General features: G+C 45.0%; 3 protein-coding genes across 3 annotated transcripts; 1 reads left to right on the forward strand and 2 right to left on the reverse strand.

The window, feature by feature from the left end:
• Positions 1–23,464: 23,464 nt before the first annotated feature.
• LOC311235147 (coxsackievirus and adenovirus receptor homolog) lies at positions 23,465–29,606 on the reverse strand. Its single transcript, XM_084322498.1, has 8 exons — positions 29,542–29,606; positions 29,101–29,180; positions 27,819–27,988; positions 27,416–27,617; positions 25,718–25,867; positions 25,166–25,285; positions 24,777–24,915; positions 23,465–24,684 (listed from the first exon to the last, which is right to left on the reverse strand). Exons 2-8 carry the CDS (start codon positions 29,171–29,173, stop codon positions 24,474–24,476), a joined length of 1,065 nt encoding a protein of 354 aa, XP_084178624.1. The 5' UTR covers positions 29,174–29,180; positions 29,542–29,606; the 3' UTR covers positions 23,465–24,473.
• A 130,816-nt stretch (positions 29,607–160,422) lies between these two features.
• On the reverse strand, positions 160,423–162,657 carry LOC311235640 (leucine-rich repeat transmembrane neuronal protein 4-like; the record flags this gene model as incomplete). Its single annotated transcript, XM_084323105.1, has 2 exons — positions 160,423–162,056; positions 162,654–162,657. 2 exons carry the CDS (start codon positions 162,655–162,657, stop codon positions 160,423–160,425), a joined length of 1,638 nt encoding a protein of 545 aa, XP_084179231.1.
• Positions 162,658–176,882: 14,225 nt separating this feature from the next.
• Positions 176,883–427,199, forward strand: LOC311235641 (uncharacterized protein; the record flags this gene model as incomplete). The annotated part of the gene is made up of 3 exons (XM_084323106.1): positions 176,883–178,533; positions 222,739–224,276; positions 426,933–427,199. 3 exons carry the CDS (start codon positions 176,883–176,885, stop codon positions 427,197–427,199), a joined length of 3,456 nt encoding a protein of 1,151 aa, XP_084179232.1.
• Positions 427,200–531,263: the final 104,064 nt, after the last annotated feature.

Here is a 531,263-nt window from a genome sequence, read left to right on the forward strand (position 1 = left end):
TATAAAACGGAAATGTACTGATGAAAAAACAATCCGTTTCGTACATGTTGACTGCAAGCAAGTCATTGATAAGTGCCGGGTGTATTAAACCCATAGCCATAATTTAAGATATATTTTAAGCACTCGCAAATTTCCACGTCCTCCCATTGATTAAAGCGCTGGCCTACAAGCCCTAATTTGGTCATATCCGGCCGGCTTTGAATGTGTTAAGCCAAGTGTTCAAAGATGATCTGATGTCAAGTAGAGGCTTCACTCAGAACCCCAAATTCTATATTTCTATCACAGGTTGGAATCGGAATTTAAATGAACACGTGTTCCACATAAACTAAATTTGAAATAACAAAACATGAAAGTCCTGCCTATGCATTTCAGATTGCTATATTGAAATGAGGTTCAGTGGGTAGAGGTAATTTATAGTATAAAAACATTAGAGAAAGATCCCATTGGACTGGATGTTATTTAATCATTCTGCACTCTATTCAGGTTTTATCTTCTTGGTACTCACTCTCTCTCGCCACATCTGAAGATACGCACTCTGATTCAATACCCTCGGCGCTAGTTGATGATGAAATGGAGAATTTATTTTCAAAGGTTGCGCTTTTTAAACCGGTTGCCTTGAGATGTTGTCTAATAACCAGCTCAGAGGGGCCGTGCTTTGATTTGAAGAGTGTCCCTTACTGGAATTTCTAGCGAAGCATTAAACACTATTTGCATTGGTAATGACTAAAGGGACTGTTGTGGCGCGGTATGTATTTGCACTGACACCAGGGGCGAGGAGGATGTGGGCTCATTATGTATATCCGGTGAAGTTACTGTAACAGATGATGCGGCACACCATGACGGCCAATCCACAGAAACCCGTCACGGGGGGAGGGCTCGGTCCCCATGCAAATGGCTATTCCTGGGGCTTGACCACGTATTTACACACAGCTATTTCACAATGTCATTTACCTGATAAGGAAAGCAAATCACCTTGGATCACCTTCAGGATGCCACTGCAATTCCTCATCACCGTAGTCTCACGCTTGCGGAATGAGCTGATTTGAGCAGCATATCGACAGTAAGACTATTCTATCCATGTGTTATACGTTGCTGTGTTTTACATACGGTAGAACTGTACCAATAGAATGAGAATTGACACAAAAGATTTGGCTTTTTCAAGTCAAGCATACCACATTTTACACTTGTCACCAAGTGCAGGACCCAAGTGCAGGATCAAGGCATGGGCAGAAGGTGATAAAACCTGACACGTGGTATTTAATGATGAACAGCAGATACAGGATTCGAAAAAAACAGGAACAGGAAGGAGAAACACAAAGTCAAGTCAAGAGTTTTATTTGTCACGACATACAAGGCATACAGTGAAATGCGGGTGGGCATGCCTGCAGCGATTGTGCAATAATACAAGTAATAAGAGTAATAAGACATAACAGGTATAATGTACATAAAAGTTTTTTAAATGCATGGTAAAAGACATGCTAAGGTCCTGCGATAGTGCCAGGCACTGGGTCTTATGTACACTACTATTAGTACTATACTATACAATATACAGTTATACTATATATCCTTATGCTATCTTGCTATATCCATCTATTACTATACAAGAACCACTCCCGTTCTTAAAAAAAAAAAAAAAAGATGTATTCACTTTTTCTCATTATTTTCTATTTTTCTCCCATCCCAATTTCGTGTATCCAATTCTCCCCTCCCCTGTCTTGAACGTTGCTCGACTATGCCCCCCACTGGTCGGTTGTAGAGAGGATAGAAGCCTTGCATCACGTGTTCGCTCCGGCACACGAGGAGGCAGCCTGTCACATCTTTTCGCCTGCCAGCGCGGACTCTCATTGGCGAGGTGTAACGCATGGGAGGCTCACACTACCCTTGCCACTTCCTGTCTCTGCTGTGCAGGCGTCTCCCAACCGACCTGTAGGGGTCGCTGTCCACAACGTCCAATCCCCACCCATCGACTTCCACCCGCTGACTCTGCCAAATGAGCCAGTACGACGGCCGGCCCAAGCCGAAGGCAATGCTGAGACTTGGATTCGATACCGGAGTCTCTTGCATTGGTGACGAGCGCAATCTCCGCTATGCCACCCAGCCGCCTCCGTTTTTTTTTAAGTGACCTTTCCATTGTGTAATGTGACCGTTGAGTGTGTGTGTGTGTGTGTGTGTGTGTGTGTGTGTGTGTGTGTGTGTGTGTGTGTGTGTGTGTGTGTGTGTGTGTGTGTGTGTGTGTGTGTGTGTGTGTGTGTGTGTGTGTGTGTGTGTGTGTGTGTGTGTGTGTGTGTGTGCGTGCTAAAGTGACTGTTAGTGTGTGAGCGTATACAGTATGTGTGTTGTGTGTGTGCTTGTGTGTGGAGAGTTCAGTGTTCAAGGCTCTGATGGCCTGGGGGAAGAAGCTGAGCCGAAGTCTCTCTGTCCTAGTTGCTGGTGTTCGCAGGCGTTTGCCTGACCACAGCAGCTTGAACAGGCTGTTGTTGGGGTGGTGGGGGTCTTTCATTATTCTGCAGGCTCTGGATTTGCACCTCTTGTTATATAAGTCCTGCAGGGGTGGTAGTGCAATACCCGTAGTACGCTCAGCTGAGCGCACCACTCTCTGTAGGGCCTTCTTGTCCTGTGCCTTGCTGTGTCCATACCAGGCAGTGATGTTTCCAGTCAAGATGCTCTCTACAGCTCCCGAGTAAAAGGACTGGAGTATCTTCCCCGATACTCTGAACGTCCTTCTTTCTTTTTTTTTTTTTTTTTTTTACAAATGTTTTTTATTTTCCCTTTTTTAACATAAAACTAGACACACAATACATTAACAGTAGGAATCCACAATAAATCACAGGACTATGACAGACAAAATAATAACAATAATGACTGTCCAGTACTTAAATCAAAATAAATGTAGATTAAAAGATATACACATAATGAATACAATACAATACAATACATATGCTCTTGCTTGCTCTTCACTCTTTCCTTCTCCCCCCCCCCCCCCCCCCTCAGGACCCCCTCTTGGACTATCCATCCGTTATTCCGTTTAACGTCAGGGATTATAAGTTCATATGCTATCCTTTATCTTCTCCACCACATCTAACCAGATTGCTATGCTGGCTTCATTAACACCTGAACTTCCTTAACTGTCTCAGGTGGTAGAGGCGCTGCTTCGCCTTTTTTACGACTGAGTCTATGTGTGTTGTCCATGTCAGGTCCTCTGAGATGTGGACCCCCAAGTACTCAAAGCTGCGCACCCTGTCCACGGTAGCCCCGTTTATCCACAGTGGTGTGTGTGTCCCCTGCTGTGTTCTCCTAAAATCCACGATCAGCCCCACCATCACTGTGTCGTCCGCAAACTTCACTATGGAGTTGGAGCTGAACCTGGCCACACAGTCAGTGAATACAGCAGGGGGCTGAGAACACAGCCCTGGGGGGACCCGATACTCAGGGTGATCCGGTGATGGTGTTGGAGGTCTGACCCCCCACCCTGACCGCCTGAGGCCTTTCACTCAGAAAGTCCAGTATCCAGGCGCTCAGCGCGGAGCTCAGACCCAGCTCAATCAGCTTGTCCACCAGTCTGGTGTGGACTATGGTGTTGAACGCTGAGCTATAGTCAATGAACAACAGTCTCACATAGCCCCCCTTCTGGCTGTCTAGGTGAGAGAGGGTGTTGTGTAGTACCTGAGAGACCGCGTCGTCAGTGGACCTGTTTGACCTGTATGCAAATTGCAAAGGGTCCATATCACTGGGGAGGGAGGCACAAATGTAATCCTTAACCAGCCTCTCAAAACATTTCATGACCACAGCGGTGAGTGCCACCGGTCTGTAGTCATTAAGGCCTGCTGCAGAGGATTTTTTTGGTACAGGGATTATAGTGGACACTTTGAAGCAGGCGGGTACCACGGACTCAGCCAGGGATAGATTGAATATGGTGGTGAACACTGGGGCTAGCTGGTTAGCACAGGACTTAAGTATACGTCCTGTTATCCCATCCGGGCTTGCAGCTTTCCTGGTGTTCACCCTCATAAATGCTCTTCTCACACTGTGTTCCGTCAATGAGAGTGTGTCCCGTCCCCCCCGCGGATGCCCCCCCTCCACGGCGGCCGGCGCTTCAGTGATGTCGTTAGCTGGTGAGCTAGCATCGCCACTGTTTGCACCGATCCGTGAGAGAGGCGTCGGCAGGCCCGGACTGGCCATCGGGAGCACCGGGAGTTTTCCCGGTGGCCTGGCCTGCACAGATTTAAAAAAGAATAATAATAAAAAAAAAAAAATTATTTTAATTTTTTTATTATTTTTTTGCCAGGCCATTGTTTCTAGTTGTGGCGGCGGCGCGGCGCGATAGTTAGATAACCTAGGTGGGTGGGGAACAACCAGGATTTCACTGTCTGCGACAGAGTTGGAGAACTATCTGACTCTCTCTCTCCCTCACGCGGACACACACACACACAATGGAGCCGTGCTGCCGCTTGTGATTGGTGGAGGCGGGACCAGGCGATACAACTGATTGACAGCGGTGGCGGAGAATGGAATGGCAGACGGCACTCAGATGCAGAATAACAGCCAGGCAGTGAGCCAGGTAGTGAGGGACTCGGGAGAGATACAGTAGAGCGAAAGTCAATTAACGTTGATGTCAAGATGGACAGTGGAAGAAAGAGAAAGGGTGGAGGAGAGAGGGATAAAACAAAGAAAAAGAAAGGCCCTTACAGGAGAGAGTGGTTAACTGTATTATAATCAGTGTTGGGACTAACGCGTTACAAAGTAACGCGTTACAGAAACGAAGTTACTTTTTGCCGCAACTAGTACTCTAACGCATTACTTTTGAAATTCAGTAACGCTACTTACGTTACTGAATGGTTCGTCACTGCGTTATTTGCGTTATATACGGCGTAGATTGATAGCGAGCGGTAGTGATTATTATTATTATTATTATCCTCATCCCCACCCGCGTAGAATGATACGAGGCGAGTCTGGCCACTGGCCAATCAGAAGTGCGCAAGAAATGCGGCTACGGAAAGAAATAGACCCTCTCTATTGTAAACAAAACAAACGCTCGCTATGAATCTACATACAAAGAATGCAGTAACAAACTAACAAACCATTTAGCAACTACTTGGAGAGATAATTAATATACAACATGGAAACGAGATAAAGAACATGTTTGAGGCGCTGCTGGAGTCAACTGGACTAACGTAACGTTACTACATCTCAACCACCGCAGACTTTGGTGAGTGAAACTCAAGTTGATCAACGGATTTTGACTGTACGAAATCTGCCAGGGAATCTCATATAATACTAACCAAACAATATAAATATAGTCCTTTCATGCACAATTGATATCCTAACTATTCTAACGTTGCAATGCTTTGATTGATATCTTAAACAACGTTGCAACTTGCAAGATGGTGAATGAATGAATGAATGAAAACTTTATTTAACAGATTGCAGAATGGGTACAATACAGTACGGCTCAATACATACAATTGTTAAGGGGATGCAGACCAGAGAAAGACGTTTGTCTTGTTTCCATCAGGGTCCCCCATTTTCAATTCATATAGACATTTATGACATACACAACATACATGACATTTATGGCATAGGGACATATAGGTATTTAGTACTGATACATTTGTGACATAAACGGTATTCAAATATACAGTACTGTTACCGCTAGCTTTGGGTAGGGCGTTCCACATTGTTGTGGCATAATTGCGAAACGTGTTTAGTCCCTTGTTTGAGCCGAATCTGGGTTTTACATGATTTGTTGAGCTTCCTCTGGTGTAGTGGTTGTGGTATTCACTGACCTTTGGGAAGTATTTTGACATGTACATGGGTACCCCGGTCGTATAGTGTATCTTGTAGACCAGGCCCATTGCAAGTTGCTGTACTCTGTCGTCTACTCTAAGCCATCCTAGGTTGTCAAAGTGGGCAGGGGTGAGGTGGGTTCTGGGGTTCAGGTCAAGTAGTAGTCTGACCAGTTTGTTTTGTGATGTTTGTAATTTTGTTTTAAGCGCCTTTGAGGTGCTTTGGTACCATGAGGTGCAAGCATAGTCGTAGTACCCTTGAATTATAATGGTTATAATGAAACGCTCCGGCGACATCAAGGCTGTTCCTTCAACCGGCGCACTTCTTATTATATGACTCGGGACAACATTTGTTTGTGTCAGATTTGTGTTTGTATCTAGACCACATTGCTTAGCAGAGTTCGGTGATGTGAATGGAAACTGTCAAGTTGATCAACCGATTTTGAGTACTATAGGGCATGGGACTCGGGAGCAATCTTTTTTTTTTAATCTTTTTTTTAAATAACTAAATAGTTACTTTTCACAGTAACTCATTACTTTTGGGTGTAAGTAACTAGTACAGTAACGAAGTTACTTTGAAATGAAGTAACTAGTAAAGTAACTGAGTTACTATTTTTCAGTAACTAGCACAACACTGATTATAATAGTAAATAGAAAAATATGTTGTGCTCTTGCTTTTTTCTTTTTGAAGGTGGAGAGAGTAGCATTGCTAGTGCCACAACAGTTTTATTTGAGGTCCATAACAGTACATTGTACTAAGCAATTGTTGGCTCATTAGTTTGTGATTCACATGCACTAAAATTCACCAGAATGCAGGAAATTAAGTCTTTGTAACAAAATAAAACCTGGTGGGGGACCCCCAGACCCCCGCTTAAAAAGTGGCCTGATTGGGGCTATATTTCACGCTATATCTCCCGGTATGAATTATTTCCCCAGTCCGGCCCTGGGCGTCGGCACTCCCGATTGAGGGGGCGCTGACTTTGTAGTCAGTTATCATCCGTAGTCCTCGCCATAAACCTCTTGTGTCGTTCTGGGCCATTTGTGCCTCCATCTTGCCAGGCAGTGTATGTCCTCTTAGCAAGCTTTACGGCCTTGCACAGAGTATAGACTGTAGCCTTATACTCATCCATATTTCCTGACGCTCTGCCTGTGTTATAAGCAGTGGTGCGAACATTCAGGGCCACTCGGATAGAGAGGGGGAGACTGAGACATGGTGGAGCAGGAGTCACAGGCGTAGTATGGTTCATTACCATAGTGTATTCATACTTCGTACCACTGTATTTAATAATGCTATACAAACATTAGCTTAGCATATTTACTCTGTAGCTTCGGCATATACTGTACTCCACACATGTTACACTGTATACTGCAATGTACTTTACTGCTACATTGCACTCTGGTTAGATGCCAACTTCATTTTGTTGTTCTCTGTACTTAAAATACAGGATACAAAAAAACAGGAACAAAAGAGAAGGCTGACAACAAGAAAAACACAGAGAGGGAGAGACATGCTGTACCAGACAACATCTTGACCCTACATCTACAAGGGTCATTTTGACATCTTGGCTGCTTTCTTCGACACTATTTATACCAGGAAAGCAAACTAAAGCTAGATTGAAAGCCAGAGTCTGCTTTTTTAAACTGCAATAATGTATTTTCCCAGCTATAGAGCTCTCTTTAAAACCGGCAGGGGCCTTGGCTTCTTTAGAATTATTACACAAGCCATGTTAATACCTGTAAACATATTCTTTATTTTTATTCTTTATTTGGATCCCCATTAGCTTCCACAAAGTGGTCGCAATAATTAAAATCACACAATCAATAAAACAGAAAAGGCAAAACAATATAAAGATAAGAACATTTGTGAAATAACTACATATGAAACAGTAAACAATAGTGACTTACAATGAAAACAAAACCAAAATTGTCACAAATACACAATAACAACAAAATAAAAACCAATCAAAGGTTCCAAAACAGGAAAAACCACAATAGCAGAGATTCATTGTGATCCATTTGTTTTTGTAACTTTTTAAAAGGAAAATCTACTTTTGGTCTGTCTGATGTTGATGGGGAGCATTCCAAGCAGACGATTTCAAAGAACAGAGCCCCATTCCTCGTACGTGGCTAACTGAGTTAGCCGGATAATTTTCAGGATAACTTGACATAAGTCAGGCTTTTCGGTTCCACGAAGCAAGTTTGGCAAAATCACTATAGAAACACATCCATAAACTTGAACCTGCTCCAGCGCAGGCTAACTTAAGTTAGCTGGATAAGCTTGACACTCCCTTGGGGAAAAATGGCAGCTCCCTTCCTCAGAGATCCCACTCATCCAGACCATAGCACCAGACATGCACTTGTCCTAATATACTAACCTACACTGTAGCACTCAACACTTTGATGAACATTGTTACTCAGCTGATAGAGTTGTGCCCTTCCTGATGACTTGTCATACAGAACTTGTAAGTCGCTTTGGATAAAAGCGTCAGCTAAATGACTAAATGTAAATGTAATTGATGAAGGAACAATATTAGTCAGATTAGCGTTTTACAGGGAGAGAGTTCTTCGAGATCGCCAAGATCCGTTATTACATCATGATGACTTCTTATACAAGCGCTATCAATTCGGCCACAAGGAATAATTTATTTTCAAGACCTTCTTGAGCCATACATTGCGAATACCACACGCTGCAGCCGAGCATTGACTGTCTCCCAGACTGTATGCATAGGCTTGCGCTTTTTTGTGAGTGGTACATTTTTGTACACTGTCGGCGATGCAGAGAACATTGGCAAAGCCGCTGCATGCCGTGCTGTTCGTAAGGTTTATTTGGCGCTGAAGAAACTGAACGATGCGTTCATTACATTTCCTGGCCATGTCCGAGTAAATGCAATCAAAGAGGGCTTTTATGGAATTGCAGGTAATTGAGTTATTCAATATTTCACCATTTAATAAAAATGTATTCCTATCACTATTCACTAAGGAGCTTATTATTATGCAGAGTTTCCCAATGTCATTGGCGCAGTGGACTGCATGCAGATCCCCATCAAATCTCCCTCTGGCCCAAACGAGGCAGATTTTGTAAATCGAAAAGGCTTTCACAGCATTAATGTAGGCCTACTTATGACATAATTTTCCTCAAATTACATTGATATAAAAACAATCATATGTCTTTGACAATAGGGGTCATGGACCTTGCAATTGCCTGCTGTAGGCTACCCATGTACTGTACAATACCCATGACTTGACCCTAATTCATCTTAGATGATCTGTGACTCCACCTGCCTCATCACCAATGTTGAGGCCAAGTGGCCGGGCTCCGTCCACGACTCCAGAATATTCCGAGAGTCTACACTGTGCCACAGCTTCGAGCAAGGTATAGCAAATCTCATGTCATTTAGAAATAGCTTATTTTATGTATAGTAGAGGTGATCTAACATTGTACATATTGTGACGAGCCTGGTGGTGTTCAGACTCGTCACGGTTCAAAAACAAACTAATTCAACTGTCCACACAAGTGCAATTTTAATCAATAAAGAATATTTATTGAATGGGGCAGAATATAGTCCAATGGGCAATTAGAATGGTCGTTATACAGTCCAAGGTCAAAAACAAAAAAAACAGGCTCTCGTACAAAAAAGGGATTGTTCAATACTCAGAGTTTGTCTTCCGGTCCAGGGTCAGTACACAAGGGGGTTTCTCAGCCAGTCTAGGGTCCAGTACACAATGAACACCTTCTCGCCTTCACCTTTCCTCTCACTACCTCACCTTACAAAACTCTGTCAACAACAATCTCTCTCTCAGTACTTAGCTCCTACCTCACCTCCTCTCAATAATACTCTTATCTGTCCTAATGTTTTATGTTATGTGTGTTTGGTGTGTGTGCGTGTGGGATGTGGGTGATCTAATGGTGCACAGGTGTGTTCTATCAGTCCTAATCAGCTGCCTAATTGTTTCCACTCCTCCCGTGGCAGTAGCATCTCCCATCCTTCACATAGCCATGGGACGGGGGGTGATATCTGCCACAATATTATATACTAGGTCATTACGATGGACTCTTAATTGGAGACAGGGGTTATGCCTGCAAGCCCTACCTCATGACCCCCTATGCAGAGCCAGCACCAGGGCCTCAAGCCCGTTTCAACGGGGCTCTTGCTCGAACGAGAGCCCGGATTGAGATGACCTTCGGCCAACTGAAGGCCAGATTCACGTGTCAGCGGGGGCTGCGCGGGGCACCAGACAGGGCATGTGACATCACTGTGGCATGTTCAGTGCTCCACAATGTGGCAACACTCAGGAAGGAGAGGGTCCCAGTCATCCTGGACCATCCTGAGGATGACCTACAGCCAGTCCACTTGGACGAGCAGACCGGACGGGCTGGACGGACAGAATTGCTCACTATCATCTTAGTTAGGTGTTGAGATCAATTTGGTTAATGTTGGACTCATTTTATGTTTTTCTCTTTATGTTTGCATGTTTCATTTATATGGTTAATGGGTATATGTTTGCCACCCTCTTTGCTTTTAAGTCACCAATTAATAGTGAACATGTACAAGAATAATTTAAGAGATCCATGTTGTAGAATAAAGCCTTTATTTGTACTCTATTGGTCACATAGAGTGTGTGCACAAGAAATAAGAATTTCAGTACAGTTACAATTCATGCCAAAGCTCACAAATACTTTAGGCAAAGCTTTACATGGTTACCTTTACATCCAGCTGCCGATCAAGCAATGCAATCTCCTTGTGGATCTTCCTCATTTTGAGGTGCCCCCAGCTATGCCCTCCATTATGGGACTACCCCTATTGTGCTGGAGTGCCAGCTCCTCAGCAGGAGTCTTAGGTCCTCCCCCTGTCTTGACCATATCAGCCCTCTTTTTGTTTGCTAAAATATGAAGGATATATGACACTGACAAGCTGTTCAATACAATACCAAAACCACAAATTGTATTGACTCACCATTCTGAATAATGTTTTTGTGCTTAGTTTTTACTTGCTCCCATGTTCTCTTGATGGCTGGGTTGCACCTACATGGGGGTTGAAAGCACTCATAATTATATGACAGTGTTATTAGTACACCATAGCATATCATTATTGTAGAACATTATTAAGGTGGACTCATGATAAGAATAGAGAGAATCACACACAATTTCATTTCACTGCTTCAATTTATTGAATTTCTGATTATGATAAATAAATAATATACATACTGATTCGCCCATACACAGATTCACACACATATTCAAACTCCTACTTCTATATGGTCATCTACACATACATATATATACACAAATATAGTACATGATACCTAAGTGCATACAGTACTAACCTCATAAGTATCTATTCATTCGTATCAATTAGATACTCTTTGGGCTTGTTTTTATCTACTTATAATTTTATTTTTATCTACTTTTTCTCCCCATTTTTCTATTTTTCTCCCGTCCCCAATTGCCCTACCCTCCCCTGTCGAACGTTGTTGGCCATTGATTGATTGATTGATTGATTGATTGATTGATTGAAAAGTTTATTAACAGATTGCAGAATGGGTACAGTACAGTACAGCTCAATACATACAATTGTTAAGGGGATGCTTGTTTACATCAGGGTCCCCCATTTTCAATTCATCATAACATATATGACATACATGACATACAGATAGACAGTACTGCTACATCTATACATTCATGACATATCAGATTTGCAAATACAGTACTGTTTGTGATACAAAAAGTGTCCAGAAAAAGAGTGTATATACATTTGACGTAGAAACTGTACATTGGGGGAGGTTGGGTGGGTGGGTGGGGGCTGTACATTGGAGGTGGGGGGGGGGGGGGGTGGATAGGGGGGGGGACACACTGTACATTGGAATACTGACAAAGCCATACTTGGTCATTTACTGTACAACTGGGTTAGGACATTTGTAGGGGCCAGTTTCGAATTGCAGTCTCCCGTAGATGTTCTTTGAGAGTGTTTTTGAAAGTGGGTAGTGATTCACATTCCTTTACAGCTTTGGGTAGGGCGTTCCACATTGATGTGGCATAATTGCGAAACGTGTTTAGTCCCTTGTTTGAGCCGAATCTGGGTTTAACATGATTTGTGGAGCTCCCTCTGGTGTTGTGATCGTGGTATTCACTGACCTTTGGGAAGTATTTTGACATGTACATGGGTACCTTGGTCGCATAGTGTATCTTGTAGACCAGGCCCATTGCAAGTTGCTGTACTCTGTCGTCTACTCTAAGCCATCCTAGGTTGTCAAAGTGGGCAGGGGTGAGGTGGGTTCTAGGAGTCAGGTCAAGCAGTAGTCTGACTAGCTTGTTTTGAGATGTTTGTAATTTGTTTTTTAGTGCCTTTGAGGTGCTTTGGTACCATGAGGTGCAAGCATAGTCGTAGTACCCTTGAATGAGTGCTCCTGCCAGAGTCTTCAGGGTATTCTTGTTTACCAGAGAGGAGATCCGGTACAAGAATCGAGTTTGTTGGTTGACTTTTTTTATTACATTGGATGCCATTTTGTCACAGGAAAGATTAGCCTCTAGGATGGAACCCAGGTAGGTAATTTCATCTTTCCTTGTGTAGCAGTCTGGAAAATATTGTATATTATTCAGGACTGCTGACTGGTGTTTTATATCCCTTTTGTACACAAAGACTTTCTAACTAGTTTCATTGATACTCACACGAACAATGACACAAGCGTCCCCTTCATAAGAGCACTGGAATATGGATTATAAATGACAGTACTGGATCTATTCTACAATGCGTCTCCCCTTGTGACTGGCAGGCGGGACCAGCAGGGGGCGGTAGCAGGCAGAGAGTGGCGGAGAGAGTTGAGAGGTGATATAGGGAGGAGGCAAGCGGAAGCCGTCCTCTTCGGCAGTGAACTTGGACAACGAGTAGTCGCAGCTAACGGGGGCTCTGGATAGCCCTGTTGCTGACGTTATGCCAGAGGGCCCCGTGAGAGGACAACGGGTGATAACAAGTACTGGCTAGTGGACACGATATCCTAGCAGTACCAGCGGTAGTATATGAACAATTAGTGCAGAGCCAGGCACTAGCAATCGGGTTATGATAGTTACTGTGTGCGGTATAAGTAACGTGCGGTTAACCAAGTATCCAAGTCTTTAACTACAGAGTTATAGTAGTTACAGTGTGCGGTATAGAGTGCGCGCACCAGGACGAGCGTGGGCCAACAACCATTCTGCTCCGGCTGACTTCGACCAGAACTGCAACCGGCTGCCTGCATTCAGCCTGCTCCGGAGGACTTCACTCAGACCTGCACCAGGCTGCCTGCGGCCGACGGGAGTTCCGCCCATCCAGCAGGGGTCGTCATCGCTCAGTACACGCTCTCAGCCGGCGCTGCCTCTCTGCCTAGCTCCGCCTGCTAACATCCTCGCCGAGAGCGTTCGACGCCATCTTGCCTCCCGGACAACAGTGGAGTGGCGAGGCGGCCATTTCGGATGAGTACAAATGAGCATTGATGCTCCCGATTCCTTATACAATACACAGTGTGGTGCAGCCCGCGGGCGAAAGTAACGTTGCTACTACCATTTCATAGGGGTACCCCGAACAATATATGCCGGCATTAAGATAGGACTTTACCGGTATTTTGTGGGCTCACTCTTTTATTTCATTCCTTTTCTTTGAGCGTGATAAGGTGTGTGTTTCATAATATTTCCCGTTCAGTGATTCCCTTTTATTCTCCTTCCCTATGCTCCCCCTTTCTTCCCCATATTACCGACCTGGAACAGTATATGGGTAATTCCTTAGAGAAGGTAGATACTGTGTTCAGCCCAGACGTGGGCAGCACTTAGTCTGGGTACCGTGAGAGCACTTGGTGCCTGGGTGTAATACTATAATTGATTTATGCCAGTGTAATCATTGTGTTGATACCCATGGTGCAATAATCACCAGACGTAGCATTGTTGTAACTAGGCTAAGTTATAATAACATTCATCCAGAACGGGAGCACTGTGTGTGTGTCTTTTATTGAGCCTAACCCTAATCCTAACCCTTTGATGCGGGTAATATATCTATCATTAACCCCTTCCTATTCCACCTTCCATTTCCACTGTAAGGTTTCTGGTGTTACTGAGGGAGGGTACTGCTTGCGGGTGGAACCAAGTTATTTCTTTACCATCCAGTCATTAGGTGTGGGAGGGCTAAGGAGACAATTGTGGAGGGTGAGGGTGTGTTGGGGAGTACTGCTGACTGCCCCAGAGAGAGGGAGGAAGACCAGAGTACCGGACCAGGTTTGTAAATCCTGGGCCTCATACACTCCCACTGCCAGCCTCCAGTTGATGCTCCGGATCCCAAAGACGGAGGTGCAGCTGGCCAGAGTGCTACTGTGTCTCGCTACCTAGTGACCGTGCACCACAGTTCCCACGAAGCAGGGATAATCCACCCTGCTACACTTGTGACAATATTGTCACCCACTGTAACCGAGAAGCCATCGGTCTTGCTGAGTTTGTTATTTGAACCGAAGAGAATGGACTCTGTTTTGCCCATGTGTAATGATAGTTTGTTGTCGGCGAGTCATATGCAGATTTTGCCTAGTTCCGAGCTGAGGGTTTTTTCAACCTGTAACTTGTTCTTGTCAGAGACCAGCAGGGCTGAGTCGTCCGCAAACAGGAACAAGTTGCAGTCACAAGCTGACGACATGTCATTTGCATAAATTAGGAATAGTAGCGGTCCTAGTATGCTTCCTTGTGGAACACCACAGCTCACTGTGAGGGGGGGGGATAGGGTACCGTTTACCTCCACCATTTGTTCTCTCCCCTCTAGGTAGGATTGTATCCAGCTCACTGATAGACTATCAAAACCAATTGCTTTTAGCTTGTGAATCAGAATGGTGTGATTGACAGTGTCGAAGGCCTTTTGTAGGTCCAGCATGACCATGCCGCAGTATTTGCCCGCGTCCACCTCTTGTTTGATGTGGTCGTTCAAATAGAGAAGGCATGTGTCAGTGGAGTGGGATGTTCTGAAGCCAGATTGTAATTCGTAGATTCGATTTTTTTCCGCAAGGTACTTTTCGATCTGTTCGTATACTCTTTTTTCCATGACTTTCGAGATGGATGTAAGGATAGAAACAGGGCGGTAGTTGCCTGGGTCTAATTTGCTGCCCTATTTGTGCAGGGGTGTTACTCTCGCAATTTTGAAGTCCTTGGGGACGTGTCCCTGTTTTATGGAGAGGTTTATTATGTGTGTGATGACTGGGGTGATGGCGGCTGCTGAGTCTCTGAGGAATTTGGAGGGGATGTTGTCATGGCCAGTGGCCTTGTTCGGTTGGAGGGCGCTCAGTTTTTTTAGTACCTCATCTGTAGTTACCATTTCCAGTTTGAAGTCGTCTTTGTGGACGCCTAGGTTCTTGTAGTATGCTACTATGTGTTCTACCCCATACTGCCCTGAGTGGGAGGGTAGTTTGTTTACCAGTGTTGTGGCTATGTTTGTGAAGAAAGTGTTTAAGTGATTGGCTACATCCAGCTTGTCTGTGATGAGCGTGTTGTCCGTCTTTATGTTTATGTTTGAGAACCTGGTTTTAAGTTTTTTACTGCAGCCTAGTTGATTGTTGAGTAATTTCCAAAGTTCACGTGGTTTATTTTTGTTTTCCTCAGTTTTGTCATTGATGAAATTTTTGATCATGGAGTTTACGTCATTTCTTAGTCTGTTTCCATGCCTCCCACAAGCCGGCTGCAATGTGGATGAAGCCTTGCATCACGTGTCCCCTCCGGTACTCGAGGAGGCAGCCATAGCATCTTTTCACCTGCACAGCGCGATCTCTCAGCGGCGAGGGTCTGTGTGGGCAGGACGCGTGCTTACGAAACCAAGCCGCATTTCTCGGAGACGCTCTCTGATTGGCACTGACTGATGCTCTCTGATTGGCCACTGACGCGTTTGCCCAATCCGCGACGAGCTGTGTCTTTGCCCATTTCCACGCCAAACAGCCTGCAAACTACCTGGCATTCTATCGCCATGCTCTAAGACAAACTCTAACCTTAACCAACTTCGAAAGAGTGTCTAAGCTTAACCGCCGAAAGAACTTGCCGTCACGCTCTAAGACAAACTCTAACCTTAACCAACTTCGAAGAGTGCCTAAGCTTAACCAGTGTAGAAACAGGCGTCGGCCAATCAGAGAGCGTCTCCGAGAAATGCGGCTTGGTTTCGTAATCACGCGGGAGGGACACGCCGCCATCGTCGCTTCCTGATTCTACTGCGCATGCGCACCAACCGACCTGTAGGAGTCGCTGTCCACAACGTCCGATCCCCACCCACCAGCTTCCCAGCGAGGGTAGGATCTGGAGAAAGGTAGTGTGACCTTCCACACGTTACACTCTCCCGGTGAGAATCTGCGCTGCCAGGCTGGCTGCCGGCTGGCTGCACATGTGTCGGAGGAAAACATGTGTAACTTGGGGGGGGGGGGGGGGGTGCGCAACAACCAGGAAGGGGGTTGGGAATTGGCATAACGACTAACAGTGGGATGGGAGACAGATCGGAAAAAGGAGGGGGAAAAAGATAATAAAAAAAATAAAATAAAAAAATAAATATAATCTGATTGATTGGGGTAATGACGCACTTAAAATTAGCCTATACATTTTCCCAACACTTACGCATTTAACTTGTTGGCGATATTTTGCCATGCTTCTTGTCTTGCTCTCGCAGCGGTGGCGGTGTTGGATTTTGCCATGATTATGGTCTTGTATTCTTCATAAGCGTTCATTATCATCTCCTGCTTGTCAGCGTGTATTATTCCAAATAAAATTTTAGCATGAATAACCGAAGACAATATTTTAATTTAGCCTCCACGCTTAGCCATGGTAATCTTTTATGCATGTCACACACATTAGCACGGAAAGAACAATGAGAAATGAATATGGCCACTCTATTCTGTGTGATACATTTTTTTGTAGATGTTTCTCAGCAGCACTTGACCAAATAACTGGGCAGCACTCCAACTGTGACAGAACTGACCCAACAACATCAATCATAACAGAAGATGGAACATATGCAGAACATTTCTTTGAAATTGTAATGCCCTTTCCCACCATGGAGACAATGTGATCAATCTGACCAGACCAAGACAATAGATTTGAATCAAATTTGACACCCAGTGATTTGGTTTTAGTGACATGCTCAACTGATATCCCATCTATAAAGAGATTAAGTGCAGTGTCGTTAGCAAGAATATTCCCACTACCAAATGCACTACATAGTTTTGCCAATGTTTAATACTAATTAGTTCATTCTCATCCATTTGGTAATGCTATGCAGCTCAACGTGTAGATTATCTCTCAGCTCCACTGAATTGGTCGCCGTGTCACACACAACAGAGATGAGTCATCAGCATACCTAACTACATCTGCATTGTTAACAACTATGGTAAATAATTTATGAAAATGACATATGGTATGATGGTTTATTCTTAATCCCAGAGGGGAAACATGGTTTGCCACCAGAGTGAATACAAATACACCACAAACAAGAAACAATTACATACAGTACAAGTTACATAACACAGTAAAAAGAAGAGAAGAGAGGCTCTCAACACAGAGCTACTGTAGCAGCGGCCATTTTTCTTTTTTTGCAGCAGCAGGAACAAAGGACTATAATTGATTATTAAATATGATTATACAATAAACATATATATTGATATACATATTATATAAGCATATACATATAAGATTATATACAATACAGGTCAAGTCTATACTGTATTGAAAACTTGGTAGCACTTTATAATTATAAGAACTTTATACGGTATTTATAGATAATTAACTAATCATGAACAAACCATTTATATACAAATTCGTAAATTATTAAATCATTTATAACTATATTTGTATAACATTTACAAATTAGTTCATTATTTATAACTCATTATCAACATTATACGATAAACTGAACTCTGTTGCCTCAACCCATACTGTATAAACTGAACTCTGTTGCCTCAACCCATACTGTATAAACTGAACTCTGTTGCCTCAACCCATACTGTATAAACTGAACTCTGTTGCCTCAACCCATACTGTATAAACTGAACTCTGTTGCCTCAACCCATACTGTATAAACTGAACTCTGTTGCCTATACTCAATCCATACTTATCTACTGCCTACACAGTCTTACACTGTACTCATACTGTAACTACCTTCATTATACCATTATATCCAATCTATAGTCTATCCATATAACACTGTATAACAGTGTACAATAACATATCTGTATACATGTCCACACTGTGTACACTGCACACGCTACATTTATCTATCTATATCTATATCCATACCTACTCATATAAGTTACTGGCTAGTATGGTTTATTCAGATTCAGATTCCTTTATTGTCACAGCTTTTAAAATGTACTACATTTTACCATAGTATAGGGCTGACCTCTATTAGTCGACTAACCGATTGAAAGGAGCCGTAGTCGACTGCCAACCTCTTAGTCGAATGCAAAAAATATATAATAATAATATTAAAAAAAAAAAATATTATAATTTCTTCCAAAAGCAAAGAGGCCTAGAAGCGTGGCTAACGCTAATGGCGCGCATACCAGCGAGGCTAACTGCCTAAGAAAACGGGCACAGATGAACTGAAAGAAGATTTCACCTGTCTAATGAACACACTGACTAGACAAATATCAAGATGTATCCATCAGTGGACCAATTGCAAGCTTTCTCAGAGGACAAGAAGCCTTCAGTCGACTCCTTCAGACATACGATACATTTAAAAAAATATATGTATTATAATTTTGTTTTTATAGTCGACTATCAGTCGACTATCTGCAAATTTGGCCAATCAAAATCGACTATACAAATCCTTAGTCGGGGACAGGCCTACCATAGTATATTCATACTTTTTTTTTTTTGAACTTTCTTTTATTTTGTGTCATAATGAACATCACATTGCATTAATCATACAGTATAATATACTTGATTCACATAGTCAATGACATTTGTTACTCAGGCTCTTCCATCTTATTCAATTTGTTTTCAAAGTATTCAGCATAATCAAAATAAGCTGTATAATCCGAGTACGCCTCATAAACAACCCAGGGGGGGGGGGGATTTAAAAAAAAATTTAAGGACATACAGTAGGATAAGAAACGAAAAAATAAATAGAAAAATAAATTTAGCAAAAGGAAAAAAAATTATTTAACAAAAAAAGAAGAAAAAAAAGAGAGGGAGTCAGGAGGGTCAGACCCATGCTAGTGTATCTCCAGGTACAAGGTTACAGGTGACCATCTCTGCATAAACATATTTTTTTTCAGTTGCAATTGTGCAGTCATTTCTTCCATTGTATACATCTGTCTCAGTCTCTTGGTCCATTGTTTGATTGTCTGTGGTTGATTTTGTAACCATGCCATAGTTATCATTTTCCTTGCTATTAACAGTATCATCTCATTAACAGTATCACTCTCAAGATGTATAACGTATCTCCATAGTATATGCCTTTCGGTATACATCCCAAGATATAGTACGATGGATTCAGAGGTAAATCAAGATTTAGAATGGTTTTAATCTCATTTTTGATATTCACCCAAATGTCTGCACCCTTGGACAGTCCCAGAAAATATGTGTATGATCTCCGATCATTCCACATCCTCTCCAACATAGTGGTGAGGACCCACCAGCAAATCCGGAGAGAACTTGAGGAGTTCTAAAGTACCTGACCTTGACCTTCCAGTCAAACTCCTGCCACATTGGGCTATTTGTGATTTTATGATTGCTTGAATGGCTGTCCTCCCATTCTTCATTTTCTATGATCACATTAGCTTCCAACTCCCATTTTTCTTTAATATAGGTGGTGTCTCCTGGATCGTCTAGTTGTAACATGTTGTAAATATTGGATATCTGCTTTCTTTCCATCAAGTTTTTTTCTATTGTGTTAATAAAGTACCGCTCCACATTTGTTGGCGGTCTCTTAATTGCTTCCCACTCACTGTGATTTTGATTTGATTTGATTTTTTGATTTGAAGTCTTTATTTCGAACATGCAATGAATACAACAAACAATAACAAAAAAGAAAAACAACTCAATCTGCATGTTCGAAAAGGAGTAGGAAGAAGTATACACTTATTTAATCCTACCCCTTTTCCACTACTCAAATGAGTGTACTATTTTAAACATAAAAAAGAAAAGAAAAGAAAAGAAAAAAAAATATATATATATATATATATGCAAAACAAAAAACAAAAACTATATATGTATAAAATAAAATAAAATAGAAACAAAATAAAAATGTAAACACCTGTGAATATCAAGTCCCTTCTTCATCCCTGTACCTTGTGAACATAATTTCCTTATACATCAGTTTGAATTGTCTCATGTTTGGACATTGCTTTAACACCACATTAAGACTGTTCCACAGTTTCACTCCACATATTGAGATGCAGTGTTTTCTCATGGTAGTGCGTACGTTTAGCACCTTTAAATTGTGTTCTCCCCTCAGATTATAACCCCCCTCCCTATCAAAGAACAATTCTTGAATGTTTCTTGGAAGTGCATGACTTTTTGCTTTATACATTAATTGTGCCGTTTTAAATTCCACAAGATCATTTAACTTCAATGTCTTTGACTCCAGAAACAATATGTTAGTGTGATCACGATAACCTGCAATGTGAACTATCCTTATGGCCCTTTTTTGGAGTATAAAAAGTGGTTGTAGTGTAGACTTATAATTGTTTCCCCAGACTTCAGCACAGTAATTTAAATATGGTAAAACTAGTGAACAGTAGAGAATGTAGAGTGATTTTCTATCCAGGATGTGCTTTACTTTACTCATGACTGAAATGCTTCGTGAGAGTTTAGATTGGACATGTTTTATGTGAGGTTTCCAACAGATTTTATGGTCTATTATTACACCTAGGAATTTATTTTCATAAACTCTTTCAATAATCACATCATTTATTTTAACTTGTACCTGAGTATCCAATCTACAGTTTCCAAACAACATAATTTTAGTTTTGCTCAAGTTCAATGATAATTTGTTTCTATCAAACCATTCCTTCAATTTCTTCATTTCAGATGTGATGACCTCTAAAAGCTGCTGGACATTCTCACCAGAAAAAAAAAGATTAGTGTCATCCGCAAATAAAATACATTTAAATATATTGGATACTTTACATATCTCGTTAATGTACAAGATGAACAGTTTTGGACCCAACACTGACCCCTGGGGGACACCACAAGCAATGTCCAAACATTCAGATTTATAATCTCTCATTGTCACAAATTGTTGTCTTTTATTTAGATAGCTTCTTACCCAGTCCAATACTACCCCCCTGATCCCATATCTCTCCAATTTCCTGATTAATATATCATGATTAATAGTATCAAATGCTTTTTTTAGGTCAATGAATACTCCAGCTACATGTTTTTTTTGATCTATGGAATTTGTGATTTTTTCAATGAGTTCTATTAACGCTAGTGATGTTGACCGGTGTGTTCTGAATCCATACTGGCTATCGGTGAGTAAATTATGTTTATCAATGAATTTATCTAATCTGTTGTTGAAGAGTTTTTCTAATATTTTTGAAAACTGAGGAAGTAGAGAAACAGGCCTATAATTTGTGAAGTGGTGTTTATCTCCAGTCTTGAACAGAGGTATGACTTTTGCTATTTTCATTTTATTCGGAAATCGACCAGTTTTGAATGATAAATTGCAGTCATTACATAGTGTCTTATTTGAAAGTATCTAAACATGTCTTTCGAAGGTAGATCAAAACATTGCTGTAGCTGTGCAAACGATTTAAAACAGTCTCCTTCCATTAATTGATTGATAGTAACCAGGCCCAAATCGTAACCAGGCCCAAATCCGCCCATTTTTTAAAACCCCCATCCTCCATAGCTGGCCGGAATTCTGTATTGTCTGCTATTGGCATGGCCCTAGATATTGATCGTGGACCTCCCCCCTTTTTCCTTACACTTTCCCACACCTTTAATGTATTTGTAATCCATTTGTTACCAATCTTAATTTTTTTCCAGTATGCTTTCCCCAGGAATATTATGGATCTGAGAGGAGTCTTTGGAATTGAGTTTTGCTCAATCTGTACCCATCCGGAGTCTAGGTCCTTTTGTATCCAATGCACAAGTATGCGTAATTGAGCTGCCCAGTAGTAGTTTCTTAGATTTGGCAGACCAAGACCACCCTTGTTCTTTGGCAAACATAGTGTTTTGAGCCTTACTCTAGGTCTTTTCCTCTGCCAGATAAATTTGGATAGGAGTTTATCTAACCTTTTAAAGGTAGTGGCAGGTATTGGTATATACTTGTACCACTGTATATAATAATACTGCACATACATTAGCTTAGCATATTTACTCCGTAGCTTCATCATACTGTATACTGCAGTGCACTTTACTGCTACTTTGTATGCTGGTTAGATGCCAAATGACCAGCTGTAGGCTATTACCGCAACTATTGGCCAACTTGATAACCAGCCTGCTATCAAGGAGCGCTCTGTAAAACATGTAAAAAACACAACAAGACATTTGTACAACACTATTATGTTCTGGAAACAAAAGGGCACACAGCAACATCAACTATGTAAAAACCCATCAGAGAATCGACTCCTCTGGTTGAGGATCCTACACTCTGCAGCTGAACAAACACACTGCAGGTCACTTTAAACACATAAGAAAAGGTCACTTTAAAGGAAAGAAAAAAGGTCACTTTAAAGAAAAAGAAAAACATAACTGGATGTTATAGTATAGTATTATAGTATAGTTAGTATAGCATAGTGACATAGTATAACTGTATATTGTATAGTAGTGTACATAGGACTCATTACCTTTTAATTCGTAAGCTTAGCATTGTATTGTATCTTAGTACTTTTATCATGTCTATTTTATTCTATTATTTGTATTTTTTGCACAATCGAAGCGCGCATGGCCACCTTCATTTCACTAGATGTCTTGTGTATGTATGTGATGAATAAACCTCTTGAATCACTACACTTGAAACTGTTGGGAAATGGATACAGGTCTGAAAATAGAGCCTCTTCTCTTTGTTCTAAAACATGTTTTGAGAGTGTGTTTAGAGTAGCTCAGGTTAGAGTACTGTACGTGCGAGTTCTCAAACAGGAGGCTGCGGTAGATTCAATAGAGCCGAATCACAGGTGGAATAGCATTGTGAATTCTCTGTGCAACCCTCCATAAAACTCAGTTTACTGGCCCCATCGTAGACGTAGTTCACAAAATCTCTTGTAAAATCAATTGCGCTCGTACCCATGGGTAAAGTCTTTGATTGTACATGTTTTTCTTACGTTTGAGCTACTCCCCTCGAAATTGAGTTTTTCCCTTCGAAGCCAATCTGCTTGGTTCACCAACTTTAAAAAGGGGCACTTCACCAAAAAAACTACGATTGATTTCTTTTTGCACATAATCTCACACATCCAAAAACTCTTTTGCACACATTCATTTAGTTTGGCAGTTATTGAGAGTAGATTTATTTGAATAATGGCCACCAGTGGACATTGAATCCTTGTTGTGTTACAGCTCAATGAAATGATAAGGGAGCAGTCCCTATACATCTACATCATGGTGCTGTAATTAACACAACACAAGGATACAATGTCCCTGATGACATCACTGGTGGCCATAATTCAAACTCATTTACTCAGAATAAGAGAGTACATCAAAACAAGTTAATTTCATCAAAGACAAGCAGTTGGTGCCTTTTTAAAAAGGGTTTGTATAAAAAGGTTTTTTATTATACAAATACAAAAAGGCAATAGACATATTTAGTTACGGATGTTCTCGTGAAAAAAAAAATAAAAACACATGGAAACAAATACACATTATTCACTATATACAATTTACATACAATAGTAGCAACACCGGTGTTCATCGTAATGACCAACTAAGGAGCTAATCTTTCACATTCCTTCACAATGAAAAGCATGCTTCGTAAAAACGAGCCAACTGCATTGTTTTGATACTACAGTAGGGGGTCAATACTTATTGCACAGGGATCAATACTTATCACACAGGGGCCAATACGTATTGCACAGGGGTCAGGAGTTTTATGCAACACTCGGCAAGCAAACTCAACATTTTCACCAGTGAAAAAAACAAAACACATCTGCGCCATTACGGTTAAAAGAATTATCTATTGCACTGTTTACCACATACATGTACTTGTATTGCATGTACAAGATGCAGTTGTGTGATAAGGGGGGGGGAACAACGAAGGCTACGTTCACACTGCAGGCAGAAGTGACCAAGAATCAGATTTCTTTGCTCATAATGTGACTTAGATCCGTTTTCTTCGTGGAATCTGATCTGGGCCACTTCCGTGGTCCTAAATCAGATACAGGTCAGATTTTTTGCAATGTGGGGTCTGATTGACATGAGTCACAATTCTGCGCTGGCGGGAGTCCTCTCCCCCATTACCATCCGCTTAGGAAATAGTTAACTTATAAATTAAACCATAAACTGTGACTTCAGTGTCCTCCATGTTTACTCTCATCTTTGTTATTGTTCATTTCCACATTCGGGTCAGTTCAGGAGCGTGACAGTTTCACACTGCAATCTGATATTGGCCACATAAAAAATTATAATAATGTAAAAAAAAAAAAGAATAAATAAACAATAAAACAAAACAAAATCTGATATGAGCAATAAATCAGAAAATTCGCACTAAAGGCTTGCAGTGTGAACATAGTCAAAGTCTCTCAGGCCTAGATACACATAGACCGAACTAACTCTAGCTACACAGGGTATCCATAACGTGGATCGTACTTGAGGGCAGCAGGGGGTTTTGCACTCGACTGTGCCGAGCCATTGCTCCGGCCGGACTCGGACCTGAAGGGTTTCTTCACCGAGCCGTAGACCACTCCCGGGTGGGTGCGGTAGCCCAACACTGAGCGGAAGCTGGAGACTCTGCTGTTGGGACGGCTCTCTGGGGCTGGCACGTCCTCCCTGGGGAGGGAGGGAGACAGGTCTCGTCAGCCATTTCTTTGATGCCAGTTATGGAATGTGCGGAATGTATGTCAGCTCTCACTCGGGGGTACCTGATTTCATTGGCAACCTCCTTCTGGTAGCGACGCTTATCGCAGCAGCAAATCAGGAGCCAAATGAGGAAGAGGAGGAGAAGCAGCAGCAGCAGACCGCCTATGACAGCCCCCACTATGACGCCCGCTTTGTTGGTTGCTGTTGGGGGAGAGGAGAGGCGATGCTCAGGGGCAGATTTTAAACTATTTCAGGATGTTTTTACCTGCCGTACCGGTATAGCTTTTAGTAAACTGATATCATTAGGATCGCAGCAGATAACGACACTGCACCCACAAGGCCTAGAGTGGATTATCCTAACGAGATGGCCTAAGGGTTTTGAAATAGTTTTAAGTAGTTTTGAGGTGAAATGAGAAAATAAGGACATCACAAATGTCTGTATTAGACTCACGTTTGTATGCGTTCAGTGAGAATTTGCACTGCTCTGTGCCGACAGCATTCTTCACCACACAGACGTATTTCCCAATATTGTTCTCCGAATGATTCTGTATCAACAGTCCCCCTGTCTGGTCTGAAAAAGAAAAAAAAACATTCAGTTCCAACAAATTGTAGCATAGAATAAACACTGTGTTAAAGCAACAGGGCAACATCATGGGAAATACGCTCACCGTCTTCTCCAGAGTCAGATGAGAAGATAGATACCGATGTCCTCTCTGTGCGTTCAGTAGAAAGCTATCCGGCTGCAAGCTAGCCTAGCACAAATCAATGGAAGCGCATATGGACCAGCTAGCCTAGCTGAGAGCAAACTCAGCCAGAGGTTTAAGCTAGGCTAGCGGTCCGCATCCGCTTCCATTCATTCGTGCTAAGCTAGGCTAACTTGCAGCCGAATAGCCTTCCACTGAACGCACAGAGAGAGAGGAAAACGGTATCCATCTTCTCGTCCGACTCTGGAGAAGACGGTGAGCGGATTTCCCATACAGTTTCCATCAGTTGACCGCTGTACCTTGGGTTGCGCCAGTGGGTATGGCTCCGCCCTCTCTCGTCCAGATGTAGCTCAGAGGAGTGGATCCCTGTAAGGATTGGCACCGGAGGGAAACCGTGGCGCCATTCTCCTGGCCGCCATCCACCCAGCACTTCGGCACGGAGGGGCGAACTAATGCAAGAGAAGAAAAATAAAATAAACCCTTTCACTGCCACACTACCAAACGGTTAACCCTTTCACTGCCGCACAACAGCAGGTTAACCCTTTCACGTGAAAGGGTTAAAATGGGTGCATTTATATAGCAGCCTTTAACCAAAACGCTTTACAATTTTGTTCCTCACATTCATCATTCACTCACACATGCACACACCACACCGATGGCGGAGGCAACCAGGCAAGGTGCCGACCTGCTGATCAGGAGCAGTTAGGAGTTAAGTGTCTTGCTCAAGGACACTTTGACACGCTGTCCGGGAGGAGTGGGAATCAAACCGGGAACCTTCCGATTACCAGACGACCGCTCTACCTCCTGAGCCACTGTCGCCCCAGAAGACAGCAACAACAACAAAAAAGGGTCAAACATCACTTTTGAAGAAAACTTCAAATAAAAACAGAGTCCCAAATATATGCCTGTGGGGTGTTTTTACGCATTTTGACAAATAAAATCAGGTCTCAATTAGAATCCCGGTCTACATGAATTGTTTTTTCCATTGGCGCTACAAAGCAGGTATTTTTATGTACTTTTAATCCTCTAAATGTACATGTTACGTGGCTTCACCTTCTGAGCCATCGTCATGTCACCAACACCTTGATTTAATCACATTTTCACCATTCAGCAGGTTACCATCGATCCTGGTATCCAAGCTGATGGAGTCACTGCATTAAAGAGCAGGAGCGGAGTCTCTTCCCGAGCACCACTGCAGATCTGCTGCAGTGAAGTGTTCATAAGTAAATAATCCATTGGATTAGTAGATCAATACCCAGTTGTCTTATTTTGATGTGTACACGCTGGTACGGTACATGTCATACGAGTAATATTCATACTGGAGAGAGTTCGCGCGCTAAACCTGTTCAGAAGAGGACCGGTGCTGCTCAGATAAGGACCATATAGTAATCAAAAAGGAAGGTGCTGGAGACACGGATCATCTTTGGAAAAATATTCACTCTGAAGAAGACACGTTTGTGTCGAAACGTTAGTAAATCTTTAACTGCTCCAGTACCTTCCCTTTTTGATAATATTCATACTGGTTTAAATAAACAATTTGATCTTTCCCATCTTTCCAGAGCAAGTCTTTTGTGCAAAAGGAATTAGAGGCCTGTCCCATATAAAAAGGCAGGGAGAGTTCAGTGATTGAAGCAAATAAAAGCCTGAGGCGATTATAATTGAAGTTTCACGGTACTTGGACATAGGCTTATCAAGTGAAGTTTAGGCGTGTGAAAGATAACTACTACAGGTGTGGCTGCAGAGGAGGGGGAGCCGCGCTGCGAGGGCGTTCACACAGAGAGCATTCACACAGAGAGCGGAGACCGGAGAGACAAAAGAACAGCATGCTCTTGGTGTGGCGGCAGAGAACGGAGGGTGGTCAGGTAGCATACCATGTGAGTGACAGAGCAATGTCTTAAGCACCAGACAAAATGACATGAGAGAGGGAGAACGGGTAAGGCAGAAACCTGTCGGGGGGGGGGGGGGGGGGGGGGTGGAGTGATCTTTTGTGATCTTACCCAGCACCACCAGGGTGACTTTTCTCATGTCGACGCCCGGAGCCTTCTTGACTTTACACTGGTACGTGGCCGTGTCCGAGACCCTGACGTTGGAGATGGTGATGGAAGCGTCTCCCTGCTTGGGGTCCCCTATGAAGCGGAGCCGACTCGAGAGGCCGGAGTCACCGTAGTTCAAGGTCTTTCCCCCGGCATAGGATAAGATCTGGAGAGACGCGAGGATCCAGTTGAGTTCACTAAAGGCATAACACTTTTGGAACAGGTTCTTCCAGTGGAATTCCGCCCCTGGAAGCCCTTGGACAAACAAGTAATTTGAATTTCCTATGGAAGTACATGCCTCAGTCAATTCCCCCAACCACCACACTGAGAAACATTCTCCCCGTCTGGCGTCGAGATTCAAACTCACCAGTTTGTCTTTCTGGGTCATGTCAGGGCTGACGTTGGACCATTCAATGTCCAGTTCTCCGGTGTCCGAGAGGCCGGGGGTGTAGGTGCAACCCAGAGTGACGTCCTCTCCCTGGGCTCGCTGGATGGTCTGGGGGCCCGTGGACGTCACCTGCATCGCCTCAGTGTTATCTTGGGGATCATACGGTATGCCATTTGAAATGTTACTTTTTCCCCCCAGACAGGTGCTCAACCCGCAGTGGCTAAAAACAACACTTCTGGAATGTGACCGGACTAAATAACAAAGCATGTCACCTGACCTGGGTCACATGTCATATGTCCCCTGTCCCATCATAACATCAACCCACGGCGAAACGCACACCGCCCAAGAATACATTTTATTTCATTTGTTGGGTGTGCGCTCATGAATCCACCCGATGCACAATATGAAAACAGACAGCACTCTAATTTCCACCAGAACAGAGCAACAAACTTTAAAAGGCTTTCATGAACAGGTGGAGATGAGAGATATGATGAAAGGCGGATGAAATTATTGCCACTCAAACGTTAATAAACCCTCTGGCAAACATGCAAATGTAGCATGTTTTATTATTCATTAGCTGTGCTATTGCTTCTAGCTTAAAAGGATTTTAGCGGCATCCTTTGTGAACATACACTATCCTTTCCAGAACCTGCGCATCGGTCCACAGAAAACACTATGAATATAGTCACCAGAATTCTGACAATACTCTGAATCTATGAATAGTCCCGAGTCCAGTTTGGTGCCAGTCTATGACCTGTACCCATGAATATTTGGAGGTTTTGCACCATGCAATGGGTATTAATAAATACACGTAAAATACATGATATACAAGTGGACATCTGCGAGACATTTCACACAAGGACACATTCATTACCGTCACGTCAATATTATAACATCATCAACATCAGACGAGATAATCTCCTGTGTATCACACAATTAATTTCCTTCTCCAGCCTGGGCCGTTTCACCACCACCCTTTACTGCGTTTTAATCAAGCAGGACTGTCCATCGTGTTAGAATGTGTATAAAGTAGATCGTATACGCTGCATGAATGTACAAGGAATATATCCACTTTGCTTTCCTCCCTTGTAAAATATACACCAGTTATTGTGAAAACCTGAACCGGTGGACAGAGGTAAAAATGTATAGGAACAAATGACAACAACAGGTAAGAACACCATACAGGTACACTGTGGCATGTAGTGTAGTGTATGCAGCAAAGACAATAAACATACCCTCTGGTAAACAAAACCAGACTCACCTGTATTGAGATTAATTGTTACAACAAACAGCACAGCCAACATGAACCTCTTGCTGGTGAAAACATGTTCCATGATAGGCCTGGAAGAAAATGTGACACAAGGTACCCTTCAGTAACTGTATGCAGTATTTTAATATTTATACTTCCTCCTTTAGTTACATTTCCTGTATATATATGTTGCTGCAGTCTTCTTTATGCCACTCTCTCACAATGATAACAGGACATCTGTTTGGCTCGAAACCAACACACTGAAAGCAATGGACTCATTATGTGCAGTGCTCTTAAAAGTTATTCTCCCTGCCAATTTATTAGCATGTTAGAGTTAAAACATGCACGTGAATATCACTGTTAAGTCAGCAGGAGGTGAAAGGAAAGTGAAGCACTGAAGAAGGATAGAAATAATATCTAATTGAGCACTTCTGCAAAATGAGCCCAATTTACCTTTCAGTGGAAGAATAATCCAACACATGTAGTCTCTGAGAAGTCCTGGCTGGTTGAGTACAGGTTATGCTGTCCTTCCTAGTTTGCTCTCAGCTGAAACTCAGCAGGTGAGTGACTTGCGGCCACACCCTCTTTGTCCATAGTGTTGTTCTATTGGGCACTGCTGAAGTTGAGAGTCATTTAAACACCCTTCAGTATCCAGCCAGTCAGAATTAAAAATAATAATAATGTTTTTGTCAACATAATCTTTTTTTTTCTTGCCTCATTGTCTAGGGGATGTATGCATGTTTAATAATTTAAGTTATTTGGCATAGTCACTAAATGTTCCACGCTGGGCATTTTTATGAATAAGTAATCACATTTGAGAAAGAGGCATTACAAAAGAAAAGTTTGTTTGCTTAGCCTTAGGTCTTAAAGGGAAAATACACTTTAAAATAGAATCCACGTTATTTCTATAGTTAAGGTAGGCCTACAGCTAAGAACAAGTCTCTCTGCCGGTCTCACTGAAGACCAGAGAGACAAGGGTGTAGTTGTGATGTTATCTACAGATAAATCTGGGTCAGTAGACAGTGAACAGTGGAACAACTCCAAGAGGACACAGTAGCTTACCCATGGTAATTCTATTGGTATGTGGGTACATTTTCTACCCATGGTGATTCTACTGGTATGTGGGTACATTTTCTACCCATGGTGATTCTACTGGTATGTGGGTACATTTTCTACCCATGGTTATTCTACTGGTATGTGGGTACATTTTCTACCCATGGTAATTATACTGGTATGTGGGTACATTTTCTACCCATGGTGATTCTACTGGCATGTGGGTACATTTTCTGATTCAGAGCTGGTATGTGGGTAAATGTTCTCATTCAGAGCTGGTATGTGGGTACATCTTCTGATTCAGAGCTGGTATGTGGGTACATCAAGGACCACATTTGTGCCTCCCTCCCCAGTGATATGGACCCTATGCAATTTGCATACAGGACAAACAGGTCCACTGACGACGCGGTCTCCCAGGTACTGCACAGCACTCTCTCCCACCTTGACCGTCAGAAGGGGGGCTATGTGAGACTGTTGTTCATTGACTACAGCTCAGCGTTCAACACCATAGTCCCCACCAGACTGGTGGACAAGCTGATCGAGCTAGGTCTGAGCTCCGCCCTGAGCGCCTGGGTACTGGACTTTCTGAGTGAAAGACCCCAGGCGGTCAGGGTGGGGGGTCAGACCTCCAACACCATCACCCTGAGCATCGGGTCCCCCCAGGGCTGTGTTCTTTTTTTTTAATTTTATTATTGGTCTTTTTCCCCCTCCATTTTTCCTCCGATTTTCTCCCCATCCCAATGTTAGTCGTATGCCAATTCCCAGTCCCTTCCTGGTCGCTGCGCTTTACCCCCTACAGTCAGATCATATGGGAGAGTGGAGGCTACCACGTGCTTCCTCCGACACACGTCCAGCCAATCACCGCTTCTTTTCACCTGGCAGCGCGGATTCTCACTGAGAGGGCGTAGCGTGTGGGAGGACCACACTATCCCCCTCACGTCCAATCCGCGCTTAGCAGGCGCCCCGACCGAACTGTAGGAGTCGCTGTTTACAACGACCCGGACCCACCCCGCCAGCTTCTCCCACCCTCTGATACAGCCAATCGTATCAGTGCAGACGGCCAGCCAAGCTGGTGACAACCCCGGAGCTGTGAGCTGGATTCGAACAGGCAAATCCAACTCAGCTCCGGGGCTGGTGACGAACGCAATCTCCGCTCGACCACCTAACCGCCTTCCCAGGGCTGTGTTCTAAGCCCCCTGCTGTACTCACTCTACACACACGATTGTGTGGCCAAGTTCAGCTCCAACTCCATAGTAAAGTTCGCAGACGACACAGTGGTGGTGGGGCTGATCTCGGGAAGGCCTACCGGGAGGAGGTTGAGGTACTGGAACGTTGGTGCCAGGACAACAGCCTGCTCCTGAACATTGGTAAAACCAAGGAGCTGATCGTGGATTATAGGAGAGGACAGCAGGAGACACACACACCACTGATGATCAACGGGGCTACCGTGGACAGGGTGAGCAGCTTCAAGTACCTGGGGGTCCACATCTCAGAGGATCTGACATGGTCAACACACATAGACACAGTAGTAAAGAAAGCGAAGCAGCGCCTCTACCACCTGAGACAGTTAAGGAAGTTCAGAGTATCGGGGAAGATACTCCAGTCCTTCTACTCAGGAGCTGTAGAGAGCATCTTGACCGGAAACATCACTGCCTGGTATGGGAACAGCACGGCACAGGACAAGAAGGCCCTACAGAGAGTGGTGCGCTCAGCCGAGCGTACCACGGGTATTGCACTACCTCCCCTGCAGGCTCTATACAACAAGAGGTGCAAATCCAGAGCCTGCAGGATAATGAAAGACCCCCACCACCCCAATAACAGCCTGTTCCAGCTGCTGAGGTCAGGCAGACGCCTGCGAACCCCAGCTACTAGGACGGAGAGGCTTAGGCTAAGCTTCTTCCCCCAGGCCATCAGAGCCTTGAACAATGAACATTGAGAGACACAGAAACTGAACTATCCACACACAAGCACACACAAGCACACACACGACACGCACGCTGAGCACGCTCACACACTAGCAGCCACTTTAACACTCATGCCGCACACACGCACACTTATGGCCAGAGGAAAGGCCACTTTAAATTAGTAAAACAACAGGAACAGTGTATTGCACTACTAAAGCTACCTAGCATGTCCTATATGCTCTGTAAATACTATGTACAGATACCGAGATGGCACACCATGTTACCTGTTTATTGCACTGTTGTTTTTATTGGATTCTATTATATGTTGTACCACTGTATTTTTATTGGATTCTATTATATGTTGTACCACTGTATTGCACATCGTCGCGGGCAAGACCAGCCGCATTTCATTGTATACCTGTATGCCGTGACAATTAAAACTCTTGACTTGACTTGACTTGACTTGATCTTCTGATGGTATGTGGGTACATTTTATGATTCAGAGCTGGTATGTGGGTACATTTTATGATTCAGAGCTGGAAACCCATTTAAATGATGGATTTGGATATAATTCATTGTCAGTGGAGCTTCTTCAAAAGGGGCCACTTGACAACATCACAAATCCAGGTCTTAATGCTCTGGAGCTTAAGGAGACAGTTGTCCATCTTTATAGACATTGACTTAACTGTCAGGTGAGTTTGTGCCAATGTACTGAGTGGTTTCTTGCCTGCAGGGGTAGGGAGTAGTTCTACTGTAAGTTGCTGAACCATCTATTATATCTTTGCTATAATGTTGGTAGTTTAGTCAATCGTTTAGAGTGACATTGAATATTGAGCATTAACCAGCTGCCATAGTTTTCTTTGTGTAACTACAAACAACATATTTTAGCAAGATATTTCAAATGTAGAATGAAAGTTCAGTATTAAAGATTCCCTTCCCCTTTATTAAATCAACCTGGAGTGTCCAATATGTATAGTACCTGCTAATTGTGTTCAGTGTTTATTTTATTTTTTATCATTTTATTTCTTAAAACATGAGCATTATCTGGATATTTTTGTTATAATATTATATATAATAGACAATACTAACCAGAAATTGTAAAGTAAACACACAGTTCTGTATGATGGGAAAACAAACACACCATTGTAAACTATATATAGGCGTAGGCGGAAAGTACTACAAGTAATGATAGATATAATGCTGGCTGGCATGTGGGACGTATAAAGTTTGAAGGCAGCATGTTGAAACCGCTGGTAAGACTGCATGGGGAGTGGGGGCCACACTGTTGCCGTTGACAGCATTATACAGATGGTTAGAGGAGAACATACAAAGGTAAATAAGACTGAAATAAGATTGATAATGAAATTATATATGACACATTATATGAGACTCTTAACCCACATTTCATCTCAATTAAACCTCAGTCTATCGTTACTGTGACCACAACGTCCGGGTGTTGTGATATGATATCTGTGTGTTTCTTGTGTGGGGACGTAGTTGTGGTTGTAGTTAAACTGCTGTGTCAAAATACTACTCCTACCATGTCTCCAGCCCTGTCACACCCCTTTGACACACAGCCATAAACTACAGTGCCTTCCTCTCACAGATATAGAATTGCACGACGACGACACACATGCCGCTTATGAACTTCGCTTGTGGAAAACAGCAGCCACTGCCAGAGCTAGTAGATACCCACAGGGTTAATGTCATTAACCCTTTCACTACCACGCCACAGAAGGTTAACCTTTGTAGTGTGGTAGTGAAAGGGTTAACCGTCTGTAGTGTGGTGGTGAAAGGGTTAACCTTCTGTAGTGTGGTAGTGAAAGGTTAACCTTCTGTAGTGTGGTAGTGAAAGGGTTAACAGTTCATAGTGTGGTAGTGAACGGGTTAACCGTCTGTAGTGTGGTAGTGAAAGGGTTAACCGTCCATAGTGTGGTAGTGAAAGGGTTAACCTTCTGTAGTGTGGTAGTGAGAGGGTTAACCGTCTGCAGTGTGGTAGCGAAAGGGTTAACCCTTTGTTGTGTGGCAGTGAAAGGGTTAACCTTCTGTATTGCCGCAGTGAAAGGGTTAACCCGTTGGTAGTGTGGTAGTGAAATGGTTAAGATACTCCAGATATAATGGAGCTCTCTGTTCAATAGCTAGGTCTGCTGGGACAGCTGTGAGGGTTGCTCGAGGGAACACGGCTAGAAGCAAAGTCCACAACTACTTATCAGCTTTGAATGATTTACCCAAATGCAGAGATTAGATTTTCCGGCCCTCAGTTTTATTTCTTTATTTCTTTATTTCTTTGTCCAGCACTGGGAGGATGAGCGGTTGTTGTGATTTGTGCCCGTTATTAATTGAGCTATGGAATCTAATCATCGTAATTGATGATCATCAAAATGAGGAGATAATTACCACTTTGTGAACAAAAGATTATTCTGCATCGATCGCCTGAGAGTGCACATGTGGTACATGGTCATACGATGCCCCTGAGAGCACGACTTTGGCAGCAGGGAACTTTTTACAGCCCCAGATTAATGCAGTCTCAAATTAATGCAGTCTCAGGTTAATGCAGTCCCAGGTTAATGCAACCCCAGGTTAATGCAGCCTCTGGTTAACAGTCCCAGATTAATGCAGTCCCAGGTTAATGCAGGCCCAGGTTAATACAGTCCCAGGTTAATGCAGTCCCAGGTTAATGCAGTCCCAGGTTAATGCAGGCCCAGGTTAATACAGTCCCAGGTTAATGCAGTCCCAGGTTAATGCAGTCCCAGGTTAATGCAGTCCCAGGTTAATGCAGCCCCAGGTTAATACAGGCCCAGGTTAATGCAGTCCCAGGTTAATACAGTCTCAGGTTAATGCAGGCCCAGGTTAATACAGGCACAGGTTAATAAAGTCCCAGGTTAATGCAGCCCCAGGTTAATGCAGTCCCAGGTGAATGCAGCCCCAGGTGAATGCAGCCCCAGGTTAATGCAGTCCCAGGTTAATGCAGTCCCAGGTTAATGCAGCCCCAGGTTAATACAGTCCCAGGTTAATGCAGTCCCAGGTTAATGCAGCCCCAGGTTAATACAGGCCCAGGTTAATGCAGCCCCAGGTTAATGCAGCCCCAGGTTAATGCAGTCCCAGGTTAATGCAGGCCCAGGTTAATACAGGCCCAGGTTAATACAGCCCCAGGTTAATGCAGTCCCAGGTTAATGCAGTCCCAGGTTAATGCAGTCCCAGGTTAATGCAGCCTCTGGTTAACAGTCCCAGGTTAATGCAGCCCCAGGTTAATGCAGGCCCAGGTTAATGCAGCCCCAGGTTAATACAGGCCCAGGTTAATACAGTCCCAGGTTAATGCAGTCCCAGGTTAATGCAGGCCCAGGTTAATACAGGCCCAGGTTAATACAGCCCCAGGTTAATGCAGCCCCAGGTTAATGCAGTCCCAGGTTAATGCAGTCCCAGGTTAATGCAGGCCCAGGTTAATGCAGTCCCAGGTGAATGCAGCCCCAGGTTAATACAGTCCCAGGTTAATGCAGTCCCAGGTTAATGCAGCCCCAGGTTAATGCAGTCCCAGGTTAATGCAGGCCCAGGTTAATGCAGTCCCAGGTTAATGCAGCCCCAGGTTAATGCAGCCCCAGGTTAATGCAGTCCCAGGTTAATGCAGCCCCAGGTTAATGCAGTCCCAGGTTAATGCAGCCCCAGGTTAATGCAGTCCCAGGTTAATGCAGCCTCTGGTTAACAGCCCCAGGTTAATGCAGCCCCAGGTTAATGCAGCCCCAGGTTAATGCAGCCTCTGGTTAACAGTCCCAGGTTAATGCAGCCTCTGGTTAACAGTCCCAGGTTAATGCAGTCCCAGGTTAATGCAGGCCCAGGTTAATGCAGCCTCTGGTTAACAGTCCCAGGTTAATGCAGGCCCAGGTTAATACAGTCCCAGGTTAATGCAGCCCCAGGTTAATGCAGGCCCAGGTTAATGCAGCCTCTGGTTAACAGTCCCAGGTTAATGCAGCCCCAGGTTAATACAGTCCCAGGTTAATGCAGCCCCAGGTTAATACAGTCCCAGGTTAATGCAGTCCCAGGTTAATGCAGCCCCAGGTTAATACAGTCCCAGGTTAATACAGCCCCAGGTTAATACAGTCCCAGGTTAATGCAGCCCCAGGTTAATGCAGTCCCAGGTTAATACAGTCCCAGGTTAATGCAGTCCCAGGTTAATACAGCCCCAGGTTAATGCAGTCCCAGGTTAATGCAGCCCCAGGTTAATACAGGCCCAGGTTAATGCAGTCCCAGGTTAATGCAACCCCAGGTGAATGCAGCCCCAGGTGAATGCAGCCCCAGGTTAATACAGTCCCAGGTTAATGCAGCCCCAGGTTAATACAGTCCCAGGTTAATGCAGTCCCAGGTTAATACAGTCCCAGGTTAATGCAGTCCCAGGTTAATACAGGCCCAGGTTAATGCAGGCCCAGGTTAATGCAGTCCCAGGTTAATACAGCCCCAGGTGAATGCAGCCCCAGGTGAATGCAGCCCCAGGTGAATGCAGCCCCAGGTGAATGCAGCCCCAGGTTAATGCAGTCCCAGGTTAATGCAGGCCCAGGTTAATGCAGTCCCAGGTTAATACAGTCCCAGGTTAATACAGTCCCTGGTTAATGCAGCCCCAGGTTAATGCAGTCCCAGGTTAATGCAGTCCCAGGTTAATACAGTCCCAGGTTAATACAGTCCCTGGTTAATGCAGCCCCAGGTTAATGCAGTCCCAGGTTAATGCAGGCCCAGGTTAATGCAGGCCCAGGTTAATGCAGTCCCAGGTTAATGCAGCCCCAGGTTAATACAGTCCCTGGTTAATGCAGTACCAGGTTAATGCAGTCCTGCTGCCAACACGTTCATTAAGAAAGGAGTAAGGAGACGAACAGACGAGGAGCGCCCGGGAAGAAACAGGAGGAAAAACGCATATTTGAAATGACCCCTCTGCGCTCTCCTCGCCCTAAAAGCTTTGCACCTGTACCTCATCAATATGTATAGACACGTGAGTAATTGTATCTTTTATGTATAAGTACGGGAGAGAGCGCATACGCGTGTGGGGTCTGCTCCTTGTGAGAATGTGAGTGTAAGAGACTATATGACCCCTGTACGAGCAGGTGTTTAATTGCCCCGCTCTCTCTCCCCCATGGCGTGAGGCCGCGGTCCTGGCCCGCGTCGAACAGGATGAAAGAGCACAGGGGCCGGGAGCGCTACGGACGGCGCTGGAACCCTGAGAACCCCCAAAAAAGGGAAACATTAAGCACGACAAATAAATCTTGGACCATCGACCCATCGTGGTTTATACACGTGTCCACCGGCCTCTTCCACCGAGCTCTTCAACACCCGCCACTCTGTTTTAACGTCCCACCGAGCTCAATCCGCGAGGAAGAGGCCAAACTCCGAATCTGTTTTACAGCCAATAAGTGCGATAACCCCCATCTACAGTATCTCCCCGGATTTGGCAACGGTGGCCCCAATCACACCGCGGGGCGGCAAACAAACACACCTTGACAGATGTCCAAATTACAGTAAACAGCCCTAGCGGGCGAGGTAAACAAATGTCCGAAGCAGAGGAGGGGTTCACACAGAGAGCCGCGGCTGAAACAGCACGGCGGGCCGCCAGTCACTGTGTGTCAACGTCAGGGAGCCAGTTAGGCACATTTATATATATATATTTGTCTCTTTAAGGTGGAGCGCCGCTGGGAGGAGGAAGGAGCTCCTGCCAGGGGGAGGCAGTCACTCAGCCCCCTCGATGGAGGCTATACGTGAGCGGAATGCGCGACGCTCGCGCATCGGTTCCACACAGAGTACACCCTGCGCCCCCATGAATCTCTCCCGAGCTTTTCAATTAAACGGGCTTCCCTGACAGGGAAATTGATTTAGCCTTTCCTCCGTAACAATCGGTCATTATTCACGGACCACTTAGCTGTCATAATCGTACGGTATACAGTCTGGAGTTAACAGTGTCAAACGATGATGGCTACACGAGCGGCATCGCCATCGCCATTGTTATCATCATCATCATCATCATCATCATCATCATCATCATCATTATCACAAGCATCACCATTGTATTTCAGCTGTCAATCATCATTGCCTCCTAATTGTTGTCTCAGTGTACAGGCTCTTTGATTAGCGTTACAGTCTTTTTCTAGGCACGAGGTGCATGTTGAGCCCACTCAATGGATTGTGTCAAACGCTGCTGAATACATTACGGAGAGGCAAATGGGAAGATTCTCCACTCGATCTCTGTGATTCTTCATCTACCCCTGAAAGGGCACATCTACCAGTCAACCCCAGGCGAGCGGCCCAGAGCCCAAGTAGGCACGCTGACACAGTGCCGTGCACGGCAGGGGAGAAGCACCGGGTCATCCATAATCCCTCCCTCCTCTCTAATGCCAGTAATATTGAAACTGGCAAGGTTAGGCGGACGCTGGTTTGAAGAGCTGCATGGGTCTGGTGTCATCAGCGGCTCTTTAATTAAATCCCCAGCAAACAGATGCTCTTACTTGGGTCGTGTTTTCAGAGGCTTGCATTTGGGGCAACACTCTGGAGAAGAGGGGAGGATGAGGAGGAGGAGGAGAAGGAGAAATGAAGATGAAGAAATGAAGAAGAAGAAGTAGAAGAAGAAGAAGATGAAGAAGAAGAAGTAGAAGAAGAAATTAAGAAGAATAAATGAAGAAGAGGAAGATGAAGAAGAAGAAGAGAAGGATGAAGAGGATGATGATGACGATGAAGATGATGAAGAAGTAGCAGAAGTAGAAGAAGAAGAAATGAAGAAGAAGAGGAAGATGAAGAAATGAAGAAGAAGTAGAAGAAGAAGAAGATGAAGAAGAAGTAGAAGAAGAAATTAAGAAGAATAAATGAAGAAGAGGAAGATGAAGAAGAAGAGAAGGATGAAGAAGAAATTAAGAAGAGGATGATGATGACGACGATGAAGATGATGAAGAAGTAGCAGAAGTAGAAGAAGAAGAAATGAAGAAGAAGAGGAAGATGAAGAAATGAAGAAGAAGTAGAAGAAGAAGAAGAAGAAGATGAAGATGAAGATGAAGAAGAAGAAGTAGAAGAAGAATAAATGAAGAAGAGGAAGATGAAGAAGAAGAGAAGGATGAAGAAGAAATTAAGAAGAGGATGATGATGATGATGATGAAGATGATGAAGAAGTAGCAGAAGTAGAAGAGGAAGAAGCAGAAGAAGAGGAAGAAGCAGAAGAAGAAGTAGAAGAAGAAGAAATAAGACAGCTGGATGTGGCTTAGGGTCCAAGCCCAAGGGCCAAATTATGTCACAGTGAAACACTTTGGAAAGATTGTAGCCAACATCTCAAAAGAGTCCTGGTGCCCGAGATATGATGATTTCAAAGATTTCCAAATGTGGTCTGCCGTGATTTGGCACCCCTCACAAATATATATTGTGGCAGATATCACCCCCCGTCTCATGGATATGTGAAGGATGGGAGATACTACTGCCATGGGAGGAGTGGAAGCAATTATAGGTAGCAGATTAGGACTGATAGAACACATATGCACCATTAGATCACCCACATCCCACACACACACCAGACACGCATACCATAAAACACTAGGACAGAGAGTATTGTTGAGAGGAGGTGAGGTTGGAGCTGAGTACATAGAGAAAGAGATTGTTGTTAACAGAGTGTTGTGAGGTGAGAGGTACTGTAGTGAGAGGAGAGGTGAAGGCGAGAAGGTGTTCATTGTGTACTGGACCCTAGCCTGGCTGAGAAACCCCCTTGTGTACTGACCCTGGACCGGAAGACTACTTTGAGTATTGAACAATCCTTTTTTTGTACGAGAGCCTGTTTTTGTGTTTTGGACATTGGACTGTATTACAACCATTCTATTTGCCCATCGGACTATATTCTGCCTTTAATCAATAAATATTCTTATTGATTGATATTGCACTTGTATGGACAGTTGAATTTGTTTGTTTTTTTAACGTGACGAGTCTGAACACCACTAGGCTCGTCACAATATGATAAAATAATAATCTCATATAAATAAATGTCTATTTCGCCACTCTATCACCAATTGATACATGATATATATACATCATATTGAACACAGTAATGATTCTACAGATTCCCAGTTCATAAATGCTTTTACATCTGCTGTTCTCAGCTGTTCTAATTAGTGGTGGCCTGGTAACAAACTACAGTGTGTAGAAATGAACTGATTAGTCAGTAATGGACTATGAATAATGCCTGTGAAATGAGCCATACTATTGTCTCCATAGCTATAATACAGAACACACGATGGGTCTGCAAACATCGCTAAAATGGTCAATAACGCTGGCGCCATTTAGTAAAGATGGCGAAAGCTGGTGGCAGTCAAAGAGTTCATGTCTGAAGGAGTCGACTGAAGGCTTCTTGTCCTCTGCAAAAGCATGCAATTGGTCCACTGATGGATACATCTTGATATTTGTCTAGTCTAGAGTGTTCATGGGTGAAATCCTCTTTCAGTGCTTCTGTGCCCATTTTCTTAGGCAGTTAGCCTTGCTGGTATGCCTGCCATTAGCATTAGCCACGCTTTAATTTTTTTTAATTGCATTTGACTAAGAGTTTGGCAGTCGACTACAGCTCTTTTCGATCGATTAGTCAACTATTCGACTAATCGGGGTCAGCCCTACTACTTACTATGCTAATAATCTTACTTACCCCTAGCTGTACCCTTCCTGCTGACTTGTACAGAACTTGTAAGTCGCTTTGGATAAAAGTGTCCGCTAAATGACTAAATGTAAATGTAAAATGCGAGTTGGAGTGAAACTAACTGACAGTTGGTGGATGGTGTTTTACGAGATGTGTTTACCTTAATCAAAAAGGCCCCGTTGAGAGGTGTTGCTTGTCCTGTGCCTATCAAGTGGGATGCGGAGACATTCAAGGACTCTGGAGGAGTTTATAAATGAAACTGGGAAAGTGATGTTACAGTTTTTCTCAATTGCTTTGGTGCATTTCTCTGATCAGAATTTAAATTCTCATAACTGTTAGTTCAACCTCCACAACATTTAGTCATTTGTGCACATCTTAGCAATTTCTCATTCCTCCGAACAAATTGCAAATGCTTTTGGACATGCATCAATTGCTTTCATACAATTCTCTGCTGTTTCATAACATTATCATTTGCTTATGTCATGTCAGTCAAAATTAACTATACTTATGACTGCTGAATAGTGATTCCCTATAAAACGAATAGTCCTCATTGCATTGCTTGAGTCATTACGTACAAATATGTTGAACTAGTTGTCAAAATCTGTCTAGCTAATTTTATACATTTCTTTATAATTTTTTTCCTGAAAATGTCTCCCTAAATTGAACAATTTCTCTCACCTGAACCTCAGCTTTCACTGAAGAGGAAGAGTGTGTGAAGCATTAGTTGTAAACCAATGATAAGCCACTTCTCCACAGTCACTCAGAGCTGAATCGCATGAACCCTCAGTTGACAAGCATATATGAACCGAGCAGGACATAGTGTGTATCATTTTGACAATACTGTGACACAGAAATGGAAGGTCAGCATCGTGGAAGAGGGGCGAGGATGCGGGGAGGAAGGGGAAGGGGACAAAACAGGGGAAGGGGAAGAAGAAGCCAAGTACATATAGGCAGATTCCTGATGAAATTAGGGCTACAATTGTGGACGAGAAATTAAATGAAATGCACATGAAACTGTTGTACAATGTGCCATTTGACCGGAACAGCGACAGAGAGTGAAGGAGACCCGTCACCATATGTACAGGTAAAACATTTACTGTATGTGTTCTATGCATACTCTAATGTTCAGTGCTGTAAACGGGTTACTTTGTGTAGTGCCATGCAGTACACTTACATGACAGTTCATACTGTACAATATGTTGTCCAAAATGCATTATGTTACACAGGAAGTTTTTATAAATTTTTTGTATCCACTTTTTCTCCTATTTTTCTATTTTTCTCCCATCCCAATTCCATTGTGCCAATTATCCCCTCCCCTGTCTTGAACGTTGCTCGCATATGCCTGCCCCCTGGTCGGTTGTAGGGAGGATAGAAGCCTTGCATCACGTGTCCCCTCCGATACACAAGGAGGCAACCTGCCAGCGCGGACTCTCATTGGCGAGGTGTAACGTGTGGGAGGCTCACACTACCCCCGCCATTTCCTGTCTCTGCTGTGCAGGCGTCCCCAACCGACCTGTAGGAGTCGCTGTCCACAACGTCCAGATTACCACCCATCGACTTCCACCCGCTAACTCTGCCAATTGAGTTAGTATGACTGGTCCAAGCCGGAGGCAACGCCGACAGCCGGAGTCGAACCCGGTGTCTCTTGCGTTGGTGACGAGCACAATGTCCGCTGCGCCACCCAGCTGCTCACAGGAAAAGTTTTTATAGTTTTTTTCTCTCTCTCCTCTGGGATAAAGCATGTACTGGAGCTGGATTCCATGGAATCGCTGCACACATTCATATGTTGATGAGGCGGGTTTCAATCTGGCAAAAGGTAGAAGGCGTGGAAGGAATTGCATTGGACAGAGAGCAACAATTGATGTCCCAGGCCAAGAAACGGCGTCCTCACCCATATACCCCGTATTGGTCCATACAACACACAACATCTGCTGACTTTTTTTTATACACTCTTTACAGGGACATAATCCCTGAGAATGAGAGGGGTCTAAATGGAGACCATCTGAACAAGTATTTTGTTGTATGGGATAATGTGCGTTTTCACCACTCAGATCTGGTCAGAGTCAGACAGTGGTTTGCAGCACATGAAAGGATGCTGGTGGAATATCTCCCCCCTACTCCCCATTGCTGAATCCAATAGAGGAGTTTTCTCTGCCTGGAGGTGGAAGGTATATGACCAGCCTCCACATACCCAACTCGCCCTGCTAGCGGTCATGGATGCAGCATATGTGATGACATCACAGCACAGTCCTGCAGAGGGTGGAATCACCACTCGAGGAGATACTTTCCTTGCTGCCAGGGATGATATTCACTGTGATGTTGATGAAAATATGTGGCCAGACAGACAGGAACGTCTGGATGTTAATGAATGATTTACAGTCCTGTGTATGTTGTATGTTCCAATTCAGTTCCAATATGTACTGCAATATTGTTTACAGTTGTGCACAGCTCTACCCAAAGAGTGTTTCTTATGTTTGTTGTAAATTTGTTTGTATTTTCTTTGGCACAATGCTGTGAACAAATTAGAATTGCTAAGAGCATATGCAGTAAAAATGTAAAACATACATATTCAGTGTCTTGTACTAATTTACCTCACTAAATTAATGTGTAACTTAACTGTAGATTTAAATGGCTGTGCAAATAGTGTATAGTGCTGTCTTGAGCATTTTCAGGAAGTGTCACCAAGATCTGACTTTTTTGCATTGGAAAACACTTACAGAGTGAACTGTCATAATGAAAACATGGCAAAGCCATTTGACTATCTTGTTCACAAACAATGGTGTCAGGACTTTTCATTTTGATGACACTGACACTTTCATTGACATGAATACTTGCTTTTGAGGAATGAACTATCCATTTTGAGCAAGTGACACGCTTTTGCAGGTTATCAATTAGGTTTTGCAGTTTGTACTAATTGTTTTGAGAAATGCACTAACTGTTGTGCAAATGTAAAAGTGATGTGAGAAATGCACCAAAGCGACTGAGAAAAATGTAAGGTTATGTATATAACCAAGTTCTGTGAGTTATGGTGACGCTCAGCATCAAACTGCACTGTACTTCACTTCGTGCACGTGCACTGAATAAAGAATTCCACCATGTACCTTTACATCCCAACATTCGTCTGGCCACACCCCCATCCGCTTACCTTCATAAGCAGGTGTGTGGTCACCTACTCGCCTCCTTCCCAAACTTTCACCACAAGGCGAGATCAAGGGCCGCAGCGGTGTCTGATGCTGAGCGTCACCATAACTCACAGAACTTGGTTATATACATAACCTTACTTTCTGTTTCGTTATGGATCTCGCTCAGCATCAAACTGCACAAGGGAGGCTGAGCGAGAGCCATAGCCCGACAAATGTACCCCGCTGAGGCCCCCCACAACCATCAGACCGGGGACCGAGCCCCCCCGACCCTCCCTAATGGAGGATACCCCCCCTATTGGAGGCTTACGGGAGGGAGACGGATCCGACCGTGCGAAGAGGAACTTAAGCAACTCAACGCACAGGGTGAGCAGACCGTGGCTTGACCCCACGACTACACACACGCACAACCCGCATGCCACCCGGGAACGAACGGAAGGAAAAACCTCGTTGCTCGGGGTCAAGAGCAACCCAACCCCGTGGCAAGGCTGTAGCAGCGGAGCGCGAAAGAAGACCCAGACCCACCGAAAGGACTGGATCCCCTGGAAAAAGGGGGCCCGGAGAGGTCAATGACGCCAGGCATCAAGACCCCACCAGGCGGTCACTTAGTGACACAGCCCCCCACATCGCCAGCGTATTCGGATAAGGCCCCTCCAAGAGCGGGCCCTTTCCCCCCAATAGCACACCGCCTGGCACACTGACCCTGCAGAACAGGCAGTCAGCATGGCCGTAAGCACTCAAAAAAGGTTAACCAACGGAAGCAGGCAGCGCACCGGGGAAACCAGGCAGCAGGCTGTAACCTGAGCCTGGAGCACTGCGGACGAGACAGGCGCCAAAGGAGCCAGCTGAAAACAGCCCCCCCGGCGGAAGGGGCGTATGCTGGCGTTGTTGATCACCATGACAAAGCCTCAATAAAAAAAAAACCACCCAGAGGGGTCGAGGCAGAGAAGGCTGACATGATTGGCAGACGTCATGAACGTGCAGGGGCACACTCAACAAAAAATACAGTCCCCCTTTAGAGGGGACTCTTTATTTTTGAACAAAATCATAATATGGTGGGCCGGGAAAGGAACAGAGGGGACCGCAGGGGAAAAAAGTCACTGGGTCTAGCGACGACTGCCACGAGCCGCTCTGGATTTGCCACCCCGGGGAGCACCGGAGGGACGGTAAACAATCGGCGGCTGGTCACGACGGTCCCTACCGTCGCCTCCGGGCGTAGATGGGCCGGCTGTAGCGGAGGCGCCCTCTCTCCTCCTGGCCTTCTTCTTCAAAGGACCAGCAGTGGCGGTGGTGGCAGCAGCGGCCACGGCGGAAGTTGATCGACGACGTGGCAGCCGTCTGACTCCACCGGCGACATCGGGAGGGGGAAAATGAGGCTGGAGCACGGAGCGTTCCTCCTGCATCTCTCTGCACGTCGAGTTCATCAACTGCAGGGCCTTCCCGAATAGTCCAGCATCGGAGAGGGGTGCCGTCAGAAGTGGAAGTCTCTTCTTCTCCGGTACACGAGCCTGCTCCAGCCAAAGGTGGCGCTGGATCAGAGTTGCCAGGGTGCGCACTTTCCCAGCGGCTATAGCCTGCGGCTGAGTCAGATGCAGGATAGCTCCTGCCGCCTGGGAGAACTGGTCATGTTGTACATCACTCTGCTCCATGCCGCCCGTCAATATCCCGGACATGAATCTTGCCAGCTGCGCGATGTTAGACGTGGCAGCTAGAGATTGTGTTCCGGAAATAAATGACTGGTCACTCCAGTATGCCAACCGCCTCGCCGATTTCCCTTGGGGAACCGGCTTCCGTAACGGTTCCCACACCACCTCCGGACAAAGGAGCGCGGCCATCGGCCTATCAAGCCGTGGCACGCCCTCTCTCATACCGTCGACCAAACCCGCCACCCGCGTGACTGGCACGTAGGCGGGGGTGAGGCCTATGATGTGGGAGACCACCTGGCCCTGACGAACATAGGCTGCCATTGAGGGGAAAAATGGGTAGACAACGTCCACCCCTCTCACCGGGCGACGCTGCCATAGATGACCTATGAGATCATCAGGGACAGGAACAGGCAGTGGCTGCGGCACGCCGTTTGCGACTGCCGCCACCGCCATGAGCTCGGGAAACAAAGCCTGCAGTTCCCCCTGCAGACTTTCCTCCACCGAGCCCGCATCCCTCACATACAGCAGGCTACCACTGGTCAAGGAGCCACACTCCGATGTGGCTGATAGCAGGGCATCCCGCCGACGAGTCAGAGGTTCTTCCCCAACGTCTTCGAACGAGGCGCCCCAAGGAGACATCTCAACCCCCTCCAGTGTTACCTGGGCGGGCGGGAGAGCTGTCTCCACCGGGCCTTCAAATAAGAACCCGTCCGCCTCTATCATGTAGTCCTCTGTTTCCATCGGGCATGTAGAGACCGACGCATCCTCACCTGGCTCTAGCAACTCACCAAACCCGGGCCGTTCGCGTCTGCAAGCCACCATCTTGCGACGGGAGCGAGCAGACGCAAAAAGTTTGCGTCTCAAATCCCCTGCAACCAAGGGAACCGGCCGCCCAACAGTGGACGATTTCTCGGAAACAGAGGAACCAGAGCCGGAACCAGGCCATCGCACAGGTGACGGCACCGGTGCACCAGCTCCTTGGAGAGGCAAACTACCCATCGGACGCCTACCGGGCGTGGCTGTCAACCACGAGAGAGGTAACAGCCCCACTCCAAGACGTACGACGGAGGCGGAAATGGAGAACCGCTGGTGAAGAGTAGCGTTGCGAACACGACTCTCCGGAGTAGACATTATGACTTAGGTTTTTCTATCGAAAATATGAGAGAAGAAAAAAATAAGCACAATGTAAACACGTCTCAACTTTCTTCAGCTAACAACCTCGTCAAGTGGGGATCTACCGAAGGCACTTCCTTGTGGTGAAAGTGAAGAAGGAGGCGAGTAGGTGACCACACACCTGCTTATGAAGGTAAGCGGATGGGGGTGTGGCCAGACGAATGTTGGGATGTAAAGGTACATGGTGGAATTTTTTATTCAGTGCACGTGCACGAAGTGAAGTACAGTGCAGTTTGATGCTGAGCAAGATCTATAACGAAACAGAACTGTAATGCCGCCATGTTGCCTGCAGTCCCAGCGGTGGAGGAAATGAGAAATGCTGCTTGAAAGCACAATCCATGATTACAGTGTGGAGTTGGCACCTAGCTTTGTTTACAAAATGATCTATCGGGTTAAAGGCTGTTTTCACAATCGTCTGAGCTTTTGATGCAATGACTGGACGCACGTAACTAGCTTAACACGAGGTTGACATCACCTTAGAGGCTGTTTGTTTATATTAGTAATGTCTAGTAAGTCTGTTTACATTTTTATGTCCGTAAACATCAGAATAAAGTAGACCTGTATTATGAATTATGAGGGTGGAGACGGGGCGTCTGACATGCTACAGCGGTGGACAGACAGAGCGGAGCTGGTCGGCATCGCTGTGTTTCGAAGGGGATGAATTACCAACTGAAGTACGGGCAAAAGTTGAGGAAAGAGGGTTCAGATTCCCAGCGAGACCCTGCAGTGCAGCAGATGTCAAACATTCGGCCTGTAGGAGACCTCTGCAGGGGGTGTTTGTTAACCATTTCACTACCACACTACGAACTGTTAACCCTTTCACTACCACACTACAGAAGGTTAACCTTTCACTACCACACTACAGAAGGTTAACCCTTTCACTACCACACTACAGAAGGTTAACCTTCCACTACCACACTACAGATGGTTAACCCTTTCACTACCACACTACAGACCGTATGTAATGTGGCAGTGAAAGAGCTAACCGTCTGTATTGTCGCAGTGAAAGGGTTAACCCTTTGGTAGTGTGGTAGTGAAAGGGTTCACCTTCTGTATCGTCACAGTGAAAGGGTTAACCTTCTGTAGTGTGGTAGTGAAAGGGTTAAGGTGGAGCAAGACGGCGTGGAGTTCAGAGCTGTGTGAAGATGCACGTGTGTTGTGGAGGAGCTCATGAGACCGGCCTCAAGGAAAGTTCAGGCGATCGAGGTAAACAAGAGCAGGGTGATTGATGGTCTGTCTGTCAGACGCTGAGCCGGTGAAGGAAGTGGAGGACAGGGAGCCTAGTCAGGTAAAACAGGTTGGGAGATATCTGGATGGGAAAAAGACAGTTAGCGTTTATAACCGCAGTGATTGACTGCACCGGGGAAGTAGCAAAGCAGGGAAGGGATAATGACCACAGCTCAAAAATCTATATCTTAGGTGAAGTATTTTTCAGCACAACTTGAGTTGATACTGCCAGAGGATTGCCCACCCTTGTGTAGGCTGTTTTCTTAATTAGGGAGTGTTTTTTTGTGGAGGAAGCGACTGAGAATATACAAGAGATTATCCATTTATATACAATGTGCAATACAAACATTTGTACAGTAGATGGCGGTATGCATCGTAAATTGCCATCGTAAATTACCATCGTAAATTACCATTAAACCCAGAGAAGAAGAAGAAGAAGAAGAAGAAGAAGAAGAAGAAGAAGAAGAAGAAGAAGAAGAAGAAGAAGAAGAAGAAGAAGAAGAAGAAGAAGAAGAAGAAGGGAAAAACCAGAGGGTTCCAAGTCTTTGTGCTTGTACCCTAAACAAGAAGGGCCATGGATGAAGTCTAGCTTACTGTCACTGGACCAGCCTTTTTGATATAGCTTCCAGTTTACTTTACTTCCTGTTTCCTGTAACAACACTGCAGATAATGACAATGCACAAAAGCTACAGTGAAACCTAGTGCTGTAATAGGAAATACAACTGAAGTACAATTTATGTGATGTCTTGAACGCAATGGCTCCCGGGAGGAGCGGGAATTGAACCGTGAACCTTCCGATTACCAGATGACCGATCTACCTCCTGAGCCACTCTATGTCAAAAAATCCGAAATATCTCTTTAAGCCAACACTATTAGGATGGTGAGGAGCGGTCTAACAGAGAGTGCAGGCCCGAACTGGCCATCGGGAGCACCAGGAGTTTTCCCGGTGGCCTGGCCTGCACAGATTAAAAAAAAATTATTATCTTTTCATTATTATTATTATTTTATTTTTTTCAGCAGTCAGGCCACTGAACTTAGAAGCAGGCCCCAGTGTTTCCAGTTGCGGCGGCGCAATTGTTAGATAACCATATGTAGACACCCGAAAATGTATGACTATTATTCAAGGTGTCTAACGCTAATCTTTTGCATTCCCTGTGTTCACGAGGACGTTGTGTAACCGGCTGACCGCTCTTGATCATCCCTACCCCGACATTGACACTTAACTTGCTGCTCTCTTTGATTCTCCCTATCCTAACATTGACGCTTCATAGTGGGACAGGATACAGGTGCCGCCAGGGGCGCTGGTGGTCACGCTGGGCAGGGAGGCACAGGTGAAGAAGTTCAGGCTCAGAGCGCGGTGCCAAGGGAGGGGCTTCCTCTTCATCGTTTTCCACAGAGGGAGGAAGACGTACTGGACTGGAGCTCCGGAGATTCAGCATGCGAGAGATAAACTCAGTTACACAACGGGTTATTCTAGAAGTATGCGATAGCTTAGCGTTTGGTTAATGCAGAAGAGACATTGTGAATGCACCCGCGGACGAGTGCATGCCGAAGACCAGGTGGTAGATATTATCCACCTTGCGTGTCGGCCCACCTCTTCAGCCCAGCAGAGGACGTCACTACACTGCACGCTCCTCCAGCCCCTCCAAGCCGTTGCCCCAGCAGCTCACCTGCCCCAGCGTCTACCCCGCCCCGCTGCCTGTATCGCGGGATCGCCCGGCGGCCATCTTACCACCCGGACGAGTGGTGGTGAGAGCAGGCCCGCCATTTTGGATAAGTACAGCAGCGCTTCGAGTGCTGAAACGTTATCGGTAGACAATTCACTGTGTGGCGCAGGCTCTCTAAGGGCGAAGATAAACGGTGCTTTGAACGAACGCTGGCAGCAGTGTCTAGGGGCGCCCCAACCATTTATTGTTTTGGGGAAAAAGCCGGCTTTAGATAGGACTTTTATTTGCTAATGTGGGCCCACTGTTCATTTCTTTTGAGTGTAATAATAATGTGTGGTTCTTTATAAAATTCCCATTGAACTCCTTTACTCTTTACCTTGTGCTCACCTACCGCGAAGCGGAACAGTAGATAACCCTTAAAGGGATGAGGTTCTTACTGTGTCTGTAATATAGAGTGAGAGCACTAGGTGCCCAGTGTGGGAATAGCTTCCCTCCATGTGTATTGTAGAGCGAGAGCACTAGGTGCCCAGTGTGGGAATAACTTTCCTAATTGAGTAATTCCTTTGTATCTTGAATCAGACTTCCAGTAAAGGAGACGTAAATGGGAACACTGTGTGTGCGTCTTTAATGTGCATTTTGTCTAACTCTTTTCTCTCCGGGTAATGCTCATTATTGTTTAACCCTTTCCCCACCCCCTGCCTATAGTTTATTGTGAAAGGGTCTCCACTCATCATTAAGGAAGAGTACTGCTTTGGGGAGCGAATATATCATCCATCTTACTGCCATCAGGTGTGGGAGGGCTCAGGAAGTATTGGGGGAAGTGTGGGTGTGTGGGGAGCTACTGCTGATCGCCCTGGAGGGCAAGAAGGACCAGAGTACCATCCCTAGGTCAGTGAATCCTAGGCCTCATCCACTCCTGTTGCTCGACCTCCACTTCAACATTCCTGGCCTACAGTCGGGGATCCAGCTGGACTCAGCTCTGCTGCGTCCCGCTACCAGGTGGCCGTGTACAACCACTCCCATAAAGCAGGGATAATCCACCCTGCTACACATAGGTGGGGAACAACCAGGAGATGACTGCGACAGAGGGTAACGCAGTCTAAACTCACACAAGTTTGAGAACTCTCTCTCTCTCTCTCTCTCTCTCTCTCTCTCTCTCTCTCTCTCTCTCTCTCTCTCTCATTTGTGATGCCATCACAAACACTGGCAAACAAAGGGTACAAATTATAAAATTCCTGCACCAGAATGCAGGCAATTGAGTCTTTGTAACAGAAATCTTCCTGGTGGGGGACCCCCTGCTTAAAAAGTGGCCTGACTGGGGCTATATTTTGCATTAGATTTCCTGGCCTGAATGATTTCCCCAGTCCGGCCCTGAGAGAGTGTGTGTCTTTGAGTCACCAGAGTCGGGCATTGAAATGAACAATGATAGGAAAACATCAGGTTCAGTCTTTTGTCGGAAAGAGATGTTTGTCCGGTGCCAATCGAGTGGGGTGTTGAGAGGGATGTATCCCTTTATGCCAACGCTGTTATGACTTATCTCTGCACAACACACAAAAAAAACAAGCCAGGTCTCTATATAGAGAAAACTAAAACAAGATTTGTCCTGTTTAAGAAGGCCCACGGTTAAGCGGTCACATAATCCTGCATCCAAAACGACCTCCTTCTGACCCGTGGGCGGTTTGGAGAGGATGGAAGACCAGGTGGAGCAGCGGGGGTGTCCTGTGGGTGGAACTGTAAAGAGGCCGGGAGCTGGATGGCAGACGTTCCATCTTCAGGCCGTTTGCTTTGGGCCACTTTACCCTTGCTCGGCCGTGGTGCACCAAACTTAAAGCCAGCTTTTGAGAGACTTGTGAGGAAATTTGTTATTTGATTTTATTACGGATCCCCATTAGCTGGTGCCATAGCAACCAGCTAGTCTTCCTGGGGTCCAACAAATATATATAATAATAATTATTATTATTATTATTGCAAAACAAAATTATTAAAAGTCAGTACTCAACACACAATGCATAATGAAACTAACAATTAACAGAAAACAAAACAAAATACTTTACAGTGTAAGATTATTTTAAAAAGTGAATCCACTGTAAATGGTGGGGTGTTGTCACCCGCACACTATCCCCCACTCAAGATGCCATGTTTGCCTCACTTATGGGGATGTGCACAGCGGGTATTTTGAGAGCTATCCGCTGTCATTAACTGGATGAAAAGCTGTGCTTTCTGTATTTGTTTTACTCTTGTACTTAACGTGGTTCCAAGTGGTCTGCCGTGCCACAATCTGCCAATTTCACATTCTAATTCTCTCTCTCTCTCTCTCTCTCTCTCTCTCTCTCTCTCTCTCTCTCTCTCTCTCTCTCTCTCTCTCTCTCTCTCTCCCCTCTCTCTCTCTCTCTCTCTCTCTCTCTCTCTCTCTCTCTCTCTCTCTCTCTCTCTCTCTCTCTCTCTCTCTCTCTCACCACGACAATACAAATATATCTAACGTTACCAGATGGCATCTGTATAACATAGCGACAATGCGTGCTAATGCATAACGTCAATCATTAGTAGCAACACTTACTGAAAATTATGACACAGACACTCTCGCTTGCAAAACAAACGCCATGCGAGGGTGGCAGAACAATATATTATAGAATACGCATTCTCTGGTGTGAGACGTTGGCTATTTTTGCTAACACAAGGCAATTCTATTTGTGCTCACACAGGAAATGTCATCAAATTCCTATGGACCTATACAACAACCTGTTGAGGCAGGAGACGAGAGTCTGTGTTCTAAATCGGAGAACTGTCGAACTCAGCTGAATTCTAGGCCATCCCTTAAGTCTGCTATTCTAAATCTATAACCATGTTTAGTCCTGTTTTAGTCTTGTTTCTCTGATACTATTTTCTGAAGAAGCAACTTATATATTTGGCTTAGAATTGACTGGTGACAATATATAAGATGCTTGTACACTCTGTTCTTGGCAGAATGTCTTGGCGTCTCCACGCTACTGTATTCTGCCCGTTGCAATGTATTATTTTCCCCTTGCAACGTATTCTTTTTTCCTGTTTGTACTTTTGCTTGTTCACTTTTGAATAAACCTCTGAAAGATGAATTCTACCTTTTCATTATTGAAGATTCTCAAATAAACGCAACACAAATGCAAGAGAATAGTCAAAGACTCTAGCCACCCAAACAACTACCTCTTTGCACTGCTGTGGTCAGGCAAGCGCTACCAGAGCCTCATGGCCGGCAAAGAGATACTAAAAAGGAGCTTCTATGCTCAATGTGGACTCACTGAAACACTAACTCATCCATTCTACATTCACTGCACACAACACCCTCATGCACACTCTCACTTTAATCATCCACTCACTTTAGACACTTTTTAAACATTACATCATGCTTTTATATATTTATTCCTACAAATGTGCACTACCTCTTCTACCTAATTTTTGCATTTAGTCTTCTCTTGCATTTTGTACATTTTAGTTTTGTATATTGTATGTAGTGTTTGGCCTTTACCTTTTGTACTGTATGAAGCACAATCTCAGAGCGCTCATACAGAACCAAGCATTTCACTATAATGTACATGTACCTTATATGTGACAAATAAAACTAAAACTTGAAAGTTGAAACTTGCAGCCGTTGGAAGGAGGAAACACTGGTAGGTCTATGTTGTGTGATGCCATATGGTCACCAGGAAGGCAGGTACCATCCGCTTTCCATGGCTTGGACTGTGAAATCGCCCATTTGCACTCGTCTGTTTCAGGACTTGGGTTGAAGTGCTCGATGTTGTGATTTGCAGCAGGATGGTACACATAGACTTTATGTGCAATGTGCTGTTTGGTGGTGCAGTGGTTAACACTGCCGCCTCATAGCAAAAGAAGGTCCTGGGTTCGATTCCCACTTGGGGACCAGGTTGCCGGGCCTTTCTGTGTGGAGTTTGCATGTTCTCCCCGTGCTCGCAAGGGTTTCCCCTCCAGAAAAAGATAAACCCAATGGAAAAAACATGCAGAACAGATCGCTAACACTGTCCTTGGCGAAGACGGACAGGAGCACTTGGATTGGTCCCCGGATGCGGCCCCACGCTGCAACCCATGTCTGCTCCTGGCTGCCCTTGGAGGGAAGGACGACGGGATGGATCAAGCGCAGAGAGGACATTTAATCGGCGACCCAAAAAAAATTCGTGTGTTTGTGTGTTCCTGTGTCGCTCATCTTGCATACATGTGTTCGCTGCATGACAATGTAGCAATGTGTACAACAAATAAAGGCTTCTTCATGTCCAGTTTCATTAATTCATTCAGCTAGAAAGATGAATCAACCTCTGGCCATTTAATGTGGTCGTCAACCAGGGTGACGATGGCTCAGGTGCAGTTGTGTGGTAACAGGAGGGTTCCCAGTTAGATTCCGGCTCCTCCCGGCAACTTGTTGAAGTGTCCTTGACCAAGACACTTAACCACATAATCTCCCGCAATGAGCAGGTTGGCACCTTTCCTGTGTTGCCTCCGCCGTCGGTGTGTGAACGTTTGAGTGAATGTGAGGCACGAGTTGTACAGCGCTTTGGATAAAAGCTGTTATATAAATGCAGTCCATGCAGTCCATGAATCAACCTCTGGCCGTTTAATGTAGTCGTCGACCAGGGCGATAATGGCATATCGACGGAGAGAGGAAGCAGCAACCGCCTCGAAGTCAGCAATGGGTAACACGCCAAGAGAAGCAGTGACATAACGCAACCGGTTCTGGCTCGGCGTCCAGCCGAGGGCCTGCAGTCATGAAGTAGAGGAATACGGGAGAGGCGGTCGGCAGTGGAGTTGTTAGAAGTGTCCTTGAGCAAGACACTGAACTCCTAACTGCTCCAGATGTTGGCACCTTGCATGGTCGCCTTGGTCATCTGTGTGTGAATGTGTGAGTGAATGTGAGGCATAGGTTGTAAAGCACTTTGGATAGAAACGGTATATAATGCACCATTTACCATTTACCATGCATTCTGTGCCGTCTGGGTGACGCTGGGTGAACACAGCTCCTAAGCCGTCATCTGTGGCGTCGGTTCTGGTGGAGTGAACATGGAACCTTGAATTCTAAAGCCATTTATTAGGTGAAGTGGCCCAAAACGTTTCCTGTTTCCCTTCATCAACTCCAAAATCCCAGGGTTTTGTAATGTAACCCGTACTAACTGTAGCCAACTAGTGTATTGACATAAGTCCCGTCAATTGTTTGAAGTTTAACAGGCAAACATGTCCTCTACACATGTCTTTCACTTGACTACTACTATGGCAAACCTAGCGCAAACAATGACATTTCTATTTGAAGACAAGAAAGAGAGGTCTTTTCTACAACGTAGTAAAAGCCATTTTAGTTTTACATTTGGGACTTGTTTTTAATTAAATGGTCGTCAACATTATGTGTGCCCAATCTAAAGCATTTTATTAATAAAATTAGTCTAGAGTAGAGTGCTGCCCGCCAGGCAATCAGCTCAGCATGTATTAAATTGATGTTACAGTAACACGCAAAAGCAGTGGTTGCTAGATGTATAGAAATGTCAGCAAGTGATCTGGAGTACTGGCTGACTGACTGACTGACTGACTGACTGACTGACTGACTGACTGTTGCAGTTTAAAACCTTAATTTCCCCTCTTTTGCAGAGTTTAAAACCTTCATTTCCCCTCTGTTGCAGAGTTTAAAACCTTCATCTCCCCTCTGTTGCAGAGTTTAAAACCTTCATCTCCCCTCTGTTGCAGAGTGCTGTTAAGCTGTAAGGTCCCCCAATTGCTTTTCTTTATCATAAATCGATCAATAGAGACCGTATTAGATCCCCAATTATCCTGGGGTATCATTGGAAAGCCACACTCATTGGCTACAACCCTGTCCAAAGATTTTCAAGATCGCCAAATGATTGACGGAGCTAGAGCCCCGGGAGTCGGGGGTGGTAATGTGTACTTTGGCGCACGCCTCACATATCGGCATGTAACTCGAGAACCGCTGAATGGATTTTGTCACCTGAAAGACAGGCAACAAATAGGGCTTTAATTCTATCTATATATTCTATTACAAGAAATGCACACGCGAGACGCTAGAATTCGGCAAAGTGGCGCGTCGCGAATCGTCCTCATGAGGGCCCACATGTGGGCCCTTGGATGTTAAGAGGTTGTTGTGTTTTTATTTCAAATGTAGCCAAGAGTAAAGACCTTAACCCTATCAAAACAGCAGTCAAAGTGTATATTTTCATTTTTACAGATGGTTTATAAGATTTACAGAAAATACGAATTTTACGAATTTTTTAAATTATATCTATTTTATCGTAAAAACGTGAGGAAATGACTAAATCCAGATTTACCACTGCCATTGGAAAGAGGAGCCTTTTCCCTATCCACGGGTGTATGATTTGGCCATAATAAGGTCAAGGTGAAGGTCAAGTTCAAGGTCAAATATGAATTAAAATGGATTATCATTTATTACTGTATCTACAAATCCTTCTGTTTAATCATCTTCCCTTTATTCATTTGCTTAGATTTTTTGGACACTTGATCTCAAGAAGGTGGTGAACGAGCTCAGTGAGCAAAATCAAAATAACCTCAATGTTTTCATGGTGTTATTCACCGGCACAGATGCAAAAAAATACCATAATTTATATTCTCCTTTTTTTCATTACAATTTACTCAAGCCTAGTAACAGACACAATATTTCTGCCACTGGGAATACCCCCAGGTCCCTAGATGTTCAGATACCAAGAACATGCAAATTGACCTTGTAGAAGTGGAGCAATCTTCCATTTACTTAGGCATGTACCTTTAGGCGAATTTTCTGAAAATAGGGCTACAGCTTAACAGGTTAAAACCTTCATCTCCAACCTTTGTCAATCAAGTTGTACGTGTTTTAATTGATTGTTATTCTTACTTGTCTTTATATTTGACAAGTATATGCCTGTGGTGTTCCGCAGGGGTCGGTTCTTGGTCCCATCCTCTTCATCACCTACATGCTCCCCCTCGGTCGTGTCATTGGCAGACATGGAATGTCCTTCCACTGTTATGCCAATGACACACATAAACATAAAACATATTTATAAAAACAGCCCCAAACCCCTCTGCAGCTCTGTTATGCCTCAACACATGTCTTGAGGAGATAAAGAAAGGCATGGATGAACAGCAACTTCCTCCAACTAAACGCACTTCTTATTGGCAATGGCACCCCACACCAGGTTCAGTCTTCACCCATATCCCATCTCACCTTTGACAGCCAGGTCATCCCCCTCTCCCCCTCAGTCACAAATCTGGGGTTTCGGTTTGACCCCCACCTGACCTTCAACATCCACATAAAACACTTCTGCAAGACCTCATTCTATCACCTAAGAAATATCTCTAAACTCCGTCCTACTTGAACCCTGTCAGACGCAGAGAAGCTTGTCCATGCCTTTGTCTCCTCAAGACTGGACTACTATAACGGACTCTTCATCGGGATTCCTGGTAAGAGCATCTAAAAGCGGCAATACATCCAAAACAGCGCTGCCAGGATCCTGATGAGAGTCTGTATACATGAGCACATAACCCCCATCCTCCAGTGACTCACTACATTGGCTCCCCGTCTCATCCCGGATCAACTACAAAATCCTGCTGCTCACCCATAACTGCATAAACGGACACGCACCCCGTATACCTACAGGAACTCATCACTCCACAATCCTCCACCCGTACCCTCAGATCTGCAGGTAGCCTGCTTCTTCGGGTCCCCAGTACCAGGCTCTGCACCGCCTTCTGCTCGGCTGCACCACGCCTGTGGAACAGCCTACTCATCCAGCTGAGGGCACCACAGAGCCTGGACTCTTTTAAAGCAGGCATGAAAACCTTATTTCAAAAGGCCTTTGAGTGCTAGCTATTTCTTGTGATTTTCTTTTCTTGTGCTGTTGTTTTTCATTTTCTGTTCATACTATGTTTTTAACTATGTTTTATTTAATTTTTTATTCTGTATTTAATTTAATTATTATTAATAATATTTTTTTTAGCACTTTGGGATCCTAGTGAACGAAAAGTGCACTACAAATACAATTTATTATTATTATTATATTCTGTGTGATTCTTTATGCCTTTGTTCGCTTAACTCTGTATGTACACTCGACGTGACTGTATATGAGGGAAACCTCAGTTGCCTTTCAAATAAAGGTTTGAAATGAAATGAAATTACATATTTAGGAGCTACGATCTAAAACTACGATCTTTGTCCAGTGTATGTCTGCAGGTGACATTTTGTGATATGTCCACCGGGAGAGAGACGTTTTATTCTGACAGCTGTGTGGGGTTAGTATGTCTATGTACAATCAAATAAACAAACCAACTAAGATTGTTTGACTAATAAACATGCAACAAGTAGCATTAAATCAAAAGTCCCCCATGATTGCTTGACAGAGTGCCAAGGGATAAATATACATGTTTAGTTGGCCAATGCCTAGGCTAACCAGTACTGTCCGCTTCCATTCATTGTGCTAAGCTAGGCTAACGTGCAGCCGGATAGCTTTCTACTAAACACTAAACCAGGAAACTGGTATCTTCTGTGGAGAAGACGGTAAGTGAATTTCCCATGATGTTGGCGTGTTCCTTTAACAATTTGTTATTTGAAATGACTGATTATTGTTGCATGTATGGTACAGCAACCAAGCTACCAGCAAGAAGTGTTTCCTCCGATTTAGCCATTCAGAGATTTCAATAATCGTGTAATAGCCTACATAAGAAACAGGCCCAGGGGGGACATACAGTATGATGAGCAGAACCTGTTTTAAAAGATATTAGCTTTGAGTGAGCACATTGCCTGCTGAAGACTCATAGACAAATATATCTCCCATATACAGTATTGAGTGTTAAAAATAGATTGAATGACTAAATGCACACTTGTCATATGTTTGCTCCTCTCTGCTCCGACTGCCACAAACCCCCGCCCACACACATACAATGACATACCCACACACAAACACACACACACACCCTCCAGCAATTCAAGCAGAGAATGGTGGACCCCATAAATCCAATGGTTGCGCTTCTTGTGCTAAAGCCAGTGAAGTCTGGCATAGAAAGATGGTTCATGGAGAGAGTGGTGCCCCAAGCTGTGCTAGCTAGGAGGACAGGACAGGGCTAGTAGCTGCCCTCTCTCTCTCTCTCTCTCTCTCTCTCTCTCTCTCTCTCTCTCTCTCTCTCTCTCTCTCTCTCTCTCTCTCTCTCTCTCTCTCTCTCTCTCTCTCTCTCTCTCTCTCTCTCTCTCTCTCTCTCCATTTTTCTCTGATATTCCCCACATTCCAATGGAACCAACTCAAAGGGGGGGGATGGAGGACTGTCATTTCAATAAAGTCATGGTGGAGAGGTAGACTATTATATCCTGAGTAAAAAAAATTAAATAAATGTTTCTTGTGAGCACTGGTGGCTCAGACTTGGACTTGGACTCGAGCATTGACTGCATTCGGACTCGGGAGGTGCAGACGAGGACTCTGACTTGTTAATTGATGAATACAGTTCTTTTTTTATTTAATTTTTTGTAATAGGCCCTAATCATTTGGCATAAGATATTGATGGCTAGTGCATTTGTTTGGCTATTGTGTCTCAAAGTAAATAAACTCCCTTTACTTTGAAATGGTGACCGCTGTGTCATTTATGTTTAATAGACCTTTTTTTATTTGTATGTCAGCTCTTTAACTGCCAGAGTGGAGTGGACTCAACCTTGATGACTTGGGCTTGAAAGCCAACCAATAATTTACATAGCATACTGTAACAGTTAATGAGCACACTTAACACATTTAGCTGATGCTTTTATCCAAAGTTCTAAATTGTATTAGTTTTATCTAGTATTCTAGTATTGTTAGTATCTAGTATTGTTCGTCTAGCAGTGCCGACCTTGAGTGCTTCACGCTACAGAGAATGTATTAACAACAATGGCAATTTCTACTCAATAAGAGTTTGTGGAATACATTAATAAATTAATTATTTCCTATTAATTACAACTTAATGAAACTTGGAGTAATTCGAGATGGGGACAATTATGGTCAACACTGCAAAGTAGCAAGCAACATACTCAGTTTTGACCAAATAGCAAAATACAATCTATTTTATTTTCCTTTTCCCTTAATTTTCTTGGCCGCGTTTTTCTGTCCCCCTGTTAACCCATTTGTCGTCTCACCAGGCCATCATTGTAAATAAGAATTTGACCTGCCTGGTTAAATAAAAATGTTAAAACTGCTTCTGTGCAGTAATTTTGGATTTCAGCAGGATGATCAAATATTATTACAATAATTTTAGTTTGAGTAGTGATTCCTACGCTTCCCGTCCCTCTTGTTGGTGTGGATGATCCCATACAATATGAAGAGTGAACGGACTGGACTGCCTGTTATGAAATTACATGAACATTTGTACAAAAGACAAAAGAGCCAGTGTGAGGTGATGGTTAAACCCCGAGAGACAATATTATGTAAATGTATGGTTAACATGGAGAGGCAATACATTACGCCCTTACAAAAAGACAGATGTCAAATATCACACAATTTAATAAGTAATTATGTAGACAGGGACAGCCAAACCTTGCAATGCAACAATGAAATATAGTTATGGTCCCATACATCTGCAATTATCAATTTTATTATTATGATAAGTAATGATCTTCATTATCCACAATAAAGTATTTTCAACAACATTTCATAGCAAAAAAATAAAAATAAATCTCTTTGAAACTTATGACCCAAAACATTATTAACACAACCATGTATCTATTTTCTTCTTTTCTTTTGGGTTAAAGGAGCTGTAAGTGTTTTCTTTGTTAAAATAAGTGGTCTACATGCTAAATAGCTCTCTATTCCGACATCACTGATACAGGTCAGTAACGAGTAATGAGTCTCCCAGTCCCACCTCTGCTATGCAGTAAACAGAAAATACATTTCTGTTCCCACTTTATCCAATCAGGAGAGAGCTCCACACTGCAAAATGGTCTGACAAAAATAAGAAATAGCAACTAGTTTTAAGCAAATATGTGCTTGAAACAAGTCAAATAATCTGTCAGTGCAATAAGTAAATTTGGCTTGGCAAAATATCTTGAAATAAGTAAAAGAATATATCTACTGCTGTAGGGTTCTCTCTCCTGATTGGATGAAGTGGTACAGGGATACCAGAACATTTATTTATTATTTATTGCAAATCGGAGGGACTGGGAGACCCATGTTACTGACTGACTAGTGATGCCTGTCCGAATGTAGAGCTATTTAACACTTTATCTTTTTTTTTTAAACTTAAATTTTTATTAAACATTTATAGACAAACAACACGACATATACAATAACCTCAACAACACTGTTAAACAGACATAAATAATAAAGAAAAAATGTAATACCCAAAAGACGAAAAATAAAAAAATACTGACTTAAGCAAATAAAAAACATAAAACAGTTGTCATACCTTAAACAAAAATAAAATTAGAAAACATTAAGTGTGTGACATGGGTTCAGAGACCCTCTTTGAACCTCTTTCCTCCTTTACCCTTCGCCCTCTTGTGGTGTATTTGGTTCTTCCTCTGTGATGTCGTTTTCGTTCCCCTTGTAATCCTCCCACTTTCCACATCTTTCTCCAAATTTCTCTTCCTGTAACCTCAGCATGTGTGTTATCCTCTCCATATCCTGTATCTCTTCCACTATTCCTACCCATTGTGCTATTGTCGGTGGGTCTTCCTTGTACCACAGTCTCGTTATTGCTTTTCTGGCCGCTATCAACATTATCTTTATTAAATATTTGTCCCCCCCTTGTATTCCCTCGTGTGTCAGGTCTCCTAAGTAAAGCACCAGTCCTGTTTGTGGTAACCTGTATCCTAATATTCTGATCATTGCCTCCCCTATCTCCTCCCAATACCCCTTCAGCTTCTGACATCCCCAGAATATGTGCGTGTGATTCGCCCCCTCCTTCCCACACATCCTCCAGCATGCTCTTTGTGTTGGTGCATATTTTCCCTTCAGCTCTGGGGTTATAAAGAATCTGATTATGTTTTTCCATCCAAACTCTTTCCATATCCTCAATCCTGTTGTTGAATGTTGCACCTCGCATATGTTCCCCCATTCCTTCCCTGTTATTTCTATCTCTAGCTCTCTCTCCCATTTCTCCCTTATGTAATCGGTCGTGTGTCCCTTGCTGTTCATTATAGCCCGGTATATTGCTGATATTACTCTTCCTTGCCCCCCTTCGTATGCCCATACTATCATCTTTATTATTCAATTCTGTTCTTCGTCTTTGGCCCCCCTTATTTCTTTGTTGTAGTAGTCTCTAACCTGTAGATATCTGAAGTGGTCCCTGTTTTCTAGTCCAAATTTCTCCTTTAATTTTTGTAGTGTCTGCATTTCCCCCTTCTCTATCATTTTGCATATCGCTGTTGCCCCCCCCCCCCCCCCTCTCCCACCTTCTGAATCCATGGTCTAACCTCCCTGGTTTGAATCTCTTGTCATGTGCTACCCATCTCAGAACCCCTGACTGCTTCTCCAATTTGTGTGTTTTTACTACTCTGTTCCATATGGTCAAGGTGCATTTGGTGATTGGATCTAATAGTCCCTCTTTTTCTTTAAATAGTTCCCTATCTCCCACCAGAGCTTGTACCTTGTATCCCTCCCCTTCTTTTTCAATGTCTTTCCATCTTGCCTCATATCTGTCGTTACACCAGCACGTCACTGCTCTCAGTTGTGCTGCATAGTAATAATCTTGTAGGCTGGGTACTGCCATCCCTCCCTCTTCCTTTGGTAGTTGTAGTGTTTTATATTTGACCCGTGGTCTTCTCCCCGCCCATATGAACCTCGATATCAGTCTGTCCCACTCCCTGAATTGATTCTGTGGTATTTGTATCGGTAGTGACTGGAATAGGTACAGTAACCTTGATAGTATGTTCATTTTAATGACCTCTATTCTTGAATTGAAGTCCAAGGGCATTACTGTCCATCTCTCTAAGTCTCTCTTGATGTTCTGATTTATCTGTGTATAGTTCGCCTCAAACAGTTTCTCCACCCCTCTCATGATGTTCACCCCTAAGTATTTAATCTTGTCCATGTCCCATCTTATCCCGTACTGTTCCCTAATTTCCGTCGTTGGGGTATAGTTCCATGCTAAGGTCTGTGTCTTTGTCACCTTTAGTTTGTATCCTGAGTAGTGGCCATATTCCTTCAGTAGATCCATCAGTGCCGGGAAGCTCTTGTCTGGTTGCCTCATGTATACTATCACGTCGTCCGCAAATAGGCCTAGTTTATATTCCGTTCCCTTTATCCTTACTCCCTTAATGTCCTCGGTCTGTCTGATCAGTTGTGCCAGTGGTTCTATGAAAACGGCGAAGAGCGTTGGTGAGAGACAACATCCCTGTCTGGTAGCCCTCTCTAATCTGATTCTATCCGTCAAGCTGCCATTCACCTTAACCCTCGCTGTCGGTTCTTGATATAGCGCCTTGATCATCTTCATCGCCCTCCCGTTCAGTCCGAACCTCATCAATGTTTTATATAAAAATGTCCAGCTCACACTGTCGAATGCTTTTTCTGCATCTAGGCTAATCAGTACCGCGCTACCACCTTGTTTTTGTATCTCCTCTACTATGTGTAATGTCTTTCTCACGTTGTCCTGTGTCTGTCTCCCTTTAATAAATCCAGTTTGATCTTCATCTATAATGTCTGGCATAAACGTCTCAAATCTCTTTGATATTATCGATGTATACATCTTGTAATCCACGTTGAGTATGGACACAGGTCTGAAACTACTAAATAATTCTCTATCCTTCCCTTCCTTCGGTATCGTGGTGATTATGGCTTCCTTCCACGAGGGGGGCATTTTTCCCTCTTCCATCGTGTGTCTGAACGCCGCCCCTAACATGGGTGCTAATTCCGTTCTAAATGTCTTGTAGAATTCCGATGGGAATCCGTCGCTCCCCGGAGACTTGTTGTTTTTAGCTCTACTAATTGCCTCTTCCAGTTCTCGTTCCGTAATTATTTTATTTAATTCTTCATTCTGTTCTTTCCCTATCGATGGTAACTCTAGCTTCTCCAGATATGCTTCTATTTCCTCTTCTCCCGCTGCTTTTGGCTGTGTGTATAGTTTCTCATAGTATTCTCTAAATGTCCTCTCTATTTCAGCTGGGTCTCTCAATATTTCATTAGTCTTTATATCCCTTATTGTGTGTATCGTGTTCAACTTCTGTTGCGTCCTAATTCTCCTAGCCAACAATCTGGTCGCTTTTGGTCCCCCTTCATAGTACGTTTGTTTCATGAACCTCGCTTTCTTTTCTATTTCCGTCAATAATTCCCTATTTATCCTGGCCTTTACTTCTTTGATTTCTCAGAGCGTTTCCTGTTCTTTTGATATCTGGTGTCTCCCCTCTAGCTTCTTCAGCTTCCCTATCAGATTGTGATATGTCTCCGTTCTGGCCTTCTTCAGCATTGCTGTCTTCTCCATCAATTTCCCCCTTATCACCACCTTCAGTGTGTCCCATAGAATGTTCGGATCTACCGCCCCGTTGTCATTTTCTTCCTTATACCTGGCTATCTCCTCCTTGATCTGACTCACCACCCCCTTGTTATTTAATATTCCTACATTTAGTCTCCAGATCGTGTTCCTCCGTCTCCCTTCTAGATCTACTGTCAGATATATGGCACTGTGATCCGATATGTCCGCTACTCCTATTCTGCTCTCCCGTACCCTGTAACTGTCCCCCGTCGTCATCAAAAAGTAGTCTATTCTCGCATATGTCACGTGCGGGTGTGAGTAATGTGTGTATTCCCTGTCCATGGCGTGCATCCCCCTCCAAACATCTGTAATTCCCATTTCCGTCATCTGAATATTCATATATCTACTGATTGGTGCCCGTCCTTTTCTAGTACTCGTGGTGTCTAGGTCGTGATTCAGTACTACATTAAAATCTCCCGCGCATACCAATATCCCTTCTAGTTCCATCACTATCATATCAAAAATGGTCTCATATAAATCCCTCTCACTCTCTGGGGGTGCATAAACATTCACTAACGTAATCATTTGACCCTCCATTTTTCCCTTCACCAGAACAAACCTTCCCTCCTTGTCTCTTACTTCCTTGATCAATTCAAATTTGACTGTGTTTTTGATTAACGTGATTACTCCTCTCCTCAGGTTCCGTTTAAAGGAACTATAGTATGCATTTTCATATCCAAATCTCTTCAGTTTCTCATGATCCTGTGCTACCAAATGTGTCTCCTGCAGAAAAATCACTTCCATCTCACTTTTTTTACACTTCAACATCACTTTGCCCCTCTTTATCGTATTATTCATTCCATTAACGTTTAACGACATCATTTTTATACCTTTGGCTTTAACCATTGTCATCTTTCTTCTTCTTTCGTCTGTCAGTCCCCCCCATGTCACATTCATTCCCCCCTCCGGTTGTAGCCTCCGCTCTCTTCACCGAATACATATAATGATTAACATAAATAAAAAACATAAACTTTACATAAAGTGCTCCCAAGGCGTTCGGGGGGTCCCTGTGTCCCCCCCTGTCCCCTGCTGGTGGGTGAGGAGTAATTGCTCTCCTAGTGAGAGGCCTCCTCCTGACGGCTTGGGGGTTTGAAACCTTTACCCCCAACCGCTCGTCATATTTGTCCAGCTTTCTTACTGTTTTTATTGCTGTCGAGCTCCTGGTCAAAAGCGCTCTGTCCTTCATTCTGATCAAAGACCCCCATTTCCTAGGTCCCTCTCAATGTGGCTCATATGTTCCAATGTCCCTCCTTCCTCCCAAACCCGTGTGTGGTGTCTTCTGTGTACCCCTTTTTACTTTCTTTTCCTCCTCTCTATTTTCTATGTGATGCCCATTTATCCCCTTAATACCAGACGGCTGGATAAGCTGGTCAAGAAGGCTGGCTCAGTGGTAGGGAGGAGACTGGACCCACTGGGGACCGTGGTGGAGAGCCGCACTCAGAGCAAGCTGCTGGCCATCATGGGCAATATCAACCACCCTCTCCACCACACCCTGGTGGGGCAGAGCAGCAGTCGCAGCGGACGGCTCATCTCCCTGCACTCACGGACTGAGCGGCACAGGAGGTCCTTTGTCCCCACAGCCATCAGACTGTACAACAGCGTATTATAGTTACACCTGTTTTTACACCTGTTTTTACACCTGTTTTTACATCTGTTTTTACACCTGTTTTTATACACCTGCTTTTATCTAATCACGCTCCTATTTTAATTTTAATTTTAATATTGATGGGTATGATTTGATTGAATTTTATCATGTACTTATTTTAATTCATGATACAGACATAATGTGTAACTACTGTTTGGGAATGGTCAAATGTCTGTATGCTATGTGAGCTGCGAGATACCCTGAATTTCCCCAAGGGGATTAATAAAGTATCTATCTATCTATCTATCTATCTATCTATCTAATCCCTTCCAACTGTGTTGCTCGCAGCGTGTGTCTATGTACTTGTTTCAATATGTTCTGTGTTCCATCTATCATACCTAATTATATTTCCATTTATTTCCCCCATCAGCATGTGTATTATGTGTCCATGTATACGTTATGTTCGTTCCTATATCCTGCCTCTACCTGGGAATGTGTGTTTATGTATATGTTATTTCAGTTTCTATATTTTGTCTCTATTTGGATAGTTTTTTCAATCTCTTGTGCGTGTACTCATCCGTTCGTCTCCTCCCGCCTCCTCTCCTCTCCTTCTCCGTCTCTGGCCTCCTCGTCCGTCTCCGCCTTCGGTCTGTCACGTCTCACCTCGGCCTTCTCCTCTCTCCTCCCTCCTCTCCCGGGTTTCGATCTCCTACTCTGGTCCATCTGCGTGCTTTCTCCAATCTCTGCTGCAGGCTCCGCGTCTGGCCCTCCTGTCCCCTTCCTTCTCCGTCCACCGCCATCTGCATCCCCCGTCGCCTCATCTCCTCCGCCGCCTCCCGCGCCGTCGCGTACGTCACCGTCCCTTCCTTCCAGTGAATCCTTAGCGAGGTCATGGGTGATTGGAATTTCATTCCGTTTTCTTTCAGAATTCTCTTCAGTCCCGCGTAGGACCTGCGTGTTATTGCTACCGCTGTCGAGTAATCTTGATAAAATGACAGTCTTTTCCCCTCGATTTCTATCTTCTTGGTCCACGCGGTTCTGAGTATCAATTCCTTAATCTCAAATCTCAGAAAGTTAATAATCACCGCCCTCGGAGGTCTGTCCGGTTTCGGTCTCGGAGCCAACGCCCTGTGGGCCCTCTGTATCTCCATTTTTTCCAGTCCCGTCTCCTTCAGTTGTTCCTTGATAAGCTTTTCCACATATTGGATCACCGATTCCCCTTCGACTCCTTCTTTCAATCCCCATATTCTGATGTTGTTTCTCCGTGACCTCCCCTCCATGTCCGATATCTTTGTCTCCATCTGTTCTTGTTTTTGAATCGCACACGTTAACACCTTGTGTATCTCTGTGTTCCATTCCTCCATTTGCGCCGTTCTAGTCTGTACCTCTGTTACGTTTCTGTCCTGTTCCGCCATCTTCTCATCCACCCTTTTGATTTCTGTATTCATTTCACCTCTGAAGTCCTCCTGTTCCTTCCTCAATTCCTCCCGTAACTTCCCAATATCATTTCTTATCGTGTCCGAGTTCAGTTTTATGGTCGCCTGCATCGTGTCCGAGTTCAATTTTATGGTCGCCAATATCCCGGCCTGCATGAGCACGGCCCATCCTGGCATTTCCTTGTCCGTCTCAGCCGAGACTCCCCCTTCCTCCGCCTGCTCCTTATCGGTCTCACCTCGGGGGTTCTGCTCCATCGAACTCTCCTCTTCCTGTGAGTTCTCCATTTATCTTTCCTTCATAATTGTTTTCTCCTCCTTCCTTCTCGTTTGCATCTTGATTTTTGATCACTTTTCGTCACTTTTCGGGCCTTTATTTCTCCGTTTTACTCGCTCTTTTGACCAGGAGCCTCACCGCATGCGTGCTACTCTTCCGCTCTCATACCGGAAGTCCCTTTAACACTTTATCTTAACAAAGAAATACCACTTACAGCACCTTTAAATCCAAAGTCTAATCAGTAAAAAAAATTTAACTGTGAACGCAAGTTGCTATGACAACACTTGTAGCACATAACTGCACAAATTATCATAGCATAACAGTTAATGAGCACATTCAAGACAATAAGGACACAGACATGAGTCAGTCGAGTCATCAAAATATGTCACTTTTTGGGTGAACACTATCATTAACATGTTTTAACATTGTGTACTGTATTGAATTAAAATGACTTTGTCCCTTTGCATCATAAAATGCGCATTTGTAAAACACTGATGGACGTGTTGTTCCCTAGTGGTAAACTGTCAACAAAAGGAAAGGAGGGAACGGGAGTTTACTTCGGCTGCATTCACACTGCAAGCCTTAGTGCTCAATTCTGATTTAGTTTGGGTGTTTGGCTGTTCAAATTAGGTTTGAAATGTGGGCGAGGTCAGATTCCAGTGTGAACCGGTCACTGCTCCTGAACTCACCCGCTCGCGCAAATTAACAGTAACGAAGATGGATTTAAACATGGAAGACACTGAAGCCACAGTTTATGGTTTCATTTCTAAATTGATGTACGGCGGAGGCCATCTAACCCGTAAGCAGATCATAATGGGGGTGAGGAGGAGGTGAAAGAGAGACATTTCTTCTTTTAATATGCTTTCAAACACAGACCGGATATGATATGTCCCCTCTTATAGAGTAAGGTAAACTCCTCACTGTCCCTCCACTGACCACCTCCATCTGTCTTCCATGTTTGTATTCACAGAGTGATTCCCACCAGCGCAGAATTGTGATGAATGTCCTCTAGAGTGATGTAAAAGTTGCATGAATTCTGACATGACTGTCCAGACTGAGGCCGCATTACAAATATTCTGAACTGATTTAGGACCTCATCTGAAAGAAATCTGAATTTAAAAGATCAGATTCCATGTGATTTGGGCTGTTCACACTGTCATGAAAGAATCGGATCTGAATCATTATGAGCAAAATAATCAGATTTTGGCCCTTCGCCTGCAGTGTGAACGTAGCCTCTGTTCTCAATTAAGCCAGCCTCTAATCAGGTGAGTTCTACTTATTATCTAGTGACTAATACCTGTGATTATAATCTGCAGTTTCACACCACTGCACATGCTTTATTGCAAAATCGAATCACTGTATTGACTAGGGGAAGTACAGTAAAACAAAATACCACTTATTCCACATACCGCTTAAGTCATTTAAAAAGCCATTTCATGTGGGGTTATGAGCTATACTACGAGGATATAAAGAATGAATTACATTGATTAATAAGAATGTCATTCCATTGGTTGGAATATAATGTAGGATGTTGGTAAATATTATATGACTCATGTGGAATTGGCTTGTATGTATCGGTATGGGAATGTTTTCCAGAAAGACATACGAAACAACATGTCCATACAGGAAATGGGTGATTTGCTTCCAAAGTGAAAGAGGTAGTGTCAATGAAAACCACATTTAGAGTAGCTAACTATTACGCTTTCAAAGGTCCCATATTGTACTCCTTTCCAGCAAGTTAATATAGGTCTTTGAGGTCCACCGAACCTCAACAAACAAAAAACACTCAGAATCTGCATTCTAGCAGTGTCAATACCCACCCCTCTGTTTCAGTTCTGTTCTCACCGGGCTGTTTCTGTGCCTGTAACGAGCGTACAAGCGTGATCATTATTGTACATTTAGCAATGACGCACAAGCCTGTACCGCTGAACGAAATTCAGATCAAACTGTCAAAGTAGGCATTGCAGATAAAATATGACTCAAGGTTCAGCAATATAATTTCAAACTTACCGTTAAAATGTTGTCAGAAACACATTTTAGGTTCAACTTAAGGTAGAAAAGAGAAGGTTTAAAAAGAAATCCGCCAGCCACAGAGCCTTGTCTACCGCGCTCCCTACCTGTGGAACAAATTACCTGCCGTCGTCAGGGGCGCCTGCTCTGTCGAAGCTTTTAAATCCCTGCTTAAGATCCATCTTTTCTCTCTCTCCTTCAACCTACCCTGATCTCACCTGGTCGGGGCTTGACCCTTAGATTAATCTGTCTAGTTTAGTTAGGATGTCTATTTGCTCCCTTGTCTACTTTTCTGCAGACATAGGTGAACCTTTTAACCTCTGTCTCTGTCTTCACAATTTTCTTATATACTATGATTCTACTGTCACCATGCATATGCATATGCATATGCTCACTACTTGTATTTATTGCTCCATCTCCGCCCACAACAAACATGGGAACTCTCTAACCCCCTCCTATTGCTAGGTATTAGTGAGTTTTTCCTTACCTTCACGTGGGGTATGTCTGGGAGTGTTGCATTTATTTTATTTCTTGCATTTATTTAATATTTTTTAGACCTTATGGTGTTCTTGTTTTGTTCTTGACTTATTGTGATGTTTCTTCTTGACTTGTTTAAAGAAGAAGTGTACGGCCCATGGGGACATTAACGTGTGTTGTCGGGCCTTACAAATACATTTGATTTGATTTGATTTGAGTTTACTAGCAAGCCACCATTTTGTACATGCACATTTTCTCAAGATATCTTCACGCGCACGTTATTAATTATGTCAATTGTGGCTGCAATTCTGAATGGCTTGTTTCAATAGGGAATGTTCTGAACTGCCAAAGTTGCACTGTGTACATACTGTATTTCACAATTTATCAGTATTGAGACAACTCCTCAATGTGTAAAAGCAATGAAAAACACAGGAAAAGGCAATTTCTGCAATGGGGCCCTTTAAGGCCCCCAATCTAGTCCGTTTCAACAAGTTAATATAGGTCCTTGAGGTCCCCTAAACATGTCTTTGAAGTTTTCTTGCTTACAAAAACCCCAATCAGATGATGCATTCTAGCAGCCTCTATGCTCCTGTTTCAGTCCTGTTCTCATTCTAGCAGCCTCTATACCCCTCTGTTCCAGTCCTGTTCTCATTCTAGCAGCCTCTATACCTTTCTGTTTCAGTCCTGTTCTCATTCTAGCAGCCTCTATACCCCTCTGTTTCAGTCCTGTTCTCATTCGAGCAGCCGCTATACCCCTCTGTTTCAGTCATGTTCTCATTCTAGCAGCCTCTATACAGTACCTCTGTTTCAGTCCTATTCTCATTCTAGCAGCCTCTATACCCCTCTCTGTTTCAGTCCTGTTCTCATTCGAGCAGCCTCTCTATACCCCTCTGTTTCAGTCCTGTTCTCATTATAGCTGCCTCTATACCCCTCTGTTTCAGTCCTGTTCTCATTCTAGTAGCCTCTCTCTATACCCCTCTGTTTCAGTCCTGTTCTCATTCTAGCAGCCTCTATACCTCTCTGTTTCAGTCCTGTTCTCATTATAGCATCCTCTATACCCCTCTGTTTCAGTCCTGTTCTCATTCTAGCAGCCTCTATACAGTACCTCTGTTTCAGTCCTGTTCTCATTCTAGCAGCCTCTATACCCCTCTCTGTTTCAGTCCTGTTCTCATTCGAGCAGCCTCTCTATACCCCTCTGTTTCAGTCCTGTTCTCATTATAGCTGCCTCTATACCCCTCTGTTTCAGTCCTGTTCTCATTCTAGTAGCCTCTCTCTATACCCCTCTGTTTCAGTCCTGTTCTCATTCTAGCAGCCTCTATACCTCTCTGTTTCAGTCCTGTTCTCATTATAGCATCCTCTATACCCCTCTGTTTCAGTCCTGTTCTCATTCTAGCAGCCTCTATACCCCTCTCTGTTTCAGTCCTGTTCTCATTCTAGCAGCCTCTATACCCCTCTGTTTCAGTCCTGTTCTCATTCTAGCAGCCTCTATACCCCTCTGTTTCAGTCCTGTTCTCATTCTAGAAACATCTACCCTCTGTTTCAGTCCTGTTCTCATTCTAGCAGGCTCTATACCCCTCTGTTTCAGTCCTGTTCTCATTCTAGTAGCCTCTCTATACCCCTCTGTTTCAGTCCTGTTCTCATTCTAGCAGCCTCTATACCCCTCTGTTTCAGTCCTGTTCTCATTCTAGCAGCCTCTATACCTCTCTGTTTCAGTCCTGTTCTCATTCTAGCAGCATCTATACCCCTTTCTGTTTCAGTCCTGTTCTCATTCTAGCAGCCTCTATACCCCTCTGTTTCAGTCCTGTTCTCATTATAACTGCCTCTATACCCCTCTGTTTCAGTCCTGTTCTCATTCTAGCAGCATCTATACCCCTCTGTCCCAGTCCTGTTCTCATTATAACTGCCTCTATACCCCTCTGTTTCAGTCCTGTTCTCATTATAACTGCCTCTATACCCCTCTGTTTCAGTCCTGTTCTCATTCTAGCAGCATCTATACCCCTCTGTCCCAGTCCTGTTCTCATTATAACTGCCTATATACCCCTCTGTTCCAGTCCTGTTCTCATTCTAGCATACTCTATACCCCTCTGTTTCAGTCATGTTCTCATTCTAGCAGCCTCTATACCCCTCTGTTTCAGTCCTGTTCTCATTCTAGCAGCCTCTATACCCCTCTGTTTCAGTCCTGTTCTCATTCTAGCAGCCTCTATACTTCAGTCCTGTTCTCATTCTAGCAGCCTCTATACCCCTCTGTTTCAGTCCTGTTCTCAACAGACTGTGTGCCTGTGACGAGCGAGCCACTTTTATCATACAAACACAATAATTATCGTACACCTAGCAGTGGTGCACAAGCCTGTACGTCGAACGGAATTCAGATCAAACTGTCAAAGTAGGGGTTGCAGATCAAATAATTATGACTCAAGATCCGGCGATGTCATGTCAAACTTACCGCCAAAAATATTGTCAGAAACATATTTTAGGTTCAACTTAAGGTAGAAAAGAGGTTTACGAGCGAGCCGCCATTTTGTACACATGCATTTGTCCAAGATCTCTTATAATTATAATAACGCACGTTATTAAATATATGTCGATTGTGGCTGCAATTCTGAATGGTTATTGTCACAGCTGAACTGTAGAAACTGCATTATGTACATATTTCACTATTTCTCAGTGTTCAGACAAGCGTTCGTTGTGTGAAAACAATGCAAAACACAGAAAAAAGGATATTTTTTCTTTTTACAATAGGGGCCTTTCAAGAGGAGCAGTGTTTTAAGCATTTTTTGTTTCCTCTTCCTGAATGGCAGAAGATTAAAATGTCGATTATGATTAGAAGCCATGCTCAATGGAGGTTCCCTTTTAGATGGAAAAACATAAAATAAAGAAATAAATAAACAATAGACAATATGGGGAATACAGCACCGGTTGTGCTGGAGATGAGTCACTGGGCCACAGGAAAACACCCACGGTTTCCATTCTGCATTTACAGGTCCGTATTTCATCTCGCATTCAGAAACCACTGGAGAGGCTTCTGCTGCCCGGGGTGGAAGAGAGACGCCTCTCTCGCTGTCATTAGGTCACAGTAGTTAAAGTCAACCCTACCCCAGTGATCCATTGACAATCCACAGCGCTCTCATTCCTCTACATCCCGTGACCGCTGCCCCTTGTCCTTTGATTGCTACTGTGCAGTAAATCTGCGCTGGTTAAAGACGGGAGTTGCCGTGACTTCAGCAGGACGGCCCCGGAGCACAGTAGCAGACAACGGCACCGCAATAGAGCAGCTGGTGGGGCCTGAAGTACTGCAGGATGGTTGTAGTCTTTCTGTGAAAGAGAAGAGAAAAAATAATTGTAATGAAATCACTGGCACTCGTAACAATGTTCTGCGTTTGATGACAAAGTCAAAGTGTATTTGCCGTTCTAGTGACTGGCTGGTTCTTAAGGTTGTTCTAGTGACTGTCTGGTTCTTAATAGAATAGAATAGAATAGAATAGAATAGAATAGAATAGAATAGAATAGAATAGAAATACTTTAATCATCCTGAGGGAAATGTGGCACTACAAATCACTCACAGTAAACATTTAGGTAGACAAAACAAAGTCATTAATAAGAATAACAAAAAAATTGCCTAAAAATAAAGAATAAAATAACATTTCCTATGTTATGTATATACATTCTAATATAAAATATACAGTAGAAATATACAGAAATCTACAGTAAGTGTACAGTAAGTGTAATATTGAACAATGTTGTTTTAAAAGTAAAGGTCCAGGAAGATGGTGACTGTCACCCTGTGCTCAGTGATGCAGTGAGGCACAGTGATGCATTGTAAAGTCTGATGGCTGTCTGAATGAAGGACTTCCTGTGCTGTAAGGATCCTTTATGCTTTTCTTGGTCTTAGAGTCCTTCACCTTTGTAATCTTCTGCCCAAATAAGGCGTTATTAAACTAACTAACGAGGTCTTAGAATATCGATTTCTCTCTCTGATAGAGGATTGTGTATTTCAAAGTATTTTGAACGTAAACCTCTCATCCCAAATGCAGTATGGAGGACAAGGGCGTCTCCAGAGATTGAACTCTAGCTCCCTATCTTAAGGAGATACATTTGACCTTAAAGGAAAATTATGGGAAATGCGCTTACCCTCTTCTCCAGAGTCAGACAAGGAGATCGATACCACCTCTCTGTGTGTTCAGTAGAAAGCTATCCAACTGCAAGCTAGGCTAGCTTATCACAAATTAATGGAAGTGGATACGCTAGTGGTCCGTATCCGCTTCCATTAATTCGTGCTAAGCTAGGATAGCTTGCAGCTGGATAGATTTCCACTGAACGCACAGAGAGGGAATTCTATCTTCTATATTCTATCTTCGTCTGACTCTGGAGAAGCGCATTTCCCATAATGTTGACATGTTCCTTTAACTTATCCCAGTTCTCGGACTTACAAATGGCTCTGGATTGTTTCGTGAAGACTTTTACCTCAATCGTTGATAGACGTGCACCGCTTAATACACTGTGAAAAAAAGATAGAATAACACCTGGGTTCTCTCAGCCTTGTGCCTTAAGGTCCCCCTATAGGGGGACCCTGCTTTTCTTTATCATAAATCGATCAATAGAGACCGTATTAGATCCCCAATTATCATATCATGGGGTATCATTGGAAAGCCACACTCATTGGCTACAACCCTGTGCAAAGATTTTCGAGATCGCCAAATGATTGACGGAGCTAGAGCCCTGGGAATCGGGGGTGGTAATGTGTACTTTTGCGTACTTTGGGGCACGCCTCACATATCGGCATGTAACTCGAGAACCGCTGAACGGATTTTGTCACCTGAAAGGGCAATCGACAGGCAACAAATAGGGCTTTAATTCTATCTATATATTGTATTAAAAGAAATGCACACCCGAGCCACTAGAGGTCGGCAAAGAATCGTCCACATGTGGGCCCTTGGATGTTAAGAGGTCAATGTTTTTAAATATCTTTTTTGTAGCCAAGAGTAAAGACCACAACCCTATCAAAAACAGTAGTCAAAGTGTATATTTTCATTTTTACCGATGTTTTATACGATTTATCGGAAATACAAATTTATCGTAAAATGCAATCTTCCATTTACTTAGGCATGTACCTTTAGGCGAAATATGGCTTACAGCTTATCAGGTTAAAAAGGAACAATGCTTGGTGCCAGGCTCTCTGGAGACACTTCACAATGGCTGTTTTTTTATTTAATTTATTTATTGTTTTAGATCTTCATCACTAGCTCCTACTCTAATCTGGCCAATGTCTAGAAAGCAGCTAATTTGAATAAAAACAAACCCACAAATTCCCTACCTACGCATATCAAGTATGGTGACTGTGATTTTGGACCGAAATGAGATTTGCCCAACATGTAAGTACTGTGGGGATGACGGGTTGATAAGAGCCAGCCATGATATGTGCTCAGTGGATCATGCCTCCAGATTTCCCTTTTAATCCCTTCACCCCTCGTGTTGCATTGGAAGCATCGCAAGCCATTGATACCAGGAGTTTAAATCTTTTTAATCTTTCCAATTTAGGAGCTTGTTTCCCTAGTTGGAAAACAGCACATATAAAGGTGGTGATAGAGAGGACCCAAACGACTATCAATCAATGTCTGAATTACCCTGTTTAGCAGAAGTCACGGAATCATTAGTGAACAACCAACTCAAGCCTTTTCTTTCAATTTGTTCAGTTATATTATCGTATAGCTTACGCTCTGCTCTATTGGAACATATTCCATATCCAGTCTACTGTATATACTGAATACATTTCTCCACAGGTACCTATACACACCCATCCGTCTGGCCACACCCCCATCCGCTCCTCTACATAAGCAGGCCATACTAACAGCTCCTTCCTTATTTTCACCACGGCGAGTGTCTGTACACTTGAGTTTAGTGTAAAATAATTGTTGGAGAGGAGCTGCGTGGACATTGTTTCTTGTTTTTTCTCTCTCTCATGATTTATGAGAAAAGGCTAAGTTATAATGTCTACATCTAAGTCGGGGGGTTCGAGCGCTCACAACGTCACCCTTCACCAGCGGTTTTCCATTGCCGCGTCCGGCGTGCGTCGTGGGGCTGCTCTGACTCCACGGTCGTGGCAGTCGGACGCGCCCGAGCGGCGTCCGGTGGGGAGTTTGCCTCTCCGAGGGGCTGTTGAATCAAGGCCGTCTCCCGTGAGATGGCCTAGTTGCAGCTCTGGTTCCCCCGCCAGTGGACGGTTGGCTGAGGATTTGAGACACAAGCTCTTCGCCTCTGCTCGCTCCCGTCGTAAGATGGTGAGCTGCAGGGGCGAAGGGCCTGGCTTTGGGGAACTGCTGGAGCCAGACGAGGGTGCTCCTGCTCTGTCTCCGTATCCGATGGAAACTGAGGATTTTATGGAGGGAGCGGGAGCGCTCTTGTTTGATGCCCCGTTGGAGACATATCACTCTCCCCCTCAGGGTGTGGCAGGGGGTGATGTGTCTCCTTGGGGTCCCTTGTCCTCCGATGTTGGGTTAGAATCTCCGACTCGGAGACGAGATGCCCAGCTATCAGCCACGTCGGATGCTGGCGCCACACATGGCAAAACAAAAGAGATGATTGTGGACTTCAGGAGGTCGGGGGTCAAGGACTACAGCCCCCTCAGCATCGACGGGGCACCAGTTGAGAGAGTGAACAGTTTCAAGTACCTCGGAGCCCACATATCCGAGGACTTGACATGGACCACACACATTGACAGTGTTGTGAAGAAGGCACGACAACGCCTCTACTTCCTCAGGCGCCTAAGGAAGTTCCAAGTCAGTCAGAAGATCCTTAGGAACTTCTACTCATGTACAATAGAGAGCATCCTGACCGGCAACATCACCTCCTGGTTTGGGAATAGCACTGCACAAGACCGTAGCAGACTACAAAGAGTGACACGCTCAGCCGAACGCACAATTAGAGGGGGGCTTCCCACCCTCCAGAACATTTACAACAAGCGGTGCAAGGGGAAGGCTAAGAGAATTATTAAGGACTCGAGCCACCCGAACAACTGCCTCTTTGAACTGCTGCCGTCAGGCAGGCGATACCGGAGTCTTATGGCGAGCACAGAAAGACTCAGAAGGAGCTTCTATCCCCAGGCCATCAGGCTGCTAAACGAACAATAATCGCTAAACGAACAATAATCACTATGCAACAACCATCAAATGCACACAGCACACACACCCACACGCACACACTCACTCAAACAACAACACACTGCAGCACCCACTCTCCACACTTTAGATCACACAAACACACTTACACTTTATATTTATTGATAAAGGATTTGCACTACAACTCGTACACCTACTGTGAATTGTACCTAAACTGCACCTCGTCCATTTATGCCTTGCACTATATAGTATTGTATATTAGTACACTGCACAGTATTGTATATTGTATGGTAACTACGTCTACGAACATTGTACATATGTCTAAACTGAACACTGTGACCTCTTTTTTTACTTCTAATTTTTACTATGTTTTTATTTCATACTTACCTTGTCATGCACAGTCTCTGGAGCGCAACAGTAAGAAGCATTTTGTACAAAAGTATTCTGTACTTCTGTATGACAACTATTAAAGAAACTTGAAACTTGAAACTTGGCAGCCTCCCGTACGTGAGGGACGCGGGCTGCGTGGAGGGAGGTGCGCAAGGGGAGTTGCATGCCTTGTTCCCGGAGCTCATGGCGGCCGCCGCTGTTGCTAATGGCGTGGCGTTGCCGCAGCCTCTGCCTGCACCTGTCCCTGATGACTTGATAGGTCATCTCTGGCAACGTCGTCCTGTGAGGGAGACGGGGGTTGTCTGCCCATTCTTCCCTTCGATGGAGGCCTACGTGCGTCAGGGACAGGTAATCTCCCGCATCACTGGCCTTACCCCTGCCTACGTGCCAGTCACGCGGGTGGCGGGTTTGGTCCAGGGATTAAAGGAAGGGGTGCCTCGGCTTGATAGCCCGATGGCATCTATTCTTTGTCCCGAAGTGGTGTGGGAGCCGTTGCGAATTCTGTGCTTACGTGTGGAAATAGAACATATTCTACGTCACGTTGATGAATGAGGGCCCAGGAGTGGAGAGAGTGCCTCGTCCGCAGCAGCCAGCCGCCCCACGCCCGGAGGTGACGGTAGGGATCGTCGTGACCAGGCACCCCAGAACCGTCCCTCCGGGCCAGCTCCCTGTGGGAAGCGTCGTGCTGCACGCGGCAGGCGCCGCTAGTGACTTTCCCCTGTTTTTCCCCTGTTCCCTTCCCCGCCCCAAACATATGATTTTTGTTACAATTAAATAAAGGGTCCCTCCTGGTGAGGGACTATTTTTTGTTACAAACTGTGTGTTTATTCACTGTATATGTTGGGGATACGATGTGTGAACCCTCGCCTAGCTGTGGGGTTGTTTAGGAGAGCAGGACTGTTTCTTTTAAATCGTTCTGGTCGCTATATATATGTGTGCTTGGCAAGGCCTGTGGCTAGCACTCGGTCGAAAGACTTTTCGTTCCTCATCCTGAAGAAGTATGTTTCTTCTTATAGTGGTAATTTTTACCGTTGTCTGAGGGGTTTGTGTGTATTCTGTTACATTGGAAACGATGGCATCGAGTCCACAACTTTGTTGGAGTGTTAGCCTACAGAAGTGCTCATGTGTGTAGCTTGTACCAAGGTCTTTACCCTCTCTTAAACTTCTGTGTTTTTTCTTAAAACATGAAACACGGGTGTCGTGTTCGCACATAAGCATACGGCCTTGTTTATAAACCCCGTTCGCAGACGAGTTATCGTCTGTGGCTGGCGTGCGTTGGTTTAGCTTATCCTTGTGGGTATACGCTTTTCATACAGCATGCTGGCTACATGGGTATCATCGCCGCTGGTTGTTTTTCATCGTATCTGGGGTGTGGGGTCATGATGGGGTGAACTGATAAACCCCTCCTTCCCTCTTTTCTGATTGGTCAGGGGGTTGGGCCTTCTGTCCTTCAGGTTCCCTGCCGCACTGATTGGTCAGTGCGGCACGGGGTAGGGAGAGGGGGGGGGGGGGGGGGTAGGGAGTTCCCTGATTCCACGCCTTTTTTGGCCAGGTGGGTCATGGGATTCCCCCCGCCATAGAGTATGTCACTGGGCACGTTTCTATTGGTTGGAGACTTCCGTGAGTTCTTTTCAGGCTCCATGTGTGGACTTCTGTTGTTGTCAAGATGGGTGTTGCGGTGCATGTGAACTTAAGAGTTCTGCTCTGCGCTCTGTTACATATGTCTTGAGCTTTTGGTCACGTGGCTCAATGTTACATAATCTTTTCAATTTGTTGCTCACGTGGGAAGTCTCTCTGGGGGTTCCCCGTCCCCTCTCTTTGGAGCGGGTTGACGGGGGTGTTGTTTTTCCCTCGGCCGTGTCATATGGGACCCATGTCCGTATTTTTTTGGCGGCTTCTTGCCGTTCTCCCAGGCGGCTTGGAAGAACGTTATCTGGGTTCTTGTTAGGATTACCATTGATATGTTTTGGGTCTCGACGTGTACATAGTGCTGGCCCTGGGTGCTTCTGTGTGGAACCACACATGGGCTTGCACGCCTTGGTTGCTCATCATTGAAACAGCTTTTTTATGGGGCAACTGGGATGGAGTTTGTCTCTTCCGAGCGCCAGTGTACTAGACTTGTCTCGACTAATTATCGTTCATCTCTGGGGGATAACGGAATAGATCAAAGCATTGGCAGAGGGGTCTCACGCCCTTGGGGTGGGCCACCGGGCGCGGTGCTTTGTGTTCTGACCGTCTTGGTGGCGCCCTCTGTGATGTTTTAGATCAACACGCGTACCTACCCCCCTCCTGGGACTGGGGATGGCGGCGTGATTAGGACACAGGACTGGTTCTGGTCGCGCCGGACCAGGTCAGTTAACCCGTTGTCCGCCGGGGCGCAGATCTGCTGTTCTGGTACCCTGAGGGACTTGTGCTTTTTCGGGGGGAAAATGCCGGGTCGGCCCGGGTGTTGCAGGGTTTGATGTTATGGAGGTTTTCGTGGTTATGTCACTGCGTGTTATCCTTCACTGTTGCTTGGTCCATATTGTGTTGTACCTTGCGCTGTGCTGAAGGAGCCTGGTCCTTCTCCATTCTTTTTTCGCCCCTCTCTTCTCCTGCTTGGCGGGGCTGGGAGGGGGCTGTCGAGGTGGTTCTTGTATTCCTCTGGCATCCCTGTGTACGTCCCGGTCCGCCGGGCCCAGGTCCGAACTCATTCTCGTCAACCTGTTGGCATGGGTTAACCCCTTCTTGAGAACTGAAACACTTGTACTGCTGTATAGCCGGTGTATACCCGCAGTTGTGTTTTGGAGTTTTTTTCTGGGGGGGGGGGGGGGGTTATAGGAACAACCACCTCCTGTAAATAGGTGGTGGTTGGTTTCCAGGTGTGTTGGTAGCGGAGTCGACTCTCGGGTTAGGCCGGGCTTGACCCCGTCTGACTGCGAGTGTGCCCCCGCACCTTTCATGACGTCTGCCAATCGTGTCTGCCTTCTCTGCCTCAGCCCCTCTAGGTCAGGTTTTTTTTGTGGAGGCTGCGACATGGTGCACGGCATACCGTACGCCCCTTCCGCCGGGGTGCTGTTTTCAGCAGACCCCTTGGCGCCTGTCTAGTCCGCAGTGCTCCAGGCTCAGGTCATGTCTTTTTGATTATTATTATTGCCTGGATTGAGGGATCAACTTCTTTTGGGGGTTGTCTCCCCGGTGCGCTGCCTGGTCCCGCTGTGGGTGTAGCCTCTTGAGTGCTTCAGGGCGATGTGCTGTAAGGGGGAAGGGCCTGCTGTTGGATGGGCCCTGTCCTATACGCTGGCGATGTGGGGGGTGGTGTCACTAGTGACCGCCTGGTGGGGTCTCGATGCTGCGGCGTCGTTGGCCTCACCAGGCCCCCTTTTCCGGGGGGTCCAGTCCCTTCCTGGGGCTGGGTCCTCCTTCGCGCTCCGCTGCTACAGCCTTGCCACAGGGTTGGGGTTTGCCCTTGACCCCGTGATATTAGGGGTTGTAACAGGGTTTTTATTTCTTCCCGTTCGTTCCCTAGTGGCATGTGGGTTGCGTGTTTGTGTAGTCGTGGGTTCTTCTGTGGGAAGGTAAGTCCCACGGTCTGCTCACCCTGTGCGTTTGAGTTGCTAAACCCCTCTTCGCACAGTCGGATCCGATTCCCTCCCGTCCTCCACTAGGGGGGTCCGGGGGCTTGGGTCCTCCCTGGTTCTGATGGTTGTGGGGGGCCTCAGCGGGTGCATTTGTCGAGCTTCCGCTCTGCTCAGCTCCTGTGTTCCAATAGCGCAGAGCGTAAGCTATACGATAATATAACGTACGGTTATCTCTATAACCATAGTTATATGAGTATAGCGAGCGCTCTGCTCTGACTCACTGAGGACCCCGTGGTCTTCGCCTTGGTGGTGAAAGACTTGGGAAGGATCTGTTAGTATGGCCACACCCCTGCTTATGTAGAGGAGCGGATGGGGGTGTGGCCAGACAGATGGGTGTGTATAGGTACATGTGGAGAAATTTATTCAGTATATAGACTGGATATGGAATATGTTCCAATAGAGCAGAGCGCTCGCTATACTCATAACTATGGTTATAGAGATAACCGTACTATTTAAACCCACATCAATCCGGTTTTAGAACAAATCAATGTGTCAGTGTGTGAAAACGAGTCATGCTCATCAGTTTCAGAGTTTTGGCAGATAACAAAGGATGGGTAAATTTTGGCCCCAGTCCTCTTCACCATTTATATAAACGATAATTATTCTTTATGTTGAATGGTTGTCAAGCCCATTTGTATGCAAATGATACTATAATTGAGAAACACTGTTGCTGCTGATAAACTGTATTGCACATTGCATTTTACCCACTGCTAATTATTGCACATTGCTCATTGCACATCACACAACAGTTGGAGCTGTACATAGCCTTTTTCTTATTTAAATTTGATATAGTATAATATCTACATCCTGTTATCTGCACTGCACACTTTTTAGAACTGTATAGTCATCATTATTTTAGTCATATTTAATTTTTATTCTATGCAAATTTAATTAAAACAAATTTATTGGATGCTGCTATGGTTGAGGAACCACAACAAAGTGAATTTCACAATTTTTTTTGCTGTAAGGTACTGAATGGCGTGACAATAAAGGAATCTGAATCTGAATATATTGTATGTGTGCAACGGATAACCTGCAACATTCCTTTGATGCTCTGCTGGAAGCTCTCATCAAGCTTAACCTGGTGCTGAATGCTGGCAAAATGACATGGATTATAAGTGGTTAGATATGTCTACTCTAAATTGATCCACTATTGAGAGAGTCACTGAATATAAATATCTTGGCATTTGGCTTGATGAGAATAAATTAAATTCCACAGTAGTCTTTATGACAGTTTTGGAAATCACTTCCACCACCACTCCTTTACTGCTGGACACAGTCTATCATTCTGCTCTTAGATTTATCACTGCATGGTGGTAATTACAGCACTCATCACTGCACCCTGTATAATAAGGTGGGTTGGTACTCTCTATCAGAGAGGCGAAACAGGCATTTGTATCTTTGATGAAGAATTGGTGCTAGAAATATCTGACCTGCTCAAATGATTGGCTTACACTTAAGGTTCAGTGTGAACTTGGTGTGTCTGCCTTTTGTTTTGATGCACCATCTTCCCAGAGTGATCTTAAACTCACACTAATAATCAATACCTCTCTATCCTATGGATCATTTTTGAACTGTTTGAACTAATCTTGTAATCTCGACAGCATTGCAAATGAGGGTAACACCTCAATGTCCATTTCAAGATTAAATAAAGGTTTAAATTTTGACAGGGGAATTAAGATAAAAATGAGAAAACCGTTTTGCTAAAATGATTTAAAAAACTGTTCATAAGGGATCATTAACCAAAATACTTTTTCAAGGTGGTTCCAAGGTCAAGGTCAAAGTCAGTAGGTGCCACATACAAGTGCCCTACACCGTTGGAAAGCTGGGACCCTAAGGAATCATTTGAGACCTACCTAGGATGGCTTAGAGTAGATGACAGAGTACAGCAACTTGCAATGGGCCTGGTCTACAAGATACATTCTGCAATCTGTTAAATAAAAATATCATTCATTCATTCATTCATTCATTCATTCATTCATTCATTCATTCATTCATTCATTCATTCATTCAGATGCAGCTCTACACTTTATATCAATATTTGATGTCTATCAATATACAATGTGTAATGTTTGTGTATAAAGGCTTGGGACATTATACAGTATATGTCGAATGATAGCCAATGACATGCCTAATTATGTCAGTTGTTGCAACAATGTTTGGGTTGATACCATTTGGTGCAGGATGACCATTTTTGACCACTCCAGAATTGATAAACATGGTCAGAAATCCCTCCAGAATATCCCAATATCACACCAAGACCTTTAAAAAAAGAAATCCATGCTGTCAGAAACACAATGAAGAATTGGAGCCAATTCAGAAAGCATTTTGACTTACAAAGATCCCTTCTCCTCCCTTCCTGTGGCGACCCAGTTCATATGTGGCATAATAAGTAGGGATGCACCGATATGAAAATTGGCCACCGATACCGATACTGATTGTTCAACTAACACAATCGGCCGATACCGATACCGATACTTGTGGTAAAAAATAAGTATTTGTAATTTTCTTTAATATATATATATATATATATATATATATATATATATATAAATATATTTTTTTAACACTTTGGGTGCCGGAGGTTAAATTCATTATATACCATGGGTTGCCAGCTCTATTTGTCTATGGAGAAGTTCCCCTTCTTTGCAGGGCTATAACTTTTTAAATCCTATTGCTAGATTGCCATTATTAGGGCCCATTCAAAGTATTATATGTATTGTGCAGGGTGAAGCAACGTTAAACTTTTTCATTCACATATTCATACTAAAATATGGTCTAATGTATAAGTATGTTTTCATCTCTTTCTGCAGCTTTCTCCAGAAACGTGATTTATAGCTCCAAATGCATTATATTGATGATGAAATACAGTTTGATAGCGATCTGTGCCAGATAATAAATTTCAACGGCACATACTTCTGGAAGTTACTACACGTCATCTGATGTTGACCGGATGGCCGAGGGGGCGTTTATAATTCCGTGGGCAGCGTTATACCATTCATCTAATGTGGGTCAAATGTTCATCATAGCAGTTAGTATCGTACACATTGAAAAATAATGCTGAATCTTACCGTATCTTCCTCGCGCCGTTGGGCGATGAGCGTGGAACAGACATTTTCCTATTATGGGATGTAGAAATATCCGGTCCATTTCCAGGTTGTATAATAATATATACGTCCAAATCATGTTGTTTTTTCGAGTTATTTGCAGCGATCGATGTTCACTGTTCACATTAGCGAGTGCCCGGACCACATATGGAGTGAGTCCTGCCGGGTTAAAGGTAACATCCGTTTTTTCGATCTGCCGATCGGCCACCAGATGGCGGTCTTGAACCGCTAGAGGATTGAGAGGAGATCACACTTGTGTCTCAGGGCCCCCGGAAAGGAAATATGATTCCGATCACAGATTTTTGAAATATTGATATCAAAGACGAGTTACGGTGTCTTCGGCAACTTGAGCATGGCGGGGAAGGACGCCTAAACTCGTCCTTTGGCAACTAAAGTGTTAATGAAACTACTGTATATTTGTATGTGTATGTTTGTATTTGTAGGCCTCTTTACTTACTTAAAAAAAGGAAACATCAAGAAATATGTTTATGGTATTAATTCCACCATGCCATGTATCACTATCCCTCTCCCAGTATCGTCTGGCGGCCTGCAGATGGATACTATTCTCTCAACCAGAGCTTTCAACCAATGCAATAGAACCATTTTGATTGACAGTCGATTCGGCCAATTACGCCACACCGCTAGCACCCACCTCCTGCTGTTCTTACCACCAATCGGCAAGCGTTTATTCATTTTCTACTTCCGGGCATGCCGCCATTGATCTGCTTGCGAGAGCACAACAAACTTAACGTAGCTAATACGTTAGCTGCCCGCCGACCATCGCTCCACAGGATGACCAAACGAGACACAATGATTTTACTGCAACAAATGTTATAATAAAACAAAGCCTTTCTATACATTTGTCTGGTTGAAAACGTTATTAACAGATTGCAGAATGGGTAATTGGGTACGGAATGAGCAACGGAATGGAACTGAGCTATGAACGGAGTAATGCCTTGCTTGCTTGCTTGCTATCTTCGGGTAAATAATATGCTGATGTTATTGAACGTGTAACACTAATAATAATAATAATAATTCATTGAATTTATATAGCGCTTCTCAATAACCCGAAGTCGCTGACAGTAGTCGGGAGCAGGAGTACAAACAAAGAAACGAAAGCAAAGAAACAAAAACAAAAACAACAAAGAAACAAAAACAAAAGGAACATGAGACCATGGGGGGAACAGGGGAATCGAACCGGGAACCTTGACTGCTCTACCTACCGAGCCACTGTCGCACCATGTATAAGTAGAGTTCCATTCCTAACCGTCTGGTTATATACTGTTAGCTCTTCACCTCAAAGCTAACCGGTGCAGTGAGGTGAAGCCTGACACAGTACGCCTGCTGAACCTACTCCTGTAACCACACAACATTTTTACATTTACATTTACATTTAGCTGACGCTTTTATCCAAAGTGACTAAGTTCTGTACGACAAGTCATCAGGAAGGGCACAACTCTATCAGCTGAGTAACAATGTTCATCAGAGTGTTGAGTGCTACAGTGTAGGTTAGTTTATTAGGACAAGTGCATGACAGTAATGTTAGTTAGGGTTAGATATATATTTTTTTATTCAAACAGTGTATTATTATTATTATTATTATTATTATTATTATTATTATTATTATTATTATTATTATTATTATTATTATTATTATTATTATTATTATTATTATTATTATTATTATTATTATTATTATTATTATTATTATTATTATAAATTATTATAGTTTGCTTCATTAATTAAAGGGTGTGAATTTAAGTGTTCTCTAGTGCCTTTTGTCTGCTTTAAGGTGGTGGTATAAGTTAAAGGTTGTGGTGTCGAAGTAAAAAAAATCCGTGCCCGCTAACGCGGGCACCTATCTGGGCTAAGCCCCGGATCTCCTACAATCCTAAATCCGCCCCTGGTGGGTAGTTCATTCCACCATTGTGGGGCAAGGACTGAGAATAGGCGACTTCTCATGGATGACCCTCCCGGAGCTTGGATAGGAGTAGGTCTGAGGCGGCCAGAAGATGCAGAGTGTAGGGGTCTTGAGGGTGTGTAGTTAGAAACCATTGACCGGGGGGCGGCTAAGTGGCGCAGTGGGCAAGGCGCTCGCCACTAGTGCAGGAGATGCCGGGTTCGAGCCCAGCTCTCGGCATTGCTACCAGCTTGGCTGGTCGTTCATACTAATACAATTGGCAGTGTTAGGGGTGGGAAAGCTGGTGGGTGGGTCCTGGTCGTTGTAAACAGCGACTCCTACAGTCGGGGCGCCTGCTCAGCGAGGAAAGGATCTAAGGGGGGTAGTGTGATCCTTCCACATGTTACACCCTCTCAGTGAGAGTCCGCGCTGCCAGGTGAAAAGAAGCGGTTGATTGGCTACACATGTGTCGGAGGAAGCATGTGATAGCCTCCACTCTCCCAGACCGACCGTAGGGGGTAGGTGCGCAGCGACCAGGAAGGGGATTGGGAATTGGCATACCGACTAACATTGGGATGGGAAAAAAACTGAGGAAAAAGGAGGGGGGAAAAGATAAATTAAAAATAAATAAAAAAAAACATTGACCGGAGGTAGGCGGAAGCGGTTCCCTTTGCCGCACGGTATGCTAGGTCGAGGGCCTTGAAGCGGATTCGTGCAGCAATGGGGAGCCAGTGGAGGTCCCTAAGAAGTGGGGTGACATGGGCCGACTTCGGTAGGTTTGAGATCAGGCGGGCCGCTGCGTTCTGAATGAGTTGAAGAGGCTTGGTGGCAGTGGCCGGGAGGCCAGCGAGTAGTGCGTTGCAGTAGTCGAGGCGGGAGATGACTGTTGATTGGATGAGGAGTTGGGTGGCTTCTTTTGTCAGGAAGGGGCGGATCCTTCTGACGTTGCTCAGGAGGAATCTGCAGGTTCTGGTTGTCGCTGCGATGTGAGCAGAGAAGTTCAACTGGTCGTCGAGGACAACACCAAGGTTCTTGGCGGTCGGGACGCGGTCACAGCTGCATTCTCGACTGTGATGTAAAGGTCGGTCAGGGGGGAGGATTTGGCCGGCAGGTGGAGCAATTCTCTTTAGCTTAGGTTCAGTTTGAGGTGGTTGGTCGTCATCCAGGCGGAGATGTCGGACAGAGACGTGGATATCTGAGGGAGGGAAGGAGAGGAAGAGTTGAGTATCATCGGCATAACAATGATAGGAGAAGCCATGAGACGTGATAATGTTACCCAGTGATTTAGTGTAGAGGGAGAAGAGAAGGGGTCCTAGAACCGAGCCCTGGGGGACACCCGTCCGCAGGGGGCGGGTGGCCGACAGGGTCCCTCTCCATGACACTTGGTAGGAGCGGTCATTGACTGAGATGAGTCAGGCAGGTTGAAGTCGCCCAATAAAAGGAGAGGGGTACCATCTTCCGGTAAGGAGCTTAGAAGCATGTCCAGCTCATCTGTGAAGTGATCGAGCGGACCTGGAGGGCGATAGAGTGTAACAATGGTGAGATTGAAAGGATTAGAGACAGATACTGCATGATATTCGAGAGAGGAGAGTGACAGTTCTGGGAGTGGTGTTAAGTTTGTAGCCCATGAAGGAGATGTCATGAGGCCAGTGCCTCCACCCCGTCTGGAAGGTCGAGGTGTGTGAGTGAAGTTATAGTTTGTAGATAATGCTGCAGGTGTTGATGAGTTATTGGGGGTTATCCAGGTCTCAGTTAGAGCCAGGAGCTGCAGATTTAGACTATGGGCTCGATCACTTCACAGATGAGCTGGACATGCTTCTAAGCTCCTTACCGGAAGATGGTACCCCTCTCCTTCTATTGGGCGACTTCAACCTGCCTGACTCATCTCAGTCAGTCATAGTGGTCTCCCTCCTACAATTTGACAATTTGACAATTTGACCTGACTCCCACTGCCATGCCTCCCACCCACAAAGCAGGCAACTCCTTGGATCTCATATTTTCCCGTAACTCCAGCATCATTAACACCACGGTAACTCCCCTACATGTATCTGACCATTCTTTCATATCCTTCTCACTAACTCTCATGCTTAACCGAAAGGTCTTCACCCCAACTCAAACCGTCTCACTCAGACGCAACCTGCCCTCCCTATCCCCCTCCACCCTCTCCTCTGACATACTATCCGCTCTACCTTTGAGTGACACCTTCTCTGCACTCTCCACAGAGATGGCAACCTCCACTCTCCTCTCAGCCCTTGCAACCTCCTTCGACAAGCTCTGTCCCCTCGTTGAGAAACCTGCCCGCCGTTCCCCACCCAGTCCATGGCTGACAGATCCAGTGAGAGAACAAAAACAGGTCCTGAGAGCGGCTGAGAGGAAGTATAGAAAGTCACGCCTCACTGCTGACATCCGACACATATCACAACCTCTTGTTAACATTCTCCAAAACCATTACTAATGCCAAAGCTTCTTTCTTTCACCATAGGATCGAGGCCTCTGCCAAGAATCTTCGCAAAAACTGCATGCTACCATGTCCTCCCTCCTCACTCCCCCCCCACCCCCTCCTCCCTCATCTTTCTCTGCCGAAGACTTCGCGATCTTCTTTGAGGAAAAAGTGGAGAACATCCGCAGCTCCTTCTCCCAACCCCCACCCATTCCAAATGCTAAATCGAGAACCTCATCCTTCACTCTGTCATCTTTCTCTCCCATTACAGAAGCCGAGATCCTGACACTGGTAACGTCGAACCGTCCAACTACATGCCACCTGGACCAGCTACCATCCCCACTCCTCCAGACCATAGCACCAGACATCCTCCCATTCCTAACTGCAACCATCAACTCCTCACTCAACTCGGGGGTGGTCCCCACTAGTGGTCTGCAAGGGCCTTGAAATGAAGCCCGTGCCCAGCCCGAGCCTGTGAACTTCAGGCCCTGCCCAAAAATAAGCCTGACTGTAAATTATATTTTAAGCCCTAGCCCACGTGAAAACCCGAAAAAATTATTATTATTATTATTAAAAAAAAAAGAATTTTGTATTTGTTTTAAATATTCGAAACACGGTTTTATATGAACTTAATAAATAAACAAAAACGAAAATGTCCAATAGGTCTAACTAAATAACACATATCACGCTGAAAACTAACAACCATTCTATAGCCTGATTCACTAATTCTATTATATAGCCAAATATTAAATAATTTTTTTGTTTTAAATATTCTAAACACTGTTTATATATTAACTTAATAAATAAACAAAAACGAAAATGTCCAATAGGTCTGCCTAAATAACGCATATCACGCTGAAAACTAAGAAGCATTTACATAGCCTGTTTCGCGCTTATTATAATACCGTCCCAGTGCTCGCTTATTAGACACTCACACGGCAGCCTCGTAAAACGTATTGAAGGCTATAGAATCTTCTTTGACACACACACACACACGACACAATAGCCTACTCAGTCACTATACAAACAAACAGAAAACAGAAATCAGATTTTGAGCAGAGCAACATAATGAAAGCACAACAAAACAGGGCAGCAGCGACCCAGCAAATAATAAACATCAGACTCACCACTTCGCTGTTGACGTCAGCAACGCATTGAACAACGTTAACAAAACTTCGCCAACCGGCTACATACATCCAAGAACAAATTAAAGCGTTCGCCAACTGGCTATATTCCAACACAACCAATGCCACTTCATCATCCACCTGAGGGTCATCACTGTTCTCCCTCGAGTTCTCCCCTGAGTTCTCCCTGCGCGCTGTGGTAATTACATCCAAATGTTTATCTGATGACAGCTTGCGCGAAGGAGAAAACTAAACTTAAGGAAAATGAAGGTTATCCTATAACCCTGGTTATATGAGTAAAAAAAAAGAAAAAAGAAAAAACCAACCCTGAACCCCACCGTCATAGGCAACTATCGTCCCGTCTCTCTTCTCTCCTTCCTTTCTAAAACACTTGAACGTGCTGTATCCAACCAACTTACTGCTTATCTCTTACAGAATGACCTCCTAGACCCTAATCAGTCTGGCTTCCGGACTGGCCACTCCACAGAAACGGCCCTCATTGCGGTCACAGAGGCACTTCACTTAGCAAAAGCGAAAGGCCTCTCCTCTGTCCTGATTCTCCTAGATCTATCTGCAGCCTTCGACACAGTCAACCATCAGATCCTCCTGGCTCTGCGCTGACATGCTGACATCATACCTCAATGACCGCTCCTACCAAGTGTCATGGAGAGGGACCCTGTCGGCCACCCGCCCCCTGCGGACGGGTGTCCCCCAGGGCTCGGTTCTAGGACCCCTTCTCTTCTCCCTCTACACTAAATCACTGGGTAACATTATCACGTCTCATGGCTTCTCCTATCATTGTTATGCCGACGATACTCAACTCTTCCTCTCCTTCCCTCCCTCAGATATCCACGTCCCAGGGCGGATCTCGGCCTGTCTGTCCGACATCTCCGCCTGGATGACGACCAACCACCTCAAACTGAACCTAAGCAAAACAGAATTGCTTCACCTGCCGGCCAAATCCTCCCCCCTGACTGACCTTTCCATCACAGTCGAGAATGCAGCTGTGACCGCGTCCCTGACCGCCAAGAACCTTGGTGTTGTCCTCGACGACCAGTTGAACTTCTCTGCTCACATCGCAGCGACAACCAGAACCTGCAGATTCCTCCTGAGCAACGTCAGAAGGATCCGCCCCTTCCTGACAAAAGAAGCCACCTAACTCCTTGTCCAATCAACAGTCATCTCCCGCCTCAACTACTGCAACGCACTGCTCGCTGGCCTCCCGGCCACTGCCGCTAAGCCTCTTCAACTCATTCAGAATGCAGCGGCCCGCCTGATCTCAAACCTACCGAAGTCGGCCCATGTCACCCCACTTCTTAGGGACCTGCACTGGCTCCCCATTGCTGCACGAATCCATGCGGCAAAGGGATCCGCTCCCACCTACCTCCGGTCAATGGTCTCTAACTACACACCCTCAAGACCCCTACGCTCTGCATTTTCTGGCCGCCTCAGACCTACTCCTATCCAAGCTCCGGGAGGGTCATCAAAGAGAAGTCGCCTATTCTCAGTCCTTGCCCCACAATGGTGGAATGAACTACCCACCCCAGTTAGGACAGCCGAAACCCGTCCAATCTTTCGCCGTCGACTAAAGATGCACTTCTTCAACCATTATCTGAAAAAAATAAATAAAAAAAAAAAACTTACTGTCATGCACTTGTCCTAATAAACTAACCTACACTGTAGCACTCAACACTTTTTGAACATTGTTACTCAGCTCATAGAGTTGTGCCCTTCCTGATGACTTGTCGTACAGAACTTGTAAGTCGCTTTGGATAAAAGCGTCAGCTAAATTACTAAATGTTAAATGTAAATGGGAGTATGCAGTAATGAAGTCAGCTTTCTTGACTGCTGATTGACAATTCCATAAGCCTCCCCGTACTGTGACAGGTGTATTAGTGGCTGTAGGAGGGTAGGAGAGATTACCCGGGTTGCTAGCAAACAGGTTCAACCAGGCCAGGCGGCTGGCTGGCTGGACAAGCCTCCTTCTGCTTAACAGTGATGAAGTACCACCCTCCCTGGGGTATCCAGTCCCTGTAGCGAGTGAAGACTATACCCACTCCGCAGGGACCTCGCTTATCCCCATAATTTCTTTGCCAGATCTAATACCGATAGCGAGAGGGAAGGAGAGGACAGCTTGACATGAGCGAAAAGCCACGCTGACATCAAGCACATGCTCTCCACACGTCCCCCCGCTCTGATCCCTGCCTTCGACATGCCTCACGCGGAGACGGCTCCAGCGCAGTGTGTCTCTGGTGAAGTCAGACCCACGCTAGAGTTCAGCCACATCCCAGGGAACTCATTTACTCCCCTTCACCCGCCGATTCTGATGTGGATAGCGAGATGCCGACCTGGCAGGGGGAAAGGACCCTGCTGCCCACATGTCATCCACATCATGTCCTCCACTGTGGGAGCTCTGCGTGCACACTTCATGGTGCGTGTCGGCGCTCCGATCAAGTAATGCCTCCTCCTGTTCTCCTCGTTCCAATGAGGAGATAGTAAGAAGGCATCCAAGGTGATAACCTTCGACCTGTGTGTTCTTTTAGGTCAGGTTGGATTTCAACACCATGGCGCTTAAAGGCGGGGTAGGCAATTTCAGAGAAAGGAGCGTACATGTTCTTCATCACTTTTCAAGACCGGCACCATGGCAACAAAGGCTTTCCAACAGACTGCTGGAGGCGCCAGCAGCTTTACACTAGATCTTTCCAAAAGATGATAAAAAAGCCTCTGATTGGCAGGCCGGTCTTCCATTTTTTCTTAATCCAGTTTAACACTTTCACTACCACACTACCAAAGGGTTAACCCTTTCACTGCGACAATACAGAAGGTCAACCCTTTCACTGCCACACAACAAAGGGTTAACCCTTTCACAACCACACTACAGAAGGTTAACTGTCTGTAGTGTGGTAGTGAAAGGTTAACCGTCTGTAGTGTGGTAGTGAAAGGGTTAACCTTCTGTAGTGTGGTAGTGAAAGGGTTAACCTTCTGTAATGTGGTAGTGAAAGGGTTCAAGCTGGTGATGCCTCTGGGAGTGCAGAACTTGCTCTATTTCTGCTGGACATGTAAACACTCTGAAAACGCCTACCAACTGTATAATCAGCAGACACTGATAGTGCACATACCTGTAGGTCACTCACCCTCTTGGTGGACATGACCGCTAGGAGGAGTGTTAACATCAATTATATAACCTACAGGTATTTCCTCAAGGGTTCTTATTTTTGTGTTATTGACTACCTAAATGTTTAATGTTACTGTGAGCGATATGTAGTGCCGAATTTCCCTCTGGATAAATAAAGTATTTCTATTTCTATTTCTAAAAAAGGAGTCCCTGCCATGGCCTTCAGCACCACAGACAGGTCCCATTCTCATTATCCTAGCACCTTGGAGAAATATTTAAAACAAGGATTGGATAAATACTGACATTACCCGAAGCCTTCGTGACAGAAGGAATGGTGCACACATACATTTACATAAACATAAACAGTCGAGTGCGAGCGGTCTTATAATTATTATAATAATTTGTGCAAATAGGCAAGAATATGGTTCACTTGACCTGACAGGGGTTCTACATTACATTCTTCCTCTCACACCACAACTCAACAAAGCACTGAATAGTACGACTGATGCCAGCCGTCAGCCCATAACTGCTCAGTCTTTGCCAGACTAAGAGTGGTTCTCTCAGAATGGGCATCTCACGGGGGTGAGATCTCACTCTTGAATCGAGGGGTTGGCCAAGGTGGCTCGGACAGCAGCTGCGTCATGCTGTGTAATGTCAGTATTTTGCACCAACAGAACAGACTCTCCTTCTTGACCCTGTTGACAAATTACAGTACAAGGATTATGAGATGATGGGTAGGAAGTGCATACAGCAGAACCCCGGCCACGGGCTCTGGGCTAGTGCATCCACCCACAAATGTGTTATGGATGTTCGTGCATAACACAGCCAATATTAACGAATACACTGAAACGGTGCTTGACTTTGTCTGTACTCTGGTAGAAGAAACAATCCCCTCTACCACAATTAGAATCTACCCAAATCAAAAGCCCTGGGTAGATAAATCCATCCGTGAGGCTCTGAAAGTGCGCACCTCAGCCTACAACACCGGGCTTGTGACAGGCAACATGGATGAACACGGCAAGATACAACGTCAGGAGAGCAGTAATAGAGGCAAAACGGCGTTATAGGGATAAAGTTGAACTTCAGTTTGAACAGGCTGACTCTAGAGGTATGTGGCAGGGCCTCAGAACAATGACAGATTACAAAGGCACCTCCCTCAAACTGAACAGTGACATCTCCTTAGCAAATGATCTCAATACCTTCTATGCAAGGTTTGAGGCTGTGAATAACAACACCAGCCTACAAGCCACGGCAATGGGGGGGGGGGGGTCTGCTGATGGAGACTCAGTGTTTAGGGTAACAGAGCATGAGGTGAGGTGGACCTTTAAAAAAGTGAATATCAGGAAGGCAGCAGGACCGGACGGCATCCCCGGCCGCGTCCTAAAAGTCTGTGCCGACCAACTGGCCCCGGTATTCACTGACATCTTTAACCTGTCCTTAGAACAGGCTGTCATCCCCACCTGTCTGATGAAGTCCACCATCATCCCTGTACCCAAAAAATCTACGCCCGCTTGCCTCAACGACTACCGCCCTGTAGCTCTCACCTCCATAGCCATGAAGTGCTTTGAGAAGCTAGTGAAGGGCTACATCTGTTCCTCCCTCCCCATCAACCTGGACCCCCTGCAATTTGCATACCGCCCTAACAGGTCCACGGAGGACGCCATAGCCCATGTGCTGCACACAGCAGCATCACACCTGGACAAGAGGCAGGGGAACTATGTGAGAATGCTGTTCATCGACTACAGCTCAGTATTCAATACCATAGTCCCCTCCAAACTCATAGCCAAGCTCAGGGACCTGGGCTTGAACTATGACCTCTGCCAGTGGGACTTGGACTTCCTGACGGGCAGACCCCAGGTGGTAAGAGCAGGCAACTGCACCTCCTCATCCATCACGCTCAACATAGGGGCCCCCCAGGGCTGTGTTCTGAGCCCCCTCCTCTACTCCCTGTACACACATGACTGCGTGGCACAGCGGAACAACAACACAATCATCAAATTTGCTGATGACACAGTAGTGGTGGGCCTGATCTCTGCCAACGATGAGAGGGCCTACCTGGAAGAGGTAGAGAATCTGTCACAGTGGTGTCAGGAGAACTGCCTCTCCCTGAACGTCAGCAAAACAAAAGAGATGATTGTGGACTTCAGGAGGTCGGGGGTCAAGGACTACAGCCCCCTCAGCATCGACGGGGCACCGGTTGAGAGAGTGAACAGTTTCAAGTACCTCGGAGCCCACATATCCGAGGACTTGACATGGACCACACACATTGACAGTGTTGTGAAGAAGGCACAACAACGCCTCTACTTCCTCAGGCGCCTAAGGAAGTTCCAAGTCAGTCAGAAGATCCTTAAGAACTTCTACTCATGTACAATAGAGAGCATCCTGACTGGCAACATCACCTCCTGGTTTGGGAATAGCACTGCACAAGACCGTAGCAGACTACAAAGAGTGACACGTTCAGCCGAACGCACAATTGGAGGGGGGCTTCCTACCCTCCAGAACATTTACAACAAGCGGTGCAGGGGTAAGGCTAAGAGAATCATCAAGGACTCCAGCCACCCGAACAACTGCCTCTTTGAACTGCTGCGGTCAGGCAAGCGATACCGGAGTCTTAAGGCGAGCACAGAAAGACTCAGAAGAAGCTTCTATCCCCAGGCCATCAGGCTGCTCAACGAACAATAAACACTATGCAACAACCATCAAATGCACACAGCACACACACCCACATGCACACACTCTTTAAACAAACAACGCACTCCAGCACCCACTCTCCACACTTTAGATCACCTAAACACACTTTATATTTATTGGTAAAGGATTTGCACTACAACTCGTACACCTTACTGTAAATTGTACCTAAATTGTACCTCATCCCATTTCTGCTTTGCACTATATAGTATTGTATATTAGTACATTGCATAGTATATTGTATATTGTATGGTAACTCAGTTACTTCTATTCTGCATCGAACATTGTACATAGATACTGAACACTGTGACCTCTATTTTTACTTCTATTTTACATGCTATACTATTTTATTTCATACTTATCTTGTCTGGCACAGTCTCTGGAGCGTAACAGTAAGAAGCATTTTGTATAAAAGTATTCTGTACTTCTGTATGACAACTATTAAAGAAACTTGAACTTGAAACTTGCACGTTTAATGCTAATTACAGTGGTCTACTGTAGAGGTGTGGGCTAGGCAGAGAGTGGTTTATTGTAGAGGTGTGGGCTAGGCAGAGCGTGGTCTACAGTAGAGGTGTGGGCTAGGCAGAGAGTGGTCTACAGTAGAGGTGTGGGCTAGGCAGAGAGTGGTCTACAGTAGAGGTGTGGGCTAGGCAGAGTGGTGTACAGTAGAGGTGTGGTCTACAGTAGAGGTGTGGGCTAGGCAGAGAGTGGTGTACTGTAGAGGTATGGGCTAGTCAGAGAGTGGTCTACTGTAGAGGCGTGGGCTAGTCAGAGAGTGGTGTACTATAGAGGTGTGGGCTAGGCAGAGAGTGGTCTACAGTAGAGGTGTGGGCTAGGCAGAGAGTGGTCTACAGTAGAGGTGTGGGCTAGGCAGAGTGGTGTACAGTAGAGGTGTGGTCTACAGTAGAGGTGTGGGCTAGGCAGAGAGTGGTGTACTGTAGAGGTATGGGCTAGTCAGAGAGTGGTCTACTGTAGAGGCGTGGGCTAGTCAGAGAGTGGTGTACTATAGAGGTGTGGGCTAGGCAGAGAGTGGTCTACAGTAGAGGTGTGGGCTAGGCAGAGAGTGGTCTACAGTAGAGGTGTGGGCTAGGCAGAGAGTGGTGTACTGTAGAGGTGTGGGCTAGGCAGAGAGTGGTGTACTGTAGAGGTGTGGGCTAGGCAGAGAGTGGTCTACAGTAGAGGTGTGGGCTAGGCAGAGAGTGGTGTACTGTAGAGGTGTGGGCTAGGCAGAGAGTGGTGTACTGTAGAGGTGTGGGCTAGGCAGAGAGTGGTGTAGAGGTGTGGGCTAGTCAGAGAGTGGTCTACAGTAGAGGTGTGGGCTAGTCAGAGAGTGGTGTACAGTAGAGGTGTGGGCTAGGCAGAGAGTGGTCTACAGTAGAGGCGTGGGCTAGGCAGAGAGCCAGGCATGGACTGGCCGAGAAATCGCCTCTGAGTGTGTGTGTGGGAGGAGAGGGAAAGGCACTGTAGGGACAGGCTCTTTAATTATGGATGTGCAGTGCAAGTTCAATGCTATTATTGAAGCAAACACAACACAAACAACCTCCACTCTCCCTAAATTGGCATTGCGCTGCAGCTTGTGCCCAGTCAGGTACTAGCTTGCGGCTCTTGCTGCTCCACTTGCCAACTGAGGAGGGGCTGCTGTCATCGAGGCTGCTGGTCTTCATGCCCTGGTTCTTTGGTTAATGCGGCATCTTATCATTGATGATGAAATCTACGTCTTCTGGGAGTGCCAGAAGAGTGATGAAGGCTGAGTTCAGTTTGTTTGAGGCATCAGTGCTGGCCATGGTGGACGCCGGTCTATAGAACAGTGTCGAGTCCTATCAATCTGGAATTTAGCTAAATTCCTTAAGCAAAAAAGACATTGCTGGCCTTTCTTACGCAACATTTCCATTCACAAAACGTCCAATTTTCTGCCCCCAGCAGTTGGAACAGGATGCAAAATACTTTGAAATGGACAAATTGATCCCCCTAACAACTACTTAAGGACTTAAGAGTTGTTTACACACACCTTCAACTGTCACCCAGCCTTTTAACTGCTTCATGTATTTTATACTAGGGGTGTAACGGTACACAAAAACCACGGTTTGGTACGTACTGTACCTCAGGTTTGAGGTCACGGTTCACGGTTAATTTCAGTACAGTGGGGGGAAGTTTGCAGAACGTGGCTTTCCATGTTCCACTCTGGGGTGCAGTTACTCTGTTAAGTAGGGCTGTCAACAAATATTATATATTCAAATTAATAATCGACTTGTATATACATTTTTCTTTTTTTAAATATATATATATTAAATATATTCTTTTTTTAATTTTAAACATTTTCACACTTCCTCTCAACTTCTCGCGTGGGCCTGAATGCGCTGCATGGCGGACAGGAGACACGCAACGTCACTTTCAGTGAGCTGAAGAACGTGCCAGTAGTAACAACAACCATGACGTGACGGCCGTGAAGACAGTGATTTGCACTCTGAGCAATCTAAGCCCCGTTTGGAAATACTTCGAATTTTGATCAACTTGTGGACCCTCGAGACAAAGTTGTAAACTACAGCTGGCCTACCTTCTTTCCTTATTCTAACGCTATTTTGGGAGTTATAGCGTCAAGAATGTAAGTAGCCTACTTTTCAGTTTTTAGCATTTTATTGTAAATCATCCCTCAGGGTAAAACGTGTAGATATTGAATAGAGCCAGAAGAGTCATGCAGGTCCGTAATGGTTTCATTACTATTTCCAGTTTTATGCCAAGGAAAAGATATCGCTTCATGTTTATCACACCTTGGAGCCTTGCTGTGTATGAATGTCCATTTTATATGCCATAAATGTTCATTAATTAGATTTTGCTCAGAGAGACAGTCCCTTCTCAATCTAACACCAATCTCTCCTCACGCACTGAGAGAGAGAGAGAGGGTGTGTGTGTGGAGTGGGGGGCGGGTAGGTAGGTCTTCTTGCTCTGGTTTATCGTTTGCATTCGCCATACTATGAGGCTATGCTAAATTACAGATTACATTATGTAATCTCTCAGTGGTGTGCGTGGGCTGAACGAACAACATCTAGCCCATTGCGCAAGTTATATTTTGGGATGGGGGGGACTTGGAGTTTTTAAGTTCCACACGCAAAGTGTAATAGAATGTGCGTTCTGTTAGTGGTTAAAGTAATGTTGCATTCGTTCGGTACCCAGCGAGTACTGAACCATCCCGAAACGGTTCAGTACGAATACGTGTACCGTTACACCCCTATTACATACCGTGTAATTGTATTTGGTTGTTCGTTTGATGTGTGTTTTAATTATTTCCCTTACCTCTGTGATGTATCTTTTCTATTTTATTTACTTAATCTTTTTGTCCCCTTTCCCTGTTACCCTTCGAGAGGTCCCTTTGTCCTCTCGCCATCATTGTATATAAGATTTTTTTCCTTAATTGACCAGTGTGGCAGTGAAAGGGTTAACAACCTTTCAAATGACTTCATAACAGAGGGCAAGTCTAACGGGGCCTGATGTCGTCGAGAGCTTTGGGGTGGTTACACATGGACCCCAGTGGCGGCCCGTACATTCTTCTCCATGGGGGGCGCTATACCAAACATTTTGCAAACATATACCACGCATTGGCGAATATTTAATTGGGTACAACTATCACCATTGCCATCAATAAATATGATCACAGTCAGTCAAATGCAGCCACGCTTCCAATATGCCCTACACAATCAGAGAGAGAGTGAGAGAGAGAGAGAGAGAGAGAGAGAGAGAGAGAGAGAGAGAGAGAGAGAGAGAGAGAGAGAGAGAGAGAGAGAGAGAGAGAGAGAGAGAGAGAGAGAGAGAGAGAGAGAGAGATATCGCAACTATACCTTGTTAAGTTGAAACGCACAGTGGTCCAGCAGGCAGAAGGGCTTGATAAAGTATATCCACTCCACTGTCCAGACTGTGTTGATGTCCATTGTCCATGCATGTCCACACTGCATCCATATATAGCTTGTTGTTAGCCAACAAGTACTGTGTGAGTGAAGAGCTGTGTCTTTGTCCATTTCCGCGTCGAACAGCCTGCAAACTACCTGGCGTTCCTATCGCCATGCTCTAAGACAAACTCTAACCTTAACCAACTTTGAAAGAGTGCCTAAGCTTAACTGTCGAAAGAACTTGCCGTCACGCTCTAAGACAAATAGCTGCATCACAACAACACAACAGCATAGAGAGACTATCTACTGTAACCCAGAAACTGGCGTTGGCCAATCAGAGAGAGCGTCTCCGTGAAATGCGGCTACGGAAAAAACTGACGTCGGCTGATCAGAGAGCGTCTCCGAGAAATGCGGCTACGGAAATTATAGACGCTGCTGCTTAGACCGCTTCAAAACGCGCCCGTGTTCCATCATAATACATCATATTTCAACGCACAGCGCTTTACGCACTGATTGGCTGCGACGGATACAGCGATGAAACAGTGCACGGCGTGCACGCGCACTCAAATCGCTATTGCGTCTAGCCCGAGAGAAATACGGCTAGGAGAAATGCGGCTACGGTAACGGAACGTATTCTCTATCAGACAGTGAGTCACTTCCTGTTCAGGAAAACGATTATTTATATTTGATATATTAATGTTATATTGTGCATTGGAAACACAAACATACTTAAAATGAGTAAATATTATTCATTTTAAACATTCAAAATACTTCCCAAAGGTCAGTGAATACCACAACCACTACACCAGAGGAAGCTCAACAAATCATGTTAAACCCAGATTCGGCTCAAACAAGGGACTAAACACGTTTCGCAATTATGCCACAACAATGTGGAACGCCCTACCCAAAGCTGTAAAGGAATGTGAATCCCTGCCCACATTCAAAACCGCTCTTAAAGAGCACCTACGGGAGGCTGCAATTCGAAACTGGCCACCGTAAATGCCCAAAACCCCCACCACCTCCTAATAGACAGTCTCCTCCCCACCGCATGTATATATTCCCTCCCCGCCGTATGTATATTTCTCTCCCACCCACCCACCCCCTCCTAATGTACAGTCCCCTCCCCATCATATGTATATACTCTGTCAGGATCTAGGGGTAACAGTACTGTATATTGGAATACCGTTTATGTCACAAATGTATCAGTACTAAATACCTATATGTCCCTATGCCATAAATGTCATGTATGTTGTGTATGTCATAAATGTCTATATGAATTGAAAATGGGGGACCCTGATGGAAACAAGACAAACGTCTTTCTCAGGTCTGCATCCCCTTAACAATTGTATGTATTGAGCCGTACTGTATTGTACCCATTCTGCAATCTGTTAAATAAAGTTTTCATTCATTCATTCATGTTTATATTATGTATAGGGCTATAAAACAAAAAACAAACAAAAAATATTTCTTATTCTTCTCTCTTTTAACACTTTGAGTGCCACGCCGGGTTTTCCTTTTTACCCTCTTGATGCCATGGTCCACTTCAATGTTAACGTTAATATCGCCTAATCTATGTTTCAAATTATGGCTATGTGTCTAATCTGCCCGTCGCTTATCAAAGAATACTTTTCCAGTCAGTGCTGTCAAGGCAGATTGGTTTTTTATCGCTTCATTTCCGTTTCAGAGCATTTTGTAAAGCACCCGTTTTGAGGTAAAAAACAGTTCATTCCAGACCATTCTATGATAATCGTCTTTTACTGGAATATTCCAGAACGTTGATATTTGTCGGCCTATTTATGAATCGTTTTCAAATAAACGCTAGATGATCAATATTATACGTGTACGCAAGCACATTCGAGCCGCGCACGGATAATAGCCGTGTTCATTTCCTCTTGGACTTTTACAGTGAAACCGAAAGAGCCCATTTCACAAAACAGCCTATATCTTCATCAAAATTAGTCTGATTATCCTAACACTGATAACATAGATTCCTTACCTGACATCAGATGGTATCCAACTGGTATATTTCAATTCCTGATCACCATTAGAAAAAATCGATAAGTGTATGGATCCAACGTGATACAGTAGTACACATGATTCCGCTGGGCTGAGAGGCTCCAGAATGAACTGTGGTAACCCCGGCTGGATCAGTGGACTGGAAAATGTGGAGTACCGGATTTTTTTCCCCATCCATTTTCATTGAGTCCATTCCAAAATCCCTTATGTCATCTGGGAGACGATAGGGGGCGCTTTTTTCCACATATGATCGCCGGCGGCGCTCGGGTATACTCGGGTAGGCTCGCGTGATGCAATATGATTTCAGATCGCTAAAAAAAATAAATAAAAAAAAATCAGAGAAATCTCGTGAGTGGCTTTCAACATAACTATCGGAAACCCGAGATATCTCGTGTGTGGCAGTGAAAGTGTTAACCAGGGTTAACCAGGGGGGGCGGCGCCCGAGCGCCCCTAGTGGCCAGCCGCCACTGATGGACCCGCTTCCACAGAGATGATGGCGCCCTGTGCTGCTGAGTGAGTGACAGTTTGAAAGATGCCATTGAAAATAGGGCCTATAGTCGCTCTGCACACGCATAGGTCATAAGACGGCTACCTATATCATTTGGGCTTTTCCTGGGTCTACGACCTTTAAAACACTTAATCACGCTGTGCTCATCAAAGGAGGGATTAAATTGGGGGGGACTATTTCTGAGCTCAGAGTGTTAGTCACTAAAATCATGTCCATCAAATCTCATATAGAACTCATTAAATTCCTGTGCCAGCTGCTGGTCCGATTTGTAGCCGTGAGCTCTGCATTACTCCTGCTACCTTCCTCAAGCCCTACAGTGTAATGCTGTCTCCTTCCTCGAGCCCTACAGTGTAATAGTGTTCATGCTGTCTATTTCCTAATAGTGTTCATGCTGTCTCCTGCTCCCTTCCTCGAGCCCTACAGTGTAATAGTGTTCATGCTGTCTCCTGCTCCCTTCCTCGAGCCCTACAGTGTAATAGTGTTCATGCTGTCCCCTTCATCGAGCCTTACAGTGTAATAGTGTTCATGCTGTCTCCTTCCTCGAGCCCTACAGTGTAATAGTGTTCATGCTGTCTCCTGCTACCTTCCTCAAGCCCTACAGTGTAATAGTGTTCATGCTGTCTCCTGCTCCCTTCCTCGAGCCCTACAGTGTAATAGTGTTCATGCTGTCCCCTTCATCGAGCCCTACAGTGTAATAGTGTTCATGCTGTCCCCTTCCTCGAGCCCTACAGTGTAATAGTGTTCATGCTGTCCCCTTCCTCGAGCCCTACAGTGTAATAGTGTTCATGCTGTCCCCTTCCTCGAGCCCTACAGTGTAATAGTGTTCATGCGGTCTCCTGCTACCTTCCTCAAGCCCTACAGTGTAATAGTGTTCATGCTGTCCCCTTCCTCGAGCCCTACAGTGTAATAGTGTTCATGCTGTCTCCTGCTACCTTCCTCGAGCCCTACAGTGTAATAGTGTTCATGCTGTCTCCTTCATCGAGCCCTACAGTGTAATAGTGTTCATGCTGTCTCCTTCCTCGAGCCCTACAGTGTAATAGTGTTCATGCTGTCCCCTTCCTCGAGCCCTACAGTGTAATAGTGTTCATGATGTCCCCTTCCTTGAGCCCTACAGTGTAATAGTGTTCATGCTGTCCCCTTCCTCGAGCCCTACAGTGTAATAGTGTTCATGATGTCCCCTTCCTCGAGCCCTACAGTGTAATAGTGTTCATGCTGTCCCCTTCCTCGAGCCTTACAGTGTAATAGTGTTCATGATGTCCCCTTCCTCGAGCCCTACAGTGTAATAGTGTTCATGCTGTCCCAGGGCGGGGCCCACATTATTCATCCTGAGCTGCGTCTCGATTTTGTCCTCATACTTAATTTTCCCAGCCCTAGTTTCATGTTTCATTTCTTTTTGCATATTGCACAGCTCCAAGATGTTCCCTTCTCTCCTTTTCATACAGTAGCTGCATAGGGACTTTGATACCCACGGCTTGCTGTTGGGATAGATCTTAGATACATCTAAGATAGATAGATCTTCCCGAATTTCCCCAAGGGGATCAATAAAGGAATATCTTATTTAAACTATTCTGTTGGGACATTTTTCACAATACAATATTCAGCTACACCAGTCAGTGCATTAATGCTGCAGCATGACTCTTTAAACATGTGCCAATCAGTGCAATCAAAACAACCCTGACGAGTCAGGCAGGCGTCGTGGGGTTTAGTGGGATTAGATGCACGCAGCTGTGATCACACGAGCCCAGGGGAGAGGGGGGGGCTTGTATACACCTCTAACCGTACCGTGACAAAAACCTGGTTGGGCATGTAACATACTGGTGGAAGTGTGTTTGTGTCTGTCAAGTGCAGTGGTTCATATCCAGCCAGATCTCACCTAAAATATGTAAATAAGGTACTAATAAACGTTTACGTTCTTTTTTTCTCCAATATGTGCTCTTTTTTTTTATACAAATATAGTACGTATGGCTATAACATAACGTACATTATGTACCTTTTTTCCTGTGGTAAATTAGTACCTTATTTACATTTTCTGATGAAGCTGTGGCTGTGTTATCACCAAGAATGATGTTAGAGGCATCAGGATCTTGAAGAACTTGAAGAAGACTTCTTGCTATGACTTTCCTGTCTCTTTGAATACTATCATTTTGTATGTTGCTTCAACCGATATGAACCTTTTTAGGCTTAATCTGAAGAAACATTATTTTGACTGGGCAACAGCCAGTGGTGCAGTCGTGGTCACACGCGGTTACACGCCGTGTTACCAGATCACTGAGGCAGAAGTATGCGCGATCGCGCACGGATGTGTACTCGCGTGTACGCGCACACAAAAATGCGCTGTATCCATTCGTTGTGACTAAGTACCCGGCCACCGTTTTACATAACAAAAAGCGCAGGTAGACTAAGTGTCTGGGTGTTGGCTATCTGAATGCATCTCCCCCTTCATTCTGTGTGACACAGGCAGTGGAGGTGAATACTAATGTGGCTCGGAATTCGTGATGGGGGTCTACCTGCTTATGATATTGAATCAAGCGTCTGTGCTGCGCGCCAGCTTTCCACGCGCACATTCACACAAATAGAGAGCAAGAAGAGCTTGTATGATAGAAAGATTGCACTTGCGTATATGCGCTTGTGTGTGTGTGTGTGTGTGTGCGTGTGTGTGTGCGTGCGTGTGTGTGTATAAATCAGTTCTGTGCGCATGCACGTGCGCGCGCGTGCACGTGGCGTGGCGTGTTACCAGTTCCCATATTACGACTGCACCACTGGGCCTGGCAACAGCATTAAAGATGCAACACGGAGAGTTTTCTCATTCATATAGATGGTTTCAATTTGACAACAACAACAACAAAAAACCTTCTAGAACAGACTACATTTGATATATTAATATTAGCAAACACTGCGATCGGAAATAAACTTTGGCCCAAGCTGTTCCCTAGAAACGCCACTGAAATTGGAAATTGGTTTCAACTTGACAACAACATAAACATGTAAATCGACCCAAGTTTATTTCCTGGTGCAGTGGAAGGTCTTTAGACCTCTTTCTTTCTCTTTCTCCCTCTCTATATGTTCAATGATTTTATGTAGCCAAACGTTACACTATAAAAAACGAACTGGATAGTTGATGATAATACATATTTAACTTCGTTCATTGGCTGTAATATTCTAAAATCATTAAGTCTACTAAAAGCCATTCTCCCTCTGTGTGTGTGTGTGTTTGTGTGTGTGTGTGTGTGTGTGTGTGCAGGGCCGCCTCAGGGGGTGTGGGAGCAGTGCGGTCGCACAGGGCCTCGCGGGAAGGGGGGCCTCGCATTTTTTTTTTTTTTTTTTTTTTTGCGAGGCCCCCCTTCCCGCGAGGCCCTTTTTCATCACAGACCTAAAATCTAGTTTTGCTTATATGCTTATATATTTCACATTAGACACGTTTGTAGAATGTGTCTGACTTGTTCCTGGGTCTGCAGTCCTGCAGACATACTCACTATTGGAGCTCAGCCTCTGGGGTTCTGCAGCAGACATACTATTGGTTTCAACGAAGGGAGTGGTTTTACTTACATCATGTGTAGTACGCCGGCGTGAGTCAGCTGCGTTTGACTATTTCGCGCGTGCAGCTTTTGACTATTATGCTTAGTTATGCCAGCCAAGACGAAGAAAGAGGTCGGTCATTATCAGTCGGTCGGTCACCAAGGAACGTTGACGAAAGGCCTCTCGCTAGCGGGACAAATGGCCGGAGCCTTGTCATGGTATAGCCATGATGATGTCGGCTAGTAGCTAGCTTAGCTAAAGGCTAACTAGCGTTAGCTAACCTATTCAGAGGAGCGAGGCGAGGCGAGTGGATGTCTTTTCAAAAGAAGGAGAAGAGAACTTGTGAGCAGATAAATCTGTTAGGCAGCAATACGCCGAAAGGTGTCCAGTCTGCCGGAAAGTACTCGAAGAAGAAGAAGAAGAAATTACACCGTGGGCCAAAAAAGTCTCCTTCCAACTTTACCATTGGCGCCGCGTTGATACTGCGTTATGGTGAGTCAACCTATGATTATATTCCCGCCGTGGACCTGACCTATCTCTCTTTCTCTCTCTCTGGAGCCAAACTGGTCGACTAGCTAATATAGTACTACTAGTAGCTAACGGTGTGTGCCTGGTGAGAGCACCTGGCTGTATGTAGCCGCATAGCTTGCAGAACGCAGAAGCAAGCTATGCGGCTACATACAGCCAGGTGCCTGATTGAGCTAACTGTTAGCCAGTTAGCTGTTTAGCGTCAGCTGGGAACGTTCGTTTGATGCTATCAGTTAGCCTTGAGAATAGCAGGCCCTGGCACTCTGACTACGACATCATCTTTGACAGAAGATGTAGTCGGGCCTGCACCATGACAAGGCTCTGGCCATAGCTTATTTGTCCCGACAGCGAGAGGCCTTTCGTCAACGTGGAGACCTGTGTTGCGGCCTTTCGCCCTGCGTTCCTCGTGCAGGTAAGATGTCATGACATTACCCCACTCTTCCTTCCTTCCCCTCCCGAATGTTTTGTTAATAACGATGTTTTTTTCCAGGCAAAACATATGCTACTTCACAACATTTGGAGATACGACATGTGCTGTGTGTGAATGGTCGTTTGTGTAGCTTGGGTAGTGTTGGGCCGTTGGCCAAAGCTGTGTGTGGCCTGGTGTCACAGTACCTGGCTAGCCTATTTAGCTGATGTCGGCCATTGGCTCCTTGCTGCTTTGGTTTCTCTGGTATAGACCCTCTTCTTGTTGGATTTAAGTGTTGATCTTTGTCCTTTTGGATCTCTCATACATGCTCTAGTCTCTCTCTAACACACACACACATGACAAACACACATGTTCTCTCTCTCTCTCTCTCTCTTTCTAACACACACAGTCTGCCTATGGCGGCCTTTCTCGATGGCTAGGCTGTGCTCAAGGATCTTCAGTCACAGTGCTCAGGTATTCTGCCACTGTGTACTCTCTGTTTAGGGCCAAATAGCATTTCAATTTCTTTCCAATGTGTCTCTCTCTCTCTCTCTCTCTCTGTACACTGTATATTGACTGTAGAACGGGAGCTCTCTCTCGCTCTCTCTTTTGCTATATGTTGACTGTATCATGCCCCGCCTCGGGCAGCGCTATTATTTAAGAATATGTTGACTGTATAAAAAAAATACAGATACATTTAAAATTAGCCAGATTATGTTTGATTGATAAAAAAATATATATATATATTTTTTTATCAATCAATTATTATAACACCTAAGTATTTTAAATGTGGGACAACTTCCACCCTCTGTCCTTTTACAATAATATGTAACTTTTACTTATGATAGAGAAATACATACTAACTGTTTTGGATACATTCAGTGTCAGACAAGAATGATGCAGCCAGTCCATTATATATTTCATTGCTACCATTAATAAGGATGGAGCTTGATGTTTGGATTTAGTATACATAGATGAAAGTGTCATCTGCAGATTAACCTCTGGTCAAATGGAAGGTAGATAATTTATGTAAATGCTGAAAAAGTGGGCCTAAAATAGAATCTTGGGGAACACCAATAGAGCACTCTGAAAATGAGGATAGAATCTATCCGATAGATGTCTATTGATTCTAGTACAGTGTTGTCTATTATTCAAGTATGATGTCATACGTTTCATTGTGTTTGCTGATATCTTACGAGTTGACCATTTAGATAACAGTACACTATGGTTGACTGTGTCAAAAGCTTTCTTCAGATCTTTTTTGTGATCAAATTTTTTAAATTTTCAAACATGAAACAACACAGTTCACAACATAATAACAATAATACAATCCATACAACAATAATAATACATAAAAAGACACCAAAAACATCGACTCAACACTACAAATCAAATAGATTGTACAATTAACACCCTAAGTCCCCTCCCTCACCACCCATCACAGCCACGGTCCCCAACCCTCGAGAGCCCCAAGTCCGGTATCCCGGCGAGCCAGAGCATCATGCCTCTTTAACACCCCGACTCGCCGAGGGCCCGAACCAAGGGCCCCCCCCACCCCTAGCCTGTGACACTCCGACACAATCAAAAGGGGCCCAGAACACAAACATAATGGGTTTCCTGAGCCCCCTCCATCTACAGGCCTGGCAGCCGCAAACCCCGACCCCGGGGGATCCGCAGTCCGGCGCCCCCACAAGCCAAAGCATCAAGCTTTCTTCAGATCTATGAATATAGTACGGCCAGTGGCGGACTGGCAATCGGGACGTTCGGGACGAATCCCGATGGGCCGGAACCAAAGTGGGCTGGTCAAAAAAAAAAAAAGAAAAAAAAAAAAAAATTATACTTTTTTTTTAACTTTTTTTTTTTTTAACTTTTTTTTTATGTGGGCCGGTGTGTGGGCCAGTGTGTGGGCCAGTGTGTGAGTCGGTGTGTGGGCCACTAATGTGGGCCAGTGTGTGGGCCGGTGTGTGGGCCAGTGTGTGAGTCGGTGTGTGGGCCACTAATGTGGGCCAGTGTGTGGGCCGGTGTGTGGGCCAGTATGTGGGACGGTGTGTGGGCCGGTGTGTGGGCCAGTATGTGGGCCAGTCTGTGGGCCGGTGTGTGGGCCAGTGTGTGAGTCGGTGTGTGGGCCACTAATGTGGGCCAGTGTGTGGGCCGGTGTGTGGGCCAGTATGTGGGCCGGTGTGTGGGCCGGTGTGTGGGCCAGTCTGTGGGCCGGTGTGTGGGCCAGTGTGTGAGTCGGTGTGTGGGCCACTAATGTGGGCCAGTGTGTGGGCCGGTGTGTGGGCCAGTATGTGGGACGGTGTGTGGGCCGGTGTGTGGGCCAGTATGTGGGCCAGTATGTGGGCCAGTCTGTGGGCCGGTGTGTGGGCCAGTGTGTGAGTCGGTGTGTGGGCCACTAATGTGGGCCAGTGTGTGGGCCGGTGTGTGGGCCAGTATGTGGGCCGGTGTGTGGGCCGGTGTGTGGGCCAGTATGTGGGCCAGTCTGTGGGCCGGTGTGTGGGCCGGTGTGTGAATCGGTGTGTGGGCCACTAATGTGGGCCAGTGTGTGTGCCGGTGTGTGGGCCAGTGTGTGGGCCAGTATGTGGGCCGGTGTGTGGGCCGGTGTGTGGGCCAGTGTGTGGGCCGGTGTGTGGGCCAGTGTGTGGGCCAGTGTGTGGGCCGGTGTAGTGTGTGGGCCGGTGTAGTGTGTGGGCAGGTGTAGTGTGTGGGCCAGTGTGTGGGCCGTATGTGGGCCGGTGTGTGGGCCATTATGTGGGCCGGTGTGTGGGCCAGTGTGTGGGCCGGCAATAAAACAATAAACAAGTTGCATAAACTAAATCAGATTAAAAATGATCACAGTTCTGGTTTGCCTTAAGATGCAGTTTAAGATGGGTATTGAACATGGAGTATGTAGGGCACTCTCTAATCACAACTGGTAGGCTATTCCAGTAGTTACCACTTTTAACAGAGAACACAGTTTTTGCAATGGTAGTATACCGAAAAGGCACCTTACAGTCCGTCTACTGATGGCCCTGGTGGTAATGCCAGTGTCTGCTTTCTGTTGGATGAACTCATTCAATGGGGGAGGGGCAAGTCCATGCAGAACCTTGTACATGAAGCAAGTATATTTGAAAACTTGGAAATTCTCGAAACTTAGCATGTTATGTTTTTCTAAAACATTACAGTGATGAAATGAAATTGGTTTCCTATCAAACACTTTTATGGCTTTTTTGTAGAGTAATTCTATTGGTGTAAGAGTAGTGACATATGAAAGAGACCAGTTGATAAAACAGTACTCGATGTGTGATAAAATCATTGAATGCAGAAACATCCTTGCAGCATTAACTGGCAGGCAGGGCCTGATCTGCCTGAAGTTTTCGATGTTAAACTTGACTGTGTTTGTCACTTTCTTCACATTACTTTTTGAAGGTCAATGTAGAGTCCAATGTGACCCCAAGATACTTGAATTAATGTACAATGTCCAGCTCCGCCAGAAACACATTAGAGTGAGTGACCTCTACTGGTGACTTTGTGAACATCATACACACTGTTTTCTTGGTGTTAAGTGAAAGACATGCTTTTGTTAGCCAGTCTTGAATGAGACATGAGACATCAGTGAATGAGATTCACGTTTCCTCCCAACCGCGAGTAGGCCTAGAAGCGCAGAAATGGAGAATGCAAAAAAAGAAAGGGTGGAGCTGAAAAAGCTAGAATTGCTAGTAAAAGACGCACAACAATGTTCTAAAATTACAGACATTACATGTTTAGTAGAGGAAGGGCTGGCGTTAGAGTAGCTGCTGCTGCTAATGATGATGAAGTTCAAGTGGAAGGAACCAACAGTAACATGACAGGTGCGTGCAGTAGCCAAGTGCATATTCTACTGTTGGTGTGTGCCGGTTCATGAGGGCTAGCTAGCCTATACTAGTTCTTGCAGTGATTTCAGTCATTCTATTACAAGACAATGTGCTTTCCGTATTCCTGATTCCTTACAGCACGTGGACGTAAATAGTCGTGACTCGTGACGTTTTTTCTCTGACTAAAAGTTTAGTTAGCAATGTTAGGACTAGTGCCCACCACAGCATCAGAAGCTAAAGTGCTAACCTAGAGAGCCAATCAGAACCTAGGACGGGCTGCAAATTAATTGGCTACTAATATTATAATAGTAAATACTCAAATAAAATACTATTATGTTCCCTTTAAAATTTTCATGTTGATATAATATTGGTAATCTAATTGATTGAATTGATTAGTTGCCATTTTACATGCTTAAATAAGATGTACCTTAGAATTCCCAACAGTTAGCCATGTTCTCGATTAGTCTCATCTACATGTTTGTAGATAACCACAGCTAACTAGCTTAAGCTAACAACTAGGTCAACTACTACCCCGTAGTTAAACAAATGTGATTGCATATAACAGCTAACTGCTACAGCTAAGTTGGTAGTTAGCCTATTCCATTAATGTTGAATGTATTTATGAAGGTTGTTGATGGTGGTTGGCGCTGAATAGCAGACATGATTCCGTCAGTCTGCCACAGGGAAGCTGTGTTTGCTGATGCTGCTCACGACCACCAGTAGCGTATGACTGTGTATGTATGTGTACTGTATGTGTGAGTGTGAATGCTTGATGGTTTCTGTGAAGCGCTTTGTGGAACAATGCTGATATACAGTTAAGAATGAGTAATTCGCTTTTGGTTTTTAAGAAAATGGTTTGTAAAGCTATTTTTGAAAACTACAAGGGTGAATAATACTGTTTTTTTTGCTATTTTCTTTTAGAATACTGTTTTGGAGTCTTAATTTTTAAAATTGTTGTTAAGAATATAGGACAGGCATAGGCTATATAAGCATTGCTTCAGTCTGTACCTTCTCAGTCACTGTAAAATCAAATATTGTTAAATGATGGTGTATATTGTATTGTGTGAGATGATGACTGAATAAACTACTACTACTACTACTACTACTACTACTACTACTACTACTACTACTACTACTACTACTACTACTACTACTACTACTACTACTACTACTACTACTACTACTTTGGGTGTTTTCAAAAGGCTGAAAAACGCTGTATGAATTCAAGCCATTATTATTGATTGCTGATGTTCTTATGCAGTTGACTCTGAGGAAAGAGAGAGCGCCCAGTCCAGCACAGCTGACCCTGAGGGGAGAGAGCGTGCCCAGTCCAGCACAGCTGACCCTGAGGGGAGAGAGAGAGCCCAGTCCAGACAGACAGACAGACACACAGAGAGAGACAGAGAGAGAGACACAGAGAGAGACACACAGAGAGAGGGAGAGACACAGAGAGAGAGACACACACACACACACACACACAGAGACACATACACAGAGAGAGAGAGAGAGAGAGAGAGAGAGAGAGAGAGAGAGAGAGAGAGAGAGAGAGAGAGAGAGAGAGAGAGAGAGAGAGAGAGAGAGAGAGAGAGAGAGAGAGAGAGAGAGAGAGAGAGAGAGAGAGAGAGAAAACAAGCTCTTGGAATGGGTGTCTGGGAGGAAGTGGGGAGTCTTTCGATGTTGATTAAACGGCAAGCAACTAATGTCATGAGTGCCAAATTAAAGGACAATAAATCCAATCTAACTGAAATTGTGTAGCACAGACCTTTTCTATGGATCAAAACCTCAATATTATTATGGTGTAGTTAATACTTCATGTATCCTTAATCCCTAGGCTAATGAGGCACTAAGATGTTAGTAAAAAAATAAAAATATGCCAATGACAGGAAGTAACGGTATAATGTATGTGTGTGTCTCTGTGTGTGTGTGTGTGCACTGTGCATGAGTGCACATCTAGGGGCGGTGTGTAGATTTGGTCTCCCTGATGTTGACTCCTTAGCCACAGCCTTGGGTTGTTTAATACTGGACAAGTGTTTCATAACGGCCGTTGTGTGGGCCAGTTTCGGGGCCGGTGCGTGGGCCGGTGCGTGGGCCGGTGCGTGGGCTGGTGCGTCTGAATGTCCCGGGCTGAATTTGTGTCCCAGTCCGCCACTGAGTACGGCTCCAACCAACCCTCCTTTGTCCAGAATGTTTTTCTTTTTACTTCCTTTATAAAATAACAGTTTGTGGTTTGAGTGATATGCCCTAAAACCAAACTGCATTGGATGCAGGGGATGGTGACCAGTGTTCAAGTGGGTTGTTAGTTGAGTCTCAACCACTTTTTCTACAACTTTTCTATCCCCAGACCACTAGGCTGCTCAATGTGGAATTAATTAATCCATTCTAACATTCATTGCACACAACATCCACATGCACTCACTCACTTTAAACATTCACTTTGAACAAAACACTTTTTAAACATTACACTGTTTTATCTATTCATTCTTACACATTTGCACTACCTCTTCTACCTCATTTTGCGTTTTGTACATTCTAGGGCTGTCCCTGACTAAGGATTTGGATAGTCGACTTTGATTGGCCGAAATTAGCAGAGAGTCGACTATTAGTCGAATATGAAAAAAAAATGAAAAAAAAATAAAGTACAATTTTATTTTATTTTTATTATTAGTCCATTCTCTTCGGTTCAAATAACAAACTCAGCAAGACCGACGGCTTCTCAGTTGCAGTGGGTGACAATATTGTCACAAGGAAAGACGAAATTACCTACCTGGGTTCCATCCTAGAGGCAAATCTTTCCTGTGACAAAATGGCATCCAATGTAATAAAAAAAGTCAACCAACGAACTAGATTCTTGTACCGGATCTCCTCTCTGGTAAACAAGAATACCCTGAAGACTCTGGCAGGAGCACTCATTCAAGGGTACTACGACTATGCGTGCAGTCGTGCACCTCATGGTACCAAAGCACCTCAAAGGCGCTTAAAACTAAATTACAAACATCACAAAACAAACTGGTCAGACTACTACTTGACCTTACCCCCAGAACCCACCTCACCCCTGCCCACTTTGACAACCTAGGATGGCTTAGAGTAGACGACAGAGTACAGCAACTTGCAATGGGCCTGGTCTACAAGATACACTATACGACTAAGGTACCCATGTACATGTCAAAATACTTCCCAAAAGTCAGTGAATACCACAACCACTACACCAGAGGAAGCTCAACAAATCATGTTAAACCCAGATTCGGCTCAAACAAGGGACTAAATACGTTTCGCAATTATGCCACATCAATGTGGAACGCCCTACCTAAAGCTGTAAAGGAATGTGAATCCCTACCCACATTCAAAACCGCTCTTAAAGAGCACCTACGGGAGGCTGCAATTCGAAACTGGCCACCGTAAATGCCCAAAACCCCCACCACCTCCTAATAGACAGTCTCCTCCCCACCGCATGTATATATTGCCTCCCCGCCGTATGTATATCTCTCTCCCACCCACCCACCCCCTCCCCCTCCCCATCATATGTATATACTCTGTCAGGATCTAGGGGTAACAGTACTGTATATTTGAATACCGTTTATGTCACAAATGTATCAGTACTAAATACCTATATGTCCCTATGCCATAAATGTCATGTATGTTGTGTATGTCATAAATGTCCATATGAATTGAAAATGGGGGACCCTGATGGAAACAAGACAAACGTCTTTCTCAGGTCTGCATCCCCTTAACAATTGTGTGTATTGAGCCGTACTGTATTGTACCCATTCTGCAATCTGTTAAATCAAATTTTCATTCATTCATTCATTCCTTTTATAGTTGCCATAAGGTAGGGTACCTGGGTGGCTCCGCCTAGAGCGCCCTCTGGTGGGAGCAGATATATATATATACAACTAGACCATCACTGGTGGAGACAATCACATATGCAGGTAAACAGTTACCAGTGTAAACAGTCATATTGCACAGTTAGACAGTTACTAACAATCCTATACAGAGCCTCTGATCTCAACACTCCCACTTTTTAGCATACTGGCTGACTTCTTGGAAAAACATTTTAACAAAGGAAATAATATATAAACCCCAAAACATCCATATGGTATGACATTCAATATCTTCACATTAAACATGACCTTTACAAACCCTGTCAGTTTTAATTTTAAAACAGGCTCCCTCATAGTATCTATTACTCTGTCGTCCGTTGGACAGTAAACCGGTGTCATTCTTTCTTATCTGATGGCATACCTGATGAGATGATATTATTTATAATGGCATGTTTACATCTATATTGACACCTTAGGTTCCTAGTAATCACAATGGTCCCCTGGTTGTCCTTATAAACAACAGTCTCCATATATACACAATGTTCATAATTTTAAACGGTTTTGACAGAACGCCCATTCTTCAAAATGGTAGAGGATATATTTCAATTACCTACTGCATCTTGAACAATACATTCATAACCTTATTTTCATCACTTCGAGCAGTTGCTCTAGATGAACACATTTTTCATTGTCATAGCTAGAAACATATACTCAGCTTCACAGGCTGATAGTATCCCTGTAGGCTCTAAGTCCTTAAACCTTTGTTGTCTTTTCTGAAAACACTGCTGTCCGTCTGCAGCACCTCTGGGATAACGAAAAACATATTTTTGACGTAGTTCAATGATTCTCTGTGGGGTCAACAAACATACTATGACACTCTTACTCACTACAGAACATAGGTCAGGGCGAGTACAGGTTGTCCAACAGAATGAAGCTACCCACAGTTTATCTACAGTATACATTTCTTACTTCAGTCAAAACATCTCAGGACCTTTTCCCACATATCTCTTCTGGGATATTTTTACACAGTTGACAGACTGTTCGAAGTCCATACCTATAAAATGGTTTAACCTGCCTATAGGTCTTTCTTTTGTGGTCTGGAGCGATGATCAAATCCCCCACTTCTGTATTTTAAACATAGATCCTCTTTTGTATTTAAACCTTGAATCACCTCTGTACTTTAACATTGTAAACCACCCACCTTTGTACTTAAACATGGGGTTAAACATAAGATCCATTTCAGTATTTTAAACCTGATAACTCATCCACCTCTGTACTTAAACATGGGACCAAACATATGGCTCAATTCTTCAGCATTCAATAAAATGTCTATGAACCATACTTTGTATTTACCATGGTCTTCAATACCCTCCTGGATCGAATACCCCCATTTCCCTCCCACTGACTTCCTGCGCTGTAGTAACTTGGTTGACTACATCCATTTTCCCTCCCACTGTATGTTTGTCCTCTTCGGGGGACATTGTGGCCTCTTTAAAGGTCGGGTTTACCCCACTGACTACCCTGTAGTAGTACTCAACGGGGTAGGTGTATTGTCCTCCTCGTCACTCCCTTTCCTGGCAGCGTCTATGCCTTCTACAACGCTGTTCGGTTTCCGGGTTCCTCTGATTGGCTGCTGAAGCACGCCCCCCGAGTGACGTGCGAACAGCCAGCCTTCACTGAGAGCTCTAGTTCTAACCAACTCGATGGAGATCAACCCTGAGGTTGGAAAATCACTTAGATTTCGTAAATATTTACCCGTTTCTCATACGGTTAACGATTCAGAAACAATCATTGCTCATCGCTGTGTGTTTATGTCGTTGCAGATGCTCAACAAGGTGGGTGCGATACGCAGTCATGGTGGCGAAAGTGTCTTTCTTGGGTTTTCCCCTGTCCTGCAGGTGCGCATAACACACTGATCCAAATCGGTGCATTCTGGTTAGATTACACTTCTTTCCTGTCAGCGCTGTTACAGGCTCTTAGGTAGGTTACTATCTGCTAGCTTACACCTAGCCATTTCGAAAAGGGCGTGCCATTCCCTCTCTGCCACCCCGCTCTGGTGCGTGGGATATGGACGTGACGTCTCGTATTTTATCTTATACCTTCCCAATAGTGATTGGAACTCTCTATTTTGCGAACTCGGTTTCGTGGTCGGATCTCAAACATCTTACTGTACCATAATGGGCTACGTCTGCCAGGAATTTTCTGTGGCCTGGAGTGTGTCACTCTTTTCTTTGATAAAGTAAACAAACACTGCCCTTGTACACACGCCTGCAAAAGACAGCACATATCTAAAACCTCCCATGGACTCGTCGCTCACTGGGCCGGCTAGATCCATGTCAACCAGTGCAAGCAGCACCCCTACTCTGTCTGTGGGATTTCTGTATCTCGGTTGGGCAAACCTCCCCGTTTTGCACGTTGCACAATTTTTGTCAGGCCCACGCCTCTTCCCCTTCAATGTACATATCCTCTGACATTATTTGCAATTTCAATAAACCCTTGTAATTACAATGACCCATAATCTCGTGCCATGACTGAATATCGTGACTGGCCATCTCGCTACACACACCGTTATTATCATCACACTGGTCGTTGTCATTACACTCCGTTTTCAGATAATATATTCTCTGGTATATCTCTATGTCAAACCGGGTACCGTCAGGTTCTACAAGAACATTTTTACCTTTATCGAAGAATACCTTGGCGCCGCTTGCAGTAGCAGCTATTACAGAGAATAGTGCTTGTAAGAACGATGGTACGTATTCTTTAGCGTCACCGCACGCCGGCGTCCCCCACTGTTCGTGGGCACACCTGTGCGTCTCCCCTCTCCTGCGCCAATCTGCAGGTGCGTCTCCCGCCCGCTAGCTCCATGCAGTGCCTCTCTGGGTGGAAAGTGTCGTCAAAGTTCTTGAACAGACTCCTGTCGTTGATGGCATGGGAGGACGCACCTGTGTCCAGCCCACGATCAGACCCCTTCTCTGGGTCCGCTGCGGCTGGGCCGGTCTGGCGATGCCCGCCGCCCGCGTCCCAAAAGCGCAGTCTTCTTGTCCCGCCATCCTCCGGGCGTCGTCCCGACTCGCCCCACGCCGACCATCGCCGCCGTCAATTCTCCGGGCGTCGTCTCGATTAATCTCACGTCAATAGTCACCGCCATCGTGTCCGCTGTCGTCATCCTGTCCACAGCCGCTATCTTGTCCGTAGTCGCCATTTTGTCCGTGGCCTCCGACTCGTCCGTAGTCGCTATCTTGTTCATGCGCGTATAGTGCGCTCCGGTCGTGTCTCTTCATGCACGCTCTGTCTGTGTGCCCCGTGGATTTGCAGAAGCCACACCAGACAGTCTCTGTGCATTCGCCTCTCCGATGGCTCCTATCTCCACATCGCCAACACGCCAGTTCCATCGTGGTCCTGGTTCTCTCTCTTGGCGTCGCTCGGGCCCTCAGCACCCTCTCCCCCTCCTCCGTGTCGGCTGGGTGGGTGTCTTCTGAGGCCTCGAAGTTCCTTAACTCAGCCTTGAACTGTCCCAACGTAATGTCCGTTGAACCGTGTGTTATCAGGAGTGTGAACGGCCTGTACAGCTCCGGTAGTCCTCTCATTATCATCGCCATCATTAGCCCATCACTTGGTGCTTCTCCGGCACTCCTCAGTGGCGTCGTGATTTGCTCCCTCAGTACCGCCAGGCTTTCTCGGCCTCGATCTTTAGGGTCGCGGAATATCAGCCCCAGGCTGGTGTCATCGAGCATCGGCGCTAACTCACAGTACGCTCTTGTGTCGCGCTGGTCATCCAGGGCTTGCCCCTCCGCCGTCAGCTCTCCCGTGGGGGTCGCCAGGACCGTCTCCTTCAGCCCCGCCCCGTGCATGCAGCACAGCATGCGCTCTCCCCAGAGCTCACAGTTCTCTGCTTTTCCATTTACTGTCGGCCATTTGTCCTCCGTCTTGTTTTCCCTCCTCTTCGTTAATGGTATGCTTAGCTTTTGCTCTTGTTGGCCTAGCGACTAGCCACGCGGTGCTCCCGGTGCTATCCTAGCCTATAACTTCAGCTAAGCTTGCTACAGTACCTCCACTATTTCGCCCCGGCGTTATCTGGGCCCATAACCTGCTAACAGAACTCAACTTAGGGCGACAATAATGTGGTCAAGAGGCATGGTTTCTATCTTGTGCCTGAACTGGCGTGGCTTCTTTTATTCACATGTAAGCAGCAGTAGTACAACTCTTCTCTCTCTGAGAGACATTGGGGGAGAGAACGTAAGGGGTGGATACCTTTCCTTTTATAGTTGCCATAAGGTAGGGTACCTGGGTGGCTCCGCCTAGAGCGCCCTCTGGTGGGAGCAGATATATATATATATACAACTAGACCATCACTGGTGGAGACAATCACATATGCAGGTAAACAGTTACCAGTGTAAACAGTCATATTGCACAGTTAGACAGTTACTAACAATCCTATACAGAGCCTCTGATCTCAACACAGAGTATGAATGAATGAATGAATTAAGTTTATTTCGAGCCATTTAGCATGTACAAAAAAAACAACACAAATCAAATTACAAGTTGGTATCGTAATAAGAAATAGGGTTTACCTAATCATATATCTAACCTACTCTGCGTTGTGTTGTATAGCCCTAAATCTATCACTAAATAAAAACCATGGTTGTTGTACGGCGGAGGAACAGAAATCCATGAGAGTGTAGTTATTTCAAAAGTGGTGGTTTATTAAAGTCCACAGAGGATACAAAAATTATCTGTTTCAATCAACTGGAATGTGCAATGATCAAAGTATGCTACGGTACTATGCCACCGACCACTTATCTCAGACTAATCAAAAGCAGTTAAAAATAATGATCTTCTTCAATGGCGTCAGTTTGTTGATTCTCTGGTCGCTAGGAGACAAAGAGATTCTTGGTCTCGTCCTCAGCTTCAGGCAGTCCTCTGTCCGTCTCTCATGTGCATAGAATGTTTCCAGAAGCTTCCTCTCCGTCTGTCATTGTGCAGGCGGTTTTAAAGGTTAAACTCCTCCTCTAAAAAACGACGACTTGATTCGTCAGGGGGCGGAGCTCTACGCCCTGATTGGCTAAGGTGCATATCGGCCATTTTGATTAGGGTCGGCGGCCCTCTGGCTCCCTTAAAGGGGCCGTCCCTAATATCTTTAAGGACAAGAATATTGTTCTGGAGTCTTAGCGTTTAAAGGTATAATACTTGATTTTACTAACTTAAAACCCAAGGATTATTTCTTAACTTTAATTACCTAACAGGTTAGTTCTTTTACCGAATTTCCTAGTGTCTTAAATACCTAAGTTTAACCTATTTTTGATTATAGGATCTTCAAATGATTATCAATCTTAGTCTCTTTGGTTTCTTAACCTATTTATTATCTTCTAAGTACTTTTAAACCTAATTAGAAAATTCTATCTTTTAATCTATACCATATGTTACTGTCTAACTCAACTTTCAAATGGTCCACCGCATCCTATATAGTCTTAAAAACGACGGTGTAAAAATGGGCTCTATTTTGTTTTAAACTGACTGAAATTAAAAGGTCTATATTTTAAACTAAAGCTATTAGTCAGGCTGGGAGCCTTTATTTACAGGCAGTTACTAGGTGCCTGCAGAAACAGAACACTCTTTGAAGTGATGTACCAAATGCTCTCCAAGGAATGTGTCATCTGCCGTTGGGGGAAGTTTACCATTCTACTGTTAGGTGTCTGTAACAGTCCTATTGTTCCCCTTAACCAAAAGGCCCCAAGCATTTCTATTGCTTTGACTGTTATAAAGAACGGGGGAGCAGATTTAATCATTCGTCTATACTGTTTACCTAGCAAGCCCTTTCCAGATCCTGCTTAAAGTAAACAAAGCCATCTATTGCAATGTTAAATTCAGCCGGCTATAAACCCAAACTAAGTTCCAACGTGGGGGGAGAAGACAAAGACTGTGTTTACTGTTACCACTGTAATGCTAAATCACTCTGTCTCAAGACCCAAAATTGGTGCAGAGTATTTACAGTTGCAGCGAGACAGAGGGAAGTGGGGGAGTATTTCAATCGCCTTTTTTAGAACTCTGTGCAAATTAAGGGGTGGTCTCATCCTGTGTTATCTCACCTCTCCTCTCCAAGGGGGGTTGAGACACAGTTTGAACCAGAGCCTCTGACTTTAACCCTTAGTGATTTCTAGAAGAATAATGTACTGAAATAACTGTCTTATTCCTATTACCACTTACACACAGCCGTCGCTAAAGATTTCTGGGAGTTAAAGCATGATTATGAGTCAGAATATACCACATTGGCCGAAAAGGTTAGGGCTGAAGCTACAAGCTTGTAAATGCCCTAACCCAGTGCATCATCTTAAATGTATCACTGATCTTCGTTATCAACCAAAAAAAAAAGATTATAATAATTAACGATCAAAATCAAATCAATAAAAATGTTGAACAATTGCCAATTTGTTTCTAAACACATGGTTAACCATCGACGGCATATTTCTCAAGAATAAGTTGTTTGTACATCCTTTTGAAATTAGCAGTATTTTTTTATTTCTTTGAACTCCTCTGGTAGATGATTCCACAACTTCCCCCCACAGACAGATATGCACATGCTCTTCATAGTGGTGTGTACAATCGGCTGTTTTAACCTCACTGTGGAGTTGCTGATATCGCTGTGTCACGATCAGGACTCAAGCCTGCCAGATGAGGAGCAATCAGCGCAACTGCAAGGGATCACCTCATCAGGCAGGCTCTATATCACCTGGCAGATCCAGTCATCCTGTGTCGCAGTGTTAAACTGCCTTCCCAGGTACGACGTCTCGACCTGAAGCTCTGCTACCCGCTCTTGTTGAATTCCATGTTCTAACCTCCCTCTCTTGTGCCCAAGGACATCCGTTCCAGTGTCAACCAGGACCTCCGTTCCAGCATGCCCGTCTGGACCCCCTGGTGCTTGACTACAGAGTTCCTGCTATCAACCCCAACACAACCAGTGTCTCCCATCCTCTCATACTGCACGAGGAGTGCACCTACTCAAGGACCATCTCGTACTGCCCAAGGAGTACCCCGGTGCTACCCCCCCAAGAACATTCATCCCGACTGTTGAACATTCTTACAGTTGTTACTTGTCTGTTTGGGGGGAACTATTAAAACACCCTAAACCGCTCCATTCTCTCTCCTCCTGTGTTCGCTATTGGGCTCCACAAGAACCCCTTTTCCTCACAAAACACTGCGACCATGACATCGAACCCAGTGCCACAGGACGCCGGGGAATGGAGCAGGAACATCCAGGCCGCCGTCAGCGGACACGCCATTCTGGTAAACAAACACACACAACTACTGGAGGAAGCCATGTCCCAGCTCCGCACCCTCACGCTCAGCTCCACGGAGCGAGACAAACAATTCGAACAATTCACTGAATATGTGGCATCCCAGCTAGTCGTTCCCCCCGTTGTCTCTCCACCCGTGGTGTCTCCACCTGTTGCATCCCAGTACAGGGAGCCCCACGTACCCGCGCCAGAGCGTTACGACGGAAACATTGCCAAGTGTCGTGCCTTTCTCTACCAATGCGATTTAGTATTTGGGCAACAAACACTAACTTACCAGAGCGACAAATCCAAGATCTCCTACCTGTCTGGTTTGCTCATGGGTCCTGCGTTAGAGTGGGCAACCGCCCTCCACTTCAGTAATTCCCCTCTCTGCGATTCGTACTCCAATTACATCGGTGACATGCGAAAGGTTTTCAACCATCCCCCCGGTGGTTCAGATAGAACGGCCGCTTTATTCACCATCCGCCAAGGACACCGCAGCGTGAGCGAGTATGCTATTGAATTCCGTATCCTGGCAGCTGGTTCCCAGTGGACCGACGAGCCATTACTAGGGGCTTTCCGCCAGGGCCTCAGCGAAGTCCTAGAAGACGAATTGGCATCTAAAGAGGAGCCCACTTCCCTTGACAATTTGATTAACTTGGCCAGAGATTTGGACACGCGTCTTCGGGAGCGGACGACTCGGAGCCTATGGAACTCGACCGCTCTCGCCTCCCTCTCCGCGAACGCCGTCACAGACTCAGGTCAGGGGCATGTCTGTACTGCGGGCAACTAGGCCACTCCATCGCTTCATGTTCGGTTCGCCCAAACGACGGGGCTCGACAGTGACGCTGGGCGCATGCACGAGCCTTAAATTTGTTCCCAGCTCCGGTCCGAATATGCAATTCAGTGCCACGCTCTACCACAACGGTCAATCACTCCCTCTGTCCGCGCTGGTCGACTCGGGCGCAGACGAAAACCTCATTGATGCTGGGATAGTGTCCCACTACCACATTGCCACCGACGCCTTGCCAATCCCCCGCGATGCTCAAGGCCTAAACGGGAGGTTGCTCTCACAAATAACCCGCCACACCACGCCTCTCCGCCTTCAACTCTCCGGTAATCATAGCGAGGAGATCCGTTTCCACGTCATTGAATCCCCCCATAATCCCATCGTGCTAGGCATGCCGTGGCTAAAGCTACACAACCCTGTAATAAATTGGCCAACGGGCTCAGTCACGAGCTGGAGTGCTCACTGCCACGCCTCTTGTCTACGGTTGGCGCGGTCGCCACTGGCAGCCGCAGGTTCTCCCGTTCCCAACGAACCTATTGACCTTTCGACTGTTCCTCCAATTTATCACGACCTAGAGGCTGTGTTTAGTAAACAACAGGCCCTCTCCCTGCCACCTCATCGCCAGTACGACTGTGCTATTGATTTGCTTCCGGGAGCCCCGCTCCCCGCTAGTCGCCTGTTTAACCTCTCACGCCCAGAGAGAGAGTCTATGGAGAAATACGTCCACGAGTCCCTGGCCTCGGGCATTATTACCCCCTCCTCCTCTCCTGTCGGCGCGGGATTCTTTTTTGTGTCCAAAAAGGATGGCTCCCTTCGCCCCTGTATCGACTACCGGGGTCTCAACAACATCACGCTCAACAACACCCGCTCGGACACTTCGAGTACAAGGTAATGCCTTTTGGGTTGACCAACGCCCCTGCTGTCTTCCAGGCCCTTGTCAACAACGTTCTCCGTGATGTCCTTAACCGCTCTGTCTTTGTTTATCTGGACGACATCCTGATTTTCTCCCGCTCTATGGAAGAGCACATCCAGCATGTCCGCCGGGTCCTCCAACGCCTGCTGGAGAACAAGCTGTTCGTCAAGGCGGAGAAGTGCGAGTTCCACGTCTCCTCCATCGGGGTTCCTCGGCTACATCATCGAGGGCGGCAAGATCCGGGCGGATCCCGAGAAGATCAAGGCGGTGACCGACTGGCCCCGTCCCACCAACGTCAAGCAACTTCCCACCAACCACCTGCCGGGCTCCTCCGGCCGCTCCCTGTTCCCAGTCGGCCCTGGTCGCACGTCGCCCTGGACTTCGTCACCGGCCTGCCTCCCTCACACGGTAACTCAGTCATTCTCACCATCATGGACCGTTTCTCGAAGGCCGTGTATTTTGTTGCTCTCCCCAAACTCCCCTCTGCTTCAGAAACCGCGGACCTGATGGTGCTCCACGTCTTCCGTCTCCACGGGATCCCGGTGGACATCGTCTCCGACAGGGGCCCGCAGTTTATCTCCCAGGTATGGAAGGCCTTCTGCCGGGCCCTGGGGGCCACGGTCAGCCTCTCCTCCGGGTTCCACCCGCAGACCAACCAGGACCTGGGATCCGCCCTCCGCTGCGTGACCACCCGGGACCCCTCCGACTGGAGTACGTTCCTGCCGTGGATCGAGTACGCCCACAAGTCGCTGTCCTCCGTGGCCACAGGTCAGTCTCTCTTTGAGTCCTCCCTGGGCTACCAACCCCCACTGTTCCCTGCACAGGAAGAGGAGATCGCCGTGCCTTCGGTGCAGGACCACCTTCGCCGCTGCAGGAGGATATGGGGGGACACGAGGGCCGCACTGCTCCGCACCGCCGAGCAGAACCGTCGCTTCGCCGACCGCCACCGGACTCCGGCTCCCGACTACCAACCAGGTCAGATGGTTTGGCTCTCGTCCCGAGACCTACCACTCAAGTCATTATCCCGCAAACTCACCCCCCCCGTTTTGTTGGTCCGTATAAAATCCTGTCCATTATTAACCCCTCGGTCGTTAAGCTCCAGCTCCCCGCCATCATGCGCATTCACCCCTCCTTCCATGTGTCGCAGCTGAAGCCGGTTCTCTCCAGTCCCCTGTCTCCTCCTGCTCCGGAGCCTCCCCCTCCGCTGATCATCGATGACCACCCGACCTACACCAGCTGCTGGACGTGCGTCCTCGGGGTCATGGATACCAATATCTCGTGGACTGGGAGGGCTACGGTCCGTAGGAGCGCAGCTGGGTCTCCCGAGGGATGATCCTGGACCCTGCGATCGTCCGGGACTTCCAACGCCGTCACCCGGACAAGCCTGGAGGGCCGCCAGGAGGCGCCCGTCGAGGGGGGGTCCTGTCACGATCAGGACTCAAGCCTGCCAGATGAGGAGCAATCAGCACAGCTGCAAGTGATCACCTCATCAGGCAGGCTCTATATCACCTGGCAGATCCAGTCATCCTGTGTCGCAGTGTTAAACTGGACCTCCATTCCAGCATGCCCGTCTGGACCCCCTGGTGCTTGACTACAGAGTTCCTGCTATCAACCCCGACACAACCAGTGTCTCCCATCCTCTCATACTGCACAAGGAGTGCACCTACTCAAGGACCATCTCGTACTGCCCAAGGAGTACCCCTGTGCTACCCCCCCAAGAACATTCATCCCCGACTGTTGAACATTCTTACAGTTGTTACTTGTCTGTTTGGGGGGAACTATTAAAACACCCTAAACCGCTCCATTCTCTCTCCTCCTGTGTTCGCTATTGGGTGATCCATGGGGAGCGTCCGGGGATTCAGGTCCTATTTGTCGAGTTTTAAGCGGAAGGACACCATCTTTTCAGGCCTTATATGGAAGACTGTTAAAGTTAGAGGTTCTATGTAGGATTGCAAGTAACTGTCTAACTGTATATATAACTGTTTCCACTAGAGGGCGCTCTAGGCGGAGCCACTAATGCTGCAACCAGGTGGCGAGTATTTAAGGAGATGTCTCCTCCCCCTCTACCTCTTTCCCCCACCTGCCTCTCACGGAGAGGAGAACTCATGTGCTGCTGCTTTACCATGTGAATAATAAACCATGCCAAAGGCTAAAGATAGAAACCATGCCTCTTGACCACATTATTGTCACCCCATAGCCAGATTCTGTCAACAGGTTATGGGCCCAGATCTCGCAGGGGTGAAATAATAAAGGGTAGCAAGTTTAGCTGAAGTATAGGCTAGGTTAGCACCGGGAGTACCGCGTGGCTAGACGATAGGCCAACAGGAGCTAAAGCTACGCCCACCATTAAAGAGCAACATGGAATCCAACACGACGATCCTGCGAGTCAAGAGGAAGCGGGGCACCGACCCCACCGACGCGCTGCTGCTGCTGGAGCGCAAGCGGACCCGCCCGGAGAGCAGCTCGCAGAGCCCCGGAGAGGCGGCACCGGGGGTAACGGAGCCTGCTGAGCCCAACGGAGGCGAGGGGGAGAACCCCGTCTTAGAACTTGTGGCGACCAAGGGGAGGAGCAAATGGCCCTCATTTAATGGAAAGGCAGAGGACTATGAACTCTGGGAAGAGCGCATGTTATGCTGCATGCACAGTGTGGGACTGAAGATGACGATCTTGACGGCCCCCACCGGAGACCTGATGGCGGAAGCACAAGCCCTGGACAACAAGCATAATGCAGATGCATAATGTGAGTTAGCACCACTGCTCGACGACACAAGCTTGGGGCTGATATTCCGCGACACTAAAGACAAAGGCCGAGAAAGCCTGGGAGTGTTGAGAGAGCATTATATCGGGCAAGGGAGACCCCGAGTCGTGGCCCTCTACATAGCACTAACAGCCCTGAAGAAGGGGCACACCGAGACTGTGACCGAATACGTCATCAGAGCTGAGCAGATCATGACGGCATTGAAGAGTGCAGGAGAAGCACCAAGCGATGGGCTAATGATGGCAATGGTGATGAGGGGACTACCGGAGCTGTACAAACCGTTCACACTCCTGGTAACACACGGTTCAGCGGACATGACGCTGGGAAAGTTCAAGGCCAAGTTACGAAACTTCAAGGCCTCAGAAGATACCCACCCAGCGACGCCAACGGAGAAGACCAGGCCCACGACGGAGCTGGCGTGTTGGTGATGCAGAGAGAAAGGCCATCGGAGAGGTAACTGCATAAGGACTGTCTGGTGTGGCTTCTGCAGATCCACGAGGCACACAGACAGAGCGTGCATGATGAAACGCGACCAGGGCGCGCGATACGCACATGGACAAGATGGCGGTCATGGACAAGATGGCGGCAACGGTCGACGTGAGACGAATCGAGGCGACGCCCGGAGAGTAGTGGGACAAGAGGGCTTCATCTCCAGGGCGTAGACAGCGTACGTCACCAGGCCAACGCAGCTGCAGCAGGCCCAAAGGAAGGGACTGATCGTGGACACAGGTGCGTCGTCCCACGTCATCAACGACAGGAATCGGTTCAAGAACTTTGACAACACTTTCCACCCGGAGAGACACAGCATGGAGCTGGCAGATGGGAAGCGTACCTACGGGTCGGCGCAAGAGAGAGGCGACGCACAGGTATGCCTCACAGACAGTGAGGGGCGCCGGCGTACAGTGACGTTAAAGAACGCTCTCTACGTACCATCATTCCCACAAAGACTATTCTCTGTAATAGCTGCTACTGCGAACGGTGCCAGAGTGTTCTTCATTGAAGGTAAACATTTTCTTGTAGAGCACAACGGTACGCGATTTAACATAGAGGTGTACCAGAGAATGTATTATCTGCAAACAGAGTGTAATGACAACGACAAGTGCAATGATGATAATGATATGTGTAACGTGACTGTCAGTCACGATATTCAGACATGGCATGAGATTATGGGTCATTGTAATTATGAGGATTTACTGAAACTGCAAGCAGTGACAGAAGGCATGCACATTGAAGGTGAAAAGCGTAGACCTGACAAAGAATGTGTAGTGTGCATAAAGGGGAAGTTTACTCAATCGAGAAACAAAAATCCCACAGAAAAAGTAAAGGTACCACTTGCGCTAGTTAACACAGATCTTGCCGGTCCAGTAAGAAACTAGTCCATAGGAGGCTTTAGATATGTACAGTCTTTTACAGATGTGTGCACAGGGGCAGTGTTTGTTTACTTTCTCAAAGCAAAGAGTGACACACTCCAGGCCACGGAGAAATTCCTGGCAGACATAGCCCCTTATGGTAACGTAAGATGCTTGAGGTTCGAGAACGGAACCGAGTTCACAAACAGAGAGTTCCAATCACTGTTGAGGAGGAAAAAGATAAGACACGAGACGTCATGTCCATATTCCCCACACCAGAACGGAGTGGCAGAGAGGGAATGGCGCACTCTTTTCGAAATGGCTAGGTGTAAGCTAGTAGACAGTAACTTACCTAAGAGTATATGGCATTATGCGGTGCAAGAAGCCGCTTACACCAGAAACAGGTGCTTTAATAAGCACACGGACACCACCCCGTATACAGCACTGACAGGAAAGAAGTGTAATCTAGCTAGAATGCACAAATTTGGATCAGTGTGTTATGCTTACCTGCATGACAGAGGAAAGTTCGAGTCCAGATGTGAAAAAGGACTCTTTGTAGGGCACGACAAAGGAAGCCCCGCTTTCCTAGTTTATTATCCCGGTAAAGGGGGAGTGCAGAAACACAGGCTAGTCAAGTTTGTCACAAAGACAACATGTGAGAGCGAGACACAGACAGAAGAGCCAGAGCTGGACTCCAGAGTAAGGTGTGAAGAAACAGAGACACCTCAGCCCAGTGTACTTAGCACGGTCGTGCAGACAGACAGTCAGCAACCCCCAGAGGGCGATGACGAGGAGCACCCGAGGGTGACGTCACGTGCCCCAAGCAGTGGGAGGTATCCCTCAAGGGAACACAAACCCCCAAAGTATCTGACAGACTATGCCTGGAGAGAAAGTGACGAGGATGACAGTACACTTACCACCATTGATTACGTCAGTGGGGTACCTCAGACCTTTAAAGAGGCCATAGTGTCCCCTGAATCAAGTAAATGGGAGAGAGCAATGGATGAGGAGATGAGGTCCCTAGAGGACAACCACACATTTACTCTAACCAAGTTACCAGAGGGCAGACAGACAGTGGGAGGGAAATGGGTGCACTCAATCAAGGAGGGTATTGAAGGCCACAACAAGTACAAAGCGAGATTTGTAGCTAAAGGTTACAGTCAGAGGGAGGGGATAGACTAAGGTGAAACATTCTCCCCCACAGCCAATCTGACTAGTGTAAGGGTAGTGATGCAGAAAGCAGCTGAGGACAATTTGATTTTACATCAGATGGATGTGAAGACAGCCTATCTGCACGCACCCATAGATAGGGAGATATATATGGAACAACCTGAAGGTTACGAAAAGAAAGGAGAGAAGCTAGTGTGTAAGCTAGAAAAATCCATTTACGGCCTGAAACAGTCTGGGCGAAATTGGAACGAGATGCTTCATACATGTCTCATTGAAGATCACTTCCTACATAACCCAGTAGACTCCTGTGTTTACTCAAGAGAGTCAAAAGAGTCAGGAAAAGTGATCATCGTCATTTGGGTGGATGATTTGATCATCGCAGCAGACAACACTAGAAACCTAGAACAGGTGAAAGGTATGCTCTCCACCAGATTCAAAATGAAAGACCTTGGAAGGTTAAAGCATTTTCTAGGCATGGACTTTGAACAGTCTACCAATTGTGTAAACATATCCCAGAAGAGATATGTGGAAAAGATCCTGAAACGTTTTGACATGCAAGAATCAAGGGAAACACCATGTGATAAAAAATTTGACTACCAGGAGGATGCTGAGAAACTGACAGATGTAAAAATGTACAGAGAAGCTGTGGGTAGCATCATTTATTTGACAACATGTACTTGCCCTGACCTATGTTTTGTAGTGAGTAAATTGTCACAGCATTTTGCTGACCCCACAGAGGAGCATTAGATTACAGCAAAACATGTTTTTCGTTATCTCAAAGGTACAGCAGATAAACAGCTGTGTTTCAGAAAGAGCAGCGAGGGCTTAGGGCTTAAAGCCTACAGTGATGCAGACTGGGCAGCTGACACCACAGATAGAAGAAGTACCACAGGATATTGTGTGAGTTTGAACACAAACAGCTCACTGGTTTCGTGGAAAACAAAGAAGCAGCCTACAGTGGCACTATCAACTTGTGAAGCCGAATATATGGCTCTAGCTATGACAATACAGGAATGTATTTATCTAGAACAACTGCTTGAGGGGATGGATACCTATGTATATAAGAAGACTGTTGTTTACGAGGACAACCAGGGAACCATTGCGATTGCTAGAAACCCTGTGTGCCGGCAGATATGTAAACATGTCGATATAAAATATCATTTCATCAGATCTGTCATCAGAGAAGAAAGAATGACACTGATTTACTGTCCAACGGACGACATGGTAGCAGACGCTATGACGAAACTTGCTTCAAAACTGAAATTGAAGAGATTTGCAGAGGTCATGTTTGGTGTGTAAATATTGACTGCCATATTATTTTTGATGTTCTGAATTGCATTATTTTCTTTGTAAATTATTTTTGAAGAGGTTATACAGTGTGCTATACAACCCTAAGTGGGAGTGTTAAAGTTAGATGTTCTATGTAGGATTGCAAGTAACTGTCTAACTGTATATATAACTCTTTCCACTAGAAGGCGCTCTAGGCGGAGCCACTAATGCTGCCACCAGGTGGCGAGTATTTAAGGAGATGTCTCCTCCCCCTCTACCTCTTTCCCCCACCTGCCTCTCACGGAGAGGAGAACCCATGTGCTGCTGCTTTACCATGTGAATAATAAACCACGCCAAAGGCTAAAGATAGAAACCATGCCTCTTGACCACATTATTGTCGCCCCATAGCCAGATTCTGTCAACAAAGACCTACCACCACCACCCCACCAAGTATTAATCCGCAGGACTCAGAGGAACTATATAAATGGCCGCCGACACGACAGGCGTTTTTTTTTGTAGATTTTCCCCAGAGCGTTCGGTCATAGAATAAATTTCTCCGGGGATTCAGAGCGTGAACACAGTTGACATATTTATTTCGCAAATGCAGTGTTTTCAAATAGCCACATTGCTGTATTTAGTGTATTCATTAGTGGGTCATATTCGTATATGTAACATATTTCATTTTATCAACCTAGAATTGACGACAAGGCCTAGCTGCTGGACGCTAGCTCCCATGCTAGCGTTGGCTAACAACATCGGCTGAGAGCCAGGAAGAGCCAGGAAGAGCCACGCTACTTCTCTACCCAGGAAAGATGCTTCTAGAGCGGCAGAGAGTATGGAGGAAGACAAGGCTCTATGAAGAGAATGGGGTAAGTTTGAAGAACATTTTTAACACAAACATGAAAGTTTTATAATTTCCATCACAATATGTAAAAAACATATTTTTAATTTTTTGTATCTAATCTAGTTTCATTAATTAATTCATATCTTTTGAACAATAGATGCTATTTCTAATCTGTCAGCTGTTCTATATTGCCAACAAGATTGTCTACATTCCATTCATTACACATAAATCTGATATAAGCAAGGAAAGTTTAGTTTAATACATTTTTATCTTCCAAGTTTAATTTCAACAAGTTCAAGTGCAACTACTATGAACCACAATAATAAAAATTATGATGATAATCATACACTTATTTTATATCATTGGAAAGCCCTAGTTGTTAGCTTCAAAAGGGTACTAAATATGAGGTACTTTGAAATACCCAGTAACTAATAATCTATCACAAGCCAATGCAAGTTCAAGTTCAAACTGATTTCCTAAATGGACCACAACTCCATAAGAAAAATAAATTTTTAAAATGTAAAAAAAATTAAAGAAAATAATTCTTTTTTGACGTATATGGAGAATGAAAGGATGTGTACACTTCCATAGTTGACTCTATGAGACTATGTTGAGACCTCAGGGCAAGTTGAAGATGTGTTTTTGTTTTGTTACGTTTGCATTTTACTTATTGTGTTTGTCAAATCTGAGTCTGAGTTGAACCTGGGAGGGGGGGGTGGGCTGGTGGGAGGGAACTGGTGGGAGGGAGTGGGGGTAAAAAAAAAAAAAAAAAAAAAAGTGGATGTATCTCCGTTTGACATGCTGGTTGAAAATGAAAATAAAATGATAAAAAAACTAAAAAAAAATGTGTTCTCGTATACTCTTTCCAAGCTAACACTATACATTTTTAATTCCACCAGGTTATTCAAATGTAGGTTCCGTTTTCCCAAAAACCATGATTTAAAAAAAAGAAATTTTTATTCAGTGTTAGGGCTGTGTGTGTGTGTGGGTCATGAGCAGATAACAGGGACTCTTAACACTTTGGCTGCCATGGGTTAAATTCATTATCAACCGTAGGTTGCCGGCTCTATTTGTCTATAGAGAAAGTCCCCTTCTTTGCAGGGCTATAACCTTTTAAATTCTATTGCTACATTGCCATTATTAGGGCCCATTCAAAGTCCTATATGTATTGTTCATTGTGTAGCAACGTTAAACTTTTTAATTCACATATTCATAGTAAAGTATGGTCTAATGTATAAGTATGTTTTCATCTCTTTCTGCAGCTTTCTCCAGAACGTGATCTATAGCCCCAAATACATTATATTGATGATGCAATACAGTTTTATGGCAATCAGCGCGATATAAAAAATTCCAACTAGACGTACTTCTAGAAGTTACTACACGTCATCTAATGTTGACCGGATGGGCTAGGGGGCGTTTATAATTCCGTGGGCAGCGTTATACCAATCATCTAATGTGGGTCAAATGTTGATAATAGCAGTTAGTATCGAAGACGGTAACTTTACACGCTAAAACTCACCCCAGTCTCCGCGCGCCGTTGGGCGATCATCGTAGAGTAGAAATGTTATCATTATGGGATGTAGATTTACCCGGTCCATCTCCAGCTTGTATAATGGTATATACGTCCAAATCATGTTGTTTATCGAGTTATTGGCAATCGATCGCTATGTAGTGTGTCGAGATCGAGCCTGTGAGAACTGTGAAAGCAGGGAAACTGGCCTGTAGTTAGTAAAGACATTTTTTTCACCGGCTTTGAATATTGGAATCACTTTAGCGATTTTCATTCTACTGGGAAAGGAGCCCAGCTTGAATGATAGATTACAGATGTGTGCTATTTGGTCAGCGATGCATTCAATTACTTGTTTAATTAAAGTCATATCAATCCCATTCCAATCCAGAGATGTTTTGTTCTTGAATTTGTTTACAACATTTATAATTTCATTCGTATCAGTATTTCTTATGAAAATCGAAGCAGAGTGTGCTCCAGCTTTAAAGAGATGACAGCAGATGACTGTTAGGGAACACTGCCTCCGTAATGGATCTGTTAATCAACTGTCTGAATGGGGTACACAGGTTTGGCTGCATTTCTCTTTATTAAGCTGGAGTCAATCCTAAATATGTCCTGGGCCTTTTGACTTCTATAGTGTTGTTAGTATTTTTCATTACCTCCTGATCGGTAAAGTCAGCTAAATAAAGTGCCGGTGTAATCTGGTGGCGTGATCACACTTTCTCTGTTTCCAAAAGGAATGTTGCTGCTAGGTATTTTACAGAGTCTTGAATTTTTTTATTATTAAATGCTGTTGCATTTACTTTCTCAAAATCCTTTTGATAACAAGCTTTGACCAGTCTGATATTTCATACACATAGTTGTTCACATGGAACCTGACTGATACACTATAATATTCATATAACTCCGGGTGTGCCCTACCAGTTACTGACAGCTTCAATAATAGTTTATCAAATTCTCAATAATTACTTTCTCATCCTGTGTTAATGTGTTATCTTAATTTATTTTAATAAGTTCATGATGCTTTGAAGACATATCTTCCTTCTTTCTGGAAAGGTTATTTCTGCTGGCTTGCTTACTGTAATAAGATCGATAAAGACATTCCATGCATGTCAGAGTTAAGACCAGATTTCAGAGCACTTTTCAAAGAACGATCCCCCTTTTTTCATCAAATTCCCAAACTGTCCTGTAGTGAATTTGTCCTTGATCAGATTATACCCATACCCCGATGCACTGTTGATTATACCCATACACGTTTTGCAAGAGGTATCAAGGTCTTCAATAGTAGCTAAACTGCTCCAGATTTCAATCCATCATCAGTGGCTCTGGAGGTACAGCAGTCGTCTGGTAATCTGGAGATTCCCAGTTTGATTCCTGCTCCTCCCGGGCAGCGTGTTGAAGTGTCGTTGAGCAAGACACTTAACCCATAACTGCTCCTAATGAGCAGGTTGGCACCTTGCATGGTTGCTTCCGCCGTGAATGTGTGAGTGAATGGTTAGGCTAAATGTGAGGAACAAATTGTAAAGCACTATATAAATGTTGTGGCTGACTGGCTGGGATGGTACTGGAAGGCCGTTATATCTCGGCCAAGGTACTGGGGCACATGCCCTATTAGGAAGTCCGGTGAGATACTGAGAAGAGCGCATCAGCCCAATACAACCTAGGGCTGGGCGATATGGCCAAACATTTGATCACAATATATCACAATAACATTTTTCATATCGTTCGATATCGATAATTATCGATATTTTTATTAGTATTAAAAAAAAGTTTTATTTTTAAATAATTATTTAAACAACAAATGTATGTTTATTTTGCAGCTATTCTTTGTCATTGCCGCCATCTTTAGTGTTAAAGCCCCTCACAATCCAGTTCTCAGACTGCAGCTGGTTTGAAAGCGAAAGTACCAAAAAAGGTGGCTGTGGCTCCAGGGGAGTTGAACAGTTCTGGCTCTGCTAGTTTCTTTTCTATCTTTTGGCGCTTTTTTTGTGGACAAACCACAAACTGTGACTCGCGACTGGAGACTAGCTCTGCAAACAAAATAAATGGACAAGAGAAAAATAAATCTCAATTTGGTCAGTATTGTCATTTGGACAAGCAAAGCCATTACTTTAAGTTGCAGGCAAGAAAGACAAGTATGTCCACTGTCTCTGGTTTTAAAGCTGCCCTGTTGCAGGTCACAATACAAAAAATAAAAAATAAAAAATAAAAAATAAATTATTATCGATATTATTTTTATTATCGATTATTAACACTTTGGCTGCCATGGGTTAAATTCATTATCAACCGTAGGTTGCCGGCTCTATTTGTCTATAGAGAAAGTCCCCTTCTTTGCAGGGCTATAACTTTTTAAATTCTATTGCTACATTGCCATTATTAGGGCCCATTCAAAGTCTGTATTGTTTTGTATTGTTCATTGTGTAGCAACGTTAAACTTTTTCATTCACATATTCATAGTAAAGTATGGTCTAATGTATAAGTATGTTTTCATCTCTTTCTGCAGCTTTCTCCAGAACGTGATCTATAGCCCCAAATACATTATATTGATGATGCAATACAGTTTTATGGCAATCAGCGCGATATAAAAAATTCCAACTAGACGTACTTCTAGAAGTTACTACACGTCATCTGATGTTGACCGGATGGGCTAGGGGGCGTTTATAATTCCGTGGGCAGCGTTATACCAATCATCTAATGTGGGTCAAATGTTGATAATAGCAGTTAGTAGCGAAGACGGTAACTTTACACGCTAAAACTCACCCCAGTCTCCGCGCGCCGTTGGGCGATCACCGTAGAGTAGAAATTTGATCATTATGGGATGTAGATCTACCCGGTCCATCTCCAGCTTGTATAATGGTATATACGTCCAAATCATGTTGTTTATCGAGTTATTGGCAATCGATCGCTATGTAGTGTGTCGAGATCGAGTCCCGGGACCTATTAGCGAGTGCCCGGAAGTAATACGGCCGTCCAGCACAACCTCTACGGCACTTCCTGTTAAGCGATTGCGCCGATCGGCCACCAGATGGCGCTCCTGAACCGCCAGAGAGCTCAGTGGGTCCTCCTGGTGGATCTCAGGCCAGCGGAGGGGACATATGAATCCGATCCCAGATTTTTGAAATATTGATATTAAAGACGCTGTAAGGCGTCTTCGGCAACTTGAGCATGGCCGGGAATGACGTGTTTAGGCGTTTCCCGGCACCCAAAGTGTTAAAATATATTGCGATAATTATCGTTATTGTTTTATCGCCCAGCCCTAATACAGCGCACCTGTGCCAGACGCGCACGGGACAGGTGAGCACAATCAGAGTGTGATTGCTCACGCTAGAAAAGGAAAACCTAGCCAAGAATACAGTGGAGTAACTACGGTGAAACCTGGGAGAGGAGGAAGGAGATAAAGTAAGTGGAAGAGGAGGGAGAGAAGAGGAAGCGATTGCTGTGTGTTTAACCAATGCTGTGTATGACTATTTCTGGAAGGAGAGCCCCGCTGTGTTCTCGACTCTTCGACTGTCTGAGAACCCGCTTTGGAAACGACCCACGCTTGCCCGATGTCTCTTCTCCTGGATCAGCCCCTGAACGTACTGTATGAGAAGCTATGTGTACCGACCCCCGCTATCGGACAACGCTGATTCTCTTGGATTACGGACTGGCTAACACTAACCCTTACCTCTTCCTCCCCCCCAAACAGCATTAAAACTACTCGTAAACTTGTTTCTACTTTGTGTCGTGTGCATTTTATTAATTCAGATCTGGTGACAGCTCATGACACCCTGAGTCTGTCTCAATGTATAAACATAAAATGTCTGTATTTAGCCTAACTTGAAAATCGAATTGGTTACACTGAATGTGGTCCTTCACATAGATGAGTCCCCCACCTCCCCCTCTTATACACCCTGTATCCTGGCATTACATAGGCAGCCTGGATGTCATCGTTACCCAACTCTCAGACAGACAGAGGAAATCCAAATTCAAATCTGTCACAATTTTCTCAACTTGGTCTGTTCTAGTGAAAACTCTTCTTGTGTTTATATGCCCACCTAGCAAGCCTTAGCTCACAGGTCCCATATAAATGTTGCATGGTGTTGTTGTCCAACAGGGAGCACTCTGTCCTCTGGACGTGGCAGTAACAATGCCCCTGTTAGGGTGACAGGGACACCCTACAGTCGTGTGTGCCGTCCTTTGGATGAGACGTTAAACCGAGTCCGACTGGATTTGACCGCATTTATTGCAAAGAGTAGAGTAGAGGCGACAGTGTCTCGGGAGGTATAGTCTGGAGGTTCCCGGTTCGATTCCCGCTCCTCCTGGGCAGCGTGTCGAAGTTTCCTTGAGCAAGATAGTTAACCCCTAACTGCTCCCGCACCTTGCATGGTTGCCTCCGCTGTCTGTGTGTGAAATTAATGTGTGAGTGAATGGGTAAAATGTGAGGAACAAATTGTAAAGCGCTTTGGATCAAAGCTGCTATATGAATGCACCATTTACAAGGTTCCCCAGAGGCCAAATTCCCAATCAGGTCTCTGACATCAAGGCCACCTAATCATCCTTCCTCTTAATTGGCTGATATCAATCCTTGTCTCCCAATGTGTGATGTGTGCCTGCCTGGTGCCATGGTGTATGGTAGCCATTGAGCGTAGCCCAAGGTTACGTGCTACACATTTGTGGTGGAGGAAGCCATTTCTGCTCCACATTGTAAAGCACTTTGACTGTCTAGAAAAGAGCTATATAAATGAAATCATTCATTCATTGATTAAGTAAATGAAACATTTGAAATGCTGGTCCAAGTCAGAGCTCCAGTGGGTGCCCTACTTCTGCATCAGCGACCAAACCCTCATTATATAAAAACCTTGTTGCAGTGTTTGCTAATATCAATATTTGTGCATGTGTTAAGCCAGGCAGGATTAGTTCCAGTGCCAGCGTGGAAAAGCTCTTCATACCTGTTTGCTATCCCAACAACTTATCACAATATTGCTGACAGGAAATGGGGGGGGGGGGGGGGGGGGGGGTGCACTCATCTGTCGCTGTTAAAAAAAAAAAAAAAGAAAAGCCTCAAATTTAATTTCAGATCTTATAGTAATAGTCTTTCTAGTCTTTGAATAGCATCCAATTCATTTTAATAGTGGGAGGTCGACCAAATAAACAGTTGTGAGGTCATTTGATGTAATATGTTGACATTGAGAAATAAGGACCTGTGCTTTTTTTAAAGGATGTACATAGATCAGCTTGTTTTATAGTTAATGTGAGAATTGAAGGGAGTGATCCATTAGTTTGAAGAGTAGAACCTTTGGTGGGGAAAAGCCCCCCATGGACATCAATGATTTTGAATAGGCTAACCTAGCTAATATCAGATTTATGAGAAAGTACACTATCATCAAAATATCAACAAAAGAAATGTATTATATCAGTTTTAAGTATTATACTGAGAATATAGTTGCTAGCACTATTAAATTGCTGTAGTATCAATATAAGTTGAGTTGTTTCCCCTCCCGAGGTAATTTTTCTTTACATGATTGGTTATTTTGTTAAGCTTGTTGATACATTACATTTTAGGGGGCATCTTCCCCCTTTACAACATTTTACATTTAATTTTACAATAACAAAGTTGGAGTCTGTTGTGATTTAATTACCCTCTAAATGGGTTTATTTAAGCATACTCCTTGTGTACATATTATATTAATATTAAAATGATTGCATCTCACCCCGGTTTACCCTACTGATAACTGTTCTCTTCTTTATGCAGCAGTAACATTTACACACTAAAGGTACACATTGCGTTTTCAAAGCAGAGAATTGCCTTTCATCCGTCACGCAACATGACAAATCAAACACTAATTACAATATCTGACAAAATAAGATCAACAAATCATTCCTCCTATTCATTTTTACATCGCTCAGAGAGGCTTCCATTGGTCTTCCAATGAAATCCATCATATATGCAAGTGCTGGGAGCGGAATATATGGATATAAATCCTGTTGGCAGCGTGCCTCCACGCCCGCCTAGAGGCTAAAGAAATCATGACTCATGTTTAGAAAGTGAATTATGGGGCAGCATAAATCCTTTTGATAACAAGCTTTGACCAGTCTGATATTTCATACACATAGTTCACATGGAACCTGACTGATATATCCACTGTCTGTTGACAGTCTACCATACACAAAACACCCTAATGTTCATATAACTCCACAGAGCAGCGTGCCCTATACCAGTTACCTGGCAGCTTCAATAATAGACACGTCTGGTTGAAAAGGCAGCAAGACTGCAGTGAAGCAGTGGGTTATTATTCTCTATCGAGTCTAAGGACAGAGTAGTGCCTTTTCTGATTAGCTTGGATAACAAACAGGTACAGGGAGCTTTTTTACACGCACCAGGGAGCACCGGGAGCATCAGGACCCCCCCCCCCCCCCCCCCCCATCTGCACACTTTAATTTCCTCTGCTCTCTCACTCACTCAGGAGAGGGCCAGGGGATGGAGAGCAGGCAGACCAAGGCGGATGATATTTTTGTATTTTCCTAATGCCCGAAGAAATCTTTGACCCACAAGACCCGCCTGCCTGTTCTCTTTCTTGCCTCCTCGCGGCAGGACAGTAACAATGCTCCGACACCAACACCTAGAGTACACAGGAATAGCTCCGCGAGCACATACACAATGGATGTACAGTACAGTACGTGCCAAGAGGGGAGAGAATAGAACACCGTATGTTTGCCGTTTGCCGCGTTGCAGCTTTGTTGGTAGATTCAGTAGGAATATGTACAATAGCCCCGGCGTGGAAAACCCCTGGATTTAGAGACGGGAGATTTTCTGCACGTCGACAGCGCATCCGAATTCAGCGCGTTATATTTAGAAATTGCGATCTGTGGTTTATACACGCTGCTTATTATATCCATATTGTTGTGTTTTTATGCGTACGTATTGGTGGGTATAATTAATGGAAAATCTATTTAAAGCAAATAAAATCACATTTCATTTCATTCCACCAATTCTTTGCCTTCATTCAACGTGACAGCAGGTTTTACATCTGAAATACTGAAACAAACCCTCTACTATAATGTCAGTCCTGTAACAGGAGTCGAGAGTTGTAAACAAAAGGACACTCGAATATCACTTCAGATGGAATGGCGTCTCTAATTTGGCGGCGATATATATCTGGGAAAAATTTCTCAGGACAAGGTGTTTCAGGACAAAGTGTCTCAGGAAAAGGTGTTTCAGGACAAGGTGTCTCAGGAAAAGGTGTCTCAGGACAAAGTGTCTCAGGACAAAGTGTCTCAGGACAAGGTGTTTCAGGACAAGGTGTCTCAGGAGGACAAGGTGTTTCAGGACATTTCAGGACAAGGTGTTTCAGGACAAGGTGTCTCAGGACAAGGTGTCTCAGGACAAGATGTTTCAGGACAAGGTGTTTCAGGACAAGGTGTCTCAGGACATGGTGTTTCAGGACAAGGTGTTTCAGGACAAGGTGTCTCAGGACAAAGTGTTTCAGGACAAGGTGACTCAGGACAAAGTGTCTCAGGACAAAGTGTTTCAGGACAAGGTGTTTCAGGACAAGGTGTTTCAGGACAAGGTGTCTCGGGACATGGTGTTTCAGGACAAGGTGTCTCAGGAGGACAAGGTGTCTCAGGACAAAGTGTCTCAGGACAAAGTGTCTCAGGACAAGGTGTCTCAGGACAAGGTGTTTCAGGACAAAGTGTTTCAGGACAAGGTGTTTTCAGGACAAGGTGTCTCAGGACAAGGTGTCCCAGGACATGGTGTCTCAGGACAAGGTGTTTCAGGACAAGGTGTTTCAGGACAAAGTGTCACAGGACAAGGTGTCCCAGGACAAGGTGTTTCAGGACAAGGTGTCTCAGGACAAGGTGTTTCAGGACAAAGTGTCCCAGGACAAAGTGTCTCAGGACAAAGTGTTTCAGGACAAGGTGTCCCAGGACAAGGTGTTTCAAGACATGGTGTTTCAGGACATGGTGTTTCAGGACATGGTGTTTCAGGACAAAGTGTTTCGGGACAAGGTGTTTCAGGACAAGGTGTTTCAGGACAAGGTGTTTCAGGATAAAGTGTTTCAGGACATGGTGTTTCAGGACAAGGTGTCTCAGGACAAGGTGTTTCAGGACAAAGTGTTTCAGGACATGGTGTTTCAGGACAAGGTGTCTCTGGACAAGGTGTCTCAGGACAAGGTGTTTCAGGACAAAGTGTCCCAGGACAAAGTGTTTCAGGACAAGGTGTTTCAGGGCATGGTGTCTCAGGACAATGTGTTTCAGGACAAGGTATCTCAGGACAAGGTGTTTCAGGACATAGTGTCTCAGGACAAGGTGTCTCAGGACAATGTGTTTCAGGACAAAGTGTTTCAGGACAAAGTGTTTCAGGACATGGTGTTTCAGGACAAGGTGTCTCAGGACAAGGTGTCTCTGGACAAGGTGTCTCAGGACAAGGTGTCTCTGGACAAGGTGTTTCAGGACAAGGTGTTCCGGGACAAGGTGTTTCAGGACATGGTGTCTCAGGACAATGTGTTTCAGGACAAGGTGTCTCAGGACAAGGTGTTTCAGGACATGGTGTCTCAGGACAAGGTGTCTCAGGACAATGTGTTTCAGGACAAGGTGTCTCAGGACAAGGTGTTCCAGGACAAGGTGTTTCAGGACAAGGTGTCTCAGGACAAGGTGTTTCAGGAGGACAAGGTGTTTCAGGACAAAGTGTTTCAGGACATGGTGTTTCAGGACATGGTGTTTCAGGACAATGTGTTTCAGGACAGGGTGTCTCAGGACAATGTGTTTCAGGACAAATGTTTCAGGACAAAGTGTTTCAGGACATGGTGTTTCAGGACAAGGTGTCTCAGGACAAGGTGTCTCTGGACAAGGTGTCTCAGGACAAGGTGTCTCTGGACAAGGCGTTTCAGGACAAGGTGTTTCGGGACAAGGTGTTTCAGGACAAGGTGTTTCAGGACATGGTGTCTCAGGACAAGGTGTCTCAGGACAATCTGTTTCAGGACAAGGTGTCTCAGGACAAGGTGTTTCAGGACAAGGTGTTTCAGGACAAGGTGTCTCAGGACAAGGTGTTTCAGGAGGACAAGGTGTTTCAGGACAAAGTGTTTCAGGACATGGTGTTTCAGGACAAGGTGTTTCAGGACAAAGTGTTTCAGGACATGGTGTCTCTGGACAAGGTGTCTCAGGACAAGGTGTTTCAGGACAAAGTGTTTTAGGACATGGTGTTTCAGGACAAGGTGTCTCTGGACAAGGTGTCTCAGGACAAGGTGTTTCAGGACAAAGTGTCCCAGGACAAAGTGTTTCAGGACAAGGTGTCCCAGGACAAGGTGTTTCAGGACAAGGTGTTTCAGGACATGGTGTCTCAGGACAATGTGTTTCAGGACAAGGTGTCTCAGGACAAGGTGTTTCAGGACATGGTGTTTCAGAACAAGGTGTCTCAGGACAAGGTGTTTCAGGAAATGGTGTCTCAGGACAAGGTGTCTCAGGACAATGTGTTTCAGGACAAAGTGTTTCAGGACAAAGTGTTTCAGGACATGGTGTTTCAGGACACAGTGTCTCAGGACAAGGTGTCTCTGGACAAGGTGTCTCAGGACAAGGTGTCTCCGGACAAGGTGTTTCAGGACAAGGTGTTTCGGGACAAGGTGTTTCAGGACATGGTGTCTCAGGACGATGTGTTTCAGGACAAGGTGTCTCAGGACAAGGTGTTTCAGGACATGGTGTCTCAGGACAAGGTGTCTCAGGACAATGTGTTTCGGGACAAGGTGTCTCAGGACAAGGTGTTTCAGGACATGGTGTTTCAGAACAAGGTGTCTCAGGACAAGGTGTTTCAGGACATGGTGTCTCAGGACAAGGTGTCTCAGGACAATGTGTTTCAGGACAAAGTGTTTCAGGACAAAGTGTTTCAGGACATGGTGTTTCAGGACAAGGTGTCTCAGGACAAGGTGTCTCAGGACAAGGTGTCTCCGGACAAGGTGTTTCAGGACAAGGTGTTTCAGGACAAGGTGTTTCAGGACATGGTGTCTCAGGACAATGTGTTTCAGGACAAGGTGTCTCAGGACAAGGTGTTTCAGAACATGGTGTCTCAGGACAAGGTGTCTCAGGACAATGTGTTTCAGGACAAGGTGTCTCAGGACAAGGTGTTTCAGGGCAAGGTGTTTCAGAACAAGGTGTCTCAGGACAAGGTGTTTCAGTAGGACAAGGTGTTTCAGGACATGGTGTTTCAGGACAAGGTGTCTCAGGACAAGGTGTTTCAGGACAAAGTGTTTCAGGAAATGGTGTTTCAGGACAAGGTGTCTCTGGACAAGGTGTCCCAGGACAAGGTGTTTCAGGACAAGGTGTTTCAGGACATGGTGTCTCAGGACAAGGTGTTTCAGGACAAGGTGTCTCAGGACAAGGTGTTTCAGGACATGGTGTCTCAGGACAAGGTGTCTCAGGACACGGTGTTTCAGGACAAAGTGTTTCGGGACAAGGTGTTTCAGGTCATGGTGTCTCAGGACAATGTGTTTCAGGACAAGGTGTCTCAGGACATGGTGTTTCAGGACATGGTGTCTCAGGACAAGGTGTCACAGGACAATGTGTTTCAGGACAAGGTGTCTCAGGACAAGGTGTTTCAGGACATGGTGTCTCAGGACAAAGTGTCTCAGGACAAGGTGTTTCAGGAGGACAAGGTGTTTCAGGACAAAGTGTTTCAGGACAAGGTGTTTCAGGACAAGGTGTCTCAGGACAAGGTGTTTCAGGAGGACAAGGTGTTTCAGGACAAAGTGTTTCAGGACAAGGTGTTTCAGGACATGGTGTTTCAGAACAAGGTGTCTCAGGACAAGGTGTTTCAGGACATGGTGTCTCAGGACAAGGTGTCTCAGGACAATGTGTTTCAGGACAAAGTGTTTCAGGACAAAGTGTTTCAGGACATGGTGTTTCAGGACAAGGTGTCTCAGGACAAGGTGTCTCAGGACAAGGTGTCTCCGGACAAGGTGTTTCAGGACAAGGTGTTTCAGGACATGGTGTTTCAGGACATGGTGTCTCAGGACAAGGTGTTTCAGGAGGACAAGGTGTTTCAGGAAAAAAGTGTTTCAGGACATGGTGTTTCAGGACAAAGTGTTTAAGGGCATGGTGTTTCAGGACAAGGTGTCTCAGGACAAGGTGTCTCCGGACAAGGTGTTTCAGGACAAGGTGTTTCGGGACAAGGTGTTTCAGGACATGGTGTATCAGGACAAAGTGTTTCAGGACAAAGTGTTTCAGGACAAGGTGTTTCAGGACAAGATGTCTCAGGACAAGGTGTCCCAGGACATGGTGTCTCAGGACAAGGTGTTTCAGGACAAGGTGTACCAGGACAAGGTGTTTCAGGACATGGTGTTTCAGGACATGGTGTTTCAGGACAAAGTGTTTCGGGCCAAGGTGTTTCAAGACAAGGTGTTTCAGGACATGGTGTTTCAGGACAAGGTGTTTCAGGACAAGGTGTTTCAGGACAAAGTGTTTCAGGACATGGTGTTTCAGGACAAGGTGTCTCAGGACAAAGTGTCTCTGAAAAAGGTGTTTCAGGACAAGGTGTTTCAGGACAAAGTGTCCCAGGACAAAGTGTTTCAGGACAAGGTGTCCCAGGACAAGGTGTTTCAGGACAAGGTGTTTCAGGACATGATGTCTAAGGACAATGTGTTTCAGGACAAGGTGTCTCAGGACAAGGTGTTTCAGGACATGGTGTCTCAGGACAAGGTGTCTCAGGACAATGTGTTTCAGGACAAAGTGTTTCAGGACAAAGTGTTTCAGGACATGGTGTTTCAGGACAAGGTGTCTCAGGACAAGGTGTCTCTGGACAAGGTGTCTCAGGACAAGGTGTTTCAGGACAAGGTGTTTCGGGACATGGTGTTTCAGGACATGGTGTCTCAGGACAATGTGTTTCAGGACAAGGTGTCTCAGGACAAGGTGTTTCAGGACATGGTGTCTCAGGACAAGGTGTCTCAGGACAAGGTGTTTCAGGAGGACAAGGTGTTTCAGGACATGGTGTTTCAGGACATGGTGTTTCAGGACAAGGTGTCTCAGGACAAGGTGTTTCAGGACAAAGTGTTTCAGGACATGGTGTCTCAGGACAAGGTGTCTCAGGACAATGTGTTTCAGGACAAGGTGTCTCAGGACAAGGTGTTTCAGGACATGGTGTCTCAGGACAAGGTGTCTCAGGACAAGGTGTTTCAGGAGGACAAGGTGTTTCAGGACAAGGTGTTTCAGGACAAGGTGTCTTAGGACAAGGTGTTTCAGGAGGACAAGGTGTTTCAGGACAAAGTGTTTCAGGACAAGGTGTTTCAGGACATGGTGTTTCAGGACAAGGTGTTTCAGGACAAAGTGTTTCAGGACATGGTGTTTCAGGACAAGGTGTCTCAGGACAAGGTGTTTCAGGACAAAGTGTTTCAGGACATGGTGTTTCAGGACAAGGTGTCTCTGGACAAGGTGTCTCAGGACAAGGTGTCTCCGGACAAGGTGTTTCAGGACAAGGTGTTTCGGGACAAGGTGTTTCAGGACATGGTGTCTCAGCACAATGTGTTTCAGGACAAGGTGTCTCAGGACAAGGTGTCTCAGGACAATGTGTTTCAGGACAAGGTGTCTCAGGACAAGGTGTTTCAGGACAAGGTGTTTCAGAACAAGGTGTCTCAGGACAAGGTGTTTCAGGAGGACAAGGTGTTTCAGGACAAAGTGTTTCAGGACAAGGTGTTTCAGGACAAAGTGTCTCAGGACAAGGTGTTTCAGGACAAGGTGTTTCAGGACATGGTGTTTCAGGACAAGGTGTTTCAGGACAAGGTGTTTCAGGACAAGGTGTCTCAGGACAAGGTGTTTCCGGACGTTTCAGGACAAGGTGTTTCAGGACAAGGTGTTTCAGGACAAAGTGTTTCAGGGCAAGGTGTCTCAGGACATGGTCTCAGGACAAGGTGTCTCAGGACAATGTGTCTCAGGACATGGTCTCAGGACAAGGTGTTTCAGGAGGTGTCTCAGGACATGGTGTTTCAGGACAAGGTGTCTCAGGACAAGGCGTTTCAGGACAAGGTGTTTCAGGACAAGGTGTTTCAGGACAAGGTGTCTCCGGACAAGGTGTTTCAGGACAAGGTGTTTCGGGACAAGGTGTTTCAGGACATGGTGTATCAGGACAATGTGTTTCAGGACAAGGTGTTTCAGGACAAGGTGTCTCAGGACAAGGTGTTTCAGGACAAAGTGTCCCAGGACAGTGTTTCAGGACAAGGTGTCCCAGGACAAGGTGTTTCAGGACATGGTCCCAGGACAAGGTGTTTCAGGACAAGGTGTCTCAGGACAAGGTGTTTCAGGACAAGGTGTTTCAGGACAAGGTGTTTCAGGACATGGTGTTTCAGGACAAGGTGTTTCGGGACAAGGTGTTTCAGGACCAGATGTCTCAGGACATGGTGTCTCAGGACAAGGTGTTTCAGGACAAGGTGTTTCAGGACAAGGTGTCTCAGGACAAGGTGTTTCAGGACAAAGTGTTTCAGGACATGGTGTTTCAGGACAAGGTGTCTCTGGACAAGGTGTCTCAGGACAAGGTGTCTCTGGACAAGGTGTCTCAGGACAAGGTGTCTCCGGACAAGGTGTTTCAGGACAAGGTGTTTCGGGACAAGGTGTTTCAGGACATGGTGTCTCAGGACAATGTGTTTCAGGACAAGGTGTCTCAGGACAAGGTGTTTCAGGACATGGTGTCTCAGGACAAGGTGTCTCAGGACAATGTGTTTCAGGACAAGGTGTCTCAGGACAAGGTGTTTCAGGACAAGGTGTTTCAGAACAAGGTGTCTCAGGACACGGTGTTTCAGGAGGACAAGGTGTTTCAGGACAAAGTGTTTCAGGACAAGGTGTTTCAGGACAAAGTGTCTCAGGACAAGGTGTTTCAGGACAAGGTGTTTCAGGACATGGTGTTTCAGGACAAGGTGTTTCAGGACAAGGTGTTTCAGGACAAGGTGTCTCAGGACAAGGTGTTTCCGGATGTTTCAGGACAAGGTGTTTCAGGAGAAGGTGTCTCAGGACATGGTGTTTCAGGACAAGGTGTCTCAGGACAAGGCGTTTCAGGACAAGGTGTTTCAGGACAAAGTGTTTCAGGACAAGGTGTTTCAGGACAAGGTGTTTCAGGACAAGGTGTCTCAGGACAAGGTGTTTCAGGAGGACAAGGTGTTTCAGGAAAAAAGTGTTTCAGGACATGGTGTTTCAGGACAAAGTGTTTAAGGGCATGGTGTTTCAGGACAAGGTGTCTCAGGACAAGGTGTTTCAGGAGGACAAGGTGTTTCAGGACAAAGTGTTTCAGGACAAGGTGTTTCAGGACAAAGTGTCTCAGGACAAGGTGTTTCAGGACAAGGTGTTTCAGGACATGGTGTTTCAGGAAAAGGTGTTTCAGGACAAGGTGTTTCAGGACAAGGTGTCTCAGGACAAGGTGTTTCCGGATGTTTCAGGACAAGGTGTTTCAGGACAAGGTGTTTCAGGACAAAGTGTTTCAGGGCAAGGTGTCTCAGGACATGGTCTCAGGACAAGGTGTCTCAGGACAATGTGTCTCAGGACATGGTCTCAGGACAAGGTGTTTCAGGAGAAGGTGTCTCAGGACATGGTGTTTCAGGACAAGGTGTCTCAGGACAATGCGTTTCAGGACAAGGTGTTTCAGGACAAGGTGTTTCAGGACAAGGTGTTTCAGGACAAAGTGTCTCAGGAAAAGGTGTTTTAGGACAAGGTGTTTCAGGACATGGTGTTTCAGGACAAGGTGTTTCAGGACAAGGTGTCTCCGGACAAGGTGTTTCAGGACAAGGTGTTTCGGGACAAGGTGTTTCAGGACATGGTGTATCAGGACAATGTGTTTCAGGACAAGGTGTTTCAGGACAAGGTGTTTCAGGACAAGGTGTCTCAGGACAAGGTGTTTCAGGACAAAGTGTCCCAGGACAAAGTGTTTCAGGACAAGGTGTCCCAGGACAAGGTGTTTCAGGACAAGGTGTCTCAGGACATGGTCTCAGGACAAGGTGTTTCAGGACAAGGTGTCTCAGGACAAGGTGTTTCAGGACAAGGTGTTTCAGGACAAGGTGTTTCAGGACAAGGTGTTTCAGGACATGGTGTTTCAGGACAAGGTGTTTCGGGACAAGGTGTTTCAGGACCAGGTGTCTCAGGACATGGTGTCTCAGGACAAGGTGTTTCAGGACAAGGTGTTTCAAGACAAGGTGTCTCAGGGCAAGGTGTTTCAGGACAAAGTGTTTCAGGACATGGTGTTTCAGGACAAGGTGTCTCTGGACAAGGTGTCTCAGGACAAGGTGTCTCTGGACAAGGTGTCTCAGGACAAGGTGTCTCCGGACAAGGTGTTTCAGGACAAGGTGTTTCAGGACAAGGTGTCTCAGGACAAGGTGTTTCAGGAGGACAAGGTGTTTCAGGACAAAGTGTTTCGGGACAAGGTGTTTCAGGACATGGTGTCTCAGGACAATGTGTTTCAGGACAAGGTGTTTCAGGACAAGGTGTTTCGGGACAAGGTGTTTCAGGACATGGTGTCTCAGGACAAGGTGTCTCAGGACAATGTGTTTCAGGACAAGGTGTCTCAGGACAAGGTGTTTCAGGACAAGGTGTTTCAGAACAAGGTGTCTCAGGACAAGGTGTTTCAGGAGGACAAGGTGTTTCAGGACAAAGTGTTTCAGGACAAGGTGTTTCAGGACAAAGTGTCTCAGGACAAGGTGTTTCAGGACAAGGTGTTTCAGGACATGGTGTTTCAGGACAAGGTGTTTCAGGACAAGGTGTTTCAGGACAAGGTGTCTCAGGACAAGGTGTTTCCGGACGTTTCAGCACAAGGTGTTTCAGGACAAGGTGTTTCAGGACAAAGTGTTTCAGGGCAAGGTGTCTCAGGACATGGTCTCAGGACAAGGTGTCTCAGGACAAGGTGTTTCAGGACAAGGTGTTTCAGAACAAGGTGTCTCAGGACAAGGTGTTTCAGGAGGACAAGGTGTTTCAGGACAAAGTGTTTCAGGACAAGGTGTTTCAGGACAAAGTGTCTCAGGACAAGGTGTTTCAGGACAAGGTGTTTCAGGACATGGTGTTTCAGGACAAGGTGTTTCAGGACAAGGTGTTTCAGGACAAGGTGTCTCAGGACAAGGTGTTTCCGGACGTTTCAGGACAAGGTGTTTCAGGACAAGGTGTTTCAGGACAAAGTGTTTCAGGGCAAGGTGTCTCAGGACATGGTCTCAGGACAAGGTGTCTCAGGACAATGTGTCTCAGGACATGGTCTCAGGACAAGGTGTTTCAGGAGAAGGTGTCTCAGGACATGGTGTTTCAGGACAAGGTGTCTCAGGACAAGGCGTTTCAGAACAAGGTGTTTCAGGACAAGGTGTTTCAGGACAAGGTGTTTCAGGACAAGGTGTCTCAGGACAAGGTGTTTCAGGAGGGCAAGGTGTTTCAGGACAAAGTGTTTCAGGACATGGTGTTTCAGGACAAAGTGTTTAAGGGCATGGTGTTTCAGGACAAGGTGTCTCAGGACAAGGTGTCTCCGGACAAGGTGTCTCAGGACAAGGTGTCTCCGGACAAGGTGTTTCAGGACAAGGTGTTTCGGGACAAGGTGTTTCAGGACATGGTGTATCAGGACAAAGTGTTTTAGGACAAAGTGTTTCAGGACAAGGTGTTTCAGGACAAGATGTCTCAGGACAAGGTGTCCCAGGACATGGTGTCTCAGGACAAGGTGTTTCAGGACAAGGTGTACCAGGACAAAGTGTCCCAGGACAAAGTGTTTCAGGACAAGGTGTTTCAGGACAAGGTGTTTCAGGACATGGTGATTCAGGACATGGTGTTTCAGGACAAAGTGTTTCGGGCCAAGGTGTTTCAAGACAAGGTGTTTCAGGACATGGTGTTTCAGGACAAGGTGTTTCAGGACAAGGTGTTTCAGGACAAAGTGTTTCAGGACATGGTGTTTCAGGACAAGGTGTCTCAGGACAAGGTGTCTCTGGACAAGGTGTCTCAGGACAAGGCGTTTCAGGACAAAGTGTCCCAGGACAAAGTGTTTCAGGACAAGGTGTCCCAGGACAAGGTGTTTCAGGACAAGGTGTTTCAGGACAAGGTGTTTCAGGACAAGGTGTCTCAGGACAAGGTGTTTCAGGACAAAGTGTCCCAGGACAAAGTGTTTCAGGACAAGGTGTCCCAGGACAAGGTGTTTCAGGACAAGGTGTCTCAGGACATGGTCTCAGGACAAGGTGTTTCAGGACAAGGTGTCTCAGGACAAGGTGTTTCAGGACAAGGTGTTTCAGGACATGGTGTTTCAGGACAAGGTGTCTCAGGACATGGTGTCTCAGGACAAGGTGTTTCAGGACAAGGTGTTTCAAGACAAGGTGTCTCAGGACAAGGTGTTTCAGGACAAAGTGTTTCAGGACATGGTGTTTCAGGACAAGGTGTCTCTGGACAAGGTGTCTCAGGACAAGGTGTCTCTGGACAAGGTGTCTCAGGACAAGGTGTCTCCGGACAAGGTGTTTCAGGACAAGGTGTTTCAGGACAAGGTGTTTCAGGACAAGGTGTTTCAGGACATGGTGTTTCAGGACAAGGTGTCTCAGGACATGGTGTCTCAGGACAAGGTGTTTCAGGACAAGGTGTTTCAGGACAAGGTGTCTCAGGACAAGGTGTTTCAGGACAAGGTGTTTCGGGACAAGGTGTTTCAGGACATGGTGTCTCAGGACAAGGTGTCTCAGGACAATGTGTTTCAGGACAAGGTGTCTCAGGACAAGGTGTTTCAGGACAAGGTGTTTCAGAACAAGGTGTCTCAGGACAAGGTGTTTCAGGAGGACAAGGTGTTTCAGGACAAGGTGTTTCAGGACAAGGTGTTTCAGGACAAGGTGTCTCAGGACAAGGTGTTTCAGGACAAAGTGTCCCAGGACAAAGTGTTTCAGGACAAGGTGTCCCAGGACAAGGTGTTTCAGGACAAGGTGTCTCAGGACATGGTCTCAGGACAAGGTGTTTCAGGACAAGGTGTCTCAGGACAAGGTGTTTCAGGACAAGGTGTTTCAGGACAAGGTGTTTCAGGACATGGTGTTTCAGGACAAGGTGTCTCAGGACATGGTGTCTCAGGACAAGGTGTTTCAGGACAAGGTGTTTCAAGACAAGGTGTCTCAGGACAAGGTGTTTCAGGACAAAGTGTTTCAGGACATGGTGTTTCAGGACAAGGTGTCTCTGGACAAGGTGTCTCAGGACAAGGTGTCTCTGGACAAGGTGTCTCAGGACAAGGTGTCTCCGGACAAGGTGTTTCAGGACAAGGTGTTTCAGGACAAGGTGTTTCAGGACAAGGTGTTTCAGGACATGGTGTTTCAGGACAAGGTGTCTCAGGACATGGTGTCTCAGGACAAGGTGTTTCAGGACAAGGTGTCTCAGGACAAGGTGTTTCAGGACAAGGTGTTTCGGGACAAGGTGTTTCAGGACATGGTGTCTCAGGACAAGGTGTCTCAGGACAATGTGTTTCAGGACAAGGTGTCTCAGGACAAGGTGTTTCAGGACAAGGTGTTTCAGAACAAGGTGTCTCAGGACAAGGTGTTTCAGGAGGACAAGGTGTTTCAGGACAAAGTGTTTCAGGACAAGGTGTTTCAGGACAAAGTGTCTCAGGACAAGGTGTTTCAGGACAAGGTGTTTCAGGACATGGTGTTTCAGGACAAGGTGTTTCAGGACAAGGTGTTTCAGGACAAGGTGTCTCAGGACAAGGTGTTTCCGGATGTTTCAGGACAAGGTGTTTCAGGACAAGGTGTTTCAGGACAAAGTGTTTCAGGGCAAGGTGTCTCAGGACATGGTCTCAGGACAAGGTGTCTCAGGACAATGTGTCTCAGGACATGGTCTCAGGACAAGGTGTTTCAGGAGAAGGTGTCTCAGGACATGGTGTTTCAGGAGAAGGTGTCTCAGGACAAGGCGTTTCAGAACAAGGTGTTTCAGGACAAGGTGTTTCAGGACAAGGTGTTTCAGGACAAGGTGTCTCAGGACAAGGTGTTTCAGGAGGACAAGGTGTTTCAGGACAAAGTGTTTCAGGACATGGTGTTTCAGGACAAAGTGTTTAAGGGCATGGTGTTCCAGGACAAGGTGTCTCAGGACAAGGTGTCTCCGGACAAGGTGTCTCAGGACAAGGTGTCTCCGGACAAGGTGTTTCATGACAAGGTGTTTCGGGACAAGGTGTTTCAGGACATGGTGTATCAGGACAAAGTGTTTCAGGACAAAGTGTTTCAGGACAAGGTGTTTCAGGACAAGATGTCTCAGGACAAGGTGTCCCAGGACATGGTGTCTCAGGACAAGGTGTTTCAGGACAAGGTGTACCAGGACAAAGTGTCCCAGGACAAAGTGTTTCAGGACAAGGTGTTTCAGGACAAGGTGTTTCAGGACATGGTGTTTCAGGACATGGTGTTTCAGGACAAAGTGTTTCGGGCCAAGGTGTTTCAAGACAAGGTGTTTCAGGACAAGGTGTTTCAGGACAAGGTGTCTCCGGACAAGGTGTTTCAGGACAAGGTGTTTCGGGACAAGGTGTTTCAGGACATGGTGTATCAGGACAATGTGTTTCAGGACAAGGTGTTTCAGGACAAGGTGTTTCAGGACAAGGTGTCTCAGGACAAGGTGTTTCAGGACAAAGTGTCCCAGGACAAAGTGTTTCAGGACAAGGTGTCCCAGGACAAGGTGTTTCAGGACAAGGTGTCTCAGGACATGGTCTCAGGACAAGGTGTTTCAGGACAAGGTGTCTCAGGACAAGGTGTTTCAGGACAAGGTGTTTCAGGACAAGGTGTTTCAGGACAAGGTGTTTCATGACATGGTGTTTCAGGACAAGGTGTTTCGGGACAAGGTGTTTCAGGACCAGGTGTCTCAGGACATGGTGTCTCAGGACAAGGTGTTTCAGGACAAGGTGTTTCAAGACAAGGTGTCTCAGGGCAAGGTGTTTCAGGACAAAGTGTTTCAGGACATGGTGTTTCAGGACAAGGTGTCTCTGGACAAGGTGTCTCAGGACAAGGTGTCTCTGGACAAGGTGTCTCAGGACAAGGTGTCTCCGGACAAGGTGTTTCAGGACAAGGTGTTTCAGGACAAGGTGTCTCAGGACAAGGTGTTTCAGGAGGACAAGGTGTTTCAGGACAAAGTGTTTCGGGACAAGGTGTTTCAGGACATGGTGTCTCAGGACAATGTGTTTCAGGACAAGGTGTTTCAGGACAAGGTGTTTCGGGACAAGGTGTTTCAGGACATGGTGTCTCAGGACAAGGTGTCTCAGGACAATGTGTTTCAGGACAAGGTGTCTCAGGACAAGGTGTTTCAGGACAAGGTGTTTCAGAACAAGGTGTCTCAGGACAAGGTGTTTCAGGAGGACAAGGTGTTTCAGGACAAAGTGTTTCAGGACAAGGTGTTTCAGGACAAAGTGTCTCAGGACAAGGTGTTTCAGGACAAGGTGTTTCAGGACATGGTGTTTCAGGACAAGGTGTTTCAGGACAAGGTGTTTCAGGACAAGGTGTCTCAGGACAAGGTGTTTCCGGACGTTTCAGCACAAGGTGTTTCAGGACAAGGTGTTTCAGGACAAAGTGTTTCAGGGCAAGGTGTCTCAGGACATGGTCTCAGGACAAGGTGTCTCAGGACAAGGTGTTTCAGGACAAGGTGTTTCAGAACAAGGTGTCTCAGGACAAGGTGTTTCAGGAGGACAAGGTGTTTCAGGACAAAGTGTTTCAGGACAAGGTGTTTCAGGACAAAGTGTCTCAGGACAAGGTGTTTCAGGACAAGGTGTTTCAGGACATGGTGTTTCAGGACAAGGTGTTTCAGGACAAGGTGTTTCAGGACAAGGTGTCTCAGGACAAGGTGTTTCCGGACGTTTCAGGACAAGGTGTTTCAGGACAAGGTGTTTCAGGACAAAGTGTTTCAGGGCAAGGTGTCTCAGGACATGGTCTCAGGACAAGGTGTCTCAGGACAATGTGTCTCAGGACATGGTCTCAGGACAAGGTGTTTCAGGAGAAGGTGTCTCAGGACATGGTGTTTCAGGACAAGGTGTCTCAGGACAAGGCGTTTCAGAACAAGGTGTTTCAGGACAAGGTGTTTCAGGACAAGGTGTTTCAGGACAAGGTGTCTCAGGACAAGGTGTTTCAGGAGGGCAAGGTGTTTCAGGACAAAGTGTTTCAGGACATGGTGTTTCAGGACAAAGTGTTTAAGGGCATGGTGTTTCAGGACAAGGTGTCTCAGGACAAGGTGTCTCCGGACAAGGTGTCTCAGGACAAGGTGTCTCCGGACAAGGTGTTTCAGGACAAGGTGTTTCGGGACAAGGTGTTTCAGGACATGGTGTATCAGGACAAAGTGTTTTAGGACAAAGTGTTTCAGGACAAGGTGTTTCAGGACAAGATGTCTCAGGACAAGGTGTCCCAGGACATGGTGTCTCAGGACAAGGTGTTTCAGGACAAGGTGTACCAGGACAAAGTGTCCCAGGACAAAGTGTTTCAGGACAAGGTGTTTCAGGACAAGGTGTTTCAGGACATGGTGATTCAGGACATGGTGTTTCAGGACAAAGTGTTTCGGGCCAAGGTGTTTCAAGACAAGGTGTTTCAGGACATGGTGTTTCAGGACAAGGTGTTTCAGGACAAGGTGTTTCAGGACAAAGTGTTTCAGGACATGGTGTTTCAGGACAAGGTGTCTCAGGACAAGGTGTCTCTGGACAAGGTGTCTCAGGACAAGGCGTTTCAGGACAAAGTGTCCCAGGACAAAGTGTTTCAGGACAAGGTGTCCCAGGACAAGGTGTTTCAGGACAAGGTGTTTCAGGACAAGGTGTTTCGGGACAAGGTGTTTCAGGACCAGGTGTCTCAAGACATGGTGTCTCAGGACAAGGTGTTTCAGGACAAGGTGTTTCAAGACAAGGTGTCTCAGGGCAAGGTGTTTCAGGACAAAGTGTTTCAGGACATGGTGTTTCAGGACAAGGTGTCTCTGGACAAGGTGTCTCAGGACAAGGTGTCTCTGGACAAGGTGTCTCAGGACAAGGTGTCTCCGGACAAGGTGTTTCAGGACAAGGTGTTTCAGGACAAGGTGTCTCAGGACAAGGTGTTTCAGGAGGACAAGGTGTTTCAGGACAAAGTGTTTCGGGACAAGGTGTTTCAGGACATGGTGTCTCAGGACAATGTGTTTCAGGACAAGGTGTTTCAGGACAAGGTGTTTCGGGACAAGGTGTTTCAGGACATGGTGTCTCAGGACAAGGTGTCTCAGGACAATGTGTTTCAGGACAAGGTGTCTCAGGACAAGGTGTTTCAGGACAAGGTGTTTCAGAACAAGGTGTCTCAGGACAAGGTGTTTCAGGAGGACAAGGTGTTTCAGGACAAAGTGTTTCAGGACAAGGTGTTTCAGGACAAAGTGTCTCAGGACAAGGTGTTTCAGGACAAGGTGTTTCAGGACATGGTGTTTCAGGACAAGGTGTTTCAGGACAAGGTGTTTCAGGACAAGGTGTCTCAGGACAAGGTGTTTCCGGACGTTTCAGCACAAGGTGTTTCAGGACAAGGTGTTTCAGGACAAAGTGTTTCAGGGCAAGGTGTCTCAGGACATGGTCTCAGGACAAGGTGTCTCAGGACAAGGTGTTTCAGGACAAGGTGTTTCAGAACAAGGTGTCTCAGGACAAGGTGTTTCAGGAGGACAAGGTGTTTCAGGACAAAGTGTTTCAGGACAAGGTGTTTCAGGACAAAGTGTCTCAGGACAAGGTGTTTCAGGACAAGGTGTTTCAGGACATGGTGTTTCAGGACAAGGTGTTTCAGGACAAGGTGTTTCAGGACAAGGTGTCTCAGGACAAGGTGTTTCTGGACGTTTCAGGACAAGGTGTTTCAGGACAAGGTGTTTCAGGACAAAGTGTTTCAGGGCAAGGTGTCTCAGGACATGGTCTCAGGACAAGGTGTCTCAGGACAATGTGTCTCAGGACATGGTCTCAGGACAAGGTGTTTCAGGAGAAGGTGTCTCAGGACATGGTGTTTCAGGACAAGGTGTCTCAGGACAAGGCGTTTCAGAACAAGGTGTTTCAGGACAAGGTGTTTCAGGACAAGGTGTTTCAGGACAAGGTGTCTCAGGACAAGGTGTTTCAGGAGGGCAAGGTGTTTCAGGACAAAGTGTTTCAGGACATGGTGTTTCAGGACAAAGTGTTTAAGGGCATGGTGTTTCAGGACAAGGTGTCTCAGGACAAGGTGTCTCCGGACAAGGTGTCTCAGGACAAGGTGTCTCCGGACAAGGTGTTTCAGGACAAGGTGTTTCGGGACAAGGTGTTTCAGGACATGGTGTATCAGGACAAAGTGTTTTAGGACAAAGTGTTTCAGGACAAGGTGTTTCAGGACAAGATGTCTCAGGACAAGGTGTCCCAGGACATGGTGTCTCAGGACAAGGTGTTTCAGGACAAGGTGTACCAGGACAAAGTGTCCCAGGACAAAGTGTTTCAGGACAAGGTGTTTCAGGACAAGGTGTTTCAGGACATGGTGATTCAGGACATGGTGTTTCAGGACAAAGTGTTTCGGGCCAAGGTGTTTCAAGACAAGGTGTTTCAGGACATGGTGTTTCAGGACAAGGTGTTTCAGGACAAGGTGTTTCAGGACAAAGTGTTTCAGGACATGGTGTTTCAGGACAAGGTGTCTCAGGACAAGGTGTCTCTGGACAAGGTGTCTCAGGACAAGGCGTTTCAGGACAAAGTGTCCCAGGACAAAGTGTTTCAGGACAAGGTGTCCCAGGACAAGGTGTTTCAGGACAAGGTGTTTCAGGACAAGGTGTTTCAGGACAAGGTGTCTCAGGACAAGGTGTTTCAGGACAAAGTGTCCCAGGACAAAGTGTTTCAGGACAAGGTGTCCCAGGACAAGGTGTTTCAGGACAAGGTGTCTCAGGACATGGTCTCAGGACAAGGTGTTTCAGGACAAGGTGTCTCAGGACAAGGTGTTTCAGGACAAGGTGTTTCAGGACAAGGTGTTTCAGGACATGGTGTTTCAGGACAAGGTGTCTCAGGACATGGTGTCTCAGGACAAGGTGTTTCAGGACAAGGTGTTTCAAGACAAGGTGTCTCAGGACAAGGTGTTTCAGGACAAAGTGTTTCAGGACATGGTGTTTCAGGACAAGGTGTCTCTGGACAAGGTGTCTCAGGACAAGGTGTCTCTGGACAAGGTGTCTCAGGACAAGGTGTCTCCGGACAAGGTGTTTCAGGACAAGGTGTTTCAGGACAAGGTGTTTCAGGACAAGGTGTTTCAGGACATGGTGTTTCAGGACAAGGTGTCTCAGGACATGGTGTCTCAGGACAAGGTGTTTCAGGACAAGGTGTCTCAGGACAAGGTGTTTCAGGACAAGGTGTTTCGGGACAAGGTGTTTCAGGACATGGTGTCTCAGGACAAGGTGTCTCAGGACAATGTGTTTCAGGACAAGGTGTCTCAGGACAAGGTGTTTCAGGACAAGGTGTTTCAGAACAAGGTGTCTCAGGACAAGGTGTTTCAGGAGGACAAGGTGTTTCAGGACAAGGTGTTTCAGGACAAGGTGTTTCAGGACAAGGTGTCTCAGGACAAGGTGTTTCAGGACAAAGTGTCCCAGGACAAAGTGTTTCAGGACAAGGTGTCCCAGGACAAGGTGTTTCAGGACAAGGTGTCTCAGGACATGGTCTCAGGACAAGGTGTTTCAGGACAAGGTGTCTCAGGACAAGGTGTTTCAGGACAAGGTGTTTCAGGACAAGGTGTTTCAGGACATGGTGTTTCAGGACAAGGTGTCTCAGGACATGGTGTCTCAGGACAAGGTGTTTCAGGACAAGGTGTTTCAAGACAAGGTGTCTCAGGACAAGGTGTTTCAGGACAAAGTGTTTCAGGACATGGTGTTTCAGGACAAGGTGTCTCTGGACAAGGTGTCTCAGGACAAGGTGTCTCTGGACAAGGTGTCTCAGGACAAGGTGTCTCCGGACAAGGTGTTTCAGGACAAGGTGTTTCAGGACAAGGTGTTTCAGGACAAGGTGTTTCAGGACATGGTGTTTCAGGACAAGGTGTCTCAGGACATGGTGTCTCAGGACAAGGTGTTTCAGGACAAGGTGTCTCAGGACAAGGTGTTTCAGGACAAGGTGTTTCGGGACAAGGTGTTTCAGGACATGGTGTCTCAGGACAAGGTGTCTCAGGACAATGTGTTTCAGGACAAGGTGTCTCAGGACAAGGTGTTTCAGGACAAGGTGTTTCAGAACAAGGTGTCTCAGGACAAGGTGTTTCAGGAGGACAAGGTGTTTCAGGACAAAGTGTTTCAGGACAAGGTGTTTCAGGACAAAGTGTCTCAGGACAAGGTGTTTCAGGACAAGGTGTTTCAGGACATGGTGTTTCAGGACAAGGTGTTTCAGGACAAGGTGTTTCAGGACAAGGTGTCTCAGGACAAGGTGTTTCCGGATGTTTCAGGACAAGGTGTTTCAGGACAAGGTGTTTCAGGACAAAGTGTTTCAGGGCAAGGTGTCTCAGGACATGGTCTCAGGACAAGGTGTCTCAGGACAATGTGTCTCAGGACATGGTCTCAGGACAAGGTGTTTCAGGAGAAGGTGTCTCAGGACATGGTGTTTCAGGAGAAGGTGTCTCAGGACAAGGCGTTTCAGAACAAGGTGTTTCAGGACAAGGTGTTTCAGGACAAGGTGTTTCAGGACAAGGTGTCTCAGGACAAGGTGTTTCAGGAGGACAAGGTGTTTCAGGACAAAGTGTTTCAGGACATGGTGTTTCAGGACAAAGTGTTTAAGGGCATGGTGTTCCAGGACAAGGTGTCTCAGGACAAGGTGTCTCCGGACAAGGTGTCTCAGGACAAGGTGTCTCCGGACAAGGTGTTTCATGACAAGGTGTTTCGGGACAAGGTGTTTCAGGACATGGTGTATCAGGACAAAGTGTTTCAGGACAAAGTGTTTCAGGACAAGGTGTTTCAGGACAAGATGTCTCAGGACAAGGTGTCCCAGGACATGGTGTCTCAGGACAAGGTGTTTCAGGACAAGGTGTACCAGGACAAAGTGTCCCAGGACAAAGTGTTTCAGGACAAGGTGTTTCAGGACAAGGTGTTTCAGGACATGGTGTTTCAGGACATGGTGTTTCAGGACAAAGTGTTTCGGGCCAAGGTGTTTCAAGACAAGGTGTTTCAGGACATGGTGTTTCAGGACAAGGTGTTTCAGGACAAGGTGTTTCAGGACAAAGTGTTTCAGGACATGGTGTTTCAGGACAAGGTGTCTCAGGACAAGGTGTCTCTGGACAAGGTGTCTCAGGACAAGGTGTTTCAGGACAAAGTGTCCCAGGACAAAGTGTTTCAGGACAAGGTGTCCCAGGACAAGGTGTTTCAGGACAAGGTGTTTCAGGACATGATGTCTAAGGACAATGTGTTTCAGGACAAGGTGTCTCAGGACAAGGTGTTTCAGGACATGGTGTCTCAGGACAAGGTGTCTCAGGACAATGTGTTTCAGGACAAAGTGTTTCAGGACAAAGTGTTTCAGGACATGGTGTTTCAGGACAATGTGTCTCAGGACAAGGTGTCTCTGGACAAGGTGTCTCAGGACAAGGTGTTTCAGGACAAGTTGTTTCGGGACATGGTGTTTCAGGACATGGTGTCTCAGGACAATGTGTTTCAGGACAAGGTGTCTCAGGACAAGGTGTTTCAGGATATGGTGTCTCAGGACAAAGTGTCTCAGGACAAGGTGTTTCAGGACAAGGTGTTTCAGGACAAGGTGTCTCAGGAGGACAAGGTGTCTCAAGACAAAGTGTCTCAGGACAAAGTGTCTCAGGACAAGGTGTCTCAGGACAAGGTGTTTCAGGACAAAGTGTTTCAGGACAAGGTGTTTCAGGACAAGGTGTCCCAGGACATGGTGTTTCAGGGACAAGGTGTCTCAGGACAAGGTGTTTCAGGACATGGTGTCTCAGGACAATGTGTTTCAGGACAAGGTGTCTCAGGACAAGGTGTTTCAGGACAAGGTGTTTCAGGACAAGGTGTCTCAGGACAGGGTGTTTCAGGAGGACAAGTTGTTTCAGGACAAAGTGTTTCAGGACATGGTGTTTCAGGACAAAGTGTCTCAGGACAAGGTGTTTTAGGACAAGGTGTTTCAGGACATGGTGTTTCAGGACAAGGTGTTTCAGGACAAGGTGTTTCGGGACAAGGTGTTTCAGGACATGGTGTATCAGGACAATGTGTTTCAGGACAAGGTGTTTCAGGACAAGGTGTCTCAGGACAAGGTGTTTCAGGACAAAGTGTCCCAGGACAAAGTGTTTCATGACAAGGTGTCCCAGGACAAGGTGTTTCAGGACATGGTCTCAGGACAAGGTGTTTCAGGACAAGGTGTCTCAGGACAAGGTGTTTCAGGACAAGGTGTTTCAGGACAAGGTGTTTCAGGACAAGGTGTTTCGGGACAAGGTGTTTCAGGACCAGGTGTCTCAGGACATGGTGTCTCAGGACAAGGTGTTTCAGGACAAGGTGTTTCAGGACAAGGTGTCTCAGGACAAGGTGTTTCAGGACAAGGTGTTTCAGGACAAGGTGTCTCAGGACAAAGTGTCTCAGGACAAAGTGTTTCAGGACAAGGTGTTTCAGGACAAAGTGTCTCAGGACAAGGTGTCTCAGGACAAGGTGTTTCAGGACATGGTGTTTCAGGACAAGGTGTTTCAGGACAAGGTGTTTCAGGACAAGGTGGTTCAGGACATGTTGTCTCAGGACATGGTGTTTCAGGACAAGGTGTTTCAGGACAATGTGTTTCATCCACGTCCACTCTTCCATTCCTTGTAGCAGAGAGGTTCTTTCTACAGTAGCTGCTGCACTGGAGGAGGTGAAACCTGTAAATTATATGGAGCCATGTTTCTGAGAATAATGGTTAGAATATCTCCCAACAGAACCGAGTAAATCAATGACCCATCAGAGCCCCCAACACCCCCCCACACACACACATGCACACACACACACACACACAGACACACACACATGCACACACAAACACACACACATGCACACACAAACACACACACATACACACACACACACACACACACATATCCACCTACACGAATGCATTTCTTCAGTAAACGCACAGTGGGACCTGGACCAAAGAAAGGGCAGAGCCCCTGGAGTTTGGAGTTATGTGCCTTGCTCAGGGGCACTTTAGTAGAGATGGTGGGCCCTATCCACCCTCCACTCAACAGCTTAAAGCCGGGTATTGAACTAGCAACCTCGCGGTTAGCATGGGGGGGACCCTCGATAGAAACGATAATCTATAGTCGATCTATAATGCTGGGGCCCTCACGAGTCACGACTGCCTTTAACAAAAAGACGGCCCCCACAAATGACTTGGTATAATCCGCACACTGCCTGCCACCCCCAGAGATATTCTAATGTACAGTAAGTATCTTTCGGTTTGTTTTCATATCCTATGACAATAGGAGCATGTCAATGAGGATGAGGTAGAGTTCTCCTGAACTGCATTGATTGTTCGACAGCACCAATAGTTGGCTACCTCTGCACTTAGCCAGGTTACTATAGTACCAAATTAGATCCCTCTGCTGTGAAACCCACTTCATTGTTTCTGTGTGCTCTTCTCTGCAAGTGCCGTCCACACACTTTACTCCACACACAACACACTCTACTCCACACAGAATACGCACCACACACTCTACTCCACACACAACACACACTCTACTCCACACACAACACACACCACACACTCTACTCCACACACAACACGCACGTCGCACCATACACTCTACTCCACACACACAACACGCATCACAGTGTGCCTTTCACTAGCACTGCAGAAGCAATTAATTTATCTAGAAACAAGTACATTCTGTGTGGGGGAACGGGGGGGAAAAGTATTTTTTTTTACCTCTGACTTGCCAGTGTACTTTGTGTCTTTCTAGGTGGGACCAGCTCAGACCTCACACTCTATAGATCCCGATATGGTGCAGGTGCACGGCCTGCCCTCGTCCACCAGAGAGTCCAGAGTCTCCGAGTTGGAGTAGCTCAGGTAGTATTCTTGCAGCTGAGAGTTGAGGTCAAGCTCTTGCTTCCGGGTCTTTTTCCTGCGCTTTCTGTGGTTGACAGACTGCTGCTGCAGCTGCCTCATGCTATTAGGGTAGCGCCTCCAAGAGACATAAATAACAAGGAGGATCAATGATACTGACAGAAACAAGGCTACACTGCCGGCGATGATTTTATGGAAGGCCATGTGCTCAAACTCCAGCTCGGGGATAAATGGCGTTGGGGTTTCCGGAGAGACGGGGGCCGTGGAGATCACGACCGCGGGCGTCGTGGCTCTTCTCCTCGTGGGCGAGACGGGTGGCGGTGTGAGTCTGTGAACCGGCGGCGATTCGGTAGGATGTTTGTTCGCCGTGACCGGGGGCGACGGAAGAGTTACTACATTCGCGACCGGAGTCGAGTTCCGCGCGGTGGTCGGAGTCGCGGTGGGCGGCGCTGCCGCAATTGCCGCGTCCCCCCCCGTGCATATCGAGTGGTTCCTCGCTACGTCCACAACCCTGTCTCCCTGAACCGATTTGGGACTGCTGCAGATCATGCTGATGTCCTTTGCACCCCTGAAGGTCTTGAGCCAGGCCACGAGCGGACAGATGCTGGGGCTGCAGTTCCAGGCGTTCCCGCTCAGACTGACGGAGGTCAGGGAGCTCCACACCGACACGGTGTCCACGGAGACGCTGCTGAGCTTGTTGGACTCCAGGTTCAGCGTCTGCAGGGCCGGCATGCACCGGAACACGGCCGGGTCCAAGATCTGGATCTCGTTCCCCGACAGGTCTAACTTCTGGAGCCGCTGCCAGGTCCACGGCAAGCCCTGGTTGATGGCCCGTATGCGGTTCCACTGCAGGTAGAGGCTCTGCAGGTTGGTGAGGCGCGGGAAAAGGAAGAAATTAATCCTGGAGAATTGATTGTGCTCTAGATGGAGCTCTATCAACTTGAACAGCCCCAGGAAGGTGGTGCGGGTGAGGGTCCGCAGGCGGTTGTAGCCTAAATCTAAGAACTCCAGGCTGCGGCATTCCAGGAACGTACGCACGTGGATCTGCCTCACGCCGTTGGAGCGGAGGTGCAGATTCTGGAGCTTGCGGAGGCCATAGAAATGACCCGGGTGCAGGGACTGCAGCTGATTGTAGGACAAGTCCAGGTTGCGTAGGTTGGGTATAGCGCTGAACGTGTTATTATGCAGATGCGCGATCTTGTTTGAGCTGAGGATCAGCTCTTTGAGCCGGCGCACGCCGTGGAACGCCAGGGCATCGACGGCGCTGATGGAGTTGTGGTCGAGGTAGAGCCAGATGAGCTGGTTGAGATGGGCAAACTGGTACGGGAGTAGGTCCAGGAGGCTGTTGTAGCGCAGAGACAGGCCCTGGCACCCGCTGGAGATGTTTTCCGGGATATCTTGGAAGATCCCGGACTCGCAGTAAACAATCTTCCCTTCACAGCGGCAGCTCGCGGGGCACATCCTCTCCCCTGCGCCGAGCAGCAGCAGCACCGACGCCTGGAGGAGAAGACAGGACATCCTCCAGTCCCAAGCCGGGGCGCCTGTGGAGGGACAGAGTGGGAGAGAGATAGTCAAAAGGCACGCACGTACACACACACGCGCGCGCGCACACACACACACACACGCACACACACACACACACATATCACACACACACACACACATGCCAAACTTATATATATATATATATATATATATATATATATATATATATATATATATATATATATATATATATATATATATATATATATATATATATATATATATATATATATATATATATGGGACCAGGAGCCTATATAAATAAATAAAATAGCCTATTATTCTTCAATAGTGGGATTCTGTTCAATTTCACTGTGAGAACCAGCTTTTAGTTTGAGTACATTAAGAATTGATGATGGAGACTGACATTAATTAATCACTTGGAAGGCATAATCAATAGATATGACTTGAACGACTACTGTACTAATTAATGTAACGGAAAGAAGAGGGGGAAAAACTCACACCCTAGGCTGCTTGCTTCATGTAATAAGAGCTAATAATTAACCATGCGAGTATAAATTGATCAAATAGCATCCCGAGCTCGAATCCCAGGAGGAAAACGTGCCAGTTAATGATGTAAAAAGGTGACTTACCCATTGTTTGTAGAAGAGTAGGGCTAATCCTCTGAAAGAAATGTATGGAGAGTACATTCAACTCCTTTCATGAGGAAATTGCCGTTTTATTCCGGACAGCCGGCGTTCGTGACAAACCTCATGGTGTACATCCCCGGTGACTTCAATTAGCAGATGAGACAATAGTTTACACAACTGCTCTGCCAGAAAGCCTTAAAGAAAATAGGACGGTGGGCTTAATATTAATACTTGCTCCGTTGTTCGATCCTCCGGTATAGCTGCTGCACGCGCTATAATCCGTTTGAGCGCGAATAGACTGCTCCACAACATTTTACATACATACACGTCACACACACTCTCTCTCTCTCTCTCTCTCTCTCTCTCTCTCTCTCTCTCTCTCTCTCTCTCTCTCTCTCTCTCTCGCGCGCGCGCTCTCTCGCTCTGACTAGAAAAGCGCGCACTGTGCAAAGAGGTTATACTATTATGTATGTTACAGCGTTGCTCGTTTAACAATTAACAGTAAGATCATAATTATACCGTGATTTGCCTGTTCAAATAATGTAATGAACTTCAACTTAATCCAACCAACCTTGAACCTTCCCATGATGGGTATCTTCTCATCTGACACTATTTGGGAGAGAATCTATTCCACATCCCAAAACATTTATACAGGTAATTTTGCCATAATACTTCAATAGGTTTAATGTATAGTCATTTTGGAAAATATTCTTTAAAATGAATGATATATTACTTGATATTGCAGTCACTTTTAAAATAATATGTTTTATGTGTTTTAATGTTTTAATATTTTTGTGTGTGTGAAGGACCCTGTAATTGATACAGATAGGCTGCAAACTCGCATAACCTTTAATCTCAGGGATTCCCTTTTTTATTTTTTTATTAGACGATTAAATCCACAGTCCCATAGCTGTATATTCTGTATTCTCACATCAGGCAAACCTTCACTCAATGAAATAGTGAAATTAAATGTTTCCTCCTTTCTTTTCTGGGGACCCCCTGGTACTCCCTCCAGGATCCCTGGGGGGTCCCCGGACCCCACGCTGAGAACCATCGCACTGCAACGCACAGAACTGCAAACTAGTTTATGAAAAACAACAGCTTTTATATTTTGATATGAAAGTAATCTATAAAACACAGACTATAATAACTATATTAGGATTTGTTGACAGAGTCAGCTATGGAGCGACAATAATGTGTTCATGACGACAAGGTTTCTCTCTAGCCTTTGGCGTGGTTTATTTCACATTGCACCCAGCAGTACACATGAGTCCTTCTCTTGTGAGAGCGACGGAGGAAGAGAGTGAAGGGGGAGGTAACATCTCCTTTTATACTTCTCACCTGGCGTCAGCTACAATAGCTACGCCTATAGCGCCCTCTTGTGGAAACAGTTAGACAGTTACATGCAATCATACATAACATCTAACTTCAACAGGATTAATGGGAATACCCTGGGGACAGCAGGCAGTGTGCGGATTATACCAAGTAATTTGTGGGGGCCCTCTTTTTGCATTATAGATCGACTATAGATTATTGTTTCTATCAAGGGTCTCAAGGGTCATTCAGCAACCCCTCCCCCATAATCTGCACTATAGTGGCAGGTTGATGTAAAAGTAAAGAAGCTAGAGGCTAAACGTGAGGTTGCTAGTTCAATCCCTGGCTTTGAGCTGTTGAGTGGAGGGTGGATAGGGCCCGCCATCTCTACTAAAGTGCCCCTGAACAAGGCACACAACTGCAAACTCCAGGGCATTGCCCTTTAACCAGGTCACACTGTGCATTTACTGAAGAAATGCACATGTGTTTGTGTGTTTATGTTTGTGTGTGTGTTTGTTTGTGTGTGTTTGTGTGTTTGTGTGTTTGTGTGTTTGTGTGTTTGTGTTTGTGTGCGTGTGTGTGTGTGCGCGCAATAATGTGGTAAGAGAGTTTCTCACTTTGTGTGAATTGCCAATCTTTTCTTTCTTCCTCTTCTTGTCCTTCCTCCTGATTGACCACATCCTACAGTCACCAAGTTTACATTTAGTCGTTTAGCTGACGCTTTTATCCAAAGTGACTTATAGATTGTGGACTACCTCTCTGGCGGCTAAGGGTCAGTGGCGTTGTTCGTCAAATAGTGCCTTGAGTGTTACACTCTGAGTGCAGTAATATAGACATATTAGCATGATCCCTACCCACCTTCAAAACCGCTCTCAAAGAGCACCTTCGGGAGGCTGCAATTCGAAACTGGCCCCCGTAAATGTCCGAACACCCTCCCACCCACCCACCCCCTCCTAATGTACATCTCCCTCCCCCTCGTATGTATATATTTACTGTTAGGATCGCTGTTAAATTTGCATATCTTGTATGTCACAAATGTAACAGTACTGTTTATCTGTATGTCATGTATGTCATAAATGTCATGGTTAGATTAGATTAGATTAGATGACTAGATTAGATTTTTATATCTGTATATCTGTATGTTGTGTATGTCATAAATGTCATTATGAATTGAAAATGGGGGACCCTGATGTAAACAAGACGAACGTCTTTCTCTGGTCTGCATCCCCTTAACAATTGTGTGTATTGAGTTGTACTGTAATGTACCCATTCTGCAATCTGTTAATTAAAGTTTTCAATCAATCAATCAATAGGTAGTAGTATAAGGATAGTAACATGGTACATAGTGGTAAGGTACATAGGAGTAAAGACTAACCTTAGCCTCATTGGAAACCTCAATGTCTCCCCTTAACTAGGGTGTGGAAAACATATGACGTGCCCGTGGAAAACCTATGGCTTGGTCTCTTATACTTACCAGCCACCCTGCCACCCCACACCCTGAACATCAAACCCAGTACATTTAAAGTGATAGATACAGTATGGAGATTTCCCCCCCCAGGCCAAACATAATACATATTTGCACAAATTCATTATGAAACTTGAATAGAGTAAATTTATCATGTTTAGAATTCAGACATTTTCTAAATAAACCAATCGGCTGCCTTGGAAATGCCCCCCCCCCCCCCCCCCCCCCCCCAAAAGAAAAAAGAAAAAAGAAAAGTCTTTACTGCTTTAAGACACAGTAGTAGGATAGCACATTTAGTTGTGCTTGGTGCATGTAGGCTTGGCTTATTACATAATGGCTTGTAACTGAAAGATAGAGTGGCCTGGAGGCGATGTTGTGTGTATATAGGGTGAGGGTAGGGTGGTGGGGGGCAGGGGCTGGGCGGGGCAGGACCATAAGTTTGTCCAGAGCTAAAGGTCTTTGGCCTTGATAGGTTTACGAGGGAGTGGATGGAGTTTAAAGAAGAAGACCACTCAGTTTTACAGGGCCGTACGTCATCCCCTACCGTACGTCATCCCCTACCGTACGTCATCCCTATCGTCTACACTACAGGACGGTATGGTAACAAGGAGTTAAGGACCAAACATGTCTACAAGGCAAAAGCAGCACATCATCATGAAGGCAATGTCGGGATACTTAACTTGCACTTAAAACATACATTAATTTATCTCATGTTGACGCCTTTTTGGCGTCAGCCTGGTCCAGGGCATGTTCACATACTGTACACAGGACTGCACATACAGCAGCACAAGAGAGCCAGCGTGTCACGGTATGTTGGACCTGCAGTCATTCAAGATTCAAGATTCAAGAGGTTTATTTGTCACATACATACCAGGGCAATGGGCATACAGTGAAATGCGGGTGACCATGCCCGCTTTGATTGTGCAATAATACTAATAATAAAATAGACATAATAAACAGGTAATAAAATAGACATAAAATAGGCATGATGAAATAGACATGCTAAAGTCCTGAGATTTAAGGATTTAAGTCACTGGGTCCTATGTACACTACTATACAATATACAGTTTTTACTCTATATCCTTATGCTATACTTGCTATATCTAAACTATACTATACAAGAACCACATCGGTTCTTTCCTTAAAGTGACCTTTATTTTCCTCGTTCCTTTATTAAAGTGTCCTTTCCATTTAGTTCAAAGTGATCGTTTGTGTGAGAGCGAATGCAGCATGTGTGTTATGTGTGTGTATGTATGTGCTCATGTGTGCTTGTGTGTGGAGAGTTCAGTGTTCTGATGGCCTGGGGGAAGAAGCTGAGCCGTAGTCTCTCTGTTCTTGTTGCAACTTGCGTGTGTGCGTAGGCGTTTGCCTGACCGCAGCAGCTTGAACAGGCTATTGTTGGGGTGGTGGGGGTCTTTCATTATTATGCAGGCTCTGGATTTGCATATCTGTATAAGTCCTGCAGGGGTGGTAGTGCAATACCCGTAGTACGCTCTGCTGAGCGCACCACTCTCTGTAGGGCCTTCCTGTCCTGTGCCGTGCTGTTTCCAAACCAGGCAGTGATGTTTCCAGTCAGAATGCTCTCTACAGCCCCGGATTAGAAGGAGTGGAGTATCTTCCCCGATACTCTGAACTTCCTTAACTGTCTCAGGTGATAGAGGCGCTGTTTCGCCATTTTTATCACAGAGTCTATGTGTGTTGTCCATGTCAGGTCTTCTGTGATGTGGACTCCCATGTACTTAAGTACGATAGCCCCATTTATCCACAGTGGCGTAAATGGGGCTATCGTGGACAGGGTGAGCAGTTTCAGCGACTTCTGGTTCTTGAGAAGCGCTCTACAAATAAAATGAATTATTATTATTTATTATAAACGCTCTTCTCACACTGTGTTCCGTCAATGAGAGAGTTGTTCCCATACTGCACATAGAGCAGCACAAGAGAGCCAGCATGTTATGTTGGACCTGTACTGCACATAGAGCAGCACAAGAGAGCCAGCATGTTATGTTGGACCTGTAGTCATACTGCACATACAGTAGTTTATAATGGATTATATGATGATGATGATGATGATGATGATGATGATGATGATGATGATGATGATGATGATGATGATGATGATGATGATGGTGGTGATGATGAGTACGGCAACAGTATTGAAGAAAATATTGTCTATTATCACAGAAATACTTTAAAGGTAGCATCTGGTCAACCTGTTTGAATGACAATGAAATCAGACCAAAGCAGGTGTTTGTTAGTTTGTTTGATGGTTGGTTTGTCTCCAAAAGGGGAATAGTCTCTAGTTGGATTGAGTAAGACTGTGATAATGTGATGTTGAAATAACAACCATTTACACTCACGGAAAACGAGGAAACATTTATGTAAATAAGCCATTCTGTGTCTAGAGAATCTGTTGAAGGAGTGAAAACAGACTATTGGCATTCAAATGCACAAATATGATAGACAGAACAGGGAGAAAAACACACACAAACATACGCTTGAGGCAGTGGAGACGGGGAAACTTTAAAATTGATATAACTACTTCATATCCATTTCTCATACTTTGTGTTTTCAACGGACATCCATCACACACGGACAATATAATGTGGGAAATGTTTGGCTGGATTATAAAATGTGAGTTATCATTTGAGGTAACAGCGACCCCTTGTGCATGCAAGGAGAAATGCTATTCTCCAAGCACTTGATGTCAATCTGAAATTCCTGAGCACTGAATAATGGTCTGCGGTGAAAAATCGGTATCACCAACTCGTCTAAATATCAGAGTTGAACTGGGGACTTGCATACATTTATATCTTGCAATGTATAAATATTCTTAATCAGACTAAATCTTTTACAGTAATAGCGTCAATTGATGGCAGGTGAGGTGAATAAGATAAGATAAGAGATTCTTTTATTGGTCCTCTTGGGGAAATGTGGGCATCATAGCAGCATGGGGGAGGGGGGAGGGGAGGTACAGGGCAGGGTAATAGTAGAAATACATAAATATAGGCAATACAATTATAATAAAAAAAAATTCTAATAAACAGTGTAAACAATATAATTAACTCTGAATATAAGAATATGAGAAAGTAAACAATGTAATCAAAGGTGCAGATGAGGGTCTGTATGCCCTATCAGTTATACATTACATATAAATATGGGCAATATGGGAATCCTGGTCCCAGAGGGATTCTAAGAGTTATGAAAAAGTACAATGGTGTTTTAGTTAAACCGATATCTTACAGAGGGTTGCACTATTTCATTTGAACACATTGTTTTTCAGTATTCGGGGCTACACTGCAGGAATATGGCGTATTCCCTATTTTATCTTAGATTATATCACATTAAAATGTATTGTCATCATACAGCACAAGTACAGTACAAGGAAAAGGGAAAAAAAGTTTGGCATCTTACCAGAGTGCAAATGTAACAGGTTAATAAGTGCATTAACAATAGACAATGTACCGGTGATTAAAATGGAATATACTGTATATAAATGAGTACTACTGAGTAAATATGCTATTCTGATGTATGTTACATTATTATGTGCCGTGATATACACTATGGTACTGGCCAGTGGTATAACTAGTAAAAGTAGGTAAGGATATATACAGATAATATCTATATATCTATATTATAGATATAGTATATACAGGTATGTAAACATGTATGTAAACAGGAATATATGCAGGCATATTCAAACATATGTGGATCAATATATATACGGTATATACAGTATTATTATACATGGCTATCATACGGGTAGACTAGTTTGAGGTAGGTAGTTATGATTACAGTGTATTGTGATCTCTTAGAGGATATTGTATTTAATACTCACTTATCATCCCAATCAGTCACAGTCACAGTACATACCCACGTCCCTCCTTCACTATTCTCCCATCAGAAGGGTAGGACTGCTGTTCCCACCTCCCCTCAGTCACAGTACATACCCACGTCCCTCCTTCACTATTCTCCCATCAGAAGGGTAGGACTGCTGTTCCCACCTCCCCTCAGTCACAGTACATACCCACGTCCCTCCTTCACTATTCTCCCATCAGAAGGGTAGGACTGCTGTTCCCACCTCCCCTCAGGCTGCGGTTACACTCTAGCCAAAACGAAGCGTTTCATTTAGCTTTTCAGAACGCTGTGTATTCGCAGGCAAGTTAGACGTCGTTTTGTCTCCTGAGCACAGAGTGATGCATTACAGGGTACTACATGGCTTACATAGCTCTACATGGCACCACAGGGTACTACATGGCACTACAGGGTACTACAGGATACTACGGGGTACTACATGGCACTATGGGGTACTATAGGGTACTACATGGCACTACGGGGTACTACATGGCACTACAGGGTACTACATGTCTGCTCCTTTGCAGCACCACAAACATGGGAACTCTCTAACTCTTCCCCCTACTACAATCTCATGAGCTGTCTAACGCCTGTCCCGTCTCCCTGTCTTCCTATGACTTGCTGTCCTGGAGTGTTGACCGGAGTGTTGGACGTCCCGTGATGAAGGCCGGGAGATTGCGACCCCCTCTGCGTGCCCCCCTGTCTTCGGAGGTCTCGTAGTGGTGACCGGAGTGCCGGATGTCCCGCGATGATGTCGGGGAGTTCGCGACCCTCTCTGCGCCACCCCCCTTCCCCCTGTCTCCGGCTGTCCCTGAGCAACGACCGGAGTGTTGAATGTCCCGTGACTAAGACGGGGAGGACGTGACCCTCTTGCGCCGCCCCTGTGCCTCAAATAGATCCGCTATCAACTCTATCTTTAATCTTTCAAAATGTTCAGTTGCTATCGCTATTAGCTCTATCTTTAATTTTTCAAAATGTACAGTTGCTATTGCATGCACTCATCTGTGTTTCACCACACACATGAGTGCATGCTTACCAACTGTCCGTCTGCAACACTACTATCACCGACATCTAAGAAGGGAGATCCCCCCTTGAACGGCCCTTCTAAGGTTTCTCTCCTCCACATTGCCTGTGGAGCTTTTTTTCCCTATTGTTAGGTTTTAGTGAGTTTTTCCTTACCTTCGCGTGGGGTATGTCTGGGAGTGCTTGCATTCTTTCATTTATTTGCATTCATCTAAAAAATGTTTGGACCCTATGGTGTTCTTGTTCTGTTCTTGACTTATTGTTATGTTGTCTTCTTGACTTGTTTAAAGAAGACCTGTACGGCCCATGGGGACATTAACGTGTGTTGTCGGGCCCTATAAATAAATTTGATTTGATTTGATTTGATGTATATACATGTAGTACAATGCCAAAGCAGTAGGTGGCGATGTAGTTCAAACATGAAGGCCATTTTTAACCAATCAGAAAGGTTGAACGCGCCACTACACTTCCTGCTAAAAAACAACAGTCCACCATCTTTAAATACCCCGCGTGAGCCATTTAGCAACGTAGCATTTATTTTTCAGCAAGAAACAAAGTGCAATAAAAGTGCAATAAACAAAAACGGATATGTAAAGGCAATCATACGAACCACAGTTGCCTTGAGGCTCCAGGTAATGCGTTGTTAGTCCGACACGCTCCGAATTGCAATCCAAAAGAAAAGATGACGCTGGTCCAATGTACTTTCAAAACAAACAGGATTTATTGGGACGCAAGTCACAACAGCCCCAATAGCTGCCTACCACTATAAAACAAACAAAAAGGGTTATGTAAATGAACGTACTGTCAATCAAATGCGAATTGAGTGCGGTCAAAAACTATATGGTACCGCTCTACCTGGGCCTGCATGAACTCTAAATTACCTGCCATGTTATAGGAGTGGTTAGGGGGAACGTGGGAAAAAAGGGGAGTTGACCAGGTAAGTCTCCATCTTGGAATTCATTGACAAATATTAATAAACACAAAGCACGAATACCATAATAAACTATATTTCTAAGGGGGCAATAAAGTTACAATTTATCATCATAGGATTTGGCTCCTACAGGATACATTCACTGTGTTCTGCCTCTCATTTGTTGATGAAACAAAACCAACATCAACACAATTTACCACCAAGAGCGGATAGTTTAGTCTCACAAAAAGATCCCTGATGTTGTTAGCTACATGCTAATGTGAATGGCATTCTCCATGTATATAGTTAGCATCGAGGCTATTAACGTAGTAACGTTAACGCTAGTAGAAATGGATGAAAACTTTATTTAACAGATTGCAGAATGGGTACAATACAATACGGCTCAATACACACAATTGTTAAGGGTATGCAGACTGTTGTAGTTTGGACTGGGCTCCTTATAACAATAACTTGACAACACATGTTGAGCTTAGTTTAGCCGCAGCTACAGGCAATCTGAGGAGGACGCAGCTGCAGTGGCGGTTCGTCCATAGAGGGCGCTAGAGCGCCGCCCCCCCCTGGTTAAAAGAAGAAGAAGAAAGAATTCTTTGCGTGTCCTATTCATCCCCCGGCCGCGTGAATACTTTCCCCAAGGTAGTTGTCCTTCCGCGTTCGGTTTACGCGGCCTGATACAACTGCCTTGGGGAAAGTATTCACGCCCCCCGGCCCATAGCCCCCTCCACACCCTTTTCATGGGCGCTCCACCTGAGCTCCACCGTCAGTGCGCAACTCACAGAGCAAAATGCAAATACGTACGTACAACATAACACAATCAAATACGATATCCGAGGGCGCTTGCTCTAGTGCCCGAAGTAGTCACTCTATTGGCTGAGAGTGGCACGTGACATCACGTCCCTAATCACCTCGAGGGTCTAGTAGGGAAATACGCTCCTCTGCTAGTAGTTGTCGGAAATTGATAATAATCACAAGATACTGTACATTCAGACAGTGTTGGATCTAACTAAATAGATTTATATGGACACTTTTATGGAAAGTTCAAGCCTGGACCACAAAGCTTCTCGAACTTAAGGCTATACTCGGTCTTAGCTGGTTCGGTAAGAACAACAACAACAACAACAACAACAACAACAACAACAACAACAACAAGCTATATGGCTAGCTGGATGCAGTCTGGACAGTGGACATGGACATCAACACTCTGGACAGTGGACATATACACTTTATCAAGCCCTGCTGGACCGAGGCGCGTTTCAACTAAACAAGTGAGTCGCGATCTCTCTCTCGATGCTCTGTTGTTGAGAGGGGGAACTAACTAATTAATTTTGCAGCGGGGGGGCATAATCACCCGGACAATATAATGGTAACTTGTTTAAAATGACAAGATATACATCTGTGATTATTATTGGATGGATCTGTGAGAGAGAGAGAGAGAGAGCGAGAGAGAGAGAGAGAGAGAGAGAGAGAGAGAGAGAGAGAGAGAGAGAGAGAGAGAGCTGTGCGTGTTTGTGTAGGGCTATTGGAAACGTGGCTGCATTTGACTGACTGTGATCATATATTGATTGATGGCAATGGTGATAGTTGTACTCTACCTAAGTTAAATATTCGCCAATGCGTGCCTTGGTACATGTTTGCAAAATGTTTGGTATAGCGCCCCCCCTGGAGAAGAATTCACCAGCCGCCACTGCGCAGCTGATATCCTGTATAGGTCCAGCCAGGGGAGAATTTGGCGTCGGTGTCTACTACTGCGCATGGGCGTTGGGCAAGAACAGCTCCGTATCCGGCTCGCGCAAATTACATGGCACTGTTGTCGGCGAGTTTCCAAAACGAAAACACCCTTTCAGCTTTGCCGCTAGGAAAACGCGTTTTCCTGCCAAAACGGCGTTTCCTTTTAACTTGGACTTGCAAACGTAATCATTCGAAAATACAACGTTGCTGTTTTCCCCCAGTGTAACCATGGCCTCAGTCACAGTACATACCCACGTCCCTCCTTCACTATTCTCCCATCAGAAGGGTAGGACTGCTGTTCCCGCCTCCCCTCAGTCACAGTACAAACCCACGTCCCTCCTTCACTATTCTCCCGTCAGAAGCGTAGGACTGCTGTTCCCGCCTCCCCTCAGTGGTGTAGCCGTGCACCTCCTCAGAAGGAGCCGTGCAGACTCAGAAGGAGATTCTATCCCCAGGCCATCAGGATGCTCAACGACAATAACACTATGTAACAAACCATCAAATACACTCACAGCACACACATCCACTCACTTTAAATAAACAACTCACTGTAGCACCCACTTTAGACACATTAACACACTTTATATTTATTGATAAAGAGATTTGCACTACAACTCATACCTCATTACACCTTACCCTAAATTGTACCTCATCCCATTTCTGCATTGTACTGTATATTGTATTGTAACTCAGTTACTTTTTCTACTCATTGTTGTATATGTATATCGAACACTTTTGTTTACGTACTTTTGACTTCTATTTTATACTTATTTTATTCTTATCTATTTTTATCTAGCACACTCTCAGGAGCAAAACAGAAAGAAGCATTTCATATAAAAGTATTCTGTATTTTTGTATGACAACTAATAAAGAAACTTGAAACTTGAACTCCTCCACAACCACAACAACACTGCTCCTCAGGAAGTAGACCGCCTCCTCACACCTGTCCCCCCAGAAGATACCGTAGTCGTTTAGCCAAAAGCAGCATGCCCCATCTGAGAAGAACGTACTGTGAAAACAGAATGAAACATTCCTCTGCAAACATTTACCCAGAAGGTATTTCAAAAGAGCAGATGGCAGGCTTGCACTCACGTCAACTTCTGTCGAATCTAGTTCGATTTATGAATATTCCTTTCTTTTTTTTCTTTTTCTTTACACAAACATGAATTCTCCAGACAATACAAGAGGATTTGATATGATTATGTTCCTGGTTTTCAGTTGTCTTGTGATGGCACCTGGGATGCAGCCTGTATCTCTATCTCATACACAAGAAGAGACTGAAGTGGATGAGGCACACCATGCAGTCCTCTGTGTAACCAATAATGTCAGAATCACAATCACTCTTATATGCTACATTTTACACATACAAGGAATTTGGCCTTGGTGCTCAAGATATACAAAAACATTATAATAATATTATTGGAAAAAAAAACAGGAGTATGTAGAGGAAATGTGTGTGTATTTATATTTACAAATAAGTGCCAAATCCTACCTTTAAACTGCCAATGATTGGATGTAAAAGTCTACAACAAAACACACAACATCAAACAAGGCCTGTCCACTGTTCAAACACATTATGCAAGTTGCTTAGGGCCCCACGTGCTGTGCAAGGTATCAGCTATTTTAATGCTGATAAGGATGGCCTCAAAGCAGTAACCTGCATCTGGTTACAAACACGGGGGAGAAAATGCTATGAGAGTGAATGGGAGCAGCAAGCAGGTAAAAGTGTTTTGTCTCTGAGAACTGTGGATGGAGTGAGACGTAACATTGCTTATACCAGAAAAAGTAGAAGAGGCTTATTTGATTGAGGGACAACTTTGCAATGTTCAGGGTCAGGGAAAAGTATCAATGTTTTAAACTGATATATATCTGATATCTTTATTATATTTCGGGTGCATTTGGATGCATATTGAAGAGTCTAGCAATTTGGCTAATTGTGATGTCAAAATGAGAAAATATCTCATTTACAATATTGAAATTGACATTCCTGAGCAATTGATGGTTATTGCACAGGTCAGTTTCATTAATGACGTGGCATTGCGTTTTCAGTGAGGACCTTGCCTCCCATTCAATTTCCCAGTGTGTCCTTGAGCAAGACACTTAACCCCTAACTGCTCTTAATGAGTAGGTCGGCACCTTGCATGGTTGCCTCCACCATCTGTGTGTGAATGTGTGAGTGGATGGGTGAATGTGAGGAACAAAATTGTAAAGCGCTTTGGATAAAAGCGCTATATAAATACACCATTTACCATTTTACCTTTTACAATCAAGTGCAATCAGGATTACTTAGGAGTTCAAACTATATCTTAATTTGGTTGCTGGCCAGAAAGATTGTATGAAACTAACAGACACTCCAAAAAAAAAGTATGTGTTACTTAGCAACTGTAAGTGATCTTTGGTATGTCACTGTAGGCAAGGCTTTTTGTTGGCCCTGAGAAAACCCACAAATAATGGACCATTGTGTTGCCTGCATTACATCCATCTACAGGTTGTTACATAACACAGGTCTACGTGTTACAGAAATAGCCTACAACTCTGTGTTGTGAAGCCATGCATCTTTTAGACACAGGCTAATGTCGTATATACAGTGTTTCTCTCTGTCCTTCAGCTCTACGTGATGTTTCCATGCTGACGTCGTATCTATGATTCAAAGGTGCAATTAAAACATTCTGTATAGTTGGGTCAAGAACCAACATTCTGTGACCATTCTCTGGCTAAGATGTTTTGATGATTGATTTGACTTCTATGGACCTTTTATAAAATATTTAGCCCCTGTGTCCCTCCGAAAAATCCTGGCATTTTTTGTCAGATGGCCAAATCGAAAATATCTGCTGACGCCATCTTGAAAAATTTACTTTTGATCCAGAGCACCTAGAATCATGTATGAATACACTTTTTTGTGTAAGTCAACCATGACGATTCCAACATTAGTTTGACTCTATGTCATCAATTTAACCCAGAAATCCAAGATGGCCACCATCCAGTAGAGCAAAAATGTAGATAGAGACAGCAGAGCGAAAATGTTACTTTTGAATGGGAAAGTAAGATTTGGTGTTTGGGCAGGGCTTCAGACTAACAACTTTCCCAATAGCTAGCTAGCTAGCAACAACAACTAGTTAGCTAATATAGTCATTGTAGCCCTGTGTTTGGGGTTTGTTAACCCTTGTGTTGTGTTCGAAAGCTGTTTCTTTCAGGAGTTATTTTGATGATGTTCTGAGCTTGTGCTCAGCCTTCTGTTTCAAAAGGTATCTTGGACCACGCCACCTCGCCATTCCTTGACATGAAGAACTCCTGTTGACCTCGCTCATCCAGGCCTTCTTCTTCAATAGACTGCGAGTGTGTGTGTGTGTGTGTGCGTGTGTGTGCATACGTGCGTGTGCACATGTGTGTGTGCGTGCATGCGTGCATGCGTGCACTATCCCTTCATACAATGGGTTTCACGCTGGCTTGAATATGGAGCAGAGGAAGAGCAAGGCTTATTTTCATACATCTTACAATAAACCGCCCAACAAGTCAGTTGTGAATGACATCATGGAGAAGCTGTCTACCATCATCGCAACTAAGCACATGCCCTTCGCCTTCTTAGTGGGAGATCATCCTGTGTACGTCCTCATCACTCTGCTCAAGGCCGAGAACCCAAACAAGTACCATGACATTGTACCCTTTCTTGGTCCCTTCCATACACCGTGTGTGATGATGAGCGCTATCTACAAGCGCTACAAGGGGAGTGAGCTAGGAGATGTACTTGTGGCAGGAGGAGTTATTGCAGAGGGCTCCGTCGACCGTGCACTGAAAGGCAAGCATTACAAGAGGGGGCTGTGTTGCTTGAGGCTCATCTATGAGGCACTCATGAGTCAGCTGGTAAAGGGGAGGCTCATGCCCAACCTGGCTGACAAGGGAGAACCTTGAGATTCTGAGAGATATGAGTCTCTCCCAAGAACCCCGTGCAGCTGATACTGACCTCGAGAGCCTCATCACCAATTTATTCACCCAGGTGGAGGCCAGTGACATGGCAGACTACTGGAGGGACTTCCTGTCTATGACGGATGCACTCATGCAGAATGTGCATGCAGTACATATCTGCAACTGGGATGAGTATGTCAGCTCTCTGCATGCCATGCTGCCATGGATGGTAGTATACGACAACAATAGGTATGGAAGGTGGCTGCCTGACTTCTGGGCAATGCTGACAGCTCTCCCTGCTGATCAGGTCGCCTTCCTTCGTACTGACTTCACTCAGTCCATCACAGGCAACCCCTACTCCAACATGGCCTGGGACATGTGGATCGAGTGTACAATGAACAAGGGCATCAAAATGAAGTCTGGCTGGCTCTCCATCCTCCAGAATGAGAAGCAGCTGCTGGTGCACTCCAGAAATGTGAACAATTTGGCCAAGATCCGGGTGGCTCACAATGCCCTGGCCACACACAAAAAAGCCAAGAGGAAGCACATAGAATGTGGTCAGAAAAGGATGAGAGAAGATGAGCAGCGCGTGCAGGACCTGGTCGCATGCATGCATGAGTTTGATTCCTTCCCATTTGATCCAGCCTCACCCACCCTCCGCACCCTACAGTCAGCCATGCCTGCCTCTGATGAACTCATCGCAGACTTCAACTCAGCCTATGCTGTGGGAGAGGAGAAGTTGACCAGCTTCTTGCAAGACCGAGTGTTCAGTAAGAAAACCTCCCTCCATGCACCTGTCCCTCTGAGCAAACGCTTGACATTTGCCAAGCAGCCCTGCATGGAGAAGCCCGGGGAGGAACTCAAAGCAAGAGCTGCTGAGATGGAGCGGAGTGCTCTCAAGGCAGTGATCGACCTGGTTGAGGTCAGTCAACTTGTGAATCTCTCAGAGTTTCTGGAACATCGTGTTGTCGAGGAATGTGTGGCCATATTCAACTCCAATGGCACATATAGGAAGACACAGAAGAGCAAGCTCATTCAGAAGCTCTCTCTCCAATCTGTAGATCTGCAAGAACCCTACACCGCTCTTGTCGACATGGGCATGATCTGGAGGATGGCAACCCCATCAGCAGAAGATCGGCAGACACAAGATGGCACCCCATACAAGTGGTTGGACTATGTCCACAAGGTATCATCCATCATCCTTGCCCGCCATGGTGATGCTGACCGTATTTTCTGTGTAAATGACCCATACGACGCAGCATACTCAACTAAAGATGATGAGCGAGATCTGCGGGTACAAGGTAAGGTACATGTCCCCAACACCTACATGAAGCTGGGCGACCCCTTCCCCTCTGCCAGAGAGTTCAAAACACTGCTGTGTAGTGTCAGCAACAAGGAGCGACTACAAAAAGTAATATGCAGCTATCTGACTGACCTTGTTGCACAGGGTGTAGATACAGAGATCGTCTACTCTGTTGGCTCCCACTGCACCAACTTGTCAACCCAGCAACCAATGCAGAACTACAGCTTTGACCAGTCTGAGGCTGACACCATCCTCTTCTCTGCTTACACAGTTCTACGTGAGTCAGGCTACAGTGGCCCTGTGGTCATTGATGCAGCCGACACCGATGCCTATATCATGGCAGCGGCCATCTCTCAACAGCTGCCCGGTATGCTCTGCATCAAGAGAAAGCAGGACACGGTCTTCTGCCGTGGCCTGGTTACTGAGGAGATGGCAGATTGTATTGTGCAGCTACACTGCATTACAGGCTGTGATGCCAATTCAGACTTCTATGGCAAGGGTAAGTCGTCGGTGTATGACAAGGTGGCAAAGAGCCCTATGGCACGACGGCTGCTCTCGCGGTGTGGAGATAGCCTTGACCTTGAGGAGGAGGTGCTAGAGGAGCTGTTCGAGTTCACACGACATGTTATTTATGGCGACAAGAAGAGTAGCACCATGGCTGAGGCCCGTGCCACAAAGTGGAAGAGAATGAAGAACAAATCATTCATCCATCTCCCTCCAGATGCAGATAGCCTACGCCAACACTGCCTCTGTGCCAACTACTTGGCATATCTAGTGCGCCACCCCTCCCTGAAGCGACACCCTTCGCCACTCGGACATGGCTGGGAGCTGGTGGGTGGTCGCTGTCGCCCTGTCCGCCACACACGACCTGCTCTCCCAACACATCTACCTGCACCAGGGCCAGCTGAAGAAAGTGAGGAAGAGGAGAGTGAGGAGGATGATGATGAGAAGGGAGATGATGATGTATGGAGGAGGAGGGGTGATTCATTGGAATCTGATGATTCAGAATCTAGTGAGGCAGAATGCTCTGATTCGGACTGATCATGACATGTTTAAAGTGGTTTCATTGTTGGGGCGCTCCAGTAGCACACCACATAGCGTGCTGAGTCGCGAAGCGGTCGTCCCGGGTTCGTTTCCCAGTCCCGGCGACCATTTGATGCATGTCTTCCCTACCTCTCCTCCCGTTCTCCCTCTCTCCCTCTATCGGTCCTGCGTGGCCAGAAAAAGCTGAAAATGCTATAAAGTAAAAAAAAAATTAAGTAAAATAAAATAAAAATAAAGTGGTTTCATTGTTAATCTGTTCAAGTTACAGCTATTTAAGAGAGCGTATTTTGAAGTATAATTAGTTATCTTATCATACTGTACATTCATCAATTATTTTGCTGAGATCCTTATGAAGGTAGTTTGTTTAAAGTACAGCAATACCATGGTAAAATTGGTTTTGACATTAAAAGTTACATTTTCGCTCTACTATATGGTGGCCATCTTGGACTTCTGGGTCAAATTGATGTCATAGAGTCAAACTGATGTCAGAATTGGAATAGTCATGGTTGACTTACACAAAAAAGTGTATTCATACATGATTCTAGGTGCTCTGGATCAAAAGTAAATTTTTCAAGATGGCGTCAGCAGGTATTTTGGATTTGGCCATCTGACAAAAAATGCCTGGAGGGACACGGGGGCTAAATATTTTATAAAAGGTCCATAGAAGTCAAATCAATCATCAAAACATCTTAGCCAGAGAATGGTCACAGAATGTTGGTTCTTGACCCAACTAGTAACAATAATTAAAGTTGTACCCTGCGCTAACCTCTGTAATTAATCGTTTCTAAACCTGGCTCAGTGTTGGAATAATACCTGCATATAAATCCGTTTTTAGTAAAGACCACAGCAGGTCAATTTCAGCCAGGAACACTTTCATTATAGTAATAACATGAGCAGCAGTGGCTGAGAAGGTAAGAGCGGTCGTCTGGTAATCTGAAGGTTCCCGGTTTGATCCCGGATCCTCCCAGCAGCACGTCGAAGCGTCACACTGGACCTCGAAGGCCATGTTCAGACTGCTGGCAATAGTGATCTAAATGATATCATAATGTGACTCAGATCAGATTTGAACAGTTTGAACAGCACAAATCACATGGAATCTGATCTTTTCAATTCTGATTTGGGCCACTTTCATATGTGGTCTTAATTCAGATACAGGTCTGATTTCTTTGCAATGCGAATGTCTGAACAGTCATGTAGGAATTTATACGACTTTTACGTCACTCTAGATTGACATTTGTCACAATTCTGCGCTGACAAGAGTCACTCAGTGAATACAAACCTGATAGAAACATGGAAGACAGTTGTGATGGTGAGGTGGTCAGTGAGGTGAAGGGACAGTGAGGAGTTTACCACATTATTCGGGGTGATACTTCTGTGCAAGCCAAACTTAATTTGCACATGTGGGTCAGTTCAGGAAGCGTGACCAGTTCACACTGGAATCTGAAATTGGCCACATTTGAAAAAAGATTACGTAAACAGCCAAAACTAAATAAATCAGATCAGAGAATTAAGCACTAAGGCTTGCAGTGTGAACACAGCCCTACTGCTCCCTGCATGATGGCCTGTTTAAGTTATCACGCAACAGCCTGCCGGCAGGATGTTTTTAGGACGATTTGCCCACCGGCACTTTGGTGACCCCTAGTGGCTCGGGTGTGCATATTTTGTAATACAATATATATTGAATTGAAGGCTTATTTGTTGCCTGTCGATAGCGTCAAAATCCGTCAAAATCCATTCAGCGGTTCTCGAGTTAAATGCCGGTATTTGAGGCCTGTGCAAAGTACACAGTATTGCGCAAAATACCACTCCCGACTCTTGGCGCAATAGCTCCGTCAATCTAGATCCGATCTCGAAAATGATTGTGGATCGTTGTAGCCAATGAGTGTGGCTTACCAATGAAATACCACGTGGGGATGTATGAATCTAAAAAACTAAAAAAAACTAACGAGCGAAAACAGGAAGAGAAAAACAGCCGAATTAATTGAAGTCTATGAGAAAACTCAGTTTTTCTTTTGTACACAGTTTACCAAAATCACTCCTAATCACTCTGTTATGTAGTACGTACGTAGCATTTTGTATGGTAGTAAGACTCAGGAAGCAGGATTACTTGTTAGCCTTTTAGTTAAGCATAGCACGTTAGGTTACAGCATGGTACAGCAGGGAATCATCATACAGCATGTCCTCTTCTTCTGCACGTATCAGCTGTAGGCATAACAGGGCATTGTATTAACTGCGCCCCCTAGTGGAGACTCTTGGGAGTACAGCTACAACATCTAATGTTAGAGGATACAACATCTCCCTTTTCTGTAATAGGATGTTACTTGCTACTCAGCATTATGCAATTTTAGAACTTTTGCTTTTCCACTTTCTTAAGTAAACTGAACCAACAGTCAGTATCATAAAACGGGTAACTCAAGGTAATCATTAAACAAAGGGAGCACAGGTTATTCAATCATTATCAAGATATAATTATATATGCTCAACCAATATTACTCTTATTTCTCACTCAGTGTGCAACAAAGTCCTGATGCCAACTAGGCTTGTTTCTTGCACACGACTGTGCTGGAGTGTGACCGCTGAGCGCTGTCAGGGCAGGGCGGATCCCTAAGTCAGGCTCATCTGGAGTGTTCGAAGTGTGAGCCAGACGGGATGCATTCCATTTATTTCCATCACTGAGCAGAAAGGTGCTTTTGCCAATCTTCTTTTTCAGTGTCATTGGTGCACTGTATCTCGGGTGTGCTTTGGGGACGTGATGTGGCGTTCTAATCCTGACTCTCTCCCCCTCCCGAAAAACAGGTGCACGAGCGCCACGCTTAGCATCTGTGTAGCGCTTCATTTTGGCTTGCTTGTTTTGGACCGTTTCTCTCACAGTCTCGTCCTGTGAACTCACAGTAGGCTGCAAGGGCAGTACGTCCAGTTTGGTGCGCATTTTACGACCGTAAAGCAGTTCATGTGGTGAAACGCCAGTGGTGGTAATCACTTCAGGGCAGGTAGAGCAAGCAGCGCCAAACTCAGTCACAGACAGGGCACTGAGTGTAGCAGAGGTGTGTGCTACCATCTCGGGCTCCACATCCATAGCAGAGTCAGTAGAAGCAGTAATAGTAGCAGCAGTAGTAGTAGCAGCAGTAGTAGTAGCAGCAGTAGTAGCAGTAGTAGTATCCGCAGAGATGGTGTCCCTGACCGCGAAAGGCAAGCGGCGTAACTTCTGGTGGACTGGCTTAGCAGTAGGGTCAATTTTTACACAATGCACAAAGCCTTTTGCACAGCCAAATGCCGTAGGAGCTGTGACAGTAGTAGCCATCACAGGGGCAGGTGTAGACGGCGTGGGAGCGGAGGAGGGGAGGATAGTAGTTCCACTAATGCAGAGGTGGAGTGCAGTCAACAGGTCCATTCCCAGCAGGGGAGTTCCTTTATCCACGACGTAAAATGTAGCAGGGGCTACATTGGTGGGAGGGTAAGTCTGGAGAGGATGGACCCTTCTGTGGTTGATACCATCCGGAATGCGCATGCTCCCTCCACTGTCGCGCTTTAAGCGGGCAGATGGCGTATGTTCCAAGAGTGGTGTAAGGCGGGGGGCCGGGACCCAGTCTCCTGCCCCCTGGATGCTGTCCTTGGTTACCTCCAGTCTCTCCTTGGTAGACTGTCGGCTTCGACGGTGAGGGTATATGCAGCAGCTATATCCTCCTTGCATGAGGGGTTTGACGGGGATGTCTTGTTCAGCCACCCTCTTGTGAAGCGTTTCCTGCTTGGCGCTCGACGCGTTAAGCCGGTGCAACGCTCTTTGGCTCCGAGTTGGGATCTTCAATTGGTCCTCGGTCGGTTGTCCTTGGCCCCGTTTGAGCCGCTTGAGCAAGCACCGTTGGGATGGCTGTCTTTCAAGACCGCGTTCTTGCTGGCTAAATGCGTGGGTGAGCTCTGTGCTCTTTCGGTACATCCAGAGTGCCTGTCTTTTCGTTCCGATTGCGGTGCCACTCTGCGGCCTAATCCTGCTTTCGTGCCTAAAAATATCCGGAGTTCCTTCCGCTCCAGGGATATTGTGGTTCAGGCGTTTCATCCGCCTCCTCACGCTAGTGAGTTAGATGCGGGCCTTCACCTCAGGGTGACCTCAGGGTTACCGATCAGCTTTTTGTCTGTCACGGTGGTTCTCGTGCCGGTAAGGCACTATCGAAACAGCGCCTGTCCCATTGGTTGTGCAAGGGTATTGCCCTCTGCTACAAGTTGGCCGGGCTGGATCCCCCTGGGGGCGTCAGGGCGCACTCCACTCGTGGGGTGGCAGCCTCTGCCGCTCTGCTGGGTGGGGCCTCGGTGGAGGACATCTGTGCTACAGCTTCATGGTCCTCCCCGGGCCCCTTTGTAAGGTTTTACCTCATGGACATGACCGGGGGTTCTGTCTCCCAGGCGGTTCTGGGGTCTGTGGCCTTTCCTGCTTCCCATCCTTTGGTAGGGTCACACGTGGTTCCGCCTGTGCTGTGTGTTCAAGGGGTTCTAGTTCCCTTATTACGTAACCATTGACTACAGGAAGGCTCGTTATCTGGTCAATGCTACATAATAAAGAGACGGCAGCCAAAGTATCTAAATAAAGAATATTTAATTTATAGTTACCATGGTTTCGTAACAAAAATGAACATCAAATAATAAACAGACAAACACAGAACTATACAGACAGGATCAGCACCAGACGGAAGGGATGACAGAATACTTATACACAAGGGGATGACGAGACGACACACACCTGGGTTCAGTGGCGGTTGGAATGCCCCACGGGCCCTGAGGCAAGAGTGACAGCTCGGCCCCCCCCCCCCCCCCCCCCCCCCCCCGATATTTATTGTATTATTAAAAAAAAAAAAAAAAAAAAATTCCAACATGAAACAAAACATATCACAATACAATAATAATACGTCAAATGTATATACTCTCTTTTCTGGACTCTTTTCGTATCACAAACAGTACTGTATTTGCAAATCTGGTATGTCATGTATAGATGTAGCACTACTGTCTATCTGTATGTCATTATGTTATAATGAATTGAAAATGGGGGACCCTGATGTAAACAAGACGAAAGTGTTTCTCTGGTCTGCATCCCCTTAACAATTGTATGTATTGAGCTGTACTGTATTGTACCCATTCTGCAATCTGTTAAATAAAGTTTTCATTCATTCACCATGACATGTTTAGGTATTTGGCCAGATCCAGCTTGTCTGTGATGAGAGTGTTTTCTGTCTTTATGATTGACTATCATCATTAGATATTTCAGTTTCGTTATTACAGTAGCTGGCTAACAGTACGTTAGTTGACTAATACCAGAGTCAGAATTGGGTAATATGCCGACTACTGGCAGTGATGCGACCTATGTTACCACATAACTTTTGTCATCTCTGGTACTATGCAGTGCACTATGCAAAACGGCAAAGAGATAGGTAACGTTCGTTAAGTGCCAAATTACCATCATCATGATACACCCTCACATAATTCACAAAGTGTTCACGTGCGCCACTCATGTGGTAACCTAGAAATACCATAGATTGTGGCTAGGTGGTAACGTATATGTTTTCTATGATCACTATGAATTGAAAATGGGGGACCCTGATGTAAACAAGACAAACGTCTTTCTCTGGTCTGCATCCCCTTAACGAGCCGTACGTACTGTATTGTACCCATTCTGCAATCTGTTAAATAAAGTTTTCATTCATTCATTCATTCATTCACATTACGTTAGTTAGCATCCAAGCTAGCGTGATAACGTTAGTAATAGTAGTACTAGTTAGCTTACCTGCAATAATGTTGTCATCGTCCTGGACAGATAAGACTTGTTAAATCATAATATATCCACACTTTGTGCTGGTCCTCGGTTAGCCCCTTTCGTGACTTTCGGTTTGCAAGCCTGTGGCTTTTGTGACCGGAGTCACTTGCCCACCCGCCCCGATCACCCAGTAGAGAAACGACCAAGCGTCGTCAAGGGGCTCGCGGTGTGTCAAGAATACATCAGATCTGAATTTCAAAGATACCCAGCGTACAATATGGGTCCAACACAGCTCCACGATGGGGTCTGGAAGCTCGCAGTTGCCAATAAACAGTTTAAAACATTGTTACTCGACGAGTGGTATTTACAGACCGAACGTCCATCTCCGCCGTTGGTGTCACAGCGCATGCGCACCATGCCGCGTTCACGTTACTGGGAAGAAGCGGAAGAACCAGAGGACATCTCGTTGCTACAACTAGGAAGCCTTCACGCATTGACTCGATCAAAACGCCCACATCCATACTTCCGCAATTCGTGACGCGAAGTGGGAGATATCGGGGTCTATAAAAAATCCCATATGTCCTAGTAGGAATTACAACTAGGAGGCTGACGTGAATGGTTTTTCCCAGTCGGAAGCTGTTTCTTCCGATTCTTCCCACGTAACGTGAACGTGGCACCTCCGCGCTGCTTGTGAGATTTACGTGGCTACGTCACAGCCAAGGAAAGGGAGCGCTGGATTTGTGCAAAACGCCCTGTTCCTAAACCACACGCTATCAGTCGTACTCGTACCACAGTACTGGCAAAACGGGAGGAGCCTAGAATCAAAACAAACGCACCAGTCCCAGTTGCCGTTACCACCAGTTGTGTTCGATCCAGTCCCACACGCGAACGGCAACTCCATTCAGTCCCGGGCCTGGGCCCGGGGCCGGAGGGGGGACCGGGGCCCGGGCCCCCCCTCCCGCCAGACGGTGGGCGGGCCCTAAGGCAGCTGCCTCCCCTGCCGCGCCTATAGCTCCGCCCCTGCCTGGGTTAATGGTAATTGGATACACCTGGGGGAAAAACAATGGGGACTACACACTATGACAGAGGACTACATCTAGACATGACACATCACACTAGGAACGCCTGATCAGGGCACATGACACCCATAACACCCCCCCCCCCCTTAAATGTATGGCCATAACCCCAGAATAAAAATGGGGAAATGGACATAAACAACAAACAAAAAAAAATACCACCCAAAATAAATAAAGGGGAAAAATAGTGGCCACTTCTAAACACGTCTCAGACAAACTTCATAGACTACGATATTCGCTTTGACCCTTTGAACCTCCCACACCAGGGCGCAGTTCCTAGGCTACTGTAGGTCTCTTCCCACCCCTAGGCCTGACCATCCAGACCCCTCTGGACAGACAGACCATAGCCTTCTGCTTCCCGGTGTTTTCTTTTCAAACCCACCGATCACAGAAACACTACTCGCTTACTAGCTCACTCGGTTTCAGCTTATAGTGGCCTGACTGTACATTGAGCTGAACGCGGTGGCCCCCACCGTGGTCTTACTGCCATATGCGATCCGACCGGCAGGTGACCCAGTCGATAGCGACCCCAGACCCCCCGTAGTGGTTATTGGCCACCCAGGTAGGAACCGACGGTCTGATCCCCACCTCACTTTGCTATGGGTATGGAAACTTTGACCGTTTTCACCCGCCTTGCCTGTTCACAGAGAGAACACCCCCTGCTAGGTGTGGACTGTCATCCACGTACCACGTGTTGCCCCCACACTTGCGTGTGCGACACACACGCCGACTAGACGGTACCACGGTGGTATGTTGATTCATACCTCACCAGACACGGGGGCCCTTCAGTCTCTCCCCAGCACTATATTTCCTTCTTAACGTGCCCTCGGGACTTCGCAGTCCCACCGCCGCCTGTTAGAGGCTAGAGGTTCGGAGTGCCTACCTCCTCCCTAACCCCTAAAAAACAACAACAAACAAAAGAAAAACGGTTTCACCCTATGTGTCTGTATAGTCCTGGTCCCTACCTACTTCGGCCACCGCTCCACTACCAAAACCCTGGTACTGTATGTACGAAATCTAAGCAAGCATGGTGCATGACCGCCTAACGCAGTGGTCGGCAACCTGCGGCCTCGAGGCCGCATGCGGCTCTTTAGCCAATCAGCTGCGGCTCCCTGCCCCAGTATGACGATATCGATGTCATACTGTGACACTGAAATGAATAAATATTTCATCAACTAAGATATTTAGTCAACAAAAGGCTTACCTGTATGCCTGATATGTGGTGCGAAATTTGCTCTGCTGGGTGGGGCCTCGGTGGAGGACATCTGTGCTACAGCTTCATGGTCCTCCCCGGGCCCCTTTGTAAGGTTTTACCTCATGGACATGACCGGGGGTTCTGTCTCCCAGGCGGTTCTGGGGTCTGTGGCCTTTCCTGCTTCCCATCCTTTGGTAGGGTCACACGTGGTTCCGCCTGTGCTGTGTGTTCAAGGGGTTCTAGTTCCCTTATTACGTAACCATTGACTACAGGAAGGCTCATTATCTGGTCAATGCTACATAATAAAGAGACGGCAGCCAAAGTATCTAAATAAAGAATATTTAATTTATAGTTACCATGGTTTCGTAACAAAAATGAACATCAAATAATAAACAGACAAACACAGAACTATACAGACAGGATCAGCACCAGACGGAAGGGATGACAGAATACTTATACACAAGGGGATGACGAGACGACACACACCTGGGTTAATGGTAATTGGATACACCTGGGGGAAAAACAATGGGGACTACACACTATGACAGAGGACTACATCTAGACATGACACATCACACTAGGAACGCCTGATCAGGGCACATGACACCCATAACATCCCTCTTGCTCGCACTCGGGTGGAGTTGACTGCGCCCCCCCTTCATTAGGAAGGATGGGGTGACGGGACTCCCCAACCCCTTGATGTGGGCTTACGGGTCCTCAGGGGGTACATCTGTCGGGCCTCGCGTCCGCTCTACCCCATATCTCGGAATGGCTTAAGAGCGGGACGCCATGGCCAAGTACGATAATATAATGACAGGTTATGTATATAACCTAGTTATATGAGTACTGGCTAAGCGTCCCGCTCTTAAGCGGCCCTGAGTTCCCTTGAGGAATCTTTTCCTGGAAACGGGTTTTTTGGCGAGGAAGAGTGTTTGGTGACCATGCCTAGTATCTTATAGAGTACGCCTCTATAGGGGCGGGGCCCGGCAGGTGATGGGCGTATTTGTTTTTTCGTTGATGGTGTACAATAGGTACATGAGATGAGGTATATCTTGGAATGGCTTAAGAGCGGGACGCTTAGCCAGTACTCATATAACTAGGTTATATACATAACGTTAAGCATAGCACGTTAGGTTACAGCATGGTACAGCAGGGAATCATCATACAGCATGTCCCCTTCTTCTGCACGTATCAGCTGTAGGCATAACAGGGCATTGTATTAACTGCGCCCCCTAGTGGAGACTCTTGGGAGTACAGCTACAACATCTAATGTTAGAGGATACAACACACTCATTTCTGAATGGATCTTTATGAAATTTGGACATGTACTACACAAGGCTTCAGGCTATGGGCCCGTATGGATTTGTAAACCATAGCACCTTCTGGGGAAATACTACCTCTGGACTACTAACTACTAAATACCACACGGCATTACGTATTGTTTTTCCGGTTTAAAAGTTACTGACTTACTTGAGTGTACTCCCGAAATCATCGAGAGATATCCGTCCGCCCACACCGTTATCATTCATATCGGAGCAAATGACGTAATGGCTAGACAATCCGTTAAACTCCAATCTGACTTTGAATCACTAATACTCACTATTGAAAGCCTGGGTAAAATATGCATTGTGTCTGGCCCCATTCCATCCATAGGTCGTGGATCTGAGCGATTTAGCCGTCTGTTCTGGTTGCACAAATGGCTACAGACCCACTGTACTACTATAGGACTTTGCTATATAAATAACTTTGATCTGCTCTGGTCCAGGAAAGACCATTACAGACCTGATGGCATCCATCCAAACATATCAGGGGTAAATGTGCTAATACATAACGTCATACAAAGTATAGCATCACTGGCCTGACAACCAACCATATCTAGCTCTGTAGACTATATACAGAAGCAGCCTAAACTACAAAAAAACACGTTGAGTGTCATCCCGATTCTGATCACCAAAAGACGAATCAATTACTCATTATCACGTCCCATATGTAAATCTAACCTTATCAATATCAGTGTTCAACCACAGACTATCTCACACCCCACTACAGAACCCGTACAGCTAAAACTAGCACTGTTCAACGTTAGAGCGCTGAAACAAAAATCATTTCTGATAAATGAACTCATAGTAAAACATGGTGTACATTGTATGTTTTTAGTAGAGACATGGTTAGACAATATCACTGGTGTAGCAACACTGATTGAGACCTGCCCTTCCAATTTTAAATTCTATCAATCAAACAGACAGAGTGGGAGGGGAGGCGGAATAGCAGCAATCATCTCCACTCAATTTGTGTGCAATGATATTGACCTGGGAAAATTTTTATCATTTGAATACCTTGCTATTGTATTGAAAACAGAAATGCCAGTAATATGTGTGACATTGTATCGACCACCAAGGTACTCGCCACTCTTCATACAGGAATTTTCAGAACTCATATCGATCTGCATTACCAGGTATGATAGAATCATTCTTAATGGAGATCTAAACATTCATATCAACAAAAAGGATGACCCCAGGGGTTGTGAGTTTCTGAACCTACTGGACAGTTTTGGACTGATGCAACATGTTCACGAGGCCACCCACCAACATGGCAACACTCTGGACCTACTAATAACAACAGGGCTAAACATTGAGAATATATCAGTAAAACAAATTCCAATTTCTGACCATTATTGTGTGTTCTATGGTACAAGCCTAATATTACATAAGACCAGAAGCGAATTCCTAGTTCACAGAAGGCTTCTGGACGCTAGAGCTGAAGCAAAATTCTCTAGTATGATGAAATCATATGACCAATGCAGTGAATCCTCCTTAAATCAGCAAGTGCAAAACTTCCACAGCACCTTGTCAACTGTGTTAGATACTGTTGCCCCTCTAAAGGTTAAAAAGGTAAAAACTGATAGAATCTCTCCATGGCTAAATAAAACCAATGTTAAAGATAACAAGAGAAAATGTAGGATAGCCGAGCGAAAATGGAGGAAACTCAAACTCACAGCTCACTTTAATTTATACAAAGACGCCATGGGCGCATACAATAAGGCAATACAACTTGCGAGAAAGGAATATTTTTCCAAAATGATCTCAGAAAATATGGGTAACTCCAGGGTACTTTTTTCCACCATTGACCGGCTGATTAACATACCACCCCCCCATATACCGCAGCAATCAGCCACAAAATGTGAAGAGTTCGCAGTTTTCTTTAATGAAAAAATATCATTGATTAGAGCAAGCATTACCGCTGATATAGATCTGCTGTGAGTGAAACCCCACCTGAGATAACTATGGGGGAATTCACATGTATTACATTACCTGACCTCTGTAAGATTGTCTCTGAGTGTAATTCCGCCACCTCCTGCCTCGATCCTATACCAACAGCATTTCTCAAGCGGGTGTTTGATAGTGTCTCAAATCATGTCCTTGAAATCATAAATATGTCTCTTCAAACAGGCACTTTTCCAGATGCATTTAAAACGGCTGTAGTAAAACCACTACTAAAGAAAACAAACTTAGATGTAAACGAACTAAAAAGCTATAGGCCAATATCGAACCTTCCATTTATCAGCAAGATATTAGAAAAGATAGTCTCAGTACAAATAAACTCCTTTCTCAAAGATAATAACATCATGGAGGAACTACAATCAGGTTTCAGAACAAATCACAGCACTGAAACTGCCCTTACCAAAATAGTTAGCGACCTCAGGCTAAACTCCGATGCTGGCAAAGTCTCAATTCTTGTCCTATTGGACCTTAGTGCAGCGTTCGATACGATTGACCATAATATCTTGATCAGTCGTCTTGAAAGACTGGTTGGCTTTTCCGATCATGTACTAAATTGGCTCATAACATACATTAAGGGGAGAAGGTTCTATGTTAAGCTTGGAGACAATGTATCCGAGGAACATGACAGCAATTTTGGAGTCGCACAAGGAAGCTGCCTTGGTCCATTACTCTTCTCACTATATATGCTGCCCCTCGGGGACATCATTCGAGACCACAATGTATGCTTCCATAGTTATGCTGATGATACACAACTATATATCTCCGCAGAACCAAATAACACTACAGCCATACAGTCCATTACAAATAGTCTGTTAGCAATAAACAAGTGGATGAACAATAACTTCATAAAATTAAACGAAAGCAAGACCGAAATCCTATTGATCGGCCCAAAAGCGAAAAGGGAAGTGCTTTGTAAAAACCTGGGGAGTCTGTCATCCTATGTAAAGACTGAGGTTACAAGCCTAGGTGTCATCTTGGACTCAGACCTGACCTTTAAGTCTCATATAAATAAGGCCATGAAAACGTCATTCTTCCACCTAAGAAACATAGCGAAAGTAAGACCTTTCGTAAATAAAAAGGATGCAGAGAAACTTATTCATGCTTTTGTATCAAGTCGGCTTGACTATTGTAATGCACTGTTCACTGGTCTTCCCAAAGCAACCATTGGGAAGCTTCAGCTTATCCAAAACTCTGCAGCTCGATTACTAACTCATACAAGGAGAAGAGAACATATCACTCCAGTCCTGGCCACTCTGCACTGCCTTCCAATAACTCATAGAATTGATTTTAAGGTCCTTTTCCTAACATATAAAGCTCTTAATGAGCAAGGCCCAAAATACATAGCAAATTCCCTAGTTAGTTATCTGCCCTCAAGAACGCTACGGTCATCCACTACAGGTTTACTAGACACGCCCAGAAACCAAAAAAGGATAGGAAGTATGGCATTTGCCAACTATGCCCCAAAACTATGGAACACACTACCAACACACATCAGAAACGCCAGCTCTATACACATTTTTAAAGGAAAATTAAAAACGTACCTATACAGTCTAGCTTACAAATAGTTATGGCTTGGAAAAACCTGATGGATCCATGAGGCTAGGATAAGCCTTGTGGACCCAACTTTTTAGATGAAGGAACGGGTACATAGGAGACACGCCTCCAGTTTTTCAAAAGTTTTTGACACGCCTCAGCTTCTGAGCTGAACGGTCGTGTTTTTGCGGACCTCCCAAACTTTCAAACTTTTTAGATGAAGGAACGGGTACATAGGAGACACGCCTCCAGTTTTTCAAAAGTTTTTGACACGCCTCAGCTTCTGAGCTGAACGGTCGTGTTTTTGCGGACCTCCCAAACTTTCAAACTTTAGACTGTTTTCTTTATACGTTTTTCTTTTTCTTTCTTTCTACCACAATACACGGCCACTGATGGATCCATGGGACTTGGTAAAGCACTATGGACCCAACTATGACCACTGATAAAAACGTAACTACACTAGCGTTATAAGAACTAAACATTGCTACCTACCATACAAGTGCATTGGTTTAGTGCACTTCCGGTTGCCACTGAGCGGAAATGTTTGTGCGGACCTGTTCTCCCAAACTGGTAAGCAAATGACTGTTTTTACGTTATTTTCATTTTTACGTTACTATTATTATTATTATTATTATTATTATATTTTTTTTAAACATTGATCTTAACTGATCACTGTGACTTTATTGCTTTTATCGTTATATATGCCTATAATTGTGTACAGCACTTTGAGCTACATGACATGTATGAAAGGTGCTTTATAAATACTTACTTACTTACTTACTTACTTACTACAGAAAAACTTGAGTAACAAGTTTTTCTACAACTCAAGTTCAGACCTATGTTACTCTATTACGTTAGCACTAAAAGACAAGTGAATTTTGTTTCTGGAATCAGATACTTCAGAATGTCATCTTTCAAAAGAGACCAGGCTCATGCATGTGCTATAAGTATAAAAAAAAAATTGTTTTGCAAAAAAAGTATGCAGTCCTCAAAAATGAAAACTAAAAAGGCCACTTTTGGGGGCGCAGGTTAAGTTTACGTTTTAAGTTTAAGTTTTAAGTTTAAGTTGATTTATTTTTTTCCCAGGGACAGTGCACATTAATCAACATCTTCAGTTTCCACATCAATGTAAATGTGCCAGAATTAGCTAATGGGCTAGTTTTCATCTGTAGTCCCTGCCTACCATGCATGTCTTTATGGTGTGGCAGGAAACCAGAGTACCTGGAGGAAACCCACATGAACACAGGGAGAACATTCAAACTCCACACAGAAAGGCCCCTCTTGCTGTGAGGCAGCAGTGCTAACCATTGTGCCACCATACCGTGTGTGAGTGAAGGAGAGACTCCTTCATGGGGCTCCTTCATACACCCACGTTGTACTCCAATGTTAATGTACCTCGGGAGGTAGAGCAGTCGTCTGGTAATCCGGAGGTTCCCGGTTCGATTCCGAAGTGTCGAAGTGTCCTTGAGCAAGACACTTAACCCCTAATTGCTCCCGATGAGCAGGTTGGCACCTTGCATGGTCGCTTCCGCCGTCGCTGTGTGAATGTGTGAGTGAATGGGTAAATGTGAGGAACAAATTGTAAAGCGCTTTGGATTACCATTATATTGTAAATTCTTTGAGCACGTTTGCAGGCTATGTCTGGTTATTTATATGTCAAATAATTCAGTGCTACATTAATTTCAAACCTTAAAAACAGTAACTGTACAATGGACATGTCTTGTTTATCAGGAGTTAATTGATGCAGGTGCTCTTGATTAGTTGATCAACCAAGCCTGGATTTAAAACCAGGTGTGTTCATGGTGAGAGGGCTTTTCTCATAGTACCTGCCAAGGGATGTGTTTGGAACTTGCTTTTATCAAATACTATATAATTTTTTCAGGAATGCTATTCATGGTGTTTGAAAGCCTTTTGAGTACACAAGGTATGGTCGTGTCTCAGAGTGAACGGGTGAACGTGAGACTCAAGTTGTAAAGCACTTTGGATAAAAGCGATGTATAAATACAGTCCATTTAGAGTGACTTTTGTAACCATGCACTGACGAATGGAAAACGGAACAGCTTAAATGGACCGCCTTCTTGAGTTATAGCCATGACGACCACGTCCTGCCTGTACTACTTCCACTTCTTTTTTTTAACAACCCTCACAGAACATGTTTTTTCCTCCCAGAAAGTGTTCTTCAGACAAAAAAAATTCCAAGCAGAACCCTGCCAGAAGCCCTTTGAAGTCTTGCGAATCCCTCGGCCTGCTGTACCGCAGGAGGTAAACCGTGCTCATGTTTCCTACATGACCTTTGATTGATTGATTGATTGATTGATTGATTGATTGATTGATTGATTGATTGAAAAGTTTATTAACAGATTGCAGAATGGGTACAGTACAGTACAGCTCAATACATACAATTGTTAAGAGGATGCAGACCTGAGAAAGACTTTCGTCTTGTTTCCATCAGGGTCCCCCATTTTCAATTCATCATATGACACACACGACATACAGATAGACAGTACTGCTACATCTATACATTTATGACATACCAGATTTTCAAATACAGTACTGTTTGTGATACTAAAAAAAAATCCAGAAAAAGAGTGTATATACATTTGACATAGAAACTGTGCATTGGGGGAGGTTGGGCAGGTGGGGTGGGGCTGTACATTGGAGGTGGGGGGGGGGGGGGGGTAGGGACATTGTACATTGGAATACTGACATACATTTGACATAGAAACTGTACATTGGAGGAGGTTGGGTAGGTGGGGTGGGGTTGGGTGGGGCTGTACATTGGAATACTGACAAAACCATGCTTGGTCTTTATTGTACAACTGGGTTAGGACATTTGTAGGGGCCAGTTTTGAATTGCAGTCTCCCGTAGGTGTTCTTTGAGAGTGTTTTTGAAGGTGGGTAGTGATTCACATTCCTTTACAGCTTTGAGCTCACAACCTCTTGAGAAAGAATCCTTTGATGAAAGCCAGCACCTTCTGCCGTCCGACACGAGAAGACCGGTGGATGGCATTCATTAAAAAAAAAGTAAAAGTAAACCGAAATGACATGAGCCTGGTGGTTAGAGAGAGACCAACCAACCTGCACGTGACCGGTCACAGGTTTGATCCCCGCAGCATCCAATGAAATGGCTGAACCTGCACTGCACTCTTGGGCACACGTCTCAGTGGGGGTAATAACAGAAATAGGAATAGATTAATCACACTGCATATTATAGCTTCGGCTAGTTGGTCATAAAACGAATGTAAAGTAATGCGGCACCACTCTCCGGTCGGTCTGGACACACCCTGGGATACATGCTGAAAGCTACTTTGGGCGCACTGTGGGGTAGGTCTGTACAGACTGGAGTGCGGCCACATTCCTTTACAATGTTTTTGTGATTAACTAGCCCGATCTGCAGGTAGCTTATGCCACCTTTAAGGGATAAAAGCGCTATATAAGCCCACTCATTATTCAAAGTGCTCTATAAATGTATCTAACCTGACCTCCTATCTCTGTCTACATTCATAATGCAAATTCCCCTCTCAATTCACTCACTTTAAAAAATAGGAAAGAACTAGGAATAATTCACTTAAACATTAAAAGTCTATCTCAGAAATTAGATCATATCAATGTCTTAGTTATGCAGACTGATCCCGACATCCTGGTCTTTAGTGTATCCTGGCTAAATAAAAGTATTAAAGACTCTTTAATGGGCTACAATCTTTATAGAGTGGACAGAGTTGGAAGGGGAGGGTGGTAGCTATTTTTGTTAAATCATCTTTCTCTGTGTCTGTCCTGAATGCTGTCACAGGACCAAGATGTTTGGAGTGTCTTGCTCTAAGGGTTCAGATGGGACCTACATCTGTGGTTGTGGGAGGAGTCTACATACCTACATCTGTGGTTGTGGGAGGAGTCTACAGACCCTACATCTGTGGTTGTGGGAGGAGTCTACAGACCCTACATCTGTGGTTGTGGGAGGAGTCTACATACACCCTACATCTGTGGTAGGAGTCTACAGACTCTACATCTGTGGTTGTGGGAGGAGTCTACTGACCCTACATCTGTGGTTGTGGGAGGAGTCTACACATACCCTACATCTGTGGTAGGAGTCTACAGACCCTACATCTGTGGTTGTGGGAGGAGTCTACAGACCCTACATCTGTGGGAGGAGTCTACAGACCCTACATCTGTGGTTGTGGGAGGAGTCTACATACCCTACATCTGTGGTTGTGGGAGGAGTCTATAGACCATACATCTGTGGTTGTGAGAGGTGTCTACAGACCCTACATTTGTGGTTGTGGGAGGTGTCTACAGACCTTACATTTGTGGTTGTGGGAGGAGTCTACAGACCCTACATATGTGGGAGGAGTCTACATACCCTACATCTGTGGTTGTGGGAGGAGTCTACAGACCTTACATCTGTGGTTGTGGGAGGAGTCTACATACTACCGTCTGCAGATCTGGGTTCCATTGATGTCTTGGCGGATGTTCTTTCTTGTTTTTCTGATTAGTTAATTACTGTATGGTAGATGTATTACCATCTGATTACCTTAACTCATTGACTGCCATAAGCTTTCATCATCTTTACTAAATGGCGCCAGCGTTATTGACAATCTTAGCGATGTTTGTAGACCCATCATGTGTTCTGTATTATAACTATGGAGACAATAGTATGGCTCATTTGACAGGCATTGTTCATAGTCCATTACTGACTAATTAGTTCATTTCTACACACTGTAGTTTGTTACACGCTACACGCTAAATGTGGCCCCATTTCCAGAATAATCCAGTCTTTTTCCATAGATCGTTAGGATTTGGGGGAGAAAAGAACCCAATATGCGTAATGACGGAGGAGCCCCAGAACTGCAGAATGACAGGAGAACGGAGACAGTGGTGCATAATGACAGGAGAACGGAGACGGTGGTTGCTCTTCACAAAAAAACGTGGTGTTCTATTTATTTTAGAACCAAGAGAGCAAGGGTAAATTACAAGTACCAAAACAAAAGCAAAGGCACAGCCGAGCTGACCAAAAACAAAAGCAAAGGCACAGCCGAGCTGGCACTAGAGAGATGCACGAAAAAACAAAGAGCATAAAAAACGGAATACTAATAACACTTACTAAGACTCAATACAGACACCAGGGCAAGGAAGACGACAGCAGACACGACAGGTACGGGAACACGGAGGTATGACGCCACCAAGGAGTGAGGATGGCGCCATGAGACCACTGGTGGGAAGTAGGAGACCACTGTTCACCTTGTGACCAAAGTTCACATTGTCCTCCCTGGAACCGTTACATTATATGCAATAAGCCCAAATCGTTCTGGTTGATCGCCTGAAGCTCCAAATACTCCCAAATCAAAGATATAAACCATGTACATATGTGCATTCACAAAATCATCAAGGGCGGGGGGGGGGGGGGGTCGTTTTAACTCAAAACTGTGATTGTGTTTGTCGAGCATGTTTTACGTCCGGTAAAACACAACACTGTGATCGTTACAAAAACATGTTTCAGGTTCGGTAAAATAGACATAGATTATACCTTACCTTGCCAGAAGGTATTCCAAAAAGAATAATTCCAAGTGATCGCATCGCCATCGCGATTACCAGTGTATATGTCTATACACGTTTATATGGGAAATACGCTTCAGGCAACAACATTTTGAGGTGATCGCTGTGTGTCTCTGTTCAGGCAGGAGGAGGAGCCCTTGCCAAAAAAAGGAAAACGTGTATCCACACCAAGCCATTCCAGATCAAAAGTAGGCGATACTGCCACCTAGTGATATTCGATCGTCATTGCAATTCCGACGTAGGCATATGAATCAGAGACACCTAGATGGCTCCGGCTGACAGTATAGAACGGGGATCAAAGGAAAATATCAAAGGAAATCTCGGGTTTTGGCATTCAACGCATGGCGAGATAACCAGAGAAATCTTGCGTATGGCAGAGAAAGAGTTAAAGAGGTTGGTGGTTGTGTAACGGGTGTAAAACTCACTCCCCAGAGGCATCCAAACTGAGCGCTTAGGAGGGAATTCCTTTCTTGGCGCAGCGGTTTGTGATGTCGCCCGCAGTGCGGACGCCTGGGGTTCGACTCCCACTCAAGGCATGGTCGAAGTCGTGGCAGGGGCGAGTTGTCTCTGTTACATTGGTGCCGTAGACCCGGATGCCTTGGGTGGTGTGAGTTTAGGGGGGGTGAATGTAACGGGTGTAAAACTCACTCCCCAGAGGCATCCAAACTGAGCGCTTAGGAGGGAATTCCTTTCTTGGCGCAGCGGTTTGTGATGTCGCCCGCAGTGCGGACGCCTGGGGTTCGACTCCCACTCAAGGCATGGCCGAAGTCGTGGCAGGGGCGAGTTGTCTCTGTTACAGTTGCTGCAATTTAGCGCAATTTATTACAGAACCTACTAGGCCAACCTTGAAAGACTGTGCCAAGTCTACTCTTATTGATTTGCTATTCTCAAACAAAGTTGACAAAATTATAGCCAGTGGTGTTTTTGAGCTTGTGATCAGCGACCACTGCCTGATTGTGTGTGTTATAAGTGTGTTATAAGTGTACGGCTGATGAGGACAACATCTCATACAGTTACAAAGAGATGTCTCAGACATTTTATTGATCAAGCCTTTTTTAATTACATTTTCCTGAGTGACCTACAATATAAGAAAGGAACAGTGCCTGGCCTGGAGCCAGATGCACCGGTGATGCTGTACATAAAAATAGAAATAAATGCACCTCAGCTGTGAGAAAAGACTAAACAAAACAAACTATTGTTTAGACTTAATTACTAGCTCTTATTCAAACCCAGCTAAATTCTGGAAAGTAGTTAACTCAAACAACCACTAATTCCTTACCTACACATGTTGAAGTAGATACCTGTGTGATCTCTGATCAGAATGATTTGCCTTGCCTTTAACAGCCACTTCACTGAGGCCGGCCATTTATCTGAAACTATACAGGGCCCCCTCTTGTTGATGCTGTTAGTGATCATTTTTGTCATTTCTCCTTTCAGCCCTTCTCACTTATTGATGTACTTAGTGCCTTGCAGTGTATTGATCCTAAGTGCTCTATTGGAGAGGACAATAAGATCATTTATTTGTATAAAACTGGCTGCCCCAGTTATTACTAAACAGTTAACGTACATTTTTTATCTCTCCGTTGCCACTGGGTGTTTTCCTCTAGTTTGGAAATCTGCCAGGGTGTTACAGCCACAGCCAGGGCCTTTCTCTCCCCTGTCTGTCAGCAGGTTCCCACAACCTTATATGGGTCTCTCCCTCTTCCCGCCTCACCATCACCCTGCCTACCTGGGCCAGCCTACACACCGGTGAACTATCATCTCATCACGGGGGCCAGGATAAGAGGCCTGCACCCCTGCCACTCCTGGTCCGAGTGTTGTTTTCACCTCCCTTGGTAGTAGGACCTCTAGTAACCTGATACACAATTACTGTGTTACTCCTAGTGTTATCTGTGTGCTCAGTACTCTGTGTCGTATTGACCCTTGTTCTCCTGTGTGTAAGATCTCACCCCTCCGGCCAGCACCCCCACCTACAGACCTCACCAGCCTGCACCTTCCCGGGACCGCATGGACAGACGTCGCCCGATTGTCTCCTCTCACTCCCAGCAATTCACGATGTAACCCAGGTTTCAGATTCATAACTAGTTAATGCCATTGAATAAGAACATAAATAGTTAATGCCAGAGGTGGGACCAAGTCATTGTTTTGCAAGTCTCAAGTCAGTCTCAAGTCTTGGTACTCAAGTCCCAAGTCAAGTCCCAAGTCAAGACAGGCAAGTCCAGAGTCAAGTCCCAAGTCAAGACTGACAAGTCCCAAGTCGAGTCCCAAGTCCTAACCTTTGTGTTTCGAGTCCTAAACAAGTCATAATATGCGCTTCACTTGTTCAACTTGTTGGCAAAACATAATCTAATTTCTATAAATGTCATAATATTCAGAATCAGGGTTAGTCTCACAACTAGATACATTTGGGCAAGACCTGCTTGAGAAAACCAGTTCAGGAGTATATTGAGAAAAAAAAGAATAATGATCACCATATCCATTTTAAAGGTAGGATAACAATAACCAACATATTGTCTTCCCACTTGGACCAATAATTTATTTAACGTCTGCCTGCCCTGTATACAGTCTATGGGACATGATCCATAATAGCAGACCTCGGTTCAACTAACTAGTCTACATTTTGGGGTATAAAAAATCATATCTATACATTTTGGGGTATAAAAAATCTGTACTGAAATGACAAGGCATCTCTGCATTTCGTATATTAGGTAGTTTATTAGGTATTAGAATTAGGTAGGGCCTAATTCGTGTGCGAGTTCTCTCTCTCTACCTTGGATCAATGACGAAAGTATTTTTCAATTGTTTGTATTGAGCCGAAATTAAGGAGCAGCAGTACTGTTAGACTACTGCTGGCCATTCATCAACTGAGACATTGCTGATTGTTTTATTTTATAAGACAAGACTATGACTACCAACTGCCTAGCCAGCCGTGTATCAATCTAGGATGTAATGATAACGTTACCACACTGACTGTGTCGATGGCTCTCTCAGTTACAGTGGGTGACAATATTGTCACAAGGAAAGACGAAATTACATACCTAGGTTCCATCCTAGAGGCAAATCTTTCCTGTGACTAAATGGCATCCAATGTAATAAAAAAAGTCAACCAACAAACTAGATTCTTGTACCAGATCTCCTCTCTGGTAAACAAGAATACCCTGAAGACTCTGGCAGGAGCACTCATTCAAGGCTACTACGACTATGCTTGCACCTCATGGTACCAAAGTACCTCAAAGGCGCTAAAAACAAGATTACAAACATCACAAAACAAACTGGTCAGACTACTACTTGACCTTACTCCTAGAACCCACCTCACCCCTGCCCACTTTGACTACCTAGGATGGCTTAGAGTAGAAGACAGAGTACAGCAACTTGCAATGGGCCTGGTCTACAAGATACACTATACGACTAAGGTACCCATGTACATGTCAAAATACTTCCTAAAGGTCAGTGAATACCATGACCACAACACCAGAGGGAGCTCCACAAATCATGTTAAACCCAGATTCGGCTCAAACAAGGGACTAAACACGTTTATCAATTATGCCACATCAATGTGGAACGCCCTACCCAAAGCTGGCCGATGATACAGTTGTTTACACAGTGGCTTCCTCTTTAACTCAGGCCATAGAGCTTCTACAGGATGCTTTTAATACACTACAACACTCCTTGCTAAGGCTAAGACTGGTCCTTAATGCAAAAAAGACCAAGTACATGACCTTCTCTCGCTCTCGAGCTAATACAGCTGTCCCTCCGATTCTGACACTGGAAGGGACATGCCTTGACAAAGTAGCATCCTATAAATATCTGGGCATATGGATTGATGAAAAGATGGCCTTTGATGTTCATATTGGGAACCTACTGAGAAAACGTAGACCTAAACTGGGCTTTTTCTTCCGGTTAAAGAAATGTTTCCCGTCTGAAGCCAGGAAGAGAATTGTGCAGAGTTCCTTTCTGCCTGTATTAGACTATGGCGATGTAATCTACAGTATATGCATGCTCCTTCCTCCCTGCTTAAAAAGCTGGATTCTGCATACCATACTGCCATACGTTTTGTAATGGGTGCAGGCTCTCGCACCCACCACTGCACTTTGTATCAGTCATTAGGATGGTCCTCTCTGTACCAAAGAAGACAATCACACATGTTGATTTTTATCCTTAAGTCATTGCTAGGTAAGCTGCCCTTATATATCTCCAGACTTCTTATACTTGCTTTTTTAATACCAGACGAGCAGCAAATGGGATGCTTTTAAATGTTCCTTTGATGCAGTCTGAGCTTGGTAAAGCTGCATTCTCCCACTATGCTCCCTTTTTATGGAATACGCTGCAAGTAAAACTTTGTCTAGAGGCACTTCCTACTGTGAATGCTTTTAAAGGTATGCTACGATTAGCCCTTTATGAAACATGCAACTGTTTTACCTGATGCTATTGCTGATCTGATTATGCTCCTTGCCACTGCACAAATGGCCTTCTGTATTTATATTTGAATTGTATGTTTTTTGTTTAATGCCCTGTTTTATGTTGAAACTCGTTGTGTGCCGTGTTGGTCAGGACTCCCTGGAAGAAGAGATCTTGTATCTCAATGGGACATTCCTGGATAAATAAAGGATAAAAAAAAAAAGGAATGTGAATCAATACCCACTTTCAAAACCACTCTCAAAGAACACCTACGGGAGACTGCAATTCAAAACTGGCCCCTGTAAATGTCCTAACCCAACCCCCTCCAATGTATAGTAAATTACCTAACCCAAGAATACACGAGACCCTCTTCTTAGAACCAAGTATGGTTTCGTCAATATTCAAATGTACAGTTTTGCTTGTACAGTTGTACAGTTTCCCCCACCACGCCTACCCAACCCCGCCCCCCACTCCTCCTACCCAACCCCCCCCCCCCCTACCCAACCTCCTCCAATGTATAGTTTCTACGTCAAATGTATACTCTTTTTTAGACTCTTTTTGTATCACAAAAGAGAGGATACAGATGCACCACCTGTCACATTATGCAAAACACGCCCCGTTTAGTTTGATTGATTGTAGCCACGCCCCCTTTTGAACTTTGGAGCCCTCTGATTGAGAGGTTTAATGGGGCGGGACTTAGGGGTATGTCATACCTTATAAGGGCATATAGCCAAGTTTGATGGATTGTAACCACGCCCCCTTTTTTAGATGATTTATGACCCCTTAGGGCTTCTCTGATTGGTCGAGGATTCAAGGAGGCGGGACATCTGGTTTCGAGGGGAGGGACATCCGGTTTAGGAGGGGAGGGACATCTGGTTATGGAAGGGGAGGAGTTTTTAGAATTTTTTTCAAAAATAAGTTTTTTTAGTGTCAGAAATAAAAGATTCAAACGTTTTTTTTTTCAGATTGTATTTGTGTATTCCAAGGTTTTCAGATTAAACATTTCACAATATGTATTTGTGTATCTTAAGAATATAGTTTCACAATAAGTATTCCAAAAGTCAATATCTTCACAATATGTATATGTGTATTCCAAGGTTTACAGATTAAACATTTAAAGTGTGTGTGGTTTAAGTTACAGAATAAGTGTATATGTTCAGAATGTATATGTGGGGGTATATTTTTTAAGCAAAAATACAATATGTATATCTTCAGAATAAAATACAATTTGTGTACTCCAATTGCCAAATGTAAAATACAATGTATTATTCTTCAGAAATGTTCAATAGCCGTTCTGTCAGTATGCTGTTTGTGAGTGTGAGTAGATTTGTTTGAGTAGAAAGAAAATGTGTGTGTGTGTAGAAAGAATTCTCCCCATGCTGTGTGTGTCTCCACTCCGTAGGGTGAAATGACGCTCTGGAGGTTCACTGCAGTTCTGAAACTGTCACGATTCTGAAAGTGACACCCCCTTAGCTGTCATTTAAATCATCTAAAAAAGGGGGCGTGGTTACAATCCATCAAACTTGGCTATATGCCCTTATAAGGTATGACATACCCCTAAGTCCCGCCCTTAAAGTGCAAAAGGGGGCGTGGCTACAATAAATCAAGCTAAATGGGGCGTGTTTTGCATAATGTGACAGGTGGTGCATCTGTATCCTCTCTCTCACAAACAGTACTGTATTTGCAAATCTGGTATGTCATAAATGTATAGATGTAGCAGTACTGTCTATCTGTATGTCATGTATGTCATATATGTTATGATGAATTGAAAATGGGGGACCCTGATGTAAACAAGACGAAAGTCTTTCTCTGGTCTGCATCCCCTTAACAATTGTGTGTATTGAGCTGTACTGTACCCATTCTGGAATCTGTTAATAAAGTTTTCAATCAATCAATCAATAGCAAGCCAAGTTACTTACCGATTTGTGCAGCTTCAAATGTCGAACGAAGTTGGAAGTTGTTGCTTCTCCATCTGTGATTTTCGAGCCGCACGTTTTGCATACTGCAATTCGTTTTTTGTTGACCACCACCACGTAGTTTTTATAAGCAAACGAAGCAATCTTTGGTATAATTTTCCACTGAATCTGTCTTATTAACATTTGTAATGTAAGATAGGTTCTTTGAACCAAGACACAATTTACATTTAACTAAAACGTTATTTTCTTTGTGCTCAACAAAAGAGAAATAGTGAGGATATCCAATAGGGTGATCTGCAATTGCAGAAGAAAGATAATGAGGTCCTCACGAAAAAGGGATACATCTAATGTCCAACTTTAAACCTAGCTTTAGCTAGTGATAACCTCAGAGACGTCTGAACCGAACCAAATGTGTTGATACAATCAACCTAGAACCTGATATCGAACTAACCCTCCTGAAAGAAGGAGTGGTTAATGAAAGAACCTAAAAGGGATACTTCACTTTACCTCACTGTATGTATTGTAATTGTCTAGCTAGCGCGCTTGTTGTGAATAAACTACCGGTCACTGTTATAACCTTGTCTTTGGTCTACTACTCCTTTGACTGTGTATATTACTCCTCTCCTCATTCGAACCTAGAACTGGTCCGTGGCGAACAGCTGTTCCTGTTAGTGACACAGTGCTACAACTATACCTGCCTTCCTTGTCATTCCCTGGGTTTTCCATTAAATAAGTCAAAGTCAGCTTTATTGTCACCTCTTGTAATGTGCAAGACATACAGAGAAATGAAAAAAAACAAGATCTAATATAAACAAAGTAACATATAGTACACTATAAACATAAAGTAACATATGGACAGTATACAGGACTATATACAATGTAGACACGACAGTAGCTAAAAAAAGTGAATGTATGAGTGAATGTAAATAATTATAGAGGTAAACGAGAATTTTTAGCAGCAGTGGTACACAATAAGTATGAATAATAAATAATGGCAGTAAAAAACAATAATACATTAATGGAAGTAAAGTGGCAGTGAGATGATGGATATGGCAGTAAACTAATATGATGTAAACTAAATAAATAAAACTAAATAATGGCAGTAAAGTAAAGTGGCAGTGAGTTTGTAAAGTGGCAGGGGGGGGCAGGTAAGAGAGGGGGGAGAGCTGGGTGTGTGTGTGTGTCAGTGTGGGGGGGGGGGGTTCTTAGTCCAGGTTCTGTGGTGGCAGAGTAAGAGAGGGGGGAGAGCTGGGAGAGACTTCAGCTTCCTGACAGCCTGGTGTATGAAGCTGTCTTTCCGTCTGCTGGTCCTGGCTCGGAGGCTCCTCATTCTCCTCCCGGAGGGCAGGAGAGTGAAAAAGCATTGTGAGGGGTGGGTAATGTCGCCCGCAATGCGTAGTGCTTTGCGGGCCAGGCGTGTATTGTAGATGTCCTGGAGGGAGGGCAGGGGGGCACCAACGATCCTCTCAGCTGTTCTGACCGTGCGCTGCAGGGTCTTGCGGCAGGATGCTGTGCAGCCGCCGTACCATGCGGTTATGCAGCTGGTCAGGAGGTTATATATCGTATATGGCCATCGCGTCCCGCTCTAGCTCTACTGAGATACCCCTTATCTCCTAGTACCTACTGTACTCCAATACGAACAACTTAATGCACCCACATCTGATTGGGCCCCGCCCCTATGGAGGCGTAGCCTATATAACCATGACTATGGTCACCAAACACTCTTCCTCTATTTTCGTTCCATCGTATCGGCTGCGTGCACCGTATGTAACTAGCAGGATGAAAAGATCAGAGAAGATTCATAATGTTGAAAGCTTACCGGAGGATTGCTTTTCCCTGGCTTCTTCGGAGCTTGTTTCAGCGACACATGAGACCTGTGCTGATGGTTCCTCGGCTGACGACGGCAGACCGAGGGGCAGCGTGCAAGGTTTGACTAGCAAGTCGGCTTGTACAAAGGTGAGGTCTGTGTCAGTAGGCATCAATGTCGGTGTTGGTAATGCTGTGGAGTATGTTTCGGCGCCAGGGCCGGGGCGGCTTGGCGATCGTTCCACTGCAGTGGACGATTTCCTGGCAATCCTGGAGCATGCTGTTAACACTAATGCTGCTACTGCTACTTCTGCTAATGCTGATGTGATGCTGGAATGTCTAATAATCCCCACCGCGGGATACCGCTTTTCCCTCCTCTTACCAGCTTCATTGATGAAGGTCAGTCGGTGGTGGATGTGGGGGGGTCCTATTTACCTTTTTTGCAGGTAAAGGGGCTAACAACAGGGTGCAGGCCGGGGGTACCTTTTTTCCTGTGCCCAGGCGGGGATGAACGACGTTCCGCCCGGCCGATGCTTGATAGCAAATCGGCTCGGAGGGTGGCAGTATGGACGGATGAGTGGTATACTGCTACAGGATGGCATTTAGCGGCGGCCAGTGTTATGGCTCAGCTGGCTACTTTCCTATCCACAATGGCGTCGGGTAGTAGGACTTTGGGTCCGGCCGGCATTGTAAACATGGTTCATGTTTGTGGTGTTATGGAGATCTTGACTCAGTCGCAAGCTATAACTGCGGGGAGGATTAGGATGCTATCAACTTTGATTGTTAGGCATGTTTGGTTGGAGCAATCTCCTCTTGGGGAAGAGGATAGGTTTTCTCTCCTCACGACTCCTTTTTCCACAGATAGTCTTTTTGGGCGTTCTGTGGAGGCGCAGGCGGTTGTTGATCTGGGTCCTACACCGCCTCACGCTGTGCAGCCAGAGGTGGGAGCACGGTCTCGTCAACGACTGTGGCGAGATCCTCGACAGGCGGCCATGTTTTCCCCGTTAGTGGTGCCCTGGTTGGAGAGTCAACAGGGTACTGCGAGGCCGACAGCCTTGGCGGCCAAGGGATCGGCCATTTTGGGTGAATTCGAGTTTGGTAAAACAAGCCGTCGTCATTTTGCCGCGAGCAGCCCGCTCCCCGTTCAATCCTCTCTCTGTTACTCACGGAAGCGGGGCTCTGATCGTTCTCCTTCATTGAAGCGTATGCGGCCCCATTCTTCACTTCTCATGGGGACAGGGGCTGACACCCAGTTGATGGCTGAGCCTGGGTCTGTCCGTGAGAATGTTCCGTTGTGTGGTTCCTACACCACAGGTTGTGGGTGGGAGGAACCTGGTGTTACAGCTGCCACTAGCTACAGTGGTCAGCTGGGGGACTCGTTGCCTCTTCTGTTGAATGCTCAGCAGGGGTTACCCCGGCTTCGCCTTCGCCAGGCGGGGTATCGCGCTGTTGCCTCCCACTCCCGTCAAACCGGCAGTGGTCTGCAAAGGAGAGGCGAGCGTGATTTGAGTGGTAGCAATATCACTGCAGGGCTTCGGCGTGTAGGAGCCCATGGGGTCCTCATGCCTTGCGTGTCTAGCTGCGGAACAACTCCTCAGCATGCGCTAGAGGGGTGTTCAGGGGGGGGGGTGTGTGTCAACAAGTTTGATGACAGCTTCTCCCGTATCAAACCGGCCCTTTCTGTCGGGGTCCCCCCTTGGGTGCGTCGCACAGCGGGAGGGACCGGGCCAACTATCTACTGTTCCTTGCGGCCCAGCGTCAGTTGACGGCGGGTGCGCTGTGGGATTATGTTCACATATGGCGACAGGAATGCCGTCTGAATCGGTGGATGGAGAGAACATTGGAGGGGGGGCTTGTTTTGCAGTTTGTACAACCCCATCCTCTGTTCTCAGGTTTGGTGCCGACCCTATTGTTAGGGTCAGACGCAGTGACAGCCCTGGCCGACGAGATCCAATCTCTGTTGGCAAAGCAGGCCGTCGTTGTGGACCCGAGAGAGGACGCAATGTCAGGCGTCTACTCCCGTTATTTTCTGGTACCCAAGAAAACAGGGGGGGTCAGACCTATACTGGATCTGTCCGCGTTCAATCGGTTGATTGTAGCGAGACCATTCAGAATGTTGACCGTCAAACTCCTTCTGCTTGCTGTCAGGAGGGGAGACTGGTTCACCTCCATAGACCTGAAGGATGCGTATTTTCACATCCCCATTTACCCTCCTCACAGGAAATTCCTACGGTTCCTGTTTCAGGGCGTAGCGTACGAGTACCAGAGGATGCCGTTCGGTTATTCTCTGGCTCCCCGCACATTCACCAAGTGCGTGGCGACTGCTCTGGAGCCCTTACGTCGTCGGGGGGTACGAGTTCTGTTCTATCTCGACGACATTCTACTCCTCAGTCGTTCGGAGGAGGTTGCCAGGTCTCATACTCGGCTGGTGGTGGAATTCCTCACCAGCCTGGGTTTTGCTGTGAATTGGAAGAAGAGTACCCCTCTTCCCAGTCAACAGGTGGAGTACTTGGGCTTGACATTGAGGTCGAGGCCCATGATTGCAACCCTCTCGGAGCAGCGTCGGGGGGTTCTCCGTCACGCGCTCGGGGTTTCCGTCTGGGAGGGACGGTTACGGCGCTGCAAGTGATGCGTCTGCTGGGCCTTATGGCATCTGCTCACACGGTGGTTCCTCTTGGCCTCCTCTTCATGAGGAGGATACAGAGGTGGTTTCTCTCTTTGAGAATAGATCCGGTGAGGGACAAATGGAAACGGTTGACGGTTCCTTTGTCGATATGGGGAGATCTCGCCCACTGGAGGAGGCTGGGTATCCTCACCATTGGGGTCCCCATAGGCAGCAGGGGCTCACACGTCACGGTCTTCACCGACGCCTCTCTCGCGGGTTGGGGAGGGACGTGTCGGACCCATGCAGTGGGGGGCAGCTGGACAGGTCATGCTGGCCCGGCTACCCTGCATATCAATGTGTTGGAGTTGAAGGCGGTCCTCCTGGTCCTCAAACGGTTCGACCACCTGGTGGTAGACGAACACGTTTTGGTCAGGACGGACAGTATGACGGCGGCGGCGTATATCAACAGGCAGGGTGGGACTCGTTCCATCCACCTGCTCCGGGCGGCGGTCGAACTGTTGCTATGGGCATCCCGGAGGCTGCGCAGTCTGAGGGCGCTCCACATTCCTGGTACAGAGAATGTGGCGGCAGATATAATGTCTCGGGGCGGTCCTCGTTACGACGAGTGGGAACTCCGCCCCGACATAGTCAGACAGATCTGGGATCGGTTCGGGGAGGCCTCTGTAGATCTGTTTGCGTGCCGACGCTCTCACAAGTGCCCCTTGTGGTTCTCGCTCAGTCGAGCGGATTATCCCCCCTTGGGGGTGGATGCCTTCTCGACCTTTCCATGGCCGCCCGGTCTTCTGTACGCTTTTCCTCCTGTACAGCTGTTGAGTCAGCTGTTGGAGCGGATACAGAGGGAGCGCAGGACGGTGATCCTGGTCGCGCCGGACCGGGGCACGGCAGTGTGGTTCCCGGTCTTGATCCAGCTTCTGGTCGCTCCTCCTTGGGTCATTCCGTGGTCAGCGACGGCCCTCTCACAGCGCGGCGGATTACTGTTCCAGGCTCCGGTGTTGGGCCAACGCCTGTTGGTGTGGCTGGTGGGAGGGTGAGTCTGGAGAGGATGGACCCTTCTGTGGTTAGTACCATCCGGAATGCGCATGCTCCCTCCACTGTCGCGGTTTACGCGGGCAAATGGCGTGCGTTCCAAGAGTGGTGTAAGGGGGAGGGCTGGGACCCAGTCTCCTGCCCCCTGGGTGCTGTCCTGAGTTATCTCCAGTCTCTTCTTGATAGACTGTCGGCTTCGACGGTGAGGGTATATGCGGCAGCTATATCCTCCTATCATGAGGGTATTGAGGGGACTGTTTTGTTCAGCCACCCTCTTGTGAAGCGTTTCCTGCTTGGCGCTCAACGCGTTAAGCTGGTGCAACGCTCCTTGGCTCCGGCTTGGGATCTTCAATTGGTCCTTGGTCGGTTGTCCTTGGCCCCGTTTGAGCCGCTCGAGCAGGCGCCGTTGGGACAGCTGTCTTTCAAGACCGCGTTCCTACTGGCTGTCACTTCCGCTAAACGCGTAGGTGAGCTCTGTGCTCTCTCGGTACGTCCAGAGTGCCTGTCTTTTTGGGCCGATTGCGGTGCCACTCTGCGACCTAATCCTGCTTTCGTGCCTAAAAATATCCGGAGTTCCTTCCGCTCCCGGGATATTGTGGTTCAGGCGTTTCGTCCTCCTCCTCACGCCAGTGAGTTGGATGCGGCCCTTCACCTGTCATGTCCAGTCCGTGCTTTGGGAATTTACCTCAGCCGTACTCAGGACTTCAGGGTTACCGATCAGCTTTTTGTCTGTTACGGTGGGTCTCGTGCTGGTAAGGCACTGTCGAAGCAGCGCCTGTCCCATTGGTTGTGCGAGGGCATTACCCTCTGCTACACATTGGCTGGGCAGGATCCCCCTGGGGGCATCAGGGCGCACTCCACTCGTGGGGTGGCTGCCTCTGCCGCTCTCCTGGATGGGGCCTCGGTGGAGGACATCTGTGCTGCAGCTTCATGGTCCTCCCCGGGCCCCTTTGTAAGGTTTTACCTCATGGACATGACCGGGGGTTCTGTCTCCCAGGCGGTTCTGGGGTCTGTGGCCTTTCCTGCTTCCCGTCCTTTGGTAGGGTAGCAGGAGTGTGTGGGTATGGGCCACAGTGTGTTAAGTCACACGTGGTTCCGCCTGTGCGGTGTGTTCAAGGGGTTCTGGTTCTCCCTTGTTCGCATTCAGGTGGAGTTGACTGCGCCCCCCCTTCATTAGGAAGGATGGGGTGACAGGGCTCCCTGCACCCCTTGATGTGGGCTTACGGGTCCTCAGGGGGTACATCTGTCGCGTCTCGCGTCCGCTCTACCCCATATCTCAGTAGGGCTAGAGCGGGACGCTCGGCCAATACTAATATAACTAGGTTATATACATAACCTATCGCTCTCGATGGTGCCCTGGTAGAAGCCATTTGTATGCGGACGACACTAGCGTGTACTGTATCGCTGACACTGTTCAGTTGGCCACTGAGAACTTGCAGCTTTCTTTTAATGTTCTTCAGGAAGCTTTTTTATCCATCTTAAATTAGTCCTCAATGCTAGTAAAACTAAATGTATGCTGTCCTCGAGAGCCAGAAATGTTGATTATAAAATGGTAAATGGTAAATGGTGCATTTTATATAGCGCTTTTATCCAAAGCACTTTACAATTTGTTCCTCGCATTTTACCCATTCACTCACACATTCACACACCGATGGCGGAGTCAACCATGCAAGGTGCCAACCTGCTAATCAGGAGCAATTAGGGGTTAAGTGTCTTGCTCAAGGACACTTTGACATGCTGCCCGGGAGGAGCGGGAATCTAACCGGGAACCTCTGGATTACCAGACGACTGCTCTACCTCCCGAGCCACTGTCGCCCCCCAATTATGATGAAGTGAATATTATATTATATTACATTACATATTATATCTACCGTAAGCGGACAGTCACTGAATATAAATATCTTGGCTTGTGGCTCGATGAGAGAATTTCATTTAAGTTCCATGTGGATATTCTTGCTTCCAAGCTGCAACAGGCTTCCTGTACACACACTTCCTGTACAGAAATAGATCCAGCTTTCCTGTTATTAGTAGAAAGAGGATTGTTGAAGCTGTTTTCTTATACATTTTGGACTATGACTATGGTGATTATTAGCTCTATCTTTAATTTTTCAAAATGTACAGTTGCTATTGCATGCACTCATCTGTGTCTCACCACACACATGAGTGCATGCTTACCAACTGTCCGTCTGCAACACTACTATCACCGACATCTAAGAAGGGAGATCCCCCCTTGAACGGCCCTTCTAAGGTTTCTCTCCTCCACATTGCCTGTGGAGCTTTTTTTCCCTATTGTTAGGTTTTAGTGAGTTTTTCCTTACCTTCGCGTGGGGTATGTCTGGGAGTGCTTGCATTCTTTCATTTATTTGCATTCATCTAAAAAATGTTTGGACCCTATGGTGTTCTTGTTCTGTTCTTGACTTATTGTTATGTTGTCTTCTTGACTTGTTTAAAGAAGACCTGTTCGGCCCATGGGGACATTAACGTGTGTTGTCGGGCCCTATAAATAAATTTGATTTGATTTGATTTGATTTGTGATGTGATTTTTAGATATAGATATATATCATACATATATATGATATTGATCAACTCTTAAACCACTGGACTCTGTCTATCATTCTGCAGTGCACTCAGATTTATTACTGGTGACAGATATTTATCCTTTCGTAAAAATATTTCCTTTACGAAAAGGTTGGATAGCCTTCTCTGGTATAACTATATATATATTTTTTTTTTTTTATTCACAAGGCACAGGAGAATGAGGTGGTTTAGGTTATTTAATGGAAAACCCAGGGAATGACAAGGAAGGCAGGTAGGGAATTGGTATTTGTTTATTTTTAAAGCCCTTATTGGTAAACGTCCCTCTTACATCACTACACTGTTGGAATGGAATCTTGGAACCTATTCTACACGTTCAAATGACTGGTTGGTTCTTAGGTTTTCTCCAGTTTGCTCTGAACTAGAAAAAACAGCGTTTTCCTTTGATGCTTCCAAAACCTGGAATGCCCTCCGACTGACTCTGAAACTGAAGGTTCTTCCTTCTTTTGCTGCATTTAAAATGTGTCAGTTGTAACTGTCTTGGCTGATTTTTTATTGTTTATTCTTATTTATGGTGCCTATATGTATGAAATTGCTGATAAACTACGTCTTGTTTTGTAAGCTCGTCGTCGCTGTAAATGAGGGTAACCTCAGTGTCTTATGAGTTGAAATAAAGGTTTGAAATGAAATGAAATGAAAATGCAGAGGACAAAGTAACGGATGTTTTGGGACAGCACCTTTCCTCAAGAAACATGTCCCAGATTTCATGCATACTTCCCTGTGTGGAATTCTACGTAATTAAAGTTGCACATTTATAACCTAGTGCCAAAACTGTCAAGTAAATATAACACTGTAATGTTGTACTGTAGGTGTCTTCCTTTTCTCTAATTGCATTCTTATATATATTATTTCCATAACGTTCTACGTAGGATTCGTTATCCTGCAACAGAAGCAGGTCCTTCCTTTGCTTTATTATTCAGGGCTCAGTAAGTCACAGACAGTCATTAATGTTTCATGGGCAGCAATTTGGAGGCTGAGTTAGTTGCAGAGCGAGAGGCGAGTGTATACTGTGGCCGTGTACCTTCACTGCTGTGTAAAGCAGATGGGGGGTGGGTTGAGAGGAGCCCTTTAAATGGATCTGGAATTTAACGATTGACAGCCAGTCAATTATAGACTGTCACTAAGAGCTGGAGGGCCTTCAAGTTAAGGTGTGTTGAAGAAAGAAAAGGTAGTGACTCCATTTCCAAGCTGAAAAACAACATGTCCTGTGTGTGTGTTCTGTGAATATTAAAACGTTGATCCACCGTAGCAGGGTAGAGGTAGAAGGTTACCGGTTCCATTCCTGCTCCTCCCGGGCGGCGTGTCCAAGTGTCCTCGAGCGAGTCACCTGGAGGAATACGCCAACATTAAGGGAAATGCGCTCGCCGTCTTCTCCAGAGTCAGACGAGAATATGGATACCAATTTTCTCTCTTTGTGCGTTCATTAGAAAGCCATCTGGCTAGCTTAGCACAAATCAATGGAAGCGGATACGGACCACTAGCTGTAGGCCTAGCTGTTGGCCAAGAACACCTCTCCTGGAGTTTTAAACTAGGCCATACGGTCTGGTCTACGGTCTAGTGGTCAGTATCCGCAATGCTGGCTGTGTTCCTTTAACCCCCGAACTGCTCCCAATGAGCAGGTCGGCACCTCGCATGGTCGCCTCCGCCGCCTGTGTGCGGATGTGTGAGTAAAGGGGGCGAACGTGAGGCACAAGTTGTAAAACGCTTTGGATAAAAAGCTGTATTTCAATGCAGTCCATTTATCCATAGGCCTGCGTGTGCCTGTGACAGCGCAGACCACAAAGCAATAGCTGGGTGAAGAGTGAAAGTGGGTCATGTCAGGCAGAGGACTTCAACAACATAAATCAGAATTCAGACACAGGCACACAAGGCAGTACATGAAGCGACCGAGCACTGGGTAGCAACGTCGTCTTTCACTGCAATTCTTTGAGATTAGGATTGTCATGGCATATCAGACGTGCTTGTTATACACGAGATTCCCAGGCAATTCTGTTTTCATAGATTAAACTTCTTTATAGATCAAATCCACTAGGGTGCCGTCGACTTGTTGGACGAGCAATGATGTGAGGGGAACGACCTGAGCGGATGTCGTGACGTGTCATTAGCGTGGAACAGGTCTCTTAATGAAGAGCGTGAATGCTGCAGACTCGGGGGAATCAATCCACGTCCTACACGTGCCAGGTGCAGAAGGTGACGGAATTGTACTGTACAGAAAGTACTGTAAGAGCAAAGTCTACTCCTCCTAGATGGAGCTCTTAGAAGAGCACTTCAGCCCAAAATGATCGTTTGTACATCAATTACTCACCCTGTGCTGCCTTGAATTCATGAAGATCTCTTTCGTCTTCTCCACGGTGAACAAAGAATCCCAAAAACTGTAGAAATACTTGATGAATTGAAGTTAACAGAGATTTGGTTTAACAACGGCGAAATGATATCAAAACATCCGTTTACAAACTAATTTATCCAGTCGTATGTGAGTCGTAACACGTGCGTATTCGCTTAAAAACCTTCCAACGAAAACAGTTTCAGTTAAGTGCCGCCTTCAAATGGAACCCGTGTTTCCCATGTTCACGAGAAGAGTCCATATGAACAATCCACCGTTGCGGCGTTCACAATGTTCTACTGTAAGTGGAACATCACTCGGTGGCTTCAAGGCCCAGTCGCCTAGCAACGGTGTCCTCACGACTTCCAACTTCCAAGTCAAGACCACAAACTCACGAGTCCCATTCGAAGGCGTCGAACCCGGGAATGTTTTTTTTGCGAAAACACACGTGTTGGTGAGGTACCGAGCATACGACTGAATAAACGAGACTTAGATCAGCGCTCCTTTTAATGGCTCTGTCTCCCTCTGTGCTCGCTGTGAATACGTGGACCTGTCTGCTCAAATGATTCACAAACGATCACACAATCACACAGTGGCTCAGGAGGTAGAGCAGTCGTCTGTTAGTCGGAAGGTTCCCGGTTTAGATTTCCGCTCCTCCCCCAGGCAGCGTGTTGAACAGTGGCGTCGTTAGCCCTGGGCTTCCGGGGCTTTAGCCCCGGATGTTTTTCTCCTAGCCCCGGATCTAAAAAAATTAAAAATAAAAATTGTTTACATTTTTTTTTTTTTTTGATGGCAGCATCCCCATTGTCTGTGCTGAATGTTTGTTAGTGTTTGGTATTTTTCTTTGGTTTTTAGTACTTTTAAACATAGATTTTTAGCAAGTAGTAGTTTTCATTTGATCCTATATAATTTTTTCATTCACTGATTTGTGGACTTTTTTTTTAGTGTCTTGAAAGGCGCATTATAAATCAAATGCATTATTATTATTATTATCATCCAGGAGGGAAAAGACACTTTGGATAGTAGGGACTGCATCTCTGCCTGTCCTGGCCAGGAAACACTTTGCAACTGTGATCTCCTCTGGCAGTAGTTGGATATTGTAATGTGTGGCGAGGGGTTGCAGCCATTCCACTGAGAGAAACTGGTCTGAGGCTGGATAACATGCCTGTATGCCTCTCATACGTTGTTCTCCAACTCATGAGAACCTGCTCTCAAGCTCTTTGCAGCATTCTGTCGAGGACTGGATAGAACAGTCTCTGTCTCAGCTGATCTCCATGAGGTCTGAGCTTGTGCCACAAGATGACTCAACTACATACTCGTCCATCATTTTCTGCTTCTTCCTTTGGCTGGTAGTATGTTCCTCAATTTTTTCGATTGCTTAAGCACGATTTTGAAAACAGGGCCCGGTGTTTCAAAACACTACACACAATTAGCACAACCACACACACAATTATCAGAACACCTCGGATCCTTTGCTAAATTAAACACAAACTATACACTAATTTATAAAAACTACATTTTGTTACCATATGAAACACACGTTTCATATGACTTAATTCTGTTTGAACCAGTTACACACTGCTGTGCTTAACCTAAAACACATTTAGCAATTCTACTTCTCAGTGATTAGAGTACTGTAAGTGAAGTACACAGAGAATGTGCAAATATACAATAAATTCACCAAACACTACACAAGACCAATGCTGTAGACTGATGAAAATATAATTTATTTATCTACATATACCCAAATCAATGATGCAGACTGATGAAAAAAAAATTCTCTCCATATACCCATTACCCAAATCAATGATGCAGACTGACAAAAATATAAATTTTCTCTCCATATAACCAAATCAGTCAACATTTCAACATGGAGAATCACAACAAAACATGTCCCAGTTTTCATGCTACTACAGTGTGCATAACACAGTAAGCTCAGCAAATATCAGACAAACATAAAATACTGTATCCAGTACAGGTTAAAATTACAGTAAAACAAAAACAAAAAAATAAAACATTTAAATAGAGTACAGAAAATACTAGACATAATCTCTTTGCCTAGCTGGATCTGGCAAGAGATTATTTTGTTGCGATTCTCCATGTTGACATGTTGACTGATTTGGGTATATGGAGAGAACATTTATATTTTCATCAGTCTGCATCATTGGTTGTCCTGTGTAGTGTTTGGTGAATGTATTGTATATTTTCACGTTCTCTGTGTACAGTACTTCACTCTGCTTCCGTTTTGGTTGAAGCCAGGTGAACTCACCTGCTGCATTTTTATAGTGCTTAAACCTGATTGGTGTATCTACAATTAAGCAATGGTGTGTTTGTGCATCTGATTGCTGTGTTTAACCAATTGGCTCATATGTGTGGTAATTTGACATTCTATGTGTAATGTAATGCAAGTGTGTTTAGTGTTTTGCAAATCACTGTGTATTGTTTTGCAAAAAGTGTGAGGCTGACTTTGTGCTTATAGGGGTGCAGATCTGGGCCTATGTTTTGCTCCTTGAGTGTAAGGTTTTGATAATTGTGTAATACTTTTGATTTGAGTGTTTATGCAATCGAAGAAAACTGTAAAGACTAGAGATTAACTGTTATTTCTTTTGTACATAGGCTGTGCATAATGTTTGTTTGTTTATTTGCTTATGTGTATGATTCTTAACACTTTGATCGCCATGGGTTAAATTCATAATTTACCATCCCTCGCCATCTCTATTTGTCTATGGAGAAGTTCCCCTTCTTTGCAGGGCTATAACTTTTTAAATTCTATTGCTAAATTGCCATTATTATGGCCCATTCAATGTCCTATATGTATTGTTCAGGGTGTAGCAACGTTAAACCTTTTCATTCACATATTCATACTAAAATATGGTCTAAAGTATAAGTATGTTTTTATCGTTTTCTGCAGCTTTCTTCAGAACGTGATTTATAGCCCTAAATGCATTATATTGATGATCAAATACAGTTTGGTAGGAATCTGTGCGAGATAAAATTTCAACTGGATGTGCTTCTAGGAGTTACTACATATCATCTGATGATGACCGGATGGGCGGGGGATCGTTTATAATTCCGTGGGCAGCGTTAGATGATTCATCCAGAGTGGGTCATATGTTCATCATAGCAGTTTATATGGAACACGTTAGAATATAACGCTGAATCTTACCGTGGCTTCCTCGCGCCGCTGGCAGATGAGCGTGGAACAGAATTTTTTCTATTATTGGATGGAGAAATGCCCGATCCATTTCCAGGTTGTATAATAGTATATACGTCCAAATCATGTTGTTTTTTCGAGTTATTTGCACCGATCGATGTTCACTGTGTCAAGACGGAGTCTCTGTAACGATAGCGAGTGCCCGGACCACATATGGATGAGCACTACCGGTTCAAAGGGTCATTTCCGGTTGGCGATCTGCCGATCGGCCACCAGATGGCGCTCTTGAACCGCTAAAGAGTTGAGTGGAGCTTTGCAGTGTGTCTCAGGGCTCCGGAGGGGAAATATGATTTCGATCACAGATTTTTGAATTATTGACATCAAAGACGAGTTACGGCGTCTTCGGCAGAATGAGCATGGCTAGGAATGACGTCTAAACACGTCATCGGTGATCATAGTGTTAACTCTTTCAATGCCATGCCTGGTTTTCCGTTTTACCGCTTGAATGCCACCATCGGCGCCAATGTTAACGTTAATATCGCCTAATCTATGTTTTAAATTATGGCTATGTGTCTAATCTGCCCATCGCATTATCAAATACTATTTTCCAGTCAGTGCTGTGAAGGCAGATTCTTTTTTTATCGCGTCGTTTCCGTTTCAGAGCAGTTAGAAAAGCCCCCGTTTTGATATAAAAAACAGCTCATTCTGGAGCATTCTATGAAAATCGTCTTTTAGTGGAATATTCCACAACGTTGATATTCGTCGGCCTTTTTATGAATCGTTTTCAAATAAACGCTAGATGATCAATATTATACGTGCACGCACGCACATTACGGCCGCGCACTGATAATCGCCCCGTTGATTTCCTCTCGGACTTTTACAATGAAACCGAAAGAAGACATTTCACAAAACAGCTTATAACTTCATCAAACTTACTCCGATTATCCTACCACTGATAACACAGAGTCCTTACCTGACATCAGATGGTATCCAACTGGTATATTCCAATTCCTGATCACCATTAGAAAAAATCGATAAGTGTATGGATCCAACGCGACACAGTAGATCTCTATGATCCGCGGGGATCTGAGGCTCCAGAATGAACTGTGGTAACCCCGGCTGGATCAGTGAACTGGAAAATGTGGAGTACCGGATTTTTTTCCCCATTCATTTTCATTGAGTCCATTCCAAAATCACTTATGTCATCTGGGAGACGACAGGGGGCGCTTTTTTCCACAGTGATCGTCGGCGCCCCTCGGCTATACTCGGGTAGGCTCGGGTGATGCAAAAATTTTCCAGATCGCAAAAAAAAATAAAAAATCCGAGAAATCTCGTGAGTGGCTAGCAACCACCTATAAAAAAACACGAGAAATCTTGTGAGTGGCACTGAAAGAGTTAACTGTGTTTTTATTTTGTTATTGGTGTATATGTGTGTATGTATGTATGTATGTATGTATGTATGTATGTATGTATGTATGTATGTATGTATGTATGTATGTATGTATGTATGTATGTATGTATGTATGTATGTATGTATGTATGTGTATATATGTATATTTGTACCCACATTGGGGCCTCTTGGACCATATCAATGTTTTATCTGGCTAAATAAAGGTTAAATAAATAAATAAGAAACTGATGATTTGGTCCTGTTAACTTTGAATTTTCTATGGGGACTGCCCATATCCCTCTCGTGGACCTGGACCTCACTTTAAAAAACTCGAATCTAGTTCTTCAGTATTTGTCTCTAATTACTCTAAAATTGCGTATTTCTGTGTGAAGAAAAAAAAGAAATAAGGGGGAGGGGGGGCCTCCACCCCCCTGGGCTGAAGCCCCCAATGTTTTCTAACCCTAAAAACGCCCCTGGTGTTGAAGTGTCTTAACCCCTGAAACTTAACCCCTAACTGCTCCCGGTAAGCAGGTTGCTCACCTTGCATGGTTGCCTCCACAATGGGTGAATGTCAGGAACAAAATTGTAAAGCGCTTTGGATAAAAGCTGTTATATAAATGCAGCCATTTACCATTTACCTTTTACAATATGAACTGATGGTGAGACGGTCAGGAAGGTTGCATCCCCGGTCGAGCCTCAACACGGTAGCGCCTACGCTATGTGTTCGCTGCTCGGATTTCCATTGTTGATCTCACCTGTTCTTTTTCCTCTTCCAAACTGCAGTGTGGTAGCGATATGCGCGCTAATGTTCATTAATGTTCATTAGCGGTAATCACTCTGCTCGTTAAGGGGCAGAGGGAGCCGTTAGAAGTGATGACTTTGACCCTGACTCAAACACCCATTAAACGGTCCGAAAAAACACCACTTGTTTGTTTACTCGTGACACATTTGAGTGAGAACGTGCAGCACCTATTTTAAAAGAGCGAGACTACTGAGCGTTTTAACCTTAAAGGTGCTGTAAGTGGTATTTTTGTGTTAAGATAAGTGTTAAATCGCATTCCAACAGCCATCACTGATACAGAGTGTTTGGTCAGTAACATGAGTCTCCTAGTCCCTCTGCTCTGCAGTAAACAGAAAATACATTTCCTGCTATCCCGTTGCTACTTTATCCATTCAGGAGAGAGAACCCTAGATATATCTATATATATATATATATTTTTTTTTAACTTATTTCAAAAAATCTTGCAAAGGCAAATTTGCTTACTGCACTGGCAGATTACTTTACTTGTTTCAAGCACACATTTGCTTAAAAACGAGTTGTCAGTCGTCCCAGGCCCTGGGTCAATGCCCAAAAGGGCCCTCTAACCGCTTTTGTCATCGGGGACATTGAATCCCTGCGTTGTGTTCATTACAGTTCAATGAGGTAAGGTATAGCAGTCCCTATAAGATATTGGTATTGCTATTTTCTCATCTGCATTATTTAATGGCGCTGTAATTAACACAACACAAGGATTCAATGTCCCCGATGACATCGCTGGTGGCCATTATTCTTACTGTCATGCACTTGTCCTATAAACTAACCTACACTGTAGCACTCAACACTTGATGAACATTGTTACTCAGCTGATAGAGTTGTGCCCTTCCTGATGACTTGTCGTACAGAACTTGTAAGTCACTTTGGATAAAAGCGTCAATTAAATGACTAAATGTAAAATGTAAATGTAATTCAAACTAATTTACTGTCAAACGAAATGAATGTGTGCAAAACCTTTTTGTGTGTGCGATGAGATTATGTGTAAAATAAATCAGCATCGTTTTTCTTTTTTTGGTGAAGTGCCCCTTTAGGATAAAGGGAAGGGCTTTAGTAAGGCTGTCTGGTATCATCAAACTGGACTGCCTGAGATAGTTGAAAAAACGTTTTCCTATTATAGGAAATAGTTTTTTCATAGGCAATACCATTTTGATGGTGACATCACATTGCATCGTCTTTGATATTGCGGCATCATAACTCAAAACAGAAAACAGAAAATAAACCCTAACAAACTTCAGATTATTTATTTTGATAAAGTTAATATTCAATTGATAAATACAGTAGGACAAAAAAAAGTCTGCGACGACAGCTGATCGGCTCGCCCTGTGGCCAGGAGAGGGCATCGCAACACCTTCTATCCAGAGCACCATCCAGCTCTATATATAATCCTATACCAACATCATCCCAGTTGCGATAAAACAAGTGATTTCTTTTGTAGATGCCCAACGCGTCTAACCCACAGCAGACGTGGCCAGCCGCTCTCATTCTGAATTACCTCTGGAATACAAAAAAAACTACTTGATGCCTCTCGGACTACATGCTTTCCTCCGAAATGTCTTTATTTGATCGATTTGGGAAGCTTTACATACCGATGAAATTCAATTGGCCAGTCTAGGCACGTCTTTACATCCGCTAACAAAAGGGGATTCTCATAATAAAGCGTCAATGCGTCCACCCAAGGATTTTTTAACGGATTGCACCCTACCTGCATCATCAGGCTCATGTTGTTTCGGAAGGTACGCAACTACAGAGATAGACCGTCCCTCACCAATGCTTACTGTAGTTATATCTCCGACAGGTGTGCGGCTGTGCACAAAGTACTGGGGGTACTAGTGCTGCTGTAGCTCCGCCGGCCGAATACATGCGTAACTATCTGGACCATAATGCAGAGTGCGTCTAACATGTGGGCTTGGGACACATGCAACAGGGAGCTCTAATCATGACGACGAGCCGATATTGCACAGATATGGGTATGTAATCTCCACACTATTCCTATGGTTAGCCTATGTATACACGCACGCACACGCACGCACGCGCACGCACACACGCGCGCGCGCACACACACACACACACACACACACACACACACACACACACACACACAGATATAGCTGGTACATTTCCCCCACAATGTATTGCTGGATTAATTTCCAAGCAATGGAAACTCATTCTCCATAATGATGAGAATGTGAGATTAATTGCTAGTCTCGGGGGAAGATAACGAAGACTATAAAAGAAAAAGAAAGAGAGAAGAAAATAGAAAATTGGGGGGGGGGGGGGGGGGGGGGTGCTGATTGGCATTGGAACCCAGCCAATGACCATTCCTTGCAGTTTATAGGATCTCGTTGGGTTTTTTATTTCACCAACTACTCGTCTTCAACTGATCATCTTTGATGCATACGTTCCCCCATAATCATTCCTGGGTGGATGTATCCAAGAATGTGATTGACGGTGGTAATGAGCGTAGACCTGCACCAGTTAGAACAGATTGACAGTGATAATGAGCGTAGACCTGCACCAGTTAGAACAGATTGACAGTGATAATGAGCGTAGACCTGCACCAGTTAGAACAGATTGACAAGTGATAATTAGCGTAGACCTGCACCAGTTAGAACAGATTGACAGTGATAATGAGCGTAGACCTGCACCAGTTAGAACAGATTGACAGTAATAATGAGCATAGACCTGCACCAGTTAGAACAGATTGACAGTGATAATGAATGTAGACCTGCACCAGTTAGAACAGATTGGCAGTGATAATGAGCGTAGACCTGCACCAGTTAGAACAGATTGACAGTGATAATGAGCGTAGACCTGCACCAGTTAGAACAGATTGACAGTGATAATGAGCGTATAGACCTTCACCTGTCACAACAGTGAGGGACACATGAATTAGGTTGCAAGGACTGCTCATACCAGACTGTTCATAACAGATGCAACAGCCTCCGAATGGGCCTGCATGAAGGATCTTTACATCTGTGCTCTCATTCAATTGATTAGGCCTGTTTTACTCTATGCTATTCTATTCTTAGACATAGGCCAAAAACGTTTGCAGTCAAGTTGTTTTTCGTCTCTCATGAGTCCTCTACTTTTTCTGTGTGTCTCTAGGACCTCCTGTGTTTAAATGGCTTGTTGTCACGGTGTTGGTGCCGGCCTGGCTGGTGGCCGCTCCGAGCGGCATCCGAGAGCGCCCCTGCCCCCAGAGCTGCAGATGTGATGGGAAAATAATATACTGCGAATCCAACGCTTTCCGCGACATGCCAAACAACGTGTCTGTCGGAACACAGGGCCTCTCGTTGCGCTACAACAGCTTGGTGAGCCTGAGAGCCAGCCAGTTCGCGGGCCTGAGCCAGCTGGTTTGGCTGTACCTCGACCACAACTACATTGTCACCGTGGACTGTCAGGCCTTCCACGGGATACGGCGGCTCAAGGAACTGATCCTCAGCTCGAACAAGATCACGCAGCTACAAAACGACACCTTCCACGATGTTCCCAATTTGCGCAATCTTGACCTTTCCTACAATAAACTGCAGGCCCTCCAGCCTAGCCAGTTCTTGGGTTTGCGGAAGTTACTCAGTCTACACTTGAGGTCGAATTCCTTAAAAAACGTTCCGATGCGAGTGTTCCAGGATTGTCGCAATCTGGAGTTCCTTGACATGGGTTACAACAGGCTGCGGAGCCTCACGCGCAACGCCTTCGCCGGACTGCTCAAGCTCGTCGAGCTTCATCTGGAACACAACCAGTTTTCCAAGATCAATTTTGCCCACTTCCCCCGCCTGGCGAACCTGCGAGCACTCTATCTGCAGTGGAACCGTATCAAATCTATGACCCAGGGCCTAATGTGGATGTGGACATCCTTGCAAAAGCTGGACCTCTCAGGGAATGAGCTCCAGGTGTTGGATGCCGGGGCGTTCCAATGTCTCCCCAACCTGCAGACCCTCAACCTGGATTCTAACAAACTCAGCAACATGTCCCAGCAGACGGTGGAAGCTTGGATCTCCCTCACGACCATCAGCCTCGCCGGTAACGTGTGGTACTGCAGCCCCAGCCTGTGTCCCCTGGTGACCTGGCTGAGGAACTTCAAGGGCAACAAGGAGTCCACTATGATCTGCGCCGGCCCCAAGGAGGCACAGGGAGAGAAAGTCGTCGACACGGTGGACACGCTTAACATCTGTAAAGCGACGGCCAGCCCCGTCGTCTTAACTACAGCCACCGTGAACCCCACGCCGGAACCCGAGCTCCCGCGTCCTCCCACCCTGACCACGGCGGATAAAAAGCCATCCCGGAACGGCAGTGCCACCCCTGATCCCTCGGAAATCTCCCCCACGATCCCGCTGCCTGACACAGAGTACATGTCCTTCCATAAGATCATAGCCGGTAGCGTGGCCCTCCTCTTATCTGTGGCTATTATTCTCCTGGTTATCTACGTCTCGTGGAAGCGCTACCCCAGCAGCATCAAGCAGCTACAGCAGCGCTCCGTGGTTAAAAAGCGTCAGAAAAAGGTGCGAGAGACAGAGCGCACTCTCAGCTCGCCCCTGCAAGAGTACTTTGTGGACTACAAGCCGACACACTCAGAGACTATGGACGTGCTGGTCAATGGGACAGGACCCTACACATACACCATCTCCGGCTCCAGAGAATGCGAGGTATGACCGTTGCCCTCCACAAAAACCCATTTCCTCTGCGGGGCATGAGAGGTAAATCTTTCTAACAATATGTGGAGAAAAAAAAACGATATGTTTTTTTTCCTCCTCCTTGTGTCTCGTCTCTTTTGGGAAATAAAGATCAACGCACAGTGACTTGTATCGACAACACGCCCGGGGTGCGTGCAGCTTCATTTGATTACCCGCTCTCTGTTCTGCTCTTATTGCAATTTCATAGTTTTAAGAGGATCCCAAATAGCTGAGACTGCAAGGACAACAATTTTTCCCTGGGGTCCAAACTACCAAATACAAATACACTACAAAACGTACCGTACATATACAATATAACAATTGTATCTTTCACTCTCAATGAAAGAGGGCTTATATGATGGATTTATGTTTTCTTTCCTCAAATTTCGTTTCTATCCACTATTGAATGATAAAACATTATTGGATCAAGTCACTGTGCAGTTGGTCCGCTCCCATCCTGTGTATTTGCTACAGCAGCAGGCATTGTCATTGTCCCCACGTTTGCTAAAATACGCAAGACATGTGAATTGTGGATTGGCGAGTGACATTACTGCGTGCATGCGTTTCCGTTAAACCATGTATTTGTGTGTGAATATTATCATACTAGATAATCCCCTTCTCTCTTCCTCCTACTAGACATAGATTATGATAGTTCTGAATAGTTTCAGCTCACAAGGCGGAATCACTGCCAGTTCCGGCTGAAGACGATCACAAAGGCCCTCAGGGGGGCCAAACAAAAGACAAATCCTGCCAATCGGCCTTGTTTTCTGCCACGCTCGTGTATAAAACTATAACCACGACACCGCATTCGATTGATATTTCATTTAGCAATAAAAAAAAAGAGGCAAAACATCCTTTTTACGTGATCTTTCTTCTGATAAAGCCACAGTACGGCCCCCCCGGAGGGAGTAAGAGAGAGACGGAAAGTCTTGACACAAAGGTCAATACATTTTCCCATGCTTAATTAGCCGCTTTTTTTCTTCTTCGCCTGTGTATTCTTCTCCCCCTAATGCCATGTATCTGTCTCGGCCCGTCCCACAGCTTGTGTTCCGCTGGCAGTGTGGTAGAGTGTGATTAACAGGGCACGCTTTGCCGGGGGGAAGATGTAGTGCCGCTGGAATCTGCACTGCACCTTTGTGCTCCTCCGGCTTCCTTTTATTGGCCTAAACGCCGGCACACAGCAGAGTACACCAGACATCTTTCTCCTGCATTGTCTCTGTCAGCGAGGCTCGGAGAAAGAGGTGGGGGGGGGGGGGGGGGGGGGGGGGTTTATCTCACACTGGCACACAGCTCCTCTCCTGTCCTCCACATGGCATGATCCATCTCCGGTAAATCACTCTCTAAAGTGTTTTTGTCAGCAGTGGCAGCGGCAGCAGCAGGCTGTGTACTGTGGAATACAACCGCAGCACCACTTAACTTTCCCGTCGTGTTCTCCGGCGCAACGTCGGAGACCTAGAAGCCACTGCAGGGTGGAACAGTCACAAATGCGCCTATTGTACCTTTGTGTTATTATTTAGTTGCAGTGCCATTATTCATGAAGTGGCTCTCCGCTGTTTGTACCTGATGTAGCAACAGGTTTAATTAGATTTAACTTGAGCCAGTGACTCACTTCCTGTCCACCTGCCATCCGGCAGCAGCGTTCACTTGTCTAGTTCTCTAGTAACGATGTGTCTGTGAAAACTATTTGTTGATATATGTATATTGAATGAATGCCTGCCTGGTCATAGGCTTGGAGGTGAGACGGGCTTGTTTATCCGTCTTGTAGCTTTCATGTGAGAACGTGGCATGGGAGCATTAAATGGCAGACCTAATGGTGCTTCTGATACCTAGAATAACTAATAGCCCATCAGTGGTAAGGAGCCGAGACTTCCTCCTGCTCTGTTATTCCTTGCCCTCTCCAGCTCAAGGGGGCAGCCAGAGCTGTTAAAATTGTAATAGGATTTGTGTGTGCGTGGGTGTGTGCCCGTTTGCACGTGTGTGTGTCTGTGTCGACTTTCATGCCAAACACCAATATGAAAAGTACGAACACACAGTAAAGTATGATGCATACAGTAAAGTAAGATGCATACAGTATCCTTATTGAACCTGAGATTAAATGGCATCTTGAATTTTCACATTGCATTCAGGCATGAAATGGGGCTATTTAATACGTTTTTTTTTGCTTGCAAATTCACTCTATAAAGCCAAACTCGTTTTGATCCATCTAACGACATGTCTCCAAATTCAGTAGGTTGCAATGCACAATTCAGTAGATTGCAGTGCAAAATTCAGTAGATTGCAGTGAAAAATTCTGTAGATTGCAGTGCAAAATTCAGTAAATTGCAGTGAAAAATTCTGTAGATTGCAGTGCAAAATTCTGTAGATTGCAGTGCAAAATTCAGTAGGTTGCAGGGCAAAATTCAGTAGGAAGGCAGGAGGCGAGTGCTTTAGGTACGAGCTTCATCTCAGTCAGAAGGATCACGGATGAACGTAGGGCAGCTTGCATTTATCTATCAACCGATCAACTAGTTTCTCGAGACTTCCAACAACACTGCACGTTGCAGACGAGGCCCGCTGTCCCTATGCCGTTCTGTTCCTTCTCAGCAAGGTTAGTTCAAGAAATGACCAAATCAGACCATTTCAGATTAACCCCCTGTGTGGTGTTTGCGTTTCTGTTACTTGCCTAATGTTCACGGGTCTGGTGGATCCACGACATTATTGCGATTTTAAAACAATGAAGCCAAAAACGATTTATGACTAAATGACTTAACAGATTTTAACTTATCCCAATTACAAGCAATCTAGACAGCATAATATGGTTCATATTTGCCAGTTACCTCATTGAAAGTGCTATTCGTTTTTCTGTGATAAAATGTGATTAAAAAAAATCCATTATAATCAAGACATGACTGGAATTAATCAGGTTTATCTTGGAAATGTCAATGAAAAAAGGTGGAGGCAGACTGTGAAGGTACACAGTGAACCTGTCCACACTTAGCCTTAGACCTGAACACCGCGTATGTAATATTATGTGTAATATAAATGTGCACTCAATGAAAATGTGTTCTTCTATCGAGGCCAAGTGTGAGTTGCAGGGTGAGAACATAATTAAAATGTTATTTATATTTTAATAAAAGAGAATGGGTCCCACAGACCCAATGAGGGTTAAGACAGTTTGTTCTTGACGTGTTTATTTATTACGTTTATTTGAATAGGGACAGTGCACATTATTCAACAGTAATGAGACAGAGTACCACCACTGTAAATATGCCAGTGTTAGCTGGGTAGCTAGTTTTCAACTGCAGTCCCTAGGCAAGCTGTTAAATGCCAGGTAAAAACTGAATAGATAGAGATATTTCATACATTTTAAGAGCATAATTAAAACAGTATTTGAATATAACAGCATAGTTAAAAGTGGTTAAGGCTATAAAATAGATCCACAAAGAATGGATTGCACGGAGCAAGTTGCACCCTTACTTACAATTCATTATGAATTGAAAATGGGGGACCCTGATGTAAACAAGACGAAAGTCTTTCTCTGGTCTGCATCCCCTTAACAATTGTGTGTATTGAGCCATACTGTATTGTACCCATTCTGCAATCTGTTAATACAATTTTCATTCAATCAATCAATCTGCACTGTGATTGATTGAATGAACATTTCACATTTCAAACATCAAACATGTTAGTTCTCAATGTAACTTATGACAGGGGTAATTACTGTATATAAATTGTGAAAATATTATACAAATGTATATAGACTTTTGGTCACTACAACCATAGTAATGTATCAAATTAGCTAGGGCCAAATGGCATGTTGACCTGACTTACTGCTAGGTACCAGAACAAATTGTTAGGATGTGGGGGGCGACAGTGGCTCAGGAGGTAGAGCAGTCGACTGGTAATCCGGAGGTTCCCGGTTCGATTCCCGCTCCTCCCAGGCAGCCTGTCGAAGTGTCCTTGAGCAAGACACTTAACCCCTAATTGCTCCCGGTGAGCAGGTTGGCACCTTGCATGGTTGCCTCTGCCATCGGTGTGTAAATGCGTGAGTGAATGGGTATAATATAATGTGAGGAACAAATTGTAAAGCGCTTTGGATAAAAGCTCTATATAAATGCAGCCATTTACCATTTACCATTTATGTAAATTTCCCTGAAACTTGCATAAGGAGCTCAAATACCTAACATGGTGGGATTAATGAATGAATAATTATAAATTCAGTAAGTGGTTTGTGATGGTGTTAACGAATTGCAATGTATTGATCAGTTCCCAACACTAGACCTGTGGTCATGGAGGCAGCTCTGTGTGTTTCTATCAGAAGAGTCAGTGAAAGGGGAAAGTATTGCTGCAACTTAGAGTCCTAAATCGTAACCTAAGATAAAAATCAGATAAAAAAATCTGATACAAATCCTGTCGCTTTTCACAATTTCTATTCAGAAATCAAAATACCATAGTAGTACAAACGCTCAAAGAGACGATCGGCGGTAGAATAGAAACCGACTCGAGGAATGAAATGTTATTTTTCCTTTTCTTGTTACTGTCACACAGCACAGCCCCCCCCTTTTGTGTAGACGCCCTCCAAGGTGAGATACCCTCCACTTTGCAATCTGAATTGGATACTCTTTCATGTGGCAGATCAGATAAAACTGCGCTTGCCTTTTACCTGTCGTCTCTGGTCACACGGCGAGCGGACGGTTCCCGCGGCTTCCAGCGCCGGCCGAGGGGAAAATGCTGAGCACTTATTGCGAACCTATGATCATCGCTTATACATGGCAGCGGTGTGCTATTTGGATAGTAGCGCCTTGGCATGTAATTCATCATGAGCAGTGGTGTGTACAGGTGGGGAACAAGGGGGAGCAGCCATCTCTACCTCGACCATTTTCCCTCTGAATGGCTCCGTGTCCCTCTGCCCTTCTCAGGTTAAGTGTTTGGCAAAGTACAATCAAGCGAAAGCCAAGTAAAAGCCAAGAAGGGCTTGAGGCAATCAATTGTCTTTTTTTTTTTTTTTTTCATTTTCCCGGTCACCCCCCCCCCCCCCTCGTCTCTGGGGCCTGCCCTCATTTGTATCGGTCTTGTCTTGGATTTCTGTTTTAAACCTCACATTTTACACAAACACAAACTAGTCTGAAAGAGGAATTATGTGAACCTCCCCCTCCTCCTCCTCCTCCTCCTCCTCCTCCTCCTCCTCCTCCTCCTCCTCCTCCTCCCCATCCTGGCTCTGTTGTTGTTTTTTCTGTAAATGCATGGTGGACTATTCTGAAAAACACCACTGGGTATGATTGTCGTATCCCCTTTTGAACGAGATTAGTCATGCTCCTGTCATGGTCTTGGTACTCATCGTCCCCTCTTTGGTTCAGGTGTTTGCCGCTGACTTGACCTCCTCTTCTCTGTGTCTCCAGTCGACTAATTTAGGGCTGACCTTCGATTTTTTTTTGGAATTCGAAGCTTCGGGGCCGAGATTCGATTTTAATTTGAAGCTTTGAAATAAAAAAATATATAATTTTTTTTCTTTTTTTAAATATTATTATAATTTTTTATTTTATTTATGTTTTTATGTTGTGGGACTTTGTTAAACTTTGTCAGTGCTGTAAAGTTTAAACCTTTTTAAATCGTAGACAAACTAAACACTTTGCTTCCATGAAATATTGTAAGCTGTCATTTGAGGCTTTATAAAAGCAGCACAATGAACACAAATCTGTCAGTGCCGAGTCCGACCTCATCTTAAATAACAAACAGCATTGCTTGTTGTAATTAACAAAGAGAGGCAGAGTTGATTTTGCAAAAAAAATTTAAAATTCATATATATATATTTTTTTACATAATCGAATTTTATTTTCATATTCGAAGCCCATGCCCATCGAACGAAGCTTCGAAGTATTTAAGACAGCCCTAGACTGATGTGATCTTCATCACACACCGTCCTGCTGTTTTATTTTTCTTTCTATTCACCCATTTCACGGTTCGCTGAGAGATCGGGTCAAAGAGACCTAATTTGCTCAATGTTATTCCTTTTCTTCCCTCAGTAGTCTAACCTGGCCCGCCAGATAGTCTGTTACACAGAACCACCTGGGAGGTCGTCCTTTCAAACTGTTTGTAATAGGGTCGGCACAAACTAAATAAATAAAAACTTGGCAGATGATTGGATGTAAACCACATCCTGTAGCTGCCAGTAGTTCCTCAAAGGACGCTGATTGATTCAAACCGCTGCACACCTCGAAGCCTGACTGGATGGATTCTCTTGTGATCTCGCGAAGCCAGCTGCTGTGCAAGGTCATCAGTAGTCTAGACTTTCTTGATTCTAGGTGTAGCCCTGCACAGATACCACGGTATGACTGATGGGAAATAAGCTTTGAGCAACATTGCGTTATATTAGTGAAAATGCAAATGTATTCCACTCAATTCAATTCCGATAATAACATTTTTATTAAACTCTTTTGTTTACATTTTTGGTTAAATAATGTATGTTAATGCTGTATACATTTACATTTACATTTAGTCATTTAGCTGACGCTTTTATCCAAAGCGACTTACAAGTTCTGTACGATAAGTCATCAGGAAGGGCACAACTCTATCAGCTGAGTAACAATGTTCATCAAAGTGTTGAGTGCTACAGTGTAGGTTAGTTTATTAGGACAAGTGCATGACAGTAAGGTTAGTTAGGGTTAGATTTTAAATGTTTAAAAAAAAATTACATTTATTTATTATTATTATTATTATTATTTTTCTTTTTTTTTCAGATAATGGTTGAAGAAGTGCGTCTTTAGTCGACGGCGAAAGATTGGACAGGTTTCGGCTGTCCTAACTGGGGTGGGTAGTTCGTTCCACCATTGTGGGGCAAGGACTGAGAATAGGCGACTTCTCTTTGATGACCCTCCCGGAGCTCGGATAGGAGTAGGTCTGAGGCGGCCAGAAGATGCAGAGCGTAGGGATCTTGAGGGTGTGTAGTTAGAGACCATTGACCGGAGGTAGGCGGGAGCGGTTCCCTTTGCTGCATGGTATGCCAGGTCAAGGGCCTTGAAGCGGATTCGTGCAGCAATGGGGAGCCAGTGCAGGTCCCTAAGAAGTGGGGTGACATGGGCCGACTTCGGTAGGTTTGAGATCAGGTGAGCCACTGCGTTCTGAATGAGATGAAGAGGCTTGGTGGCAGTGGCCGGGAGGCCAGCGAGCAGTGCTTTGCAGTAGTCGAGGCGGGAGATGACTGTTGATTGGACGAGGAGTTGGGTGGCTTCTTTTGTCAGGAAGGGGCTGCAGGTTCTGGTTGTCGCTGCGATGTGAGCAGAGAAGTTCAACTGGTCGTCGAGGACAACACCAAGGTTCTTGGCGGTCGGGGACGCGGTCACAGCTGCATTCTCGACTGTGATGGAAAGGTCGGTCAGGGGGGAGGATTTGGTCGGCAGGTGGAGCAATTCTGTTTTGCTTAGGTTCAGTTGAGGTGGTTGGTCGTCATCCAGGCGGAGATGTCAGACAGACAGGCCGAGATCCGCTCAGAGACGGGGATATCTGAGGTAATCACATGGTGTATACCGTATATACATATATTTATTCTTACTGTATATATATGCAGTATATCCACATCTGTCGGTATACCTGCATACTGTATAATCCTTTTTACATGTCTGTGTAGATTCTATATCTATCTCTGTACATATCCCTTATCTACTCTTACTAGTTATGCTTCTGGCCAGTATGACTTACTACCATAGTGTCTTTATACCTGTACATACACTGTACATAATACTACAACTCTGTACATAAATGATAAATGGTAAATAGACTGCATTTATGAAGTGCTTTTATCCAAAGCAATTCACAACTCATGCCTCACATTCACCCACTCACACACTCACACACCGACGGCAGAGGCAGCCATGCAAGGTGGCCACCTGCTCATCGGGAGCAGTTAGGGGTTAAGTGTCTCGCTCAAGGACACTTCAACTCGCTGCCGGGAGGAGTGGGAATCGAACCAGGAAATTACCAGACAACCTCTCTAGTCTCTACCTCCTGAGCCACTGTCACCCCCATACATACATCTGATTAGCACTATTACTCAGTAGTACTAATTTATATATCTTATACCCAGCTTAATCACCTGTACATTGTATATTACTATTACTAACTTTACTGTCACATTTGCACTCTGGTTGGATACCAAACCTCTTTTTGTTGTACTGTGCTTGTGCTGTATGATAACAATACATTTTAATCTAATCTAATCTAATCTAAAACCTCCATTGGACACCTTTAATCTCCTCCTGGGCTAGCGTGTCACCAGACACCTGTGCCCTTTCCGAGGACACATCGTTTCCCTAGTCAGCTTTGATCACACCACCGGTGACGGCAAACTGGAGTTAGTTGAGCGTACCACAGTGTTGCAAGCGGCTTAAAGTTGTTATCGAGCTCATGTATTAGACGTGCGATTTGCTCTCCCCCACAACCGAACCAATGTGTTTTCCATGCGTTTCATTCCATTTTGTTCATACGCAGCATTTGGAGTGGCAGACACGAGTGCATGGAGGAAGATTGGGAGGAAGTGGAGAGCGGTCGATATCACATGTTCTGTAAAGCATTCTCGCCGCAGATAAATCAGTGGATGAGATTATCCTTGGAGCCAAGAAGAGAGGCATTTCATCAATTGGAGATCAGGACTCTGTATTGATCGGCCAAGCCCATGCATGTTTGACTTTATTGAATCCTCCCCGTTTCTGGCAACTCTGTTGGATCTCAGTCGATGCTGAAAGCCATGGAGCTCGGATGAGGTGACTTCCAGATGTGCTTTTTCCCCCCTCTTCTCTGTTTTGTCACCCGCCACAGCATTATTCTAGTTGTGACAATATTATTCCTCTTAGCTCACGTAGACCTCTCTGTCCTCTATACCGCAGTGCTTTTCATTTAAAACGTGTTGTCCTGTGAGGACCTGTATATTGTTAAAAGATGTTTTCTCCATCGTGACCTAAATAACGCTTTTGAAGGCTAAGTAGCAAGCAAACATGACCCTGTTTTTAGACTAGAAACATGCAAACTACAGTATTTTAGTTATCGCAGGCACAGGGGAATACATTGATGAAATAAATATGATGAAAGCTTTTCCAAACCTGATGCACCAGATGGTTTGTTACATAGAACCGTCTAAGAAGGCGTCCTTGGAAACTGTTTTGAAAAGGGCTGGCACTTTCAAAGAAAAAATACTTGGCAGGTGATTGGATGAACCACGGTCTATCACCGTCTATCATGGGCTAACTTCAACCAATCAGATCAATGAAGTAGGAGAGCGCTGAAGAGGAAGCTAGTAGCTACAGTATGTAGTTTGCATGTTGGTAGATGATTCTTGCCGTCTTTATAAGGAATACGAATACCAAAAGAATATTTGATTCAAATATCTGCCAGTAGTTCCTCATAAGACGCTGATTGGTCAGAGCAACTGTGGTTCGGCCACAAGCACATAACTTGAAGCCTAACTATATGGATTCCCCCCCGTGATCTCGAGTATCCAGCTGCCTCGCAAGGTAAAGCTTTTCCACCTGAAGAACATTTTATAGGCTGTGTTTTAATGGTTGTGGATTGCAAACCAATTCTGTCTATTATCTATGTACTATAAGTATTAGTATAAGTAATACACTAGTACTGTATTATACTGTAACACTATAGCACTATATATACTGTATATATTTATTTATCTTTTTTCTTCTACTGCCATATTGGTGCCATATCATTTATTTATCTATATTATTATTTGAAGTATAAATCAAGGCTAGGGAAATATTATTTCCAGGTTGATTTTTCAAGTGACACTGTGTTAACACACCAGTCAGAGAGACACAGATTCATGCTAATTTTGTCTAGAATTTCTCTCCATACTTGCTCTGTATTCTCACACTTAGCAAGTCATGGGGCCAATGTGTAGAGTATTCTAACTTCACTAATTGGTTTATGTTACATTACAGACATATTTCTTTCATTCATTATCTTGATCAGAAATCTCCCTAATTAGAATTATTGCCGCCAGGGAGATCTATTGGAGTCTCCCAGTGGTGGAGTAGCAGATTTGGTGAGCTTTTTGCAGATTATAGGCTGCCGCTAGACTGCTCACAGGTACCCGGAAGAGAGCTCACATCACCCCTGTACTTGCCTCCCTCCACTGGCTCCCAGTGCGCTTTAGAATAGACTTCAAGGTCCTTTTATTGGTTTACAAAGCCCTAAATGGTAAGGCCCCTGCTTACCTAGCAGACCTCCTCACCCCCTATACCAACGTCAGGGCACTCAGATCGGCTGATAAGGGTCTCCTAACCACCCGTAGGTCTAACTTCAAGTGTAGGGGGGGACGTGCTTTTGCGGTCGCAGCCCCTGACCTCTGGAACAGCATCCCCATGTCCATTAAATCTGCCCCCTCCATCGAGTCTTTTAAATCAAAACTCCAAACCCACCTATATCGCCTGGCCTTCCCTGACTCACTTTGACTCTTGCCATACTTGTTGACGTGTTGTTCTGTTTTTCCTTTGTCTATCCGTTGATTGTTTTTTTTTCTGTTTATTTTATACTTTTCTTTGTTCTTAGCTTAGCTATGTGAAGCACTTTGGTTGACAAGCGTCATGTTTAAACGTGCTATATAAATACATTTGATTGATTGATTGATAACTACGTCTACAAAGTAGGGATGCTCGATATTGGCTTTTTTACCGATACCGATATACCGATATCGTCCAACTCTTAATTTCCGATACCGATATCAACCGATATATGCGGGCTTGGGCAGTATAATTTTTTTCATACCATCATACCTTGCTGACATATTACCCCGGTGGGGGGGCAGAGCTAACAATATACTCGTTATCACCATACATAACGCTTATATTGAAACACGTTGACATTAGGGCCGTTCTTTCAACCTAAAAGTGCACTTTCGTCAACCTTGAACCTAAATTCCTTAGCAACCCGTGTTACCAAGTAAACAAATCACAGAACGATAGCCAGTTAGCCAGCCAGGTACCGACATTAGCTCTCAGAACGATTAGCCAGTTAGTTAGCCAGCAACCAGCCAGGCAGTGATGTTAGCTCTCAGAACGATTAGCCACGTTAGTTAGCCAGCAACCAGCCAGGCAGAGATGTTAGCTCTCAGAACGATTAGCCACGTTAGTTAGCCAGCAACCAGCCAGGCAGAGACGTTAGCTCTCAGAACGATTAGCCATGTTAGTTAGCCAGCAACCAGCCAGGCCGAGACGTTAGCTCTCAGAACGATTAGCCACGTTAGTTAGCCAGCAACCAGCCAGGCAGAGATGTTAGCTCTCAGAACGATTAGCCACATTAGTTAGCCAGCAACCAGCCAGGCAGAGATGTTAGCTCTCAGAACGATTAGCCACGTTAGTTAGCCAGCAACCAGCCAGGCAGAGATGTTAGCTCTCAGAACGATTAGCCACGTTAGTTAGCCAGCAACCAGCCAGGCAGTGATGTTAGCTCTCAGAACGATTAGCCACGTTAGTTAGCCAGCAACCAGCCAGGCAGAGATGTTAGCTCTCAGAACGATTAGCCACGTTAGTTAGCCAGCAACCAGCCAGGCAGTGATGTTAGCTCTCAGAACGATTAGCCACGTTAGTTAGCCAGCAACCAGCCAGGCAGAGATGTTAGCTCTCAGAACGATTAGCCACGTTAGTTAGCCAGCAACCAGCCAGGCAGAGATGTTAGCTCTCAGAACGATTAGCCACGTTAGTTAGCCAGCAACCAGCCAGGCAGAGACGTTAGCTCTCAGAACGATTAGCCACGTTAGTTAGCCAGCAACCAGCCAGGTACCGACGTTAGCTCCCGGAACGATTAGCCACGTAACCCTCTGCTGGCGCGTGCTGTGCACTACAATCAACTCCGTGTCTGTAATAGTAGTCTGTGACGTCACGGTATTGAGAATCTCAAAATACCCTGGTATACCGTAATACCGTCATACCGCCCAAGGGTTTCCCCCGCCAAAAAACTGAACATTACATATGTCATGTTGTGGAATTAACATAACATTATGCATACTTTTGACAATAAATTAAATCAGAATTTGTTCTTACTTGCTTGCCTGGGTAAATAAAGGTTATAGAAATGTTTTTTTTTTTAAACCGATACCGATATTTTCCGATATCACATTTTAATGCCAATATCGGCCGATAATATCGGTAGGCCGATAATATCGGACATCCCTACTACAAAGGTTTCAATAGTGCATTTTGTTTGGACGTGATGTATGTGATCAGTGAAATTCTTGCTGGAACAACACAAGGTGCTGGAAACTATTTCAGATGTGGACCAACCAACCAACCGGATGACAGTGACCTATAGAGCTGTTGGTCGCAGCTAAAACTGATATACAATGTTTGTTATTTAAAAAAAAAAATACTAGAAATGGGTGTATTTAAAAAGGAAAATCCTACTTTGATTGAAAGTAACAATAAAAAATGTATAACATAAAAAAGAATCAATCAAACTAAAAACACACTTCAATCAATATCTGCAAAAAAATACTACGAAATACTAACCTTCATACTGTCTTTTACTATTATGCACTTTGCTACTAAGGAATCTACCTTGCCTATATTACTTAGGGCTGTACCAAATGTCATTTTTTAACATTCGAAGCTTCTATTGAAGTATTCGAACGAAGCTTCGAATGTCTGTGGTCATATTTTATGACATAATAAAAAAAAAAAAAGTATTTATTTAAAAAAAAAATCCTCAAACTAAATCCTCAATTTGAATAAAGTGATTAATCTGATTAAATTAGTATTTTTTTTTTTTATTAAATCAACTTTCTTTAATGAATATAACTTGTAAATTTCATCAACATAAATAATCCAATAAGGGCACGGTTGGTACGAAAGTAATGGTGACGTCTTGATGGAGCGCCAAGCGGATGCAGATAGGCTACATCATTTATGATAAATGTTTTATTAAAAAATGTATGATGAGTCATTTACTATAATAGTATAATATTAGTGTAGCCTAATCTTTATCTGCAACTGTGAAGAAAAACCCCATTGGTTTAAACAGAATGAATAGACAAAAAAAAAAATAATAATAATAATAATAATAATAATAATAATAATAATAATAATAATAATAATAATAATAATAATAATAATAATAATAATAATAAAATACTTTTTATTATTTAAATAAAAAATTCGAATGTTGATTTAGAATTCGAATGTCAACGTTATGAACGAAGCTTTGAACTATTCGGTACAGCCCTAAATATTACTAGTGCCTATATGCTAATATGGCTATACTACTACCGTAAGGTTATTCTATAACCCTAGTTATATGAATACTGGCTGAGCGTCTCGCTCTGCCTACTGAGATATATCATTATCTCCAGCACCTAGTGTGCTCTGGGAAACAAAACAAATGCACCCACTTGCACGTGACCACGCCACTCCCATGCGTGCCTCTATATTACGCCGGAAGTGGTCACACCTCACCCTTCCAAGTTCGAATTCCATACGCGGAAAACATCCAAGGGACTTCAGGGCGCTGAAGAGCGAGACGCTCAGCCAGTATTCATATAACTAGGGTTATAGAATAACCTTACGTTATATTATCATACTGGCAATCACATCTCGCTCTGCCTACTGAGATAAAGGGCAGAGCGGATGCGTGGCCACGTCAAATGCACCCACTGAGGGCCCGTAAGCCCCAGCCAGGGAGGAGCGGAGTCCCGTCCACCCGCCCGTCCTAACGAAGGGGGGAAGGCAGTCAACTTCAACCAAAGTGCGAAAAAGGGGAACCAGGCACCCCCGAACACACAGCGCAAGCGGGACCACGTGTGACACAGCACCCCGCGGTCCACACCCACACAGTCCTGCTAGCCCACCTGATGGCGGGATGCAGGAGATGTCCCGGACTTCAGGACCGCCTGGGAGACAGAACCCCCAGTCATGACCATGAGGTAAAACCCAACGAAAGGACTCGGGGAGGACCAGGAGGCCGCAGCACAGATTTCCTCCACTGAGCCCCCCCCCCAACAGGGCAGCAGAGGCCGCCACACCACGAGTGGAGTGCGCCCTGACACCCCCGGGGGGAACCTATCCAGCCAACGTGTAGCAAAAGGCAATGCCCTTGCACAACCAATGTTCCAAGCAGCGCCTCACCTGCGCGAGGGCCACCGTAACAAACAAACAGCTGATTGGAAGCCCTGAGATCCTCCATGCGACTAAGGTAAACCCTCAGTGCATGGACAGGACACGACTTTAACGGTTAAGGTTAAGGCTTGACTCCAAACCACTGGCGTGAGGAGGAGGATGAAACGCCTGAATCACAATATCCCTGGAGCGAAAAAAGCTCCGGATATTCTTTGGCACGAAGACCGGATTAAGCCTCAGAGTCGCACCGCTATCGGCCCGAATAGACAGGCACTCAGGCCGCACCGAGAGAGCACACAGCTCACCCACGCGCTTAGCAGAGCTGATGGCCAAAAGGAACGCGGTCTTAAAAGACAGCCGATCCAATGGCGCCTGCTCAAGAGGCTCAAGCGGGGCCTCCGACAACCGGCCCAGGACCAGTTGGAGGTCCCAACTCGGAGACAGAGAACGTTCCACAGGCTTGAGATGCCGAGCGCCAAGCAGGAAACGTTTCACGAGAGGGTGGCTGAACAGCGTACCGCCCTCAAAGCCCACGTGACAAGAGGATATAGCCGCGGCGTATACCCTCACCGTCGAGGCCGACAGCCTATCCAGGATAGACTGGAGGAAGGAAAGAACTGAGTCCAGGGGGCAAGACACTGGGTCCAGGCGCCCAACCTCACACCACTCCTGAAACATACGCCACTTCCCAGCGTAAACCGCGGTAGTGGACGGAGCCTGCGCGTTCCGGATGGTGTTAACCACAGTAGGGGTAAGACACATCTCCTCCAGATTCACCCTTTCAGCAGCCAAACAGCGTCCCGTGTGCCTGAGAGAGGGCCCGCGGTGACCACGGAACAGGCCACGGCGGGGCCACCAAGAGCTGAATCAGGACTGGGAACCACACAGCCGTGCCCCGGTCCGGCGCGATCAGGATCAAAGTCCTGTGCTCCCGACATACCCGCTCCAACAGCTGAGCTACCAGGTGTATGGGGGGGAACGCGTACAGAATCACGGGCGGCCACGGATACATCGAGAAGGCATCCACCCCCAGAGAGGGGTTGTCCTTCCGACTGACCGAGAACCACAAGGGGCACTGGTGGGACTGTCTGCTTGCAAACAGGTCCACTGTGGCCTCCCCGAATCGGTCCCAGACCTGTCTGACTACGTCTGGACGTAGTCCTCACTCGTCAGGGTGAGGACCGCCCCGCGACATCACATCTGCACCCACATTCTCCCTGCCAGGGATGTGGAGAGCCCTCAGGCTGCGCAGATTGAGAGACGCCCATAGCCAGAGCTTGACCGCCGCCCGGTGCAGACGGGGGGAGCGTACTCCTCCCTATCTGTTGATATACGACGCTGACGTCGTGTTGTCCGTCCCGATCAAAACATGCTTGCCCACCACAAGGTGGCCGAGCCGTTTGAGGACCAGAAGGACTGCCTTCAATCCCAACACATTGAAATGTAGTGCAGACCGGGCAGCATGGTCCTGTCAGCTGTCCCCTACTGCGTTGGCCCGACACGTCCCCCCCCATCGCGTGAGCGAGGCGTTGGTGAAGACCGTGACGTGTGACAGCCTGCTGCCCATAGGGACCCCGCTGGTGAGGGCCCCAGGCCCCCCCCCAGAGGGCGAGGTCCCCCAGTACTGACATGGGAACCTTCAGCAGCTTCCACTTGACTCTCACAGGGTCTATTTTCACACCGAAAAACCTACCTCTGTATCCTCCTCATGAAGAGGAGGCCAAGAGGGACCACTTGAGCAGATGCCATAATACCGCGCAGGCCTATCACGGTCAGCGCCGTAACCGTCCTGCCAGGACGGAACCTCCCGAGCGCGCCGAGAATATCTTCTCACCGCTGCTCTGAGAGGGATGCCCATATAGACCTTGAGCTTAGAAATAAGCCCAAGTACTCCACCCGTTGACTGGGAAGAGGAGTACTCTACTTTCAGTCTACAGCTAAACCCAGGCTGGTGAGGAATTCCACCACCTGCCTGGTATGAGACCTGGCGATCTTCTCTGACCGGCCGAGGACCAGAACGTCGTCCAGGGTAGAATACAGGCCCCAGCGCGGTCTCCACGCACCTGGTGAAGATGCAAGGAGCCAGAGAGCAGCCGAACGGCAGCTTCTGGTACTCGTACGCTAAGCCCTGAAAAAGGAAGCGTAGGTATGTCCTAGGAAGGAAGATCGGCATGCGAATACGCATCCTTCAGGTCTATGGAGGTGAACCAGTCCCCCACCTGACAGCGCTTAACAGGTGGGTGACTGTCAACCTCCCTTCCATGGGACAGGTCCAGTATGGGTCTGACACCCCCCCCCCCCGATTTCTCGGGCACCAGAGAATATCGGGAGGAAACGCCGCTCATTGCGTCCTCCCATGGGACCACGACGACGGCCTGCTTCGCCGCCAGAGAACGAATCTCCTCAGCCAGGGCTGTCACTGCCGCGGACTCTGATAATAGAGTCTGTACCAAACCCAAAAACGGAGGGCGAGGGTGTGTAAACTGTAACACAAGCGCCGCCCTCAGTGTTCTCTCCATCCACACCGACATATGGCTACTACTGCAGCCATACGTGGTAAAAATTCCAAAGCGCCCCCGCCGCCAACTGCCGCTGGTCCGCTAGGAATCGTAGATGGGTGGCCCGGTCCCTTCCGCTGTGCGTCGTCAACCCTGGTCTTGCCAACCGCGCTAGCAGGGTGTCCCGCGGAGCCGGGATATCGCACCCTGACTCTACCAACGAGGCAATCGCACCCAAGGGGGGGACCCCGACAGAACGGGTGGTCTGATACGGGGGGAGCGGCCATCACCCCTGGTGACAGGCTCCCCCACTGAGCATCTTCCCGGCTTAGCTTGCGGAGGACAGCCTGCTCTGCAGCTGGACATGCATGGTGCGTGGTCCCACACTGCCCGATAGGGTGGGTCTCTACACACCGTAGCCTTGTAGTGATATTACTACCACCCAAATTACGCGTGCCTGACTGACCACCGCGGGATCGGAAGTCCAGACGGGGGAGGCACTAACGGAATACCCGGCCTGGCGAGGGCGGGGCTGGGGGGAACCCACGCTGCGACCTCCTGGGCCTAGAGTTCCCCCTCTGACAAAATGTTTTAGATACAGGGAACCCTGCTCCGTCGACAGATACAACACCAGGCTCACCAAACACAGACGCAGGACGTGTGGTGTGGGAGCCGCTTGACAGAACAGCATTCTCATAGACAGACCCAGGCCTAGCTAGCAACTGTGTGTCAGCCCCTGTCTCCATGAGAAGCGAAATGTGGGGCCGCTTGCGCTTCACTGGAAAAACGCGGCCCGCAGCCAAAGGGGACAAATCAGAGCCCTGAGTCCCGTAGCGTAGCGGGGGGGAGTAACCGGAGAGCGTGCTAGACACAGCTAGATGGCAACGTTTTTTTATGGCGTGCCCATCTAATATAGCCAATCCCTCGGGCCGCCGAGGCTGTCGGCCTTGTGATCACCTGTTTTCTTTGTGTCCAGGGTATCTCAGGCGGGGGAAACATGGCCACTGGCCGGGGGCCTCGCCGCAGCCGCTGGCGAGGCCGTGCTCTCACCCCTGGCTGCGCGGTGTGGGGCGGTGTGGAGCCCAGGTCAAATACCGCCCGCGCCTCCGTGGACAGACCAAGGTCCACCCGCGGAGAGGGGAGCCCTGAGGAGGAGACCCCTCCCCTCCTCAAGGGGAGATTGCTCCAACCAAGATGCCTGTGAACAACCGTTGACAGCATCCTAGCCCTCCCTGCGGTTATAGCTTGCGGCTGGGTCAAAAAACTCAAAACCTTGCGCGATGGTTTTGACGTCGGCTGGCCCTAAGGCCCCACCACCCGACTCCATTTTTGACAGAAAAGCAGCCAATTGAGCAATGTTGTTAGTTGCTGCTAAATTCTGTACCGCGGCGGTATAAGCTTCATCAGCCCACCAGCCACCTGCCGGCCCGACTCGCCTCTTGGCGTCGGCCGGGCGGGATACATACAGTGAAGCACTGCTCCACTAGTAGCCATGCAACAACCTCCCCTGCGGTGTGCACCCGTGACGGGATAAATGAATGAATGAACGAAAACTCTATTAACATATTGCAGAATGGGCTAGCCCAATACACACAATTGTTAAGGGGATGCAGACCAGAGAAAACGATAGTCCTGTCTACATCAGGGTCCCCCATTTTCAATTCATAGATTCACAAAATGCACACCTGCCCTGAGCCCTGTCGTCAGCCCATCCACCCATGTAAAGGGTAAATAAGCCTCCGCTAAACCCCCAACATTAGACACCGATTGACCGTCAGCATGAATGGTTAAGAGGAGGGAAGAGTAAAGACAGCCCCCCGGCGGGGTACATGGGAACGGCGCCCCAACATTGTAGCATTAGCACCAGCTGCGCGCGTTAAGATACTTGGAGAAACATCCAAAAGTGAGTCATGATGACCACGTTTATCAAAATATCCCGCCCCCCCGCGCCAATACATCGCCCGGTCGTCTCACGAGACAACAAGCAGTATTACACATGCCAGTACCAACGCCTGCCAGCGCAGGTCCTACCTGAGCGCGACTTGGCTCGACTGCCAAGCGTCACGCGAAGTCCATCGGTCCGCTGTCAAACGACGCGGAAAAAACACAGGATAAGACCGCCGTGCTGTGGACGTGCCGAGAAGGATCTGGGGGCTGGCGTACTTCTGGCGAAGCCCAACATTGCGTAATTTTTCCCTACATACTCTGTCGTATCCCCTGATACAAAGTTCCAGTTCAAAAGTGCATCTGAGCTGCTTCCGCGTTGGAAACTAATGAGGAAGGGTGAGGCGTGACCACTTCTGGCGTAATATAGAGGCACGCATGTGAGTGGCGTGGTCACGTGCAAGTGGGTGCATTTGTTTTGTTTCCCAGAGCACACTAGGTGCTGGAGATAATGATATATCACATAGCAATGTCTAATGACAATATCAAATATAAGCTGAAGCGGGCTGTATGAGAAAAACAGCCCCTTCAGTAGTGCACTAAGCACGGTCCCGAGCAGGTAAGAAAGTAAACACACGGCTAAAATTGTAAATTATATTTATTATACAGGGTAGGACTTCAAACCTCCACTGATTTAGGATGAGGGAAGAGGGGAAATAATCCCACAAACATATAACAATTAGGGAAAAGGGTAGTTGGAGAACACACAAGCAAATATAATAAAGTAAGGCACAAGGGCCAACACAAGCCCTAGTGACCTAGTGTCACAGGACACAACCACAAACCCTGCGGTTGGCAGTCTGGGAATCCCCCAGCAAAATGTACACCACGTGCACAGCATAATATAGTTCCACACAAGCAGTGGCAAAAAGGCAGAAGGCCCAATACATATATATATATATATTAATTCCACACGAACAGTGGCAAAAAGGCAAGAGGCCGCAATATATATATATATATATATATATATATATACTCACCTGGTAGCTGCACCAACACAAATACAATGCCTACCAGGTAAGTGGTGTGAACAACATGAACACACAGTAAATCAGTCCCACACAACAGTGGACAGTGTTATAATAACTATTCCACACAAACAACAGTGGACAGTGTTATAATAACCATTCCACACAAACAGTGGTAAACAATGGCAACCTCCAACTCTATGGTCACTGGCAAATGACTCCATGAGGCGCCCGGACGAGTGTGTGCTGTCAGGTATTTGTCCACCCGTCCCTCTCGAGGTGATTGCCATCAGCTGTCACCCATTAGGCAATCAGCACTCTTCAGTGTAGGGACGGGCGGCACCTGACAGAGAAAAAGAGACAGCATTAGCTATCATGCACACACACACACACATCACATCCAAAACATAACATATTTACATATACTAACCTGATGTTCAGATGGTGTCATAAATACAGTAATAATGGTAATGACCAACCCACGTACCCATGTACGTCACACCTCCCCCCATAAGAGCGAACCTGCAGGGTTAGCAAAACATTATTACCTATTACCCAACATGAGGTTAGTACCACATACCAGGGAGAACAGAAACAACAACAAAAAATTCTCCCTCCACAAAATCACCCACCAAATGGGCTACATCAGCACCACACAGGCCCCGCTCTGGGCCCACACGGTCGACCACCACCTCACCCAAAACACACACAATGCCCCTAGGCACATCACCCAACACCAGACGCATCAGCCGTCGGAACATGGCCGGTGCATTCCTTATCCCGAAGGCCATGACGGGCCCCATCCTGGACAACGGGAACAATTCAGGCACCGTTATTACGTTCACCCTCCTGTAGTACAGAAAACGGAGAGACACATTAGCATTGGGAGCCAGAAGGCAAGGAGAGCCCCAGGGACCATGGCTAGGCTCAGCTAGCCCCTTGTCCAGGGTGCACAGAGCCTCTCCTCTCACTACCTCCCTCAACGCCACCGGACACTGACATGCGTATTGCTTAAAGGGAGTTCGCACCCCCAACACGAACACCATGCTCCAGGATGGTCGTTCTGGAAAACACAGACAACATAACAATCGAAACATGCGCAGTGACGTCACCCACATGCAGCGGGTCTATTAGGCCATTAGGGTCCAATCCCTACCCAAAATATTATGCTGGGAATCCTGAAATGCATACATAATCCAAATCCCAGCCCGCCGATGCAGCAAACACCAGCGCACTATATTGAGTCAAACTTCAAAAAGGAAAATGGACCCACAGTACTTCCCCAAGGCATATAAACAAAGTAACTTAGAAGCCGCACCGGGCCATCCCTGGGCATAACCACAGGATCACCGGAGGCTATATGTCACCTCATCTTGGCAAACAAGACCTGTATGATGAAAGGCCGAGTTCATCAAACCGTGAAAACTGCATGTAGTACATACTGGCTACCGTATGCACACTGTTTTCAAAACATGGTGAGATCTAACTCACAAATAATCATAAGTGCCATAAGACACAATCAAGCACACCTGGATAAACAAAGAAACACCACTCCAACCATGTAGCTCACAGTGTAGGATGAACACCACTTTAACCCCAATGCTTAGAGTGTAGGATGAATCACCACTCTAACCATATAGCTCACAGTTTAGGATGAATCTAAAGTGGCCAACAATATATATTTGGTCCACGCAGGCCGGTAGAGCTCTTTACATTGCTGTCAGTACTGCAACTTGCGATTCAAGTTGTAAACGGTCTTTCTCAGCAATGAAGCACATCACATCCAAAACCAACAATGTACATCTCACATAAGTAGTGCCCGACACTCTTCTCTCCACTCCATAGGATCCTATATCCTCATTTACCCCCGGACAGAAGCGAGGGCTCCCCTAGCCAACGAGGACGCACAGTGCCTCCTACCCTGGGAGACAAAGCAAACACACCTGAATTAGAAGAACCAGACAACATCTTCTCTTCGAGCATTGCTAATGGACCACGCACACCGTGACCACACCAGCTTTGCAGGGCTAAACACAATTCTGACTCCTGTTTAGCATCCCTAATAACAAACAGAACAAATGGCACAGCCCCACCCCAACCACAACCTGCATCAACACAGTATTTGGCATATGGTAGGCTGGTAGTGTTCTCAGTTCAGGAACAGAAAATGTAGCCACACATAAAATTCCCCATGGTGTGTAGAACTCTAGAGAATAACATGTTCGCAAATAGTTTGGACTATTGGAAATACTTCTTAACCTGTTTTGTGTTGCCCTTTAAGGGTCTACACATGGATTACCGAATGTTGTGAAAAAAACAACACCAAACTTTACTTTGATAGGCCACTCCACCGATACCAACCTGTCAACAGGAGACAACAAACTGGAAACATTTCCTAAAAAATCATCTCATCGCGCGTAACAGGACAGCAAACAGGGAAACAAAAATCAGCACATTTCCCTGGCACCATCACAGCGCCCATCTCCCTTCAAAAATGGCGACACAAAAACAACATTGTCAGGATCCAAAATGGTGTCTGTCAAATTAGAACCTTGGTAACGGCCGGAACAGTAATTTTCCTCAGAGGTATCGCCTCCGGGAAACGGGTGGAACCACACATAATTGTCAACATGTATTGATTTTCTGCTCTCGTTTTAGGCAGATGACAGATACATGTTCAAAAGGTTCCCCCATGTCCGGAATGGAGCGCAGGGGAGCTGGATGCACCCCCTGATTTGGCGTCCCCACTATTACAAGTTTTAGCAATACCTAAATGGCCAGACCACACATGGTCATGTGCCAACATTTACATGTGATGTCCACATATCCTTGGCAACACAATTTGACACTTTGTATTCCAGTCCTCTCCACACCTCAAGTCTGCAACACCCGGTCTAGGTGTGCAACACCCCCTCCTCTATCACAAAAGTCTGTTTCCTAGCAGTAGCACTGGCCACTGCCGCAAAACAACTTGATAGGGAGGAATCACTGTGCTGAGCAGTGATCAATGCTTGACGAGTCAGTGGTAGTGATACGTCAGCAAATTTGGGAATTACCAGCTTCCCCTGAACGCTACTTACAGCAACCTCTTCCATCTCTCCAATAGATGGCCCCCTGTCCTCAGCGAGAGCCTCGCCACCGACAGAGTCACTCAACGGCAAAGCTTGAGTTCGCTTCCTTTCCTGTGCCTTGGTGACAACACAAGTAGAAAAAACATTGGGGTGATTATTAATCAATTCATCACAACACAAATCAGTCAATGGAGCGTTTTCAACCTCCAACACAGGGATCACACTCTCCCCAGCAATATCGTTCCCCATGATAAACTCAACGCCCACACCTTTTGGTTTCTGGGCTGACCCTTTTTTCTCCCGTCGCTTCCTCAGCGTATGACATCCTTTTACCATATGGCCTGTCTTTTTACAATAATTGCACACCACCGGTCTTTTAGACGGCGGCGAGCGTGGCTGGAATGCTGACTCACAAGGAGTGAATGAGCCACCTCCAACACAAAAATCAGGACGCACAAAACCATGTATGTGTGACCATTCAAACTCATCTGCCAAAATCGCAGCCTGTCGGAGTGTTGACACCCTCTGCTCATTTAAATAGTTCACAGTTCGGTCTGGCAGATAGGCCTTGAACTGCTCAACAAGCATCAATTCACTCAATGATGCAAAGTCTGCTACTCCACACGCAGAACACCACCGAGCAAAATTAAGTCTCTCCTCTCGGGAGAAATCAACATGGGACTGGGAAGGAGATTTACGGCGGTTGCGAAAATGCTGCCTGTATGCTTCTGGCACCAGTTCGTACACACGCAAGACAGCGCTTTTCACACGCTCATAGTTTAAGCTGTCATCCAATGACAACGCGGCATGTGCTTCTCGTGCCTTCCCTGTGAGCCTGCATTGCAACATAATTGCCCACATGCCCACTGGCCAACACAGAGCCTGCGCGATGCGTTCAAACACAGTAAAAAACAACTCCACTTCAGACTCATGAAAAAGGGGAACCAAGGACATATGCTGGCTAATATCAATGGGTGCCTGGGAGTCGGAAAGTACTGGAGAGGAAGTGGCGCTACTCCTAGCGTCACCACACTTCAATTCTAGTTTCCTCATCGCCAATTGAAATTCCCTATCAGCCGCCTTCTCCTCTTTGTCCCTCTCTCTGTCTCTCTCCTCCTTGTCTCCTTGTCTTGTCTCCCTTCTCTCTTCCCATTCTATCTCCTCCTTTCTCTCTTCTCTGTCTCTCTCTGTTTCTCTCTCTGTCCTGCCTGTCTCTCTCCTCCTTTCTCTCTTCTCTATCCTCCCTGCGCAAAGCCGCCCTCTCCTCTAGACAGGCTAAACGCAGCTCAGCGCTCAGTGCACTCAAGTCACCAGCAGAAGTAACACTAGTATGTTCTGAACCTAGTGCAGAGTCAACACCATCAAGATCCGACATACCAATATCCTGATCACAAACCTCCATAGCTCTACTCTCTACCACAGAATACAGCTATGAAAGAAAGTACACTCCCGTAGCAACACACAATACTACCCAACCAATCAGACTTCAATAAGCCCTACAAAATAGCCACTCACCTATAGTACTCAACAATGTCCCTGTGCAACACTTAACAGCCACATTATGCAGTATGACAACCTGACCAATTCAATTTAATGTCCACATCTAACATTCATAAAAATAATAAATGTTGGTTCTAACCACCTAACTAGGATCACACTGGGTAACACTAACTACCCCGTCTAAACTACTTCCCTAGCGGAATGAGGACTACACATATCTTCAGTCGCTTACCGATTTCATTGCGCACTCCACCGGAATAGACGACGCGTGCCCCCCTCCCCTAACCAAGCAGGTGATCCATCCTTTACCTATGTGGAAAAAAATTGAATGGTTAAGAGCATAACTCACAACGGTTTACAACAGTCAAGTGTGCAGCACGACAATATGGATATATAATAATACAACTTACCAAATGAAAAGACGCAACCTACCTGACACGCTCCAATCGACAAGTCCACATGTCCCATAACAACAAGGAACTATACAATTGAGCCAACTAGCGAGCTCCCATGTCACAAGGACATGAAAGACCGGAATAGAGCCCCCATGTCACATAGCAATGTCTAATGACAATATCAAATATAAGCTGAAGCGGGCTGTATGTGAAAACCAGCCCCTTCAGTAGTGCACTAAGCACGGTCCCGAGCAGGTAAGAAAGTAAACACAAGGCGTTGTTCCAAAAATAGTAAATTATATTTATTAGACAGGGTAGTACTTCAAACCTCCACTGATTTAGGATGAGGGAAGAGGGGAAATAATCCCACAAACATATAACAATTAGGGAAAAGGGTAGTTGGAGAACACACAAGCAAATATAATAAAGTAAGGCACAAGGGCCAACACAAGCCCTAGTGACCTAGTGTCACAGGACACAACCACAAACCCTGCGGTTGGCAGTCTGGGAATCCCCCAGCAAAATGTACACCACGTGCACAGCACAATATAGTTCCACACAAGCAGTGGCAAAAAGGCAGAAGGCCCAATACATAGATATATATATTAATTCCACACGAACAGTGGCAAAAAGGCAAGAGGCCGCAATATATATATATATATATATATATATATACTCACCTGGTAGCTGCACCAACACAAATACAATGCCTACCAGGTAAGTGGTGTGAACAACATGAACACACAATAAATCAGTCCCACACAACAGTGGACAGTGTTATAATAACTATTCCACACAAACAACAGTGGACAGTGTTATAATAACCATTCCACACAAACAGTGGTAAACAATGGCAACCTCCAACTCTATGGTCACTGGCAAATGACTCCATGAGGCGCCCGGACGAGTGTGTGCTGTCAGGTATTTGTCCACCCGTCCCTCTCGAGGTGATTGCCATCAGCTGTCACCCATTAGGCAATCAGCACTCTTCAGTGTAGGGATGGGCGGCACCTGACAGAGAAAAAGAGACAGCATTAGCTATCATGCACACACACACACACATCACATCCAAAACATAACATATACTAACCTGATGTTCAGATGGTGTCATAAATACAGTAATAATGGTAATGACCAACCCACGTACCCATGTACATCACATAAAGTAATATGTCTATTCTACTATGCATTCAAGTCTGTAGAACTCAAGTTCAACACTGTTTGATGAACAATGTTACCCTTAGCTGCCAGAGTTGTACCCTTCCTGCTGACTTGTTGTACAGAACTTGTAAGTCGCTTTAGATAAAAGTGTCAGCTAAATGACTGAATGTAAATGTAAAACCCACCTTTTCAGGGGGGATACATTTAAAATGTGGCAACCTCTTTGATGTGAGGTAGTGGAAAACCTAAAAATCCCAGGTTATATTTCACTTGGTCTTGGAACTCTGTATCCATGCATGTCCGGGATTTAGTTTTGACATACCTGGACAGATCCGCCTTTATTGTGCTGCTGCTGATTGGCTGTCCACACAGCGCAATGGGAGTGTGACGCCATGAGACCCAACGCTACAGGGCTAATTGGTCATTCTCAAGTGATGGATATCAAGGTTGTTCAGACAAGCCAAATTAGCAAAGCCTGGAGTGCAATGAGGATGGGTAATGACTCATGAGACAGGAATGAGCCTTGAATGTTCTGGGGTAACAGACATGGACGTCAGCTACCATGTTGCTAATTTATAGAGTGGTTCTGAGCGTTGAGTCTTTGCTGACAGAAAAGGTTTATTCTATCACTCACTGACTCACAGGTCAACCAGTGTGTTTTCAGACTCAAGTTTGTTTCTACTGTGATTACTTTTCCATTCCATTTCCCCAAGAAGAGGGGTGATACGTTATTATTACAGTCAAATAAATGTTTGTCTCTAATGTTTGTCTCTAAATGGACAATCAGGGTTTTCGACTTGTTTTCCTGTCAGATTTTGGGGGTTATGATTTAGGGAAAAAAGCCTGCATCTTGTTTCAGTTGTTCCCAATGAGAGGAGAGGCCACCTAGAGAAAAAGCAATGAGGAGAGGCCATCTAGAGAAAAAAACAATGAGGAGAGGCCATCTAGAGAAAAAAACAATGAGGAAAAGGCCCCCTAGAGAAAAAAACAATGAGGAGAAGCCACCTAGAGAAGAAAACAATGAGGAGAAGCCACCTAGAGAAGAAAACAATGAGGAGAAGCCACCTAGAGAAAAAACAATGAGGAGAGGCCACCGAGAGAAAAAACAATGAGGAGAGGCCATCTAGAGAAAAAAACAATGAGGAGAGGCCACCTAGAGAAGAAAACAATGGGGAGAGGCCATCTAGAGAAGAAAACAATGGGGAGAAGCCACCTAGAGAAGACAACAATGAGGAGAGGCTATCTAGAGAAAAAAACAATGAGGAGAAGCCATCTAGAGAAAAAAACAATGAGGAGAGGCCATCTAGAGAAAAAAACAACGAGGAGAAGCTATCTAGAGAAAAAAACAATGAGGAGAAGCCACCTAGAGAAAAAAACAATGAGAGGCCATCTAGAGAAAAAGCAATGAGGAGAAGCCACCTAGAGAAAAAAACAATGAGAGGCCACCGAGAGAAAAAACAATGAGGAGAAGCCACCTATAGAAAAAAACAATGAGGAGAAGCCACCTAGAGAAGAAAACAATGAGGAGAAGCCATCTAGAGAAGAAAACAATGAGAGGCCACCTAGAGAAAAAACAATGAGGAGAAGCCATCTAGAGAAAAAACAATGAGGAGAGGCCATCTAGAGAAAAAACAATGAGGAGAAGCCACCTAGAGAAAAAACAATGAGGAGAAGCCACCTAGAGAAAAAACAATGAGGAGAAGCCACCTAGAGAAGAAAACAATGAGGAGAAGCCACCTAGAGAAGAAAACAATGGGGAGAGGCCATCTAGAGAAGAAAACAATGGGGAGAAGCCACCTAGAGAAGAAAACAATGAGGAGAGGCTATCTAGAGAAGAAAACAATGAGGAGAAGCCATCTAGAGAAAAAACAATGAGGAGAGGCCACCTAGAGAAGAAAACAATGAGGAGAAGCCATCTAGAGAAGAAAACAATGAGGAGAGGCCACCTAGAGAAAAAAACAATGAGGAGAGGCCATCTAGAGAAAAAAACAATGAGGAGAGGCCACATAGAGAAGAAAACAATGAGGAGAGGCCATCTAGAGAAGAAAACAATGAGGAGAGGCCATCTAGAGAAGAAAACTATGAGGAGAGGCCACCAACAAACAAAAAAAAACAACGAGGAGAGGCCATCTATAGAAAAAAACAATGAGGAGAAGCCACCTATAGAAAAAAAAAAAAGAATGAGGAGAGGCTATCTAGAGAAAAAAACTATTAGGAGAGGCCACCTATAGAAAAAACTATATTTTTGGGCCACTTTCATGATATGAAAGTATATAGTCCTGAATCAGATACAGGTCAGATTTTTTGCAATGTGACCTAGTCTGAACAATCATGCGACTTTCATGTGACTTTTACGTCACTCGAGATTGACATCTGTCACAAATGTCCTGTACGTCCATCTTCTTTATTGTTCATTTGCACATGCGGGTCAGTTCAGGAGCACGACCAGTTTACACTGGAATCTGATATTTGCCACATTTAAAAAATAACGTGAACAGCCAAAAAAATCTGATCTGAGCAATAAATCAGAATTGAGCACTAAGGCTTGCAGTGTGAACGTAGTCCTAGAGAAAAAGCGCTGCACTCCTTTTTTTTTCTTTCTTTTAAAATCTTTTATTTTATTTTTTACTTCAGAGCGCACCGCCTTTTGTTTTTGTGTGGCTGCTCCTACTGTAGCGTTTTTTAAGTTGAAAACATCGGAACCTTTTCAGAAAAGTGCTGCTAGTGCTTCCCTGTCAGTGGTTTCAGCCCTTGTTGGCTCGTTTGACTTGCATGTCTACCAGCCTCTCAGTCTGTGTTACACTGACGGGTGAGAGCATGCAGACCGGGGGCTCATTGCGTCGAAAGAGCTTCACAGACCAAATATTAATTGTGCTGTCATGTCTTCCTGTAATGATGTTGTCCTCTCCTGCTTTTCTTTCTGCTTCCATGTCAGAAAGCTCTAGGGAAGCTGTTTAGTTTCATGCTTGTTAAAGGAACACGCCAACATTGAAATGTGCTTATCGTTCTTCTCCTAAGAAGACAGATACCAATTTCTTCTCTCTGTGCGTTCAGTAGAAAGCTATCCGGCTGCAAGCTAGCCTAGCTTAGCACGAATGAATGGAAGCGGCTACGGACCACTAGCCTAGCTTAAATCTCTGGGAGACAGCTGACCAGACACAGATGACAACACATTTGGTGATGGCTCACCTTACCACAGATTAAAACACATTTGGTGACAGCACAGCAGACACAGATTAAAACATAATCACCAGCAGCATATTGACATCAAACATCATACATTTTTGCAAAGAAAATCCGCTTCATCCTCTTCAATCCAACTCACTCCAACTCACGTTAAAAAACGTAAGGTTATCCTATAACCCTAGTTATATGAATAAGATACAACACTATCTCCAGCACCTAGTGTGCTCTGGGAAACAAAACAAATGCACCCACTTGCACGCCACTCCCATGCGTCCTCTATATTACGCCGGAAGTGGTCACGCCTCACCCTTCCCAGTTCGATTTCCATAAGCAGAAAACATCCAAGGGACCTCAGGGGGCTAAGAGCGAGACGCTCAGCCAGTATTCATATAACTAGGGTTATAGGATAACCTTACATTATATATCATCTGGCTTCGCGTCTCGCTCTGCCTTCTGAGATAAAGGGCAGAGCGGACGCGTGGCCCTGACAAATGCACCCCCTGAGGGCCCGTAAGCCCCAGCCAGGGAGGAGGGGAGTCCCGTCCACCCGCCCGTCCTAACGAAGGGGGGGAGGCAGTCAACTCCACCAAAGTGCGAAAAAAGGGGAACCAGGCACCCCCGAACGCACAGCGCAAGCGGGACCATGTGTGACACAGCACCCCGCGGTCCACACCCACACACCCCTGCTAGCCCACCTGATGGCGGGATGCAGGAGAGGTCCCGGACCTCAGGACCGCCTGGGAGACAGAACCCCCAGTCATGTCCATGAGGTAAAACCTAACGAAAGGATTCGGGGAGGACCAGGAGGCCGCAGCACAAAAGTCCTCCACCAAGGCCCCCCCTAACAGGGCAGCAGAGGCCGCCACACCACGAGTGGAGTGCGCCCTGACGCCCCCGGGGGGAACCTGTCCAGCCAACGTGTAGCAAAGGGCAATGCCCTCGCACAACCAATGTGACAGGCGCTGCTTGGACAGCGCCTCACCCGCACGAGGGCCACCGTAACAAACAAACAGTTGATCGGAAGCCCTGAGACCCTGCGTGCGACTAAGGTAAACCCCCAGTGCACGGACAGGACACGACAGGTGAAGGCTCGACTCCAACCCACTAGCGTGAGGAGGAGGATGAAACGCCTGAATCACAATATCCCTGGAGCGAAAAGAGCTCTGGATATTCTTTGGCACGAAGACCTGATTATGCCTCAGAGTCGCCCCGCTATCGGCCCGAATAGACAGGCACTCAGGCCGCACCAAGAGAGCACACAGCTCACCCACGCGTTTAGCGGAGGTGATGGCCAAAAGGAACGCGGTCTTAAAAGACAGCCGATCCAACGGCGCCTGCTCAAGAGGCTCAAACGGGGCCTCCGACAACCAACCCAGGACCAGTTGGAGGTCCCAACTCGGAGACAGAGAACGCTCCACAGGCTTGAGACGCTGAGCGCCAAGCAGGAAACGTTTCACTAGAGGGTGGCTGAACAGCGTACCGCCCTCAAAGCCCACGTGACAAGAGGATATAGCCGCGGCGTATACCCTCACCGTCGAGGCCGACAGCCTATCCAGGATAGACTGGAGGAAGGAATGTTGACAGAATCTGGCTATGGGACGACAATAATGTGGTCAAGAGGCATGGTTTCTATCTTTAGCCTTTGGCGTGGTTTATTATTCACATGGTAAGCAGCAGTACAAGAGTTCTCCTCGGTGAGAGGCAGGTGGGAAAGACGTAGAGGGGGAGGAGACATCTCCTTAAATACTCGCCACCTGGTGGCAGCATTAGTGGCTCCGCCTAGAGCGCCCTCTAGTGGAAACAGTTATATATACAGTTAGACAGTTACTTGCAATCCTACATAGAACCTCTAACTTTAACAAGGAAAGAACCGAGTCCAGGGGGCAAGACACTGGGTCCAGGCCCCCAACCTCACACCACTCCTGCAAAATACGGCACTTCCCAGCGTAAACCGTGGTAGTGGACGGAGCGTGCGTGTTCCGGATGGTGTTAACCACAGTAGGGTTCAGACACATCTCCTCCAGATTCACCCTTTCAGCAGCCAAACCATCAATGGCTGCCCCAGAACAGGACGCAGAAACAGCGTCCCGTGAGCCTGGGAGAGGGCCTGCGATGACCTCGGAACAGGCCATGCCGGGGCCACCAAGAGCTGAATCAGGGCCAGGAACCACACAGCCGTGGCCCGGTCCGGTGCGACCAGAATCAAAGTCCTGTACTCCCGATGTACCCGCTCCAACAGCTGAGCTATCAGGTGTATGGGGGGGAACACGTACAGAATCCCGGGCAGCCACGGATACATCGAGAAGGCATCCACCCCCAGAGAGGGGTTGTCCTTCCGACTGACCGAGAACCACAAGGGGCACTGGTGGGACTGTCTGCTCGCAAACAGGTCCACCACGGCCTCCCCGAATCGGTCCCAGACCTGTCTGACTATGTCTGGACGTAGTCCCCACTCGTCGGGGTGAGGACCGCCCGCGACATCACATCTGCACCCACATTCTCCCTGCCGGGGATGTGGAGAGCCCTCAGGCTGCGCAGATTGAGATATGCCCATAGCCAGAGCTCGACCGCCACCCGGTGCAGACGGGGGGAGCGTACTCCCCCCTGTCTGTTGATATACGACGCTGACGTCGTGTTGTCCGTCCTGATCAAAACATGCTTGTCCACCACAAGGTGGCCGAGCCGCTTGAGGACCAGAAGGACTGCCTTCAATTCCAACACATTGATATGTAGAGCAGACCGGGTAGCATGGTACTGCCATCTGCCCCCTACTGCGTGGGCTCAACACGTCCCCCCCATCCCGTGAGGGAGGCGTTGGTGAAGACTGTGACGTGTGATAGCCTGCTGCCCATGCGGACCCCGCTGGTGAGGGCACCAGACCTCCCCCAGTGGGTCGAGATCCCCCAGTACTGACACGGGAACTTTCAACCGCTTCCACTTGTCTCTCACCGGGTCTATTTTCATCCTGGAAAACCACCTCTGTATCCTCCTCATGAAGAGGAGGCCAAGAGGGACCACAGAGTGAGCAGATGCCATCATACCTAGCAGGCGCATCACGGACAGCGCCGTAACCGTCCTGCCAGGACGGAACCTCCTGAGCGCGCAGAGAATATCCCCCCACCGCTGCTCTGAGAGGGTTGCCCTCATGCGCCTTGAGCTTAGAACCAAGCCCAAGTACTCTTCTCCCAGTTCACAGCAAAACCCAGACTGGCGAGGAATTCCACCACCAGCCTGGTATGAAACTTGGCGATCTCCTCTGACCGGCTGAGGACCAGAATGTTGTTGAGGTAGAATAAAATTCGTATCCCCTGACGACGCAGAGGGTCCAGCGCGGTCTCCACGCACTTGGTGAATGTGCGAGGAGCCAGAGAGTAGCCGAACGGCAGCCTCTGGTACTCGTACTCTATGCCCTGAAACAGGAAGCGTAGGAATTTCCTGTGTGGAGGGAAGATCGGGATGTGAAAATACGCATCCTTCAGGTCTATGGAGGTGAACCAGTCTCCCACTCTGACAGCGCTTAACAGGTGTTTGACGGTCAACATTCTAAACGTTCTCGCCACAATCAGTCGATTGAACGCGGACAGGTCCAGTATAGGTCTGACACCTCCCGATTACTTGGGCACCAGAAAATACCGGGAGTAAACCCCATACATTGCGTCCCCCTTGGGACCACAGCGATGGCCTGCTTCGCCAACAGAGATTGGATCTCGTCGGCCAGAGCTGTCACTGCTGTGGACCCTGACAAAAGGGTCTGTACCAAACCCAAAAACGGAGGGTGGGGTTGTGCAAACTGTAACACAAGCCCCTCCCTCAGCGTTCTCTCCATCCACCTCGACATATGGCACTCCTGTAACCATACGTGATGATAATCCCAAAGTGCACCCGCAGCCAACTGGCGCTGGTCTGCCAGGAACCGTAGATAGGAGGCCCGGTCCCTCCCGCTGTGTGTTGCCAACCCTGGACTCGCCAACCGCACGAGCAGGGTGTCTCGCGGAGCCGGGATATCGCACCCTGACTCTATCAACGAGGCAATCGCACCCAAGGGGGGACCCCGACAGAAAGGGCCGGCCTGATACGGGGAGAGCGGCCATAGGCTCCCCCGCTGAGCATCTTCCCGGCATAGACTGCTGAGGACAGCCTGCTCTGCAGCTGGACATGCAAGGTGTGTGGTCCCCACGCTGCTCGATAGGGTGAGTCCCTACACACCGTAGCCCTGTAGTGATATTACTACCACCCAAATCACGCGTGCCTGACTGACCACCGCCGGTCTTCCGGTCGGGGGAGGCACTAACGTAATACCCGGCCTGGCGAGGGCGGGGCTGGGGGAACCCACGCTGCGACCTCCTGGGCCTAGAGTTCCCCCTCTGACAAAATTTTTTAGATACAGGGAACCCTGCTCCATCGACAGACACAACACCAGGCTCACCAAACACAGACACAGGACGTGTGGTGTGGGAGCCGCTTGACAGCACAGCATTCTCATAGACAGACCCAGGCCTAGCTAGCAACTGGGTGTCAGCCCCTGTCTGCATGAGAAGTGAAATGTGGGGCCGCTTGCGCTTCACTGGAAGAACGCAGCCCGCAGCCAAAGGGGACAAATCAGAGCCCTGTGTCCCGTAGTGTAGCGGGGGGGAGTAACCGGAGAGCGTGCTAGACACAGCTAGATGGCAACGGTTTTTTAAGGCGTGCCCATCTAATGTAGCCGATCCCTCGGCCGCCGAGGCTGTCGGCCTTGTGATCACCTGTTTTCTTTGTGCCCAGGGTATCTCAGGCGGGAGAAACATAGCCGCTGGCCGGGGGCCTTGCTGCAGCCGCTGGCGAGGCCGTGCTCTCACCTCTGGCTGCGCGGTGTGGGGCAGTGTGGAGCCCAGGTCAAATACCGCCCGCGCCCCTGCAGACAGACCAAAAAGTTCATCTGCGGAAATAGGAGCCCTGAGGAGGGGAAGTCTCCTCTCCTCCTCAATGGGAGATTGCTCCAACCAAAGATGCCTGTGAACAAGCGTTGACAGCATCCTAGCCCTCCCTGCGGTTATAGCTTGCGGCTGGGTCAAAAGCTGTATAACCTCAAAAACTTGCGCGATGTTTTTGATGTCGGCTGGCCCTAAGGCCCCACCACCCGACACCATTTTGGACAGAAAAGCAGCCAATTGAGCAATGTTATTGGTTGCTGCTAAATTCCGTCCCGCGGCGGTATAAGCTTCATCAGCCACCTGCCGGGCCGACTCGCCCTCCGGCGTCGGCTTCCGGGTGGGATACCGTTCAACCATGCCAGGGAAAAGGACCGATGCTACCTGCTCCTCTAAGCACGGCACACCTGTCCTGGGCCCTGTCGCCAGCCCATCCACCCGTGTAAAGGGTAAAAAAGCCTCAGCAAAACCCTCAACATTAGACACCGATTGACCTTCAGCAATGAAACGGTTAAGAGGAGGGAAGTGTGGTGACAACCCCGGCGGGGCACATGGGAACGGCGCCCCAAACATCTTAGCATTAGCTGCGCGCTAGGATACTTGGAAAAACATCCAAAAGAGAGTCATGATGACCACGTTTATCCAAATATCCCGCCCCCTGCGCCAATACATCACTCGGTCGTCTCACGAGACAACGAGCAGTATTACACATGCCAGTACCAATGCCTGCTAGCGCAGGTCCTACCTGGGCGCGACTTGGCTCGACTGCCAACCGTCGCGCGAAGTCCCTCTGTCCGCTGTCACGCGACGAGGAAAAAACAGGACAGGACGTGCTGAGATGGTTCTGGGGGCTGGCGAACTTCTGGCGAATTCCCAACATTGTGTAATTTCTCCTTACGCTTCATAACAATCTCCAGTTCAGAAGTGCATCTGAGCTGCTTCCACGTTGGAAACGAATGAGGAAGGGTGAGCCGTGACCACTTCCGGTGTAATATGAGGACGCATGGGAGTGGCATGGTCACGTGCAAATGGGTGCATTTGTTTTGTTTCCAGATGATATATATCTTTTCACTTGAAAAAAATCAAACATTTTCTAATTATCTTTGCATAGAAATTAAATGAAAAACACAATTATATAATAAAAAGTGCTCAAATAGTGGTTAAAATACTATATTGAAGCTGCATTCAGTGAGAAACAAACACACGTACCTAATATGTTCTGTCATCAAATCTGCAAATAGCAGGCACTCCCAGCTATACAATTTGCAATTTTCCTCCGATGCTGTAAGCCCTGGCTGGTACAGGGCTGCTAGCTGTCCTCACGAGCGCCAGCTTTTCTTGAAAGGTCCTTCTCCTAAAAGGCTTTGCCAGTAAATCCACCACCAAATCCCTTTCTGCTCTGTCATTGTGCATTGTGCATAAAAAACAGGACTAAATACAAATCTAAATAAAAATGTCTTGCAAATCTAAATCTGCTACTTTAAGGACTTCAGTAGTCAAGTCAAGTCAAGTCAAGTCAAGAGTTTTAATTGTCACGGCATACAGGTATACAATGAAATGCGGGTGGTCTTGCCCGCAACGATGTGCAATACAGTGGTACATATAATAGAATCAAAAGAAGAAACAACATTGTGCAGTAACAGATAGCAGGTAACATGGAGTGACATCTCGGTATCTGTACATAGTTATTTACAGCGCATGTGTGACATGCTAGTTAGCTTTGGTAGTGCAATACACTGTTCCTGTTATTCTAATTTAAAGTATCCTTTCCTTTGGCCATAAGTGTGCGTGTGTGCGACATGAGTGTGTGCCCGCTCATGTTAAAGTGTTAAGTGGCTGCTCGTGTGTGAGCGTGCACAGTGTGCGTGTCGTGTGTGTGTTCATGTGTGCTTGTGTGTGGACAGTTCAATGTTCTGAGCACTCAATGTACATTGTTCATGGCTCTGATGGCCTGGGGGAAGAAGCTGAGCCTAAGCCGCTCTGTCCTAGTAGCTAGGATTTGCAGGCGTCTGCCTGACCTCAGCAGCTGAAACAGGCTGTTATTGGGGTGGTGAGTAGCTGGCCCTCTGTTAGCGCAAGCCGAATTTCGTGGCACTCAAGAAAAAACAGTTAGCCCAGCTAGAAGGCTCTAGCCTATAGCGTGCCAAAGAATACGCCTAAACCCGAAATCTGATTGGTTAAAGAATTTGACAATCAACAACATCACCCCATCAATTTTTGTTTCAACAACAGAGGGGATTCACTCGAAATCCTGAAGGCCCCAGGGTAGATTTTCTTTACCCGGAGACAGCACAGATGGAAAATCTGATTGGATAAAAGCTTAAATGTATAATGAGCTGCACTGGAAGCAGCACAACTGAGGGAGAGAGCAAGGGAATGATGTTAATAGACTGATGTGAACAAACTTTATAAAATACATTAATGAACATATAGGCTATATTAAATTATAAAAAATATAATTATCTGAGAAGATAATCAGAGAAGGTTTTGCTGGCCCTGACGGCCCACCGCTGGTCAATTCCTTGTTACAGGCACAGAAACCAATTACAGCTAGTGGAATATTCTCTGGCAAAGTTGCAGGGCTTGTGAAGAGATGATGGCTACAGATCGCACCTCGGTCCCTGCTCGTGCTGACGAGTTCAGTCAGTCCACTTAAAAGTGTATTCATTAGCAAGAAAAAGCCTTTTTCCGCCTGTTTGATTTATTTTTATTTTTAACACTTTGATTGCCTAAGGCTAAATTCATGATATACCATAGGTTGCCAGCTCTATTTGTCTATGGATAAGTTCCCCTTCTTTGCAGGGCTATAACTTTTTAAATTCTATTGCTAAATTGCCATTATTAGGGCCCATTCAAGGTCCTATATGTATTGTTCAGGGTGTATGAACGTTAAACTTTTTCATTCACATATTCATACTAAAATATGATCTAAAGTATAAGTATGTTTTCATCTCTTTCTGCAGCTTTCTCCAGAACGTGATTTATAGCCCCAAATGCATTATATTGATGATCAAATACAGTTTGATAGCAATCGGCGCGATATAAAAAAATCCAACTGGACGGACTTCTGGAAGTTACTACACGTAATCTGATGTTGACCGGATGGCCGAGGGGGCGTTTATAATTCCGTGGGCAGCGTTATACCATTCATCTAATGTGGGTCAAATGTTCATCATAGCAGTTAGTATCGTACACATTGAAAAATAACGCTGAATCTTACCGTATCTTCCTCGCGCCGTTGGGCGATGAGCGTGGAACAGACATTTTCCTATTATGGGATATAGAAATATCCGGTCCATTTCCAGGTTGTATAATAATATATACGTCCAAATCATGTTGTTTTTTCGAGTTATTTGCAGCGATCGATGTTCACTGTGTGAAGACTGAGTCTCTCTAACACTAGCGAGTGCCCGGACCCCATATGGAGTGAGTCCTACCGGGTTAAAGGTAACATCCGTTTTTTCGATCTGCCGATCGGCCACCAGATGGCGGTCTTGAACCGCTAGAGGATTGAGAGGAGATCACACTTGTGTCTCAGGGCCCAGGAAAGGAAATATGATTCCGATCACAGATTTTTTAAATATTGATATCAAAGACGAGTTACGGCGTCTTCGGCAACTTGAGCATGGCGGGGAAGGATGCCTAAAAGCGTCTTCCGGCAGTTAAAGTGTTAAGGTTGAGCGAGTTGGGGGGGGGGGGGGGGGCTAACATTACTGACTCAACCCCACTGCCTCTGTGCTTAGATATTGCCATGAGACATTGTTGTTGTTATTATCATGTTACACGTTTCACAGTTTAAAGTCACAATCAGTTGTATAAATGCCATGGGATAAATGCCATAAACACATGGGAAGCCCTACCACTAAGGAACGAAGACATGTTTTCAGCTTAATGGACTAAACACTAAACAATGATAAAATAAGACATAGGAACTAAGACATGTTTTCAGCTTAATACAAGGACTAAACACTAAACAATGATAAAATAAGACATAGGAACGAAGACATGTTTTCAGCTTAATACAAGGACTAACCACTAAACAATGCTAAAATAAGACATATAAATGAAGACGTGTTTCCATCCTAATACAAGGACTAAACACTAAACAATGATAAAATAAGACGGGAACGAAGATGTGTTTTCATCTTAATACAAGGACTAACCACTAAACAATGATCAAATAAGACAGGAACGAAGATGTGTTTTCATCTTAATACAAGGACTAACCACTAAACAATGATAAAATAAGACATAGGAACGAAGACGTGTTTTCATCTTAATACAAGGACTAAACACTAAACAATGATAAAATAAGACAGGAACGAAGATGTGTTTTCATCTTAATACAAGGACTAACCACTAAACAATGATAAAATAAGACAGGAACGAAGATGTGTTTTCATCTTAATACAAGGACTAAACACTAAACAATGATAATATAAGACATAGGGATGAAGACGTGTTTTCATCTTAATACAAGGACTAGACACTAAACAATGATAAAATAAGACATAGGAATGAAGACGTGTTTTCATCTTAATACAAGGACTTAACACTAAACAATGATAAAAATAAGACACCTATTTTTATCCTTTCATCGTTTCCCTGGCTGGTACAGGGCTGCTAGCTGTCCTCATTAGCACCAGCTTTTCTTGAAAGGTCCTTCTCCTAAAAGGCTTTGCCAGTAAATCCACCACCAAATCCTTTTCTGCTCTCCCTTCTGTCATTGCACATGAAAAAAACAGGACTAAATACAAATCTAAATGTCTAAACAATGTCTAAAACATTTCTAAACAATGATAAAATAAGACATAGGAATGAAGTTCTTAATAGTATTTGCTGTATTTTGTGACTGTATAAGGCTTGTTACTTTGCTAAGATTTGTCACATTCACATTCCAATGATCTCTCTCTCTCTCTCTCAGCGCTTGCTAATGAATAATAGCCGGCTACAAAAACACAAGCGCCTGCACCATAACTGTCATTTACTCATCGTTAGTAGCAACACAGTACAGTAAAGCCCCCGTCTTCGTTTTGCAATGATCATTCATTCATGGAACCTCACTCCCCAATGATGACGTCACAGCAAACATTTGAACACCCGCGTTCCAAAACCTCAACAGAACATTCAAATGCGAGGAACCAAAATAAAATAAAAGGAGAAAAGGTACAGAATAGGGCAATAAATACAGTACTTTCTAGGAGTCCATAAATTCACCCCTGTATTAGCAATAACAGGAGATATGGGATGGGAACTGTGTGGAATAAGATGGAAAGGCAGCATGTTAGCTTTATGGAACAGATTTAGGAAAATTTTCAACTGGGATGTAACTGTAAAAGGTGCATGAGCAAGTGAGATAGAAGACACTCAGCGAAATTGGAGCATTTGACATTTTCCAGAATGTAAAATTTACTGTTAACATCTCCTTGGTTAAGGAAGCCTTGTCTAACATACTGTACATCAGATTAAATGGTCACAGGAAATACTACATAAACCAAAACTAAGAACATTTTGTACGATAAAAAGTAGTTATAGAAATGAAAAATATGTGTGTGCTCCATTATCAAAAAGACAAAGGTCATTATGTGCCCAGCTCCTCTCTGGGATTTTGCCCCTGCACCTCGAGACCGGACGTTACCGGGGGGTCACAGAAGAGGAGCGGATCTGTATTTACTAGGGCTGTCCCCGACTAAGGATTTGGATGGTCGACTATGATTGGCCAAAATTTGCCGTTAGTCGACTATTGGTCGACACAAAAAAAATCATTCCATTTGGGCTGTGGGGGGTGCTTAATGTCTGAAGGAGTCGACTGAAGGCTTCTTGTCCTCTGCAAAAGCATGCAATTGGTCCACTGATGGATACATCTTGATATTTGTCTAGTCTAGTGTGTTCATTAGATGGGTGAAATCCTCTTTCAGTGCCTCTGTGCCTGTTTTCGTAGGCAGTTAGCTTCTGGTATGCATGCCATTAGCGTTAGCCACGCTTCTAGGCCTCTTTTATTTTGGAAAGAATGATAAATAAAAAAAAATATATATATATATATTATAATTTTTTTTATTAATTTTTTTTTTATTCGACTAAGAGGTTGGCTGGTCGACTACGGCTCCTTTAGACCGATTAGTAGACTAATCGACTAATAGGGGTCAGCCCTAGTATTTACTGTGGTATTGATATTGAGAATGAGTTTAATTTTATGTTGTATTGTCCACTATACTATGAGTTGCGTAAAAAGTTATTTGTGTAAAAACCTTGAGTTAATGTGGTTTAGTGATGCAGATAGATTCAAATGGATTTTTGATCACAGGGTTTTTGCACTTGCTGAATATTTAGAGAAAGCTTGGGATAAACGCATGAAAATAACATTATAAGTGATGTATTTTGGCCTCTGATGGTGTGCACGGTGTAGCTTAGCCTGTTAAGTCCGTAGGTCCCCCTATAGGGGGACCCTGTTTTTCTTTATCATATATCGATCAATAGAGACTGTATTAGATTAGATCCCCATTATCATATCATGGGGTATCATTGGAAAGCCACACTCATTGGCTACAACCCTGCCCAAAAATGTTCAAGATCGCCAAATGATTGACGGAGCTAGAGCCCCCGGAGGTCGGGGGTGGTAATGTGTACTTTGGTGCATGCCTCACATATTGACATATAACTCGAGAACCACTGAACGGATTTTGTCACCTGAAAGGGCAATTGACAGGCAACAAATAGTGCTTTAATTCTATCTAAAAAGAAATGCACACCCAAGCCGCTAGAGGTCGGCAAAGTGGCGCGTTGCGAATCGTCCTCATGAGGGCCCACATGTGGGCCCTTGGATGTTAAGAGGTTAATGTTTTTTATTTTTAATTTTTTTTATAGCCAAGAGTAAAGACCATAACTGTTAAAGTTAGAGGTTCTATGTAGGATTGCAAGTAACTGTCTAACTGTATTTAACTGTTTCCACTGGCTGTACATAACTGTTTCCACTAGAGGGCGCTCTAGGCGGAGCCACTAATGCTGCCACCAGGTGGCGAGTATTTAAGGAGATGTCTCCTCCCTCTCTACCTCTTTCCCACCTGGCTCTCACGGAGAGGAGAACTCATGTGCTGCTGCTTTACCATGCAAATAATAAACCATGCTGATTAATGGCTGAAGATAGAAACCATGCCTCTTGACCACATTATTGTCGCCCCATAGCCAGATTCTGTCAACAGGTTATGGGCCCAGATCACGCCGGGGCGAAATAATAAGGGTAGCAAGTTTAGCTGAAGTATAGGCTAGGTTAGCGCCGGGAGCACCGCGTGGCTAGACGCTAGGCCAACAAGAGCTAAAGCTACACCTACCATCAACCAAGAGGATGGCGACCAAGGGAAGGAGCAAATGGCCCTCATTCAATGGAAAGGCAGAGGACTATGAGCTCTGGGAAGAGCGCATGTTATGCTGCATGCACGGTGTGGGATTGAAGACGACGATCTTGACGGCCCCCACAGGAGACCTGATGGCGGAAGCACAAGCCCTGGACGACAAGCGTAATGCAGATGCATACTGTGAGTTAGCGCCACTGCTCGATGACACAAGCTTGGGGCAGATATTCCCCGACACTAAAGACAAAGGCAGAGAAAGCCTGGGAGTGTTGAGAGAGCATTATATCGGGCAAGGGAGACCCCGAGTCGTGGCCCTCTACATAACATTAACAGCACTGAAGAAGGGGCACACCGAGAATGTGACCGAATACGTCATCAGAGCTGAGCAGATCATGACGGCATTGAAGAGTGCAGGAGAAGCACCAAGCGATGGGCTAATGATGGCGATGGTGATGAGAGGACTACCGGAGCTGTACAAACCGTTCACACTCCTGGTAACACACGGTTCAGCGGACATGACGCTGGGAAAGTTCAAGGCCAAGTTACGAAACTTCGAGGCCTCCGAAGATACCCACCCAACCGCCGCGGAGGCGGGAGAGAGGGTGCTGAAGGCCCGAGCGACGCCAAGGGAGAAGACCAGGCCCACGGCGGAGCTGGCGTGTTGGCGATGGGGAGAGAAAGGCCATTGGAGAGGCGACTGCACAAAGACTGTCTGGTGTAGCTTCTGCAAATCCACGGGGCACACAGACAGAGCGTGCATGAAGAAACACGACCAGAGTGCGCGATACGCGCATGGACAAGATGACGGCCATGGACGAGACGGCGGCTATGGACAAGATGGCGGCTGTGAACAAGATGGCGGCAGCGGACAAGATGGCGGCGACGGTCGACGTGAGACGAATCGAGACGCCGCCCGGAGAGTAACGGGACAAGAAGACTTCGCCTTCGAGGCGCGGACAGCGTGCGTCGCCAGGCCGGCGCAGCTGCAGCGGGCCCAGAGGAAGGGACTGATCGTGGACACAGGTGCGTCGTCCCACGTCATCAACGACAGGAGTTGGTTCAAGAACTTTGACAACACTTTCCACCCGTAGAGACACAGCATGGAGCTGGCAGACGGGAAGCGCACCTACGGGTTGGCGCAAGAGAGAGGAGACGCACAGGTATGCCTCACAGACAGTGGGGGGCGCCGGTGTACAGTGACGTTAAAGAACGCTCTCTACGTACCATCGTTCCCACAAGGACTATTCTCTGTAATAGCTGCTACTGCGAACGGTGCCAAAGTATTCTTCAATAAAGGTAAACATTTTCTTGTAGAGCCTGACGGTACCCGATTTAACATAAAGATGTACCAGAGAATGTATTATCTGCAAACAGAGTGTAATGACAACAACAAGTGTAATGATAATAATGATATGTGTAGCGTGACGGTCAGTCACGATATTCAGACATGGCATGAGATTATGGGTCATTGTAATTACGAGGATTTACTAAAACTGCAAGCAGTGACAGAAGGCATGCACATTGAAGGTGAAAAGCGTAGACCTGACAAATAATGTGTAGTATGCATAAGGGGGAAGTTTACTCAATCGAGAAACAGAAATCCCACAGAAAAAGTAAAGGTACCACTTGCGCTAGTTAACACAGATCTAGCCGGTCCAGTAAGCAACAAGTCCATAGGAGGCTTCAGATATGTACAGTCTTTTACAGATGTGTACACAGGGGCAGTGTTTGTTTACTTTCTCAAAGCAAAGAGTGACACACTCCAGGCCACAGAAATTCCTGCCAGACGTAGCCCCTTATGGTAACGTAAGATGCTTGAGGTCCGAGAACGGAACCGAGTTCACAAACAGAGAGTTCCAATCACTGTTGAGGAGGAACAAGATAAGACACGAGACGTCATGTCCATATTCCCCACACCAGAATGGAGTGGCAGAGAGGGAATGGCGCACTCTTTTCAAAATGGCTAGGTGTAAGCTAGTAGACAGTAACTTACCTAAGAGTCTATGGCATTATGCGGTGCAAGAAGCCGCTTACACCAGAAACGGGTGCTTTAATAAGCACACGGGCACCACCCCGTATACAGCACTGACAGGAAAGAAGTGTAATCTAGCTAGAATGCACCAATTTGGATCAGTGTGTCATGCTTACCTGCAGGACAGAGGAAAGCTCGAGTCCAGATGTGAAAAAGGACTCTTTGTAGGGCACGACAAAGGAAGCCCCGCTTTCCTAGTTTATCATCCCGGTAAAGGGAGGGTGCTGTAACACAGGCTAGTCAAGTTTGTCACAAAGACAACATGTGAGAGCAAGACACAGACAGAGGAGCCAGAGCTGGACTCCAGAGTAAGGTGTGAAGAAACAGAGACACCTCAGCCCAGTGTACTTAGCACGGTCGATGAGGGCGATGACGAGGAGCACCCGAGGGTGACGTCACGTGCCCCAAGCAGTGGGAGGTATCCCTCAAGGGAACACAAACCCCCAAAGTATCTGACAGACTATGCCCGGAGAGAAAGTGACGAGGATGACAGTACACTTACCACCATTGATTACTGCTACAGAGTAGTCAGTGGGGTGCCTCCGACCTTTAAAGAGGCCATAGTGTCCCCTGAATCACGTAAATGGGAGAGAGCAATGGATGAGGAGATGAGGTCCCTAGAGGACAACCACACCTTTACTCTAACCAAGTTACCAGAGGGCAGACAGACAGTGGGAGGGAAATGGGTGTATTCAATCAAGGAGGGTATTGAAGGCCACGACAAGTATAAACTGAGGTTCGTAGCTAATTGCTTAAATCATAGGTGTCAAACTCATGGCCCGCGGGCCAAATGCGGCCCGCCACGTTATTTGATGTGGCCCCCCAAGAGCCATGAAAAAAAAAAAAAAATTGCTTTTTTTTTTAAACATTAATCTTGGATTAAAAAATAGCGGCGTTAAAATAATTGTGGGTTAATGCGTTAATAAAGCTTTAACTTTGACAGCCTTAGTTATTACACATTCTTACACATACATGTATGTTGAACATCTGAGGTATGGATGAAGTAACAAAGGAAAAAAGCCAAAAGCACTTACTCCTCAGACATTCTTTGACAATTTTACAGCCCAAAATACAAAAAAGATCCAGGCGGAATAGGTAACAAAGGGTTGAAGAAATATTGTCTGAACTGTCAGATGCAAACTGGCTGTGTGACATAACCGAGCATCTCGCTCAATTGAATAAGAAGCTGTAGGGACGCAAACAAGTCCCACCCAAAACTTTACCAATATAGTTGTGAACTGAGACAACCCTTATTTTGTTATTTTTGAGTACAGTTACAGTTGTGTGTTCATGCAGACACATAATAGCGATTTCATTACGAATTGAAAATGGGGGACCCTGATGTAAACAAGTCGAAAGTCTTTCTCTGGTCTGCATCCCCTTAACAATTGTGTGTATTGAGCTGTACTGTACTGTACCCATTCTGCAATCTGTTAATTAAAGTTAATTAAACTATCTTCCATTAGTTGGATGTATGGCCTCTGCAAGGTTGTGTGCAGCCATTTGTTTTTGTAACATCTGCTACATCTGTCCCACATGTTCTTTGCAGCTCACAGTTGTTAGTTCTGCCCCTCTTGACTGTGACAAAAAGGTTTTGAACAAACTTAATGTCATAGCTTGTATTTGATGATATTCTTCTTTGTTATTTACTTGAATGGTTTGATCATTGATTGATGGAGTAATATGGGGTTCTGATAAACTAAAATTATTTGTTAAAATAACATAAGCTAACATATATTTTTACATCTATGCAAATGCATATGCAATATGTATAACTTGAATAAGTAATAAATACAGAAACAACATGTTTAACAATATGTAAATGAGTAGCTGCATTTATTTTACATTACATTAACATTTATACGGTCTTTGGCCCTTTGAGGGCAACCATAATGCTGATGTGGCCCTCTGTGAAAATGAGTTTGACACCCCTGGCTTAAATGCTGAAGGAGGGTACTCCATGTTTAAATACGGAAGGAGGGTGGCTACACTGCTTAAATGCAGGAGGAGGATACTCCAGGTTTAAATACAGAAGGAGTGGATTCCATGTTTAAATACAGAAATGGATTCCATGTTTAAATACAGAGGTGGATGATTTACCATGTTCAAAATGATTTAATTATGTGGAAAAGATCCTGAAACGTTTTGACTGATGTAAAAAATTACAGAGAAGCTGTGGGTAGCCTCATTTGTTTGACAACCAGTACTCACCCTGAATGAATGAATGAATGAATGAATGAATGAATGAATGAATGAAAACTTTATTTAACAGATTGCAGAATGGGTACAATACAGTACGGCTCAATACATACAATTGTTAAGGGGATGCAGACCTGAGAAAGACGTTTGTCTTGTTTCCATCAGGGTCCCCCATTTTCAATTCATATAGACATTTATGACATACACAACATACATGACATTTATGGCATAGGGACATATAGGTATTTAGTACTGATACATTTGTGACATAACGGTATTCAAATATACAGTACTGTTACCCCTAGATCCTGACAGAGTATATACATATGATGGGGAGGGAACTGTACATTAGGAGGGGGTGGGTGGGTGGGAGGGAAATATACATACGGCGGGGAGGGAATATATACATGCGGTGGTGAGGAGACTGTCTATTAGGAGGTGGTGGGGGTTTTGGGCATTTACGGTGGCCAGTTTCAAATTGCAGCCTCCCGTAGGTGCTCTTTAAGAGCGGTTTTGAATGTGGGCAGGGATTCACATTCCTTTACAGCTTTGGGTAGGGCGTTCCACATTGTTGTGGCATAATTGCGAAACGTGTTTAGTCCCTTGTTTGAGCCGAATCTGGGTTTAACATGATTTGTTGAGCTTCCTCTGGTGTAGTGGTTGTGGTATTCACTGACCTTTGGGAAGTATTTTGACATGTACATGGGCACCCCGGTCGTATAGTGTATCTTGTAGACCAGGCCCATTGCAAGTTGCTGTACTCTGTCGTCTACTCTAAGCCATCCTAGGTTGGCAAAGTGGGCAGGGGTGAGGTGGGTTCTGGGGTTCAGGTCAAGTAGTAGTCTGACCAGTTTGTTTTGTGATGTTTGTAATTTTGTTTTAAGCGCCTTTGAGGTGCTTTGGTACCATGAGGTGCACGCATAGTCATAGTACCCTTGAATGAGTGCTCCTGCCAGAGTCTTCAGGGTATTCTTGTTTACCAGAGAGGAGATCCGGTACAAGAATCTAGTTCGTTGGTTGACTTTTTTTATTACATTGGATGCCATTTTGTCACAGGAAAGATTTGCCTCTAGGATGGAACCCAGGTAGGTAATTTCGTCTTTCCTTGTGACAATATTGTCACCCACTGTAACTGAGAATCCGTCGGTCTTGCTGAGTTTGTTATTTGAACCGAAGAGAATGGACTCTGTTTTGCCCATGTGTAATGATAGTTTGTTATCAGCGAGCCATATGCAGATTTTGCCTAGTTCCGTGCTGAGGGTTTTTTCAACCTGCAATTTGTTTTTGTCAGAGACCAGCAGGGCTGAGTCGTCCGCAAACAGGAACAAGTTGCAGTCACAGGCTGACGACATGTCATTTGCATAAATTAGGAAGAGTAGCGGTCCTAGTATGCTTCCTTGTGGAACACCACAGCTCACTGTGAGGGGGGGGGATAGAGTACCGTTTACCTCTACCATCTGTTCTCTCCCCTCCAGGTAGGATTGCATCCAGCTCACTGATAAGCTATCAAAACCAATTGCTTTTAGCTTGTCCATTAGAATGGAGTGATTGACAGTGTCGAAGGCCTTTTGTAGGTCCAGCATGACCATGCGGCAGTATTTGCCCGCGTCCACCTCTTGTTTGATGTGGTCGTTCAAATAGAGGAGGCATGTGTCAGTGGAGTGGGACGTTCTGAAGCCAGATTGGAATTCGTAGATTAGATTTTTTTCCGCCAAGTACTTTTCGACCTGTTCATAGACTATTTTCTCCATGACTTTCGAGATGGAGGTAAGAATAGAAACAGGGCGGTAGTTGCCTGGGTCTAATTTGCTGCCCTTTTTGTGTAGAGGGGTCACTCTCGCAATTTTGAAGTCCTTGGGGACGTGCCCCTGTTTTATAGAGAGGTTTATTATGTGTGTGATGACTGGGGTGATGGCGGCTGCTGCGTCTCTGAGGAATTTGGAGGGGATGTTGTCATGGCCAGTGGCCTTGTTAGGTTGGAGGGCGCTCAATTTTTTTAGTACCTCATCGGTTGTTACCATTTCAAGTTTGAAGTCGTCTTTGTGGACCCCTAGGTTTTTGTAGTATGCTACTATGTGTTCTACCCCATAATGCCCTGAGTGGGAGGGTAGTTTGTTTACCAGTGTTGTGGCTATGTTTGTGAAGAAGATGTTTAAGTAATTGGCTACATCCAGCTTGTCTGTGATGAGCGTGTTGTCCGTCTTTATGTTTATGTTTGAGAATCTGGTTTTAAGTTTTTTACTGCAGCCTAGTTGATTATTGAGTAATTTCCAAAGTTCGCGGGGTTTGTTTTTGTTTTCCTCAGTTTTGTCGTTGATGAAATTTCTTTTTGCGGTTCTGATCATGGTGTTTACGTCATTTCTTAGTCTGTTTCTTTGGATTTTTAGTTCAACCACGTGGGCTTGGAGTTCACTGTTTGAGCTTTTGGAAAGCTTTGTCTGACTTTTATGAAGTTCAGAGCATTTTTTGTCTCTGGTTTTCATAGCGGCCAGTATTTCAGTGTGCATCCATGCCTCAGCGCGATTTTTAACCCTGGTGGTTCTTATCGGTGCCATGTTGTTGAGTATTGCTGTGAATTTGGTTTTGAATCCAAGCCATGTTTCTTCAACCTGTGTACCACTGAGTTCATCTGACCAGTCCAAGCTCCCCAGTTCTAGGTTAAAGGCCTCTCTAGAGTACGTTTTGAGGTCTCTAGATGTGACTGTTTTGTGACAGCCGGCCTTCTGTTTTAGCTTTTTGCGGGTACAGAAAATCATATAATGATCACTTAACCCGCATGCTATCACCCCTTTACTGGAGATCATTGACTTGTCAGTGGTCAAAATGAGGTCAATGGTGGTTTGTGTCGAATCGCATACCCTTGTGGGTTGGGTGATTAGCTGGCTGAAACCGTGCAGATCAGAAAACCTACTGAAGGCCTTGAAGACGGGTGCTGATTTACGCAGCATATCCGTGTTCCAGTCCCCAATAAGAATTTTATTTTTTCTACCCCCTCCACCCCAGCTAAACACCCATCAAGTGTGTCATAAAAGCCACTCTGTTCTGGTGGTCTATAGATTGTGCCTACTAGTACTGGTTTCGCCCTGTCTAATAAGATTTCAATCCAAACAGTTTCAATTTCATCATGGTTAAGGTCAGTACGGTTGATGTATTTGGTATCCTTGTGTATGTACACACAGACGCCACCTCCATACTGGTTCCTATCCCTCCTGACTATTGAGTAGTTTTCAATTTCAATCTCTGGATCCTGTACAGATGAGTCTAATTTTGTTTCTGTGAAACACAATATGTTAGCCTTACCGTTTAAAAACAACTGTTTGATTTCAGCCAGTTTAGGTCTCAGGCTATTTGTATTGTAGTGAGTAAGTTGTCACATCATTTTGCTGACCCCACAGAGGAGCATTGGATTACAGCAAAACATGTTTTTCGTTATCTCAAAGGTACAGCAGATAAACAGCTGTGCTTCAGAAAGAAGCAGCCCACAGGGGCACTATCAACTTGTGAAGCCGAATGTATGGCTCTAGCTATGACAATGCAGGAATGTGTTTATCTAGAACAGGGGCAGGCAACCCTAGGTACGCGTGGCAGCATTTTCATAGGCACAGGTGGCAGCATTAAAAAAAAAATATATATATATATATATATATATTTTTTTTTTAATAAATATTATAGCGAAATATTTTGCACTGTTGTCGCATTGATCTTGTTGAAATCCTCCCACAGGTTCTTTTTACTACCACATATTTAATTGAGACCCTTTATTTGTTTATTATTTCAATTTAGCTGGAAATACATTGCTACATCATTCAGTAACATTTGCAGAGCCTTATAACAAAAACATTATTACGGTCACCATTGTAACCAGTGGGATTAATCAACTAATTGTATTATTTATTTTTCTATTTCATTGAACATTGCACATGTTAAAGCCATTTTTTTTTACTCAAAATGTGAGTATTACCAAGTGATGGACACCTATATGAAGACTGTTGTTTATGAGGACAACCAGGGAACCATTGCGATTGCTAGAAACCCTGTGTGCCGACATAGATGTAAACATGTCGATATAAGATATCATTTCATCAGATCTGTCATCAGAGAAGAAAGAATGACACTGATTTATTGTCCAACGACATGGTAGCAGACACTATGAGGAAACCTGTTTCCAAATTTAAATTGAAGAGATTTGCAGAGGTCATGTTTGGTGTGTAAATATTGACTGCCATATTCTTTTTGATGTTCTGAATTGTATTATTTTCTTTGTAAATTGTATTTGAAGAAGTTATACAGTGTGCTATACAACCCTAAGTGGGAGTGTTAAAGTTAGAGGTTCTAATGTATGTCTAACTGTATTTAACTGTTTCCACTGGCTGTACATAACTGTTTCCACTAGAGGGCGCTCTAGGTGGAGCCACTAATGCTGCCACCAGGTGGCGAGTATTTAAGGAGATGTCTCCTCCCTCTCTACCTCTTTCCCACCTGCTTCTCACGGAGAGGAGAACTCATGTGCTGCTGCTTTACCATGCAAATAATAAACCATGCTGATTAATGGCTGAAGATAGAAACCATGCCTCTTGACCACATTATTGTCGCCCCATAGCCAGATTCTGTCAACAATAGCCATATCAAAACAGTAGTCAAAGTGTATATTTTCATTTTTACCGATGTTTTATATACGATTTATCGGAAATACGAATTTATCGGGAAAATGCTAATTATATCTCTTTTATCGTAAAACCACAAGGAAATGACTAAATCCAGATTCAACCCTGCCATTGGAAAGAGGAGCCTTTTCCCTATCCATAGATGTATGATTTGGCCATAATAAGGTCAAGGTCAAGTTCAAGGTCAAATATGAATTCATAATTAAAATCGATTATCATTTATTACTGTATCTACAAATCCTTCTGTTTAATCATCTTCCCTTTATTCATTTGCTTAGATTTTTTTTACACTTGATCTCAATAAGGTGGTGAATGAGCTTAGAGAGCCAAATCAGAAGGACCTCAATGTTTTCATGGTGTTATTCACCGGCACAGATGCAAAAATAAATCATAATTTATATTCTCATTTTCTTCATTACAATTTACTCAAGCCTAGTAACAGACACTATATTTCTGACACTGGAAATAAATACCCCCAGGTCCCTAGATGTTCCTAGATACCAAGAACATGCAAATTGACCTTGCAGAAGTGGAGCAATCTTCCATTTACTTAGGCATGTACCTTTAGGTGAAGTTTCTGAAAATAGGGCTACAGCTTAACAATCCCGAAAAGAAAATTTCATTCATTCATTCATATATTCTGTACGGCCCTATTACTTTACCAACATTTTTAAATAATACTCTTTATGCTATTTCTCAAAACCACGTATATTATTATGGTGCTTAATATGATTTGGAAGTACATTCCATTTTACCATCGCTCTGTATATCACTGTACGTTGAAATGATGAGGTCTTGAATTTTGGCAAAGTCAAACAGCCTCCTGCAGCGTGTTGTTTAGTGACATGTAGAAATGACTGCTCTTTTATTAAATGACACAACAATGTTATCTAGTGTGTAATCAAAGTCCAACACATGTGCAACAAGAACATTAATAATACTTGTGCTTGTCATACAACTACAGTAACATTTCTCTTCCAAAATGTCATTTAATAACTGTAATTTACTCATCATCAGTAGCAACACAGCACAGTACAGACCCCGTCTTTGTATCGCAAAACCCAGGGTTGCATGGCAGTGCGGACAGGCTCTTTCCTATCCACAGATCAAACTATACAAAAGTGATATGGATTGATTGAAGTGCCATGTTCAACCTTGAACAACCAAAGCCATCTCAGCGGAGCGCCAATGATGTTTTATAGCACAGCATGCAGTGAAGCTTTGATGTTGTTTACTTGGTTTCCTGGCAACAAGCTGATTCTGTCGCACACAATAGAGGCCTTGTATGGACTGTAACATACTGTAGCAACCATCGTTTTGTACTGTATATATACGGCAATGGAAGAGACGGTGGTCGCTCTGTGTTGATATATGAGAAATGCATCAGCGAATACTTTGAATTTGAATTTGAATTTTATTCACACACACACACACGATACGATACATGTCATCACCATCAAAATTGTGTGCGTGAGCCAGGTCTCCCAAGAAGCTATTTAAAGCTTTTGGAGGGAGCCTGATCACAAATAATGGCCTCCAAATATCGACAGGATATAACATGCATAAGCGTACATACTTACTTACTTACATACATACATACATAAATACAGAAAATAATATTCCCAAGTTTAGTTACTATTTACAGATATGATTTGAGCAATTTCTCTTTCAGTGATTTTTTGGAGATGGATTTTGACTGTTTCAGACTCTCGTCGAGCTCGCAGGCCCCTGCACGCTATACTTAGGCTGGTACATTTAAGCTTTCTTCTCTTACCAAAGATAAGATGCTTATTCCTAGTGTTATGAATGTGCAGGGGATGGCAGACTGGGACAAGCTCAGACAGTCTGTGATTCATGTTATACACAACTAGATACATCATTGAAGCATTTTGGTGGACATTAAAATCAGCAAGCCTCAGGAGACCAAAGCGATGGAATAGAAGACGCATGGGCGTATTAAACCTGGACCATGACACAACTCATAATATTTTATTTAGCAAACATTCAAGTTTTTGGAGATGGCTGGGGTTTACTTGTTTATTGCACTATGTCGCTCTATTGGTTGGACTCTTATTATTATTACTTGTACTATTGCACATCGTTGCGGGCGAGACCCCCCGCATTTCACTGTATACCTGTATGCCGTGACAAATAAAACTCTTGTATCTTGTATCTTGGGTAAGTGTTGCACCATATGATTATTAATGTGGGGTTCAAACAGTTTTATAGAGAGTGAGAAGGGCAGGTAAAGGAAGAAAAAAGAATAAACCAACCTATTTGAACAGTTTTGTTAATAGATATTCAATGTGGCATTTGAAATTGAGCGACTCATCAATGAGGACCCCCAGGAATTTTGTGGACACCACCACACAAAATTACTTGGTGTTCCTATTGCTGGATCTTGTAAACAAGTCACAGTAAAACAGTAATATCATGCTTCTCCAGTGTTTTACCTACTCTACCACTGCACAGAAATTAAGCATTTACTTTTGAAAGTGGTTAGCAGTGGCGGACTTAGGCCTGGGGGGCAACATGGGGCAACATTCGTTGAATTTATTTGTATTTTTTCTCTGAATGGTGAGTTTTGCACAATCGGTTTTCTATCGCTCATTGTCAGGTCAATTAACCTTGTCAGAGTGGATGCCCTGGTTGTGACTGTGAGCTAGACAGGCACTAAGTCAGGTACAGTAAGATGAAGATAAATACAGTAAGATGAAGATACAAGATACAGCGTGCTGTTTAAAATGCAATTGTTTAGTAGAAGTATTTGTTTGATACAGGATTTGTCCAATGTTAATTATGCAATAGTTTAAGGGTGAAACTTGTTGGTGGATGAAAAAAAAAACAGTGGGGGAGGGGCATATAAGCCCAGGGCACGTGAATACTTTCCCCAAGGTGGTTGTCCTTCCGCGTTCGGTTTGCGCCGCCTGATTGGCCACTGACGCTTCTCTCAGCGCCAAATCGCATTACTCCTAACGCTCGCTCCTAACTTTCAGAACTTCTCTCAGTTCCACAAGTCCTCAATGCACTAACTACTACCGCCGTGCATCAATATACTGCTACCGCCGTGCATCAATATACTGCTACCGCCGTGCATCAATATACTGCTACCGCCGTGCATCAATATACTGCTACCGCCGTGCAATATACTGAAAACAATACGTTATTTATATTGATGTGATGTCGATTGATATGAATAGCTAGTTACGTTAATATAGAGAGATGAAAACAATACGTTATTTATATTGATGTGATGTCGATTGATATGAATAGCTCGTTACGTTAATATAGAGAGATGAAAACAATACGTTATTTATATTGATGTGATGTCGATTGATATGAATAGCACGTTACGTTAATATAGAGAGATGAAACCAATACGTTATTTATATTGATGTGATGTCGATTGATATGAATAGCTCGTTACGTTAATATAGAGAGATGAAAACAATACGTTATTTATATTGATGTGATCTCGATTGATATGAATAGCGCGTTACGTTAATATAGAGATGAAAACAATACGTTATTTATATTGATGTGATGTCGATTGATATGAATAGCGCGTTATGTTAATATAGAGATGAAAACAATACGTTATTTATATTGATGTGATGTCGATTGATATGAATATCGCGTTACGTTAATATAGAGAGATGAAAACAATACGTTATTTATATTGATGTGATGCCGATTGATATGAATAGCGCGTTACGTTAATATAGAGAGATGAAAACAATACGTTATTTATATTGATGTGATGTCAATTGATATGAATAGCGCGTTACGTTAATATAGAGATAACAATACGTTATTTATATTGATGTGATGTCGATTGATATGAATAGCGCGTTACGTTAATATAGAGAGATGAAAACAATACGAGGAAACGGGCTACGTTAATATAGAGAGATGAAAACAATACGAGGAAACGGGCTACGTTAATATAGAGAGATGAAAACAATACGAGGAAACGGGCTACGTTATTATAGAGAGATGAAAACAATACGAGGAAATGGGCTGTGGAACTGAAGGACTTGGGCTGTGGAACTGAAGGACTTGGGCTGTGGAACTGAAGGACTTGGTAACAATGGTAACAGGCAGCCGTCCTGTTAGATAGAGAACTACACAAACATTCCTTGCAAAGCCTCTATCTAGAGAGACGGGGGTAGAGACCAGGGGGGCCTTCCAAAAAGCATGCCAACCGGAGTTGCTTACACATAGCAACACCCAGCTATGCTGGATGGCAAAAACCTGAGGGTATATAGAGGTATTACCTTCCCAGCCAGCAGAACTGTACCAGCCCACAGGGGGCTTGAACCTGTGGTGCAGCAGCACTCTCAGTCTGACCTGAGCCAGGTTTGTTTGTTTTATTTAGATCCCCATTAGCTCTTGCATAGCAGCAGCTATTCTTCCTGGGGTCCAATAACTGACAACACAAACATGTACAGTACATTCACACTCATCACAATATATTGAATAATATATATTTTTAAATAAAAAAAGAACACACTTAAACAAAACAGACACACTGCAATTAGACAAAGCAAATAGACAGGCTCAGACTGAATCCACCATGATCTAATGAATAGATAAATATAATTTAACATAGATAGCCCATGTACGTATGTATGTGTCCGGCAGCCCGTTGCACTCTGACCTCTGGACCTGGTGGTGTTGTTGTCCAGCAGGGAGCACTCTGGACCTGGTGTTGTTGTTGTCCAGCAGGGAGCACTCTGTCCTCTGGACCTGGTGGTGTTGTTGTCCAGCAGGAGACACTCTGTCCTCTGGACCTGGTGGTGTTGTTGTCCAGCAGGGAGACACTCTGTCCTCTGGACCTGGTGGTGTTGTTGTCCAGCAGGGAGACACTCTGTCCTCTGGACCTGGTGGTGTTGTTGTCCAGCAGGAGACACTCTGTCCTCTGGACCTGGTGGTGTTGTTGTCCAGCAGGGAGCACTCTGTCCTCTGGACCTGGTGGTGTTGTTGTCCAGCAGGGAGCACTCTGTCCTCTGGACCTGGTGGTGTTGTTGTCCAGCAGGGAGCACTCTGTCCTCTGGACCTGGTGGTGTTGTTGTCCAGCAGGGAGACACTCTGTCCTCTGGACCTGGTGGTGTTGTTGTCCAGCAGGGAGCACTCTGTCCTCTGGACCTGGTGGTGTTGTTGTCCAGCAGGGAGCACTCTGTCCTCTGGACCTGGTGGTGCTGTTGTCCAGCAGGGAGCACTCTGTCCTCTGGACCTGGTGGTGTTGTTGTCCAGCAGGGAGACACTCTGTCCTCTGGACCTGGTGGTGTTGTTGTCCAGCAGGGAGCACTCTGTCCTCTGGACCTGGTGGTGTTGTTGTCCAGCAGGCAGCACTCTGTCCTCTGGACCTGGTGGTGTTGTTGTCCAGCAGGGAGCTCTCTGTCCTCTGGACCTGGTGGTGTTGTTGTCCAGCAGGGAGCACTCTGTCCTCTGGACCTGGTGGTGCTGTTGTCCAGCAGGGAGCACTCTGTCCTCTGGACCTGGTGGTGGTGTTGTCCAGCAGGGAGCACTCTGTCCTCTGGACCTGGTGGTGTTGTTGTCCAGCAGGGAGCACTCTGTCCTCTGGACCTGGTGGTGTTGTTGTCCAGCAGGGAGCACTCTGTCCTCTGGACCTGGTGGTGTTGTTGTCCAGCAGGGAGACACTCTGTCCTCTGGACCTGGTGGTGTTGTTGTCCAGCAGGGAGACACTCTGTCCTCTGGACCTGGTGGTGTTGTTGTCCAGCAGGGAGCACTCTGGACCTGGTGGTGTTGTTGTCCAGCAGGGAGCTCTCTGTCCTCTGGACCTGGTGGTGTTGTTGTCCAGCAGGGCGACACTCTGTCCTCTGGACCTGGTGGTGTTGTTGTCCAGCAGGGAGACACTCTGTCCTCTGGACCTGGTGGTGTTGTTGTCCAGCAGGGAGACACTCTGTCCTCTGGACCTGGTGGTGTTGTTGTCCAGCAGGGAGCACTCTGTCCTCTGGACCTGGTGGTGTTGTTGTCCAGCAGGGAGACACTCTGTCCTCTGGACCTGGTGGTGTTGTTGTCCAGCAGGGAGACACTCTGTCCTCTGGACCTAGTGGTGGTGTTGTCCAGCAGGGAGCACTCTGTCCTCTGGACCTGGTGGTGTTGTTGTCCAGCAGGGAGACACTCTGTCCTCTGGACCTGGTGGTGTTGTTGTCCAGCAGGGAGACACTCTGTCCTCTGGACCTGGTGGTGTTGTTGTCCAGCAGGGAGCACTCTGTCCTCTGGACCTGGTGGTGTTGTTGTCCAGCAGGGAGACACTCTGTCCTCTGGACCTGGTGGTGTTGTTGTCCAGCAGGGAGACACTCTGTCCTCTGGACCTGGTGGTGTTGTTGTCCAGCAGGGAGACACTCTGTCCTCTGGACCTGGTGGTGTTGTTGTCCAGCAGGGAGACACTCTGTCCTCTGGACCTGGTGGTGTTGTTGTCCAGCAGGGAGCACTCTGTCCTCTGGACCTGGTGGTGTTGTTGTCCAGCAGGGAGACACTCTGTCCTCTGGACCTGGTGGTGTTGTTGTCCAGCAGGGAGCACTCTGTCCTCTGGACCTGGTGGTGTTGTTGTCCAGCAGGGAGCACTCTGTCCTCTGGACCTGGTGGTGTTGTTGTCCAGCAGGGAGCACTCTGTCCTCTAGACCTGTTACAGTGATAGGGACACCATACAGCTGTGAGTGCTGTCCTTCGGATGAGACGTTAATACTGACTGCATTTGGTCGTTAAAGAACCCTGGGCATCTATCGCAAAGAGTAGGTGGTTCCTCAATATTCCTGTTCAAATTCCCAATCAGGTCTCTGACATCAAGGCCACCTAATCACCCCCCCCCCCTCTCCCCTTAATTGGCTGATATCAATCCCTGTCTCCTTAGCCTTTCAGCCATTGTGTAGTGTAATGTGTGCTTGGTGCCAGTGTATGGCAGCCATTGAGCCTGCGTGGCCCAAGGTTGGGTGCTACACAGCGGTGGTGGTGAAGTAGGCAATTTCCACCCTACATTGTAAAAAGCGCTATATAAATACAATGACCATTCATTCATGGAACCACACTCCCCACAGCAAACATTTGAACACACACATTTGAAAACCTCAACAGAACATTCAAATGTGAGGAACCAAAATAATTATATATTATTATTATTATTATTATTACATTATTATATTAATATATTATTATCTTAAAATAATACTCCTTAAGCTATTTCTCAAAACCATGTATATTATTATGGTGCTCAATATTATTAGGAAGTACATTCCATTTTATCATCACTCTGTATATCACTGTACGTTGAAACGATGAGATCTTGAATTTTGGCAAAGTCAAACAGCCTCCTCCAGCAGCGTGTTTAGTAGAATAACTGTGTGTACCCCCCTCCCACCAACTGTTCCCTCAGATGCAAAGAAAATGACAGCTCTTTTATTAAATGACACATACTTTACACAGCAATGTTATGTGTGTTATTGTGTAATCAAAGTTCAACACAATGCAACAAGAACATTAATAATACTTGTGCCTGTCATACAATTATAGTAACATTTCTCTTCAAACACGTAGCAATTGCAATGTATGCCACAGAGTACACAAAAACAAGGAGTACATAGACGAGACATAAATGTTTGTTAGTAACTGGGAATCGGCAGGTAAGTTACTAATACATTTCTAATCACACAACACTCTGTAATCCTGCCTTACACTGTAATCACTACCTACCTCAACCTATAGTCTACTCATATAACACTGTGATATAGCGCATGTACAATAACACTGAATATATCGTGTATATATATGTATCTATATTATGTGTATGAATATATCTGTGTATATTCCTGTTTACATACCCATTCTGTGCACTGTACACTTTGTATATCTAGTATATGTATATCTGTATATCCCATACCTACTCTTATTAGTTATACCACTGGCCAGTATGGCTTACTATCATAGTGTGTTTATACTTGTATCACTGCACATAATGATACTGTAACATACATCAGATTAGCATATTTACTCAGTAGATTTTTTTTTATATATTCCATTTAATCCCTTGTTACACTGTACGGTGGCAATACATTTGAATCTAATCTAGTCTAATCTCTCCTAAAACTAGAAATCAGAGCGGGAATCCTCAAATCGGGCTGCTCCCTAGACGGCTGACTTTGTGAAGTCTCGTCGGGGGTGCGTATTCCATTACAATATCGACTAGACGTCACCTGTGACGAATGAAATGGTGGGGAAGGCAGGCAATCTTTTGCATTATTCTTTTTAATTGAACCCCCCGCATTAAGAGCTATTGAGTGCAAATGATGAACTAATGATGCGATGCCTGCGTAGCTAATTCAGGCAGACATCTCGAGGTAGCACCAGCTCACCCACAAGTGATCAGTCACATGAATGCTACACCTAATTGGGGCGGCTATTTAAACCTCGTTGCTTACCTGCCCTTTATGCCGCTCGTTCCGCTTGCTGTTATTGCGAGATATTCCTGCTGTGGCTGTATTGTCTTGCCCTGCTGTGTTACTGCTACTGCTGCTGCTGCTTTGTGTGTCAATCATTTCCAATCAAGCTCTGCGCTCCCACCTCCTACCACACTACAGAATGTTAACCTTTCACCACCACACTACAAAGGCTTAAGGCTTTCACCTCCACACTACTAGTGTGGTAGTGAAGGGGTTAGCCTTCTGTAGTGTGGCAGTGAATGGGTTAACCGTCTGTAGTGTGGAGGTGAACGCGTTAACCCTTTGTAGTGTGGTGGTGAAAGGTTAACATTCTGTAGTGTGGTAGTGAAAGCGTTAACCCTTTGTAGTGTGGTGGTGAAAGGTTAACCCTTTGTAGTGTGGTAGTGAAAGGGTTAACCCTTTGTAGTGTGGTGGTGAAAGGTTAACCATTTGCAGTGTGGTAGTGAAAGGGTTAACCCTTTGTAGTGTGGTAGTGAAAGGTTAACCTTTGTAGTGTGGTGGTGAAAGGTTAACCTTCTGTAGTGTGGTAGTGAAAGGGTTAGCCCTTTGTAGTGTGGTGGTGAAAGGTTAACCTTCTGTAGTGTGGTAGTGAAAGGTTAACATTTTGTAGTGTGGTAGTGGAAGTGTTAAGCCTTTGTAGTGTGGTAGTGAAAGGTTAACATTTTGTAGTGTGGTAGTGGAAGTGTTAAGCCTTTGTAGTGTGGTGGTGACAGGTTAACCTTCTGTAGTGTGGTAGTGAAAGCCAAGGGTTAACCCTTTGTAGTGTGTGTGGTGGTGAAAAGTTAACCCTTTGTAGTGTGGTAGTGAAATGGTTAACCTTCTGTAGTGTGGTAGTGAAAGGTTATCCTTTTGTAGTGTGGTAGTGAAAGGGTCAACCATTTGTAGTGTGGTAGTGAAAGGGTTAACCCTTTGTAGCGTGGCAGTGAAAGGGTTAACAGGGTAGTGATTCGAGACAGAGCCTTGATGCCAGAATCTGTTTACTTACCATATGCTCAATACTATTACTTTACTTTTGTATTTCAATCCAAGAGTTGTCTGTCTGTACAGCATAAAAACATACTCTGGAGGTATAGACTTGCTTACGAATGCCGTCGTCTAGATTAGAACAAAGTCCAAGGCTTGCTTTCATCAGTCAGGCTACAGAAAAGTTTGATACCCGGGATTGCTTTCAGCCAATGGGGGAAATAAGTCATCTCACTAAACCCCATAATCTAGATTTGTAGTATGCCCCCTAACAGGTCGGATCCAGATTTTAAACTGGATATAAAGTTTAAAGATTTCAAACACCTATTTTTCTGTAGGAAATCACACACATTTTATGGCTTCACAAAGTCAGGGCCCCATTCATTATTTATAGAGCAAACTTGGATTTTACATCAAGGTGATATCACAAATTTTTACGGCTCTGCCTTTGGTTTCTAGCTCTAGGGGAGAATGCTGCATGTTCAGAAATATTGACCAACCTGTTCTGAGGCGCAGGGATAACTAAAAAGTTTGTTTCTCCTTTAAAGGGGACATGTACTATAAATGTCATTTTTCAGTCTCTAGCATTGTATTATAGTAATAGGAGTTAGTATCAATGTGTTTTAGTGTCTAAATACCATATTGGCGGATTGCTCTGATTCAGCTCAGATAATTTCCTGCTCCAGTAAATTAGTCCATCCTGATTTGAAGGCCTGAGTCACGTCATTCAGGCTCTGGGTAGATGACAGTGATGTGATTGGCTCTGTGGTTGTAGCTAATGCCCGCCCACAATCTACCTAGACTAGACAGCGCACTTCCTCATACTGCGAGGCAGTGAAACCCGACACCTCTGCATACTCTGGAGTGAGAGAGAGAGGGAGAGAGAGAGGGAGAGAGAGGGAGAGACAGAGAGAGAGAGAGAGAGAGAGGGAGACAGAGAGAGGGAGCACTTGGGGGGGGGGGGGGGGGGGGGGGACCTGCCGCGCCACACGGGAGAGGGGAGGAAGGGAGGCCCCCCCCCCCCCCACACAAGCTGCCGCAGGGAGAGAAAAAGCGAAAGGAAGAGACGACCTGTCTTTTTTTTCTCTCTCTCTCTCTCTCTCGCACCCCCCCCCCCCCCCACACAAGCTGCCGCAGGGAGAGAAAAAACAAAAGGAAGAGACGGCCTGTCTTTTTTTTCTCTCTCTCTCTCTCGCCCCCCCCCCCCCCTCTCTCTCTCTCTCTCTCTCTCTCTCTCTCTCTCTCTCTCTCTCTCTCTCTCTCTCTCTCTATCTCTCTCTGACTACCAGTCGCAGACTGTGTGAACTGACTGTCACTCAAAGTGCTTATGGGCGGAGCCAGGCCATAACAGCCTGAAATATTGAAGCTGGAAAATGATGGTTTTGAGTACTTGATTAGAAATATAAAACAATGAATTTTTTTTGAAAAAAACCTTAGAGATGTCTTCAATAGACTAACAGGAATTGTGTAAAGTTGCCCAAATAGTGCTAGGAATAGCAGTACATGTCCCCTTTAAATTATTATAATATAGTGTTCTGTCCTCAAAGCATCTGGTGCAGAAAAATAACAGACTGAAATTCAAAATATTAAGTATAGATCGTTTAGGTCTGGAGGTGCATTCTGCTGTTTCTATCTATTGGAGGCACGGGGGCGCAGTGGTTAGCACCGTTGCCTCGCAGCAAAAAGGTCCAAATCCCTGCAGGGGGCCTTTCTGGAGTTTGCATCTTCTCCCCATCTTCACGTGGGTTTCCTCTGGGTACTCCGGTTTCCTCCCACACCAAAAGCATGCTAGGTTTATCCTGCCATTGCCCTTGACCAAGGTACCGGCATTACAAATATATATATATATATATATATATATATATATATATATATATATATATATATATATATATATATATATATATATATATATATATATATATATATATTAGCAGATTCTAGCAACAGGGTTTGCAGTGCAGGGATGCTGCTGGTACCGTGTGGACTTTGGGCTGCGGAGGAGCGGCTGGCAGATGGGCGGCTGGCAGATCCTGTCGGGGCAGATGGATACAAACAATCAATCAATTTCCTCAGCCATCAAATGGCTTTTATAGCAGTGATAATGTTTAACATGTTTGATTTTGTCAGAAAGGTTGGGAATGTAATGGCCAATGAATCGCAGTGCCAACCACTTTACTCGCCATTGCGGAGTCGAAGACGACATATTAAAGCCAGTGGTTTTCCTGGTTAAAGAATCGCACATGTGTCGAGAAAGCAGTGTTTCGGCCGTCTATGTGATAGAATAGCTGATGAAAGTCAAAGTCTTCCATTCAATATTCAACATTAGTGTCAAAGTACTTAAACGCAAAAGCAATAACACTCGTATTTGAAATGCTAAATTATGCTAAAATAAAACCGTCAACATAGCTGAGTGACACATAACAAGAGACAATAACTTCTGCTGTACAAGTGCAGGCCTGATGCTGGTCTCTGTGGACTGAAGCCTGGCAGATGGGTGGCTGCCAGATGGACAAACTCTGCTGGGGGCAGATAGATACAGACAATCAATTTCCTCAGCCATCAAACTACTTTATAGCAGATAATAATGTTTAACATGTTGGATTTTTTTGACAGAATCCTCCCACAAGCGGGAGCCCACGCCAGCGCCATGCAGGCCGAGTCAGAGCATGACCTGTCGAATAGGTGTCTCCGTTCGTATTGTTGAATCGTAATTCAAAACCCTGTGATGGGATTTGATTTTGCTCTGGATTCTCGTATGGGGCATGCCACCTTAACATAAACTGGGAGTACCAGTCAATTTAAGACCTCATGTTAATGTTAGTCTCATGGCCCAGGATAGTCCATTCAATATGCAGCTCCCCAGTGCCTGATCCCTGCCACTGCCCGGTCATGTAGACCTGACCAGAATTAACTTTTAAAATGGCCTGGGGTACGGTGTAAATATAGGATATAGTCGGCTGGCAGATCAGACTCGGGGTCTTAGATGAGTAATGACGCACTTCATTTGAATGCGCATGCGTGTCTAACGGTGATAGCGTCAAAACATCAGTCGTTTTACACGCTGTACCGAAGATCATTGGCTGTACGTGGTTTCATGGTGTCAAGCTAGCTTGATTAAGCTTAAATAAGATGCTTTGTCTTCAAAATAAAAGCGCCAGCCAAGCCAATTTATTCATCATGTTAGCACGATAGCTAATGTTAGCAAGCTAGCTAACTAGAAAAACAACGGTGGGGCCATTGTCTCAAAATCGTTTATTTGCGCCTGTGAACCCCTGTACTAGTTTAACACAAACACAAGTGATGAAGACAAACCGTGTACATTTTTCATATAACGTTAATTCCATTCATTCCACCATTTCACGTCAACTAGTCACTTGATGACATATTTTATGCTATCACCGCGATCTTCGACATAGCGTGATATAAACGTCTGACGTCTTGATGCTATCGTCGTTCGTCACGCATTCACATTCAAATCACATAAGGAAGTGCGTCATTATTACTCATCTAGGACCCCGGACCTGATATGCCAGCCGACTTTATCCTGTACCTACGCTGGCCTTTCTAGACACCTTGAGCAACATCGGGCCTGGGATATGGCTGTCCCTCTGTGCATGTGTAGAATTCATTTTTAATATACGCATTCCTGCACCAGAGTCTTTAGGGTTGACGGCTGAAAAGCTCTTATCGCCGAACCAGGATTCACAGTCAGCATTGTGTTACAATAACAAATAAAGTCAAAAAGCTGCAGAACCGGAAAGATCTAATCGGGCAGGCAGAGAAAATCTGACTCTACATTACACTGTGTGTAGTGGTTAACACTCACAGCAAGAAGGTCCTGGGTTCGATTCCCCCTTGGGGACCAGGTTGCCAGGTACCCAGGTGGGGTATCTCCCGGGCCTTTCTGTATGGAGTTTGCATGTTCTCTCCCCGTGCTCACAAGGGTTTCCCATCCAGAAAAAGAGATAAACCCAATGGAAAAAACATTGCAGAACAGATCACTTCATCCTTTTTTTCCCTTTTGTATCTCTCTTTCTCCGATTTTTCTCTGTTTTCTCCCCGTCCCAATTTAGTCGTTGTGCCAATTCCCCTCCCTCCCCTACCTGGTTGTTGTGCGCATGTTCTCCTACTGGTCGGTACAAGGGAACCCTGAAGTATCCGCACGCTTCCTCCGACACGTGCGGCGACAGCCAGTGGCTCTCTGGCAGCGAGGGCTCTCATTGGTGAAGTGTAACGCGTGGGAGGTCACGCTGCCTTCCTCAAGTCCTGCCTCCGCTGAGCAAGCGCCCAGACCTGACCTATAGGCGTCGCTGTCCACAACGCCAGTTTCCCACCCACGGCTTCCCTCCCCCTAACCCAGCCAAACGAGTTAGTATAGCGATCAGCCCAAGCCAAGGCAATGCTGACTCCGGGAGTCGAGACCGCAGCCTCTTGCATTGGTGACGAGCGCAATCTCCGCTACGCCACCTGACCGCCCAGATCACTTCATCCTTGACGAAGACGGACAGGAGCTCTTGGATTGGTCCCCGGGCACGGCCCCACGCTGCAACCCATGTCTGCTCCTGGCTGCCCTTGGTGGGAAAGGACGACGGGATGGGTCAAGCACAGAGAGAACATTTTATTGTGACCCCCAAGAAATTGCATGTATGTGTCACCCATGGCATGTGTGTGTTCGTTGCATGACTACGTTGAAATGTATGCTAGGAATAAAGACTTCTTCAAGTCCTCACATCTGTAAGACTGTAAAAATCCTCTAAAGACTGTAAAGTAGTTGCTTAGATTCCTTGTGTGCTGAAACCTGACTGAAACCAGGAAACATGGCTAAAATATATATATATATATAGTTGAAAGTAAACCCCATGGTAAATTTATATTAACCCTTTCACTACCACACTACCAAATGGTTAACCCTTTCACTGCGACAATACAGAAAATTAACCCTTTCACTGCCACACGACAAATGGTTAACCCTTTCACTGCCACACTACAGATGTACAGACTACAGGATGGCGGTGAAAGGGTTAACCTTCTGTAGTGTGGTAGTGAAAGGTTAACCTTCTGTAGTGTGGTAGTGAATGGGTTACATTTGCAACTGCTTTATGATTTATACGCTGCACTGTACTACACTAATTGTGGTTAATTCATTTTAATTTAATTGCATCTTAATATGAATTTTCACCAGAAGCTAGTTAGTTCAAGCTACAGCTAAGATTCTACAGCTAAGCCGCATTATTGGCTTCTAGCTGGAACAGAATAGGGGAGACCAACCCTAGGTATAGCGCTCGGTCTAAAGCAGTGGTTCGTACCACCTGAGAACGTAGCTGGCTCTCCAAGTACCACCATATGACCGGCGTTAAACTACAGTCTATTCAGCTATGCACAGTTCACGCAGGAGGCAAATGTATTCCTAATACCATTATTTATTGTTAACTTTTGTCAGACACAGCCACAATGTACAAAGGGATAGCACTAGAACTAGCAAACACTTCCACACAACTCATACAATGCAACGGGCATTGAGAACATAATAACTATAACATTCTCACATAGCAAGTAAGAAAATTAAGAACAACTGTATTTCAGCAAATGTACTTAATTCTCTCTCTATCTCTCTCTCTCTCTCTCTCTCACAAGCAATTGTCCTTCATTCTCTCACACACACACACACACACACACACACACACACACACACACACACACACACACACACACACACACACACACACACACACACACACACACACACACACAATTATTTTGTTACAAAAACTTAATTTCCTGCATTCTGGTGTAAATTTTTACCCTTATTGTGGCTTCCTAAGGATTTTGACACTCACTGGGCTTAAGAGATGAAATGATACATCATGTTTAAAGCCATATAATTTTAACTGTTTACTATTAAAAAAAAAAAAAAATCCCCATGATAAACATTAATAGCCCAATCTCAAGATATATGTAACAAATTACAAATATTTCTGAATTTTAACCACTTATATTTGTGTTCGTTTGATACCAAGTCTGTTTTTATTGAAAAAAATTCATATTCATATCCATATTCATCATATTTCTATAAATTTTAGACACCATATTACAGCGTGTGAAAAATGGACAAAATTCCTGTGAATAAGAATCTGCCATTATAAAAAAGAAAGGTTGACTATTTCGGTCAGAAATAGCGGTCAGAAATAGCCGTTAGTAAGCGTTAATAAGCACCGGTTAGTACTAATCTATTACTAAAAGGTATGTTGTGGAAGTGAATCAATGAGACGAGCAGACGGAGTATCGAGTCTCTGAACTTTACTTCCAAACAAATCCAACAGAACCAAGGTACAGCCACACCCTTAAGTCAACTCCCTCCTGTCACTCAATCAGTGTCCATTCTGAAGTGAGACACCTCCCTCTAGTGTCCACCACACAGGCCCCCCCCCGAACATTCAGAATTGACATTCAGTGCAACACCAAACAAACGGAACTGAACACAACAAACCCCCAAAAACAGTGCACCCAGTGTCTTCAGTCTCTTTTAGGAGGTCTGACCACGCGGCCATAACGACTGTATTTAACAGTCACAGGGAACGTGGAAGGGGAAAGGGTAAGGGTAGGGGCAGGGGGCCGTCCCCGCCGCCGCCGAGGCTTCGTCGGTGGAAAGGTAGGGGTAACAACGGCCGGAGGGCATGGGACAGGGGAAGACTTGGGTGGCCGGCCCCGGCGCCGGGGCTGAGCCAGCTCCACCGGCCCATTTGGGATCACATGAGCAGGCTTAAGACGATCGACTGAGATCTGCTCCTTATTCCCCCCCATGTCCACCACAAAGTACTTGGGGCCCGGCTCGAGGACGCGGAAGGGCCCGTCATAGGGAGCCTGCAGTGGAGAACGGTGGGCATCATGACGGATGAACACATACCTCGCAGTCATCAGGTCCTTAGGAATGTAGGACTGGGGAAGGCAGTGATGTGTGGGAACTGGGGCAAACACCCTCGCTGCGTCCTGGAAGGCAGATCGGTGAGCTGTAGTGGACCAAGGGGCAGAGGAACCAGGAAGGAACTCCCCTGGGACCCTCAGCGGTTGACCAAAAACCAATTCGGCTGAAGAGGCCTGCAGGTCTTCTTTAGGGGCAGTACGCAGGCCCAACATGACCCACGGAAGACGGTCGACCCAGTTGCCATCTGTGAGCGTGGCCCGGAGAGCGGCCTTCATGGATCTGTGAAAACGCTCACACATGCCGTTGGCCTTTGGGTTGTATGCTGTGGTACGATGGAGTTTCACCCCAAGTCTCTCAGCCACTGTGCTCCACAGCTCAGAAGTGAACTGGGATCCCCTGTCCGAAGTCAGGTTCAATGGCGTGCCAAACCGAGTGACCCAGCCGAAGATAAACGCCCGAGCCACCTCCGCAGCCGTTGTTGATGACAGGGGAACAACCTCCGGCCACCTGGTGGTCCTGTCCACCATAGTGAGGAGGTGTGTGAAACCCTGAGACGGGGGAAGTGGGCCCACCAGGTCCACGTGGACATGGTCAAACCGCCTCTCTGGAATGAGAAACGGCTCCAGGGGGGCCTTAGTGTGACGATGTACCTTGGCACGCTGGCACGCCACACAGGAGGCCGCCCATACTTTGACGTCCTTCCTAAGGCCCGGCCAGACGAACTTGGCCGCTACCAGCTTGACCGACGCCTTTACCCCAGGGTGTGAAAGGGCATGAATGGTGTCAAATACCCGGTGGCGCCAGTCAGTTGGAACCATGGGGCGGGGCTGGCCAGTGGAGACGTCACAGAGGAGCGTGGCGCCGCAGTCGTGAAACACCACATCCTCAAGTCGAAGTCCTGTCACAGCCGTCCTGAACGCCTGAAGGTCTGAGTCGGTGAGCTGGTCAGCAGCCATGGCAACATAGTCGATGCCCAGGTGCACAGGACTGACGCGCGCCCGGGAGAGGCAGTCCGCCACCTGGTTGTCTTTACCGGCTACATGCTGGATGTCGGTAGTGAACTCCGATATGGCGGAAAGTTGCCGCTGCTGCCGCCCCGACCATGGCTCCGTGGTCTTGGCCATGGCAAACGTTAGGGGCTTGTGGTCGACAAAAACTGTGAACTTGCGGCTCTCCAGCAAGAACCTGAAGTGACGTATGGCGAGGAAGAGGGCCAGGAGCTCCCTGTCGAATGTACTATACTTCCTCTCATTGTCGCGCAGCTTCCTACTGAAGAAGGCCAGAGGCTGCCAGGCGCCAGCCACCCACTGCTCGCACACCGCACCTACTGCATAATCGGAGGCATCGGTGGTGAGGGCTATAGGAGCAGCAGGAGATGGGTGTGCGAGCATGGCAGCGTTGGCAAGGGCAGCCTTAGAGCCCTCAAATGCCTGGACCCGCTCCGGGGACCAGCCCACGTCATCGTTGGCTCTCTTCCCCTTCAACGCCTCGTACAGAGGTCTCATCAGGTGAGCCGCATGGGCTATAAACCTATTGTAAAAATTAACCATCCCCAGGAACTCCTGGAGAGGTTTGATGGTGAGGGGGCGGGGGAAAGCAGCAATTGCCTCCACCTTGGCGGGTAGAGGAACAGCCCCCTGGGAAGAGACATGGTGGCCCAGGAAATCCATGGCCGGCAGGCCAAACTGACATTTGGCCGGGTTCACGATCAGCCCATGCTCGTTGAGCCGCTCGAACAGTTGACGGAGATGTCCCCGATGCTCCTCCACCGATGCACTGGCTACCAGGATGTCGTCCAGATAAATAAACAAAAATGACAGGCCTCGCAGCACAGAGTCCATCAGCCGCTGGAATGTTTGCGCTGCCCCTTTAAGGCCGAATGGCATGCGCAGGAATTCAAACAGTCCAAACGGGGTGATAATGGCAGTCTTGGGCACGTCGAGCGGATGGACCGGTACCTGGTGGTAGCCACGCACCAAATCTATTTTAGAAAAAATGGTGGCGCCCGCCAGGTGGGCAGAGAAATCCTGGATATGTGGCACTGGGTACCGGTCATGAGTGGTGATGTTATTTAGGCGACGGAAATCACCACACGGACGCCACTTCCCGTCCGCCTTGGGGACCATGTGTAGTGGGGAGGCCCAAGGACTGTTGGACCGGCGCACAATGCCGAGCCGTTCCATTGTGGCAAACTCCTCCCTGGCTATTGCCAGTTTAGCAGCATCCAGGCGGCGCGCCCGTGCATAAACTGGCGGGCCCACCGTTGGGATGTAATGTTCCACCCCATGCTTGGCGACAGAGGCAGAGAAAGTGGGGACAGTCAGAGCAGGAAACTCAGCGAGGAGGCGCTGGTACATATCGCCTGTGGCGAGCATATTGGCCAGGGCAGGCGGCCCCGGCCCCCCCAGTGTGCAGGGGTATGTGTCAAAGGACACAGAGCCAATCAGCCTACGGTTCGCAACGTCCACTAACAGTCTGTGAGCACACAAAAAATCCGCGCCCAGTATAGGCACCGACACTGAAGCAATAATAAATTCCCAGCTAAACTGCTGTCCATGTAAACACATAGTCACGTACCTGGTACCAAACGTACGGATGGAAGTCCCATTAGCCGCGTCCAGGGGTGGTCCATGACCGTTTCCCAAGGCGTCCGTGGCCGACGCAGGCAGGATGCTCCTCTGGGCGCCAGAATCCACCAACAGACGCCTTCCAGACAACGTGTCCTCGATAGCTCGTTGATATTGACGCCAGCGCTCATAGCCGCTAACGAGCGCCGGCTCTCGCGTTTCCCTGGTTACCAAAGGTGCATGGTGGAACACAGCTCTTCGCTTTGTTGCCAAAACGGCGATGATAATAACAAAGCCCTCTATCATCCCTCTGTGTCTGATCCCTGCGATCAGCCACCCGATCAGACACAGCAGCCACACAGTACTGACGGGAGGCCAGTAGTATTCTATCCGCCTCCTCTGCCAATCCCCGGTAATCCTTGGTGCGCACGAGAGGCGAGCTGGCCAGAGCCGTGCGCACCGGAGTCGGGAGTTGACGCAGGAACAGCTGCACAAAAATAAACGTAGCATCACCTGAACCAAGCAGTGCTAGCATGTTCTCCATCAGTTCTGTTGGTTTACTGTCCCCCAATCCGTTGAGGGACAATAGGCGCTCCGCGCGCTCTGCATCTGACAGCTGGAAAATGCGCAACAGCTGTTCTCTGAGCGCGTCGTATTTGCCGGCTGCTGGCGGCTCTCTCAGGCATCCCATCAGCCGGCGTGTAGTGGAGGAATCCAATGCCGCCACAACATGGTAATATTTCGTCTCATCCGACGTTATTCCGCGGAGGTGAAATTGTGCCTCGATGTGCTGAAACCACGGGGCCGGGTCATGCTGCCAAAACTCTGGCAACTTGACTGTAGCTGCATACACTGCGGGAACCACAGCCGGTGGATTCTCGTTATTGCTCATATTTCACACGTTTAGGGTCACCACTGTGGAAGTGAATCAATGAGACGAGCAGACGGAGTATCGAGTCTCTGAACTTTACTTCCAAACAAATCCAACAGAACCAAGGTACAGCCACACCCTTAAGTCAACTCCCTCCTGTCACTCAATCAGTGTCCATTCTGAAGTGAGACACCTCCCTCTAGTGTCCACCACAATGTATTGTTTTTTTTTAATGCCTGGTGTAATTATTCTGTTTATTTATCGATATATGATGTGAAAATTAGAGATTAGAGATATAAAAAAAAAAAATTAGACTTGCGGTTTTATGGCGGTTTTATTGCGGTTTTATTAACATGGAAGTGGATGGGATGAAAAGTGACGCTAGGGATATGGGAGGTACCCTATATGACTAACTTTTTTTTAGAGCGTTTCAAATCATAATCTTTTGACATAATGAAAATATATGTAAAATTAAGATATGGCCCCAATTTCATGAAATAATAATAAACACAGACACCGCTGTGCTCACACACAAAGTCAAGAAAGTAGAAAAATAGTAGAAATCATGACCAGGAAGCCACAAGGGTTAAATGCCAGTGTTTGTGATGGGCATCACAAATTATTGTAAAAAAAAGAAAAGAAAACACATCTTCAATACATTTTACCCTTTAAATGCCAGTTTGTGTGATGGCATCACAAATTATTGTTAAAAAAAACACACAAAAAGTAAAATATTTTCAATATATCAAATGCAAAGTAAATTTTTCTGGGAGGGATTATTACAGGCTAGGCATGTGTCAATGATTAGCAACAACACAGATTTTGATGGATTTTTTGTAATGTCAGATTTAACACCAACTCTTTTTTTTAAAAGTGGGAGTATTTCATTTTTTATCTGACATTACAAAAAAATCTAAAAAAATAAATGGTTATGATCAGGGCTGAAGTTGAATTAAAGATTTATGACTGTTTAGACTGCATTACTCTCTGTCACAGTGATCTCCTGGTTGGATCTCATTTAGGATGGCGCTGCTACTACCAGCTGCCTTTCTGATCGCTCCGTCGAGACTGTGCTCACTTTTGTTAATTTTTATAGTTTTGAGAGTTTTATTTGCACCAACTGTTGGTGCATTATATGTGTATGACCGTCAGTCAATCATTGACATTGGATTAAGGAAAATGTACCGACTGGATTACTCCCTGGATCAGCTCTCTGAACCGCAGCAATGGCCTGTGGAAATCCTGAGGACAATGGGACCAGATCCTGACCCCAGGAACAAAGGAATCATCAGGCGGCGAGGGAAGAGAGCTGGAATCCGGAACAGACTGAGAACCAGACGACACCGAACGCCACTACCCAGTATATTGCTAGCCAATGTACAATCAATTGACAATAAACTGGACGACATCCGAGCAAGGATTAAATTCCAGAGAGACGTTAGAGACTGCAATGTTCTCTGCTTCATTGAAACGTGGCTGTCGCCAGAAATCCCAGATCACGCCATCCAACCGGCCGATCACTTCTTCATTCACCGCAAGGATAGAACAGCAGAGTCCGGCAAACAGCGTGGAGGTGGAATAGTCTTCATGTTGAACAACAATTGGAGCGATCCAGCCAACGTGAAGGAATTATCGAACCACTGCTGCCCCAACCTGGAATATATAACCATCAAGTGTCGACCTTTCTTCCTCCCGAGGGAGTTAACGGCGATCATCCTTGTCGGAGTGTATATTCCACCGCAAGCCAGCAATAGTGCCGCGCTCTCCAGGCTCCACGACGAAGTAAACAAACTCCAAGCAGCTAACGTTAACGCCGCCATTGTAGTAGTGGGTGATTTCAATAGCGCCAATCTGAGAAAGGTTTTGCCTGACTTCTATCAGCATGTGACTTGTAACACCAGAGGCGGTAACATTTTAGACCACTGTTACACGCAATTCAAGGGTGGATACAAGGCTCATTCTGCTAGTGGCTTTGGGAAGTCTGATCATGCGGCCATCTTTCTTTCTCCAAAGTACAAACAAAAAATCAAGAGCACACCGGTAGTCTCGCGAGAGGTGCAGAAATGGGATGTGGCGTCAGAGGAGACGCTCCAAGCTGCGCTTGAATGCACAGACTGGGGTGTGTTCCGCGACACAGATAACATTAATGTCTACACGGAGACAGTGCTGGACTTTGTTCGTACTTTGGTGGAAGAAACAATCCCCACTACCACAATTAAAGTTTACCCAAATCAAAAACCCTGGGTAGACAAATCCGTCCGTGAAGCTCTGAAAGCGCGCACCAAAGCATACAACGACGGCCTGGTGGCAGGCAACATGAATGACCACAAGGTGGCGCGATACAACGTAAGGAGGACAGTAATAGAGGCAAAACGGCGCTACAGGGATAAAATTGGCCGACTCCAGAGCTATGTGGCAGGGGCTCAAAACGATGACAGACTACAAAGGCACCTCCCTCAAACTGAACAGTGACATCTCCTTAGCAAATGACCTCTATACCTTCTATGCGAGGTTTGATGCTGGTAATAACAACACCAGCCCACAAGCCACGGCAATGGGGGGGGGGGGGGGGGGGGGGGTCTGCTGCTGATGGAGACTCAGTGTTCAGGGTAACAGAGCATGAGGTGAGGCGGACCTTTAAAAAAGTGAATATCAGGAAGGCAGCAGGACCGGACGGCATCCCCGGCCGCGTCCTAAAAGTCTGTGCCGACCAACTGGCCCCGGTATTCACTGACATATTTAACCTGTCCTTAGAACAGGCTGTCATCCCCACCTGCCTGAAGAAGTCCACTATTATCCCTGTACCCAAAAAATCCAAGCCTGCTTGCCTCAACGACTACCGCCCTGTAGCTCTCACCTCCATAGCCATGAAGTGCTTTGAGAAGCTAGTAAAGGGCTACATCTGCTCCTCCCTCCCCATCAACATGGACCCCCTGCAATTTGCATACCGCCCCAACAGGTCCACGGAGGACGCCATAGCCCATGTGCTGCACACAGCAGCATCACACCTGGACAAGAGGAAGGGGAACTATGTGAGAATGCTATTCATCGACTACAGCTCGGCATTCAATACCATAGTCCCCTCCAAACTCATAGCCAAGCTCAGGGACCTGGGCTTGAACTATGACCTCTGCCAGTGGGTCTTGGACTTCCTGACGGGCAGACCCCAGGTGGTGAGAGCAGGCAACTGCACCTCCTCATCCATCACCCTCAACATAGGGGCCCCCCAGGGCTGTGTTCTGAGTCCCCTCCTCTACTCCCTGTACACACACGACTGTGTGGCTCAGCGGAGTAGCAACACAATCATCAAATTTGCTGACGACACAGTGGTGGTGGGCCTGATCTCTGCAAACGACGAGAGGGCCTACCTGGAAGAGGTCAAGGTCCTGGCGGGATGGTGCCAGGAAAACAGCCTCTCCCTGAACGTCAGCAAAACAAAGGAGATGATTGTGGACTTCAGGAGGTCGGGGTCAAGGACTACAGCCCCCTCAGCATCGACGGGGCACCAGTTGAGAGAGTGAACAGCTTTAAGTACCTCGGAGCCTACATATCCGAGGACTTGACATGGACCACACACATTGACAGTGTTGTGAAGAAGGCACGACAACGCCTCTACTTCCTCAGGCGCCTAAGGAAGTTCCAAGTCAGTCAGAAGATCCTTAAGAACTTCTACTCATGTACAATAGAGAGCATCCTGACTGGCAACATCACCTCCTGGTTTGGGAATAGCACTGCACAAGACCGAAGCAGACTACAAAGAGTGACACGTTCAGCCGAACGCACAATTGGAGGGGGGCTCCCCACCCTCCAGAACATTTACAACAAGCGGTGCAGGGGCAAGGCTAAGAGAATCATTAAGGACTCCAGTCACCCGAACAACTGCCTCTTTGAACTGCTGCGGTCAGGCAAGCGATACCAGAGTCTCAAGGCGAGCACAGAAAGACTCAGAAGAAGCTTCTATCCCCAGGCCATCAGGCTGCTCAACGAACAATGAACACTACACAACAGCCATCAAACGCACATAGCACACACATCCACACGCACACACTCACTTTAAACAAACACACTACCCACTCCCCACACTTTATAGCACACACTCACTTTAAACAAACACACTGTAGCACCCACTCCCCACACTTTATATTTATTGATAAAAGATTGCACTACAACTCGTACACCTTACTGTAAATTGTACCTAAATTGTACCTCATCCCATTTCTGCTTTGCACTATATAGTATTGTATATTAGTACACTGCATAGTATTGTATATTATATGGTAACTCAGTTACGTCTATTCTGCATCGAACATTGTACATATGTCTATACTGAACACTGTGACCTCATTTTCTACTTCTAATTTACATGCTATACTATGTTATTTGATACTTATCTTGTCTAGCACAGTCTCTGGAGCGTAACAGTAAGAAGCATTTTGTATAAAAGTATTCTGTACTTCTGTATGACAACTATTAAAGAAACTTGAACTTGTTCCCCACTTAGGTTATCTAACTATCGCACCACCGCAACCAGAAACACTGGCCTGGCCTGCTTCTAAGTTCAGTGGCCTCACTGGAAAAAAATAAAAATAAAAATTAATTATAATTTTTATTTTTTTTGTAAATGTTTCCAAGTACCACCAGCAGTACCACCAATTACCACTAGTGGTACGCGTACCACAGTTTGAGAACCACTGGTCTAAAGAATTCAGATTCAGACTCATATTTTTATTTGCCATATGCAACATGTCTACAATGGGATTCTTACTCTCTGAATTCACAAACAACACAAAAACGTTATGACTGCACAGTCCGTTGAGTAGCTGTGCATATGAACAATTCTCTTCTAAACCAGAAACAAAACAATGAAAACTCTAACCTCGGATGTGTCATTCACAGCCTGGAGCTGTTCCGTTGACATTGAGTGGGAGGCTGGCTTCAGAGAAGTCATCCAATGTATGACCTTTTATTTAAGTGAGGTTTACACTTTTTTTTAAAATAACTATGTTGTGTTATGTTGGAGCTACTATTAATTCCAAAGTAGAAAATATAGCCTGATCCCCAGGAAATCTAAATGAATACAGTCAAGAGTAATTCCCCCCCCCCCCCCATCTTCTCCACTCCATTATTTATGAAGCTGTATTATCTATGGATCAGACTAGGGGGCGGGAGAAATTCTACCCATTTCAAGTTCTAACTTGGCTTAACTTAATTTTCCAGCTAAGTAGTTTCAAAGGTTTCACAAGAACTATTTTATCTGTGTCCCACGTAGGTCAGTGTCATTCTCTGCTTTATTCATACCTCTGACCAATGTATTCTGTCAAGGTGATTGAGATTTGCTTTGCACATTCACGACCCAGAGAGGAATGACACCATTGAGTTTTGGTGACCCCATGACCTTTCCTCCGGGGCAACATATTCAAATGAGCACATCTCCCGACCCGTTTGTCGTACAGTCGTGATCAATGTGCTGTGATCATCCATGACCCCCATATTCCTATTGGTTTGGTGACCCCATGACCTTTACTCTAGCACCACCATAAAGCCAAACTGAGAACAAGATATCTTGAAAAGTCATTACATAATTGCCATACAATTCACTGTGCACATTCATGGCCCAGGAGGAAGGAAGCTATTGATTTTGGTGACCCCATGACCTTTCCTCTAATGCCAACATCAGGCCAAACTTTCCATTTTCAAATGAGCACGTCTCCTGACCTGTTATTGATGGAGATACAGTCACAACATTTGCTGTGAATATGCATGACCCCTAGATGAACCTTCTGTCACCCCATAACCTTTCAGCTAGCACCACCATCAGGCCAAACTGAGAAGATATATTTCAAAAAGTAATGGCCGGATTGCCACACAATTTGCAGTGCACATTCATGACCTAGACTCCTAGACTAGGTCATGAATGTTATGTTTTTGGTAGATTTTTATTGTTTTTGCTACCGGGCAGTCCGGTAGAGAGAGAGAGAGAGAGAGGAAGAATGGGAGACAGAGCGGGGGGAAGACATTCGGCAAAGGACGCCGGGTCCGGGAATCGAACCCGGGTCGGCCGCTTCGCGGTGCAGCGCGTTACATGGTTCGCCTTCCATTTTCAAATAGATCTTTTGATCTATTGCTCGTACAGAGTGTTCTTCTAGTTTATTTATCTGAGTCACAGTCCTGGTCGCAGCATTGCCCGTGCATCACTATTAGAAAGGGGAATGCTGTAAAACGCCTTCATTATTCACATTTGCCTGACAGCATGACAACCCTTGGGATCTTTAGTTTGATGTTTGTGACTTTGCACGGACTACAGCGTATAACATCTGATCTGACGTATATCATGCCAGTTATGGTACCTTGTGTATACTGCACCTGTGTATACTGTTTACTTTACTTTACTCTATACAGATTCTAATTATTTATTTCCCATATTTATTGTAACGTACAGTATAATAGAACTGATAGGGGATACAGACCGCCATCTGTACCTTTGATGACACGGTTTACTTTCTCATATTCTTATATTCAGAGTTTATTATGTTGTTTACACTGTTTATTTTTATTTCTATTATAATTGTATTGCCTATATGTATATCTTTCTACTATTACCCTGCACATACCTGTACCTCCCCTCCCCCCTCCCCCATGCTGCTATGATGCTGCGAATTTCCCCAAGGGGATCAATAAAGGAATATCTTATCTTATCTTACAAAATTATTTGCACCATAGATGCTGTAAGAGAACTGTAGGTCATACTGTCTCATCACATGCTACAGCATGTCCCTCCTTATTGGTTCATAGCATTACTTGTCTTCCTCTATTGGTTTTAGTGGCACCATATCGATTTTGTTCTGGCACTAAATAGCTTCATCAGCATAATATCACAGCACTAGTCTGATCTGTTATGTTTTATTCAAGTCTGATCTCTGCTAGTACGGATACATACAATAAAAATACCCTGCTGTACAAATACATAAAATACAAATATTCTGCTGTACGAATACATAAAATGCAAATATCCTGCTGTACAAATACATAAAATACAAATATCCTGCTGTACAAATACATAAAATACAAATATCCTGCTGTACGAATACATAAAATACAAATATGCTACTGTACGGATACATAAAATACAAATATCCTCTGTACAAATACATAAAATACAAATATCCTGCTGTACAAATACATACAATAGAAATACCCTGCTGTACAAATACATAAAATACAAATATGCTACTGTACGGATACATAAAATACAAATATCCTGCTGTACAAATATATGAAATACAAATATCCTGCTGTACAAATACATAAAATACAAATATCCTGCTGTACAAATACATAAAATACAAATATCCTGCTGTACGAATACATAAAATACAAATATCCTGCTGTACGAATACATGAAATACAAATATCCTGCTGTACGAATACATGAAATACAAATATCCTGCCATACAAATAGATGAAGTGCAAATATCCAGCCATACATATAAATAAAATACAAATACCCAGCCATACAAATAAATTAAATACAAATATCCAGCCATACAAATTAATTAAATACAAATATCCAGCCATACAAATAAATTAAATACAAATATCCAGCCATACAAATAAATAAAACGCAAATATAAATCGTAAATGGTGCACTTATATATTGCTTTTATCCAAAGCGTTTTACAATTTTGTTCTTCACATTCACCCATTCCCTCACACATTCACACACCGATGGTGGAGGCGCGACCATGCATGCAAGGTGCCAACCTGCTCATCGGGAGCAGTTAGGGGTTAAGTATCTTGCTCAAGGACACTTCGACACGCTGCCCGGGAGGAGCAGGAATCTAATCGGAAACCTTCCGATTACCAGACGACCGCTCTACCTCCTGAGCCACTGTTGCCCCTGCAAATACAAATAAATAAAATGCAAATATCCTGCCATTAACAAGCATCTTCTTTATTACCCCTTCCCCTTTCAAGCCAATTACAAATGATACATTCTGAAATATTATCTGCACATCCTGCTGTCTTTCTGAGTTACCCAGGTGATTATTCTGCCATTTGAAACAAATGGCAAAGCATTTACCACCATGTTTCTCTGACATTTCACATTTGTTATGTAACCGCTAATTATTCAAATGCACTTGTACTACACAGCTAATGAGGGGGCAGACAGGGATGGGGGGACTGTCAGAATGGCGCTGTCATAAGAACTTAATTAGCCTTGAATACGGTGAAATTGAAGAGAGAGGTGGGAGCGGTTGGACAGAAAATGGATTGATGTAAGTTCAGAAATAAATTAATTAAAAAACAAAAATTATATATATAATATATATCCAGACCATATCCAGAAGAAACAACATTTTACAGTAAATAAGATCAATGATTGAAAATCAATGAATCGTAGCCCCAATTGGATACACCATTACTCTTGTACTCCTTCATTACTCAGGACTCTTGTTATATTTGAGCCAATCAGACGTTTCATCCAACATTGTTGGAATTGGTTTGCAGAAGAATCTCTCACGTTCGTCCCTCCTCTCTCTCTCTCTCTCTCTCTCTCTCTCTCTCTCTCTCTCTCTCTCTCTCTCTCTCTCTCTCTCTCTCTCTCTCTCTCTCTCTCTCTCTCTCTCTCTCTCTCTCTCTCTCTCTTTCATGGTGCCTCACTTTCTCTCTCTCTCTCTCTTTCACGGTGCCTCACTTTCTCTCTTTCTCTCTCTCTCCCTCTCTTCACGGTGCCTCACTTTCTCTCTTTCTCTCTCTCTCTCTTTCATGGTGCCTCACTTTCGCTCTCTCTCTACTAATGTCAGGAAAAGAATGTCATCAAATACGGGTTCATAATGTATAAACTGTATGGTACACATCTGCTGGTGGGTTTCTTTTTCTGGTTCTTGTACTCTGTTTTCTCCCTCTTTTTTCACATGGAAGTCCTTCGGAATGGTGCTAGGGATGGTGTAAAAAGGGGGCTGTTTTCTAATTATGCAAATCAGAACAATTTAAATGTTATTTTTGTACAAGAGACCCATAGTGATGTGGGTAATGAGGTTGATTGGGGACTCAGTTGGAGGGGGGATTGGTGATGAGTCATGGCACTAATAATAGTGCAGGGGTGGCTGTCCTGTTCTCTCCTGGACTTGGGGTCAATATTACATCACAGAAGGAGGTGAAGGTGTGGTGGGACAGAGTGATCCAGAGCACCAAGAGCAGCGAGGTGAACGAGCTGCGGGGGCGTCTGGTGGAGCGCCTGGGGCTGGGCCTGTCCAGCGGTTCAGACGAGGAGTGTTCTGTCTGCCTGGAGTCGGTCCGCCTGCCTGTCATCACACACTGTGCTCATGTCTACTGCCGCTCTTGCATCACTCTGGTCGTCAGCACGGAGCAGGAACATGCGCGCTGTCCTCTCTGTCGAGGTGAGATCAGGGCCAGTCAGCTGGTGGAGTTCCCACAGGAGATGGAAGAGGAGGAGGTTAAAGCTCTGATGGACAACCTGCTCAGGGTGCGCGATGAGGACGGCAGCATCAAGAGTCTGGTGGTCTCTCAGTTCACACGTTTCCTCACCATACTAGAGACCCCATTCAGGGACCATGGTTTCAGTTTTGTGCGTCTGGACGGCAGATTGACTCAGAAGAGGCGGGCCCAGGTCATCAGGGAGTTCCAGAGCCCCGCCCCCGGCGGCCTCGTCATCATGCTCCTGTCACTCAAGGCTGGAGGGGTCGGGTTTAACCTGACCGCTGCCTCCCACGTCTACCTCATGGACCCGGCGTGGAACCCTGCATCGGAGCAGCAGGGTGTGGACCGCTGCCACCATTTTGGGCAGACCAGGAACGTGGTCGTCACCAAGTTCATCATGAGGGACTCTGTGGAGGAGAGCATGGTGGAGATCCAGAGGGAGAGGCAGGACCTGGTGGAGAGTGCTTGGGGACTGGGGAATGAAATGGGTACTGTGGGGGGGGAGGGGCTGAACATATGCATTTGAATGTCAAGTGGTTTTTATGTGCTGAAGGAGGTTTTTGGGGTTTGTTGGGGTGGTTGTGTGTGTGTGTGTGTGTGTGGGTGTGTGCGTGCGTGCGTGCGTGCGTGTGTGGGTGTGTGTGCGGGTGAGTGTGTGGGTGTGTGTGTTGTTTTTATGAAGATGCCGTGAGATTTTTGTGTCTCTACTGACTGTTTTTAGTTGACATGTTTTAATAAAAGAACATCAAAAGTCTCTCTCTCTCTCTCTCTCTCTCTCTCTCTCTCTCTCTCTCTCTCTCTCTCTCTCTCTCTCTCTCTCTCTCTCTCTCTCTCTCTCGTTATCTTTAAATAAAAATCGAAACTGTTACTAACTGTAATACAAACAGTTCAGTTTGTCAGGTACATGCAACACAGATTACAGTGTTTACATCTGTCTGCTTGAGAAAATACCATGTTCTGCAATAAAAATTATTGAAGTGAGATGAACAGTTATTTTTAAATGTGTGATCTAAAGATAAACAAAGGGTTTTAAAAGTGTTATATTTATCTTCTCTTATAGTACCAGAGAGAAGCTGAGGAGAATCAACCAGCAACAAAAGCTAAATTTGTTTAAAAAAATAAAAATATATATATATTTTATTATTTTTAATTTTCTTTTGGTATCGAAATGGTATCGAAGTATCGATACTTTTCAAGGTATTTACATTTACATTTAGTCATTTAGCTGACGCTTTTATCCAAAGCGACTTACAAGTTCTGTACGACAAGCCATCAGGAAGGGCACAACTCTATCAGCTGAGCAACAATGTTCATCAAAGTGTTGAGTGCTACAGTGTAGGTTAGTTTATTAGGACAAGTGCATGACAGTACGGTTAGTTAGGGTTAGATTTTTTTTTATTGGTTTTTTTTTTTTTTTTTTAATTCAGATAATGGTTGAAGAAGTGCGTCTTTAGTCGACGGCGAAAGATTGGACGTGATTCGGCTGTCCTAACTGGGGTGGGTAGTTCATTCCACCATTGTGGGGCAAGGACTGAGAATAGGCGACTTCTCTTTGATGACCCTCCCGGAGCTTGGATAGGAGTAGGTCTGAGGCGGCCAGAAGATGCAGAGCGTAGGGGTCTTGAGGGTGTGTAGTTAGAGACCATTGACCGGAGGTAGGCGGGAGCGGTTCCCTTTGCCGCACGGTATGCTAGGTCGAGGGCCTTGAAGCGGATTCGTGCAGCAAAGGTATCGTATCGAAGTCGAAATTCCAGTATCGTGACAACAGTACACACGCTGACTTCGCCGCAAACGAGAACGCTGTGCCCTTATTTCCAGCGAGGTGCTCTTGTTAACTCTGCCTCGGGTACGGTGAGGGGAAAAACAGGTCCACGCGGCCGGCAGGGAACTTCCACTGGGCGAAAGGTTCAATTACTTCAGATGTCACGGAGCAATAAACGACAAAATTAAGTGGCTGGCACCGACCGGCACTTGGAGGAGGCCGCTTCAATCAGAATACTAATGTCAGCTGGGTCTGACAGCGGGCAGAGAGACCCGGGATTAGCGAGGGATGAGGCGGCTTGTTTGTTTTTAAAAGGGGATATTTGCCTTATCCCTTGGTCTGAATTGAGAATCAATAGATCCCTGGCTTTTTGTGTGTTTGGTGGGAAAATACTGGTGAGGTTTATTATAAATAGTCAGGTTTATAACTAGCCGGGCTACTTATTTGATATTTATGGTTAATTAACTTATGGTTAATTTAATTTATGGTTATGTCACAAATGTATCAGTACTAAATACCTATATGTCCCTATGCCATAAATGTCATGTATGTTGTGTATGTCATAAATGTCTATATGAATTGAAAATGGGGGACCCTGATGGAAACAAGACAAACGTCTTTCTCAGGTCTGCATCCCCTTAACAATTGTATGTATTGAGCCGTACTGTATTGTACCCATTCTGCAATCTGTTAAATAAAGTTTTCATTCATTCATTCATTCAACTAGTTATGTGTAATTATTATTGAAATATCTTCTGAAAGGTCTCTGTTCTCAGCTCCAGCTGAATTGGCACAATGCCACTGTTAGCCACAACGTGTTATGCACGTACAGTATACAAATGTCAGATTTCTATAATAAAGTGTAACGTTTGGGGTTTTGCTCTCCTCAGGGAGCAAAGCCCTAGCGTTACCTGATGGTAATTGACCTGTCTATCTGCCCTAATTGCATTCATTGGCACCTGGTGTGTCTAGTTAAGGTGGCTTTATATGCTCTTCCGTGTTACTATTGAAACTGTGAGTCGATCGCCAAACTGCCCGTGAGTAATAACTATGTGAGTAAACCTTTTTTTTTGTATTTTATTTTTTTATTATTTTTTAAACAAACACATAAACAAACATGACAACACACGATAAGATATACAAGCATTAATTGTCAGAGCACATCCAATGAGATCACATTTTAGTTAATTGTCTTATATAAGATATACCCCTAATACCTGTTATCTAAAAAACCTACACACATATGCTCCAGCTCGAACCCCCCCCTCCCGGACCCCACCTTGAGAAGTACCTCCACTATCCCTCGCACCTAACCAGACACTACCATTATAAGCTAGCTTTTATTCTCTCCACCACTTCTAACCACATTGACATTTTGGATTCATTGAGACCCAGAATTCTTGCTGTAGATATTTCTTGATAAATCACATCGAGATATGTAAGAAACCAAACTTTACGGCACATTTTTTCCGGTTGAAACCAGCGTGATGCAATCAGCTTTTTAGCTACTGTGATACCCGATAAAACCAATCTCTTTAGCTGTGGATTCACTGCAAACTCAAAAACATCATTCAATAGTAATACCGAGGGGTGTACAGGTATATTCCAAGATACGAGTTTTGATAATTGTTGGGTCACATCTTTCCAGAATGCCTTAACTGGTGGGCAGTCCCAATACATGTGCATAAATGTCCCTTCGTCCCCATTTGTACATTGGGAGCATTTGGAGTCTTGTTTAAGCCCCATTCGGCACAGTCTTATAGGAGTCAAGTATGTCCTGTGAATATAGTTAAGATTGATTTGTTGATGATCCGGGTTCCTTGATGTAAGTCGGACATTTGCCCAGGCTCCTTGCCAATCAAAGTCATTTTCCAGGTCTGGTATATCCCTCCTCCAGACAGAGTCTAGTTGGAGGGTTTCATACGAGGACGTTAGTAATTGATGATAAAATTCTGAAACAAACCTCTCGATGTCTCTCTTTCGTAGAAGAATTTGTGGTATCTGTGGTGTTCAATTGGTCTGTCTAATGGAACACCGTGAGACTTCAAACATAGCTGTAACTGTTTGTAAAAAAGCCATGTGGACTTGGTGAGATTAAATTTTTTGCGTATTTCTTTATCACTACAAAAACCCTGTTTGTTAAAAACATCCCCTAATGAGTGTATCTAACCCCGACTAACCTTAATGTCATGCACTTGTCCTAATAAACTAACCTACACTGTAACACGCAACACTTTGATGAACATTGTTACTCAGCTGATAGAGTTATACCCTTCTTGCTGTCTTGTCGCACAGAACTTGTAAGTCGCTTTGGATAAAAGCGTCAGCTAAATGACTAAATGTAAATGTAAATGTATGCCTTGCTCTTCCCATATAGGGAATCTTATAGGTCGTTTTTCAATTAAGAGTGCATTGTTATTGAATAAGGGAGTATGATTGTGCCATTTATGTGGGTTAGGATTTTTTTTTGTGATTCACGCCATATCCAGATCGCATGAGTAATTATGGGGCCAAATTTTCGTTCACAGTGCTTGATTGGTAGTTCAGTGTATGCTATGTCCTTCAGTCTATGTGGGGCTACTATGTTTTCTTCTAATTTTCTCCAGGATACTAATGCTTGGGGGTCAAACCATGTTGTCAATGGTCTTAATGTGTACGCCTTAAAATATTGGAAAAAATCTGGAAATGCCATGCCACCATCTGCTTTATTTCTCTGTGCGGTGGATCTTTTTATACGTGGTGGTCTGTTATTCCAAATAAATTTGTATGTGGAGGAGTGTAATCTTTTCCAGTAACCCTCTGGAGGGGGTAACGGTAGCATTGAACTGAAGAAGTTGATTCTAGGTAGTACATCCATCTTAACTATTGATATCCGTGCTTGTACTGTGTTTTTAAGTTTTGCCCATCTATCAAGGTCGTCTTTGATTTTGTTTTGGATTTTTGTGTAATTGTGCTTCACCGTTTGTCTTATGGTGGGGAATATTTCCACTCCCAAGCATCTGAAATGTTTTACCATCGGTATCTCTCCTGGGAGGGTTATATCTTTTTTTGCAGGGGTGTTAAGTGGAAGGAAAGCCGACTTCGGCCAATTTATCTTAAATCCCGATAAATCACCAAAGTCCTCAATCAACTTGAGCAGATGAGGCAATGTGGTGTTGGGGTTTTGCATGAACAATATTACGTCGTCCGCATATAAACTAATTTTTTGTTGTGTGCCCTTGATTACGATTGGTTCTATGGATTGGGATTGTCTTATATATTGTGCTAAAGGCTCTAATGATAGATTGAATAGTCCGGGACTAAGAGGACAACCCTGTCTGGCCGAGCGTGATACCGGAAAGATTTTGGAGATGATTGTGCCTGTTGTAATCATGGCCGATGGGTCTTTGTATAATACTTTAATCATATCAATGAATCCTTTTCCTAACCCCATCCTTTCTAGTACTGCCCATAGATATGACCATTCCAGCCTGTCAAAGGCTTTCATAGCATCCAGGGACAGCATCGCCTTAGGTATGGTGTCATCCTTGTCGGCATCTAGTACGTGCAGTATTCGTCTTATGTTATCAGTGATCAGGCGGCCTCTTATGAAGCCAGTTTGGTCCGGGTGAACTAAAGACGTCATATGCTTTTGTAATCTGATGGCTAATACCTTAGAGTACAGTTTGATATCGGTTCCGAGGAGGCTTAAAGGTCTATAACTACCGCACTCATTGGGGTCTTTGTCTTTTTTAAGGAGAACTGTTATGAGTGCAATATTGTCATTCTTATGGAAGTTCCCCTCCTTGACTGAGTATAAGATCATATTTAGTAATAAGGGACCAATTATGTCCCAACAAGAAAGGTACATTTCTGATGGGAAACCGTCTCTTCCAGGAGCCTTACCACTTTGCATTGCGGTTATGGCCTTCTTGAGTTCCTCTAGTGTGATCGGTGTTTCTAACTGTTTAGCGTCATCCTCTGAAAGTTTAGGGAGAATAATTTGATTAAGAAATGTGTCCATTTTGTTTTGATCGAAGGTCGTTTCTGATTTATATAAGTCGGAGTAGAATTCTTTGAATGTATCGTTTATTTTTTCAGGGTCTGTTTCAAGTACTTGTTGTGCTCTAATGGTAGTTATATCTGCAAATTTTGCATTAATTCTTAATCGCATGGCTAATAGGTGACTAGGTTTGGAACCATGGGAGTACTGCTGTTGTCTTGTGCTGCGTATTTGTATTTCCGATTGTTGTCTGTATATGGCATTGATCTCTATTTTTAGTACGTTAACTTGATTCTCTAGTCGAGTTGAGTTGTTGTATTTTATAGAATTAAATAACGTTGAGTAAAGCGTTTCCAGCTCAGCCAGTTTTGTGCATTTATTCTTGCGCATTTTGGAGGAAAAGCTATCCGTGAAATCTTTGATCATTCCCTTTACCGACATCCATAATATTCTGGGGTCTTGCACCGAGTTTGCATTCTCCCGTTGGAATACTATAAGAGCTTCTTTGAGTTGTGTAATGAATTCCTTGTTATTAAGCAGCAACGAGTTAAATCGCCATCTTGGGGCTCGGGAGGATAGTATACCAAATGTACCTTTAAGGAGTAAATAACAGTGATCTGATAGTGCGTTGGGTTCATTTCCACTTCATAATTATCAAATAGTCTCTGTGATGCAAAGACATAATCTATTCTGGATAATGTATTATGTCTCGCAGATCGACAAGAGTACTTTCGGGTCGTGGGATTAAGTAACCGCCATAAGTCATTTACACCTGTAATCTTCGACCAATCCTTTAATGCCTTCGATGAATTCTTTTGTTCGCTGGAAAAGGCGAGGTAAGATTTGTCCATCCTTGGGTTCCAGATGGCATTAAAATCCGCACCTATTATAAATGAGTAATCGGGAATGTCTAACATTGCATTGGTTAGTGTAGTGAAGAAATCTTCTTCGTACAAATTTGGGGCGTATACCGCTACCAACGCTATTTTCCTGTTCTTATGTTCAATCTTAGCTATAGTTATCCGACCTTCTACATCAGACCATACTCCCTTTAGTACAATATTCAACTTACGTTTAACGACTATGGCTACACCCCGAGTTCTCGTACCAATAGAAGAGTGACTAATATTATGGTATGTGTTGTCCGCTAATTTATCTATGTCTTTCTCTAGAATGTGCATTTCGCTTAGCAGAGCAATGTCCACATGTTCTTTTTTCATCAGTGTGAGCACGCTTTTGCGTTTGAGTTGGTTATTTATTCCCCCGGTGTTCCATATCATTATATTCAAACTAGCCATAATCTATACATGTTGTAGTGTAATTTTTGGTAATGCTTCTAGAGTGCGAGGCAATAATAGATATACATCCCACTAGTGAGGTCCCGTTGAGAGCCGAGCTTAAAAACATACATATATACAAATAAAAATCCCCTACCCTTCCCTCCCACCGAGAGTCGTACAGGATTGTGTTCCATGAACACAACCTTTGCGTATGACTCCCTCCCTTGCACCACCGGATATCCCAGAATGATCCAATTATCCTTAACATTCCTATGTATACCATAGGATCTAACACTCTAAATTCTACCATAAGTAGAATGTCGACTGTGGCTTGGCCACTTTCCCGTAAAATAAAAATTTAAATAAGATAAAACTAAAAATAAAGACCAAAAATAAGCTTCAATTATCATGCCCTAATCACTTACATTTTATATGAACTTGTGTAATTTATAGTAACCCATGAATAATATGGAGGTATTGAGCTGAAGAGAGAGCCTCAATAAATCAGAGAAAACGGATGAAAAAAACAAGTAAAAAGATGAGAACATTAACTTAGATCTTAAAAGAGCTTTGCTGTGCTTAAACATCTAAAGTATAAATTGGAGAAGTAGTGGAAATATTTCCAATTAATAAAAAACAGTTTTTAAATACGTATATGCAGTGAGTAAACCTTATCGCTTCTTGCCATAGGAGGATAGTATGTTCGCTAATGTTCAGAGTTGTCATGTCACTCTGACTGCCATGTCGCTCCTAGATGTAATGTATTAGATTGCTGTGTGTGTATGCAACGTCGTCATTGGACGCATATTCCTTTCGCCATGGTTTTTGGAGACTTGCTTTCTCCCCTTTATTTTCCTTCTTTTCATCGTGTAGAGGACTTGTTTATTATGCTTACTTTAACGTGTTTTGGAGACGTGCTTTCTCCACTTTAATTTATACGCTCTCATCTGAGTGTGCCGTTCGTTACACAAATAAAGTAACAGTGCCTTGTTTGAAAACCAACATCTACCTGTCGTCGTATCTGTCCTGTACTGCACCTGGGTCCAACACACCTACCAAATCTTAACAATAAAGTGCACAATACGTTTTTTTTTTTACTGGTCCTGGAATAAGACTGGAACAAGCATAAATAACGTTGACATTGCAATAATAATGGTTAAGTAACTTTCTTTTTTTATCATTATTTCAGATTGAGAGGCAGTTGTCACGTTCCAAATGAACATAATGATATCAGACCGAGGGGAGCTTGTTCGTTTCCCGCGGTAGTTTGGGTGTGAACCTGATTCCAGAACAAAAGAGATTAATGGCCGACCCTTAATCAGCTTGTGTTGTTTATTCCCTGTTGAGAACACTGCTAGATAATCAAACGGAAGCCAAACTGAACCAGTGGATCTCGTAATCAATTACATTTAGTGCCCCCAATCCTGCGAGGGCTCAAAGAACAGATGTAGGGTAGTGTATCACCCGGAAAGGGGCCGACAGCCATCTTATATCACTGCAGACGCACTGCCCCGTCGGCGTGTCAACCCGCCTCTCTCCATATCTCTCCCAACACATCACAGGGTTCAAAGGGAGCTCTCTTGACCCTCTTCATACCCATCCACCTGTTTATCTTGTGTGATTTATTACATTGCATCTGGCCCCTGCATCTTGCCCTATTGAACTGACAGACAGCGGGGCTAAATCATACTGCAGCAGAGGTTTGTCAGAGCGACACGCAAAAAAAAATATTAAAGTCTGAGTCACTCGAGTCTTCAAGGTCACCTCCGGGGAGATCCTATCAGAGCGCTTGGGTTCCCAAGGTGACAGCTGCCATGGGCACCTGCCCAGCAACACACACACACAAACACACACACCTGTAGGGAATAAATGACAAGTCTCCCAGTGAAATGAGGGAAGGAGTCACATGGATGAGAATCATTTGTCTTAATAACGTGATGTGCGTCAAACTAGTGTGGCTACAGAGCTGCTAGTTAGTAAGGGGGAGAAATGTACAGAGAGAGAGGGGGGGGGGGAGAAAGAGAGAGAGAGACATGTGCATGTGAGCGAGAGACAAAAGGAGAGAAAGTACAAAAGAGAGACACGGAGTGAGAGAGAGAGGGAAATAAACAGAGGGAAGGAGGCAATGATGAAGGCAGGGCAGTGAGATAGAATCCTTAACAGCCAACTAGCACATTCTATTTGCGGGATCACTCCTATGAGCACTCCAAGGGAACATTACTTTGATCTACCTGTTGAAACACTCTGGGCAAACCGCATTTTTTTTTTACTGCTTTATGTATTGTGGCAGTACACCCTGTCACAGGCCACCAAAGTGGCTTTCAAAGGGGCCCTCCGCCCACAGAGACACAGGGTGGATGGTGAAGATGGACCAGGTTACGTTTACATTGAGTCATTTAGCTGATGCTTTTATCCAGAGTGACCTACAAGTTGTGTACAACAAGTCAGCAGGAAGGGTACAACTCTGGCAGCTACTGTAAGGGTCAGTAAGATTGTTTGTCAAACAGTGTTGAACTTGAGGGCTACAGTAGTATAGACATACTAGCATAGTAGGTACTGTAGTAACATAGGCAAGGTTTATTCCATATTAGCAAAGTTCATAATAGTAGAAGACAGTACAAAAGTTAGTATTAACCCTTTCTCCGCCGATGACGTGTTAAGACGTCATTCCTCGCCATGCGTAATCTGCCAATGACGTTTTACAGCGTCTTTGAGATCAATATTTCAAATTTCTGTCATGGTATTCATATTTCACCCACGGATCCTTGACTGGTGCTGTAGGACTCCGCTCAACTCTCCAACGCTTCAATACCGCCACCTGGTGGCCGATCGGCGAGTTGCAACCAGATGTTGATAATTGTGACGCCGGTGTGTCTCCCTATTCCCCCCGGACTCCATCTTGACACACTGGATAATCGATCCGTTGCCATAACTCAATAAACAACATTATTTGGACGTATATAGTATTATACAACCTGGAAATGGATCGCATAGATCAACATCCCATAATAGCGATCTTTTTGCTCCACGCTCATAAGAGGAGACTGGGGTGAGTTTCAGCGTTTTTGATTATTATTATCCATACAAACTGTTCTGATCTATATATCACCCATACTACATGAATGATTTAACGTCGGCCACGGACTTATAAACGACCCCCCCCCCCCCCCCTCCGGTCAACCGTGCATGATGAGTCATAACGTCTGGGACCTTGTACAGTTGACATTTTTTATCTGGCGTCAATTGGTATCAAACTGCATTTGATGATCTAATATAGCATTTATGGCTATAACTCACGTTCTATGAAATACTGCAGAAAACGATAAAAACATATTTATACTCTAGACCGTATTTTTGTATGAATGTGTGAATGAAAAAGTAAAACGTTCCTACATCCTGAACGATAGCTAATCGATGTTGAATGGGCCATAGTAATGTCAATTTAGCAATACAATTTAAAAAGTTATAGCCCTGCAAAGTAGGTGAACATCTCCATAGACAAATAGAGCTGGCAGACTGGCTACAAGGATGGATATAAGCGTGGCAGAGAAAGGGTTAAAGGGGACATGCATTGCTTTTCCTTGCACTATTTGGGCAACTTTACACAATTCCTGTGAGTCTATGGAAGACATCTGTAAGGTTTTCTTTCAAAAAAATTCATTGTTTTATATTTCTAATCAAGTACTCAAAAGCATAATTTTTCAGCCTCAGGATTTCAGGCTGGGCTCCGCCCATAAGCACTTTTTTATTTAAATTTTTTTAGCATTTTTACAGCTTTATTGGTCACGCAGGACCGACAGAGGAGAGGGCGAACGGGAGGAGAGGTGGGGAGGACATGCGACAAATAACGACGGGAGCTGGGATCGAACCCGGGTCGGCCGCGTAGGTGCGCGAGGCACTATGGTATGCGCCACGAGGGCGCCCCCGCCCATAAGCACTTTGAGTGACAGTCACCCACACAGCGTGATACATACGAGAGAGAGCGAGAGAGAACGAGCAAGCGAGAGAGAGAGAGAGAGAGGGAGAGAGAGAGAGAGGAGAGATGCGTCCCCGACTAGGGATGGGAATTGATAAGATTTTATCGATACGATTCCATTATCGATTCTGCTTATCGATCCGATTCTTTATCGATTCCCTTATCGATTCCTGATGCATTTCCAATTTATTTATTTCAATTATAAATGTAACAGAACTAAGCTGGTTAGAATAACAACATGCAACTTGACATTTCTGATTGTCATTTATCATTTATTGTTGAGCCCCCATGTCAGAAAAATACAAAAACTGTACAAAATAAATGAACTATACACTTAAATAAAATAATGTATTTGAGAACTAATTTAATCTATTGAACAAAAGGTTATCCTATAACCTAGTTATATGACTACTGGCTGAGCGTCTTGCTCTTTGCCATAATGAGAACTCTTATCTCCTAGCACCTACTGTGCTCATGAACAAATAATTTGCACCCATGCATGTGACCAGGCCACGCCCCGGCGTCCTCCTATAAGACGCCGGACATGGTCATACTCTACCTTCCTCGGGAAAAAAAGTTTCCAACACTGAAAACCTAACCAAGGGACCTCAGGGCGCTAAGAGGGAGACGCTCAGCCAGTATTCATATAACTAGGTTATAGGATAACCTTTCGTTATATTATCATACTGGCCAATCGCGTCTCGCTCTTCGCCATAATGAGATATGGGGCAGAGCAGACGCGTGGCCCGACAAGTGTACCCCCTGAGGGCCCGCAAGCCCTACTACCAGGGGGGAGGGGAGTCCCGTCCACCCGCCCGTCCTAGCGAAGGGGGGGAGGCAGTCAACTCCACCAAAGTCGGAAAAAAAGGGAACCAGAAACCCCTAAAAGCGCACAGTACAGGCGGGACCACGTGTGACACATCACCCTGTGGCACACACCCACACACCCCTGCTAACCCACCGACTGGCGGGACGCATGGGAGGTCCCAGACCTCAGAACCGCCTGGGAGACAGAACCCCCAGTAACGTCCATGAGGTAAAACTTAACAAAGGGACCCGGGGAGGACCAGGAGGCCACAGCACAGATGTCCTCCACCGAGGCCCCCCCTAACAAGGCGGCAGAGGCCGCCACTCCACGAGTGCGCCCTGACACCCCCAGGGGGGGCCCGTCCAGCCAACGTGTAGTAAAGGCCAATGCCCTCGCTCAACCAATGTGACAGGCGCTGCTTGGACAGTGCCTTACCTGCACGAGGGCCATCGTAACAAACAACAGTCGATCGGCAGCCCTGAGATCCCGCGTCCGACTGAGGTAAACCCCCAGTGCACGGACAGGACACGACAGATGAAGGCTCGCCTCTAACCCACTAGAGTGAGGAGGTGGATGAAACGCCTGAATCACAATATCCCTGGAGCGAAAAGAGCTCCGGATATTCTTTGGCACGAAAACTGGATTATGCCTCAGAGTCGCACCGCTATTGGCCCGAATAGACAGGCACTCAGGCCGCACCGAGAGAGCACACAGCTCACCCACGCGTTTAGCGGAGGTGATGGCCAAAAAGAACGCGGTCTCCAAGACAGCAGATCCAATGGCGCCTGCTCAAGAGGCTCAAACGGGGCCTCCGACAACCAGCCCAGGACCAGTTGGAGCTCCCACTCGGAGGCAGAGAACGTTCCACAGGCTTGAGACGCAGAGCGCCAAGCAGGAACGTCCCACGAGAGGGTGGCTGAACAACGTTCCGCCCCCACACTCTACCATACGCCACTCCCCAGCTTAAGACGTGGTAGAGGACGGAGCGCGCGCGTACCGGATAGCGTTAACCACAGAATAGTCAAGACGCATCCCCACCAGATTCACACTGTCAGCAGCCAAGCCTAGAGGCTGCCCCAGAACAGGAAGGCAGAACAGAGTTCCGCGTGCCTGAGAGAGGGCCCGCAGTGACCACGGAACAGGCCATGGCGGGGCCACACAGAGCTGAATCAGGGCCGGGGACCACACAGCTGAGCCCCGGCCCAGCACGACCAGGACCAAGTCCCGCGCTCCCGACGTACCCGCCCCAACAGCTGAGCTATCAGAATCCCGGACGGCCACGGAATCGGTCCCAGACCTGCTCGACTATGTCTGGACGTAGTCCCCACTCGTCAGGGTGAGGACCGCCCCGCGATATCACACCTGCACCCACATTCACCCTGCCGGGGATGTGGAAAGCCCTCAGGCAGAGCTGATGGAGAACGCCCATAGCCAGAGCCCGACCGCCGCCCGGTGCAGACGGGGGGAGCGCACTCCTCCCTGTCCGACAATATACGACGCTGATGTCGTGTTGTCCGTCCTGACCAAAACACGCTTGCCCACCACAAGGTGGTCGAGCCGTTTGAGGACCAGAAGGACTGCCTTCAATCCCAACACATTGAATGTAGCGCAGACCGGGCAGCATGGCAGTTGCCCCCTACTGCGTTGGTCCGACACGTCCCCCCCCCATCCCATGAGGGAGCCGTCAGTGAAGACCGTGATGTGTTACAGCCTGCTGCCCAAGGGGACCCCGCAGGTGAGGGCACCAGACCCTCCCCAGAAGACGAGGTCCCCTAGTACTGACATGGGAACCTTCAGCCGCTTCCATATGTCTCACACCGGGTCCATTTCCATACTGGAAAAAACCACCTCTGCATCCTCCCCATGAAGAGGAGGCCAAGAGGGACCCCAGCAGCAGGCGCATCACGGACAGCGCCGTAACCGTCCTAGGACGGAACCTCCCGAGCGCGCCGAGAACCCAACCACTCGCCGCCGCTCTGAGAGGGATGCCCATATAGACCTTGAGCTTAGAAAAAGCCCAAGTACTCCACCCGTTGACTGGGAAGAGGAGAACTCTACTTCCAGTCTACAGCTAAACCCAGGCTGGTGAGACACCACCTGCCTGGTATGAGACCTGGCGATCTACCCTGACCGGCCAAGGACCAGAACGTCGTCCAGGGCAGAATACACTTCGTAACCCCCGACGACGCAGAGGCCCCAGTGCGGTCTACACGCACTTGGTGAAGATGCGGGGAGCCAGAGGATAGCCGAACGGCAGCCTCTGGTACTCGTATGCTAAGCCCTGCAAAGGAAGCGTAGGTAAGCCCTAGGATGGAAGATCCTACAGGTCCTAAAAGTTTTTATATAAATGGTCTTAGATGTAAATACATTTTTTATTAGTGTGTCAGTAGACTACTCTTAGTACATTTTCATTAAATTATTTTTTAAAGCATCTTCATGGTTTAATAATGCAAACATATGTTGCAGGGACTTATTATAATCATCATATTGGAGTGACTGTATGCATCAAAGGGTTAAATCAAGCATTTTTAAGTGCTTTAGAGGAAATGTCAAAATATTGCGATATATATCGTGTATCGTGATATGGCCAAAAAATATTGCGATATCATTTAGAGGCCATATCGCCCAGCCCTACTATAATGGTAAAATAGTTATTTAAAAATTTTGCCCCTAAAAAATATTCTTTGCCCCTAAATTTCTCATTTAGGGGCAAGTGTGCCCCTAGTGAAAAAGCTTAGCGTACAGCCCTGAGTCCTAATATGCGAATGTTAGACCGGCGACTCCGGGACTCGACGTTAGTTAGCTTAGCCTTTAGCTTGTCATTGCTCTCTTCTAGCACCGTACACCTAGCCTCTAGCTCGTCCACCCTGCCAGTCCAAGTATTCAATAAAAAAAAATTAAGGGAATCGAACTTGTCACAAACGGACCATAGTATCCACAGCCAAGCAGCGTTACCAATTGAGCTAGTTGTCGATGCTAAAAAAGGGGGGATTACTGCTACATAATGCTGCCGCGACAGAGCTCCGCCGCGACAATATTATTAAACAGCGGCTCTGTCATTGAAGTGGGAAAAGTGAGCCGTATTGTATATTAGTACATTGCATAGTATATTGTATAGCGTATGGTAACTCTGCGGCGTTGAAGGCGGAACGCGGCGGTGAACCACAGCAGCCTCGTTGCCGCGTCCTGGGGCGTGGCCGCGGCGGGTCACGTGCCTGTCGGGGCCAATCAGGCCTACCCCGGACATAGGAACGGTTGCGGAACTGGTTCAGGCGACCAGTTCGGCTCCCCCCTCTAGGCAAGCAAAAATGCTCTCCTCCCTATGTACAGACATTGGATTCTCAGATGTCTGGAGAACCCTTTGCCCATCCGAACTGAAGTTCACCTTTTTTAGCGGCCCACATAAGAGCAACAGTAGAATAGACTATTTCTTCATCCCTTCCTCTAAGCTCTTTCTGGTATCGTCCTGCACAATCGGAAGTATTGTTTTATCGGATTACGCCCCTATATATCTGGTCTACTCCTTTTCAGAAGAGAGGGCGCTGTCGAGACATTGGCGTCTTAACCCATACCTCCTCAAGGATGATAGGTTTGTCTCCTATTTCGAATCGGAATTTAAAATGTTCTACTCAGTTAACTCACATTCTACGGATAACCCGTCTCTGCTCTGGGAAACATCCAAGGTATTTTCTCGCGGACTGATTATGTCTTACGTATCATCCAAGAAACGCAAGAAAAATAAACAATGCAAACTTCTTGAATCCAAACTAGCCGACCTTGAGAATCAACATGTTTCAAACCCAGCTCCGGCTGTGCTTATAGAGCTTACGGCCACCAGAACTGCGTTAAACACTCTTCTGATCCAGGACGCTGAATACTCTCTTAAATTTGCCAGACAGAGAATGTACGAACATGGTGACAAGCCTGGCAGGTGCCTAGCTAACTTGGCAAAAAAGAGGGCTGACACCCAAGTAATAGCCTCAATCTCGGACTCAAACGGGGTCAGGTCCTTTGACACCAAAACTATTAATAAAGAGTTTGCCTCTTTCTATGCCCAACTCTATAGGACTGAACGACCCGATGGTGCTCTCTCTGACATGCAAGCTTTTTTCGCTGACTTGCACCTCCCTAAGGTATCGAAAGATCAGAACTTGCTCCTTAACGCCCCAATTACGAAGGAAGAAGCTCTGTGCGCCCTTAAGGGTATGCCATCTGGTAAGGCTCCGGGCCCGGACGGTTTCGGATGCGAATTCTATAAGGAATTCGGTCATATTCTCTTGGATCCCCTGCTGGCAATGCTTAATCATTCCTCTGAGGTTGGGATATTACCCCAGTCCCTACGGGAGGCTAATATTTGCCTTCTCCTTAAAAAGCATAAATGCCCTGAAAAGTGCACCTCCTATAGGCCTATAGCCCTACTTAATTCGGACCAAAAATTGCTCTCCAAGATCCTGTCCATGCGCCTAGAAAAAGTGCTCCCTTTCATTATTAACGAAGATCAGACTGGTTTTATTAAGGGTAGGAACTCTACCGACAACATGAGACGGCTCCTTAATATCATCCAAATGACTCGTGAGATAGACCACCCCGCGGTGGTTCTGTCTCTCGACGCGGAGAAGGCATTCGACCATGTAGAATGGCCGTATTTGTTTCTAACCCTCGCTGAATTTGGCCTAGGAAACACTTTTATTGACTGGGTCAAGGTTCTTTACAACTCACGGATGACGGCAGTTCTGACTAACAGGCTTAGGTCTAACAACTTTCCTCTACAATGGGGGAACCCCCAGGTGGACCCTCTTAGCCCTTTACTATTTGACATGGCCATAGAATCACTCGCTCAGGCCATAAGGCAGTCAGCCGCGATCTCAGGTATTAGGGTGGGCGAGAGGGAGCACAAAATCATTCTTTATGCGGACGACGTACAGATCTTTATATCTAAACCTGACTCTTCCATTCCATGTCTAACCCGCATAATTTCCACATTCTGAACCTTCTTGGGGTACAAAATTTACTTTTCCAAATCCGAAGCAATGCCACTTGGGACACTTAAATCCATTCCGATCCTGCCTGAGCCCTTCCCATTTCGCTGGTCGCCCTCCGGCTTTGTTTACTTAGAAGTATTTGTGACACCCACCTATGATACATTGTTTAAGGCCAACTTTCCCCCCCTTTTAGACACCATAAGGGCAGACTTAGTTAGATGGGCCCCTTTACCAATCTCCTGGCTGGGTAGGATAGCCCTCGTCAAAATGAACGTACTCCCCAGACTAGTATACCCTCTCCAAATGATTCCAGTGCTGCTGACAAACAAGGTTATCAAGGTGCTAGAAGGCTGGCTAAGCTCATTCATTTGGAATGGGAAGAAACCGCGTCTGAAAATGGCCAAATTACAGATGGATGGTGAAGATGGGGGTCTAGACCTACCTAATATAAGACATTACCAACTAGCAGCACACCTTAGGGTACTTGTCGGTTGGTTCAGATCAGACCCACTATCAATCTGGCTAGACATTGAATCCTCGCAATCCAAGTCCCCCCTCTGGAACCTATTATTTATCAAAGACTTTAAGTCTGTTAGGAAAATATGCTCTAACCCCATCACACTATGCTCTGTCAAGGCCTGGAAGACTGTCCGTAAGGTGGAGGGCCGAGCTAAACTGACCTCTCCTCTTACCCCGATCGTAGGCAATCCTGACTTTAAGCAAGACCAAATTGGCGGCGGCTTCAAGACCTGGCATACGCAGGGCATAACTAACCTTGGCGACTTGTTTGATGGCCAGACCCTAATGTCCTTTCTACAGCTGCAGCAGCGATATGGTCTATTGAAAACGGAATTGTTTAAATACTTACAAATTAGGTAGTTTATCACCAAGGACACCTCACTGGTAATTAACAGTTCCACCTCGCAGGTGGAGAAAGCCCTCTCCTTGCAGATTCCTAAAAAACAAATATCTATTTTCTATAGTACTCTAAACCTTAATTCATCTGTATCTTCCCTTGTCACTAAACAGTCCTGGGAAAAAGATTTGCACATAGAGATCACTTTTGGGGCTGCCAAGACCGCGCTAGCCAACGCTGCTCTGCTGACGCACCCCTCTCCCACTGTCCCGGTCGCCCTCACGACAGACGCCCTCTGACTATGCAGTGGGGGCGGTGTGCGAGCAGTGGGTGGGCGGGGCCTGGCAGCCACTGGCCTTTTTTAGCAAACAGCTCCGCGACAACGAGCGTAAGTACAGTACTTTCGACAGGGAACTGCTGGGTCTGTTCCTCGCCACTAGGCACTTTAGATTCCTGTTGGAAGGCCGCCAGTTCACTGCCTTTGTGGACCACAAGCCGCTGACGTTCTCCATGGCCAAGACCTCGGAGTCGTGGTCGGGACGTCAGCAGCGGCAGCTATCTGCGATCTCCGAGTTAACCACAGACATTCAGCACGTGGCGGGCAAGGACAACTTTGTCGCCGACTGCCTCTCTAGGGCGGTCATCGGGTCCGTCCACTTGGGACTCGATTATGCCGCCATGGCGGCAGAACAAGCCTCAGACATTCAGGCCTACCGGACGGGCCCTACTGCACTGCAGCTGGAGGATGTGGTGTTCGACACAGCTAATGCCACTCTCCTCTGCGACATCTCCACTGGCAAACCGCGCCCTATGGTGCCTACGGCCTGGCGGCGCCGGGTTTTTAACGGCCTTTCCCACCCAGGTGTGAAGGCCTCGACTAAGCTGGTGGGGGTCAAGTTTGTGTGGCCTGGCCTCCGGAAGGATGTTAGGACCTGGGCTGGCTCATGTGTGGCGTGCCAGCGCGCCAAGGTGCACCGCCATACCAAAGCCCCTTTGGCACCGTTTATAGTGCCGGAGAGGCGGTTCGATCACATGAATGTGGACCTGGTGGGCCCCCTGCCCCCCTCCCGCGGATATACTCACCTCCTCACCATGGTGGACAGGACCACCAGGTGGCCGGAGGCTGTTCCACTGTCCTCCACTACGGCAGCGGAGGTGGCCCCGGCTTTCATCGGCTGCTGGGTGGCCCGTTTTGGCACACCGGGGGACATCACAAGCGACAGGGGCCCCCAGTTCACTTCGGAGCTCTGGACTGCAGTTGCAGAGCACCTGGGGGTGAAGATCCACTGCACTACGGCGTACAACCCGCAGGGCAACGGGCTTTGCGAGCGGTTCCATAGGGACATGAAGGCCGCTCTTCGGGCTGCCCTTACAGATGGCAACTGGGTTGACCGCCTCCCGTGGGTTTTGCTTGGTCTTCGTTCTGCCCCCAAAGAGGACCTCCAGGCCTCGTCCGCCGAGCTGGTGTACGGCCAGCCGCTGCGGGTCCCTGGGGAGTTTCTTCCGGAGGCCACAGCTTCCTGGTCCGTCGCCTCCCATCGAACAGTGTCCCGGGGTGTTGCCGATGCCCTTATTCCCATTCCAACATCCCGCCACTGCCTTCCCCAGTCCTACATCCCCAGGGACCTGCCATTGGCCAAATATGTGTTCATCCGGCACGACAGCCATCGGACCCTGCTGCAGCCCCCTTATGACGGGCCTTTCCATGTCCTGGAGGCAGGCACTAAAAACGTTGTTGTGGACATGGGGGGCAGGCCGGAGCGGGTCACTATAGACCGTATTAAGCCTGCCCACTTGGACAAGGACGAACCAGTTCAGTTGGCCCTACCCCCGCGGCGGGGGCGCCCCCCGGTTTCGGCTCAGACCCCTGCCTTGTCCTCTGTTCCGGCCTTGGCCCCTTCCATAGCTCGGCCGCTGGTCCCACTTCTCTTCCTTAATCCCCCTCTGGTTAAGCGCAGTCGGTTCGGCCGCTTGATCCGTCCCCCTCCACGTTGACTATTTCATGCGGTAATCTGTTCATTGATGGACTGATCACTGGCTATTAATTAGTTGCAGTTTTTGTTTTGGTGAATTCTGGGGGGGCCTGTGTGGTGACCTATATTAAGAGACATTCACCAAGGTGGGCTTGTGCCTTTAAGAGTGTGGGTTGTACTGGTTAGGGAAAAGGTTAAATGCCACTTCCGGTTCCAGGTTGTTGTTATTGTAAATGCTATGTGCAGGATAAGTAAAGTACTCAACTCGACCTACGTCTCTGGCTCACTACTTTCTTATCGCCACAGTATAATATATGAAGCCATCTGAGCCATGTTTTTGTTGTTTGTCTTTTGTCATGTCTGTTAACACATCCACTGCCGGAAACGCTTATTGCCCGCCATGCATTGACCGCCAGACAGCTGTACAGCGTTATTGAGATCAATATTTACTTTTTCCGCCATGGCATTCATAATTCATATATACAGCCGCAACGCTCCAGCTGGACCCTATTGGTGACGGCAACGACGGCTCAATACCGCCGCCTGGTGGATGGTCGGGCGAGTTACACTCGACTACAGGATATGGCTGATGTGCGTCGATTAAATTAATCCGGCCGTCAGATATCGTTGCATGACTCCCGACAGACACAATGTACTTAATGGATCGCTTTCTAAACTTAATAATCAATATGATTTCGCCGTTTATTGCGACATACAAACCGGAAATGGACCTAGGCGATCGACGTCGTATGCTTGGGATCTTTCACCGCCAGTCTCTTTGACCCACGGTAAGAGGACACTAACGTTATTTTCAACCCAATTGTGAGTTTCCTTGTTTGCAAACCATCTGATCAATATATCCACCCATACTACATAAAGCATTTACTGATGATCGGGAAATTATAAACGACCCCCCCCCCCTTTCCTCCATGCATGATGAAGCATAACGTATACCGATCATATACAGTAAAAAAAATTAATATAGCGTGTATAGGGGGGAAACGGCAATCGATAATCTATATATGCGTTTAGGCCTATAACTCACGTTCTAGGAATTACTGCAGAAAACGATAAAAACATACTTATATTCTAGAAGGTATTTTTGTATGAATGTATGAATGAAAAAGTATAACGTTCCCACATCCTGAACGATAGATAATCGATGTTGAATGGGCCATAGTAATGTCAATATAGCAATACAATTTAAAAAGTTATAGCCCTGCGAAGAAGGTGAACCACTCCATAGACTTATAGCGCTGGCAGACTGGGTACAGACCGGCGGGCAATGTGTTAATGTACTTTTATAGTTTATATTATGTCTTTATTATGCTTATTGTTGTTATTGTTGTTAGTGCTAGTGTTGTTAGTGTCTTTGTTATTAAGTCTACTGTATTGTGAAGTCTTGTTCTATGTATGTTTTGAAAAAGGAAAATAAAAACATTTATAAAAAAAAAAAAAACTACACACTTAAATAAAATAATTTATTTGAAATTCTCTTAAACTAATTGAATCTATTGAACTGTAGTTACATTCAACCGGTCGTTGTTGCAAAAGAGAATTCGTTATCAATAACCTACCTGTATAACATCAACGCTGGAGACGCGGGGTTCGAATCCAGCTCTCGGCGTTGCTATCAGCTTGGCTGGTCGTTCATACTAACACAATTGGCAGTGTTAGGGGTGGGAAAGCTGATGGGTGGGTCCTGGGCGTTGTGGACAGCGACCCCTACAGTTCGGTCGGGGCGCCTGCACAGCGAGGGTAGGATCTGGAGGGAGGTAGTGTGACCTTCCACACGTTACACTCTCCCGGTGAGAATCTGCGCTGCCAGGCTGGCTGCCGGCTGGCTGCACATGCGTCGGAGGAAAGCATGTGACAGTCTCCGGCCTCCCGGACCAACAGTAGGGGGGAGTGCGCAACAACCAGGAAGGGAGCTGGGAATTGGCATAACGACTAACAGTGGGATGGGAGAAAATCGGAAAAAGGAAGGGGGAAAAAGATTTTTTAAACGTGTATAAATAAACGTTAAAAGTAAAAACATAACTGACACATGAGTTGATAAAGCATTACATCACGCGCAGGAGTGGGTTGTGAGAATTAGACCATGCCTAGGGGTGGTCGTTAGACCCCCTAGGCATGGTCTAATTCTCACAACCCACGACTGCACGTGGTGTAATGGCTTTTATACAACTGGCGCATTCATCCAACTTTATTGCTATACAATAAACACACATTAATTGAAGATTTATTGAAAAAAAAGTAGTTCCCAAAAAAAAAAAAAAAAGTTGCCTCCATGTGGAAGCAGCTCGGAAGTGCATCCAACTGTTCTCACTGTCTCTCAACTAAGACATCCAACAAACTAACACATCCAACTGTCTTTCAACTAAGACATCCAACAAACTAACACATCCAACTGTCTTTCAACTAGACATCCAACAAACTAACATCCAACTTTTCTTTTGTTTTGAACCTACTTTCTATAGAACTTCATTCTTAGATGCTTCTATAGAAAGTAGGTAAAACAAATTTAAAAAAGTTTTCTTTGCCTTATATAGGGGGGGGGGGGGGTCTTTGCCCTATCGCTCTCTTTCGAAGTTGGTTAAGGTTAGAGTTTGGAATCAGGGCTGGTGGTCTATCGCCCTGCTCTAAAGACAAACTCTAACCTTAACCAACTTCGAAAGAGAGCGACTTCGAAAGAGTGCCTAAACATAACCAGTTGGAAACAAGGCGGACAGTAATAAAATTAGCAATCAATCAATCGATCAATTCAATAATCCACGCTCACTTAAAACAGCGCACCTCCCAGCTGCTTCTATAGAAAGTAGGTAAAAAAAATATATATTTGCAATCAATCAATTCATGCAATTTGTTTTTGTTCCACAATGACTCATGACCCATCAATTACATCATCCAACATTGTTTAAGAAACTAACACATTCGCCGTGACAGAATCGTTTTTCATTTAGTCTTTATGACCCTATCACCATATAGTTTCGTAACGTTTACTGTCCGCCATCTTGCTTTCACTTCTAAAAACTCGCATGGCGGATTGATAGTAATGCGGTTGTGGGCGGGTCCTGGGACCAAGAGCGTGGGGTTATTACAAATACCCACGTGTAACTTGACTGTTTCAGCCAATCAGAATCGAGAAATTTGCATGCCTTTGTATAACATGGCATACTGTAAGTAACATCTAAGAAAGCAATTCACCTACCGAAATTCTGAGGCTTCTACCGTGGAGTAAGGGTGCAAACCTTTCACCACAAATGTTGTGACAGCTCGGTGTTTCCTGAGATTCGCGAGAACCACTAGCAGCACTAGATGCACTCTGATTGTCATCATCTGAAATGGGAGAATATTTATACAGTGATGAAAGCATTCGTTTTTCATTTAGGTTTTGTTTGCATGCATGGCGCTAACGTTATTGTAATAATAACGTAGATGCAGCAGCAGCACTCGTCCGTAGCACATCAAAAACACAACATTCTTCCAGCACGTTAAGGGCATGCCGTGTTGATAAATGCTTTAGCATGTTGCTCGTATTTCCCCCCTTCGATGAAATAGACATTTTGCAAATGCTGCAACTTGCGCTGTTTTCATCAACTTTGGTAAAATGCAGCCACGCTTTTGAACGTCTTTTTCTGCCAGACATGGTGGCTCCGGTCCCAAACAAACTGGCGTTACGTCATACGTCGGAAACACATGGTATCGATGCAGGAATCGAGAGTCACGGAGTCATGCGATTCCAGGAATCGGACAATTAGGAACCGGCTCCCAACGGGAACCGGTTCGCGATTCCCATCCCTATCCCCGACACACACGCAGTCAAGTTTGTGTGTAAATGCTCCGACGAGGGAGAGAGAGAGAGGAGAGATGCGTCCCCGACACACACGCAGTCAAGTTTGTGTGTAAATGCTGCGACGAGGGAGAGAGAGAGAGGAGAGATGCGTCCCCGACGCGTCTATTCGAATCCTAACGCATTTATGCTTCCGCGTTCGCGTTTTGCGCTCTGATTGGCCACTGATGTTTCTGGTCGCACCAATCGTGTGACGGCAAGTTCTTTCGCCGGTTAAGCTTAGGCACTCTTTCGAAGTTGGTTAAGGTTAGAGTTTGTCTTAGAGCAGGGCGATAGAACACCAGCCCTGATTCCAAACTCTAACCTTAACCAACTTCGAAAGAGTCGCCTAAGCTTAACCAGTGATAAACTAGGCGTTAGGTAGTTTGCTGCTGGTCGAGGCGGAAATAAGCGTGTCACGCGATTGGGCGCACATGTCACATGACCAGAAACGTCAGTGGCCAATCAGATCGCACCAGAAACGGCAGTGGCCAATCAGATTCGCAAAACGCTAACGCGGAAGCATAAATACGTTAGGATTCGAATAGACGCGTCCCGACACACACGCAGTCAAGTTTGTATGTAAATGCTTCGACGAGGGAGAGAGATGGCGCACACACATTTTTACACACACTTCTGCACGCGGTCCTGCCGGTCCCTCTCTCTCTCTCCCTCTCTATCACTCTCTCTCCCTCTCTCGTTCTCTGCCTCTCTGTCAAAACCCGTTTGAGGAAGTGTCGGGTTACACTATGCGTTACAACCATAGAGGGGGCGTTACTACAAATCAGTACTATATTCACGTCGGCAATACCGTCAAATCAGAACAGCTTAGTTGAGTGAGGGAAGATCTCGTGAACTCGAGACTAGACTGATGAGTCAATATGATAATTAACGACACAGACCACATTGATATAATCCCCAATTGCTAGGAAACAATGCTAAACACTGGAAAAGGCCATTTATAATGCATGGGACCTTAAAAAAAAAGAAAATCAGATATTGATTGAATAAGTCAATGGTCGGAAGATTGGGCGGGTTTCAGCTGTCCTGAGTGACTGTGGTGGGAAGTTTGTTCCACCATTGTGGAGTGAGTACAGAGAATAGCCTGCTTCGCTTTGATGATAAATAAATGAGGGGGTCTGAGGCAGCCAGGGGATGCCGAAAATAGGGATCTTGAGGGTGTGTAGTTATAGACCAGGGGTCAGCAACCTTTTTGACATGGAGTGCCTGTTTGAAATATAGTTGTAACTAGTGTGCCTCAACAATATTCCATGCATCGTAATATTTTTTTCTCATAATCAGGTCTTTTTAATGATAATTTTTACATTATTACATCATTATTGTTATTGTTATTATTAACAATATTATTGTGATGGTTGTATCAACCCTAAATCTGAGTTGGGGGTGGGGGGGGAGGGGAATGCAATGCAGACAAACAGCTGCATACAGTGCGACCATTTCACTCACATTTGCCCATTCATTTTTGGACACATCACACACCATCGGTGTGTGTACTGTACGTGTGCTGTCATAGCTCCACCTACAGGCCTAATGGAGAACACCAGGATGTGAATGGAGGGTGAATGTGAGGTATATCGTGTAAATAAGTTTTGATTGATCTCAAGACTACACTGTAAAAAAATAAATAATAATAAGTTACCAGAACTTAAAAATATTGAGTTCAGTTACTGTGCATTAAGGTTTTTAGTTTTCAATCCATAATAAGTTAACAGAAAAATAAGTACACAACCACATTATTTCAACCTAATAAAACTATGTTTATTGTCATTGTTTTAAGAACACAAGTAGACTTGGTAATACTCACATTTTGAGTAAAAAAAATGGCCTTTAACATGTGCAATGTTCAATGAAATAGAAAAATTAATAATAAAATTGGTTGATTAATCCCACAGGTCACAATAGTGACCGTAATAATGTTTTTGTTATAAGGCTCTGCAAATGTTACTGAATGATGTAGCAATGTATTTCCAGCTAAATTGAAATAATAAACAAATAAAGGGTCTCAATTAAATATGTGGTAGTAAAAAGAACCTGTGGGAGGATTTCAAAAAGATAAAGGCGACAACAGTGCAAAATATTTCACTATAATATTTCAAAAAAGAAAAAAATATATACTTTTTTTTTTTAATGTTGCCCCCTGTGCCTATGAAAATGCCCCCGCGTGCCTATGTAGGCACGCGTGCCTAGGGTTGCCTACCCCTGTTATAGACCATTGACCGGACGTAGGAGGGAGCCGTTCCCTTCGCTGCACAGAATGCCAGGTCAAGGACCTTGAAGCGGATTTGTGCAGCAATGGGAAGCCAGTGCAGCTCTCTGAGATAACGTGGGCTTTGGTAGATTAGAATCAGGCGAGCCTCTGCTGTATGCATTGAAGTGGTTTAGTGGCGGTAGCTGGTAAACCAGCTACGGTAGCAGTGCATTGTAGTAGTTTATTGAAGAAGGGTGGATGAGATACAAGCCAGAGCAGATGGAACTAGCTGTCATGACAGAGACTCTAATCTATGTGTGTGTGAGGATGGCAGATTTAACCTGTATGCATTGGTCTAATTAGGGCAGGTGTGGCTGCTTAAACCAGCCATCCCCATACCACATAGTATGTCTTAATTATATCCGGGCCAAAACAGGATACAGTATTATGGATTTACGCGATAAGATGAATACCTTTTGTTCAAATCTTTCCCAATTTGCTGTGCACATTCATGACCCCTAGTGGAAGGAGCCTAATGATTTTGGTGACCCCCCATGACTTTTCCTCTAGCACCACCATCAGGCCAAACCTAGAATTTCCCAATTAGTGTATCTCGAATACCTTTGGTTAGAATGCTTTCTAATTTGCTGTGCACATTCATGACTCCTAGACTAGAGGACGAAGCCTATTCATTTTGGTGACCCCATCACCTTTACTTTTAGCGTCGCCATCAGGCCAAATATGAATATTCTACTTGTGAATGCGATAACTGCAATAGCTTTCATTCAAATATGAAATGACCCCACTTCTTAGGGACCTGCACTGGCAAAGGGAACCGCTCCTGCCTACCTCCGGTCAATGGTCTCTAACTACACACCCTCAAGACCCCTACGCTCTGCATCTTCTGGCCGTCTCAGACCCACTCCTATCCGAGCTCCGGGAGGGTCATCAAGGAGAAGCCGCCTATTCTCAGTCCTTGCCCCACAATGGTGGAACGAACTGCCCACCACAGTTAGGACAGCCGAAACCTGTCCAATCTTTCGCTGTCGACTAAAGACGCACTTCTTCAACCATTATCTGAAATGAAAAAAATAGCTGATAGAGTTGTGCCCTTCCTGATGACTTGTTGTACAGAACTTGTAAGTCGCTTTGGATAAAAGCGTCAGCTAAATGACTAAATTAAATTAAATTAAATATTTTCAAATTTGCTGTAATGCGTTCATGCTGTCATGTCATGCATTCAGGTGACAAACAACTTTGCCATGAGGACCTATGAAGTCTGCCATCTTGAATTATTAGGAAAAACAATTTACCTACTCCCCCTAGCCTGTTCCTGTGTGGAATCTAGGGACTAACATTCTGTGTAATTTAGATAAGTGATAGGCCAAATCATATGACAGCCAGACCCAATAAAATTTCGGAATAACTATACTCATAAAAGCTATTCTCATAAAACGAAAAACATGAACTACTCCTCAACGGCTCGGATTAGGGGTATGGTCAAAAGGTGGAATGAGAATTCGGGCCGTTCGGGGGTATAAATACACATGGTCTAGTTAAACCTCTGATTGCTTTGAAGCTTTGAAGATTCTTATGTGTTAGGGCTGTGATACACTAGTTTTTAAGCAGCTGCATTGCAAGCTGCATTGTTCACATACTTGCCTGCGTATTTTGTGTATACCCGTCAATCATTATCAGAATCAGAATCAGAAAGGTCTTTATTTGCTATAGTAGTTTTCACATACAAGGAATTTTCTTTGGACGTTATCGGTGCGACATTAGCGGACAAACATTAACAGGCAGGTAATACAATAAAGAGGTGGAGTAAAATTTTATTAAATATGAGCCAAGTTAAGCACAATAGAATAATATAATTATGAAATAAAATATAGGCCAGGGCTGTACAACTGTAAATAAGGGCTGTACAACTGTAAAAAAGCAACCATATAAGTTACTGTGTGGAAGTGTGGGGTAACACGTATGAAAGCAACATAAAGCCATTATTCATATTACAGAAGAGAGCAGTAAGAATAGTTCACAAAGTAGATTCAAGAGAACATACCCATGAATAATTTATTAAATCCAGACTATTGAAACTTAAAGAGTTAGTTGAAATACAGACTTTATTAGTTTTGTTTAGAGCAAAATGCAGAGTATTCTAGGTCGTCCTCGGACGGGCCCTCCATCGGTGCTTCCAGTCACCGGCTAGCTCGCCGGTGCTTTCTGTTCCCGCATCTCTCCTGAGTACGTCCACGTAGGTTAATGTGGGACGTCCTCGTGATCGATGCCCGTGTGTTGGTTCCCACAGCACAAGTTTGCTGGTTGGCATCTCATGGTGTCTCTGGCAGTGACCTGCCAGCCTCATTCTCCTGACTGCCACTTTATCGCTCACCTTTAGCACCCCCCCATACAAGATTGCATTAGTGACATGCTCATCCCTGTTGATGTTGAGCACCACGCGCATCATTCTGGTGTAGCATCCATCCAAGGACTTCTGCAGGGTGGGCTTCAAGGTCCAGCATTCACTGCCATACAAAAGGACAGACTCAACTGTTGCATGAAATAAGTTGAGCTTGATTTGGTATTACCAGCAAATATACAGAGGTTGTTCGTTCCCTGTCCAGATGACAGCAGAAGGAAATTCAATTTTAAGCACCAATTTGCACAAACCACCTTAAAACAAAGGTGCACAGTTATAGGTATCAAACTATGGAACTCTTTGCAGAATGATGAAAAGAGTTCTACTAATATATTTCACTTCAAAAGGTTGTACAAAGAAAAGATAAATAGACAGTATAGCACTGTTTAGTATAATATTGCAGTTTAGCATAACAGGATAACATAGCATAGCATTGCAGTATAGGCTAGTATGAGTATACAGTAGTAACATAGTATATAGCAGCGTAACATAGAATAATAATATATAAAAATATTGTATAATACTGTATACCAATATGGTGTAGTATAAATAGTATGATTTAGTTATATTATAATAAAATAAAAATTATAAAATTATATAGTATAATATAGAATAATACATTATATAAATGTATAGATACATTTGTGTGTGTGTGTGTGTGTGTGTGCGTGCGTGCGTGCGTGTGTGTGTGCGCGCATGTGTGTGTGTGTGTCAGGGCATGTGAGCGGCGCGGGCGGTTTTGACGTGAGCGATGGAGTGGGTTTTAAAATGGGTCGGCGCGACGTCCGGAGCGAGAGTTATCCTCCGCTCCAATCCGCTCCGGGCCGCTCACAGTGGTTTAACACTGATTTAATATACATGTAGTACAATGCCAAAGCAACAGGTGGCGATGTACAAACATGAAGGCCATTTTCAACCAATGAGAAGGGTGAACCGTCACTCACATCCTGCTAGACCAAAGTATATTCCGCCATTGTTGTTGATGTTAGCTTTTTTTTTCTCCCATCCCAATTGAGTCGTTATGCCAATTCCCTTCCTGGTCGTTGCGCGCTTTTGCCCCCTACTGTCGGCCTGGGGAGGGAGAAGACTACCACATGCCTTCCTCCGAAGCTCACAGCCAGCCACTTCTTTTCACCTGACAGCGAGGACTCTCATTGGGGGAGTGTAACACGTGGGAGGATCACACTATCTCCCCCAGATTCCTTCCCTGCTGATCAGGCGCCCCCGACCGACCAGTAGGAGTTGCTGTTTACAACGACCAGGACACATACCCCACCGCTTCCCACCCGCTAACACTGCCAATTGTGTTAGTAGGGACGACTGACCAAGCCGGAGGTACCGCTGACAGCTGGATTCGATCCCAGAGTATCTGTGGTGGTAGGCGAGCGCTTAAGTCTGCTGCGCTACCCAGCCGCCCCCATCTGTTACTATGCTTGAGTAAATTGTAATGAACCAAATGAGAATATATATATATACACAAAGTCGGCCTTCCTTCCACTTAATGCCCCTGCAAAGAATATACTCCTTCCAGAAAAAATACCAATGGTTAAACACTTCAGATGTTTAGGAGTTGAGGTATTCCCTACTATAAGCCAAACGGTGAAGTACAATTACACAACATTCCAAGATAAGATCAAATACAACTTTGACAGGTGGTCCAAACTTAAAAACTCAGTACAGGCACGAGTATCAGTAGTTAAGATGGATGTTTTACCTAGAATCAACTTCATTAGCTCAATGTTACCGTTACCCCCTCCTGATGGTTACTGGAAAAAATTACACTCCACCGCATATACATTTATTTGGAATAACAAACCTCCACGAATAAAAAGATCCACCGCACAGAGAAACAAAGCCGACGGAGGTTTGGCATTTCCAGACTTTTACCACTATTTTAAAGCATACTCTTTAAGACCACTGACAACCTGGTTTGACTCCCAAGCATCTGTATCCTGGAGAAACTTAGAAGAAAATATAGTAGCACCACATAGACTGCAGGACATAGTATACACCATATTATCAATTAAGCAATGCGAATTGAAATTTGGCCCCCTTATTACACATGTGATCCGGATATGGCGTGAAACACAAAAAAAATATTCTAACCAACATAAATGGCATAGCTATACTCCCCTATTCAATAACAATGCACTCCTTATTGGAAAACGACCTATAAGATACCCCAAATGGGAAAAGCAGGGCATACACACATTGGGAGATGTTTTCAACAAACAGGGTTTGCTCTATCAAGATATAAAACAAAAATTTAACCTCACCAGTTCCACATATTATTTTTACGCACAGTTATTGGATTGTTTGAAGGCTCATGGAGTCCCATTAAGGATACCAATTGAGCACCACAGATATCACAAATTCTTCTATGAAAGAGAGACATCGAGAGGCTTCGTATCTGATTTTTATCATCACTTACTAACGTCTTCGTATGGAATCCTCCCCCTAGACTCAGTCTGGAGGAGGGATATACCAGACTTGGAAATAGATTTTGATTGGCAAGAAGTCTGGGCAAACGTTCGAATTGCGTCACGTAACCCGGACCATCAACAAATTAATCTTAATTATATTCATAGGACATACCTGACTCCTATAAGATTGAACAGAATGGGACTTAAACAAGATTCCCTATGTTCCTTATGTACAAATGGGGATGAGGGTACATTTATGCACATGTATTGGGATTGCCCACCGGTTAAGATATTCTGGGAAGAAGTGTCCCAGCAATTATCAGAATTCTTATTTCTGAACATACCTGTACATCCCTCTGTATTGCTGTTGAATGATGTTTTTCAGTTTGCAGCCCCTATACAGCTAAAGAGACTAGTTTTATCCGGTCTCACAGCTGCTAAAAAGCTGATAGCATCACGATGGATTCAACCGGATAAAATGTGCCGGAAGGTATGGGTTCTTACCTATCTCGATGTGATTTATCTAGAAATATTTACAGCAAGAATTTTAGGTGTCAGTGAAACCAACATTGCAATCTGGTTAGAAGTGGTGGAGAGAATAAAAGCTAGCATATGAATTGTAGTGCCTGGTTAGAAACGAATGAAAATGGATGGATTATCCAAGTGGGGGTCCGGGGGGCTTGTAGCTTAATCCCAGCGGAAGAGTGCAAGAGCGCTTCCGCATTTTGCCCTGATTGGCCGCGGTAACGCCCTCCAAATGCGCATTTTCTTTCCCCCCGCTCAGACGCCGAAATGGAATGCATGTAGTACATTGCAACACAACGCAGCATTTCCGCGTACATTGCAACGTAACACAACGCAGCTGTCAACTGTCCTTAACATATTATCCAAACGAGGACCACATAATGTTATTTCCCTGTACATTGTAACGTTAACACAACGCAGCTGTCAACTGTACTTTACATATTATGGAATACATGTATATTATCGCGACGCGATTCACTCGCAACGCCATAATGTTATTTGCCTGTACATTGTAAGTAACGTTAACATAACGCAGCTGTCAACTGTACTTTACATATTATGGAATACATGTATATTATCGCGACGCGATTCACTCGCAACGCCATAATGTTATTTCCCTGTACATTGTAACGATAACACAACGCAGCTGTCAACTTTACTTTGTAACATTGTTTTTTCGGTCATTCATAAAATTGATTGAATGAAATTGATTGAATGAAAATAACAGATTGCAGAATGGGTACAATACAGTACGACTCAATACACACAATTGTTAAGGGGATGCAGACCAGAGAAAGACTTTCGTCTTGTTTACATCAGGGTCCCCCATTTTCAATTCATCAGGACATATATGACATACAGATAAACTGACAGCCCTAATTACAACCTTTATTTAATGGTTAATATTTTGATAAAAGGTAATTTACTATATTTGTATGGCATTTACACTTAAAGTAGAAAAACAAAAGTAATCTGTAAAATAATAGTGAATTTCCTGTGAAAAAACATTTATTTTTTACAGTACGTTACACACACAAATGCTACATTATGACAAATTTTACAAAGAAAGTATATTTAGATTCAAAGACTATTTTAATAGCTTTCTTTGAATACACGGTTTCTCTCCTGTGACGTACAAATGTTCAACAAAACCATCAACATTGACTCAGCTAGACCTCTTTGTTATATCTGCAGCGCTAACAGAAATAAAAACAACCCAGGCCTATGTTAAAGTGCAGCTTGGCTTAGAGGATAATGTCTTGTATGAACTACCAGTAATATAAATTAGGAAAATGTACTCTATCGTCTACTCTAAGCCATCCTAGGTTGTCAAAGTGGGCAGGGGTGAGGTGGGTTCTAGACCCATGTTACTGACCAGACACTATATCAGTGATGTCTGTTTACTGCAGAGTGGCAGCGCTAACAGAAATAAAAACAACCCAGGCCTATGTTAAAGTGCAGCTTGGCTTAGAGGATAAGCGGCTGAATAACAGTAGCAGTGATCGCCTGCTGCGTCCATCGCGTGTATATATGTGTGCTAATATGGCACGTTAGCGTTAATATGTGATTAATATGAACCAAAACGTCGAACCAAGCGGGGATCTCATGCGCATGCGCGCGCGCGAGCACCTGGGCGAAGGAAAAGGAAATGCACATTACCGTACTGGCGTATGGCGAAGAATGCGGAAGCGCTCTTGCACTCTTCCGCTGGGATTAAGTTACACGCGTCCGGGGGGGGTGAGCGAGCAAGAGCATTATGTATGTACTGTATTAGATAGCAAGTATTAGGTATATATCTCGTAAACTACATTTATAATGATTCAAATGGTGATTTCATTGGATGTTTACTGTTAATGCTTGTGTGTCTAATTTGATGTTATGTTAAAAAAATAAAAAATAAAAAATTATTATATTTTTTAATATTTATTTTTTTATGACTAATCGACGCAAAAAATATATATGTATATATACATTTTTTATTTATTTTTTATCTTTGACGGTGAATAACGACAGGTTATGTATATAACCTAGTTATATGAGTACTGGCTAAAGGCGCTCCCATAGTCCAGCAGACTGTACACAGAGCAGACTCCGCGGAGGTCCGCGCGGACTCTTGAGCTTTGATCTCAGCGGACAGCAGACCCACAGGTGCGAAGCTACTATTTTCTGACGCGCGGACATCCGCGCCGCTGACTTGGTGTCACACAAAACGCATCGAACTGCATTTAATGTGACGCCGATCTGCATTTTACTCTGAACACTCGCTCCGTGCCAAGAGAGATGTTTGAATGGCTTTTCCAAAAAATGAATTGTGTAAAATTGCCAGTTTTATTTCGAAATAAATAAATAAATATTTATAAATATTGTTATCTCCGTTTCCAATATTTTGAAATAAAACGGGTGCTTTTATTTCATGCAATGCGTGTCTTTTCAGCACCACGCGCTGTCCACCTCAAGCCTATACGGTACATTGCATCTCGCTGCCTATATACCTGTTATTCAAGTGCGTAAAACTGCCCGTTTTATTATCGAAATATTGGAAACGGAGATAACATACTCTTTATTTTGACATCGGATGACGACGACATGACAGAAGTTGAACAGCGTGGGGACAATTGTGTAAACTGGCGCGTGACATCTAGGAAATTGGTCCACGGAGGTCCGCTCGACTATGAAGGCTCAAAGAGTCCGCGCGGACCTCCGCGGAGTCTGCTCTGTGTACAGTCTGCTGGACTATGGGAGCGCCTTAAGCGTCCCGCTCTTAAGCCATTCCGAGATACACCTCATCTCATGTACCTACTGTACACCATCAACGAAAAACAAATACACCCATCACCTGCCGGGCTCCGCCCCTATAGAGGCGTACTCTATAAGACATTAGGCATGGTCACCAAACACTCTTCCTCGCAAAAAACTCGTTTCCAGGAAAAGATTCCTCAAGGGAACTCAGGGGCCGCTTAAGAGCGGGACGCTTAGCCAGTACTCATATAACTAGGTTATATACATAACCTGTCGTTATATAGCGTACTTGGCCATCGCGTCCCGCTCTTAAGCCATTCCGAGATATGGGGTAGAGCGGACGCGAGGCCCGACAGATGCACCCCCTGAGGACCCGTAAGCCCACATCAAGGGGTTGGGGAGTCCCGTCACCCCATCCTTCCTAATGAAGGGGGGGCGCAGTCAACTCCACCCGAGTGCGAGCAAGAGGGAACTAGAACCCCTTGACCACACAGCACAGGCGGAACCACGTGTGACCCAACACACTGTGGCCCATACCCACACACCCCTGCTACCCTACCAAAGGACGGGAAGCAGGAGAGGCCACAGACCCCAGAACCGCCTGGGAGACAGAACCCCCGGTCATGTCCATGAGGTAAAACCTTACAAAGGGGCCCGGGGAGGACCACGAAGCTGCAGCACAGATGTCCTCCTGCAAGGCCCCACCCAGCAGAGCGGCAGAGGCTGCCACCCCACGAGTGGAGTGCGCCCTGACGCCCCCAGGGGGATCCAGTCCGGCCAACGTGTAGCAGAGGGCAATGCCCTCGCACAACCAATGGGACAGGCGCTGTTTCGAGAACCACCGTGACAGACAAAAAGCTGATCGGTAACCCTGAGGTCCTGAGTACGGCTGAGGTAAATTCCCAAAGCACGGACCGGACATGACAGGTGAAGGCCCGCATCTAACTCACTAGCGTGAGGAGGCGGATGAAACGCCTGAACCACAATATCCCTGGAGCGGAAGGAACTCCGGATATTTTTAGGCACGAAGGCAGGATTAGGCCGCAGAGTGGCACCGCAATCGGAACGAAAAGACAGGCACTCTGGACGTACCGAAAGAGCACAGAGCTCACCCACGCGTTTAGCGGAGGTGACGGCAAGCAAGAACGGGGCCTCAAGAGGCTCAAACGGGGCCAAGGACAACCGACCGAGGACCAATTGAAGATCCCAACTCGGAGCCAAAGAGTGTTGCACCGGCTTAACGCGTCGAGCGCCAAGCAGAAAATGCTTCACAAGAGGGTGGCTGAATAAGACATCCCCCTCAAATCCCTCATGATAGGAGGATATAGCTGCTGCATATACCCTCACCGTCGAAGCCGACAGTCTAGCAAGGAGAGACTGGAGGTAACCAAGGACAGCATCCAGGGGGCAGGAGACTGGGTCCCGGCCCCCCGCCTTACACCACTCTTGGAACATACGCCATCTGCCCGTGTAAAGCGCGACAGTGGAGGGAGCATGCGCATTCCGGATGGTATCAACCACAGAAGGGTCCATCCTCTCCAGACTTACCCTCCCACCAGCCACACCATCAGACGTTGGCCCAACACCGGGTACTGAAACAGCGACCCGTGTTGCTGAGAGAGGGCCGTCGCCGACCAAGGAATAACCCAAGGTGGAGCGACCAGTAGCTGGATCAAGACCGGGAACCACACTGCCGTGCCCCGGTCCAGCGCGACCAGGATCACCGTCCTGCGCTCCCTCCGTATCCGCTCCAACAGCTGACTCAACAGCTGTACAGGAGGAAAGGCGTACAGAAGACCGGGCGGCCATGGAAAGATCGAGAAGGCATCCACCCCCAAGGGCGGACGATCTGCCCGACTGACCAAGAACCACAACGGGCATTTGTGAGAACGTCGGCTCGCAAACAGATCCACAGAAGCCTCCCCGAAGCGATCCCAGATCTGTCTGACTATATCGTGGCGGAGTTCCCACTCGTCGTAACGAGGACCGCCCCGAGACATCATATCTGCGCCAACATTCTCTACACCAGGGATGTGGAGCGCCCTCAGACTGCGCAGCCTGCGAGATGCCCATAGCCAAAGTTTTACCGCCGCCCGGTGCAGGCGGATGGAACGAGTCCTACCCTGCCTGTTGATATACACCACTGCCGTCATACTGTCCGTTCTGACCAGAACATGCTCGCCTACCACCAGGTGGTCGAACCGTTTGAGGACCAGGAGGACCGCCTTCAATTCCAACACATTGATGTGCGGGGTAGACGGGCCAGCATGGACCTTCGTCCAGCTGCCCCCCACTGCGTTGGTCCGACACGTCCCTCCCCAACCCGTGAGAGAGGCGTCGGTGAAGACCGTGACGTGTGAGCGCCTGCTGCCCATGGGGACCCCAATGGTGAGGATACCCAGCCTCCTCCAATGGGCGAGATCTCCCCATATCGACAAAGGAACCGTCAACCGTTTCCATTTGTCCCTCACCGGATCTATTCCCATAGAGAAGAACCACCTCTGTATCCTCTTCATGAAGAGGAGGCCAAGAGGAACCACCGTGTGAGCAGATGCCATCATACCGAGCAGGCGCATCACTTGATAGACACCCTCCGCTGCTCCGAGAGGGTTACAATCATGGGCCTTGACCTCAGCGTCAAGCCCAAGTACTCCACCTGTTGACTGGGAAGAGGTGTACTCTTCTTCCAGTTCACAGCAAAACCCAGCCTGGTGAGGAATTCCACCACCAGCCTGGTATGAGACCTGGCAACCTCCTCCGACCGGCTGAGGAGTAGAATGTCGTCGAGATAGAATAGAACCCGTATTCCCTGACGACGTAGAGGCTCCAACGCAGTCGCTACGCACTTGGTGAATGTGCGGGGAGCCAGAGAATAGCCGAACGGCAACCTCTGGTACTCGTACGCTACGCCCTGAAACAGGAACCGCAGGAACTTCCTGTGAGGAGGGAAAATCGGGATGTGAAAATACGCATCCTTCAGGTCTATGGAGGTGAACCAGTCTCCCCTTCTGACAGCAAGCAGCAGGAGTTTGACGGTCAACATCCTGAACGGTCTTGCTACAATCATACGATTGAACGCGGACAGATCCAGTATAGTTCTGACCCCCCCCTTTTTTTGGGCACCAGAAAATAACGGGAGTAGACGCCTGACATCGCGTCCTCTCTCGGGACCACGACTACGGCCTGCTTCGCCAACAGCGATTGGATCTCGTTGGCCAGGGCTGTCACTGCTTCCGACCCTGACAATAGGGTCGGCACCAAACCTGAGAACGGAGGGTGGGGTTGTGCGAACTGCAAAACAAGCCCCTGCCTCAACGTTCTCTCTATTCACCCCTCCAAATGGCATTCTTGTCGCCATATGTGAAAATAATCCCACAGCGCACCCGCTGTCAACTGACGCTGGGCCGCAAGGAACAGTAGATAGTTGGCCCGGTCCCTCCCGCTGTGCGACGCACCCAAGGGGGGACCCTGACAGAAAGGGCCGGTTTGATACGGGAGAAGCTGCCATCAAACTGGTTGACACACACCCCCCCCCTGAACACCCCTCTAGCGCATGCTGAGGAGTTGTTCTACAGCTAGACACGCAAAGGCGTGAGGACCCCATGGTCTCCTACACACTGTAGCCCTGCAGTGATATTGCTATCACCCAAATCACGCTCGCCTCTTCTTTGCAGACCATTGCCGCTCTCACGGGAGTGGGAGGCATCAGCGTGACACCCCGCCTGGCGAAGGCGAGGCCGGGGTAACCCTTGCTGTGCATTCAACTGAAGAGGCCTCGAGTCCCCCTGCTGACCACTGTAACTAGTGGCAGCCGTAACACCAGGCTCACCCATCACACAACGTGTGGTGCAGGAGCCACGCAACAGCACAACATTCTCACGGACAGACCCAGGCTCAGCCATCAACTGGGTGTCAGCCCCTGTCCCCATGAGAAGTGAAAAGTGGGGCCGCATACGCTTCAACGAAGGTTCGCGGCCCGCAGCCAAAGGAAAACGATCAGAGCCCCTCTTCCGTTGGTGACGGAGAGAGGATTGAACGGGGAGCGGGCCGCTCGTGGCAGAATGACGACGGCTTGTTTGATCCAAGCCGAAATCACCCAAAATGGCCGATCCCGCGGCCGCCAAGGCTGTCGGCCTTGTGGATCCCCGTTGACTTTCCGCCCAGGGTACCACTGGCGGGGGAAACATGGCCGCCTGTCGAGGGCCTCGCCACAGTCGTTGACGAGACCGTGCTCCAACCTCTGGCTGCACAGCGTGAGGCGGTGTGGGACCCAGATCAACAACCGCCTGGACCCATAGCCCCACTACCCGACGCCAATGTGGATAGGAAAATAGCCGGCTGAGCCATAACACTGGCCACCGCTACAAACCATCCTGCAGCAGTATACCACTCATCCGTCCATACTGCCACCCTCCGAGCCGATTCGCTCTCAAGCATCGGCCGGGTGGGACATCGTTCATCCCCGCCGGGGCACAGGATCAAAGCTACCTGGCTACTTAGCCACGGTACACCCGGCCTGCACCCTGTTGTTAGCCCTTTTACCCCGTAAAAAAGGTAAATAAGACTCAGCGAAACCCCCCACATTAGCAACCGACTGACCTTCATCAATGAACCGGGCAAGAGGAGGGAAAAGCGGCAACGTCCCGCGGCGGGGAATATTAGAACAACGACCCATTTTAGCATTAGCATTAGCAGTAGCATTAGTAGCATTAGTGTTAGCAGCATGCTCCAGGATAGCCAGGAAAACGTCCACTGCAGTGGAACGTTCACCAAGCCACCCCGCCCCTGGCGCCGAAACACACTCCACAGCATTACTAACACCAACATCAATGCCTGATGACACAGGGCATACCTGTGTACAAGCCGGCTCGATAGCCAAACCTTGCACGCTGCTCCTTGATCTGCTGCCACCAGACGAGGAAACATCAGCATAGGCCCGACGTGTCGCTGAAACATGCCCCCCGAAGATTCCAGGGGTAAGCAAACCTCCGGTAAACATTCAACATTACGCAATTTCTCTAATCTTTTCATAGCACTAGCTATGATGGAAACGAAATAGAGGAAGAGTGTTTGGTGACCATGCCTAATGTCTTATAGAGTACGCCTCTATAGGGGCGGAGCCTGGCAGGTGATGGGTGTATTTGTTTTTCGTTGATGGTGTACAGTAGGTACATGAGATGAGGTGTATCTCGGAATGGCTTAAGAGCAGGACGCGATGGCCAAGTACGCTATATAACACCATGCTAACATTGACCAGACGTGGAAGAATTGGCACTGAGCTCATTCAGCACATTCTTGAGATCAGGTGTACTAAGCAATTGAATAAAGGACATATGATTTACAGGTTTTTTTGTAGATACAGTACTGAATTTTACCATCCGGACACATGCAATTTGAAATATGAATATAGAATATCGAATATAGAATATCAGGCCTATAAATTACCTTATTATGGCCACGTCATACATCTATGGATCGGGCCAAATCTCGTCTTTGCAATGGCAGAGTTAAATCTGGATTTAGTACCACCAGTTGCCCGTTACAGGGCAGCAAAGACCGTGAAGGAAATCTACTGTACAATGTATAATGTCCATAGCTCCGCTATTTTTGACCGGGTTGCGACGCATTTATATTTAAATTTTTAGACGTTCACAGAAAGGTAAAGAAACAATATACGTTGTATTTTATGGCAATAACATTGAGGTTTGTTCGACCCGTGAGATATAATCATGAAAATCACGTCTATATATTTTTTCCGCGTCAGTTGGCTGAAGCTTTGACAGCGGCTGGTGTGAGCTAGGTAGTGTAGTTTTATGACATTTCTACGTCCATCGAAAGCCCTGGGTCTCCTCTTTCTTAGGACTATAACGATTTCATGACGGCGTCATTTCCTCGCGTCTCAAGATTTTTATAAGCTCATATTTAGCTTTTACAGTTAAAATCATTGGTAAACAAACATAGTGCTGCAAATATACACTTTGACTGTTGTTTTGATAGGGTTAGGGTCTTTACTCTTGGCTACATTTGAAAAAGAAACGCAACATTACTTAATACGGACTGTATTGATCTATTTATGACGGGAAATAAATCTCGGCCCGGTACCGATCGGGCTTAAGGGGTTAATGAAAGCGCTTTATTTTACTTTTCATTGTGGCCTACCATCACTGTGGCTTACCATACATCATTGTGGCCTACCATACATCACTCTGGCCTACCATACATCACTGTGTATCACATATAGTGTACCATGGCTTACTACGGCATCGTCTCTCATCAGTCATCGTCGTCCTAGAGGCTACTCTGCTATGAATGATATCAGGATAATGGAAGAGAGAGAGAGAGAGAGAAAAAAACTGCTATGGCAACAACCCTAATAGCCTATCGATTTGGCCATCAGAATCTTTTAGGATATGTGCTTGAGTAGTGTTCCAGTTGAAGATTATGATTAACATCAATAAGGAATATTCTTTCTCCCCGGGAAAACAGATGTGGCGAATAGCTATTTAACTTATCACCTTTCATCTGTGGCTACATCTAAACTGTCTGCTGGAGTGGCCGCGAGCACAATTCCCATGACCAACTGGTGTGCTTGTACGCCTTGATTCATAACCATGACCAACTGGTGTGCTCGTACACCTTGATTCATAACCATGACCAACTGGTGCGCTCGTACACCTTGATTCACAGCCACGACCAACTGGTGCGCTCGTACACCTTGATTCATAACCACGACCAACTGGTGCGCTCGTACACCTTGATTCACAGCCACGACCAACTGGTGCGCTCGTCCGCCTTGATTCATAACCCTGACCAACTGGTGCGCTCGTCCGTCTTGATTCATAACCCTGACGAACCGGTGCGCTCGTACGCCTTGATTCATAACCATGACCAACCGGTGCGCTCGTACGCCTTGATTCATAACCATGACCAACTGGTGCGCTCGTACGCCTTGATTCATAACCATGACCAACTGGTGCGCTCGTACGCCTTGATTCATAACCATGACCAACTGGTGCACTCGTACGCCTTGATTCATAACCATGACCAACTGGTGCGCTCATACGCCTTGATTCATAACCCTGACGAACCGGTGCGCTCGTACGCCTTGATTCATAACCATGACCAACCGGTGCGCTCGTACGCCTTGATTCATGACCATGACCAACTGGTGCACTCGTACGCCTTGATTCATAACCATGACCAACCGGTGCGCTCGTACGCCTTGATTCATAACCATGACCAACTGGTGCACTCGTACGCCTTGATTCATAACCATGACCAACTGGTGTGCTCGTCCGCCTTGATTTACAGCCACGCCCAACTGGTGCGCTCGTATGCCTTGATTTACAGCCACGCCCAACTGGTGCGCTCGTATGCCTTGATTCACAGCCACGCCCAACTGGTGCGCTCGTATGCTTTGATTCACAGCCACGCCCAACTGGTGCGCTCGTATGCCTTGATTCACAGCCACGCCCAACTGGTGCGCTCGTATGACTTGATTCACAGCCACGCCCAACTGGTGCGCTTGTATGCCTTGATTCACAGCCACGCCCAACTGGTGCGCTCGTATGCCTTGATTCACAGCCACGCCCAACTGGTGCGCTCGTATGCCTTGATTCACAGCCACGCCCAACTGGTGCGCTCGTATGCCTTGATTCACAGCCACGCCCAACTGGTGCGCTCGTATGCCTTGATTCACAGCGAAATCTCCTCTCCTCTCACAGACTGTATACTGTATGGATATTTCTAAAAAAAGATTTCCTAGATTTTCAAAAGAAAAACCTGGTGTTTTAGAAAATCTCTCCATCTACACGAGTATGCATAAGCATGCCAGGCCAGTAGAATCAGAATCAGAAATGTCTTTATTGCCAAGTTTGTTGTAGTTTTCACATACAGGACATTTTATTTGGTCGTTTTTTGTGCGACATTAATGGACAGACAATTAAGGTAGAATTAAATAAAATGGAATATAAACTGAATGAAAATAGAAGCACAATAGAATAGAATTATACAATAAAATAGGCCAGGGCTGTAGGTAGCGATAACATGTCCTAAATGTTATTGTGAAACACCAGAGAAGAACAGCATGCGTACTGAGCTGATTCTTGAGCGGAGGGTTCATAAAAACACACAGTGATTATATTTCTCCTCACGATGGTGAAGTGTGAAGTAAAGCTAGGTTACCTTGTAAACCATTCTGCAAGCCATTCTGAAGAAGGTGTGTTCACAACGAAACGTCATATGATTTCAGGCTGCCAATAAATGTGAAAAACCTGGAGTGCGTGCCTGGACTCCCTAATTTTTACCTTGTAAACATGCAGTTAAACCTAACGGCACCAGAACACACTTAAACACACTCCTAGTCCAGTATTACTCCTAGGTTCCTGGCGCAGGCTCAGTACATATAAAACAACAATGTTCCATGTTGAGGTCATGATGTCAGCGTGTTACAACAGCTCTGTCACCTGTCCACGTGAATACAGGTACACTCTTATGATAGCATACAATAAGGCTGTATATATATATATATATTCTCACCGTGTATATATATATATATATATATATATATATATATATATATATATATATATATATATATATATATATATATATATATCCATAATCCTTTTTACATATCTGTGGATACTATATCTATATCTATACATATCCCTTACCTACTCTACTAGTTACACTGCTGGTCGGTATGACTTACTACCATAGTCTTCATACCTGTATCACTGTACATATTAGTACTACAACTCTGTACATACATCTGATTAGCACTATTACTCAGTAGTACTAATTTAATCACCTGTACATTGTATAATACTATTGCACTTTACTGTTACATTTGCACTCTGGTTGGATGCCAAACTTATTTTCGTTGTACTGTACTTGTGCTGTCAATACATTTGAATCTAATCTAATCTAAAATGGGAGTTTTGAAAAATCTCCACCCTGGAAGGCATTTTCCAAAAGCTTGTGACAGTGTCACCCAATTAATAAAGTGTCTAATTGAATGAATGAATGAATAAAGTGTCTAAATATATGAATGAGGATACACATAATGAATTAAATGTGCCCTCCTTTCCTTCGTTATGATACTCATTCCCTGTATGATTGAGATGAGGGGGAGGGGGTGGGTCAAAACCATGCATCTGCCTCTTTCAGGGGAGAGTGCACGGGGCTTGAGGAGGAGGTATGTGAAGGATGGAGGAGGGTAATTGTTTGTCTGAGTGTAAGAGAGAAGCCAGGTGAAACCTCCACAGGGCCTTCGCTAATCGACTGCAGTCTATGAACTCAATCCTGAACTATGAACTATGAAAAAACCACTATGTGCTTGGATTGCTGTTTTTTTTTCAATTGTTTGGATCTTCTGCCTGGAACTCACCACGGGAGGCAGCTAGTTGGACTCAACTGAACTGGATGAGAGCCTCTGTGCGAGCCGGTGAGATCTTTCTGTGGATTACAAATATCAGATGCGGGGGGGGGGGTGGTTGACTGATCGATTTATTGATTGAACGGGCAGAATCTATGGACGTGGAAACGAATAGAAGAGGAACGACTATCATTCACTTGGATCACATAAAAGACAGTCCTTTTCTGTAACACCAGTGGTGTTAATGATTTGTAACGTTAATTCAGGTGGCACTGATGAATCACACTGATGATTCCTGTTGTATTTTTTTGCTGTAATTGATTCTTGAGCAGAGGGTTGAGAGTGATTGTTTACAAGCTCGGTTTCCCGTGACCTTAAGCACCGTTTTTGTGCGGACGGGAGACCAGAGCGCAGAAAAGAAAATACTATGTTTAAAATAAATTGCTGTATACATGTGGACAGGGCCTTAGTGAGTCTGGAACTGAGACTCCATTTCCTCTACACTGTACAAAAACAATAAAACATAAAAAAGAAAACACATGTTGTCTCAACTCATATTTTCAAGTAGCCCTTTGCATTGGCTTTTTGTAGTTGAATTGACTAATTGGAGAGAGTGATGCATATTATATTATATTAAGATAGCATCACGCCTATTTAGTTGATTCAACTGGAAAAAAAAGCACAGGGAGGATGTTAGGAAGCATAGAAAGGATGTTAGGAAGCATAGGGAGGATGTTAGGAAGCATAGGGAGGATGTTAGGAAGCATAGGAAGGGTGATAGGAAGCACAGGAAGGGTGATAGGAAGCATGTTTGGAAGCCTATGGAAGGATGTTAGGAAGCTTAGGAAGGGTGATAGTAAGCATAGGAAGGATGCAAAAAGGTAAATTTACTCAGGTAGATAGATTTTTGTAAACTGCTTTTTGTTGTTGTTGAATGAATCAGCTAAATATAAGTGATGTAAACTTGAAAAGTTAGATTCACTTTCTCCTAATTAGTTGATTCAACTCATATTTAGTTGATTCGACAAAAAAAAGCACATGTGACAACTTGTGATTTAAGTTGAGACAACGTGTAGGGCTGCCTGCCACCTCCTTGTTGACCAAGACTTTGTTAGTCGAGTAGTAATTTGTTTCGACATATCTTTCCACGCTGAATTGGAGAGGCAGTTAAATCATTTTGTGTCCTGTACTGTGCAGGACAGTGATGCAACAGTAGCAGGACAGTGGATCACAGTGATGTAGCAGGACAGTGATGTAGCAGGACAGTGATGTAGCATCACAGTGATGTAGCAGGACAGTGATGTAGCAGGACAGTACATCACAGTGATGTAGCAGGACAGTGATGTAGCAGGACAGTACATCACAGTGATGTAGCAGGACAGTGATGTAGCAGGACAGTACATCACAGTGATGTAGCAGGACAGTACATCACAGTGATGTAGCAGGACAGTACATCACAGTGATGTAGCAGGACAGTGATGTAGCAGGACAGTGATGTAGCAGGACAGTACATCACAGTGATGTAGCAGGACAGTGATGTAGCAGGACAGTGATGCACTGATGTAGCATCACAGTGATGTAGCAGGACAGTACATCACAGTGATGTAGCAGGACAGTGATGTAGCAGGACAGTACATCACAGTGATGTAGCAGGACAGTGATGTAGCAGGACAGTGATGTAGCATCACAGTGATGTAGCAGGACAGTACATCACAGTGATGTAGCAGGACAGTGATGTAGCAGGACAGTACATCACAGTGATGTAGCAGGACAGTGATGTAGCAGGACAGTACATCACAGTGATGTAGCAGGACAGTACATCACAGTGATGTAGCAGGACAGTACATCACAGTGATGTAGCAGGACAGTACATCACAGTGATGTAGCAGGACAGTGATGTAGCAGGACAGTGATGTAGCATCACAGTGATGTAGCAGGACAGTGATGTAGCAGGACAGTGATGTAGCAGGACAGTACATCACAGTGATGTAGCAGGACAGTGATGTAGCAGGACAGTGATGTAGCAGGACAGTACATCACAGTGATGTAGCAGGACAGTGATGTAGCAGGACAGTACATCACAGTGATGTAGCAGGACAGTGATGTAGCAGGACAGTACATTACAGTGATGTAGCAGGACAGTACATCACAGTGATGTAGCAGGACAGTTAAAGGTGTATTCCACCCAAATGGTTAGCAGGACAGTGATGTAGCAGGACTGTACAGTACAGTACAGTGGACAGTGGTAAAATGGCTGCAGGACAGTTAAAGGTGTATTCCACCCAAATAGTGTTAAAGGTTATAACCCTAATCGAATGATTTAAAGGTGTATTCCACCCAAATTGTTTTAAATGTTATAATACAGTAGCAGTACAGTGGATCACAGTGATGCAACAGTAGCAGGACAGTTAAAGGTGTATTCCACCCAAATGGTTAGCAGGACAGTGATGTAGCAGGACTGTACAGTACAGTGGACAGTGGTAAAATGGCTGCAGGACAGTTAAAGGTGTATTCCACCCAAATAGTGTTAAAGGTTATAACCCAAATCGAATGATTTAAAGGTGTATTCCACCCAAATTGTTTTAAAGGTTATAATACAGTAGCAGTACAGTGGATCACAGTGATGCAACAGTAGCAGGACAGTTAAAGGTGTATTCCACCCAAATGGTTAGCAGGACCGTGATGTAGCAGGACTGTACAGTACAGTGGACAGTGGTAAAATGGCTGCAGGACAGTTAAAGGTGTATTCCACCCAAATAGTGTTAAAGGTTATAACCCAAATCGAATGATTTAAAGGTGTATTCCACCCAAATTGTTTTAAAGGTTATAATACAGTAGCAGTACAGTGGATCACAGTGATGCAACAGTAGCAGGACAGTTAAAGGTGTATTCCACCCAAATGGTTAGCAGGACAGTGATGTAGCAGGACTGTACAGTACAGTACAGTGGACAGTGGTAAAATGGCTGCAGGACAGTTAAAGGTGTATTCCACCCAAATAGTGTTAAAGGTTATAACCCAAATCGAATGATTTTAAAGGTGTATTCCACCCAAATTGTTTTAAAGGTTATAATACAGTAGCAGTACAGTGGATCACAGTGATGCAACAGTAGCAGGACAGTTAAAGGTGTATTCCACCCAAATGGTTAGCAGGACAGTGATGTAGCAGGACTGTACAGTACAGTACAGTGGACAGTGGTAAAATGGCTGCAGGACAGTTAAAGGTGTATTCCACCCAAATAGTGTTAAAGGTTATAACCCAAATCGAATGATTTAAAGGTGTATTCCACCCAAATTGTTTTAAATGTTATAATACAGTAGCAGTACAGTGGATCACAGTGATGCAACAGTAGCAGGACAGTTAAAGGTGTATTCCACCCAAATCGTTAGCAGGACAGTGATGTAGCAGGACTGTACAGTACAGTGGACAGTGGTAAAATGGCTGCAGGACAGTTAAAGGTGTATTCCACCCAAATAGTGTTAAAGGTTATAACCCAAATCGAATGATTTTAAAGGTGTATTCCACCCAAATTGTTTTAAAGGTTATAATACAGTAGCAGTACAGTGGATCACAGTGATGCAACAGTAGCAGGACAGTTAAAGGTGTATTCCACCCAAATGGTTAGCAGGACCGTGATGTAGCAGGACTGTACAGTACAGTGGACAGTGGTAAAATGGCTGCAGGACAGTTAAAGGTGTATTCCACCCAAATAGTGTTAAAGGTTATAACCCAAATCGAATGATTTAAAGGTGTATTCCACCCAAATTGTTTTAAAGGTTATAATACAGTAGCAGTACAGTGGATCACAGTGATGCAACAGTAGCAGGACAGTTAAAGGTGTATTCCACCCAAATGGTTAGCAGGACAGTGATGTAGCAGGACTGTACAGTACAGTACAGTGGACAGTGGTAAAATGGCTGCAGGACAGTTAAAGGTGTATTCCACCCAAATAGTGTTAAAGGTTATAACCCAAATCGAATGATTTTAAAGGTGTATTCCACCCAAATTGTTTTAAAGGTTATAATACAGTAGCAGTACAGTGGATCACAGTGATGCAACAGTAGCAGGACAGTTAAAGGTGTATTCCACCCAAATGGTTAGCAGGACAGTGATGTAGCAGGACTGTACAGTACAGTACAGTGGACAGTGGTAAAATGGCTGCAGGACAGTTAAAGGTGTATTCCACCCAAATAGTGTTAAAGGTTATAACCCAAATCGAATGATTTAAAGGTGTATTCCACCCAAATTGTTTTAAATGTTATAATACAGTAGCAGTACAGTGGATCACAGTGATGCAACAGTAGCAGGACAGTTAAAGGTGTATTCCACCCAAATGGTTAGCAGGACAGTGATGTAGCAGGACTGTACAGTACAGTGGACAGTGGTAAAATGGCTGCAGGACAGTTAAAGGTGTATTCCACCCAAATAGTGTTAAAGGTTATAACCCAAATCGAATGATTTTAAAGGTGTATTCCACCCAAATTGTTTTAAAGGTTATAATACAGTAGCAGTACAGTGGATCACAGTGATGCAACAGTAGCAGGACAGTTAAAGGTGTATTCCACCCAAATGGTTAGCAGGACAGTGATGTAGCAGGACTGTACAGTACAGTACAGTGGACAGTGGTAAAATGGCTGCAGGACAGTTAAAGGTGTATTCCACCCAAATAGTGTTAAAGGTTATAACCCAAATCGAATGATTTAAAGGTGTATTCCACCCAAATTGTTTTAAAGGTTATAATACAGTAGCAGTACAGTGGATCACAGTGATGCAACAGTAGCAGGACAGTTAAAGGTGTATTCCACCCAAATGGTTAGCAGGACCGTGATGTAGCAGGACTGTACAGTACAGTGGACAGTGGTAAAATGGCTGCAGGACAGTTAAAGGTGTATTCCACCCAAATAGTGTTAAAGGTTATAACCCAAATCGAATGATTTTAAAGGTGTATTCCACCCAAATTGTTTTAAAGGTTTTAATACAGTAGCAGTACAGTGGATCACAGTGATGCAACAGTAGCAGGACAGTTAAAAAGGTGTATTCCACCCAAATGGTTAGCAGGACAGCCCCATCACAATGTGCAGGAGGTGTGTACAGTAGCAGTACAGTAGCAGTACAGTAGGTGTACAGTAGCAGTACAGTATGTGTACAGTAGCAGTACAGTAGGTGTACAGTAGCAGTACAGTATGTGTACAGTAGCAGTACAGTATGTGTACAGTATCAGTACAGTAGGTGTACAGTCGCAGGACAGTTAAAGGTGTATTCCACCCAAATGGTTAGCAGGACAGTACATCACAGTGATGCAACAGTAGCAGGACAGTTAAAGGTGTATTCCACCCAAATGGTTTTAAAGGTTCTAATACCCAATTGTGTTATGGTGTCTTCCCCAAATCCTTTTAAAGCTTATAACCCCAAATAGTTTGAATGAATAAATGAATGAAATGGGACTATGAAGTCTTTATTTGTAACACATGTGAGATGGGCAGCACACACGCATTCCTTTGGGGGGGTTGCCATTGAAATGTCATCTGCGCTTGACCCATCCTGTCATCCTTCATCCTGTCGTGGGTCCGCTCCAATACAATACCTTGCCAATCCAAGTGCTCCTGTTCATCTTCATCAGGGACGTGACAGCATTAGCGATCAGTTCTGCATGTTTTTCCATTCTTTCGTTTTTATTTTTGTATGTGTATTCCCACAAATAGCTTTAAAGGTGTATTCATCCCAAATGTTTCTAAAACTTTATTCCACCCAAAGTTAAAATACTACTTCATGTTCAACTCCTAAAGGTATATATGCTTGAATTACATTCAAGTAATCTCATGACTTCCAGCTGGCTATAATGGAGGCGGTGAGCCCTCTAGTGTTCAAACATAAATAAGACACTATTCTAGACAAAATGAATTCTAATATTCTACACACCGGCGCCTAATTGTGCCTTAAACTAAACACAATTACAAAATATATATATATATATCGGAGAAGCTACCGACATAATCAAAACACTCATATGGCCCTTTCACTGTGTCTACGTACGTGACTTCTATTTTTACTTCTATTTTTTTTACATGCTATACTATTTTATTTCACTTATCTTTTGTCTAGCAGTCTCTGGAGCGTAACAGAAAGAAGCATTTTGTATAAAAGTATTCTGTACTTCTGTATGACAACTATTAAAGAAACTTGAACTTGAAACTTGATACATGACATACAGATAGACAGTACTGCTACATCTATACATTTATGACATACCAGATTTGCAAATACAGTACTGTTTGTGATACATGGCAGGCATGTTAGACATCGTTTTGCCTCCTGAGCACAGTGATGTACAGGTGCAGCTCAATAAATTAGAATATCGTGGAAAAGTATATATTTAGCTGTATTGATGCAGTAATTTGTGCAAAAGGAGCCCCAACCGCGTGAATACTTTCGGTAAGCAACAAGCCCTTCCGCGTTGCTCTGATTGGCCGAGCGTGCGCATGCACATGAGCCGCAACAAGCCCCTCAGCCAGGCAGCAATACTAAGGTCCGCTTAATGCAATTTATACAAATGGAAGTATTGATTTCGCCGTAACGAATCATTAAAAAAATATACCGTTAACTGGAATATGTTGTTTCTTTACACATATGTTGGATTATGTAATTGGTTTGTCATGACAAACCAATAAAAAAGACAAACCAATTACATAATCCAACATATGTGTAAAGAAACAACATATTCCAGTAACTTTTTCTGATCAGTTAGGAGTTGTTTAGAAACAGTGTAAATAATAACAATCAAATAGCACACAAGCTAACACTACTACTACAAGCACAACACATAAACAAGCACATCATTTGTGATCAACTGTAATCCTCATTGTGCAGGTGTTCTCAGTGAGCATGGTGAGGTTATGTGCACACATTCAGATTGTCTTGTCCTTTCATGGTGCTGGTCCTCAAAAAAATTGCAGTTACTTTGTTGGGCAAAAAGAGCAATAGACTTAAGCTAAATTCAGGCAGCCAACCACGTCCAATGGCTGCCGATATCCTCCACCCTAAAAAGGTGCAGGATCACAGAGCCTGAAGAAGAGTGGAGCAGGAGACCAAACACACCCAGGACAGGATGACCACAGTCAGCAGATGAGGGATGGAGCAGGAGAGATGAGGAATGAGATAGGACTAAACAGACCAGTAAGTAGTGATTCCGGGCCCCCTGGGAGACATGCCAAGGAAAGAGAAAAAGTAAAGCATTGTTAGTTAGTATTGTGGCTATATGATGCTAATTATGTGAGTTAGTCAACTGGCCTACTAGAAGGCCTTTTATATGAGATCAAGTCAAGTCAAGTCAAGAGTTTTATTTGTCACGGCATACGGATATACAATGAAATGCGGGTGGTCTTGCCCGCAACGATGTGCAATTGGTACAACATATAATAGAATCCAATACAAAAAAATGTGTGCAATAAAATTGTGCAATAACAGGTAGCAGGTAACAATACATTTGTGCAATAACGGGTAACAGTTAACAGTTAACAGTAGTAGTAATAGTAGTGCAATACACTGTTACTGTTGCTAATACTAATTTAAATTGGCCTTTCCTTTTGGCAATATATTTGGTATTTGGTATGGTCAAATATTCAGTATACTCAAGTCCCATTATGGAATATGGGTTTATTTCTGTGGCCACTACTGATGACCATTTTGTATAATGCGTCATTGACAGCAACATCATGTGAAAATGTGCCCCATTGCATTGGAGCCTGGTGAGAGGATACAACATAGTGCTATGTGTCTAAGTACTAAAGCGATCAGTGAAATCTTGGCCTGTACAGCAATATCAGAACCTGAACCAATCCCAGCTACTCACATAACCTAGTTTTAGGTAGAAGCATAAATGTCATAACCTGGCAGATCTCAAAACAAACTGGTCAGACTACTGCTTGACCTTACTCCTAGAACCCACCTCACCCCTGCCCACTTTGACAACCTAGGATGGCTTAGAGTAGACGACAGAGTACAGCAACTTGCAATGGGCCTGGTCAACAAGATACACTATACGACTAAGGTACCCATGTACATGTCAAAATACTTCCCAAAGGTCAGTGAATACCACGATCACAACACCAGAGGGAGCTCCACAAATCATGTTAAACCCAGATTCGGCTCAAACAAGGGACTAAACACGGTTCGCAATTATGCCACATCGATGTGGAACGCCCTACCCAAAGCTGTAAAGCAGGGGTCAGCAACCTTAGGCACGAGTGCCACCATTGGTACACATTATCTAAACCAACATGGCACACTAGCAAATGTGTAAGAGGAACCTTTTTGGAAATGTTGAGTTACCTCCCCATGCAGTTACCTCTTTCACAGCCATTGGCAGTTGCACAGCCTGTTATTTATGGTACTGTAGGTTGACTGATATACCAGGGATATTTCATGGTCAGAGCCAATGAGAAGGGTCAGTCTGTTGTTGTTTGCCGAACATTGAGTGTTAAACGCCATTTTGAGACCAAACATGAGAACTTTAAAGGATGAGGCAGACAAGGCTGAATGTGTCCAGGTATGGCAAGCAAGCATCTCATAAAGACGGCAGCATTCTCTTATATATTTATGAGAGGAAAATGGTTATTAAAACTATTGCTATGCACGTTGCCTATATGGATGGAATAGAATTACAGATCTGTTGGAGATTTACATTGTGATGTGGTGTCATAATTAACCTTAACATTGATATGGCACACTGGTTAACAAGAACATTTTAAAATGGCACTTCGTATCAAAAAGGTTGCTGATCCCTGCTGTAAAGGAATGTGAATCACTACCCACTTTCAAAACCACTCTCAAAGAGCAACTACGGGAGACTGCAATTCGAAACTGGACCCTGTAAATGTCCTAACCCAACCCCCTCCAATGTACAGTAAATGACCAAGTATGGTTTCGTCAATATTCCAATGTACAGTTTTGCTTGTACAGTTGTACAGTGTACTTAGTATAATAGTAGTAGTAAAGTATAATTTCTGGGTACTTTTTACACCCCTGTTTATGATGAATTGAAAATGGGGGACCCTGATGTAAACAAGACAAACGTCTTTCTCTGGTCTGCATCCCCTTAACAATTGTATGTATTGAGCTGTTTTGATTGATTGATTGAAAACTTTATTAACAGATTGCAGAATGGGTACAATATAGTACAGCTCAATACACACAATTGTTAAGGGGATGCAGACCAGAGAAAGACTTTAGTCTTGTTTACATCAGGGTCCCCCATTTTCAATTCATCAGGACAGACATACATGACATACAGATAGACAGTACTGCTACATCTATGTACTGTACTGTACCCATTCTGCAATCTGTTAATAAAGTTTTCAATCAATCAAACACAACTACTGTACATAACGTTAAATAGACCGTGGACGACGTACCCCCCCCCCCCCGCCCCCATACACAACCTACAGCATAACTTCCCACAGTAACGTTAACCAAATACTGTGGGCGACGCAGCCCCCCGCCCCCCTCCCACATACAACCTACAGCATAACTTTTATATCAGTATAATACAACTCTCAAAGCCAACGTAGAGTTTGTGCACTACTGTACATTTTAACTAGCACTTACCAGCCTCGGGACTCGGCAGTTCTGTTGTACAATGTGGTAGAAAAGATCGCTCCTGTGAATTGAAAAGCAAGCCCCGCCCCCAGCCTAGTGAATGAGAAAAGCCTGCCCCTAGTGGAGCAGGACAGTCCCTACACAGTACACTACACAAAATGATCAGATCACTGTGATCCAATGTCCTGACTCCTGCTACATCACTGTCCTGCTACAGTACATCACTGTGATCCAATGTCCTGACTCCTGCTACATCACTGTCCTGCTACAGTACATCACTGTGATCCACTGTCCTGCTACTGTTGCATCACTGTCCTGCACAGTATGATGAATTGAAAATGGGGGACCCTGATGTAAACAAGACAAACGTCTTTCTCTGGTCTGCATCCCCTTAACAATTGTATGTATTGAGCTGTTTTGATTGATTGATTGAAAACTTTATTAACAGATTGCAGAATGGGTACAATACAGTACAGCTCAATACACACAATTGTTAAGGGGATGCAGACCAGAGAAAGACTTTCGTCTTGTTTACATCAGGGTCCCCATACATGACATACAGATAGACAGTAGGCCTACTGCTACATCTATGTACTGTACTGTACCCATTCTGCAATCTGTTAATAAAGTTTTCAATCAATTCAATCAATCAAACATGTATATATTCCCTCCCCGCCGTATGTATATTTCTCTCCCACCCACCCACCCCCTCCTAATGTACAGTCCCCTCCCCATCATATGTATATACTCTGTCAGGATCTAGGGGTAACAGTACTGTATATTTGAATACAATTTACAAATGTATCAGTACTAAATACCTATATGTCCCTAATACCCTATGCCATAAATGTCATGTATGTTGTGTATGTCATAAATGTCTATATGAATTGAAATGGGGGACCCTGATGGAAACAAGACAAACGTCTTTCTCCGGTCTGCATCCCCTTAACAATTGTATGTATTGAGCCGTACTGTATTGTACCCATTCTGCAATCTGTTAAATAAAGTTTTCATTCATTCATTCATTCACAACTCTCAAAGCCAACGTAGAGTAGAAAAGATCGCTCCTGTGAATTAGAAAAGCCAGCCCCGCCCCCAGCCTAGTGAATGAGAAAAGCCTGCCCCTAGTGGAGCAGGACAGTCCCTACACAGTACAGTACACAAAATGATCTAACTCCTACTGCTGAATTGAGTTATTTCCTGAAAAGGTATGATGAGCATGTCTCTGGCAGGCACTACATTTACATTTAGTCCTCTAGCTGAACGCTTTCATCTAAAGCGACTTACAAGTGCTGTACCACAAGTCAGCAGGAAGGGTACATTTACATTTACATTTAGTCATTTAGCTGACGCTTTTATCCAAAGCGACTTACAAGTTCTGTACGACAATACAGCAAGAAGGGTACAACTCTATCAGCTGAGTAACAATGTTCATCAAAGTGTTGCATGTTACAGTGTAGGTTAGTTTATTAGGACAAGTGCATGACAGTAAGGTTAGTCAGGGTTAGATTTTTTATTTAATTTTTTTTAATCATTTCAGATAATGGTTGAAGAAGTGAGTCTTTAGTCGACGGCGAAAGATTGGACGGGATTCGGCTGTCCTAACTGGGATGGGTAGTTCATTCCACCATACAACTCTGGCGGGTCCTACTAATCACCCCAAAGTACCAGAAAATACCCTAAAGTACCCCAAAGTATACCCCAACATACCCCAAAATACCCAAAACTATACCCCAAAATACCCCAAAGTACCCCAAAATACCCCAAAATACCCCAAAGTACCCCAAAGTATACCCCAAAATTCCCAAAAATACCCCAAAATACCCCAAAGTACCCTAAAATACCCCAAAGTATACCCCAAAATACCCCAAAGTACCCAAAAATACCCCAAAGTATACCCCAAAATACCCCAAAGTATACCCCAAAATACCCCAAAGTACCCCAAAATACCCCAATGTACCCCAAAGTATACCCCAAAATACCCCAAAGTATACCCCAAAATACCCCAAAGTACCCCAAAATACCCCAAAGTATACCCCAAAATACCCCAAAGTACCAGAAAATACCCCAAAGTACCCTAAAATACCCCAAAATACCCTAAAATACCCCAAAGTATACGCCAAAGTACCAGAAAATACCCCAAAGTACCCTAAAATACCCCAAAATACCCCAAAGTACCCCAAAATACCCCAAAGTATACCCCAAAATACCCCAAAGTACCCCAAAGTATACCCCAAAATACCCCAAAGTACCCCAAAATACCCCAACGTACCCCAAAGTATACCCCAAAATACCCCAAAGTATACCCCAAAATACCCCAAAGTACCCCAAAATACCCCAAAGTATACCCCAAAATACCCCAAAGTACCAGAAAATACCCCAAAGTACCCTAAAATACCCCAAAGTACCCTAAAATACCCCAAAATACCCTAAAATACCCCAAAGTATACGCCAAAGTACCAGAAAATACCCCAAAGTACCCTAAAATACCCCAAAATACCCCAAAGTACCCCAAAATACCCCAAAATACCCCAAAGTACCCCAAAGTATACCCCAAAATACCCCAAAGTATACCCCAAAGTACCAGAAAATACCCCAAAATACCCCCAAAGTACCCTAAAATACTCCAAAATACCCCAAAGTACCCCAAAATACCCCAAAATACCCTAAAATACCCTAAAATACCAGAAAATACCCCAAAATACCCCAAAGTACCCTCAAATACCCCAAAGTACCCCAAAATACCCCAAAGTATACCCCAAAATACCCCAAAGTACGAGAAAATACCCTAAAGTACCCCAAAGTATACCCCAACATACCCCAAAATACCCAATAGGAAACCCCAAAATACCCCAAAGTACCCCAAAATACCCCAAAATACCCCAAAGTATACCCCAAAATTCCAAAAAATAACCCAAAGTACCCCAAAATACCCCAAAGTACCCTAAAATACCCCAAAGTATACCCCAAAATACCCCAAAGTACCCAAAAATACCCCAAAGTATACCCCAAAATACCCCAAAGTATACCCCAAAATACCCCAAAATACCCCAAAGTATACCCCAAAATACCCCAAAGTATACCCCAAAATACCCCAAAGTACCCCAAAATACCCCAAAGTATACCCCAAAATACCCCAAAGTACCGGAAAATACCCCAAAATACCCTAAAATACCCCAAAGTATACGCCAAAGTACCAGAAAATACCCCAAAATACCCTAAAATACCCCAAAGTATACCCCAAAATACCCCAAAGTATACCCCAAAATACCCCAAAGTATACCCCAAAGTACCAGAAAATACCCCAAAATACCCCCAAAGTACCCTAAAATACTCCAAAATACCCCAAAGTACCCCAAAATACCCCAAAGTATACCCCAAAATACCCCAAAGTATACCCCAAAATACCCCAAAGTATACCCCAAAGTACCAGAAAATACCCCAAAATACCCCCAAAGTACCCTAAAATACTCCAAAATACCCCAAAGTACCCCAAAGTACCCCAAAATACCCTAAAATACCCTAAAATACCCCAAAGTACCAGAAAATACCCCAAAATACCCCAAAGTACCCTAAAATACCCCCAAAGTACCCCAAAATACCCCAAAGTATACCCCAAAATACCCCAAAGTACGAGAAAATACCCCAAAATACCCCAAAGTACCCTAAAATACCCCAAAATACCCCAAAGTACCCCAAAATACCCTAAAATACCCCAAAGTATACCCCAAAGTACCAGAAAATACCAGAAAATACCCTGAAATACCCCAAAGTATACCCCAAAGTACCAGAAAATACCCCAAAGTACCCCAAAATACACCAAAATACCCTAAAATACCCCAAAGTATACGCCAAAGTACCAGAAAATACCCCAAAGTACCCCAAAATACCCCAAAGTACCCTAAAATACCCCAAAATACCCCCAAAGTACCCCAAAGTATACCCCAAAATACCAGAAAATACCCCAAAGTACCCCAAAGTATACCCCAAAGTACCCCAAAGTATACCCCAAAATACCCCAAAGTACCCCAAAGTATACCCCAAAATACCCCCACAGTACCCCAAAATACCCCAAAGTGCCTGGAAATATACCACAAAGTACCACAAAATACCTAAAATGAAAAACTAAAATGTGCACATTTTGTGTAATAGTGTAATAGTGTGTAATAGTGTAATAGTGTAATAGTGTGTAATAGTGTAATAGTGTGTAATAGTGTAATAGTGTGTAATAGTGTAATAGTGTGCTAGTGTAATAGTGTAATAGTGTAATAGTGTGCTAGTGTGTAATAGTGTAATAGTGTGTAATAGTGTGCTAGTGTAATAGTGTGTAATAGTGTGCTAGTGTGTAATAGTGTAATAGTGTGTAATAGTGTAATAGTGTGTAATAGTGTAATAGTGTGTAATAGTGTAATAGTGTAATAGTGTGTAATAGTGTAATAGTGTGTAATAGTGTAATAGTGTGCTAGTGTAATAGTGTGCTAGTGTAATAGTGTGCTAGTGTAATAGTGTGCTAGTGTGTAATAGTGTAATAGTGTAATAGTGTGTAATAGTGTGTAATAGTGTGCTAGTGTAATAGTGTGTAATAGTGTAATAGTGTGTAATAGTTTAATAGTGTGTAATAGTGTAATTTTGTGTAATAGTGTAATAGTGTGTAATAGTGTAATAGTGTGTAATAGTGTGTAATAGTGTAATAGTGTGTAATAGTGTACTAGTGTAATAGTGTGCTAGTGTGTAATAGTGTAATAGTGTGTAATAGTGTGCTAGTGTAATAGTGTAATAGTGTAATCTGTTGGAAACCTCACATAAAACATGTCCAATCTAAACTCTCACGAAGCATTTCAGTCATGAGTAAAGTAAAGCACATTCTGGATAGAAAATCACTCTACATTCTCTACTGTTCACTAGTTTTACCATATTTAAATTACTGTGCTGAAGTCTGGGGAAACTATTATAAGTCTACACTATGGTTGTAGTGTAGACTTATAATAGTTTCCCCAGAAACTATTTTTTATACTCTTTATACTCCAAAAAGGGCCATAAAGATAGTTCACATTGCAGGTTATCGTGATCACACTAACATATTGTTTTTGGAGTCAAATACATTGTAGTTAAATGATCTTGTGAAATTTAAAACGGCACAATTAATGTATAAAGCAAAAAGTCATGCACTTCCAAGAAACATTCAAGAATTGTTCTTTGATTAAGGGGGTTATAATCTGAGGGGAGAACACAATTTAAAAGTGCTAAATGTACGCACTACCATGAGAAGACACTGCATCTCGATATGTGGAGTGAAACTGTGGAACAGTCTAAATGTGGTGCTAAAGAAATGTCCAAACATGAGACAATTCAAACTGATGTAAAAGGAAATGATGTTCACAAGGTACAGGGATGAGGAAGGGACTTGATATTCACAGGTGTTTACATTTTTATTTAATTTCTTTCATGTTTTACATAATAGTTTTTGTTTTTTTTGTTTTGCATATATATATATATATTTTTTTTTCTTTTCTTTTTTATGTTTTAAAATAGTACACTCATTTGAGTAGTGGAAAATGGGTAGGATTAAATAAGTGTATACTTCTTCCTACTCCTTTTCGAACATGTAGATTGAGTTGTGTTTTGCTTTTGTTATTGTTTGTTTGTATTCATTGCATGTTCGAAATAAAGATTTCAAATCAAATCAAATCAAATCAAATAGTGTTTAATAGTGTAATAGTGTGTAATAGTGTAATAGTGTAATAGTGTGTAATAGTGTATAGTATGTAATAGTGTAATAGTGTGTAATAGTGTAATAGTGATAGTGTGCTAGTGTAATAGTGTGCTAGTGTAATAGTGTGTAATGGTGTGCTAGTGTAATAGTGTAATAGTGTGCTAGTGTGTAATAGTGTAATAGTGTGTAATAGTGTAATAGTGTGTAATAGTGTGCTAGTGTAATAGTGTAATAGTGTAATAGTGTGTAATAGTGTAATAGTGTGTAATAGTGTAATATTTGTGTAATAATGTAATAGTGTAATAGTGTAATAGTGTGTAATAGTGTAATAGTGTGTAACACTATTACACTATTACACACTATTACACACTATTACACTAATTTACACTATTACACACTATTACACTATTACACACTATTACACTATTACACAGTATTACACTATTACACACTATTACACTGTTACACTATTACACACTATTACACTATTACACAAAATGTGCACATTTTTTTATTTTTTTATTTGAGGTATTTTGTGGTACTTTGTGGTATATTTCCAGGCACTTTGGGGTATTTTGGGATATGTTGGGGTATTTTGGGGTACTGTGGGGTATTTTGGGGTATACTTTGGGGTACTTTGGGGTATTTTGGGGTACTTTGGGTATTTTGGGGTATACTTTGGGGTACTTTGGGGTATTTTGGGGTATACTTTGGGGTATACTTTGGGGTACTTTGGGGTATTTTGGGGTACTTTGGGGTATTTTGGGTATACTTTGGGGTACTTTGGGGTATTTTAGGGTACTTTGGGGTATTTTCTGGTACTTTGGGGTATACTTTGGGGTATTTTCTGGTATTTTCTGGTACTTTGGGGTATTTTAGGGTATTTTGGGGTATTTTCTGGTACTTTGGGGTATACTTTGGGGTATTTTGGGGTATTTTGGGGTACTTTAGGGTATTTTCTGGTACTTTGGGGTGATTAGTAGGACCCACTCTGGCAGCTAAGGGAAAGTAACATTGTTCGTCAAACAGTGTTGAGCTAAATTAAAAAAGTTCCCTCTGCACAAGTTTACAGATTAGTCGATTAAGTCAAGTCAAGTGTTCCTTTATTAATCCCCTTGGGGAATTTCAGGTGTCATAGCAGCATTGGGGGGGGGGGGGGGGGGGGGGGGGGGGGGTACGGGCAGGAAAGATAGTAATAGTAATAGTAGTAATAGTCAGAGAGTAGAACAAAGCAAGGAATCGGGGGCTCAGGAGATAGAGCGGTCGTCTGATAATCTGAAGGTTTCTGGTTTGATTCTGTCTCCTCCCGGCAGCGCGTTGATGTGTCCTTGAGTGAGATCCCGACATCGCTGTGCGCTTTGGATAATAGCGCTATATATAAATGCAGTCCATTAATAGTGGAATGGCAGAATTAAATCAGTAATGTGATAATAGTATACACATGAATTAGGGATGCACCGATATGAAAATTGGCCACCGATACCGATTGTTCAACTAACACAATCGGCCGATACCGATATTTGTGGCAACATTTTTTTCTTTTTTTCTTTTTTTGTATATATTTTTTTAATGAAACTACTGTATATTTCTATGTGTATGTTTGTATTTGTAGGCCTCTTTACTTACTTAAAAAAAGGAAACATCAAGAAATATGTTTATGGTATTAATTCCACCATGCCATGTAGCACTATCCCTCTCCCAGTATGGTCTGGCGGCCTGCAGATGGATACTATTCTCTCAACCAGAGCTCGCAACCAATGCAATAGAACCATTTTGATTGACAGTCGATTCAGCCAATTACGTCACACCGCTAGCACCCACCTCCTGCTGTTCTTACCACCAATCGGCAAGCGTTTATTCATTTTCTACTTCCGGGCATGCCGCCATTGATCTGCTTGCGAGAACCACAACAAGCTTACCGTAGCTAATATGTTACGCTCCACAGGATGACCAAACGAGACATAATGATTTTACTGCAACAAATGTTATAATAAAACAAAGCCTTTAGTTTCTATACATTTGTCTGATTGAAAACTTTATTAACAGATTGCAGAATGGGTAGTTGGGTACGGAATGAGCAACGGAATGGAACTGAGCTATGAACGGAGTAATGCCTTGCTTACTTGCTATGTTCGGGTAAATAATATGCTGATGTTATTGAACGTGTAACACTAACTATATAACGTTAATGCCACAAAACGAATGTTTGTGTCATTTTAACAGCAGATACTTTCTTAAATGCCATCTTCCCGAGAGAGGGGTGTTGACGGGGAGCTGTGATGGGTTCGCTTGGTTGTGTTATTAATAGCATTGAACAGCTAACCGAAAGCTAGCGTTAACTAACGTTAAAGGTTTAGCCATAACGTTACCTTGGCTAAAGTTGGGGCTATTCATAATCCAGCAATAATGGCTGCAGACCTGCAAGCAAAGTACAGCAAGTTGGCAAAGGAGTATTCCAACGTAAATCACATTTTCACCAGTAACGTTAGTCTTCCATCTCCCGGTAGCTCATGCTAGCTAACCTAGCTCATGTTAGCGTCGTCACTGAGCGACCACCTCGCGTACACAATTAATGACATGTTGCGGACAGCCATATCGGTGACAATGTTTAGCTTTTAGTGCCAAATGATAAGAGTCTGAAGCGGAGTCTCAAAAGAGAATGTTGAATATTTAGTAGTAACTTTGATGCAGTAGCTTGTGTGTGTGTGTGGGGGACTGGGGGCGGCGCCGTTGTGCAGGGCGCGCCTGAACTTATCAGCTACTGCCATCGGCACATTCGAGCTTATCGGCCGATAGGCCGATTGCAGTCAACAAGGCACTTATCGGCCGATACCGATACCCGACCGATACATCGGTGCACCCCTAACATGAATCATCTAATTGATTAGTGGATAAGATCCTATGACTATTAGTTGACTAAGAATTCCCTCAGTCTACAACGGCCCTAATTCCCAACTATTGCAGCACAATTAAATATCCAAGACCCATCTGTTTTTTGAATATTCCATACAGTATAATTAAACACAGCACTGGGGACATTGTGCTTCGGAAATGGTATTGGATGGGTGGGGGGGGGGGATTGATTTCTGCTTCCTGCAATTAATGCAGTGTGGTCTGAAAATAATTCCTATGGGTAACGAGCAGGTGGCACACAGGACACAGACCAACACACAGGACACACAGACCAACACACAGACCAACACACAGGACACAGACCAACACACAGGACACACAGACCAACACACAGACCAACACACAGGACACAGACCAACACACAGGACACACAGACCAACACACAGACCAACACACCTATTTGCATTAGCATGCTAATGCTAGATGGTAATAGAAAGCATAGGAAGGGTGATGCATATATGATGCATATAAACCAAGTTTCAAGTTTATTTTATTAGTCATACAGAAGTACAGAATACTTTTATACAAAATGCTTCTTTCTGTTTCACTCCAGAGACTGTGCATGTTAGGAAGCATAGAAAGGATGTTAGGAAGCATAGGAAGGATGTTAGGGAGCATATGAAGGGTGATAGGTAGGATGTTAGGGAGCATAGGAGGGGTTATAGGAAGCATGTTAGAAAGCATCTGGAAGGATGTTAGGAAGGGTTATAGGAAGCATGAAGCATGTTAGAAAACATATAAGTATGTTAGGAAGCATAGGAAGTATGTTAGGAAGCATAGGAAGTATGTTAGGAAGCAAAGGAAGGATGTTAGGAAGCATAGTAAGGGTTATAGGAACCATAGGAAGCATGTTAGAAAGCATAGTAAGTATGTTAGGAAGCAAAGGAAGGATGTTAGGAAGCATAGGAAGGGTTATAGGAAGCATATGAAGCATGTTAGGAAGCCTATGAAGGATGTTAGCAAGCTTAGGAAAGGTGATAGGAAGCATAGGAAGGATGTTAGGAAACATGTTAGGAAGCAAAGGTAGGGTGATAGGGAGCATGTTAGGAAGGATGTTAGGAAACATGTTAGGATGCATATACCTGTATACAAACATACCGTGTTCGAGCCAATCAGCAATACCAACTGAGTCACGTGACTAAGTTGCCCCAGACCTGCGCGAGCTGCTGCGCTAAAAGAATACGACGGGGCTCTATGGAGAAACCATGACACTCCCCTGACTAAAAGTAGTTTCAAACGAAAACGGCTGGATGTCATTTTGCCAAATCAGCATGGCTGTGAGTGTGAGTCTTTCATCTTTTACATATCTACTGTAGCTTTGGCATGGATTGATTGTTTAGATCGCTAGCATGGCTAACAAATGCAAATATGTTGTAGTCTGCCCCGTTGTTCTGACCAGGATTACGTTCCTTTCTGCCCCGGTGATGCGCGCTGAGTCTGACTTGTACAGCAAACAGGTCTATAGGAAGGGCGATAGGAAGCATAGGAAAGGTGATTTTCTGTCGTTGTCATTGTGATGACTGGTACAGCTAGGTGATAGCTTGGACTACACAAACCTTGCTACACAGCCAAAAAACTACTTAGGGGGCAGACAGTTCACATGAAAAGAAAACTCCTCCAAACACCATTTTCAAAGTGCAGTGTCGCCAGACAAGTATGAGTGTTCAGAAAATATATGCCCAGATTTGGTAGTTTCTTATACAGTAACCCCCCCCCCCCCCTCCTTTCTTCTGACAGAAGGGAAGATCCTAATGTATTTTCTAAACTCAATAGCGACTGTCTCATACATATGTTCCCGTCCTTGCGCCACTTAAGCTGGAGTATCCCGTTACGTCGTGGGCAGATGAGTCTTCTTCACAGGGGCCCCCCGGCTTCCTCCTCTTGGCCAGACTCTCTCTCCCGAGCGCGGCGTGTTTTTCTGTGGCCATAATAGAGGCCAGCAGCTGGCTCCAGTGTATCTCTCGTCTCCACGTATCTCCGGCTACATCAATATTGGACGAGCCTGTTGAAGTTCAGAGGCTGTTCTCGCACTGTAGCAGCGCTCGCGCAGACGGCCATCTGGCCTCTTCTGGGGGGAACAAACAAATAGCAGAGGGATTAGCTCTGTGTGCTTTTTTATCATCCAGTTTATTGTCTCTTGACTATACGATCCTTTTCTTGTAGCTATAATCGTGTGTCCTCAACCAAAATACAAAGATAAGAGGGATAAGGATCTAGTATACTGTGTGTGTGTGTGTGTGTGTGTGTGTGTGTGTGTGTGTGTGTGTGTGTGTGTGTGTGTGTGTGTGTGTGTGTGTGTGTGTGTGTGTGTGTGTGTGTGTGTGTGTGTGTGTGTGTGTGTGTGTGTGTGTGTGTGTGTGTGTGTGGGTGCGTGTGTGCGTGCGTGCGTGCGTGCGTGTGCGTGTGTGTGTGTATTCTGGGCCGTTGGCTTGATGAGTTCGTCTTGGTTCACAAACCGAAGTGGATATTCAGAGATGATAGAGTGTTTCTGACACACATATGCATACATAAGTGTGTTCATGCATACAGGTGCACATACACGCACACACACAGGGGCGCGTACGCTCACACACGCGAATGCGAGCGTACAATCTCCCCACAGTGGTAAGACTTAGACATACAGTCCATTCTTTAGAGTTATCACCATGGAAACTGAAGAGAAGTGAACGGCCTGCATGGAGGCATCACAGCATTCTCTGGCTTAAGGTGTGACATTTACCTCCTAATACAAACCTTCACCACAAACGCTCTTGAGATGAATGATGAAAACAAAAACATAATTTCTCTTAGGTTTTTAGATGTCAGAAAATGCCCACAAATGTGTAATTCTGTTTCTGATTTGATGCTCTTCAATGCTATTGCTGAAAGGGGGGCTCTTTCCTTATTGTTACCTTTATTTAGCCAGATAAAACATTAAGAACAGCTTTCTTATTTACAATGTCGATCTGGTCCAAGAGGCCCCAACAGGAATACACAAAAAAATATATTAAGATTATATATAAATAATAAAATAAAAACACAGTTAAGAATCATACACATAAACAAATAAACACATGCACAGCCTATGTACGAAAAAAAATATTATAAACAGGGGAGGAGTAGGGGGGGGGGGGTGAATGTATGCGTGTGTGTGCGTGCATGTGTATGCAAATAGATGCGTGTGTCTGAAGATGAATGAGTGCTAGTATGTTGTGTGTGAGAGGGTGTATGCAAGTGTGAAACGGGGGTGTCAGCAAGCGCAGGAGGGATCTACTAGTCCAGACTAAAACGATTTTGATCTGTTTCGTTTTCGTTTCGTTTTAAGGTTTCCGTAAAAACAAAAACGTCTCAAGATATATATTACTATTGTATTATGCACATCGTTGCGGGCAAGACCCCCCGCATTTCATTGTATACTTGTATGCCGTGAGTCATGACAAATAAAATTCTTGACTTGATAATAAGTGCATGCCACAAATTTACAAAATAAATGTCTTTCCTGTTTATTTTGAAAAACCCCGACCGGAAGTGTTATAGTGTCTGTTGCTAGCAGCTTAACTTGTGTCGGCCGGTTCTGTGCTTTTCGAGCTAACGTAACATTAGTCTCCAACGGAGAGGAGAGAAAGACCGCGGCTCACATGCAGCTCAAACTACCTGTTGGAATAAATTAATTGATTGATGTTTCACTTGTCCCTGTGTGTGTCCAGTCATTTCGACTAGCAAACGTTGTCTGTATTTAATGTTACCACAGGATACCACTGTCTATTGTATTTAGTTGGTTAGCTATTTAGCTCATGTGGATAGCATTTTGAATAGCATCAATTCAATGCTAGCTGGCTGACTACAGCTTTATTTACTAAATTATGGAGGCTTTTTAATCGTCAAGGTAAGAGAGGATTTGTCATGATCAACTGAAGGCGTATGCTATGTAAGGGATAATGTATAGCTACGAGGTCATTGTCGCAAAATAATTGACCGACACAGAGTTTAGAATACAGAGGCGCCTCGCCGACAATGACCGAGTATAGGCTATACATTATCCCGCTTATTACATGGCTAACTTACTAACAATATACCTAATTCATTTTACACCATCGACAAGACGAGATCAAATGCATACGCAGTTCTGTTCTGTCGCTCCGCGCTGTCATCGCCGGCAGCCGGCAGGTGTGTCTGATTGCACTGATGCAGTGTGTGTCAGTGGGCTTGATTGCTTCAGCTGCGAACAGCGGTCATTATTGCTCAGCAGAGGTCCGTTATCGAGCGCTATTGACCAATCACAATCAAGCATTTCGGCGAATGTTAAAACGCCATGTAATAAGGAACAATATGTGCTTGGGTTTTCAGAAAAAGGCCAGCTATGTGACTAATCTCTAGTTAGTATCGTGTATTTCATCACAGTAGCCTCCCGATCAAGCTCAATAGTTTCTGTAACACGAGCCCCGCTCCGCTTCAGACAGATAGAGAGCACAGTGCGTGTGTGAGCATGCTGCATGTGTGTGTGCCTCGGTCGGGATTGTGTGTAAGCAGCACAGCAGAACCCCGCTCCGCTTCAGACAGATAGAGAGAGAGCACAGCATATCTAAAGCTGTAAAAGCCTGATCAAGCTCAATAGCTGTACACATGCCATTGTTGTTGTGGATGTTTTCACACGTGGGGTAAGGGAGAGGCGTCATCGGTTCAGGAGAAGACGCGTATCGCTTGTAAAGATGGTGACGCAATGGGGGGCGTCTTCAGAATTGCGCACTCTGGGAGCTGGTATCAAAAAGTCCCGTCTTCAGGCTGCCAGAACGCAGTTCCGTGTGGCAGAACGGTGCAAACGATCAAATACTTTGCGTAAAACTACCACAATCGTTTTAGTCTGGACATGGGTAAGAGCATGTTGAGTATATTCTTGAAGGCAGTCAGTGAAGTAAGAGCTGTAAGTTTAAGGGTGTCTTGAATAGCGTTCCAGTCATAAGCTGCTGCAAAAAGAGTTTCGGCCGAAGGTGGTCTTGGATCTTGGGATGTTTAGTTTGATGAGCTCGCTTGATCTTGTGCGATAAGTGCTATGAGAAAGGTGGAGCAGGGAGGAAAGATAAGGTAGGGTCTTTCCCAGGATTGTCTTGTAAATGGAGTGGAACCAATGTTGGAGTCGGCGGGTATGGAGGGAGGGCCAGTCGACCAGTTTGTAAAGGTCACAGTGATGTGTATTAAAGGGTGCATTGGTCGCAAAGCGGATGGCAGAATGGTGAAGTGTCCAGTTTGTGTAGAGCCGTCTTTAAAGCCATTTTATAGATGACATCATCATAGTCCAGGATGGGCAGGACAGTCACTTTCCTGCAGTGTATGAACCACATTGACCACACCGCATTTAATTCATTTTGATTATATTTCAGGTAGTTGTTTAGTTCTTTGTAGGGGGATACTGGTATTGGATCAATCTGATACCAGGCTAAAATAGGTCTGATACTAGACTAGAATAGGTCTGATGCCAGATTAGAATAGGTCTGATACCAGGCTAGAATAGGTCTGATACCAGACTAGAATAGGTCTGATACCAGGCTAGAATAGGTCTGATACCAGGCTAGAATAGGTCTGACACCAGGCTAGAATAGGTCTGATACCAGATTAGAATAGGTATGATACCAGGCTAGAATAGGTCTGACACCAGGCTAGAATAGTTCTGATACCAGACTAAAATAGGTCTGACACCAGGCTAGAATAAGTCTGATACCAGGCTAGAATAGGTCTGATACCAGGCTAAAATAGGTCTGATACCAGGCTAGAATGGGTCTGATACCAGGCTAGAATGGGTCTGACACCAGGCTAGAATAGGTCTGATACCAGGCTAGAATAGGTCTGATACCAGGCTAAAATGGGTTAGGATCGTACCAAGAAACATGTAACATGCTATAAATCAAAGTAAAGTGACTTGGATTTACTTTACTTACATCTTTCAACACTGCAGCATTCTAGATCTCTCTAATAAAGGAAATGTTATTTTGATCTTTTGACTTCACTTCGGATAGATGTGGTCAACAATGTTATTACAGTGACGTGAAGTGATGGCCGAGGCTGCTGGGACAAGCTGAACAGTACTGCTTGGTTACAGGTGAATAGACCACAGTGTGCTTTATGCTCCCTGTTCAGAGCTGCTGTCAGGCGGCCCGGCTGGCTGAAAGGAGAGACCTGAAGTTCTTCCAAGCGTCAGAAAAGCTCCCCTTAAAAAAAAAGAATCCCCCATTTTTCCACTGCCCCATGGCACGATGATTTCACTGTTTTTAAAAGATTTCTCAAATAAAAGAAAAATCGGATACAGTCTAGATGCAGTCTATGGGGACTTCTGTGCTATCTGCATGTCATCCCCCAGAATCGTTCTGTCACAGAAGAAGTGTTCCGTTTGCTTTGTTTCTTGGAAGAGAGAGTTACGTTCACCTGCACAATCCATGATGGCTCAGACAGAACTGAGGTGGATGCGTTGTTACCATCCATTAACGCCAAAGTATTTTTGCGCTTGCCGAATTATCCTTGATTTGCAACCTTCCAAGAAGTCCATGGAACGGTACATCCTTGGTGCAGTAAATTGCTGTCTGCTTTTTAGCACATCAGACATTAGTCTCTGTAATGTATTTTCTTTAATTAATAAATGTTTTATGAATGACGATCATGAAAACAAGATAATCAAGATAAAAAGATTATTGTGCCGAGTGCCTCGTTGCTCTCATTTTGTCTTGTGTTGTAAATGCAACGCACCCTTCATTCACAGCAGTAGTTTCGGCTCGTGTTGAGAGGGAGGAGGGAGCCACGGCGCATTTCTCCAGTTGTTCTGAAACGTCTTTGGTAACTTGTTGGAGATGACAGAAAGGCAGCCTTCGGTCGAGAAGAAAGGTCAAACTAATTCAGCCACCGTCATACGATGTTCTCATATCAATGAGTAATTGTGTGTAATAATCGTGATTTCACTATCAATCAAAATCAGGATTACAATTGAGCAGCCCTATCTCAAGGGCAGTTCGGCAGTAGTTGTTGAGGGGAGTAATTCACCTCCACCACGTGGTTAACCGTCTGTAGTGTGGTAGTGAAAGGGTTAAACGTATGCAGTGTGGTAGTGAAAGGGTTAACCTTCTGTATTGGGGTAATGAAAGGGTTAAACGTATGTTGTGTGGTAGTGAAAGTGTTAACCGTCTGTAGTGTGGTAGTGAAAGGGTTGACCTGTAGTGTGGTAGTGAAAGGGTTAACCATCTGTAGTGCTGTAGTGAAAGGCTTAACCTGTTATGGTTTGAAACCGACCCCAATAGCACAACACAAGACAGGTATGAGAGTAAGCCAAAAACAGGGCATTATTTATTAAATACAAAAAAGCGGCCTTTAAGGGGGTAAAACATAAAAACGTCAATGAACACAAAAAGGCAGCACTGTGCCTTTAACGGGCGAAACGGCTAAGGGACCAGGGGCACTGGAGAGGGGGACAGGGACAGAGGCCCGGAGAGGCGGGCTAGAGACAGGGACAGAGGCCCGGAGAGAGGGGCTGGGGACGGGGACAGGAATCCAACGGCGGAGGCCGGGCACCGGGACAGGGGCCCGGTGAGAAGGCCCGGAACAAAGGGGCGAACAGGCTGGGAAAAGGTAACGGGATCCTCTTTGTCCCTACACCGAGTAGGGCTCTGCTGCTCTGAAAGGAATCCTCCTCCTCCTCCTCGGATGCTGCAGACGGGCAGCGCAGAACACAGGGGGTCCCAGGGGACCGGGGTGAAAACACGCCATCCTCCCGTGGAATAGGGAGCAATGGCAAGCCGGGGTCCGAGGGAGAACACGCCATCCTCCCGTGGAATAGGGAGCGATGGCGAGCCAGGGTCCGAGGGAGAACACGCCATCCTCCCGTGGAATAGGGAGCGATGGCGAGCCGGGGTCCGAGGGAGAACACGCCATCCTCCCGTGGAATAGGGAGCGATGGCGAGCCGGGGTCCGAGGGAGAACACGCCATCCTCCCGTGGAATAGGGAGCGATGGCGAGCCGGGGTCCGAGGCCGGAGACGCGGCAGGTGATGGTAGCAACAAGATGGCACGATGTCTGGAGTGAGAACATAGGGATCCTCCTGTGGAAGTATAGAGAGCGAAGACGATGTCCCACTCCAGGAAACGGCAGTAGATGGTAGCGTACAGAACGACCCGACAAGGACTGGAGGGGAGTCTGCAACCTAAGTACTCTCCCGAGCTGATCGCAAACTCCCAACAGGTGCGTGAAGGTAGAGGAACAAGAATGTCCAAAGGTGGGGGCTGGTGAAGAGTAGAGGAGAAAAGTCCTCGCAAGGTTGGGGGCTGTTGAGGAGAGGAGACAGGGAAAACAGGTCCAGGGACAGGCGAATCCTCACATAACCTTCTGTAGTGTGGTAGTGAAAGGTTAACCTTCTGTTGTGTGGTAGTGAAAGGGTTAAACGTCTGTAGTGTGGTAGTGAAAGGGTTAACCGTCTGTAGTGTGGTAGTGAAAGGGTTAACCGTCTGTAGTGCTGTAGTGAAAGGGTTAAAGAGCATTCATTGCTGTTCTGTCTGGCCGTTTATCTTGTAAACTAAATAGAAAAACAAAACAAAAAAAGTTTAGCTTCACGAGAGAGTTATTCATGTTCATCGTGATGTATAAGAATAATACATGTGAAGTCAGAGTGTTATTATTGCCCTCGGTCTGTGCAGAGTCGATCTGCCCACGCTTTTCCAACGAGATCCCACACAAAAGAATATTGCGAGTATAATTGACTCATGCAAAGATTCTTATTATTAAATTATTAAAAAGAAATTGCTTTTGGTGTTGAATTCTTTTGCAACTGTATCAAAGACCACAGTGTTTAGTTCTTTGCAGGGATACTGGTATTGGATATCAGTCTGACAACAGGCTAAAATAGGTCTGACACCAGGCTAAAATAGGTCTGACACCAGGCTAAAAATAGGTCTGACACTAGGCTAAAATAGGTCTGACACTAGGCTAAAATAGGTCTGACTCTAGGCTAAAATAGGTCTGACACTAGGCTAAAATAGGTCTGACACCAGGCTAAAATAGGTCTAACACCAGGCTAAAATAGGTCTGATACCTGGCTAGAATAGGTCTGATACCAGGCTAAAATAGGTCTGATACCAGGCTAAAATAGGTCTGACACCAGGGTAAATCGGTTTGATACCAGGCTAAAATAGGTCTGATACCAGGCTGAAATAGGTCTGATACCAGTTCTCACTAACTCTCATGCTTAAAGGAAAACTCCAACATTTTGGGAAATTAGCTTATTTAACATCTTCCCTGGTGTTAGGCAAGAAGATACATACCTTTTTTGTCTCTGTGCGTGCATTTAGCTTAGGGAACAGTCGCTCTGTTAGCATAGCTTAGCTTCATCACTGGAAGTGAGGCAGATCCGGAGCCTTACAGTGTATAGTTTGATTGATTGATTGAAAAGTTTATTAACAGATTGCAGAATACACTCCAAATACAACTCCAAAATGTTCATGTAAACATGTTGTGACCTGTGTATTCACCACGTGGAGAAATAAAAAATAATTGAATTAGACAATTACGTTTTATAAGCAAATATACTCTGAACTATTTTTTGGCCCAACCACTCCTCTCTGAGCGCAGCCAGTGATTTCAACGTGACGCCGTGTTTGTTTACATTCTCATTCATTCAAAAGATCCGAACCGATTGAAGTTTATGGATACCATGACTTGAAATCCTCTTACCTTGATGATTAAAAGCCTCCCCAATTTAGAAAACAGTAATCCAATGGCTGGTATATTGCTATACCGGACGCTCTGAGCTAACCGGAGCTAACGCAGAACAGGAGGATGGTAAAGCATATATAATGACTTCCTTTCTGGGGTTGTCAAAATAAAAGTGTGACGTTTATAGCAGCGGAAAACGTTTATTTTGTACATTATCTAACGTTAACACGAACCTAAACTAACTTTAGGTTAGTTGTAACGTTAGTTTAGGTTCGTGTTAACGTTAGATAATGTACAAAGTAAACGTTTTCCGCTGCTATAAATGTCGCACTTTTATTTTGACAACTCCAGAAAGGAAGTCATTATATATGCTTTACCATCCTCCTGTTCTGCGTTAGCTCCGGTTAGCTCAGAGCGTCCGGTATAACAATATACCAGCCATTGGATTACTGTTTTCTAAATTGGGGAGGCTTTTAATCGTCAAGGTAAGAGGATTTCAAGTCATGGTATCCATAAACTTCAATCGGTTCGGATCTTTTGAATGAATGAGAATGTAAACAAACACGGCGTCACGTTGAAATCACTGGCTGCGCTCAGAGAGGAGTGGTTGGGCCAAAAAATTGTTCAGAGTATATTTGCTTATAAAACGTAATTGTCTAATTCAATTATTTTTTATTTCTCCACGTGTTGAATACACAGGTCACAACATGTTTACATGAACGTTTTGGAGTTGTATTTGTTAATAAACTTTTCAATCAATCAATCAAACTATACACTGTAAGGCTCCGGATCTGCCTCACTTCCAGTGATGAAGCTAAGCTATGCTAACGGAGCGACTATTCCCTAAGCTAAATGCACGCACAGAGACAAAAAAGGTATGTATCTTCTTGTCTAACTCCAGGGAAGATGTTAAATAAGCTAATTTCCCAAAATGTTGGAGTTTTCCTTTAATCGAAAGGTCTTCACCCCAACTTAAACCGTCTCACTCAGACGCAACCTGCCCTCCCTATCCCCCTCCACCCTCTCCTCTGACATACTATCCGCTCTACCTTTGAGTGACACTTTCTCTGCTCTCCCCACAGAGATGGCAACCTCCACCCTCCTCTCAGCCCTTGCAACCTCCTTCGACAAGCTCTGTCCCCTCGTTGAGAAACCTGCCCGCCGTTCCCCACCCAGTCCATGGCTGACAGATGCCGTGAGAGAACAAAGACAGGTCCTGAGAGCTGCTGAGAGGAAGTATAGAAAGTCACGCCTCACTGCTGACATCGACACATATCACAACCTCTTGTTAACATTCTCCAAAACCATTACTAATGCCAAAGCTTCTTTCTTTCACCATAGGATCGAGGCCTCTGCCAAGAACCTTCGCAAAATGCATGCTACCATGTCCTCCCTCCTCACTCCCCCCCACCCCCTCCTCCCTCATCTTTCTCTGCCAAAGACCTTGCGATCTTCTTTGAGGAAAAAGTGGAGAACATCCGCAGCTCCTTCTCCCAACCCCCACCCATTCCAAATACTGAATCGAGAACCTCATCCTTCACTCTGTCATCTTTCTCTCCCATTACAGAAGCCGAGACCCTGACACTGGTAACGTCGAACCGTCCGACTAAATGCCAGATGGACCAGCTACCCTCCCCACTCCTCCAGACCATAGCACCAGACATCCTCCCATTTCTAACTGCAACCATCAACTCCTCACTCAACTCAGGGGTGGTCCCCACCTCCCTAAAACAAGCCAGAGTCACGCCGCTCATAAAAAAACCAACCCTGAACCCCACCTTCATAGGCAACTATCGTCCTGTCTCTCTTCTCTCCTTCCTTTCTAAAACACTTGAACGTGCTGTATCCAATCAACTTACTGCTTATCTCTTACAGAATGACATCCTAGACCCTAATCAGTCTGGCTTCCGGACTGGCCACTCCACAGAAACGGCCCTCATTGCGGTCACAGAGGCACTTCACTTAGCAAAAGCGAAAGGCCTCTCCTCTGTTCTGATTCTCCTAGATCTATCTGCAGCCTTCGACACAGTCAACCATCAGATCCTCCTCGCGGCCCTCGCAGGAATGGGAGTGGCTGGCTCTGCGCTGACATGGCTGACATCATACCTCAATGACTGCTCCTACCAAGTGTCATGGAGAGGGACCCTGTCGGCCACCCGCCCCCTGCGGACGGGTGTCCCCCAGGGCTCTGTCCTAGGACCCCTTCTCTTCTCCCTCTACACTAAATCACTGGGTAACATTATCACGTCTCAAGGCTTCTTGTATCATTGTTATGCCGATGATACTCAACTCTTCCTCTCCTTCCCTCCCTCAGATATCCATGTCTCTGAGCGGATCTCGGTCTGTCTGTCCGACATCTCCGCCTGGATGACGACCAACCACCTCAAACTGAACCTAAGCAAAACAGAATTGCTCCACCTGCTGGCCAAATCCTCCCCCCTGACCGACCTTTCCATCACAGTCGAGAATGCAGCTGTGACCGCGTCCCCGACCGCCAAGAACCTTGGTGTTGTCCTCGACGACCAGTTGAACTTCTCTGCTCACATCGCAGCGACAACCAGAACCTGCAGATTCCTCCTGAGCAACGTCAGAAGGATCCGCCCCTTCCTGACAAAAGAAGCCACCCAACTCCTCGTCCAATCAACAGTTATCTCCCGCCTCGACTACTGCAACGCACTGCTTGCTGGCCTCCCGGCCACTGCTACCAAGCCTCTTCAACTCATTCAGAACGCAGCGGCCCGCCTGATCTCAAACCTACCGAAGTCGGCCCATGTCACCCCACTTCTTAGAGACCTGCACTGGCTCCCCATTGCTGCACGAATCCGCTTCAAGGCCCTCGACCTGCCCTCGCCTACCTCCGGTTAATGGTCTCTAACTACACACCCTCAAGACCCCTACGCTCTGCATCTTCTGGCCGCCTCAGACCTACTCCTATCCAAGCTCCGGGAGGGTCATCAAAGAGAAGTCGCCTATTCTCAGTCCTTGCACCACAATGGTGGAATTAACTACCTACCCCAGTTAGGACAGCCGAAACCCGTCCAATCTTTCGCCGTTGACTAAAGACACAATTCTTCAACCATTATCTGAAATAATAATAAAAAAAAATATATATATATAAAAAAAAAACGAACTAACCTTAATGTCATGCACTTGTCCTAATAAACTAACCTACATTGTAGCACGCAACACTTTGATGAACATTGTTACTCAGCTGATAGAATTGTACCCTTCCTGATGACTTGTCGTACAGAACTTGTAAGTCGCTTTGGATAAAAGCGTCAGCTAAATCCAATCCAATCCACTTTATTTATAAAGCACATTTAAAAACAACAAAGTTGACCAAAGTGCTGTACAAGTCCACAACATAAGATAAAACATAGAACATAAAAAATTGAATAAAAGCACACAATAAAAACAGTACAATGTGTCACATAAAAAGGCAGGTCTCTCAGAACGCCCGAGCAAATAGGTGTGTTTTGAGGCGTGATTTGAACACCTGCAGAGTGGGGGCCTGCCTAACATGCAGTGGCAGCTCATTCCAGAGCTTTGGGGCTGCCACAGCGAAAGCACAGGCCCCCCTAAGCTTCAGCCTGGACTTTGGAACAGCCAAGAGGAGCTGGTCAGAGGACCTGAGGGACCTTGGGGGAACATAGGGTTCCAGCAGGTCCGAGAGGTACCCTGGTGCCAAGCCGTTCAAACATTTAAAAGCAAACAGTAAAACCTTAAAATCGATTCTAAAACACACAGGAAGCCAGTGGAGGGCAGCCAGCACAGGGGAAATGTGCTCCCGCTTTTTGTGTTCCCGTCAGCAGACGGGCAGCGGCGTTCTGAACCAGCTGCAAACAAGAGAGGGAGGCCTGACTGACGCCAATTAAATTACGTAAATGTAAATGTAGAATAGGTCTGATACCAGGCTAAAATAGATCTGATACTAGGCTAGAATAGGTCTGATACCAGGCTAAAATAGGTCTGATAACAGGCTAAAATATGGTAATAGTAAAAGTGTGTTTCCCCAATACTAAAATCTTATACCAAGAAATGTGTAACTCTAATGCTATAAATCTATATAGTATAAAGTAAAGTGACTTGATTTACTTTACTTATTTTTTAAACACATAATAGCATTCTAGATCTCTCTAATAAAGGAAAATGTAAGGCGTGGCTGGGTAGCGCAGTGGACTAAGCACTCGCCTACCACCTCTGTGATCGAATCCAGCGGTACCTCCGGCTTGGTCTGTCGTCCCTACTAACACAATTGGCAGTGTTAGCGTGTGGGAAGTCGGTGGGGTATGTGTCCTGGTCGTTGTAAACAGCGACTCCTACTGGTCGGTCGGGGCGCCTGTTCAGCAGGGAGGGGATCTGGGGGAGATAGCATGAACCTCCTCACGCGTTACGTTTCCCCAGTGAAACTCCACGCTGTCAGGTGAAAAGAAGCGGCTGGTGACTCCACATGTATCAGAGGAGGCATGTGGTAGTTCTACACCCTCCCCAGGCCAATGAAAAATACAGTTTTGATATATATATCAAAACTGTTTGTCCAATGACCCCAAACTAAAGGTCTAAGACTACTGTTTGGTAAAGGCGATGGATCATATCTCGTATCGGCCGATACTGTTATTACTCAGAATCAGTATCGGCAGTGAAGAAGTGGTATATCGGTGTGTCGTGTGTCCTTAGTTCTTTGTACTGTTTGTTATGCATCATTTCCAACTTAATCCGTCACCAATTTTTTTTGTTTCATAAATGAACAATTCGTATGTAAAACGGTTTCCATGATCCATGATGCATGATGATCCATGATGCTTTTAATGACTGTGACATTGATTGGGGATTTTGAAAATCAGCATCTGTTTGTGCGCAGGTATGTAGAGAGAGAGACGGGGGAAACGGATGGCTGATGCTGTACATGGATTAATGGACGGCGTATCCATCCTCCCTTGACATCTACTGTATATTCAGATCATGGTGCTTACATCTACATACATCAGGATATATATACCGATGATACTGTAGTTTCTCGTAAAATGTCCATTCGGTAATTAACTGACAGTAATGTCAGCGGGTAAGACTGAGCATGCGTTGCCAACGTTGGTGAGCAGAGAACGGGAGGAGCAATGGTAGGCGGAGATAGATCCGCACGTGAAGGATTATGATGACTTTGACAAACGTAAAATGCTTTTCAAATAGGAATGTAATTACATGGTTTATACCGTAGTCGACAAAAGATAATCTTTCTGGGTGTGCAGTATTATGATTTACAACCTTCAGATGCAACCTATGGCAGTCCCCCCCCCCCTCTCAAAAGAGGCCTCTTTTAGTTATCTTTCTTCCAGCATGGCTGCCTGTAACATAGCAATGGAAGAGACAATGGTTGCTACGTGCTAAATAACAGTTGCTACAGTATGTGTTGATATCGATTATGAGAGATATATATCAACAAAAACATAATCATTTGGTGTCTTCTTATTGGATCTTGTAAAGAAGTCACCATCGTAATATGGTGCTTTTCCAGTGTTTTACCTACTCTACCACCGTGGCAGGTCTACATCGTAAGCCTTCGCAAGTGCATTTCCAACTCACGTTTACCGCCACCCGCGTCACCAAAGTGCCTTCTCAGCGAGCACAGTATGCTTAACAATCACCTCACGCTAAATTAAGTTTTCACTGGCCGCTTTCTATCGAGCTCCTTTTCTTTCTCCCCCCCCCCCCCCATACCATCTCGCGACGTACCCGTGCAAGGCAAAGCTCTAGACGAGGCCCGCCATGGCTATTAGCATGCCATTCAGCGTGCCATGGGTGTGTGTAGCCTAATAGACGGAGATGATAAGAGAGGTCTGTCTGTGCTCGCTCGCTCGCTGCGGTGTTGACCGCAGAGTGAGTTATCCAGCTGACGGAGAGCAGCAGCGCAGCCAGGGCTGAGGATGTTGTTAATATGCCAACGAGTGCCTCCTGCCTCCCCGTGCCAGTCTCGGGGGCAAGGCTGGCACGGTGCAGCTGTGTCTCCTCACCTAATAGGGAACCGTTTCGGGCGCGGCTTGACCCCAATTTCAAAGCGGCTCAAAGGGGAAGAAATTAAATTACTGCTTTTGAAAACAATCAAAGGCTAATCGCCTGGGAAATAGAATTAATCACATTGTCCTGTGTCCTAATTGTGTTTTTTTTTTGTTTTTTTTTGCTATCAGCTTCTCTATGGGGTCTTTCTAGTAGGGTGGTTTTGCGTGATAATCATTCCTTTCTTTTGTGGTAACACAGGTGTTCCAGGTGCCACTTTTCCGAATAGACACCGTATTGAATTGAGTTCACTGTTAATAACCCTCTGAGACCTACATATATCCATTTTGGGGGGTTTGCAGGGAGATCTTAAGGCGGGATATGAGGTCATCAGTAGTCGCCACATAGAAGTATATGCAGCTTAGCACTGTGTGCAAATTCTTTATAGTCATACAATTTTTATAAACGTTTTGTTTTGCGCCTATTCAGCTTGTCTATAAGGGCTGAGGAAATTTTTAAGGAAACATGTGATGACCATTCCCAAGCTCAGTGATGTGTAATAAATTGCAGCAGAAAGGTTTGGTTTGATAGTGATACCATTAGTTACACAGGTTTGGTGCATTACCGAACCATTTTTTACCACACTTATGTCAGAAATCCCTCCAAAACATGACATAAGACTTTAATAACACGTATGAAATGTTCATATTGTGATTTGGTGTCAATAACATTTGACTTCTGGATATTTCTGCAGGAATAGTTTATTTAAATTATTTTAAGCAATTATTTCCTTTCCTTTCCTTTCCTTTCCTTTCCTTTCCTTTCCTTTCCTTTCCTTTCCTTTCCTTTCCTTTCCTTTCCTTTCCTTTCCTTTCCTTTCCTTTCCTTTCCTTTCCTTTCCTTTCCTTTCCTTTCCTTTCCTTTCCTGTCCTGTCCTGTCCTGTCCTGTCCTGTCCTGTCCTGTCCTGTCCTGTCCTGTCCTGTCCTTTTCTTTCCTTGACTTTCCTTCCTTTCCTTTCCTTTCCTTTCCTTTCCTTTCCTTTCCTTTCCTTTCCTTTCCTTTCCTTTCCTTTCCTTTCCTTTCCTTTCCTTTCCTTTCCTTTCCTTTCCTTTCCTTTCCTTTCCTTTCCTTTCCTTTCGTTCCTTTCCTTTCCTTTCCTGAAAACGGCTCAGAAAACCCACCTCATTACAGTGAGTGACGAGGTGCAAGAGGGTATCGTAGACACACCTGTCTGTCTGTGTATCTGTGCGTCTGTCCACACCAGCCAGAATTCCCAGAACTGTGATGATTTAAGAGACCAGTCACAGCAGTAGTAGAAGTAGAATTGGATGTGGCAAATGGTCAGGTGTGCCGTTATGGTTCATAAATGGAGACGTTCTAGTGGTTAATGGCCTGAGTGCGCAGCGCCGCCAGACACCGGTGAAGGACGTGCGCGGGCGGAGGAGCTTCCTGCTCCCTTCATGGCAGGAATGAAGTGTAGGTTAATACATTCTGTCGCCTGGACCGCAGCACTTGGAGGATTTGCTTGCCAGCGGCCAGGTGTAGGCATCTCTCCTACACCAGAAGTGCCCTTCTGGACGAACTGGGCAAGCACTTCTTTTCCTGAAAATAGCTCAGAAAACCGACCTTATTACACCCACGGAGTGCCTGTCTGTGTGTCTGTGCATCTGTCTGCACCTGTCTGTGTGTCTGTGCATCTGTCTGCACCCGTCTGTGTGTCTGTGCGTCTGTCTGCACCTGTCTGTGTATCTGTTCGTCTGCCTGCACCTTTCTGTGTGTCTGTGCGTCTGCCTGCACCTGTCTGTGTATCTGTGCGTCTGTCTGCACCTGTCTGTGTGTCTGTGCGTCTGTCTGCACCTTTCTGTGTGTCTGTGCGTCTGTCTGCACCTGTCTGTGTGTCTGTGCGTCTGTCTGCACCTGTATGCACCTGTCTGTCTGCACCTGTCTGTGTATCTGTTTGTCTGTCTGCACCTGTATGCACCTGTCTGTCTGCACCTGTCTGTGCGCCTGTCTGCACCTGTCTGTGTGTCTGTCTGCACCTGTCTGTGCGTCTGTCTGCACCTGTCTGTGTATATCTGTGCGTCTGTCTGCACCTGTCTGTAAACAAATATACATAGTGCTGTTGGAACAGTCCCCCAGTTAGTAGGTTAAGTGTAGGTTGATACATGTTGTAGCCTGGACAGCAGCACTTGGAGGATTTGCTTGCTAGAGACCGGGTGTAGGCATCTCTCCTACAGCAGAAGTGCCCTTCTGGACCAACCATAATACTCCCATATTGGGCCAGGTATCGGTGTGGTACTAACTCATTAACTTAGCGGGCACAATAGGTTTCATTTTATACATTGAGGTCAACATCATCACACACAAATGCAGTTGGCAGGACTTGTACAACAGGAGGTGCAAATCCAGAGCCTGCAGAATAATGAAGGACCCTCACCACCCCAACAATAGCCTGTTCAAGCTGCTGTGGTCAGGCAAGCGCCTCCGCATACATGCTGCAAGAACAGAGAGACTCAGACTCAGCTTCTTCCCCCAGGCCATCAGAACACTGATCTCTCCACACACAAGCACACATGAACACACACACACATACACCGCACTTCCTGCACTCTCTCACACACAAACACACTACAGGTCACTTTAGGAAAAAGCAAAGGTCACTTTAAAAAACATAAATGTATGTTTTTGTATAGTATAGTTAGTAGCATAACTGTATATTGTATAATATATTGTATAGTAGTGTATATATGACTCATTACCTTTAATTCATAAGCTTAGCATTGTATTGTATTTTATCTTAGTATCTTTTATCATGTCTATTTTATTATCTATTCTATTTTATTCTATTACTATTTGTATTCTTGCACAATCAAGGCGGGCATGGCCACCTTCATTTCACTACGTGTCTCGTGTATGTACTGTATGTGAGTGTGACAAATAAATCTCTTGAATCTTGAGTGGCTGGCTTTGCCTGGTTAGTGGGCCCCTGTAGGAGCCCACCTGCCAGATCTGGCTGCTCGGGGACTTGTGGTTTCTGGTCTGCTCAGAAGGCTTACTCAGTGTACTCCTGTACTCTGTCAGGCAGTGGAACAGGCTGAAAAACACAGTCAGAAGGCAAGAGAGAGGATGTGTGAATATCAGTGTATAAACCCTGATGTCCTGTATCATTTCCATACTGTACATCTGAGGTGTTAAAGTCACTTCTCATCAGATTCAGCCCATTCCCTTTGAGCTGAAATGTCCAAGACACTATGAGGGTCTAATGAAGACTTGAGCCCACTCAGTAGGAATGCATATCTATTCCACGCCTTGCACTTGTACATTGACATTAAGAAAGTAATTACTTGGATTGCTGATGGGCTCAGTGCACAGGAGAAACTAAGTGTAATAATATTCGCTGTGTTTAGGAGTCCTGTAGTTAAGATAAGATAAGATATTCCTTTATTGATCCCCTTGGGGAAATTCAGGCATCATAGCAGCATGGGGGAGGGGGAGGGGAGGTACAGGTAGTAGAAGACATGGTAGGTCTTAGAATTATAGTACAGTGGAGAAGTAAAAATAGAATAAAAAGGCAGTGTAAAAAATATAACAATATAATTAACTCTGGACATGCGCATATGGGCAACAAGGTGCGAGATGAGGGTATGTATGCCCCCTCAGTTATATTTGCCCTACAATAAATTACAAATTACAATATATAATCTAATAATCCAATAATCTAAATCTAATCTAGTAATATATAATCTAAAAATGCTAAATGCTAAAATGCTAAATATATGCTCTGATGAAGTATATACAGTATACACATAAGGTGCGGTATGCCCTCAAAGAGCACCTACGGGAGGCTGCAATTCGTAACTGGCCCCTGTAAATATCCAACCCCCCAAATCTAACAGTAAAGTGCAACAGCATTATACAATGTACAGGTGATTAAACTGATTATAACATATATAAATTAGTACTACTGAGTAATAGTGCCAAATTAATAGGGATGTATGTATGAGTTGTAGTATTAATATGTACAGTGATACAGGTATAAAGACACTATGGTAGTAAGTCGCACTGGCCAGCAGTATAACTAAGAGTATAGGTAAGGGATATGTACATATATAGATATTGTATATATATATTATTAGTATATGCAGGTATATATATATATATTTATATTTATATATAGAAGACATTGTTAATGGTGATTCTAACAAGCTGTGGACACATTGGAAGACAGAAAAAGATCCCAATGTGGTTTTGAGTATTATGAACTTGCTTTGATCTCGCAGCCTGCCTTTATTTCTTAGTTATTAACCCTATGAAGACTTTATTTATTGTTAATTTATAGACACAACTACACAATTATTATAGGAAATTGTTGATATGTACAACATGTTATGGAGGGTCTTCATATCCCAAAATGTAAAAGGTGACATGATCGTGCTGCCGTGAAAAACAGGCTCATACTGATCAGATAAACCCAGAACACAGAGGAAGGCTCGCTTAATAGTTAACCGAAGACAAAACACTGAAGACAAAACATCCTAATAACTTGGCCCGACGATAAACCTGCCTCTTTGAACTGCTGCGGTCAGGCAAGCGCTACCGGAGCCTCATGGCCAGTACAGGATGCCAGGCCATCAGGATGCTCAATGACAATGGGTCTCATTCCCGAACGGATTTACGACCAAAAATGTCCTCTTAGGCAGATTTCTGCCCATTTAAGACATATTAGGGCTGGTAGTGCCATTCCCCAAATGTTCCTGAGATCAGATTTGAGCGTGGCTGAGAGCAGATTTAAGAGTGCTGAGGAGCACACTTATGATTGATTGACTAATTGAAAATGGGTCTCATTCCCGAAATTTTTTCAAAGATATATTCTGGAAGACTTATCTTGGAACCACTGAGACATAATCTATGACAAGTACACTCTGAGTCCTGAATGTGCTGGTAATATGTCTTAAGTGGCTGAAAAGGTCGCACAAATTATATTATCTGATATCTGCTTGGAGAATGGCATTCTGTCTTAAACTCAAAAGCGCATTCCCGTTCAGCTCATTTGCATACAAAACAACGCTTCCATAGCTCCTTATAAGGCAACTGGTGACGCAGCTGTGTGAAATGGAATGGCGGAAGTGCTGTGCGAGTCTTGCGAGCCGCGTGATTACGAAACCTAGCGTCAGTCAGTGCCAATCAGAGAGCGTCTCCGAGAAATGCGGCTAGGTTTCGTAATCACGCTTGCGCCCATCAAAACTAGATTAGATTAATGTATTGGCATCATATACAGCTCGCGGTACACACCTGCCGCAGCGCGCGCGCACACACACACACACACACGCACGCGCAGTACTGTATATGAATGAATGAATGACATAATATAATAGCCTACGGCGGGCGTAATGAATGAACGCAGTATGGCTTATTATTCCATAATTAAGCCTATAGGCTACTGTTCATTCGTAGGCGCACACAAGACTTGTTATGGAATATTAATGCAGTCTATTTCCACCGATTAGCTTTAGTTCTTATTTATTTATCCACTGTCATTTCAGTGTTGGTGTATAGGCTAGTGTATTTCAATATAAGTTTAATTGATTAATGATATATTCGAAGGAATGCAGGTTTATAGCTATATCAACCCCCTCCAATGTACAGTAAATGACCAAGTATGGTTTTGTCAATATTCCAATGTACAGTTTTGCTTGTACAGTGTAAGTCTATCCCCCACCCACCCCTCCTACCCAACCTCCTCCAACAGTTTCTACGTCAAATGTACTCTCTTTTCTGGACTCTTTTTGTATCACAAACAGTACTGTATTTGCAAATCTGGTATGTCATAAATGTATACAGTAGATGTAGCAGTACTGTCTATCTGTGTTGTGTGTGTCATATATGTTATGATGAATTGAAAATGGGGGACCCTGATGTAAACAAGACGAAATTCTTTCTCTGGTCTGCATCCCCTTATGTAATTGAGCTGTACTGTACTGTACCCATTCTGCAATCTGTTAATAAAGTTTTCAATCAATCAAACAAAGGTCCGTCCCATTGTATACCAATCAATGGGATACATTGCATGTTGACCTGCATTCTTTCAAATGTATATAATTAATCATTAAAACACTTGACCTACTTGACTTAAACCCTTTTGCTCTTTGGGGAGCATAGGTCATTCATGAAATCTCTCCAGCTGGTTCGGTGTTGGGCGATTTTCTCTGCTTCCTTCCATGATGTTCTTTCTTCCTTGAGATCCGCCTCGACAGACCTTCTCCAGCTGTTTCTGGGTCTTCCTGGCTTTCTCTTCCCCTGTGGGTTCCAGGTTAAGGCCTGCCTGGTTGTGTTGGAGGATGGTTTTCTCAGGGTGTGTCCAATCCAGCCCCATTTCCTGCATTTGATTAGGGTTTCAAGTGGTTCTTGTTGAGTGGTTTGCCAGAGCTGTTCGTTTGTGATGGTGTTTGGCCAGTAGATTCCCAGGATGTGTCGTAAACATCTGTTTATGAAGGTTTGCAGTTTGTTTGAGGTTGCTTTTGTTGTTCTCCATGTTTCTGCTCCGTATAATAGAACTGATTTGACATTGGTGTTGAAGATGCAGAGTTTGGTCTTTGTGGAGATGTGGTTTGAATTCCATGTTTGCTTCAGTATTAAAAATGCTGTTCTTGCCTTCCCTATTCTTGCTTTGATGTCTTTGTCGCTACCTCCGTCCTTCCCCACGATGCTTCCCAGGTATGTGAAGGTGTCCACCTCGTCCAGTGCTTCTCCGTCCAGTTGTACGGCCTCTTCTAAATTGTGGTTCATCTTCATCTCCTTTGTTTTTGCTTTATTGATGTGTAGTCCTGTGGTAGCTGCAATTGTGGCAAGTTTTGTGAGTTTGGTCTGCATTTGTGTTTGTGTGTGTGAGAGGAGGACTATGTCGTCGGCAAAGTCTAAATCCTCTAATTGAGACCACATTGTCCACTGAATGCCCAGATTTTGTTCGGCTGTGGTTTGTTTCATGATCCAGTCGACTGCCAGAAGAAAGAGGAAAGGGGACAGTAGGCAGCCCTGTCTGACTCCTGTCTCTACTGTAAAGCTGTCTGTGAGCTGGCCATTGTGTATTACTCTGCAGGATGATTGTAGGTACAGCTGTTGGATGATGGTTATGAACTTTGTTGGGATACCGTAATGTGCCATGTTCCATATAGTGTCTCCGTCTAGACTGTTGAATGCTTTGTGGAAGTCGATGAATGTGAGGTGGAGAGATGTGTTCCATTCCAGGGTCTGTTCTATGATAATGCGGAGGGTGGCAAACTTGATCTGTACATGATCTGTCCTGTCGGAAACCTGCTTGTTCTTCTCGGAATTCTTTGTCCACTTCTTTGGACAGTTTTTCCAGGATGATCCTGCTCAAAATCTTCCCTGGCACAGATGTGAGCATGATGCCCCTGTAGTTGTTACAGTCCTTCAGGTTGCCTTTTTTGGGGAGCTTCACCAGGTATCCCTCTGCCCAGTCGCTTGGCACCTTTTCTTCATCCCAGATCTGTCCCAAAGAGTTTGTGGAGTAGTGTTGTTGCCATTTCTGGGTCTGCTTTTATGGCCTCTGGGGGTATTCCGGCAGGTCCTGGTGCTTTATTGTTTTTCAGTTTTTGAATGGCCTTTTTTATTTCTTGTTTATTGGGCTTGTTGGTATTGACCGGTAGGGAGTGTACCGCTGGATGGATGTTGGCTAGCGCTGTCGGTTTGGGTCTGTTCAGTATGTCTCTGAAATGTTCTGCCCATCTCTTCAGCTGAGCCTCTTGCTTTGTGAGTGTTTTTCCTTCTTTGTCTAATATTGGTCTGTCCGGAGTTTTGCGTTTATTAGCCAGTTTCCTTGTGATGTCGTAGAGTTCCTTCATGTTGTGTTGAGCTGCTGCTTCTTCTGCTTGAGTTGCCAGGTTGTTGATGAATTGTTTTTTGTCGTTCTTGATGCTCCTTTTTACCCGCTTGTCTGCCGTGGTGTAGTCTTGTTGTGCTTTTACTTTTGCAGCTCTTGTGCGACTATTGTTGAGAGTGTCTTTGGCTTGTTTGCGAGTCTGAATTTTCTGTAGTGTTTCTCCCGTCATCCACTCCTTGTGGTGCCTTGTCTTCCTCCCACATGTGTCCTCACATGTCTCCGTCCATGCCCTCTTCATGTTCTGCCAACGTTCATCGATGGATTGATGTTCTTCCAGTTGGCTCAGGGGGTGGAACCGGTTTGAGAGACTGATTTTAAATTTCTCTCTGGTGTTCTGATCTTGGAGGAGGCTGACATTGTACCTTGTACTGACTTTTTTTGCAGTGTTGGTGAATTTCTTGAGTTTTAACCGGAGAGTTCCTATCAGGAGGTGGTGATCTGTAGCTGCATCGGCTCCTCTTTTCACTCTGACGTCTTGGAGGGATCTCCTGAATTTCTGTCTGATGCATATATGGTCAATCTGGTTCTCTGTTTTGTGGTCCGGTGAAATCCATGTGGCTTTATGAACTCTTTTGTGCGGAAAGACGCTGCCTCCTATGACCAGGTTATGGAATGCGCAGAAGTCTGTGAATTGTTCACCATTGTTGTTCATTTCCCCTAGACCATGTTTGCCCATTATTTGCTCTTTTCCTGTGTTGTCTTGTCCTATTTTTGCGTTGAAGTCTCCTGTCAGGATGATGATGTCTTTCTTTTTCTGCCGGTTGATGACTTGCTGTAGTATATCGTAGAAATGATCTTTTGCTTGCTGTTCTGCCTCGTTAGTGGGTGCGTAGCATTGTATGATTGTGATTTTTTTGCTTTTGGTGAAAAATCTAGCTGTGATGATGCGTGCATTTATTGCCTCCCACTCCATGAGGGACCTAGCTGCTTCTCTTGAGAGCATGAGTCCTACTCCCTCTGTGTGTGGGGCATTGTCTTGCTCATGACCTGAGTATATTATTGTTTCTCCACTTGAAAGTTGTGCTTTTCCTGATTGAGTCCATCTTGTTTCACTGAGTCCTATTAAAGAAAGGTTGTACTGTTTCATTTCCGACGCTATCTGGGCGGCTTTACCGGCTTGGTACATTGTTCGAATGTTCCAGGAGCCGATCTTTGTAATGTGTTTAGTTGTGAGAAGGGGGATCAGCTGGGCAACGTCCTTTCGGCTTGAGTTGTCCAGCACCATACTTGTCTGGGGAGAGACACCTTCCACGTCCAAACTTCGCTGTGTATTTTCCATGAATGTTTCTGTAATCATTTTGTTCCGCTAAGCGGGTGATTGGCCCACCTAGAGGTGCTTTTTTGTCGGGGTATTGCTCCCTTAGCCCTTTGCCCTCTCAGGCCCACCGGGCAGTGGTTGAACCATTCTTCGTCTGTTCCCTCACCCGAGACCAGTTTGTCATGGGTGACCCTACCAGGAGCACTAGGCTCCAGACAACATAGCTCTCAGGATCATAAAGACACGCAAACCTCTCCACCGCGATAAGGTGATGGTTCCATCATTAAAACAGATGTGTAACAAATAAGAAATACAAATTCCACAGAAGGCATTAAATTATTATTATTTTCAATCATTTCACAATAATTGCATAATTGTGTTTGAATATCTGAGTAATTAAAGTAATTATACATTTGTCCAAAATAGCTGGTTCAGATATGGTTAAGCAGCTGCCCTGTGATCAGATGAATCCATATTATTTATTTTTCCGACATCAAATGCGTAATTTCTTATCGTACAAATATTGTCATATTTATTTTAATTATGATTAAGTAATTAATTCCAAGGAGGCCTTTGACGTGAAGGAATCACTATGAGAACACAGTCTGTCAAGTTATAATAACATTTTAAATTAGTCAATCAATCATGAGATTTGATCGTGGGCCAGACCCGGCGCCATGGGTGGGCATTAGGGGGCCTGGCCCGCCCACTGAGTCAGCTGTGCCCACCCTGGTAAAAAAAAAAAAAAAAAAAATTTCTTTTTTTCTTTTCAATCAAAGTCGACTATCCAAATCCTTAGTCGGGGACAGCCCTAGTGGGCACTGATGTCAACAACAACACTACTGAAGCTAGCACGGCACTCTGTGAGAATTCGTTTTCTACCCTCAATAACGTCTTTACATAACATCGCCTTAGTATGCTTCATCGACGCAATTTAATTCAGTTGGCATTTGAGAAGGACTTAACAAAAAACTTCAGGAATGAGTGGAGAGGGGCAGTGTTTTAAGAAGATTTCACTCTGTCCCCAAACGTTGCTTGCCGCTCTACTAATGATGGTGAGTAGCCTGTGGAGGAATTTAGTTTGCTTTTTTTATGCACCTTATTTTTGTCAGTTCAGTTCAGTTTATCAGTGAATTCAGAAGTGTTGAATAAATGGAGACTTTTCAAAGATATAGAATAGAATAGAATAGAAATGTATTATCCCGAGGGAAAATTTGACACTGCAAATCGCTCAACATTAAACATTTAGACAGAACAAGTCACGAATAAGAATAACAAAAAAAATTGCCTAAGAATAGAATAAAATTAAATAGAATAAAATAGAATAAAAGATACAGTAAATAAATACAGTAAAAATATACTGAAGTCTACAGTAGGTGTAATATTGCACAGTGCTGTTTAAAAAGTAAGAGTCCAGGAAGATGGTAACTGTCACTCTGTGCTCAGTGATGCAGTGAGGCACAGTGATAGTCAAGTCAAGTCAAGAGTTTTAATTGTCACGGCATACAAGTATACAATGAAATGCGGGTGGTCTTGCCCGCAACGATGTGCAATACAGTGGTACAACATATAATAGAATCCAATTAAAAACAACATTGTGTAATAAACAGGTAACAGGTAACAGGTAACATGGTGTGACATCTCGGTATCTGTACATAGTTATTTACAGAGCATATAGGACATGCTAGGTAGCTTTGGTAGTGCAATACACTGTTCCTGTTATTCTAATTTAAAGTGGCCTTTCCTTTTGGCCATAAGTGTGCGTGTGTGCGGCATGAGTGTGTGCCCGCTCATGTTAAGGTGTTAAGTGGCTGCTAGTGTGTGAGCGTGCACAGCGTGCGTGTCGTGTGTGTGTTCATGTGTGCTTGTGTGTGGATAGTTCAGTGTTCTGTGGCACTCAATGTTCATTGTTCAGGGCTCTGATGGCCTGGGGGAAGAAGCTGAGCCTAAGCCGCTCTGTCCTAGTAGCTGGGGTTCGCAGGCGTCTGCCTGACCTCAGCAGCTGGAACAGGCTGTTATTGGGGTGGTGAGGGTCTTTCATTATCCTGCAGGCTCTGGATTTGCACCTCTTGTTGTATAGAACCTGCAGGGGAGGTAGTGCAATACCTGTGGTACGCTCGGCTGAGCGCACCACTCTCTGTAGGGCCTTCTTGTCCTGTGCCGTGCTGTTTCCATACCAGGCAGTGATGTTTCCGGTCAAGATGCTCTCTACAGCTCCTGAGTAGAAGGACTGGAGTATCTTCCCCGATACTCTGAACTTCCTTAACTGTCTCAGGTGGTAGAGGCGCTGTTTCGCCTTCTTTACTACTGTGTCTATGTGTGTTGACCATGTCAGATCCTCTGAGATGTGGACCCCCAGGTACTTAAAGCTGCTCACCCTGTCCACGGTAGCCCCGTTAATCATCAGTGGTGTGTGTGTCTCCTGCTGTCCTCTCCTATAATCCACGATCAGCTCCTTGGTTTTACCAATGTTCAGGAGCAGGCTGTTGTCCTGGCACCAGCGTTCCAGTACCTCAACCTCCTCCCGGTAGGCCTTCTCATCGTTGTCCGAGATCAGCCCCACCACCACCGTGTCGTCTGCGAACTTCACTATGGAGTTGGAGCTGAACTTGGCCACACAATCGTGTGTGTAGAGTGAGTACAGCAGGGGGCTTAGAACACAGCCCTGGGGGGACCCGATGCTCAGGGTGATGGTGCTCACCCTGACCGCCTGGGGTCTTTCACTCAGAAAGTCCAGTACCCAGGCGCTCAGGGCGGAGCTCAGACCCAGCTCGATCAGCTTGTCCACCAGTCTGGTGGGGACTATGGTGTTGAATGCTGAGCTGTAGTCAATGAATAACAGTCTCACATAGCCCCCCTTCTGACGGTCAAGGTGGGAGAGGGTGCTGTGCAGTACCTGGGAGACCGCGTCGTCAGTGGACCTGTTTGTCCTGTATGCAAATTGCATAGGGTCCATATCACTGGGGAGGGAGGCACAAATGTGGTCCTTGACCAGCCTCTCAAAACATTTCATGACCACAGAGGTGAGTGCCACCGGTCTGTAGTCATTTGGACATGTTGGGGAGGGTTTCTTCGGTACAGGGATGATGGTAGACATCTTGAAGCAGGCAGGGACCACTGACTCCGCCAGGGATTGATTAAATATGGCGGTGAACACCGGGGCAAGCTGGTTGGCACAGGACTTAAGTATGCGTCCTGTTATACCATCTGGGCCAGCAGCCTTCCTGGTGTTCACCTGCATAAATGCTCTTCTCACACTGTGTACCGTCAATGAGAGAGCGTCCCCGCCCCCCCCCCGCGGATGCCCCCCCCCTCCACAACAGCCGGCGCACCAGTGACGTCACTAGCCGTTGGGCTAGCAGTGCCACTGTTTGCACCAAACCGTGCGTAGAAGGTGTTGAGCTGGTCCGCAAGGGAGGCGTCGTCGCTCCCCATTGAGGGGGCGCTGACTTTGTAGTCAGTTATAGCCCTCAGTCCCTGCCATAAGCCTCTTGTGTCATTCTGTGCCATTTGTGCCTCCATCTTGTCGGCATACGTCATCTTTGCAAGTTTGACAGTTTGAGTGTAGACTGTTGTCTTGTACTCTTCCATGTTTCCTGACTCTCTGCCCCGGTTATAAGCAGTGGTGCGAGAGTTCAGGGCTGCTCTGATAGTACTGTCCACCCATGGTTTCTGGTTTGGGAACACCCTCGCCTTCTTTGTGGGGACGATACTATCAGCCAGTGTTGTTATGAATGACACCACAGCGTCTGTGAAATCGCTGACGTCACTGTTACTCCTCTTGAACATTCCCCAGTCGGCGGCGTCTAGTGCGTCCTGAAGCGTGGCCTCTGATTGGTCGTCCAATTTTTTTACCTCCTACCTTATTTATTTTTCCGACATCAAATGCGTAATTTCTTATCGTACAAATATTGTCATATTTATTTTAATTATGATCAAGTAATTAATTCCAAGGAGGCCTGTAGCGTTAACATGAAGGAATCACTATGAGAACACAGTCTGTCAAGTTGTAATAAAGTTTTAAATTAGTCAATCAATCATGAGATTTGATCGTGGGCTGAGAGCATATTTAAGAGTGCTCCTCAGCACTCTTGGATCTGCTCTCAAATAAGATCTCAGTAAAATTTGAGGACTCCCACTCCCAGCCCTAATATGTCTTAAATAGGCCGAAATCTGGCTAAGACGAAATATTTTGTCGTAACTACGTTCGAGAATGAGACCCATTGTTATTAACTTGACAGACTGTGTTCTCATAGTGATTCCTTCATGTCAACGCTACAGGCCTCCTTGGAATCAATTACTTAATCATAATTAAAATAAATATGACAATATTTGTACGATAAGAAATTACGCATTTGATGTCGGAAAAATAAATTATATGGATTCATCTGATCACAGGGCAGCTGGATTAACCATATCTGAACCAGCTATTTTGGACAAATGTATAATTACTTTAATTACTCAGATATTCAAACACAATTATGCAATTATTGTGAAATGATTGAAAATAATAATTATTTAATGCCTTCTGTGGAATTTGTTTTTCTTATTTGTTACATATCTGTTTTAATGGTATACAATGGGACAGACCTTTGTTTGATATAGCTATAAACCTGCATTCCTTCGAATATATCATTAATTAATTAAACTTATATTGAAATACACTATATAGCCTATACACCAACACTGAAATGACAGTGGATAAATAAATAAATAAGAACTAAAGTTAATCAGTGTAAATAGACTGCATTAATATTACATAACAAGTCTTGTGTGCGCCAGTATGGCCTACGTGTCTAATGAATGAACAGTATAGGCTTAATATATTCTAGTTACTTGTTTCATTAGGATTTAGTAGATACAGTATGTATACAGACTGTACCTATACTGTACGTAGGGCAGAGCATATATATAGTATCTACTAAATCCTAATGAAACAAGTCATTAATGGAATAATAAGCCTATACTGCGTTCATTCATTACGTCGTAGGCTATATATATATATATATATATATATATATATATATATATATATATATATATATATATATATATATATATATATATATATATATAATGTAAACAAGACAAACGTCTTTCTCTGGTCTGCATCCCCTTAACAATTGTGTGTATTGAGCCGTACTGTATTGTACCCATTCTGCAATCTGTTAAATAAAGTTTTCATTCATTCATTCATATACAGTACTGCGTGCGCGCGTGCGTGTGTCTGTGTGTGCGCGCACGCTGCGGCAAGTGTACCACGAGCTGTACTATATATGATGCCAATACATTAATCTAATCTAATTTTGATGGGTCACAAGACTCGCAAAGCGCTTCCGCCATTCCATTTTCACGCGGCTGCGTCATTAGTTGCCTTATAAGGAGCTCTGGAGGCTTTGTTTTGTATGCAAATGACCTGAACGGGGACACGCTTTTGCGTTTGAGACATATGCCATTCCCCAACGCAGATATCAGATCATATCACAGGTGCAAACGTTTGAGCCACTTAAGACATATTATCAGCGTGTTGAGGACTCAGAGTGAACTTGTCATTGATTCTGTCTCAGTCGGTTCCAAGATAAGTCTTCCAAGAGAACTCTTTGGAAAATATTGGGAAATGAGACCCAATGACACTATGTAACAACCCATCATCCACACACACTGCACACAGATCCACATGTACATGACCACATCAAACAAGAGGTGGACGCGGGCAAATACTGCGGCATGGTCATGCTGGACCTACAAAAGGACTTCTACACTGTCAATCACTCCATTCTGATTGACAAGCTAAAAGCAATTGGTTTTGATAGTATATCAGTGAGCTGGATGCAATCCTACCTTGAGGGGAGAGAACAGATGGTGGAGGTAAACGGTACTCTACCCCCCCCCCCCCCTCACAGTGAGCTGTGGTGTTCCACAAGGAAGCATACTAGGACCGCTACTGTTCTTAATTTATGCAAATGACATGTCGTCAGCTTGTGACTGCAACTTGTTCTTGTTCGCGGACGACTCAGCCCTGCTGGTCTCTGACAAGAACAAGTTACAGGTTGAAAAAACCCTCAGCTCAGAACTCGGCAGAATATGCACCTGGCTCGCTGATAACAAACTATCATTACACCTGGGTAAAACAGAGTCCATTCTCTTCGGATCAAATAACAAACTCAGCAAGACCGACGGCTTCTCAGTTACAGTGGGTGACAATATTGTCACAAGAAAAAATGAAATTACATACCTAGGTTCCATCCTAGAGGCAAATCTTTCCTGTGACAAAATGGCATCCAATGTAATAAAAAAAGTCAACCAACAAACTAGATTCTTGTACCGGATCTCCTCTCTGGTAAACAAGAATACCCTGAAGACTCTGGCAGGAGCACTCATTCAAGGGTACTACGACTATGCTTGCACCTCATGGTACCAAAGCACCTCAAAGGCGCTAAAAACAAGATCACAAACATCACAAAACAAACTGGTCAGACTACTACTTGACCTTACTCCTAGAACCCACCTCACCCCTGCCCACTTTGACTACCTAGGGTGGCTTAGAGTAGACGACAGAGTACAGAAACTTGCAATGGGCCTGGTCTACAAGATACACTATACGACTAAAGTACCCATGTACATGTCAAAATACTTCCCAAAGGTCAGTGAATACCACGACCACAACACCAGAGGGAGCTCAACAAATCATGTTAAACTCAGATGCGGCTCAAACAAGGGGCAATTATGCCACATCAATGTGGAATGCCCTACCCACAGCTGTAAAGGAATGTGAATCACTACCCACTTTTAAAACCACTGTCAAGGAGCACCTACGGGAGACTGCAATTCGAAACTGGCCCCTGTAAATACCCTAACCCAACCCCCCCTCCAATGTACAGTAAATGTCCTAACCCAGTAATACACGAGACCCTATTCACTTTAGACACTTTAACACACTTTATATTTATCTATTATTAAAGAGATTTGCACCACATTCATATCTCATTTGCACCCTACCCCAAGTTTTGTACCTCTGCATTCTACCTCACTGTTACTCATTTTACTCTGTATTGTATATTGTATATATGTATATTGACCTTACCTACTTTATACTTCTTAATATTTTTTTACTTACTTTCTCTTTACTGTATGTAGCAAACTGTCAGGGGCTCATAAGCGCATAGTTAATTATTGTAATCAAGATATGTGCCATTGTTTAGATATTCCGTTCCTTTTGTGCAGTTCAGGTGTAGATTCGGGGGAAGGCTGCCACAGCTGCCTGTGGAGGGAAGGTGTTGGAGGACGCCTGAGGCGAGGTCCTGCTGTCTGCAGTGGCCACAGCTCCAGAGCTGTACTGCTGGCTGCGGCCCAGGCCAGGTCCATGAGTCACCCACCGACACCGCCAGCTCCTCCCGAATATTACTGATTAAACCTGGACGCTCACTCTGTTCCATTGGCCAAAAAGCCTTTTTATTCTTTTTTCATTTTTTTTTCAGACATTAACCTAATCTTCTAAAGGGTTTCAGACTGAGGGCTCTTCCCTCAATACGTATAGGCTATAGGGAAAGAACATCGTTTGATCAGTGTGAATGATTAACTGTATTAGCCTAAATCTTACGGGGTGATACAGGATAGAAGAGAAGTAACCATTTTAACCCTTCCACTACCACACTACAGAAGGTTAACCTGTGGTTGTGAAAGGGTTAACCCTTTGTCGTGTGGCATGTGAAAGGGTTAACCTTCTGTAGTGTGGTTGTGAAAGGGTTAACCCTTTGGTAGTGTGGCAGTGAAAGGGTTAAAGCTGGACGCTCGCTCTGTTCCGTTGGCCAAAAAGCCTTTTTATTCTTTTTTTTTTATTTATAAATTTTTTATTCAGACATTAAAGGAAAACTCCAACATTTTGGGAAATTAGCTTATTTGGCATCTATGCTGGAGTTAGACAAGAAAATGCATACCTTTTTCTTCTCTGTGCATGCAGTATGAGTAGGAAGACACGCACCGTTAGACTAGCTTAGCCTCAGTCACTGGAAGTAGGTTCCTCCATTAGCATAGTTCCCAACGTCTTCCTACTCCTACTGCATGCACGAGAAGAAAATAAAAATGTATGCATCTTCTTGTCTAACTCCAGGGTTCCCAAAATGTTGGAGTGTTAAGATGCATACCTTTTTCTTCTCTGTGTATGCAGTAGGAGTAGGAAGACACGCACCGTTAGACTAGCTTAGCGTCAGTCACTGGAAGTAGGTTCCTCCATTAGCCTAGTTCCCAACGTCTTCCTACTCCTACTGCATGCACAGAGAAGAAAAAGGTATGTATTTTCTTGTCTAACTCCAGGGTAGATGGCAAATAAGCTAATGTCCCAAAATGTTGGAGTTTTCCTTTAACCTAATCTTCAAAAGGGTTTCAGACGGAGGGCTCTTCCCTGAATAAGTATAGGCTATAGGGAACAGACATAGTTTGATCAGTGCGAATGATTAACTTTATTAGCCTAAATCTTACCGGGTGATACAGGATAGAAGAGAAGTAACAATTTGAACCCTTTCACTACTACACTACAGAAGGTTAACCTGTAGTGTGGTTGTGAAAGGGTTAACCCTTTGTCATGTGGCAGTGAAAGGGTTAATCTTATGTAGTGTCAGTGGTTGTGAAAGGGTTAACACTTTGTCATGTGGCAGTGAAAGGGTTAACCTTCTGTAGTGTGGTTGTGAAAGGGTTAACCCTTTGGTAGTGTGGCAGTGAAAGGGTTAAAGCTGGACGCTCGCTCCTATCGTTGGCCAAAAAGCCTTTTTATTCTTTTTTTAATATATATATTTTTTTCTTCAGACATTAACCTAATCTTCAAAAGGGTTTCAGACTGAGGGCTCTTCCCTGAATAAGTATAGGCTATACTGGGAAAGAACATCGTTTGATCAGTGTGAATGATTAACTTGATTAGCCTAAATCTTACCGGGTGATACAGGATAGAAGAGAAGTAACCATTTTAAGATGGCCTCAATTGAAAATCAAGAAATTCCCAAATGAAACGCTAACAAGTGTGCCGGTGGTACATTTAAGGTGACGTAAAGAAACGTGAAGTGGTTGCTATGGGAATTGGGAAGAGCAGTTCCAAAGCACCCCCAACCTCCCCCGCAAGGTCAACGCTCCGGGGCCCCCTCAGCCAAGCCTCTGAATACATCCCTGACGTACCATATAAGTGAAATGTATGGCCTACCGCCTCACCTCTGTACTGACCGAGCGACATTAAAAAGAAACACCCACCTGCACTCCCTCCCGTGCAGCGTGCATGCAATAATAACAGGTTAGCTACTGTCTGAAATAGTCTGAAAGGAGCGGTTAAAACGGACCAGAGCACAATGTATGAAACACAATCTTAGGAGGGTCATACAGAACCAAGCGTTTCACTATAATGTACCTTATATGCAGGGGTGTAAAGTACTTGAGTATTTGTACTTTGTTACAATACTTAAGTGCTGTTTTTGGGGTTTGTACTTGTACTCAAGTATTATTAGGTTTGTATACTTGTACCTTAACTCAATTACATTTCAGAGGAAAAAAAACATACTTTTTACTCCTCACATTTAAAATGCAGACCTACAAAGTACAAAGTACAAATCTCGCAGGTCCAACCATTTTAATTAGTATATTTGTTTCTCTGGACGAACTAATGTTAACGTTATTAATCCTGCAGCCGCACTTTATTTAAAAACAGCTAATCAAATCCCCATTAACCCGCCCATACCCATGCTGATTGGTCCTTGTGCAAGACTAGAAAGCGGGGGTCTTTGATTAAACACCTGCTATCAGAAGAATAGACAGTCAGAGTGACAAGCTACAGAAGATGGCCACAAACGATAGTACGAGTAATGAAGAGGACGAAACGGAACATTTCATTGCCCCGGAATAAAAAAAAAAATTTTACTTTTACTTTTTAGTATTTAAGTACATTTAAAAGTAGAAACCTTTTGACTTTTACTCAAGTGTGTTTTTAGCCAGATACTCTGACTTTTACTTGAGTAAGATTTTGAGACACCCATACTTTCACTTAAGTATAATTTCTGGGTACTTTTTACACCCCTGCTTATATGTGACAAATAGAACAAAACTTGAACTTGAACTTGAAACTCGAGACGGGACTATTCCGCACCACTCAATCCGCTCTCCACGCGAGACGAGTGTATCTGAGCCTAAATGCAAATTGAACATGTGGATTTTCTTCTGTGTTTCACCACTTTAATAGTATACCCTCGTGTGACTTAATCAGAAAGAGAGGAGGGAGAGAGAGAGGAAGAGAAGAGGTGAGCAAGAAATCAATGTGTTGTAAGATTCAGCACCATTGATGGTGCCGCTACCGGTGCCGTCAGCCAGCACCAATGAATCACTGTCTTTCCTGTTTTCATTCCAAAAACGATCTGTTATGACACTATTTCATTATATTATACTGTACTCTGAATTTTCTTTTTGTAATGAAATACCGCTCTGTGCATTTGACGAATGTCTTTGTGCTCGCATCTGTTCTTTCGCGTATCTCGAGAACCGGCTTCACACTCTGTGGGAATATTGCTGAGGACCCGGGGTGGAGGGGGGTTTGCTGTCGCATTTGGTGCCAATTGGCCAGATGGTGGCGCTATAGTGTGTGTCTGTCCCTCGCATATCTCGAGAACCGCTCATCCGATCAACTTCCTGCTTGGCGGGTGTATTTCTGAGGAGTGCGGTGTCGAATATGGCGCCACTAGCAGTGTAAGAAAATATTAATACAATCGAGTATCGCAATTGTAGGGCCAATTTTCCTATCTAAGCCAGGATACGTCTTTGTTACGACCCTGGCTCAGAGGGAAGCAACATAAGGCATACAGACACCAAGGGTCTGTGTGTAAACCAAAAGACTATACGTATTATCCTATCTAGCACAAACTAAAGATCAAAGTGGTGGAAGGGTTGAGAGACACTGCCTCAACAATGTCCTCTAGCAACAGTCACCCTGCATGTGTGTGTGGGGAAGGGCCTTTGAGCACTGCCAGGCAGGTGTCCAATAAGCAGCAATCAGCCAATTAGCAGCAGTCAGCTGTACCACAGGCCAAAAAGCCTGGGACATAACATCTCCCCCACCAAAACGGTTGCCCAGGAGGCAACCACTACACATCAAACCACTAAACAAAAAATATTGTGACCCATTAATTGTCAGGGCCACTACCACAACAGCGATAACGGGCCGGCCCCGGTCAAACACGACCTTCAACCTTGTCGAATGCTCCCCACTGTGGAACATTCGACAATGCTGTTTAAAACAAAAAACAACACTGTCCCGACACTCGGGCAAGCGAGACCTCACAAAAGGTTCTTCCACTGCTGTATATGGCTGGAGTGGGGCAGGCTCATCCTCCACTGAGGCGTAAGGCTTAGGACCCCATCGACAAACCAAGACCTTATCACATATGAGCTCCATTTCAACAGGCCTCTCCACCGATACCGACCTGTCAAAAAGAGACTGCAAACCAAAATCAATATGAGAGCTAAGCTCACTGCGCTCAACAGGACAGAACAAAATCATAGGTCTCTGATACCACCACAGCGCCCATATCCATTCCTCCTGGCACTGGCAGTTCAGGATACTGCAAACCGTGAACATCCAGAGTAGGATGCACCGCCTCAGGTACAGCCCCACCGTCCCTGGAACATGGCAATACATCAGTCACAAAAGCGTCTGGAATACCATCCAAAATGGCGTCACACAAAATAACATTGTCATGATCAAAATGGTTGCCAGGTCGTGAAGGCGGCTCCTGCTGTACAGGACACAGGTAACTAGGTTGACTAGCATACCTAGCATACCCAGTGCCTGGCAGAGAGTCAGTGTGGACACGTGAATCAATATCAGAATCATCAACTGACATACTGGGATCATCCCTGCCCACAAGTGAAACATCATGAACAATAGAGCTACTGTGGGAAGGCTGGCAGCCTAAGCCAGGGCTTGTAGCCTCTGCAACGAACGGTGCCACATGAATCAACAACATCTCTCATAGCATCCTTCCCACACTCATCCTCCAATTCGTCCGTGGCCTCAGCCACCATACAGGCTGGGAAGACCTCGAGACACTGCGCTGCCAGATCATCTCCTGCCACATGCATATCCGGCACGCATGTCACCTTCGGTTCCACCACCGGGCCTGACACAAAGGCACAATCAAGAAAATCATTATGCAGAGGTACATCCACAGTGTGCATTCCAAAATGCGCTCACACCACTTTGACTTGGGTTGTCTTGTTACTCACTGTTTGATGTTGTTGATGGTTGCGTCTTGATGGGTTTGAACCGGTTGAGATGGGTTCGAACCGGTTGAGTGAATATTGTTACTCGGCTGATAGAGTTGTACCCTTCCTGATGACCTGTCGTACAGAACTTGTAAGTCGCTTTGGATAAAAGCGTCAGCTAAATGACTAAATGTAAATGTAAAATGTAAGGAGTTGTGTAAAAGTTTCAAATAATAATGGGGCAAACAACTAAACAAAACAGGCTCCAGACTTGAACTAAAAGGTTTCAAAACAAACAGGCGCAGCAAAAGGGGTTCAAATAAACTCAAAATGATTCTAAACAAAGTATTTCTTTCAGTCTTTCATTCAATCTGCGCTGTGTGTGTGTGTAGCGAGCGAGCGGTTGAAAATCTTTTTCTCATCTGGCGTGCCTCTACACACAGCTGGGCCCTAATTAATAGAGGACCATGGTGCCATTTTTCGAGGCGACCAGTGGCGGCGCCATTTAGTCAAAAACTATTAAATCAAATGAAATGGCTCCTACATATTCGGCCCCTATTGTTATGGGCAGGCTCTAATAACAATACAAAATCAAAAAACTAGAGCCATACAAAAAATTTCAAAACAATAATAAATACTTGTGAGGTGGGAAACAGGCATGGTGTATAGGCCTGTCTGAATCTTCAGTACCTAATTTGAGTTTGGCACCAGCAGGCAAATCTTGCTGATGGGCCTTTCAAGTACACTGGTTTTTGTCTGAAGACGCACACTTCTCACACGTCCTCTTGAGTCTGGCATTGTTTCCAGGACTCTAGCCAACATCCAGGATCCTCTTGGTGCATTCGTGTCAGCTATGATCACAATGTCTTCCTTTTCAAAGTTCCTGCGGATGCGGTTCCATTTTTGACGTACATTCATCACATAAATAAATTGGAAATGCAACAGAACTAAGCTGGTTAGAATAACAACATGCAACTTGACATTTCTGATTGTCATTTATTGTTGAGCCCCCATGTTAGAAAAATACAAAAACTGTAAAAGAAAAAAAAGATTTAACTATAGCCTACACTTAAATAAAATAATGTTAGAAATGTTTTATTCTTAAACTAATTTAATCTATTGAATAACGACCTGTTGAATGTAACTACAGTTCAATATCTTAAACTAATTTAATCTATTGAACCATAGTTGCATTCAACAGGTCGTTATTCCTCTGTTTTTCTCTGTCTCTGGTCTTTCAGACACACACACACACACACACACACGCACACACACACACACACACACACACACAGAGCTCCCCGGGCCCCTGTCCTGTAAGGCAGTGGTTCTCAACTGGTCTAGCCTCGGGACCCAACATTTTCTTTAGTCATTAAGTCGCGACCCAACATGTTTAACCACTATGATTTATGTAAAAACAAATATTTGCAGTAATACGCAATCTTTCAAAACATGAAATAAACACAGAAAAGTGCAACAAAAGTGCAACTATTGCTAAAAACCCAATGAAATAAAAGAATAATAAATAATATATGCTTCTTAGCAGATTTCTTAGCTTAACATAACAGACCTAAATTTGGGGGAACTAATGGGATAACTGAGGTTGCAACAAAAGTGCAACTAGGGCTAAAACCCAATGAAATAAAATAATAATAAATAATATGCTTCTTAGCAGATTTCTTAGCTTAACATAACAGACCTAAGTTTGGGGGAACTAATGGGATAACTGGGGTTGCAACAAAAGTGCAACTATGGCTAAAAACCCAATGCAATTAAATAATAATAATAATAAATAATTATGCTTCTTAGCAGACTTCTTAGCTTAACATAACAGACCTAAGTTTGGGGGAACTAATGGGATAACTGGGATTGCAAGAAAAGTGCAACTAGGGCTAAAAACCCAATGAAATAAAATAATAAATAATATGCTTCTTAGCAGATTTCTTAGCTTAACATAACAGACCTACGTTTGGGGGAACTAATGGGATAACTGGGGTTGCAACAAAAGTGCAACTAAGGGCTAAAAACACAATGAAATAAAATACTAATAATAATAAATAATATATCCTTCTTAGCAGACTTCTTAGCTTAACATCCAGGGAACTAATGGGATAACTGGGGATGATGTTTGCTCCTGACAAGAGTCTCAAAGTCTGGGGTGATGGTAGACAAAGCAACTCTGAGGTCATGCTCAATGTCCAATCTGGTCCTCCGCTTTGTCTTCAGCTGGACCAGAGCTGAGAAGCCACTTTCACAAAGATAGGTAGTGAAAAAAAAAAAGTGAAATTCTCTTTTTTTTTTAATTTTTTCTTTTTTTTTCGTACACGCACATCCGCGACCCACTCAAAATGGCCCCGCGACCCACTTTTGGGTCGCGACCCACCAGTTGAGAAACACTGCTGTAAGGTATTGGCTTGTGTTGCTACACGGACATGTTTGTATGTTGCACGGTACTTCCTGGCTTACCGACTAGTAAACGACAGTCAATGTGATCATCACACGCTCTCCGTCTCTTATTATATGTGAACTAAAGAGTACAAGGTTTACACAACAGCCCCCACCCCATTTTTTATTGTATTTGTACCTGTACTACCTGCTGTCAGCTCTCTCTCTGTGAGCTTGATTAGCTAGCGTTAGCTCGTGTTAGCTAGCGCTAGCTCCGCGGCTAATCTTAGCTTACCCTGAATTAAATCAAGGTTCTAAAACATTGGAGTAGTTTTCACTGCACATAGAAGCAGCCAAACAGCGGGAGCATTTCGGGAGCATATGACCAAAACCCAGGCAATTTCGAGCCCTTAAGGAATCAAATAGTCTGCCATGGCTACATGCGTGGCGCTAACGTTATGCGCAACTGTAGGAAAAACCTGGCAGCGATAAGGGAATCGATAGTCACGGAGGCATGCGATTCCAGGAATTTCGATTCCCATCCCTACATTCATAAGAGGTAGGTATTCTTTTATCCATCTAGTCCAAAATAGATCTAACAGGTACTGTACTTGTCGCTTTGCATATACATCAGCGGCCTGGAACACTCCTGGTGGAAGGATCGGCTGCTTCTTAAGCAATAACAGGTGATTCAGTGTTAATGCTTCCAGGTTGTTGGGGTCACTTGAAACTGTAATGAGTGGGCGGCTGTTGAGCATGGCTTCCACTTCATATATGACTGTATGGAGACTTTCATCATCCAGAGTTTGTTGTTTGGTGACTGATAGCAAGGTCTTTTTGAGCAAACAGATTCATCGTTCCCATACTCCACCATGATGGGCACCAGCGGGTGGATTAAATATCCATTTGACTCCTCTCTGCTGTTTCTATTTTGTCCAAATTCCATGCCTTCAAAGATTCTTTCAGTTCCCTTTCAGTGGATATGAAGTTAGTTCCATTGTCTGACCGTATTTCCATCACTTGGCCTCTTCGAGCAATAAAACGCCTGAGAGCATTTATGCACGAGTCTGTATCTGAACATTCCCGTCATTCATGGAGTTTAAAGGCATTGCACTTGACCTATGTACTGAATCATGTAATTGTTTTTAATCCATCATTGTAGTAATTGTAATTCATTGTAATTATTAACTGTTATGATATTTGTGTCCTTTGTTAACTCGTCATCACTGTAAATGAGGGAAACCTCAGTGCTTTCATGAGTATAAATAAAGGTTTGAAATGAAATGAAATGAGTATCTAAAGAATAGGCCACTTCTAGGTGTACTGCTCTACTGATTAAGCAGGTGAAAATGACTCTATATTTTTTGACTGTGGTACGGCCTCTTTTCACCTCAATAGGTCCGAAATAGTCTACCCCTACTTGTGAGAAAGGTGGTAGGTCAGGTGTTATTCTATCTCTTGGCAGGTCTGCCATCTTCTGTTCTCCAACAGATACATTGAGACGTCAACATGTCACACATTCAGAAATAATCTTTCTACTTCCTGATGGATCTTTCTAAGAACAAGCTTTGACACATAATGGTCCTTTGGGAGGATGGCAGGGTGCTTTGCATCTTCTGGCATGGCTGCTCTGCTTAATCTCCCACCCATTCTTAATACCTCGTTTTCAAGTTTGGGATTAAGTTTGTAGATTGAACTGTGTTTCTGCACGTTCAAACTTCCTTTCTGCAATGTTTTGATTTCCTCTTGAAATCCTTGGTTTTGACAGAATTGAACAACGGCTATCTCTGAAATGTGCAGTTCATCCAGAGAGAGGTTGTGTGCCTTTACAGTGTTTTTGAATTTTTTCATCTCTACTTCAATTGTCTGTCTTTGTTTGTCTGTGTCTGGTTCTTGAATTTGCATCAGATCTTTCCTTTTTCTACTCAACTGCAAAAGGCGAGTTCTCAAATACAGCATCCATGCTACAGCTCTTTTCAATTTGTAGAAACTTGAGTAGTGGTGTATGAGAGTGCTAGTAGGATCTTGATCTGTCATCTGAATGGTATTGACTGTAACCTTCTCTCTTTGACTTCCGGATCGTCGGCTGGTATGGGGGTGAGATCAGCAGGTAAGTTAGGCCATGTATCTTCCATTTCCTGTAGGAAGTCCGGTCTCTTCTTCCAGTTTTCACACTTTAAAAATGTATCAGCTGTAAGACCTCGGGACACATGGTCTGCAGGGTTGATCTTGGTGTTCAAGTACCTCCACTGCTCAATAGAAGAGTGCTCTCTGATAATGCTGACTCTGTTAGCCACGAAAGTCTGAAACCTCTTGGTGTTGTTCCTAATATATTTCAAGACTGATATACTGTCTGTCCAAAACACAGCTTTTCTGAGTGGAAGGTGTAGCTCTGTCTCCAGCATCCTGTTCACTTTCACTGCTAGTACTGCAGCAGTAAGTTCCATTCTGGGTATTGTAACCTGTTTCAAGGGGGCGACTCTTGCTTTTGCCATGAATTAAAGATGTGTGAATTTGGTTTTCGGTATTGGTCATTTTTAAGTAGGTCACAGTACCATATCCTGTCTCACTTGCATCACAGAAGTGATAATGTTGGGCTGACTTGATCTTGCCAAATTCTTTAGATCTAATACATCTTGGAATGTCGAAGTTCTCCATTTGCTGTAGTCCAGTGAGCCATTTATGCCATGATTGACAGAAAGCCTTTGGAATCCTGTCGTCCCATCCATAATTCAGTTGACATAACTGTTGCAAGATGTGTTTTGCAGAGAATATGAACAGAGCCAAGAACCCCAGAGGGTCGTACACTGAACATACAGTGGAAAGGATTCATCTTATTGTGTAGGGTTGGTTTTTCATGTTCACTTGGATTCTGAATGTATCTTCCTCCACATTCCACTGCACTCCAAGGGCTCGCTCAACCAGTAGGTGCTTCTGATCCAAGTCAATATATTTTACCTCTGTGGCTCGCTCTTCCTCTGGAATAGAGGCCAGCACTGTGCGGCTGTTGCTTAGCCATTTGGTCAGGCGGAAACCTCCTTGAGCACAAAGGGTTCTTAATTCTTTAGATAGTGCTATGCAGTCCTTCTCACTTGGCATAGACTTAAGACAATCATCAACATAAAAGTTTTCTTTAACAGTGTTAACTGCCACTGCTGAGAACTTGTCCTTATTATCTTCAGCAGTCCTTCTCACGGCATAACTAGCAACACTGTATGAAGATGTCGCTCCAAATGAATGAATGAATGAATGACTTTATTTGACAATATAAAAATAAACATGTGACAGAAGAGCACAGTCAGGATATACTGCCAAGGATAAGACACAAAAAAGCTCAGAGCTTATTTTCATTGTGGTCCTTGTAGGGGGGTGGGGGAGTGTGATGCTTAATACATGCATCATACAAAACGTGACATCACAACACATCACATATACCATTTAACATTTATATACATACAGACTCATACAACATGCAAGGGTGCCTTAAGCTAAGTGTCTATGTCAAGTGAGAGAACAAAGACAGGTCCTGAGAGCAGCTGAAAGGAAGTATAGAAAGTCACGCCTCACTGCTGACATCGACACATATCACAACCTCTTGTTAACATTCTCCAAAACCATCACTAATGCCAAAGCTTCTTTCTTCCACCATAGGATCGAGGCCTCTGCCAAGAATCTTCGCAAACTGCATGCTACCATGTCCTCCCTCCTCACCCCCTCCCACCCCCCCCTCCCTCATCTTTCTCTGCTGAAGACTTTGCGATCTTCTTTGAGGAAAAAGTGGAGAACATCCGCAGCTCCTTCTCCCAACCCCCACCCATTCCAAATGCTGAATCGAGAACCTCATCCTTCACTCTGTCATCTTTCTCTCCCATTACAGAAGCAGAGACCCTGACACTGGTAACGTCGAACCGTCCGACTACTTGCCAGCTGGACCAGCTACCCTCCCCACTCCTCCAGACCATAGCACCAGACATCCTCCCATTCCTAACGGCAACCATCAACTCCTCACTCAACTCGGGGGTGGTCCCCACCTCCCTAAAACAAGCCAGAGTCACGCCGCTCATAAAAAAACCAACCCTGAACCCTACCGTCATAGGCAACTACCGTCCTGTCTCTCTTCTCTCCTTCCTGTCTAAAACACTTGAACGTGCTGTATCCAACCAACTTACTGCTTATCTCTTACAGAATGACCTCCTAGACCCTAATCAGTCAGGCTTCAGGACTGGTCACTCCACAGAGACAGCCCTCATTGCGGTCACAGAGGCACTTCACTTAGCAAAAGCGAAAGGCCTCTCCTCTGTCCTGATTCTCCTAGATCTATCTGCAGCCTTCGACACAGTCAACCACCAGATCCTCCTTGCGGCCCTCGCAGGAATGGGAGTGGCTGGCTCTGCGCTGACATGGCTGTCATCATACCTCAATGACCGCTCCTACCAAGTGTCATGGAGAGGGACCCTGTCGGCCACCCGCCCCCTGCGGACGGGTGTCCCCCAGGGCTCGGTTTTAGGACCCCTTCTCTTCTCCCTCTACACTAAATCACTGGGTAACATTATCACGTCTCATGGCTTCTCCTACCATTGTTATGCCGACGATACTCAACTCTTCCTCTCCTTCCCTCCCTCAGATATCCACGTCTCTGAGCGGATCTCGGCCTGTCTGTCCGACATCTCCGCCTGGATGACGTCCAACCACCTCAAACTGAACCTGAGCAAAACAGATTTGCTCCACCTGCCGGCCAAATCCTCCCCCCTAACCGACCTTTCAATCACAGTCGAGAATGCAGCTGTGACTGCGTCCCCGACCGCCAAGAACCTTGGTCTTGTCCTCGACGACCAGTTGAACTTCTCTGCTCACATCGCAGCGACGACCAGAACCTGCCGATTCCTCCTGAGCAACGTCAGAAGGATCCGCCCCTTCCTGACAAAAGAAGCCACCCAACTCCTCGTCCAATCAACAGTCATCTCCCGCCTCGACTACTGCAATGCACTGCTCGCTGGCCTCCCGGCCACTGCCACTAAGCCTCTTCAACTCATTCAGAACGCAGCGGCCCGCCTGATCTCAAACCTACCGAAGTCGGCCCATGTCACCCCACTTCTTAGGGACCTGCACTGGCTCCCCATTGCTGCACGAATCCGCTTCAAGGCCCTCGACCTAGCATACCGTGCGGCAAAGGGAACCGCTCCCGCCTACCTCCGGTCAATGGTCTCTAACTACACACCCTCAAGACCCCTACGCTCTGCATCTTCTGGCCGCCTCAGACCTACTCCTATCCAAGCTCCGGGAGGGTCATCAAAGAGAAGTCGCCTATTCTCAGTCCTTGCCCCACAATGGTGGAATGAACTACCCACCCCAGTTAGGACAGCCGAATCACGTCCAATCTTTCGCCGTCGACTAAAGACGCACTTCTTCAACCATTATCTGAATTAAAAAATATATATATAAAAAAAAAAAAAATCTAACCCTAACTAACCGTACTGTCATGCACTTGTCCTAATAAACTAACCTACACTGTAGCACTCAACACTTTGATGAACATTGTTACTCAGCTGATAGAGTTGTGCCCTTCCTGATGGCTTGTCGTACAGAACTTGTAAGTCGCTTTGGATAAAAGCGTCAGCTAATAGACTAAATGTAAATGTAAATGTAAGTATAGTCCCTTTTGAGCCATGTCTTCAGGCTGGACTTGAATCTAACAGCATTGTCTATGATTTTCAGTTCACTGGGCAGACTATTCCAATAGACAGCTGCTGAATACAGAAAAGACTCCTTCCCCATACACCTCCTGAATCTGACTGGCACAAAGTCAGTTGAGCTGCCCCTAGTTTGGTATGCATGGGTGTCTCTGATTTGGTTGAAGTAGTTGTTAAAGTACACTGGCACTACCCTGTGCACTATTCTGTGAACTAGGCACATCCCTATCTGATTTACTCTGTCTTCCACCTTAAGCCATCTCATGATCTCAAAGTGAGATGGGTCAAGGTGGGTTCGGGCAGGTAGCCTTAGTATTACCCTGATTAGCTTGTTTTGCGATGTCTGTAGTTTTATTTTCTGACTTTTGGGGGCACTGTTGTACCAGGAGCCACACGCATAGTCATAGTGACACTGTATGAGAGCTCCAGCAAGAATCTTCATCGCTGACTGATCTAAAAAATTAGAGATTCTGGCTAGGTATCTAGTCCTGTTATTTATCTTTGTAAGTGCTTGGTGAGCCATGCTTTCCCCTGATAAGCTGTTTTCCAAAATAAATGGACTGTCATTCTGTATTCTACTACTAGGCTTTGACTAATGTCACATTTTGCAAGGTTAACTGTCAAGTTAGCATCACCCAACCGCTTGAACACTTCCGCCAGATGCTCCACATGTTGTGACCAAGAGGAACTGTGGATAACCAGGTCATCCAGGTATGCCTCACAGAACGCTACCCCTGCCAGGACCTTGTTCACTAGCCGCTGAAACGTCGCTGGGGCATTTCGCATGCCAAAGGCCATCACCGTATACTGGCAGAAACTCTCTGGTGTGACAAAAGCGGATATCTCACGTGCTCGCGGAGTAAGCGGAACCTGCCAGTATCCCTTTAGCAAATCCAATTTACTTACAAAGGCTGCTGAACCCACCCGATCGATACAGTCATCCATCCGAGGAAGAGGGTACGAGTCCGGCTTGGTTACTGCATTAACTTTACGGAAGTCAGTACAGAACCGATGAGTGCAGTCTGGCTTGTCAACAAGCAGGCAGGGGGAGCTCCATGCACTAGAACTGGGCTCCGCAATGCCATGTCTCACCATATAGTCTACTTCCTTACTCAAGATCCGTCGTTTTTCCGGATTCACCCTGTAGGCATGTTGCTTAATTGGCCCTGCACTACCAACATCAATGTCATGCTCGAGTACATTAGTACGACTAGGGACATCAGAAAACAAACGTATATGCTGTCTAAGTAGGCGCACAACATCCGTACGCTCAGGAAGTGGCAAGTACGACAGGTGGGAGTCCAAGTCCCCTAGTATCTGAGTGTTTGGCAACCTGCCCTGAGAAATCTCCTTCGACACAGAACAGTCGGCTACAATAGGAGATGCAGAAATCGTTAGAACAGCCACAGGCTTGACCTCTGACTGGTCAATCTGAGCCCTATCATTGTACGCCTTCAACATATTGACGTGACATAATCTACTCTTGCGCCTGCGGTCGGGAGTCTTAATCAAGTAGTCGACCTCACCAACTTTGCGCTCAATTGAGTATGGCCCACTGTATTTAGCCTGTAATGCAGAACCAAGAATAGGCGAGAGAACCAACACCTTGTCTCCCGGTGAGAACACCCTATGTCGGGCCCGCTTATCATACCACACCTTCATTTTTCCTTGGGCTACCTTTAGGTTCTCTTTCGCTAGTTCCCATGCTCTACTAAGCTTAAGCCTGAAGTTACACACATAGTCCAGCAAATTAGTAGAGGAAGGAGTCTGGTCAGCCAACCACTTTTCCTTCAGCAGTTTCAAAGGACCCCTCACTGTGTGGCCGAACACCAGCTCAGCCGGGCTGAATCCAAGAGACTCCTGGGTTACCTCCCTAGCAGCAAATAGAAGCAAAGGGATTCCATCATCCCAGTCTTTTTCAAACTCCATACAATATTCCCGCAGCATTGTTTTGATAGTCTGGTGGAATCTCTCCAGCGCCCCCTGGGACTCTGGATGGTAGGCAGAGGAAGGGCAATGCTGGATAGACAACTGTTGGAGGACCTGAGCAAAGAGACGGGACATGAAATTAGACCCTTGATCTGACTGAATAACTTTCGGTAGGCCAAAAGTCGAAAAAAACCTAACCAGAGCCTTGGATATAGCTGGGGCTGTGATCTTGCGTAGAGGAATGGCTTCAGGGAAACGGGTCGCTGCACACATAATAGTCAAAAGGTACTGGTTCCCTGTCTTAGTTCGAGGGAGGGGACCAACACAGTCAATGAGGATCCGCTCAAAAGGTTCCCCAACAGCAGGGATAGGCTGCAGAGGAGCCTGAGGAATCTTCTGGTTTACCAACAACCTGACACACATGGCACGAGCGGCAATATTGTGCCACATCTGACTTTAAACCAGGCCAACAAAAATGTCTTAGCACACGATCATAAGTTTTCCTGACTCCCATGTGACCAGCAAGATCATGATCATGTGCTAGATGCAGTATATCAGGACGATACACGGCTGGAACAACAATCTGAAACACACTGCCCCAGTCATCCAGACTGGACAGGTTAGGTGGTGTCCACTTTCTCATGAGCACGTCATTGCTAACAAAATATCCTTGAGACGTATCTATCATTGCATCCTCTGAAACCTCCTCTTCAAAGAGGGACGACAAGGAGACATCCTTGTTCTGCTCTAGTACTAGCTGCTCATGAGACGGTATCACCTTACCAAAACCCTCATCAGGGCCACTTTTCAACTCAACAAAGAACATGTCACTAAGTGTCATATCACAATCTGAGATACCAACATCATGGGTGTCACATTTGACCTTTGACATTGCGCGTGTTACAGCACACACAGGGAACACTCCTGGATGTTTCTGTGCCAGCTCATCAGGAACCTCAGAAACTACAGGGATGGGAATTACAACTGGAGTAGCCAGTACTTTGCCAACGGCCAAATCATTCCCTAGAATGAAGGACACACCTTTTATGGGAATGTGAGAGCACACTCCTACAACAACATTGCCTGATACTAGGGGAGAGTTTAGCGAGACCTCATGCAAAGGGGTATTCAAAAAGCCTCCTCCAAAGCCCTGAACAATGGCACCGGAATGCAACGAAGAATTTTCCGAAAATGGCAAAATCCCATCCAGAATGAGAGACTGAAAAGCTCCTGTATCTCTCCATATTGTAATAGCCTGCTTTGACCCTAGTGCACCAGCCATGGAAACAAATCCATTCATCATAAATGTTGAGGAGCCCTCTAGCTCCCTGTCCGCACCTTTGATACTTCGCACACCACCCTTTAATGCCGGCATAGGTGTCCTGCCTATGGTTTCTACCAGAGCCACAGTTTTTAAATTTTTCTGCTTAAGCACAGGGCACCCAGCAACGATATGACCAGGCTCCTTACAGTAAAAACATATAACGCCCTCTGGGAATGCACTAGCAGAACCACCTTGCCTAGGAGTCGAAGTAAACCGACCAGCAGACACGGGTGCCGGGAAACGGCTCCCCTGAAAAGGACGCCTACCCCTGGACTCAACACGGCCCTCCTCTACAAAGACAGATTTGTGTGTCAACACAAACTCATCAGCCAAGACAGCAGCGTCGCCTATCTTCAATACCTTACGCTCATTTAGATGCGTGGAAACGGTATCAGGAACACATCTTTTAAATTCCTCTAGGAGAATCAACTGCCTAAGCTGCTCCCTTGACTCTGCTTTCTGAGAGGTGCACCACCTGTCAAACAGGTTCTCCTTCTCTTATCCAAATTCAACATACGAGTGTCCCTCTGACCTGCGATAGCCTCTAAAACGCTGACGATAGGCCTCGGGGACCAACTCATAAGCCCTCAATATGGAAGCCTTAACAAGCTCATAGTCAGCACTTTGGTCAAGGGACAGAGCAGTATACGCTTCTTGTGGCTTACAAACAAGAACACACTGCAGCAACAGCGTCCAGGCCGTATCAGGCCACTTCAATGTGGTTGCCACCCGTTCAAAAAGGGGAAAATACTTATCCACATCTTTCTCAAAAAAAGGAGGCACCATCCTAATATTTTTGCCTACATCAAAACCGAAACGCGACTCTGAAGGCAGAGCACCCGCCTGCAAGGCAGCATGCTTATACTCAAGCTCCTTCTGCGCACGCTCGCGCTCATGCTCACGCTCCTCTCTCCTCTCTCTCTCCTTAAGCTCACTCTCCTTCTGCGCACGCTCGTGCTCCAGCAACATTTGTCTCTCCTTAAGCTCCCTCTCCTTCTGCGCACGCTCGTGCTCCAGCAACATTCTCCTCTCCTCTTGCTGTAGCTGTTTTTCCTTAAACTCTAACTCTCTAAGCCTCCACTCACCCTCCGCCACCCCAGATAGTAGCGGAGACACGTCAGACAAAGGAGGCTCCTCCACCCTCGCCGCAAGCACCTGCTCCCTAACGAGCAAAGCCCTCAAAGCACCCAAGGCGGTTGGTTTCAAACGCTTCTTACTGGCAGTAAGATCCACCTTGTAGTGCACAGCAAGCTCCAGAAGCTGTTCCTTGGAAAACCTTTCCAACACCTCATCAGAAGGGTGATCAACAAAATCCTTTATGGAAGCCATCCCTACTGCACCAGCGCCACAACCTGCTCACTTTAGAGTCGCCAAAAACACCCTAGCATACACACAATTTACCTGAGAACCACTGAAGAACCACGAAGAACCACTGAAGAACCACTAAATAGCCACTAAAGAACCACTGAAGAACCACCAAAGAACCACTGAAGAAACACTAAAGAACCACTGAAGACCGCTGAAGCACCGCTGAATGCACCTTTCTAGTTTGCGATTTCTTTTTAAAAACAACCACCCTGAAATAAATAGATGTGTCATACGCGCAGGAGGTCAGGTGCTAACAGGTAGGCTATCCAAACACTCAAAACAAAATAAATAAATACAACAAACAAATTCAAACAGGTGCCCCTTATAACCTGATATGACTACTTACAGCTTCTACATCTAAACTGCAGTCAAAACGGCCCACCACATGTCTACCCTAAAAAAAACTACATCAGGCCCTACCACACTACCTGTATTTTCTGGCCCCTATCCTACCTACCCTTAAGCTAAGCCCTGTAGACCTAACCCTCTTCAACCACACCTGCTACCAGCCAAAGATCATATTGACCATCCACCCGTCAAGTATATGGTATGGTACAAGACAAGTAGATGGTACTAATCACTTCTATGACTGCCCCAGGAGTAAGTGGTGCACAGGAAGCTAACAAACAACCAGAAAATAATGTCCCTACCTACATGTGGTGTCCACTAAACTATATATTTTAACAGCAATAAGTCACATCAAATTACAAACAAATAAGGGCATACTCACCTGTTTGATGATCGGCTCAAGCCCCCACGTTACACAACATGTAACGAACACCACCCACACTATAGCACCACGACACACCATGCAAAAAAAAAAAAAAAAAACACCAAACAAATTCTAGGGGTATTTGTTTCCAAATTCACTCCCGGACGAGCCCCCAACTGTTACGACCCTGGCTCAAAGGGACGCAACCTATGTGCAAACTGACACCAAAAACCCGTGTTTAACCCAAAAGACTACTCTAACAATGAAATACTGGAACAAACGAAAGAACAAAGAATGGGAGAACGTGACAAGTCTCTGTTTCCACACACTCCTCTAGCCACAGTCAGGCTGCATGTGTGACTCAGAGACTGGCTTTAAGCTGCCAGGCATGTTTCCAATCAGCAGCAATCAGCTAATTAGCAGCCATCACCTGCCTGCAGTGACACAGGAGTAATCAAGCTCATGGTACATAACATATGGTAACTCAGTTACATAGAGCATTGTATATATGTATATACTGAAAATTTTTGTCTACGTACTTGACTTCTATTTTATACTTTTATACTTGCTATACTTATTTTATTATCTATTTTTGCCTAGCACAGTCTCTGGAGCGAAACAGAAAGAAGCATTTTGTATAAAAGTATTCTGAACTTCTGTATGACAACTAATAAAGAAACTTGAAACTTGAAACTTGTTCTAGAGTACGAAGTAGGATTCGAGTTGGTGTCGCTTTAGCATTCAGTTGCTTCCTTAAAGCTTCAGTACAGAAGGTTCCAGTGCTTCCTGGATCAAGGAAAGCGTAAGTTTGAAGTACCTGATTAGAACTTGACTTGCACAGGAACAATTGACAGTTTTTGTTGGTCACCGGCCCCAGTATGGATAGGCCTTTTCATGGTCTAATGCACTGCCCACTGACGTGCTATCGGTGCTTGGACTAGTTTGACTAGTAAGTCACACATTTTTTACAGTCCTTACTCATGTGACCCTGAGTCACACAACCGAAACATAAACCATTTCCTTTAAAGAACTCAACTTTGTCTTTGTGTATTTTCTTATCCAATTTCTTGCACAGGTCTGTGCTGTGGTTTTCTTTGCAGAAGAAACATGTTTTCTGTTGCACGGCTGCAGAGCTGCTTGTGCTTGACTGTGACTTTGGTTCTGAGGATTCTGTTACTGTGGCAAAACTGCTCTTATAATTGCCTTTAGTGTATGATGAAACTGGTACGTATTTCAAATGACTATTTCGGGGAGAAGGGATTGTCCTCTTGTCTTTCGGTTTTGTGTCTTGTATTTCTCCAAAGAGGGGATCAATGGCAATGTTTGCTTGCCTTTCAATGAAATTTACAAGTTGTGGGAACTTAGCTCTTCTGTGTGTACGCTCATAGTAACCATATGCTACTGTCCTCCACCTCTCTGTGCTTGAATGGCAGTTTTGATAAGACAGATTTCAAGTGTGTAGGATTGTTCATGTCTTGCAGAATTTCATTATTGCTCATAGCATTGCAGCATGTTCTCAAGAAGAGTGAGTATTTGTGTAAGGCTTTACCATCTTCCGATCGGATTGCATCCCTATTCAGAATTTGTTCCTGATAGGCAGCAGCAATGAGAACCTCATTCCCAAAATGTTTGCGTAGCAGCCGTTTTGCTTTCACATAGCCTTTTTGGGAATCCATGTGAAGGCAGCTTCTCACAATTGCCTTTGGTTCTCCATCTGTAAACTGTTCAAGAAAGAGCAGTCGATCTCTGTTGTTACTTGTCCTGCTTTCTACACAATGTTCAAATGTACTAATGAAAGAGACATAACTTAATGGATCACCTTTAAAAACAGGAATCTCTCTAGAAGGCAAGAGTGAGAACCTCTGTTCTTGAATTAACATTTCTGTGATTTCATTTTGTTTTCTCAAAATGTCCATCATGGCTCTGCCTGGTTGAACATTAACCTGAGCACCATCTTGCAAGCCACGGTTTGGGTTAGGCTGTTGAGGTTGTTGGTGAGCAACAGGCATTCGTGACCTTGTAGGCTGCTGAGCCATTTGTTTCTGTGACTGCCGTAATTGGCCACTAGGGGCATGTTGAGACCTTCGTCTCAGTGGTGGATGGGAAGCTGCTCCTTCAAATTCATCATCATCATCATCATCATCATCATCATCATCATCATCATCATCATCCCTTTCAGCCTCATCCTCTTCATAGTCATCATCTTCCTCTTCATCATCCAATCCATAATTAACCTTCTGGCTGTCCACTGGTAAGGATTGCATTGAGGCAAAATATTCCTTGATGTGGATTAAGGGGTTAACATCAAACTTGGTGTCTACATGTTTAGTAACATCCAGTACTTTTAACCTGGCCTCAGCAGCTGAAATGTCCACTTCCATTTCAAATGCTTCCCTTTTTGCTTTGAGCTGTGCCTCCTGCAATTCAAATGCTTGTCTTTGCTTGAGATAAGCAGAACGTGTGGCTAGAGCGGCCCTTTCGGCCTCTAACTGTCTTAATGCTGCGGTGCTTGAAGTGGATGTCATGCCAACTGAAATATTGCCAAATGATTTCACACTATGTGCTGGTGTCACTTCTGGTGCCACTCCTGGTGCCACTTCTGGTGGCTTTTGTGCCATAGCTGCAGGGGCATTATTTATCCATTCTAAAACATTATCATGAAATTCACATATGATTTTGAACTTCGGCATGTACAGTACCACTGATCTTGTTCTTCTGAAGCTTCCTCTTCTGATAATAGCTGCTGTACTGATTTGTGAAGTGATTTGAAGTCATTTGTTTTAGAATTAAATTCATTGTATTCTTGCTTAACCAATTCAACATTACTGTCATCAACCATAAGTGCTTGTAACACATTTCTTTTGCTTGTGAGTTGTCCACGTTTAGCTTTTCTTGCATTACATAGCTTTGCATAATTAGCCTCAAGTGCCCGTTGTGTGGGTTTCACTTGTCTCTTTCCCTCAACCACAGGCAAATAAAAAAAATTATCAGAAGTGTGAACGGCGGTAACTTCAGTCACAATCACAGCTTCAGGATGGCCTAATTCCTCTTTATCATGTCCAGACATCGTTAAGCAGCATTTATTGTCCAAATCCAAATTTATAACGATGCACAGGGTTTATTTGATGACGACATATATTCATTCAAATCCACTTTAAATGCGCGATTTTCGCGTTCATTTATCCATATGATATCGCACAATGCATTATCTTCAATAGCATCACACATCCATTAGATACTTTTGATCCATCCAATTCCATTTTAAATGCGCGTTTCTCGTGTTCCTTTATCAAATTATATTGTACATTCCATTGTTTTCAATAGCGTGACACATCCATTAGATCCATCCAATTCCATTTGAAATGCGCGTCTTTCGCATTCATTTATCCAATTATATCGCACATTCCATTGTTTTCAATAGGGTGACACATCCATTAGATCCATCCAATTCCATTAATTGTGTCCGTATCAGAGAGATTTTCAACTTGAATGTAGGGCCAATTTTCCTATCTAAGCCAGGATACGTCTTTAACGCGCTCACACCACTTTGACTTGGGCTGTCTTGTTACTCACTGTTTGATGTTGTTGATGGTTGCGTCTTGATGGGTTCGAACCGGTTGAGTTTTATGGAAGGAGTTGTGTAAACGTTTCAAATAATAATGGGGCAAACAACGAAACAAAACAGGCTCCAGACTTGAACTAAAAGGTTTCAAAACAAACAGGCGCAGCAAAAGGGGTTCAAATAAACTCAAAATGATTCTAAACAAAGTATTTCTTTCAGTCTTTCATTCAATCTGCGCTGTGTGTGTGTGTAGCGAGCGAGCGGTTGAAAATCTGTTTCTCGTCTGGCGTGCCTCTACACAGCTGGGCCCTAATTAATAGAGGACCATGGTGCCATTTTTCGAGGCGACCAGTGGCGGCGCCATTTAGTCAAAAACTATTAAATCAAATGAAATGGATCTTACAGCAATATTATGTTTTGTGATAATGTATCGATTCTCAAAAACACAAAAATGTGTATTAACCCTCAGGGACATGCGTGGGCGTCTGTGATCTCGGCGTATGTGATCTCGGCAGACATTGCTGTCTTTCAGAGGCTGTAGAGCGAAGGAATGAGACAACCTAAGCCTAATACCAACCATGACATGCTAACTTAATGGGAAGGGGGCTAAATAATCTAAATCTAGGCTAAATTAATGAAAACCTATGACACTGGACTTGAAGAAGTCTTTATTTGTAGCACACATTGCTACATTGTCATGCAGCGAACACACACATGCGGGATGGGCGACACATAGGACACACACACCTGCATTTCTTTTCTTAATTTCCTCTCTGTGTTTGTCCTGTCCTGTCGTCCTTTCCCCCCAAGGGCAGCCGGGAGCAGACATGGGCTGCCGCGTGGGGCCGCGCCCGGGGGACCGATCCAAGTGCTCCTGTCACTGACGGCGTTAGCAATCTGTTCGGCATGATTTTCCATATCTCTCTTTTTCTGGAGGGGGGAGAACCCTTGTGAGCACGGGGGGAGAACATGCAAACTCCACACAGAAAGCCCCTGGGAGATACCCCACCTGTGTACCTGGCAACCCGGCAACCTGGTCCCCAAGCGGGAATCGAACCCAGGACCTTGCTGTGAGGCAACGTGTGTTAACCACTGCACCACCGTTGTGAGGGGGGGAAATGGCATGGCCATTTTAACCCTTTCACTACCACACTACAGAAGGTTTTCACTACCTAGTGTGGTAGTGAAAGGGTTAACCTTCTGTAGTGTGGTAATAAACGGATTAACCTTCTGTAGTGTGGTAGTGAAAGGGTTAAAAGGGGTCCTTAGACCTCTCACCTCAAGATATCGAGTGGAGACGGGTCCTATGGGGCGCCCGCAAGTCTTCCCTGTTCCCTGTACAGACATTATATGCTAATGTTGTGCGGTTTTGGGCATAAACCATGCCGCTTTTTGCATGCAGTACAAATCTGTACCCTCTGTGCAGCGCTCCTCTCAGCAGGGGTTAGAACGAGTTAGAAGGATATCTGTGCCAGGCTGACTCAAGCCAATGAAGGATGCCACCTTGGTGATGTCAGAGGAGGGCATCATGACACCACTTCATCACAATTCATATCGCCTACAGTATTGCAATATACTGCAGCATGGGGGAGGGGGGTACAGGTATGGGCAGGGTAATAGTAGAAAGACAGAAATATAGGCAATCAAATTGTATCTGAATATAAAATTATGTGGGGGGGTGATAACAGAACTCAACTTAGGGCGACAATAATGTGGTCAAGAGGCATGGTTTCTATCTTGTGCCTGAACTGGCGTGGCTTCTTTTATTCACATGTAAGCAGCAGTAGTACAACTATTCTCTCTCTGAGAGACATTGGGGGAGAGAACGAAAGGGGTGGATACCTTTCCTTTTATAGTTGCCATAAGGTAGGGTACCTGGGTGGCTCCGCCTAGAGCGCCCTCTGGTGGGAGCAGATATATATATACAACTAGACCATCACTGGTGGAGACAATCACATACTGTATGCAGGTAAACAGTTACCAGTGTAAACAGTCATATTGCACAGTTAGACAGTTACTAACAATCCTATACAGAGCCTCTGATCTCAACAGGGGGGACAGTGTAAACAATATAATTAACTCTGAGTCTACTCTGAATATAAAAATATGAGATGCAGCTTTCAGTTTTATTATATGTTACAATAAATATAGGCAATAAATCATTTGTATCTGAATTAGGGATGTCCGATATTATCGGCCGACCGATATTATCGGCCGATATCGGCAGTAAAATGTGATATCGGAAAATATCGGTATCGGTTTAAAAAAAGAAAAAAACAATAACAATATTTGTTATATATATATCCAGTGAAATGATTAGTTACCTGAAATTATTCCGTTTTTTGGGGTGGGAAACCCTGCATATATCGGTATCGGTTGATATCGGTATCGGAAATTAAGAGTTGGACAATATCGGAATATCGGTATCGGTAAAATATCGAGCATCCCTAATCTGAATATATACATTGAGTAAGAGTAAAAAGTAAACGGTATACACAAGGTGCAGTATACACAAGGTACCCTAACTGGCACGATACAGCACCAGATTATTGCCAATAATACACAGCCCTAATAACAACGAACTTAAAATGTTTTGCTGAGGACCCAAGGGAGTACTGTGTCAAGTGTGAAGTCGATCGGATGAGTGGTTCTCGAGGACGCTGCAAGCAGCCATACCTGGAGCCGAGCAATTGGCCCGTTCCGAATGGGCACACACTCCGCACGGCACTGCTCTCGTGAGGCAAAAGGGGGGAAATTATCTTGAAAGACTCTATAGCTAATTTATAATCCAATGATTTGTTCGCACACAAACGCTAGAATGGCCTAAACAAAACGAAATTAAATCAGTCCTTAGTCTCCTGTATTTGATCTAGAAGCAAGTGCCTCGCATTTATTATTATTATTATTATTATTATTATTATTATTATTATTATTATTATTATTATTATTATTATTATTATTATTATTATTATTATTATTATTCATTTACAATAGCCTTCAGATCAAGGTCTGTTTTTCGATGCTGAGGACTGAAGGATCCACAGTGTCTTGTTTTGAGACACGGTGCTTCTGAGATAGTCGTTGACTATTTTAAGTTTTCAGAATGATCTCTGGGCAGAGGCCACTGTAACAGATGGGGCTAGAAAGAGTTTCAGTGCTATAGCAATGTCGGAAGAACGGAAGAATAAAAGGAGTTTGAGATAGAGCAAGATCCTTAACTGAGCCCCCCTCTCCTGCATTCCCAGCCTCAGTGCATTACAGAAAGATGGTAGCAATCTGAGGACAAGTCTGCTGTATACTGGGCAGCCAGTAAATTTGAGATGTAAATAGATCATCATCTTTAGCTGACAACAGTCCGTTAGGTCTCACAATTGGAAAGTGCTTCATTATTTCATTCAGTTGTGTCATTGTTGCCACGTCACCGCATAGAATATACCTTGAAATCGCACCCCTACGCAGAGAGTTAAACGACGCTCCACCTAGGTCCCACAGCAGGCTGTGACGTACAGTACAGGCATTAGAGGGGCAGCTTGAAATGTCCCTCTGCATTCTGAAAGCCACTGATCCTCACAAAGCTCCTCCGAGTGCTTTTTCGTGCGCCCCAAGGAGGCGTCATTGTCCCATGAAGCTGCTGGTGTCTGTCTGTACCGTGGTCTTGAGCTCTTCAAATTCACTTCTGAGCTCGGTCAGTGTGCCCATGGCGCTTCCCAACCAGCTTGATCGCTCTATCCGTGACGTTTCCTCAACAAGCTTGATCGCTCTGCCTTCCCAACAAGCGTGTTGCCTGAAGCACGTCCACTTCTTTCATCTGGAGAGCTTTAGATCTGTCTCCAGTAATCCTTCTTTGTTAGTGTTTGTGGTTGTTCCTAATAGGAAGATTCAGGTTGCTGTTGTAGCTAATTTATGATCTTGCCATGCTCACTGTAGTTTACATAACCTTTGTGTCAATGGTCCCTAACCTGATGAAGGTTAAAATAGATAATATCGATGGCTGAAACGCAAAACGCAAAAAAGATTTAACTTTTTTGAGAAAACAAAAAAAAGATTCTTGCAGAATGCTATTTTATTAAGGATACCCAGTACAATACACTGTTTTTTGCTTTTGGAAAATATCTTGCAGACAGACTAAATAGGTGCAGATAGGAGGTTTCTCATCATCCAAAGTGAAATCAGAACATCTGAAATTTTGCAGATAGGAGGTTTTGCATTTCGCCATGGAAATAGATATATCTACCTATTTATATTATATATATATATAATTAAATACATTAAGTTACGCATAGTTAAAGCTGTGGTTTCCATCCTGCCAACTGCTGTTGTGTATATAGAAAAGGGTCTATTTGCTCAACCACGCAGCCAGCGCCTCCAGCTCCCACTGAGGTGTTTGCCTCTCCTTATTTAACTTCATTAAGTTAAAGAGAACCTGTCTTGACTGTAGTCTGCGCTTAGAACTCCCAGATACAGACCCCCCCCCCTGCTGAGCTAATTTGCATTTGCAGCCTTCTGAGCATTGTTCTTCATGAAAACCATGCTAAGTTCAGTAGCCGAGAGTGCCTTCAAGTAGACAACGGAGGTGAGCTGAGGTGTCCCTGGGAGGAATGGAACATTTTGTAAGCCATGATCTCCTACTTGAGAATGTGGATAGTAGAAGCACTGTGAAATTGACCTCTTCTGGCAACATGTCTCTGAAAACCCTCACTGCATCAAAACAGCTTAGAGTAAATCCGATAGGAATCCAATAAAAAATTATGCACAGCAGCTTTTTCTTTCATGTTCTTTTTTCTTTTTTTAAATAATTTTTACAATAGATATACTACCACAAGTCATATTAGTGTTCTGTGATCGAGCTATAAGTGACTTCCTCAGTGCAGTCATAGATGGAATCATAATTAATTAATTCGGTGTGATATTACAACAGCAAATTTGATTGTACTGTTTCATTGAAAAAGGAGATGAGCTTGATTGATTGATTGATTCGTTGGCACGTGTATTGATTGATTGATTGATTGGTTGTTTGGCATATTTATTGATTGATTGGTTACTTGCTTCATTGAATGATTGATTGATTGATTGATTGATTGATTGATTGATTGGTTGGTTCATTGATTGATACATTTCTATCCAGAATTAGTTTGACCATAGAAGTGTGGGTTATATCCAGATGCATTCTTGAAGAGTTTTGAATTGTAGTTTTCTGGAAACTTCTTAACCCAATGTAAGTCAGAATATACTATAGGTCTGATTTACAATAGAGAGCATCCTGATTGGCAATATCACCTCCTGGTTTGGGAATAGCACTGCACAAGACCATAGCAGACTACAGAGAGTGGCCCGTTCAGCCGAACGCACAATTGGAGGGGGGCTTCCCACTCTCCAGAACATTTACAACAAGCGGTGCATGGGTAAGGCTAAGAGAATTATCAAAGACTCCAGCCACCCAAACAACTGCCTCTTTGAACTGCTGTGGTCAGGCAAGCGATACCGGAGTCTCATGGCAAGCACAGAAAGACTCAGAAGAAGCTTCTATCCCCAGGCCATCAGGATGCTCAACGAACAATAACACTATGTAACAACCATCAAATGCACTCACAGCACACACATCCACACACACACACTCACTTTAAACAAACAACTCACTGCAGCACCCACTTTACACACTTTAGAACACCTAAACACACTTTATATTTATTGGTAAAGAATTTGCACTACAACCCATACCTCATTACACCTTACTGTAAATTGTACCTAAATTGTACCTCATCCCATTTCTGTTTTGCACTATATAGTATTATTGTATATTATATTAGTATATTGTATAGTATATTGTATGGTAACTCAGTTACTTCTACTCTGTATTGAACATTGTACATATGTACATACTGAACACTTGTGTCTACGTACGTGACTTCTATTTTTTACTTGCTATACTTATTTTATTTTATACTTATCTATTTTTGTCTAGCACAGTCTCTGGAGCGTAACAGAAAGAAGCATTTTGTATAAAAGTATTCTGTACTTCTGTATGACAACTAATAAAGAAACTTGATTTACTTACTTTTTACAGCCATAAAATACAGCACGTACAATTTCTCAAACTCACATGTATGTTTGATTGAATTGATTGAAAACTTTATTAACAGATTGCAGAATGGGTACAGTACAGTACAGCTCAATACATACAATTGTTAAGGGGATGCAGACCAGAGAAAGACTTTCGTCTTGTTTACATCAGGGTCCCCCATTTTCAATTCATCATAACATATAGACATACATGACATACAGATAGACAGTACTGCTACATCTATACATTTATGACATACCAGATTTGAAAATACAGTACTGTTTGTGATACAAAAAGAGTCCAGAAAAGAGAGTACATATACATTTGACGTAGAAACTGTACATTGGAGGAGGTTGGGTAGGTGGGGGTGGGGGGGACTGTACATTGGAGGTGGGGGGGGGGGGGGGGTTGGGTAGGAGGGGTGGGTGGGTGGGGGACACTGTACAACTGTACAAGCAAAACTGTACATTAGAATATTGACAAAACCATACTTGGTCATTTACTGTACATTGGAGGGGGTTGTGTTAGGACATTTACAGGGGCCAGTTTCGAATTGCAGTCTCCCGTAGGTGTTCTTTGAGAGTGGTTTTGAAAGTGGGTAGTGATTCACATTCCTTTACAGCTTTGGGTAGGGCGTTCCACATTGATGTGGCATAATTGCGAAACGTGTTTAGTCCCTTGTTTGAGCCGAATCTGGGTTTAACATGATTTGTGGAGCTCCCTTTGGTGTTGTGATTGTGGTATTCACTGACCTTTGGGAAGTATTTTGACATGTACATGGGTACCTTGGTCGTGTAGTGTATCTTGTAGACCAGGCCCATTGCAAGTTGCTGTACTCTGTTGTCTACTCTAAGCCATCCTAGGTTGTCAAAGTGGGCAGGGGTGAGGTGGATTCTAGGAGTAAGGTCAAGCAGTAGTCTGACCTGTTTGTTTTGAGATGTTTGTAATTTAGTTTTTAGTGCCTTTGAGGTGCTTTGGTACCATGAGGTGCAAGCATAGTCGTAGTACCCTTGAATGAGTGCTCCTGCCAGAGTCTTCAGGGTATTCTTGTTTACCAGTTAGGAGATCCGGTACAAGAATCGAGTTCGTTGGTTGACTTTTTTTTATTACATTGGTTACCATTTTGTCACAGGAAAGATTTGCCTCTAGGATGGAACCCAGGTAGGTAATTTCTTCTTTCCTTGTGACAATATTGTCACCCACTGTAACTGAGAAGCCCTCGGTCTTGCTGAGTTTGTTATTTGAACCGAAGAGAATGGACTCTGTTTTGCCCATGTGTAATGATAGTTTGTTATCAGCGAGCCATATGCAGATTTTGCCTAGTTCTGAGCTGAGTTTTTTTTTTGTCATCTAGTATTCGTCCTTGTATGAATAGCTCAGTCAACCAACTAGACTAGAGGATGAAACACTGTCTGTGGTGAGGAAACTATAGAGAGATGATATATAATAATAATAATAATAATAATAATAATAATAATAATAATAATAATAATAATAATAATAATAATAATGGAAACGGATGTATCCATGTGAGTGTGTGCGTTTTCAGATGCACAAGTGTGCTCATATTTTGCGATTGAGCATCAATGGACATTGAGATATTAGCATCAGGCACAGATGCAGCTTTACCCTAATTAACTGACATACTTCAGAGCACTGTGTAGCACATAAAACCGAGAGGAGCCTTTGAATCAGCAAAGTGCTTGTAATGTAATAAGCACTCTCTCTACTAAATGGAGCCTTGACTTCATTTTGAAGAGGGCAGCGGATATGTATGGACTCTTGCTTTAAGGTCTTCATCTTGCATATGAATCAGTTTTAGCTGTTAGTAGGTGTGTCTTGTGGGTCATGCTCTGTACCATTACTGCACGTTTCATTTGCTTCTTCTTTTTCTTTCTGGAATCTTCTTGGATATGTTGAATGTGCAAACAGACCCTTTTGGACTGACTTGCAGGCCTGCACCTGATTTTCTTTCTTTCTCTTTGTTTCGTTTCCCCCAGATACCCCAGCAGCTGAGCGCTCTGACGTTGTACAGGTATGAGCAGTCGGTTCTGGACTTCTGCCAGGCCCACCTGTCACTGCACCTCAACGCGTGCACAGAGCCACCCCAGCTGGCCCCGGGGGGCCCGGGGCCCTCAGCCTACCACAGCCCACAGCCGGGCCTTTTAGCCGGCCTCCCGTCCGATCCCCCTCCTGCTCCCTCCTCCGACGAGCCGCGCCCACAGCCAGGCCTGAGCAGTGTGCCTCTGTCTCCATCGCTGCAGTGACAAGGGGGACTGAGGAGGACCGGGTACCGCTGGAGAGACATTTGATCCGCACTGTAGCAGCTTGGACCCCGGGGCCAGGTTAATGAAAACCAGAGGGTTTCTCTGTGTGGAACAAGAGGGGAGCAGCTGAACGGATCGGTGAGCCGGTGTCCCGTACCGACCCCTCCACGACCCCTCGATGACCCCTTTTAGCGAAATACGTCTAATTACAATATTACTTTCCATTGGCCACTAAAGCGGTTCTTTGCCTCTCTCGTGGAAGTAATAAGGATAATAATGTAATGATTAATTCCTCTTATTGGGGGCGCGTTACCTCAACTTCTCGCCGTTCTGGCGCCTCTCCTGCGCCAGGTAACGTAATAAAAAAAAGGCCGAAATTCAATGAACAGAGAGCGGGTGGCGGGGGGGGGGGGACAGCACGGCGGGCCGCAGGAGTAATGGGGTTGCCCGACAAATTAAAGATCAACCGAGCTAAAATGTTTCGCGGCATCGTTTTCCAATCACGTCGGCAGTCAGAGGTCTCTGGAAGCGTTTTTCCCTGTGAAGAAATGAGCCGCTCAAATTAAATCACCCAGGATGAGAGGAAAACGTTCGAGGTATATAATGAGCAGAACAATCAGACGTAGACAGCCCATGCGCTCCTCAAAGCGGCGGGTACAAATACGTCTTGACTTTTCAATTCCCTTAACGATCTCCGATTGTCGACGATCACGTTGCGATTCGTCAACGCAGAGTAAGTAAATGTAGACGAGAAAGGAAACCCAAGTGTACAGCTGACATTGCTCCGCACGCTCCTCCGGGAGGGGTGAGCTTTTACGTTGATATGATATTTATGTTTCGTCATCCGATTTAGTCTCTTGTGTCTTGTAAACGATGACGTCACCGTATCTACGTGTCCACAACGTGTGGTTTTTGATGACGTTTTTTCCCCAACTGGATAAATGGAAAACATTCATCTGTGTGCACTCTTTTGGGTAGATAAACATGTTTATACAGGACAAAAATAATCACACCATAATAAGTGGCCCCATACTTTTCTTGCAACCATTACTCAACTCAGGCATCCGTCAACTGTTACATTACTTGGAATACTACTGTATTGGGGGGGGGTTTGGTCAGTGCTGTGGTCAGTGAAGTCTGTCTGCTATTATACAGAGGTCATCGACGTTCCCACTTTTGCTCATGTGATTTTCTCCTTATGTGACCGTTATCCAGGACAGTACAATAAAACTAGCCTCTTTCAACACATTGTCTTGTGTGTCTTGCAGCTTTTATTTCTTTCTCTGTAAAGGGAAATACAGCTGTGTGTGTGTGTGTGTGTGTGTGTGTGTGTGTGTGTGTGTGTGTGTGTGTGTGTGTGTGTGTGTGTGTGTGTGTGTGTGTGTGTGTGTGTGCGTGTGTGCGTGCGTGCGTGCGTGCGTGCGTGCGTGCGTGCGTGCGTGTGTCAAGACCCAATTAAGGTCCTGGGTTTCGATAAACACCAGCTACCGGCAGGTTATGTATATAACCTAGTTATATGAGTACTGGCTAAGCGTCCCGCTCTTAAGCCATACCGAGATATACCTCATCACCTAGTGTACTCCATCAACGAATAAAAAGCAATACACCCAGCACCTGCCAGGCCCCGCCCTACTGCCGTACTATATAGTACTAGGCGTGGCCACCACTCACTCTTCCTCGGAAAATCGTTTCCAAAGAAAAGTTTCCCCAAGGGAACTCAGGGCACGCTAAGAGCGGGACGCTTAGCCAGTACTCATATAACTAGGTTATATACATAACCTGTCGTTATATATTCGTACTGGCATCGCGTCCCGCTCTTAAGCCATACCAAGATATGGGGTAGAGCGGACGCGAGGCCCGACAAATGTACCCCCTGAGGACCCGTAAGCCCACATCAGGGGGGAGGGGAGTCCCGTCACCCCATCCTTCCTAATGAAGAGGGGGCGGCAGTCAACTCCACCCGAGTGCGAACAAGAGGGAACTAGAACCTCTTGAACGCACAGCACAGGCGGAACCACGTGTGACACAACACATTGTGGCCCACACCCACACACGCCTGCTACCCTACCAAAGGACGGGAAGCAGGAGAGGCCACAGACCTCAGAACCGCCTGGGAGACAGAACCCCCGGTCATGTCCATGAGGTAAAACCTTACGAAGGGACCCGGTGAAGACCATGAAGCCGCAGCACAGATGTCCTCCACCGAGGCCCCACCCAGGAGAGCGGCAGAGGCCGCCACCCCACAAGTGGAGTGCGCCCTGACGCCCCCAGGGGGAGCCAACCCGGCCAACGTGAAGCAAAGGGCAATGCCCCTGCACAACCAATGGGACAGGCGCTGTTTCGACAGTGCCTTACCAGCACGAGAGCCACCGTAACAGACAAAGAGCTGATCGGTAGCCCTGAGGCCCTGAGTACGGCTGAGGTAACCCCCCAAGCCCGGACCGGACATGACAGGTGAAGGCCCGCCTCCAACTCACTAGTGAGAGGAGGCGGATGAAACGCCTGAACCATAATATCCCTGGAGCGGAAAGCACTCCGGATATTTTTAGGCACGAAGGCTGGATTAGGCCGCAGAGTGGCACCGCTATCGGAACGAAAGACAGGCACTCTGGCCGTACCGAGAGAGCACAAAGCACACCCACGCGTTTTAGCAGAGGTGATGGCCAGCAAGAACGCAGTCTTGAACGACAGCCGTTCCAACAGCGCTTGCTCAAGAGGCTCAAACGGGGCCAAGGACAACCAACCGAGGACCAATTGAAGATCCCAGCTCGGAGCCAAAGAGCGTTTCACCGGCTTAAGGCGTCAACGCCAAGCAGGAAACGCTTCACAAGAGGGTGGCCTTACACCACTCTTGGAAAATACGCCACCTACCCGCGTAACCCACGATTGTGGAGGGAGCATGCGCGTTCCGGATGGTACCAACCACAGAAGGATCCATCCTCTCTAGACTCACCCTCTCACCAGCCAACCCACCAGCAGCTGGCCCAGCACAGGGAACTAACACAGAGACCCGTGCGCTTGAGAGAGGGCCCGCGATGACCAAGGAACAGGCCATGGCGGGATACCAAGAGCTGGATCAGGACCGGGAACCACACAGCTGCGCCCCGGTCCGGCGCAATCAGGATCAAGGACCTGCGCTCCTCAACGTACCCGCCCCAACAACTGACCTAACAGATGTATGGGGGAAAGAATCCCAGGCGGCACGGCATCGGTCCCAGACCTGCCTGACTATGTCCGGACGTAATCCCCACCCGTCAGGGTGAGGACCGCCCCGCGACATTACACCTGTACCCACATTCACCCTGCCGGGGATGTGGAGAGCCCTCAGGCCGCGCAGATGGAGAACGCCCATAGCCAGCCGCCCGGTGCAGACGGGGGGAGCGTACTCCTCCCTGTCTGTCGATATACGACACTGACGTCGTATTGTCCGTCCTGATCAACACCGTTTGAGGATCAGAAGGACCGCTTTCAATACCAACACATTGAATGTAGCGCAGACCGGGCAGCATGGCTTGCCAGCTGCCCCCTACTGCGTTGGCCCAACGCGTCTCCAGCGAGGGAGGCGTCGTTGAAAAACGTGACGTGTGACAGCCCTCCCCAGGGGCGAGGTCCCCCAGTACTGACACGGGAACCCTTAGCCGCTTCCACTTGCCTCTCACCGGGTCTATTTCCATACTGGAAAACCCACCTCCGTAACCCCCTCCTGGGGTGAAGAGGAGGCCAAGAGGGACCACGGAATGAGCAGATGCCATCATACCGAGCAGGCGTATCACGGACAGTGCCGTAACCGTCCTAAGACGGAACCTCCCGAGCGTGTCGACAACACGCTCTGAGAGGGATGCCCATAGCACTCCAACCGTTGACTGGGAAGAGGAGTACTCTACTTCCAGTCTACAGCAAACCCCAGGCTGGTAGGAACCTGCCTGGTACGAGACCTGACGATCCACCTTGACCGCCAAGGACCAGAATGTCGTCAGGGCAGAATACACTTCGTAACCCCTGACGACGCAGAGGCCTCCACGCACTTGGTGAAGATGCGGGGAGCCAGAGAAAAACCGAACGGCAGCCTCTGGTACTCATACGCTAACCCTGCAAAGGAAGCGTAGGTAAGCCCTAGGATGGAAGATCGGGGATGCGAATACGCATCCTACAGGTCTATGGAGGAGAACCAGACCCCCACCTGACAGTGTTCAACAGGTAGGAGACGATCCAAAAAATGCTGAACCTTCCCATGGGACAGGTCCAGCATGGGTCTGACACCCCCCCTCCCGATTTCTCAGGCACCAGAGAACACCGGGAGGAAAACGCCACGACGATGGCTTGCTTCGTCCACAGAGATTGGATCTCGTTGACCAGAGCTGTCACTGCTGGTGACCCTGACAATAGGGTCTGTACCAAACCCAAAAACGGGTGGGGTTGTGTAAATACAAGTCCCCGCCTCAGCGTTCTCTCCATCCACCTCGACATATGGTACTGCTGTAGCCATATGTGATGACACTCTCAACGCACCCGCCGCCATGTGGCGCAGGTCCGCTAGGAACTGTTGATAGGCGGCCCGGTCCCACCCGCTGTGCGTAGCCAACCGTGGACCCGTGCGAGCAGAGCGTTCCGTGTTGGGACATCTGACCCTGACACTACCCACGAGGCAATCGCACCCAAGGGGGGACCCCGACAGAAAGGGCCGGTTTGATACGGGGGAAGCTGACATCAGTTCCAGGTGACAAAAGCTCCCCCACTGAACACCCCTCCAGAACATGCTGAGGAGTTGTTCTGCAGCCGGACATGCAAGGTGTGAGGCCCCCATGGGTTCCTACACACCGTAGCCCTGCAGTGATATTACTACCACCCAAATCACGCGCGCCTGCGAGACCACTGCCAATCTTTCAGGAGTGGGAGGCACCAACATGATACTTGGCCTGGCGAAGGCGAGGTCGGGGAAGCCCGCACTGTGTGCCTCAAAAAGGTTTCGAGCCCCCCTGCTGACAACACTTATAGTTGACAGACGTAACACCAGGCTCAACCAAACACAGCTTATGGTGTGGGAACCGCTTGACAGCACAACATTCTCACGGACAGACCCAGGCTCAGCCATCAACTGGGTGTTAGCCCCTGTCCCCATGAGAAGCGAAAAGTGGGGCTGCACGCGCTTCAACGAAGGCACGCGGCCTGCAGCCAAAGGAAACAATCAGAGCCCCTTTTCCGCTGGTGTTGGGAGAGGGAGTGATCGGAGAGCGGGCTGCTCGCGGCAGGACGGCGACGGCTTGGTATATTCCAAGCCGAGCTCATCCAACATGGCCGATCCCTCGGCCGCCAAGGCTGTCGGCCTTGTGGACACCTGTCGATTCAACGCCCAGGATACCTCTGGCGGGGGAAAACATGGCCGCCTGTCGAGGGCCTCGTCATCGCCGCTGACGAGGCCGTGCTCTCTCTTCTTCTGGCTGTGCGGTGTGAGGCGGTGTGGGGCCTAGGACAATACCGCCCGCGCTCCAGCGGAAGACCAAGATCCTCTGCGGAGAGGGGAGCCCTGAGCGGTTATAGTTTGCGGCTAGGTCAAAGCTAATAACGTCAACAACCTCGCGCGATGTGTCGACGTCGGCTGGCCCTCAAGGCCCCGCCACCAGACACAATTTTTGTATAGAAAAAACAGCAATTCGAAACACAGTTACTAATCGCTGCCAATTCCATACCGTGGCGGTACAGGCTTTAGCAGCCCACCAGCCACTCGCCGGGCCGACCCACCTCATGGCGTCGGCCGGGCGGGGCACTGTTTCAACTGATGCTAACACGGAGCACCAGTGGTGGTTGCAACCAGCAATCTCCACTGTGGTGTGCACCATGAAGGGGTTAATGAATAAATGAACTAACACCACGAATATACTGTAGAATGGGCAAGCCCATGCACACAACGTTAAGGGGTTGCGGACCAGAGAGAACCAGTCCCGCATTCAGTCATAATATTCACAACAGCACACCAGCCCTAGACCTCAGCCCATTTACCCATGAAGGTAAACAAAGCCCCCCCTGCAATACTCCCCCAGTAGACACCGATTGACCGTCAGCATGAATGGTTGAGAGGAGGGAAGACTGTAGTATAGACAGACATTCACATAGCAGAGAGACAGAACAGAAACAGTAGCCCAATATAGCATAGCGTTAGCCGCACGCTCCAGGATAACGGGGAAAACAACAACGTTTACCCAGATATCCCGCCGCTTGCGCCAATACACACTCGGTTGTCTCTCGGGACAACTCGAGCACATCACAAACGCCAGCATTGTCATGCCTGTCATGTAAGGTATTGGCTCGTGTTGCTACACGGACAGGTATATATGTGGCACAAGACTTCCTGGTCGGGAAGCTAGTAAACAGTCAATGTGATCACACGCTCTCCGTCTCGTTATTATATGTGAACCAAAGAGTACGAGGTTTACACAACATGGTGTCAGAAGTGGGATAACTTAATATAAGGAGACGAGAGAGAAAAATAAAAAGATGTGTCGCAGCAGGGAACGAGAGGATAATGGAAGCAGTCGATCCAGCTCCCGCCGCGCCGGCCGCCAAGAAGAAGGCAGCTCCCAGACTCAAGAAAGCAGGTCTCAGTATCAGTGACCTGGTCGTCGAGGCAGTATCTGCTTCTAAAAAGAGGAGCGGGGTGTCACTCGCGGCCATAAAGAAGGCTCTTGCTGCCGGTGGCTACGACTTGGATAAAAACAAAACGCGTGTGAGGACTGCCGTCAAGCGTCTGGTGACAAAGGGAACCTTGGTCCAAGTCAAGGGTACCGGAGCCTCCGGCTCTTTCAAGATCAACAAAAAGGCTGAGGTTAAAGCAAAAAAGCCAGCAAAGAAGCCAGCGGCCAAGAAGAAAAAAGAGAGAAAGGAAGAAAAAGACGACGACAGGATGGGAGACGAAGCAGCCCAGTTGCCGTCGCTGCCACAGCTGGCTCCGCCAGGCAGGTTTGATTTCAACAATAATATTAATGACTGGTCAAGATGGATGAAGCGATTTGGACGTTATAGAATAGCGTCTGGATTGGATAGACAGTCAGAAGAGTTCCAAGTAAATGCCTTCATGTATGCAGCGGGAGACGGCGCCGAAGACATATTAAGTGTTTTGCCGCTCACAGAGGAACAGAAAAATAAATACAAGGATGTCACGGATGCTTTCAATGCACATTGTGTCAGTAAGAGGAACGTCATATTTGATAGAGCATGTTTCAACAGACGGAACCAAGAACCGGGTGAGAATGTTGAATCCTTTATCACTGCTGTACACACACTGGCTGAACATTGTCAATTTGGAACCCTAAGAGAGGACTTGATAAGGGACAGAATTGTAGTAGGCATAACAGATGCCAAGCTATCAGAAAACCTGCAAATGGATGCAGATTTGACTCTGGAAAGGGCAATGACTAAGGTGAAGCAGAGTACAGCAATAAAGGAACAACAGCCCGTCTTAAGAGGCACTGAGCAGCAGGCAGCTGCACATGTAGAGGCCATACAAAAATATGAATGGCAGAAGGTACAACAGTACAGGACTGACACACAGTCTCTTGGGTGTGGCAGATGTGGAAATGTTAGAAGACATATGTGGAGAGAATGCCCTGCCCGTGATGCTGTGTGTAGGGTGTGTCATAAAATAGGACACTTTGCAAAGACATGCAGAACAGAGAAACGGGTCCATGACATCACACTGGCACACACATGGGCTTCTCCAGATGTGCCTTCTCAAGATGAAGAGGAGGACTTTGCGTTCTTGAATGTAGTAAACCTAGAGGAACCTGAAGATGAATGGCTGGAACTGTTAGAGCTGAATGGACAGGAGGCCATATTCAAGCTGGATACAGGTGCCCAGGTCACAGCGGTGCCAAGCAGCATGCACTCAGTTGAAAAACATGGTCATCTACAGCCACCACAAAAAGTACTGTATGGACCAGGAAAATACAAGTTAAATACAGGAGGCTGCTTCAGTGGTGAACTAACCATTAGGAAGAGAACAACAGCACAATTAATCTATGTTGTAGAAGAGCTAACCAGGCCCCTCCTAGGCCTTCCTGCAATAGAGGCGCTTGGACTCATAAAGCGGCTGCACACAGTATCAGCCCAGCGAGGTGAGGTCAAGGTTCAATACCCCAAAGTATTCTCAGGCTTAGGGAAGCTAAACGGGCCCTACAAAATTGGGCTAGAGCCCGATGCTGTCCCATACGGCCTGTCAAGTCCACGTCCCTTGCCCCTGCGAGAGACGGTGAGGGCAGAACGCAGAGAGCCCTTAGTCCCCACACCAGTGCCAGTGCGAGAAAGGCCCTGGCAGCGGGTCGCTACAGACTTGTTCTTATGGGAGAAAAATACTTATATGGTGGTGGTGGATTTTTTCTCACACTACATGGAGGTTGCCCATCTTAAGGTAGCTTCAGCTGAGACGGTTGTGGCTGCTTTGAAGGACGTATTCAGCCGTAACGGGACCCCACAGACCCTGGTTTCGGACAACCGGCCCCAATACAGTGGGTTGCCCTTCCGGAACTTTGCTAGTGAGTATGGTTTCACCCATGTGGCCAGCAGTCCACGGTATCCGCAGGCAAACGGAGAGGCTGAGCGGGCCGTGACTACGGTGAAAAGACTGTGGAAAGGAGGAGGCGACAAGGCAAAGGCGCTGCTGGTATACCGCGCCACGCCCCTGGAGAGCGGTTATTCCCCTGCACAGCTCCTCATGGGGAGACAGATCCGCTCCAACATACCACAACTCCCAAAGTCTCTACTCCCTCGCGGGCCAAACCTCAGGGACTTCGGGGAGTCGGAGATGCAGGCGAAAGAGCGACGACGTCGCTACAATCTGCGTCACGGAGCCCGTCCCTTACCTACGCTGCAGTGTGGCCAAAAGGTGTGGCTCTCCAAAGCGGACGGAGGAGGGTCTGTCGTACAGCAGGCAAGGTCATACATCGTACAGACGGACGAAGGACAGTTGAGAAGAAATCGTGCTCACCTGTGCACTCTTCAACGACCTGCTCCACAGACAACAACACCTGAGGTACCTGAGCCGACTGTGGAACAAGGTAACTCAGACACACACACATGCCAGCCAGCTCGATGTGGCAGTGACATTAGAAATGACAGACATTCTGATAACACCAAAGTGCCCTATGTGACTTTCTCTGGCAGAGTGTCACATCCTCCAGTTAGATTGGGGATGTGAAAGACAATGTAAAAAAAAAAAAACAGTAAATGAAGTATTGTGATGATCGGAGAATGTGAATTGTTTCTGAAAAAAAAGAAAAGAAAAAAAAAATATGGGAAGAGAGAGGAAAGATGATGTGATTTGTAGGTGTTCATAAGTTCAGTAAGATTTATTGTTTGAAAATGTTATGCAAATATTGGATGCCTATTGTGGTGTAAGATTTGTATTAGTATTATTATTATTATTATTATTATTATTATGATTTGTTATTAAGGGACGGGGAGATGTTTCTTACTAAAAGGGGAAGATGTCATGTAAGGTATTGGCTCGTGTTGCTACACGGACAGGTATATATGTGGCACAAGACTTCCTGGTCGGGAAGCTAGTAAACAGTCAATGTGATCACACGCTCTCCATCTCGTTATTATATGTGAACCAAAGAGTACGAGGTTTACACAACAATGCCTAGTGACATCCCACAGCGGGGAACAGTAGAACAGTGACCCAGCATTTATAGCATTTAGTATTAGCAGCGCGCTCCAGGACAGCCTGGGAAACGTCCACCTTAGAGGGACGTTTACCCAAACATCCTGCCCCTGGCGCAAATATACAACTCACAACAAGCAGCATTTACTAACACCAGCGATAATGCCTAGTGGCGCAAGTCCTACCTTGTGCGAGGTAGCTCGATAGCTACACCTCACACGCTGTCCCTCTGTCTGCTGTCAACAAGACAAGGAGACTACAGAACTCGACGCTGAAATGCATCGAAATGCATCCCGCTGCAGAGTCGCAGAACCCATACGAGCGCCGCCAGAACATGCCGCGAGGATTTCAGGGGTAGGCAAATCTTCGGTAAACACTCAACCTAATTTCTCTAAACTTTTCATATCAACTAGTTGCATAGGGTGTCATGCATCCGCTATGATGGAAACGAAAATAGAGGAAGAGTGAGTGGTGGCCACGCCTAGTACTATATAGTACGGCAGTAGGGCGGGGCCTGGCAGGTGCTGGGTGTATTGATTTTTATTCGTTGATGGAGTACACTAGGTACATGAGATGAGGTATATCTCGGTATGGCTTAAGAGCGGGACGCGATGCCAGTACGAATATATAACTGCTTCTGACAAACAATTAACGTGAAGTGAAAATTGTCCCAATCTGACAGTCAAATGAATGTGGTATGAATTGGGATCTTTGGGGGGGGGGGGGGGGGGTGCGTGAACACTTAAGGCAACGCACTTGTGCTTCCGCATTGCTCTGATTGGCCAGCGCTCTCCCTTCGTGAATCGCAGCAGCTCTACGCACCGAGCGTAGACGCGTCACTCGTTGCAGGCTCTCCAGAAAAACACAAAGCCGCCATCTTTAATGTGTCGCATAGGTCGCATAGGTAATATTAATAGGTTGCCGCGGCATTATGCATTTGTAATCTACCCTACATAATAACCATGCAGGTTAATCAAGCAACGCTCGCACAATACCTAGCTTAATAATAAGTAGGCAATTGGCACAAGTGTAAATTATACATTCGTCACTCAGTTTTAACATTGACGGTTAGCTCAACTCATTCGTCAGCTTGCTGTGGAGCCTATGGTCAGTTGGCGACAAGTTCAAATCACTTCAATTTTTTTTTTTTTTTTTTTTTACATTTAATTAATTGATCATCTCTCTATATAAACGTAACTAGCTATTCATATCAATCGAAATAATGTTCATCTCCGCGAGCCTTCAGAGCTGCTCTTATTTGTAAATAGAAGAAAAAGGAGTTTTTCATTGTTCGAGAGTGGATATGTTGCAGAAAAAGAATTGAAGTGATTCAAACTTGTCACCAACTGACCATAGGCTCCACAGCAAACTGACAAACAAGTTGAGCTAACCGTCGATGTTAAAACTGCGTGACGAATGTAGTGGGGAGTGTAAACAGTGATTCAACCCCCCTCAATGTACAAATCAAATCAAATTTATTTATAAGGCCCGACAACACACATTAATGTCCCCATGGGCCGTACATGTCTTCTTTAAACAAGTCAAGAAGAAAACATAACAATAAGTCAAGAACAGAACAAGAACACCATAAGGTCCAACAAATTTAAAATAAATGAAAGAATGCAAGCACTCCCAGACATACCCCACGCGAAGGTAAGGAAAAACTCACTAAAACCTAACAATAGGGAAAAATGCTCCACAGGCAGTGTGGAGGAGAGAAACCTTAGAAGGGCCATTCAAGGGGGGATCTCCCTTCTTAGATGTCGGTGATAGTAGTGTTGCAGACTAACAGTTGGTAAGCATGCACTCAAGTGTGTAGTGAAACACAGATGAGTGCATGCAATAGCAACTGAACATTTTGAAAGATTAAAGATAGAGCTGATAGCGATAGCAACTGAACATTTTGAAAGATTGAAGATAGAGCTGATAGCGAATCTATTTGAGGCACAGGGGCGGCGCAAAGAGGGTCGCGTCCTCCCCGTCTTAATCATGGGACATTCAACACTCCGGTCATTGCTCAGAGACAGCCGGAGACAGGGAGATAGGGGGCGGCGCAGAGAGGGTCGCAACCTCCCCGACATCATAGCGGGACGTCCAGCACTCCGGTCACCACTACGAGACCTCCGGAGACAGGGAGACAGGAGGGCACGCAGAGAGGGTCGCATCCTCCCGGCCTTCATCACGGGACGTCCGACACTCCGGTCAGCACTCCAGGACAGCAACTCACAGGGGGACAGGGAGACGGGACAGGCGTTAGACAGCTCGTGTGATTGTAGTGGGCGGACATAGCAATAGATACAAGTGGTAAGCATATATGTGAATAGAGTAGATATATGAAGTAAGCATATTATGTGAATAGAATAGAAGTACTTAACCCAGCAATGAAACTGCGTTGACAGGACCACGGACAGACGACGGTAAGTAGCTGATCCAAGGCCTCGGTGGTGCATGTAGAGCAGTCACTGCAATCTTGGCCAAGACCCCGAGGCATCCATCACCTTAGTCAGCGCTAGGAGACAGGCACTCAGAGAGATGGGGGAGGGAAGGGGGGGGGGGGGGGGGGAGTTAGAGAGTTCCCATGTTTGTGGTGCTGCAAAAAAGCAGACATGGGGGAAAATAAACTTCCTAACTAAACTAGACAGATTAATCTAAAGGTCAGTCCCCGACCAGGTGAGATCAGGGTAGGTTGAAGGAGAGAGAGAAAAGATGGGTTTTAAGCAGGGTTTTAAAGCTTTGACAGAGCAGGCGCCCCTGATGACGGCAGGTAATTTGTTCCACAGGTAGGGAGCGCGTTAGACAAAGGCTCTGTGGCCGGCGGATTTCTTTTTAACCCTAGGAATCGATAGAAACCCCGCATTTTGTGAGCGCAGAGCACGAGCGGGCGAGTATCGGGAGATGACATCGGATAGATAGAGCGGTGCAAGCCCATTTAAAATTTTGTAGGTGAGGAGTAGCACTTTAAAGTCAGATCGGGCTTGAATAGGAAGCCAGTGTAGGGCGGACAAAACTGGTGTGATGTGATCAAATTTTCTAGTTCTAGTTAGTATCCGTGCAGCCGCATTTTGCACGAGTTGAAGATTTTTGATGCTTGAATTAGGTAGGCCTGAAAAAAGTGCATTACAGTAGTCCAGACGTGATGAGACAAAAGCATGAATCAGGGTTTCAGCATCAGCCAGAGTTAAAATGGGGTGAATTTTTGCGATATTACGAAGATGGAAGAATGCAATTTTGGTGAAATTTTTTATATGTGCATTAAATGAGAGGGAGGAATAAAAAATTACTCTGAGGTTTTTTATGGTGGAGCTCTGGGATACATGACAGGTATCAAAGTTGAGGGAGATGTCCTGAAACAGGCCTCTGTGGTTTGGGGGGCCAACAATTAACATCTCAGTTTTATCTGCATTAAGGAGTAGAACGTTTTGCGACATCCACTTTTTGATGGCAAGCAAGCAGGCCTCAAGGTTTTGTAGTTGGGAGGAATCATTTGGCTTAATAGGTATATATAATTGGGTGTCATCAGCGTAAAAATGAAAGTTTATGCCAAATTTGCGTATGATATTGCCGAGGGGTAGCATGTAAATCGAGAATAGCAAAGGGCCCAGGACAGAGCCTTGTGGGACACCACATTGCACTGGGAGGGTCTCAGATGTTAAATCATTATAGACCACGCAGTGTGTTCTATCAGTTAAATAGGATTTAAACCAAGCTAGTGCGAGACCCCGAATGCCAACATGATTCGCAAGCCGACCTAGAAGAATCGAGTGATCGATAGTGTCAAAGGCTGCACTGAGATCAAGCAATAAGAGCACAGAAGTGAGGTTTGAGTCAAGAGAGAGCAGTAAGTCATTTGTGACTTTGGTAACCGCCGTTTCGGTGGAGTGTAAGGCTCTAAAGCCAGATTGAAAAGATTCATTAAGATTATTGTTTGATAAATGGTCAGTAAGTTGCGTTGCGACGATCCGTTCTAACACTTTGGATAGGAACGGAAGATTGGAGATAGGTCTGTAATTTTTCAAGATTAGAGGGTCGAGGTTCGGTTTTTTAAGTAGTGGTTTAATGACGGCTGATTTAAAGGCCAGGGGCACCACGTCAGTAGACAAGGAGGTGTTGAAGATATTGAGTAGGGCAGGGCCTAGAGTTGGTAAGAGTTTTTTGATGAGAGTTGCTGGAAGAGGGTCAAACAGACAGGTTGAGGGTTTAGCCACGTACAGTGATTCAAACCCATAACGTTACGCGAAATAACAGCATATAACGTTATGTTATATAACGTTTATGAGTGAATCTGGTAGAGTGAATCTGGTAGTTGTTTTGATAAATATGTACATTTCGGCCGATTAACATTACATTTCCGCAAGTAGGTCGCTTAACATTACAAGGCTTGCTTGCGTTACGGGCGTGCGGGCGAAAACGAGTGTAGCGTCACGTGGGGTCAGTGGGCCAATCAGAGCAATGCGGAAGCACAAGTGAGTTGCCTTAAGTGTTCAAGTGTGAAGTTACAGTAGTTGTGGCGTTTGAACAAGATGTCTTGATGAGCCTGGGAAATACCCTCTTCAGTTATTGTGAAAGGATGTTATATTTAAATGACTTTTCCGGGCGCCCCAGTGGCGAACCACATAGCGTGCTCAGCTGCGACACGGCCGACCCGGGTTCGACTCCCGAACCCGTCGTTATTTGCCGAATGTCTTCCCCCCACTCTGTCTCCCATTCCTCCTCTGTCTCTCTCTACTGGACTGCCCAGTAGCAATAAAGCGATAAAACGCCAAAAAATAAATCTTTAAATGACTTTTCCATGCTTTCATACAGTAGTATTAACAATAAAAAAAAATTTGATCTACTTTTTCTCTCCATTTTTCTATTTTTCTCCCGTCCCCAATTTTGCATTGTCCAATTCTACCAGGCATTAAAGCGTTCTGTCTCCAGACGGATTTCCGTCAATTTGATTGGGAGTTCCGTTAATTTTATTCACAGTCTGACGGAATTGGCTACCTGGTATGATATGATTTTTAGATGCATACAGATTGAAACAAAATTGAGCCAATCAGAGGCGCCAAATATCATGAAAAAGGGTTGTTTTTTTTCTATCGCGGCGCGGCAGTCATTGGCGAGCTGCGGAGCAATAATGGCAGGACTCAGCGACTCGAGAGACAGGATTACGCTGCTCGCTCCGCGGTTGCAGCTGGAGGCTATTGGGCGAGTGACATTTGCGAGGTCTGAGAGGTCTGTCCGCCACATGGCGGGTAACAAAATAGTCATGTAAAATTATTAAAAACTGCAGTGTGTTTTGGTTTTACGACAGTCGCCTTTTTTGCAGCCTCGCGTGTCAACTCTCCTTGTTTACCGACGTCACATCCACCACCTGCTTGCACTGTACGCTGCTATACCGATTAGCTAACGCTAGCTTAATAGCGTTGGTTAAATGGAAGGAGTAAGCCGGCCACTAAAAAGAAAAACCACAGAGGTTTTCTTAGACGAAAAGGATGAGCGGCACCACCCAACAAAAGAAAGTTTCGAGAGGAATGGAAGTTTGAAGATAGCGGTGTTTCAAGAGACTGGCTAGGCTACTGGGAGCTGTAGTGGTGAGTTAACTTGTTCCATGTTCCGCAACTATGTCAAAAAGAAAAACAGAAACAACACATTTGTCATTGTCGTGTTACTTCACAGTACAAATATGTGAGTCCCCTGTTGTGGTTGTGAGTATCCTTTATTAGCTTTACTCCGTAGCAACATCACACAGGTGTATCTGTAGACAGTCTCCTCCCCACCGTATATTCTCTATATATCTTTTTTCTACCACCCACCCACCCCTCCTAATGTACAGTCTCCTCCCCATATGTATATACTCTGTCAGGATCTATGGGTAACATTACTGTATATTTGCATATCGTATATGTCACAAATGTATCATTACTATATACCTGTAGTATGTCATGTATGTCCCTATGCCATAAATGTCATGATGTCATGTATGTTGTATATGTCATAAATGTCACTATGAATTGAAAATGGAGGACCCTGATGTAAACAAGACAAACGTCTTTCTCTGGTCTGCATCCCCTTAACAATTGTGTGTATTGAGCCGTCATGTATTGTACCCATTCTGCAATCTGTTAAATATTGATTGATTGATTGATTGAACATTTTATTAACAGATTGCAGAATGGGTACAATACAGTACAGCTCAATACACACAATTGTTAAGGGGATGCAGACCAGAGAAAGACTTTCGTCTTGTTTACATCAGGGTCCCCCATTTTCAATTCATCATAACATATATGACACACATGACATACAGATAGACAATACTGCTACGTCTATACATTTATGACATACCAGATTTACAAATACAGTATTGTTTGTGATACAAAAATAGTCTAAAAAAGAGAGTATATACATTTGACGAAGAAACTGTACATTGGATGTCATAATCACAGCACGAGCGTACTTCACTCCCCCTCCTTTTCCCCTCACATTCACCACACACTCCTCTTCATCCTCCCTTCCATCCACCACGCACTCCTCTTCATCCTCCCTTCCATCCACCACGCACTCCTTTTCATCCTCCCTTCCACCACGGAAGCCTCACGCCCTTATATGGCCAGCATCCCTTCACCTCCCGTCACTCAGCCCAGCTGCACTTCATCCCCCTGATTCACACGCTGTCAGGCATCTCACTCATCACAGCTGTATCCCATCCCCTGTTGATGAAGACCCTACTTCTACCGGACGACGCTGACCAGAAGTCGTCGTGGTGTTAGTATCATTACCTAGGTACGACGCCTCAGTCTGAAGACCTGCTAGGCATCCCTGTGTGATCATCCGTGTACTAACTTCCCTCTCTTGTGCCCAGGACCTCCGTGCCAGCGTGTTCCTGTCTGGACCCCCCTGGAGCTACCAAGGAGTTCCAGCTCTCTCTCTCAAACACGAAACCGTGTCTCCCGTCTGCACCGGAGTGCGCCTGCTCCCGTTATCCCCCTATTCATACCTGTTGTACATTTCCTGTGTCTCCCGTCTGCAGTGGCACTGGAGTGCGCCTGCCCGTTATCCCCCCATTCATACCTGTTGTACATTTCTGGATGTAATACTTGTCTGCTTGGGAATATCATTAAAACCCCTTGAAACACTCCATTCTCCTCTCCTGTGTTCAGCGATTGGGCTGTGCTTAAAACCCACTTCTCACATTGGAGGAGGTTGGGTAGGTGGGGTGGGGGGACTGTACATTGGAGGTGGTTGGGTATAGGCGGGGTGGGGGGGGGGGAGGGTGGGTAACTGTACATTGGATTATCGACGAAACCTTACCCAAGAAGAGGGTCTCGTGTATTAAATAAAGATTTCATTAATTCATTCACTCTAGATCTGTTGTTGTGGCATAATTGCGAAACGTGTTTAGTCCCTTGTTTGTATGATAACAAGCCGTTTAGTTCATGGTTCAAAGTAATGGGAAAAGGGTGCTAGCTCGCCATCAATCAGGAGCTAGCCACAAGACTTGCATTCACGCTCTCCAGCACACAGCCTCCCTGCCTGGCACAACAACCACAACAGTAGGGTCTATAGTCACAGTCAGGACAGTAGGCTCTACAAGTAGGCTCCCTTAAAATGCTAACGCTATTAAAAAAAAATACAGTGGAGGTTAAAATAAGAATATGACTTGGCCTGAAAAAAGAAGGAGAGGAGAATTTGTCAGGAGAATTTGTTTTGCTTTAATCCCTGAATTCTACCCTCCCCTGTCTCGAACGTTGTTAGGCCATGCCTCCCACAAGCCGGCTGCAATGTGGACGAAGCCTTGCATCACGTGTCCCCTCCGGTACTCGAGGAGGCAGCCGTCGCATCTTTTCACCTGCACAGCGTGATCTCTCAGCGGCGAGGGTCTGCGTGGGAGGGACACGCCGCCCTCGTCGCTTCCTGATTCTACTGCGCAGGCGCACCAACCGACCTGTAGGAGTCGCTGTCCACAACGTCCAATCCCCACCCACCAGCTTCCCACTCCCTAATACTGCCAATTGTATTAGTATGAACGACCAGCCAAGCTGGTAGCAACGCCGAGAGCTGGGCTCGAACCCAGCATCTCCTGCGTTGGTGGCGAGCGCCTTTCCCACTGCGCCACCTAGCCGCCCTAACAATTAACTTTTTAATATTGTTATTATTATTCTCATTATTATTCTTTGGTTAATATGTTGTTTTTTTTGGTCATAACCTTCCCAAGGATACAACATATTTTGCCATATCTCAGCCTGAAAGTCAAAGGTTATGTACACTATAGTTCTGCCTTAGTTTTATGGTCTTAGAATAATTTTCTTAATTGTTTTTTAATCAGTCAATACATTTTTTTATCTCATAAGAAAATGGCAACTGTCGTATAGAACGATATATTTTCTTCAAATGACCCATCGCTAACCTGCGGTGGACGTTTGTACTGTAAATGGTTTGCCTGCTGCTCATCAGTAGAGATCTGCACGGCTGGAGGTAGATTTACCGCTGTGTACCAGAACACAGTTAACAGTTTAATGACGGTGATGGAGTGCCCATGAACCCACTCTCCTCCAGGATTACCTTACATGTTGCTTTTTCTCATTCTGTGAAAGACGCACCGGGAAACGGGACAGGCCGGCATTTGAAGCTGGCGTACTGTACATGGTGACGCACCGGTTCTGAAGTCATCCTCATCATGTGACTTTACTCAAGGACTGACAAAAAAAATCCAGTGTAACACTACTGTGTATCCATCCAGTGTATCTCGCAAAAGAGAAAAGTGGGGAATTGTTCTCGTATATATGTCTTATCTAAAGAGCCATCTCCATGCCTGCTGAGACACTGGCTTATCCTGTACTACTACAGAATAACAAGGTTTCATCCTGTACTACTCCAGAATAACAAGGTTTAACCGGTACTATGCCAGAATAACAAGGTTTTATCCTGTACTACGCCAGAATAACAAGGTTTCATCCTGTACTACGTCAGAATAACAAGGTTTTATCCTGTACTACACCAGAATAACAAGGTTGTATCTTGTACCACGCAGAATAACAAGGTTTCATCCTGTACTACGCAGAATAACAAGGTTTTATCCTGTACTACGCCAGAATAACAAGGTTGTATCTTGTACCACGCAGAATAACAAGGTTTCATCCTGTACTACGCAGAATAACAAGGTTTTATCCTGTACTACGCCAGAATAACAAGGTTTTATCCTGTACTACTATATAATAACAAGGTTTTATCTTGTACTACTATAGAATAACAAGGTTTTATCTTGTACTACTATAGAATAACAAGATTTTATCTTGTACTACTATAGAATAACAAGGTTTTATGTTGTACTACTATAGAATAACAAGGTTGTTTCCTGTACTACGCCAGAATAACAAGGTTTTATCCTGTACTACTATAGAATAACAAGGTTTTATCCTGTACTACTATAGAATAACAAGGTTTTATCCTGTACTACTATAGAATAACAAGGTTTTATCCTGTACTACTATAGAATAACAAGGTTTTATCCTGTACTACTATAGAATAACAAGGTTTTATCCTCTACTACGCCTGAATAACAAGGTTTTATCTTGTACTATGCCAGAATAACAAGGTTGTTTCTTGTACTACGCCTGAATAACTAGGTTTGCACTATCTTTTCTGTATTTTATAATTTTTTTCAACTTGAATTTACTTCCCTGCTGGGCGGCTAAGTGGCGCAGTGGGCAAGGCGCTCACCACTAACGCAGGAGATGCTGGGTTCGAGCCCAGCTCTCTGCATTGCTACCAGCTTGGCTGGTCGTTCATACTAACACAATTGGCAGTGTTAGGGGTGGGAAAGCTGGTGGGTGGGGATTGGACGTTGTGGACAGCGACTCCTACAGGTCGGTTGGTGCGCCTGTACAGCAGAATCAGGAAGCATTGGGGGCAGCGTGAGCCTCCCACGCGTTACTCCTCGCCACTGAGAGATTGCGCTGTACAGGTGAAAAGATGCGACAGCTGCCTCCTCGTGTACCGGAGGGGACACGTGATGCAAGGCTTGGTCCTCACTGCAGCCGACCAGTGGGAGACATAGTCTAGCAACGTTCGAGACAGGGGAGGGGAGAATTGAAGGGAGAATTGGCAAGGCGAAATTGGGATGGGAGAAAAATAAGGCGAAAAAGTTGATAAAAAAAAAGAATTTACTTCCCTGCTGTTGGCCTACTTTAATGCAAAATTCCAATGTAACAGCAAAATAAATCAGTTTATCTGTTCAGACAACATATTGGTTCTTCTGATGCTCCAGTGGCACTTGAAAAGACTTATTGGTTTCCTCCTCGGTGCTGTCAAAATAAGCCAGACAATACCACCGAATTTCTTTCATTTGTACAAAAGTACTCTTCCGGCCTCATCCCGCTGTAGTAAAGGTTGTCCAATTGTCTGAAAAGTAGGTCTAAGAAACCTGACTTCATTACGGGGCTGTTCTTCATTAACAAGAGCATCAGAAAGGCAAACAAAATAAATGGTAGAGGAATTAAAAAGAGGCCATGATATCGCCCTCATGTATGGTATATACGGTATACTTATGATTTTTGATTTTATTAGGATCCCCATTAGCTGATGCAAAACATCAGCTACTCTTCCTGGGGTCAAACAGATAAGACATTTACCAAGTCGTATTAAAAATCTGAAAGTGACAATATACTTTATATCAAACATATTACTATACATACCATACCGCATTCCTAATCATATGAAATCATACATAGTAAAATATACATTACATAACATTATATATGAATATGCACTCGATTCACAAGCAGTGAGAAACCATATACATATACTGTAAACTCTTACCCTGATTCATATAGGCACTGGATATACATACAAAATAAACTCTTACCACCTATTTGTATAGGCTACTAATATTCCTGTCACAAATTTTTGTATTAAATAAAAATAAAAGTAACTATGTGTGTGTGTGTGTGTGTGTGTGTGTGTGTGTGTGTGTGTGTGTGTGTGTGTGTGTGTGTGTGTGTGTGTGTGTGTGTGTGTGTGTGTGTGTGTGTGTGTGTGTGTGTGTGTGTGTGTGTGTATGTCTAAATGTACAGAATGTGTTTACAGGCGTAGGGCTACTACTTCTCTAAGAGACGTGATACCACATGCTTACGTATACAGTACTGTTTTGGCTTTGCTTATCCTGACAAAACGACCCGAAATACATTGGACTAGATTGGTTTCGCTCCTGGCAGAGTGTAACCCATTTTCCTTTGTGGGTGCAGAGCAGTTTACATAACACAAAGTGAGTGGCAATATTTACCCATCACACTCAAACAGTAGCACGGTTCAAAGCTGCTGCTAGCTGCCTGAAAGCGATGCACACGTTCAGCTGATTTTCCAGGCACTCTGCGTATTCCGTGGGAGGAACCGTGAACCGCTGAGGTCATATTAGTGAGTGTTGTGATCCAATTTGGGCTCCAAACTTTCTCCCTGCATGTACTTCGCCTTCGTGATCCCGGAGTTTGTGTTGTAACTGCGGGCAGGGCAGCTGGGGCAGCTGTGAAAGGCCCTGATTTCCCCGGGGAGTTGGTGCTATGCCAACACATTACCTTTACCACCGCACAGACCCACAATGCCAGTAGTCCTCCCGCTGCACTGAGGGTATATAAAAAAAAAAACGCCACTCACCTCACAGCAGGCTGTCTCTCTAATCAGGAGGCACACCGCTACTTTGATAGTAGCTTTCAGGGTCAAAGACATAACATGCTCTTTAATTTCCCTTTGTTCTGTTTGCGTCATGCACTGCGTTTATATAGCAGCTTTTATCCAAAGCTCTTAAAACCTCACGTATGCCTCACGTTCACTCGCACATTCACACAACGGCGGCGGAGGCGACCGTTCATCGGGAACGGTTAGGGGGTTCAGTGTCTTTGCTCAAGGACCCTTCGATACACTGCCGGGAGGAGCAGGAATCGAACTGGGAACCTTCCGATTACCAGACGACCGCTCTGTTGCTGAAGACAAAGACGCGTGATGATACGATTTCACTAATCATACATTAAAGCCCTAATCCGGTATTTTTTTATCATATAAGTGCAGGGTATATTCACATACATTCTTGAAGAGTTTGATTTGTAAATGGCAAATCACCTTTTTAAATCGTCTTAACGTTTGTAAATCTGAATATCTGTTTGACTCCAATGTTTACTAATATTGTCAATGTAAAGAAATCTGAAGTATCATTTGATGAGGGTGAGCGCTGGTTTCAAGAAGAATTCAGACTGGAGATGGTTTTCAGAGGCAATGGCTCAGTTGATGAAGAAGGTGATTTAATTCAGCATACAAGCATAGGTTACACAGCAACAGTGGTCCATCCCGACACAGACAGCTTGGTTCTGTCGAGTGTGTCTTCTAATGTCAAGATGTGTGGCTTATATGTGTTTCAACCTAATCTAAATGCTGTGATGTGATTCGTTTATCACTACCTGGGTAAACTGGTTTGGTCTCTGGCTGAGTGGGGTGTCTGGGTGTGTGTGAGTCTCTGGGATGGGGGTTTCTGTCACTCAAATGTTAACGGCATTATCCCGGGTGTGTGGGTCTTAATCTCTGTCACATGCATTAGTGTGTGTGTCTCTCGTTAATCAGGCGAAACTGGTTCCTATGTGAGACAGAGTGGGTGTGTGATCACTTCAGTTGGTTACAAAAGTCAAGCCAACTGTTGTCTGTTCTCAGCTTAGCCATTCTGAATAATGCTATAATAATGTTGAATAACCCATTAATCAACAATACACGATAATATCAATTCTATTGACCATATGAACATAAATTGTTACTTCAAATCTTTAACACTTTCGTGGCCACTGGGATCCGTCTAATCTCACTCTATAAGGCCAGCTTATCATAACAACCTTTCATTGTGCGTGAGGCTGTTTGTAGAGCTAAATCTATACTTTATATTATTGCTATCTGTCCATTGTCATTGTCAATTGACACTATAAACCGCCCCTTCAATATGCCTTAAATAAAAAAAAAATGCATCAATACGTTCCCATTTTATAGCGTCGTGAATATGAACTATATACCGCAATGTTCTGGGGTATTTCCTGGAAGGCGAGATACAGAGCGCTAAGCTAATAACGTTAAATCGAATGGCGTTTCGGCTATACACAAGCTAGAGCTAAAACTCAAAATGCATATTATCGGTATCATGGTCCACCATGAATGCATGAAAGGGGGGGGGGGGACATCGTTTCTGATTATTGATTACCAATAACGGCATTAGCCTCATTAGCCTCATACGATGATCGGCTGGTTGGCTATCAAAGCAAGGCCCGATCGGGCTGTAATTTACGTGAAAAAGCTCTTACCATGGGCTGATTGGATCCCAAAAAGGATTTCCCAGTTATCGATCGCCATCTGGTAGATCGACATGTCCATTGGCTAATGCTATATTCCTTTACTGCATACTGAATTCAGCGTCCCAAAAAGTATTCCAGGCTACATGCTTCAGGCTAACAAAAAAGTCCACCCATGATAAAACAAATAAAAAAAACTGTCTGTAACAGGGAACACTGCATTATCGAGACAGCGCCCCTACCAGGATCTGGCCAGTAATGCACTTTTCTGAATCCCAAGAGTAGGGTAAATCTGCAGTGCCGCTCGGTGACATTGAGTAGGATATTACAATGGAATAAAAGCCAAAACAACTTTACCACGTATATATACGTGGTTGGCCCTCAAGCGTTGGATCCGAAACACGTATATATACGTGGTTGGCCACGAATGTGTTAACAGCCACAAAATACAGAAAATACAAAGAAATGTATCATATTTACCTGTTGTGGTGGGGTTACACATTTCTTTTCACAGGTATGTGGATCATGGATTGGGCTTTTAAATAAACAGTATAAGGTATACGGTTTTTGTATGTTTTAGTATACCGTTTATGTTTATTTTCAAGTGTACTTAGATTACACTTACAACATATTAATGACAATAATACTGCGGAAGACTTTGCCACATTCTTTAAGGAAAGGTAGAGAACATCCACAGCTGCTTCTCACAACCCCCACCCATTCCAAATGCTGAATCAAAAGCCTCATATTTTACTCTGTCATCTTTCTCTCCCATTACAGATGCCGAAACATTGACACTGGTAATGTCGAACCGTCCCACTACATGCCAGCTGGACCTGATACCCTCCCCACTCCTCCAGACCATAGCACCAGACATCCTCCCATTCCTAACTGCAACCATCAACTCCTCTCTCAACTCCGGGATGGTTCCCACCTCCCTAAAACAAGCTAGAGTCACACCGCTCATAAAAAAAAAACCCTGAGCCCCACCGTCATAGATAACTATTGGCCTGTCTCTCTTCTCTCCTTCCTCTATAAATCACTTGAAGGCGCTGTATCCAACCTGATTATCTATTAAAGAATGACCTCCTAGACTCTAATCAGTCAGGCTTCAGGACTGGTGGTCACTCCACAGAGACGGCTCATAGCAGTCACAGAGGCTTTTCACTCAGCAAGAGCGAAAGGCGTCCTCTGTCCTGATTCTCCTGAACCATCAGCCTTCGACACAGTCAACCATCAGATAATAGGAATGGGAGTTGTAGGCTCTGCACTGGCATGGCTGTCATCCTTAACAAGTATCATGGAGAGGTACCCTGTCGGCACGCCGCCCCCAATAGATGGGTGTCCCCCAGGGCTTGGTCCTTCTCTCTCTACACCAAATCTCTGGGTAACATTATCACGTCTCATACCTTCTCATATCACTGCTATGCCGATGACACTCAACTCTTCCTCTCCTTTTCTCGCTCAGATATCCAAGTCTTTGAGCGGATCTCGCCGTGCTTGTCCGACATTTCCACCTGGATGACGACCAACCACCTCAAACTGAATCTAAGTTACTTCACCTGCCGGCCAAATCCTCCCCGCAGACCGACCTTTTGATCACAGTGGAGAATGTAGCCGTGGCTTCATCCCCGACCGCCAAGAACATAGGTGTAGTCCTTGACGACCGGCTGAACTTCTCCACTCACATCGCCACAACAACCAGAACCTGCAGATTCTTCCTGTCAGAAGGATCTGCCGCTTCCTGACAAAAGAAGCCACTCAACTCCTCTTGCAATCAACGGTCATGTCTCGCCTCGACTACTGCAATGCACTGCTAGTGGTCTACCGACTACCGCCACCAAGCCACTTCAACTCATAGAGAACGCAGTGGCCCACCTGATCTCCAACCTACCAAAGTCAGTCCATGTTACTCCACTCCTTAGAGAGCTGCACTGGCTTCCCATAGCCACACAAATCCGCTTCAAAGTCCTTGACCTGGCATACCGCGCAGCGAAGGGAACGGCTCCCTCCGGTCAATGGTCTCTAATTACACACCCTCAAGACCCCTCCGTTCTACATATTCTGACCGCCTCAGATGGGGGTGTCATCAAAGAGAAGCCGGCTATTCTCTGTCCTTGCTCCAAAATGGTGGAATGAACTTCCCACCACAGGACAGGCCAGCCGACTAAAAACACACTTCTTCTCAATATCTGAAATGAAAAAAATATTATAAAAAATAAAGATACTAACCTTTGTACTGTCTTTTATTATTATTTGATCTATTATGCACTCTGGTACTAAGGAATCTACCCTGCCTATATTATTTCCTACTATGCTAATATGCACTCAAGTCTGTAGCACTCAAGTTTGACGAACAATGTTACTTACCCTTAGCTGCCAGAGTTGTACCCTTCCTGCTGCTGTCAGCTACTGTAAATGAATAAATGTAAATGTATGACTTGGGTATATTGTAATTGGAAGCTAAATCCCAAGGACCAGACAACCCGGAGCCCTCATTGTTTATCCACTGCCGTGTTTTATTTTTTCTTATAGTAAAAATTATAATTTTTGTGGATTCTGCAGATTTACAGTTCTGCAGTCGGCTTTAAAACACATTCCATGCTGTGAACCAGAAGGGAACAGTCTATTGTGATGAGGCTTGATTGAAAGATAGCAGGGTTGTTTGGCATCAGGGGTCATGTTAATGCGTGAGAATCCAAATGTCTAAATACTTCCCAAAGGTCAGTGAATACCACGATCACAACACCAGAGGGAGCTCCACAAATCATGTTAATCCCAGATTCGGCTCAAACAAGGGACTAAACACGTTTCGCAATTATGCCACATCAATGTGGAACGCCCTACCCAAAGCTGTAAAGGAATGTGAATCACTACCCACTTTCAAAAACACTCTCAAAGAACACCTACGGGAGAAATTAGAAACTGGCCCCTGTAAATGTCCTAACACAGCCCCCTCCAATGTACAGTAAATTACCAAGTATGGTTTTGTCAATATTCCAATGTACAGTTTTGCTTGTACAGTTGTACAGTGTCCCCCACCCACCCCTCCTACCCAACCCCACCCACCCAACCACCTCCAATGTACAGTCCCCCCCAACCCCACCCCACCTACCCAACCTCCTCCAATGTACAGTTTCTACGTCAAATGTATATCTCTTTTCTGGACTCTTTTTGTATGACAAACAGTACTGTATTTGCAAATCTGGTATGTCATAAATGTATAGATGTAGCAGTACTGTCTATCTGTATGTCATGTATGTCATATATGTTATGATGAATTGAAAATGGGGGACCCTTATGTAAACAAGACGAAAGTCTTTCTCTGGTCTGCATCCCCTTAACAATTGTATGTTTTGAGCTGTACTGTACTGTACCCATTTTGCAATCTGTTAATAAAGTTTTCAATCAATCAATCCCAGTAAACAATATAAAATCTGATGTGAAATCACAAGCTGTGGCCAGAGCTGGTTCAGCTATTTCTACACTCCAGGCGGACACTTGAAAAGCTCATGTAATGCATAGTTAATGCTGCTATTTAAATGGTTTCAGGATCCATCTTCCTCTGTGGCAGATTTAATGTTGGAAATACAAATCAATTATGTTAAACAGCTCTTTAGTTAAGCCAGTATTGTGTTGTTTGGGTAGCGTTACCGGGCTGAATGCCATTCATTTTAACAGACATATATGCTAACTCCATGATAGCTGCAGTATGCGTTGTTCAATATGAAAAGTCTCTCATCAAAACATTCCATCATAAATGTGCTTAATCCAATCGTGCGGTTCGCTTTGGTTGGGATGAAGAGCAAAATTGAGGTGGTTCAAATGGATGATTTCTATTTCACACAGCTAATGCCCTGGTAAGCAGTGTTTATTCTGTGCAGAATCCCTGGGTACTGGTTAAAAGTGTCTGTCTCCTGACTGCCTTTACAATACTGGGTATTAGACAGGAAATCACATGTCCAGTATGCAACAATTTACACTTTAATAAAGTAAATTATAATGAATGGTGGTTATATAAATGGTAAATGGTGCCCAAGACGCCTCAGTGCAAATGTCCTCCACCCGAGACCCCTCCAAGCAGGGCAGAAGAAGCCATCCCATCTGATCCCTGCAAGGGGAACCTGTCCAGTCTAGGTATAACAAAGGGCAATTCCCTCACATTACCAATGTGACTAGGCATTGTTTTGACAGCGCTTTACCCTTATTAGGTAAATGGTGCATTTATATAGCGCTTTTATCCAAAACGCTTTACAATTTTGTTCCTCACATTCACCCATTCACTCACACATCCACACACCGACTGTGGAGGCGACCATGCAAGGTGCTGACCTGCTCATCAGGAGCAATAGGGGGTTAAGTGTCTTGCTCAAGGACACACTGCCCGGGAGGAGCGGGAATCGAACCGGGAACCATCCAACTACCAGATGACCGCTCTACCTCCTGAGCCACTGTCGCCCCTATTAGGGCCACCATGACAAACTAAAAGCTGCCTGGTGGTCCTGAGGTCCTGTGTGCCGTGAGGGGGAGGGTGGAAAGCCCTGAGCACAATATCCCTGGAGTGAAAAGAGCTCTGAATGTTCTTGGCCACAAAGGCAGGACTACACTTCAGAGTAGCAAGGCCATTATCAGCCTGAACTGACAGAGTGCACAGTACACTTACACTCTTCACAGACGTGATGGCCAAAGGAAAAGATGACTCCAGGGTGAGCAGTTGGAACGAGGCACCCAATAGTCTGACTAACAGCAGAGGGAGGTTCCCAGCCAGGGGACAGACTATGTTTAAGGCACCACACGGCTAGCAAAAAGCATTTCACAAGAGGGTGGTTGAAAAGGGGCTTGCCCTCAAAGCTGCTTTGACAAGAGGAAATAGCCACAGCATAAACCTTCACTGTAAAGGCCGAGAGCCTATCCAGGATAGACTGAAGGAAGGACATTAGTTTAGAAAAAAACCTAACTTACGCGAGAAGGGTTAACCTAACTCAGACTGATAGTCTTATGTAATTGTACATTACTAGGCTCTTTGGGACCCTGAGGCATGATTTTTTATTTGATTTGATTTGATGTTTTTTATTTTCGTGTCTTACATACAGGTGTATTCCCAGCCCATATGGGCTTACAAGACACATAACAATAAGTATATAATAATATACTTGACCAATTACTTGACAAATGACATTGACCAAGATGGCCACAAGAACAAGAAAATACAAGAAAATACAATAAAACGTAATATAACACAAGCTGTACGCAATGTATATAAACAAAGAAAAAGAGGAATTCAAATACAATTATATAGGATATAGTGTGTTTTGTCTCAAGTGCCATGCTTTCTCCAAAAATCCTGCAAAACTGAAGATGTCCTCCACAAAAAAACAACTCAACATACAACTCTCAGACTGCCAAAACAAATCCGGATTTACAATTTGAATTTTCTCAAATAAAGCCCTCCTCAAAGCAGTGTACAAAGGGCAATAAAAAACTAAATTATATTCATCTTCCACCACTCCCAGATCACATAGCACACAACCGCTCCTCCTCAGGTTTACCTTGGAATCTACCCACTTCCACAGCCAATGGCAGGGTGCCAGACCTCAACTGGGCACACAGAGACCTCCGCATAAAGTGAAAATATCAGCCTTGATGACAGATGCCAATTTAACACAGCCTTGAGGTCTATAGGCAGCATCCTGATTGGACAAGTCAACATGAGAACCGCTATGACTGACCTGAAAAGGGAGGGGTCACCAGATATCTTACCTTTCCCGCCGTCAGGCCAGGTGAGGACCTGGTTGAGGTGAGCTGACGTCACATGGGAGGGAAAACTGGGCTGCTTGATAGCGGTTCCCAGTTTGATTCCCGCTCCTCCCGGCAGTGTGTCGAAGTGTCCTTGAGCAAGACACTGAATGAATGAAAACTTTATTTAACAGATTGCAGAATGGGTACAATACAGTACGGGTCAATACACACAATTGTTAAGGGGATGCAGACCAGAGAAAGACGTTTGTCTTGTTTACATCAGGGTCCCCCATTTTCAATTCATAGTGATGTGACTATGTGATGACACTTAACCCTTAATTGCTCCCGATGAGCAGGTTGGCACCTTCAATGGTTGCCCCCGGGGTCGGCGTGTGAATGTGTGAGTGAATGGGTGAATGTGAGGAACAAATATATAAAAGCACTATATAAATGGATAAAAGCACTATAATCTATATATTAATGATTTGTGCTCAGTGTCAAATGTATTGAAGTGTGCACTATTTGCTGATGATACAGACATGTTCTGTACAGGGGAGGACATCCAGCAGCTTATGACGGTCTTAACAATAGAAATGAATAAATACAAACTCTGGTTTGATATAAATATATATAAATAAATTATCTTTAAATCTAAATAAAACTAAATTTATGGTGTTTGTAAACCGCCAGATAAAAACAGACATTCAGTTGATAATAGATAATAATAGAATAGAAAAAGTATATGAAAATAAATTCCTGGGAGTGATTTTAGACCATAAACTCTGCTGGAAACCCCATAAGATGCTAAGATGGCAAAGCACATCTCAATCATTAGTAAGGTGAGACATGTACTCAATCCCAACTCATTGCACACTGTACTGTGCAATGATCTTGTCTTACCTGCATTACTGCACAGAGGTATGGGGTATGTGACCCAGGGAGGACAATGTAAACTGGCCAGAGTGTAAATAGTGGTCACAATAGGAACAGTGGTCTCCTACCTGGTCTCCTGCCTCCCTCTAGTGGCCAGATGATTCACAATCATCACACCGATATTGACTATTATAATGAATATAATTAATGTGATTTCATGGTGTGTGTTATTGAATGTCCCTTCCCTTGTGTTTCCCCTGTCTGCTTGTGGTTTTGTAATTTGCTTTTGTGTTTAGTTGGTTGTTGTGGTGTTTTAGACTGGCCTGGCCAGGTGTGGCCAATTGTAATTAGTCAGTGTATATATGTGTGTTCGGTCTGCTTCTCTGTGTGGTGACATACCTCCGTTCTCTCTGTTCCTGTCGACGTCGTCCTTACCCTGTAGTGTTGTTCTTGTCTAAGTAAGTGTTTGATAGTATTCTGTTTTTGTTGCCTTTTATGTTCGTGTTCACAGTTTGTTGTTTCTCAGTGCCAGCTCGGCTGAGCCTGTTTTGTTCGTTTGTAACGCGCCTTTGTTTACCGGCTTACTCTGCAAATACATTTCATTATTTACTACTACTTCGTCTCTGCCTCCTCTCTCGTCATCATTGTCCTGCAATATTGGGTTCTACTCCCCTTCCCTCACTACCCCCATTCCTAACAGAATGTCACCACCATTACCGAACCCAGCGGACAAATTAACATTTTAATCGCCGTTGACGCTGAAACATGTCTTTCCCCGCCATGCTTATTCTGCCGAAGACGCTGGACAGCGTCTTTGATATCAATATTTCAAAAATCTGTGATCGAAATCATATTTCTCCCCCGGAGACATGAGATGTACTGGTGAGCCCCTATCAACTCTCTAACGGTTCAAGAGCGCCATCTGGTGGCCGATCGGCGGATCGCCCAGGGAAGAAACAGGAAGTGGAAGCTGGTGCTCATTTCAATTCGGTCCGATCACTCGCTAATAGTCCCAGGACTCGAGCTGATCACAACGGATAGTGATCCGTTACCAATAACTCGATAAACAACATGATTTGGACGTATATACTATTATACAACCTGGAAATGGATCGGATATTTCGACATCCCATAATAGAAAAAATTCTGTTCCACGCTCATCTCCCAACGGCGAGAGGAAGCTACGGTGAGTTTCAGCGTTATTTTTTAATGTCTTCGATACTAACTGCTCTAATGATCATATCACCCACACTAGATGAATGATATAACGTTGCCCACGGAATTATAAACGACCCCCCCCCCCCCCCATCCGGTCATCATCAGATCATACGTAGTAACTTCTAGAAGTACGTCCATTTGAATTTTTTTTTATCTCGCACAGATTCCTACCAAACTGTATTTGATCATCAATATAATGCATTTAGGGCTATAAATCAAGTTCTGGAGAAAGCTGCAGAAAACAATAAAAACATACTTATACTTTAGACCGTATTTTAGTATGAATATGTGAATGAAAAAGTATAACGTTGCTACACCCTGAACAATAGATATACGACGTTGAATGGGCCATAGTAATGTCAATTTAGCAATAAAATTTAAAAAGTTATAGCCCTGCAAAGAAGGGGAACTTCTCCATGTTAAATAGGGCTGGCGAGGGATGGTAAATTATGAATTTAACCCCGGCGATCAAAGTGCACTAGGAGTTCACTACTCAAGTTATTGGAGGGCAGCTACACCCCAGCTAAATGGGTCTTAAGTAGGGATGCTTGATATTGGCTTTTTTACCGATACCAATATACCGATATTGTCCAACTCTTAATTTCCGATACCGATATCAACCGATATCAACCGATACCGACATATGCAGGGTTTCCTCCCCCAAGAAACTGAATAATTTCAGGTAATTAACATTACATATCTCTTGTTGTGGAATTAACACAACATTATGCATATTTTTGACAATAAATAAAATCAGAATTTGTTCTTACTTGCTTGCCTGGGTAAATAAAGGTTATAGAAATGTAATTTTTTATTTTTTTTGTTTGAAAACCGATACCGATATTTTCCGATATCACATTTTAATGCCGTCGGCCGATAATATCGGAAGGCCGATCATATCGGACATCCCTAGTCTTAAGGCATAAGTGCTCCCAATCCTCTGAGTTGTTTTGTATTCATGGTCCTGCAGCTAGCCAGGCATCCACAGCTAACCCAGCCCCTACTGTTAGCTTAGCCTCTGCAGCTAGCCAGGCCTCCCCAGCTAGCACAGTCCCCACTGCTAGCTTAGGATATGCAGCTAGCCAGGCTTCCAAAGATAACCCAGACCCCACTGCTAGCTTAGCCTCTGCAGCTAGCCAGGCCCTCCCAGCTAACATTGTTCCTGCAGCTAGTCAGGCCTCCCCAGTTAGCACAGTTCCCACTGCTAGCTTAGGCTCTGTAGCTAGCCAGGTTCAACCAACTAGCATTTCCCCCACAGTGAGTCCAGGCCCCACAGTTAGCCTAGCTCCCGCAGCTCGCAGACCTCCGAGAGTTAGCAAGGCTCGGAGGTCTAGCGAGGCTCACTGTGTATTGCTGACAAGGCCTCCACAGCTGGTCCAGCTTCAACGCCCAGCTCAGTCTCTACACCTGGTCCGGCTGCCGCCACTCCATTTCCAGCCTCCACGCCACACCTCGTCGCCTCAACTGGTCCGGCCTCCACGCCCAGCCCAGCCTCTATGCCTGGATCCGGCTGCTACGCCGGTCCCTGGCTCCTTGACTGGTCCTGGCTTCCCCTCTGTGATGAAAACCTGTGATGAAAACAAACCTGAAAATAATGTGTATTTAAGCATTACATCACGCGCAGGAGTGGTTTGTGAAAATTAAACCATGCCTAGGGGTGGTCGTTAGACCCCCCTAGGCATGGTTTAATTTTCACAAACCACGACTACAAGTGGTGTAATGCTTTTATACAACTGCCACATTCATCCAACCTTATTGCTATACAATAAACACACATTAATTGAAGATTTATTGAGAACACCATCCGCCAGAAAAAGTAGTTCCCACAACAACAAAAAAGAGAAGTTGCCTCCATGTGGAAGCAGCTCCGAAGTGCATCCAACTGTTCTCAGTAGGACATCCAACAAACTAACACATCCAACTGTAGGCATCCAACAAACTAAGACATCCAACTGTCTTCCACCTAGGCATCCAACAAACTAAGACATCCAACTGTAGGCATCCAACAAACTAAGACATCCAACTGTCTTCCACCTAGGCATCCAACAAACTAACACATCCAACTTTTCTTTAGTTTTGAACCTACTCTCTATATAACTTCATTCTTAGATGCTTCTATAGAAAGTAGGTAAAACAAATTAAAAAAAGTTTTCTTTGTCCTATAGGGAAAAAAGGTTTTCTTTGTCCTATAGGGAAAAAAGTTTTCTTCGCCCTAAATTATTATATATTTTTTTAAACCTACTTTCTATAGAAGCAGATTGAAAATTATGTAAAAAAATCAATCAATCAATCAATTCACGCGATTTTTATTTTGTTCCACAATGACTCATGACCCATCAATTACATCATCCAACATTGTTTAAGCAACTAAGACATTTGCCGTGACAGAATCGTTTTCCATTTAGTCGTTATGACGCTATCAACATATCCATTCAGTCCACCCTCACTTAAAACAGCGCACCTCCCAGTTCCCTCTATAGAAAGAAAAGAAAAATTAAAAAAAAATTGCAATTAATCAATCAATCAATCAATTCGCGCGATTTTTATTTTGATCCACAATGACTCATGACTCATCAATTACATCATCCAACATTGTTTAAAGGACTAAGACATTCGCCGTGACAGAATCGGTTTTTATTTAGTCGTTATGACGCTATCAACATATCCATTTGTAAAGATTATTGTCCGCCATCTTGTTTTTTCCTACAAAGTCGCACGGCGGAGTGATAGTAATTCGGTTGTGGGCGGGTCCTGGGACCAAGAGCGTGGGATTATGAAAAATAAATATGTGTAAATTGACTGTTTCAGCCAATCAGAATCGAGAAATTTGCATGCCGTTGTATAACTCCTCTTACGGAATGGGGCTAGAGGATGAACACAAATATTGTGAAAACATAAATCAATTCAAATCTAGACAAAAAAAATCTATTTTCGATAGGTACAGAAGGGAAGAAGAGCTTTAATAGCATATTAACACTTTAACTGCCGGAAGACGCTTTTAGGCGTCCTTCCCCGCCATGCTCAAGTTGCCGAGGACGCCGTAACTCGTATTTGATATCAATATTTAAAAAATCTGTGATCGAAATCATATTTTCTTTCCGGAGCCCTGAGATGTACTGGTGAGCTCCCATCAACTGTTTAACGGTTCGAGAGCGCCATCTGGTGGCCGATCGGCAGATCGGCCAAGAGGGAGGGGCTCGCCAAACAGGAAGTGCTCATCCTATGTGCTCCGGGCACTCGCGATCGGTAGCCGGACTCCATCTCAACACACTGGATGATCAATCGCTCGCCCTAACTCAATAAACAACGTTATTTGGACGTATATAGTATTATACAACCTGGAAATGGTTCATCCGGATAAACATCCCATAATCGAAAACGGTCTACACCACGCTGATCGTCCAACGGCGCGAGGAAGATACGGTAAGATTCAGCGTTATTTTTGAACGTGTTCGATATAAACTGCTCTGATGAACATATGACCCACACTAGATGAATGATATAACGCTGCCCACAGAATTATAAACGATCCCCCGCCCATCCGGTCATCATCAGATGATACGTAGAAACTTCTAGAAGTACGTCCAATTGAAATTTTTTATATCGCGCCGATTGCCATCAAACTGTATTTCATCATCAATATAATGCATTTGGGGCTATAGATCACGTTCTGGAGAAAGCTGCAGAAAGAGATGAAAACATACTTATACATTAGACCATATTTTACTATAAATATGTGAATGAAAAAGTTTAACGTTGCTACACAATGAACAATACATATAGGACTTTGAATGGGCCATAATAATGGCAATTTAGCAATAGAATTTAAAAAGTTATAGCCCTGCAAAGAAGGGGTACTTATCCATAGACAAATAGAGCTGGCAACCTATGGTATATCATGAATTTAGCCTTAGGCAATCAAAGTGTTAATAAAAAATACATATGATACTGTATTGTACGTTATATCATATTACATTATATAATCATATTATAATTAATTTGTATATTATATGAAACTATATTTACACTATATACTATTATATTATGGTACTATATTATATTGTATATATATCATGTACTATATATCATATCACATTATATAGTATGTGTTGTATACACTATTATGTACTATATACTATTATATATACTATTATATACTGCAGGTACTGTATACTGTAATGTGTACTGTAATGTGTACTATATGTGTGTACTGTAATGTGTACTATATTTATTTAATTAATTAATTAATTTATGTATTGATTTATTTTATTTAGACATAAACATATACAGATCACATGAGTATTTGCTTTGTCAGGGATAGAAACGAAAACTCCAGGACTTATTTCCATCGTTGTCCCTGGTGTCAAAGGATGCTTGGTTCATACACATACCACTCATTACAGTAATATTCCACAATCATTACATTTGATAGTAATAATGGCACACAGTCAGAAATTCACCAACATGCGCATTTGTTGAGACATGCAGGACTAGCCTTGAGACAGACGTATGCGTATTCCCACTGCCGTGTTTAGCACGGAGCACCCTGGGGGGGGGGGGGTGGTAGGAGGGGGGTGGGTGGGGCTGACTACAATGCCGTCAGCTGGGGGATCGGGGTAGGAGCGGGGTGGGTGGGGCTATGACTACAATGCCGTCTGGGGGATGGGACTGGAGGGGGGGGGGGGGTGCGCAAGCCAAGTCCTGGGTGGGGTAGGTAGGGGTGCTGGAGTGGGCTGGGGAAAATGAACGCCATGTACCGTCCTTATCTTCTCGACTCCCAACTTGACCTTGTGAATTCCACTGTCTGCAGCAGAGTTGAGACGGGGGGGGGTGCAGCAGGCAGCATTGAAATGCTTCCAGAATGCCTCAATTAGATTTAAACACGATTTGTCATGCTTTTAATCTCCTGCACGATCCCCAGCATGACCTGTGATCTCGATTGTTCATCCGAATGATATACAGCGAGTATATCAGTTCCATGTGGGAGACTTCCATCCTGGATACAGCCACCTCCAGACGGTTTACGTCTTTCCAAATTATTGTTATACAAAACCATATCCAGATGGCGATCGCTCCCATTCCGATCAGCATGAACGCGAAGATGTACAAATCCTCTACGTCCTCAATCTCAAGAGGAAAGAGGCAGATCGAATTCCACTTTCACCAGCTGTCGATAGAAAAACCTGATTGGAATGTTCCAATTGAGCATAGCGGATCAGCCGCGTTCTGCTTCCTTGAAGAAAATATGCGATTGATCGCTGCAAATGACCAGCTTACTAGATCCATATTGTAGTTTGAGTAGGGAGTTGAATCCGTTGAAGAAGGTAGAGTCCACACGTCAAGACTGGCTTCAGGGAGGCAGTGAGGGCCGGCGATAGGAACAACCTTGAAGGTATAGGGAGAGAGGAAAGAAATGTGACTATGTACTATGTATGTATGTAAATGTAAAAAAAATTAAGAAAAAAAACTAAACGTAAGTCTTCAGGGGTAGGGCCCGACAAGCCTAGTGCTTCTCTAGCCCTTTTCGGACAATTGGACAATGCTGCAATAGCAGCTGGTAAAACGTTGCCGATTTATGGAATGACCATTGTTATGTGTCCAAAACCCGAAATACAAAATAACTGAACTATATAAATGCACCATTTTATATAAATGCACCATTTACATCATCTTGTGGTAAGGAACCGAGGCCAGCAGCTTATTTCCAGGCACGGCACACCAGTCCTGAGCCCCTGGATCCGGCCTTGAACCTGCGTAAAAAGGAAGATCTGGTCAGACCCTTTACACTTGACAAGTTCTCATGTTTGAACACAAAAACTCCAGATCCTGGTGCGTCTGCTCCCTAAAATATTCCCCTACCATAGCATCGGTTACCGGTGCTTGAGTGGGGGAACAGGGAGCTTAACCTCACAGGCTGTGCCCGCAACCTTGATGAGGTCTATCCATCTTCTTTAAGTTGCTGGGTCTTTCTCGGTCGCTCTTCGTCAGCTAGAGGCGGTTACGAGCTGCCCTGTTCACGTGAAAGAGCGAGGGAGGGACAGCATGGGCACACTAAAAACAAGATTACAAACATCACAAAACAAACTGGTCAGACTACTGCTTGACCTTACTCCTAGAACCCACCTCACCCCTTCCCACTTTGACAACCTAGGATGGATTAGAGTAGACAACAGAGTACAGCAACTTGCAATGGGCCTGGTCTACAAGATACACTACACCACTAAGGTACCCATGTACATGTTGAAATACTTCCCAAAGGTCAGTGAATACCATGACCACAACACCCGAGGGAGTTCCACAAATCATGTCCAACCCAGATTTGGCTCAAACAAGGGACTAAACACGTTCCGCAATTATGCCACATCAATGTGGAATGCCCTACCCACAGCCGTAAAAAAATGTGAATCACTACCCACCTTCAAAACCAATCTCAAAGAGCACCTACGGAAGGCTGCAATTCGAAACTGGCCCCTGTAAATGTCTGAACCCCCCTCCCACCCACCCACCCCCTCCTAATGTGTTCCCTCCCCCTCGTATGTATATTTACTGTTAGGATCTGTTATGTATACAGTATACAAATATACAGTACTGTATATTTGCATATCTTTTATGTCACAAATGTCATGATTAGATTAGATGATTAGATTAGATTATTATATCTGTATATCTGTATGTTGTGTATGTCATAAATGTCATTATGAATTGAAAATGGGGGACCCTGATGTAAACAAGACGAAAGTCTTTCTCTGGTCTGCATCCCCTTAACAATTGTGTGTATTGAGCTGTAATGTACTGTACCCATTCTGCAATCTGTTAATTAACCTGTTAATCTGTAGACCGTTTTCGCCTAAAGGTACATGCCTAAGTAAATGGAAGATTGCTCCACTTCTGCAACGTCAATTTGCATGTTCTTGGTATCTAGGAACATCTAGGGACCTGGGGGTATGTATTTCCAGTGTCAGAAATATTGTGTCTGTTACTAGGCTGAGTAAATTGTAATGAATGAATAAATAAATTATGATTAATTATGATTAATTATGATTTATGATTTTGATGATGATGATCAAAAATTGATACATTTTATGATAAATGCTCACTGAGCTCATTCACCACCTTATTGAGATCATGTGTACAAAAAATCTAAGCAAATGAACCGCGGGAAGATGATTAAACCGAAGGATTTGTAGATACAGTAATTAATGATAATCGACCTTAATTATAAATTCATATTTGACCTTGAACTTGACCTTGACCTTATTATGGCCAAATCATACATCTATGGATAGGGAAAATGCTCCTCTTTCCAATGGCAGGGTTGAATCTGGATTTAGTCATTGCTTGTTTTTATGAGAATTAGCATTTTCCGCTAAATTTGTATTTCCGATAAAACATATAAAACATTGGTAAAAATGAAAATATACACTTTGACTACTGTTTTTGATAGGGTTATGGTCTTTACTCTTGGCTACAAAACATTGACCTCTTAACATCCAAGGGCCCACATGTGGACGATTCTTTGCCGACCTCTAGTGGCTCCGGTGTGCATTTCTTTTAATACAATATATAGATAGAATTAAAGCCCTATTTGTCGATTGCCCTTTCAGGTGACAAAATCCATTCAGCGGTTCTCGAGTTACATGCCGATAATGTGAGGCGTGCCCCAAAGTATGCAAAAGTACACATTACCACCCCCGACTCCCGGGGCTCTAGCTCCGTCAATCATTTGGCGATCTCGAAAATCTTTGCACAGGGTTGTAGCCAATGAGTGTGGCTTTCCAATGATACCCGATGATATGATAATTGGTGTCTCTATTGATCGATTTATGATAAAGAAAAGCCTTAACCTTAAGGCTTAACAGGTTAAAGTTTTCAATCAATCAATCAATCAACACTGCACCTGGTTATATTCTGTAGGAGGTGGGCGTGGCCCGGTCAGCGCTAGGTGCATGATAGAAAGTTCTTTCAGCGAGCGCCAAGTGGCACGAGAGTAGTCAAACTGGAGCAAGATGCAGCCTATTCACATTCACAGTTTACTTATTTCAACAATATTAGGTGAGTAATAACAAAATGCCATGTGTATATCTCAATTGCTGATGCTGATACTTCAGGTCTCTTTTTCTTTCCTTCTTATGTTCATATTGGCTGTTATGTATTCTACAGTGCTCAAAGTTAGTTGTTTGTACTGAGGAAAGGGTTGCTAGGCAATCCGTGGAGTTTTCAGAGAAAGGTACAAATCTGTGTGTGTGAGATGAGATGAGGACAGAGGGCTGACAGTTGTTGGCTAAGCTGTGTAACAGTCAGTCAAAGCCTACACACCATGCTGGGCTGAGCTGAGTAGCAGGATGACAAGATACTGTTGGATGAGGCGGCTAGTGCCAACAGACAACATAAACAATTTCCTGTGAAATTCACAAACCAGCTAAATAGCTTCTAGCATCCTTGCAAGATTACTTGAGGAAATTATGAAAAGCTCAAATGCATCACACTCAAGTGCTTTCTTCCATCCTTCCTTAAGGCACACGTTGCATGCATACAGTATACTGTATCTGTGATTGACATAATCAGCAAAGCATGGATTGTGTCTTGGAGCTAGACACTTTGATTTGGAACAGGAACGCCATGTCCCCATGTATATGGATCTTTTGCCAAACGCACATTTTATTCCACGATTGGGCCTCTCATCCACACGTAAAGGGTGTTTTCAGAGACATAAACTGAGACTTTCTTAAACGCATTTTAAAGTGAAGATTTTCCCAAATATCCGTTCAGTGGATCCGTGCAGCCACTGTAAACGCATAGTCTAGATAAACGATGACGCCACAGCTCACTACGCATGCTCAGACTGTTGTTCCATCCATGGCAATACAATAGGCGCCCGTAGCCTTGAAGCGCACAGAGGCAATAAGATGGACAGCGCCTGGTGCTGAAATGACAGACAGAAATAGCATGTAGTTTCTTCCCCCTCGAATGTATATATTTTCTCTTATTGATCTCTGCCTCTTAAGCAGTACTGTATATTTGTATATCTTGTATATCATTCATGAATGTCTAGATGTAACAGATTCGGCCATCAGACGCTGCTTGCGTGTAATAGGAGGGATGTATCTGTTATTTAGTTATACTGGACATTTTCGTTTACATAAGTAGATTTCTCGTTTCTGTTTATTTATTAAGTTAATATAAACCGTGTTTCTAACGTTTTTGAGGTTGTTAAACACACGCTTTTGATTTATTTAAGTGGCGAGTGGCGTTTTTTTCGTCCGCTTATTTCTCGAGAAATATCATACAATGTCATGTTGAGACCTTGAGATCACAATATCGCGATTCCGAAACAAAATAAGGCAAGGCATTATCACAAACTGTAGCAAAGATATTTAATGTTTTGCTAAACATGTCTAGTTTTGCGCCCTGCTTCAGTTAAAAGCCAAATTGCGTTAATAGACTCACGACAGAAGAGGTCTGCACCTGATGCGCTCTGATGTTGCGGATAGTTGAGGATGTTGGCATCACGCGTGAGTGGTCCCAGAATGACCTAATAATAACTTAACATTATTAGTTCAATAGTTACTGTACAGGAATTACAGGAATCATTTGAATATGTGAGTTACGTGAATATAGCTTGCCCCGTGGACACAGACATTCATACGCATTAACAGCTCGACATATTTGGTGTAGCACAACTCCCAGTCGACATTCTCCTATGTCTTGGTCGTCTTGTACAGTTACACTCAGCAGCAACTCCACCTCGGCATCTGTCCATACAAAGGAATCACGTTTTGCTGTCTGTTTCGCCATAACTTATTTTTTGAGAGGTTTTTCTGTCACTACAGGATTTCAATTTGTAGTTGCCGGCGCCAATGAAAATCAGCTCACTACGCATGCTCAGACTGTGGTGGGCGGCGGGCCGTAATAATATCTTGCCCGTCAGATTGTTTGGCGAATATTACTTTACTATTTCTCTAATATATATCAGACCGACTATGTCCTAACAGAGACACTACCACCACCTAAAACATCCTTATTACACCTTGTTTTATCCATATAGGCAGTAGCGCTTTGAAGTAATAATAACGTTAGGTTATGACTATAACCAAGTTCTGTTAACACTAGTGGACGCTCAGCGTCTCATTGCATATATCTCGCTTCAGCATATATACACTGAATAAATTTCAAAATGTACCTTTAAATGCCAGCATTCATCTGGCCACACCCCCATCCGCTTACCTATATAAGCAGGGGTGGTGCCACACACTCATCTCCTTCCCAACAAATTTCACCACAATGAAAAATCAAGGGCCGCAGCGGCGTCTAGACGCTGAGCGTCCACTAGTGTTAACAGAACTTGGTTATAGTCATAACCTAACGTTCTGTATCACACTAGCTCCCGCTCAGCATCTCATTGCATAATAGGAGCTGAGCTAGAAGCTCGACAAATACACCCCGCTGAAGGCCCCCCACAACCATCAGAACAGGGAGGGCCGAGCCCCCCCGACCCCCCCTAATGGAGGGCACCCCCCCTATTAGAGGTTTCCCGGGAGGGCGACGGACCGGACCGTGCGAAGAGGCACTCAAGCAACTCAACGCACAGGGTGAGCAGACCGTGGCCTGACCCCACGACTACACACACGCACAACCCGCATGCCACCCGGGAACGAACAGAGGGAACAACCTCGTTACTGCCCCCTAGAATCACGGGGTCAAGGGTAAACCCAACCCCGTGGCAAGGCCGTAGCAGCGGAGCGCGAAGGAAGACCCAGACCCACCAAAGGGACTGGACCCCCTGGAACGGGGGCCCGGAGAAGTCCATGATGCCAGCATCAAGACCCCACCAGGTGGGCACTTAGTGACCCCGCCCCCCACATCGCCAGCGTATTCGGACAAAGGCCCCTCAGCCGAGCGGGCCCTGTCCCCCCAATAGTACACCGCCTGGCACACTGACCCTGCAGAACAGGCAGTCAGCATGGCCGTAAGCACACAAAAAAGGTTAACCAACGGAAGCAGGCAGCGCACCGGGGAAAAACCAGGCAACAGACTGTTAATCCTAGCCTGGAGACTGCGGACGAGACAGGCGCCAGAGGAGACAGCTGAACACAGCCGCCCCGGCGGAAGGGGCGTAAGCTGGCGGTGTTGCATGACCAAGCCTCCATTAAAAAAAACCCACCCAGAGGGGTTGAGGCAGAGAAGGCTGACACGATTGGCAGACGTCATGAACGTGCAGGGGCACCCTCAACCGGTGAACCCGGGAGTTGACACTGCTCCAACACACCAGGGAATCAACCACCTTGGTGTTACTCAATGCGGTGGTTGTTCCTATAACCCCTCAAGAAAAAACTCCAAAACACACCTGCGGGTATACACCGGCTATACCGCAGTACAAGTGTTTCAGTTTTTCAAAAAAGGGTTAACCCAGGCCTACGGGTCGACGAAACATTACTTCGGACCGGGCCCGGCGATACGGGAAGCACAGGGTCACCAGAGGAGGTCAAAGACCACCCCAACAGGCCCCTCTTCGCCATGCGTGAGAGAGGAGCGAAAAAGAATGGAGAACCAGCCCCAAGCACACCGTACTTGGTATTCCCAGGCGGTCTCCCAACCAAGTACTAACCAGGACCAACCTGTGTAGCGGCCGAGATCTGACGAGATCGAGCGTGTACAGGTTGGCATGGCCGTAAGCCATTACGACAGTGCTGAGTAAAAAACGTACCCAACCAGGGTCTCCATAGTGCTTAACCCTGTGACACCCGGACCGACCTGGCATTTTTCCCCCTGAAAAAAGCCCAAGTCCCTCAGGGTACCAGAACAGCAGATCTGCATCCCCGGCGGACAACGGGTTCAACTGATCCGGACCAGCGTGACCAGAACCAGTCCCGTGCCCTAACCACGCTGACATGCCTACTCCAGGAGAAGGGGCAGATATGCATGTTGATCTTAAACATGAAAAGAAGGCGCCACCCAGACGTTCGGGCGAACCGCGCCCGGTGGCCCACCCCCAGGGCGTGAGACCCCTCTACATATGTTCAGATCCATTCCGTCATCATCCCCCAGATATGAACGAGAATCCGTCGATAACCAAACCAGGTCATCGGATTTGGTCGTCGGAAGAGGAAAAACCTCCATCCGAGTTGCTTTATAAAAACGCCGTTTTAACCTCAAGCAACCAAGGCGTGCCAGTCAGTCGCCTGTTTACAGAACACCCCGAGCTAGCACTATACGTGCGTCGGGACACACCCACATCAATGAACAGGCTATTTAGACCTGTCATTGAATCCCCAAGGCGCCCAGGGGAACGACAAGAGGGGTGTGACACTTCCTAACTCCAACTCTTTTTAATAGAAAAGCAGGAAGCACCAACAGTATGTATCCCAGTCTACACAGCCGGGGGTAAACATTTTTCACATTTTTACATCCCACCACCCTCCCATAGGAAGGAGACAGGAATCCCCAGAGAGACTTCCCACGCGAGCTGTACAGATTGAAAAGAATATATTGCACCTTGAGCCATGTAAAAAATTGGTTTTAGGGCTCTCCGGGGAGGAGGCACTGAACCCATACACACTCAATAATCGAATTGAATTGAATACATACACAATAGAGTAGGACTCCTTCTTGAGGGTTACCCTGACCAAGAGAAAAAAGGGGGGAGGAAAGGTTACCAGTTCACCCCTTTACGACCCCACACCCATGATACGATTTAATGACAAAAAGAGAGTATGACACAGTCATAGTCAGCTCCATGAAGCGTCTGACAGCTTCACACAGCGCATGAGCTAACCTGCTATCTGATTTTTACTAAGGAAAAAACACAGAATAGAGAGGGCTCTTCAAGAGCCCCGGCACCAAACTTACACATGTGCTTCTGTGGCCAGTCCAACCCAGTTGTAGGTCACATGACACACACAACCCATCATCACCTACAAAAAATGGCAAAAACACTCTACAGAGGAACGCCGTTTTTCATAATGAGAGAATACATAATTCTCGATTAGTATCGGCCACAGGCCTTGCTAAGCACACACGAAAGCGACCAAACAATCTTTTCTTTTAGGAAAATAAAGTTTCTCCAGCAGTTTTAGCACAACCTCAGCAATCAAGCTAAGAGTTACATCGTATCCCTACCACACAGTGACACAATGTAGTGCAACAACATGTCTGATAGGAGGATGAAGAAGTCCCCAGGGAACCGGGGGGAAACACAATCCTCCTACTTTACCCTTAATACGGCCAGTTAAAACAGGAAAACCTGTTAATATGTGAACACACTGTTCATTGTCATTACAGGCTGAGAAAATAATCATTCTTTACTCATTTGTCACTAAGCATAGCTTTATAGGTTAGTTAACCCCCTTAGTTGTGAGTACACGGTACATATAAACACACATGATGTTTCTCAACACAACAAACCAGATCATTTTCACATCTGTAACAACAACCCGATTTGCATGGAGAAGCTAAATACCAGTGACAAGACAATTCACACATAACTCGCGTCGTATCCTAAATGTAGTGCAGCAACACTCGTTTTGGAAAACATCGTTATTTACAAAACATTTAGAAGGGAAAGCCAGAAGAAGTGTATAAGGTCTGGCCAAACCTTGCCTACCCGGAGCGTAGATCAACGAAGTGCAGTCTCAAGGCACCGTAGTAAACACAGCCGTTCTGTGTTGCCGACCCGGCCAGCGTCGCCGCTCCAACCCGTCGCTACGGTCCCCTTTGTTGACGCAGGCCTCGCCGTCCTGGCCCAGGGCAGGTTCGACGAACATCCTCTGTCAAAGATGACGTCGTAGTCAAGAGTGTTTAAAACATGTTATAATCAAAGCATGTTCAACAGAGTAGCATTAAGCTAACGGCCGCTCCAACCGTCGGTCGCTACCGCCCCTGCCCGCGAGACGCCGAGCGAACGGCGCACGCGACCAGAGGGGAGCTTCGAATCCCCCCCCGCCTCTCCCCGTGAGGGAGAGGGGAGTTGAGAACCGCGGCGGCGTGCGAGGGGCCGGAGCCACCCCGCGCTGGGCCTCGGCCGATAGCAGCAAGCTAACGTTTCCTAGCCTAGCCAGGTAGGCCACCTACTCACCTAGTGATCACAGCAGGCTAGCGCCGCAGCTAACAGCTGACTGGCTAACAGTAGGCCACCACTAGCACGTAAGCTAAGCAGCTATCACCTGAACTTGTACACAATGATATAACACTCACCCAGACAGGCCGCCGTTCTGAAACCCTCCTCACTTTTTAAGAGAAAAGAGAAACAATATGTTAACACAGTTTTACAACGGTGATTTTACCAACACCCGACGGAGCCAGCACAATACCCAACTGGCCTGTGTAGCTGACTTTGAACACAGATCTTCCGCTAATGAACATCTATGCCCATATCTCCTCGTGAGGGAATACTCTCATTTGGATATGAAAGATGGGGCCTAACATGGTGACAGAGAGACATCCACTCGTCCAGAAAACACAGGGATCACCAGTGTTAATGGTCGTGGCCCACTAGTTAAACTATAATGGGCTTCAGATCAAGGTCTTCCGCTGCTGCCTAAGAGGCTGAACAAAAGACCTTAATATGGGGCCGGTGTTCGTAAACATTGTCAGTTAGCCCCCATAGCACTAACAGACAAGTGGAGCCGCAAGCAAAACAGTACTCACCCAACCTGAAACCCACCGCTTCTCACAACAGCGGCGCGTCCTACAGTTCAGCTGTGTCCTGAAAGGTTTCACCCCAACCAACACAGCAAAGAACTGCAGTTGAGAGGCATGCAGCGGCGTGCTCCCAATACGAAAACCGGTGGAGGATTTTAGAATGATCACCATCTTCCAGACACTCCAGTGACGAAGACAATATCGCCGGATTTTCTCGAAAATAGTGAGAGAGAAAATAAAGATATCATCATCATCATCATCATCATCATTTATTTCGTATCTCCTTGTTCTTCCTTTCCTCGTAAACATTGCTCTGGTTCACATCAGCATCTCCCAAGCTCCCCTCTCCTCTCAAGACACAAAGAAACAGAAATATCGTGGCATGGGGATTTAAGCTGCCACACCTGCCCTGGGTCAGGCTAATTAGACCTGGGAGCAGGGGTGGCTGCATGGGTGGCTGCACAGCTGTTGCATGTTGAGGCAATCGATGCGCACAGGTTGAATCTGCTGTCCACGGTCCTCGGACACAATGGGGGAGAAGCTTCTGTTGCGACGGCATCCTACATCTGCTCTGGCTTGGGTACCATATTGCCCACACGTCTTCAATAAAGGTCTGTGTCTGCAGCACCAACATCTCATGTATATAAAGGTCTGTGTCGGAAAGCCCTGTTAAAAGCCACTTAGTGGTGGTTGGCGCGTGACAGGTTCAACTGCCACAATATATACCATGGTGTTGATGAAACGACACAAAGAGGTGTTACCCCCAGCCCAAAGTTCACCCACTGTCACCGCTAGACGGGACAGATTGAATTCACCTGTCTCTCAACTTAATACACAGGTGTCACAGTTTGCCCTGTGGAGTGTGTGTGTGTGTGTGTGTGTGTGTGTGTGTGTGTGTGTGTGTGTGGGGGGGGGGGTTACGGCTGGGAAGACAGTAGCTGTCATGTCCCTGAAGCAGCAGTAAACCACCGCCACCGTTCAGCGTGTGTCTGCCAAGGCTCGGTTTACCCTGCCAGCGCCGGGCTCTGCATCCCAATGAGACGCACGCGGGGAAACAAGCTAACGTTACAGCTTCACCTCCCAGGTATCCTGGGACATGGGTTCAATTAATTCAACAGTGTGGATCAAAAAGACATACATGATCCTCTGATCCTCTATCACTAGTTATGCATAATTACTTTATGTAAAACCGGCTGTGGATGGTGGGTGGGTGGGGGGACGACGATTATAGCATGGTTGGATCAATCTCATCATAAATGGTAAATGGCTGCATTTATATAGCGATTTTATCCAAAGCGTTTTACAATTTTTTGTTCCTCACATTCACCCATTCATTCACACATTCACACACAGGCGGCGGAGGCGACCATGCAAGGTGCCAACCTGCTCATCTGGAGCAATTAGGGGTTAAATGTCTTGCTCAAGCACACATCACACATCACACAGCGGCACGGTGGTGTAGTGGTTAACACTGTCGCCTCACAGCAAGAAGGTCCAGGGTTCGATTCCCGCTTGGGGACCAGGTTTCCATGATGCCAGGTACCCAGGTGGGGTATCTCCCAGGCCTTTCTGTGTGGAGTTTGCATGTTCTCCCCGTGCTCGCAAGGGTTTCCCCCCCAATAAGATAAACCCAATGGAAAAACATGCACAACAATAGATCGCTAACGCTGTGGCGTCCTTGACGAAGACGGACAGGAGCACTTGGATTGGTCCCCTGGCGCGGCTCACGTTGACGCCTGTCTGCTCCCGGCTGCCCTTGGGGGGGAAGGACGACGGGATGGGTTAATCGCAGATACCAATTGCATGCATGCATCGCATGTGTGCCGATTGATGACCTCTGAGCAGGTCCTAAATTATTATATTATTAACACGCTGCCCGGGAGGAGCGGGAATCGAACCGGCCACTGTCGTCCAAGTTACAGTATTTAGATCCGCCGCTAATCGGGTGTTTATGATCTCCCTCTCAATGTCCATAATGCTCCATCTGAAGCATGAGGGTGATCTGCAAAGCCTGGAAGCTTCTGCATGCAGCCAGGAGATGCTCCATCAATTTACACTCACTACATTGATTTACATTTCCTTGACAGAAGGCAGTTCAGGATATTTCTGTAATTTTTTCCATGGCTAAGGGTTGGGCTGCAGGTTTGATTTAATCTCAAATTAGTTGTAATCAGAGATTAGTTGATTTGTTTCAAAAGGAGTAAATCAAGATTTTGAATTAACCGGAGCTGTGTTGCATAATTTAAATGTGTTCCTTGTTTAGTAAATCTTAGTTTGATTAATGATTTTAACCAATATTAAGATAAGATAAGATCAAATAAAATAAGATACAATATTCCTTTATTGATCCCCTTGGGGAAAACAAATCTGAATTAAACCCATTTTAATCACAGTTTAGATCAAGATGATTGTATTTTATTGACAAGAAAAACACTTGTTGGGTGTTTAGGCCAAACAAACAAAAAAGCCATCAAAGAAAAGAAAAAGGCAAAAATAAATATAAATAAAGAAGAAAAGATGCTACTTTGTAACAGTTGGTATGACCTAGCTAAGCAGCCAACAGCTACAGTGTAACATTGTTGGTATGGTATGACCTAGCTAAGCAGCCAACAGCTACAGTGTAACATTGTTGGTATGGTATGACCTAGCTAAGCAGCCAACAGCTACAGTGTAACATTGTTGGTATGGTATGACCTAGTTAACCAGCCAACAGCTACAGTGTAACATTGTTGGTATGGTATGGCCTAGCTAACCAGCCCAACAGCTAGTGTAACATTGTTGGTATGACCTAGCTAACCAGCCCAACAGCTACAGTGTAACATTGTTGGTATGACCTAGCTAACCAGCCAACAGCTACAGTGTAACATTGTTGGTATGACCTAGCTAACCAGCCAACAGCTACAGTGTAACATCGCTCTGCTCTGCTGCCTGGTATTAGCTAGCTATTTAATGTCAACGCATGGCTTGGCAGAGAAGCTCAACTTTCTCCTCTTTTGAGAAATATTCAATTAAATTCAAAACGTTATTATTATGGACTCAGGGTCCATATAAAAGACAGGACAATACATATTAAAAACTGTAGTGCTAAACCTTATATTATACAAATATGATCTAATTTTCCAGACTCCGGCCATCTCTCCCCGACTCTGTAGCAGAGACTCTCATTCACGCTTTCGTCACCTCCCGTCTTGACTATGCAAACTCTGTCCTCATAGGGCTACCCAGCAAAATTATGCTGCCAGGGTTCTCACCCGCACCAAGTCCTGGCACCACATGAACGACCACATCAAACAAGAGGTGGACGCGGGCAAATACTGCGGCATGGTCATGCTGGACCTATAAAAGGCCTTCGACACTGTCAATCACACCATTCTGATTGACAAGCTAAAAGCAATTGGTTTTGATAGTCTATCAGTGAGCTGGATACAATCCTACCTGGAGGGGAGAGAACAGATGGTGGAGGTAAACGGTACCCTACCCCCCCCCCCCTCCCAGTGAGCTGTGGTGTTCCACAAGGAAGCATACTAGGACCGCTACTGTTCCTAATTTATGCAAATGACATGTCGTCAGCTTGTGACTGCAACTTGTTCCTGTTTGCAGACGACTCAGCCCTGCTGGTCTCTGACAAGAACAAGTTACAGGTTGAAAAAACCCTCAGCTCGGAACTAGGCAAAATCTGCATATGGCTCGCTGATAACAAACTATCATTACACATGGGCAAAACAGAGTCCATTCTCTTCGGTTCAAATAACAAACTCAGCAAGACCGACGGTTTCTCAGTTACAGTGGGTGACAATATTGTCACAACAAGGAAAGATGAAATTACCTACCTGGGTTCCATCCTAGAGGCTAATCTTTCCTGTGACAAAATGGCATCCAATGTAATAAAAAAAGTCAACCAACGAACTCGATTCTTGTACCAGATCTCCTCTCTGGTAAACAAGAATACCCTGAAGACTCTGGCAGGAGCACTCATTCAAGGGTACTACGACTATGCTTGCACCTCATGGTACCAAAGCACCTCAAAGGCACTAAAAACCAAATTACAAACATCTCAAAACAAACTAGTCAGACTACTGCTTGACCTGACTCCTAGAACCCACCTCACCCCTGCACACTTTGACAACCTAGGATGGCTTAGAGTAGACGACAGAGTACAGCAACTTGCAATGGGCCTGGTCTACAAGATACACACTACACGACCAAGGTACCCATGTACATGTCAAAATACTTCCCAAAGGTCAGTGAATACCACGATCACAACACCAGAGGGAGCTCCACAAATCATGTTAAACCCAGATTCGGCTCAAACAAGGGACTAAACACGTTTCGCAATTATGCCACATCAATGTGGAACGCCCTACCCAAAGCTGTAAAGGAATGTGAATCACTACCCACTTTCAAAAACACTCTCAAAGAACACCTACGGGAGACTGCAATTCGAAACTGGCCCCTACAAATGTCTAAAACCAGTTGTACAGTAAATGACCAAGTATGGCTTTGTCAGTATTCCAATGTACAGTGTACAGTGTCCCCCACCCACCCCCTACCCAACCCCCCCCCCCCCCCACCTCCAATGTACAGTCCCCCCCCCCCACCCACCAAACCCCACCCCACCTACCCAACCTCCTCCAATGTACAGTTTCTACGTCAAATGTATATACACTCTTTTCTGGACACTTTTTGTATCACAAACAGTACTGTATTTGCAAATCTGATATGTCATAAATGTATAGATGTAGCAGTACTGTCTATCTGTATGTCGTGTGTGTCATATATGTTATGATGAATTGAAAATGGGGGACCCTGATATAAACAAGATGAAAGTCTTTCTCTGGTCTGCATCCCCTTAACAATTGTATGTATTGAGCTGTACTGTACTGTACCCATTCTGCAATCTGTTAATAAACTTTTCAATCAATCAATCAATCAATCAACATCACCCCCACCCCCACCCTCATCCACCTCCACTGGCTTCCAGTCAAGTCCCGCATCAATTTCAAGATCCTCCTCATCACCTACAAAGCCCTTCACTCTCTTGCCCCCCGGTACCTGCCCTCCTCCATCCCTACATCCCACCCCGGAGGCTACGGTCCTCTGACTCCGGTCTCCTCTCCATCCCCACCACCAACATGCGGACTGTTGGTCCCAGAGCCTTCTCTGTGGCCGCACCCACCCTCTGGAACTCACTCCCCCCAAACATCCGTAGTGCTACATCCCTGCACTCCTTCAAATCCCAACTCAAAACCCACCTCTTTTCAAATTTGTAAATGACTGATTTCCTTTTTTTCGTTTTCTTTCTTTCTTTCCTTTTGATTATTATTTTGTTGTTACGTTGTTCCCTGTTCCCCTCCCTTAGCTGCCCCCTCCTGTTAAGCGCCTTGGGTCTCCTGAAAGGCGCTATATACATTTAAGATATTATTATTATTATTATTATTATTATTATTATTATTATTATTATTATTATTATTATTATTATTATTATTATTATTATTATTATTATTATTATTATTATTATTATTATTATTATTATATCTGTATATCTGTATATCTGTATGTTGTGTATGTCATTATGAATTGAAAATGTGGGACCCTGATGTAAACAAGAGGAACGTCTTTCCCTGGTCTACATCCCCATAACAATTGTGTGTATTGAGCTGTACTGTACTGTAACCATTCTGCAATCTGTTAATTAAAGTTTTCAATCAATCAATCAATCAAACAGAGTAATTTACACAGCAAATAAATTATTTTACTTAAGATACACAAGATTTCTTGCAGCCACCTACATCTCACTAGCACACTACACCATCTAAGTCTCATAAGTAATATTCTCATGGCATCATTATAAGACACTTGAAGTTTCTGTAAGCTTGCTTTTATGTAATTTGACCACATGTGTGCAGTATAGACTGGTGTACAATATGCTCTGAACAGGGACATCCTCCCTCCATCTGTACACATAATAAACCTACGTCTGTCATCTTTCATTTGTTCTGTAATAAAATGTCCAAGATATTCGACCCTATTGCAACCACCAAGATTATTATCAGACTATTTGAAATCAGGAAATGTTAGACATTTGTCCTCCCTCTTTGGTTCTACATATCATGACACTATTACTGGCGTTATATTTGACATCATGTTCCACATCATACACAGATACACAGAACATATATATAGAGACCAGCTACTTTGGACTAAAGACCACATGATCATCTGCATACATTATATGGTTCACTAGACTAGAGCATTACCAATCATGCACCCATTACAGACTTTCAATTGCTTGGCCAGATCATCCATATATAGTATAAAAAGAGCTGGGGAAGAAATCCCCCCTTGCTTGATGCCATCTTTCATCATCATTGTAAAATTAAATTGCACTGAGTCTGTCCCTCATCTTTCTCAGAGGAACTCTCTAACTTTGCTCTATCCACCTAAAAAGAAATACAGCCATTACAAAACTTAAACCGCCTCAACTGTTTTTTTTTTTTTTTTAATTTATTTGAACTCGAAAGGCAACTGCGGTTTCCCTGATTTACAGTCATGTCGAGTGTACGACAGAAATGAGAAAAAAGGCATATGAAATCACACAGAATATAAAAATCAATACAATAAGACAACAAGGTGAAGCAAAAAGCAAGGATAGCAAATCAATTAAAACACGTACAACTTGATTGACAAAGGTTGGAGATCAAGGTTTTAAACTCTGCAACAGAGGGGAGAATCTCAAGCTTTAAGGACTGTTGGAGTTAATTCCATGAGCTAGAGGGGCATCATAGAAAAATGCTAATGTACCCTGTTCAGAGCAAACTCTGGGGACCTTAAGAACCAGCCAGTCACTAGAACAGGTTCCATAGGTTCCAAAATCCCATTCCAATAATGGTGTAGTATAAGGAGGGGGCTTACCAGTAAGGGCCTTAAAAATTTACAAATACCAGTGTCTGTAAATACCTCTCCATCAGAGAGGTTTGGAGTAAAAACTGGTGGTTTAACTTTAACACTGCTTAGTTTAGTTTAGTTTATTATGATCCCCAATGCATTGCAGTAACTATTCTTCCTGGGGTCCACAAAGAAACTTACATTGTGACAGTGCAACATAATACTTACATCATAACATGACATTACAAGTAAACAGGACAAAGGACTTAGAGACTTGGACTAGTACACACACACACACACACACACACACACACACACACACACACACACACACACACACACACACACACACACACACACACACACACACACACACACACACACACACACACACACACACACACACACACACACACACACACACACACACACACACACACACACACACACACACACACACACACACACACACACACACACACACACACACACAAAACAAGCTCCAATCAATATCCAATAATCCAATATTCAATAATCAACTATGGGAAATAGCTAAGAATACTTAACTGTACACAACTATATGCCCACACATTTGTTCATACACGCCTAATTTAGCGGCACGGTGGTGTACTAGCGGTAGTGGTTAACACTGTTGCCTCACAACAAGAAGGTCCAGGGTACGATTACCGCTTGGGGACCAGGTTTCCGTGTTGCCAGGTACCCAGGTGCGGTATGTCCCAGGCCTTTCTGTGTGGAGTTTGCATGTTCTCCCCGTGCTTGCAAGGGTTTCCCCTCCCGATAAGATAAACGCAATGGAAAAACATGCACAACACATCGCTAACGCTGTCGCGTCCCTGATGAAGATGGGCAGGAGCACTTGGATTGGCTCCCGGGGCACGGTCCCTCGCCGACGCCCCTATATGCTCCCGGCTGCCCTTGGGGGAAAGGATGACAGGATGGGTCAAGTGTAGGAGACTCAATCGCATTGGCGACCCAACAATTGCATGTGTGTGTGTTCCTGTGTGTGCCGCCCATCACATGTGTGTCACTGCATGCCAAATAAAGACTTCTCCAAATGCATTATAATTTAACATCTAACTAAATTGATGTTGATACATAATGATGTTGTTGCAATGCATAGTTTTATGCTAGCTATAAAGTCTGGTGCGACGGAATTGAACGATAAGCCACAATCCAGGTTGAAAGATAATCCTTGTGGGTGCGACCCACCCTGAGGCTGGATCATGGAGGATGTAATCAGAGAGAAGAGAAGGGCAGACCGGTCTCAACTGAACATCTATAATCGGCTTCCTGCCACACTCGCTAATCAAGAGCGGGATAAATGTACGAGTACGACCACTTCCTCAAGCATGCATATATGCAGACCTCCTACCCATAAAGATATGTCACATAGTAGTGTACACAGTGCATGTAAAGGATTCAATTTAGTTTCTTATATGTAATTTAAAAAAAGGGACTTAAATGTACAATATGTAATTATCTACAACGTGTTTTTTTTTAGTCAACTAATAGTCGACTAACGGCAAATTTTGGCCAATCATAGTCGACTATCCAAATCCTTAGTCGGGGACAGCCCTACTACACAGCATACATGGCAGACATAATAAAGAGAGGTGATGTAGAAGAGGTACGAGAATATGGTACTCACGGTGAACGATGGTATATTCCACATCATGGCATCTACCACCCCAAAAAGCCTGGAAAACTACGTGTAGTGTTTGATTGCTCCGCTAAGTACGGCGGCACTAGTCTGAATGAACATCTCCTGACAGGACCCGACCTGATGAACAACCTGACGGGCGTCCTCTTACAATTCAGACAACATCCTATCGCTCTTATGTGTGACATCGAGAACATTTTCCACCAGTTCCATGTCCAAGAGGATGACCGTGATTATCTTTGTTTCCTTTGGTGGAAAAATGGAGATACAAGCACACCACCACAAGACTATCGGATGAAAGTACATCTATTCGGAGCGGTGTCATCCCCTGGCTGCGCTAACTATGGACTGAAATACCTGGCAAATGAAAACAGGCAATCATATCCAGCAGGATCCCAGTTCATCGCCAGAGATTTCTATGTGGACGACGGAGTAACAAGCACGGACACAGTGGAAAGGGCCATTCAGTTGGCACAAGAGGCAAAGAAGATTTGCGCTAAAGGCGGTCTACGCCTACACACGTTTTTATCTAACAGTCCTGCTGTCCTACAGAGTATGCCTTCAGCAGAGTGCGCAATAGACACTGGGTTTAAGAACCTCACCTTCCAGGACATGCCACTGGAACGAGCGCTAGGAATACACTGGAACATAGAAGAAGACAGCTTCAGATTCAATAACGATCTGAAAGAACAGCCAGAGACACGTAGAGGCATATTATCCACGGTAGCCTCCATATTTGATCCTCTTGGCTTCCTCGCACCACACGTGCTCAATGGAAAACGGATACTTCAAGAAATGTGTCGCCAAGGCACCGGCTGGGATGATCTTCTGCCTGAGGTGCTGAAACCACGGTGGGAGAGCTGGCGACGTGACTTGACCAACCTAGATAAAATCAACATCGCTCGAGTCTACATCCCTACCAGCTTTGGAGAGGTCGTAGAAACGGAACTGCATCATTTCGCTGATGCGAGCACCAGCGGATATGGTCAATGCTCGTACCTGAGAGTCAAGAACCAAGGAGGAGAGATTCACTGCTCTCTAGTAATAGGAAAGGCCCGTGTTTCTCCCACAAAGTTGACTACAATCCCAAGACTTGAATTAACTGCAGCTGTGGTCTCAGTAACAATCAGCAGAGAGGAGCTTGGCTATGTTGTAAGTAAAGAATACTTCTGGACGGACTCTAAGGTGGTCTTAGGCTACATCAACAACGACGCACAGCGTTTTCACACATTCGTTGCAAACCGCATCCAGAAGATCCGCCATAGCACCAACCCTCAACAATGGCACTACGTCCCCACGGATGACAACCCAGCGGATGGAGCATCTCGTGGAAAAACAGTGAACGAACTTCTTAGATCGGACTGGTTCACGGGACCAAGGTTTCTCTGGGAAAGGGACATACCTATTCAACAGGACATAACATCGAACCTGTCCATAGGAGATCCAGAAGTACAGAAGGCACAGACCCTGCAAACAGAGACCATGCAGGAACCAAAGGGTCTTGCTGTATTGTATTGTTCCGGCTTTTGCCAGTAGGAGAATGTTGCGCCAAAGTATAAGGTGTGGTGTCGTGAGATAGTAGACAAAGTATATCTCTAAAGACACTTCTGTTATTAATAGCAACCCCCGGAGAAGCAAAAAGGTGTGTTAATATGGTGTGAATTCCTATTTTTCTGATTGATGTTTGGCGCTGTGTTGAAGCTAATGGTTGTTAGCCTAGCTTATAGCTTCTGGTAGCTAAAGACGTTAGCTTAACGTAAGATATAAGTGATGGAGAAAATGACCTAATCGCCCCTCCCTTTCTTCCTTTCTGTACCACAGTTCTTACGGTGTCAATGATCATATGAAAGGAACGGAAATAAATGGTCAACATCAGTTTGAGAATCGTTGTCTTAATTCGAGGGACTGCTACAGTGCATATGCGTGCAGACCAATGGTGGAAGTATTTTTACTCAAATGCAGTACACCTTTTAGGTACATTTACTGTACGTAAGTGTTTTCATTTTAGGGAACTTTGTACTTTTACTCCACTACGTTTCCAACGGAAATATTGTACTTTTTACTCCACTACATTTATCTGAAGCCACCAGTTAATAGTTACTTTGAAGAAAATTATTTTGCATAGAAAACATGGCAAAGATTTATGAAGATAATGTGTTTTCAAATCTGAAGCCTGCCTATGTCAAGGGGACGTAATCAGAGCAGCATAACTGGACCACACGTCACTTTAACACAACCTTTAATGGTTTGAGGGTTGAACGCTCCGAAGCACTGACATACACAAACGTCATGTAGAATGCATATTTTTACTTTAGATAATTAAGTACATTCAATATCGAATAGTGAACGGAGGACTTTTACTTTTACCAGAGTACTATTTTATCTGGGTATTTATACTTTTACTTAAGTGAAGGAACTGTGTACTTCTTCCACCACTGGTACACACACACACACACACACACACACACACACACACACACTCACACTCACACTCACACTCACACTCACACACACACACACACACACACACACACACACTCTTAGCTGTCCATCGTGTTCGATGATGACGCTTGCTCCAGGGATGGGGAGAGGGGGGGGTGGGGGGGGGGAGTTAGCGACGCTGCCGCTGGTGCCACTTCTCGTGGGCGTTGAGTCCGATCCTTGAGCCGCACACCCGTCCACAGATGGCGCAAGGGAAGCCAGATACCTGGGGGATGCCAGCCGCCCGCTGGTGTCGTTGCGTGCGCCTCTCAGATCTTCGGTCTTGGTTCGTTTGGTGTATTTGGGAAACTGCAGTGGCACAAGTGACTTGCCAGGCTGATCTGTCGAGTGCCAGAGTTTCAAGCTGCGTGATGTTTGCACACTTTAGGAGGTCCCTGGTGTAGTCCTTAAAGCGTCTCTTTTGGCCTCCAGCAGCCCGCTTTGCTCCTCTCAGTTGGCCATAGAGGACTTGGCGGGGCAGGCGGTGGTCAGGCATACGTATGGTGTGCCCTATCCAACGAAGATGTTTTTTGGCCACAGCTGCGGCCATACAGATTGAGTTGGTGTTGTTGAGGATGTCTGTGTGGGGGACTCGATCTTCCCAGGTCAGGCCGAGGATCCTTTGGAGGCAACGGATGTGGAAAGCGTCCAGGTTGGTGATGTGCCGGCGGTATGGGGTCCAGGATTCTGCTCCATAGAGCAGAGTGGAGAGACATACTGCGTTGTAAACGGCAACCTTGGTGCTGATCTTCAGGTTTCGGTTTTCAAAAACCCTGCTGCGTAGGCGTCCAAAGGATGATGCCGCTTTATTGATACGTGTGTGTATCTCCGCGTCAAGGGAGCAGCATGAGGACAGAGTGGAGCCGAGGTAGGTGAAATGATCCACTGTTTTGAGTGGAACACCGTTTATGTGAAAACTGGGAGGTGTAGAGGTTCGGGAAGTGAGTTGGGACATGACTTCGGTTTTTTGTATGTTGACCTGGAGACCGAAGGATTGGTACAGGCTGGATATGGTGTCGAGAGCATGCTGCATAGACTCTGGACTGTGAGCTAAGATGGCACAGTCATCAGCGTACTGTAGCTCACATACTTGGCAGGATTTTGTCTTTGTGTGTGCCTGGAGCCGGCGGATGTTGAAGAGGCTACCATCAAGGCGGTATTCCACATGGACACCGTCTTCATGTTCCATGGCTCGGCGGAAGAGGCAGGTGACGGCAGAGAGGAGGAGATTAAAGAGCACCGGAGCCAAGACACAGCCCTGCTTCACCCCAACATTAACCTTAAAGGATTCTGACTGGAGTTCACCCGTCTGGACTTTGGCTTGCATCCCGTCATGCAGCTGCTGAAGGATGGAGAGAAACTTGGGTGGTACCCCAAGTTTGTTGAGGTGTTTCCAGAGCAGCTCACGGCTGATGGTGTCGAAGGTTTTGCTTAGGTCTATGAAGGCTATGTAAAGATCCTTGCGATGCTCTCTGCTCTTCTCTAGCAGCTGCCTCAGGACAAAGACCATGTCGGTGGTGGATCTGGTCTTCCGAAAGCCACATTGAGTTTCCGGAAGCGCAGCTTCAGAGATGTTTTCCACCAGCCTGTTCAGCATGATCTTCGCCAGCACTTTCCCTGCGATGGAGAGGAGAGAGATTCCTCGGCTGTTTCCGCAGACTGCTCTGTCCCCTTTCTGCTTGTAGATGACCACAATGTTTGCATCCTTCCAGTCCTGTGGGAGGGTCTCATGTTCCCAGATGTTGCAGATCAGGAGGTGCAGACGGCGCATGAGGAGGTACCCTCCGTGTTTGAAAACCTCTGCTGGGATGCCATCGGGTCCAGGGCTTTTATTGTTCTTTAGACCCGCAATGGCTTGACTGGTCTCAGAGAAGTGTGGTGGGGTGTCCAGGTACATGACTGGTGGCATGTCTGGGAGATTATCCAGGATATGTGGGTCAGTGGGGTTGGTGTGATTGAGTAAAGACTCAAAGTGGTTTGCCCAGCGGGTGAGAATCTCATGTCGGTCCTTAAAGAGTTTAGAACCGTCGACTGATCGAACTGGAGCAGTCGCCCGCTTCCTGGGGCCATGCAGTGCTTTGATGGCATCGTAAAAGCCCTGGATGTTGTGGCAGTCTGCCAGGCTTTGGATCTCCTTCGCCTTCTGTATCCACCAGGCATCCTCCATAGTCCGGAGGGCTCGCTGGGTTGCTGTTCTTGCTGCAGCAAAGGCAGCTTTCAGGGTGGGAGAACCAGGGCAGGACAGGAGGGCTTTGTGGGCTTCATGCTTGGTTTTTAGCAGGGACTGTATCTTGGCTGAGTTACAATCAAACCAGTCCTGGTGTCGTTTCCTCGTCTGGCCAAGTGCCTCAGAGGCTGCGCTGTGGATAGCCTGGCGCAGAGCTGGCCAGTCAGCTGATTCCTCCGGGATCTTATTGAGGTTTTCAGCAAGGAGCTGTTTTTTGAGGTGGGGGTGTTCAGTGCTGCAGAATTTAGTTTCTTATTAGGTGCTACCCTCGGTCCACGGGGTTGGATACTCATGAGGAGTTTGGATCTGACCATGAGGTGATCAGTCCAACACACACACACACACACACACACACACACACATCTCCTGTATCCTAGCTGTTTGGTGGCTGGCTGAGAGATAAGAAGGTAGAACAGAAGAAGGACCTGTTATGCGGAGCATGCTGTTGATAAACGAGGGTCAGAGATAGGGGAGCAGTGAGCCAGGTGATAACTGCCACGTCCTTTCTAATGGATTCTCTTCTATCGGTCACCAACAAACAGCCGCCTTGATAGAGCACCACTGCCAACAAACAATGACTCGCGCGCAAGGGGACGCGGCAGGGAGGAAGGTATGACACCTTATCCTGCGTGTAATTCGAAGTTTGATTGATTGATTGAAAACTTTATTAACAGATTGCAGAATGGGTACAATACAGTACGACTCAATACAAACAACTGCTAAGAGGATGCAGACCAGAAAAATACTCACTCATCTTAGAAAATAAGGCAACATGAATAAGTGATGTGCCTTCATCCTTTGGTAAAGCAAAAATACTTTCGTCTTGTTTACATCAGGGTCCTCCATTTTCAATTCATCAAGACATTTATGACATACAAGACATACAAATAAACAGTACTGTGTAAGAAAAAAAGAAAATCATAAAAAAAAACATACATCCGAAGGGGAAGAAACTGTACATTGGAGGGGGTTGGGTGGGTGGGGTATTTGGAAGTTTACCGGGGCCAGTTTCTAATTGCAGCCACCCGTAGGTGCTTTGAGAGCGGTTTTGAAGGAGGATAGGGATTCACATTCCTTTACAGCTGTGGGTAGGGTGTTCCACATTATTGTGGCATAATTGCGAAACGTGTTTAGTCCCTTGTTTGAGCCGAATCTGGGTTGAACATGATTTGTGGAACTCCCTCTGGTTGCAGTCAAGTTGCAGTCACAAGCTGATGACATGTAATTTGCATAAATTAGGAACAGTAAAGGTCCTAGTGCTAGTATGCTTCCTTGTGGAACACCACAGCTCACTGGAAGGGGGGGGGGGGGGGGGGGGGGCAGTGTACCGCTCACCTTCACCATCTGTTCTCTCCCCTCCAGGTAGGATTGCATCCAGCTCACTGATGAACTATCAAAACCAATTGCTTTTAGCTTATCAATCAGAATGGAGTGATTGACAGTGTCGAAAGCCTTTTGGAGGTCCAGCATGACCATGAGGCAGTATTTGCCCGCGTCCACCTCGTGTTTGATGTGGTCGTTCAAATAGAGAAGGCATACCTTCCTCCCACTGTGTCCCCCTTGCGCACGAGTCATTGCGGCCGCGTTAAACACCCTTCGCAAACACTCATGCATATTCATGAGGCGCTCGTGGCGATCCGTGATATGATTACATGACACGACACATTCACATCAAATGATTATAAATAAATAATGAATAATAAAACGAATGACGAATCAAAGTCACTATCGGTTTCATTACACTTTATTTGTGATTACGTAGCAATTCTTTCAAAATGAATTTCGGTTTTTATCAGTAATGTGCCAGGAGATGAACTCGTCCATCTTGTTCACCCTTCTGCGACTTTGCTTGATACAATTCAACACAAGGGATAAAAGCTGCTGAATCCTCTTAGAGAAAACAGAGCTCAGATATTCATCTAGCTTCAGTTCTCACATAAACGTATGACAGAAATAGACAGCAACATCAAGATATTTGGCAAAAAAGTTATTTCTCTCTCTCTCTCTCTCTCTCTCTCTCTCTCTCTCTCTCTCTCTCTCTCTCTCTCTCTCTCTCTCTCTCTCTCTCTCTCTCTCTCTCTCTCTGTGATATTGCTTTGCTTGTTTCTTTACATCAGGGAAGAAGGGATCCTCTTTCATCTTGCACTATTCTTGAATTTGGCATCGGCTGCCAAATTTCTATCTTGAAGCCCTAGGAATGGAGGGAGCCGTGTTCATTTAACCCTTTCACTGCCGCACTACCAAACGGTTAACCCTTCCAGTGCGACAATACACAGAAGGTTAACCCTTTCACTGCCTCACGACAGCAGGTTAACCCTTTCACTGCCACACTACAGAAGGTTAACCCTTTACTATCACACTACCGACGGTTACAGACGGAAATCCATTATGTTATCCTATTAAACATGACCAAAAGAAACCCCATATTATTGTTATCTATTGTTAATTAATTAATGTGTCGTGAATCATGTCATGAGCCTATTAGGCATGTGCTTTGTATAATGAATGTGTTATGTGTGCCATTCTCAAGGAAAGCATTAATATGAAGACAAAATCCCAGTCTAGAGCATCTCTGCATTTTTTATTTGCTGATGGGAGCGGCTTTTTCTTTCCCATTCTCATTACATTTATCCACTAAATTAATCTGCAGCTAATCTTCTGGAACTCAATTATGTTGATGCAAGCAGTGTAATTCATTTATAGACGTTTTCAGAAGTATTCTGTTGCTATTCCGTTGCTATAGGGGAACAGCTCTGGCCCATGTGTACATCCTCTTAGCGACTGTATTGACACACATTGCAATAGGTAATACAAAGGGGCCTATTTAGAATGGTTATGTTGTCAAGTCAGAAAGGGTCTATAGACATTTGAATATATAAAAAGAATGGGTGCAAATTTAGTTATAACTTAATGCCGTAATTGCTGTGTTGTTGTTGTGTTGGATTTAGAGCCATGGTTGATTAGCATAATGACACATTTACCAATCAGTAATGCTGAGTAATGCTACAGGAAGTAGAAGTATACTGAGTGAAAGTTGCCCATATAGCAAAATGTCTAAGTTTACTTTCAACACTAACACTTTGGAGGGATACAACCTCTGAGATTTCTAATTTAATTAACTCTTGCGCCTCAGGACCTGGCTCTCCAGTAAGGTGTGATAGCTATTATTATTATATATTTTTTTTTTATTGAAACCACAAAGGAGTGAGTGGGTGGGGAATATTTATTTTTCTTTTACACTATTCAATATTTGTTCCCTACTGCATACGCTGTACATTAATGGTGTTAATAAAGAATTGATCACACACAGACAAAAACAAGTGGGTGACTGGGCAAAAAATAAACCAAAAACGAAATCCATTTCATGTGGAGCAACATAATCTGCTACAAAGTTCAACAAACACCCTGAGCAAATGGGAATTGATACACCAAAACCACAGAGACATGTTTTTCTCAAGTATTCATGGGACAACATCTATTCAAATTGTACAAATATATGTATATATAGATTCCTTCCAAGTTCCTACTAAGAAGATGCTTAGGTTTCTACTAAACGCACAGAGAGGAAATTGGTATCCATCTTCTTGTCTGACTCTGGAGAAGACGGTAAGTGCATTTCCCATAATGTTGACGTGTTCCTTTAACAATACATATTCATGACATAATCACTGATGACAGGAAAACCTACTTGGACTGAGACGTGGCAGGATCAACAGGACAAGCAGCACTGAAGCGGGCCGCACCCCCAGGCTATGTTTACCTCCAGCATCCCTGCTCCAGTGATCATGGTGGTGGACTGGCAGATATAAATCGAGCTGACATCCTGGTCAGACGACTTCATGTAGTAGACGAAATTGGAGGTTCTCCCTTCCCTTGGTATGTTTAAACGTATGATTTCAAACCATTGTGTGACTACCTGTAACTGTTTTAGCTGATCTTTTTTAATTATTTGAAAAGTTTTTTTATTTTTACTCTGGTGTTTACATTTCTGTGAATATTGTTTGTATTATGTACCGTTTACATTTTGTACAATCGTCGTTTCTGTAAATGAGGGAAACCTCAGAGGCTTACGATTAAAAAAATAAATTCTGAGCTATCAGAGCTACTTACGTCAGTCTGCTCCATGTCTCCATCCACATTTCTGCTTGGTGACCTCAACGTCTCCACATGGACTCCAGCAGCTGCACGTTTGCTACCGAGTTCCTCTCACTCCTGGGCTGCTTTCAAGTTTCAAGTGTCAAGTTTCTTTATTATTTGTCACAATAAAATACAGATATTTTACGATGAAATGCTTGTTTCTGTATGAGCCCCTGAGTGTGCTTTAATCTCACACATGTTCACACATGTTCCTACAGCTCTCTCCTGGTTAATAATAATAATAATAATAATAATAATAATAATAATAATAATAATAATAATAATAATAATAATAATAATAATAATAATAATAATAATAATAATAATAATAATAATAATAATAATAATAATAATAACTTCGTTTTATATATCGCCTTTCATAAGACCCAAGGTCGCTGGGGAGAAAACAAACAAAAATAACAAACATGGTGGACAGACACAACATTCAAAGTGGGAAATTAGGGGTTAAAGGTCAAGTTCCACTCATATCTCTCCAGCAGAAAACAGTTTGTCACCATCAGAGCCTCTAGTTACATTTACATTTACATTTAGTCATTTAGCTGACGCTTTTATCCAAAGCGACTTACAAGTTCTGTACGACAAGCCATCAGGAAGGGCACAACTCTATCAGCTGAGTAACAATGTTCATCAAAGTGTTGAGTGCTACAGTGTAGGTTAGTTTATTAGGATTAGTTTGTTAGTTAGGGTTAGATTTTATTTAAAAAAAAATTTATTCAGATAATGGTTGAAGAAGTGCGTCTTTAATCGATGGCGAAAGATTGGACGTGTTTCGGCTGTCCTAACTGGGGTGGGTTGTTCATTCCACCATTGTGGGGCAAGGACTGAGAATAGGCGACTTCTCTTTGATGACCCTCCCGGAGCTTGGATAGGAGTAGGTCTGAGGCGGCCAGAAGATGCAGAGCGTAGGGGTCTTGAGGGTGTGTAGTTAGAGACCATTGACCGGAGGTAGGCGGGAGCAGTTCCCTTTGCCGCACGGTATGCTAGGTCGAGGGCCTTGAAGCGGATTCGTGCAGCAATGAGGAGCCAGTGCAGGTCCCTAAGAAGTGGGGTGACATGGGCCGACTTCGGTAGGTTTGAGATCAGGCGGGCCGCTGCGTTCTGAATGAGTTGAAGAGGCTTAGTGGCAGTGGCCGGGAGGCCAGCGAGCAGTGCGTTGCAGTAGTCGAGGCGGGAGATGACTGTTGATTGGACGAGGAGTTGGGTGGCTTCTTTTGTCAGGAAGGGGCGGATCCTTCTGACGTTGCTCAGGAGGAATCGGCAGGTTCTGGTTGTCGCTGCGATGTGAGCAGAGAAGTTCCACCCCGACCCCAGTCACCCAGGGTGTGCCTTGAGGCTCTGTGCATCCTTTTCACTATTTAAATGTTCCCCTTTGGCCAGATTATCCGTCACCATGGCCTGAGCTTTCACTCCTATGCCGACGACACACAGCTGTATGTCACCACTGAACCATCCGCTCAGCTCCCGCCCTCAGTCCCCTGTCAACTGCCTACATGAAATAAAACTCTGGATGTCATCAATCCTTCTCAAGCTCCACACCAACAAGACAGAGCTTGTGGTTGTGGCGCCACAGGTGCTGCTCTGGAAGGCTTGAGATCTGCTTCTTGATGTGGACGGCTGCTCCATCTCCCCGTACCATTAACCCTTTCACTACCACATGACAAAGGGTTAACCCTTTCACAACCACACTACAGAAGGTTAACCTTTCACTACCTACCACACTACAGACGGTTAACCGTTTCTGTTGGCGTGTGCCTTTAAGTCCACAACCTGGATGTATTTCTGGACTCTACATTCTCCTTTCAGTCCCACATCAAGTCTGTAACAGAAACCACATTCTTTCACATCAAAAACACCTCCGGCCTTCACTCGCTGACTGCATGGTGGAGACCTCCTGCCTTGACTACTGTAATGGTGTCCTGGACACCCTCCAGTATGTGCAGACCTCATCAACCAGGGTTCTCACCCGAACCAAGCCCTGGCGGCACATCACCCACCCTCATCCACCCTCATTCACCACCACTGCCTCCCGGTCCAGTCCCGTATCTCATACAAGATCCTCGTCCTTACATACAAATCCCTCCATGCCCCTGCCCCCCAGTACCTATCAGACCTCCTACACCCCTACACCCCCTCCATCCCCCACACACTGCCGATTAACTTTTGGAGACAGAGTCTTTAGCGTGGCCGCCCCCACCCTCTGAAACTCTCTCCTGGCTGGGAGCCGCTCCGGCACATCCTTGCACTCTTTTAAAGTTTTAACCCTTTCACTACCACACTACATAATGTTAACGTCTGGGGGATGGAAACAGATAAGCTTAGCTTCTTCCATCTCCTTTTCAAACAGTGTATAGTTTCTGGCTGTTTTATTTTTTTTGGGGATGGGGTTCCTCTTTTCCCATTTCATTTATTTTTCAAATGTTGTTTTGCCGGACAATGGTAAATATAGCCAAACTAACACTGTGGTTTGAAATAAAACTATTGAATCTTGAATCTTAACCCTTTCACTACCACACTACAGAATGTTAACCCTTTCACTGCAGAAGGTTAACCCTTTCACGACCACACTACAGACGGATAATCATCTGTAGTGAGGTAGTGAAAGGTTAACCTTCGACAGTATGGTAGTGAAAGGGTTAAGACAGCTCTGAAAACCCACTTATTCACAAAGGCCTACTGCCTCTTGTCGGCTCCCTGTCTTTCATTGTTACTATTTTCTCATTATGTTTTATTTGTCTTCCTGCTACTAAGGAATCTACCTTGCCTCTATTATTACGTTAATATGCACTCACTCATGCTCCCCTTACCCCCCCCCCAATCGACTACTGGTGTAAAATTTGGGCCCCCCCCCCCCCCAGTGCTGGGCCCTTGGAATCATCATAAGCTACCCCCCCCCAGCTACGCCCCTGGTTATGACTATAACCAAGTTCTGTTAGTAATGGTGACGCTCGGCATCACTACTGCACTGTACCTCGCTCGTGCACGCGCACTGAATAAAAATTCCACAAATGTACCTTTACATCCCAGCATTCGTCTGGCCCTATCAGCTTACCTACATAAGCAGGGGTGGGGCCACATACTCGCCTCCTTCCCAAGCTTTCACCACAAGGTGAGATCAAGGGCAGCAGCGGCGTCTGATGCCGAGCGTCACCATTACTAACAGAACAGATCGTTCTGTATCGTAATGGCTCCGCTCGGCATCACTACTGCACAAGGGAGGCCGAGCGAGAGCCATCGGCCGACAAATACACCCCGCTGAGGCCCCCCACAACCATCAGATCAGGGAGGACCGAGCCCCCCCGACCCCCCCTAATGGAGGGCACCCCCCCTATTGGAGGTTCCCGGGAGGGCGACGGACCCGACCGTGCGAAGAGGCACTCAAGCAACTCAACGCACAGGGTGAGCAGACCGTGGCCTGACCCCACGACTACACACACGCACAACCTGCATGCCACCCGGGAACGAACGGAAGGAACAACCTTGTTACTGCCCCCAGAAATCACGGGGTCAAGAGCAAACCCAACCCCGTGGCAAGGCCGTAGCAGCGGAGCGCGAAGGAAGACCCAGACCCACCAAAGGGACTGGATGCCCTGGAAAACGGGGGCCCGGAGAGGTCCATGATGCCAGCATCAAGACCCCACCAGGTGGTCACTTAGTGACACCGCCCCCCACATCGCCAGCGTATTCGGATAAGGCCCCTCCAAGGGCGGGCCCTGTCCCCCCAATAGCACACCGTCTGGCACACTGACCCTGCAGAACAGGCAGTCAGCATGGCCGTAAGCACACAAAAAAGGTTACCCAACGGAAGCAGGCAGCGCACCGGGGAAAACCAAGCAACAGGCTGTAACCCGAGCCTGGAGCACTGCGGACGAGACAGGCGCCAAAGGAGTTAGGGGAAGGGGCGTATGCTGGCGTTGTTGCATGACCAAGCCTCCATTTAAAAAAAAAAAAACCACCCAGAGGGGTTGAGGCAGAGAAGGCTGACATGATTGGCAGACGTCATGAACGTGCAGGGGCACCCTCAACCGGGTAACCCGGGAGTTGACACCGCTCCAACACACCAGGGAATCAACCACCTTGTCGTTACCCAATGCGGTGGTTGTTCCTATAACCCCTCAAGAAAGAACTCCAAAACACACCTGCGGGTACACACTGGCTATACCGCAGTACAAGTGTTTCAGTTTTCAAAAAAGGGTTATTCCAGGCCTACGGGTCGACGAACATTACTTCGGACCGGGCCCGGCGGCACGGGAAGCACAGGGTTACCAGAGGAGGTCCAAGACCACCCCAACAGGCCCCTCTTCGCCACGCATGAGAGAGGAGCGAAAAGAATGGAGAACCAGCCCTAAGCACACCGCACTTGGTATTCCCAGGCGGTCTCCCAACCAAGTACTAACCAGGACCGAACCTGCGTAGCGGCCGAGATCTGACGAGATCGGGCGTGTACAGGTTGGCACAGCCGTAAGCCATTACGGTAGTGCAGAGTACAATATGTACCCAACAAGGGTCTCCATAGCGCCTAACCCTGTGACACCCGGACCGACCTGGCATTTTTCCCCCCGAAAAAAGCACAAGTCCCTCAGGGTACCAGAACAGCAGATCTGCATCCCTGGCGGACAACGGGTTAACTGACCTGGACCAGAGTGACCAGGCTAGTCCCGTGTCCTAACCACGCCGACCTGCCCACTCCAGGAGAGGGGGTAGGTATGCGTGTCGATCTAAAACATGAAAAGAGGGCGCCACCCAGACGGTCCTCATTTAGACCATGCTCAGTAGCCCACCCCAAGGGCGTGAGACCCCTCTACCTATGTTCAGATCTATTCCGTTAACATCCCCCAGATATGAACGAGAATTCATCGAGACAACCTAGTAAACTGGCGCTCGGAAGAGACAAAACTCCATCCCAGTTGCCCTATAAAAACGCTGTTTTAACAAGCAACCAAGGCGCACTTAGCCCCTGTGTGACCCTGAACAGAACACACCAAGCCAGCACTATGTATGCGTCGAGACCCAAACACATCAATGGATAGTCTATCAAGACACCAAACATTGTTCCTCCAAGTCGCCTGGGAGAACGACACGGAGCCGTCGTGCTTCATGTACCTTCCTCTTTTTATTCCAAAAAAGAAAGAACACAGACTGACATGAATCCCTCGTGACGCAGGCTGAGGGTATTTTTTTTTTACATTTTTACATCCCACCACCCTCCCATAGGGAGGAGACGGAAATCCCCAGAGAGACTTCCCACGCGAGCTGTATAGATTGAAAAGAATATATTGCAACATTTGAGCTATGTAATATTTGGATTAGGGCTCTCCGAGGAGGAGGCACTGAACCAATACACTCAATAATCGAATTGAATCGAATACACACACAATAGAGCAGAACTCCTTTTCGAAGTTCTACTCATCTTGACAATCTGAGGAGGAGGCTCTGAACTCTGAGGAGGCTCCCTCACAGGGAAGGAGAGTCCTAACTCACAGACGGCCCGAGTAGGAGCTTCGTGAGGAGGAGCCCTGACCACACCCTGAAACAGATCCATCATATGGACCTGAACAGCACACGGAAGTCTTACCAACAGAGACGCGCACAGTGACGTACTCTATGGCGGGGGAATTTCTGCGGTGCACACGCCCAATATTCCAGGGCGTGGGACCAGGAAACTCCCTCCCCCCCCCCCCCTCTTACCCTGTAACGTGCCGAACAGCAACGTGACAGTAACCTTGAAGGACAGGAGGTTTTAACCCCTGACCAATCAGAAAAGGGGAGGAAAGGATTACCAGTACACCCCTTTACGACCCCACACCCATGATACGATGTAATGACAAATAGAGCATGACACAGTCATATTCTTCTACATGAAGTGTCTTTCAACAGCTTCACACAGCGCATGTGCTAACCTGCTATCTGATTTTTACTAAGGAAAAAACACAGAATAGAGAGGGCCCCTTAAGAGCCCCGGTACCAGACTTACACATGTGCTTCTGTGGCCAACCCAACCAGTTGTAGATCCCAAGATACACACAACCCTTTACCACCACAAAAAATGGCAATACACTCTACAGAGGAACGCCGTTTTTCCATAATGAGAGAATACACAATTTTCGATCAGTATCGGCCACAGGCCTTGCTAAGCACACACGAAAAGTGACCAAACAATCTTTTCTTTTAGGAAAATACGAGTTCCTCAAGCAGTTTTAGCACAACCCCAGCAATCAAGCTAAGGGTTACATCGTATCCCACCACACAGTGACACAATATATTGTAACAACATGTCTGAGAGGAGGGTGAGGAAGTCCCCAGGGAACCGGGGGGAAAACACCCCTCCTACTTTACCCTTAATACGGCCAGTTGAACAGGTAACCTGTTAATATGTGAACACACTGTTCATTGTCATTACAGGCTGAGAAAAGAACTCATTCTTCACTCATATGTCACTAAGCATAGCTTTATAGGTTACTTTAACCCCCTTAGTTGTGAGTACACGGTACATGAACACACATGATGTTTCTCAACACAACAAACCAGATCATTTTCACATCTGTAACAAACAACCCGATTTGCATGGAGAAGCTAATACCAGTGACAAGACAATTCACACATAACTTGCGTCGTATCCTAAATGTAGTGCAGCAACACTCGTTTTGGAAAACATTGTTATTTACAAAACATTTAGAAGGGAAAGAAAGAAGTGTTCAAGGTCTGGTCAGGACCTTTCCTACCGTGAGCGCAGATCAAGCGAACTGCAGTCTCTAACATGGCACCAATAGTAAACACAGCATTCCTGTGTTGTCGACATGGGCAGCGTCGCTGCTCCATCCCGCCGCTACGGTTCTCCTTGTTGACGCAGTCCTCGCCGGCCGGGCTCAGGGTAGGTTCGACTAACATCCTCTGTCAAAGATGACGTCGTAGTCAGAGTGTTTAAAGCATGTTATAGTCTCAGAACGTTCAACAGTGTAGCATTAAGCTAACGGCCGCTCTCGGCCGATAGCAGCAAGCTAACGTTTCCTAGCCTAGTGACACAACAGGCTAACGCTGCAGCTAACAGCAGACTGGCTAACAGGTAGGCCACAACTAGCACGCAAGCTAAGCAGCTATCACCTGAACTTGTACACAACGATATAACAAGCCACACTCAGACAGGCCGCCGTTCTGAAACCCTCCTCACCTTTTAAGAGAGAAGAGAAACGAGATGTCAACACAGTTTACAACGGTGATTTTACCATACATCCGGCGGAGCCAGCACAAGTCCCATCTGGGCTGTAGCCGACTTGAACATGGATCTTCCGATAACGAACATCCATGCCCACATTTCCTCGTTTAGGGTATACTCATTTGCATATGAAAGATGGGGCCTATACGGTGACAGAGAAGTACCCACTCGTCCAGAGATCCTGGGATCACCAGTTACTGGTCGTGGCCCACTAGTTGCTATTATGGGCTTCAAACCAAGATCCTCTGCCGTCGCCTAAAAGGCTGAACAAAGGACCCTAATCTGGGGCCGGTTTTCGTAAACATTGTCAGCTAGCCCCCATAGCACTAACAGACAAGTGGTGCTTGCAAGCAAACATTACTCACCAAACCTGGAACCCACCGCTTCTCACAACAGTCGGTGCGTCCTACAGTCCAGCTGTGTTTCGTTGGAGGGTTTTACCCCATCCAGCCCCAGCAAGGAGGACTGCAGTTGGGAGGACTGCAGTTGGGAGGCATGTCAGCGGCGTGAACTCCCAATACGAAAAAACCGGTGGAGGTGTAGAATGATCATCATCTTCCAGACACTCCAGTACGAAGACAATATCGCCGTATTTTCTCGAAAATAGTGAGAGAGAAAATAAAGATATGATGTCAACGTATCCCTTGTTTTCCAACTTTCTCCTACTAACAACCTCGTCAAGTGGGGATCTACCGAAGGCACTTCCTTGTGGTGAAAGCGAAGAAGGAGGCGAGTATGTGGCCCCACCCCTGCTTATGTAGGTAAGCTGATAGGGGTGTGGCCAGACGAATGCTGGGTTGTAAAGGTACATTTGTGGAATTTTTATTCAGTGCGCATGCACGAGCGAGGTACAGTGCAGTAGTGATGCCGAGCGGAGCCATTACGGTACAGAACTGGTTTGATCCCGAGGTTGCTGTGTCGTGGCGGGCCTTGGAGGAGGCAACAGTCTATCCACAAAGACTACAAGATGTAATATATTCCAACACCTCGATTATAAAATGCCCAGGGCCGCCTCAGGGGGTGTGCGAGCAGTGCGGTCGCACAGGGCCTCGCCGGAAGGGGGGCCTCACACAAAAAAATAAAAAATAAATAAATTTAAAAAAAAAACTTTATTTATTATTATAATTTTTTTTTTTTTTTTTTGCGAGGCCCCCCTTCCCGCGAGGCCCTTTTTCATCACAGACCTAAAATCTAGTTTTGCTTATATGCTTATATATTTCACATTAGACACGTTTGTAGAATGTGTCTGACTTGTTCCTGGGTCTGCAGACATACTCACTATTGGAGCTCTGGGGCTCTGCAGCAGACATACTATTGGTTTCAACGAAGGGAGTGGTTACTTACATCATGTGTAGTACGCCGGCGTGCGTCAGCTGCGTTTGACTATTTCGTGCGTGCAGCTTTTGACTATTATGCTTAGTTATGCCAGCCAAGACGAAGAGGTCGGTCATTATCAGTCGGTCGGTCACCAAGGAACGTTGACGAAAGGCCTCTCGCTGGCGGGACAAATGGCCGGAGCCTTGTCATGGTGCAGTCGGGATATAGCCATGATGATGTCGGCTAGTAGCTAGCTTAGCTGAAGGCTAACTAGCGTTAGCTAACCTAGAGACAGCGCATGCAGCCAAGATGAAGAGGATGGTCGTTTGGCAGATGAACTTCGTCAACTCCACGCGGTTGTCTCAATCCTCTTGGACGTTTGGTGAGTTTTTAACCTATTCTATTAACTCTATTCTATTCCCGCCGTGGATATCTCTCTCTCTCTCTCTCTCTCTCTCTCTCTGGAGCCAAACTGGCCGACTAGCTGTTGTAGTACTACTAGTAGCTAACGGTGTGTGGCCTGGTGTCAGCACCTGTATGTAGCCGCATAGCTTGCTTCTGCGTTAGCTAATGGTTAGCGATAGCCTGGTTGAGCTAACTGTTAGCCAGTTAGCTGTTTAGCTACGACGTTAGCTGCCGGCTGCGCTCGGCTGGGAACGTTAGTTTGATGCTATCAGTTAGCCTAGAGACTAGTTAGCTGTTAGCTTGTGCTACGACCATTGACATTAGCCGTGAGAATAGCAGGGGGTTCTGGCACTCTGACTACGACATCATCTTTGACAGAAGATGTAGTCGGGCCTGCACCATGACAAGGCTCTGGCCATAGCTTATTTTTGTCCCGCCAGCGAGAGGCCTTTCGTCAACGTGGAGACCTGTGTTGCGGTCTTTCGCCCTGCGTTCCTTGGTGCAGGTAAGATTAATGAAAATGTCATGACATTAACCCACTCGTCCTTCCTTCCCCTCCCGAATGTTTTGTTAATAACAATGTTTTTTTCCAGGCAAAACATATGTTACTTCACAACATTTGGAGATACGACATGTGCTGTGTGTGAATTCATTGTCTTGGTCGTTTGTGTAGCTTGGGTAGCGTTGGGCCGTTGGCCAAAGCTGTGTGTGGCCAGGTGTCAGTAGCCTACCTGGCTAGCCTTTAGCTGATGTTGGCCATTGGCTCCTTGCTGCTTTGTTTTCTCTGGTATAGACCCTCTTCTCTTTGGATTTAAGTGTTGATCTTTGTCCTTTTGGATCTATGTATATTCATGTTGCCTTTGTGAAGTTATCTTTTCCTTCTGTTTTGTTCTTTTATTAAAAGTTTAATATCCTTTAGGGGGTCATCTTTGCTTATCTCTCTCATACATGCTCTCTCTCTAACACACACACACGACAAACACACATGCTCTCTCTCTCTCTCTCTCTCTCTCTTTCTAACACACACAGTCTGCCTATGGCGGCCTTTCTCGATGGCTAGGCTGTGCTCGCTGAGTCTGTACCTAGTCAAGGATCTTCAGTCACAGTGCTCAGGTATTCTGCCACTGTGTACTCTCTGTTTAGGGCCAAATAGCATTTCAATTTCTTTCCAATGTGTCTCTCTCTCTGTACACTGTATATTGACTGTAGAACGGGAGCTCTCTCTCGCTCTCTCTCTTGCTATATGTTGACTGTATCATGCCCAGCCTCGAACAGCGCTATTATTTAAGAATATGTTGACTGTATGAAAAAAATAAAAAATAAAAAAATTATATATATATATATATATATATTATTTTTTTTACCTTTTGGGGGGGGGGGGGCCTCGCGTTTAAATCTCACACAGGGCCTCGCATTTCTCACAGGCGGCCCTGAAAATGCCAATTTGGTCCTATCTTCTCCCATGTGATTCAGACATGGCGTAACGCACAGAGATCTTGTACCATCAAATGCCCATGGCACCTCGACTCCCCAATATTTCATAACCAACAATTACTTATTGGGCATAAACCCATTAACAACCCTTAGTGGGAAAGGAAGGGAGTCCACACTCTGGGGGATGTTAATGATAAAACCGGCCTTCGCGCATTTCAAGACCGGAGCAATTTTTATGACCTTCCCGGCGCATCCTTTTTCTTTTATTTACAACTAAGAGGGGCGCTGAGAGCGCATGGGGTCCCGTGGGGTCAGCCACTACATCGACACCCCTTTTTTAGACTCATCGGAGATAGAACAACCTCAAGGGGCTTCGTTTCAGACTTTTACACACTCTTACTCGAATCCACATACAAGAACCTCCCCTTAGATACAATTAGGCGGGAAGACATTCGAGAACTGGACCCTGAGTTTGATTGGGGTGATGTCTGGACTAATATTACACTGGCTTCCCGTAACCCCAATCATCAACAAATACACTTTAACTATATTCATAGAACATATCTCACCCCTAGGAAACTGTGTATGATGGGCCTTGTGGCTGACTCCCGGTGCACCCTGTGCACTCTGGGGGCCACTGGCACCTATATGCACATGTTCTGGGAATGTCCACCGGTCACTCGATTTTGGAGGGCCATAACTGCTAAGCTTTCAGACATACTGTTAACAGAACTCACTTTAGGGCGACAATAATGTGGTCAAGAGGCATGGTTTCTATCTTGTGCCTGAACTGGCGTGGCTTCTTTTATTCACATATAAGCAGCAGTTGTACAACTCTTCTCTCTTTGAGAGACGTTGGAGGAGAGAACGAAAGGGGTGGGCACCTTTCCTTTTATAGTTGCCCTAAGGTATAATACCTGGGTGGCTATGCCCAGAGCGCCCTCCAGTGGGGACAGATATATATGCACCAAGGCAATCACTGGTGGAGACAATTGTCTACACAGGTAAACAGTACTAGTGTAAACAGTCATATGTACAGTTAGACAGTTACTAACAATCCTATACAGAGTCTCTTATCTCAACACTCCCACTTTTTAGTATACTGGCTGACTTCTTGGAAAAACATTTTAACAAAGGAAATAATATATATAAACTCAAAAGCATCCATAGGGTATGACATTCAATACCTTCACATTAAACATGACCCTTGCAAATCACATCAGTTTTCATAGTAATAGTATCTATTACTCTGTTGTCCGTTGGACAGTAAACCGGCGTCATTCTTTCTTATCTGATGGCATACCTGATGAGATGATATTATTGATAATGACATGTTTACACCTATATTGACACCTCAGGTTCCTAGTAATCACAATGGTCCCCTGGTTGTCCTTATAAACAACAGTCTCCATATATACACAATGTTCATCATTTTAAACGGTTTAGACAGAACACCCATTTTTCAAAAACACCATATTTGGTAGAGAGGATATATTTCAATTACCTACTGCATCTTGAACAATGCATTCATAACCATATCTTCATCACTTCGAGCAGTTGCTCTAGATAAACACATTTTCATTGTCATAGCTAGAGATATATACTCAGCTTCACAGGCTGATAGTATCCCTGTAGGCTCTAAGCCTTTAAGCCTTTGCTGTCTTTTCTGAAAAATCGCTGTCCGTCTGCAGCACCTCTGGGATAACGAAAAACATATTTTTGACGTAGTTCAATGATTCTGTGGGATCAACAAAAAGAATACTATGACATTCTTACTCACTACAGAACATAGGTCAGGATGAGTACAGGTTGTCCAACAGAATGAAGTTACCCACAGTTTATCTATACATTTCTTACTTCAGTCAAAACATCTCAGGACCTTCTCCCACATATCTCTTCTGGGATATTTTTACACAGTTGACAGACTGTTCGAAGTCCATACCTATAAAATGGTTTAACCTGCCTAGGTCTTTCTTTTGTGGTCTGGAGCGATGATCAAATCCTCCACTTCTGTATTTTTAAACATAGATCACCTCTGTACTTTAACATTGTAAACCACCCACCTTTGTACTTAAACATGGGCTTAAACATATGATCCATTTCAGCATTTTAAACCTGGTAACTCATCCTCCTCTGTACTTAAACATGGGACCAAATATATGGCTCAATTCTTCAGCATTCAATCAATTTCCTATGAACCATACTTGTATTTACCGTGGTCTTCAATACCTTCCTGGATTGGATACCCCCGTCTCCCTCCCACTGACTGCCTGCCCTCTAGTAACTTGGTTGGATACATCCATTTTCCCTCCCACTGTATGCATGCCCTCTTCGGGGGACATTGTGGCCTCTTTAACACTTTCAGTGCCCAGCAGGGGGCGCACATTTAGTGCTTGAATGCCCACCATCCACTGCAATGTTAGCATTAATATCGCCTAATCTATGTTTTAAATTATGTGTCTAATCTGCCCGTCGCATTATCAATGACCCATTTCCAGTCAACATTGTCGAACCGGATTGTTTTTTTATCGGTTCATTTCCGTTTTATAGCATTTTTTCACGGAAAAAAGAAGAGATTCCATGATAATCGCCCTGTACTTTAATATTCTAGAACGTTGTCATTTTTCGGCCTATTTATGAATAGTTTTCAAATAAACGCTAGATTATCGATAGTATATGTGTACGTGTGCACGCTGGTGCCGCGCGCTGAAAATCGATTCTCTCAGTTCCTGATCGCTCTTACAGTCAAACAGCCATATCACATTATAGGGGAAAAGCTTATATCTCAGTGAAAACGGGTCTGATTATCCTAAGACTGGTAAAATAGATTCCTTACCTGAGATCAGATGGTATCCAAATGGATTATTCCAATTCCTGATAGCCATTCCAAAAATCGATAATTTTATTGATCCCACGCGTATGTAAAACACAGTAACCACGCTGTGCTGAGGGTCCAGCATGAAGCTGATCGGCTCCGGTTACATGCGTGAGAAGTAAAATGTGGAGTCCGGGTTTTTTTTTCTCATGCATTTTCATTGAGTCCAATCCAAAAGGGTGAATTACCATCTGGGAGATGATAGGGGGCGCTTTTTTCACATCTGAGCACCTGGGGTGGCTGATTTACCAACGGTAGACTCGATTGATGAAATATGAATTCAGATCGCTAATAAAAAAAATAATGAGAAAAAACGAATATTCTCGTTATGGGCATTCAACCCGCGGGGGGTAAACCCGAAATATCTCGGTTTGGGCATTCAAAGTGTCAAAGGTCGGGTTTTCCCCACTGACTACCTGTAGTAGTGCTCAACGGGGATAGGTGTATTGTCCTCCTCGTCACTCCCTTCCCTGGCATAGCCTGTCAGACGTTCTGGGGGTCTGTGTTCCCTTGTGGAATACCTCCCACTGCTTGAGGCGCTTGACGTCACCCTCAGGTGCTTCTCGTCATCGCCCTCTGGGGGTTGCTGACTGTCTGTCTGCGAAACTGTACTGAGTACACTGGGGTGTTGTGTTTCTATTTCTACACACCTTGTTCTGGAGTCCAGCTCTGGCTCCTCTGTCTGTGTCTCGCCCTCACAGGTTGCCTTCGTGACAAACTTGACTAGCATGTGTTTCAGCACTATCACGTTACCCGGATGATAAACTAGGAGAGCAGGACTTCCTCTGTCGTGTCCTATGAAAAATCCTTTAACATCTTTGGACTTGGGTTTTCCCTTGTCCTGCAGGTACACATAACACACTGATCCAAATCGGTGCATTCTGGCTAGATTACACTTATTTCCTGTCAGCGCTGTATACGGAGTGGTGCCCGAGTGCTTATTAAAGCACCTGTTTCTGGTGTAAGCGGCTTCTTGTACCGCATAATGCCACAGGCTCTTTGGTAAGTTACTATCTGCTAGCTTACATCTAGCCATTTCGGAAAGGGTGTGCCATTCCCTCTCTCCCACCCCGCTCTGGTGTGTGGGATATGGACGTGACGTCTCGTGTATTATTTTATACCTTCCCAACAGTGATTGGAACTCTCTGTTTGTGAACTCGGTTTCGTGGTCGGACCTCAAACATCTTACTGTACCATAAGGAGCTACGTCTGCCAGGAATTTTTCCGTGGCCTGGAGTATGTCACTCTTTTCTTTGATAAAGTAAACAAACACTGCCCCTGTACACATGTCTGTAAAAGACTGTACATATCCAAAACCTCCTATGGACTCGTTGCTTACTGGGCCGACTAGGTCTATGTCAACTAGTGCAAGTGGTACCCATACTCTGTCTGTGGGATTTCTGTATCTCGGTTGGGTAAACTTCCCCGTTTTGCACATTGCACAATTTGTCAGGTCTACGCTTCTCCCCCTCAATGTGCATACCCTCTGACACTACTTGCAGTTTCAGTAAATCCTCGTAATTACAATGACCCATAATCTCGTGCCATGTCTGAATATCGTGACTGGCTGTCCCGCTACACACATCATCATCATCGTTACACTGGTCGTAGTCATTACACTCCGTTTTCAGATAAAATACTCTCTGGTACATCTTTATGTCAAACCGGGTACCGTCAGGTTCTACAAGAACATTTTTACCTTTATCGAAGGATACCTTGGCGCCGCTTGCAGTAGCAGCTATTACAGAGAATAGTCCTTGTGGGAACGATGGTACATATAGAGCGTTCTTTAGCGTCACCGTACGCCGGCGCCCCCTGCTGTCCGTGAGGCATACCTGTGCGTCTCCCCTCTCTTGTGCCAATCTGTAGATGCGTCTACCATCTGCCAACTCCATGCAGTGCCTCTCCGAGTGGAAAGTGTCGTCAAAGTTCTTGAACCGACTCCTGTCGTTGATGACATGGGACGACGTGCCCGTGTCCACGATCAGTCTCCTCCTCTGGGCCCGCTGCATCTGGGCCGGTCCGGCGATGCCCGCCGTCCGCGCTCCAAACGCGCAGTCTTCTTGTCCCGTTATCCTCCGGGCGTCGCCTCGACTCGACTCGCATCGATCGTCGCCGTCATCGATTCTCCGGACGTCATCTCGATTCATCTCACGTCGATAGTCGCCGCCGTCGTGTCCGCTGTCGTCATCCTGTCCACAGCCGTTATCTTGTCCGTAGTCGCCATTCCGTCCGTGGCTTTCGTCTCGCCTGTAGTCGCCATTTTGTCCGTGGCTTTCGTCTCGTCTGTAGTCGCCATTTTGTCCCTGGCTTTCGTCTCACCTGTGGCCGCCATCTTGTCCATGCGCGTATCGCGCGCTCTGGTTGTGTTTTTTTTTTTTCTTTTTACTTTATTTCTTAGCGTTTATCGCTTTTTCTGGTCAAGCATGACCGACAGAAACAGGTTGAAATGGGATGTAGAGCAGGGGAAGACATTCTGAGAAATGACGGCGGGTCCGGGAATCGAACTCGTGTCCCCCAGATCCGTGACGAGCACGGTTTTCCCCGATGCAGAAATAGCGCCGAGATATGCGGTGAGCTACGGGAGCTCCCCCTGGTTGTGTTTCTTTATGCACGCTCTGTCTGTGTGCCCCGTGGATTTGCAGAAGCTACATGCCTTTGTGCATTCGCTTCTCCGATGGCCTTTATCTCTGCATCGCCAACACGCCAGGTCCGTCGTAGTCCTGGTTCTCTCTCTTGGCGTCTCTCGAGCCTTTAGCACCCTCTCCCCCTCCTCCGCGGCGGCTGGGTGGGTGTCTTCTGAGGCCTCGAAGTTCCTTAACTTAGCCTTGAACTGTCCCAACGTAATGTCTGTTGAACCGTGTGTTATCAGGAGTGTGAACGGTTTGTACAGCTCCGGTAGTCCTCTCATCATCATCGCCATCATTAGCCCATCGCTCGGTGCTTCTCCGGCACTCCTCAATGGCGTCGTGATTTGCTCCGCTCTGTTGTCGTATTCGGTCACAGTTTTGGTGATCCCCTTCCTCAGGCCCGTTAGTGCTGTGTAGAGGGCCACGACTCTGGGTCTTCCTCGCCCGATGAAATGCTCTCTCAGTACCGCCAGGCTTTCTCAGCCTCTGTCTTTAGTGTCGCGGAATATCAGCCCCAGGCTGGTGTCATCAAGCATCTGCGCTAACTCACAGTACGTGTTAGCATTCTGCTGGTCGTCCAGGGCTTGCTCTTCCGCTGTCAGTTCTCCGGTGGGGGCCCCCAGGATTGTCTCCTTCAGCCCCGCCCTGTGCATGCAGCACAGCATGCGCTCTTCCCAGAGTTCGTAGTTCTCTGCTTTTCCAGTGAATGTCGGCCACTTGTCTCTTCTCTGGTTTTCCATCCTCTTCGTTAATGGTATGCTTAGCTTTTACTCTGGTCGGCCTAGCGACTAGCCACACGGTGCTCCCGGCGCTATCCTAGCCTATAACTTCAGCTAAGCTTGATACAGTACCTCCACTGCCCCGGCCCGGCGTTATCTGGGCCCATAACCTGTTAACAGAACTCACTTTAGGGCAACAATAATGTGGTCAAGAGGCATGGTTTCTATCTTGTGCCTGAACTGGCGTGGCTTCTTTTATTCACATATAAGTAGGGTTGGGCACCGAAAACCGGTTCTAATTAGGAACCGGTTCCTAACTTCCGGTTCTGGAACCGGAAGTAACATACCTGCATTTCGATTCTTAAAAAAAGGAAAAAAAAAAAAATTACTTTGTTAATTAATACCCTAGTTACAGTACAGCAAACAAATGAAAGTGTATCAAGTCAACTGAAAATGTGAATAGTATGACATTTATTTTTTAAATTTCCAAAAAAAAAAAAAACTCCTGCGAAATAAGCTGTGACCTGCACCTCAAAGAATTGGAATCGAGAATCGTTCAGAACAGGAATCGATATGGAGAATCGGAATCAGAACCGGAATCGTTCAAATCCAAACGATGCCCAACCCTACATATAAGCAGCAGAGAGACGTTGGAGGAGAGAACGAAAGGGGTGGGCACCTTTCCTTTTATAGTTGCCCTAAGGTAGAATACCTGGGTGGCTACGCCCAGAGTGCCCTCTGGTGGGAGCAGATATATATATACAACTAGACCATCACTGGTGGAGACAATCACATATGCAGGTAAACAGTTACCAGTGTAAACAGTCATATTGCACAGTTAGACAGTTACTAACAATCCTATACAGAGCCTCTGATCTCAACACTCCCACTTTTTTGCATACTGGCTGACTCCTGGAAAAACATTTTAACCCTTTCTCTGCCACGCTTATATGCATCCTTATACCATCCTACATATAAGCAGCAGAGAGACGTTGGAGGAGAGAACGAAAGGGGTGGGCACCTTTCCTTTTATAGTTGCCCTAAGGTAGAACATCTTCATTCTGAACCAAGTTCAGTACCTAATATTTCTGAGAGGAAATACTGTAATATCTGTATGTGTTTTGATCCAAAACTTGCCTAATCATCATTCTTGAAGAAATAGGCTATTTTCCCTCAGAGCAGGGAGATAGCTAAACCAAAACAAAACTACAATTTGCAAAAAAACATCTCCATTCTGAACAAAGTTCAGTACATTATTACCTAATATCTTTTACATGATACCGTAATATCTGTATGTGTTTGGTTCAAACTTGCCTCATTTATCATTTGTGAAGAATCCCGGAGCAGTCTCTCCTCCTCCCCCTGCCCGCAGTCCAAACACCCCCCTCTGCAGTCCATGGCTCTGATGCAAGGAGCGGCCCGGTGAATGGCCTAGACCGGCTGGCTTAGATCAAATCAAATCAAATCAAATTTATTTATAAGGCCCGACAACACACGTTAATGTCCCCATGGGCCGTACATGTCTTCTTTAAACAAGTCAAGAAGAAAACATAACAATAAGTCAAGAACAGAACAAGAACACCATAAGGTCCAACAAATTAAAAATAAATTAAAGAATGCAAGCACTCCCAGACATACCCCACGCGAAGGTAAGGAAAAACTCACTAAAACCTAACAATAGGGAAAAATGCTCCACAGGCAGTGTGGAGGAGAGAAACCTTAGAAGGGCCATTCAAGGGGGGATCTCCCTTCTTAGATGTCGGTGATAGTAGTGTTGCAGACTAACAGTTGGTAAGCAAGCACTCAAGTGTGTAGTGAAACACAGATGAGTGCATGCAATAGCAACTGAACATTTTGAAAGATTAAAGATAGAGCTGATAGCGATAGCAACTGAACATTTTGAAAGATTGAAGATAGAGCTGATAGCGAATCTATTTGAGGCACAGGGGCGGCGCAAAGAGGGCAGCGTCCTCCCCGTCTTAATCACGGGACATTCAACACTCCGGTCACTACTACGAGACCTCCGGAGACAGGGAGACAGGAGGGCACGCAGAGAGGGTCGCATCCTCCCGGCCTTCATCACGGGACGTCCGACACTCATTGCTCATTGCTCAGAGACAGCCGGAGACAGGGAGATAGGGGGCGGCGCAGAGAGGGTCACAACCTCCCCGACATCATTGCGGGACGTCCAGCACTCCGGTCACTACTACGAGACCTCCGGAGACAGGGAGACAGGAGGGCACGCAGAGAGGGTCGCATCCTCCCGGCCTTCATCACGGGACGTCCGACACTCCGGTCAGCACTCCAGGACAGCAACTCACAGGGGGGACAGGGAGACGGGACAGGCGTTAGACAGCTTGTGTGATTGTAGTGGGCGGACATAGGAATAGATACAAGTGGTAAGCATATATGTGAATAGAGTAGATATATGAAGTAAGCATATTATGTGAATAGAATAGAAGTACTTAACCCAGCAATGAAACCGCGTTGACACACCAGTTGACAGGACCACAGACAGACGACGGTAAGTAGCTGATCCAAGGCCTCGGTGGTGCATGTAGAGCAGTCACTGCAATCTTGGCCAAGACTCCGAGGCATCCATCACCTTAGTCAGCGCTAGGAGACAGGCACTCAGAGAGATGGGGGAGGGAGGGGGGGGGAGGAGGGGGGGGGGGGGGAGTTAGAGAGTTCCCATGTTTGTGGTGCTGCAAAAAAGCAGACATGGGGGAAAATAAACGTCCTAACTAAACTAGACAGATTAATCTAAAGGTCAGTCCCCGACCAGGTGAGATCAGGGTAGGTTGAAGGAGAGAGAGAAAAGATGGGTCTTAAGCAGGGATTTAGATCTTTGTCATCAGCTGATGCTCAATGAGTCTGGTCGAAAGCCTGATGGAAGCTGTCTCTTAGATCTCTATCTCTGGACCAATGATACTATCAGGCTGGGGTCAGCTGTCGGATGATGTTCTTGGTGTCCCATCAGCTGGGTGTATGTGGCGACCAGCTGATAGGCCCTCTGCCTCCTAGTTCTGGAGCAGACTGGGACAGCTTACTTTCTCAGTAATCAGCTGTAGTCGGTGCCCCACTCAGGTCCTCGGTTGTGCCCCTAATGGAACAGGCCTGCTGGAAACCATCTCCCGGCTGATGGTCAAGGAGAACTGTCTCAGTGTCATAGCTGTAACTGCAGAGTAGAACCCCGGTTCAGTAGAATAGCTGGACCAGCACTTGTCAGTGGTCCTCTGCGCCCCATAGCTGTGTGTCCTCTCCTCGGGCAGAGACGGGGTACTTGGACCGGCACAGGAGACTGAAGAGAGACACGCCCAGCGAGAACTCACAAAAGAAAAAGAGAGAGAGAAAGAAATAAAAATAAAAAGCTGTCCGGTAACATTTTACACACTAAAATAGTAAAAAGGTGTCCACAGGCCTGAAGTTAGGACATTCTATACTATACCCTCAACTCAGCTCCAATGAGCAGGGCAGTTTCCTAAGTCATGACAACAAAAACAAATATCCCTTAGAGTCTGGGACGTACCAATATTGAGAAAACTACAGAAAAACCACTAAAACCAATATCTTAATATACCCAAAACAAATAACTCTGCTCAAAATAAAAAGGGTAGAACAGTCAGTTTCCTCTAAATATTTTGTTTGTTATGAGAGTTGGTTGTTAGTTGTTCCAGAGAAACATGCTCTCTGTATGCCAGAGACTTTATGCCAGTAAGCTGGTTTATCACAAAATGGAGTAACGGAATATTACACTAGAAATTTTATGGTAGGCATGTCTAAGAACATATCTTCCCATATTATGTAATATAACTGTTTGATTATGACACATTCTCAGTGACTCGATGTGGGCTGACAGTGGGTAATGTACAAGTTAACATCTTTTGCAGTTAACATCTTCTGCTTTGAAGTCAAATAACAATTTCACAACGCAATGGCTTCTATACAAATAATCCCCAGATTCTTGAAAACATCACCTCTTCTTTTTTCCCCTTCTTCCCTCAACCATGCTTTAAAAAATGTTGCTCGTTATCACATTTCTTTCATCCAAATCATACAGTGCAGTAACGTTGTTCTGAAATGTTGTTAAACAGTTCAAAAGCCGTCTCGACCTCTGTGTATGGTATCCCCAGTAAAAAAAAAGGGTATTACCCTCTTAAAGCTCGTCTCTATATATCAGTTTATAAACCAAATATACATTGTATTTGAGTAATTGTACTTCGTTACCATACTTAAGTACTGTTTTGGGGGATTTGTACTTCACTTGAGTATTATTAGGTTTATACTTAGTACTCCATCAAAGGTCATACTTTTTACTCCTTACATTTCACATGCAGACCTACAAAGTACAAAGTACAAATCTCACAGGTCCAACCATCTCCATTAGTATATTTTAATTTAATTGTTTATCTGGCTGAACTAACATTAACGTTATTAATCCTGCTGTGACCGCAGGTAAACAGCCAATCAAATCCCCATCAATGGAAAATGAACCCCCCCAAACCCATACTGATTGGTCCTTGTGCAACACTAGAAAGTGGGGATCTTTGATCAAACACCTGCTATCAGAAGAATGGACAGTCAGATCCTCATTATGCTGTGGTTAATATCGTGATATTATTCAGGGTAATCCAGTATTCTGCTTTTATTGTGATATTACTCAGCCCTGCCCAAACACCAGCTAATGACTTCACTAATCGGCTCACCTCTTCAACTAACACACCTGGTGCAATGTATAGTCAAAATGAACACTTGGCCCACAATGGAATGAGTTTGAGACCCCCGGTCTATCCCTAAAACAATGTACTTTTACTTTTCAGTACTTAAGTACACTTAAAAGTAGGACTTTTTGACTTTTACTCACAAGTGTGTTTTTGGCCAGCTACCTTGTACCCACTTATACACCTGCCTACCACTGTATGATAGCACGCACAATAACGTCTGTACACACCCGCACATAATTCTCCCTTACATATCTGTAGATACTATATCTATACCTGTACATATCCTTTACCTACTCTTACTAGTTATGCTATACTGGCCAGTATTACGTACTGCCATAGTGTCTTTATACCTGTATCACTGTACATGTTAATACTATACTCTGTACATACATCTGACCAGCACCATTACTCAGTAGTATCTAATGTATATTTCCTAATCAGTTTAATCACCTGTACATTGTATATTACTATTGCACTTTACTGTTACATCTACACTCTGTTTGCCACATTTATTCCCACTGTACTGTATTTGTGCTGTATAATGACAATACATTTGAATCTAATCTAATATCACCAACCTACACCCAGGCTTTCCCTTCTGTTTGCCTGTCTGTCTCTAGATATTAGAGGGTGCACTACTAATATTTTGAGTACTTGCTGATACAGAGTGCCTCTGTGTTCAAATCCTGTTTCCAGTGCCGCCTGTCCCAGCCTGTAGCAAGCTACTCTAGCTTTGAGCTGCAAACATTTGAACTGCACCTGTCATCTCCCGTGTTCTGTGCCGTTATATATCGTCCACCTAAATTTAATAAGGAGTTTATCACAGACTTTTCTGACTTTCTCGCTGGGATCATGGTAAAATATGACCACATTTTAATCTGCTGTGATTGTAATGTTCATGTCTGCTGTCCGTCGCTACCCCTATCCCAAAGCTTCTTATCTCTAATTGAGTCTTTTAATCACACTCAGTGGGTCTCTGGTCCAACCCACGAAAAAGGACATACTTTAGACCTAGTGTTGTCTCATAGTTTGAGTGTCTGTATAAAAGAAATATGTGATAGTGCTTGTATCACTGATCATATGCCTGTTTTATTTTCTACTGTTGTCCCATACTCTGTAGCTGCTATTCGTCCTCCTGCACACTGTTTTCGTGCTATAAATACAGACACTGAGCTGAATTTCCACACAGCTTTTAATGACTTTGTGCTTTCTAGTGTGAATGGGTATAATGCCCTAAATGTAGAGGAGCTTGTTGCACTTTTTAACTCCACTTGCACCAGCATCCTAGACTCTATCGCCCCATTGAGGAGCAAACACCCTAGGGCTCCTTCGGAACCATCTGTTGACTAAATCTCGTCTCTTCGGTCCGCACCCAAATATTGATGAGTACTTTGGTGGCTGGTACAATGTGATGATGAGCAAAGACAGTCCAGCTTTTTAGTTCAATAACAAGATACTAAAATGATGTAAATTCACCCATGCCAATGTCAACACATACAAACGATGCAGATAAAATAGCGGCAACCCTCCCCCTCTTCTGTATTGGGGAGAGGGTGATAGCAAACCCTGCGCTATAAAAATAATGCCATTTAGCCGGTCTCGACTAGGAACATGCATTGCAAACTACTTTCAGTTATCAGATCATTAATTAAGAAAGATTTACCCCTCAATGATCTAACATCCAGAAGGGCCATTGTCAGTGATTTGTTTACATGGGTGGTCTTAATAGATTTCTATTTCTATCGATCAGCACTTTGCTGTGTGCAGACCACAATGTACACTGTGCTCTTATGACCCTACATGCAGTTACCTGGAAATGGATCAAGCCTGTTCTAACTAAATCTGATAGGGTTTTTCAGTGGAAATATCTAATGAAAAATTGCATGTGTGTGTCATATACTCTGCCTGCTATCATCATGTCGATGCCTCCCCGCAGTGCCGTCCAGTCAATGCGCTGGCTGATGGCTCCGTCCCGCCTTGCAACTCTGCCCTCCATTGCGCCTTTTTCCACTCTTCGGAGTTGGTGGTCGTCTGCGAGGCAGTTGACGTGGCGGGAGGGCCGGTGACACACATGGGAAAGCATCGAGGCCAGAGTCCACTGCAAGCCCCGAACACACCGCCGTGGGAGAAAAGAAATACAACAAAGTGTCAGGTTCTTCACAACCTCCATTTTAACACATATGTTAAGTACCACTAAAAACAAACCACCAGGTGTTGACGGTCTTGATGGGAAACTTCTGAAATTGGTCCCTGATTTAATTGCCCCTGCTATCTGTCATATTATAAATCAATCCTTTAGTGAATGTTTGTATCCGCAACAGTGGAAAACTGCCAAAGTAATACCACTGCCAAAAAATTTGAAATTGCCATTCTCAGGATCTAATAGTCGTCCCATAAGTTTACTGCCAGTTTTAAGTAAACTGATGGAAAGAATAGTAAGTGAACAGATTAAATGCTACTTTTCTTTTAACACATTGACCACTGATTTTCAACATGCATATCGTGAAGGACATTCAACAGCGACTGCTTTAACCCAAATGACGGATGATTGGCTGAAAGAGATAGATAAAAAGAAAATGGTTGGAGCTGTCTTGCTTGATTTTACTGCAGCATTCGACATCATAGATCACAAATTCTTACTTAAAAAACTTGAATGTTACGGTTTCTCCTCATCTGCACTATCTTAGATGCAAACTTATTTAGCAAACCGGAAACAAATCGTTTTTTTTAATGGGAGTTACTCAGAAGTTAAAACGGTAAGGTGTGGAGTTCCCCAACAAAGTTGCCTTGGGCCTTTGCTCTACACCATATTTACAAATGACATGCCTCTTGTCCTAAATAAGTCCTATATTTCTATGTATGCGGATGATTCAACGATTTACACATCAGCTTCAACAGCCAATGAATTAAATACGGTCCTAAAGGCAGAGTTGCAATCAGTGATGTAATGGATAAAGAATAACAAACTAGTATCAAAGACAAGTAGCATAATTTTCGGTTCAAACCATACTCTAAGAACGAACCCAGTCTTGAAACTTTTGATAAGTGATGTGGTAATTAATCAAGTCCAGGAGACTAAACTCCTAGGGGTAACATTAGACAGTAAATTGTCATGGTCACACCATATAAACAATATAGTAGTGAAAATGGGAAGAGGGATTTCTGTTGTTAAAAGATGTGCTCATTTGTTACCACTAAATTCTATCAAACAGGTCATTCAAGCTCTGGTTTTGTCAAATCTTGACTATTGTCCTGCAGTATGGTCGAATGTAACGACGAATAAACTGAAAAAATTACAAATGGTACAAAAAAATCAGCACGTATAGCGCTTCGCTGTGAGTACAGAACTAATGTTGCAGCGATGCACAGTTGTTTAACTTGGTTACTTGTCAAACATAAATTACTCTGCTCACTCCTTGTATTCACTAGGAATATTCTTGTTACAAAGATCCCCTCAATTTTATATAACAATTTATCTATAAGTCTTGACAGACACAACCATTCCACCAGACATGCTTCTGCACGAGGTTTTACACTTCCAAAAGTGAGGTTGAATGCAATGAAGCGAACTGTCATGTTCCGCGGTATGCAGGAATGGAACTCTCTTCCCAGACATGTTAAGCAGGAGAATAGTAAATGTCGTTTCAAAATCGTAGTAAAACAACATTTTCAACCAAAGAAATTGACATTCCCTAATAGATTGTGTGTACGTAAATGAAAATGTATGTGTCTGATAAAGGGATAGGTATATATGGATGAAAAGACATGTGTCTGATAGGGATATATTATTAAAATATTGTATAATTGGCTGATATGAACATAGATAATGTATGTAAAAGCTAAATAGTATATTATGCTGTATTGTATTATGAATGAATTATGAGTAGGGTTGGGCATCGTTTGGATTTGAACGATTCCGGTTCCGATTCCGATTCTCCATATCGATTCCTGTTCTAAACGATTCTCGATTCCGATTCTTTGAGGTGCAGGTCAAAACAGGTCACAGCTTATTTCGAAGGAGATTTTTAATTTTTTTTTTTATTTCAAAAAGAAAATCATACTATTCACATTTTCAGTTGACTTGATACAGTTTAATTTGGTTGCTGTACTGTAACTAGGGTATTAATTAACAAAGGAAAAAAAAAAAAAAAAAGGAAAAAAAAAAAAAAAAAAAAAAAAAAACGAAATTTAGAATCGAAATTCAAATATGTTACTTCCGGTTCCAGAACCGAAAGTTAGGAACCGGTTCCTATTAGAACCGGTTTTCGGTGCCCAACCCTAATTATGAGTAGGAATTGTTGTATTGTATTATGAATTCATAAGGCGTATATATTGTTATATTGTATTATGAATTTGATTAGGGTTTTTATTGTTGTTTTAATTGTCTGTATGACATGTAAATGTTGTGAGTGTATAAGTCTGTAACTGTATTTTATGTGTTATGGACCCCAGGAAGAATAGCCCCAGCACTGCTGTGGCTAATGGGGATCCAAATAAACTTAAACTTAAACTTAAACATGCTTCTTTTCTCTTAACAGACAAAAACAAAACAAAACAAAATAAAATATAATACGCGGCAAACAAAAATAGTTTCCTCTAAACATTTGGGGGAAAAGCTCTATAACAGCGTACACGCACAGACGCCCTTATCCTAGTTTCATCTAGAAACAACTGAAGTTTGACCAGATAAGGTGTCACACAAGAAAAACAACTGTCCTCTCTATGGCATTTCTCATGCACGGTCATCTTCCCGCCTCTTTGTGAAAAAATCAATAAAAACAGATCAGTGTCTAAACAGAAAATATATAAACCCCCCAGCCCCCACCTTAATTCCGGGACTGTTGTATGACTTAAGTGATTTCTAACATACTCATAGTACACTTTGCACACGCCTACTCCGGATACAAATGTAATTCTTGCCTAATATCAGAACCTACCTTTAAATCCCAAGTGTTCAGAGGAAAACGAGAGGGTAACACACAAAAAGAAAAACAATACCATGTTTTAGTGTTAGTCCCCATCCGGACCCAGAAACTCAACAACTCTAACAATACAATGTTCTAGTGTTAGACACCATCTGGACCCAGAAACTCAACAACTCTCCGCCCAAATCAAACACCTGCACGCATCCACACGGTAAAATCTGCCAGAGCTGACAAGACAGTCAGTAGACAGGGGTCCTCTCTCTCCTGTCCTTTTCACGGAGGATTGAGGCGAGGGAAAATAGTACTCTCCCGGATTGCTCGTTGACAATGCACCACTCTGTGTCATCCGCTGTCTGGTCAATCTAGACACCCTAATCTAATTGTAACATAACTATTTATAGATTAAAAAACAAAAACGCTTTAAACAGAATGTCAACAGCTCACCGAATGTTCCCCACGCGTTCCCAAGGTTCAAGCCGGAGGTGACAGCCAAACGGACGGCGCAGACGGTCCTCTCCCCCCCCCCCAGTGCGCGGAGGAGGTCGAGACAGGGCAGCGCTTCCCCGGAATCCCAAGATTCACCCTGTCTGCAGAGTCCGTCCCGCGGCCAACTCGACACCCATCGGTTTAAAATATAATAAAACTAGTTTAAAAAATATCCCATAAACATCACTCGTCACCATCTGTAATGGGAAATATTAAAGGGACAAACGATGAGCCATTTACATTAATGATTCGGAGTCATTATTAATAATAGGAACGTTTATTTCATCCGTGGCCACAAATGAAAGAACAGTTTACAATCAGAGACAACATGTTAATACAGTAGCGTCTGGCCATAGACTGACCCAGAGCGCTGTTCACACGTATGTTAAATACACAGTTGTCAGACGTAACATAATATCAGATATGATGATGAAAATGGCCCAGTTAGGAGAATCAACCTTGGCTAGGCGGTGATGTTCCCAACTGGAATGTTAAACAGTCTTGCTAACTGAGAATTAGATTTAAAGAGACAGTAGTGTCTGCCATATCTGAGCACATTATATAGCTGATCAAAGTGTACCAGTCAAGCTGTCTAATGACATGATAATATATTCCACGACAACAGTTACTAGTGTAAACAGTCATATGTACAGTTAGACAGTTACTAACAATCCTATACAGAGTCTCTTATCTCAACACATACAGTATGTAATTTGACAATACCACTATCAACAAGGACACTACTACTGAATGATATCTCTCAGCTGCCGGCTCTTATTCAGCAAAAAAGACTCGTTTTAGCGGGACTTACAGCAGCCAAAAAATGTATTGGGCTTTAACATTCTTAGATGTGATTTATTTAGAGATCTCCACAGCTCAGGTAATTGGAGTCAAAGAATCGAATATAAGGTTGTGGGCAGCGGCAGCTGAGAGAGTAAAATCCATGACCTAGCAGCAGGCGAGGTCAGGGTGCTCGATACTGGGGTGGGGGTGGGATTGGGGGAATAAATGTCTTTTAGCATTATCATTTATTATTATAATTGTATTTATATTTGTATATATTCTCCCTGTCTTGTGTTCCCAATGTCATTGTATCTAATGTACAGTATTTTACTAGAATGTATCTGATTTAATTTAATTCGTTATGTCTTATGTCTTATTTGAATTGTTATTATTATTGTTATTGTATTGTATTGTGTTGTGTCTGTCACATAAAAAAAGAATGTGATCACAAAAAAATACTGTAGCAATCAAGTTCAACACTGTTTGACGAACAATGTCCTTCCTGCTGACTTGTTGTACAGAACTTCTACCCTTTAACGCTTGGATAAAAGCGTCAGCTAAATGACTAAATGTAATGTAAAGGTAAATGTCATGAAAGGCACTATATACAGTAAATCCAAGCTATTCTTCTTATTATTCTTTATTATTCTTATTATTATTACGTATATATAGTGAGAACCAGTGGAGGTTTCTCTATGACAACACGTGAAACACAAATTCACTCATAATTCATAATTATTATTAATTTACATATATATATATTTTTTTTTAATTATTATTATTATAAAAAAATGTATTATAAAAGTTTTCCTCTGTAAAAAAAATATGCCAGTGAATTATTTTTTCTTCAAAAATGGCCAAAATTGACAGCTCTGAGCAGGCCTGCACTGCAGTAATGACTGCAGTAATATTCATGCAGAATAACTTCACAGGTTGACCCAATGTTAAATAAATAATAAATAATATCCAATCAAAATAGGCTATTAACTTCATCTAAGCACGGTCTGTGCAGTTAAACTCTTGCCATTGAATGGAGGATTTAATGATTGACAGCCCTTGACATCCAATACACAGAGGTTGAATGATTGGCAGCCTTGCAAATCCAATCAGAGTATGGCTCCTACGACTGCAGCTCTGTAGCTACACGGCTGTTTCTCCCCTCGCGGGATTGATTGATTGATTTAAAATTTTATTAACAGAGCACTGAGAGCAGCCACGTTCGAAACCTCTACACAGTAAAAGTCGCAGTGTCAAATTAACACTTAAAGAGTCGAATTTAACACTATTCCAGAGTGTATATGACTCCAACTACGAATAGTGTTAAATCGACTCTTGCTCCTGTGTTAAAATGTTTGAGTTAAATTAACTCCAAATAGAGTACAAATTTAACACTCGCTTACACTGTATGGTGTTATTTAAACTTAACACTATAGGTTTAATAACACTTGAGTGTAAATATTATTCTCAGAAGTGTTGATAATTGACTCTTATGTGATAACAAATTAACTCTGATTGAGTTGAATTCCAATGCTCATTAACACTGCATTGCGTTATTAAAAGTTAACACTGAGGTCAAATAACTCTGCTGAAGTGTTGACATTACACAGTACTGTGTTGATAATTTACTCACTTGCAGTGAAAAAACAGCTCTGAAAATAACACCCATTAACACTGCACAGTGTCAATGAAACCGGACACTATATTGGTGAAAATAAACCTCACTGGTGTTAATTTTACACTTAATTTACTCTTGTATAGTGTGAAATTACATTTACATACAATATACATTAAGTAAGTAAAAATCACAAGTTACCACAAAATAATGAATTCAACAATTTTATTGTTGGTCAGGCAGGGTCAGGCAGGCTTATAAAAAAATAAAACATAAACAACAATTACATTGACCTCAGCAGGTCTGCATAAAGTGCAATATGGAACAATACTTTGAGCAATCTGTGGTTTGAAGTAACACAGCTGATTTATATCCAACACCTTTACAACTAGGGTTGGGCATCGTTTGGATTTGAACGATTCCGGTTGCGATTTTTTTTGAATTTTTTTAAATTTTTTCATACTATTCACATTTTCAGTTGACTTGATACTGTACAGTTAATTTGGTTGCTGTACTGTAACTATGGTATTAATTAACAAAGTAAAAAATAAAAAATATTAAGAATCGAAATGCAAATATGTTACTTCCGGTTCCAGAACCGGAAGTTAGGAACCGGTTGCTATTATAACCGGTTTTCGGTGCCCAACCCTATTTACAACTCCGTCTGGATGCAGTAATAAAACAATCACATTAGCAGGTCTGCATAAAGTGGCAATATGGAACAATATACTTTGAGCAATCTGTCGTTCGATAATTCATTTGAATATCAAATGGTTTGAAGTAACACAGCTGATTTATATCCCAACACCTTTACAACTCCGTCTGGATGCAGTAATAAAACAATCACATTGACCTCAGCAGGTCTGCATAAAGTGGCAATATGGAACAATATACTTTGAGCAATCTGTCGTTCGATAATTCATTTGAATATCAAATTGTTTGAAGTAACACAGCTGATTTATATCCCAACACCTTTACAACTCTAAACCTAACTGTAACTGAGGGGTTACAAAACCCTGACTGTATTAAAGATTGTGATAGATTAAACCACTGCTAGGTATGTACTTTAATTACTGGCCAGACAGTACATCGAATATAGATGGTGAACACTCACAAGAACACGGCATTGACAAAGAAATAGTATTTGAGGGTATTTTATTATTATGCAACATTAGGTTACAGAATGAGAATTAGGGGCGCGCTTGTATGGCGAAGAATATGCATAAAGTCAGTCAGTAGCATGAGTCACTGGGAATAGCAGGATTCCTACGATGGGTCTAAGCTGACGCCACCGGTCGTATAATAGCAACTATAGAAGGCAACGCTGGTACCGCCTGGAGACAATGGGTTCCCTCCAGGGTTGTAAGGCCTAGAGGGTAGAGGAATGTTCGGATACTCAGTCTGATTCAATGAAGAATAAAGAGACTCCACGTACAGGAGTCAGTCCTTGTAAATCCAACGATCAGCAGCAAAAGCAATAACTGTAATCCAAATGCTCGATAGCAATGATGACAGCTAGCCAGCCTCTGTCCATGAGGCCAGCCCGAGTTGTAATCCTCACGAGGTTGAATCCCAAACGATAGTGGAAATCAACGAGGCTCTTCTCCGGGTAACACGTTCCAAATCAATATAATCCAACCAGTAATGGTTCTGCAATCGCCGACTCTGGTTCTCCTGTGCACATGTCCAACGGTTCTCCGACTAGGCCTCCTCGGGTGCGGGCGACGTATTTAGGCCACACACCCTGGCTAAGGTACACTAGCTAAAACACGACGAACCGCTGGGTAATGCTACACATGAACGAACTGGGTTGCACGATATACAATAAATGAACGACTATTTACTTCACATTAGATTAGGTCGAACTTGGCGTTACTGCATTAAACTCTGACACTTTACTATTCTATTCGCACATGTTCTCAACGCTCTGTTAGACGCACTGCTGTTCACTTCACTGTTACCGAACTTGTCACACTGCTGCTATTCGCACCTGCGCCGGTATATATACTTAAGTGATTATCTAGTCCCAAACCGCAGTCCTTGTCTGGGATCAATACGCTGTCTCCGGGCATGTTCTGACATGCCTGAGCTTGTCTTTGAACCTGACGTTGGGGGCTTGCGACCTGGCGCCTAGGGCGCTATCCAATAAGGAGAGCGAATATTACTCTGGTTTGAACGCAGGTAAAGGGATATTCCGTGTATATATAAATAATATACAAAGTATATAAAACAATAAAGGTAGATTCTCATTCTCTTTTAATCTGGCCCTTCACAACACTAACCCTAACACCTTTACAACCCTAACCCTAACCCTAACCCTAACACCTTTACAACCCTAACCCTAACCCTAACCCCTTTACAACCCTAACCCTAACCCTAACACCTTTACAACCCTAACCCTAACCCCTTTACAACCCTAACCCTAACCCTAACCCTAACACCTTTACAACCCTAACCCTAACCCTAACCCTAACACCTTTACAACCCTAACCCTAACCCTAACCCCTTTACAACCCTAACCCCAACCCTAACCCTAACACCTTTACAACCCTAACCCTAACCCTAACCCTAACACCTTTACAACCCTAACCCTAACCCTAACCCTAAACCTGAAAACGTACCAAACCTATAGCCACATCCAGTCTGAGCACATTTAAGGCGAAGCTTTTTTCCTTGAACGTAACCGTGAACTATTCGCAAATGCCTAACAAGCCTATTTGTACAACCTAACTCCTTCCGACAATCAAAACACTTCATGGCGGAGGAGAAGCCTCATGCACTAATGAAGCAACCTCGCCCTAACTTCAGCAACACAAGGACTCTCCTTGACTTTCCCAACATCAATACTGTACACAGTGGTCTGGAGGAACGTGTACATATTGCACAGCATGGTGTTGTATGCTGTGCCAAACACATAATGTGCCTTAAAGAGTTCATCTAAAGCACCAAGAGAAGAGATTGACTTGCAAGGTATGGCCTTCTTGTCAAGAATGATGTAGAACCGGTGGATCGCATTCTTCTTCACTCCAACAACCAGGAGATAGGGTTGATTGCAATTTGCTGGTAGTGATGGCATCAAGATGCTCTTGGATGCTTGTTCCAGTCTGAGAAGACAAACACACATGGAGAAACAATTAGAATTACATGATTGTGGCGGCTGGGTGGCGCAGCGGGCAAGGCGCTCGTCACCAACGCAGGAGATACTGGTATCGAGCCCAGCTCTCTGCGTTGCTTCCGACTTGGCCGGCCGTCATACTAACACAATTGGCAGTGCATTATTTCCGGCATTGGGTGCATGATGCGCATGCGCTGTGATCACAGCACAGGCGCACCAGGCAGCCAAATACGGAAATACAGCCGTTTTGAGCAGTGTTGACCAGTTTATAAAAAATATTTAAAATGTTTATTAGCAACGCCGAGCTTTCAAACCCTGCCGCGTGTGTGTGTGAAACCCTAATGGAACGCTGGGTACCTTTGAAATGTCTACGTGATATATTTGACCCACCGCTCGCTTTTAAGCAGTGCTTGATGTGCACATTAACATGGCTAGTAACGTGGGAGCCAGTGACTGCGTATTCGAGCCCCTGGCTTGCATCGCAGTCACGAAAGGGGCTAAGAATTGGCATAACGACTAACATTGGGATGGGAGAAAAACAGAGAAAAAAGAGGGGGGGGGGAATATAAAAAAAAAATTAAAAAAAATTACATGATTGTAGCATTATAATCATAAATTCGTACATACATTAGGAGAAAATACCAACCTTCTTGAAGATCACAAGATGCTGCTCCGCGTTGGATGCCGACACCTTCCCTGGTCTCTTCCGCCCCTGAGCAGAGGGTGGGATCAAGTGCAACAGCAGTAGAATCGATGAGAGGTCACTGTCCCAACCTGTAACGATACAAGTTGGATGTTAAGACACTTGAATTATGTAGACCATAAACAAAATTCAGTCCATCTGCAATGTTAGCAGTATTTTTACAAAATAAGATAAAAGACAGCAGTTCATCACAAGAAGCTCTGCCACTCAAAATATGAATATACAGTACCAGTAAAAAGCTTGGATGCACTCATTCAAGTGAATGGGAAGACACTTTTGACTGGTTGATAATACAAAATGCCTCATACATTTTTCACAGAAGTTCATTGAAAAACAACAAGAATGGTATGCTCAAAAGCAGCTTACCAACATCAGCATCCACTTCAGTGTCATCCTCAGGAGGATCAGCTATCAGCAGGAGCTCTTGAAGCTCACTGGTGGATGGAAGCCGTCTGCATTGTTGGATGATCTTTTTCTTGTATGTGGTCGGCCACTTTTCCAGAAGCTTGCCTGATACACCTTCTCCAAACATCAGAATGAAATCCTGTTCAACCTGGAGAGGGGGGATTGGGGACAATTTCAGGATTTCACAGCCAACCAAAGTTAGTGGGTGCTAGTTGAGGTACAATACATCTACCGTCTATCATTCAAGTGTCACAAAATGGTCAAAATAATGGCAGATAATTACCACAGGCCGAAACGTTGTGTTCAAGTATATTAAAACTTGGGAACACTACAGATGGTGTGCAGACTTTTTTTCCACAACATTACAGATCTATTTTGAGTCTAGCACCCGTGACTACACTTGGGATGTGCGTGATTCTTTTCTACTAACTATAGATAATTACCAAGCCCTTGACGTCTTGGAAACGTGGAAAGTCAGACAGTATGCTGCTTGACTGCTGGGGGTCGAGGACCTTGTTGTGCCTGAGATGGTTCTCCACAGGATTCTACAGAATATGGGGAAAAACACACAAAAAAAAAGAATCTACCAAAGGCCTGATTGATGGAGTTCTGCAGGTACACAGTCATGGCCGTAGCCAGCTATGAGGTCACAGAGGTCAAACTCCCCAAACAAACAAGCACACCATTGATTTAATTGACATATAAATCACACATACAGATCTAACTATTACTCCTCTGAGCATGAATATAAAACAGGTGATCTATTAACTGTGTAAACCTTATGCAATATTCATCATTGATATTTGGATACTTGAAATCTGTATGAACAAAGTAGTTAGTATCAAATGAAATAAGATGGAACAGCTCCATGCATTAATTGCTCATATTTGCTCATTACCAGTATGGTATTGTTTAAATTGTACAGCTTTTTGTGTCTCTGTCTTTGTCTGTCCTTATTTTGTGTACTTTCAGTGAGCCAAGAAGTGGAGAAATAAGTGGAAAAATTATTTTTTGAGGTATAAAGGTGACTTTATTATAGATAATGCATTTTGAATGAATAGGTTGGGTTGTATAACTCATTTTGGTATGCATTTAGCCCATTCACCAAATTATAAATGCATAAGAGACCACAGGGCTTTGGTGCACTCTTTAGGCCACTCAGCTGTAAGTGCTCCCACGTCCTGTAAATTACTTTGTGAGTTGATCTCTAGATAATAAAGTTTGTATAAAAAAAAAAATGTACCTCCCTAATTTCTAAACCCTGGCTGGGTGGTGTCCGACCGATTATAGTGGGCCGGTCTGGGCCAAAAAAATAAATGGACCTCCCTAATTTCTAAACCCTGGCTGGGTGGTGTCCGACCGATTATAGTGGGCCGGTCTGGGCCAAAAAAATAAATGGACCTCCCTAATTTCTAAACCCTGGCTATGGCCCTGTATACAGTAATCAATAATGCCGCTTGTTTTGTTAATCAACTCGTTGTACTCAAGATATGCATTATTAGTGTTACCTCCAAATGATGATCGTTTGTCTTTAGCAGCGGTTCTCTGAATAGTTTTAATCCTCCAGGCCAAGTACCCACTGCCACTCTGGCCATCATAATAATGCTCCTTGGAGGGTGAAAGATAAAAACAGACACTTCACATTTAAAAGTGAAAAACAGCATGCTCTGGTAGGATTAAAAATGTATCAATATTGCTACAACCATTACTGTGTGCAACTCACATAGCCATTCTTAGAGTGTGGGTCACTGAGGTAGGGGAATAAGGTCACGATTCCTCTGGCATACTTTTCTTTCAGATGTCTGGGTGGTGAAGTACTGGAAGATTAAAGAAGAATGTATTTCTCAGTCATATTCCCTGGATTTCATTTAGATTTCAAATTAATCGGAAAGCTAGATTGAGAACAAACTAAAAACAAGGAGCTAATTACCCATTCTTCTCTGTCAAGTCAGCTGCCAATAGGTTCACCATTTTCCTTCTGTTGTCATCGTGCAAGGACTTGGTTCGATTGTATTCATTTATTATGCGTTCTCCACCAGATTTCTCACAAGAAATGGATTCCACCAACTTGAAGCACAAAAGCACAAGCACAAAAAACAATTCAGTGTTAGGAATATACTCTAGACTGCAATTCAAAGTTAAGGTAAAGGATAAGTATCCTTAATATCAGTTTTAACCCTATCTGAGGTCTGTCTAGCATGCTTCTGACTCGTGGAGATGATAATTTGAGAGATCCATCCAATCTCAAGTAAGCTACAATATTCTTACAGGCACGCGACCAGTACAATGGAAAAGATGGGGGCATAACATTGACAGTAAAAAACATGCATTTCTGAGTTGTGAATCACAGGGTGATGCATACATATTACATGTGTGTCAACTCTTACTTGCTTGGCCTCTGTATCCAGCCTATGGCGTTTTCGTGAAGGGTCCTCTGAAATGATGACAGTATCCTGTGATCCTGACAAATCCAGGGATGATGGTTGGGACCCTGACGAATCCAGGGATGATGGTTGGGACCACTCAGATGAGGCTAGCGTGGAGACAGACTGCTCAGATGAGGCTAGCGTGGAGACAGGATAAATAAATAAAAAGATTATACACAGTTTCCTCATAAAGATGTCCCTTATCTAATCGAATGTAAGCTTCACATGACAAATAACTTATTCATTAAATATATATTACAAATGTAATCAAACCTGTGTCATATTTTATGATTAGCACCCCAGTGGATGCATCTCTTGCTACCTCCTCAAAAACATCGTCATCCAATTCGGTCCCTGAACTGTCAAAAACGTTCACACCTTCTGTTACAGCTGGGACACCAAACTTTGCAAATGCTAGAAACGGGCACAAAAGCTTCTGTAAACAGAAATGTCATTGGATGTATCCAGTGATTTCTAAATCTACTCACTAAATATTCACTTAATCTTGAATAATTGCTGTCTGCAATACAATAGATGAAGCCACAGATCCACCCAGTGGATAACCATGAGTATCACATTGAGGACAATTTCCCAATGATCCCAATTTCTTACCTGCACTCAGAAACTCGATCAGATTTATTTCTGTAATCCGAACAAACTTTTGGACATCTCCCAGTTGTACTTTCAACAGCATGCTTGCAGCAAGCCTGCAAGAGAGTTACCAACGAGTGGGCAACTTGAACACAGGGAAGTGTGGGAAATTAGTGTCAGGCTGGAATATTCAGTGACTTTGTACTTATTATTTACCTTATTGGGGACATTGATCTAAGTTAAGTTATTATTAAATGTTTTACTTAGATCAATGTCCCCAATAAGGTAAATAATAAGTACAAAGTCACTGAATATTCAAGCCTGACACTAATTTCCCACAGATGCAAACAGACAAAAAAAGGAGAGCTGGGCTTTTCCTTGCATTTTCCCTGTGTTTCTTCCATTAAACTCAATCAACCATATTGTATGCATTCTAATGCACTCACTCTCATAACACACCATTTCATAGTACAGATTACTTATATCATTCAAGGGATTTCCCCATTAACATTAGCTAGCAAGACACATTTGAAAAAACTCACCGAAGGGCAAGGCTCACGTTCAAGGCCTCAACGTGAAATGGCGCACGTGCGGTCTTACTTGGCTGTCGCTGAAATCTGTGGACTTAACAAAAGAATAACGTTGGTCAAATGCCAAATAACTGTTAATTGATTTCATACTGTAGGACAAATTTACCTCAGAACATGGCGCACATGTTCGTCACTACCAATGTTAGCTATAGCTTGGTAACATACCCCAGGGCTTTTCCTTGCATTTTCCCTGTGTTTCTTTCAACCATATTGTATGCATTCTAATGCACTCACTCTCATAACACACCATTTCATAGTACAGATTACTTATATCATTCAAGGGATTTCCCCATTAACATTAGCTAGCAAGACACATTTGAAAAAACTCACAGAAGGGCAAGGCTCACGTTCAAGGCCTCAACGTGAAATGGCGCACGTGCGGTCTTACTTGGCTGTCGCTGAAATCTGTGGACTTAACAAAAGAATAACGTTGGTCAAATGCCAAATAACTGTTAATTGATTTCATACTGTAGGACAAATTTACCTCAGAACATGGCGTGCAAATGTTCGTTACTAAGCCAATGTTAGCTTATAATATCCCCGTGTTTTTTCGATCTTTTTTTCCAAACGATACAATTCACAATCACCCCTCCACATTGTATTTAACAACATTAACATTACCTCTTGCAAGTTGCTGGAAGCCAATAGCTACAGAATTAATTAATTAATGTGATTAGGGGGAGAAACTTACCTGAGTTACCTCTGCTTCGACCTGGAGAAAATGGCGTGTCCTGGAGATTTTTGAAGAGAAGGAGATGGGCGGAGCTTCCCAGAGTAGTGATGACACCAGCCAATTAACTACGAAATATTTCACCAACACTGTCTGCATTTTACTCAAACTGTTGTTGTAATAACTCTGAAAGAGTCAATGTACTTTGACACTGCATATTTGACACTGCGAATTTTACTGTGTATATTAGTGTATCTAACATTTAGCACTTTAATAGCGGGACATTTACTGAGGACCAGCACAACACACATGTGGATATTATGATTTAACAAGTCTATCTGTCCAGGAGGATGACAACATTATTGCAGGTACTGTAAGCATAAGCAGGCAGCCTAGCAGTTTCTAGCTTGGATGCTAATAACTACTAACGTTATCACGCTAGCTTGGATGTAATGTATCACGTTGGCTGCTGGCTGCTAATGCAGCCTGCAGATAATATTTGCATGTGCACTGTGTTAGTGGTGAATGAATGAATGAATGTTGCCGCTAGCTTGTGGCTAGGCTAGCGTACTTTGCTGATGCACGGCTGATCTAGTGCCTCTGTGGCTCTGCTGATTTGTCTGCTGATTTGCAAAAGCATGTAGAATGTAAAACGTTAGGTTGGCAATAGGTTAGCAATAGGTTCAAAGTGTCATTATATCGTTTTAAGTTTTCGATTTGCGATCGTCTATTCAAGCCGGAACCGGAAATGGAAATTTTGAACCATGGGAATTGTAGGACATTCATAGCTGTCGGCCAGCGTTGTAATTTCTCCGATCTACACTTCCTGTCACATACTATGGTGGTTCAAAGTTCAGCGTTCTGAATGAATCATATCAATAATTGTTATGATTCGCAATAATAAGCCACAAAAGGTAACGTTTTTGACAAATATTGAAACGCAGTCAGTTTCTCCTCACTATTGTTAGCATGTAGGAACAATTAGATCTGAAATTAGTTTCAAAACGGTTACACTGTGGGGGAAATAAAAAAGTACAGTCGATTACAGTAGATATCAGTATCTTTATTATGCACGCCTGATACTAAATCCAAATTGAACTCTGGCATTTGAAAGATACTATATGTATATATATATATAAATGTGCGAATTGGCTATAATAAGGTAATGTATAAGCATATATTCTATATTCTATAATAATATTTCAAATTGCATTGGTCCGGATGGGAGAATTCAGTACTGTATATACAGAACCTTCGGTTTGATCATCTTCCCTTTATTAATTTCCTTAGATTTTTTGTACACATGATCTCAAGAGGGTACTGAACGAGGTCAGTGGTAGTTTTTTAAGTTTGGTCATTATTATCATGGTGTTATTCACTGTCAAAGATGCAAAGAAAAATCATAATTCATATTTTCCTTTGTTTCATCGCAATTTAAGCAAGCCTAGTAATAGACACAATATTTCTGACACTGTGAATACATTCACTGAGGTCCATAGATGTACCTAGATACCAAGAATATGCAAATAGCCCTTGTAAAAGTGGAGCAATATTCCATTTACCTAGGTATACATTTTATGCAGATTTTCACCTGGGGTGGAACAGGCTTTAGTATGTATATTGATATTAATATTAATATTAATTAATTGATTGATTGGTGTTGGTATTAATATTAATATATAGTGTATATTAATATTATGTTTTCATCTGTGTCCACTGACCACTGACACACAGTGGGGGATGTTTTAAAAATATAATTTAATATATAATATAATATAATAATTTGTGCTTCACCAAAAAATTTGGTCACCAGCCTCCACTGGTGAGAACATCTGTCTGTAAATGGACTGCATTTATAATGGACTGAATTTATATATTGCTTTTATCCGAAGCGCCTCACATTCACCCATTCACTCACACATTCACACAGCGACAGCGGAGGCGACCATGCTAGGTGCCAACCGGCTCACGGAGAGAGAGATATTGGTTGGGATGGTGGCAGTCCTCTTCAAAGTGTCTGCTGGTCTCAGTATAAGCGGTTCTCTCATCTGTCTTCTGTTTTCAGACGCAGCAACATGTCGTTTATGCGTGAGGCTCACAGGCGCTGTGTCTACTGCAATGAACTGATTTATTAAATTGTTTGCCTCACAGCAGCCACAAATATCCCTCATATTATAAGGGAATTGGAGACTGTTGACTGGTGCATCTGGGACCGCAGAGTGATAAATTACATCAGGAACAGGCAGCGCGACCGCAACACACACTACACACACACAAATGGGAGTACACTCATGTTTGACGTAGAACATGTAGGCTAGTAATAATGGTTCCACCTAAAAACCTCACAATCAGGAATGAAAAATTAAACCATCAGAATTTTGAGTGTATGTTGACCCTGACGTGAACCTCAGAGCCGAAGTCTTCAGTTGGGGGGTATTTACAGCTCTCATTGTTACTGATGCTGCCTATACTCAATGTCGATGTTGTTGTGCTCTGGATGCAGTTTAAGTTTAAGAAATAAAGTGTCCATGGCGGCTGGGTGGCGTAGCGGAGATTGCACTCGTCACCAATGCAAGAGACTCCGGTCTCGAATCCCGGTGTCAGCATTGCCTGTGGCTTGGCCAGTCGTCATACTATCTCAATTGACAGAGGTAGCGGGTGGAAGTCGATGGGTGGGGATTGGACGTTGTGGACAGCGACTCCTACAGGTTGGTTGGGTGACGCCTGCACAGCAGAGACAGGAAGTATCGGGGGCAGCGTGAGCCTCCCACGCGTTACTCCTCGCCACTGAGAGTCCACGCTGTCTGGTGAAAAGATGCGACAGGCTGCCTCCTCGTGTACCGGAGGGGACACGTGATGCAAGGCTTCTATCCTCACTACAGCCGACCAGTGGGAGGCATAGTCTAGCAACGTTCAAGACAGGGGAGGGGAGAATTGGCAATACGAAATTGGGATGGGAGAAAACATTTTAAATAAGGAGAAAAAGTGGATTTTTTTTTTGAAATAAAGTGTCCGTACACAGTGTCCACAGTATAATGCTACACCTGTATACAGAGGAGCAGTATACTGAGTGTGGACCAAGGTTATATATATTTTTTTTTATACACTTTTTCTCCCATTTTTCTATTTTTCTCCCATCCCCAATTTCGCATCATCCAATTCAACCCCCCCCTGACTCGAACGCTGTTTCATGCCTCCCACAAGCCGGCTGCAATGTGGACTAAGTCATACATTGCACGAGTCCCCTCCGATACTCGAGGTAACAGCAGTCACATCTTTTCACCTGCGCGGCGCGATCTTTCAGCGTCAGGGGTCTGGGCTTTGGAGGGGCCCCGCCCCCATCGCTTCCTGATTCTACTGCGCAGGCGTACCAACCGACCTGTAAGAGTCGCTGTCCACAACGCCCGATCCCCACCCATCAGTTTCCCTCCCCCTAATACTGCCAATGTGTATTAGCACGGACAACCAGCTAAACTGAAAGCAATGTGGAGCGCTGGGCTCGAACAGGCAAACCCAGCGTCTCCAGCATTCGTGGTGAGCGCCTTGCCCACTGCACCACGTAGCCGCCCAGGTTATAATAGTTTATTAA

The sequence above is a fragment of the Notolepis coatsorum genome, assembly GCF_963971535.1.
Source record: "Notolepis coatsorum genome assembly, chromosome: 10".
Classification (NCBI taxonomy): Eukaryota; Metazoa; Chordata; class Actinopteri; order Aulopiformes; family Paralepididae; genus Notolepis; species Notolepis coatsorum.

Bases quoted from the DNA above. Each gene is read 5' to 3' on its own strand.
- LOC311235147 (XM_084322498.1), bottom strand. From the start codon at position 29,173: ATGGAACATGTTTTCACCAGCAAGAGGTTCATGTTGGCTGTGCTGTTT. The intron at 27,989-29,100 runs GTGAGTCTGGTT...ATGATCCCCAAG, and splicing joins AACAATTAATCTCAATACAG to ATAACACTGAGGCGATGCAG. The intron at 24,685-24,776 runs GTACCCCCGAGT...CTCCCTCCCCAG, and splicing joins GAGGTTGCCAATGAAATCAG to GGAGGACGTGCCAGCCCCAG.